The sequence below is a fragment of the Bombus pascuorum genome, chromosome 10, assembly GCF_905332965.1.
Source record: "Bombus pascuorum chromosome 10, iyBomPasc1.1, whole genome shotgun sequence".
NCBI classification, from domain to species: Eukaryota; Metazoa; Arthropoda; class Insecta; order Hymenoptera; family Apidae; genus Bombus; species Bombus pascuorum.
This window is the reverse complement of record NC_083497.1, coordinates 6143668-6610785: the sequence shown is the minus strand read 5'-3', so window position 1 is coordinate 6610785 and position 467118 is coordinate 6143668. Positions and strand designations below refer to the sequence as shown.

Here is a 467118-nt window from a genome sequence, read left to right as displayed (position 1 = left end):
TAGAAAATTATATCATAAGACAAATTTTAATGTTTAATTATTTTCAATTTGTCTCGTATGGCGTAAACAATTTTTTCATTTTAATTTAGAATAAGTTTTGTATTTGACCTCCATAGTATCACAATTATTCTAAAGAAAAATTCATATTTTTTGAATTTTTCATTTAAACGTTGATCGAAAAAATTAAAAAATTTAGAAATTTGAAGAATTGCTAGCTTAAACTTCATTGAATTAAATGAAAGTTATATATCGGTATTATTCCAACGTGTTTTCCAACGTATATTTCCGTCAATCACTCCCTGCAAAGCATTAGTCAAACACTGATTGCAAGCCAGAAAAATGATGACGTCGGTAGAGCATTTGTGTGCTCGTAAAGGAAAGATCAAACGTACCGAGTTACCGGATCGAATTTAGAGAAATGAAACAGTCGTAACAATTCTATTAAAATCGTTATTCGTGACTATTTCAGATCAAGTAACCTCGATCCTTTTTCAAAGTTCAATGTCATTGACCTAGGAAGATCTCTCTACCACAAACAATATACATGTAGCGAGTTGATGGAATATATTTACCCTCACATACAGATATTTTCATTCTAAAAAATTTTACACGATAATTTTCTTTCTTTCGTGTTATTGCGAAGAGATACAAAAATTCTTGTCAAAGTTTCGTGACTAATCGAATTCTACTTTTACGCCAAGGTCTGCAAGCGTATAAAAATAAAAATTCTCATATTACTTCTACTTGAATTAAAATTAATTCCAAAATATAAGTATCGTGTGCGACAATGCTGTACAAAAGAAATCGAAACTATTCAAACTCGTACACGCTAGTAATTTACTGAGATTTATTTTTTATTTATATACCATAATATTCTCTTTTTCTTAATTAAACTTCTCCGATACAAACACAATTATCTTTAATAGTTAATTTAGCGGTTAAAAATCATCGCAGTAAAACCGCTTTGAACCTGTTCCGTTTAATTTTACGGTGACTCGATCGATTCAGGTCGATCTCCGCGTTCGATCTACGGAACATATTGATCGAACCACGTCGATCGATGATAGCGTTCGTTGTTTATTCGGCGTCGACTGTGTTGAGGCTTCGCCCACGGGCATTTTAGTTCGACGACAGATAAACGCACGTGAGTCAGAAGTACAGAGGCTTGACGGGGGCTTGTCAGCATCTCGACCAATGGCACACGGCTTACAACGTGACGTCTAGTCGCATCATACGCGGAGGACACGATCTATCGAGTCTCATTGACTTGCTCCGATCGCACCGTCGATTTCGCATCGGCCATCGAACGTCAACCGGAGCAAACGAATCTCGTGTTTCCTCCACGGGATTCCGGTATCAATGAAACGCGCGCAAGCAATAGTGACATTATTGAATGAACCGATTCTCTCGCTCATCCAACATTACCATTCGTTTTACGTACTTTTCAGGATTTTCTTATGATATACTTTAGTAGCGAACCACGAGCTTACTGTCCTCCCTGTTTCGTATCTTTTCTATCTTGTACTTTGAGAAACTTTCTATTAAATATTTCCTATGGCTTGGGATGGCTTTTATCGGATACATTCCTTAGTTACCACGATGTACTTCAAGACTTCAAGTATCATTATGAGTCAACATGATACAACACACGTATTTACATAATTATTTGCAAGTGGTGTCTACATACGCTATAAACATATCATTGTAAAAGAGTTCGGAAGAGTTGGTCAATTTTACTAGTACTAGAAGCGATCAAAATAAATTAATACGTAATTTCCCACAAGAATTTTCTACGATTGTTTGTAAAATATAAAAATAAAAACATTGATAACATCGGTACAAGTTTTATATTTTTCTCACGATCTGAATTCTGTTGATCATGAAATCATGTTCATTCGCTGAACTTGATTTTATTAAGATATGTTTTTTCATCATCTCATCTGATGCTCATTTATGATTGCTTCTAAATTTTAAACGTTCTGTACCGTTTCTAAAGCGTTCATCGGAGAAACAGAAACACGCGTTCCCATAAGAAACGTAGTAGAAACGACATTCACAGATAGGAAATCCCAACGTTCACACGTGCTGGAGGAAAACCGCGAGGCCGGCGTTGATATACGATGCAACCGCGCCCGTCTCTACTTCTTTCGGTAGTCTCTCTATGTCAACTTGCAGGTTGCATCACCGGCGTAACGTAAGCGCTAAGAAATTCGGTGAGCGCATATTTTTACGCGCGTGAAACTGCGCTTCGTGTACCGAGATATCGAATTTCGTGAATTTCGCAATGATTACATGTTTCCAGAAAATGTGGAATACGACTTGTGCGCGTAGATGTTGCCACCACACTGGTAGGAAACGTCTTGATTCAATTTCATGCTCTTATTCTTCGAATCTAAAGAAACAGCCAATCGTTTAAATACCAGAGCGATACTGAATTGCTGTTGTCTGTGTGCCTTGTCAGCAAGTAAAAAGTATATTTTAGAGATCTATCCTATTCTATCCTCTTAAGGAGGGAAAAAAGATTAAGATTCTTCAGATATAAATTGTTTTAACTTGACAAGCACGAAAGATAGAGGCTATAGAGACTAGATATAGCGACTATTTTATCTTCTTAAGAATCGGTGCAGACGAGCAGTTTGCGGCAGCGTTACCGTCGCGGTAATTTACCGCTGTGCTTTAGAATAGCATAGATTTAACGAAGCAGTTCACACGTTACGAAGCGGCGGCAAATTGCAGCGGCGGTGACGCTGCCGCAAACTGCTCGTCTGCATCGTGCTCGAGCGAGAAGGTTAAAAATCTTTAGATCTCGATTGTTTTAACTCGACGAGCAGAAAACATAAAGGTTAGCATAACGACTGCATATAGAGACTGTTTCATCTTCCTAAATAGAGAAAGAAGGTTAAGAATCTTTGAATCCCAATTGCTTTAACTTGATAACATGAGACATAACATATATTTCTTTCTTCTAATGGACGATATTACGATATACATGCGTTTACCATGTGTTCGTTTTATCGACATTTTATTAAATTATTAAATTATTATTTTATTAAACTATAAATTTGAAACATTTCGTATCGCGAAATCGACGTGAGATACGAACGATTCAATTTTAATATTTATTATCGTAGTTCGTGAAAGAGCGCTATATCTAACATTTTATATATCGCCGTATCGTAAAACGTTGCTCCTCGCAACACACTGAACACAGAGAAAATTGTATTATCCGTGCAATCTACGTGACGAAGTATGGTATTACTCGAACCCTTTCAATTTTCCATGAAAAATGTTTCTCGTTAATTCATACGAGTTTCACTAGACAGGATAATCGTTCGTAATCTCTTTCGTCATTTTCGAAAGCTCGTTATCGCTGACTTGAAAAATCTATCCGAGCTGTGGCATTGAATTATCGGCAAGGCCGCCGGTTCGCGTGCTAATGATTTATACTTGATTCGTAATCGTTTTGGCCGGCCTTGGTAATACAATCGGCTGACAGCGTTTTCAGTTGGCTATTCGGCCGAAATAGTTACGTGCGCGTCTTCGGTATGTCACATGCTACGATCGTTTCAGCAAAACTTTCCACGGGACACCGTAACAAGACACACTAGAAAGGTCCCTGACGAATGCCGAAATGCTTTTGCGGCTCAAATAACGCCGCGTCATGTCACCGCGTTGCATGCGCGTGAGCTAATTAACGTCGTTTCGTCACGTTCTCAGCCCTTGTGTACCGCATCGAACTGTCAAAATCCTTGTCTCGAATCGTGACGTTTCTTGCGACCAATTAGTTAGGATGATCTAATGGTTTAGTGGTTGCTTCTCATCCTGGTGATGTGAAATATTCTTTCACGCTTTTAAGCGTAAGCCGCTCTTTTTCTCGTACCCTCAGGTTTTGCGTTCGTTATTATGAAAAAATTCACGATATTTTTTAAATCATGAAAATACGTCTAAGTAGAAGATAAAATTGTAATTCGATTAATTATGAAACTGGTAACCAGCCTGCGGATACTAGACGCGAATTTATATTTTTACGAATATATTTAAAAGAGCGGAATCTAGATGGAAAGTTGTTTTACTTATTAAATATCGCAAGGAGTACGTTTTATATATTTTTGCGTATTGCATCGTTGCATCTTGAAATTGCCCATAAATCCGAAATCTCAAAATCTCGACTTTGTAATAGACTTGATCTTATAATAAACAAGGGCCACAACAAATAATTTTCACTACCAGAGTAAGAATGTTAATGGACGAATGTTATCAGTCAACGCGACTAGAGGGAGATTACTTATTTCTTGCACGTATGTCGAACTGTTCATACTTTTTATTACACGGAGCACTGTACGAATCGGTCGCCGTGATATTTCAGCTGGTCCTTATAAAACAATAAACAGATGTTTTAAACGAAAGTTGGTCGAGTAAGAATTTATGGATGTAAAAAGGGGACTTTTGAAAGATAAAAAGCATCCTTCTTCATATAATTTTTTTTATTTATATTTAAACTGTCGATGATATTGGAGGTTGGTAACCCGTATTTTCCATTGAAAATAAGCGGTATAATACTCTTTTGGCTGGTTGCCTACCGCTCGCGCCGTCTAAACGTATAATGTAACGTAATAAATAACACGGTGTTCGCGAATATTGAGTTTCTCTAACGTTATTTTCCTCTATTTATACTGTACGAGAAACGGAGCATCAGCATACTATTTTTCTTTCCTTTCTTCTTTTTTTTTTTTTTTTTGCAATCTCGTATGCTCGACGATTTTAATCTTCGATCGAGTTTCTTTATTAGGTACCACTGAAACTCGTTGCATAGATAGCCTATAATCAGTGTTCACAATTAATTTCCCATGTCTTTGAATTTTTTACTGGCCGATTCAAGAATTCATCTAGTTGATGATCGTTCGCTGATTTAATGCTATAATTTCGCCTGGATGGTTGTGTGACGTTTCGGTTTTGCGGTTGGCTGATGCGAGAGGTTGCGTATTCTGAGAAGCAAATCAGGCGAGTTCATAGGAGCAGTCACGTAATCGGGCCGTGAGATTCCTTTCGGAATTTTCATGACTTGAATTAAATGTAATTGTATCGAGGGAGTTACGTGTGATCGCCGTGCGTACATCCCATTAAACTCGAGTAGTCTCGAATGCTGCAATATTTTCTTGTTTCTGGCGTACTCAAGACCGCTGCAATTTCTAATCAAAATAAGTCGCGCATGGTCTCATCGACCAATTTCTACGTACCTCCATTAGAATCAATTTGCAGATGAATCACGTGTTAATTGCATCGGTGCGAAAGCACATGACTTCAATATTCCCTGAGAAGATGTCGCAAACCTTCATGAACTTGCACTTTTCTGCTATTGCGATTTCTTACCGCTAGAACTGCCGCGACGATCAAAATGGGGTTAGATCATAACGGCCAATTTATGCAGTATATCTTAGATTCTTCATAGATTTCCAACAGCGTAACTTTCAAGATTCGAATAATTGTTTTCTACAACACACAGATGCAAGCTTATTTTTCTTCCTGCATTATTGTCTTTGATACAACATTTTATATTTTAATGGATTTGAAAATGTATTTAAAAATTCATAGTTCCAATGTCCACAATCGCAAGATCATGGAAAGATCTGTCTAGCTTTTGCTTTCTCACGAATCATTCTTCGATTGCATAGGACTAAAAATTTTCTAAAGCTGCCCCGAAACAACAGATAAATATATTGGAAATATCTGTGAACGTGATTTCATAACAGGTATAGATTGTTTAATTTTATCACGCTTGTAAGATAATGCACGCACGAGTAATCTTTATCAGATAATAATTGAAATGATAAAGTACGTTATATCGTGGACGTATCAGAAACTATACTTCAACTACATCCAACGTCTTGTCCTAGTAACGTTCTTTTGCTTATTAAAAGTGCATGGTCGAAATATGAAACACATGTTGAACTATAAGGGACACGTTCACGAAAACTCGCTGCATGACAGTGATCACGTACTGGACCTCTTGCTACGGGGAACTTGCCTGCTGGTTTATCGTAGGTCCCTAATGACGTCAGCATCATCCACAAACGGCAAAGGAATTCTCCGAAAAAGATCCGGCGACTGGTCCGTCGGTGATTAGGAAGAAGTTGCCAATGCTCTTACCTAGTTATATCCACAGGGAGGAAATGCTTGAATGCCATTTCGAAATTACAGTCGATGATATAATCTCTTTGTAATCGCGTTTAAATTGCTCGAAAGTAATTAGTCGCTCTCATTTTTGAAAAATTCCCAACAGAAACTGGTTATTACCCGTTACGTTCGTGTAATTTATTTTGCATTTAGTTACGTATAAAAATATTTAATAAAGTATAAAGAATTAAGTTTTCAGTTTGTGAGGTATTATTTTTTGTGAATCACGAGATATAGGTACTTTTCCTAAATGACTTTCGAACATTATACGAATCTTTTCTCGTCAAACGTGTCAAAGAGAAATTGTAATCGTAACCTATTTCGGTACCTGTTATAAAAGTCGTTAGTACCTGTCGCCTATGAGTCGTAAAACTCGTTCGTCACACGTACGTCTGTTTCAAAGAAGGAGTGATATATTATTGGATCTCCCAGAAGCAATTACCTCTTTAATTCTTAAAAAAGAACACGCAAAAGTCCCAAAATTAAAAGAAGTATTGTTTCGTTGGAAGATTCTTCTCAAAAAGAAATGTTCGTGAGAGTTTGCACATTTTTTTATGGCGTTAAAGTTCTGTAATCTGTAAAAAAGAAGCTCGTTAAATTAAGTAAAATATTATTTTTCATTCAAAGAGACTCGGTAGAAAGAAATATTCCCAAGAGTTGACGAATTTTTATGAATGAAAATTATACACGTGTTCAATGAATAAAATACAGAAAAATCTCCGACTTAATGACTCTTTCTTTCTCACTTTTTTTATCATTTCCGGCAAGCGAACACGCCAAACGATTTATGAGCTCTTTCTTAGGGAAACATTTAGGTTATCGTCTCTCTTTTTTTTCCTCCTTTTTAAATAAATATCTATGGTTGACGCTCCCATTTTTTTCCCCTCGTGGACGCTAGAGGAAAGTGCTGGCTTTGAAAATTTCCCTTCATCCACCGTTCAGTTTTTAACGCGCGTAAAGCTGTTCCAATGACGCACACGACTTCCACGAAGAAAACACGCTCGAGGGTGGAAGGTGGAAGCCGATGTAGAACTACGCACTGGCCGGCACGTATCTGTTAGATAACAAGTGATTAATTTCAACACGCGGACATTAATTAAACGTCGAAACTGTGCGTGTGCCATGTTCTTGAAAAAAGTGCACCACTTAGCTTGATAAAGAGGCACGCGGGTAACACGAGTTCAAACATCGCTACGACGTCATTTCTTCCATGTTTAAACAAAAATCCGTGTCAATGAATTTGTTTTTATGAGCAGAGACACCCCCCTCGTACGACCAGTATAAAACAGTGGCTGACGCAAGTCGGTTCTTTCATCGGTCATCGAGTTATAACATACATTTAGAAATTCTTACCAGGCAGATAATGGTTTTTGTACTCTTCTCTAGTGACTCACTGATTTTCTTCGTAGTGACGAAATTGAATTTTATCGCCGAAATAATTGTCGACAAGTACAGGAGAAATGATCGCAGCTACACTTTTTAATCCTTCGCGAAGTTTTAGAAGGATAGAAACTGCAATTCTCATCAATTATAATTTTGCAATCGGTTGCACGTTTCCCCGATTTCTTACTTTGGTTTCATAATTAGGAATTAATAGCGATACAACGCAATAGCAGGGCAATAGGTAAATAAGGTAAGAGCCGAAAGTCGTGAATGTATATACATATAGAGATGTAAGTTATCGAAATATGAAGTTTTTTCATATTTTACATCGATGAAACAATAAATTCATTTAAAGTTTCTTATTACGATACGATCAGTCTCGATTTTATAACAGCAGTACGTTTCTGAAAAGTCTCAGTTACTTCTAGCATATCTTCATTAAATGCTCTCCATTCATCGTTCTCACGAGCGATCGTGTCAGACTTTTACCCTTCCACTAGTCTGTCGGTAGATACATACATGTAAAGAAATCGACGTATCCTCACGAGGAACAGTATCACTCATTAACATATATTTCTTCTTTGCTATCAATGGATGATTCTTACAAGTATGAAGCACAAGCCACATAGTAATATATATGCCTGACTACTTTACAGTAGTAAAATTTTAATCATGAATATCTCGGAAAACGTTGAATATGACAAGGTATTTTCATAAACAAATTGACAAAATCTACCAGCGTACGACTGTAATATTTCTCTTTTGATAATATCGTCGAAGTGGAGTTACAAGCTTCGTAACTACTTGTATGACTAATTTACTAATTAGTAATTTGTATAAACACAATAATGTGAAATCTACCAGTGTTACTATAAACCAGTTATTACCACCGTGCTATAATACTTTTCTTATCACAAGCTCCTCCTCTTGACATAAAGTATTCAGACTAATGGTTGATTGCCTATTTGATGGTCAGACTAGTAATTATGGAGTAATGACTATCAAACAGGCACAAACTCCATGATTATTAGTCTCATCACTTTCCCACATCACTGTGAGTCCAATAACTAATACTTTGGAAAATATCAAACATCCGATCCTACAACGCATCGTTCTTAAACAAAAAGAAAACAATAACAAAATCTACCAGTATATAAAGTTTAAACTAAAAATCTAGATTGCAGGCCTAAATATCTTGCACGTTGCTTGTGAAGCAAGCGTAACAGCTCGAACGAACGAACCGAAGGTTTGAGAATACGTGATCGTTAGTGCAAAAACAATTCCGCGGTGACTAGGCTTTGTTGCGCAATGGTGAATCAGACATTTAGCGAATTGGACTAATTATCGTAGCAGACGGAGTAGGAATTTCCGAGATCCGATAGCCGATCGGGGAGGTAAGGGACAGTCGCAGCGTTGGAAAAGGAGGATGATCGGGGTCGTCTTTGGCCATTCGGTCGAGTAAAGTGTCGGCTGAGCCGCAGACGGCGCGACGCCGTTTATTTGCGTCCGTGATGGGACGTCGGGTCGCCGCACAGGTGCGTCCCACGATTCTTGGCGTTTCATACCATCTTATTCGCTGCGACGTTCGCTACCGATCCGTTGAACGTACCACGGACTTTGCGAGCTCCACCATATACGTACGGATCTATTCGCGGTGGAACAGAGATGCTGCCAAACCTGAGGCTTCGCTGATTTTCCTCCCAAGCCAACGTAAACGTCTCTCACAACGACACGCGTTGTGTAACGACAAGAGGATCCGCAGACTCAGTGCCCGATTTTCCAAGCTGTCAGCTCGAAAAATGAGTTGATGGAATTGCAGATGGTGGCAAAGATTCTGCTCTGTCTCGTACCGATCCTGTTGGGATCCGTTAATCCGTGTAATATTATACCATTTGTACCTACAGGCAGTTTCGTTAAAATTACAATTTTAGAGCCATCAGGCTAACAAATTTGAAATATCTCGTAGGTTGTAGATTCTTCGTAGACTTTTCATTAATGCTCTTTCTGGATTTTCTTTCTTTTTCTTTCAGAGATTACAGATTCTTCGTAGATTTCTTATAAATTATAGATTCTTTATAGATCTCTTATGAGTTATCGATGTTTCCTAAATTTTTCATAGATCATTGACAATGATGCTTTTTCAGGGATCCGAATGATTTTTGTGAGGTATATGGAATGTAAGTTTATTTTTATCTTTGCATTATTTATGCAGGTGTTTTTTATTCATATGTCTTTCATTTCAATTTCTTTGGAACAATTTTTATGCTCAAGCCGCTGGCACTTCTAACGTTAATACCACATACACCAAGGAATTGAACATTTCAACCATAAAAGCAAGTAAAAATAGAGTTTGAATGATTGAAAAATCTTTAAAAGGAGCTTGAAGAATTCTTCGTGCTCACTAGTGACCAATCTTGGTCTTCCACTGTCATAAGATTACGAGAAAAGGCAACTTACCACTTCCTAGAAATAGTTGAAACTTAAACTCAGAAATGGTATTTTAGAATTTAAAAAGTTGGATGTTCGTTTAACAAAAGTCTGCTGTCTAAAAATGTTATCGTCGTTGACACTTTTGTTACTTTCTATCTCGTCAGGTATTTCAACGGAGGAGCTTTTCTGCCGCAAGTGAGAATGCGGTTTTACTGTTGTTTTATGGCGCATTAAGTCATTGATGTCGCATGATTATTAACGAGATTACGCGATTCTTAATCTACCAATTGTTCTTCCAAGCGATACACGTACGATGTCAGTATAAATCCTCTATCCGGGTAATATAAATTCCTTCCGTGTGATATAAATTTATGGAAACAGGTGGCGTACTATTAAATGTCTTACAATCGTAAATTCCATTCTCTTGAACGATGAAATATGTTCTATATGTTCGTAAAACATGTGCGTTTATGTCTAGAAACAGTTGGAGACATTATTATTTCACTATTTAATTCCCTTTAATTCCTCCTTATTATTCGTCTTATTAAATACATAGGTACATGCGAGTGCCAAGTAAGAACCAATGAAACATGTTGTATTGCTCCATGCTCTTTCGGTAGAATTAGTATTCTCGAATAGTCGTGACAGTAATCACGTTTAGGATAACTAAGGAGACAAAAATCGCTAGAACTCTGGCAGCGTTATTGTATGAAACGAATCACGGGATGCTTGTCTCTGTTTACGCGTAACTCGACGAGGAAAAAGATAGAGAGAGAGAAAAAGGAAAAGAGAGAGAGAGAGAGAGAGAGAGAGTGTCTCGTTTTCCAGGTATGGGCCAACGCTATTTTCGCATCCTCCACTCGAAACCAGTCAGTACCGTGGATCCTCTGTCTCTGTTTGTCTTTCTCGTTTCTTGCGTCTCGTGCCAAAGCGATAATTATCGTTAAGTCTGCTACGATCGACGCTCGACGTGCTCGTAAGTACTGAAGAACAGCTATTATATAGACGGCGCCAGTCTTCGTTCGAAATAAAAAAGAAGAGAAAAGAAAGAAACTCGGTGAAAATGTAAGGTGACGCTCGAGAATGATGTTACGACGACGAGATGTTCGTACGCGTAGTCTCGCGCACACCGTCCATCGTAAATCGTCGTATAAGTGGGAAGATTCTATCTCGTTCCATAATAAAAAAAAAAAAAAAAAAATAAAAAAGAAGAGAAAAAAAGAAAATAATGAAATAGAATCGAATATTTCGTTTTCGAGAAAAATTGCATTCGAAAGTCAATGGGGTAAGTAGGCACGAATCTGACTAATGACTGGTATTTCGCGTATTTCACTGCAGATTGAAATCCAAATTCATATCTTTATGAAAACATTGTACGTTCTACATATTTTTTACACGTCTAAATTTCCCATAAATGCGTAAATATAAGTAATATACAAGATCGTCATTGTGACTTTTCGTGCAGACTGTAATTTCACGGTGCAATGTCAGGTAGCAATTTCTTACTAATATTCTGGCCTTTCTAATCTCACAATTATTTATTGATGTATACCTCATGTATGTATAGAAATGTACAATATACAGGTACTTATTTATAGCTAAGATAGTATGAGGAATACACCCACGGGAAGCTCTATAAAAATCAGTACCTGTTAAGACTGACCAAAGTATATCTAGTAATCGTAGAAGCAAGAAATTCAAAACGCGTTTAATTTTTACGGATTTGATAGTTGCAGCATTAAAGTCTAGAAACAAATACAACGAACATAAGAAGCAAAAGCTAAATTATCTAAAATTATAAGCAATTCTTAAACCTTAAGAACAAATTAATAGTTGATACTTTTCCGTATTGACGTTTTACAGCATACGAAAGCCGCAACGAATCCGTAACAACAATTATCAACTGCACGTCCTAATCAACTAATTTCCAAATAAATTTCCCTCAAAAACGTATCTTGCAACTAGATCTTGTTATTCTTGATTTTCATCTCACTTTCAGCCATAGAATCTCTCTTACCCCATTCTCGTATCGTGAATTATATGCCACTCTGTATATTTCGCGCGTACGCACGCGGCAGCGACATATTAAAAGGTCGAAAGACGTTTTTGATGGTGGTCGGATCCGGTGCGTAATCGCGGGCGAATTTACGCATATTTACCTAGCCAGACGACGAAGACGCCGGCGCCTCAGTGAGTGAAAACGAAGTTTAAAGATGAGCCGGATGGACGTCGCCGACGACGTCCACGACCAAGACGACGACACGTTTCTCTCTTCTCACGAATGATATCGGCAACAGAGAGACGATACCTTTTCGACCCACCAGCAGCGAATCTTAAAGCTGTCGACGTGAGTTGTCGCGGCGCCATAAGATTCTCGTTTTCTTTTCGAGCTTGTTGCTGCTCCTTTTTTTATAAACGATCTCCCGCCGCTGGAAATAATACGATCGTATCCGCGGACTTTTTCTCGAATCCCCGTCGCGGATGGCCGGGGCGAGCGTCCGTCGTGGCGCCAGTTTCATTCTCGCAACACCTTCTTTTTCCTCTTGCCGATTCTCATCTTATCTTATTTGCCTGTTCATTATAAGTTTCTTTCCTCGATCGGTTTTTACTTTTGCACTGTTATTTTTCCTACAGTCTGATGCTTCGCGCATGGTAATTTACGATAGTCATACGGTAATAATATATCAGTGAATCGACAAGTTGCGGGTTATAGATTATAGACTTTTTTTTCACAATCTTATTATTTTACGGTAAATAAGATAATAGGGTGAGTCGTGGTTGGTAAAAGTTATTTGTAGGATTTATTATCGCTCGATTTATCGCTAAACTCGTTGCAGTTATAGATTTATTATTATTTATGTGGTAAGTTGGACGATTTAGTTAAATTAATAACGTTACTAAATCAACAAGTTACTGGTTGTAATTCTAACGCAGGTAGGATAACAAGGTGAATCGTAGTTTGTAAAATTTAGATCCTATCGTTTGTTCTATTACCAAAGTTACCGTTTCTATGAATTTACTAGCGCTAATAAGTTGTCACTTGTAAAATTTCAGTAATAATATTGCGCAACAGGATCCTGACGTTAGAATTACGTTCTCGACGTGCATGCATCATATCGGTTGTTACCATTCTGCGATTTAGAGTGAAATTGGAACTTAGTCCATTTGATGAGGTTGCATCTAGTTGCGTGTAACTTTAAACGCGGTGTTCCGGCAAATCATTAACACGTTGTATGCCACGTGGACCACTTACCAACCATCAATTTCTGGACAAATGCGATTATAATTCGACACTAAAGCGAAATGAAAACACAACCAGCAGAATTGTTCGTGACTCTTCCATTCGCATTCTTCTTATCGCTCTTCTTCTTTCGAACTTCAATTTGCCGTGATGATAAATGTCCTTAAATCTAATATTAAACCTAACTTCTTTTTATTCTTCTTTTTCTTCATAAGTAGAATCCTGTTTATCTGAAGTTTATTTCTTGAAACAGAACTAACATTTGTATCTGACTAAATGCACCGTCATTTATTATTAACATTTATCACCTATTTCATTTTTCATTTCAATCATGTATCATTTATTCCAAATTCATTTATCTCAACGTGAATTCCTATTGTTTAAACAAGAAATCATCACGGCGGAAAAAAATCGATGAATTCCTATTACCTAATATCTTCTGATAGATTCATATAAAAATTCATTATACATGAAACAGACAAGATAGCGTGAAGGCCATATTGACAAACATAAAAAGTCACGTTTCCTATCGTAAAAGATAAATTTTAACGTTTAATACATCACCGATTAAGCACGTATCAAAAGTGTCTTTGCCACTTGTCTTAAGCATTTGGAATATGTTGATTGTCATATCTCTTGTGTCCTCGATATTCTTTGCTGATTTATTATCTATATTTAAGAAACATACTTAAACTTATTTAAGAATCACACCGATTAACTCCATAAATTAAAAAATATGGGAAAGAGATAATATAACAAGCATTATTTTCTAATGTTGCTTTTAGAATTCATTATTATACACGTGATACGTCTACAACGAATAGATTCATGGAAATGACCTGCCATCTTAAGAAGATAATAAAAAATTATAAAATTTGCAAAAAGTCAAGATGATTGGTCTAGTTTTCGAAACACTCGTACAGTGGGCAGAAAAATATTTTCTTACCAGGTTACGGGTTTCATATTCGTATAAAAGTACTGGATCTTAATTAATTAATATAGAAATGTTATAATAAATACAACGATATACGGATACTCTTTGCAGCCACTTTATGCATATCTTTGAATCTAACAGGTTGTCTCCCCTATTATAACTATGTACAATATATAAAACTATTTCCTCTTGGTAACCAAGTGACATCAAATTGTGGTCTTCGTACGTTACCTTTAAAATCGTCGAATCGCTACGATATGTCTTGCACGATGGCATCAGCTCGTTCACCGATTCTCCGATCCACGTCCTTTGCCGTGTGTAGACGCGCGGTGTGAGTTCTCATCTCGTCGTCGGGGTTGTTTCGTCTGTCCGTGAAATTTATGCGTATCGGCGGGCGAGGAGACGGTATAAGTGTGTCCATCACGTAGGTTAGGCTAAATCGGTTACTCTGAATCAACACACAGCAGAAGAGACAGCCCCGAGAACACGGGGACTCGTCTAGACGCACAAATCGCCTGCCAGCCAGCCGCCACGAGCATTGTTATAAAGACCACCCGCTTTTTTGGAAGCTATAATTAAATAAAAAACGACCACCGTTCTTCACATGTGACGAATGTCTGTCAGTCGTTCGATCAGATTGCAACGGTTTGCCTTCTCATTTTACGTAGAATATCTGACTAAAGTAACGACTTTGAAACTTCAAATCCTCGCAGCATGGGGAACGCTCGAACTACGATAGAAACTCGTACATACTTTCAGCACCACCTGTCCAAATTGTCAGATTTTGTAATTTCGTATTTGTCACCATCCAAACGTCTTTCCGAAGACATAAGGAAAATTTTCTATTCGCGAATAAATAATTATAGATATAAAGTTTTCCAACGAAATAATAGAAAAAATGAAGATGACAAGAAAAGACTCGAGAAGTATATTTTTGTTGATTTTTTCATTGCAACGTTACTTTATAATTAGACGAGCAGTTTAGAAACTATCCTGATCGACTCCTTGAGAAGAAATTAGATTCACTGTGGTATTTATCTTTATTTGTGCCATCTTATTGCGACGAATGAACTTACGAAAGTAAGTCGTTTGTTTCTTGAAAATTGGATATTAATCGTGCACTTAAATAATAAAATTAAGAAATAAATAAAAAGCGCAGTTGATCGATTTGGCATGTGACAAGATCGAGCGTGTCTAACATGAAATGGCTAAAAATGAAAGGAATTTGTTAGGTCAAAGTAGTCTGCCGTTCGAGCAAACAGTGACTGGAAATAGTCTCGGAGAACGTAACGATGAATGAAACGCAATTACTACGAATTACTTCGATGGTAGGAGAGCAGTTGTTCTGAATCGAGGAAGCTCGTACGTCTGACCAGCAACGCGGCTAAATTATCGGCATGTGAAACGAAAAGCGATAAAGCAGTCGCTTGGCGGAGGTCCTGAAATACTAATCTCCGGGTTTCGAAGTCAACATGGTTCGCGATAGTCGGCGACAGTTCGGTATCCGGTCTTTTCGAACCGCACAATTGGACAGGCTTTCGATTGAACTAGGCAACGCGCTAGGAACGGCCAGCTGTGTCGGACACCGGGAATGTCGCGTGGCTGATGCAACCTGTGTTCGCAATGTGCAGTTTAGTCCAACCTTACGATCTTTCTTGCTGTGAGAAAGACCGTCGCGCATTATCGTTCCGTGATAAAATAATTTCGTAATCGAAAACATTCTTCGAACAAAAATTCTCGCTGCACCTCGTTATCTGTGTGCAGAAATACAGAAATAATTTATTTTTTTTCCGTTCATTGATAATGGATTCTGTCCATTTTGAATAAAATTCCATTGCCTTGGTTTACAAATAGTACGTAATAGTTACACCGCCAATGTTTACGCATTTATGGGAAATTCAAAGTTTTAAAAAAACTTGCACAGAATTATACAGAATATCTAAATTATAAAATACTTCTTATGATATTTAGCGCAGAAAACAGATGCCTGAGTAGGTTTCATTCGTTTAATTACGTTCGTGAAAATATAAATTTCTATCGACATCCGCAGTCTAGCAATAATTATATTCTTCGTGGAGTAACTCAATTTCCAATTCGATTTAATGTTCCGGTGGAAAATTTTAGAATAGAAAATCTGAAATTAAGACAACGAGGAATACGAAGAGTTTGTTTTCAAATACGTATCATCCTCTCTTAAGAAATTTTCTTTTCCCTACAGACGCACAACGTGATATTGATAACCGATCTATCTTGCCACATCCTAACTACGAAAATATTACGTCAGTGACTGTTAACATGTAAATATTATTGATCTAGCGGAAACTTCGTATTTCACATGACGCTAATGGTACCGATTCGCGATCGAGAATTACATCTTCATTCGTTTTTTCTGAGTAACTTAGAATCGCCTTATTTTTTATAGTTCATCCTGTTCGACCCTGGCAGTTATAATTTTTCCTTTCACCCTTTAATCGATCGATACATTGACGTAACGATTATGCTTAGCATTACGTGATTTCAATTAAACGTTAATCGACTGAACGAGCGAGGAACTCGTTTATCACACTGATGATACGTGTACTTCGGATACGTGGCTGCGCATAAGAAACCGAAAACATCGTGACGATCGAATCAATTGTCCGCCATTAATAGGCTACGAATAATATCGAATTATCATTTTATTTTTCTCGCTGGCTGGATACACGGATACAGGGGTATGTACCGTCACGGATATCGACTTTTTCCACGAATTCGTCGCATCTTCTACGACTTTTATACACGCCACTCGTACACACAAATACACTATGCCGTGTGTAATTATGAACGGCCACAAGTGTGTCATGTACAGTTTGTTATTGACTTCGTTGGAAGCATGTAATCTAATTTCGCGTCAACGATGCAGAATATTCTTAACACATTGTCTAGGTCAGAAATCGTGCAGTTCATCGCAATATTGACCTATTTGCTTGCCCGTAAGTCGCCTTTTATCACACTATGATCCCGTGCTAATGGAATTATAATTGATAATTTCGCGGATCCCGTTATCGCCCGATTGGACAAGTTCAGCGAACTCCAGTGATGCAACTTTGATCTTAAGTTTTGGTTATCGATCAGATCGTCGATGTTAGCGAATTCTTGAATGGACGTATTTAATTTCCTTGGATTAGTATTATAACCCAAGAGCATCTCTCAATCACAGCAGTAATAATTGTAGAATAGAAAATAAATAAAAATTTTGTTTTAAATGTAAATAATATAAGATATAAGAGATAATTCTCGTATTGCCACTGTTTCGTATTTATGATTTATTTTTTCACTACTTTCATATCGAATGGCGAAATATTATTTCTAATCCTTTACTGGCGGTATAATAAAATTACAAATGATTGAATACTTTTCAAATTAATTCCATGCCATTTATCTCCGGATGAAAATTGCGAAAAAGCAAATTTTATAGCTGCCTTTCTAAAACTTATCCACAGTTTTTATTCCGAAAATACCTATCTATTATGAAAATATATGTACAATGATGTACATATGGGTAACGCGTGAAAGAAATGGATCTGAGGAAAAGCAAAAGAATGCGAAGGGTTAATAAATTGATGAAGATTGCTGGAATCGGTAGCAGCGCAATAAATCGTTCTAGAAAGCATCACCGCGATTTCCCACGCTGGTTGCTTCGTATCAACCAAATTGCGGTTGTAAACGCGCAATACACCAATGTACTACGTATCGATTGATCGTTGGAAATTGGAGCGAAACCGCAATACAGGTGCACGCGATGATCCATCAGTCTGATGCTAATCAGATCGATTTTCATATATCCTGAAGAAAATGACGTAACAACACAGCTACAGGTGTACGCACGCATGCACGTACGCACGAGTCTTGATACATGAATTAAAGACGCATTTTACCGTTAAAAGGGGGCAATTTACTACGTCGAATTCCCGCTGCGTTCTACTACCAGCGTGTGTATGTACTTTAAAGGCTAACTATGCGTCAGGTGTGTGATTTCTCTTTAAATCACCTTGGTTTAATCACCTCGCGTGAGTTTAATCACCATCGCGATAGCACGAGGAAGTTAGATAGATTTTTTTACACCTTTAAGAAATTTAATCATTATCATCGTGGAAGCATTCGATTGTAAAAGCTCTGATAAATCATGTATTAGATTGGTATATATATTGAGCGTCATTTCCAGATAATTCGATGCATTCTTTTAACTAGTTTCGTTATTACAGGTTTATGAAAATTATCTCTTCTAAAATTTAAAAGTCCTTACAGTGGAACTATTACAGTACCTCAATTTTTTTTAAGTAGTCTATGCATTAAAAAATTCATTATTCACGACGATCAATTTATTATATACAATACTTTGTTAACATTAAACACGCGTGATTTATAACAAATTTCTCCTGCATTAGCGTGCTTGATAACTGACGATAGACCAATTACAATTACAGCAACTTGATAAAATCTTTTTTTCACACAAAAACAATATAGCGTGTAATAAATCGAGCGATGTTAAAGGAGACGGCGAAAAGTTCAGATCATCGACGCGATCTTCGTGGTATTAAATCGCGTCTCTTGTTTCGTAAACTAATTTCTTTCTAATAAATTGGTGACGAACGAATTCATATTAAACGTATGACGTCCGATCGAACAGATTGGCAACAGATGTTAACACGTGGAATGTTCGCTATGCGGAGATCACAGCGAATGACTTTAACTAGGATCAATCGATCGCTATTGGGTTAACGGTTCGGCAGCGCGAAATTGCTAGATCGAATCTGCCTCTACCAACGATAATGCGAATCGCGAGCGTAAATCGCGAATTCCGACGATCTTTTCTCCACATGATCGTACCTTTCCTTTCCTTTTTATATCATAAATCTCCGTATTCAACAGATCACCATAATTTAAGATAAGCAAGAATGAAAAGCACGTCGAAAATAATGTCGAAAATATCAAAATGATCGATGTGTATATACACAGTGTGCACCCTTATTCAGAAATAGGAGGACACTTGCACATTTTCAATCGTGTTCGAAATATATAAATTGCCAGTATTGAATCACCTATCGCTTCCAAATTTTATACAGAATAAATGATCGAATTATGTACATTTTGAATTTTTAAAATTTCCGAATTATAGTATGTTATTAATCCTCATAAATTTATTACTCGCTTTCGGTGGAATTTTTCATATTTTTTTACAAACATTTGTTGTAATCAAGCAAGTGTTCTCATATTTTTAAACGCGGGTGTAACAAAACGGTATGCGTTCGGATGTAAGAAAATTCGAAGGAGATGATTTTTCATTAAATCACAGGTGGATCGAACGCGGTCATCGGCGTAGGTGTGTATCGTTATCATTGTCGCACGTTCGTTCCCCCGATTTCTGAGAAACCTGGCCTAAATTCGAGAGGCCCTAAAAACACCTAAAAATAGTTTCATAAGACGGTTGCGTCTGGGGATTCTGGATGTTATAAATCTGTTCGCTTCTTCCCTTTCTCCTCTCGGTTTTCTCTTTCGCGGTCTCTTCTAACGAGAATCGAATTTATAAGTGGCGAAACATCGAACGCGTTTCCCTTTGCCGTTGTTCCACCTTTCCTCTTTTCCATCGTAAGTCATCTTTCCTACTTCACACGTATCGTGCCTCGTTGACCGTCGATAGTTCAACCTAAACCTCTTTCATGATCCAAATTAGGGGCTAAGCAGTGAAATGATATAGAAAAGTATGAAGTAGTTTGCACATTTTCCCTAAATAGAAAAATATATTAAAAATAGTAGATACTTTTGAGAAGATCGCCGTACAAATTGGGAACTTAAAGAAAATGTTCGTGATTCAAAGAGAATTTCTTCGGTATCTTCAGATTTCATAAAATTGTAGGATTTGTATAGGAAAAAAATTGCGATAAAAAGGAATATAATCGAATCCTTGAAATTTTCCTTCGTAAGCGATAGTAAAAAATATAATTTAATAACGTAAATTGAGTGAAAAGAAAGTTTCAAACAAAATGTTGCGTTAATGCGACATTGATCCTGAATGGATTAAGTAAAAAAGAAAAATTCTTTTTACTAAACTACTTGACTAAATTATTACAGACATAAAGATTTATTACAACAAACCAATTGACTTTCAATTTGTAATTATTTTATTATCAACATTGTTACTATCGTACAAGAGAATCTTTGAAAGTTATACTTCACAATGTACAAATTCGTACAAACAAATGTGGAAGAGATCTTTGTGTAAAAAGTATTTGTCAAAAGAAAACTATTGTTTTTTACTAATTAAATCTATTTTTTCACTTGGACGTAAGGATCGATCGAAAAACTTGCTTTTCCCTGGATACTGAAGGTATGGGTCTATGGGAGAGCCGACGAAAGGAGCATAGGGAAACAGAGTTGTTTTGTCGCGACCGGTGTCGAGTACGAGGAACCCAGAATTTCGTAAGCCAGCCAGACAGTGTGTGATTAGTAGGGTGAGTAAGCGATACTAATTTCGTCGATCGACCAGACGTCGGACTTTACGGTTCATTCTAATCTTCTACGCAGCCAGTTCCATTCGGCGGAGAATCTACGCACTTCGCGTTATATCGAGAACGCAAGAAATGTCCACATACATAAATATATTTCGACGCCCACATCGAAGTCTTTTTCCTTCGGTGAAAAATCGCTAGGTGAAAAAAATGTTGCCGCTATAACTCGAGATTGATCGTTGATCCTTTTGATCAGACTGGGCAAAGTCTTCTACGCACGATCATATGGAATAATTAGAGGATTTATCGTTCCAAAGATCCGAAGAATTTTTCTCTACCGTTAGATAGTCTCGTAAGTAAGATAAGATTTTTATAAGAGTTTGAAATTAACACGATGGAACTCTTTAGAACAGACGTTTTATAAAAGGAAATTACAGTTCTGGTAAATTTGGAGATAAAAGCGTTAAGTAATTAATAGAGACAAACTTCAAAAATTTTCGAGTGAAATAAGGGTTGAATAGAACATTAATTACTTTTCACCAAATACAGATATTGAGAAATTTTCTAAGAAAACCTACTATTATTTATTTCCTTTTAATATTAACCCTTTGCATTGCATAAATATTAAGGATGTTGATAATAAACAAACTATTATTTAGTTCCACTAATTCTACTAATAAACAATTTTTCCTATTGGGTATAAATAAAAATCTATTTTTGAAACATAACTTTAGTTTCTAAAAAGTGTCAAAATCGCTAATTCTGTCGTATATCAAAAATATTTCAAAAAGCATTAAGAAGTATTTGGAAATAAACTAGCGGAAGAAACTACAGGCAAATTAAGTGAAATGATATGCAAAAGCAAAAGATGCGCGTACCGATCGTTTGACGTGTATTACGTATAACTAAATAGCTACGTCTCTTCTGTGCACGATTAAGTTGGTCGGTTCGGTTTTTATTGTCGATTTCGACGCGAAGCTAGTAAGCATAAAACGGTCAGGGAAATAAAAAGAAGAAAAAAGTTCGTTCGTGGCCCATGGCCAATCTCAATTGTAGTCGTGCTGAGACTTTTTGCAGGCTTGATTTATGACGCGGCTTCAAACCGAAAAGAGGCCCACGGCCTTATCAATGCTATAATTCATACTTTCTTTCGCGCTGTCGTAAAAAATAAATTGCACCGATGGACGCATCGTATCGGTTAGTTTCGTCGGTTCGCTGTTTAACAATTCGAAAGGAACCCCTTGGTTATCAATGCAAATTCCCTTTCCATTCTTTCTCCCATTTTCTCTCTCTCTCTGTAATTTGCCCCTAGACTGTGAGGAAAGAAACGTATAAATATATATTCTCTCGGCCAACCTTAGAACTATTGTTCCAAGAGCGAACATGCAAGTTAGTAAGTGGGTTCATTTTTACCGTGCAATCAATTTCTTCTTTGGGTTGTCTTCTTGGAAGTCCACGATCGGAGTAAGTCATTTCGCGGCTCGTCTCGCGGAGCCTTGAAGGTTGCTGGGTCGTTCAGGGCTAATTTGTAATTCCGGTGACGTTGGTTTTCTTCAAAGAACGGATCGTGAAAGTGGCCGTGCTAAATTAATGATCGGGCCGGACGCTTGTTCGTATCTGTCAGTAGAATTAGTGGTGCTGGCTAAGCGTGGAATGACATATGCAAACTCTCGAGGCCGCAATCGTTCGAAATAGGAGCTGTTCTAGGCATCGTAGACTGCCTGCCGCCATAGTTACAGATGGATAGAATCGTGCATCATTATCATGCTGTTCGAGCGAGAATCGGATCGCTAATTCCCTTACAAACGCTCTATCCTCTATCTTTCTTTATTAGAAATCAACACTTTGATATTTTCATCTTTTAATTGGACTTATCATTGTGCATCGTATGCAATTTTCACTTTATGCGTTTTCTTCCATTAGAACTGGAATTTCCTATCCGTCAATTCTTCCACATATGTAGCATTTTTTTTTTATCGTATATTTAAAAAGTTGAATTTTATTAAGCGTAAATTATCACGTTCTCGTCGTGAGGCTCGGTAGTGAGCAAAAAGGAAAGAATGAAAGAAATGCGTGAACACAGTGGATCAATGGCGTCATGAGATTGCATACTTGTCCCAATGCGTGCGATTGATACATTGACAAACAACGTGCTTTATCAGTCAACGAGAAGGGCACGTTCTACCAATGAGACTACGTTTCTTCTTATCATTGCTATCATCCTCGAGCCAATCCACGGTTGGTGATCGACAACGGCCGTGATGTTTTCATATTTTCAAGCCAATGAATAGGCAGAAGATCACTGTGCAACTGCGATGGCTGACCGTAGTTTACACTTTCTATGCTGAATACATTTTTTCCAATTAATTCGCAACAAATTGCCTAATCAGTTTTGATTATTCGAAAAAACTGAAGATTACAGTAGAAATTTTCCTTCTTAGTAATTATCCACGTATAATTTCAGTGGCAATCTTGACAAATTAGAAATCAGCATTTTTAATAGCTACATAATTAATTTTTAACGCATAGAGATAATTAATGGATAATTACATTTTGGATGAACGATCTGTTTATTGAGATTTTGGTATTTAAAGAAACGCTTCACGCGATGACGTATGTCGTACGTTTTATCTTTACAGAATACGTAAATACACAAATGCTAGCAACGAAAAGTGGAGCATTCACATGTAAGATAGAAAAATTGGTGATAAATTAGTTTGGGCATTCGTGGACGAATGTGTGTGAACACACAGTGATAACTATACAGCGATAGGGTATTGACCCGTTTGGATTAATTTACGCAACTTGGCAAGAGAGCGACGCGTAAATTATGCGTACACGATGCATAAGCGTTTCTTTCGTTTAATGGGGGATTTATCAATCTACGGTTCATAAATTGCGCCGTAATTTCGATCGTTTTCACAACAAATAAAGCGTTGCGTAAGTTCCTTCTATCCACACAAAATTTGATAAAATAACGGAAAGAGTTGAAAGATTGTGCTTAATTGCAACGCGCGTTCGTGGAAGATATAGATTTTTTCTAAACATCTTTTCTCCTTTCTCCTGCTTTTTTCTCGATTTGCGTAATATTTGTAACGACAAGTTACGAGGATAAGGATTATTAAAAAGAATATGTATACTTGCATAATCACTGCTTTATGACGTAAAGTTTGTGTATAAGTATGATACATGAATTAGACTGTTTACAATTTTATTACAATGTCGCGCAGCAGAGAAACGATATTGTTTGTTCAACTTGTCTATAGACGTATGTGCCGTAGAATTATTGTAACAACGTTTCGCAATTAGGCAGTAATCGGTGACGATTTTACAATAATCGACAACGTTCCAACAAATAGAAGATTCTACAATTAACGATATTACCATTTTTAGAAAAAAAATTGTCATCTTGGAAGACGTTTCTTATTCGTAATGGAAACAATTTGTAATATCGTTATTTTCCTTTAGTTTAAATGTCCTTTCTTTCTGTCAATTGTACGTATAAAACGGATAAAAAAAGAACTAAGTACAAAGAAGAAGTACTAAAATGAAAAAAGAATTTTTATAATATATGAAAATTCGAGTAATAAAAAATCATTCGTAACAAAGCGTAGAAAAACGCACAGTCACGAAATCGAAAGATTTCTTTGTTTTTTCTTAAAATTACTTTGCGTTGTAAAAACAGCAAGTAATAAAATACTAGTATATCGTAGGTTAAAAAATAGATTATAGAAGAGTTTTGTTGCTGCTATTCGCTTGTGCAACGATGAGTATCTCATTTCGTTAGAATTATGCTTACGCCACTGTAGTCTTGTTTCTTAATTAAACAAGATTCTTATATCGAATAATCGAATACCAGATTCGAAAAAGAAACTATGGTAATACTATATCAAATAAAAAAATATATCAAACCTGAAAATCATTCGCCCATCGTTTTCATAAAAGCTCTCGTCGAAAGAAATTTTACAAAGCTGTGTCAATGATCACAGCTTTGTACCATTGAATCGTAACTATCAATAAAGCCTCTCCACTTAAACAATGAAAAAATATTCAACAATGATTGGTATTGTTTCTTTTTTTCAATTCTTATATAGATTTCTTTTTTCTATTACGTACAAGTAGATTGAAAATCATGCATTATTCTATAAATTTCTCATAAATACTGTTCAACGTAGTTAGTTATATAGTATTAAAATATGCACAAAAAGAAGCATAACTTATTCGTTGTACAAGTCATAAACAAAGAAAACTAATTTAACCATCCTAAATGGATAAAACGCAGCAAGCAGAATGAAATTGAATCTGTTATAAAAATGTTGTAAATACAAATACTTTTTATATGTTTCGTTAAATAATGTTTCTCGAGTGTTAACTTTAGAGGATTTGCACAAGTAAAGCATTTCTTCAAGAATTAACATCAGATAGCGATCAGATCTACAAGTTTGTATGTACAAATGATTAATTTTTGGCAACAAATTCGATATATATATATGTATATATATTATATATATTTATGTATATACACACATATATATATATAATACGGAACTATATAGAATCATTGTTATTCTATTTTGGTAATCTAATAGGTGCAGTTTACAATTTTTTATAAATGTAACTATTAGATAAACTACATAATTCTAGGTATTTATAATGTCACAATTAAATCGATGCTAATTATATAGCATCGAAATCACTACTTTTAATTAAAAAAAAAAAAAAAAAAAAAAAAAAAAAGAAAAAAGGATAAGTTTCTTAGTACCAGTCGCACATACATCGCTGGTAGTGTTAAGTATATAAAAACAGATATATGTATAAAATTGTTGTTCCATTGCTAGACCATATCATATCGAAAACGTGTCGGCCATTAACTTCTTCATAATGTAGAATTTAAAACTACTTTGTCACGTATCTTTCGTATCACATAAACAATATACAAATATAGTAGTAATATAATTTACACTTTGTCATAGGTATTCGTAAAAGTTTTTCAAATTCCAGGTTGCATTTATGCTATATGGTATATCTGTTGTGAAATTTGTTTAAATCTGTAAGATCATCTTTAAAATATATACAGAGCGCGCGCACAAATTATTACCGCGATATTTCTTTCTGTATATTTGATAGGAAATCAGGAGGGAAGGTATACAAAAAGATCGGCATCTTAATATTTTATCACTGGACAGCGTAAATTTCCTGTGTAAGCAAAATATAATATTTTCTTCTTTCTTCTCTCTCTCTCTCTCTCTCTCGCGCGCGCGCAGTACATGTGATACTTCTCTAGCTATGTGTTTTCTCTTTTTCTTTAATAGGAATACAAAATGCTAATAAATTTCAATGAACTTTTGTCGCACAGAGATCAAAGTGTAAAAAGATACGACTTCCACGATGTTGTCTTTGTTTCTCGTCTTTGATCGTTTATATCATAAAGCTTCGGATCACGTTCTTCGTACTTACTTCATTACTCATTAATCAACTTTATTACCCTGCAAGGAACTGAAAGACGACATTTTCGATGTACCGCACTCTTTTTTCTCCTTCCGTTGTAGCCTGCTTTTTAGACTTTGCAAATAAACTTTGCACATTCTTAAACCTCATTCAGGCGGTTGCGACGGATTGTTACTTTCATTACGTCGTTGCAGTCGTTCTGGATGAGAGCAAGCTAGCTGGCTGAAGTCGCGAACGACGTCGTTGAAAGTTTCATCACCGCTGATTCCGATCTCCGAGTCTTTCATCTCTTCGTTTAGAAGACCAAGTCTCAACCTGAAACATACATAAAATGAAATTATAATGAAATTTCCTTAGTAAAATAAATTTACTTCGCACTTACAACGTAACAATGTCCGCATTAGCTTCTTTTACAGCTATTGACAGAGGCTTTACACCACTTTCATCTTTGATGTGTTGATCAGCGCGATGTTTTAGTAACAAACATACTTGGGCAGTATGACCTAGATATTTTAAATAAATAACCAAATTTACAGTAAATTTTTTAAAATATAGAATCTATTAACAGAAAAAGATATATACCTAATTCTGTAGCCAAGTACAGTGGTGTTTTTCCATCAGCATCTTGACAATTAATACGTGCTCCATTTAGAATCAGATATTCACAAGACATCACAGAACCCTGTATTGGACAAAATTAAATTATCAAAGAATTTAGACAACAATTTGCATACTTACACTTATAATTGCTTGATGCAGAGCGTTTCTTCCTCTGTCGTTAACATTCGTCCATGATTTATCAGCACCAGCTGCCAAAGCTGCGCACATCACAGGAAGATTGTGTGCTGCAGCAGCTTTGTAAAGAAGCATCTCAGGGTGCAAATTCTCAATATCCTCTTCATCTGTGAACTCTTCATCCTCGCCGGCAGTCGAGTCTTGGTCAGAACTTAATTCTAAGCTATTATCGATCGTTGGCTTTGGTAAATCGCATCCAAACATTAACACGTCGGATTCTATTTTACACTGTTTCTCCGTCCCCGCATCTTTATTCTCAAACGTATCTTTCACATCTGATACCTCTGTGCTTAAGGACACTTCGCTTTTTATCGACAGGCTATTCTCTGAATTGCTCGTGGCAATCGTATTGTCCTTGATTTCAGGAATAAGAAGTTCGTTCTCGATGTTCGATTCCGTATTGCTATCGATAGCCTTAGGATTACTTTCGTTTATGTCGCTACGTGGCCGTGCTAAAATTTTCCCATACAGTGTAGAGTCATTCTTTAGATCCATATTCGTGCTGTCGTCAGAGCTTAATGAATTTCTCTCGGTTTTCTTCGCTTTATCGACCGAACTCAAACTTTCGATCGACGTATATTTGCTGTCGTCAGAGCTCGTTGAATGATGACCCTCTTTTACAGATGATAACGTTGTTGTTTTGTTGCGGTTAGCACTATCGATTTTGTCGCAACTCCGCGGTCGACGACGCAATTTACGAACACTCCATTTGCGAAAATGCATTTTATCGCGACTCGTGTGTTGTCCAGACGAGATCATGTTGCTTAAAGGCTTCACGAATTTACGCTCTACATATTTTGCTCTTATCCAAGCTTCACGTATATTACTATTAATTTACAACAAAAATTCAGCTATATACTTTGATCAGATTTATTACTTTTGGCAGAAGAGTGAGTATTACTTTTTATATTAATGTTACGTACCCATTGCATTTTGGAGTAGCTCTAATAATATTAGAAGGTATTGGTAGAGCTTCATAAACATTATTTACTACAGTGTTTCCAAGTTCTGCCATTACTTTTAGTATCTCTGGTTCCCAGTCATCTAATGTCAGAGAACGAACTTTACTATAATGAACCCCTAAACTTCTATGCACTCCAGAGCATTCTGAAAAGAAAAAATTGTTGAAAGAAAGTTTTGAAGAAAATTTAATTATCATTATCGTGAAAAAGTGATTTATACCTATGCAAAGTGTAATTCCAAGATTGATACTAGCCCATCTTGGATTAGCACCACCGCAATCACAGCAGGTATCATTTCCAGCAATTTTTAGGATTTGCTCCCAGACTCTATACAAAACAAAATTATGATCTTTTAAAAATATGGTCTAAATTGAATTAATTACTCAGTACAGTTTTTGATATATACCTTGATTTCGGTTTTGTCTGTTGCCTGTTCGATCCTCTAACATTTTGTGACTGTGATTCTCGTATGCTAACTATAGTACCAGCACCCATACCTCTTTGAATGGCAGCACCAATCGCTTGCTGCATGGCAGTTACCCATGCTAAATAAGCTTCTTCGCTATCAGCTTGTAATATGTGACTTCTATAAGTTAAATTTATTCTTTAAAGTTATTTAATTCAATAAAATATTTAAATAGAAAATTCATGACTGTATAACCAATATAATAAAATAATCTATCATTATATCAAGTTGTATTATGATTATTAATGACTGCTCACTTTGTAGGACTTAATACTTCGAAACAATTTCTTCTATCACAGTCAACTACTGGTTTCACAGTGCAGAGACGAAGATCTTCTTCCATAATAGTGAAATCATTATCACCAGTCCTCTTTCTATATACTAGCTGGTGGTCTCTTAAACAAAACCACCTTCTGTTCCACGTTTTAAATGCATTACTAGTGCGTTTAAAGAGGTAGCCTTCCATCTTAGGATTACTAGGTACTGGAGAAGGTATTAAGTCTCTATTCGTAACATAAATATGCCGATTTTCCATTTCTTTCTCAAGTTTCACGGAATCGGCCCTCATTTTAATTAAGTTCTCCCCAAGATCTTTTAGAAATGGATCCAAATCTTGTGCTAGATCGCTACCTTGGTGGTAATAAGTAATACACGCATTCATATAATTAAGTAGGGTACCCAATATTTCGTGTCGCTTACGCGCTTGTATCATCGTTAAAGAATGAATATAATCCAAAGCTGTATGCCGGAAACAGGATCTCGTAGCTGATAAAATATTTGAAGTTTCTTCATACTCTGCTGGTCTGGACTTTGGAACCTGGGAATTTCGATTTAATGCTATATCTAAGTCTGCAGAGATTTTTTCAAAGTAATGACGAGATTCTTTCACCCTCTTAATGTCACTAAAAAATAATAAGAATGTTATATAAGAACAATAAGAATATCAAGAATGTTACATGTGTATGTATGTATGCAGATAAACATGTAGATTACGTATGATTATGTAATTAATTAGTTAAATTACCTTTTGATGAATGAGTTAAGATCTTTAATTACTGTCCTAGATGCTTGATCTAATAAAATAGTATGAAACTTGTTCATTTCTTGTAAAGCATGAATTAGTTTATTGAGTAAGGCCATTATCTCTGAATCATCAGTAAAGTAAAGAGATAATTCCCACAGGCTATTGGCAAATTGGCTGGAAACAAAAAAATGCATACAGTAATTTTTTAATATTTTTTTAGATAAATAGATTAGAAAAATTCTAAATAGAAATAGAGTCATCACATAAATTAAATATCAACATTAAGGGTAATTTGTTATATTAAAAAGTATTTAAAATAATACAAAAATGTTTGTTTCATAAAAAATATTTTTATTTGAACATAATATAAAAGATCAATAGGAAGTGCATAATTCCTGAGCAGCAAGTGTTTCATCTGTATCACTGTATATGTTAAACTGGCTACCATATGTATGAGTCATTCTCAACAGAGCTGTAATTCATATGTTTCCTGACTCTTCTCTATTGCTTGGTATCACCCTCTTCCATTTTATCACTGAATATATTTCACTTGAAAGGATCAGTAGTTCCTTAATGACATATTTTATACAACCAATCAAATATTTATGGCTCTGTTATAAGTTTCTATTAACCATGATGTAACTCATTCATTAATTACATATAATTACAAATCATAACATACCTTTGCTGTCCTACAAAAAGTTTTCCAGTGTCAATCATCTGGCTACAGTTTTTTAACACCTGTAAAGATTTTTATTTTTAGCTATTCTCAGAAAATAGATGATTATCACAATAATTCTTTTGATAGGTATGAGATTGCTTATGTAACATAGTCTACTATAATGTAATTGACAATGCAGGAAAGTACTGTCAAAATAGATTGACAGTTAAAATTATTACATTTAAATTCCCTTAGTAATTTATAGTATCAATAATTTATTTTGGAGTAACACGAAATAACATAACCCTTTAACATTACTATATATAATATAATATGCCTAGAAAAAACTTTCATATCTTTTTCACCTCATTTCTCTTTTTTTATAAATTATTTATGAATACCTTGTCTAATTTTTGTTCGAGTAGATCAACGTTTGCCTCTACTTCCTCGATGCAGGATCTACGAAATAAGAAAGGAATATTCGCAAGATACTTATTTTTGTTAATCAAATGCATTATCAATGTGGTGCATTAAGTGATATTATTCGAAGTAGCGCGTGCATGGAGTGCAACAGAGTAGAGCACGCTAAGCAAACACAGAGATAGAAGCGTAGATTTTTCAAGTGATTCTCACCGAAACTTTGGCGTGTCTCGCAAACATTCCTCGAACTCGATTAAAGGCTTCATTTTGTACTATCCGTTGCCAGGAATTTTCAAGCGCAGTATCGTCCGACGAACTGCAATCTTGAAATTTTTCCGTTCACTATTTCCCATCAAACAGCACGATCATTTGGAAAGACTATTAACATAAACCGTTCGCATTCGCGGAGAACAACACATTCCCCTCTCTTCTGTCAAACAGAGTACAACACATTGAAGTTATCCCAAGCACGAGCCAGTGTTTGTCAGTACTGGCAACATCCACGTAAAACGACGACCTAACGAAATAACTTCGCAAAGAATGTATTGATTCTCTCTTGAAATATGTTGGGTCAAGTTTTTCCTTTCAATGATTCTTCTGTATGATATTTTGTCGTCGTCCGTTCTTCATTCGCCTTCTTCGTAAGACAATAGTTCGTAGAGTTCGTCATTTGGTGAAAGTACCATTTCCTTTTCTGTGGTACGATTGTACGATTGTATTTACATACATGTTTGCTCACTTCCGAACGTATATCCGATAGAAAAAGTCATTCGATATTTGTAAACATCGAACAAAGTAAGTTCACCTTTTGTAATGAACGTGTGCTCTGTTTCAAATTTCTTGATTAATAAAATGGATTTTGATTTTCGGTAATAATATTAGAGCGAAGAGTATATGAGGATCGAGCAGTTTCTAACCTATCATATATAATTACTTTTAAGTCTGAATGAATTACAAATCTATAAATAGACACTTTATAAGTCTGTGGTTATAGTAACGGATTTTTCTTGGTTATTCTTAGGAGATACGTTAGGTACCAACACGTTTATGGTTTATTCCATTGATTAATGTTTATTCAACAGGTTCAATATGACTGCTGGAACTACCACAGAAAAGTCAACTAGCAATCCTTTGGAGCAGTTTGTATTATTAGCAAAAACTGCCAAAGGAGCAGCTGCCATAGAGCTTATTAAGCAAGCGGTAGAGACACCAGGAGTACATGTATTTGGAGAGTTATTAGATATGCCTAATATCAAAGAATTAGAGAATGGACCTTATGTTCAGTATTGGAATACTCTGAATTTATTTGCTTATGGGACATATAAAGAATATTTAGAGAATAAAGATAAGGTTTTAGAATTGACTGCCACTCAAAAGAAAAAGCTGCAACATCTGACCATTGTAACGTTAGCCACAAAGTCCAGATGCATACCATATTCTCTATTATTGGAAGAGTTAGATATAAAAAATGTTAGAGATTTAGAGGACTTAATAATAGAAGCGATCTATGCAGACATAATACATGGTAAATTAGACCAAAAAAATTCACAGTTAGAGGTGGATTACGCTGGTTTAGGACGCGATGTTAGACCTGATGATACAGGTGTTGTGGCTGAGACATTAGCTGCTTGGGGTCAGGCTTGTGATACAGTGTTAGCATGTATCGAGGACCAAGTCACAAGAGCTAACGTAGAAAAACAAAAGGCTACTTATCACAAAGAAAGGATACAGAGAGATGTAAGTAACATGTACTCTGATAAAACACAAATGCTCGTGCTGATAAATTTTTATTTTTCCTGTTGTTAGATTGCTAACATAAAGAAGTCACTTGCTGCACAAGCTGGAGGTGGTGGTGTGCAGGAAGCTGACATGGCTGGAGGCAGTTCTGGATCTGCAGGAAGCGAATCAAGCAGGGAAGCACTGTCAGCTCCACCGGATGCAAAGAAGAAGCAACAAAAGGTCAAAGGTATTAAAGGCAGTGGTAAGTTCTGGAAGACAATTCAGTAATCTTTTATCACATAAAATGTATCTCATCAATGACAGGATTGTAGTATGTTACATGTAATCTGCATTAAAACCCTTGCAAGCCTATGTAAAACTGCGATAAACAATGATGGTAATGCAATTAAGAAGCACCAATGTGAACAAAGGGAAAAGATCATTGTCATATTTTGGCATACCATACAGATTCTAGATGGATTGAATTTTCATTAATTTTAAAAGAGAATCTTGTAAATATATGTAATGATATATGGCATTATGAGTCACTGTTATGTTTGTTTAATGATAGTTATTTATATGAAGATTTTGTTACATTAAAGTTGCAAATTTTTTCCGAATTGTCGTTTATATTATGTGTTAGAGGAAACCGAAAGAAAGTGGGAGAGGGTAATATATAAACAAATTTATTAATATTCGTTCTATTTAAGGTAATAACTTGAGTTAACAGATGCGAGGATAAGGTAGCTTAAATATCTGAGACGGAACGAAGGAAATCTATTAATTCATTTGTACGTTGTACCTGGGCCTTAGGTTTCGGATCGGTATTATTAATAAATTTTATATTTTATTGTTGACATTCTTGCAAAACTAAGTATATTTTAATTTAGCGACTTTGTGCTAGAAAAGTAATTCAGTCATTATTATTAAACAGTATAAGAATACTTCATGATAAAATCGCAAATTTCCTATTTTACTGCACATTAGATTAGCTGTAGTTAAGAAATTAACATTATTGTCAAAGAAAATTACCAAGCATTATTGAGTAAGTCGTTGTAAACACGTACTTGCAATTAAACTTAATATCGAATTAGTAATCTATTGTCAGCGATTCGAAGCAGACAAATGTAAATCGCGAACGAAACCATGTTACATGTCACATAATACATGGAAAAACACAATTGTGATCGTCCTCACATCGATACCTTAAAAAATGAGAAAAAATGACGAACATTTTCTTATATGAGAGAAAAAGAAAGGTACTTTTATAATGAATAAGCTTTCAAATTTTTGTAAAACGTATAGCGTGTACAAGAGTTTTTTTTTAGTCAGGCCAAAGATTTTATATTTTGCGTTTTAAGGTGTGAATGATGACGAAACAGGGATTTGACAAATTTTATAGGCAAGTCTGATAGTTGTAGCAATGAATCTGCATATTTGTTATTGTATCCGTGCCTACACAGAATATTGTCATCATTGGATGACCTTAGAATTCAGCGTGATGAATTGCTTAAATGTGTCTCATACAGTATTAATCGTTTTCATCGTTTCTGTTAACATTCGTATTGTCTTTTTCTTTCCTCCCTACAAAGACGATATATAACGTAGCCGTCACAAGAGGTGATGAGTTGTAACTAGTCGGATCGATCATTGTTATTAAAAAAAGTAAGAGAAAAGGGAAGGTTGTGTGTTTAGGAGGATGTAAACGGTATACGAACGATACGTTGCTTAGTGAACAAGAAATGTCAGTCGAATTACAAAACGTTGTAATTGCTAATGGAATAAAAAGATAATTTATTTTAGCGAGGTTTTTCTATTTCTCTGCACCCTTTAACGCCTTTCCTTCACGTCTGTGTGCTACGAGTGATCGTAAGGCTTAAAATAAATTTGGTTCGTAATATATTCCCTTTGTAGATGTATTTACTTAGCGTAGGATACGATAAGTAGGAGTTTAAAATAGATAATAGTATCGATATCAGTTTCCCGTTTCGATTTATGGGAATCTTCCTTATTTTTACACTTTTCATTATTCGTAGATAAGCTTTTTGTATCTAGCTTATTGGAAATAAATGCTACCGGAAGTTATGGTAAAGTTTTATTCTGTCCTGGAATGGGCGTTTGTTTAACAGTAGAAAATCTTAATTTATCCTGTTTTTCTCACAATCTAACAATGTGTATAATAGGTGCAAGTCACAAATGATACGCCTAATGGGGATTTTCAGGATCTACTAATCCGGTAAGGCACCATGAACTGAACGATGAGCCAAATTGAGAAGTTCATCTTAGGTGAAACCTCGTGGCGTATCACCAACTCGATCTCGGATTCTATCTGTCTGTCTGTGTCTACATCGTTATACGAACAGCGCATCTTTTTCTCTGTAACATTTTTGTACTTTTTGAGAAATAAAACAGATCCTAAAAAGTAACACGTCATTATTGTAAAGCCTCGTTCAGATTGGTCAAGTTAGTTGAAATCAAGTCGTTTGAATTCAAGTAACCTGACTTCAAATGGATATCTAAAGGAATATTACGTTGAAGAGAGTGATTGTTGTTGTTAATGTCAAACGTTAACGAGATATAACAAAAATATTATACGTGAAATATGATTTAATACAAAGTTCAGACAAATTTGATTTTGGGAACCAACATCAGTAAGTACGAAACTGAAAATATAATTACTGTCATTCCTTTCAAGTTAAGGAATAATTTAAAAAGTCTCAGCATTTCTTGAAACTTTAACGCATATTTAAAATCTAAGAAAAAATGTTTGCATCGTTAAAATATTTCAAATTATTCGAAACTAAGTGACATGATTGACAAAGTCCAGTGAAAAGATATAAAAGAATATTTCAAGTCAAGAAAATAACAGGTTCATACTAGTAACGAAGTTTCTAGTTACTTGAATTAAATTTCTCGAATTCAGATAACTTGGCTAATCCGAACAAGGCTGAAAATGGGTCCAGTGCTCATGGAAATCAAAAGTTGAATAAAACCGTGCCTAACAAGCTTTCTTTATTAAATTCAGGGACAAAAGGAACAAGATAATATGAATGGATAAAATAATTTCCACGATCGTGATTTTATTTCGACGACTGTTTTTCTTTCTCGTTATCTTTCGATCATTTCAACGAATACATACATACAATTTAATGTAACATCATGTAAATTTGTGTCTTTCTACTGCAGTGTTCGTACGTATTTAAAATATCCTTAAATCGTAAATAGTTCGCGCGAACTAGTTTAGAGTCCTCTTTCTTCCTTTCTCGACATTGTCATGGTATCGCATCGTAAAATTCGTCAACGCGTGACATTTTAATCTTGCATTCGAAGTCTTAATTCTTATGGAATTAATTACGACTAAATTGGTTCCGTACGAACTAATGTTTTCGTTTTTATATCTTAATACTTAACGGTATCGTTTTTATGTACCTACAATCACATATTTTCAATGTATTTACATACTCTCAAATCAAATGCAATCGTTCGAACAACAAAATACATTTACGTTCCACGTATTTGTATCATATATATAGTGGTTACGCTTTCATTTGTCCAGAATTTTCTTATTGAATGAAATTGTTGATTAACTTCAATACTCGGCTATCTGTTGAACTTTTTATCTTATCAAGCATCGTTGTTGAATATGATTTTGCTTTTTTAAAGAAACACAGGGTCAGTGCCGAATGATGGATACTGGGCTCATTTGTATCCAAAGTATGACACGTAAAACACCCTTTTCGATTCTATAAAAATTCAAAACGTTTACAAATCTTTTATACACACGCGCGAGAATAGGTCGACGCTATATAAAACGGTTCAGAACGAATTGTTTGAAGTAGTCGACAACTCTTATTTCTTGAATAATTAACGCTATCGAAAAACAACTACGTACACGAGTTAAATTGGATATGTTTATCGTATGACCGCGACTCTACGAAAAGGAGTTCTTAACGTATGTATGTACATCAGAGTGTCTACGAAACATATGTTTCATCGTTGGTTTGCTTAGATTTTCTCTTTCGTTATGTAGAGATCAAGCGTTAACGTTAGATTAAAATTAGGGCGATTAGATGTTACGAGAAAACGTTTCGCGATGTTTCCGATCGATACGCAATCTTTGCATCGTTTCTTTTTTCTAATTCTACGTGTAGCAATTCCTATAGTCTGCAGAGAAAATATCGAAAAAAGGGAGAAACGATTATCTAAGGGTCTACGTTCGTACAGTCACACTTGGAAATTTTTTTTTTAAGGATATTGTTAGCTGTTAGTTTTGAATCGTATAATTATCCTTTCGAATGACCCATGTGTGTGTTATTTCATTGAATATTTACAGAGAGAAATTTATGTACAGAACAATCGACGAATAATATTCTCGAACGATTATCGTTTCTTTCGTCTTTACTTATTTTTTTTAAATATTTTCCTTACAAAAATTCTTAATAGAAGATCGTTTAGATGTAATCGTATTTGGCAACGATATTTTCTACATACGTAACCTGCTTCCTCTTCTTTTATACACAATAACGAACTCGACTAACGATATTTACAATATTTCAATTAATTCAATTAACCGATAAATGGTTCGTGTTAATGTGCACAAACATTATGAAATGATAGTGTATGTACAAAATAGATTTATGCATCTCACGTGATTATTACGTGTATTACGCTATGATCACAGAAGAAACCAGAGCAGTTTTTAAAACGCCACTTAACAATTGATCATGATCGATAATTATGCGTCTGGCACGGTGCAATTTGTTGCATCTAGCGCTTTCGTGATCTCGTGTATTTATGGTAATTAACAAAATCGATGTTCCCAATTTCTTAAATACCCTCCGAATATCTTCTCATTCCATATGTTTTATCCTGTTTCTCGATAATTCAATTCCATTTGAGTTATTTTCCTTTTTTTTTTTTTTTTTTTTTTTTGCAAACAGTATCGTCAATACACGAGACGAATTTTCAATATCGTTTATAATTCGTTTCCAACGTGCGATAGCAGAATTTATATGATATTTTTTGCACATTCATCTTCATCCAGCCATAACATCGTTCAAAGCGTAGCCTTAAAGAGAATTTTAACGTACGATGCGTATCGATATCGATATGATGAAGCACGTTCAGTCGTATTTACAAAATATCGAGACGTCATATTTATTAATATCATTTTGCGTCCCTTCAAACTACCACGGGTTTTTTTGAAATTGGTTTCAAAGTCGCCGGCAAAATTGCCGATTCTATGGAAACTTGATGCTATAATGAAACCTCACTTTGATTTACTGGCCCGTTTCCTATTCTCGCGTTGTTATTCAATTGTTTCGTTGTTGTGGTACTTTCCTTCGATTCTTTGCTTGATATCACTGCATTCGAATCTTTGTCGTTATCGGTAGTAGTTTGAGTCGATCGGGAAACGACAGAGGGTGATGGTTTGCCATTTTTCTGATCCTTCAGCTCGTAATCTATAAACAAGTATATCTTTTAATTGAGGGACTTGTAACAAAAACGATCGTTATCAGATTTGTCAAATTTAAGCTCATAATTAAATTGCGGACATTTATACAAATTCATAATTTTATGAACCCATATGGAAAAATAGAACTTAAGCGGAGAGTTGTCTCGACTATTAAATATATTATTTAACGAGTATCGCACTTTGGATATCTTATATCGTTTTGCATATTACGTGCGCATTTTTCCTTCTTTAAATTTTCCATAGAAAATCCCTATAAGACTAAAACAATAATACATTCAAATATGTAGTCTGAAGCGAGACTCGCATGATGGAATTAATATTATACAAAATAATCTCTATTTTAATTTATAGCCGAATGAAAATTGATCAGTTCTACGAAAATAGTCCTTGTCGTGATTCTACAATTTCATGATTTAATTAGATATATTTCTTCTACGATATAATTGCAAACACATGATATGATGTAATACGATGAGTATTTTGGAAAAAAATTTGAAATTTATTATGCTGGAGCTTCTCTTTTCCGGAAGAAAAGTAAACGTAGACAAAGATTGTTTTTATTACTAGGAACTTAATTAATTCTCACAAAGAATAAAAATGTTTAAGTTTAATGTAAAGAACAGTTTGGTGTGTTTATGAGAATATATAAAGAACGTTACGCGTTATAAAAAATAATTTTTTAGACTAGTAGTTTTTAAAAAACTGTTCTAGGCAGCCGGTTATTTAATTAAAAATCTCTGTTGATAATTAAATGCTTTCCTCGGGAAATGTAGTCTATTAGGGTGTATACTCTAAAAAAATTAGAGAAACGTATTTTCTTGAAAAATATTAAACCATTTGGAGGAATTATTTCGTAAACGATTTTAACGTTGAAGCGAAATTTTGTTAAAATTATTAATTTTGTGATATATTGTTATGTGAATATAGGATTTGTTTGAATTTAAGTAATTTCTCTTAAACTAATAGACTTTTAAATGTGTTTGATGCTTACTGAAATGTCTGTAATTATGAGAAAGATTGTGCATGAATTATTGAAACTTTTAAAAACAGTATTAGAGAGAAACAGATGACCTAGATAAAAAGAAAATAGATTGAGTCTATCAAAAAGTTTATTAGAAAGTAAAGAAGGATATAAAATTATATCTGAATGTCGGTTCAAAATTAAATTATAATAAGAAAAAAAATATATAAGAAATTATTTTTTTGAAAGAATTTTGTAATTCGCTCGTGATAAAGTTAAAGAAAATTAACTTATTGTTAGTTTAAGGAGCCTAACAATCGTCAGTTAGTAACTGTTGTTTCTTTCACATCAAAAGAACTTCAACTGCGCTTGAAGCTCGAAAAAAAAAAAAAAAAAAATAACAAATTTACAGAGTTTTGACAAAGTGTAATTTATCAATTTATTTCAAATTATTTTTACACAACAGAGTTGATTACTGAATAATTTGTACGAGGCTTTAGCCTTAGTAAAGAAGAACCGATTAATCACGTAATTAGTTTTCCACAACATCTCGCCACGTAATTCACACCATGGAAAGAATTCTAAGTTCTTGAAAAAACTATTCTCTTCGAATATTGAATTTTTACAAGAAAGCGTTAATCTTCTCAGAAATGAAAGAATCTAACAATATGGTTTTCTCCGATTTCTCAAATCACCTCTCAATAATATTTGAAATCGAGGATACTCACATTCGCTTTGAGTCGAGCAGTCTATAGTAGTGGCAATGTGTTTCTTGACAGCTTTATTCTGGTCGCAGGTAGCCGCAGTCAATGTAACTGGCGCTATCATGCTAGAAGCGTTGGTAGCCGTGACTGCAGAACTTTTCGTTGTGCTATATCTAGCTGGCATCATACTTTGGCGCACGTTCCTGTCCGGTCGTATTAAAATGATGTACAACTGTTGGAAAGTAACGTAATGTTAAAGTTCGCAGCTCATTACACATCTTAAGTTTTGTTGCAGTAAATCGTCAACTGAATTACCTTAGGACTGAAGAGACACGCTATAGTTACGGATGCGGATAAGCTTATAGTGACTGACATCGAGGTGATTCTCAACGCGACATTGTTTCCAGTTCCAAAATACAGCGGCACGAAAGCCAGCCATATCACACACGTAGTATACATCGTAAAACCTGCAGAGGAAACACACATAAATTTGTACATACGTATGCAAATTTATTTATGCAACGGAATATTTATTTGGCAGCAGTCAGCAGTTTTTGAGCACAAAAGAGAATTCTAAACTAGTAACGTTACCCACATTGTTTTGTCTCACGATTCTCATAGATCCAAGTGAACTATTCTCATTAATGTCTCAAGATTCTGTGTGCTTTCAAGAGCATTCTACAAAGGGAGGCTGAAGTTTATGATTCAAGAGAAGTTCAGTGTTTTAGACGCGGACTTATCGCTCGAACCCTCGCCCTTGAGTTATATTCCAACTTGCAGTCTTAAAGCCTTTCAAACCTAAATTTTGCGAGAGTACCCGGTTGCGCCGCTAATAAAATTTTCTGTCGGGAAATATTGCGCGTCTAGCTTTAACGAGTTCTGTAAAAGGTTGACATAGTTCTACCGTGGAACTTAAAGATGTTAGACTTCGATATCACTATGGAGATTCGATACAAAATCGAAAAAGCTTGATACATTCGCTGCTACAAAAATGTGGCCATGTCAAAAATTGTAAAATTCTTTGATTAAATTATACGTTTTAATTGAAGCGATTCAATGTGCTTCGGTAGCAGTGAAAGGATTAAACACAATGGATGGTGGACAAATTTGAAATTTTGAAGACTTTCAAAAATGTCTTTATTCTAAGAAATCCGTAATATTTGCGTCACCATACTGTTCATTGTTTTTTTTCGATTTTCTAAGCTTCTCATTGAAGCGCACAGAAGTAAAAAGTTATGAAAGAGTTAGACGCAATGGTTGGTCTACAGGTTTGAACAGGTATACACAGTATACACAGCAATATTCAAACGTATATATACTCACCGATGTGTTTGCTCTCGTTAAAAGCTTCTGGAATTTTTCTGGTAAGAACAGCATACACGGTGCAAACGACGATCAACATGATAGGATAGGCGAAGGCGATCATGTAACTGGCATCAATGTAACTGTTACAAACGAGCAAATTGTCTTCTCTGGTTGGATAATGATGCATCGCTTTAGCTGGATCGATTATCATCCAGACACCGTTAACTAAAATTTGTACGAAGACTAAACCGGAACAAATGATCAGTTGTGATCGTGGAGATATGAAAGATGGTCTTTTGGCGCTGTGTTTGCTCGCATTGAAGATCCTCGATATTCGATTTGTCTTCGTTAAGAGCGCAGCGTAGACGACGGTGAAACAGAAACCAGCGGCAAATCTGTGAAACGATAGTTTCGTCTCTAGTAGTTCCTGTGACGTGGATTTACGTACAAGTTTTCCTTTTTGATACATACACGATCAATTCACCGTAATCGTATTTCATGATTTACTGGGATACGTAAGTGGTAATAAATTTCGATGGGTAAAATTTTATTTTCTTCTCGAATAGGCAAAAGAACATTGAAATTCTTTGTTTTTTTCTTAATGGACAAGAAAATTTTGAAGCTCTTTTTCTTCGCTAAAATATCGAGTGCTTTGTCGAAGTTTTTCTAAATGGAACCACATAGTATTTTATTACAATACAGTATGTATCGGTTTCATCTATATGCACTGTTAAATTTATTGTATTAAACAGGTCAGAATTTGTAAACTGGATTCTATGCTTAGAATGTTTGAATTCTCTGTTCAGGCTATTCTGATCGGATGATTTTTATTCGAATGTATATTTCCTGGAAATGGTTCTGTCCTTGCTGGTGTATTAGAATATTTATCGAGATCGAGATGTAAGCCGAACATTTGTTGAAATTATGTGCTAATCAAATTTCGAATAAACGATACTTTCCAAACGATCATAATAGCCTGATCATCATTGTAACAAATGTCATTTAATATAAATAAAACAGAAGTTTTCCGAGCGCGAAGACGTTTAAGAAATTGAAGCAGGTGCAACTTTGACCTCTAAATAGATTTGCCGATGTGCTTTATATCCTTCTTTTGATTCTCCGTAATTGAACCAAATTTAATTCACTTTCACCCATGAAATTTCGTCCCTCGATTTTATCAGCTTTGCAGGTATCGATTATGCATTCCCGTTTCCTGGTTAATGTCAATTTACCGGCTCTGTGACCGACTCGTTTCTACGGGGAATTGAATTTTTTCATCGCCCGCAGGTCGCTTCTTGCTGAAGGAAATATGGGCTACGCTTTATTCTAGGATCTTTAATCCCTTACCTTTGAATGCCACAAACGATGTCCGTCGGTCTGAGAACAAGCGTGAACGTAACGAGATAACAAAGCAGAATGCCGGACAGTAGGACGTATGATAGCTCGCGACCAGATGCACGAACTACTGGTGTGTCGTTGTGCTTCAGAAACACACCGCACACGCACAAAGTTATCTGTCAACAGAGAGACGTTCGTGTTTTTTTTATATTGGCTTTTATTCGAATCTTTATTGGTTTGAGCTATGAGGAATTTGATGGATATGAATATTTGATGGTTAAAGCGTTGGCGATAGTTCATTTTAAGAGAAAAAGACAAGAAAGGAAGAGAAAGGTGAGGAGAGAAAAAAGAATGGGTGAAAAGGGAAAAGAAGTTAAAGAGGAAGAGAGTGTAAGGAAAAGAAGAGAAGAGAAGAGAAGAAAGAACAGAAAATACAGAAGGTGATAAAAAGAGAAGGGAAAAAGGAAAAGAAACGTAAGATAGAACAGAGAAGATATTAGGAGCCTGTCTGGACTTAGATTTATTTGACTTGAAGATATCAGAATATTTTTCACTATTAAATCTTCTTTATTTATAATGTAAAATATATAGATCTCAAGCATTTTGATAAAAAATAAAAAGAGCAGGGAGATACCTTACAGTAAAATGGATTTGGATCAATATTTTTGGATCTCGAGAATGAATATATAAAATGTGAATGCGTTGATGTTGCTTCAATATCGTTCGTATAATGTGTTTTCAAGATAACCTTAATTCTCAACGTGCAATTTCAAGCTACCATTTTGATATTTACAAAATAATTCGAATAATGAAAAAACGAGATCGATAATGCAGCTGGTTTTTGTGGCAGCAGTTTTATCGTAGACTGTCGATTAGCCTAATGCACTGTTGTTGAAATTGCATTTTACGCAGTTGAACAGTCGGCTGATGATTATTTTATCATGTGTATACTGTAGATTGCAGCATGTAATGTTTTTAGAACAAACGATCTTTATCAGGAAACTTTTTCTTTGCTACCCTAGTTCTTATCTTTCCTTTAATTTTCTCTGTAAGCTATTCGTTTATATTTTCCTTCGTAAATATATTATTTCTCATTTAATAAAATTACTTACTAGAATCCCTGTGGCAGAGAAAGACATTGCCCCTATCGCCCATCCGCTTTCTGGTCGCAGGAATTCCTCGGGGATATCACGACAAGCAGAATGCATGTCGTCAGGTACTGTACCTTGACGACAGGGAATACATTGGTTCTCGTCTTTTGGATGTCGTATCTGTTTAACAGACATTCAAATTTCACGAAAAACTCGCCCAAGGCAGTGCCGTGCTATATTTATTCTAGTGGCTGCTTGAGAGGTAGAACGCTTAAAGAGAAAGTTCCTTTTAGAGATTCAAAGAGATCTTCTACGCTGCATTGAAGTCGTACGTTGTCTGTTGCGTTATCCACGAAGAACAAATGCGCGATTGACGTTTCAAGTAATATAGGGGCGGGCCAAAAAATATGACTTAGATACTTATTTGATATTATAGAAAAATTCCTGCAAGAATCACTATGCAGCTATTGTAGAGAAAAAGTAATATTCAGAAAGAATTCTTTTATTAAAAATGTTGTTTACTGTATGAGAAAACATTGTCGGAAATACGTCTATGAAAGGGGATGTCAACTCGAACTCGGTTGAAATATTTTTTCATCTTTGAAAATGAAATTCTATTCCACAGGTTGTTGGGTGACATAAAACTGGAAAATTCGACGCAAACAAATTATCAGGCGTCGAATGGAAAATATTTCGCGTTAAGATAACCGAAACGATCCGTGGAGCGAATATCAGGTCACAAACCTGATATTGAGTGCAGTTGAAGCAGTGCCAACAGCATCTCTCACCCTCGACGTATTTCTTTGCTTGGCCGACTTCGCAGGGTAGAGAACACACGCTTTCCGGTGGCAGAGGATGTCCAAGTTTAAATTGGATTTCTGCAAGGAATATGCGAGTAGGTAGCGAGAGCACAGGTGCTGTTCAATTTCGCGAGAAAAAGAGAGGATTGAGAAACGACCAATTTACTACTTACCGGGCATATCCAAATCCAATGTACCCTCGAGGTAATTGCCGACTCGAACCCACTTATACTTGCCAGGTTCTACCTGTTTGAAGTGTATGATGTTGTATCGAGCTGGCCCATCTCCGTTCTTGTCAAATTTGAACATGTCACCACTCAGACCTTCAACGAAATCGAAATCGATATTCGACATCTTTATAAATATTTTTTAGTAATCGATAGAACACGAAGTTTTATCATTTCGACGATTTATTACACTTCCAGTTTCATTTGCATTCTTACCTTCAAAGGATACTTTCTGAAGATACCTTAAGAGCTCCGTGCCATTAGTAGGTTTCATCGCGTCGCAAAGTCCAGGTTTTCCGCCGCAAAGATCTTTGTGCATATCCCTGAACGTGGAATAAAAATCTACGTGTTCATCGAGAAATTTGTAACTAGATTGCAGATGTTTAAGGAATAATAACGAAGCGAAGCTTGAGCAGAAGTATCTTATATTTGTTATAGTATAGTATTATATTTTGCTTTTTTATTATTCATGCATACACATCCACAGTTTAGACGTAATGCTTGTTCCGCTTGAAGAGAAGCAATAAAAATTGAATTACCGAAAAGCATAGGCGAATGCCATTACAGCATCGGAAACGAATTGAAGTTGATCCTCGAACGCTGTATTCTGTTTCGTTAAACGTTCTTTGGTCGTGCAGGGTTTCGTGTACTTCGTATTGTACGGAGTTACGGACGAGTTCGGGTATTTACATTGAAAATGGTCTTCCCAGAATTCTAAAATCATTCGCAACACGTTACACTATAATACGTTATATTCTTTATTGAAAGATTTCAATAAATTCTATTTTCTGTAATCTTTTTCTCTAATTCTCTAATAGAAACCCTATGTTTCATAATATATTCTCGTTTATTTCGCACTTATTTGCAGTGCTACTATATGTTTGTAGTTTCACGTGGTTTTAAGGAAATCGCTATGGAACACACTGAATTCATCTAAATCAGTCATTGCTTGAACCATTAGCTTTCGTGCAGAATAAGCGTCTTAAGAGACTAATTGTCTATAATCTGATTGCTATTGCCTACAATCTTTCATTCGAATAAAAAGATTCCGAATTAACGATTTCTATAAGCAGATCATTTTGTGATAATGATATTAACAATAAAAGAAAATAATAGGCAACAAGAGTATAAAGCAATTAGTGAAACACATAAACAGACGAATGTGTAAGTGTCTATCTTTATGGTGTTATGGAGAAAAGGGATAAAAAAAATAGTGACTTAAGTAATGGTAAAGACAGTTACATATAATAAATTGACTACATTTTCTTGAAACGTAACCAAATATATATAAAAGCTTTTAGGTCCCTTGATCTTTATTTCTCTAATCATTTTATATCACAACGAAATCGCTTATGAATGACACCCCCAAATGAGGATCGAAAGAAAAAGTCAGCCTTCGATAAAAGTTTGAAGGAAGTTATACTTCAAATTAGATGCAAAATTGGAAGGAAGCATTTTCTGGAACTAGGTGCCTCCTGTTGTTGTTTCATTCAGATAGTTTCGTTAATCATTTGAGCGTTTAGTTTGGTACGATAGATAGATCACGCAGCCCTGGAGTTGTTATTCACGGAAGTTAGAATTAGCGAAGTTTAACGAAGCTCGCGTGTTTCAGTCGTTCGCTTACCAACAAACCACGGATTCCTTCGGTTGTTCTCGACAGTCAAATTCAGGAAGTATTCTTCGAAACCCTTGACAGGATTGGCTTGAGGTTGAACCGATAGAGTACCTTCGACTTCCGGCTCGTTACCATTGCTAACTAAACCTCTGGCGCTCCATCCATCGCTGCCGATCCACGAAAACGCACCGGTTACATTGAGGCGTCTAACGGCTCTCATAACTCCGGCAACTTCTTGATCTGAGCCGAATATTATGCATCCTAAACACACAGACGTTAGTAAAAGAAAAGTTGATCGATATTGTTAACGTTTGCACTTTATTTATACTATATTATATTTTATTCATATTTTATAATATTCTCTGATATTAGAATGACGAAGTTTGGAGCGTTAAACTTTGTCTCTAGTAAAAGGAATTAACTAGTTGACAAATGAACATATGTGAATTTTTATCAATTATCAACTTCCAGACATTTATTTTGAGAATTTTTAAATTCTGGAGCTCAATTTTCTCCTAATTCCAGCAGCTTCTTGATCCAAGCCGAATATTATGCATCCTAAACATACAGACGTTAGTAAAAGAAAAGTTGATCGATATTGTTAACGTTTGCACTTTATTTATACTATACTATATTTTATTCATATTTTATAATATTCTCTGATATTAGAATGACGAAGTTTGGAGCGTTAAACTTTGTCTCCAGTAAAAGGAATTAACTAGTTGACAAATGAACATATGTGAATTTTTATTAATTATCAACTTGGAGACATTTATTTTGAGAATTTTTAAATTCTGGAGCTCAGACAATTTTCTCCTAATTCCGGCAGCTTCTTGATCCGTGCTGAATATTATGCATTTTAAACGATCAGAGGACGATGAAAGAAAAGCTAATTGATACTGTCGGAATTTTCACGGACCACAAGATTTGCTAAGATCTACTATCAGGATTATAAACTCTGACAAATGTTCTACTTTAAAAGAAATTGTAAATGAGATATTTAGGTTTTTATCAAATTCATTGAGTTTTAATAGTTCCGTTTTGAGATATTTTAAAAGTGAGAACTGATAATTCTCATAAATGTGGTATGTTGGAACTAGTCCACGTGGAAATTATTTCCGATATTTCAGGAAGTTACGTATAATTACAGAAGTTTTATTAAAGAAGACGAAATTCCATATGCATCAATGTAATAGCTGTCGTAATTCTACCTCTTCGTTCTCATTCATTCAAAATTAAATTTCCATTTAATCGTACCTAAGAATAAATCGATAATATATGATTGAATATCGATTGAAATTTATATTACGCAAGAACTAAAGTCTTTTTCAAGTCGCCACAAGGAGGATTTAATTACGTCTACTATATCCATCTCTTTAGATCGTCACTCTCCCGGTTATTTGAGTTCGCGAATGGGTTAATTATGAATTTTCGTAGAATCAAATATTTGCAATAGATGGAACCAGGTCATTCGTAATTCGAACAAAAAGATTCTTATTTGCAATTAGTCAAAAATTATCCTGAGTACAGAGAGATTTTCCAGCTCACCTGCTTTATAAATAACGCGACATAACTTGTTCCGAACATTCTACAAAAGTCCACAGACAACTAGAAAGATATTTTTTGTTGGTTGGAATCAAAGAAAGTACGACGGTAGAGATACTTTACGACAGGACTGGAATTTAATTTAATGCAATTGCTGCGTATTTCTTTTTTGCTGCCGTCTCCGCTGCTTTTCCTCCCTTCGAGTCTCTGTTTCAGGGGTGACTTAATTAATTTTCTTGAGAATAGAACCTATCGAAACATCGTGAGCTGAAGACTAATATAATTTCATTGCAACCTGTACCCATCGAAATACCGGAAACGTTCATTTCTTTTATAGACTATTTTTGTATTCCACTTTTCCCACTATTTTTTCAATACAACAAGCAGAAATTAAACTTTTCACTGTCTTTCATCAAACTTTATATTTCAGACCAAGAACAATCTTTGATCGTCTATTTTGATACGATACAAAACTCTGCAGATATGTATTGAATCGATTCTCCATTATCGATTTTCAATTAAGTATTATTCCCTGTATGTCAGAAGTATATTGTCTTTTACCTTCCCATTGTCTCCATTAGTATTTGATCTTCGACAGGTCCAAGTTTCAAAAAGATTGATACAGTAGTGAAAAAAAAAGACAAACGAAAGTTTAAATCTAAAGCATTTGTACTTCATATCGTATATTTAAAAAAGAGAGCAATAGCGATAACCTAAATAAAAAAAAATATTAGTTCAGTTTATCCGCAAGCTGTGATTTTCGAGGTTCCCGTAGGGAAATTTTGACTAGACAGTTTTACCAAATTCTAAGCGTTACACAGATTTTGTAAGTCAGGAACAGAAAAATTAGTTTCTAGAAAGTTTCTAGAAAAGGGAGAAAAAATAATTTCTGCTCTCGTAATACTTTTTTCTAACTTCGCGTGAAATTTTCTAAACTCGTATTTAACATTTAGTCCCATTAAATGGAATCAACTAGTTGACAAATTATCATACTCGAATTTTTATCAGCTACAATTCTACGAAAAGTAAAAATTGCTTAATAAAAAAGCAACATGTATTTTCCTCCATGCAAATTAATTCGCGAAGCAAACATTTTCGCAATTTTATTTCGCATACGCCTCGCGTCCGTTCTATCATTTTTCTTCTCGTCTCACACTCTCGACCTTACGTTTTACTGGTGCATTTACGGTGCACTGCTTCTTGACGAAGTTCCGTGTAATCTAGTTCCACACAAAAAATAACCTTGCAACGAACGAGCTGTTCTACGCGGTTACGTTTCTCTTCTCATGTCGACGAGAAGCTCGAGACCTTAACTCGAGTTTTAAACAAAGGGTGGCGGATAAATGTGAGAATGGATCTGAGATTGCTCGTCGATCAGCCCTGATAAAGTACACATCGATACCGTAGCTGCAACGGTAAGTAAGACGAAGCTGTATAAGCCGAAGTATCCTTCGTAAAAGGGAGCTGGTCAAAGGTTATCCCACCTTTCAACGTTTCGTTCTATTCGTAGAACAGAGTAATTTCAACTCTGATGAATTCTAGGTATCGCTAAGAGAACAAACAGCTAATGAGAAACTGAGAGCTTCAATAGCTAGAAACTTCGGCTCGCGAATGCCATTTAAACGTTACGAGACGCAAATTAACCCGTTTACTCGTCAGTTTGCAGAATAACCGTAGAATATCGTGATTCGTGGAACGAGGAAGGTTCACGTAATGGATGAGGCATTGATGATACGCGATTTCAAGCAAAAACGTCTGCAATTCAACCACTGAAAAGTCTTGTTCAAAAGGAATTCTAAATAACGAGCTTGGCTTTTCGCTCGGATTTTTAGATATTTTGGATTTTAGTTAGTACCCGGAAACACTGGAAAAATTGTAACTATAAAGTTACAGAAGATTCGATCTGTCTGCATGCGTGAAAGTTTCTGGTGAAACGACATGAAAATCTCTTTCTGTTTAATCTTTTTTGCTTTTTCATTCTAACGAACTACATGTGCGACGAGTCACGCGATCAACCAAAAGTTTTAGCTCTTATACTATTATTACAAGTATTTTAATGTAGATACATTATACATTTTTGCACCTTGATATTTTGAATAAATGCATCACAGACTTTAGTCTACGCATATTATACGTACAAAATTTTTTTATAGTAAGTGCCAAAACACATTTGCGTGCCGCTGTTTATAGGGAACTGTTCGTTATGAAAGGATTAAAGAGAACCTAGTGAAAAGTTCAATGATGTCGAATGTTCCCTGGGCGAAACCCGTTCATACGAAATAGGTTACACATAGTTGGATCTTAACTAGCCTACTCTCGCGTCGCGGTAATTCCAGCTTTGTATTCATGAACATTGAAGAACTTTATAGATTTTTCGATACGTCGAACTTTTCTCTTCTGGAGATGCGCAATGTGCACGGAAATATTCCATAACGTGCGGTAAATGTTCGAAGTTGCGTTGCAATATTTTACGACAGGTTTGATTACAAATAAGATTTCTCTGATATCGAGATACATGAGAATTTGTATCATATAAATTATGTTATTCCAAATTAATGGTTTCCTCTATTTGAGAGATAAATTGAATAATCAAATATAGGTATGTATTGATTAAATGTTTACATTGCTGTTGGTTATTCTAACTACTAAAATAAATTCAAGAGTAATATTAAATTATGATAACAATGTCGGAGATCACGAAATCAAATTACCTCGCAATCATATTTTTGAAAAGATCATCTATTAGAAAACTGAAAAATATTGAAAATTTGTACCGATCTTAATTTCGTATAAGATAAATACGTAGATAAAATCGAAAAATTTTTCGTTAAACTTTCTGGTTGATTATTGTATTTGTGTCTTCGATCGTGTCTGACTCAGAATGGCCGTTTTTACTAGATAAAGGAGGCGCTCTTTTAATAGAAACAAAAGCGAAGAGATTCGGTTTTCTCAGTCCTGTTTCGAAGGAACTGAGAAGTTACGGGACAAGTCGATGAAATTCCAGGGATTCACGTTTTATCTGGGAAAGTATCGAGTCGTCTTAGCTTCCTCCCATTTTGATAACGAAATGGGAGCACGGTTAAGATAAGAATCTCTATCATTCAAAGCTAAAAGACTCTCTCCTTTTTCTTTTATTATGTTCCACCGGAAGCATCTTTGTTTCACCGTTCTTTCGTTTCAATTTCATGTCGATGGGCCAGTCTTCTCCCCTTCGTCTCGTTTCGATCGATGCCTCTCCCTTTAGTAGGGAGCCTTGTCGTATCAAATACACTTTGATAACTCGATAGAAGTTCGTTTGTGAAATACACGCGAATATTTCGCGAATCGAAAATTTCTCTGCAAATGTTAATTATCGTGGAGAGTGCTTTTATTGTTGAGAATTCTCTAGATAGTTTTTCATCTACGTGTAATAAATGCATTTTAGCAGCCGTTTATCGAAGCTGCTTTTACGTGTCGTTTACAAATTCCTGAGAAGTTATTTTCTTGTGAAATCCTTACAAGAAATTCTTCATTTTGTCGTGCATATGTTTGAATAGCTGACTTCAAATTTTTCTACAAAATATTTTCCTATATAGCGATCATTCTAAATTGTTGAATAAAGATAGAATAAAATTTCTTCATATATTTTTTGTTGCAGTGATTATTAGATTAGAAGAAATATTTAATTCAAGAAATTTTAAGGAATACATAAGGATACTTTAAATCGTAGGATAAAAATAAAGTTCAATTTCTTTATACGTTTTTACTTTAAACAGACAAATATATAAACACGGGAAATGTTTAATTGGAGAATCTTTTCAAAATGTCTATGAGTTTGCAGATACTGTGGACAATTTTAATTATAGAATAGAATTAAAATAGAATATTCTTGTACATTTTTAATTTTAGAAAATATATGTTTCTTGGCAGTATTCAATTTTCTCCAATGATATCAGCTATTTACGTGCTAGGCAACGCGGTTATATGTAACGCGGTTATAGCCGAAAAATCGATAGCTATGTGTTTAGAGTTGTGAGCTTTCCAATTTACGATTGGTTGCTATCGAGTTGGCCAAACCGGGAATCGTTGCAAGTGGATCTTACGATTTCGAAATCGTTTGCCATTAGATCTTTAATTTATTGCTACGGTTTACTTCTGCTCCGTACTCAAAGATAAACTAGCTGTGCAGCTTTTCTTCTATTTTATTTATATATCATTTTGATCACGCCTCCGGTTTCAATATTTTTTTTCTCTCTAAATATTTCAACGTCACGTGAAAGTTATAAATAAAAAAAAAACCGATTTTTACAATCCACGTACTTTTTCAAATTTTGTTTCTTTTTTACGAGGACAAATCGAATATTTCTCACCGAGGGATTTGAATTTCATGCGAAATTCTATTTTTTCTATATTCTGTTATTTAATATTTCGAACAAAAATGGCTTACCTCGTGCTCTCGGTTTGGTTAACAATTTCAAAACTATCTCGTCGTAAGCCTTCTCTTCGGCAACGCCAGAATCTTTCACTAATTTTTCCTTAATGGCGATGCATATGTTGTATTTTCCCAGCAGCTCTTCCAGCTCTTCGAACGCCTGTAACAAACCGAACAGTGTCTCCGTAATCACATTGAATTTCTATTTTCTTCGTTTCTGTTTATCAGTATGTATCACGACTGCGACCCTAAGCAGACTTTGAAACAACGAGACGAAAGAAGAAGAGACAGCAAAATCTCGTTTCAAAGACGACGATGCTGAGCGAATCAGTAACTTTGCCTTTGATGGAAAGATGCGCTCTTAAATACGACATAAAAAGGTTAATACATCTCCGAGATGGATTATACTTGTAAATAGCGAGGAAAATAAAAAAAACGAACTGGTAGCTAAGAACGTTGAACGAATCTCTATACTGGAATTCGTTTCTCCAACGGTCCTGTCGATTCGTAAGAAAAAGACGAGGGAGTGAGAAAAAGATGGATAGCCTCGTCTAATAAAGATCTACGTTCTTTTGATCGATTCTGATTTCATTCCGGGGAAAATAGTTTAATTTGTGTCGTCGCGTAATAAGGTCGCTCGTTATCGATTTCCGTTTTACGATAGGTAAACTTTGCCATCTCTGTGTCCTTCCGTGTTGATCGATCCGCCGTTACACGTGTCTGATGTTGATCTGTCGACAGATTGCCGCGATCCGATGATTCGACCAGTGGAAATAAATTACGCGTTAGCACCCGCCCGGTTAATATCGGCTCTTAGATGTCAAATACATCCGACGCGAACCGAGATTAATTTCTCTGTCATCGTTTCGTTCAAACAACTAGCATAAATGGACGTAACGCTGTCGATGATAGCGTGTATCTCTTAAGTAATTACACAGAAATGGCTGCTTGATCGATTCGATACGAGGCTTTTATTGATTTCAAGTGTAGACTTATTCGTTATTCATTGCGTTGTACTACTTAGTCTTCCTATAAATCGTGTTCTTGACAGAAGAAAAGACATCGATTTCGCGAATCGGAATTGTTTGAAAACGTTTATAGTGTTGTTTAAGTTTCAAGGATGTATTAGTTGTCTTCTGGAGTTTACATTATTATTTTGTTGCAGCATTTAACTAGTATCAACGATAAAACTTATCAGATATGCATCATTAATAGTTACGTCGGATTAATTCTAACGGTACAATGATTCGATAAATAAAAATAGTAGTAGACGTGCATAAAAATATTTTCATTTAACGTATGATCGTAACTAAAAATATGCCTATATATTCGTGAACAACAGTCCATTCGTAGAAATGGTATATAGTCATTTCGATAAGATACGAATACCAATGTAGAATGGTGAGATAATTCATCTGCCCTTGATACGTTTGTCATAAAAAATCGTGCGATTTTATCTGAAGATGGAAATTCGCATCACGTATTTTTTCTTTAAACAAATATTCGGTGAACATTATTTGTCACGTATATTACAAATAACGAACGTTATACGTATATTTTATTTTATTTAAAATTTATATGCGGTATAGATTTTCAAATTAATCCCGCGGAAATATACTGTTCTATGGATTTATTTAGGAGAAAATCTGCGATGTTAGCGAATTTTGGTTGTCCACGAATTATAAAACTTCCTATATCCCCGGAATCATCGAATACATTTTCGCGAGAACTTACGACAGGATTAGGGAGATAAAAAAGAGAACAAACACGCGGAACGGTAATTTACAACGTTCATTTTTCTTCGCTCGGTCGAATCAGTTTCTAACGATAATGAAAATGCACACGCGCGTACCGCAACCACGCAAGGATAAGCATTATATTGAAATAAAGTATGCAGCGTGAATGTGTCGCAGCGGAGACCAGGAAAAAAAAAGGGGGGAAAATGTCGTATTTCCATGCATCGTGCAGCGAGAATAATTCAAGCTTGGCAGCAGCGAGTAACGAGAATGCAGAAATCACCGGAGGGTATCGTTAAAGATTCAAGAGAATTATTAGACTAACGTAGCTCGTCGCTGTGCTGTCTGCATGATCCATCTTCCCATTTTCTTCTCCTCGAAACGTAACAGCATTTTACGCTTCTTTCCTATTTTTACGAGCAAGCAATTTTCTCAAATCACAGCGAAAAGGAAGAAAGAAAGAAGAAGTTCCGATAATTCGTCGACAATTTTACAGTCTGACCTGTTTCCTTCCGCATCGATTTAGGACCATATTATACTTATGAGAGAACCGTCACATCGGTTACGAGGAGATTAATGAGATATGTTATTGCAGGACCGTGACTTGCCAAAGCTGTTACCGTAATTGCTCGTTCGAACGTCTTAATGTAATACGTGAAGCTGTACAAGTTTTACGAATCGTGTTATTTTGATGTAGCTGTTACACAGATGGTAAATTATCAGAAATATTAGTAAGTGTTGAAGTTTGGAACGAATGGCCAATTTACCATTGGCGAGTAAATTTCCCATTTACGAATGGGAAGTCGTTAATTCCATTTTTGCGAGATATGCACAATAGAAATTGCATAATATCACGCAGAACATTACGGCCGATAAAATGGAACATAAAAACGTGCAAGTATTTCATAGGAAATGCAAGTGCACGAAACTTCGAGAGACCAGCCACATGTACGAAAAGACAATGATGATGAATGGCTGTTTTTAGACGATGGTATTAGATGGAAATTTTGATAAATAGTTCTGTCGTTCTTCTTTTATGGAAAGAGGAGTGAATTTGAGTGGGATGAGGAGATAGTTATCACTAATTGTAGAAGAGAATGTAGGTAGAACCCGGGAAAGATAAAGTAACAATTTTAACGTAAAATGAACCGAGAAAACAGACACAGCTGTAGAATGGAGGTAGGAAGAAGAGAGAAGAAGGGAAAGAAGAACATAACAGCATTGTATACTTCTTCTCGGTATCTTCCAGGGGATGGTATTTGATTTCTTGAACTTTGGTCAAACGAGAATGTTTTGCAAGAAATAGTTTTAGTCCGAGAAAGGAAGACCAAGAAAAAGAAGTGGTAGGAGAAGAAGACGATAAATGCCGTTGCGTTATTATATAGTATCATCTTTGTTATACTTTGCAGAGAAGATGGCATTTAAATTTTTCGATTTCAATAGAGCTGAGGACATTGCTGGAAAGACGCTTAGAAAAGAAGAAGAGAAGAAGGAAGAGGAAGAGTAAAAGGAAAAAACGAGATGATAAAGGAGAAAAAGAAGAAGAAGAAGAAGAAGAAAAGGAAGGAGAAAAAGAAGATAAATAATATTGCGTTCTCGTATTCAATACTTTGCAGATAATAGTATTTAATTTTTCTAATCTCGTTTGAACTATTGTAAGAGTGTCACGGAAAGAGATAGAATTTAGGTCAAGAAAGAAAAAAGAGAAAAGAATGTTTAATATCATTGGTTCCGTTCTTCTTGTATGTACATGTACATCAATTGAAAATACTGCTTTGTATGTAACGTATGGAAGTGAAGCGTGCATCTTAAACCCTCAAGAACAAAATGCATTCAGTAACATATATGTGCTTGTGTAGGAAGGAAAAAGAACGTACGTATGTCATTGTTGAATCAATATCTAGGTCAATGGCGTTCCGCTGGCCATACACCTGTCCATTGTTCTGTAGTGGTGAAGTGGGTACGTGATGAGTCGCGATAAATTACAAGCGAAGTTGACAGAATGTACTACAATTTGGCTGTCACGGGTACGTACGACGTGACAACGTACAACGTACAACGCACAACATGAGACGATCCACCAAAAAAAAAAAAAAAAAAGAAAAAAAATGAAGAAACTATGTAATATTTCTAAAATTGACTCTAAAATTCTATATTTTACTCGTGGAAGCAAATTATGTATAAATTAGCAGTCTGATTACTTTAATGTTTTATTTGCTGCATGTACCATGTACATGTATGAAAGAGTTTGAAGTGGACAGAAGTACGTTTCGAGATATACCTGATTTTATTTTAAAAACAAATTAAATCTATGTTGTAAGTACATAGAGTAATCTGTCGCAATCTATCGAGATCTAATTCGAAACATGCAAGCATTATCGTGCCACGATCACGCCCTGTATTCACGTCCTTTTCATCGTTTTCAATCAGTACATCTCATGGAATTCCTAGCTTCCCTTCGCTTTGGATCGCGTGAAAATTCGATTTTACCGTGTACGTGAAAGTCAATTTTATACCATTACAGACATCTGGTTATTATACCGCGCTTTAAACGAAGAAGAGGGATAAACGTGAGATGGTTATCGAAACAAGAAAAGGTTATCCTTTCAACCGTGTCTGAGTGAATATTTATCAATCTCGAAATTCCACCGTATCGTGATATTGTTTATTGACTGTGACGTTTTTTGTAAGATATCCGTATCCACTAGACCATCGTTTAATGAACGATTGTCGTCGCTTTATTATACTTTTTCTCCGCGATACAACGAGTTTATATTCATCTTGACATAAGATCGTGCTTTCACGCGACACATAAATGGTAATTAGAACACCTTCGAGATACCACGGCCATCAATCTTTTTTTGTGACATGGTAGCACTTACCGGTGGTATCAAGATTTCAGAGCTTAGATAGATCAGCGCATTATCGATTTCGAGTCGTTTTAAGCTTGAGAATTCGCGAGATAAGAGATGTCAAAGCTTTTTGATCTGAACATGCCTAGATCAATATTTCTGAAAATTTAAAGCGACGCTTTCGAACCTCCAGCCTCCAAGATCTACGCTTTCCAATTTATCTATTTATCTAAGCTCTCCAACTTTTGGGAACTGTGCTTTCGAGATTGAAGCTTCTCGACTTTGAAAATTTCGAGATTCGAGCTTTTAACTTCGACTAGAGACAACCTTTTTAAATCTGCAGCTTCTGTGGTTCTTTAAAAGAGTAGAGTCCTTAAATTTTTAATTTTGATGTTAAATCTTCTCAAGCTTGAGTTCTTGTGTTAAAAATTCTCCCATCTTAAATTTTCAATGACAACGTTTCCTGACTTTGGAAATTCCAAGTTCGTGGCTACTAACTCTTAAAGATTCGAGACTAGATCTCATTAACTACAAGCATTTGACCGTTAGCCTTAAATTTTTAAAGTCAAGGTTGTTCGGCTATCTATTGAATTATTTCGAATAGAGTTTCATATGATTTAGGATAAGATCAGTATCGGTATGGAGTTTAATTTAGTAATTGTCCTATTATTTTAAACAGCGTATACCTGTACAGCAATTTCGTGACGTTAGAGCTACTTTTATACCAGAGACTTTCAATGGAAATTGAAGCAAGAAAATTTGGGCCGAATATTGTGTTATAGAAAGTATATGCTGCTCAGAAAAATGAAATTCCAAAAGATGGAATACGGAATTAAATAAATGTTCAAATATTTTCTGGAACCACTATATGCCTATTGCTCATGAGAATCCATACGGTTCAATATTCAGAACTGTTGCGAAAATGTATAAATTAATTAGGAAATTATTAACTGGATACAGTACGTTCTACGTTCTTATGGAATTAGCAAGTTGTAAATTTATGTAATCAAAATCAAAGGACTTAACCATAGTATCCTTGCGTATAATAGTAACGTTAATGTATAATTAAATACACGATTCGGCGATATATTTATCGATCTCAGGTATCTTTCTCGAAATAACATCGATAGTCTTCCTGTCAATTTAAAAGAATCTCCTTTGTCCATATAAAATTAAGAAAATTTTTCTACATTTCAATTTATGAAGTCGATGGATGTAATTTTTCAGTGGCACGATTAATTTTTAATAACATTAACAGACAAATATCGGTCGATATTCACGCGAATCCGAGTTTTTTCGATACGAATAAATAAGACAAGGCTTATCTATTCGAAGGAATTTTTTACGCGCAGAAAACTGCATCTGTCCCATGGGCTGGCGTGAGGGTAATGTGGGCCATGTAAGGTCGTTTATTATGTAGCTACGTATTTCGAGAAGAACGTAATTAGGTGTGTGCCTGTTTTCTCTATCGTACGTCTGCTCCCTTCCTCGTTTTTCCGTCTATTCGCGCTGTGCAAAATGTCGCGGGATTGACTATATGCACGCGATTTAACGTGCCTAGAATGAAGTATTTAACGGACTGTAATGTAACCTCGGTCGGTTGGACGGTACCATTCTAATTGCGTTCGTTCATTCACTCGCGCTTAACACGAAGAATTTATTCGACCACGATTTCCCAACTGTGCAGCTAGTGGAATGTCATGCCGATTTAAAGTACGTCGAGCTCATTAGTTCTATAATTAATTGCACTTGAATTATAATTTCGAAATATACATGTTGGATATGAAAGAAAGAGGAGATCGAATCTAGAGCTTTTAAATATTTTCTTTCATTTTTTTAGAGATTGTTTCAGGATTATATATGTTCTTTCCTTTTCCAAGGTAAGTCAGTCCTGTTTTTTTAGCATTATCGTTTGATGTTGTTTCAAAGATAATTGTAGCAGATATTTAGTTTGATAGGGAACGTACACGAACAGAGAGATTTCAAAGTTCGATAATTGTTGGCGTACCTGTGTCAACAGAACGATAAATGAACAATTAAATTAGAGGTAGCCGAATGTTTCAAATCAGGAAAATCGATATTGTAGGTATACATAATGCTAAATGGACAAATGGAAGTTTAATATTAATACTTGCGTATATGAATATTATCGTTATAACTTGTATTCGATACTTTTTACTACGTTACGGTAACTGGAATATACAGGATGTTCGGTAACAGATGGTAGAATATTTAAGGAACGCTTCTCTGAATCAAAATAAAACGAAGATGGAGAATAAAAAAGGTACGACACTTCGTTTGTTATTTAATATTATAATATCTAAGAAGCTGGTAAAATATCTCTGAAGCTTGGGAAACTTCTCTAAGCGCCAGAAGATGGATGTACAGTGATTCTCAAACCCTGTATATAACATTGATTAATTACTCTTGTCAAATATAATTCCATAATTTTGTAAAATTATAGTTCGCTTTTCACTTAGCAGGTGAACTTTCTTTTATCCATCACTGCACATTAAACGGTTAAATATCTTCCTATGATTTTCCATATCTATCCAAACGTAAGTTTTCTTCGAAATTTAACATTCCAGAAATAAATCTTCTTTATAAAAGTTTGAACATTTCAATCTGCAAAACTTGTCACAAAATTTCTTAAAACTTTGGATTGAGGTCTGGTAGGTAGCGTACGTTGCATGTTATATATCATGTGTCTGATGTAATATCACATGGTTGACATATCCAACTACTCGCTTCCACTGTATCAAACGTAACTTTCAATTCTAGCTTTACCCTCAGGAAATTTCATTCTTCCATTTCTTTCAGTTACAGACGCTAAACGTATTTTATCCTCTTTAGAAATCTTTTCTCTCCATCGAGAATATTGTACAATTAATATATTAATCCAGCGAGGGCTTACTTTCAAAATCAATGTTTATTACTGTTATTATTCTCACTTTTTGCTGAATTATCCCGATTACTTAGTGGCTTATTATTTCTCGTTTTTCCTAATCTCTCGCTCGTATATCTCTCGTTAAAACCCTTCTGCCATTCTTTTATTTCCTTTTACAATCCCATTAAACTATTATTATCAGAGTGGTACCCCTCTTTTTTGGTTAGATCTTTTTCCTCTTTTAAGCTAAGAGAATTGGAGATACCAATTATCGTGGAGTTCGATGTCGAACGAGTCCATTAACATCGATATTACAACATGTACAGTTCGTTTCGGTTGCCGATGTATATCGATATGAAATACCGAATCGTTTATTTACATGCATATATTTACACTACGCTCGCCTATTAATTTCATTGTCGTGGTACTCTAATGAGATGTAAAGCCGATTTGTTTTATGCACGCACGCTACTCGTTTCGTGATCGTATTATTAACAGGCGAGTGTTCAAGATTTTGCACGCGATATGTTCATTTTTCATCTGTTCTCCTCTCTCTCTCTACCCTTTCTTCAATTGTTTTCTTTCGTTCAACGAATTAATTCCGAATATTATGCATGCATGTTACAAACGTATTCTTCTTCTACATTGTTTCGTGAAAACGTAGCGAATTTTATCTTCGTGTCTCTTTCCTATTCCTCGTTGTTCCGATATCTTCGTTGCACAATTGCAATTAAAATGTCGTTATCGTCTTTTTCTCCTTTATACGTTACCGTCCTTTCCAGTGAAATTAAAATTGGAATAGACGATTTATAAATGGAAGTACAAAATTAAGATAAATGGAGGAATATAATTATCTGACATGAAATTTATTCGATACGGAATATCTACGTGGAACGAGACTGTGCCGAATCGGTGAAATTAGTTTTAAATTTGAAAATCAACAATGTTAAATGTAAATTTATGCCAGTAATATAAAAGACAAAGGAAATAAAATTCACAATTAAGGAATCTTTAAAGAATTTTTTCTCTAAAAATTAAAACTATTAGGGCGAATGATAAGTTCATTTGCATTTTCTTAAGACATTTTCTTAAGCAGTAATTACACGAGATAAGGAATTGGAATACATAAAAAACGAACGAAAAAGTATTGATATCGATAAGAAGATATTAAACATGAAATAAAATATCTATTGACTTAAAAATTATTATCTGTCGTATATACAAAGACGAACACATATAGTATCTGTCATATCGTCACGTGGTTTTAGTTCACGCACGGCTAGCGTGAAGGAAAATTTCAGTAAATTTCTCTTCATGACGTTCACTGCTAAGAATAATTCCCAAAAATAACTCAGTCCTCTGTGGTTTTAATTACGCTCGATTAGCATAGTGGCGGTGACGACAGCAATAGGAAGTCGCGGAGCAGACGGGACTGAGTGACGCGCCATGAGACCGGAAGAAAGTGGAGACCGTCCAAAAATGAATACATACGTTGGCAAGTTGCAGCCTAGAACTGTACCTTTGTGATCGTCACGTTAAACAAGGCAGCCCGCGGCCGAAACAGAGAAAATGAAAGAACCCTGACGACTAACGCGCTCTTGCACGGAGTTATTTGATTACGTATATGTCAGGCAAATGAGATACACTGTAGTTTCTGGTCTGGCGTGAAATATTCGGTGAATTGTGGTCGAGTAGCTTTCACGTTCTCTGGCTGAACGGATGCTAGAATGCAGTTTCGTGGATTTTAATGTAAATTAATGTGACTGCAATTTAACGGTATCAAAAGCACTCTCTATTTTTTATATAATCTCATCCTTCTTTGCCTTTTTATTTAAAAAAATGGGGAACGCGACAGACAGCGGAAAATATAAACTGAGGATGTGTAAGAATTATTTGACAATTTAAAAAAAAAATACATGTACTGATTTACCATTCGTAATGGAGTTTATGGCTTGGGAAATGAAGAACGATGGCAATTCTATTTAAACAAAATAAAATTCGTAGAGTAGAGAACAGATTTATACTTTTGTTATATTCAACTACTAATTGACAGTGACAAGTTTCTGAAAATTCGACGAAATAATGTCGTATTCATTCGACTCGTGTGAACAGTACGTTGCGATAATTTGGTCATAGAGATTCATTTATTTAAAAATTACAATGAATACGCCATGCGTGATGGTTAAATGGGTATTTTCTGGAGTTGATAGCTGCAGCTGTGATCGCATTGTCGGTTGAATGCATTGTTTCAGAACACTTATCCGGCCGAATCAATCAACTGTTCGTACCAAATTTCACAGGAACGAGATCGTATTTTTCGCGTGTATCCGCTGATTTTCTCTGTGCACATCGACGCGATATATCCCTGTTAATTCATCACTCATCCTCATTGTAGTTACGTATAAGTCCAATAATTATCTTCACGCCGTAATTCCTGTATCGGTCATTAAAACGATAGATATTTCGCTTCACGTGACTTACTTTTTGGAAAATGAAAATGGAACGAACGATACACTAGAAGGCGGTTTTTACGAAAATTATCTTCCCATTCATAGAAATGATATAAAAGAGAACAGTGAATTTTTACGAACCTTGTTTATGAATATATACCGGTCAGTATAAAATGTACAATACTTCATTTTATAGAAAATGAACATAGCCATTTAACGAAAAATAAATACAGCTGTTTAACCAGTATACTTATGATATTTATTTATTATTATTATTTATTAATATCTAATGGAAATCACTATTTGGAATTCGTAGAAGCGACTTAAAAAGACCAATGACCTTTTCCCAAATTTTTTACGAAAATCTTTCGACTAGTATAAAATCACACATTATTTGTACACTACACTTTCAGCAATAACATAGAAATTAAATTAATATATACAATTTGTAAAATATCTGGCTTAATATGGAGAAAAACATACGTTACCTTAATTCCGTAATTGCTTTCCTCGTATATAATAGATACGTAACGCCACCCTATATTCCTCACGATGTCCACCATTGCTTTTACTTGATAGTGATCGCTTGGTATTGTACGCGAGAAGTATTCGAAGCGTTGTTTGTTGGACAGTTCCGGGCTGGTTGAGAAGAAGGAGACCTGAAAGAAGTCGGAAGTTTTCATCTTTAATGTCCCTTTGTATTTCGAAGAAAACTATCGAGTATACCTTTCAATCGATCTCACTAGTAACGTTCACATTCAATTCTAACTTGGATTTTCGAGTTTCTCTGAGTTTCTTCGAAACGTTATTTCATTAATTTTGTAAAACTAGAGTATTCAAGAACTTTTTATATTTGCCTGGAATATTTTTAATATTTTATACATTTTTAAAATAATATCAGAAGAATATTTTTGTAATTTCATTTTTAGAATAACTTTCTCATTCCCCTGTGTTACTTGGCTTTTGCAAAACATATAACAAGCATTATGTGCGTGAACATGAGTTATGCATATACATTGCTCTACAAATTCGTCTAGCGTAACTCGGATAGAATTAGTTTCCGTCTCATATGTTTGGGGACAAATGTCTAGTCATAATTACGTGTTGCTAACTTATGCCGCGATTCATCGTATAACATAAAACAACTTCCCAACATTAATCTTTTCCACATATTTCTTGCATTTGTAATTTGAAACTATTATATAAATTTTATTTTCTACAACAATAGCAGGTACAAATATAGTACGTGTCTCTATTATCCTAAAAATAAAAGCAATAAAGGATGATGTATTTTTCTTGTATTTCTAGGTAATTTGCAAATATTTGTAGGACGCGCGCAAATTTTCTCTGTGCACGTGCATATTTACCCATAATGTCGGTCATTTCGACGTTATATCTCTCGTAGCGGAACGCTAATAGAGGTATCGTAATAACGCACGATGAATTTAATTAGGACGTGAAATTGGACTCGTTGAAATTATTAAAGTCTCGTGTTTACTCGTTGTTCACTATCAGGATAATTTTAAGAGGAATCATAGCGATAAAAGTAAGTTAAACTTTCCTTCAGATGAGAGTAGTTTTCGAGATAACTATAAGGATTTCCTTCTAAAATTTCGTAAGTGCGTTCGAAGTTGCCTCCAAGTATTCCGACGAAAATTATCGCGAAGGAAAACTACGAGTAAGCTCTTAGTATCTACCAGTCCTTATCTCAGATTTTCAATATTCAAATTGTTATTACTTTTTGTTTTCTTGTCAGAACAGAAAAACTACATTAAATAATTAATAATTTTTCTGTGAAATCGAGAATCGTAGTTTATTGATCTACAAATGTTTATCGTTTTAAAATTGTGTTCACTGTTGTAGGAATTTCACCAACACGATTTTTAAATTTCCAATTATACGGACGCCTATTTCTCTCTGCCTCTCTTTGGATTTGCATAAAATGCAAATACGAGATTGAATATGCTCGAATTGCAAACTCAATTTTTCGTATGGCCACTCCATTGGCTGGTTAAATAGTTATTAAGAATTTTTATTCAGAGGTTACGAAATAATCTTGAGACATTTATTCTAAGTGCAATATTTTTTTAGTTTCATGTCGTAAACGATTACAGGTCCAGATTACTTCAGTCAATGATTATAAAATTTTCTATAAGCTTTGCAACTTTTATGCATAATAATTCTCAAACTCCTCATTTACTACCTTCTTCGTTTTTATACGAATTTTAGTGACTGAGAGGGTTGCATTTTATTCTCTTTATTTATATTTTTTCCAATTTATTCCCATTCATTTTTTCATTCATATAAATTTGAATGAATAACAGGATTCCATTTGGTATTTCTAATTTTCTCTATTTATATCTCTTCCCAATTTATTTCCTATATTAATTTCCTTATTTACACAAATTTAAATAGCCAACAGAATTCTCTTCTTCTTCTGTTTCCAGGTTTCTCTATAATTTTTATGTAATTATCGATTTTTCTTACCAGTGTGTTATTTTTCTTTTACGTTTTTTGACATGGATCCGAATGATCCACCGAGTTCCATTTTTTAACTGGTCTCCGCGATTTATTTCGGTTGAACGGCTCTTGATGGGCGCACGACATTTTTCGCGAGCAGTAACGAAAGAACGCGCTCGAGTGAGATTCAAGCCCGATCTCCGGCAGGATTTTCGTTCGGTGTTGTATAGTCGTAGTCAGTCCACGGGTTGCGCCCGTGGAAGATGAGTTTATGTAGCGAGAAACGAGTCTGCGTTATCTCCTGTTACGCTGGGAGCAGCTCAGCTTCTCTCCACAACGTTGCACGCCATTTTATCCCAGGCACTTTCTGCGTTTTAGCATCTGGTAAATCCATATAGAATGGACCGAATATATTTATCAATTTCTTTCAGGCACAGATTTTTCTCCATACCTGTTAACTTTTCGCTTAAATATTGCGATTATTTGATTTTCATTTAAAAGATGGAAACCTTCTTATGCGATAATTTATTCGTCATTGATATCGTCATAGTTAGGTATCAAGTGGCAGATTATAAATTTCTTTCCTTTATTGAAACGATTTAAATCTCCACGAACAGATTATTTTGCAATAGATTGTATATTATAAATTACTTTTCTATGCCTTCAAGTTCCAACCCTTCAGAAACAAAAGATAGTTTGCACAAACAGTTTTTACAATTTGATAATTTTCCAATCCGAGAGTCACTTGCGATTAATTTCTAATTTAGAGAATTTTACTCGTAGAATTTTATTCTTTTCGTTATCGAACATGCTACTCTTATGTTAAATATTTGCTACTATTAGTAACTTGTAAAATCTCTCTAAAATTATGGAAACACGATAAAGCGACTTCTTTGATGATGTTAAATATTTGTTTAATTTGTAGTAATTTCTGTAGATAAGATTTGTATAAATTTGAACAGCTTTTACTTTTTCAATGAACAATTTAATCATCAGCTCGCAATTCTTTCGAAGATATCTTCTTCTGTCTTTCGAGTTCTATCTTTGACCATCGTATTTCCATTTATCTGTCTTTTCTGTTTTTGCTCGCCAAGATTGGTTTTTGTAGACTTTTCTTCGATCTTTCCAGATTCATTTTTCCTCTTCGGCCTTTAAGTTTTCCCTGTCCGTTCTTGAGGAACAGGAGAAGTTCAAGTAAGGGTGAAAGGAGAAAGGTGAGATAAATGATGAACGAGAACGGTTGTAATGGGCTGATCTACTCGTTCATGGAGTCGATAGACCCGTGTCTTAACCGTAAAATCATTTAATAGCTAGAACAACGAATCTCTGCAAAAGAGTATTTCTAAAAACAGAAATCGATGCAAAATCCTCTTTCTTCTTATTTTAAGAAAGAGAACAAGAAGGGAACAAAATTAAAATTTTAGATAACAGCTTTTATATGTATAAATTCTCGTGAATGAAATTTATAGAAAGTGTTGGATGCTTCCGCTTCTTTATTTTATTTTCATTGTTTCAATGAATCAGTTTAGTTCTTATGTCGAAACGTTTTTGCGTTTTCACAGGTAGTCTCATCCCGAGGTTGTTTCGAAATTGCAAATCCCTTTGTGAAGCGACTAAATGACGTTATCGTTAATTGAAACGGACCGGCTGCGCCCAAACCGCGCGAAATTGCAGGCCCCGTTGCAGAGACCTCAATAAAAGCGAAATAAACGAACGCACTCGATCGCTTTCGAGTCTTTCTCATATCTCGAAACAAAAGCTTTCAGCAGTTTCCCGATAGTTCTACAAATCCGTTACCATTCTCAGGTATTGTACTCGGGAGCATATAAATGGCAACTAACAAAGGAACAAATTGCAATTGTTGTACACCTTAGAATACGATCGCTAGATTGCGGATTTTTATGCATTTTTGAGAAGCTTCAAGATACAAGAATCCATGGAATGTATATAATTTTTTTTTTTTATTTTGGTTATTTTACAATTTGTCCTTATGGACATTTGGTAAAGTATTATATCTTGTTAGTGAAGAAAAAAAAAAATAAAAATAAAAAATAAATATAGCATGTGGGCGGCTGCCCCCAGCGGGGTGCCAGCTTCGTTTTTTTCTAAGTTATATCTTTTATGATGAATGTATATAATATACAAAATCATAAAAAATGCGCGAAGTATAGTTATCCCTTACGATATTTAATAGTCGAAACAATTTTCTACTTGAGCTAAATTTTTCTTTAATTATATAAAAACACAAATTTGTATAAATATCAGCAGTTTAACAATCTCTGACAAAAATCTTCATACAATTTTTATAACCAGGATATTTTTATTTACATAAAGCATGTTGTGCTTATTATTTAAATCTAGATAAGTATACAAAATAGTATATAAAATAAGTATACAAAATAGTATATAAAAGTACAAAAGTATTTTCCAATGAAGTGTCTTTTTTCAGATGCTATACATTTCATTCTTATAATACTAAAGTTTTGTAGTCATAAAATATTCTAAAAATACTCGTAAAAATACTCTTAAATGATATGAAATTTAATATAATTACAATTAGATCTAATTAATTAATATTTAAAAGTAATATTAAAAATATAACGATGCGCAAATACTTATAACCACTATGAGTAAAACAGCCTTTAATCATTTTGGAATAGTATTACACTATAATTTTGTATCGTAATATCGTAGGGTTTTTTGTTTTAATAAAAATGACCTTCTTATAGATTGTACGAATCTAAATAATTATGTAAATCCAAACGAAAATTATTAGTCTCTGTTTGTCATTCTTTTTCGTTTCATTATAGTAATTATCATAGAGAATAATAGAGTTTTGTTTCATTTCCTTTGAGACATCTTTTTGGTGAGATTACATCGAATACTAAATGAATTTTGGCCAATGATAATGCATTTGCAAACGATGTGTGTTTGCAGCAGTCGTTTCAAGCTACTGGACACGGTAAAATTACACGATTTTCGATGTGTCAAAACTCGTTGTTCCGAATGAAATCACGAGACCTCCAAAATGCTGTTCATATAATCCACAAGTATCCAATAAGGCCACTGATAGGCCAATAGCGGCGCGACTCTTTACCATTTGCTGATTGTTGCTGAATTACTCGTGTAATTGCAATTCGTATTGCTGGCTTGCAGCGTAATTATTGGTTTGTTCTCTTGTCAACTGCTACTTTTATTGCTGGCTATAATTGCCATACGTTCTTTTCATTACGACTCTTTTACAGTTGCGATCTTTTTTAAAACCCAGGAGATATTACACGCAATATTGCAAAATTATTATCCCGAAGAGTATTTCGTTTTTCTTAACGCTAGAACTAAAAATGACGAGTTTTATATTTTTTGATTTTGCAAACTACTGAAAGCATGCAAATGCTTTTGGCAAAATTTATTCTCAATGTTTTTCACTTTTTTTCGCCAGAACTGATTTCAATGTTCGTAAAGCGCAAAGCTAGTCGTTAGCAAAGTTTTTTACTCATTATTATTAGGTTGTCCCAAAAGTTTCTTTCGTTTTATAAAGAAATAATCGATGCACAATATTTTTTGTTTTATATTATTTTTTTGAATTATGTATAATTTATTTTGTTCTATCGGAACATATCATACATAACTCAATAAAATAATATAAAACAAAAAATGTTGTTCATCGATTATTTCCTTATAAAACGAAAGAAACTTTGGTCTTTTTTTTTTGTTTTCGACAACCTAATACTTTATTTCTTACTTACCCTCCCGTGCACAACTGTCATAAAACTTAGGGAAACACGATAACCCTAATTTGCAACTTTGATGTAAATAACTTTTACAAATTTCTTTTTACATATTCTAAATCGTTTCCTTGTGTGAGACCGGCAAGTGTCTTAATACTTACGAAGGGAAGTGTATTTATTAGCGATCTGACACGCTAGACACGATTACGTGTATCTATTTGTTTTTATTACGTCACTTTAATTTCAAACCATTCGCATACTACAAACCGGTAGTTCTAATATGAAATTTTTATATACCATTTGCAAAGGGTAGAATACGATGAATTGGCAAATATCATCACTTCATTACAGTCATTCTTATTCGCGTCAGAAGTGTATTCGAATCCAGTTATGTAGAAGATTTCCTAATAATATCTGGATCTGATGAAAGTCCTATCAATGAAAGTCGAGGCGTGAATAGAATAAAAGAGAAATCGTAATGATCCTCCGTGAGAGGCAGGTGAATGAGAACTTTGATATAAATGTCGAGACAGGCTATTAGCTGAAATAAAAGGACGTAAAAATATTCACCACCAACGCCGAAACAGTTTTTCTCCTTTGTTTCTTTCAAACTATGCGCAAGCTTTTCATTCCTGTTTTGTCTTCAATTTTATTATTTCGCTCTGAGACCCTACCATTTTTCTCCCATTTTTCACTCGTTCGCGAATATGATACTTTCGTCGAGCTTATTCGAACAACAGTCTTCTTAACTAACTTACAGCAAGTATTCTCGTCCGGGCTTCGAGTTGTGCTAAGATGTTATCATAGAACGATGGTCGATAGAAAGTTCGTTTTAACTACAGAATTTAAAAAGCGTTTAGAAGCGAAGGCAACCGTGTGAAATCGCTTTAACCTGGTCCCGTCCATCCCGGGAACAAAAGACTGAATAACCGTAGATTGTAATCGCTTTTTTGATCGACGAACGAAATGTGAATAATTCTTTAATCTTTCATTCTTCTACGATTTTATTTCTGAGGAAAGAGAGGGGATTACAGCTGATGTCGTTTCCGATTGTTTCAACGTTGTAGCATCGAATATTTATAATTAACGGTTGAAGAAAAATTTTAATTAAAGCTACATTCGATGACAACTGGCGCGCGTGTTTCTGTTTATAATTTAATCCGTAATTTTGTTTAAATTTTAATAATTTATTCATTTAATATTATACAATTCGACTCGTCGTTAATAATATAGCAATTAAAATTTTACGATCTTTCTCGTCTAAGCTTCGTTGCTCTTTATATTCTTTAGCCAGTCACTCGAGATAATTGCCGGTTAACTTTTTCTACTAGGTTGGAAAGTTTCTTGCGAACCTGTAAACTATCGCGAAGACTAATCGACTACCGAGCTCGAGTAATCTAATCGTTTTCTTGACCCGTGTTTCTTCAGCGTTTCACGTTTTTCTTTATCACTTCATAATGGCCGTTTTGGCTTCCTTGCCATTTCGATGCTTTTATCGTTATAAAGCGCCAGCTAGAAAATAACGTGGCGGCTATTACAATAGCTCGAAAACAACTTTCTCGTCATTTGTCTTTCTCGTTCTACAACTTGTTCTTTCCCTCTTTGTTTCTCGACGTTGCTTCCTGCAATTCGATACCATTTTTCAACGCAACACTTTTTCTGATCTTTTTAACCGTGTTTCCAGCAATAAAGTTTAGTAATTTCGAGAGTGACGATGCATTTATCGATTGGCTTCGACAAGTTTTCCCGAGAATATCTGTTAAACACTTATTAGCAAACAAGCAGCGATTGGATAAAACATTGTACATAATAATTATTAATTACGTAATTAATTATTGTTGATATTTACGCATTTATTTATGAGAAAGCTAAAGGTAGAAAAATACAGGGAATGCATATAATTCGCACAAATATGTGAAATATCTAATGTATAATACTTGTTACAGTATTTAGTTAACGAAACGTATTGATATTTAGATTCCATTTTTCTGATTACGTTCATAAAAATATGAAATTTCCCTAAAGTTCAAAATAGCCAATTGTACGTGTATATATCAAATATAGAAAGTAATTATAACGTTTAATAAACGAGAAACAAATCATTTAGATCCAATTCCTTTAATTATATCCACAAATATATGAATATTTCCATAATTTCCATTATTTTCCGGTTCATTTTACAATCTTTCTAACATTACTTCAAGTAACAAAAATCAAATAATAATAAAAATTTCTAGAATGGCAAAAGATATTGGCACATATCCTTGTTTTCCAATGAAAAGTTTCTTCATCAGGTTCTACATTTCATCTTCATTCATATTCAATTTTTGTAGTTATCTGCAGGTACTATTAAATCGTACGAAATTTATTACACTAACAATTAATTGTAGCCATTGTATTTATTTATTGTGAACTTCTTCGTTAAACTCTTGTCTGGGATTTTTTAACGAACAAAGATCGATTATTAATTACTAATTTTAGCGGTGTCCAATTTCGTTTGTGTGCAGAACGATAGCGGACAGTTTACGGACTATTATTTATTCAGCTATACTGCAATGAGGAAATTCAATAGCACATTATTGATTGGTATCAATAGCGTCGAATTTGATTCGATGACAGAATGCTTGAATTACGGTATAAACTGATTGCAGAAACAAAATTTTCTTATTCTTCTCCCGTTTTCGATAAATTTCTGGCCTCGTAACTAATTGTGGAACATGGTCTATATCTGACTGTGTGGACCTTTATTAAATTTTATCATCAAATAAGACTGGCGTTTATTTACTCGTAAATTTCCCCACTAGCGCAATATCGTCTGGTTGTATCTTTTTGTTTCCATCGCCTCGATTTTTGTTTTATATAGATGTATTAAAAGGGATGCAGAGGCGAAACGAGAAGGGGCTAATGTTTATGAGTAAAGTTGGGATTAAAGTCCGTCTTGGTTTAAGCGTGCTATAGCTCGTTGGAGAAGAATAAAATTTCTTTTCGTTACAGCATAATTTTTTGAGCAACGAAGCACGGATATTTCTTGCGAACCAAATAACTATTGATTATTTAGTTATACTTCTTAAATCAATTCGAAATTATAATAACGTAACATATGAGGGGTGAAACATTTTTTTTAATTTTTAATGTGAACAAGTTATAGGTAAAGTTAAATTCCTATCATTATTACATTATTATATCGTAGTATCGTGAAATAATCATGTAAAACTCGATAAACTTGCAAGCATTACGAACTATAGTGCAGATAGAAAGTGAAAATGCTGACGCGGCAGACGGGATGGGAAATGAGTTATCGGGCCTAGTGACAGGTCTGTGGCTCTTTTGGAAAAGCGGTTGCCTGGAAAGCAGAACGTGATCATATTTGGTCATGGACGACTATAAAAACGTGTATGTGGTAGGAGTATGGAAACTATTCAGAAGGGACGCTTTCGCGGTAAAGGTGGTTGTTGTCGTTGGTTAACGTGATTTGTGAGTTGTCGTTAGTTGACACGAGTTGTGCGTTAGTCGTTACGAGTTGATTAGTTGTATTGATTTAGTTGCTCTAGTTGTACTATATTAATTTATTAAGAAATATTTTTAGTTAAATAATTACAGTTTTCTGTTCTATCATGGTAAGTACGTATATAAAATAAAGTCACTATAATACGTACTCATAATAGTCTGCAAATTCATAACAGAATTTTCTAAATCAATCTGGATGTCATATAATTATCTCATTTTTCGAAAAGAATTCAGCTGTATCATCTTTTCAGTAAGTTGCTCAATTCTCTCTCTGTCTCTGTCTCTGTCTAGTCAGTATCTAATCTCTCTTTCAATTACTACAATATTTATACTAAGATTTATTACATATTAATTTTGCCACTACAATTGTCTATTAGAATTAACATTATGTTTTCTTAAATTTTTCTTTATATTCTCCAATCTAAATTCTTTCAGTATACAAATGTAAGTATACAGTATATAATATAATGTACAGAAGTGTAATCTTATTTTTAGAGATAAATACTTGTCAAGTATCATGGCTCTTGTACTATTCTTCGCGCGCAGAAATGAAAGAACTACGAAACATATTATGCTTAACACTAGCTTCTATTAACAGATGAAGGATAATTTTAATTATCCTAAGCCTCAAAGACGGATCAAGGTGGAGGATTAATCTGAATTCGATATAACTCACTAGATCGATACCATCATACAATGGCTGTGAAATGCTATTATTGCTGATGAATTACCTGCCTGATGAGACTGGCTAGAACTGCATGTTATCGCGTTTCGAGAGCTTCGTGCAAATACGGTCGATAGAGCGGACGTTCATACTCTCGATATAGAGTACGAGACTTTTGACTGACATATTATGTCTTTTGCAGGTGTGCTCTTTCTGTAATTTCCGTTCCTGAGCTAAGATAAACGTTCCAACGATAAGCCAATCGCCCATTCATTCTCATTGTTACGCTGTCACACGATAAACGAGTTACGTAACATTGGTGAGTGATAAGAATTAAATCTGCGATAAAAAGCGTGAATTAAATTACAAAGTTTTTAGTGTCGAGGCATTCACGATATAAAATTGCTTAGTTACATTCCTAGCCAAAATGACTTGATCATATTATTTCAGTGATACGTTTAAAGTCTGTAGTAGACGTTACAAGTAAAATGACGCTCTGCTGGTCAGACAGTAGTAAGGGATACGAATTAAATCCGTGATATAAAATGAAAATTAAATTTCAAAGTTAACTATGTTTAGGACGACAATAAGTAAATAAATTAAATTTGAGACGAAAAATTAAACTTCCAGATTTCACGTGTTCTTAGCTATTTTATACAAAATCAGAAATTATTGCATATGAATGTGTAAGTATAATAGTTTCATATAAAGTACATAATACAAAATTTTATACTTATATACAGATGGGTAGATTTTAATATTCATAAATAGAACGGGATTGCCACAGCCAGAGACACGTCGATATATCGACATTGAGTTACGATTTCGCGTCGTGAAAATTTATCGTTTAATCATAAAACATCGATTATATTTTAAAATGCCTCAATGAGCAGAACGAATATTGGAATATATATAGTTAGTGGATCAATTGATATGTCTGTGTATCTATCTATTAGCTTTTGAATTATATATGTTATAGAAACGATATCTGTATCTATATTTATGGGGTGTATCACGATGTAAAGCGAAATTAACTACATAATTGCTTCGTTAATAGTGATAGATCGACTAATAATGGAATAATTGATATTTATTTCATGTACTCAGATCCGAGATTAGAGATTGTAAACGATATTAATTATAGTAAAAAATTGCTGATAAAGTTATTAATTTTATTATTTTAGTGCGACGCGAGTTTATAGACAACGAAATAGCTATTTGAATTGCAGATGGTAATAATTAATTGCGTTCAATAGTATCAAGGTCTGGTCTGTGATGCGTGATATTCGATTGTATGATGGTATTAGCCAATTCTGAAATGCAATGACAGGAATAGTTGATAGTCCGAAGGACTTGTTATTCTCACGGGACTTCTGTAAGTTAACACCTCGTGTTTGTTCCGAAGCACAGAATGATTCGATTACGCCAATACATCTTATTATCCGAATCAAATGGCATTTCTGCTAATATCTGTCTCTCGCAAAAGCTGGATATCTGCATAGTACGAATCCAATAATAGAATCATTGATACGTGCTTTCATGGGTTTGTAAAAAAATTTAATTAACGAGAACTCGATCTAGATATTTTATACATTTTTGTATATCGCGGATATTTCAATAAATTACTTTAATAAGTAATAATCAATAATAAAAGTTCACAAAAAATGGAAAAAACTCCTAAAGATAGTATTAATATCACAATTCCCTATTTTAAATAAAGATGAATCTCAGTTGTTTACAGAGCTGTTCTACCATTCTGCGTTACTTATTAACAACACTTTAGGAGGAATTGTAACGGAGAAATTGGCCAACTTCTATACATAGTTAATTAACCGTAATTTCCCCCAGTGTCTGACCGAAACAAGGATATTACCTACTAAACCGTGCTACCTACTTTTGAAGTTTCGTTTTGCGTTTCTCAGGATATCTCGTGTCAAATAAAAGAGCGTTGCTGTCGTGCTAATTAAAACGATTCAATTCGAAGTTTTCAGGAAAATAAGTTATATGGAGAAATAGGTAACTTTTTAAACATTCTCTTCCGACGTAATGAACATGATAGGCCTCTTTTCCCTTACGTGTACCTAATAATAGACCAAGTTTGTTAGTAAGCTGGCAGGCATGTGAGGTCAGACGTGCGAGTTTAATAACAAACTTAAATCCAAAGGAGGAAGTTCGCGTCATCCCTTTGCTGACCTCTCGTATAACTCCGAGGGGTGAGAAAGTAGCTACGCCGATAAATTCTTGGCAGTTACAAATTTTCCTAAGTTCATCGCGTCGCTCTCGAACACTGTACTTATTAACCTTCTCCGCTTTCCTTATCTTACCTTTTCTTAACTTATCAAAAATGAAATTATTCCTTTATTACAGACGTTCCATTTTCAGTCTAGGCATTCGCTCTTCGAACAAAATTTCTAATTATTGGAAAGTTATCACTTTATTCGTTCCAAATCATAAATCTGCAAATTGAGATCCGACTTGCGATATAATATATAATATGTATTGTATATCCCAAATAAAAAAGAAAAATAATGGTTCTGTCGCGAATAAAGCTACCTAATGTTGTGGTTTATTGTCTATAGATTTTTTCCACCACAAATTAAAGACGACATTCCTCGAGTTATTATTAAAATGATCTAAATAGTAATTTATAAAAAAGGTGAATATTTGTGAGGAAAAGGCATTAATAGGGAAACGAATGAAGTAAAAGTTTTCTAAAAATCATAAACTTTATTTAACTAATGAATGTCCCAGTTTAAAGTAGAATACAAATGCTACCTTCTGTTTCATACACTCCGAAAATTTTCCAAAAGAGAATTTTTATTCGCAAAAAGATATTTTGTCGCGTTTTATGAGTTGGTAACTCTCAGGTAGACTGTTCGAGGGTAAGTTGATTTCTATTTACTTCGGAACGTTACCGGAGTTCATTCTTCATTCTCAAAGCTCTATTTAGAGAGTACCTTTACACCGTCTTTCTGTTTCACGAGTTTATACTTTCTTTCGAAAATAGACAGAGACGTCCATCAGAAATTACGCGACGAAATTAAATTCACGCGGTCTTTTGCCTAGGATTTATAGCGTTCCTGGTCCAGCTTCCTCTTTTGCAAATCCTCGCAAAATCTCTTTAAAACTTTACGCTTTCGGGGGTTTCACAAGCCGAATCTGTCGAGCGTCGAGCAACAGGACAGAAGTTTCCCAGTTTCGTGTATATTCTCTTACCCGCACAGAGTTTTGATTTATCGTCCTGAGTACTTTCAACCTTATAGTCCTCTCACGGTAGCTTCGCGTGTACATCAGGATCTTTCATAACTTTGTCCTGTTTTTTTCTCCAGCCAGGAGAAATGTTTTAAAATTTCTTTTCCCTCCCTATTCATATCATGGAAATGCTTGGAATTTAGCGAAGAGAACTTTACTACAACTTCGCCGATTGATCTTCGTCAAAATTTTGACAATTATCAAATTACGTTTCCTGTCAAATTTTTAGAATGTGAATACGAACCCTTGTGTAATTCAATTTATTCAAAAGCTCTTACACGTATGTTGCATAGATTGAAAACAAATTGAATATAAAATATGCAGGAATACAAATTGATACTAAAAAATACATTTGATATATGTACAACACTCGAGTCTCATTTTTATAACACATATACTCATTTTTCACTCTCGATATACGAGTGTATTCTTTGTTCCACTAAAACCGGTTCTTGGTAAATACCGATGAACATAATACAACAGTGGATTTGAAAGAACGATTATACGGAGGACCATTACGCTTAAACGAGCGTGAATAGGTGACAGCAACTTAGATGAGCAGTGTTTAAAGGAGCATTGATGACCACGATTCGCGTCGCAGAGGCCAATCGCTTTCATCATGCGAAGAACAAACCGGTATCGGATGAAACGAGCAAAAAATGAGACGCAATTGTGCGTACGTAAACGTTCCATTGCTCATCGATGCATACGTCTTTTCCTAACTATCTACCGAGCCATTGGCATTGTCGTGAATATTTTAGCATTACGAATAACGAACTGGAAAATCAAGCTGCTGGATACGCATCGAAAAGGGAACAAGGGAAAAGTCGCCTTGTCCAAGAATATGTACAGGATAGGAATAAGGTTTGTCGATATATGCTAAGAGGGATGGGAAGAAAGGGTGATACTTGGCGGAAAAGAACGAAGTGGATCGTAGGAATTGGGTGACAGCGGTGGGATTAACGAAGAATGAAAAGGGATTCGGAAATTTTGTCTTTGTCCGGTCCATTTTTTATTCCCAGCCAGGCGTAATGGACAGATTTATGATACTTGTTCTTTATGGGTTTACTCCGCGGTAACTAAGATTTATCAATTTGGGTAGATAAAGGTTGGGTCATAATTTATGTGTTTTCAGACTTTCCTTCTACACGTTAAAGACTGACGTTTCATTTGCAGCTTTTACTTTAGCGAATAAGAAAGAAATATTTTCTTAGTTCGTAGAAGTATTATTTAATTTTTACTGTTTATTTTAATTACATCTTTTACCATTTACATCTCTTTTTCACGAAATTAAAAATCAGTAAAGGCGAATTATTTTTTTCTATTTCCTATAAATGCGACTAATAAATCCTAAATAATACGTATGTATATGAGCCCCTTAGAAACGAAACTGATCAATTCATTTTTTGTTTATTCCTTAATTTCATTGTATCAATGAGTAATTAATGTTTAACAGAAACAGGAAACAAGTCACACAATTGCAAACCTAGGTGACATTAAGGCCGATCTAGATATTCGAAAATTGCCACTTTGTGGTCGATTCATTTAAGACAAGAAACTTAATTTCCTTTCTTTTCTCCACGCAGAATTGTATTTCTACGCCTGTGACACACGAAAGAAATACAACAAAGGGGTCACGTAAAATAGAAATTACGTTGAATTGATTAATACGATTTGTGTGCAAAACTCGAAGACGCATATAGATGAGGAAGGGCAATATTGCACATGGAAACTTGATGTGCCACGGTTTAAAGTCCACTGATACTACTACCTTCGCCACATGATTAATGATGTGAAGTTGTTTATTGCCTCCGCTGAATTTTCATGCTGTTTCATGTATATCTACGGATATTGTAGATTTTTTTCTGCGAAAGGAGATATAGGAAGCATAAAGTAATATCTTTAAATTTCTGTGTGACACTTGTGTCATCGCAGAATTTTCAAATCCATTAGAAGAGTATGACAAGCTGAAAATTATAGCGATATAAAAGTTTGAATCATGCATATTCATAATTTCAAAAAATATAATAAATCTCTTGTAATGATAAATTTCAAACAGAATTTTATGAGCAATAACAATAAACAGATTTACACCACTGTCGATTCTTGGCCAACTATATATCTTCGTCTATAACAGATCCAAAATTTTGACAATCTCGAGGTGTAATAGAAATTTTTATCTGCTTTTTGTCAGTCTTATCAACGAGGAGAATTAAAAATTAAACGTTTCCTGAGTTTCCTCATTTTCGTTTGCTATCTTGTCGATGAGATTTATAATACAAAATTAATATCGGATACGTTGTTTTGTCATCTCTGAACATTAAAAAAATAATAATCATATTGTATACAAGACACATAAATGAGTTCACAACGCATGATAAACCCTTTTTTCGAATCTTATTTACGAATTTATAATTTATAACGTTGGATGAACTAAATCTAATCTATCAACGAACAAGTTCTTCTCATAGGAAACTTAAAATTTTTCACTTCTTCGTCTGATATGCACCATTGTATTCTAAAATTACGTACGAGTAACCGATGTTAAAATGAATCGATTTCGTCGAGGTATTTAATATCTACTGACATAAAGATCCTTTAATACACCATTAATTGTGAAATATACTCTACGAAGGTTTATCGGGGTAGCAGGATATTGCGGTCTCAATGAATCGATACGTTTCCGCAAATCAACCGGCAGCTTTTGAATTTACGAGGTACAGCAGAGGCTTTTATAAACGCCAAGTGAAATGTACAGCCAGGAAAAACGATATAGCATGGTTAACGTGCCTCATGCACTGAACTTGTTTTTTCATTGTACCTAATACAGAGATATCAATTATACGCGTAATTCAACGATGATTGATTATTATCTGATATTTTTATCGATAACATTCAGATTCCTTATTTTCCGTTTAAACATATGTTTTTATTTGCCATAGTTTATGTAAATGTAAGCTGCTTAACGTAGAAATTATATAATCTAGATATTATGTAACCGAATTTACAATGTAAATATTCGCAGTATATTATAGGATGGAAATTTCGTCTATTAAAAGCTACACATATGTGTATTATTATTGTATGCATTATATATGTATTGTATTTGCATGTATAACAAGGGAAATCTCTACATGTATGGAGAATGCAGAAAATTTTTAATTTCACGGTCCGTAGAAGTCTATTAAAAAAATCGAAATGTTTCGTGGAAATGTTATAAACTTAGAATGACTCGTTTCTGTTGATCTTGGTGCATTTTATAACCAAAATTTAGTACGTAAAATTAGAGTAATTTTCTATATATCTTCCACTTTTCATTTCTTTGGTTTCAAGCCTTATATTTTAGTCGGCGATAAATCTAGCGTTAGAGAAGAACTGTCAAACTGCAGTTTCAACAAACAGGCATCTGAATTTCAAATTTCCTTTTACGTTCTCTTCGGACATGTTCGGTAAATTTATCGCGTCTTTCGTTTTTACGTAATCACATAACAACATAGCGCGTCGATAACAGACCACAATATCGATTTTAACTGACGGTGACGCGAAAGGTAGTTATGCATCCTGTCGGAGGCATTAACCAACAAGAAAATCCACCTGATAGAATGGTTCGCTGAATCTTCAAATTGATTCTGTGAGTAATTCCGTGGAGCAATTCCTGTGATACAATGACCCGACGAAGCGTTTGTCGCCTCCACGAAATGTTAGCTCCACCTCCCATGGAAAATTAGTTCCGTTCCAATACGTAACATTCTCCTTGAAGTGGCGTGTCACGATGTTTTGCTCTTCTCCGCTTAAGTTGCACAAACTAATTGAAAATTCCTTATTGTCCTGGCGACTCAAGGCTTGGAAAGATGGGTCGAACATCTTAAAATATCTAAAGATGAAAGTGGAATAAGAATATTCGAAATAAAATAAAATAAAATATATTTTGTTCTACTGTATTTTATTAATCGCATTGCTTAGTATTTTTTTCATATATGCAGCTTCTCTGATTATTTCGTAAAATGCATCTATTTTATCGTTTGAAAAGATATATATTTATTTATCACGATTTGTTACAATTAGAAACAAAGTTAAAACAAAAATTTAGGGTCCCCTCAGAGACAAATAATTTGTAAATTACAGATTAATTATCCAATTGTTTCTGAGATGGTAAAACAATAAAAAGCCAGTATTCTCTGGTTCATTCAAAAAAAATTTCTTCGCCTTCTCATTTCCCGTCAGGATTCTTTAAATAAAAGTCAAAGTTTACTTCGAAGGAGATTCTAGAAAGATGCAAAGATATATCGATGAACCGATGAAGTTCCTGCCACTTAATTCAAGACACAGAACAGCACTCTCTCTGTGCCGTCGAAATGCAAAATTTGTAGCTTGCTTTCCACAGAAGCAGCTCGTAGAAACGTTCAGAAATTTCCCTCTTCCATTGGAATTTTCCACTCAACATTCAAACTTGAATCATTAAATTTTAATGCAGCTTCCAGAAACGTTTTCCATTTTTCTCTTCTGTTCCTTCTTCTTTCTTCAGGTAACGTTTCACAATTTCTCTGAGAGTTAGAATCTAAGATACGTGGTAATCCGACTTCAAAAGGACATTCGTAGACGGCGTTGATGGTAACGACCGGACTACGAAACGGAAGAAGAACGGACCACAAAACAAAGAAGACGCGCTAAGAACATTCTGAGATAGCTTTTTATGTGGTCGAATTTTCATTTCATAGCGTGCAATGAGCGTTACTTTCAATCCAACTTATTTTACGAAATATTCGCTCCAGTTTGCTTCTTCCTTATAAATTTTCAAGAAAAAAGGAAAATGACGGAGAATCTACCCTCTGTTCTCCCTCCTGATGTTATCGACGAAGAACACGTTCGTTGCTTTCGCTCTGGTTAACTTCTATCTCGTACTTTCTAAAGCCAGAAGTTGGTAACTGTGGAAGCTCGTATTACACACATCCAGTTTGATGTGTGTAATCCTTTTTGCTTGCCCAGGAATAAGAGAAAAGTAGCTAAACAAGTATCGTTGCCACGCGAATGGATACTGTTAACTTATTCGCTGGTAGTGATTGCTATCTGGTAGAAATGGAAGAACTATGAGAAAGTGGTGCGTTGGGAAAGAGTTGCCGGATGCGTGATAAGGACTTTTTCTGACCCTAATTTTATTTCGTTCTTTGTATTTAGTTAACTTACACGTGTGCGTTTTATTTCAGTATTTCTTGAGGTAGAAACGAGATTGATTTAATTTTTACGTTGGACGTGAGCTTTTTCGAGCTAAATTTTAGAATTTAAAATATAAAAATTTACACGAATATGAAGATATTTTGGAATATTGAAATTTAGAAGAATATGAAGATTTAGTGGAGATTACGTTACAGTGGCTACAAACAGAAATTAAAATTTCTACTTATTCGAAGAATTGTATCGCGCAACTTGTGTAACAGCCGATTTCACGGCACAGCAATTTTAGGCCGTGGTTTCCTTGAAGTTCCGTAAAGTTTCGCTGAGAACAAAGCTTTGTAGTTCGCTGAAGTTAGCTAGTATTTTCATTTTTTAAAAATTGCAACCGCAAGTCTTTTAACTTTCATATCCTTCTTTCCTGAAGAATATCTATAAGATCGAAACTCTTTTATAGTGAATTTTTTATTCAATCATGTCTCGACTTGGAATAAATATGATCGTGTAAACGTTTTCTCCTAATTTTGCTATTCATCTTTCTACATTGCATAATATGTTATGTAAGTTTCAATCGGTCATACGATTCTTTTAAGGTTATTACATTTATAAATTAGATCGAATAGAGAATGCCTTTGTCCTTCATTTTACGAAAGCGTTTCTTTCATTTGATCGAATGTGTGATCGTTTCGCCAGTGGCGTAATTTTTATATAGAACTCGGTATTTCTAGATTAGATCGAGTGAAATGCTCCTGCCCTTGATTTTACAAAAATATTCGTTTTATTTGATCCACTGTGTGATCTTTCACTTAGTCATGTGATTCTTACGTAGGTTACAGTCTTTCTAAATTAAATTCTGTAAAATGTTTCTGTTCTTGATTCTACAAAAATATTTGCCTTGCTTCATCGTACATACAAATGAATGTAGAACTCAAGTTGATACAAAGGAATGCTTTAAACGTAGTCTTGGAAGTTATAATTCATGGCACGTACCTGCGGTATTCGGAAAAGTCGAAGAAGGTTTGCTACTTGGATGGATGTGACCGAGCTTGCTGCTCCAACGACTCCACTGATAACTTTTCGCACTGCAGTTTTATTGCAGTTGTATTCAGCGCCGTCTATATTGCTTATCGATCCTGGAACATAAATCAAGACACGCTGAAATTAATTTTATAATTAAGTACGCTAGTTTATAACATTGTCCATGTATCAAAACGTTATTATACTTTTTTTATATCGTTCATTTTTCATGCATTTTTATTTACGATTAATTTTTGTCACGATCGTTAGAAAAAGTCGCCGCGTTATTTATTACGACATAAATATGAAATAATAGAAATGAAGATTTTAACTCTTGGGATACATGTATGCATTCGCGTTTAAAGAATGAACAGTTCGAATGTTAGCTTTTAATATTCCCCGTAAAATTCAGTTTTCCATACTTTAGTCTTCCAGTGCATTTTTTAAATTCGGAACGAGTACGTTATCAGGTTTCAGTTTCTTGCTGAATTTCAATCATTATATATTTAAAAGTAGCTTGATTAAATCTGTCGTATTACAGAAATGTTCGTCTTTCATCGTTTGATCGTTTTGTTCGACTGTCAGATACACTACGAAAAATTATACAATAGTATTAGAATAGTACGGTTGAAGGATAAAAAAGAAAAGTGTTTGAAAATGCATTTTGTTTTAAAGTGATACTTTAACCGCCGCGATTTACATACTTTTCTGTATAAAATCGCGAAGGAAATTTATATCGTTCGTAAGTTTACCATAATGAGATTTTTAATGCAATACGAAAAAGAAAAATATATATTTGTTTGTTGACTTATAACCTACAGATTAAATTAACAAAAATTGATAGAATATGTAGTAGATGATTTCGATTCGCCCAGGGCTGGAGGGTTATTTAATTTCCAAGGCAGGATTTTCAATGTCAATTTGTTTACGTACGAAAATTATAAATAAATATCGGCACACCGTGACCCACATTTCTCCCCCGTAGTGCGTACAATGTGAATAGTATGTAAATAGCTTAATAGTGCTGACTCAGTTTTTGCCGTAGACTAGGTCACGCGGTGCAAGCTTGGGGCAGGTTAAAAAGCGAGAGCGAGTGAGAGATAGGAGCGCGTGACAAAGACAGAAATGGCGACTCGTTACAAGTTGCGCTTCTCTTTAAACGTCGATATCTCAAGAATCATTTTAAAGATCATTCTAAACAGCGATATTTCCCATTTCTACTATATAAATCTCATTAAAGAATTAGAAACAATTTTTGAATTATGATCGCATAAATTTCTACTAATTTTAATAGCTACTAGTATTGGTTTCGAAGGTAATTGCGATAGATGAACACAATTTCCAGCTAACGTCGTTTACATGGAGTCTGTTTGATGCTATTATCTAACGTTGTACATAATAACGTTGTTATAGCATGCTGCGTATTTTAAAAATTATCTAATTTCCAAGGAATACACGATGCTTTTAATTTTATCAGGTTTGTGAATCTCGTTCGCAATTTCTGTTGCATTTGAAATGGGGAGAGTGAATCAAATTTCACGTAATCCGAAACGTTTTAATTCTATCTGAGAGCATGGCCGAAACTTCAACGCGACGAGCTTGTCCATTTTTTCGGAATTTCCCTTCTCTCTGGTCCACCGCGGACGAATCTAATTTTCAGTTGTGTGTATCTTCGAAAGTTGTTGGAAACAAGGACGTGGTTGCGGTTTAGGATCTCGTGACAGAATTTTTGATGACTTTCTTTTTACTTCTGATTTTGGAAGAGACCAAATTACAATTTTACGCTTCGTTTGTTCCTCACACGGCTTGTCGAACGTGTTCTTATATCCTACGTGCTTGTCTAACTTTTCCTGACATACGAACGAATTTGATTTGACATTTCATTTTCTTTAACCGCTTGCCTTACGATACAAGTTCCAATAGCACATGCCATAAACAACAATAAGGTTGGTTACACGTCGAACCATTTCACAGTTTGGCTGAGCGTTCGAAATTGTGCATATTGCACATGTTTTTTGATTTGTAAATACACATGTAAAGTAGAACTAATCTTATTTTGTAAGATGTTCGACCGTAGAAATACTTTGCATCGCTGTACGATTCGAATTAGCATCAAATCGAATTGGGGTCAAACATTGAACAACTTCAAATGGAATAAAATAATGATTGAAGACGAGTACACGGGTGATTTAATTAATTTGTAATAGCAATGAATTAAATAAATTAAATTGCAATATATACATGATCGTCTACGTATTTAGTATTTAGTAATTTGTCATTTATCTTACATAGTATGCTATGTGCATATAAAACATTGTATAATAGATAGAAAAATGAATTTTCTGCATTATAAAATTCCTATGCTATCAGCACGGTATTTCTTATTATAACGTAAAACGTATTATTATTTGTAATTTATAATCGTTGAATATTTTATGTCAGCCACGTTTTTTTTTTTTGTTCAACGAATATGGATCATTTTGCGCTCGAAGCAATTGTGAATTATTTCCAGTTTTGTACATTTCAGCATATTAAAAAGGAAATTTTGTCGATTTGTTTTACGGTGCGTAATGTTAGTCATTCTTCCGTTTCTTGCTTTCACTGTCTCTACGCGGACGAATTATTCCAACGCTTTGCGAAAACCGCTAGGAAAGTATGTTTTTCGATATTACTTCACCGTTAATTTTTTTCCTTAAGTATTATATTACATAGAGTTGTTAAAGAAGTAAATTTATTAATCAATCAAATTACGCATGTGGAACTTCATTACGGTAGAGTTATTATTTTTGCAGGTAAACTTCGCAAAATTTCAAATATTTCTCATCCAATATCCTCAAAATTAATGTTTTGGAAGGTTATAAATTTCAGAAGATTCTGTTGAATTGCCTTAATTAATTCCTATACTTGTGATTATTTCCAAGTAACAAAGCATGCTGCAAGAAGCTTCACTGCAAGTTAACTTACAAGTACTCGTAACGAGACCATGAATCTTGGAAACGTAATATACTGTCTTCAATAATTACCGTTGTCTGCAGGTTCATGGCGATAATTTCTGTATCGTGTAAATTTGTCTTGCACCATCTGTTAATAGAATAACACTATCAATTACAATGACTGAATGTTCTTAAATGGTTTCTAACAACTTATTTGTTCTTCGCCGACATTTACGTGACAATAAAATAACGCGAGTTTTAAAACGTATATTTCTTCATTTCCTTTTCCATCTCTATTTAGTAACACGAGCCTTCAGTATGCTTCACTAAAAACTTCAAAGTCGATGAATATTTAATCTTCTCCTTCTATTAACCAAGAGATTCTCAACAAGAGTGCTGCTTAGTGTCGTTCGAATTAAAGGCTACTTAAAGTACTTAAGTATTATTTCATTTCGAAAAGGATGGTTTTGAAATGTGAACGAATATTGTTATCGATAAATGATCAATCAAACTGATATCTGTTAGAAACTTGTTGATGAGTCATTTGAGACTCGTACGTCAAAGGCTAATGCAATTTTGTTGCGTAATTTTCTAACTAACTTTGAAGCGTTGTATATGTTCTACACACTGATTTTTTGAATGAATATTTTGGAAACTGAAGATGAAATTTTGTATGAAGCTAAGTATGACATTATATAAACTTTTATCGAATTATTAATTTCACGAACTATTTGGGAAACAATAATTTTTAACGAATTATTCCCCCACTTTTATATTACTCGTTGAAAATCTCTCGATCTTTTCATGTTAGAAGTTTGTGACTTTCATCAGATATTACATTCTTTTGCTTTTTTCTTTTTCTTTTTTTTCTTTTTTTTTTTTTTTTTTTTTTTGAGTCAATAGAACACATCAAAGTGTTTTTGACTATTTTAATAAAGAATTGAATAAATCAAAATATTCTTCCGTATCATACATTAATATTTTTTTGTGCTCATAGTCCAAAGTAATTAAGCTTCAACATTCTAAATCTCTCTTTATATTTGTTTCTCGGTTACAGTGAAACTTTGTTTATTCAAACGCGCCGAGGAACAAAGTCTTTCGGATAATCGATGAATTTCGTAAATAATACAGGCACTAGTCATATCCATCATTTCCTCTTATTTGTTACGATAATAGAAACTGACATTGCATAACTGAGGCTGAAGGACAATTTCCATTCAAACATACAGTTGCGTATCAAACGTCGACCACGTCGGAATACGCGCTCATATAACTGTAAGAATAATAAACGCTCAGCTATGAGTTCACGTAATTGATGTTAAACGATAGCTTGTTCGTATAAGTGAGCTACGTATGTACATTGACCCTCATTCCGCGTCATGATGCACATCTTAACACAATTAATTAAACATTTCGATCGTGTTATATAATATACATTAAATATTAAATATAATATATTAAATAGTTACTTCAGTTTCATCTTTTCCGTTGATGAAATATTCAAATAGCGAAACATACGAGCCATGAATCCCTGAAGAGTTTCTCATGCGAAATTAATTAATTAAACCTATCCAAAATTCATAGTGTCAGCTGGCAAGATATATATATATAATATGACCGCTTTTATTTGTTATTCTATATCAATTCATAGTGATATTCATCGGTCGACTGTTGTCGATCGCGTTTCAAATTAATATGGTAACAAGGACGATTTATGAACCGCGTTGCAAATTGTTTCGTTATTGTGTCGGTTATCTCGGATCGATTAATCAGCTTATGGTAATAACGGGGACGTTTCGCAAAACGTCGACAAAGAAACAAATTCGCGGCTAAATTGACAAAGTCTCATTCGTTTATTATGCGCCGAATAAATTATTACGTTATCGCGCGTTGAATAAAGTGAACGAAGTTTCAATGTTATTTCGTTTCAAACAATATAAAATATTATATTTTTCACGAGCTATCAAACTTTTGAAGCTGTTTAAAGATATTTAATAGGGAACTTTTAAATAATTTATTAATTCGAGAAGAGGATTTTTAGTAAAACAATAAGTGTCTAACTTGATATCTTAAACGAGAATAGTGTGAAGTTTACCCTGAATACTAATATTTCTTTTTAAATTCATAATACTTTCGTTTATCCACCATGGATCGTAAAATTCATAAAACTACTTTGGAATTCTCAGTGACAAGAAACTTTCCCAATGAAAACTTGTGTAACTTATTAAGTTCTGAATACTTGGATTTTTTTTAGTAATCTAATAGATATTACGCGACAGTCATATAAAATTTATATTTTTCTTTTAACTGATTACAATATGTACCGAGATTTTCAATGGAATAGAAATTTTTATAATAATAAGTAGAAAATGTGAAATGCTTTAGAAGACATTGTTTTTTAGAAAAAATTAAAATTGCACGTCTGGCAAATATATGTTATTTTGATCATTCGCTCTATTTCTGAGCATTTTAACAGTTCTTTCTTTTTAAAATCATTCATATGTCTATTAAATAAAAGCTCGATTTTCCACGACTGGTTCTTCTGCCTAGTACACTGTTTCGTGTAGTTTCACATGCTACAGTAGCACCTGTTGAATCGTATCGGTTTATATGTATACTCGACCTAACTATCTGTACACCAATACCGGGAACAAATCGCGAGGATGAAAGGACATTACAGCCACCCCAGTTCGTAATTTACGACATTATGCTAAAGTTTCAATGATGGTGCCCCTGTCACATTTGCTTATGGTGCTGAATCGAACCGTGAGATTATATATATGTCCCAGCTGGTCGGTTTATCCTAATAGAAAATTCACCACATTGTATTATACCAACGTTAACGTCTCGTGAAGTGTGAAATTTGACAAATTTTATCGTCGAAATTCACGCGAACCGGTTGTTTCGTTAATTAATGATTCGCATTAGCTAATGGTAGTTACGTTGATAGATCGTTTGAAAGATTTCGATCTATGGTTTGGCGTAGATGCTCACAAAAATTACAAAGTAATTACGTTTTAGATGTAATTCCTTTTAGATTACTTTTAGATTATTTTCGCTAATGTGAAGCCAGATTTATTCTGGGATTAGATTTAATTAAACTTTGAATTAAAGTGTAATTAAGTAGGAGAATCAAGCATAAATTTGATATGATATAATGTAGCAGTTATACAGTATACAGTAATGCATAATATAAAATACAGTATAATTTAAACCTGTTTTGTACGAAATATTTTGATAATTATTAATAAGATAATCGTTACTATTAAAATAAGAAAATTTATAGGTAAAACAGAGAATATTTGACGAAATGTATCTTTGTTTATTACCAACTTTTTTATTTTAGTATTCAATTAAATATATCATCGTTTAATACAATTATAATTTAATAATATCACAAATACGAATATACATTTAATGTATTTTATTTCGAATCTCTTTATAGTCGGTTAATTAAGTTGGACCCATCGATCGTAAAAAAGCGACTTAAACGATAAACGATTAAACTTATGTTTAACATTTGTAACAACAAATTATACTGTATTTCGTTCGGTATACAAATGCGATTTCGCAAGCTGTTCTCATTCTTTACGCTTTATACTTCGTAAACCTTGGCAACCTTGAGAATTTCACGATTTATAGCTTTGTATAATTGAAATTGTTCTCATTACCCTGGTTTAAATTGTGCATAATAATTTCAACGTTTTTCAGGCTAACATACTACCAAGATATTTTCAGACTTCCGATGAAACTAATTACTCAACGCGGATCTTTACACTCCCAGGTGTCTAATTACTTGGTGTGCAGATCTTCAGATCCTAGAGGATGTCGGTTACAACGTTAATAAAAAAGTCAGGACCGTTTCCCTTTAATTGTCTCCCTGATTATTTCAAACATTTCTCAGGGGATTGGTAGCAATTACGGTAATAGTAATTTCGTTTAACATTCAACAGTAGAAACTTCTTTCCTTCTTTCTTTAATGTTCGCTTCGAAAATTGAGGATTGTGAAAGTGTACATTTCCTTTATTTCAGTAGATCGTAGATTTTATGGTCGTATTGTAGATTGACTCACATAAAAGCTAAACCGATTAAATAATTCTATTGAAATTGAGAAATATGTAGAAAATGCAGTTGGCTAATTGGACTTTTAAATGTCTCAATTAATGTGAATGAACATTATCTGTAGCAATTGTTATAATATTGTACTTAGAATTCATTACAATTTCTGCAGCAATGGTCTTAAGTATGTCTGACTGTATATGTTTCTATTTCACTTCCTCGTATATTTTAATTTTCCTGACAGTTTCATCTTCTATGCTTTAAAAACCCTTTGACATGACAATTGTTCGTATTATTAAAGGCTCGAGAGATAGTCTACGAGCTATTGAATATTAATTTATTCACATTCTGGTTAATAAATATATTAAGACCTGCGATAGTTCTCTACATACATCCGGATAATTAGAAATTATCTGTATATACTTCTGTTGTATCTTGAGTTAAGATTTTTGTTTTAATTCTTAACTTTCATAGAACGCGCATTATATCCAAACTTTTGGCCAACATCGTAGTACGCAGAATAATTTTTAAGAAATTAATGAAACGTAACACGTACATCACGTCCTCTCGTTTCTTGTTCTTTACATTTTAGTTGGAACACCATGTGGTTATATCGTACATTACAAGTGTGTTCTTAATTTGACGTACCTTGGAAAAGAGTTAAGCCAGAGCAGAAGGTCTGCAAGTATAATAGCTTTCAATCATCCAGTCGGAAGTCGAAATTAATTAATTAATATCTACGAATTTCGATAGTATATCATTGTAGATTTCCTTCCCTTGATGCAGATGTAAATCGCCCTGGATCTTCTGTATATAAAGATAATCTTTTTAAAAGTATAAAAGTATAAAAAGTGTTTCATTTCTAATCCACGCTTATAATTCAAATAAGATATAAATGTTTTAAAGAAATTGTGAAAAGAAGCAAATCCAAGTGTATCCCTTTCTACCTCTTCAGAAGATAACTCTATAAATATTTAACTCGACACGATAGTCCTAAATGCATATATATTTTAGCAGCAGACAAAATTCCATGAATAAGCGTCGTTCCCTTGATTTTACACGGAAAAAGAACGCGATCTTAAAGTTCGATAAAAGAATCCTGCTTTTATCTCCGGCTTGCTTTCATCAGGACTTGGAATCGATCTCCGACCAGTCCATCCAGTTAGCTGTTTCTTATCAAATTTCAGACCTATAATTTAGCCCCAGGGCGGTTCGTGGCCAAGAAATTAGCTGATTTCGCACGATCCTCCTAATTCTCTATCTTTGGGTTCTCTATCGTTTCGATTCCCCTCTGATACACACATACACATAGAGAAGGATCATGGCAATATTTGTGGAGGAAACTAGCTGTCGCTTCTCTACATAGACAGTGCAAATGTTTACGAAAGTCTTAACATGCGGGCGGTAAGAGGGTTTCCCGTCGGGCTATGAATCTTCGTTCGGTTTCACATTCATTTCCACGTCTGCTCGGTCTCTGCACCTCCTTTTTCTACCATTGGAATCTAACTGGTGAAGCTGAGCTGACAGAAGAAACAAGAATATTTCCCGGTAGACCGGTTCTTCTCGATGAGAATTCGTCCCAACTGCATCTTGTCTGATATATACAGGATGTTGGTAAAAAATTGAGAACTGAATACAGATTCGATTGTAGATATCAATATAACAAAGACAAAGTTCACGTACGATGATGTCATTCGAACTTTAGTTTTGAAACTATGAACAAGTCTGTTTTATGCCAAAAATTTTACAATTTACATGTGTCCTTCAGAAGCTATATATTCATCAGCTCCGTAAGTCGTAAAATGGAGAAAATGCGATGATTAGGCCGGATATTTATGCAAATTCCCATTTTTACGAACATGATTAAAAAAATGAATCTTTGAAAATTTGAAAATAGAAAATTGTCTTATCCATCGAATAGCGCAAAAAGCATTACGTTTTGGATTTTATATTATGCGCCTTCTGTGTATTTTTTCATCTTCAAATTTCCCATGAACGTATCAGAATACACACGCTAGTGACAAAGTTACAAACACTGTTTTTTAAATTTACATTGAAATCGCCATTATTTGTGTCACATTCTTGTGAACTGATAAAAGTAAGTAGCTATTTTGTTCCTTCAGCATCGAGCAGTAATGTATCTATGTAATTTATTTATGTAATTTAACTAAAAAATAGATAAAAAGTAAAGTTGATCAGTTTGGCTTATGAGAGGCATAAATAGCCCCATATATTTTATGACACCCAGTATATATCTCTTTTTTCTTTCTTTTCCTATTCTGGTAGAGTTGTATATAATATACACCTGCAGGCAGTAGCTGCCTGGTAGCTGGCCCCATTCATTTTTTTCATTGTGTAACGTTAGCACGTCTGTTCTCGGACTAAAGAACATCGGTGAAAAAGACTGTCGAGGCGAGATGCAGCGTCGAGGAAAACGTACTTCGAAGAAAACCTTTGTAAACCGATGCTTTCTGCTTCCCGTTTTAATTTCACGGAGCTGCCATTTTTCGAACGTGTCTGTGAAGGCTGACGTTTAGGATTTCGATGCTCCGAGAATCTCAAAGAGAAATCTGCGCCGAGATTCGAAAGATTTTGAAGTTCGTGACTGCAAACTTGGAGATTTCAAAGTTGCGGATGCTTCAGGTTACGTACTAGTTCAAAATTTTATAGTTCCAGCGCGCCAAGCTTGCGAGAATTTAAGACGTAAACTTTGCAAGATTCTAGTTTCAAATATAGAAATATAAGAAGTTCCAAGTACTAGTTAAGGTTAAGGGTAAATGATTGAAGATATGCTTCGAATTGACTTGGAAGTAGTTTTCAGAGGAATTTTTTCTGACATTCGAGTATACGTTCAATGCAGTTACTAAGATTGGATATACGAAATCTTTGAGTCGAGATAAAATAGCGGCAGAGTTATCGGAGCACAGTTGCCGGCGGCATTTCAGCAAGAAATTCTTAACTGCCTCATTAGTTTGTATACTGGAACGAGCCACGTTGCATGATGATTTGTTAGAATGTTTTCCTTACGTAATTACTACTGTTCACGACGGTTAAACATAGCATCTACTTTGACGTGGAGATTATTTCAACGAGTCTTTAAACAAGTTTAATAATGTAAAGTACATAAAATGTATATAAGGCTGATATATGATATAATTGGTGATACAAGTGAGAGAAGATTACCTCTGTATGAAAAAATAAATCAGAAATGCGCAACTACATTTTTGCGAAGAATTAAAATTCAAAAGTTCAATCATTTGAATCATTTATGAAAAAATAAATCAAGAATATGGAACAATATTATTTTGTATATATGCATACCATAATTACATAATGTTGTAATAACAATGTCTTGTTTTCGAGGAAATTCATTTTAAATATTTTCTTATTAAATCCAGATACATGGCTGCTGTATTAACCAGGCAAATATTTGAAGTTCATTTTCTAAAGAAAAAGGCTGAACTTATCTTTTCATGCCGAGCTATTGTCTATCTTGCTATCAGTTACAGGACATTCCGCCAATAAATATTTGATTTACAAAGTACAAAATAAGATAAACATAGTAGAATACTATATTTTATATACTTATAGTTTTCAATTACTTATGTCTGACCAGTAGTGACTCTTTCTACTTGGAAGCTTTTATAACATATACATACTTTACACGATATTGTAGAATCAAGTCAACCAACACGGTAAGTAAAATATTATGTTCTACTTTCAATCAGTCCGTTTGACCAGTGACAGGTCTTTCTACTTGAAAGCTTATACGTGTAATTTAGATTCTAAAGTTTGAGTAAGATTTAGGTTAGATTTATAGGATTTCACATCACGAACAAGGTCGACTGAAATTCAAGTCAAAAAACTAAATCCACTCTTGAGACCCTTATCTTGCTTGACCCAATCAGACTTATTGAGGGATATCTGTCAGCTTTGATTCAATAGGATTTACGTACTAGAGAATATCATTTCATAGGAACAGGATATGTTCCATTGTGAAGACAAATTCTTGACAAAAAAAGAAAAGAAGGAAAACAATTGATATTGCTGGAAAAATATGTGCGAAGTTGCAATGTGTGCAATAAAAATGCCTCACGAGAGACACGTATTTTCAGTAAGGTGCAATCTGTTTAAAAAATTATAAAATAATAGAGAAGCATAATAGAATATTTTACGATACCGTGGAATTGATTTTCAGAAGATAACATGTAATAACAAAATCGTTTTTCGCAGTTAATTCGAATAGTTTTCCTACATTATACAATTTTACACATATGCATTACGTGAGTTATCATAAATAGATTATGGATGTTAATGCAAATTTATATTCTTATGAATTTTAGCTGTGTAGATAAAGAAGTGAAAAGAACAAACATTCACAATTTAATCTTATGACAATTATTTTAAATTCTAATATCTCATAAATGGCGCATCTTTCTACTTGAAATCTTATACCCATAATTTATACTATAAAATTGGGTCGTATAAAGTACGTTAAATCTACGAAAGTGTTAATTTCTACACTTTGGTAAAGTGCTTGTGTATTTCATAACCAATCGATCAAAGTCTCTAGATACATACTAGCTTACGGTGCATATGTATACGCGCATGAGTCATGCAGGTGCATCAATGGAAATATTGTGGCTTTCTTATCCGAAGGACGCAAGATGGATCGACATGTATTCGATTAGGATGGCTATCCTCGAGCCAGCTCAATCTGGCGTGTCTTCCTTCAAGCGATAGGAGACGATACTTTATTTTCATGGATCTTCGAACACGATAATACGAGTTTCTCTGTGCTTTTGGAGGTGTCACGATACGATAGTCACGATCAAAGCTGCTGCTTTGGGAAAACGGAAGACCCAGAGACGTCCCAGAGGAATTGATAAAACCAAAAGTTAAAATGAAAGAGCAGCTGTTGAATACCATGGTATATTCTTCAATTTTTGTCGAACTCACGGTAATATCAATGCAATGTTGTTACGCGTTGATATTCGAGATTTTAATACGTTTAGTTGTTCTGAGATTTTTCACGGCTAAGTTTTAAGTATAGCAATTCCCTTTCAAGTATACCAATTCAGACTAAATGTAGTTATTTTTTTCTCACACGCGGCATGAATTTTTGGTATTTGTTGTGAGTGGTGTAGCGAATTTGAGATATTTAGGGATTTCTGTAGCCTAAACTACGAAAGACACTAAAACAAATAATACTATTTAGGACTGGCATAGTGGTGTGTGGAGAGAAAGTCATATCAGGAAAGATTTTCAGAAACCTGATGATGGACTAATCATGGTAACAAGACTGATCTCTTTTATATCGTTTTATAAAGCTAATAGCTGATCCTGAAATCGGAGTTTAAATAAAGCTTGAAATAAGAAGGCAAGTTACTAGCTAACAAGTGGAAATAACACAGATACATGCAGGTAGCAACGTTTCGCGTGGCCGGTAAAAAGTAGAAAAGAATTATAATGCGAGAACACAATTAGATATGGAATTAGTTCTTAATTAATTTGATTAAGCTTAGTCGGTTACTTGTTTTAGATCAAATATGTGTTAGAACGTAACGGCAACAGGTGAGTAAGAGAAAATTAAAAAAGTAGAAAGAGCGAGGACAAAGAAGGGAAATAAAGCTGGAAGTAAATTATCGATCGAAGGTTGTGAAAGCGCGAGAGATGAATTTTCAACGAGGCCTTTCTGCTGTGGCTTCTCGATTCTATTTGTACCTGTGTGGCTTTAATTTCCGACTCTGGCAGCCGAGTGGCTGATCGAAATTCCCTCTTCTCGTATGGGGGAATAAATGAGAGCGATTCTTAGATTTCGAGCGAATTCGTCCCGTTCGTTCCAGTTCTAAATTTCGCATTCTAAAAAGTAGGGTTGAGGTAGAGCACGGATCTGAGAAACGTCAGCCACAGTCATTGCTCACGCGATTGTTCTCCCATAATTATTTTATCACCCTCAGATAATTATTTTGTCGTCGTCCCATTCGATTTTCGTTGTTTCGCTCGAAAACTCGGGGAAATTAGAAAATCAATTTATAGAATCGAATTGAGGCGTTCGGAGAAAAAAATGGTAGGAAAAATAGTTCATTTAAGGAAATTAGATAGATTTAATAGAAGAACAAAATTAATGAAAACATTGAAAGAGTCAGAAAACTTTGGAATTTCATAACAAAGATTGAAGGGTTTGCAGCAATAGGATTTGATGGATGGAATTATTTGTCAAATGTGATCAATCTTCATCAATAATCTATTTCATCTCTCTAAAAAAATCTTCTCCTGCAATAGAAAAGCTTATCGATTTCCTTGTCTGAATGTATCAAACGAAAGACACAAAGGATATTGCATCCGATCAAATCTTCTTAGAGAAACGGTCAAGACTTAATTATGGAGACTATGTAATTAACGTTTGAGACAGTTCCATCCTATTATACCTCGTAACGGGATATCTTAAAGAAGTTTCAGCTATATCAAGCAAGTAATATCGATATAGAGAACTTATTTTTCATGAAATAGTTGGTTTATTTTCAGTGGAAAATAAAGCACAGTGAAATAACATATTTCGATGAATCCTCGCAATAAAAGAATGAGGAATAAATTATATAACGATCAAGCTTCGAAGCTTTCAGCAGAAAGCTTTTTCATTCGAAGCTTGAAATATCAGATGCAATGTTGAGAATTTATTCTAATATTCGGAATAATTCTATATGCCACTCCATATTCTCAATAATCGATAGTTTCGTATGAAAATTATTTCATATTTGTAAGAAGAAAAGCGAGTTTTAACATTTGCCTGCAACATTCTGCACTGAATTCTTCGTAATTGAATTAAAATGCAATTACTGTTTAACGTGGTTAATTGGTAAAAGAGGAATGGACGACAAATAAAAAGGTGGAACGATGGGTAGAGAATTCCGTAGAGAAACTAGTAAATAATTCAATAGCATCGCTCTTGCGGTATAGCGACTGTGAGACGATGACATATGCTACAAATCTCGAGAAACTTTAAATGTTTTTGCAGTGGTATTCTTCTGGCTAAAAGCTTCGACAGATAAACAATGTAAAGTGAAAATGTCGTGAGCGTGCGTTGTTTGCTAGAAACTTTGTGTTATAGTGGATAACGGGTTGTTTTTTGGATAATCTTTACAAAAAATAGTGACAAAAATAATATTGTAAAATAATACTAACTAGATTGTTATTCTTATATAAATTGTAATTAGCTACTTACATTGCAAATACGTACTTTAACTGTTTGTTTAACATATACCAAGGTTTCACGATCTATACTTTACTTTATTGCATCCTAAATAGTACATCTCAAAGGTATGTCCTTACACGCGTAAATGTTAAAAAATTAAAGTCGTATATGAAAGAAAATTCTCAGCTTTAAAAGGACGTACGTTTATGAAGGTAGAAATATTCATTGGAAGGTAAAAGTTGATACAGCGAGATCAAACGTTTCATATCTTATAACCTAGTAACTATCTAGAATATTAAATAATATATAAATTATGTATATTATGAATCTTTTATTCTATTTACTATGATGTTTTATGTATAATATACGCTAGATAATAATTACAGAGTTTTCGTTTGGGACTCAAAAGGTACATTCAGTTCTAATAATTAGCTCCTGAATGAACAAGCAACCGCAGATAATTTATATATCTTTGGTTGACAGTGTCGAGGTAGATTCAAATTTAGCAGCCAATTACTAAGTATGTAATTAATTACTCCGTGGTCGTAAATATTGACGCAGCTTGTGTTAACACGTTATTAATTCTCGTATATCACTTGATCAAACTCGTTGAAAGCTGTTGTTGTCACTTCGACAAATAATTTTACGAATAATTCAAAACCAATCGGTATACATGCTAATTACTTGTAAAAAAATAATATTGCTCCAGATTTACAATTTGACCCCATAACATATGGTCAGATACAGTAATATCTCACTCTCAGCAGTAAAACGATCGTGTTATATATTTGTATTAGTAAAATTGCCCTCAGAGCGTAGATGTATCAAGATCTTCTTTTTCGTCCCTTTAAAATCCTTTATGCTCTATAAATATTTGCATCGTGTTTGGAACATTCATTGTATTAACAGACTAAACAGACTTAAATTTATTTTTTTTGAAATTATGCTATTTAATTAGCTTAGAATTTTCTTCAGAAATTTGGAATTCAGATTGCTTATGACTGACTGATTTCACACTGATTTCATGCAATTTTCTATATATTGTAACTGTATAAAGTTCAAATTAAAACGCGAATAAATATCATAATAATATTTTGTTACATAATACGATGTTAGGAATTACGATCTATTCGGCCGTTCTTACAGCTAATCAACTTATATTAGGTTGTCCCAAAAGTTCCTGTCGTTTTATAAAGAAGTAGTAAATGCACAACATTTTTTGTTTTATGTTATTTTATTGAATTATGTTTGACCCATTTTATGCTATTACTACAAAATGGATCATACATAAATCCATAAAATAATATAAAATAAAAAATGTTGTGCATCTATTATTTCACTTATGAAACGAAAGAAACTTTTGGGACAACCTAATAATTCCATATAAGGAGACATTAATAGCTTTTAGATTCTCTTGGAAATTGTACCATTATCGATAATTGAATCCAAATTCTTCCCGTAAAATCAAATTTTTTTTGCACAAATATGGATTTGAACAAAATGTTATAGAATAACAAGGAGCTCGAATTTTGTCTAGTTTCGGCTCTCATAAATTTTCAGATTGCTTTTTCAGACAGTCTTGTTTTCTGTCCGTACGCATGTTCGTCGATGGGACTGTCAGATTCCACAAAGGATCGTACTACTTTTATGGAAATCGAAAGCGTTTCCATCTCGCCTCGTCTCATCGCGGTACGTGCACAATGTAATTTGAAGTTAGGAGGCTCCCGTAGCTATCCCTCTTATATTATGTAGCCGTGTTATATATTTCAATGTCTTCTTCACTTTCGCGGCTCTTCCCGAGGGAAGAGATTTCCAAGTAGTTATCACATAAGGCGGGTGAAAAGTAGATTATGTTAATTTCGCGCTGCTGGCTAACTCGATTACTTCTAGCTACGCCTACTAACCGCTTTGAACTTGGGATATTGCTATTATCCGTGATACGATCGTTCGCTTTGATAGGGGTGAATCTTCAGTCAAGATATAAGTCCAAGCAAGAATAAGTCTGCAAATGGAAAGTTTATGGAAATTTTTAATACAAATTGCCAATCGTAAAAATACTGCGAACTCTGTCAAATGCTTTGTTTCAGCCCAGTTAAGCTTCTATATTGATTAGCATATGAAAAACGTGTCTCTTTTTAGAAAAATGTAAGTAAATGAAAGTCTAATCGTAGATTGTTATCTTTGAAACTTTTATTTCTATTTAATAATTCGAAGTTTGAACTTGAAATTTAGGAAAGTTAATGTAGTCTGCCGTATAATTTTACTCAATAATAAATAATAAAATAATTTTCCTCAAACACTGGAAATTTCATATTTTGAGAAATTACAGAAGAGATCATGTTATAACTTAACTTTTTGTTAATTTGTCAGTTTCATTATCTGTATGTACATGATTTACGTTCAGCTCTCAAGAAACAAATTACTTCATTCTACGAGTTCATTTATTCCAACAAGATGATACAAATGATAGTAAATTGCAAGGTAAATTTAGAAAATTGTGTTTGCAAAATCGCCGCTTTTTTCAGTTTTTCAATTTACAGAATTGATCAATGACTTATGAACTACTTGTATGCTGAAACATTTGTCAGATGATTTAAAATTTAAAATATATTATACGGAAATATGCCGTAGTTCAGCCTTATTCTTAAATCTCTGCCCAGTGGAAATTGAATTTTCTATGGCTAAATGAGCTTATTCTCTGTAATTAAACTTTCCTGTCACAGTATCTTTAGGCGATCGTAAGGAAAATCTGAACGTCTGTTAAAATCTGCGAAATAGATTCCACTTTCATCAAACTTTCCATAAAAATCGAGGATTGTCAGTTTTTAATAGTTCACCGAAAATTCGACAATGGAGTTCTCCACAATTTTCCTCATCGCGTTACATATTCCGTTCGCTTATTCACGCGACGATCTTTCTTCATTTTTTTCACCGCACAATTTTTCTCACGGTTAGAAAAATTCACCAGTGAGGAGCGAGCTTTCACGTTCTAAAGAGGGACAAGTCGCGTTAGCGTAAACCCCCGAGTACTTCTCCGACTTTTCTGCCATTGAAAACACTCCATACACGGTGCTTTTTCTCCCCCCTCTAAATGAGTTTCACGCGAAGAACCAGGAGAGTTCAGACTTTTCACACGTCGTATTACGATGAATACATTCCCGATTTTAAGTCGAACGCCAAGATAAATGCGGTCACATTCTTGCGGAACCAACTTTTCACTCTGGCTACAACGATTTACGCGAGGCCTCGTTAAAGGTTCCCTCGAATTGATGCAACGTGGCGCCAGTAATTAATTATACGCTCAGAGACTTGTTCTACATAGATACCCGTGTAGGAATGTCTCACTCGGTTTCCCGTTTCTCGTTGGTCATTAAGTGTTATTGCTTCCTTCAACGAGCAAGGGAATCAGACCTTAGGGGATGAGAAATGTGCGGTTAATAGTGGCAGCGGTGAACGTTCCGTTTTCTTAATACATTGCTGGACTGATTGTGAGAGAACGCATGCTTTCGGTAAGAGAAAATGGTGAGAATTCACAAGTGGTGGAATATTTACTTACGAAAGAAAGTGTGTGGACATTTCTAGATGAGTTTTATGAATACGTTATCAGTGTTATACGGAACATTTTGAAATTGCATTGGGACGATAACACGAACCAGGAGAATATCATGATTACGTTGATAAAGCTTAAAACAACTTTAAAAATGCCTATAGAAGCTACAAAATAGTTAGTATAAGTACATATTTCGTAAAAATCATAAAATCATTTAAACAATTAACTGTTTATCGTATTAAGGATTTTGATATTCATCTTTAATACTTATTATATGCTTCGGATGACTATTCATGTTGTATAATTCATTTTTTACCAAATATATCTTCAATAGATGTCCTGTAATTTCGATATCCATTGACAGGTTGATTTCAAATTTTACCAATAGAATCAAAACGAAGTTATGACAGTGCTGATAGAGTTTAAAAATGTTGTGTATAATACATAGCGTATAAATATACAATTTTTCTATGATAAGTGTTTAAGTATTTTCGTGAGCTAGTGTAAGTAAAATTTCGTTTTAGAATAGCAAACATTTTTGGCTGAATTTTATATTTTCATGATTAGTACATTTGTTGGATATTTTTATAAGACTTTATTTCAAGAAAATACACGAGACTCGATGAATTTATGTAATAATATTTTATATTTATACCATTATATTACTGTTATATTACGCTACTGTTTCCCTTTTCGTTCATTCTCGTTATTATTTCTTAGTTTTTTTGCCAAAAATTCTGAGAAATGTTCGTTTGCGGTTATTTCAACGTAGTTCGTTGCCTAAGGCAAAGTTCGTTCGAAACGTTTGTCATTCGAAGCGCGATCGTAATTATGCCCGCCGTTGCTGGAAGCCACAGCTTAATTCAGGTTCGTGTGCGATGTGCTGAAGTGTGGCTGTTTTTGCGAGTGATAATATCGCGGTCGAAAGTGCGCTGTGGAACAGAGAAGTTGCGAAAATTGCGCGGAGGACGAGTATTTCTACATGTTGTGTCTCTCGTTTAATCGGTCTAGAACGTGTTCGAGTGACCCAATGAAACAAGAAGCGCCTTTAAAAACAGCATAGGAAATGTAAAATGCAGGAATGCAAAGTGCGTTCGTTTAAGCGATTTAAATGGTTTCGAGGTTTACCGTTCGTGACTAAGAGAGAATAAAATGTTAAGAGAAGAATATTTCGCTGATGCAGTTAAAGAATAGCCCTTGGCAAAGACCTTTTGTTCTTCGAAGGGTAATCGATCGATATTGATCGAATTTCTTTCGAAACAATCTACGGTTTCATCTTAGCAATTCTTTAGAATTGACGAAAAAGGTAGTCACTTTGAATCTTTAATTAATATCGTGATATCGATAGAATTTCCCTTAAAACGATTCAAACTTTCACTGTAATAGTTTTATGAGATTTAAGCGAAGAATATTTCTCTTTAATTTTCAACTAACGAGGTGTGAAAATTTGATAATGTGAATTGATGGAAAAAAGATTGCAAATCAAATTTTACGTGTACGCAATACTTTAATCTATCAAAGGTTAAAACGTATCGCTGTAAAAAAATTGTAATTAATAAAGACAAAAGGCGGCATTTGGCAATACGAAAGTCACATAAGTGCAAAATCCAAATTCCGTGTTCTAATAGCAGATATACAGGTAATTTTTAATCCGGATGTTCGCGAGATGCTCACGTCCCTGCTTGAAATTCAATTCACGTAGGAGTTCTTAACGCTCCCAGCGAAATTAAGAACGCTGTATTTGCCCAAACTATTTATCCCTGACAACTAGAACATCGTTCCTCGTATATTCACATGGCCGAAAAAACGTTAATCCTTTCAGTTAGGAAGTTACCATGATAAGCAAAAAATAGATACAACGTTCTTTGTGTATCCGGCGACGTGTTCTATTCTCATGATACATTTCGTTAACTACTCAGTCCGTTTACAGTCGACGATCGAGAACAATAAATTTTATGCATCACTGTCATTCACCTTAATTCGCAACTCAGCAATCGCGAATTACTCGGCGAACAAGTACGGTATAAGCTGACGATACGGCCTCATATACAAGACCAGTGCTATAACAGGCTCTTGTTCTGGTTGTTACATGCGCCATTGTTGTGTGGCTCAATGCATGAACGCATACAGGAAATTCCTATGAAACAATCGTCGGTATATCCCAGATGTAAATGAAATTAACACGTAACGCGGTAGTTAATTATGATCGGCTCAATTTGCAATTTAGGTAACCCCTTTGATAGATTTGAGTAGATTTGCTATTTGAAAATTTTGGGTGAATGCATTGCGGTTATCGAAATACAGAGATTACGGAAAGATATCAATTTGGAGAACAATCAGAAATTGAATTCCTTAATTATAGCGAAAGATCATTTTTTAATACGTGTAAGGGTAAGGGACAGAATATTTTAAAATAAAAGGTGAAAGAAGTTTATGATTACGTTTTATGATGAGGTTAAGTTCCAAAGTAAACGGAACTATCGATTCAAGGAAATAGTTTTGTCAGAGATTGATCAATTAGGTGGAACGAACGATAGGGAACGGTAAACGTTGCTTTTTGTAACTTACTCAATTTCTTCTTACCAGTAGATTAGACTTTTTCGTATTCGAACTTTCAATCAGCTTCGATCATTTCTCCCTAAAGATAGTTTTTTATCTTTTCCAAGTAAGTAATCGATTTAGTTCTTTGTTCATTTTCATATTTATAGCATCGAAAATAACTTTTCCAATCTTCTTGACGCACATTCCTAACGCCATATATGAGCACGACACAATTTGTAATATAGAATCCTATGTTACTGTTTGTTCGTTGTTGTAAGACAGATGAAGTCCGAAGTAGCGCAAGTACAGATTTTGCTCCGGCCCTTTTCCACTACACATCTACGATTTAATTACGACACTTTATTCGATACACGGTTAATAGAGGAACAGCTTCTGTTCTACTATAATTCTCATGTGAATCTATTAATAACATTGCTAGCTGTAGTATAAATTGAAACATGTAAAAGTTGAATTGATTAACTCTATTAAATTGAATCATTCAATTTCTGAAAAGTTAAGTTCTAATCGTATAGCCATATCTATAGTATTAAAGTAGAGAAATTACAAGAAAATGAAGGTGGTTAACTACTTAGCAGTTTAATTAATGTAAATGATTATCAGTTGATAATAAGTAGCAATGATAATAATATGTCTAGAAAAAATTATAAAGTAGTACAATTCCCGTATATGGTCAACGTCTGACCATATACATTCCTATACTCCTTATATAGACATATTTTACTTCCCCCGAAAGTTGTATCTTGTATAATTTAAAAATTCTTTGACACGACGATTGTTCATCCTGTTACACATTAAGTACATTTATTATTACCGACTAAACGTTAATTCGCTAACATTTTATTTGATAATTGTATTAATACCCGAAATACGTTCTATGTCGTGTACGTCTAAATCTTCTTTTAATTTTATTATTGAAATTAATGCTATACACTAATTTCCTTTATATGGATAGAATTTTCACGAAAAATTTCTAAGTTAACGCTACTCTAAGCTGATCTTTTTACAAATTTTGTCTTATTAGGAATTTGCAATATTTGCAATGATTGCAAATTTTTATGTATAAATTAAAAATTCTTTTAAATACTGAAATTAAATCTTAAATCAATATTAAAATTCTTGACTTCGTTACTGAGATTTTCTATCATCGTTCATCAATCTGATGCCATAAGCCTTCATTCAGGTCTAACGTATACAAGCTATAGCCTTATATCCATCATCTAGAATATAAAAATCGAGTTCCCATGATTTACCAATATCTGCCTCGGTTCTCAAGTGGTTTTACGGAGATTTAGTGGTTCTAATGTCGACAATCATTAATCTCTGATAAGCCACGCAGACGAATTGGTAGACGTCGAGGATACGAATTTAATTAATCCTACATTACGTGTATGTGCCCAACGATCACCGAAACGCATCAGATTTAACAACTAGTTAGAATACATGTGAATTACAGATGTACGTTTCCCCGTACGTATGTTGGCACAAACGCTATGTGTGCTTTTCTGTGAGAACACAGTAATTCATAGATTCATATCAGTGGTTTGCCCTTCATTAAGACATTGTGCAAATAAAACTTACGTACTTTAACTTTGGTTTGAGCGATATGTAACCAGATATATGTATAAATTCACTTTTGTCCACAAATCACTTGGACACTTATTAGTATAACGATAAAAGATATAATGACATAGAATGGAACATAATTTCAGATACAAATATATGAATATAAAATATACAGGCAAATACAATTGTAATTTGAATAAAAAATGTAATTATGAAAATAAACCTGCAGGGGGTAATTACTTTAACTACACGGGTCTAGCGAACTCGCAGATCCTAGCTACATACAACTATATAGAAAAACCGCCCTATTGGCGAAGCAATTCGTTTCAAAACGAATGAAACCTACTACGGATGGGGAAGTTCAGTTTGACTGAAATAACAACGAATTAGCTAGTAAAAATGGATGGAAGCTGGAAGTGCTTCGTCAGAAAATTAGCCAATCACTAAAGCTGAAAATCGAATTCAATGCATATAGTGGGCTAATGAAATACACGAGCACGTTGTCATAATAATAATAATATTTGTGTTATTTAATTTGAGAAATATTTAGGTGAAGTCTGATAGAAAAAATGGTTGTATATTTTCAAAGATTAAAATACATTAATATCTGTAACGTTATAATCCTTGGGGAAATTAACGAAAGATTCATCCGGAAAAATAAATAATATGTGTCAGTGTCCCAATTCTATTTTATGATCATAACACAAAGGCAATTCTGTTACGTGTTCTCTGACTTGTGCATGAGTACGTACACGTGCACTTTCTAAAGTACATCACATAGCGGAAAATTGACAATATCAAATGTATGTATATCTATACACAGTAAATAACGTTTTATCCTCAATGAAATTACATGAACCATAGTTTGCGCAGTTCCTGATTGCGTTCCTCTTTGGTTTACATTCCTAGTGAATTTCGCGAGGCTTGATTTTGCTGTTTACTTTTTAGGATAAGGTTGGTTTTCGTTTCGTTAGATATTCCAGCAGCGTGCCCCAGTTGTAAATTGTTTTCTGAAAACCTTTCTGGGCCTTCTACCTTTCCTCGTGCTCAAACTTTTAATTGCCAGGAGGAAATTGAAATTTTACGCGAAATGTTGCTTTTTAATTGGACTAAATATTCGTTTACTATTCTTTCCGTTCGCTAGTTTCTGGTTTTTCGTCCCCGTCTCTTCGAGTATACGCCTACACGCGATAACTAGTCGTGTCAACTGCATGTTGGTCGATTTTTTCACACCAACTCCCGAAGAAAAATTAGCAGCGTATTTGTTTCGCACCTTTTCCCGCTTAGCAGTAGGTCGACTTCTTGTTGCAGATATTTTTTACCGAAATAATTAAATCTCAAGTTTTCTACGAGTTTTGATCATAAACGCTATTCGGAACTTCTCTCTTCTATTTCTGTCCCTACTTTTATCAATTTATTGCAAAAACAAAGATCAAAAAAGTGGAGGGTTTTTAACTTCTCTAAGTGTAATTTCGGATAATGCAATTAACGTTTACCAACTCGGTCGCGACTAGAAACGTGTGCAAAGCAAAATATTTCAATGTAAATGCACGGTACAACTTGGCAAATGTAGCTAATGATATGGCATTTGCAGCTATTTTGGTAATTAAGTGCGCACCAGCGGGTCGATATAATCCTGTTTAGATCCCCGAATTTTTGACACTTAATTTTCAAACTTCAATTTTGAATTTTTATATTTCAATGTACATCTCATTTTAGGATACAAGAGATATCTTTAATGTCTTAGAAAAATATTTAATATAGCATTAAGATGAGAAATTATGCATACTGATAATAATATATTCATATTTCGTTCAAACTTCAGATAATTTTTAACGTTAGAAAAATATAATTGGAAAGTTTTCAGAATAACGCAGCAGGGTTAAAATAATTAAAAGGTTCATCGTTCAGACATTTTCTGTAATGTAACATCGTACAGAAAATTAATGTCATCACGAAAAATAAGCAAAGTTCCACGTATTTATCAGTGATACTAATTATACAGGTATCATAAGCCTCTGAAATCTACGTTTAATATCCTGTGAATAGACGATATCAAACCTTTTTCGCCATTCTTCGCCTATACTTTTCATTATCACCTATGTTCAGACAATAAATAGAGAGAATTCGAAAGATAAATTCTACTTTACGCCGAGCACCGAGTACTGTTTGCTCGTTGGTAGACCGTATAATAAATATCGTATAAAACAACTCTTGGCGAAAGGAGATCGATCGTGCAATTGAGATATAACAAAACAAGAGACGAAGCAACCGGTGCAGCTCTTTGCAACAAATATCAGATCGATTCCCGGGGTAGTCGTATCATAAATTAAGTTCGCGTCTTCTGTCGGATTCGTCCGTTTTGTCGAACGAACTGTCGAGCAGCCAAATATTTTGCTTGGAATCCATTTCTATATAACTGGCATGATTGATAGCATCTTTGTTCCAACGCGATCAACCGGTGTCACAGATATGATCCTTCGTAGTCCGCGCGACGAAACATCGGCTTAAAAATATAACGATATATTATCCGGTTCTGACGTGCCTTTTTCACGTTGCCAATGGAATGATGTATGCGAGAAACCATCGCGTCTTTTCCTTCTTTTTTTTTTTTTTTTTACATCCTCCAGTCGACAATAAGCTCTTTCGACGGAGTTGTTTTTCGAAGTTAAAATAAATCAATGTCCCACCTGGCCTCGTTGGGTTATTTCCTCCTTTTCGCTGTCGGACGAGTTATTGCTTTCTTCTCGGGGAATCTTCTTCGTTAGTCTCATGTTCGATAAAGCTTCTTTTTTATGGAAATCGTCGGTTTGTTCACGAAAAGTCAGTGAGAGATCAAAGAATATCGGGGATGTGAATCTCGGAGGTGGAACGGGTTCATAGTGTAGGCGAATGGCTCTTTTAAAATAATCTTTTTTTTAATATTCCTTTTTGAAATATTCTTTGTAAACATTTTTCCTTTGGAAAAGTAGGAATAAAAGTATTTTTGGATAAAATATTTTATATAATTCGTTATTATTTGTACAGTTTATTATTCTTTTCAGTAATAATTATAATCGTTCGTAAGTTTTTGACTGGAAAGAAAGGTGAAATTTTTTTACATGTTGTTTAAGACAATGGCAACTGACTCTAATGATTAAAAAGAAGAGACTAGTATTTTTAGTGTGGTCTTAATGACGATAGAATGGTAATAAGAAATTTTACATTGAAAGAACGAAAGTATAACAAATTCGGTAACGCAATAATAAGAAAATAGCAATAACAAATCTTATAGAAAAATCCAGTGCAAGTCGATCATGTTAAATAATGTTACAATTTTTTCCCTGCAAAATTATTTCGCCCTATTTGTTAATAATATAAATTAAATTTTTACTTTGAAAATTGAAATGTTCTATTTAGAGAAATACTGGTGTCTTTGAAATGTTTAAAAAGAAACACACATACACGCACAAATTTGTCTAGTGTCATTGATCCTTAAAAAAGGGTGGATTTTAAAGATAGTTTCGGGCATCAAAAATATTTCGAACGGCTAAGAAGAACCTACGTTGTTTTTTATTTTTCTTGCTCGCGAGTTTAGACTTTTAAGATATTGTGGTACAGGAATTAAAACAATTTTTCTGTAGTTTCTTTAGCATTTTTCCTTACAATATTACGTTGCATTCATAGCAAAGCTTCTAATTTCTAATTTACATTTCAATTTTTCGTACTGGGAATTTTTAAGTACAATTTTGATTCATAAAATTTTTGTTTCGTTACAAATAATGACTACGTCTGCTGAGATTAAGTTTATTCGGTTTATTTTCGAACAAACAGTCCATTAAGTATATTTTCCTTTACAAAATATTTTCACTTCTCTAGATGTGACGAATGTCAAACAATATAATCTCTAATTAAAGAACTTACCTAGCGTTTAGCTTAGGGGTATGTCACTTTAGACACGTTAATAGGAAATTACACAAGTCGCTGTATATAATAAGATCAATCGATCAGCAACAAAATTCAGGACACTCAGATTCTGTGAAATGGTTAACACACACTCTATTGGATAATTATTACCTACATTCGATCAAAGCAAATTTGTACAATGTGCATCATTAGTACATCTTTTATTTATCGTTAATATATTAATACAATATCGTTTATTGCTCGGCTTATTAATTGCAAGTTCTACCTGCTATATACTTACAAAAGTTCAATTTTTAGTTATTGAAACAATTTCGATATTATGTTATCTGGTACGGTATTATAATATTAACTAGCTAACCTTTAATCACTAAAGAAATTATGAGATAAATTGTAAAAAATTGTATGAAAAGAGAACATTGCTATTAAAAAGTGTTTACTGAAACACTGTAAAGAGAGAGAGAAGAAGGAAGGATGAAGGAAAAAAAAGGAGAGTACGTTTGTGTAGATACTGTTAGTGCACTTATCGGTAAGGCTACCAAGCAGACTCGTACTTTAAACAATAGTAAAGATTAGGTTAAAGTAAATTCTATATTAACACTTCCATAGAATCCAACATTGGAGAATCCTGCGTTGGTGTGAAGATAGATGCACTGGCGACAGCAGAACAGCTACAAGAGGAATGACCGTTCTTGTTACAAGTTCCTAATGTGAAGAACTTACTACTTTGAGATAGAAGCTGTTCGTCATATTTTTGAACTTAGCGGTGACTTGAAAATTGTTCGTTTTAAAAGATTGTAATATTTATGAAAGATACTTCTTAAAGAATTCTTATGAACTTTTGGACAATAATCGTAGAAATGTCGTCACGATTAATCTCTGGGATTTTAATTGTTGTTACTTTTTTGTTTTGTCAACTGTTACAATTATGAATTGTCCAGGTAATTCGAATTCTAAAATTAAAGTAAGAAATACGATTAAATTTAATTTTCTTACTACGCATGTTTATTCCAAAGGTAATTTATGGAAACTCGAGATTAAAGCGAGGTAAATCAAACGCTTCGATCAACATCAGTCAAACGTCATGTCATCGAGTTAGGAATTCCATATTTCGAGTTCAAGTTTCGTCGATATCGAAACGCGTTTGTGATTCGATAACATTACTTGACTGTGAAACAAAAGGATAAAAAATCTTCCTGTGTGATTTCACGATTTTTTCTTTAGCTTTTAGCTTCTGTTGACATTTTTTCAACTCGATCGCGATTTATATGTTGAATTATCCTCGATATTTCTCGATTCGTGTTAGCTCTCGTCTTACACATATTGAGTGATCGAATTACTGTGTTAATCTGTATGAAGATTGTACGTATAATGGAAAAGCCACAAAAATTAAGATATTTTTTAAATTAAAATTTTAAGTAATTAAGATCATAATAATTCCTGGCATTATTAACGGTACTTTCTGCATCTTTCCTCCTATGATTTATACCGTACATACACTTCTTTCACAAGATAAAAATATCACTTCTGTTGAAATTTGATAAATCACGCAGATTTCCTCGCAAATCCGACAATTATCGAAGAATCCTGTGACAAACGGAGTCTCTGAGAAATTAAAGCCGTTAAGACGAATAGATTGCGATCGATTCAACGGTTCAGAAGATCGCAGTACGTCTTGCGTAGCAGCTGGGGCCTTCAACGTTCGTCGCAGGATGGAACCAGGTCAGAAACGAAGCTGAGCTTTCAGTCGAGAACAGATATATATATAAAGTGTGAGAGAGAGAGAAAGAGGAAGTTGCTGTGTCCGCTATGAAATATCTTCTCAGCTATTTCTGACCTCGGAGAATGAGCGATTGTAGGAACACAGCGTCAACTGAAGCTCGAGCTCAATGAAAGTATTGTGAATTGGAGAGTACACCATAGAACACTTTGCGATTGTATTTCTGCTTGCGATGGCACATCTGGTACATCTTTGTCTGTATTGTCTGGGCTTGACAAAATTTCTTCCTGGAGAACTCACTTTCATACTGTGGTACATGGTACATAGTAACTATACCATATATAGTTACTATGTGATCGTGTAGATGAAAGTTGACCCAAACTGGCTCGTATCTCGTATGCATACTGCATACAGTACGCTGAACTGCACGCTGTAACCTGGAATTCCTCCTTTTATCTAATGATCCTGCAGGCGGTGAATACGTTGCCAATTCTCACAGTGAATGCCTCTCTTATCGTATCTTCAGTGTTTGAGAAGTTCACGAAATAGACATGATTACTTCTCCACTGCTCGAGTAATTCTTCCATTGTTTATAGTTTGGAACTTTACTTTAGCGATTGGAATATTTTTCATTATTTAGAGATTTCAAGAAGGACGCGCTTATTTTATCATTGTTGGTAATAATAATTTTTTACAATACGTAATTAGGATCTTTCAGTTTGTATGGTTTGCTGCTCGTTTCTTTCATAGCTTGGAATTTTTCTTTTTTATTCAATATATGAAATCTCAACGTAGATGTGAGAATTTGTTGCATATTAATGCAACAATTGTATACTTTTACGATTGGGATTTTATCGAGCGATTGAAATATTTATTAATTTTGCTGCTCTTCCTTTTCTTTCAACTTAGAAATTATATTTAAATATAAGAAGAACACGATGGAATTCGATTTGTGCAAATTTTGCAAAATAATTCTTCATGGAGAAAGAGATGATCTTCTTCGGAAAATGTTCGTACTGACACAGTGTTTGAGAACACAAACAGCAGAATTTCTGGTCTGTACGTACTTCTAGCAAACTTAGATTCTGTGCAATAAGTTTGGAGATTACTGGTTATGAGCTAGGTTAGCTTCGACCTAGAGTTTCAGCCACGGGACAACGAGATCCACTTATCTCTTTGGGGATTTTGACGGTTGTAACACAATCTTGTCACCTGCGTATCGGTATTGTGCAAAACAAGTATCTTATTGTATTTCTCTATCCTATCGAATAATTATTTGACAATAACTATCATTCAAGCAAAATTCGTTCTAATTCAAAATATTCCATATGATGCAGTAGGAAACGACTTTTTATTAGAAATATTATTTCTAATATTTTATTATTTCACCTATTATTTTATTAATGTAATAGGACGAATATACAATGATTTATGAAGAAGAAAGTATTGAATAGATCTATTACATTTGGGATTACTTTGATGAATCACATTTATACGGTACGCGAAAGGTCGATAATTAACGGTAAGCAGAAGTTTCTAATTATGCGTTTCAAGATAGATAGTGATTTCCAATTAGCAGATAATTAACGTATTGCAACAGGATGATCAGTATCCTGTAATCTTACCGTTAAATTCGATATCTTTCGATACTGCAGCGGCTCATAAAACGAGTGAGCGATGGATTTCCCACGTGCATTTCATTTTGTTTGTTATGTTTTAAATATATCGGGCTGACCTCTTTGAGTACGTACGTACAGAACGTATAAAAGCTTCGAAAAGTAAAGAGCATACGAAGTTCACACGTCAGCCAATTATTTTCACCAGAGAGGAACCAATTTGCACGGTTCATGAAGTTAACTTGCGTGAGCAGCTTTATAACACATTTTCGGTATTTTTGAAAAAAAAAAAAAAAAAAGAAATGAAAAAGGAGCAAAAGATATCGAGACCTGTTAAAACAAACGTAACTCGTTGGCTCGATCGTAACTGCTTTTACGTGTTTTACTGTGATTCGTTCAGCTTTTCATCGATTATTTTCTGAATTATCGTGATGATTTATTTAATGAACGTTGATCGTAGAGACGCTACGCTACGATCTTTTGTTCGCAAAACAAAATAATTCAGTAATTCAGGTTTCAAACGAAATTATTTAATTAGCCGTGCGCTACATAAACGATCGATGTACTTAACGCGATCAATAATTTGATTTTATCTGAACCTTTTCATCGTATTCGACAATTATTTGTCCTCTTGCTTTTGTCTCCTGCTTTGGTTGGATCAATCGTCTCTACACCTTGATTGTATCACATTTTGAAAGCCAGCGTACACGCTAAATTTACTCCCGCTATTCAATCGTGCGCTTAGTTATGGAAATTGAATTTTAACGACTTCAATGGTTCTTCTTTCTTTGAACGCGTGGAATTATCTATTAGCATAGAAATTTGTTATTTGATTTTCGAGTTGAACATGTATCGTCTCGTCTTTTTCATAGTTTAAAAAAGATGAAAGATAGTTGTATCGTTGGTTTTCATAAAACTTCATTAACTTAAAAGCGACTTTTTTAAAGAAGCTTATATTTTTCAATCTTACATCTACGATTTTTTTTCGATTCAATTTTTCATCTACAGTTATGTTATATCAGAATACTATTCTTTAATCATAAAATGACATTGACTGTAAAATCAGGAAGTTTACGAAAATGTACTTATCATGTCCCTTCTCTGTGGCTTTCACATTTAATAATAGAATACGTTTTTATTATAACCAACAATTGTTCGAGACCGCATCCACATAACAACTGTACGTAACTAAATAATTCGGATGAAATCCGTCACAAGGTTTCTCTCACAGGAATGTTGCGTATTCTCGACGCAAATGTCACGTTGTTCGCGAGCGATGAAAGTTATAATTCGCCAAACTATATATTCTGTGTGCCAACGTATCGTTGCACGAATGCGCAGAATTTAGTTTTTGAAAAATACAACTTGCAACGAAATACTGTATCGTTTTTTTACTCAGTCGGAGACACTCGGGGAAATTGCGATTTATCTCCGTTTTTGTTGGTGCGGCACGATTGAATTTCATAGCATGCGTCACGATTTATCAGCCCTTAAGCTCTAATGACTCGTGAAAGAAATCGGAATTAATCTAGCCGAGTTGAGTCAGGTTCCGTTTTATTCGTCGGGACGACACGAAGGTAAAGATAAATCTTTAACAGCGCATTTACCACCGACACTACGCTACATTTTCTTCACGCAGGTATACAGGATTTCCATAATTTACCAATCATTAAACTACGACCATAATGATAGAGGTCGTCATATGTTATTCATGGTGTGCATGTACAAAAGAAAACGCGATACAGCTGTTATCATTAATCTTCTTTAATGTGTTCCGAGTGCCCTACGAAAAAAACGTTGTATCCAATAAATAAGAAATTTACGATTTGTATGCATTATTCGTTTGTATTTCTACTAATCTCTTAAAGAAATAATGGTTTAGCAGATATGTAAAGTTTCTTCCACTTGCATTTTAACCAATCCTCGTTCCCAAGTTCATTAATTCTTCTCGTATCTTTAATGATACTATTGAGAGGCTATTTTACTCCAGATCTTCGAAGACGTCGATTTTTCTTATACTTTGCACAAAGAGTAACATTTGAAAAATACATGTGCAAAATTACTTAGCCTTCGAGTTTTGTCAAATCATCGAGCATTCTTTGAATAAGAAGAAAAAGTCCGTCTTTATCGAGTGATGAAAGATGTTTAAATTTCCAGAAATATGATGTAATAAATTCTTCTCAACTTCCTCAGGTAATTTCACTACGAAAATGTAGAAAACTAATTCATTTGGTAACGCAGTAACTCAATTTTAGCTGCAGCAATGCGAACGAGCTAGAAGACAGACGCAAACAACGGAGAGGTTAATCAGTCAAATTTAATAATCCGCTCTCCAAGAGCTGGCTCGATGATTTCTCTTTAATTATACATGCGTTTGAGGGAAGAATTTTATGAATATTCAGGCAGGTAATACGCGGAAAATTCGTCGAGTGACTCTCAGTGCTACTTGAATTTTTGGTAACGCTTGCTGAAGCTGTTTTTACCGCATGCCCGTAATTGAATAATGTCGTAATAAGTTGAACTTGTTTGATAATTCTATACCGTATTTCGATATAATTATGAAACATGCGATAAAGCTACATTTAATTTTTATTAATTCTGGATACACGTCAGTCGTGCCTTTTTAAAGAAGTATTGATATCATAAATAATTTTCAAACGTAATCAAGCAATAAATAAATATACAACAAGAGAATGAACCGATTTGAAAATTTGTATACAACGATAAACTGAAGTTAATCTTCCTATTGTTTGCAAGCTATTAGTCATCAATCATCAGAGGTTTTTCAAATTTTGCATTGTTTCATTATTGGATTTCAAAATCGGAGTATAATATTTTCCAGCCATTTCGTTCAAGAATAAAATTACTTTTATCCTTAGTAAAATTAATTAAAATATTCCGCAAAACTTTATGAAAAAATTTCGTTCTACAGATTTTGGGTCTTTTATAAAATGTTTTTAATAGAAGTATTTTCATTTCTTCAATATCTTTATGTAAGTAGTCATAGTCGTTAATAGAAGTTTAATCAGTCATTTTAACGAAATTATCAAATAGGATTATTATATCAATAAAAACAAAAATAGCTATGTATCTCTAAAATAATGCATTGAACATCTCCTTGAAATATATTAAAAAAAAAAAAAAAAAAAAAATGCACATGAGGTATATTATAAAAGCAAGAATAAAAAGAACAAATGAAATCATAAGACTACTGAAATTATTTGCAATTCCTGTTTTAATGTCACGAATTTAGGATAGAGAAAGAATCGCCTTTCATTGGATTGGCGCAAAGGAAAGTGCCTATTGTCACCACGGAAACCACTTTATTCCGTATTGTGGTTATTTCTTGATATGTACTAGGTGACGTAGTTAATCGATTTTCTTTGTTCATGTTCCCGACAATGCCGTGAATAGAGGCGAATTTCCGTTTTCTTGGGCTTAGAAAATCAATCCGCATCTTGTGCACATGACATCCTCGCACTTCCTCATGCAACCGCATATCCAAGGTCCTTATGGTTTATGCAAATCTGCTCGCTAATGCGCTTGTTCTTTTAAATCTACATTTATTCGTAATTTAAAACCGATTGAAGAGAGGCAAATACTGCTGTAATTTCTAAACACTTTAAAGCTAAAAATTGTCAATGCAGAAATTAAGCAGCAATTGATATAGAATTTAATTAATCTTATTTCACGTATTGTTCTCAGATTTCTAGGATATTTTTCTTCAAATTCTAAAATATTCTTTATCGTTGCAACTTCTCTTCCATCATAATCCTATTCCATTCTTTTTTTAGTTTACGCGATTTCTTCATTTTTGAACGTTTATATATCGCTATCTTTATTATTGAAAATTATATTTCTAAAATTTGACTACCTTGTTATTTAATTATATTAGGTTCAATGGATTATCGATCTACACATGCAATGCACATTGATCATGCATCACCTAGTCCTTCGAATATTCAGATGTAAACTTTAGTAACTTTAATTCGGTTTGTTCAATCCAGCGTATCAAGATCGAAGCTAGCAAAGTACCAAACTTCCATTCCGTGTAATAACTCATTTCTACTATTTTCTTCCGTGCTTTGATCTGTCAAACAACTTATTCTTATCACGAATATCAATGATCTATTAATGTCTCAGTGGTCATCGGTAACCTATTTGTTTTCTACTAAATAAAAGATAAATCTCATGGACTAACAAATTTTCAAGAATGTGAATGATTTAGATAACATCGAGAAAAAAAATGTGCGCAAATACAATATAATATTTTGCAAAAATAAAATGCTATGACGTAGCATATTTGAATATGCTACGGTTTTTAGGACAAAAGACACATACATAAAATTCAACGCGTTAACTTAAAATGCAGTTTCGACTAGAGAATATTTCATTGTTTGAATATAATTCCACAGGAAGTTTGGTTAGTGATAATTCTGTGTAAAATTAGGTCTTCGTCGACTTATGACGACGAGAACTATTATTCAGTCGAAACTTTCTTCTTCGTTAAGAACTCACAAAGCCATATTCATAGTTGGCTCTCATCTGATCGAGAAATTATTTAGATCCGCGAACGTGGAGGCTATTAATGTGGCCGTTTGGTGTATGCGCTTTCACAAAGTTTGCAGCTCGTGTACATCTTTTGCGATGCTTAGCCGCTGCTAGCATTGGTTTTCGATTAATTAGCAAGTCGTGACGTTTAACCGGATCACGGGGATCAAGCTGCGCGCTTGCAACTTTCAATGGCGCCAATTTTGAAAGGAAGTTGAAAACTACGCTATAACCATATACGAAGAAACTGTTTATCTGCTACAGAGTATCAAAGATCAGAATATTTCAAAGAAGGATTTGCCATTTCCGTGTGCTAATGATTAGAGACCTTGTTAAGACTGCAAATGTTATATTGATAATCCTGTACAAATTTCCTCTTCTTTCTAAAAATATCATTCCTGTATGATAATTATTTTTTTTTTCTTTAATTGAGATAATTATAAATTAACTTATTACAATTACAATTAATATGAAGTTAGTAGATTTACTTGTCGTAACTATAATTAATATACAATTTCTATTTTGCATTACTATGATAAATGATCTCTTTTGTTTCTCCTTTATTCTTTATTTTCTAGTAATATCAAAGTGTCAGAAATTTCATGTAGAAATTTATTTCTTTTTCATTTCCCTTCGTCGTAGAATTTTCCTCTCACTCAATCAGCCTCCTTTGCCATAAATTTTTCGTGCACTGCCTTTCCGCTCTTTGGGATACATTTCTCGTATTTGAAGTAGAGGATGAAGAAGTTGGCTATGACTTATCATTATTTATTCCTGGTGGAATTTCAACCATGGATTTCCACACATGCAGACGCTTGTATTTGTGATCACAAAAATATGAAAGGTTCTGAGCGTAAGATAGGCAAAATACTTTGACCAGTGTCAAGATGGCATTGCCGTTTTTCAACGAAGACATTTTCATAGGATCACGGATATCAATTGACAAACTACGGGTCAATATTAATAATAAAGATAAAAGAAAGGGTCGAAGTATCCTAAAAATCACAATGTGAAGAAAATACTGCTTTCCTCTATTGATTATAAGGCAACGAAATTATTTCTGCCTTAACATTAATGGCCAAGTTTAAATCATTTTTTCATAAAAATATTTTGCAGCTTATTTTTTTAAATTACTGATATTAATTATTTCAATTTCCAAATATTATATATACCATCTGAAATAGCGAAATCATTCCTGTTTCAAAATTAATTTTTGGGGTTGGATAATTTATTTGGAAAATATTTTACAATTCAGTTTTCTTCGTGAAATTATTAATATTCGTTACGTTAATTTCTAAAATTTGAACAGAATCATTATATCTATGTGAAATATCTTCTAAACAACAGCATTCTATCCAATTTCTCAGTTTCCTGTTAAAAAAACGTAACGTAACGAAAACAAGACAGAAACGATTAAATAACTGGCACACAGGAAAAATTTAAATGTTACAAAAGGCTAGAAACAGTTTAAAAAACGTTACGTAGATTGAATTTTAACGTAGAGCAGGAATTTTAACTAATCTTTTTTCTTCAGTTGGTAAAATATCCATGAAACAAGTAACATTCCCGTCTCTTTTGTTTCGAAGGGACCGGCGATCAGCCAGAGGCAATTATATTCAAAACATGAACAGACAATTTCAACCTTTTGATTAATTTTAAATTATTTTCTGACAACGGGAAATCATTTTCTAAGTAATTTTCTGACAGTTCGATCTTTCGAATGAAATACGCGTAAGTAAGGAAAGTTTCGGTAATTTTTGTCTTTGACGTAATTCTTCGACGAACTCATTGGCAAATTGAGAATTTTTGTTTTTATAAAAAATTCTTTATTAAATCAATTCTAAGGGAATATAAGAATTATTAGGAAGAAACAAACTGTGCCCTCTACCGAACATAGGATTTTTATCCTATGTATCGTATATTGAAGCTGTTACGCCTCGGGGCTTACTATAGGCCGTGTTCCTAACCGTCGCTCGTGGTACTACAGTGTCGCAGACAGATCGTCTTAGATGACCGGCGCAATATATACAATGTAGCGACAAGCGCATGGTTGTCATCAAGCAGCGAGTTATAGAAACGTTGATTCGCCTTCGGTCCTTTTTTAAGTCACAGATTTTAAGTCACAACTCAGATTATAAAAATATAAGAAGGTTGAACCGAAACACAACTATTAACTTTTTTTTTAATCGCACTTTATTATGCACTTAATAATTACAATTTAGTATATACTGAGTTGGCACGTATAAATTACACTTTATATAGATCTAAGGGTAGAAACGCGGCAAAAAGATGTTGACTGTTCGAAAGTTAGAGAATCAGTAAAGTTTAGCGACGATGTTGTGGCGGGGGAAAGCTAGTGATGGGTGGGTCTAAGGACACGAAAAGACCTGATTTGTTAAGGATAAGTTTTCATTAGGAAAGTGAGGGAAATAGACTTCGATGTCAATTGGCTGATTTTTTAGGTTGATAGGTGAGGAAGGGTGCTAAGCGCCCTTGAGAGAAAATTGCTAACGGAAGATACCGAACGTGAGAAAAACTGACTTTCCCGTATCTTCACGTAGTTTTTTTTTTATTTTTTATTTTATTTTGGTTATTTTACAATTTGTCCTTGTGGACATTTGGTAAAGTGTTATATCTTGTTGGTGAAGAAAAAAAAATATAAATAAAAATAAATATAGCATGTGGGCGGCTACCCCCAGCGGGGTGCCAGCTTCGTTTTTTCTAAGTTATATCTTTTATGATTATCTTCACGTAGTAGACAAAAATATAAAGAACGCTTGTTTTTGGCCTGAAGGACCTTAACTATGAAAATGGTTTTATGCTGGGTCCTTAAGAATATTGAGGGTACGCGGCAAGGATGTGTAGATATTTGGTTGTCATCTTGCTCTCGGCGTGTGGCCTGATCCCTGATGTGACCCGAGCGTGGTGGGGATCGTCTCCCAGAAAAGACAAAGAACAATTCGAAGGGCAATCAATATCATTTGAGGATTCAAACAGAATGCATCGAGAAATTCAGACGAATAAAATCAAAGTCGCGTAGTCTAGTGAATACATCGAGAAATATCATAAAGTCAGGTCGAATTACTGTAACAAACTAATTGTATCATCGTTAAATCATTTTTGACGTTTTTATTATAATTTTAAATATTGTTAAATATACAAGTTTATATTAACCCTGTTAATTCAGCGTTAACATCATTTGAACTATCTCTGTTATCCTAATCGAAACAGGGGAACGACGTCGATTATCAGAATCGTAGCGAGAATTTACGCCTCTCGCTGACGCGTTTTCCTCGCGATCGCGTCTCTTCGCGAACGGTCGTAACAGAAGCGCCTTTGCGCGTATACTATTTTCTAAAAAGATGTAATCTTCAAAATTTCAGCTTTTTATTAACATTTAGAATTTCGTGTAACTCGAGAAATAATAAATTTACAACAAAGAAGAATTTTACGTGGAAAGTAATTCCACACAACTCTTGGGCTTAATAAATAAAAAAAGAAAAAGAACAAAATATACGAAGTATCAAAAGTATAGTGCTTTTTATTATATGAACGTACTTGATAGCTAAAATTACTTTTGTATTGAGGTTCCATTTTCTTATCTATATTGTGAAAAATATCAATTTGCATAAAAATCTCCAGTTTACCCATCAATATCGATTATTACGCGGTGAAGGTGCATTTAGAAGCGCCAGGTGTATAGCGATAAGAAGAGGCGAGTTTTGTTGCGCGGCTGCACGCTAATGCGAATGGAAGCCCGAGGACTATCATGTGTCCTTTGAGAGTACTCGAGGAAAAAGGTTACGTTATATAGGGTGCTTCTGAAACCAAAGTTTACGAGTTTATGTTGGTCGGGTGCGGGGTAAAGAAAATGTTTGGACAGAGGCCTGAGGAATGCTTTCTTCCTGAATTATAAATACTTTTTGTTCCTAACGAACTTTCGAAGACGCGCTTCGCCAGTTTAGAACTATGGTCAACAATGACTTTTATAAGTTATATTTATATCCTCATTATTAAGCTGCAAATTTCTATGAACGTAACTAAAAAGAAGTTTCATCCTTTGATATAAGACGGCCACGCGGAAAAGATATGCGAAGTCCATTTTTATTCATTTTTCGAATTTTATGTCGCTCGGAGTTGCTGGAAATTGCTATGCTAATTTAACTTAATTAATATTGCTTTGTCTATGAAACTTTCTCTCTCTAATGTTACTTATATGTTTTACATATACAACAAAACGAATATTTAATCCCAAATTTAAATAGAAATATAGTTTTCTTTTGATAATATATATCAATATATATCAATATATATCAATATATCATCAGATATATTGAATTTTGTTGAAATAATTATCTCAAAAAAAACTCTACACCTTTTCTTTCGTATATTCGTGACTTGAAGACCGCCGTTACGAAGAGAATAGAATTTAGTGAAACAAAAAAATTCGAAATACGGAGAGGTTCATATTATTTTGACCTTGAATATAAATTTTGTTTTGGATTACAAAGTTTAGAAACAATAGAGCTATAAGAAGATTTCTATTTGTGTTTCTTGTAGCCTTCAGTTAGAGCTACACACCAAGGTTAACTTTTTGGCGATGTTCTTTGCTATAGATATATGAACGTGCTCCCTATCATAGCCCTTCTTATATTGTAGTGTAACACTGTAAGAGTGAGGATCTGGATCAGCATACACTATATTTATATTTATACTTGTACTTATAGTTATACTTATTTCAATATATTTTTCTATTACAAATTCATCCACTCGTTCTTCTACCAGTCAATCTCAACAAATTTAAAAATTACTGTTCTGTGAAAGATAGAGCTCCTTATCATGTTTTTCATACTTTGAAAATAATCTCTGGAAAATAATCTATTAATATTTTAATTAAATACATATTTATCTCTTTAAAAGTTTGCAAGTAATTCTTGTCAGCTGTATTAATGCCAATGTAGCATAAACTTATACTAATTAGCCTTGTTAGCGAAAATAATATTTTTTGCTGATTCGTAAATAAATTTTGATGACCCAACTAGTCTTTTTATTATAGTACTAAATTTCTCGTAAATGGATAAGCATCCACAGTTTAATTATTACTTGTACTTTTTTTGCTACTTCCTATGTTGTTTTAAAAGCTTCAGAGATTTATATAATTTTTAAAAGATTTTTAAACGGAGAAGAGTGAAAGAGAATTATCTTAACACAGCTATGTAAGTATTTAGGAAGCAGTGATTTTTCTTTCTGTCGCGTTTGCATAATTACAGTAATTATACGCGTTAAGTGTTTCTCTATTGTTCTGCAGCTTAATTATACCGCTCAAGAGTTTCTTAAAAGTAATTACCCTGATCAATGGGACCTTAAGAGATCAGCTGCATAATTTTCTCATTTGTTCCCGTGCTTCGAAGTGCACCAGAATGGAAACTAATCGATACAGTTTGTTTCATGTTGTACAAAATCTGTCTTTGATAATCATTTTATCATCACTTACACGTTTATAGTGAAGAAATAATTATGGTAAGATCGATCTTGATAAAACAACCAGAGCAAGTATTTGTATATTTTGTTTTTTCCTGTCATCAAGCTTTTAATGGACCATTTTATCGAGGTATCTCAAACGTTCCTGTTTCCTCTGTGCATTCATTGCAACTAATTTCTCCTCCATCGAGTCGATTAGGAGACTTATAAATCCCTTTCTGAACGATTGAAACGCATGTTGGTGTAGCTGGTGCCTTTCAATCGTAACGTCATGTCAATATCATGATCGATAAAATCATAAATTTTCGCGATAATATTGTATCTTATTATTTATACATTTATATCATGTATAGCAAAAATTTAATAATGTTAAGAATATTTTATTTAATAATTTGTAATATTTTTGTGTAAATATTGAGAAATCAAATTGAATTATTTGAACATTCTTACATCCAAAAACAGAAAAGTTCGCAGGAGAGTCAAAATTGAAATTATTTTTCTCCAATTCCTAGCAGAAGAGATTAGTTTCAAACGTTTATAACTAGACTAGGAATATTTATACAAATTCATGTTTTTATAAATGCTGGTAAAGAACTGATACTCGAATAAGATAATAAACCATAATAAATATATACTTGAACAAAATAATCTAATGATAAATAAAATAAAATAATATCCGTTTAACTTATCATGTTTCTTATATTTTTCTACTTAAACTCAGCTCTGCCTATCTTTCAATATTTACACTCGGATCTTCGTACATTCCTTTGCTAACGCAATCCTAACGTTCACAATGGCGGCATTCTTTCTGAAAGCATTTCAATAAAACGCAACCCCGTTTGTAATGATAAATCCGACGTAAGAATTGGCTTACCGGTTACGTAAAATAGCTGCTCACATTGCAAAATGCCTACGGGAAGAAACCATCTGTGATGGCGCAACAGATGTAAATCGAAGCAAGAGGGTACGGAATCGAATCGGTTTTTCTCGCGTAAATGGGAGGCGTATTGGAAACGGCTGATTCGATATCCAGTTACGAGTACGTGAATCGACACGTAGCGGCTCGAAGACATTCGTTGCTTGGCCAGATTAACATGACTCGTGTTGCGCTTCTTCACGAATACCTAAAGCCGATTATGCAGAGCTTCGCATGAATCCTATTACCGAATACCGACATTCCGTGAAAGAAGCTGTCCATTTGGATTTCATTGCGTTGATTTCGATGTTTAATTAAACGAATCATTGATTTTACGATGGAGATTGCCACTTTTTGAAAATCTTTCTTTTACTACGGCAATATTTATTATTAGACTGCGGACGTTTATGCATTTATAGGAAATTCAACCGTGCAAAAGTATAAATTAGGTTGTCCGAAAAGTTTCTTTCGTTTCATGAGAAAATAATAAACGCACAACGTTTTTTCTTTTATATTATTTTGTCGAATTACGTACGATCCATTTTGTTCTGTTGAGATAAACACCGCGATATTTCACAGACTTGGTTTCCCGTTTGTATGAAGGTGCAGTGTTGTAAAAAACACGTTTGTGAAAGAAAGACACTTTTCGGACAACCTAGTAGAATTTATAATATGTAAAAATACGTAAAATAATCCAAATTATTAGTTGTAATATATAGAGAGCGAAACAAATCTATATTTAATTTAGGTTACCACCTCCTTAATTTTTTTTTTTAAACGAAATATAAATTTACATAAATACCCACTGTCTAATTTAAATAGAAATTAGCCAAGGAGCTGTTACAGTAGCCTGACGCTAGTTAGCCAAAATATCACAGTACAATTTGCTCCTGTCGAGGTTTTTCATATTAATTTTGATTTGTCCTATAGTGGTTTAGATTAATGCTTATACATACTACATCTATTGAAAACTATTTTGTCAGTGTTGTACAGCTTTCACACAACCTCAGAATGAATATTACACTGAAGACGATAAGGGAATCGAGTCTCGCATAAGGCAGATACCACATTATGTTGTTTAACATGTAAGATCGAACTACAACGAGGGTTGTCTGTTTGTCGAGCAAAACTATTATACGGAACTTGCGTAGTTGGGTTCGAACGACATGCTTATATTAAACTGGCGTTTCATGAAACTTTCATATCAGCGGATTAATTGAACGCAAATAAACACTTTCTATATGATTTAGTAGAAATCTCTATTTTAGAAAAATGGATTATACCATAACACGGACAACTTAATTGATTGAAACGATATTAAAGAAAATCATTAGAAAGATCTTTAGATTCTTCTTTGATCCAGCTTCTTGTCTTAAAATAGAACTTTTTCATCGATTCTTGGAATTCTTATAATTTTTTTAAGACCACGCATGCTTAATGTTTTTAATTCACGTGGAATTAAAACGGACACGAACGTAATAATTTTTGTTGTTATGTTAGAAATCAAAATTCTAATGTATTTTTTTAAATAATTTGTGCAGTTCATGGCTGAATTTCTTGTTTAAAAATGAGAAATTGCTATAGTCCAACTGTTTTTCTAATAATTTCTAATAATTAATTTGTAATAATTTTCTAATAACAAGAAAGCACGTAAAGAAAAATACGTGTCGCATATTCTTTCAAGGACTATATCATAAATCATTTTCATAATGAATGAACCATAGAGATAATCTATAATCTAAACGATAAGTTAAAAGTTTATCAACTGGTTTTTGAAAAATACTCGATGAAAATTTTGTTACGTTATATCGTACAATGCCTGGGAATACGCTTAAATAGTTTCTACAGTTTCGAAAGATACACTCTACAACTTATTACTATACTTAAGAGCTCGAAATTCATGTAATTCTTAAGAGTGTACAGTCAAGAAACAAACTTACATTTTGTTACTTAGCTCTCAAAACTTTCCTCGAACAATGTTATAACCAGCAGAAAATAAATTTTCTAGACAAAATTTTCCATCGGAAATTAAAGGTATTGTAATTTTGAGAAGACACAAAGGAATATCTAGGATATTTCATTTTTATTTCATATTCCCCCGAGAAATATCCAGTTTAACGAGATAACAATGAAACGAAAGCTATAGTCGAAACGTGACTAAACTGAGTTTCTCTTCCAACCAAAATCGTAGTCTATGATAAATGAAATTTGATACAATTTATTTCGTGAATCAGTCTGTTCAATCGCGAAAACCGGGATTTATTTCCCCTGATGTGAATAAAATCTCTTTTATTTTCTTGTTCCTGCATCACTCCCTTTTTTTTCTACGATGATGTAGAGTATCGAAAATTGGTTTAATCTAGGATAGCGGTATCCTTTTATCTCCACATCTCTCCAACGTTGCAATAGCACTTTCTAACCTCCAATTTGTTTGCGCTTAGTACACTCGCCAACGTTCCAACTTTTGTGTTGAATGTTATTCGTGTATAATCCACGATGCTCAGATAAAACATTCCAGTTTTCGATTTCCCGTTTAAGGGCAGATATCACGTTCGATGTATATCGACGGATATGTTGTAATTTGCGATTGTTATTGTTTCATCTATTTTCTCCATTTCAAAATATAGATTTCCTTCCGTTTTTATTTTCCAATAAATTAAACGGAAAGATAGGAAACCAGAAAGAATAGAAAATTGTGATATCAATGTTTTTGAAATTATTCATATAGAATAATACCTTATTGATATTTTATTCAGATATTTTTATTCTTCAATTGTATTATGTTTATTATCCACACCTTTAATTCTCTAAATATATCATTCCAAACTACGACAATTCATCAAATTGAAAAGGCAGAAAATTATAATGTCAATCTTTTGAAAATCATTAATATACTGTAATTATTAATATATTGTTAGTGTACGTAATAATATTTTATTAATATTTTGAGCACTCTTTATTCTATCTTTACATTTATTGTACCGCTGCATTTCCAAATATAATATATTATCCAAAACTGAAGTAATTCCTTAAACCGCAACCAGACAACTATGAGTGATACCCAAGATAGCTCTCAGCGCCTTCATACTCACTGCTAATTTCACGCTTAATTATTACACGATACGCGTGGCTCAATGTGTAACCTGTGGAGAGGTCGTGCGGTAAACGCTGCTACTGAATAACAGAGAACCTGCAGCAAGTTTATGCGTCGTTAATAATTACGGCATATAAATGCTAACTGGACTGTAAGTCGAATGCTATCTCGCAGAACATTCTCGTGGTAATTCAGAAGTCAACGTGACCTGTTTCCTTTTGAGTTGTCTGAAACTACCAAATTTCTATCGAAGAGAAATTTTGATAAATATCTAATAGCCGAAAATTGAAATTATTATTAATTTGCAATATATACCATAAAATATTTCGAGCATTTTTTTCATTTGTTTGATGTGGATTTCGGCACGTGAAAAAAATTTTCAAATATCAATTAAATCGGCAACATTGGATCTTTGGCAGTATAATACAACGAGGAATGCACGGAATGTATCAATTTCCTATTTGAAAATCGGCTATCGTTTGAGTTTTATTGCAACCCTGTTAATCCCTTCTGTTCTCTTTCTATCGTTTGTATCTCTGGCAGTTGCATGAAACAGCTGTTCTTTGTTGCGTGATTTAGTATTTGCATTCCATTTATTGGGATTTGCGGTGCGCGTGTTATGACGATGATTAAAAATCGAACGTAAAATCGATACGTGCGCTTCTATCGTTTCAATGAAACGCTGTTTTGTGTTAAGCTGGCGAATCATTTCGTTTGCTTTCATATATAAAGGAGAAAATGAGAAATTATATGAAAGGCTTCGATTGTTTGAATATTTTTATTTTAGTAATTGTAATATTTTTAAAATATCTAAAATCTGTCATGTTTTGTAAGATTGATAATTTTAGTACTGAAAGTAAGGAGTTTTATCTTTTAAATTAATCTCTTCTCATCGTTGGAAAATTATTGCTGGAAATTTATTACAGAATTCGGCTAATTTTGCCAAATCGAATTGATTTACCTTGCAGCGCGTGTTCCTGCGTTAAAGGTTCGCGTGTTGAGTTAATATTTGACATAGCACGAAAGATCGTGGCATGCAACGAGCAATCTGGAAATTCAATACCAACACGCAGACATCATTAGCGATCATTGTTCCCAAGTGTTGGCAGAGAGAAGACTAGCTTCTGGAACTTCTGTTCTAATCACCATCTTATTAATTTCTTGCCTCATGATTTCTTTAATAGTTGCGTAAGTAAATAAACGTTGACTCTTCATTGTTGTAACATGCTGTTGAGTAACTCAATTTGTGTTTGGAGAATTGAATCTGAAATTGGAGTTCAGACTAAATTTTAGTGCGAATACGTTTTGTCTCTGTTGAATCACAACTATAATTTCTATTACAAAAGCAAGATTAATAAGTGACTTAAAGACACAGAAGAAAAGTGAAGAAAATGGCAAAATTTTTAACTCGAGGAAATTGTAGGATAAACTTAAACTTTCAAACTTTGAAAAGATTTCTATAGTTCCAAACATAAAATCGCAATACTGTACACATATACATGTATAGTAGTATAGGATAGTGATATATGTAGATAAAGTAAATACACTTATACCATTTACCTCTAGATTTTCCTTTTATGCATGTTAGGTACCATTTCTTGTACTTTGAGGATCTACATCTACTTTGAGGATAAGCAGCGCAACTGTATCGCTTTCTCAGTCTCTTTGCAGACCAGAATCATGCTTTCAAAAAATTTTGCTTTACTGTGATTTAACGTACAATATTTCAATGGAACTCAATAGCTTTATACATGAAATTACGTTCAGCTCGCATTAAAATACGGCTTCTTTATTTATAGTGAAGAAATTTCTTTGTGAATGGCAAAACAGAAAGGAGTCAATGAAAAAAAATTTCTTGAGAGAGAGAGAGAGAGAGAGAGAGATTGGAAGATGGAGGTAAAAACGGTTGCGTTTTTATTTATTTATTTATTGCGAGGCAATTTGAAAGTGACATTTTTTCGACTTTATTTATCTTCTACTACAACAGACTTTTGCTGAGTTTCTTTCTTTTCTTTTGACAATACATTAGGAAGAAAACGATATTCCACCGAATTACGTCACGAATACATTCATCGTAATTACACTTTCACGACAACTTGATACGGCACACTAAAACGAGCATTGTTTAATAACGAGCTAATTAGGGTAAGAAGAAAGGTTATTAGTGGAATAATTGCCATCCCAAAGAATGGTAACACCAGACTAATTAGTCTGTTCTTTGACATATTCCTCGGTGTGTTTCCACGATCTCTCAAAGGCAGTCCGGTAAAAAATGAATCTAGATTTGACGTAGACTGGTTTTTATCTTCCTTTGAAGACCTCCCTTTTCGATCCACCGTTTCGATTTATTCGATAGAATGGTATAGCAATGGCAATGATATGGCAAAAGCATAGCAGGAATAAGATCTTCGATAAGGAACGCTATTCAACTTACTCAGGGTCCAAGAACAAAGGCGATTACTTCGAAGGGGATGCTATTATCGAACTAAGAAGCGGAACTTCCATTTTATCATCTCGAGCACGATGATTTCCTTTCCTAATCGCCTTCCCTCTTGTTTCTATTTTCTTTTCATTTTTATTCTATCGTTCAATCGATGAAGTATCGATGTTTCCAGAATGGATAGCTCCACTGTGAAATATACTACTAAAATTCGTTTCGCTTCTACTAATATAAGGAACAAAGCTTCTATTTTGTCATCACCAGCACTGTAATTTATCTCCTGTTGCTCAATTTTGTTGTTTCTTCCAACTTCTTTTTCATTTTTACCACATTCTTTGCATCCGATAAAATAGTATCTTTGATTGTAAAATTTTTCTCCGGTAATTTATCACATTCTTTTCGAAGTAAGAAATGGAGGTTTATTTATTTTTCATTTCTCTGTCTTTCTTTATATCCTTAAATCGTGTTTGAGCAAGGATATTATTAGAGGGAGAGTCACTGTCGTGAAATGTGGTCAGGAAATTTGTTTCGTTTCCCCCAAAAGCGCTAGTGGACGTAATCACCGAATGTCGGAACGAGTTACATCAAATTTGGCCGAATATACGTCCTTTGATGTCGTTTCTCAGGCTACGAATGTTTCAGGTCTTTTTTCTAGGCGTGGCCAAAAATTGCTCGAATGAAGAATTTATCTGTATTTTGCTATTCTTAATAGATTATACCCGTGAAATATTATAAACAATTTATTTTATAATAATATAAATAATTAAAATATTATAGATAAAAATATTATAAATATGTAACGAACTACGTTATTCTGAATATATTGACTTATAACATTTTTAAGTCATTGTCAGTTGTGCTATCTATTCACAGAAGGATTCTTAATTTTGTTTATTTATTTGTTTATGTAAGAAAGATATAAAACAGTGTAGAAAAGTTTGTTATTTCTAAGAACCTTTATATATTGACAAGAAATTGAAAATCCGAAATATATCGAGGATTTTCAAGAATAGCGAAAAGATTAAAATTGTACGGAAACCTCGAATAAGATTCTATAGTAGATTTTTGTTAAAGTTGAATTAACAGTAAAGTATTATTAAGTACTTCTACAATTCTCGTTGACCATTCTAATATCCACAGGTTGCAAATATTTCGTGAGGAGGCGATTTAATGTTAAACACAAGAAACACGATAAGTATCTTAAACTCCTGCAACAATGTATCTTAAAAATCGCTTTTTCCCAATATATGGCAAACGTGCTTTGAAGCCTTATTCGAGTTTTCCATTCAATTAATATGCACGTTTCTTTGTTTTAATATTACGTAATCAAATCAAATGACTCGCTTTGTGTCAGTCTTAAATGTCTACATATTTATTATTATTACACGGTAGTCTTAGTTTATCGAAGCAGGACACGACAAAATGGGCACGACGTACGGGGAATTCTTTTGGGAAGGATTAATTTAGATGTTTGCAGGGAAAGGGAAGAACACGGAAAGGTAGAAATTTCTTTAAGAAACGAGACGCTTCGTGCGTAGCTCGCATTAAAACCAAAGACTTGGGATGAAAGGAGAAGGAGAATGGGGTTTACTTACGAAAATAAGTTTCGCTCATTTGGTTAACTCTACTTCCAAGCCAACTGACTTGACTTCCTAACAGGTCAAAATTGCTCAACTTTCAGTCTTACCTGCCCCTCTGGTTTACGTAAGAAACTTTTATGAAAAAACTTTCTCTTCTTTATCTGACCATATTTTTATTTTCACGTTATTGCATGTAACGCTTTGAACGTGTTCGACGCAACGTAACAGTAAATTTTAAAAACATTGCCCTCAATTTTATTGCAGGCTATCGCAGTTTCAACACCTGTGTGTTGATCCTCATAAATCACGCACATAAAATATATCTTTATCTAAACAGTGTTCCAGACATACTCGTGTTCGACGTGTGCCAATGTTGTACATTGAATGGGAAAGTCTCTGGACAACGTTAATGGACCAAGTGATTGATACGATCACGTACAGGCTATCCTGTAATTTACATCGCAGGGTTTCAATATATTTGCTCTATTGTTAAATCTGTCCCTTTTGGGCAATAGAGTTACTGGCAGCTATTGTATCGTACGACGACCTTGTTAGAAATTAAATCTCGATGTCGTGTGTATCTAACTCGTCGCTATGTTTCTTTAACAATATAATTGTTAATCCGTTATCATCTTCGAAAACTCTTAGTTACACTTGTCCTTGAATGAAAGATTGAAAAATTAAGATTAAAAGATATGTTAAAAAATGTAATTCACTAAAATCCAAGCAGTGAGATAATAGATAAAATTTGGATAAATATAACATTACTGGAAGAAAATTTCCATGATTTGTAAATTATAAATAAATAAACAGTGCATTCGACTATTATCTTTCTATTTATATTCGATTTATTTTAACTATAATGTTAATAGACGGAATTTAGTAAAATAAATTGACCGTAAAAGAAGTTCTAAATAAAATATTGCATTAGCTCTTAATATATTAAGTATTTAACGTTCTTGTACAATAATTTTTTTTCGGTAGCCTAACGTAACATTCTTAGAGTAAGGGCGCTCGAAACACGGAAGCCTCTGAGGAGAAGGTATCCATCATTCAGAAATCCTGGTATTTGTGTAATTTGTAGAATACTCGTCTAATTTATGGATACCATAATACCTCATAAAATGCAACGCCGTACTAAAAATTCAATAATTTATGCACAAAATCAAGATACGATTGCATAATTGCTATGAAAATTGCATTAAAATCATTATTTTTATATTAAAATACAGAATCAATATTAAAACACAGGACCAATTATTTTCTGCTTTACGATCAATTACGAAACTATTTTTTTTTACTTTACATACCAAAGAGACCAAAACATATCATAAATATCTTTTTAACCAGTTTGTTTCACGTTGTGATCATTAATCGAGGTCCTGTGGCATTGTTTGTGGACCAACACCGACATGCCAACATTCTGCAGAGTTTGCAAACGGTCGAGAAACATTTCGGCGTTAACTGAGTCCATAACAGTCGAAACTTGGAAGATGAAGCGTAAACAGGAGTTTTCTGTACGATTTAGTCATTGACAAATAGTTGCCCAAGCATTTCGACAAATTGTGGGAAACGTTGTTTACAAAGAGGATTGTAGAAAGTCTAAGAAACAACGGAGGAAGTTGAAACTTTGATCGAAGTTGTGGCACAAGTAGCTAGAAACGCTGTTACGCTTCTATTATTTGGACCCTTGATTAATCGTAATTGTAGAATTTGTTATGCTTCGAAAGATAAATTGCTCTTCGATAGGATTTCGTAGAATTGTGAAAACTGGTGTCATTGTGAAGCTGAAATACAATGAACGTGTTATAATTTAAATTTAAATAGGAAATGTTAATTGAAATTTGTTATTATACAGTCGGGGACCAAAATAAATGGACAATGTTACTATGCATATATACATATACATGTATACTTAAGATTTATTTATCATATGTCCTCATAGAACATACATTATTTAGTAAATAAATGAAACAAATATTTACATTTTGATGTGAAAATAGCCATATCTACCGAAACTTTATTCATAGCAATTTCCACTACTAGTCTTATTTTTGTACCCGATTGCATATATTTTATTACATAGAAAAGATGATTTTTTCTCTATAGTTTATTATTATACGTTATCGTATTAAATATTATATTATATTAAGCTTTTATATCGTATTTATATAGGGGGAAAATGTGATTGGTTGTGGTAATAAAAAATATCGAGTTTTCTTTTGGGGTTTATACTAATTGGAGAAGACATCGAGTGCTATCAAATTAAGACTCTGAGATTGTTCAGCGAAACTGAGAATACCCAATCTTCTGCAAAATGTTAGCTATCGAATACATTGGAGAGATCGAGGTCACTAATACCCAATTTTACTTTTGTCGTAGGAAAATTGCTCTAATGCACGCTAGAATTCTTCTTCCAAAAATAGACAGTCGATCTGCTAAATTGGTGTTAGCTCTAATCAATGTAGGCAATCCGATGAACCATCTCGATAATCAAAGTATCAATATTTTTTCGTTTATGTTATCATAGTTCCAAATCACATTTGTTCGAAGACAAATTGTGTAAAATATAGATATCTTTTTGTTTATCGAATATCCAAGCTATTTATAACTATCTTCAATGAAAATAAAATCATAGTTCACAAGAAGACGAATTAATCTTCCAATTTTTGCAACACTAAAAGCTAGATTTGTCTGAAGAAGAAGAAATCGTATAAAACGTGTGAAATTAGGGGAACATTCTTTATTTTTGTTTATCAAATATTCAAATTCTTAATAGTTATCTTCAGCGAGAATATCCTTCATAAAGACATCATAGTTCGTAAAAAGAAAAATTAATCTTCAAATATATCTTCAAAAACTACAAGGAAATTACATAAAATACGTCATTGTAAGAACGTTTTCTTCCCCTCAGATATCGAAGCTATTCACAGCTATCTCCGAGAAATACAATCGACAAAAAGAATCGCACGGCAAGAGATTAGTTAATGATCGTAAGTCACTGTCGAGGAAGCAACATAGTTTTATAAGTTGCGTACTCCATTAAAATAGAATAGTGAATATGAAGCCTCCACGGAGTTAACGAAAGTTCCAATCGTTGATTGATATAATATTAATCCCATTGCCTAGAAACCATCGAGGAACCGTGGAGAAATACGGCTTGAAGATGCTTGAAGTATACAGTGTGTATACTTCAATATATATGTCGAACTATCCTTGGGGTTCGGGGCGTTTAACGAACCTTCATTTGGATTAGCCATTTTTGTATTATACGATATAGATGATAGTTAATGGTACAAATATTATTATTACAGAATAAAGATCACTAGCAATGAACAATTTCATTACACAATAATAAGTTCTTCCTAAAGACTTATATTATAATAACAATGATTACTTAGTCACTAAATGAATATAATAATAAATTCACAAGGTTATTATATGACTATTAGAGAATTTGACAATTAACCGTGACGATTAGATATACTCGAGATGCTAATGACAAAAATCTTAGGTTCAATAACGAATACACGGTCAACAGGATAGTAAATGCACTTACTTCCTTGTCAAAAGTCCAAGTCGAACTGAGTTCGTATACGTTACTGTGTACCCCTCTGTACCCCTTGGGTCAACTATCTTCTTAAGGAGAGCTATACAACTACGTCATACCTCTTTTAGGCAAAACACCCATCCCATGACTATGATTACGTTTAGCGATCACATATGTCACTTCAAACCCAAGCCTACTGTCATAAATCTCGGGCAAACATAATCGGATTAAATCATAACAACTACTTCTAAATTTTATTATTTAAGTACCACTAGAATAAGAAGTCTAGACTAAAATATTGGGGATTTTCCCAAAAATTCCAAAGGAAAGGCCCCCATGTTCTTTCATCTCCGACACGGCTATCCTGACAATCACACGTCCTAGGGTGTATCTAAAATATTGGGTTTTCTCAACATTAGACTCAATACAACTGACATTATTTACACTTTAACTAAATGTCCAAATAAGCCAAGGGTCCAGTTCAACAACAAAAATTTTGATCGAATGTTCAATAAAAAAAAAAAAAAAAAAAAAAAGACAAAAATCAGTAACATTATGATTGGTATTCAAAGTGCTAGTTGCATCCTGTGGATTACCAATCAGACTGTAATGACATGACAGACCATTCTCGATCTCGTACCTGACTAAATCTCACTTTTTCTAGATCACATTACCACACTGAGTGTATGTGAAAACACTGTTAGATGTTATGACAACAGTGCTAATAACACCAGAACTAAATTCTGTAACTGTGTGTTGATCTTGCATGTAAACACATCTAAATTTCTGTAGACCACATTATCAACATTAGGCGTATGTGAAACATTATGCTCCATTTTACACCTGACTACATCACATTACCACACTGGGCGTGTGTGAAAACACTATGCTAGATGTTATGGCAATAGTGCTAATGATCCTCAGGAATTGGTATACTCATATCGTCATTGTCAATACAACGTACGAATAAGCGAGGTCGCTTAAGGCCTTAAGAATGGTCCTCTGAAAAATAGATGGTGCATTTTTCAACCCAAACGGCATCGTTATATACTCGTATTGTCCATGGGAGTAACAAATGCTGTATACTCAGTAGAATTAGGATGAATAGGGATTTGGTGAAACCCGCTTGCCATGTCTAGATTAATAGTATCTCGCTTTTTGCAATCTCGCGATTGATCCAATAAGAGGTAGAGGATACCGATCCGCGACCATATTTTTATTTAACTCTCGAAAATCTATACATAATCGATCTGAGCCGTCTTTTTTCTCCACGAGTAACATAGGGCTCGCGAATGATGAATTACTATGCCTTATGATTTTTGCTTTAATTAATTCGCGTATTCTCTCACGTATTATTCTTCGTTCTTCCTCGCTAAGTCTATAAGGATTTGTTTGTACAGTGACGTTAGGATCAATTAGCTGGATTTCTAACTGGCTTGTATTTATGCGAGTACGTGGGAAACCCGTCTTTGAATTTTTCGAGAATAGAAATTAATTGACTTTTATCATTACCAATTACATTAGTGTCAACTTCATTAATATCGATTTCGTTTTCAGTAGCTTGATTACAGATATTAATTATTTTTGTTTTACGAATAGCGAGGCTATTTTGTGTAATATTTACGTCAAAACCTTTGTTTAAAATTTCACGACCAATCATTCTATCGTATTTTAAATAATTATCAACAAGAACATTAAAACCATGTAAAACCATTAATACATACAACTGACAAAATTTGTGATGTACATTTAATACAAATATTTCCTATTCCTCGCATTACTACCATATCAGTCATTCTTTTGCCAGAAAATTTCAAGGCTACGGATTCTTTAATTAGTGAACACTCGGCTCCAGAATCGAAGTAAAATGGAAACGACTCACCCATATGACTTAATCTACCAGTTGGAACTTCTACTACGCAGAAATCGATTCGACGCTCGTTATTAAAATTAGATTCCTTTCGGTGTGCTGCTATTATTGTTTTCTTTCCGCAATAACGGACAATTAAGCGCGATATGACACTTGAAACAAGACACCTGTGACGATGCGGTTGATCAATTTCCTTCTGAGCTTTGTATATTCTTCTCTCAATTATTATTCTCTCATGGGATTTCGCTATTCTATGTCCGAGAGTACCACAGTAGAGGCACTTAATCCGGGAGTCAGATGGCTTGTGTCGTTTAGCTTCAGGGTCAGCTGGTGAATTATCTAACAAAGGCACCGACCTCTTCTTCGCGTAAGAGAAAACCTCTCATTTCACTTAGAAATTGATCCTCGGTTTTGATATCACCCGTAAGTGCTATTCGTTCAATACGCTGATCTTGTGAAGTTAGTCGAAAAAGAACGGAGGCGTTAATTACTTCAGCCATAGTTAAATTTTCCCATCTCGTCTTCAGGAGAACGGAGACGAATACCGAAAGCTCCAGTGGTTTCGTCCTTCAGTTGTTGTTCATTGAAAATTTTCATTAGCGCTGAGGTTGCTGTCTCTTTTCCACCAAAACGCGCAGTGAAAAGTTCCTTAAATATTGGCCAGGTAATATCTTCACTTGCGTAAGCCAATGCTCTGCAGAATCCTCCAGAGCACGACTTAAAGCAGAAAATAACACTCTGCATTGTGAAGGATTTTTCTCCATAATCAGATTGACAGTTGCGCACCATGCAGCTGGGTCGGAGCCCGCGGTTTCAGGGTTAAAACGCGGTAGCGGTAAATTTTATGTTCCGCATTCGATTTTTGCACGAGCGACTGAATTAACTCGCGCATGATAGTCATATGCTCTTGCATTGTTATAACCGGCACTGACCCACTTTTGATGTCGAGTTATCATTGGGTTTAAGAGCGTTTAACGAACCTTCATTTGAATTAGCCATCGTTGTTGTACAATAGAGATTATATTTACTGGTATAAATATGGTTTTTACAGAATTTGACAAATAACCGTGGTGAATGCTAATAACAATGATCTTAGGTTCAATAACGAATCCACGGTCAACAGGATAAATCCTTGTTAAACGTAGAATATATTTTGAGGCAGAGAAAACGTTCTCTGGGACGCTCGGTATATACTGCTCGTAAAGACGACGTGAAAACTCTCCAAGGAGATCGCACAAATAAAAGACTGACGAAAACTTTCCTCTCCTTACGATCGCGTTCGTTTGTTGTATATTGGTCGGGGGATACCAACAAAATTCCAATCGCCGTTGCTAGGCAGTCCCGCCTAGCGGCGACATTGTTTCTGCCCGGAGTTTAATTATTAATACAACGTGTGTCTCATAATATTGACATTTCTGAAGAAAAACCACACGTGGCTTGATTTGTCCTCGAGCCCGTGTGCCGCTACAGCTTTATTTTTTTAAGGAGAACTATACAACTACTTCATACCTCTGTTAGGTAAAAACTTCCATCCCGTGACCGTGGCTACGTTTAGTTTTTTTTTTTTTTTTATTTTATTTTATTTTATTTTATTTTATTTTGGTTATTTTACAATTTGTCCTTGCGGACATTTGGTAAAGTGTTATATCTTGTTGGTGAAGAAAAAAAAAATATAAATAAAAAATAATATAGCATGTGGGCGGCTACCCCCAGCGGGGTGCCAGCTTCGTTTTTTCTAAGTTATATCTTTTATGTGGCTACGTTTAGTGACCAGTTGTGTCACCTCGAGCCCAAGCCCACTGTTACAAATTTCGGACAAACATAATCGGATTGAATCATAAACAATTACTTCTAAGTTTTATTATTTAAGTATAGCTTTAATAAATAGTCTAGACTAAAGTATAGGGGATCTTCCCAAAAATTCTAAAAAGGAGGCCCCGATGTTCTTTCATCTCCAACATATATGTCGTTGGAAATTATTCAAAAGTTTCTGTGCAAGTTTGATCATGGTTTTATCCTAACGCAACAATTTCAGTTTTGCTATTGCGCATATTCCTCTACTACATATATTATTTAATGGATTTAGCATTACTGCAAGTATTACGCGTGCATTTCTTTATAATTTAAGTTTGCCATGGAAATGTGACAGTTTCTAACAACGATGCAAATTTTCCTGATACGCTGGCCCAGCATCGGTGTTTGTGCGAGAGTGCCGTGTTGCCTCTAAGGTTTATCTGCTCGTTATCGCGTTACCGCGTTTTCTTTTCTGCGGTTCTTTCGAGAGAGATTTAACGTATTTGGGCGCGAGGAGATGGATGTTCTTCGATCAATATTAGGGTTTTAGGTTTCTGATAATTTTAGCGAACACTCAAAGGTTTAAGATGTCGGGCATGGACGACTTTCTACGGTAATGTCATGACTTTGCTGTTACTTAAGGCGGGCGACACGTATACTGCGCAGTATACTGCGGATTTTTATGCAAATTCATATTTTTGAGAATGTAATTAAAAAAAGTATAAAATTATTTTGCCCGCTTAAGTACTATAGAAAGCACTATATTTTGGACATTTTATACAATTTTTCATATTATATGCATTTTATGCAATTTTATACTTTCAAATTTCCTGAAAACGCCAAATGCATAAAAATCCGCAGTCTAACGCTCAACGTATTAACGGGTCGATCACGCGGTTTCGTATTAAATACAATATCAGTTCTTCTGTATCTGCTGATTCATCATTTGCTATTCAGCGTACACAGATTAAAGTAAAAGAATCGAAATATTCATTAAATAAACTTCATAAATTTTCAACGAACAGTGCTTTGGTGAAAAAGTATTATTTTTATCCTTCTATTATCCCTTGAAATTCTATATGATACTGCATTTTGTCATTGCTGTATCCTTTCTTGGCCATTAAATCAAAGCATAAAAATTTCTTTCTTTCATAAAACATGTAAAAATTTCATACGTAAGAGAAAAATGAAGTATGTGCCAATTATACAATGTAATATACTGCACCTTATTATTGCTTTAATTAATAGTAATGAAGTTTTACTGTGCTCATAATTGTAAACTAATGAGTTATAGAACGTGTTGGGTGTTATTAAATTACTGTGGTGTTTAACTTTAATAATGTTTAATTTGACGTCGAGTGCGCGTCGATTTAGATCGTAACGTGACGCACGTTGAGCTGAAGCGATGACGATACAGAAGCGATACAAACTTGATTCAGAATCGATACAAACTCTGTACGAACTACTTTCACTATCTATCTGACTGACTAACCGTGCGTCTACCAGCGACTACCGTGAACTCTCTGAACGACTGTGAAACCACTATGATGGACTATCCCGAGCTTTCCCTCATTTCCCTTTTTATAGGGTGCTGAGGTCTTCGGAAAAGAGAGTTTTCTTCCGAGGTTGGGATGGAAAACCCGTAGGAAACAAAACAATAAATTTTCTGTTCGAAGGCTCATGGATTTTTTAGTAAGTTTCAGGATTTATTCTTCTACGATTCCTGTCCTCGGACGTCGTTTCGCGGGACATGTGGCCAACACATATGTTTCAACCCTACGACTTTCTCTACGACCATGGGCTGCTACAATAATGTACCAATTTCATACTTTAATGTTAGTTAATTTTCCTTAATTTTCATGATTCTTTATTCATAAATTTCTAGCTATCTCTTTTTTAAACAAAAAGAAGAAACTCGGTTCACGTTGAGTCAGTAATTTAAATCTCATAACCATTTTTCACATCTTAGTAAGGATTTATTAAACACGATGATTAGCACTCGTCACGTCACCTTCAATGGTCGCGAAGAATGTCTTTCGCAAAAATATAGGAGAAACCAGCGCGAGAAATCCATTCTGTGATTAATTAAGTCTGAAGGTCTGAAGTTAACTGATGAACAGATCAGGTGTGTCTCTGTTGATTAATCGGCCGACTCGCCTGTTGAACTAATCGATCCTTAGTGGTCGGAGCGTATACTATCGCTTCGGAAACGAAGGTTCGGTTTTGGACATTTCTGGCGATGATATATTCGGTGGCCTCTAATCGTTTGCGCTGATACAGCGGTTGATGCACTGATGTTGCTAAAGTGAAACAGCGTTTTTTACTGATTTAAATCATTCTAGATAATATTCTTTGATTTAACTGGTCACAATTTTTCTGTTAGCGGAATTATTTCTTGCTTATATAACAATATATTTTTTTATTATTTCTAATGTTATATAATACGATACGATGTTATTTAATACGATAAGATATGAAACACAGGGTAGAAAGTGAAAAAAGCAAGTGTCTTTATAAATACGGAAACGCCAGTGTGTTTATTAGTACAAAAAATGGTTTTATAATTGAGTTGATTGATAACTTTCAAGTGACATAAAGTAATAGCAGGTTAGTTTTCTCACATACAAATCTTTTCCGATTTATTTTAAATAATCAGATTATACATTACGGGATATTGTGGCTTGAATTCGTAATGATGAATGAGTAAAACGACCTAACTATCAAACAGTGGGCGTACTGACTGCATTCGTATATGTCACATGGGCGTGTGGGTTGGACAGTTTAGTTGAGGCAGCAATCTGGGTTATCGTTGAACATCAGCCGTTCAAACGGACAAGAACATAGAATTACGATTCATTTGCTTATCACAAAGAAAACTAATCGTAGTTGTTGATATTAACTCTCTAATAGGATTTGTATACTCGTTAAGATATACCAGAGCACTAGGTATTAAAATTTATCTGAAATTTATTCGAAATTATTACATGTGCAGCGTAAATTAAACATTTTTTAAGAATTTATTTTTCATAAAAAATTTTTGATTGTTTCGATTTTGATAATAATTTCGGTATAACTGATAGAAATTTTATAAAAAAGTAACCAGATTTTGCATGTTTGAAAGAGTCTGCAAAAGTTACAGCGAAATTAATTAAAATTCAACCGCGAAGTTATCAAGGGCTACTTACATATTTTTTTTACAGCTTTCGAACTAGAGCAAGTAATAAGCCACGCGCACGCAGATAATAATTCGAAAATGGTCGGGATATTGTCGAAAGTTTTCACCTGCTGTTCTAAACGATCGCCTGTTTAGAACCATATTGTGGTATTTATGTTCTCAATTAAGTATCGAGTCCAAAACAAAACTTTAGCAAGGTTATATTCCTCTATTGATCTCATGTTCCAGACATAATTTTCGCGTGGAGCGAATTTATGAAGCCATGTTATTAAGACGTGTCTGTGGAATCGCCGTGTTATCATACTTTTGGGAAAATATCAATTGAAGAACTTTCTGGAAAAGTAACTCGTAAAACAAAATGATGAGTCGAGAAAATTGTTGGAGATTTCAGTTCTAGTTTTTAAATATTAGCCACGTTTGAATTGGTAATTATAGTGACTTTCAAAGAACCCTGTTCTGTTCATATTTACAGAATAAATAGAAATCTCATAATAAAATTTTTCAGGAAGCTTTTCAATCAATATCACGGATATTAATAATCCTGAATTAGCGATGAGTAAATAAATCGGTTCTTGTACCAAATTCAGTTTAGTGTATAACTTTTTTTTTATTATTTAATTTATACTTTATAGTTTGTCTAGCTAGACATTCGGTAAATTTTTCCAGCTAGGTTTATAACTCGAAACTAACTTGAAATAAAAATTCAAAAGTCGTTAGAGAATCGTCTCCTAAACTTATACGTAATCGATTTAGTAATGTCATCTTTAATGTAACAGGCATTACCATTATTAATTAATACACAGAAGTAGATAGAAAATTCCTCAGTTACAATTTCATTATGATGAAAATTCTTTTCTCTCAGAGGGTCCTTCGTACAATCTTGGTATGATACAAAGTTGATTTTCTTCCTCGTTAACCATACTTTCATATCTGTAAACTTCATAATCATCAAGTGTAGCGAACACTTACTACTATCAGTAAGTTCGATACCATCTATCGATGAGGATAGGTATCTTTTTATCGAGATGAAAGTTGAACAAGTCTCGTAGATACGTTGGTTGTTACCAAGTTTCTACTGATCTGTTCCTTTTCGTTCTCTTTATTTTTGAAGTAAATACATTTCCTCTACTACTAAAACTTGGAGGTGTTAGCGATGACGTAGTGGCGGGTTTGCGATTGTTTTTTCGTCGTGTTATCGTTAATCTTTTAGACGGTTTTCTGGTTTAGACACGGCTTCGTACGAGAGGTTAAAAAATTACAAAACATGAAAACATAATGGAAATTTCCGATGGATACTTAGATACACATGAACGATACCTATCGTTATCCAGGTCACCAGTTTCAAACTTATGGTCGCCGAGGTAGGATGCATTTCACGTAGCGCACTTTGTATGAGGGACATTTACAAAGTTCTACGAATTTAGTTTGACTGATAAGATAAGCAGGTTGGCCCTAACGCGTCTATTTTCATCTTCTTGTGTCCCGTTAGTTCGCTTCTGACAATTTCCCATTGCAGATGTATTACGCTTACAAACTTTGTGCGCTACTGCTTTATTAAAAAGTGCACGTATCGTTAAACATTTGTACCTTGAAGATTTTTGGGATATCATCGATCAGTAAATTCAGCAAACATTAAGAACGAATGTTCCTGCAAGAAGATTTTTTGTTTTAAGAAAATAGTTTTTACGTTCTGATTAGTCGAGTACAAAGCATCAATAACTATCGAATTTAATAGTAGGTTCCTCATTTACTTCCATTTCCATACTTTCGATTGCAATAGATTTTATACAATATTATACATATTATATTATAGACAATTATTATATACTATACAGTAGATTACAATAGATCAATTACAATAATTATATTATCCATTATCTATTCCTTTCTTATGTTTTATAATCCAAATGTTCTACTCGTCTATATTTTCTTTGCCATCCTGTGTCATCGCTACTTTAATATGAAAAAATCACTCTGAAACAAAAATAAGATGCTGCAGTGTTAGTGCAAAGCAAAGAAAGCAAGATGGATATTCTATTATTGAAAAATTTGTCTACTTAAACAGTCACGTCTTTCAATAAATTCGATAACTGAATTCTACTATATACATGTTCTTATATACATTATACATTAATCATTATTATTCTTATATACATTATCTCCAATTCTTTGAATTTTCCTGACCTTCGGAACATCATAAAAGAATCAGTAAAAAGAAGAGTTATCGTTGAAAATATCAGCGGATTATTCCGAGAAATATTGTCGAAAATCGCGTTGGTAAGCTGGTGTAGATTCACCTCGAATGTATTCAGAAGATTTCTGTCTCAAAGCGCGTACGTGCGTACGTGTTGTTGACCTTGATGGAAATTTCATGGTTACCAAAACGGAGCTCCATCGTGCGAGCTTTACGGGGTCCACATTTCCCTTCTGTCGTCCGAGGGGAGGAATTCGTTCCAGGCCTCGATATTCTTCGTGCTCGTAAAAAGAAAGGCAACCTTAGAGAAGGAAAAGGAATACGAAGGCTTTCGCAGAGCGATATACGAGACACCTCGTTCCTAAGGCGACTCGGTAAAGGAACCACTTTCGATGGTCACTGACAATTGAGCAGAACTAATGGTCGGCGTATTTCTCCCTTTAAATCACCCGGTTTTCGCTTTTCCCTTTTTTTTCTTCAATTTTCGTCTTTGTCGATGCGAATGGTAATCGTCTCGCTTTTGTAATGTAGTCGATCGTCGTTGCTTTAGAACCTGATCTTGTCTTATTTATCTGATAGATTAGTACTGTTTAAATTTTCAAGAGCTACCGGTACGTATAGTGTGTAAGTATTTGGATTTTTCTTTTTATTCAAAGATTAACAGATTCTTTATATCATCTTTTAACCTATTAAAAACTATACAAACGTTTTTCATTATAATGTCATAACTATTTCATTCAACTTCATAGAATAGTAAAAACTGGGTGAAAGACCTAGAGATGAAGGAAATGTTAAACGAATCCTTGAACTTCTCTTGTAATAATATTCGCGATATTATAAGAAACAGAACTTGGTAATATAATTTGATTGAAAAAAATTGCAAGTACAACACCACGTTACTTAAACATTTTGGTTTGTTCATGAATCAATGATCAATAAACTCTATTAGCGTATATTATTTTTCTTAAAAATATAAGAAATAATCATGTTTCTCTGATCTTAATAAATTGATCCCTGAAAGGTTTAGTTACTTGCGATTCAGCGGATTAACAATGGACGAATTAAAAATGAAGAAAAAGGAAAGAAAATCAAATTGCACGTATTAGAAAGACTATTTGTTCTCAGATTATTCAGATGTATTGAATCTTTGAATTAGGTTAATTAAAAGAAACACTTAAAAAAGTTCAAACTGTTAATAATATAAGAACTACATAATCTATCCCCATTAAATTTTCATATCTGTATGTTCAGGTTTACATATGTAGAATGATATAAAGTGAAAGAAATGGGTGTATTAAATGAAACGGATTATATATTAAAAAGTAGACCAAATTTTAAAAGGTTCTCAGAGCATATATGCGAAAAAGTACCAGAACGAACATATAACGGTAAAGAAAGAAATATTATAGCTTTCGTTTCGATGAAATTGTTCTTCGAAAGTATTTTTCGGGAAATTATTCTTATGGGTGATTTGGTAGTGAACCAGATATCGATATGAATATCGGATTGCTTTTCGAGAAATATAGTAGGAATCTTTCAAACTTTTTAGACGAACGACTTTAAAGGATACAATATTCCTTTTTCCCTAGAAATCCCTTTTTCTTTTTTATCGACGTGAACGGTAATTGTCTTGATTTTATAGCACGCTCGTTTATATTCCTGACATCCTGGGATAGCAATAAATATTATGTCCGAAATAATTGAGGGATCAAACTTGTGGCAAATTCAAAAGTAGCTACAGAAAACAGGTACGTATATTAATTTTTGTAAATTTAGTTTATCATAAATTAAACCACCGAAATTCTCCGATCATCCTTCTAAATCATAAGCACAAAAATATGTGTTAAAAAATTCAATCAAATTCTTGAAAAGCTTCCAGAATTTGAACCACGAGTTTTCACAAAATTTATTGATCTTCATAAATTCGTTTCGACTGAAAGGATACATGGCCCTTTCAAAGTGAAATACGATCTGTCGAATTGATTTTATTTTCAAGCTACTTCAAAAATTCTGCGCAGCTTCGTATCGATCGAATCCTCGAATTTAGTATATTTTGATCAAAGGATGTTCCGTCTTTAGAAATCGAAGAATACTTTCTTCGTGTTCAAATATCATATAACATTAATAACTCGCAGACTTTTTCCAAATTTCGTGTTTTTTCACAGTCATAATAATTTCGTTCGATTACATTTTTACTTTCTATTGCGTATTTACGTAACTATTGCGTCCAGTGGTTCAATTTTATTTTCTCCGATCTTCGTTGAATACAAGTCGTGTAAACAAGGAATATTAGTGGAAAAGGAAATTTCATGAGTCGCAGAGCCGGAGCAATGTAGTTTCGTGATCCACAAATGCTCGCGTGCGGCTTTTAATATCATCACTGTTCTTTATTACCTCTCTGGATTTTGCCCTCTTCTGTGTCCGTTATTTTATTAAGCTACTAGTGCTTCTCGTTATCAACGCGTAACAAGTCTCACAGCGGACTCTCGAAGAAGATCGCGAGTCAAAGATACTTGAAAAGATGTCAGACTGGTCGCCATCAGGGTCTCTCTAATTGGACTATATATTTTTTTACTTCTATCGTTTCTTATTCAGTTATTTCTTTCTAAACGTATCAGAAAAAAAAGGAAAATTGCGTGCCTGTTAATATAATTAAAAATATTCACACGTCTGGAATTCGAATATGCATACATATAATAATCAGAGACATATTTCTAATACGTTCATTTATTCGTTGATGTTTATTAATTCAATTGTGAATCCTTTTCACGTTGAATTGTATAATGAGTCACGCTCTACTGATCTCGTTTAACAATTATAGTTAAAATATGATCTATTTTTTGATAATGATGTCACGAAAATTGTAGTTTAAGTTCCCAAGAAAATATTTTCCATAAATGTTTCGAGAAATAAAGCAAAATCATAAGCCGAGGAAGATTTCAAATATGTGAATGGAGTTTCAATTTATTAAACAGTCTTCATATTGCATAAAAATAGGTTATATTTACGCGTCTCTTTGAATGACTAAAAATAAGAAGACAGTTACACGGTACTTTAGTACTTGCATCTTAGAATAGTATGTAGGTACATTTCAAGATAGCAAGACTAATGAGAAGATCCTCTCGGCTCGTCATTTACGTAGCATGGTTATATATTTCTCTAGTATAGGGCCTTGCTATAAAGTGTAACCCTGTAGACTAGATTTGAGTGTACTTAAATAAACAAGCTGGTCGCGAAACTTGCAACCGGTTCGTAGCGAGAAATAAAATTGCGTTCATTTTATCGCGTTGCAGGCCGTGAATTTCATCAAAAAACTGATACTACAGATATGAAAAAAATAATCTTATAAAGGATTTGTATCTGTATCGTGCACGTTCGAATATTTTGTTATTCAAGAGCTGTGGACAAACCGCGTACTTACTTGATGATACAAAAGAATACGAATACCAGGATCCATTTACGAATATCTTTTAATCCTTTCTCGTCTATGGTCGAGATATTTCGTGAAATAATAATATATGCTATGTAAAATATACAGATTAGAGATAACGAAGAAAATTTTTATGATTTAATATAAAAAATAATATCATAGAATTATAAGCGCCTGAAAGTTTTTAAATTTAATAAAACATCCAAATGGAAAGAGAAAACTTAAATATTCACTGAAATATTAAAAAGAATATTGCATCATAAAGTGTCAGTAAAAGATATTAAATCCTTAGGATTCCCTTTCATGACTGCAATGTTAAAAACCGGAATAAATAATATAAATGGTCTGAAAAAATTGTACATGGTATTAATGCTCTTAATAGGTTGAGATGTGAGGTATTCTCCCTTTCGATTGAAATAAAAATCAATTCATCAAACATCTCATAAATATAGATTTCAGCATCAAATCATTTCGACACTTTTTACATGAAAAGATATCTCGTCAGAAATATTAAAAATTAAACACCATATGAGAGATTATATATATTTCTTTGAAACAAATAAAATTCTATTGTGAGATATTTCTATCGCAACCGTGGAAGGATTAAAAAATTATTACATTGCAGTCTCCCCTTTGTTTTCTAAAAAACTATCTAAAATAAATTTGTTCTCCGTTGTTGTCTGTATTTAAAGAACGTGTACAATATTTTTTGTTCGCTTCTGCCAGCAGCTGTAGATCCTTTCGAACCAATTGCCATGCCCGATATGGTATAATCTTTATCAGCAAAAAACAACGAATAGAGGTTTTCTAGGGAAATGATCAATATGTATGGAGGGATTCGACAAACGACGCTTTATTGCAAGCTCATTCTAGCGTCATCCGGGAAGAGAAATGGTAGCACAGGAAAAATGGCACTCTCTTGAAAGCATTGTTTCCAAAACAATGAGCACCAGTACACCCTATTGAAGTTTGCAATAATATAGTGCAACATATTTTCCGCGAGCCCTCTGCATTTCGGACACGTTCAGTTTCCCTCGGGGAAATACGCTTTGTGACGACAGGCGTGTTGGAAAACCTAGAAAACCGTCATTTTTACCTTGTCTCCGCAATGCGTGACCGAATATTTTAAAACAATTGGAAATGCCAAGAAATGTTTATTTCTCGAATTTTTTGGGTAGTTTCGTTTCAAACAATATTTCATTTCAAACAATTGATTTGTTACATTTCATGCTAAAAATGCTGAAAAAGTTGATACATATTCGTTAGATTGACATAAGCAATCTTTTATAAAGTTTCGTTTTAAATAATTTCCAAATGATAATAATAAAACAAGACGAACGAATCAGAATTTTATAGAGTTCAAAACTCTTCGAATATATAGATTACATAAATAAAATAAGAATCAAATGTCAAATAATTATTTGTCAGTGCACAATCTGTGTTAAGTAAATTCAAATCATACTGAAAGTTAGGTATTTCGAAATATTTTACCGCACTCTAAATGCGATAAAAATAGATCTACAAAGGAAACCGTAGTCAAAGAGTATCCCATACTTTTCTGTGCAACAGAAATTGTCGAGTAAAACCCAGGGATTCTGTGATGCACGTTTTTCGTAAAGCATTTTCTCTTTTTGGGATGATCGCGCCACTTTTTACTACGGTTGAGTTCGTGCCGGAATGTATCGAAGAATTTCGATTTACTAGCGAAATAAAAAGCATTTTACCACGCTCGAATTGTCAAGATAACGGGGAAAAACATCCGTAAAAAATTTGGACAATCCTCTAGTGACGAATTTATCAATGATTTCCTAAACGGCCTCTATTAAACGTTTCCTCGTTATCAAACGAAACAATATTATGTCGAAATTCAAATATTTTACAATTCAAATATTAAATATCAAAATTTGTTGATCTGTCCCTTGTTTTTCTCGGGCGATGTTGCTTTGCAACTGGCCGTATTTAATAATAAGACTGCAGAGGATTATTAATACTTTTGTGAAAGGGTTGTTTTGGGAAAATTTAGTTAGAAAATTAGAGAAATTGAATTAGAAAGAGAATTAGAGAAATTAGAAAATTAGAAAATTAGAGAAATCTGTATTTAAATTGGTTAGTATCGTCTTCTCGGGGTATACAAGATAGTGTGTTTGCTCATAAAATAAAAATATATCGATGTATTGTATCAGAGACTTAAAAGCAAGAATTGCCTGACCAATTTAACGGTATTTTATTTAAATACTACACTACGTTATCTGTATCGCTATTACTTTAAAATAAAAATCTGTCCTTACTGTATGGTCGAAGAACATTCTTCTTATCTATTTCGATATCATATGTAGTGAAATACTATTTCAATTTCTCATATACGAAACAAGAATTCCAGTTTCTTAGTGGTAATAAGACGTTAGAAGTACGTATCATCAGCGTCATATGACATATACAGGAATGTGTTATACTTAATCGCTTGATCAAACTTTTCTCTGTGACGAAGAAGCAAAATGGAACAAGTTTCCAACATTGAACTTCCACGTCACTTCTCTGTAACTTAAGTACAACATCATCAGTCAGACATGATGAAAATATAGGCACCATTTAACATCGACAAGATGGGAAAGACAGCAAGTGATTCGTTTATCGTGACTGACGTATTGCCATCTGTCGTCATGACGAATGACCAGTTTTCTGATATTTCCTCCATCATTCTTTTCCATTATTCCATCAGTAAGCAAGCCCGAGTTATCGCGTTTAATAAATATAACAACGGATCGTGATTAATCACGGTCGAAGTTTAACCCGTCGAAATTAACATTTCCAAGATAACTTTTAGAAAAACTGCTGAGTTGTTATAATTCTTCTGAAATTACTGAAATTTATTGGAACACAGGTTTTTAATCGTTATACTTAATGAATAATATATACCATAAACATTCAATCGATTTTGATTAATAATTTAAATAAAATTGATTGTCATTGATAATTTAAATAAAAATCATATAATTTCATAATTTTGCTATCACCATATAATTTAGATATCAAATAATACATAATACCATTTTCAATCGTAAGTCGAGCTCTAAAACTATAATTTTTTGAACCAGGATATAAATTTTTGATCGAGGGATCTCGGATCCATGAAAAAATGTCTTATTTAAAGAAAAGGGGAATCTTTAATTAGAAAACTGATATAAAAAACCCTACATATTAATTTATCTCAAAATTGGGGAACTTTATAATGAACGAAGAGAACAATATTATCAGAAATGTCTCAAGGGTTGTAACGGGGTTAGAGGAACATTTTCTTTACTCTTGAAACGCAAAGGTAAGAATATAAAACAATAGCAATAACTTTACGAACCACTCAAAGAATTATTTATTATCTAAAAACTATCATTATAAAATTAATTGTCATAAGATTAAATTACTATTAATTTTATTAAGTGAGAAACTATTCCTTTTCTATGAATGATCGATTCTAAAAACCCTTTCTGTGGTTAAATAAAAAGTCCACTCGAGCGTCTATTCAATTTAGATAGAAAACACGATCAAAAAATTATAGAGCGAATTCCGAGGGTTCAACCCAAACAACTTTTCCTTCTCTCGAAGCCAGGCATCAAGTTTCGCGTCATCCACGTAGAGGATTCGAGGTTTCCCTGTTTTAAAACATTTGGCCACGTGTACGCTATCGATTACGTGAGACAAAGCCGCCGACCGTGCAAATTCAACGAACAATATTGATACACTGCGGATAGCCATCGGCGTGTTATCGAACCGTCTTTTTTTTTCTCCAATCTGTCAGTTAGATATTCCACCCTTCGGAGGAAAATAAAACGGAACACCGTCAGCCGCATTATTCTTCCAACTGTAAAATCGTCCCCGGTCTTGTTAATCGTATTTTTCTTCGACGAAGGAGAACAAGGGAGATGTTCTAGCTTTCTTTTAGGGGAGCTCGAGGGTTGGATTGATAAAATGACCGAAAGCTTCTGTCCATGATAGCCTTAAAGCGTTCTTCGCCGTTTGAACCGTATTTCGGGTGTTTCGTTCCGCGATCACTGGCTCGTATAAAGAACTTTCAGGATTATTCTCGTTTCTTCATAAAAGAAAACGTCTTGTTAAATAGTAAAAGCCAAGTTGTTCTGTAGGTTTCCAGCATATACGATGTTTCTCTTCTGTTCAGATTTAACACTTTGCAGAATAGATGTACGATATTACGGTTTATTAATAGTTCATTTTTTAATTGGAATTAAAAAAAGTCGTATCTCGAGAATTTTTCCAGTTTTATTGATTTTATCAAAAGTACAATCATTGCCATTATTGAATTTTTATAAATATTGTAATTGTACTATTTTTTCTCAGAGTGTACCTTAAGAAATTTCTAATCGTCTTCTTAAGTTACCCACAGTTTTATCATTACTTACGGTTTCTAATAAATTTAAAAAATTTGTTGTATAAATCTTTGGCTCTTTCATTATTTCAACGGTTTGAAAAATTAATTCATTTCACAAGATTATCCTAAAATTTCTCTATACACGTGTATCGCTAGTTATTTTTTAATAAAAATTGCTCTTGATTGATAAATAGAATAGTATTTGATAGTATTTCACGATAAATAGTATGAAATATTTTCTCATCTACCCTTAAGACGTTAACAAAAGTATTTAGAGTAGGTCACGCCATATGAGAGTAACTTATGGTTTAATATTTTCGTTGCTTCGGTTCTCCTACTTTCGGGAAAGAAAACAAGTTATTTGGTTTCTCAAAGGAATCTCTTTTTGAAGTTGTTTTATTAAATATCCTATTGAAGCAGTTTGGAAAGTAGCCCAATATCCGTTCGATTAAATCGCATAATGGAGGTTACGGACACGTGGGATCCATTCGAACCGGTCACGTGATAATGGATCGCGCGTGGAATACATTTACGCACGGCTACTCGATCCTTTTCACCGTGTTATATGCCGTGAACAAAATCTCAACGGAACGACTCGATTCTCGTTTTCTCCGGTCCGTTTTAAAAGGAAAGATAACGCCCATTTCGATCGGCTGCTGCTCTTTTCTCGGAGGGGTGGTTTACTGTGATCGGAATCCTAAGAACGCCACGTTTAAACTTTACGTTTCCTTTTTTTTTTTTTCTCCTCACGAAACAGTCCTTTCATTTGTTGAACGAAATTCTCTCTTCTACTTACAAGTATCCTACCCATTGTGTTTTTACCATTTGCTATCAATTGTTTTCTCGAATCTAAAGAAACTAACGATTCCGCTATCTTCAGTAGTGGAAAACGTATAATATGTTACTAATTAATAAAAACTTTTACGCAATTTCATTCTATTTTTATATTAATTATAATTTTTCTAATTCTCACGATGATTCTAAAATAATAGTAAATTTCATCAAAAGTCATTCCAAACTTCTTTCTTGATCATCCATTCTTAGTAAATAATTAACTTTATCGAATTTTATTTCAATTTTTAATTAAGATAAACAAGAAGTATATTTTAATGCACATATAAGTAGACGTAAAATTTGTTGCTTGAATATTCAAAGAATTTAGATGAATTACGAGCGTTGTTGGGAAATTGGATTAATAAATTTGGAGTGATTTGTAACTCAATTTTATTATAGCGACATTAGTAAACTTTATATGTATGATTCATCTCTACTCGATTTATCTGTACTCGATTCATCTCTATCGATTACTTGTTGTGAACGATAATAATTAATAAATTGATGAATTGATGGACAAAAGCTGATTGTACATTTGCAAGATAACATTTCAACATAAATATCGATGGTTCGTTACATAAATAAATCGATTGCATTGATCAAACAAAGCAATTACAATCATACGGAATTATCTTATCATAAGAAGTTTTCACCTCCTTTCCAAAGACAAATATTATTATCTTCGAATAAAGCAAAAATTGTCAAATATGAGTAATATTACAATATAAATATTAACCAAGAAATATAGTAATAAGTATAGTAATTATTATTGAAATAAAGTAACGAACAAGAGAAACTTTAAGATATAAATAGACGAAACGATAATTGTAGAAATTAAAATTACAATTGGCAAGAGTCAATGAATAGACGTAGCATACATGTCAGGAGAGTTGACTATTACCAATGTGGTCAACAATTTCTAATACAAAAGTTATTAATGCTCACATACATAAGTATACAAGTATAAATGTTAAATTGTCTTTTCTCCTGCATAGGAATAGTTTAAATATATAAATTGGAAATGTTCACATATCTTTTTAAAAATTTGATTGGTTGCAAAATTTAGAATTTTGTAAGCTTGGCGCGACTCAACTGTTTCGTTTTATCTTTCCACGAAACGTTTAGGGTTATCGAACGATTCTCCTTCGTGCTCGTGTAATATCAATGTTGAATCTTGAACGCAATGCAGGCTACGCTTCGAACGACGGACGAAATTGCAGAACGCTTCGTTCGAGTGTTCTTATGCGCTTTAAACCGACGATAGCGTCAGTTAAACACGATAGAGCTCTTCAGTGGTTGGACGAACTGGTAGTAAAAACGTTCGTCACGTTTCTTGACGCTTAACGGTACTAATATACACGTGTAAACGATAAAAACGCGGTAAAATTCAGTTTCAAAATAAGAAAAATTTTGAAAAGAGTATCTTCCGTTTTAAGTACGATTTAGAAGAGTCTGTAAATAGCTACGTTTTTTTTTTTATTAATTTCTCTACTTTTTCTCAATCGTGGAATTATTTTTATTTATTGTTTTCTTTTATTTACACATTATTCCATTTATTGTCTTATTCGAATTATTTTAAACGAGGATGCTCTCGCACACCGCATATCCACAATGACTTAGCTTCTTTATCGCGTGTTACACTATGATTCCCGTGAAGAGATTTAATTTTGTAATTTCCGTATCCTTGGAGAGATTTCAAAAATTTCAATGTAGTTTCTTCGTCCTTGTAGGGATCTCATTTTAAATGATGAAAAATAATCATAATCGTTTGTTTTGAGGTTACCGTCGTTTGTGGAAAATTCTACGTCCAAATGTGTTAAATTTCAGTTCATCACGTTGTTCAATATCAATTTTCAAGTTCAAAGTTATTCATTAAAAAATTAGGTCCATGAAAAATGATTCTTTAAATAATAAAAACATGGAAGTATTCCTTATAGCCACTGTATGTAACTAAAATATCCGTAGTCTATGTTCGAGAAATAATTTGCAAGCTGAGACTGTAGAATATTTAGTAGAAATGTTTGCACATTAATCTCTTATAAATTTCGCGACATCAATTCGTCAGTGTCAGAAAAACCCGCTTTGTACTTGAGTGCTTCCTAATATTTGTCTAAACTTCTCACTGGCTTTCAAATAGGAAAGCAACGACGTGTGGTGACGTTCAGTTGGTCATTTGTCACCATCAATTCGTCATCTTTTCCATTCCTCGATATTCATTTCTTCCACCGAGTTTAAATGTAGGTCACGGAATGTATGTACGCGATCAAATATCCGTTTTCGAAAGCTGCAGCGATCCTATCAATAAAAAGGAGAAAAAAATTGGGAAAGATCAAAGGCCTTGACTCAATTTAAACAAAATCGCGAAATTTCTCGATCGTGAAATTTTTCAACTGTATGATAATTTTCTTTTTTGATTGATCGAATGAACAGTTCGTATTTTACAATTTTATTTTATAGATTACACATTTCCAGGCTAATTAACGGTTTCTGTTACGTGAGCAAGTTTCACGTGCGCGTAAAGCATTGATTATCGGATTTGATTTATCGTTCTATATATATATATATATATAGGTATATATAGGTATATAATAATACGAGGTATGTAGCACTAACGAAAGAAATTCCAATTTAATAGGGATATCGAAAGACCCGAAAGCATAGAAATATAAATTTGTATAAATGCTTGCATGCTGGTCCAATCATCGCCGTCAACAATTTTCACTACTACTCTTATCGCGAATTTCCCCGATAAAAGTGCAAACTTTTTTTTTAAATATACTCTGCCTTTTTTAGCATTTTATTGTTTTACGTTTTGTACGAGATAAACGTGTCACAAACTGAATGTTTCGAGGTGAACATTGAATAGGAAATATACAATCGCATGAAATATTCAGGACAAGAGCTTTGGAAAAAGCAAAAGAAGTTGCGCGAATCTCGTCTCTGTCCCCGTATTTCCCATATCATACACGTAAAACATGTCAGAGTATCATATTCCTCGACATATGGGCTGGAGTACAATGAGAAAGTGGGATTGAAACGATATTCATTAAAGAACTCGCGTATCCACTATGATATACAGATGGAATGCAAAATGTTCGACGATTCTCCAAAGAATTTCGAAGCGTAAAAGTTTTATCGTATCTATTATTCGTTGTTTTCTAAGACGATTTTTTAAACAATTTCTTAATTTTTCACTTGAAAAATTGCTAAGCTTTAGATATGAAATATTTGTTTTTTATTTGGAAGTTCCAGATTATATCAAATATTTTACCATTTATGATATTTTGAAATGATTGAAACGAGTGAAAATCTTTTTATGCTGAAATAATAGATGATATTCATATTTACAGTTATGTTCTCTTTTAGCAGCAACGTGTTGTCACTGTCTTTTTTCAAATTCATTACTACTAATTATACCTGCATCGATGCTACCGTATTTGTAATTATTTTGATTGCCAATCAAATTTTGATATGAGCAGTGAAGAATTTGTTTTGAAATATATTTATACTTTTAATTTCCAAGACAAAATTACACTGCGCATATGGAAATCAATTTTGCTTTGGAAATGCAGCAGAATTACACGGGAATGTTTTATTCTGAAATATCAACAGAATCATTAATTCTACTTGCCTCTGTGATTTTAAATTATAACAACTTTTTAAAAAATAGAAGATGTGAATTATCCTTTTCTTTGCTGCGTAGCTTTCAAATATAAAATATACAAAACCACATCAAAAGTTTCTTTCAATTTTCAATCATTCTATAAATAAATCACACAAACTAGTATCTATGACTGGTTTTCAGACTTGAAACTTGCACGGTGATCAGAAGAAATATTTGTTGTTCTTCGAACTTGAATCCCGTTTTCATTAATATGTTACGCTTCGTTCTGACATCTCGTGACGATTCCAATGCATAAATTATTTTTTGAAGTCTGCTCTGAAATGACTCTACTCTACTAGATTGTTCACATAACGTCGTAAAGTAGTACAACGTACGAATAAAAGCACGTTTGGAACGCAAAGAGCCATAAATATAATATATGTCTGTATCAAGTCGAATTAAAATGGAGCGTAAACCGTCGCAAAAGGCTAGATTATATCGTAGGAACGTGTTTTGCCAGGTGGATTGAAAGCTTCGCATTGTCAGTTCGACTAGTTGGACTATAAAGCCGGAAAACTCGCGCGGTTTGGCGCAATTCATTGGAGCTGACAGTGCGAGGAACTCGTGCGCGAAACTGTCGTGGAAAGTTTCGCATCCGATTACGTATCCGCGTACACGCATTTAGAAAGGACTGTTTGATGGCAAACGGAGTAACTTCAAACGAAGTTTCTTACGCTTGGCTGAAATATAACGAGCGCGAGCACAAAATTGAGAAACGATTATAGTCTTTAGGATCTAACGAGGGTATAACATTCTGAATTAGAACACGAAGTAACTGCCTCTCGATTGATCCAGCGACATCCGAATCCTCTTCTAATATCTAATAGAGGCTAATTGCAAATTATACTTTGAACATAGAAGCTTTTGTGTTTGACCTATTTTACCATTTCGATATAATTCGTTAAATTTAATAATTTATGTGATCAATTCGTAATCATCGTGTTCGTATTTTAGAAGAGAGAGAATAGTAGATATGGTGACTAGAAGAAATATTCGCACATGAATCGTCTGTTCATAAGGTCGAGGCGAATATTACTAAATAGTATGAAATTTAATATACGTGAAAATTTAATCAATTAGTATGTAAATGCTATGATAAGTATAATGGCGTGCAAATACTTTTTGTAGCTAATATATATTACGTGCGATTAAATTTTTGAATACGTGACGTTCGTATCTTTCGCGAAGGAATTTTTTAAAATTTTGTTAACTATGCAAGCGGTTGATGGTAGAGAGTGATGCAGTATGTATATTATGTATATTAGATCAAAATCTAAATGTAATAAAAGTTGTATTTCGGTATATACACACTTAATTGAAAAATAGTGGATTCGAACGTGAAGTTATTACGAGAAGTTATTACGAGAATTTTCTATCTTTTTTTTTTTTGCAATTATCAAAATGTGTTTAATGCTACTGTACGTTACCAATGTGTGCCTTGCCTCAAATACTTGAACAATGTGTATATAGACAATATGAATATCCTCTTTATGGTCAACCAATAATTACATCTAAAAGATAAATAATTTCTAAGGAATACTTCGACTATTGTGGATACCCTTTATAGGTTCTCTTCCGGTTCCAACTGCTTCCTTATATACTAGACACCCTTGTAGCAGAGGAGAGAGGTATTCTATGACTCTACGGTCTTCCGTTCGGCAATATCTGCCTGGGATACATTATACCGTGACGAAATTGAGAAAAATTTCCACATTCAAAGAAGCAACCTTACTAAGGGGTGGATTCTGCGAAAAATTCTAGAGAGAATTCCCTTCAAAGAAGAAATAAATTCCAGCAATAAGAAGTTTTGGAAAGACATCGAAAAAGTAATTTCAGCAATAAAAAAAGGATATCTCAGAAAGAGAAGTTGCGACAATAGAGAAAGTAAAGGAAGAACACTAAAAAAGGGACACAATCAAAGATAGCAACATGAAGATTTGCAGAAAAGCTATCGCTTCAACAAAAAAGACGAACATGAGTGATACTTAGACTGCGGATTTTTATATGCTTGTGAAAAATTTTAAGATGTGAAAATTTACAGAATGTGTTATCCGTTATGATATGTAGCAGGTAAGACAAATTTCTATCTGGGTTCTATTTGTGAAATTATATTTACGAGATTCGCGATATGGAATTCTGTTGAACAGACGTACGATTACAAGCAAACATCGACAAATGTGTAAATGGGCTATAAATTTTACCACAGGCTAGCAGTGTTCTTTAATATTTTATTGTCTTCGACTTTTCCTATCGGTCGTTCGGTGTGTAAAACGTACGCAAAGGTGGTTAGCCATAAAAATGAACGTAGAAGACGTTTTATTTTCCAACGTATATCTTTACCTGCGACATGATAAATAAAATAGGCGATGGGAACTGTTCATCGGTACTGCAATTCGCAGCAGGTTTGAATGATTTAAAGAAGCATAAGTTTAAAAATTTTAGGTATTTGCACGATCTCAATTGTTCCTTTCTGAAAAGACAATTAAGTTATAGTAAGAATATAGTTAAAAAAGAAAATAGTTCACTGAGAAGTCCGTAGATGAAGTTTGTTTAAAATTAATAATTATTTCAGTGAATTCTAATGCACTATCATTTTCATAAAAATACCATACTGAGCAATTTATTGGAGGAGATGTGACAAAGATTCCGTAGACGAAGAAATAAAGAATTTACACAAAGCAGCTCATTGCATTTCAATGCAACCTCGTATATCCCTGTAAATCGAACAAGTATTTTATTTTCTCACCTCAATTGTCACAAGATATCACACAGAATAACTTATTCTTCGCTGCCTAACAAACCCGTAATAGTACCATAATTCCTTGGAAAAATATTTATCACGAAACAAGCTACAGAAAAAAGAATTTTCTTATTGTCACGAATAAAATAGTTTCTGTAACACAAATGTCTTCGTTCCATTGTATGGAATTTCAATGTAATTTCATTCTCTTTCTGTGCAAATCGAACAAGCTATTTATGCGCGAGTACTTGCCACAAGGCGCTATGTGGAATGTGATAATCCGATTTTCACATTCCATTCGAAGGACCGACTCTGGGGTAGTTTTCGATCGAAATCTTGGTGAAAATAGCACGCGTATGAGAAGTTACCCTCTTATACATTTCTGGATGCGTTCCTTCTTTATCTTTATATTCGATAATGGTCTGTTTGAATGTTCTCATAGGCTGAGAAAAAGGTCGTAGTTTTGATATAGTTGTCGTGATCATGGGGCACAGGAGCGTCGTCCACGATAAATGTTGGATTGACCTAGTATTCGTGGATCTCCTCGTGGATTCTGTTAAGAAGTTTATCTACGGTTAATCTCGACCTCCCTTGAGCGAAGGAAATACAATTCTGCTTTTCTTTCGACGGCAATCTGATTTGTGTTTCCCTTAACGATCCTACACCTTCGCCATTTTCTTCTGAATGTACCCAGTGTAATATAGTCACCTCCTTATAACGGTGTTTGCCTTTTATTCAAACTCTCGTAGAAATTTACTATGAGGTTAGTCAGACAAGGGAATATTGCAAAATTTTAAATAACATTGATGCTGTTTAGATTAATAGAATACAATTTCAGGTTCAACTTGATCGACGATAAGTAGAACTACTATATGATAAATAGACCCCACTATTATACATAATACTATTGTATATGATTAATGCATTCCCATATAATTATACATATTTCTACATCATTATACGCATGCATCTAAAATTGGAAGATTTAGATAGTATATCTTAATTTCAAGTTCTAGAATTATTAAAATCAGGATGTTTAGTATTTTCTTGATAAAGTTTTTAGATCACATTAGTTGCATACGTAAATTATTATATGCATAATGAGACAAGTAGTGATTCTATTTTATAAATCGTACAATTATTTGACACACGTGAAGTATTGTTTTCTTAAACCATTAAGAATGGTAACGCACCATATGCTTCATGCAAAGGAGTTCGTGTTACTTTTACGGATCAATATTGGAAAAGCAAATAAAATAGTTGACAAGCTCGTGTATAAATACTGCAGATAATATTCTTAAACGAAGTAGCATTGGCTTTTATGACAAAGACAAAAATAAGTAAGCTACAACCAGAATCATCAAGATTTATCTTTTAATTATCAGTCACTGTAATTTAATATAAATCGATACTTCCAATTGACGAAGATCAACATTCTTCTAATCCTTTTTAAACAAAGCTTAATGCCCTCATACTTGCAACAATATCCTATATATTATAAATATATCAATATATATTATAAAAGAAAATAATAAGAATAATAAGAAAAATCAATATATTATAAAAGAAAAGAAGGAGAGATTTCAAAGATACGCGATGAAAAGGAAGAAATTAGCGAGTATCTTAGTAGTAGTATAGTATTCGGCGATATAAAAGAAATATGTGCTTTAGCGTAGCAGAGAAATTTATCTGGCGCTTGCACGATCGACTTTTACTTCTCGTCTCCATTTTTCTCTTTATCTGTTATTTGTTTAGGCGGATCCACAGTGGTGCGCCTCAGCGAATGATTTGCCTTAAGTGTTCCTATAGACGTTTCGCAAGACGCATGTGAATGTTCAGTATCGTGAAAATTTTTATCAGATTGCCACGAAGTAGAAGATTTCTTCCCGCTATTCAGAATGACGAAAATAGCTGGAAATATTTTATTCGTTTCTCGGTGAATATTTTATACGGCCTCTTCGCTTTCCGCGTGTAAGTACTTGCATGACGTAAATAGGCGATAAATTTAAACCCTCTTCGCGATTCTTCATGTAGATTGTGATACTTGTTGTATCAAAGGAACGTGTTGTTCGTTATGTTGTCAAGTAGTTTCGAAAAATATAACAAGGAAAGGACTGTAAGCGATGTAAATTGAAAAACTTTCTTGAAAAAGGACTTATAGAACGAAATGGAAACGAATAAATCGCATTGGAGGTTTTAGTATATATTTTTTTTAACTGAAATAGTTAAATGGCCTTTAAGAAAATATCTTCCTTCCCATAAAATGTAAAATATCAATTTGTTCTTTACAATAATTTTATTTTCGCGATGAATTAATTTTTCTGTCACATCCTTATGGATCCTTTTTACATAAATTAGGAAAAATGGACTTTTAACAGTTATCATAGTTCCATTCCTACAAACAAGTCCACAGTTATAAAGTGAAGTAAGGGTTTTTTTTTTAGAAAGACCTTTTAGCGTTATTATGATTGTCTTCATCTGTATAGGAATTCAGGTTTATTTTAATTGTTATTTCCCGAGAAAGTTTATAACGAACTGTCATTCGTCAAAAACAATGTCCTTATACGGAATGCAAAGAATTTCAGGAAATATTTCGTATACCTAACTTGAACAAAGCTATATGTCTGAAGCATTCGATTGGAATGCGTTCCACCTGTATTTTATCTCTTCCGTCGTGGAATATCTGAGAAATATGTGTCTATCTGTGATGAATATTTGTGCAAATATTTCTTCAGTGATGATTATATTAAATTCACCGATACGATTCATCGTGAAAATATGACAAAATACCTTTTCTATGGAGTTTCTCTTTATGGAATATTGCTGTTTCGTAGAAAATATAAAATATATCCTATGAAAAGTAATGTTGTGTTATCGAAACAGTATTGGAAATTCTGAAGGTGAAATTTTCTTAAGAAATTGAAAAAATCGTATCATATTGTTTGTCGCCATCGAATATTGAAAAGATAGTGCTTCGATAATTGAAATGTTTCCACAAAATCGTCCTGGAGAATAGCTTCGATTCTGTTTATACCGACATTAAAGTTGGGTCGAAAGCTTATAGCTTCCCTCTTATACCTTTCGCTTCGATAACCGATAGTTCCATTAAAAGCTCCACTAATGTCCTCGACGTCCAATGAAACAAGAGGAACGGAAGTCTGTTAAGATTGCGGTTACCGAGTACTTTAGCTCGAGAACAATTTTTATTCAGAGTTTTCGTCTTTTATTCAGATCCGATATCACAGCTAATCATTCCATATCTTTGAAAGGAATATACGAAATATTAAACTTCCGATTCTAATACTTTTTTATATTCCTTCAAAAATATAGTGTCGAATGGATAGAGAAGTAATATCAATTTACTGAGTGTAAAATGTCTACTATGGTGGGAAAAGAATTTTAATCATTGCGTAATCTATACAATTGCGAAAAATGATTCTAAAACACAAAATTCTGCAGAATTGGGAAAAAGCCTCGAATTTTGTTATTTTAGAACATTTTGGTTAGTTTTGATACAAAATTTTGCCGAAGTAAAGATTATTCCATTATTATTCTGCATTAGTATTATCTATATTATTATTCAATTATTATATATGTCGGGTTCTAATTATGATTAGTGTTAGGGGCGTGTAATGAATTTTCACTGGAATTAGCCAGCGTTGTTATACAATCGAGATAATGTTGCTTAGCACAAGTGTGAATATTACAGAATTGACAAGTAACCGCGGTGATTAGACACTAATGACAATGGTCTTAGGTTCGATAACGAATCCGCGGTCAACGGGATAGCATAATGTACTTTCCTCCAAAGTCTAAGTCTGACTCTTTGTTAGGAACGTGAAGTATCCACTGATCGTAAAGATGTTGTTTTACTCGCTGATGAGATCGTACGAGAGAAAGTGTTTTCCGTCGCGGTGATGCTGCAGAGGAAAACTATGATGGGGTATGTCTAAGGGCACGAGATCATCGGATTCGTCGAGGAAGACCTTCGCTCGGAAAGTGAGGGAAATGGACGTTGCTGTTAATTGGTTAATTTTTATGTTGGTGGTTAGAAAAGAATGCTAGCCGTCCTTGAAAGAAAGTTGTTAGCGGGAAGCGTCGTTCGTGAGAAAAGCAGATTTCCCGTACCTTCTCGTAGTGGGTAGTGGATTTAAGGATTGTTAGAATAAAGACTGCTTGTCCGTTTGAAGGACCTTAGTTAACTAAATCCTAAGATTTATAGCGGGTCCTCAGGCTAGCAGAGCATGTTCTGTGGAGATGCATCGACATTTGGTAATCATCGTGCCTGAAGAATAGGGTGTGTGTGTGGCGAGCCACGGGGCAGAAACCATTGGAATGTTTACTGTCGAGTGCCGCTACAACTATTTCCTTTTAAGGAGAGCTATACAATTACTCTATACTTCTATTAGGTAAAAACGTTCGTCCTGTAATCGCGGCTACGTTCGGCGACTGGTTGGGTTGTCGCCTCGAGCCCAAGCTCATTATCGCAAATCTCGGACAATTATAATCGGGTTAACTTATAGAGATTAAAGTATTGGGGATTTTCTAAAGAATTGCAAGGGAAAGGCCCGGGGTCCTTTCATCTCCGACATATATATAATGTATAACAAATATATAAATAACTAGAATATGTTACAAGTAAAAGAATAATATTAATAAATCTTTAATAGCAAACAATTATCATATGAAAGAATTTTTAAAGTATAGAAGATGAAATTTTCGAAAGAAGTGAAATATACGCGATCAAGGAAAATAGGACTGTATATTGTCAGACATGCTTAAAATCACCTCGACACAAAAATTATATTACGCTATGATTATTTTTCGACATATTATTATGAAATTTGCTGGTTTAAATCATAACATTTTCGGTAAATATAATATCTCAAAATTATTATGAATTAATTATAGAGCGCAACGTGTTACGAAAGAAAACAGAAATTTCATTAATATTGATACCGTATGAATAATAACTTTGTTAATATGTTTTTAAAATACGTGTTTATTAATGTTAATTCACGTTAACAGAGCTATAATTAGTATCTATATCTGATAAAATTTTTACAATGGATTTTAAATTGATAATTCCGTGAAATCGTGACTGAAATTGTATCATTTTTCATAAATTGTCCATTATCGTGAATTTCAATAGGAACTGCTCATCGAAATGACATTCTACGGGATAAAACTGATCTACAACAATGAAACAAAATACGAAAGTGCGCAGAGAATTTTGTTTCGCGGTTTTTGAGGTAATAGGAGGATATTGGCGAGAAATGGGAGAATATGTCATGTCACCGCGTTTAGAATTTTAATAGCCTGCGCGGACGATAAAACGGTGATTAATCGTTACCTATCGGTGTTTTTCGCGAGATTTCATGGATTCTATGTAACATGACGTTTCACGCCTTTTCAAATAATTGTTTCCTGCTTTTCTATTGATACAGATATAGACTTCATTTAATTTTTGATATATTTTTTTAAAAATGCCGAATTTTTACGAACTTGAAATATTTTATAAAAAGAGTATTACGATGTTTAACCGAATAATCTATCATCACAGTCATGCGATGTATAAAAAATATTCTACAGGTTTCTAGATTTATAATATTTTGACGAACGACAGAGTTTGAATTAAATATTATATATATTATTTATAAATGATTTATGCGATTGAAATATTAATCAAATCAATTTGTTCCATCCAGAAAGTAAGAAAAATGTAATATTGTACTATGTTCGGGAATATTTTTAATAAAAATACAATGTTTCAAGGAAAGCCTGCAAATGCCATTTGTAATTGACTTTTATTAGTTACTGACAAAAAAAGAATTAGAATCCTGAATGGAATTGCTAATTATTTAGGTATACATTTCTCTGTGAAACATACTAATCAAAATGGTATGATTGATATCCTGGCTTTCGTACGTGCTGTAATCATATTTCAATAAAAAATTCTAATGAGAGAAATTAAGCAATATTTTCTGCTATTCCCTCCCTGCTATATCTCATATTCGCATTAATATGTAGAAACTACGACAGACTAGCTGCTGCGAGAAACAATTTTGCATTACACAAAGAGTGAACTTTTTCGTAACGTAAAAAATGTAATCATTACTATAAAAGATATAAGAAGCGTAGAGAAATAAAAATTGTGTAAAAAGTGATTTAATGTTAATAAAAATGGGGCAAAAAATAGAACAATAGTTATAAAAGTAGAGTGGAGTCAGTATAATACTATTCTCTAGAAATAAAGTACTGTTCATTACAAATTAAATAAAAAATATCAAAAGACAATGTTTAAATGATTAAATATAATCAGCGAATCGAAAACAGGTTTCTTGTTAAGGACAAATATCTAGAGTTCTTATCAAAGAGAAAAGTTTCGTGGCTTTATTAACGAGAAAAGGTTAGAGCAGTGACTTTCGTAGTACATTTTGTCCAGAAATTCGTGTGTTTAAAGAATTTGAATTATTTAAGGAATTGACGCTCAAATGTCTGCTAAATATTCAACATTTGCGGTATACTAGTTTGACCGGTCGGTCAAGACGAACGTCATAGCTAAGCAGAATATTCGCAGAACGAACCACATATGGTTTTATGATGTCCTAAACAAGGAACTCAGTGATGCTATATTCAAAACTCATCGGAGAATTCTATTTCAATGAGAAGATATAGTGGTTTCTGGTCGAACGTGATTCGACTTCGAACCAACTTTCATTTAATAGTATTCGTGCATAGACCATTAAATGCAAATAAGCAGCACTGGTTTTCCCAGAATAGTTTCAATTAGTTTGATGGATATCAAATTTATATAGAGGAGTATGTGTATTAAAATATAATTTGAACGGGAAACGTAGAAAATTAATTTGTTTTGTTCTAAGATAAGATGCTCAATGCGAATGAAAAATAGTTTCCATAAAGTTTTTGTTATTTTAAAAAATAGATGTGGATCTGTAAGAAAAAGATTATCCCTTAGACATATAATGTTAGCAGGAGAAATTTACTGCGTTTTATTTTGAAATGAGAACTTACGAGCATAAAATACTGAATGAAAATGAGAAGTATTTAGTTTCTGTGAATTCTTCCTACAATGTAATTTCACAGATGGAGAATTCATAAAAATGTTTATTATGCTAAAAATATAACTTTAATAGAAGATTTCTGTTTTGATAGAATATTTATGTATTTTATTGTAAAGTATAGATTTAAAAACTCGTATAACATTAAGTGCAAATGAGAAGTACTGAGATTGTCTGAATTATTTTTATAAACTTATTTCGATAGATAGATAGGAGATTCGTAAAAGTGAGATTGTCTTCAAGGAACATAGCTTTAATAGGAGATTGGGCACACTGAAAACATATAGCAGGAATATGTAATGCGTTAGTACGATGTAATAATACGTTGGAATCGGAGGCGAGTTAGTTGCAAGTTGGAAACTTAGTTGATTGTTATCTGTCAAAGATGACAGGTGGATAGTTAATCGATCGTTAAGCTTCAGAGTTTCTGGTCAGGTGCTAATTAAACTGTTAGCGATTATTCCATCCGTTGATTATACTTTTCTTGCATGTAGAACAATCTGATTTATTTTTTCGCAAGTAATTCTTTTTCTTTATCTTTCTGTATGTAATTTCTGAGAGCTCGTTAACTCGATTCATTTACATTCGAAATATTTTATCTTTATAATGTGAAGATATTTGGTTATCTTATAAACAATATGCAATACGTGTGTTAAATGAAAATTACTTTTATATATTATTTATTAATTTACTAACCAACGATATTAACGAATTGATAAGATACAAGTTTTCAAATACACAATTTTTTAATAGAATATAATCGCATCACTAATAATGTGTAAAGTTTATTTGTAACATTTCATTTATTTTTGATAAGGTTATTTGATGTATGTGGAATCAAAGAAACGCGTGGATAAATTCTAAGGTATTGTAAGTATGTATATATATTGTGAATATTAAAGTATAAAGTGTGGAATACAATGTAAGCTGGTCCAGATCCGCACGCTAGCAATGTTACCCTGAGACTAAATGAACCCCCGAAGCCAATATACCGCTTATGGTCTGTCATTGACGCATTCTATGCGCTATCGATGGCCTCAGCGCTTGAGAAAACCGAAGACCAGATGTAAAGTTTTCTTAGAACTGGCGATCACTTCAACAATTTTATTACGAATTTCAGAAAAATTTTATTGCTTTAAAGTTAGCTTTCAGAGAAGGATCATTACAAGTATAGATTAACAAGGCTCGATATTTTCATGAATTTTCATATCAGATGCAAACCGAACAAAGACCGGAACGGGTAGTTCGTACTCAGTAGTTTACGAGATACATGTTAATGAAAATTGTATTCATGCATTGATGCATAAACTATCCATAAATTAGCTACCCTCTTAATGGGACCCTAACAAAAGTGAAGTGCCCATTCACAGAAATCCTATACTCAATAGTTTGAACGTTGTTAGAAAATTTGAATTTCATTCATTGGAAATCGATTCGTTGCGGGTCAAGCAATAGGAGGAAGGAATAGAAATCATAGAATAAAATAGAATTCTATATCTGTGATCAGGTATTAGGTCGTCCGAAAAGTTTCTTTCGTTTTATGAGGAAATAATGGATACACATATTCCGTTTTATATTATGTTATCGAATTACGTATGATCCATTTTATTCTATCAAAATAAAGATCGCAACGTTCAATAGATTAGGTTTCATGTTTGTATAAAGATGCATCGTTGTAAAAGACGGGTCTGTAAAAGAAAGGCAATTTTCGGACAACCTAATAGTATCACGTACAAATGTGTTGTGTTTGACGTATATGGTATCATACTTGATATCTATTTGTATTTTACATATTTGATACCTACAAATATTCCTGATATTCCATCGAAAACCATGTGTAGCATTATAATATAATTTCTAAATTCTATTTCTTCTTCTCCATGGTTTATTACCATAGAAACTGATCACGGTACTGTGAATATTTATGCAAATTCATTATGAATATATGAATATATAATATTCATAATATTCATATAATAATATATATAATATAATATTCTTTATGAATATATTATCGTTATAGTTAAGAAACTAGAACTTAGATAGAAAATTATTTTGTTTATTAAATATCATAAGGGGTGCTATACTTTGGATATTTTATACATTTTATACATTATAACATTTTTATACATAATGCTCTTCTGCATCTTTAAATTTTTCATAAATGCAGAAAAATCATTCTAACACTCCATAATGTTTCGTTCCTTTAAACCATCACCTTTTATTCATAACGGATGCTATCTCATAGGAATCATAAAAGCATAGGAAGCATAAAATTTTTCGAAGTTTCCAAGTTCTTTCAAATCTTCAAACTTCTTTTCCTAGATAATCCGTTGCTATAGAAAAATACCTGCTACTAATGTCTCACATTGTACGATGAAAAGCGTTCAAATATTTTTCTATGCTATCGTATGTGGTGTTGAAACTTTATGTCAAGAAATGACGCTTTTTTAATAGGTTAATAGAGTTTGTCCATAATGCACCGCTTAAGAATATTTCGCGGAACTCTCGACGCAACATATAACGTACATGAATATCATCCAAAAACAAATCGATGGTCCATTTGACAGGTCTATAAATAATTACCCATTGTACTACGGTGGTCAGTTTGACATCGTTATTGCAGCTCATCAGTTCGCGCGATAATAACGACGAGAAACGATAATGGCCAGAGGCCTGAGAAAGTCGGCAAATAATTTATGTTACGCGGCGTCGACATGCAAGCTCGATTACGTTAGTATAAGCAATTTTCTCGTCACTGCCTGCGCCTTGTCTTTTGTACGCATTAATCGAATTTCCGTTGTTCCATTCCATCAACGCTTTTAATCACTTTTAGTTGTCTCATATAATTACCAACGAATGGCTGAATTTTCGCGACTTCGCGAACTTCGAATTTCCCGCTGTCCTTTTTTTCTCCTTTAACGAGGGAACTGCACCGGCAATCTTTTACTCTGCTTCTCTACTTTCAACTTCTAACGTTTGGTACATTTGTGCGGTAGATGATGTCTTCAGTTTTAGTTTTTGGAAATTGATAAAACGTTCACCATTTCTGTATCGGAAATGAATTTGATAATATAGTTTTTCATGCAATATATTACAAAAGCTACGGGAATAGAAAATTGTCACTACTTTATGGAAATAAAATAGAAATTATATTAGAGAGATTCGTATAGCATTGAGCGTTTTGAAACTTTAACGATGTTTATTTCAACGGTGAAAGCAAAATAAGGATTTCTTGCTTTTATTAGTTTTCATTATATTGTTGGTTAAAAATTGTGGTTATTATATCAAATTTAAATTATTCAAGAAATGCCCATCAACCATTGCAGCAGTCCAAATAATTATGTAGTGAAGTACATGGAAAAAAATATAAATACATTTGTTAATTTTCATATAAATAATGATACAAGTTTCTTATTAAAGAAATCAAGTTATTAAAGTAAAGAAACATAATTTTATCAGATAAAGATATACCAAGTTTTTATGAAAAATATACGCAAATTTTCACGAGGACAGTTGTGGAACTCGTTTCACGAGCAGTTTCTGAAATTGTCATTCGTGGAGTGTAACAGGAAATTGTCTTAACTACAATAGTGTCCTATCTGTACTTTGTCGTAAAAGCCCCAAAATTAACAACATGGTCGGCATATCTAGCGTTAAACCTTGTTGTTGACAAGGTTTACAACACTATTGTGAAACGTGGTTACCTTTGAGCTACCTGGGATATATTTTTAAGCTTTCTGGAATATCTAAAACACTTGTTGTTTCCACGATAATTGAATCATGTTAAATTAATTCACTTGAAAAGTAATTACGCTTTGTATTTGCGTTTTGTTTTTCTTTGCGCTGTTTATATCCATGATCTTTTCTCTTCTCTGGAAGTTGGGTTTTAGTAAGGAAGAGAAATTCCTCGATGCTTGCGAACTTTCTCCAACATTTAATGCAACCCTCGACTAAAAGTTTTTATTTTTATTTATAAATATATGGAATATTTTTCTTCTTTGTAAATATCGGCCCGATTCTTTTCATTCTCCGTCGATATTTCTTCTTAGTTTCCGGATATTTTCCAAGCAATGACAAAGAAATAGGGAAAACCAATGATAAAAAACACGCGTGCAAGATGGCCGAAAGTTTTAATACAAATAGGCTTTTCTTTTCAAATTTGCTGTGAATATGTAAAAGAAACTGAAGAAATGTAAAGAGTTTTTATTTAATTTTTTACGTAAAATATAAGTTTCGAATTTAATATTTGGAGTGTTTGAAGTTTAAAGTAAATGTGAAATTATACGTCCAAAAGTTATATTTTAAAAAAAGAGTTGTATAAAGTATCATATATCTTACAGATTTGCACAGAATGTTGTCAAAACATCTATTTTAATAGACTTTTATTCATTGTTGTATATAAAGGATGAAAATTCCAAAATTCTCCATCTTTGGTCTTTTGTCTTTCGATCCATTATATAATAAATAATATTTTATAAATTTACACATTATTGTTTTTGTTCTTTGCTTTTATTCTTTTTATCATATATTTTATTATATTGCTTTTATAAATGCCAGAATATTTTTATCTTTGGTTTTTGTATGTTTCGATTTGTCGATAAAATTTTCGAAGAGATGTTAACAGCCACGATAATTATCGGTGCACATTTGCAGATAAAAGCGAGCGCCATGCTACGAGGATTATTTTTCCTTTCGTCCGTCGTTTATTGTCGTGAGTACAAGGGGCAACCGAGGTAACGTTTCAGGAAAATCGTTACGTCGTCTTAATGTCGTGGCTTCGCTATGCAACCTTGTCCTATTAAGATACAACAAACGACATGACGTTGATTATGCGGTCGCTTAATTGTTGGACCGGCGGCCGCAACCAGAGATTATTTCAATGACGCTTTATCTGTTCTCGAAGCTGTATTTACTTGATTAAATATCGGCCACATTTCTATGAATAGGCATTCAAAATTTTCTTTCTTTCCACAGCAAATAAATCTCTATCTTGTTTTATTTATAGCTGTGAATTATCTTCCAAATTACCTTCTACACCTTAACGTCCTTTGCAAAAAAAAAATATTTGAATGTCAAACTAATAAAAATATTTTGTATATAACGTAAACTAACATAATCTACCAAAACCGATAATCGGGCTTTTCATCTCACCTTTTATGGAAAGGTTTCCAACTTACCTTTTATGAAATCCACGGCCATTTCGAGGCCGTACGTGTCCTTATCGCAGTCGTCTAGGATGTGTGCTCCAATTTTCACACCTGGCACAATACCCTCTTCGTTGAGCTTATCCAACGTGTAAAGCATCGCCTCGAGTGCCTGCACGCCTCCTTGCGGCATCACAGGGCCACAGGTAACCGTTTCCCCCCTTTCATGCACCATCATTAAACCTCCCAACACCAAGTCACCCTCGACCACAGCTTCTTTTTTCACCAGCCAGTTGCTCGAGATTGGCGTGTTTTGATCCATCGATCGAAATTGCCGACGACCGTGTCGAATCAGATGATGTGTTTCCGGGTTCTCGAACCGAAAAGGATACGCCCACTCGCGAATCCAGTCATCGTGACTGTTATACCTTTCCTCGCCTATCGATCTACCACCGTCGAAACTTTCGATGAAATCCGTTGATTTCTCACGATCGATGTAATCATCGTCGTCGAAACGAATTTCCTCGAAATTATAATAATCGTCGCTCGGCTCGCGATGGGCCGCGCACATGCATCCGAGCAGGGCAAGCAGCAGAAGCTTCATGACTTCATAGTTCTGAATGGTTGGGCTCTTGAATGGTTGTGGTTAGCCGATGACACGTTTTCCTTCGCCAAGTTTGATGTAGTCGAGCTTTAGAGCGGTAATGCTTGCTCTTTAGCGAAGTTGTTGAATCGACCGTTTTTGGGAAGCATTGTCGTCGAGACACGATATTCAGTTTCTTCATGTATGAAATCGTGCATCGTGATGGCGAATGACGGTATCGTGGCCTGCCTGTTTCGGAGAAGAAATTTCCATTTGTTTCACTTTCCAAAGGAGTTGAGCTGAGCATTATTCGATGGTAATTGTCGAAGTTTCGTGAGATTAAGCGGAGGTACGAAGAATGGAAATTGATGCTGTATTGCGGCGAGTTACAGGCCAATGGTGATTGTACTAGAGAGATTTATCAGCATAATTTGTGTAATCGTTCGTTCCACGGTGAATCATCATATTGTTTTCTAATTTTTAATTCCTGATTTCTGTACTTTCTTCTTTGTTATTTATAATTAATTTTATATTTATTTCATATTGTCAAAGCGTTAAAATACATTTCGATTGTACGTACATAAAGTTTCGAGTTTAGGAAAAGCTTTAGGTACGAAGCATTGATTTGTTGGAAAGAGTGTCTGAAAGCAAACAGTATACGTAGGTACGTCGAAGTACATAAATAAAACGTTTTGTTTGGTGTTCATTAAATTGAATGTTCATTAAAATTTGAAAATCAATCAACTACTCGTGTCGCGTGTATTTTATTATTTATTCGTGAAGTAAAAGCTTTTCGATTTGCGAATCGTCTCCGACGAGATTGAATGCTCGTAGTTTCATATTGTCGCCAAATCAGCGTCGTGAATTTCTCACTAGTTTGCACGTAGCGGGTCCAATGACGCTTTTCAACTTCTCACAATTAATATTTAATATGAAATTCATAAACACTGTTTAAAACTGTTTTGTTTCACTTTTGAAGTTTTTTATTTAGAGAAAAACAAATTTTGAAATTAACACGGAATTAACAAATGTAAGAATATTTAAATTGTCCACCTGGATTCATATTACGGAACAATCTGTTAATTATTGTTTCATTACTCCTTCGCAAACAACATTTTCTTTATATTAAATTTCGCACAGAAAGTTAATTGACACCCACCACTAACCTTTTCTTATAACTCCGTATTTGTTACCTCTTATTTTCTTCCTATTTAACGATGCATCTCGATTTAGAAGCGAGCTTTTGATGAAACGAAAGAGTTCTGTTTGTGAAATTCTAATACTTAACGTAAATTAACTTTGAAATGAATTTAACACGAAGGATTTAGTCTTTAAATGTTGAACTGTGTAAACAGATTTTGATTCTTGAAATAAGATAATGATAACTTTATTTAAAACGGAAATAATAATTTAAATCAATTTAAAAATGTTTTGTTTCAAACACAATCTTATTTATGAAATCTTCCATTTCGTGGTTTAATTGAATACCATTCTTTCAAGATATAACGCGCACGGTAATTGTGTTTTGATGAATATTTTGTTAAAAAGTGAAATAAAACTTACAGATTTCAAAATATATTTCCTTCTGAGAAACAGGGAAAAACCAAGGAGGATAATTTGTTTATAAACCACTTCGATTTTCGTTAGATTTGAGACAAAGATAAGATTTTGGATCAGAAGTCTGAGATCTAATCGATTGATTATACGTATAGTATGGGCCAAGATATAGCGATATATCGTAAATTAGGAAGCGACGCTGTCTAATATTATTTATAATAATACTACAGTAATATTACTGACCAATTCTATTCTTCAAGATTTCGAATAATAAAAAGGGTGGCGACTAATGGCTAACGTTACTTCAATTACAAGTGAAAAGAAAAATTGAATGTTAATTATTATTTTATCAATATAAAATAAGATGGACAAATTGTAATATAAATATAAATTTTTATTTCAACATACTGTATAGATATGATATATTGACTCTACTAACAATTTTTACGTATCTGACAAAGGTTTGCTTATTTATTCATACTTCTGACAATTTACTTGTTATGACACATGCATTAATTTCATATCTGACTGATTTCACGACCTCGCTATATCGTGGTCTATATTACCTATGGCCCAAATAATTATAACTTTTACATATCAACGGGATCAAAGGCCAGATTACAAGTAGCACGAAAGAAACAGCGAAAAAACTATCGAGATTTTTTGATTGGATAATTTTGCTGGAAAGTTGTGGAACGTGCGGACCAGGCGGTACCAAGACGACGAAAGTTTAAATTGCTTGTGATTTTCATCGGGTCGGTCGCGTCGATAACGACCTGACCCCTCTACGAAACTAATTACAAACTTCGACATGCGGTCTCCTTTCGTGTCTTCCACAGCTCGTCGAACTTCCTTTTTCACCGCGTTTATTCCATCGATGTTTCGTCAGAGCTTCCCGCTGGTAATTTATTACGAAAGCTAACCTGTTGCACGCAGGATTCGCGAATGTTTCGTTGGCCTTCTCTACGAAATTCATTCTCTGACACGTTATTCCCACCCATCCTCCCCCTCCCCCGGCCTACGCGTTTTTCGACGATATCTCGCGTTTTTGAAACGCGACAACCGTGACCCAGCCATCGTAACTCGAACTAGATCGTGTTACCTGTTGCATTTTTCTACTGAAGAAACAGCTTTCGGTTGCAGCGGTTCTGGCTGGTCGTAAAACGATCGCAGATTGTCTAGAAAGTTCCTCGACGACGATCGATATCGAGTACCTCCGACGCCTTGCATCGTTTCTAGTCGACGTGTTCCAAGTGGCGCTGTCGTATCTTTCGATGGCCACTTTGTCAGATGCGTACAGGAGGACGGTGTATTGTGGCGATTCGAGGGTTTTCTCTCGAGGATTCACTCGACGTGGAATAATCGAGGTGGCTATTGGATGGAAATAGAGGGGTTGAAATGTGGATTTTCGGAGGACGTTTATTGGAATGGTTGGAGGAATAATCGAGCTGGTTATTGAAAAGAAAACAGAGTTTCGTAGAAGAGGTTTGGCGAAAGGTTGCTGGATTCGTTTTATAAATTGTAATTAGATGGAAAACAGGATTTGAAAGGCGAATTCTGGGAAAAATTTTGGTAAAAGATTAATGGAATACTCGAGCTGGTTATTGAAAAGGAAACAGAGTCGGCAAAGGGAATTTTGAAAAGCATTTTGGTGGTAAGTTGGTAGATTTGTTGTATAAATTATAGTTAGGTGGAGGAAAAAGTTTAAAAGATGGATTTTCGGAGAAACTTTGCTGGTATGACCGGTAGAATAATTATGCTAGTTATTAAAAGGAAAAAGTGTTTCAGAGGAAAATTTTTATGGTAAATTGGTAGATTTATCGAATATAAATTATAATAGAATTGGGTTTGAAAGGTGGATTATGGGAAAAAACTTTGGTACAAAATTAATACAAAAACCGGGTTGATTATTGGGCAGGAAACAGAGTTTAGGAGATGAATATTAAACAGAACATTGATAGCAAATTGATAAATGTTTTGTTCATATTAAAAAATGTACTTTCTTGTAGAGTGGAATAATCATTTTCAATCAGGATGATGGATCGTCCTCGGAAATATCTAAGTTTGCTATTTAAAAAACGGAATTGTTACCAAACTGTTTTACTAATTTGTTTCTATGTAAATAATGCTTGTGTGTGGTCAGACAAGAAGTCGAAACTACATCTGCAATTAAAACTATTCTTTTATAGTTTTATTCTCCGACAGTATATTTTGTTATTTTGTTATTAAACAAATTAAACTTTTAATCAAATTATATTTAAAATTAATTTAACAAAAAATTATTGTACTTTTGTCAGTGCATATTTTTTATGGAAAATATAATATTTCGCTACTCTTGCCATCTCGTTAATTGTATAAAAAAATTATCCCTCACAAAGGAACTGGTAATATCATATCATATGAAATGGTTCTTCCTAGTATTTATTGAGCAGTTCAATGATAATAATGCACAAGCAGATAGTCAATAAATCCGAAAATTCGACTTGGTACAATTCCTACTGCCGCATTACCGTTAATGGACACCAATAATTATCTAAATATTCTCATGCTTATTTAAAATATTTCGCAATTCTGAGGATTGTAACGATTTGCTTATATGGAAGTAAAATATAAATATTTATATCCTACCATTATTCACTGATCATAAAAAAATTATATTGATTAATCGAATTAATGTTATGTTACACGTAAATGTAATTTGTCCTGTATCACTGTTTGATTATTGCAGACGTGAAAACGATAGGAAATTAAATGAATGATTGTTACTAACACATAAATTCATATTGGAATCGGGATCATGTATATGATTTTTCTAACTTTTTATAAAAAAATTACATCATTATGAAATCTCTGATATGGAAATCTATATAACTTTTGGAACTCTCTCATAAAAAGAGTACTGAAAAGTAGCAATTCTCGAAGGAAATTATTTCCCTAAAATCAGTTGGACACAATTTCTCAATAAACCAAAAATATTTTCATTCAACTATATCATGAATTACGAATAAAATTCGTTTCATTTTTTATTTTTACATGAACGTAAATTATTTTTCCAAAATATATAAGTGAATAATTTAGAAATAAATTATACAGTAAAAACGAATTTTATATTGATAATATACAACACGATATATAAGAACAAAGGACTTTTTGAGATAACTCGGCAAATATCTGTGAATAGAATTGATTTGATTATTAACGAACTTGTTTAAGAAGACGAGCACAGAAGAATGGAACTCCTCTGGTAGAAAATAACTGGTTCGCGAGGCGCATCTGTTCGTTCCTACGAGTATGAGACTAATCTTTAAGCTTATTTTCTCGGTTAGGGGTGCATGGTCTGCGCGATTAATAGGCTCGGTTAACGGTAGTTCGGTGATTAAACTTGTTTTTTTTCCAAGGGAAACATTAATTACGGCGCGAAGGAAATATCAATACAGTACGATTTCGCTTTTCTCCTATTTCTTCGATAATAAAATTTTTAATTAACGAATTTTATACTCTTAAAAGTCGGACCACTTACAAATTCCCCGTGAAAAGAAGCATTTCTTTCTTTTTCCCTTCAGTTTTACAATCCTTTTCTCTTGACTCGGTAATTGGAAATTACCAACGCGGGGACCTTTTAGAAATTTCCAGGATTCTTTCAATGACTGCTTCGGAATTATTACACGGACGTGGAAAAGTATATTTCAAAATGGTGTTCTCTCCTTACCCTTCTCGAAATGTATTTACCAGTTCATGATGGAATTGGTTCCTGGATAATGTTCTCGCGTGCGGAACCAGCACCGGCAAATTACAATAAAACCAAGCGGTTGCCGCTTAACGAATGTGATATTTTTCACCGGTCTTCTTTCGTCAAGCTCTATCGTCGAGGAACCCCAGAAGCAATCTTGCAAAGTGGTTCTCGCGTTATTTCATCTGCTAACCGTAATTGTCAGAGAATTATTTTTTCCCTCATTTTCGTTTCCTGTGTTTTTTCAATGACTCTCGTTAACCAGCGTATTCTCTACTTTTTCTCAAGCAGATCGTTAAATCAGAGACTCTTCCTTAGATGTCTAAATCGTATTCTAAATATTTTTTCGAACATTAGTTTCCTAATATATTGAATATTTCCTAGTGGATCGAACGATTACACTCTCGAATGTGTCATACGATTTAAAAGGATAATTAAATGATGCTTACGTTTCTTCGCGTTGATAGAATTTAGTAACAGAAATTTGACAGAATTCTTCGACAAGAAAAAACGTGAAAGCGCGAAAAACGTGGATTTGATCCTTCCGTCCACCTGTTTGATTCTTCTTACACATTTCTTAGCCACAGTTACGACACCGCGATATACGATATCCTACGTTTTCCATCCGGTGAAATCTTCAATTTCAAACAGTTTCTCGATTTATGCTTATAAAATTCTCACAGTAAAACGAAATAAAAATTCCGTACGTCCCACGAAGGGATAGTCAATGTTCTGAAAGTTTCTTAAATTCTTACAACGGTTGAATCACAATGAAATGAAGCCGCAAACACGAGCTGGCATAGAAGAGAATCTCTAGTGACGGTGGTTTCAGTTTCGTTGAGATATCTGATACTTCTCTGTCATGATTTCATGACTTTCCGACATCGTGCCACAGAAAGCCGCTCGAGTAGTAAGAGCACGCGCGCGCGGCTCCGTGCCGTAGCAGCTACTGACTGGCTGTGCGACTGCATCAACACTACCGTCCTGTGAAACGTATCAACCCTCCACCACCCTCTACAATCCCCGTTTGCTTCGTTCCCTACTACCCTACCTTTCTCTTGCTTCTCCCTCCAAACCGTCATCTCGTGTTTCACGCCTGCTATTATCCGAAGGCCTCTCTGTTTCTTTCATTGTCTTACCAGTAGCCGCTTAAATCGTAGATCACGATTCCTTTCCTAGGTTAGAGAGAAAAATAAACGTGCTGGTAATAAAAATACAGAAGAGTAGAAAGGCTGAATTTTCTTTATTGTTTTTCCCAGAAAAAGTCTCGAAGACTGGTTCGTTCGTTGGCTGACTACCATCCTTAATCTTTTAAGAAGTACTTCGATAGATTATTGCCGTCGAACGTTAGAAGCTAATCCTGCGATGGCCAGAATTGCGAATGAGGAACTGCTGTGCTGAAGAGGCAAAAATGAAGGAGGATGTGGAAAAAAAGTAATGAGAACGAGAGTGTCTTTTATTCATTTCTCGAACAATCCCTCGGGGGACCGGATGTGTCGGTCATAAGGGTGAAATAGGCCATTGATAGGATCTAGTCTACTTTGCTTCTCCTCTGCCTGAGGATTTTTTTACAATGGTTTCTTTGCAAGGAAGTTGGTTTATAGAGATGAGAGTGGTGAAAGATGAATTCGAAAATATTAGGAATGAGTGGATAGGGTGAGTTTTCTTTTTGTAAAACAACGCTAGGTAAAATCTGTTAGCGTGATCTTGGTTTCTAAACCTTTGTTCTCAAGTATTCCACATATATTTTACCGCAGTTTATTTACTGGGTCATTCCACCTTGGGTGTACTCTACTTTGCTTTACTTTGTTTTGCTTTTTCTTCATTGAAATTTCTTTTTGAATAGTTTTCGAAGAAAGTTAGTTTGCAGAGGATGAGAGTGGTAAAAGATGAACTGGACTATGTTAGAATATTGGAGTATAACTTAATACAAGTTTTTTTTCTACGAGATGGTGTTAGACAAAATTTGGTACTGTAATCTTAATTTATAATCCTTTGCACGCTAGTAACCTACATTTAGTCCAATCGAAATGTTTATTTTATCATTTATTTTATTTTACTTTGCTTTCTCTGCATTTATAAACTTCTCTAGAATAATTCGCGAAGAATAATCTTTCATCTAATTGGTAATTTATCTTTTTCAGCATTGTATTAAGTTGTCCGAAAAGTTTCTTTCGTTCTATGAGGAAATAATTGACGCACAACGTTTTTTATTTTATATTATTTTTCCAAGTTACGTACGATCCATTTTGTTCTGTTGAGATAAACACCGCAACATTTCACAGATTTGGTTTCACGTTTGTATGAAGGTGCACTATTATAAAAGACGCGTTTGCGAAAGAAGGACACTCTTATAGTTTTATTGTTGTTCTAGCATGCTCAAAAATATAAACTATAAATTTTGTCAAATATATAAATGAATGTATGGTGAATAAATAAAGCTATAAACGAACGAATATACAATTCTCTATATTTATAAATATTTGGATAAAATCATAGGTGTACAAGTAATAGGTGTATAAGTAAAATTTAGCAATAGAACTTTCTAATAAGCCTAATGAATTTCTAGGATCTCATTGAAAATATAAGTCTTCGGATTTAACGCAGTTTAGTTATATATGTACATCGTACACCAGTATATAGTATGTTTTGTTCGAGGAAATGACGGAACTCTGCGCTTTACTGTTTCGAAGTTGGTAATGTATCGAGTTCTCATGAAATTCGGGCATCGAAGTTAACCGGTCTCGTGTACCGATACTCGGCATCTAGTTCTCGAAATAGGAACTATCCGTGAGCGCAAAACTGACGGCAGGCGTCCAATTATAGGGGTGGGTGAATCGTTTAGCTGTGTCAGGAAGACGCGCTATTGTTGAGATAGTTCGAAATCTAAGAGCACACGCACGCTACACCTTTCAGTCGCCGTCGATCTAGAATAATCGAAGTTCTCCGGTTGATCTAATGAAACTTTCCTCCCGGCGATATATATATACCTGCATTTACCGAGATTAGATGCGAACTTCTCTTCTAGTTTTATTACCTGAAACTCTGTCTACTCTTTTTCTCTCTCGTTTTATCCTTTTCTATACCATTTTTCTTTTTTAATAGCAAGATCAATCGGGTGACTTTAACCCACTAACGAATCGGATGAATAGGCTTCGATTTTCAACACTTTGGTAGTTTTTCATACTTAGTTTGCTAAAGAAAAGAATAAAAAGATATGTTTCTTACATTTTGAAGATTTGGAAGCTATTTTGAAATTGATACAAATTTTTATGTTCACTACCAGATACGATAAGTTGCAAGTGTTTGACTTTCAAAGGAAGATAGATGTTGTTTTGAATTTTATTTAAAAAAATAGTAGGTGACTTGTCATTGATTATTTCTATTTGTTACTGGATCATTTTAAAGTTTTAAATTCGTTCCATTACAAGATCAAAAATTAATCACTACGAAGTAATTCTAAATATGATGGTATCGTTCCTGCAGATTTAATTTGTTATCTTATATTACAAATAAAAATATAGTGATGAATTAAAAATAGACAATCAATGACAAACCAAATTATTACTCTTGAAATATTGATTTTCACAATGTCAATTCAATTCATCTTTCCCAGTTAATCAACATTTTTTATCATATTGGACACAGTCATCTATTCTAATGTTTTTGTTATTGCGTCACATATGCATTACTATATCTTTCCGTACTGCTTATGTATTAATCTTTCTTGTATTCGTCACTGTATAATAAAAGTATACTCGACGGAAATATTAGCATAATTTTCTTTGCAATTCTCTCGATTAGTCATTCTTCCCACTCATATTGAAAAAAGTGGAGAGTTTCGATTCGATTTTCACTTGGGAAGAATTTCACCGATGAAATTCATTCGATGAAGAAAAGTGACATTTTAAAAATATTGTGGTGAAAAGACGTCAGTCGAGTTTCCATATTTAAACGCCTCTTCGAATTTAGTTCTTTCCCTTCGTTCGCCAGTTATTTCTCTTTTTCGTGAAATTCTAACACATTTGAAGCTGTGAAAATATGAATGCTCTTGACAGAATTTCAAAAACAAGTCTAACATTTACGTTACTGTACTTACAATAATTGTAAAGAGGAATAAAAGAATTTTTAATACTTTAATCGCTTTCTCCATGTATTTTTTAAATATACATTTCATACATATTTTCGGGTCAGAAGATATTTTTATTTCCCGCATACACATTTTTCAGGAACCTATTTCCGTGATAAACCTTCTGTCAGAACATGAAAAAGAGATAGAAAAATTAGAAAGAAGAAACGAGTAATTCAATCCAGCAAATTTCTTCCTCTTTTGGTTATTTAATGAAAGTTTAAGATCGATTTCCTTGTTGGAAAATGAATTCTCGTAAAGAAGTCGGAAGTTTTTCGTATCGTAAAGCCAGTTACACGATTCTTCTAATCATTTCACGTCTAAAAGATTGTATAAAAAACAGATCTCTGTAAGAATGTGCCGGGTACTTGATAGATAAATCTTAATAAAATATATTACGCCTTTTTCTTGTTTCTCGTTTTGCTATATATTTAAACAAAATCCTTTCCATTTATATTTAGTGTATTATCAATTTTGAATATTATATTTTCATAGATAGAAATACGATGTCTACAAGAAGAATTTGTATCCTTGTATCCTTATCTTTAAATGAACAATTTTTTTATTAGGTTTTATATTTCATTTTGATAGTATTAGAATTTAATATGGACTTAATTACTTAGCATAGAAATGTTATAATAAATAATATAATGGATTAAAAATAATTTCTGTAACACTGTGTATAATGTCTGAAAATTACTTTTGTAATGTATGAGACCAATTTTAAAACACAAAATAATTATATGAATTATCCACAAACATTTTCGATCATCTTTAACAGGTTTGTCATAATAAAAAGATTTGAAAAGTAATACTTTTAGAGACACCCTTTAATATTTAAATAAGAAAATATAAACGATAGCCATATCACTTTCCCTTTTATTCTCTCTCTTTCTATCTCCCTTTATCTTCCTCTCTCGATTTAATTAAGTTGGGAATTGGTGCAGTCTTTTACCTTCAACCGCGAAAATATGTTTTCCCGTGACGAACGATTCGCTTTTAAAAATCCTTCTGACAGCTCGGTGACAGTCATGATGAACAATCAAGTTTTTTAGTCGAGCCGATAAATTGATTTGTCACTCCCTCTCCGATATATCTCTTTTTTCTCCCTGAACTTTTGTCTTTTTTTTATTCACTCTTTTTAATGTAATTTAATCGCGCTCGTCGTGCTGAAAAGTTTGAAGGAGAATGAGCGCAAGTGGTATGTCTCGAAACTTGTAGATTAGCATCGTAGAAAATATTATAACTGTGTTATTCGGGTACTATACAGCATCGGTGGTATTGATTTTCGACGACAGGAAACTGCATTTTCCTATATTAAATTTCCTTGTTATATGCGTATGGAAAGAAAATGGTTCCGTAGGCAGTTTGACTTTTTTCTTTTTGATCTTTTTGTGTTACCTTTCGTTTGTATGACTTGGAAATAGATAGAGTTTCCTGAAATTGAAGTTACCTCGAACTTTAGATAGTTGGAGTTTTCATGGTACGTCCGTTATTCGAGACTCTAACTAAAAGACTCTGACACTAGCACTACTGCAGTGATCTTAATAAGCAGTTCGTGATCTTTTTACGAATTTAAGGAACAAACTTAATTTAAGAATATAAAAATTTAATTCGTAGATTTTCGTAAATTTGTAATTTTTCATAGAAATTCCTCACATTTACAGTGCTGCATTTCTAAAAATTTAAATCACCCTTCGTGTAGCGGCACATGAATCAACGAAAGATTCGAATCGGGAGATACTCATATTGTTGTGCCTTGGAGTGCCAACGTTGTTTTGGTTCGCTAGGTTTAAAGGTAAACAAACTCCAGACAAAACATCATCGCTGTTATTCATGATCGTCAACCGGAGTTACGTTTGAACTGTTTGTAATACCACCGGTCGATACAAATAGACGAACATACTTTCTAAGACAATCATTATAGCGAGTCATACAGTCGAATAGCGTGCGTAGAGTTGAACAGTAGCATTGAGCGAGCGACGATTACAACCGGTATACACTATCTCTGTATTTGTATTTAAAATGATTTTAATATACACTGATTATTACAATTTTATCACTCGTCTCTTTAATAAACCAACGTATAATAATTCACTTCATTCGTAAAATATATTTTTATTTTTCTCTAATTTTATGATATCCGTTTGTTAAATCTTTTTTCCCCGAAATGTAAATATTTATGTTTCCGTGTTTTAATCGTCGATAGTTCTAGCGTTATATTTATAGCAATAGTAATTCATCTACAGTAAGAAATTATTATCCAGCTTCTAAGTAACGTATACAGTAAGCTTGCGCGATGAATACCTGCAACTCCACTGCATCTGGTTTCTGTGAAATTTAGGATACTGACCACACATTCATCACTGGTATCCCTATATTTCCTATTAGTACATATTGCTTTTCTACAATGTCTTACTTAAGAATATTTATTAATCTTTATAATGATTTAGAATTGATATCATATTTTCAAACATTGCAATTGGTAGAATTTATCAATTAAATAGTGATTGATAAAAATGTTTATAAAACTTCATGCTCATCTTTAATTTATTTTATTTGAACGATTGTCAATGTTTGAACTTCTGCAAGATAGAGAAAATCGTTAAATTGTATGATATAAATTATAACAACTTGCAAACATTGTGAAAATATTTTAAGATTAACTTTTATAATATTTACTCCTCAGCGTCGAAAATAAGAGAAACTTGGAAATGTTTAACAATTGAGTTATACGCGTCCTGCTATACCAATTTCTTTTACATTAGGAAATCAATTAGTAATACAGTTAAAAGATTTTAAATTTATTGTTGGAGAGGATTTAGTTATTGGGACTTTTCTACGAAAAGGAAAGCAGAGCGTATATAGTCAGACACGGTGGACAATTAATGTATGTATATATGACATTGTATTGTATAATATGTAAACCGATTCTGGTTTGAACATGTAAAATTTTCACAACGTTATGCATACTTAATAATAATTCGATACAACTTATGTATAATTCGAAACTTTGTTTGTCTGTAGAGTAGCAGTTATAATTAATTGCAGGTGCTTGCATTGATGTGATATCTACTTTAATACTAATCACAGTTATTATTATCACCATAACATCAAAATCATTCACACTGTTGGACATTTTTTTCCACCATAAAATTTATATTACTTTAATCATTCTAAAAGATTTAGAAACCATCGTGTCTTAGTTAACGCGTTAATGTACCTAAAGTTAATTGAACCTAACTAATTAGTATGTAAATGCTATTAAAAATACAATGGCGTTCAGATATTCTTTGTAGCCGCTGTATATTCATTAAAATGAATCGTTTGACGAACAAATTCGTAATCCCTGAATCGAATTTAACTTGGTTAAGCCTAACACGTGTACATACATAGCTGTAACGTAATAAATAAGAAAGGCAATTATACCGTATCGTGGTCTGCCACGATTTACAACCTAATAGCGGTCGTAATAAATATCGCGTAACAATGTTGGCCATCGTGGTTGGCAGTTGGGAACGAGCGTAAAAGACGACCGACATTATTATCTGGATTGCTTCGCGAAGCATCCAAGGGCTGTCGCCCCTTTCTTCCCTTTGCCCTTCTCGCACCAAGGAAACCATCCCTCCAGAGAATCATGGAAGTGATAACTAAGTATATTGGAAAAAGCTTCTTCGGGTAGTTGGCGTCAACTGTGTCCAAACGAACCTTTTATAGATACTTTGTCGGAAGTTTCAAGAAATTCAGTACTTAGTTCGAGATCATTTGAGGTTAAGGTCAGTTCGTAATAGGAATTAATCGAGAACGTATCGATATTTGATGGCTGCTTTTGTTCTAGAAGAGCTGCCGAGTGGTTAGTAATCGAACAGAGTGAAGGAAAATTAATAGTGCTTCTTGTTGATTTTATCAACAATCTGTCGAAGAGTGTTTAAGCAAATTGTCAGATGGAGTGTAAACGAATTAAAGAATTAATAGTTGACGAAGGAATCAAGCGAAGTTTCAAAGTGGAAATTGAAACTGAATCTCTAGTAACGTTTGTGTTAAAGAACTTTTTTACGGCCTGCGATATTTGCTTTGAAATTTGCCTCCGTCTTTCTTTTTTATTTTACTGTTCCGTCTTACGGTTCTTTCAAGGAAAGTAATTTCCTTGAAACCGCTTTCTCAACGTGTAGTATAGCATACTATAAACAAGGCCTCTAATTATTTCCGTGGTTAAATTGGTCAATTATCTCGTACTATCAAATTGTTAACATAATTGTATCGTATCTCATTGCGATATTTACATCGTAATAATATTCAGGTGTTCGAAGAGAGAAATTCAAATGGAACAGACTCGCATGGAATATTGTTAATTTCAGCTCGATGAAAAATTTCACGCAATAATCAATTGCACAATGAATTGCAACAATAAAATATCTCCATATTGTATAATTCATTTTGGTTGCTATAAAAATAAAATATTACTTTTTTCACATGATTAGTTTCCATCGATTTTACGGAAAATATTTATAATTTATATTTTATATTTATCTACACAACTGTATGTTATTATAATTATGACCCATATTTTCCTTTTACATTTTATATTTTCACAAATTTATTAGCATGTGAAAAACGTCACATTTGCATGGTGACTGTAAATTCTATTAAACTCCAAACAATTTTACAAAATATTTTTCGTAAAAGAGAAAGAAGAAAGGGAAGAATAATTTTTATGTTCATGTTTGATACGTAATGCCTACGAATAGAAAGGCGAATGACATACGAACAAAAGTACGACTAGCAACCCTATTCGTTAAGGTCGACCAGAAAATCTGTTCCGGACACGTTAGAAATCGGCTCGCATTCACGCCGCCGGAGGAAAATAGATTAGACATGTTTTTACGTAGTTACTTAGGAGATCCGTAGAGAATGAGGCGAACTGCCTTCGGAAATTCGTGCCGGAAGACCTGCGCTTTGCCGATAAATTTTCGCAATAGAGGGCGGAGATAAGGGCGTTGTTAACCGGCCGGAGAGTACCGTGTAATCGTGCGTGATTCGCGAAGAAAACTCAGATCTTTTTGTGGAAATCCTTCCTTCCCTTAATCGTACAACTGATCTAGGGTTCCTCGAGTTGCTAACTTGACCTTTTTCACGTAAAAAATGAAGCTTTTTCACTGCCGATACTCCTATGGTCTTGGCCTTCATCGAGCCTTAATAAAATTTGTAATCAATAAATTGATAATAAAACACATTCATATACTTTGTTCTTAATTTTTAGTTGCTGATACTTCACTCTGTCTCTGATTGATTGATAATTCCATAATTTTAATTTGTCAGTCATGTACGCATTTCTCACAAGCATTGAAGCTTGCACTTGTATATTCTTCCTTTGTTTCTTAAAATTAAATTGCTGTGAATTCTTCATTCGTACTATAATCTCAGATACTGATAACGTTCCACATCGAGTTTCATAAATATTTTTCTATCGCTCGAGTTCTGTTCCATAACTTCTTCAGCCATTCGATAAAAATCTATCGCTCCTTCGTATGAAACGTTGATAGAATAGTAATAATAGTGATTAAGGTAATCGGTATGTTGTACAGGTGCTTTATATGGCTGGGTATCTCGAGAGTTACTGATTTAAGTAGTATAGGCGGATCCCTAGTCAGACGAGTAGTCTACTGCGTCTTATCGACCATCCTTTCGAAATCCACATTGTGTCTCTTATTTCAGGCCGATTTTCATCTTAACAGACGCACGTTTATACGCTCTTACAAACTTTAAATAGAAGTTCTTAAACAGAAGAAACTTATTTCTCAAACTAGTTGTAAAATTGTCAGATTCCGTGTTAATCAGAATCCGTAGTTAATTTTTGTACCTAGTTACATTGTTATCTTGTGCTCGAATTTAAAGTATTGTATTGTGAACTTATTAGAAAAAGAAATAAAGACACACTTAGTTTTAATCTTTTTATATTTCTTTAATTTCTCCCGATTTTCTGATAAATGTTTTTGAAGCTACTGAAATTTGTATATTTCCTTTGTAAATTTCTATATTCCCCGTTTAATAATAGAGGCGATCGTTGGACACGTCGGAGAAAATTAAGAATCTCCCGATGGAGTGGTTGGAAATTTCTGCCGGCCTCGAGATTCAACGAAGAGTCATTTGCCATGGAATTGCGAGCTCGCTGGTACGATTTCTATAATACACCCGTGAGATAACTCCAGTCGTTAAGCTGTCAACCGTGAATATCTAGTAATCGACTTTCATTCAGTCCGCTTCCTGACGGTTTTCGACACCTTCTCTTAGATTTTAGCCACTTCTTTAATAATTATCTGTCCTCTTTAGACGAAATTCATCTCGAAATTAAACATTGATCGTTACATTCATAATATCTACTGTTTCAACCATTCTTTGACGGATGCATTAATTACTGACATATTTGATATAATGCCTCATTGACCTCGTTGATGCTTTGTGGAAGAATATTTACATTATTCAAATGTCAAAGGATTTGGTGTAATAATTACATTTTATTCATTATATATTTGTTTTCTTCCATCGTTTACAGTGTGCAATATTAAATGATATAAATTGTACGAAGATAGTTCAATTTCGAGTAAACATCAGGAGAAAAATGGCCATTGTCGAGGGAAGAAGTTGAACTTCTGTAATTCATATCACTGTCACTATTCAGAGTCAATTATTCATAATAATGAAAATTCACGAATCGGATGGTCCTTCGGACTTAAGCGTTATTCAATTGTGTAATGACCACGATCACGAAGGATCATTTTGAGATTAGTCCAATTGATCAATTTCCTGATCTTAACACGAATAATTATTAGACTGCAGATTTTTATATAAATTCATATTCTTACTAATGTAACTGAAGAAATGCAATCTAATTAAAAATTTGTTTCACATTATAGATGTTATAACCAGACATTTGCTTGAGAAATTTTATATACTTTTGTAATAATAATAACTATTAGTTTCTAATAATTACCAAATATAAAAATACATGAACATCTGCAATCTAATAGTAATCGAGAACTTCGTTACCAAAATTTATACCCGAACGGAAAATGGTTAAATTCGATGTAGAGGATAAAAGTAAAATATGGTAGATTCGTAATATATCGAAGGAGAAGATCGTAGATTTGACCTCGTTCGAGAGCTACAACTTACTTATTGTCCCTATCAATATCCGGTGATAGTTGCCGATACTTTTTACAGTGGGATTCGCTTCTAGTTTCTATAAAAGGATTTTTTATCCGATATCGCATTTACGTAGGATCCGGTGGAAACAGAACCGGGCCACACAGAGATCTTAGCTTTAAAATTTGAAAATCTAATTTCATCTGAGCGAGGATTTTGACCAGGAATGATCCTTTACCTCTACGTTCCTTTTCGCTCGAAGTAACCATCCAATATTCCTTGATTTTTCTGGATATTTGCACGCGCGAATCTACGAGAATAAAAACTGGGCGTGTTTCCGCGGTCGAAAGGGGAAAAAGTTTGGGAAAAAGGCTGTTCCGATATTAAGTGGAACCAGCGAAGGGAAGAACTCACTCGATGAGATTCGTTTCTAGATTTTTACTAAAACTTGTACCGCTTCTGTCGGGATTTCGTCCCGTTGATGTGTTAAATCTTACGAAAGTTGATACCGATCTCATGTATGTACTTTTCGTTCTTATTTCGGAAGAAAAAGATAAGTCTAAAGTATAAATACGTTGCCCATCAGTCTCATGGTACCAAACTTATCTTCCTATTTAACTTTATATTTAGCTTTGAGTTGTACGAAATATTGTAAATATTCATCATATTAGAATATAATATTAGAACACCGAAGATCGCCGCAATATCGAAATATCTTTTGTTTTGATAATTACAGCCAGTCACTGTTGAACTGACTCACTATCTTCGAATTTAACAAGTTATCTCCATTTTCAATCCACTTATATTAAAATTTCCCTATTTATTTGTAACGCAATATTAAAATCAAGAAACGAACAAGAGTATAGAAAAAGCTTGTGGTTATTTGGGTTTCAATGGTAGCTTTATTAGTATCCTACGCTTTGTTCCAGCATTTGGTGAACATTCCAGTTCACTTCTTCGAAGCAGGCCTGTAAAACGTATTGCCTTGTTTCAGCTCTGAAGAACTGAATAGAAATGTTCACAGAAGATTGGAACGTACACAACTGACTAATAAAAGTACGATTAAAACCCGAAAGTGAAACTCACAAATATGTCATCTAGCTTTCGTGAGTTTAAAATCTAAAAATTGAATACTTCTAAATGTAAACAGTTATCGCATCTTTCTCCTATAATCTTCAAACAAAAAATGTAACTTATTGTGTTCTTCTCCTACAGTCTTCGTACAGAAGCAAAATTTCTTATATTACGTATATTGTTACACATAATGGTATATAACACTCAGTATATTTCGTTTTTACAATAGAATTGTATTACAGTTTGTAGGACGGTTTATTGTTAGCTCGTTACAACCGCTTGACAAAGCTTTCCTTTCGGTACACTTGGCCGGGGGATAAAAATTCTGAAGAAAGTTAGCCGGTCTTTTAATGACTGGAGAGGGTTTCGCAAGAGACGGGTATAAAGAACAAGACGCGTATCCTGAGGTCGTCCCAGAACACGTTGCCTGCGAGTTTATTAAGAAGAGCGTTCGCTTCTTATCCCCTGATACTGTAAGTGAATATTATCCTTTACAACAGCCAGAGACCGGTATATTTACACGATGAGGAAAGTCTACAGGGCTATTTTTTTCACAAAAGGGCCACAAACTCGCGAGTAATTACACCCTTTCGCTCTTCTCTCCCTTAATCTGTCCCACTCTCTTTCGCTTTTAGATATTCCGTATCCGTTTGTAAAAGACTTGAAAATCAAATATCTGCACCTGTGAAGCTTCTCATAGAAAAGGAAAAAGTTCACGCAGATCGGTATGAGTTATCGAAAGTTTCGCTTAATAACGTGTTTGGCCGATGTTCAAGGTATAATCAACGATCCGGTTCAATAGAGCGTGTTCTTTCTTATCTATAATTACCATAGGTGAGGCGAATTTCCAGACTATCGAGGGTTCGATCTTCCAGTGTTGAGAATTCGTTTAAACGTGTTATTTCGTTAAATATTTGTGGATTCCTAGGCTTCTTTTTACGAAAATGTTACTTCGTTACAAATCAAGATGAACATATAACTCTGAACCTAGAACCAGAGTGTGTTGTGTACTCTTTCTTAAAAGAATGACATTTTAATAGTTTCCGTACTAAATTTTTCATTCCTTCCAATGATAATTTTTTTGGTGTTAATATAACAGTATAAAAATGATATTAAGTCCATACCTTGTTACAAGGTTTCTACAATTATAATTTGTTCTCCTCTAAAATTTGTAAAGTTTTGGAGTCTCGAATTATTATTATGTATACTGTATACATAGTTGAATCGATTTTGATGCAATGTTTATATCTTTTCGTCTAGAGTTATCCTGGTCTCGTTGCAAGAAAGATCAGTTTACTGGAAAATTTATCTATTGATATGGTGAAACATTTTCATTTCTCTTTTACAATATGATATTAATATATCATATTAAAATTGTAATATTGTAATTGAAAAATCTTTCAGATTATTTATGTAACATTTAATCATTTTATGCGATGCAATATGGAGCATTTAAATATTTTATTTAATTGATATGATAATCACATATAAACAGAAAGAGAAATAATTTTATGTTATGAAAAACGTATACATACGCTTATTTAATAAATAATAATCGATATTTAGAGGGATTTGCATGTAGCAATATGGTTAAGAGAATTACTGGTAACTGTAAAAGGTGAAGTAGCAGCTGTAAAATATTATTCATTTTTTAGATGTTAAATGTATTGGAGACACATACAGATATACTTGTATCTTGTAATGCAATTGTAAAGAGTTGTTTCTTTTTCTAGATGTTAAATATATCAAAAATATATTTTGAAAGCAGAATTAATTGTAAAATGTTAAATTTTTCTAGCTGTTTAAATATATCGAATTATTTTTATATTTCAATCTGCGAAAGGAAATTTTCAAGCATTTAATTCGCAAAATTGCTTTAAAATATTTAACTAAACTGCCCATTTTCATGTCGAATTATCTTCTGTATTGTGCATAATTTATTCTATTTTTAATTCCATCATCGTGTTTGTGTAAAAACTAATATTAATTTATATAAAGTACGATGATAATATTTTGATAAATTTTCGATAGGAAATTGTATTGGTCAGTGGATAAAAAGTTATATTCTAATAGCCTTCGTCGATTAACAAATCTGTACCTTTTTAAATATCGAAAATCAATAAGCGAAGAGGAATGATTTCAGATTTAATTAAACTCGCGAGAGACGCGTCACGAGAGTGTAAAAATTTTAGCCGCAGTGATTATTCTTTTTTTTTTCTTCGTTCTCCCTCCTCTTTCGGTTGGATCCAATAAAGCGATTTTAACGAAACACGACTGAGATTTTATTCAATAACCGATGCGTATATAGTCGATTTCATTGGCACAAAAGGAGTACGCTTGTGTTTGATGTTTCCTCTACATAAACCACCATTGCGTTTAAATATCCCTGTGTCGAGAGACCATTGATCGTGCAATTCTCCAATCGTCCGACAAATAATATGTTGAAATAGAATACATCGATATACGGAGTGTCGTAGGATTTAAAAACCAAATATTTTCAGTATTTTCTATGGGTTAAATTAAGAAAAAGTGTTATATACAATAACACTCATGAACATATTCGGACATTTCTAGAAATATTTTATGTACTCTATGTATTGTACAAAACGTTTTGAAATTTTATTAGCACTATAACGAGACACAACTATATATGTTGGAAAAGTTTGAAACGAATCTGAAAATGAACAGTAGCTATATATACGATATCACCATTAGACATTAATCCTTCGTTTCAATATGTTTGCTATTTTTATCATTGCAAAATTGACAGCAATGAGAAATTGAACTTACTACTTCGTGAAGCTATTTTGATTTTGCTTCGTCTCAACGAAACAGTCAACTATTTGTATTAATTCATCAGATGTGTTGATACTTGTTTGATGTATCTTTATTTTTTGAAGTTATCCGCACATAAAAGCCAAGGACACTGACATTGGAGACGATATTGGGAATCTTATATGATCTTTTTGATAAATTTTTAAATAACTTATCACTGTACAATTTTTTTTTACTTAATTATAACCATGCAATATATCGATATAGTTTGGCTATTGATTAGCCCAAACACATTCTGTATATGCATATATATTCTGCACGCATACTCACGTTTTTTCGCAATATACGGAAACGAAAAATTCAATTAAACCTCTATCGAATTGAAACCGTGCACACTGGCAAAATATATAACCGGTTTAAAGCTGGAAAATTTCGATTTATAGGAAACATCGTTAAATGTTTCCCCCGCGAATATAGACGACGAAAAATATTACTTTTTTAACTTATTTGTTTTATTTATTTTTAATTAGAATTTCTGGATTTTTTCGATTTTATCCATTTAACGATTTTTTTATCATCCGATGGAGCTTGGTCCTCGCGTATGTTTTATAACCGAACAGTCTACTATTTTGCAGCGATACGAGTTTTGTTTTGTTCAACGAGTGTCAATCCCCCTGTTGATGGCAAATACCGTATTTGCTAATATTTGTTTAAGCTCCTCCATTTGTCTCCCGGGATTTGCTTCGTGTTACTTTTATCCAAGCATTTCTAATATTTCATCCTTCTTCTTCTGGCTTACGGATATAAAAAGTTTCGTTGTTTATTTTTCGGTTTGCTGTAAAAATTGACTAAATTCACATTTCTGTCTCTGGTCCCAACGTGTTCGTAAATACAAAGTATACGACCGTTTTTATTTTTTTTTTTTTTCTTTTTTGCATGACTGGCTCTCTGCTACAGGTCAAGTGTCGGTGACTCAACGAAGGATCGTTTGACGAGAGACGGATTCTCTAGTAGCCCGTTTATGGAATATTTCAAGCACCATTCACGTGCTAATAAGCGTAAACGAAAATGTTCTTATGCAATATACTCCTCTGTTCCTCTTTCTTTGACATCTTATTTATTTGATCTTAATTAACGTTCGATTGACGTTAGAATGATAGCCTGCATCTTTGATGTGTTATATGAAAATTTTGTTTCCATTTCGATGGTTAAATCGTCATACAGGTAGAGGAGAAAAATCTTTCTTATTCTGAGCAATATGTCTTCCATATATAGAGTGCAAAAACGTATAAATTGGTATTTTCAGTACGTCTGACTATGAGCCGATTATTCTACTTACCGTGACGTCGCGTCAAAAATAATTCTTAAATAAAGCTTGGTATATAAATTACTGCAGTCTAACCTACCATATTTATAAAAATAGTAGTATAAAATACAGAAAAACTTAAGTTACTAGTCGATGCTCTGACTGCGCATGAATTATTCTACCTACTACGAGTACACGAAAAACAATTCATAAATAAAGGTGCACTTATTGATTTTTGAATTGTATTTTCAAAGTTGCTAAAATAATATTCTAGAATGATATATTTCTTCTAAAGAAGAAAAGTTACGTTATTACGTTATAGGGGGCAAAATTGGGATCCTTCAAAAACTCGATAACGCTGGCGTATTTCCTTCTTTAACCCTTTAAAGTGCACTTGTTATCTTGTACTATAATGCCACTTCATATCACGTGGGATTTTATAAATTTAATACTTCATTATAAATGCAAAAATTGAAGACTTCCCGAAAAACTATTTTTTATACAATTTTATACGATAAAATGATAAACTGAAAGGTGGTACTTTATCTTAATAAATTTAGCGAGTTCCTGAATGGTTTAGGAAGTATAAATTTTGTATCCTAATTGAGAGGAACATTTATTAACCATTTTTTCATTCATTCATTTTCAATAATAATTTTCGTAGATTTAGTTTCAATTTCGAGGTTTGATTTTATAATATCAGATTCAAAATTTATTTTATGTTATCAATCGCGTAATTATTTTCATTACGAAAGCTCGTTTAAACGAAGCTTGAATTTTTTCAAACGTTTGTTCCACAAACGAGATCGACCTCTGCTTTTACGCGATGTGATCCGTGCTGCAAAGTACATTCTTAAAATAGCTGCACAAGAGAAAACATTTAAAAGAACACCTACCAATAATTTATTAGTTGCGAAATGTTAGTGGCGTGCTCTTAAGCAATGCGAATGGAAAAAGAGAAAAACGTTCGTAACAGAAATGCAGAAATATTTTGCTTCTACACGGACAAACCAGAAATTTCACAATTTCTTATTGTTTCTTTTCAATTCTTGTCATTTCTATAAAACAGAATTCACACCGTTTGTTCTAAATATAGAAAATTTAAACAAAACGATTATTGTTCTTCTAACAGAGTTTCTACAAGCTTCAGTTCGATTTCACTGTCATTTTCTATTTGATCATTTCATGAACTTAAAATGGAATCAGGATCAGAATAAATATCATTTTCGCTACGTCGGTCGATATATTGAACATTCAAACTTGATAATGCAAGCATTAACGATTCCATAAATAATAAAACTGATGAACAATTCGAAAAAACATCGATCGTGGAGAAATAACAATTTCACTAATGATTTATTCTATTATAAAGGACTACAAAGTTTTTAAAAAGGTAAATTGGAAGAAAGAAAATTGTGAAATAAATTTAAAAGAGATACAATACATGCAGCTTTAGCAATAGCTGTGTTAGCTGGCACAGATTGCTCATCTAGAAACACTCGTAACAAATAACTGCATTCATTCCTCGCACGAGCGTTATCTTCGCGTATTTGTGTGTAACCTCAGTCTGGGAATTCGTGTTTCTCAGTGGAAATTAATCCGTATTTAAGATCACCCTCGTTTACACGCGAATAATAACAATATTCGTATGTAAGCGTAGTGAAAAGAAAGCTCGTAATCAGGAGTTCGTGTTTTCCGATATCGATTGGATATTGGCGGCGAAACAAGGCGAATTGTAGTTGATTTATTCGCATATATCTTCACGTGTTACTGAACAATTTATACGAACAATTAGAAAAGTAGTTATTGAACGATTAGTCATTGCGAATATCTTTTATCACCCGAAATAATACCTAAACGCATATATATATAATTATTTGTCGAAACAATAGCAGTAATGTCGATGAAATTGTTAATTGGTTACTGCATTTTATTTCCAAGGTTTATTGTGTATGTAATGTTTATTGAATAAATGAAAAAACATTTTTTTCGTGTAGAACTAGCGAAATAGCAGCAAATATACCGACGTATACCTAATAGTAGAATATATCGAAATAGTAATAAATTTATAAATTTATGAAATATTGATATTATCTATCAAATTGCTAAGTGGTTATTATATTTTATGTTCAGAGTTTACTGCGTATTATATCTTTTGTATAGGAAATGAAATAATTCGTTGAGTAGGAAACATTCCTTTTACGCAAAATTATCTTAGGAAATAGTAATTAGTGGAATGTTCGAAACATCGATATTATCTATTCCCAATTCCATCCTGTTAATGCTAATTAACTGCACCTCGAGAAGTACTCGCATAATTGCATTACCACAGTGAAACAGTGGCTACGTTGTAATTCTACACGTAATTAGAAAATGTAGCGTATTGTCTCGCTTTTGAACACGCTCATTAATATTCATCAGAACATAGGTAAGGGTAACGTGAGGAAAATTACGGATTTTCAAATATTTTTAACATATTGGTAGAATTTCGGAACTAGGTCAGAAAGTTGCATTGTAACATTCAGCAGTGAAGCTTCTATTACACAAATCTTCCGTGATTTTATCTCCATTTCGTTATTAGCTTCAATCCCTGCATCTGTATAATTCACACTGGATGAAAATTTCATTAGGTTCGTAGGAAATATGTGGTTGATTGTTATTCGGATTTTTCAATCATCATTATTCAGTATAGGTATGTTTCAATTCTCATCAGCTTTTCAATAAAATGGATACTCAAACTTTAATGATATATCTTATTTGCTAGTTTTTATCAATTCTCTGTAACGTTATATGTAGACTACAGATGTTATGCAAATACATATTTTCGAAAATATGATTAAAAAAGCAGAACCTTAATGGAAACGTGTTTAACCTACTAAGTATTTTATTACAAAAAAACACTGTACTCTGGGTATTTTATATATTTTTTCATATTATATTCATTCTGCGCAATTCTGCACTTAAAAATTCTTGAAACGAATAAAAATTCGCAGTTTAGTTATATGAGTCGGAATATAAATACTCATGTATATCTTTTAATCCTCAGTTTAATAATTTATCATTACATTGCAGTTAAATTTATTTGATCACACACATAATTTATTTACGTAGGTCTTCTAATGAATCTAAATTACGTATTCGAAAAATTATATATATTATTTCTTAGATTCTAGAACTTCTTTTCTTATAAACAAAATAAAATTTCAAGAACAGAGTGTTCACAAGACAAACGTTAATGATGGACATTTCAAAAATCGAAATAATACACACTTCCTTCATACAGCCTTTCTCAAAAATGGAAGAAAAGGATGACATGCTTCATGACCTGTGTTTAATGGTACTTTCTTACTGTCTCCATTGTATGTATTCCATTCTTGGACTAGTATTTATTACGTGCCGTGACATAAAAGTTTCTTTTTCTTCACCAAAAAACACGTATTCTATAAAAAAGTCTTCTTCATTTTTCATGTTTTGTTCTAAAGTTTATGTATATTCTTGGTAGCCAAATAAAAATAACTTTTAAATATTTATAGCGCGAAGTAGTGTACGTTTCCTGTGTACAATTTATATACATGTTTTGCGTTAACAAAGGAATGTTAGGAAAGAAAGAATAAAGAGCATAAACGAGAGTGGAATAACAACACTTTCGCGTCGGTATAGGCGAATATCCACATACACATGTTCTAAGTGCTGCTCGTAAAAGTATTAAAATGGAACCTGTTACTGTCTTGAATACCAACGAGATTGCGTCAGCAAATGTAACCAAGGATTCGAACATATAAAAATGTAAAGTGCATTACATCGACCATCACTTCGTCGTGGTGTTAAATGTTTGAGATTGAATGATCAATTGAGCACAAGTAGTAAGAAACGATATTTTTCGGACGTTGCACTTTCGCGGAGTAGACGGTGTTGTTATTCTTACACTACTATTATTATTTATTGTAGATTATAGAATGTAGGAAGCATGTACTGAAAATAAAATACAATAAAAATCAAATTTAGAAAATAAGAACACTGATATATAGTGATATACGGAACTATAAATACAGAGAAAGGAAATAGAAAACGAGAATGAACGAAATAATCAAAGAAGAGGAAGTATAGAGAAGAATTTGAGGGACAAACGATTAAATGTTAAAATATGATTATTTAAGCTCAAATACAAGTTCAATTCTCACGAATTCTACCACACTTGTGTATAGTAGCGCACGCTTAACCAACTTAGTGCAATAACTAACAACTTTTAATATTATTTTTACATATTACTCAAATATCATAATTTAAGTTGTCAATTAGATTGGACTGATCTGGATTGGAGATATCAAAAGAAAAATTTCTTTAAAAATAAGTATTATTAGATTTCGATGAGATGTACTTAGAGAGAGTATCCATTCGTAGCAACCTTTAAGCGATGAGACCACCTAGATTATAAATGTAGCAAGTAATAGAGCTAATTGACTGCGTTCGTGATTAAATTTTTATTTAATTAGAAAGTTTATTCGACTATCAGCAAGAGTGCCATTGATTCTTAAAATTGTAATGTATCAAATTTGCCGGAAAGTTTTGGAATTTTCTTTGGTTCTGCGATTTCATTTTTTCTAATAATTTCCATTATATTCGGCAACTTTTTTCTATGTAGTCGATTCTTCTCTATAGCAGATTCTACTTGGAATTGTCAAGCAGATTTTCCAATCAATTTCAATGATTGATTCGATTCAATTATTTCATTTTTCAATTATAATAAGAATGAACTAATATTTTACGTATACATATAACGTTTGTGATTATTATTATCCTCTTCTATACCTCGTTCATAATATGTGGAAATTTAATCTTACAATAATTCCAACCACTGTTAATATTGTATTCTTACTTAAACTAAGTCGATAACATCGCATGTGACATGAAAAAGCTTGTTCATATGTGATAAAAGACCACGCGAGTTGAAGCGAAAGCTTATCGACTCGAGCTTGCAAAATGTAACGACTTTACCGACAGACGATATTTGAGTTATCAGGACAATGATATTTGAGATACTGTAGAAATCTTTCCGGAAGCTCTGTATCGACACGATCTTTATCGGAACATCTCTATTTTCCACGTTAGATTTTAGAATTTGCAAACTGATTGTCATGGAGGATAAAATCACAGAATGAGAAAAGAAATCTGCTTGTCGATGCTACATAAATATAGTTGTATGAAATATAGTTCTTTTTAGGATTTTAATCTCATGAATTTCTTATTCACAAATAATTATTTTTTTAAATACTAACTTTAAAATGAAAATAATAACGAATAGAAATTTAAGTAATTAAATTGAATTTAGTTTTCGATATACAAACTTCCCAAAAGTCATATTGGAAAACACTCTAGTTTTCGTTTCTTTCTTTATTTCTTCATGTAAGTACACGCTTTTAATGTTTAATTTTCAAGAAATAAATTACTTACTGACATAAATCCATTTAGCACAAAAACACAACGTAAATGAAGAATTTTAAGGAAAATTTAAAAAATAGTGTACGTCTTATCACCAATTTTCTATAATATAATTTTCAATTTATGGAGTTAATTAACGTGACTCCTGAATGACTTATCTGGCATGTGGATGAAAAATGTTTTGATTAATAAGAAATAAAATTTTTTATTTCTAAGAAAATTGTAAACATAAACGTTACATTTTACACAGTAGATTCTATAAATCATAAAAATAGGGGCAAACTATAACTTTTTTCATCAGATTTGGACCACGAATGAATAAGATACTAAGAGTAAACGGTATTCATCCTGATATCCGTGGATTAAATATACCTTTCAAACTTTACATCAATATTTGCGTTTTCATAAATCGTCGAAAAAAATATCGGTTTGCCTGTTTCTCTCTTTGCAAAATAGCTTTTGCTATCGAGAAATATCGAGACTGCTCTCGAGATACTGTTTGCACGTCTTGTTCCCTATCTTCGTATTCATGTCGCGCTGGAACTGTCGGTATTCGTATCGAAATCATCGACTGCTCGATTATATACAATGTTTGTCGATTCATCGAGAGTTTCGCCCCTAAGTTACGTCGTGATCCCTTAGAAATACATGAATAATTGTAACGTCCAAAGTAAATTCGCTTTTGTCAAGGATTACGTTGTGTTTCTTGAGAACATTAAACTTTAAAATTCGTAACTTGCATCAAAGTCGGATTGACAGAAAATTGTTTCGTTTATTTCAATTTATTCGTTTCGTTAGGATCGTGACAGTCGCAAATTGTTGTTTGTGTACACGGCTGACAATTTGCTCTAAGAAATTGGACTGTTTCAGATGTTTAGTGTAATAAGGATTAAGTGGATCCTTGTTAGTTTCATTAAAATGTGCAATTTAGCAAATTAGGAAAAATGTCTCTGTGGCTAGTAGAATATTACGATGTTCATTTTCTTGATGTTCTGTCATCAAATTTTTAAATTGGTTCCCATTACAGTCGCAGTGAACTTTCTTTAACACTTTCTGTGTTTCAAGAAAGATTTTAGCACAAAATTGAGACAATGACTGTTTCGTACTTTCTTGGAACTTCGAAAATTTTTTAAATGTTGGAAATAACAATTAGACCGAAAATGCCTATTTATATAATATATTCTCTTTAATATTTCTAATAAGTTCTAAAGACTAATTCCTTTTTATTTGTCATTTCTTATCACTAGGTTTCTGTCCTTTTATACGCGAAAACTTAAATAGAGAGAACTTCTTTTTGAGGATATCAAGAAAATATCCCTTGAATTCTGGACGATCTTCCTTATGAAATTCAGATTACATCGGCAATATATTTTAACTCTACATGTGTTCCATTTATTCGATTCCGTGTTCTTTTGAAAGCACATAAATTTTTATAGACCGCAGAGAACAGTTCTTGCTTGATACTTACACACTTTTATTATAAATTGTGAACGAAAGAAAAGCAATTCCTTTGAATAATTCTCTTGCTATTTCCTTTGCAAATAATCAGTAAAGAAGGGTTCAATTTAGTAATTTCAATTTATTCCTCTTTCAGCGTGGAGATATGTGATATTAAACAATAGCCTACGTTTCGAATAGGGATCATGATTGCTTCGAGAAATAGAGGATCCTAATTACTCAATTCCGTACCAGCGAACGATGTCGTGATATAATGCATATCCATCACGAATGCAAACTGTCTCGTAGTAAACTGACACAGCGATACCTCCGCGATATCGCCCTCAAGAAAATTGAATTCTAAAGAGCTTATCGTTTAAAACCTCCGCAATATTAGGTGCTTGTAGCGCTGTATTTCCTTCGAGAATTAATCTAAAATGTAAAAAACGTTAGAAATTCGATGACTATTAAACATTTTTATAGAACCAGTTAATTGTTTGAGAATTTAATTTTGATTAAGTTATAATCAAAATTTTATTTATCAATTGTTAATTAATGATGAAACAAGACACGATTTACTAAAATTACAATCGGTTTTATCAGATACAAATAAATTTATCGTATATGCAATCAATAACTTCTTACTGTATTTGTGTTAATAACTTACGATTCTACAATGTTGAATATGTAGCATTGGGCACAGAAGGATTAAAGCTTCGAGATTACATAAAGTTCCATGACCAAAAACTGAAAGCGCCATTATGAATATTCTCAGGTAATCTATATAGAATGCATTAAAACATGATAATAATTCTAAATGTATGTTAATAATCTTCAGAGTAAAATTTTGTAGTAGTGGCAAATTTAAGGAGACTTAATAGTCTATCGTGTCTTTCGTGTTTTTAATTTCATCATCATTAATTTCACATGCTATTCGTTCTATTTTTTATTTATTTCATGATTTCGTCTATTAAAGAGTTACATAATGGTGCTTCATAAGCGGGTAAACAGTCCCTATATCTCTTATCCATCATTACGGTAGTTCGTAAAGGTATTTGCATTTTACATAGATAGCATTTACGTATATGTTATATGTGTTATATAAAACATTTGGAAGTTTTGAGTCTCATTAGAGTGCTAATGAAATTTCATGCTTCGTATGACACGTATTAACACGTTTCTGAAAAGTGGAAAATTTATCTAAAATTCCATGAAAATGTTCAACAGCTTTTGTGTATTTTCGTTAATGTAGTAGATTATTCGTTCGCCTGTGCCATCAGTCGCGATGTAATAATCTGATGTTATATTGTTCAAAGAAAAGAGTGTACTAGGATGTAAGATATGAAGAAAAATTAATCCTTGAACCGTAGAGGTGGGTATTTCATGTCCAAGTTATTTTGACCGAGTTGAGTTGCTCGCAAGGGAGCAGGTAGAAAACCTTCTCAGCCCCTGCCTAAAAAAAATTATTTGATAAAAGTTTTATGACAACCTTAATCCAAAACATTTGGAGATATTATACGAATTTTTTGGGATTTTTCTAACAAGTGTTACCCACTGAAAAATGCATCGGACACGAAAGTCGGAGTTCGAGTTATAGTTAGAGTATCGTAAAAATGTTTACAGTCTAAGGGTGAACTTTTGACATTTTGAATTTTTCCGGGAACGGAAGTCGTTTATTAGAATCTTTCGTATTCCGGACGTTCGATCACCGCAGAATAAATTTGGTGATCTGAAACTCTGGGCCGCAAGTTATTATCAAGTTGTCCAACGTATTACGCGTAGTTTGCTATGCCGATATGCTTATTGGGTTCGATATTTCTACAGTACGAGTGCGTGAAATCCCGATATAAGTCGCCGGGATTCGATGTATATTGACTTGCTCTTTCACAAACTGAAGTCGTCTCAAATAAAACATTAACTATTTATCATATTAGATTCTTATTACGCAGGATGCATACTACGTGTTGAGAATTGTGGATCGTAATCGCTGAAATAAATATGTAGGAACACTTTCATTACATGTAGAGGTGATAAAATAAAAAATTTTTGTACCTTTATTTCATATATAATTTACAAGATGTTCACAGATAATAATTAATTACAAGTTTTTTATCAATAGTGCACCGCCGTTCCTGGTATACCGCACAATATTTTAGTATATGTACTACCGAAGGAAGTACATCAGTTATGTTTTGTTTCTTGTATACAAGGTAACGTGTTACCTTTGTGACAACTAGCGAGAAAGCAAATATCTTATAGACCAGCTAGCGACACATCGATGTACTACAAACGCAAGAGTATTATTTACTACATTTAAGAACTACATAACGTGCACCACAAGCAGGTAAAAAATTCCTTTATGTCTCCCATCCCTTTATTAGCATACTCTGTCTTTTGAGTAGTACTTAATAGCACTATCCAATTCGTGTTTTCTACCTGTATAAGTTATATTCGCTTCATGTTATTCGCCATGTTTACCGCATTACCTTTTGTGCGGTAATAACGTGTAGATGAAGCAATATCGCATATATTATATTAACACGATAGTAAACAACTGATTGAAACAACATTGCAGAATATTTAAATCTTTTTCGTAGAATTAAGAATAATTGAAATCTTTTATTTCGCTAAAATTTTCCAAAGCGAAACTTTCCAAATCAATCCTTTTCTAGTAATAGTATATTAAGAAATCATGCATTTAAAGAATATAGTAAAACATTTTATTTGCTCTTCGTTTTCTATTTTGAAGCGACATTTTGAGGTTGAAGATTCTAAAAAATTATAGGGATGCAGATCGTCATGTTAAAAGGAGCATCTAATAATGGTATATTTATTTTAACGGAAAACAATAATTGATATTTGACACTGACGTATCAAAAACAAAGACTATATATTTTGTCTGTATAATTTTAATACTGTTATAAAACATTGCGAGGACAAGAAAAGTATGAAGCAAGACAAATGAAAAAGATTATTTCATTCAAATAGTGAGCGAATGAGTAGTAGAGTGAGCCACTATAGTGGTGCGTCGTAATATAAGATGAGATCCCCGAAAACCACTATAGTGGCACGTTGTACCTAAGTGATTAAATCCATAAGAGGGAAAATATTTTCGCTAATGGTTTCGCTTGTTATCGTATACAAAAGATTTTCGAACAATATTTTTAGAGGATGTTGAGTCGAAAGTTTAGCATAGCGGATTGTAGGATTATTGTGCACGTTAATTAAAATTTTGCGCATCCCTAATTGTTTTAATCGCCTGTGAAATTACGCACGAATGTAATCCGTATATCTATCTTATTTGGAAAATGCGACTGAATATCCAACAACCTTTTAATTTATCTGTGTTATAAATATTTCCATAGAATTTTAATCCACGTTAAACGGCTGCAAAAATTATCGAAATGGAAGATTTTAAATAAGACATAATAAATTGAAATTTTATAATAAAGTGAAATAGTTAAAGCAGAAGAAAAGGAACGAAAATTTAAAAAATTAATGCGCCATTGCTATATGTTTAATGTAAAAATTCTCCTACGTTCACATAATAGTATATAAGTACATAACAAAATAAAATAAAAATAAAAAATAAAAAAACGAAATAGTACATAATAGTACATAGTAATACATATATGTATTTCGTAAGGATGCAGCAGGAACACAGGATTTAACTTCCAAAGACTCGCTATAAAACTTCTAGGGATTATAGACTAAAGACATTTGCCTCTCGAAAGTCTCATTTTCTCCGAAATTGCTGCAACATGCCCGGTGCCTTTTATTTAATATCGATACATCGGTTGTGCAATCGTTATCTTCTGTTACAGGGTTTCCAGCAGCGCAGTTTTACAATTGCCGCATCGCCGTCGTGGTTTGCATTCACACGTAGGAAGCGTGAAACGCTCGTGGAATCTATCAAACCGCTTCGCGGCATCGATCGATGCGCACAAACGGTAAATTAAGACCTTGGCATTGACAAAATATCTGGGTCGGGAGTATATTCCAATGAACGGTGGAACGAAGCTTTGAAATCGTCGTTATATTTACTTTAAAAAAAAATCAACCTGATAATTTCACTTGCTAAATCAACTAGATCCGGACAAAGAATATAGTAAGAAAAAAATAAAAAAGAAAAATAAAAAAAAGTACAAAAAATACAACAAAGCATCTTTTGCAATGTTTGTTCGTTCGTTCGTTGTGTTCTGACTCTACAAAGCTTTCTTTCGCTTGATTTATATAGAAAACACGATCCAGACATTCTACGGGATATAATAAATTAGCATAGAACATGGGAGAGAAAAAGGGAGAAGTTAGGAGAAAGTTGCTGGAATTTCACTGTTGCCTCGGGAAATAGTTCGTTAAGAGACGAAATTATCCATACAGAGTATCGCGTCCAGGGTAGCTCGTTATTTCTTTGAGTTACTATTCGCGTTAGGCTCCAACTTTTTCCGCTAGGGAGATATGTTCAAGTTTTGTAAAGTATCTTCCTCCAAAAACAAACCCGACTTCGCACGAAGGCTTTAAACTATGAGGTAACGATGAGAGCCGAGACTTGTTCATTCGAGAAGTTTTTTAGGAGAACGTAAATGACATCTGTAATTTACGTTTCGTTTTAAACAAAAGCAAGCTTTCATGTTTTATTTTTATAATACAACAGAGAGATCTTCCATTCCTCATGACGAATGAAATTAAGTTGAAACGGAGGTAAATTGAAATTTAGAGGAATAGATTACATATTTTTAATGCGTTAAAAATTTCTAGATCTTTTTATCCTGTCTATTTATTTTATTTTATTAATATATTAGAAATTAATTAAATAAAGCAGAAAATAGTGGAGTGTTCGGAATAAAATGCTGTTTTCAATATGCTCAAAATGCTCAAAAGCATAGAAACTCCATGGTTATGAAGATCCGATAAAATTTTCTACGATTTATAAAAGACTTACGGAGTGTAATATTTTCATAGTAAATATGAGACATACCTATATATAGTTCTATATTATTATAGAACTATGAATTTATCTTAGCAATACTTTGTTTATGTTAAAAATACTTAGGGGTTAATTAAATTTGAAAATCTTACATCTTTTTTCTATTCTTGTACCAAATGCTAACATACCATGGGTATAGTCACATTTGATGAAAAATATTGGAAAATACTGCTGACATCGAAAGATCAATTGAGATTGGTTATATTATTTGGTTTTTTACTGCTTTCGCATTGATGAAAAATGCGTCAAGCAGTTTCCCCAACTGTAATAAATTAAAAAACGAGTATCGGTTACGGAAGAAAGAATAGACAGCTTGTTTTAATCGCTTTTTATCCCTCTTTCAATACCACAAGATTGTTCATATTGACTTTGATATTTATTTAAAACTTCATCCTTTCGGTTCATGGCCATTGTTATTTATCATTTCCGAAGCAATGCATTCCAAAGTAACAACGTTACGTATTTTTGAATTCAATGTATTACGTATAACCTGCATTTGCATATTTGCATTTTTCTTTCTTGTTTTCGATACCAGAAAGCAATTGAAGACCAAAGCTAAAAATCGTAATGTCACATTTTAGAACTTGTCATATTTTTCCCGCGTGGTTTCCAATGGTACTCAACACAATTTAGATTAAACGGTGATTTTATTCAATTGTTGGTAGTCCTTCGTCAGGTTTTCTACTACCAATTTCGACGGAACTTTACGTATTTGCGAAGTGAATGAAATTAAATGGGACGCAAGCTTCTTCTCTTCTTTTTCATGAAAAGTTGAGCCCGAAAGACGAATCTGCCATACGATGTTTCTCCCTTTTAACGCTCTCTTGCGAAGTATTGCTAAAGATATGGAAAAAGTTTCTCGAGAAGTAATTTGTAAGCACTTCTATTTATTACTCGACGAGATAACATTTTCACGGTCGTTTAGAAGCAGACAAGTTCTGAGTGATATTTCAGTTGTATATCTTAAAAATAATATTTTTTTTTTCTATTCATATAGAATCAATATCCAAACTCGTACTTTAATGTAATATTTCTCTTGGTGATTACGAAGATCATCAAAGTTACATATAATTCCGTATTTATAATTAAAATTATTAATAAACTTTTTCCAAAAGATTTTCCCGAGCTTAAAGTTTCTTTCGCTTCTTATAAATTCCATGACACGAAATTAGTCGAATCTACCTTGTGAAATATTTCGACATTTTCATATATAATTGGCCTGCTCATCTATCGATTGCTAAACAAATGTTTATCTACCTACAAATGAAATGTGTTAAATCATAAAAATTTCTCTTTCTAATAAGTAACGTTTCATGAAGAATTTATCGATCGAACATGTTTTAGAAATTTCTATAAACAATCTATTTCAATGCACTTTCAATGCACTTTCAATGCACTTTACATACAGATAATTTAACCAATATCTCCTAATGGAATTGTATTTATAAACGACATTCGCCTAATGGGTCGATGACGTTGATGTAATCAATCGAATCGAATAAACACTTCGAATCTCTAATAAGCTCCATCCGTCAATCACGCTATTAATTACTAATGGTACCGAGTATAAATTAATCACCATTCCTCAATCAGTAAATAAATAAACACGTGCATGTACGTACCTTTGATGAAATCTACAGCCATTTCCAAGCCATATGTATCCTTATCGCAATCGTCGAGAATATGTGCACCAATCTTGACACCGGGCACGATTTCACGATCGTTGAGCGTGTCTAAGGTATACAACATAGCCTCGAGTGCTTGGACACCACCCTGTGGCATCACTGGACCGCAAGTGTAGGAGTCCTCTCTCTCGTGCACCATCATCAAACCACCCAACACTAAATCACCTTCTACCACAGCGCTGTGTTTAACTGGCCACGGAGGTTCCTCCGATTGCAGTTTGTGTGAGGAATTATCCATGTTACGTAAAGGCACATCTTCCATCGTCACACGAGAGTCTTCGTCATTCGGTTCCAATGACGTGACGATCGTATCGAAACTCAATAACTGATTCTCGTCGTTAATTGACGAAATGGTCGACGTTTCGATGTCCATTTGCATTTGATCGACTTCAGTCGATGAAAGCATTACGTTGTTTGTAGTAAGAAAATAATCCTTTGTAGTTTGATCCATTAAGGTCAGTACGAAGGACGAATTCCTCGAAACAAATTCCAATGAATCGTTCAACGTAACTTGCGAAGCGGCAGTTGTATCGTTACCAGCTTCTGGCAGCGTGGGATCGATGTTTAGGGTTGGAACGTTGTTTTGACCAACCCCGTCTTTATTCAGTATCAATGTGGAAGTTTCGTCAACTACCGTGCCCTCGGTCTCCATAGTGAAATCACGTCTAAGCTTCGTGGAGGTTCCAATTTTCGACGATCTGGACTTTCGTTCCTTTGAAAAACGATCGTTGATCAGAATCGTGCTCAAGGTGGTAAAATCTTCTGACACTCGATCTTCAGGATTGTCCACGGTCTTTTTGCCCCTTTCGACAGGATTAACGTCTTTCGTAGTTTCATCAGCCAACTCGTCGGCTCCTTTGTCATTTTTCAAGGAAGATCTTATGGTTGGTTCATTAGCCTTACTTTCGTCGGTGTTCGTCGGAGTATTTTGATCCAGCAGATCTATAGGTCTCGAGTCAACAGATTTGTCTTTTCCGAGAACGATTAGGGAACCATTAAGCCGTCGTTGGTTACTTTTTCCTTCGTCGTGCCCGATTGATCTCGATTCTTGGCTGTCTGATACAGAGGCCGCTTTATCATTGATTTTACTACTTTTTGAGACCACTTTATCATTGCTTCTACTATTGACTTTTTCTTCTTCCTTAAAAGTAACGGTTTTAGACACATTTGATAGTTGAAATGGTATCAAAGACAGATTCGACTCAGCTTGTTTCTCATTATTTACAAGCAATTGATCAGGCAGTGTATTTACGTTGAAATTCTCGGCCATTTTTCTTCCGTGTTGCATCGTTGACGAGTTACTGAATGGATCGTTAGCGTTCCTTCCGGTAACCTGGAAGAGGCCATTGCTCTTGAAGACAAAGCTTCCTTCGGCTAGACTGTTCATATCGTGCCTTAGATGCGTGGAATTCCTTTGAGCCGTAACCGAGCCGCGTGGTGAATTCACGAATACGTTCTCAGACTCCTTTGTCACGCTACTTAGCGTAGACCTTTCCTCGCCTGTCTGAATAGCGCCTTCCTGGCTCTCGTCAATCTCCGCCCACGACGCGTCTAATTCCGTTCCATCAATTAGATCGTTGTTCGTATTCGGACTCATTAACACAGATTTATTGTTTGAATTTCGAGTGTCCGTGTTTAATCGTGAATTAATTATGGTAGGTGCTGTTGATGCAAATTTTTGGTTATTTAGCGATTTATTCAATTCTGTTTTGTCAATCGAGTTTTCACTTGTGTCTTGGATTGTGGAGGAAGATTCGTTGCTTGCCTTTAATGTATTTGTCTTTGAATAATTTCTATTTGGCATATACGATTTTACTAATGTTCTGTTTATTGAATCTGGATTTGTATCGTGGTTTATTGAATCAGACTTATTGGTTAATGCGAAGATATTTGTCATTAAGCGTGAATAATTACCTTTGGATGTATTTGCGTCTTCTAACGTTGCTTGGTTAATTAAATCTAAGTGCGAATAATTTTCCACATTTGATTCTTCTAATTTTGTTCTGTTAACTGAAACCGGATTTACATCGTTGCCCCTCAAGCTGGATTCGTTACTCGATGTTAAAATATTTTCCACTAAATTTGAATAATTCCCACTCGACGCACTGGATTCTTCCAATTTCGTTCTATTAATTGAATCTGTACTGAAATTATGTCTTTTCGAATATGATTCATTCCTCAACTCTAAAGTAACTGAGTGTACTTTCGTATCATTTCCATCCAATTCTTCTAGCTTTTGCTGCCTTTGATCGACCAAATTTTTTGTGAAATTATCTTGAACCAAATCATACTTCAATTCTTCCACGATATTTCCCTCATGGTTGTCTATCTCATTCTCCAAAAAACTGGTCGTTGTTCCATGGAAAGTAACATTCTCCAAAGTTTCGTCTTTAGGCAATGAATCGGAAGCATCACCGGCTAGAACGAAATTCCTCTTCTCTCGAATCGAAGAAGAATAGGTGCCTTTGTCTCCTAGGTCGTCGTATCCTATCGTTGATCTCTGTTTCGGCAAGATTCCATTAAATTCGCGTGTATTCTCCGCGTGACGGCGCGCAGCCATTGATTTATGAGACGCTGAATGGTGCCGGAAACCCTCGACTCTCGAAGAATGATGGTTACCGCGTCCTGTCTTGAATATGTCATTTCGTGGATCGCTATTCGAAAGCCTAGAATCACGCGGGGCATACCACGGCCCGAGATTTATGTTTCGACTCGATTTCTTTTTCAGATACCGGACCGATCGTCCAAATCTCTTCTTACTATTCTCGCGTCTGCCTTTCGATTTTCTTGCAATAATCAATTTATTCGCTTTCAAATTCCCATTTAACCTTCTGTTGAGAGAAACAGAGAACACAGAGTAGCCAGTTAAAAATCGTTTCTTAATGACTTTCTGTCTGTCATCTTTGCTCTTTGAATCCTTGAAAGAATTAGTCTTCCTTAGACTAACGTTTGGTATAGTTTGCAGGACATTCGCTTTATCACATCTTTTTCTTTGATGAGGATCCCTCACTGAACGTTCTCGTTTTTTAACGCCTGTGATCTGCCCTTCGGAAGTCGTCAACGAGTCGTCATCGTGCGAAATCGCTCTGACGTGACCATAATACGGATATCCTTTGTCCAGCAGCACGCTTCCTCTTCGAATCGCCTCCGTCGTCGTTTTATGTTCCCGCGTCTTAGACGGTTCAGGCAGTCTCACGCGGTTGATCCACCTGGATATGTTCTTTATCGCGCCGCGGGGTATCCAGGAGGATAAACGCGGTTGTTCAGGAATTTCCAAGCTGAGACTGTTCGATCCTTCGGTAACTTGTTCGCTAGACTCGCTTGCTCGAACATTACGAGATCGTTCGTTGGGATCGACGAGTTTAGATTGGCGAAGATCGTCATGAATCGACCGATCGTTATTGAAGTTTTCACCAGGCAGATTTATATCGCTGAGCTTCGTAGCTCGCCGTGTTATTGCTTTCGTTTCGCCTTTCGACAAGATAGTATTTTTCTTATTGATGTGCAAATGAGATTGTAGTGGTGTTGTTGTCGAGGTCGATGATTTTGATGAAATTGGAACTGATGAAGGATTTAAGTAGTTTCGCGAGTCTAAAGATGGTTTGTTGGAGTTGTAAGTTCCGTAAGTGGTTTTGCTGTGGTTAACCGGCAGCTCGGCGTTACCATAATCGAGCGGATAACGTTCACCCGCTAAGCTGTTACGTAGAATCGACAGCAATAGTAAAACGGCCAGGACGGCCAACCAACCGTTGTTCCGCCGCATCACCTGCCTTCCGTGACGAGCATATCCTGATCCTGAAAGCAAACATAGCATAATAAGTTTGGATATATTGTGGATTATTTGTTGACTTAACATGGACGTAATTTGAATTATATAGGTTTAGTCTGGTAGAAGAATTAGTTTACTCAAAGAAATGGAAGTGGAGATTGAAAAGAATAAAACTTTCTTCAGTTCTATCTTTAAATTGTATTATTAATAATAATTAAAGATTGACGAAAATAAACTTGTTTTGATAGCAGTCTTTGAAGTTTACTATTAACAATTGCAAATTGAAAAGAATAAAGTTTGTTTGATTTCATTATTTCAGTTCTATTATTAATGAATAAAGATTAGAAAGAATATGAGCTCCTTCGTTTCAATTTCTGAATTCCATTTTCAAGAATTAAACTGCGGATATTCGAGTATTTATGAGAAAGTCGTACAAATTTGAAGAATGTACATAACGTATAAAATATTCATAGTATGACATTCATTTTGAAATTTAATGGATGGAACAAGTTCCTGTTAAATCTAGATACGATTATTGTTTTTCGAAAAGAATAATTAAGATAATAATTTATACATTTTTGAGTTACAATATATCCGTTAGAATGGATAGCTATCTTTTGAAACCACTACTAGAAGAATTTCATTCATGCAATCGATTCAGATGTCAAACGAAAAGGACATATTATTTTGAAACGCGTCATAAAATTAAATTTTACTTCTTTAGTTACCTTGACGAAAATACAGATTTCGATGAACATCCGCATTGTAATAATAAATAATATATAATAAATAATAAAGGTCATAAACCATTGTCGAAATCATTCACACTCAGTTTTACCAATAGATCATAACAGGCTAATGGAGGTTATATAATCAAGATCACGTGAGAACCATCGTTAAACCATCGAAATCATGTAATAGATCCAAATCTATTTTCGTGGAATTTTTAATTAACCACCTACTATTACGATCGTTATCGGAGTTATTAATCACGACGTATCATCGAGCTGAATATTCGAGCAAATATTGATCATTTTCGAAATTTCGGAATGTAGCCGCATTACTAGGACTCTTGCCATTAAATCCGCATTGTTGGGACGGATACTAAACTCTAACCATTGGCCAGTTAGGTTTGGAATATTGCCATTAGATTTCTTGCATCTGCGAGTGTTACGTTATATCTAGCTATATACAACTTTGATTGATTGGCACAACTTCAAACACCATTTTGTATTTTTATGGTTTTATTTTCTTTTTTGTTTGGCGGATATGGGGCATTAACACATTTATACTGATTGATATTTAATTTGTTTAGCAAAGTTATAGCAAAAACTTCATAGACAGTTTGTGAACCAAATTCATTGTGTAACATTTTGGATAGGATTAGAACATAACAACATTGTGTAACATAACAACCTGATGTACGTACGATTAATTGATACTAGTTTTCAAAGCAACTTTCGAAACACAATCTCTCGAAACGACGCATTATCGTTTCAATGCTGCGCAATAATCCCCAAACTACTGTTTCATAAAATTGAATATTTTACTATCATATTTTACTATCATAGTATAGGATTATAGGTAGGATAGTTAGGACAGATTATTGTCATTCAAGCAACTCATACATTAATTTAACAATACTCGTTCCTTTCGCAATTTCATCGTCCATTTTTCGGTTCTCATTTCTCTCATCGCCTGATTCTCATAGCACAGTCCTCTCAATAACATCAAATAGATTCCACGAACCTAATCAACTTATTTTCCAAGATATGCTTCTACTTAATTCACGGGAATCGTATCTAACAAAGATATTTTTTTTCCTTCTCGTCGCGACGACCGTCGTCTTGAACACAAATCGTGACTGGAACTTCCAAACACGCATCCTGGCTTAATGCGTTCGTAACTAAATGCCCATTGGAACGATTGGTATTGGAAGGTTTCACCAGTATCTTTATCGACGAAAGGGATTGCACGATTGATAGGATTGAATCCTACGGAATGAAGCTCATTTCGGTTCGCCTTTGGGAATAGGCACGTCGGAAGTCTGTTACTGGATAAATTGATAGAATCAAAAGATTTCGTGGGAATGAAAAAGTATCAGAAGAACCGAATACCTCTCGTTGCTCAGTTATTGGAAGATAAACGTGACGTGATATAATTTACTCCTAGGAGCTGATTAACTCGATTCTTTCAAGAAGATACTTTCTACGTTAATTAAAGTTTCTTGTGGTTTGATGTGACTTGGTTGGAAAGTGGTTTAATCCATTAAGCGGTGAATAGTGTTTCTTAAGTCATTATGCATGAATGTGTAAGAGTTGACGTTATATTGGTGGAAAATGTTAATTACTTAACTCAGTAATATTATAGTTATACAATATTATTACATGAGTCAGAAATATCAAAAGAAAATTCGATAGTTGGAAAAAGATTATATATTCTTAAGAATTTTATAAATTATTTCAAACTGCATAAAGTTGTAGAATTTGGATGAGAAAAGAAACGACGGAGGAAGAAATATTAAGCAAATTTTTGAAATTCTTTTACAATCATAATGTTAAAAATATACTATATGGCGCAACTTTTATGATTTAGAATAAAATTTATTTTCTTCAAAAGAACTGCATTTTCTTCAAACTCTGTAAAAATCCAGGATCTGAATCTGAGAAAGATATCCTTTTTCATAGCCACAATATTAGGAAATATAATTCAATAATATAAATTGACTAAAAAAAGCTGCATATAAAATGTTACGTTAAGACAATACTGAATCTTAATGAATTAAATTCTTCTTAACAATTTGAACAATAGATTACTATTAACTATACTTATATTTTTTAACTTTACTTATATTTTAATTTTATATTTTCATACTTTAGACTGGTTCACTGAAAGAAGCAAGAAAAGTATAATACAGCTACCAAATATTATCAAAAAAGAAAGATATTGCTTGAAGGCTTGACATACTGAACAAGGTATCGAAAACAATGCGTCCATCAAGAAACATTAAAAAACCTATTTCTACATTTTTTGCAAATCTAAGCATTGCATTAAAGTAATTGAATCTCTCGAATGGGAATACGAAAGAAGTTTTCCATCACATATTCAGACAAAAAAAAACGTACGCATCTCTGGGGACAGAAGCAGACAATTCTTATTGTGAACGATAGTGTTATCATAAAAAAAAGCAATAGATATTCGACACATAATCTTTCTGAGTTCTTTTGTCAGTCTACCTTCAATAGTAATTAGATAATGAAGCATGATTATTCTGTGATATCCATATATATTTATCGTCCAAGATTATCAGACACCTGCTTATTTTTTTTAAGATCAAAATTAAAAATGTTAGGTTGAATAATAATTTCGTTCACTTCTTACTAATGTCCATATTTCAAAGAAGATTATAAAAGTTATTTAAAAAATGGAAAAATACCGTATTCTAATTGTTTCATAAAAGATATAAATTCGTAGAGAAATGGGATAAGACACTTTTTAATAGTAAGATTTAATAATTTGCTATTAATTTGCTATATATAAATAGATTTTATATGAAGATGACGATATTTGATACGCTGTATTAAGAAAACACGAATGAACCTATTACTCAATCTAAGAGTTAAAATAATTAATTAAAAATAAATCGAATCGCAAGTTTATTTCTTAAAATCGCATAATTGAGTGTATAATAAAATATACGACTAGATCGAATTGATATTTGAAAGTATGCAATAATAGAAGTGTTGTCCTTAATCGTCAAACCTTGCAGAATTATTTTGATAGATGGCAAGATCCTTATCTGCAGATTCTTTCATTTCTAAATTATAATTTGGATTAAAAAGATTCTTTTAAATTTTTAAATTACAATTGCATAAAGAAGGTTCTTCTTCCTGATGGAAAAACTTTTAACGTTAATGTGGGCAATGATAGTTAAATAACATATGTATGCAGTAATATATACAGTTAATAATAAAATATACCACTGCTGTGTCTTTTAATGATGTCATTCAAATTCACAGTCTGCTAACTAAGTAACTATAGCATATAGTTATTAATTAATCGTTAATTTACTCGGTTTGATCAAATTCAAGGTACTATCAGCTGCTACAAATCAATTTCACAGTATTTCATAGTATCTGTCAGTTCCTCGATAAGGTAGAACAGATTGATAACAGAATGCACGTGTTTCGCTCTCGGTGCTCTCTGTTTGCAAATGACTTTAGACAGTTGGCTAGCTCTACAAATGAAACGATACTTATGAGTATGTTTCTAATTAAAGTACTACGGCAAATGTTGATTAACACTCCGTCGAAGCAATTTGACGCTTTAATCCCGCCGGGAACGTGGATTGGACTGAACTAAATATCCCGTGCAGACCAGGAATCGTGTTATCTTGATTAATGAAGATGTCGATGAACAAATGTCATGAGATTAATGAAGAATTGTATAAGTGTAGAATCACAATGAATTTTTAATTCTTATGTTCATTCTGGTTATCTATCGGAGATGAATGCAACTTCCATCTAATTATTCTTAGAAACAACCTTTTTATCGAAACTAAATTTTTGAAAAAACTGATAGCATTCTAATTCTTGTAAGTTTCGAGATTATGGAACGTTTAAATTATTGGTATAAAATGCTTGAGTTTATATATTTTTGACAGTCAACAAATTTGCTACTTTTTAACAAATAGACTGGATATTTGTTAATATTTTCCTCAGATCTTTCTTCTTCCTCTCTATTTTAATAAAAGATTTTTCTGAAATTTAAAAACATATATACATACATATCTCTTATTGAAATATTTTTAATAAACATAATCTATATCTTCATTGATGTTACATACTAAAACACGAAGCTTCTTACTCCCTACAATTGATTTCTTTCTATAATTCTTCTTTCTGCAATTAATAAAATAATTTTTTAGAATAATGTAAGATTTGGTGTAAAAAAGAAACTCTGTCTCTTTTATCAAAATTAGTTCACAGTCACCATAAAACCAATTCAAGTGAATTATTTGAAAAAATTGTCTACAGTTGTCGTTACAGCTAAAATGGTTAATCTATTTAGGCAACAAAAACTCCCACGTGATGCTTTGTAGAAGCATACGATCGCTAGGATACATTTAAAACACAAATGGCGTTTTCTTTTGATGAAGCATATTGGCATGGAACGTATAGATACTATGTTTTATTCTCTGCTGATGGCACATTCGATGTTCAATCAGATCCCTATGTTCTTTTCAAAGAATTTCAGTTGTCGAACGCGTTCTGTCGTCGATAATTGGCCATCGATTGAACTCTATGCGAACTTCATCAGAGTTATTTTTAGAGCGCTATTGTTGAAAGCATCGTGAAAAAGAAGGACATACGACAGAATTCCCTGCTATTAGATGCATATATCATTAAATATTGTATCATGTATTTACAGTAGTTCCTCGTCCTAATTACTTGTAATTCAAATTGCTGACGTCTAGGCCGTCTTCGAGAACACGTGCTGTTGTAACTTGCTCAATCCCAAATCCAGATAATCACGCCCGTCTCATCATACATATGTACGTATGTATATACGTGAAACAGATGGTCTCGACAGTCGCTTCGATTTTCTTGTGTTCCAATTAAGGGATTTTGCATCGTGTCTTTGCAAATTATTGTAATTTATTTCAGCACTAGATTGTTCTTTATTTTAATACTCACAAAACGTTAATTTCATATTAATGATTTAAAAATGTTTATGTTTATTCTTATAATATATAATGTTTTATATCGCCGTATCTTTATTAAGAATTAAATCGACACTTTACTAAGAATTTTTATTCAGCTTTAGTACGATATAAAAGTCCAGAATTTTTAAGCACCGTAGCTTCTTGTTTAGTTGAGTACCTATAAAAGAATTGTCTAATGATAATAATCTATTAAAATTCATATAAAGTGTTTTATTTCTTATATGTTTATATTGAAACATTTTGTAGGGTAATACTTTACGATCACCTGAGAGCTTTAGTAGAATTTAAGTGAAGAATTTCTTCCAGACATATTTAATTTGATACATGAATTGATATTCATAAAGCGCTTTGTTTTCCCTGTGCTTCTATCAAGAAATTCTATACAGTATTTTTATCAGAATTAATTAAGTTTAACGCTATTTAAGTGTTTTATTAATTACGTGGAACAACGTTTAGAATTTTACGTTTTACATTTTCATAAATAATTACTTTTCCACTTGAAAGTCCATAAAACATCCATACTAATTTTTCTACACTTTCATTAAAACGTATATTCTATTGTTCTATTAGCAATCAACGTAAGAAGATTTATCTTGTTTGAACACAGTGATTTTTTCTTTATTGCAGTATCTACGATATTCTACAAAATATTCTTTTCATCAAGAACAGTTATTCGGCCATTTATTTTTCACATTGTTTCTAACGAAAATGCGGCAATACTTCCAATTTGTATGGAAATGAAAAACGAAGCGAAAAACGAAAAAAAATATTCTTCAATAACTATCTCATGGCACAATTTCGAATGTGGTTGTATTCATTCCTCCGATAGGAGAAAAGAAAAACTCGTAGAATAGAGTTCGATGGCGACGCAGCATCCTGTGCGTTTCAGAAGAGAATCAAGTAAGGAACAAAAGAAATCCTTAATGCCATGTGAACGCGGGAATAAATGAAGAGCGAGCAAATGAATCGCTGGAAAATAATTGGAGGCAAAAGCCTCTGTTCCCATATTGCGAAACGGAGGATTCTTAACAATTTTTTTAAAAAAAGACAATCATCGTTCATGCATTATGATGTAGAAAAAATACGATTAATTGCAAGAATTTAATCGTAATTCCTTTATTCGAATCTTTGATCAAATGGGGAGGTCGTTCTGTTCCACAAAACCATTTCACTTAATACTTTAATTTTTATTTGACCTATAAATGAATGAAATACCATTTCATCGTGAAAAAGTTTATTTTTGCTCCAATGTGTTACTATTTTATTACTTTCGACGCAAATTGCTTTTATATTTTTATCTCAAAGCTATTCCGGTGAAAAATTGAAAAATCGTGTAAGTAAATTCTTTCCACTTAGAAATAATCTCCTAAGAAATTTGGTATTTTTTAAACATTAACTTGATCTATCCCTTTAAAGAACCCAAAGAAACTGATCTATATAGAAAAGTTCGTGTATTTAAATTTAAACGAACTGGATCCAATCAGACATTGCAATTATTTTAATCGAAAATTACTTGTATAAATAACTAAAAATATCTCGAGCCATTTAATTTCCACTTATATGTTTTTCATTTTAGACCACTTTAAAGATCTCCGCTTAATCGTGTACAGTTTGTATTTTCAAGAGAAAAATTTATTGAGTTCTTATTTCGTAATTGCTGCTCGGTTGATGAACATTTGCCAATCGAACGATCTTTCCGTTCGATAGATTTATAACAGCTTGACGGGAATCTTTTTGTTTTACGAACGATTTCGCGAACTGAGCTTGAGGCTGACTTAAATCTCCCAGACAGACAGCGAGAATGGGCTTTTAATCTCTTCTCAACGAGCGATCTGTACTTACTCTTACAAAGCAAACGAGGTATCGTTAACGTTCCATCCTTTTCGATCGAATCTCTTAAATCGAGAACTCGTTTCAACTCGAAGAAAGAAGAAAAAGTAAAACGGAGGAAGAAGAACGTGGATCTTGAATCGTGCAGTGGTCGCTTGGAAGTTTTACTACCTCAATTCTCTGATCTGGTACAGGAGAATTCTATCACTGGCAAGGAATACTGACAAGGATATATTACAGCAGTTTTAATTGGAAGTTGACGGGCAAATTCTTCAGACAAAGTTTTTATAAATACAGTGTGGATAATTTACAAGTAATGGTTTGTTAAATATTTTAATAACGAATGGTGGTAAATACAGCGATTATTAGATTATGGGTGTGTATGTAATTTAATGACAAAAACACAAACAATATATAAAATACGTAAAAGAATAGATAAATAATAATAATAAAAAAAATCGTCCTTTTTCAAGATGGTCAACTTGCAACAACTCACAGATCTCCGTGCAGATCATGGTTCCACGAAGTTTTGTACGCTTCAGTGTTCAACATCTTCATAATTCACGCGACTGCGACTAAAACTGGATGTCGTAAAAAATAGGGCTTAATGACTTTCGCCATTCTCGCAGGTGCACGCACAGGTATGCCACGAGAGTATTATGTAGAAAAGTTGGAACGCGCAAATACTTCTCATGCCTCAGCAAATTTTTTGCTTGAAATTTTCTCAAACATTCCGGAGATTTTGCAATCAACTTGAAGCACAAGCAAATAATAAAACCGCTTATATTGCGTTTTCAAGCGATTATTAGAAAAAATTCCTGTAAACGTATCAACGAACTTATAATTTAAAAACTTCTTGACGATGTGTCACTCATGAAAGAAAATTGTGAAATTACATCTAAAGTTGTTAAAACTTGTCCGAGAAATGTCAAATAAAAATTCTTTAATCCATTTCTACAACCTGCAATTTCCTTCATAAGTTTTTATTAAAAACTTTATCTACAACAAGCATTAAAATCCTATACGTAGAGTTAGTTTGAAAACAAAAAGGACGCCTCTAAAAAGCGAAATCACTAATGCGATTTTATTATTCTTTGATGCTTCTTCTAGTTCGAACCACTGAATCTTTTCTTCGTCATTCGTTTTATACAGCGATTTACAACCCAAGCAACATACATAGCATCTCATACTTTAGTGTATAAACTTTGCCAGTATGCTCTGTGAATAAAAATAAAACTAAAATGGCATGTAGCAAAAAGTTGAATAAATGCTTCATTAGAAAGTTATCATAAAAATATGAAAACCAAATCTGTATATGTAAGTTTTATTTTATCTATACTTACGTGTGCATTTCGAAGTGTCGTCCGTCTTTATGAATATAAAGTTATCGGCGTTATATTGAATTTACTGTAGACCGCGATGACTTTGTCTAATTTCTTTGCGTGTAAGTATAGTAGAATCATGTTTAAAAACAGAAAATAAGTAAACCGTTTAATACAAAAGTGGTGTAAGTGAAATTTTTGTCTATTTGGCTTAACACCATATCTTGAAAACGCAACCTTTATTCTATTTACTGCAGAAGTGGTGTAAGTTCATTAGTTTTCGATGGATAGTAGAATAAGTGAGAATCGCTGACTCAACTGCCTGCAAAATTTTTACTTCATTCCTCATTATCCAATAATCAATTCCTTTTTACTTGCAACATTTTTTCATTAAGCGGCTCTTATGTACTTTATACCAACACGTACCATGAACATTATGTATCTTACCTTATCCTGTATAAAGACTAAGGGGAAGAAGTTCAACGTACCTACATATTTGTCGCCTTTCATATTTTCGTTATAACATGAATAATGAAGTACTAATCGACTTTTTGCTACCTGACATTTTAGTCCTATTTTCACCCATAGAATACACGGGTAAAGTTTGTACAGTAAAATATAGGACACCTTGTTCATTTCTCACAAGATCGTCACTGTATATTTTATAGCCAGCCAAACTTTGCATTCCTGTTCCACATTTCTTGATCCTTTTGAGAGGTCCCAGTCCCCAAAGAAGGAATTCAAATTATCAGGTCGACTGAGGGAAAAAAGATTATTGGTCAGTGCACGTATCAGTCGTCCATCAAAGTTCAACCCTCGGTGGATGGACCGAGTTTTCTTGTCCTTCTAATAATTCTTTTCTTATACGAAAGATCGTGGCGATCGTTTTCCTTCGGCTGAATCAGTCTGCGGACTTACTTTTCTTCGCTTAATTCACGTATTCGTACTTTCCTAGGGGGAGTAAAGCATAAAAAGGAAAGCAACCGTGATATGTACATATGTGACGTACATACATTAACACGGTCGTTTGTGAAACGAAAATGTCACGTCGTCGCATTAAAGTATTCAGAATGTTTTCATCGCGTCAATTTTGCTGAAAAATGGAAGGGAAAAGAGGTTTTATTCCCTTCGTGGAATTATCCAAGAAAAAACTTGATCTTCTCCAGGAATAAAGGCTCATAATGGTGGTTAACATCAAATTTTATTCCGCGAATTTTGCTTTGTAAATAAAAATTCTTTTGAGTTATCTATACATATATTAAGTTACGAGTTATCTTTTTTACGTAGCCGCAGGAAATTTTAGTTTTTGTAGGTGAGAAGTGGGAATTTTTTACACCGTTTGTGCGCTATTAGAATGCAAATCCCTTTATTTGAATTCTAAATTCAAATAAAGACATTGCCGCGATCTAATCTGTTGTGATTAATTTGTTACGATCCAAGTAGTAATGTAATGCGTAAAAGCAATAGAGTCGTGATATTATTTGATAATAACGAATCGAAAAATTCGAAAACTTACAATTTTATGCTTTGAACATTTGCCAGTTTAAATATTTGATATAAATATTAATTTTGAGGATTTGAAGCAGTATAATTATAGTTATGCAAGTCCTACATATGTCCCACATATGTCCCAAATGTAATCATAATACGTAAAAACGTATGTGATTATTCCAAATTCATTTGGGTATTCCTAGGAGGATTAACTCCTTAATATCTGCATTGATGCAAAGCTTTTGGCATATCTGGTTTTGATTAGTTAGATCGTATATTAATGGATTGATATAATGTAACTGCAATATATATATATACTAACTATAACCCTAAACCGAACCCTAACCGACCTAAACCGAAAGCATTGAATAGCAGTTTTTGAAACCTTCTATAATTCCGTAATTATATTCAAGGGCTTTTCTTTATTTCATTATTTTACATGTTTCATTATTTCTCATTGTACTCCGAGCAAAGCACAGAAAATTCTGGTTATAGAAGACTAAATAAAAATTGTCAAATTTAATCTTTGGTTTAGAAGCTTTAGTGTACATTTTGAATTTATGTGAAAATCAGTTTAAAAAATGAAGTATTAATCATTATAGCGCATTATTCCAAATTACAATTAATCAATCGAAATCATTGTTATAAAGTACATTTTAATAAATACAAATTTCAGAATTTGTCGCAATATTCCGAACGTAACTAAGAAATAAATTGTCGAAAATGCCAGTTTCGTTGCTTTCGGCCATCGTTATTCTGGTCAATTCGACACATTTTTGGGGCAAATAAATTCATGAGATGTAATTAATTACAGTACATGTATACCGTATCTCTGTATCCTGTAAATTAAGCCGCAAATGTCCGTGAATTTAGCGGCCTGATACAATGATACTTATTCAGTACAAACAACGTGGAATTTTTCCAAATCACAAAGTCGTCAATTTAATTATTTAGTGGACAAACAACAGTTTATGTGGACGTTGTATTGTAGCTATGTCACTTATAGCTCCATTATGACGATTTGTGACTTCCGTTAAATGAATTAAAAGGATGCTATAATTTACCAAAGCGTGCATGTGCATATATCATTCCGCACGAAATATTTCCTGGAATTTATTACAAAATTTGGCCTTTATTCAATTTGTTACATTTTCAGATTTCTCTAACTCTAAATTCACAGCAAAATCATTTAGTACAGATTTCTTTGTTTTACTGTATTCGATAAAATTAATAAAAATTAAATATTTTTTCATTATGTAGCGTTAGTTTTATATTTGAATTCTTCTAATTGAAAATCATCAAATGCAATTCTAATGCTATTCTTAATTGAACCTATGTTATATTTATATAAACATTTAAAAGTATTTACGGGAAATTAGAAGATGCAAAAATGTATAGAATGTGCATAGTCTACGGAAATATATAAAATATGCAAAGTAAAGTATTTGATGGATCTTATTTCTTTAACTATGTCCACAGATATAAATTAGCACAAACATATATGTATATTTCTAACTAATAAATCAATAAACTTACAAAAACTATACCTGTTGCCATCTGTCACCTGAATCGTTCAAAATTTCTCTCACATCGCGTTGCAGCAATTTAAAAAAAAAAAAAGAAAAATGGTACCTCTTAATATGCTACAACGCTTTCTGGCCGTTTTTTTTTTTCGTTTATTCATTGAGCATTTTTTATCTTTGAATTTAACAGTGATAAAGTATATTTGTATGTTAATTACAAGGACGTAGGAGTTTTATTTGATGATTCACTGGAGCATGAACTTTATTGAGAGTTCGTGGGCCTTTCATCCATTCGACAGTCGCATACGCTCTGTTTGCGTTTGCTAAAAGATATCTGATCGAGGCGTGGGTAAAATTTGAATCTGAGTGCTCGACAGGAGCCGATATGAAAGGGGTTCTGGTTTCGATTAATACGCGTAACGGGATTGCTGCTTTTATCAATGACCAAATGACGATGGTCGATTTACGACTGTGTAGTGTTCTCGGAACACGTGTTTTCAACCGTACTGGTTTTGCTTACCAAGAGGAAATCGATCGAGATTGTACTCTCGAATTCTAATGAAATTACACGCATCTGTTGGTCAAGCTGATAGTAGAATTTGATAGATGTCGATGAATAGAAATTGATAGACGTAGAATCTGATAGTTGTATGCTAGTTGTGAAAACGATTTGATGAATTTTAGTTAGAAACTGTAAATTTTCAAGGAGAAAAGAAATATATTTTCATATTCGAGGAGGAAATATAAGAACATGAATACTTGCTTTTTCCATTTCTTTGTAGTACAGTGTTTTTAATAAATTAATTCTAGACTTAGTTAGCCACCATATGAAATAAGAAGAATGTAGAGCACTAAAAATATCTTTACTTCTTACATTTGTTTAAAATTGTATGTTAGTGATCTTCGAAATTCATTAGAGATTCGATTGATATGAATTTGAAAAAACGTTTCAACAAATATATGTAGAAAAATCTTTGCCTTTTAACATCTTGATAGTCGTGTGATTTTTAGAAATTTAGTACACACAATCTTTTATCACACAAGATTTTTTAACTACATTAAGGAATAATAAAATTAAGAATGTAGAAACTTGAGAAAATTTATGACATAGTTTAAAAGATTAAAGATACAAAGAGCAGGTTACAGAAAAAACAAAGTGTACAGTTCGAGAGATTTAGGAGAGGTTTAGGAGATCGATGTAACCAGCGTCACGCAAACATGCAATAAAGAAAGCCGAGAACCGCTGTCTGTTCAAAATCTAGACAAAATAAATTTCTACTGAACGCTTTTTGGTAAGTTTCCTTCCTGAGTTTCCTTTTACAAGAATACGAAGTATCATTTTGCATTAAAAATATCTTTTTACGATCCTCCAACATAGAGGTTGCCAATAAAGTTTTCACCATAATTCTCAAACAAAAACTATCACAAGATTTTGTAAGTACGACGACATATTTCCCTTGAAATTTATTCGATAGAACTTGGTAAAAAGCTATTCCGAGCTTGAAGCTCAGTAAAAGCCAGGAATAGAAATTTGTATCGATAGTTTATCGTTTTTTGTGAATCAAATGCTTTGAAAAATTGAAATGTTTGTAATTAAGGAATAAAGTTTCACATTCAGTTAGCGAAGAAATCAAGTTTTTCCTTTCAGTTTTTTATAATTAATAATTATAATTAATTTATATATAATAAATTATATAATTATATTAACATAATATAATTATGTGTATAATTCGAAATCTAAATGAATTAACCATTCTTTCTTCTTCCAATATTAATTAAGTTACTAAAATTATAACGATTGTATCTATGACCAAAAGATTTCAAGATATTTTCAAAGGTTTTTATTTCTTGTACTAAAAAATAAATTTCTAGCTTATTAGTTAAAATGATCCCAAATTTTGAAATATAAATATCTAGTATTTTCCAAATATCTTACATCAATAATTTAGTCAAGAGAACCCGAGCATTTTCGAATATTTTTAATCACAAAATATCTCACGAAACTTCAGTGGAGCTAAAGAATTTCTGAATTGTTTTATTTTGTCAGAGAAATTCCCAAAGCGTAGTTTTCATCATGAAATATTTGGCAGAACTACCAGGATGATGAAAGAATAATTCACGATTTAATTTTCAGTTTACTCATGAAGATTATTACAATATTTCTTGAGAATGTTGGTTCTTGAAAACTTTGATCAGTCTCTTAGAGAAAACCAATAAAAATAAAAGAATAGCGCGTTGGATTTTAACACCGGTGCGCTTTGTTCCATTTGAGGAAGGAAATTGCTTTAGAAATTTCCTTACTCTATTTCCCAGACGGAATCACGATGTCGTTCGAATCTTATTTCCCCGAACACTCAATCTGTATTCCGAGTATACTCTTCGTCGATGGGAGATCATATTCTTAACTTAAGTTTTCATAAATTCGCACACCAAACGGAATGGCAAAGCCATAGATTTAAATGATGCATGCCATGTGTATCCAATAGTATCATGCGAAAGCATCTAATGCCAGATGCTTCGAATTTATTTTAAAGCTGTTCCTCCAGCTTCGAATTTATCTTCGAGCAGTTCCTTCTGCTTCGAATCACTGCATTTCCTTCTGGTAAATTACACTTTCACTTTTAAAGCTACGTCCCATTTATATTCAGAATTGGCTCTATTACGAACTCTTATTGGAGAATTGCTCTGCAGATAAATTTCATGTCGATTATCTTTAACAAGAATTCGTTACTGAAAATTATATTATAGTAGAATTCGCATTTGAATCTAGATATACCAGATTATATGACAAATTATAGTTTTATGAGCATGAGGAAGTTTCTGATTTTAAGAAAAAATACGTCAAAAATATATGTACAACTCCTCTGAAAGATATTTCTAATAATCCTAAATATATATAATTCTTAATTCGATTCAATGAATTTCTAATACGTTTAAAACATTAACAAAGATATAAAAACCTACTAATTCTCTTTGATAATCATCCAGTCATCCAATCGGAAACCAAGTATTATTTTTTCTACTTTTATTCACCAAACTTGCGTAATCACTATAAATGCATGTTAAGGAAAATGTTATAGGATCGTTTGCGAGAATACAGCTGCAATACAAAGCCGTAAATGCCTTTTCTACCTCGTTGATTACTCCACACCAAGGTTTACTACGAAAAAGCAACGTTTTTGCATCTGGGTTCTCTTGCTAAATTCTACCTAATAATTAGTCATTAATTTCATTATCCCAAATTTATAAGGATCATTATTTCTACGGTTAAAAAATGTTTAGAATCGGATTATTGTAGTTCCTTCTAAAATAATTTTAAAAAATTCTCTAGTTAGAATAAAAGATGTCTTTAACGTTTCCTAAATGCTGTTAAATTCCTAGCAACTTTCATGGTACATTTTTATAGTGAAATATTTTCATTATTATATAATAGATATTTTTATTACTATATAAATCTGAATATTGAATATGTGTAATCTATAAGATGTTCCTTCTTCTTTAATGTAATTGATAATTGACAAAGTAGTAATAGTGTCTAATCGAATTCCAATTTTAAAGGAACAACGTTTCATACAAGTGAATCTACAGATAATTAGTAATATTACCCAATAGTTGATAAATTGTTGTGCAAGGGTGATCTAACTTTGCTGTTACCTCAAAAAGAAAATACAATGGACACCGTTCTAACTAACTTGACGTTAAAAAGGACGCGTGATAAACGCGAACCATACTCTTGGAGACGAGTGGTGCATACGTAATCCCGGAGTTTAACGCGATAAATCGTAATCGTTGGAAACGGCGTTCTTCGAGGCAATGTTTACTACGTGAGCCTCGCATTAAGTCGCGACGGTGCCAGAACGTGTTCGAAATCTTCAGAGGATTTTTTTTTAATTCCACTCGCAACGGGAATGTTCTTCCGGCCAGAGGTTCGCAATTAATGGAATTGAATGCAAATGGATGCAAGGGGGTGCACAGCGGAAGTCGTAGGGAAGCGAACCGATTCAAGTTCCCAAGAAATCTTGAGCTTTAATGGGGAATCGTTCGCACTACCGGTTCAACGACAAATACTTTTCTCCCTGCCATTTATCGGATATTGCTCGAATTCTAATAATGTTCATGAAGTTTTAAGGGATTTTTAGATTTATTTCATTGGTACACCTTCTCTCTCTCCCTCTCTCTCTCTCTCTCTCTCTCTCTCTCTCTGCGAAAAGTCTTAGGGCAGTTATTAAATGTTGACCACAATTAGACGAAATATCTTGTAATAATTCATTTAACTTGATAAATTGTCTTAGGAAAGTGATAAGGTAGCTAAGATAAAATTTACTTAATTTACCTAGACGAAAGTATGCTGCCAATGTATTAAATGTATTAAAAATATAAGAAAATTAAAAATTTCCAATTTTATTAAAAAATGTATGGAATTTAAAATTTACAATCCACTCCACGTATCAAAATTTTATCAAAAATAGGAGATGTTGTATGATTTTTGAGCGGGAGTGTATATCCGCTGATGGAAACTTAAAACAAACTTTAAATTTTTTATCTTGCTTCGATATATCTTTTTTCACAGGGAACAAACATAATCTGAATAATACTTTCATACATAGATGACGAAGAACTTTTTAACAGAAATTATTTGAATATTACTAAAATAATGCTACTGAAAGATATGAATAATAGCATTTATGAGATTTTTAACAAACCATTATTCTTAACAAAAAAAAATGAAATCTCGTTCAGAAATTAGCGTAGTTAGTTACATATTCTGTATGCATGTTACACGAATGTACAAAGACGAGTACAAGAAAAGATTGTACATGAGCTTAGCTGCAACGTTAATTGGATTTCCGAGCAAATCCTACTTTTGTTCTCTTGGATATTTTTTGTAATAAATTGTATTTTGCTTCCGTTAACCTATACGTTGACACGGTCACATGGTTTTAATTTCGTCACATCACTTCTCGTTTGGCGAAGTAATATCCTCTTTTCCTCATATTATTCACATTTCTATTCAACGAAACTACTTAAGAAATTAAGATTTGTTTATGAAGTGAAGGAGAAGATTCTACTCTGACTAATTAATTTAATGTTATATAAATTGATAACAATCATATATTATATTTTAAAAATCGTATATGATATTTTAAATAATTCTCCTTGCTTGTGTATAATAATCCTTCCTTATTGCAATTCTATAAAATTCAAAGTATAAATAAATGGACAGAAATCATACGCATAGAGGAAATATTAATGACAATTTTTTAAATATTAGTATCAATTTCTATCTTCCTATTATATTTCTTTTTCGGAATGAAATTTACAATATGAAGTAACGGTAAATATATACTCGTAGATAGTACACAGGGAGATACGAAAACGGCGTTGACTTTCAAAGCTGCTACTGTAGGACATGTTTTTCAAACATACGAAACAAAAATTGCTCAGTTACCGACCTTCTACGGTACAGGCGATAACAAAATCTTGTCGTAGTTTCGGTGAGTTTCATTCTAAAATATTTCTTGCAATACAGCTTTTAATATTAAAACTTGTATCTTTTGATTCGAGAAAGTTACACCTTCTATAATTATACGATAGAGAATGTCTTGATGATGTTAGAATGTGTTTAGTAATAACTAGGAATGAATAACTATATATTAAAATATTTTATTATGGTCTTTGGTAAAGAAATTACATGTCTTTCAACAGTTACGAGTTACTATTATCTTATTGCATTGTAAGACTAAAATTTGTATAACCTTTGGAAAGATGGAGGGTTGTTCTTGCATTTAAAGATCTAACAAGTTTATGATTCGTTGTTTCTTATATACTCGTGCAGAAATTAGTCTCTTTAGAGTTTGAGTATACTGTATCTGTTAGATTATTTGATAAAATATAGTGGTACAAGGTTCTGAACAATAATTAAAGTGAAAATCGTAAACAGAGTAATAAAATGACTGAGAGAAAATAATTTACATAACAGAAATTAGGGAATCTTTGAAATTTATTTAACTAAATTTTCGATATAGAAAATTTCTAGTGCGTTTTCTTTTCCAAAATTTTTTGAAAGTCTTTACCAGTTTCCTACGTAATATTCGTTTTTCAAAATTACAATTCGGCTGTCTACCTATGAATCGTAAAATACATTATTAAGTAGTTGCGACTACAAGGATGAAGTAAATACTATTCACAAAATACCGTGGGTGTAGTAAGATAAAAAGTGCGAAGAGGAACGAAGTTGAAACATGTCATGAAAGCAACAAGTACCAAACATGTGTTTCATTTTTAAGAACCGTATATGAAATTTTAATAGTTTCCTCTTCATTTGCTATACATCATGCCTTCCAATTAGAAAGTAACATTAATTAATGTAGCAGAAAAAGAGTTTCAAGCTTTCCCACTCCCTCTTCAGCAATTTGAAAGAAATAATTAAGACAGCTTTTAAAGTTTATTAACTATGAATAGGAAGTTTATCAGAAATTTATAGTTTCTCATTCACTTATAGTTTTGAATTAGTAACATAATATCTCGACTTTCAATGTTTAATACATTTTTGTCAAATTTTTTATATTTTATATCGCAGTTAGTTTCATAATTATTAAATAAATGAAAGCTTTTCCGTGAATCGTTTCCTCCCATGTTGTATAATTAGATTCGTGTAAAAAAAACTCAGTTAAAAAGCGCACGAATGAAATGTTTTTGCGTGGGTTTATATTTTATTGCAACTGGCACGTGTCTTGTAAATATTAATTAAAAATAGCGATGCGTGAAGCCTGTTCATCGAATATCGATTTCTAATGGAACATATTGAGAATACAATAAAATTTTATATCTTCGAGTATCGTAAATTATACTTCGTCATATTGTATCATTGATCATAAAGAAACTTCACGTTATTAAGAAACATAATGTACTCTAAAAATACGTGTTAATAGAAATGTTTATGAAATCTTTAGTTTAACTTGATCTGTTCGAAACTTCATTACATAGAATAACATTGATAAAAATTTAATTGGTATTTTCTAGATTAATTATTTCATGTACACTCGATACACGTGTTTTCTACTTTTTTATTTATATATTTTCATTTTTTCACGGCATTACTTTTTGAATTAGTTCTGTTGAATAATCAAACATAATTCATAAACGATTCTTCTTCACGATATTATTTTTTAAATTATTTTTATTTAATGATCATACATAGTTCACAAACGAGTTTCATTAAAAATCGGAAACCTTATTGACCAATTGATCACGTCATATTTTCTTTAAATGCAATCATAACTTTTCAAACGGCATTTAAGCTTTTATCAAAGCATAAAATTTTCAGGATCAGATTTAACATCGGTAGGTTCTTTCTTGACGTAGTTGACCGAGAAATTCATAAAACGTTAATAAACCCGCGAATCATCGAGTAGGACTAAAACCACATAACCTCGTAACCTCCTTTCATATCGAATTAAAAGCGACCCAGTTTTGTGGAGTGATGGATGTCAATGTTTAAAATTGGTCTCTATGTTAGTCCGTAATCTTGGATCGTTAATATCAGTTATATTTAATTGGTCTTGCATCTAAACATTATCAACTTAAAAAAAAGAATATGTTTTTTTTTTAAATTTGTGCCTACCAACACCATCAACTCAATATTTTCTCGTTAAAATATTTCTGCCTCGTTAAGCTTTTATCTGGCTGCGTGCTTTCTTTCGTAATATTCATTTCCATATATACGATTTAATTTTTGAGAGAAATTTTTACTAGAAAAAAGATGTCATATGCATATAATTGCCGATGTTTGAGAAGCTATATTTTTATCGTGGAAGAAATTTTTAGTAAACTTTTCCAGCGCGATTTAATTGCATATTTTTCTCGAATCTTCGGTTTACTTTCCAACATCTGAAAGTTTTAACTGTTAATGATTTAAAAGGTAAAATTGAAAATTTAATTTTATTCCTCTTCCCTTTTTCTTTTAATGTTTGATATACTGTTATCAAGTTTTTAAAGAAAAGAGAATATCTCGATTATGTCCGGAAAAAATTAATTTGAACCGTGTACTCGTTAGAGAAATTGTGTACTCAACGAAGAAAAACTGGCTGTTGTCGCCGGATGAAACGCTTCGCCAGGATCGCTACAAGAAGTTTAGCGGGAAAGTTTAAGATTTTGTTATGAGTTGAACTTTTTACGAGACGAGTGCCACTCGTAGATCTTTGCAATTAACTTTAATGAGATAACTTTTTGAATCATCCTCCCTTCCCCTTTTTTGTTTGAATGTCCGGAGGAAGTGAATCGTATTCTATCTACCATCACATATAGCGTATATTACATTTATCATCAGTATCAAAGATATATTCCGAAACTCCGAATAAAATATACATTCGTTATTTTTTCTTTAAATCTCGAATGAAACAGTCAAATTAAAGAATACTTCAATTCGCATACTGGCTTCCCACACGAAGTAGAGATTATCAAATTACTTTCAGAGTCTATATCTCATAATGAGAGTGTAATCAAAGATATACATTGATTAGCGAGCATAAATAGATGACCATCAATGTTAAAATATTTATTGATATTTCGTATAAATTGAATACTCTTTTATTTTCTGATCATTTCTCACTCGCATTCTACGTGTCAATTAATGTATAGGAAAGTGAAATTTGTTAAATTTTTTTCGATGAATGTAACCAGTAATTATCCTAATACTTATAGTCGACACTATATATATATCTATATATCTACGGGAAATTTTAATGAAAATATTGGCGAATATGAAAATGTTTTCTATTCCTAATGAATATATTCATTTATTAGAAGTAGACAATGAATGTATTTTTACCATGATTTTACTAGTAAAATTTTTAGTTGCATTATTTGTGAACACATTCTCTTATCAAATTAGTATATACCTAGTAAATGTACAAATTTCATTCTCTTTTAAATGGACTCGTACTAATGTAGTAACATACACACGTTTACCAAAACAATTAAATTCTGTCAAATTTTCATCTGCAAACAATTAACAAATAGCACTCGCGAAACAATAGCTTAATTATGTTCCCTAAACATTGCGATTAGGAATGAAAGAAGCCGCAGGAAATCCATCCTGTGGATACGAAATCCCGTGACGTAAGAACCACGTTTGCGAAATATATGTCTAGGATATAGCATAAATGCACTTGAGTTAACTTTAATCTTTCAACATATCGTGGTTACGTTTCCTCGAAGCAACACACTCTGTAAACTACGGAAACACAGCTAGGAAACGTTGATTGGCCAACTTTAACGATATATGGCTTTGCACCACAACGAATAGCATCACAACGCACTCTAGAGATAAATCCAACTCCTTTTACAAGCGATTAGCATAAGATTACTGGCAACCGCCTAGGACTTAATTCGTTGACCCCATATTACTCTCCTTTATTACGTAAAACTTGAGAGTATATGCGATCTCATAGACTATTGCTTCCTCTTGAAACTATCTTCCCTTAGTTCCATATTACTATGAAACCAGCGGTAATATTGCCAAAGCAATAAGTCGAGGGTTGATTCATTTGAAGATGTGCGCATAAAATTGTCAGAATTTGGTTACAGTTTCTATTTGAGTCTATATTATTATTATCGTTCTTTTTAGGTACTATCATTTGTCGTTTGTTAGATTCTACATTTAAAATATTAATTAATTCAATTTCATATTATTGCATTTTTAATTCAGGCAAAGATAAATCCACAATTTAGAAAGCGCGCGATTTTACACGAAACGAAGATTCTACACTAAAAGTTTTAGTCGAGTAGATTTGAATGAAATGAGGGATGTGGTAATTATGATTCTATTGTTCTGTGGTTCTACATTTGCCTGAAATTATACTGCATTTATCGTATTAAAACTGTAATAAAAACGAGAATCGCAGTGGTTTGCTAAGTTTAGTTTAATATATAATCAGGATGGTCGTATTTAAACAAGCTTCTATCCACCAACGCGCTTTACATCTTTTCTCTTTTAAAAATTCATTTTGCACCTTAATAAACGTGAACGAAACTCAACGCGGAATCGAATTTGCAAGTTTTACGAATGAGAGTCTCGTGGTTGTGTAAAATACACCGCTGTTTTTATTCATAACGAAGAATTCTAGGTAAAGCTTCCGCATTCTACGCCACTTTCGCAAAATACATTTTCTTCTTCATTCTTTTTATTTCTCCGCGGCTCTGTAATGCCCATTATCATTTTATGCAGATTGCGTTTCCGTGTTCATATAACGTATTTTATCTCAATAAAGATGTTCCCTCTCTCCTGAGTTTGTTCGTATTTCTTTCATATGCTTGGTAATTCTACACGCGTATACCGGATAGAATATAGAATGTTTGAAACACTTTGTAAAATGCATTGAAGTGAAGTATATGTTATAAGAATGAAGGAACTAATTGCAGATATCTGTGTCGACTATGAAAAATATTTATATTTATTCAACGCGAAAGTAAAGAAATAATGATTATGAGTAACTCCAAATTTTAAGTTTACAATAGTATTTTCATATTTCTGAATCTTAAAATTTTCGGACATTTAAATTTTATATATTTTCAATTTTTTAACATTGAAATTTTTTAATCTCTGAATCTTCGAATCTTGAATTTCTTAATTTTTGCATTTTGTACCAATGTAAAGACAGAAATTAAATAAAAAAACATGAAATTCATATAATTGTATTTAAAGTTATAAGCTACATTAACTATAAAAAAAAGAACATCATCAAACCAACTGGGAATATATTATATTCCTACACGATTTCAGCGAAAGTTAACAATCGTCCCATTTCATCTTTAAAATTATCACGCTGGGACATTAGGTAGCACAAGCAGGTCCACTTTCGTTCAACTAGCAAACCGTCGCGTCGTCGGTATTCGTTTTACCGAGCCACTTTGCCTTAATGAAACCGCCAAATTCGCCGTCGTTATTTCTCTTTCATGCACAATTGCAGAACTTTGTCGTTTATGGGACGTACAGTCATGTCGTTGATGTTAAATCGAGTGCGTGCAGTCGATTAAGTCCCGGGGGAACTCTATTATTAGGTAGTGGAACTTTTTTTGATCCAGTTCATTCACCAAACTAGTCGTGCTTCTATTACGTCACTTTAGTCGTCCTTCCAGTCGATTTAAAAATCTACTTCGATTCGGATTACGTTCAAATATTTCTTTATCTAAATATTTCCTTATTTTTCCTGGCATCCTACTCTCGTCTAATTGGATTCGCAAAAATCTCTCTACGTGGGATGCAGTAATTTTTTTGAACAAACTACTTGTAACTGCACTCGTCAAAACGTTTGATGAATTTTGTATTAAATTGAAGTTTGCAAATCAAGTACTCGGTTTCCCTCCCTATTTCGTATGGTACAGTCAGTCACAAAAGTTTACATACAACCCCTAAATATAAAATATTATCGTAGAAATTTTAGCTTTATGAATTTTTCTGACACATTATTAAAATGTAACAATTTATTCATTTTCACCTTTATCATACTCACATTTAGTATTATAATAGTAGATTTAATGTTGTATTAATATAGATTCCCCACCTTGGTGTTGATAAAATTTGTAATATCTGGTGTAATTTTATCCCAAGATTTTTGTGAATTGAATGTTTCAATTTTTGATATTTCTATTAGAAATTCAATACCATATTGAGTGAATTCAAGGTGACTTGCTATTGATATGTAGGTATACATAATATTGTGACATAGTGCGTTTTAATGTCATAATGTCATAATCGATGAATGTATATAGACTTTCCTGACTGACTTTATAACGAAACTAAATGAAGAATATTTAAAGAGACATGGATATGAAGGTAACAAAATTCCAAATTGGTAATTTGCAGTAATTAATCACATTTCACGGTAATACGGAGCTTTTGCGATATTATACAGTTTTAAAGAGAAGCAAGAAAGTGGATCGAAAGAGAGTGGATAGAGGTTTTGCTTGATTCGAGACGATAAATTTCTTTGAGGATAATTTTACAAGAAACATTGGGGGTTTTCGTCATTTGCTGCTACTTAATAGTGAAATTAAAGATATCGACATATATGAAAGGTTTAATGAATGATTTAAGCGAAGAATTTCTGTGGATTTATAACGTGAAAATTTGGACCAATATTCGTGCCAAGAAAGTAAAATCTGCTCTTTCCTCAAGATTCAGGGATGTTTATTATAGGACAGATACATTTTTTCAAAGATTCATAACGATGACAAGGGTACAAGCGTAAGCACACGGATGTGTTCGTATTCAGGTCAGCAAGCCGTAGAGTCATATTCATTTCAAAAATCTTATATATCTTTCATGGGAGTTTCATTTCCAGGGTGCAATCATATCTCTCGTGGCTGTAATAAATTGTTGGAACTGCAATGCACATAGATTGGGACGAGATTTCCTGAATGAGCTTAGGTTAATCAGAATTTAATTCGAATAATTTCGTTAAAAGATAGTCCATATTTCCAGAATAAAAAGAAAAGAACTGGAAAATCTTTAGTTTAGATACAAAAAGAAATTTATTTAATCGCATATTTACACAAATCTCTTTAAAAAAATAATTCTTTTTCCTTATTTGATAGATTTATTTTTTAAAGTATCAATGTAATTGTTATTCCCAATGAACGTAATTTTGATATTATCGACAAAAATTTTATAGAGAAATTGCATTGTGCATTTGGAATTCTCTTCATTCTTTGAACAAATTGTATTGCTTTTCAATGTAAATGATCGAACGTATTGTTGCATTTCTGAATAGGTATGAAAATATTGTAAAATATCGAAATTTATAAAATTTTTCATCATTGGATAACATACCTAATAAGTTTTAATATTATAAAACGTTATATATCACCTAAATAAATCTCAGTATTCTACTAATTTTAATTAAACAAAATTATCTTTCTGGACAATCAATGATTAATCTTTGTATACCATCAATTGAACATTAGTAATGGACGACTTACAAATTGTATGCGTGATCTACGTAAATCAACGAATATTTGCAAATTTCTCGCATTTCATCCTCAGGATTAGGATTTACTCGAACACATTGAACCGTATCTATAATCCATACACATTGCCAAGAGAAATGCTCATGCAAATGCACCGTTTTGATGTACGACGTGAATACCAAACGAATTTCATATCTAGTTATTAAACCTTTGAGGAATGTATATTATGGTAAAAGATATATTTTCTTTATAAAATTCTGATCCAAAACCTTATTATTTCACTCTTTTTATTTCTAAAATAATCATAGAAGAATATTTTATAATTTTTTGTCTAAAATATGTTATATTGTTTGTGACCATATTTCGTTATTTTATATCATACCAGATGACTGAGTAATTTTATTTCCTTCATGAATAATTTTATAAGTCATAGTTTTCTTCTTCTTCTTCGAAGCTTCATGTCATTAAGAAGGAATTTTTATTTATATCTATATCAAAGTGTACTACGCTTTTGACCAATTTGAAAATAATTTTTCTTTTAGACTTTTCTAAATATTTTAAATATAATTGAAAGATCCATTGATTAATTGCTTCTTTCTCGAAACATAATGTCATTAAGAAAGAATTTTTATTTATGACTATATCAAAGTATATTCCACTTTGACCAATTTGGAAACAATTTTTCTCTCAAACTCTCCTAAATATCCTAAATATGTATAGTTAAAAAATTATATCACTAATACATCGATAGAAATGAATGATTCTCCATTTAGAATCAATTCATAAAATGTTTATTTCAAACTCCACGTACGTAATAATGCACAGAACGAGACCAGAACGAGCTGCTTACGTTTCTCTCCACTAATTAAATTTCTCACACTGTCTGATTCCAAGCGTATCTTAAGTGAATTAGGTCGGCCACTGTTCTTAACGAACCATGAGTTGCTGACGAACTAATTGTACAGGCTATCGAACATCTTCAGGATCCTAGCCTAAAATCGAGTCTGCAATTAAGTACTTCATGGTGAATGATCAACATTTATGCGCGGCAAGTCATCGTGTTTCTTACACATATACACACAGTATGTACAGTTATACAGTTGAGAGTGAATTTGGCAGAGTTGAAACTTTAATGAAAGCTATTAAAATGTTTGCGCAGCAGTTATGGAAAATAGCTGACTCCCGTAAACGCATTTGATTATGTTGTTAACTCTATGTTGATTTTCCCGTATTTTCCACTCGGATTTACCCACGATTACGGTCTATGTTTGCGTAGTAGATCGTTTGAGCAATGTTTCTATATTCTCCTGTATTTTATTTTTTATGAAGAAAAATTTCACTATAATTGGACTATAACTTTGAAAACATACAAGGAAATTAATGAAAGTTAGATTGCGAATAAAAGTTGGTGATTATAGAATTAGGAGTTCCTCAATATATAGTAGAAAAATAGACATTATCTCCGTTATATTCTGTAAGAAAAATTGTTTCAATTTGGAGTAACTTACTATAATAAATTTATTCGTAACTGATGGAATGTCTATCAAAATTCAGTCGGTTTTACTTGTGTGGTAATTTAGGAAACACTCCGATCATCAGATATTGTACCAGTTCAACATAATTTTTATATAAAGTCATTTTTTTAAATCTCGAAATTTACGAATATTTCTGTAGATTCCACAAAATGACGACAATTTTACTTCCAAACTAATATAGTTTCTGTACGTTTTCCCTTTTGCAAATGAACAAAGACAGTACTTCTTGTAGTTTCGTATCTCTTATCATTAGCTACAATACTTAAAAGACTGGAAGATCATATATCCGACGCTCTTGTTTCGCGCGAAGGAATTAAGAAACACTCAGATAGAGTACACGCTGATCCAGTGTCGTTAAGCTAACGACATTCGATTATCGTTCTTCACGTAGGAAATGTAGATACATCTCCGGCCTTTAAGGAAACGTTACAGTAGTTCATAGTGATAGTGGTCCAATAAGATACTGTACTTTGATCGTTGTACCTGATTAACGAATGCTCTTTCTCTAGATTAACTTAGGATCACTTTAGGATCAAGTATATTGTTTTATCTCGTACGCTAAAGAACACATATTTACACACATTTAATATCATTTTTTTTATCCATTAATACAAATACATTCAACAAATTCTTCTCTCTTCTCATTTACTTAAGATTTAGTTGTCGACATTAATTTTGAGGTAAAGGAATTTTTAAACGTAGCGAGTGTGAAAAATACACATTGAGTAATTTTGTAAAAACTATACATTGTGTGAAATGAAATTATAATATAGACAATACGCATCAGAATAGATGACTATTATACAAATATCGTGAAAAATACGCAATTCAAAAGTTACTAATATTCATGTACACAAGTATCAATTTGAATCTTTCTTCTTCACTGTGTATTTTTTACAATAAATCCTTTTTTTATCACATGGTTTAAGAAGCTATTGTATTAGATACTCTTCCCACTCAGTCATTCCAGCATGTTCATTTCGTAACAAATGAAAAATTGAATGGTCGTGCCGAGTAATTCATTCACTATTTCAAGTGGGAAACATTATTCGTGGAAGCGTAATTCCTATTAAACGGTGGTGTACCGATCGACCATTTCGACGTGGCTCATCGTTCAATGTTCTCACGTATCAAGAGTATTTGTTCAAGAATACTAAAATAGGATTGCATCCGACGTGCTTACTTCTAACCGCGTAATCTTCCCCTGTAACAATTACATAACAGGAAATGAAAGCACAATCGAGGACAGATCGTGATCGAAACTTCGGACGCGGTTGGAGTATGTATTTTATGAACATACCGTAGTTAACAATTCTTTCGTAAAATTCTATAAATTGTCCTTAATTCACAAATTTTACTTGAATAATTTGCGCAAATTAATCGATATCTCGATTCAACTGCAGATGCATTAACTTTAATCCTTCGCACTCTGAAAATTTTTCAAATGAATTCAGCACAATTTTATAGTAAAACCTTCCGGAACAAAAAATTTTGCTTCAGAAAAAAAGAGGTTATAAATACGTATATGTGGATTTATCTATGTGGTAATTTTTCGTCATTTTTCCATTCTTATCGATAGAGATGAAACAAAATAATAACATTTTATTGTTCGTATCACACAATTTTGCAAATTACAATTTTGAATCGTACAAAATCAAATGAACAAACGTCCAATAAAGATGATACATGTTGTATATTCATAGAAACCATGCATAGAGGGTGAGTTTACGTTGATCAAAATTTTCGATACACAGACGAAAGCAAAACTGTGTAATAAGATTGCCAATTAAATTTTACAAGGCTGCCTTGTGTAGAGTAATATTTATTCGCGCAAGAACATTGGTAGTGTCGCTGATTCTAAGGGTATTTCTAAAGGACGTTGCATAATGCATAACGTGTTAATTCGACACGTACTTCGCTACATTGATTAAAGTATACGTTTTACGTTTCTAGAACTTACAACTTGATTATATAACAAATAGTAACATCTATTATATGTTCTTATGTGCAATGGGAAACACGTGTTGAAGATTACAGTTTGGGTGACACTTGTGTAACATTGAAGTCCACTAAGGCACCATAATTAGTATTAACGTGTCGTAATTAATGTTTGTTATGTAACAATGTAACAGGACGTGTTACATTGAAGAAGGACGTCCTTTGTCTTGGTCCATACTAATGGGAACTTGATATCGTCGAACGTACAAATTTCTTAATTGGGTATATAGTGTAGTAGGATTTGTAATAAAACTACTGACAACTTTTGATTGTATGGAACTTGTTCATTTGGATTTACAAATTAATTTTCCAATGTCCTAAAAATTTTATATAGATATAGTTTAGAAGTTTGAAAATATAAAAATAGATTTTCTAATCTTAAGTCTTTTGGAATTAGAAATTTAGGAATTATTTGATCATTTTGTTTTGGTTATAATTTACTGAAATTTAAAATAAAAGTTTTCTAATGTACGTAATGTATGTAATTAAAAATATAAAAAATTTTTTTGAAAACATTGTTTAGGAACAATAAAGGCTAATTCAGAATTACGTAGGCAGGGATCTAAATAATGTAGAACGATAATTAACGTTATTCTATAAAGCATAATATGCCGGTACTAAAATTAGCAAATTTCTATCTAAATTTTTGCCAAAGGAATTTCAAAGCGTCGATTATATTTTATGCACAGTAATGATGATGATATAGTAATTATTTTAAGTTTGTACAGATGTGCGAGTAACCGCGGAACGCGGCGTTCATTAGTGTAATGTGATTAAAATTAACATGAGATAATTCGCATATTTGCAGTAGAATATACTTTCAGAGGACACGTGATAATGAGTGAGAACAGCTTTATTATCACTGTTGGAATTAGTAACTATGTGATTATTAAACATCAGAACTTAAGGCACTTTTTAAAAGCAATTTATTTCTATTTATGCGTTCCATTAGTTTCATGTATCACACCTTGAAAGGTTCCATGTACTTCACAGCGCCACAATTTGTTTTTAGGTGGTCATAGGGATTTCTTAGTAACATAGTATACTGCAGTTTCTAAGGATGTCCTTCCTAAACACGCGGTGTTGAAAGCACATTAATATTCTATTACGCGACTAAAGTTTCCACAAAGTTCCCCCTTATATCTATCAAACCCTAAACAGAACTTTGTGAAATTAATTGCTTCCTTCATACATAGTTCTTCGAGAGACGGTTAAGGTTAACACTTCATTAGCGTTATCTTTTCTAAATTTCTATTCAATATATATAATGCAGTGCTTATTAATATTACCTAAAACTTCGTGCATCTTTCAACGAATATTATAGTCAAACATTTTTCTGCTGGATTAGAATCATATTTCTTAAAAAATATAAATATAACTAAGTAATTTTTTATGCACAATATTTAATCAAAAATATCAAAAATTGTTGAATATTACACTACTAATGTCGACAATACAAATACTATTATAAAGAAGAAGAAAAAGAGTAAAAAATGAACAAAATAATTACATATGAAATTCTAATATCGAGGACATTAATTTTCATTAGCCTTTGGCAAACGTAGAAAAATAAAGATAGTAGCTATGTGCGCGTGGTAAATTATAAAAATTTTAAAAAAGAAAGAAACATAAATCGAGGAGCAGGTATCGCAACAGCTTATAATTTTTGCGGGACTACGGCTATTGTTCCATGGGCTTCCGGCAATTTCGCGTGTTTCGTTCGATAGGAGTCTCAGCGAAATTATCACGCAGCCCTATAGGGAATGAACAAAATTTGTTGCTGGAGACTAGACACGTTGGTCGTCTACACCTATTCGGCTCACGATAAGATTATTTACAGCGCGAACAAAATCGTATTACACGCATCTGTGCGCGGAAATTGGCACTTGCGTTGCTAGACGAACGTCCTATCTTGAAGAGTGGAAATCGATTCAATTGGTTTAAGGCAGTACGGGAAAGAAGCCTTTACCCTCTATCGCATCTCGTGTATTGCAAACGTTAATTACTAGACTGCGAATATTTATACGTTTAAAGGAAATTTGTAAGTCCGAAAATAATGCACGTAATGTGCAAAAATATATAAAGTATCCAAAGTATAGTACTCTTTGTGTAACATGTAATGAGTAAAACAAATTTCTATAATTTAATTCATAATTTACATAAACATCCGCAGTTTATTGTATAAGTTTTAAAGAAGAAGATAGCTATTTTCCATTTTTCTCAAAAAGAAAAAGATGGTAGTCACACATGGACGTTAAAGTTAAAGTTAAATTGCAATGAAGTGTACAATTTTTAACGGTTCAACAGTTATGAGCGATAGGATGTTATATATCATTAAAGAGGAAGTCATAAGACACATAAAAAATTGTGTACTAATTATGATCTTCTATTTGGGTAAGTTTATAAAACTTTGGTACTATCTAATTTATCACGAGTAGAGTATATGAGTATCCAGTATCAGATTGTGTAAGAAGATATAATTCAGTGGTTTTTCGAGGTAAAATGAACGAGGCAGGATTAAATCTATGACACGATGGTAATTTATCAAAAGTAACAATTTCGAGGCAGTTAGATCCATGAATATATCCAATTGTAGCGGCCTATGACCTTAGAGAAGTTCCAGAGGGTTGAAGCGCATGTGTTGGCCGCATGGCCTGCGAAACGACGTCCTAGGCGAGAACGTCGAAAAGAATAAACCCTGGAACTTACTGAAAAGCGCATGGGCCTTCGAGGAAAATTTTTTACACTGTTCAAGTTTAACACTGTTGAAGTTAAACACCGAGTACTTTAATAACACCCTACACGTCTTCCACCTCACAACTATCGATTTTCTCTTGTTTGATGGGATACGTGCGAATTATTATACAAACATTCCTCATGTGTCTGATTCTTGTTCCGTTACGTGTTCATGACATTATTTAATAGAATCTTGTTCGCGATTATAGCTCGTGTTAATATAGAATAAATTATTAGTTAATCTGAATGTACGATACGAACGTAGAAAATCTTCGATAATATCGTCTATGTTCTCCTTGAATTTCATTACACATTTATGGCATTAATTTCCTCTAGGTAAATACAGATAAACTGAATTTATATCTTCCTATGTTTCCGAAAAATAGGACTATACTGAGGCATTTGTTAACATTTCCATTATATACATATACTCTAATAATTCACTATATACATGTAGTACAAGTCAAGCGTTTGAAACATTTTATAATCAAAATAAACGTTGTTCCGGAGGAAGTTCATCGGTAAATCATTCGTCGAAACAAATATTTGAAATATCTTTTAATACAAATAGAAATTTCTTCTGAAGAAATTCATGAATGAAATTTTCCCTTGACCATCGAGAATCCACTTTATCTGCAAAGAGTGAATTATTAATAAAATTGAAATCTTTGATAATAACTCATATTAACATAGGGCAAGTCATCGATCAATTAAAGTCCAATAATCTATTTATATTCGCTTTCAAACTTCCAAAATATCATCTATTATTCATACGAAAAATATAGCAAATATTTGATAAAGTCGCTATACGTTAGATGTTTCTCCGTTTTCAGTGGAAGTATTGTCGTCGTGTAGACGACGAACGACTCATGTCACAATGCTGTCAGGCCGAACAAGGATACATGAAATCATAAAACTGGATCAGTCGGCGTTCTCGTGTTTATCTCTACCGGAAACGGGACCGTCGAACCAGACGTCCCGATGGAAATAAAAGTCTTCACTTCCGGACAAATAGACTCGTTGCAATCCGAAGATGTAGGAATTTCCCACGCGAAGTATCATTTCTCTTTTTATTGCGGTTGTACGTGAACAACGAAACAGTGGATTTTACGTCCTGTATGAGACATTAAATTAACTCTGACTCTTCTTTTGTATATTAAAATTATTTCGTGGTGTAAATCAAGATAATAATTTCTCGCGGATCGTGTGCAATACACATGCTCCGTGTGTGTATTATATGATATCAATTACATAGTTTTTTGTTTGAAGAGGAAAAAAACTCTAGAGCTAGATAAAAATAAGAAGAAAATATATGCTCTAATATGCTCGAAGCTTGTCTATGACTAGATAGAAGTAAACAATTACACCTAATAGATTTAATTATAAAGTAGGTATATAAATTATATTTTATAAAATTATGAAAGTAGTTGGTGAGGAATGTTTCTGAAATTCCACAATGGAATTTATATATTATTGAATTTTGTTTATATAAATCCGAGATACGCATATGAAATTTTTTAAATAGCAATAAATAATTATACTCTCAGCAAGACTATAAAAGTATGAAATGAGAAAAGTCATAAGAATTTTATAGAAGTAGGATATACGTACTATCAGATTCCGTATAGTTGCGGAGGAAATAAATTTCTCTTTGATTCAACAGAATTGCGAGCACGTGTAGACAAGGTAGATATTCGATAAAATGTGAAATACGACGTTATGTAATTTCTTTGAGTTGTATTGAATAATGAATAGGATATTATGAACAGCGTATTAAGCGGTAATCTGACGCAACCGAAACGAATTATTACGCAAACAGCGAACTGACTGAATGTTGTGACAGCGAACGTAATATTCTATGAATAATAAGTTAACCGCATTCTATGGCATCTTTTATGCACTTCAAATTATACTAAGCTAATATATACATCATGTCACCCCGATTTACGTGACAGCTAATTTTTGGGAATTCCGCGGGCAACAAATATTTCCAAATAATAAACATTCATTTAAAAAATGAAATAAAAGGTTTCTCACAGGAATTGAAAAATTACAAAATTATAGTTGCTTAGAATTTTTTTCAAAATGAATAAGAAATTAAGATTGTTTAAAATCGTATTTAAAAGAAATAACAGATTACGATTCTTTAAAATTGTTTTTAAGAGAGATAAAAAATTAGCACAATTTAAAAAATTTTCTTTAAATATTTTAATTAGCACAATCATTTTCCATGTGGTTACAGTGGAATATAACAAAACGTAAGAAGTTTCATTTAAAGATGAATCAATCTGCAGAAGAACATTTATCACGGACAATCCTGTCGTTCGGCGATTTCTCTTTTCGAAACGATATATCGTTCAAGATAACTAGACACCCTTGTTCAGTAGGTGTATTTTCTTCTTTTTCTTTCTTTTGTATCTTTTTTCGCCTTAAGACAATGCTACCTGTCTGTTCTGAAATAAGACGGGAATTTAATTTATGATGGTGGAAGCTAACGCTTTCATATTTTTCTCCTTGGCTAAAGTTGTTCTTATCATGTTGGTCGAACATGGCTACTATGCTCGTTTTCTTTGCCGAAGAAAAATGACGAAATTGTAACGGAAACGACCGGGATCGTAAGTAAGACGCGATAAAACAGAATAACAACAAAAGGAACGATGCCCCATCTATAGCCAAAGCGTATCACAAATACGTAAAACATCGATTCTAATTTGAAATCTCATATACCTTACATTTCAATTCATCTCTGTGTCATGAGTTACGTGCCTTTTTTGTAGACGATGTTTTGATAATAATATTGGACAAGATGGAAGGATATAATTCAATGGATTAATTTATATTTTGTGAAAGTTGGATAAGATGAAAAGAATTCTTTTAAATAATTTTAATAATTTTTGATAAATTTATATCTTCTGAACAGTTTATATTTTTGAAAAGTTCAGTTTTTTAACTTTTTGTGTTCTTTGCAATTTGATTTTTCAATTTTATTTTCATAGAACATTTTTACTATTTTTCCTTTTTTAAATGTCACTATTGAAATTTTTTAAAACGGGAGTTTCAGATTTGATGTTTTACTTTTCAAACATTCACTCCAGTACAATTGATCTTGTTTTGTTATGTAGGCCATTTTCATGCGCTAAAAAGGATTTCTATTTTACAAATACATCAATTTTAGTTAAATTCTACAAAAAATTCCAATTAACGAATTTTATTGTTGTAAAAAATCGAAATTGTGTAAGCCAATACCTATACATTCTAAGATACTTCACATATTTTGAAATTCATATATTGAAGTAATTAGTGTATTGGATGCATCTTTAACTATTGAAATCTGCTGGGAATTAATGACTGTCAATATCGTTCCAGTGAATTCCTTTGGGTAAAAGGAAGTAAGAATTGTCGTTAACCCCGCGTCAGATCGATAGAAAGAATTCATCGAGCGAAATAACTCTGCATAAGGTTTCCTTAATCTTCTCTATCAATCAAAAAATGTCTTATCTCGTATGTATTTTTCATTTTAGCTCTTAATTCTTGCGCCAAGATTTTTTTCGCCTTTAACGAATTTTCTAATTAACACAAACTTATTAGAAAGCAAAATTCTTTGTACATCTGACATATGTTTTGCCACATATTACATTTTGGTAGCGTAAACATTGAAGATTTAACCAGAGAGCATTCCAAGAGGATATAACTCGAGAAAGCAATACCTTTAATCTTTACCATAACATTTGCTGTGTATGCTTTCATCATTCGTCCTTCTCGTTCACGTTTCCCTGAGAAAATTTTCGTAACTTGAGACACTTGCTTTATACCGCACTGTGAGACACATTTATCGCTATATCTTTTTCGTAGAAAGGTCAAAAAATGCCATCGGTCGTTCCCTTATAAACTTTTCATTTTATTGAACTTTCAAACGTGCATTCGTTAACTTTCTATTATACAAATCCTTTGTCTTTCCATCTTGCGCCTTTCTTTTGTTTATGAAAATTCGTATTATTTAAAGTAAGGATTAAGAATTCTGTCAAATGTTGCCAAAAATGTCAGGTATAAAATAGTGCAAAGCGCTAAAAATTGTAAAAATTCTATAAAATAGTAAAATATATGTATGTATTTGACACTTAAAGTGTGATGAGTGACTCAACTATAATGAGTGGCAGTTTACGACGTCACGGTACATTTTATAACGCTGTAATTACGTCGTGGAAACGAATACTGCTACCTGCCATTTACTTCGATTTCGCTTTACGAATTAGCGTCGAAGTATCAAGTAGCGTGTTTGCGACGTTATGAGCATAAAGTTCAAGTAGCCTTGTTTGGTATTATGGCTCCTTAGATGACTCGTGCGTTTATAGTTTAGAGGATCGATTCCCCGGCGTTGAGCGATTTCCTTTAACGTCCTGTGAAGAGACTTTCATTTTTGATATACACTTTACTAATGACTGTTAGGAGCACCGTGAACGGGAGGAAGCTTTTGTGTTTAAAATTTCGTGAATTAATTACCTAATTAATTTATTATTAATGTTAATAATAATGATAGAATTATATTATAAATATATTATTAACAATTAATAATTATTAAGTAAATTAAAATTAATATTAGTAGTAATATTAATATTACAGATAACTTGATAGAATTTTAAAGTAGAATAATATATTCGTGCTATCGGTTTTTTAAAAAGAAAAACATTTGTCTTATCAAATATTTATTTGATTAAGTATGTATATATTTGAGCCATTAGTTTGTACAATTTATTTTCCAAGTTTCCTACATTTCAAAGTCAATGTTCAACAATTATATTTTCATCGCAGTCGATGGATAATAATATAAGAATACCATTTTTAAAATATGCAATTGATTGGCAACGTAAGAAATTTTAACTTGCACCTCTGTAAAAAAAATGGGAAATGTGATTTTTTCTCTTACAAGGCCCAATTACGTAGACGCCATAGAAAAAATTCTGCTATGAACTAAGTAAAAGACTCTAAGAAGTCTACCTGACCAAATAACAAATATAATAGACGTCTAATTTAAATTCCGAAATTTTTAATAACTTGCTAATAATCTTTCAAACATGCCTCATTTTCTGTAAATGTCCTAATACTTACGAACAAAGATATACATGATTGCTCGAGGAAACACCAAATGTCAAAATTAAATTTAAGAGTGTGATTTGAAGTATATTTTACATATTTGTAATAATGAGAAAGAAAGAGAATATCCAAATATTTTAGCGATAATGTATGTATAACTAAATAGATCTATAAATTAAAACGAATAGAAGCAAACATCCATTGATGTTTTAAATACGAACCTAAACTTCATCCTACGCTTTGTTACGATAGTGTCGAGACCGCTGCCAAACTGCAAACTCGAAACATACATTTTTTACAAATACGTTACGCCTCTATACCGCGAGAGAAAATAAAGAAAAGAATCGATACTCGAGCAACGTGACGGAAATACCAAAGACTAATGCACCGTACTGATATACTTTCGGATATGTTCGTCGAAACGTGATAGTGTTAAAGAAGTCTGTCTTCGAGGAAAATCTAGGACAGAACGCGCAGTATTTCGCGAGCATATTGTATTATGCGATCCTGTTATTCGATTTCTATAAAGATTTTATTTTATTGCGGTATAAGATTTGTAAAAATCGTTATCGATGAAAATATGTTTCAAAATAAAACGAAACTCAGTTTGGAAGAAGAAATGTCTAAAGAAGTTTTCTTTTGTTTTTTTTTTGTTATGAGAGATAAAATATATAGAATAATTCTGGATATTTTTTTCAAGATACTAAAAAATTGTATGGAAGTTTTTTATTATTTTCATTCGACGTATAAAATATTAAAAACATAGATTGCGATGAAAATATAATTGTTGAACGTTGACTTTGAAATGTAGGAAACTTAGAAAATAAATTGTATAAACTAATGACTCAAACATATACATATTTAATCAAATAAATATTTGATAAGACAAATGTTTTTTTATATTATTTTGGAGTTAAACATCTGTTTTTCATCTTCTTCTAAATTGTAAAAAGATTGAGATATTTGAATAGTATATGCTGTAATAACCCTATCTTGAGCTTCTGTAAAATTTTGTGAAATTGTTAGCTATTTTCAAAAGGTTTATGACTATAAACCTAATACATTATTTCCATTTTTAATTAAGTCATATTAAAATTCTTCAGTTTAATCATAAAGTGAAATTAAAATCAGAAAATCAACAATAATATAATTTAAATGAATTTTCTTCTGGTCTCACATTAGCAAAGTTAAAAACTGCTCTTTTGGTAGTCATTGAAAGATTTCTGCTCTTGATTGTATTCCTTTAAACTTTGAACGTATACTATCATGTTCACATGTTTGAGAGTTTTTAGAATCGCGATGCAACACGAGATTTTCTATTTATATTACACGTCTATACGACTAAGAGTCAGATAGCCGTGTAGGTTTATAGGAGTCGTAGAATTTTTGGGGTCACTGTTTTATAGCGTAATAACTGAATAGTGGCTGCACCCTATCTTTTGTCATCATTTCCCGCTTAGCGTACTACAGCCAGAAGACTTGCGTGAAGTACTAAAACTGACAAGCAAAAGCATGCGCCCTTTTCTCTGGAAAAACATGAGAAAAATATGATGTGGATCCACTCGATGAATGCACTTGATACGAATTCTCAATGGAATATTTTGTAACCTGTAATAGGAAAACATTTTTCTTATGCAGAAAAATACAACAAAATCGGTGTACTTAGATTCTATTATAGTTTCTTCTCGCCATCTTATCTTTTTTAATTTATAAAGTTTATTGGAAATTGAATTTTTGCTTTTCGAAGATCTGGAGAAATTGAGTTGAATTGGCCCAAGAAAATTAAATAACACTGCTTTTTTAGCGAAGTGCTCTCGATGGCAGTAACATCAAAGGAAAGAACATTCTATAAGTGAAGATAAAATAGAAACTATCGAATTCTATTTTTACAATTTTACAATACCTAGACGTTGAATTAGGAGTACCTAAAATTTTCAGTATTTTTAATTTTTCTAGCCAAATTGAATTGGAACACGAACAAATTTTAGTAATAATTATTTATTAATTACTAAAATATTATACATTACAATAACATAAAAATATTGGAATATTTGTAGCATGCCTTTATGAAGATATCACGTGCGTTATACCAAACATTTTGAAATTTCATTAACACTTTAGTGTGGCTGGACTATCATGACTATATTGAAAAATTTTGAACATATCTGAAAATGTACATAAAAACTATAAGATATTTAGTACAATTATATATTTCGCAGAAATTATAATAGTATTTAAGCAATCAGTTATTCGTTATACACATCAAGAATCCTCGACATTCAGTTGGATTATTTTATATTTATTATTTGTTTTTAAATAACTATTTTATGCTGTATATCTGCTGTATACTAATTTTTTACTAAATATAATTTTACAATAAATATCTTGTGATTTCTATACAGATCTTCAGATTGGTTTCAAATCTTATCGATATAATTATGACACTCGTGATTCACTATAGTATCAATGAAATTTCAAAATGCTTTATATAGGAGACAGAGTATATACACAAAACTTTTCTATCGTGAATGTTTAAATAATTTCGTGATACACTGTATCGTAACCAGAATAGTGAAATTTCGGTACGTGGTCGCAATTCGACAACCACAAACTATATTTTAACATAAAGTATTATTTGTTGAATTATTTTACAATACTCGTTAACACTTACGTTTAATAAAATACTTGTTCAACAATACTCGTTATTTTATGGATGATGATAAGAATTTAAAAACCATGTGCAGTTTACCTTTTTCTACTTCAGTTGATGCAGTCTGAATGTTTAAATAATGAAGCCTTTCATTATGTAAATTCGAGGTCGAGCTTAATAAGATTTGCGAAGTCACTTCAGGGAATGCAATTTAAGCTGTGAGTCAACTTTCTCGAATTTATTTCCCACGCCTTCGTACGTCGAGGTGAGGAAAAAGGTGCACTATCTTAAATTATATAATACTAACGAACGACAGCCCGGTTGAGAAATCAACGGGGAAATCGATTTCCTCTTTTTGCATCGGTTCCGCCATCGTTACGCGACTGTACGCGTTGCTTTTTTGTTACTTTTCCTTGTCCCTCTCTTTTTTGATTTTGTTTTTGTTGATTGTTATTTCGAAGCGGCAGCTCGTTCCATCGCCTGTTAGCCATTTTACGATTCTCGTAAATCCGAATATCGATGTAATATCGAACGAATCGGGTTGTTTTGTTTCTTCTCCCTTCCACCATGAAATATGTTTTCGAATTTATTATAAATCCTGGAAGAAATTGGTAACGCTGCAAAAATTTGTGTTCAATGATTAATAAATAAATCAACCCTTACGTATTTTTAATCTTGTGAGCTTGTTGCAGTATTAGAAAATATTGTTACATTTAATTTGGTAACTTAAAATGTAGTATATTAAAGAGTATTATAGTTAGAAATAAATAGCAGATCTCAATTTAGCTTAATAACTTTCTAGAATATATACGCACATAACGTGCATATTGGTGTTTAATAAAACATATTTCTCCTGTAACTTTTCATGAAATTCTTTCGGCATAGACGGTTTTTAATCGAACAATCGGAAATCAAAACGAATTGCTGGCAAAATACAAAAATGAAGAGGATCATGTGTAGGTAAATATTTCTTCTGAATAACACTCTAAATAACTCTTTTGCAAAATAAAATAAATCAAATGTCGAGAGTATTTAAAATGGCCGAAATATTTATTTATCGTATCATCCCCTAATTTGTCATTGCATTCCATTACAAAATTTTCCACGTTTAAGCTCGCTTCGCTATTCAAGCTCGCTAATAGCGCTCCCTCCTCGAATTACAAGATTCATATCGATTTTCACGGGAACTTCGTTCATTTCGCGTTAATGAAAAACGTCACCAGACATTAACCTATCGAAGAGCGTAAAATGGATGCGTCGGTAAATCACATTCGATGAATCTTTCATCAAGAATATTAAAGACAGTCCAATATAGTTATTTCGATATATCGTTTCGATATACCTATTTGTTTCCTAATTATATGATATCCTGATGATTTAATTAATTTTCCCCGTCAGCGTGGTAGATTCGAGAAAACGACATCACTAATTAATTGAACTCTGCTACACGCATACGCTGATACGGTGTGTTAAAACGGCATATATCTCGTGTATAATATTTTTTTTGACGATAGTGTTACGTGGATCTATTTAATCAGCGACATCGAAAGGAAAATCAATGCTTCCAATTAGTTAATGAACTTCTTCTGTCTCAGATGTTATTCGATACGATTCTCTAAGTAGACGTGTTGATTTAGCATATCCTACGATTCGCACTTTTCCACGATTCTTCGATTGTCAAGTTTTTTTCATCAGTGAAAAATAAACAATACCTAAGTTACTAATATTTCATTTTCTGATTCTTATTCTGTGGTTTTCCTTGAAATGTCTATGAAATTTATATTAAATGTAAAATAATATATATACAAGAGATAGTATACGACATTCAAAAGCCAATCTGATTAATTACATTTTCTTGAATGGTATTGTATAATAATAATAGGAAATCTCGTATTGATTAATCAACGTACTGAATTTGCAATTCTAATGCTCCTTGTAAGAAAAATACGAAATGTGATCTATCATGTCCTTTATATGTATTTTACATATTCTACATAGTAAGTCACAAAAGTTTACACATATATTCCTGTAGGAATGTAGTATAGCGTAGTATCGTGGATGGATTGCCTGGAAGATATCGGGTGTGTGTTGTCAACATTGTCATGGAGTGTTGTCAGCGTTGTCATGGATGTTGTCAGCGTATTTAAAAAAGAACCGTTGTAACGAAGTTAGTTAATGACGACTAGTGACTGCGTAAACATAGATTGACGGAGTGATATTATATCAAACGATATCAAACGATATTATAACAATCATACCGTTATCAAACCTACTAGAAGTATACCATTTTCCTACATTCCTTATATAAAAACGTTAGCTTTGGAAATTTTTTGACGCATTAAGATGCATATTGTTGAAATGTGACACAATTTATTCACTTTCATCTTTATTTAAAAAAAGTAGTAAAAATATATAAAGTATAATGTTTTTATGAAATCATTAATCTATAATGGTAAGTTTAATATCATATTGTAATTTTGTAGATCTCCTGTGTAAGCATCAATAACGTCCTGTTGTTTCTTTGGTACTGAACAAGTTAAAGATCTCGGAACTTTTGAAGTAATTTTATCATCAGATTTTTGTGAATTAAATGTTTCAATATTTTTCGTTCTTTTTAAAAATACATTGATGATAATTTTATTGATATGTAACTATAACTATTTTTGTGACAAAGTCGTTTGTCAATTTCTTTAAAATAAAATTCGATAAATGTATGTAGACTTTTGTTACTGATTGTACATTCTTTGCATCTTGTCCCCTTAAGTTTCCCATAAATGCACAAACATTCTCAGACCAACAATTAACTATATTCTTCATATCCAACAAAGATTAAACCATGTTAACAAACGACTGAAAGGGGTGATTGTATTCGTCGTGTATACTTTTAAATTTCTCGTTTTTCCCCTCGTCTATTTTCTTTTTCGTCCCTTGTTCATGTTAAATTGCATTTCAAATGCCTGTATACTTTTTATACAAAATACACGCGAACGATTCTCCGTGGAATAATATTTTCTAACATTTAGAAATTCAGCACGTGTTAGTGGCCGGGACATTATCGTTTTTCTTTCCCATTGAAAAAACCACTCGACGTTTTAACGACGTTATGCTGGTTGATCTATCATTCCTTATTTTAAAATCGTTGCTGACCGATCTGTCAACGAATGCGTGTGTTTTCTGTGTAATGTTTCATCGTATGTTGTTGCATAAATATTCCAGCCAACCGCGACTTTCGTCGTAAAATCGACTGGAATCCGGGGAAATAAGCACGGCGCGAATACAAAACTTCTCCTTTTGGAATTTATACGATCTATGAAAATATCGTCGATACTACGTTTTGTTGCGACCGGTTGGAAATATTTCCATAATAGGTTTTCGAACATTTCTTTATCGATGAATGGAAGGAAGCTTTTCGCTGGGTTTCATCTTGATCTATGAAAATATCGTCAATACTACATTTTGTTGGGACCCGTTGGAAATATTTCCATAATAGGTTTTCGAACATTTCTTTACCGATGAATGGAAGGAAGCTTTTCACTGGGTTTCGTGTTGACTTTTTAATAGCCAAAACGTTTTCTGTATCGGTCGAAACATACTGGTTAACGTTCGAGAAACCTCATAGGGAAGTCCGTGACGGCACTTAAAAATATTTTAATGTACTTGGAAAGATATCTGTGTCAAGATATTCTGAGTGGCGGATTTCATTCTAGTGAATTTCGTTTGAGTGGAGTATGTTACTTTAAACCTACCTTTTTTTATGCGAGTTAAGCGGAGAAAAGTAACATGCTGATAAGGTTAGCAACTATTGAGAAAATTATTGTTATATATTGTTAAATTTTCTAAAAAGTTGCATAAGGTGAAGTGTCAGAATTCTTTGAATAATACGGGCACAGGAAAGTGAAATAAAATTAATTAAAGTTCTTAAAAACATGCATGTATAGTAATGCGTAGTAGCATTTGGATCAAGATAGAAAATTATGTGTAATCACAATATTTAAATGAAGTAAAATTTCAGTAATTTAACTGTGTCCATTTCATTGTATAAATGAATGTTATGAATAAAATTAATAAATAGAACGAGTAAACTGTTAAATTCTCTAAACAAAAAAAAAAAAACAGCAAGAAAATAAAATTTGAAGAACTGTTAAAAAATACAGAAGAAGTCTATGTTAACGAAATAAAGTTAGTCATCCTGCAAGATGATGTTTCTTTCACTATGTAAAAGATCACTATTTCATACAAATAACATTCATTATTACATGAACCTTAAATCTGTCACGGATGATGCATGAGCCACTTCTACTGTTCTATTAATCATTTAAAATCAGCATAGCTTTATCGTAAGTAGAGATAATTCACTACAATGTATCAATAACAACCTTTTATCTTAATTTAATTCACGAAGTCAGATTACTTATGATTAAAGAGTTGCGTCTTTACAAACACGATGTAATAAATCACGAGACCCAGTGGAATTTTTTGACAAAGGGTGTTAAGAAGCCGGCTGGAAAGTATTCGAAGAATGTGAATAAGTTAACTAATTTTCTTAACGAAAACTTTATTCAAGAAAATGAATGAAAAAATATTCGTAGGACGAACATAAATAGTCGTGTCATTCGAATTTGCATTGGTTTCAGAAGATAGCACGAAAGATTGCAATTTTATTGAAATCGAATGAATTGATAGAAACTTTTGACCATTTTTTAACATAAAATTTATTCCAAAGTATATTAAAAACTTTATGTAGGAATTTTTTGGTCGTCAAAAGTGAAAGAAGAACATGAAAGATTCGGTAACTCCATAAATTCAAAAATAAAGAAAGTGATAATATTTCAAATACATATTTGCTAACTTTATCTGGCAATTTACGAATATTTATGTCATTTTTAATTACCGGGATAATGAAATTATTAATGGAAATACAATTAACAAAGTGGCTTGTATAATCCGCTACACTTGTTGGTTTGAATTTTTCGAGATTATTTTAATCTCGACTAGCTGCATCTATCATTGCAATTAAATACACTACAAATTGATAAGTTATATACAAATTCTCCGAGAAATATTCTCACTTGATAAGACAATTAATATCTGAAATCTTGCAGAAACATTTCACGATATTATTATTCAAAGGAATACAAAGTATTTAATTTTACAGCAACTTTGTTGTAATCATAATATAATATATCCTTCTATTCGATACCTTAATTCGATATAAAATATAATGAATATATTGTGATACTTTCAATATAATATAGTATCTTGTAATTTATTAAAATGTTTACATAACATGATTAAAGGATGATACAAAATTTATAGTTCAAACGAAGTAATTAATCTCTAAAAGACATTTTCTAGCCAGAAAGATACTGCGAAAGTTTGAATTTATCGCGATGAAGTATTGACAAAGATTCCCTTATTAAATAGCGATCTGACATGTCTTGCCTGGTTTATAAATCTTGATGATTTCTCTTATAGCACTATACGCCATATTTCACTCTTTAAAATCGTGTCCCTTCGCGGTGAATGGCATCTAACGAAAGAATAGACCGTTCAGTTTCACGAAGTGGCTTCTACCGAGATGCATACCTAATAAGAAGTAGATTCTCCGACTCTGTTCTTGGAATTTCAGCATTCACGTATAATAGAGTTATTGGGACGTGCTTCAATATTAGAAAGGCATTGCTAAGCGGTATGCATGGCACGGCGATAACTTTCCGCATTAACTTTTTATTTTACGATCAACCCGGAAGGTAGTTCCTCCTAATACTTGCAATTTTTCATTCATTTTCAATTACATTCACAAATACTTACGACAATCAAAATTTTTTCCGACTTTTATTACAATTTTACTTTCTAATTTTTAAAGAAAAGCTCCGAATATTTCTTAAATGAAATTTCAATCCTTTCACTGCTTTGCAATTAAACATCTGCGTAGTAAATAACATGCAATAATCGCTTTCTTTCCCAATGATTTCCTTGATTTTATCTTTCAATTTTGTAAAGAAGTAGTTCGTGTAATTTCCTTTATTGTCCCATACAATTACATGTATTTTATTTCCGATATATCGAATTTGGTTTCAAGAACGAATCTTATACAAAATCCCAAAGTTTTCACTCCCTTCCAATTAGATTTTCGAATAATAGGGTGGCACACAACGATCAATTTTTGTTTCAATTTATTGTCCAATTTTTGAAAAAGTGTTTCGCATAGTATTGAATATTCTTTCCCATAGAATTTCATCTATTTTATTTCAGAGTGTCGAATGATATTTCAAGAAAAAATCTTATTCAAAACTTTTCACTTCTTTCCGATAAAATACGCAAATACTGGACAACTTATAATAATTAATTTATTTTTCAATTGATCTACGAATCTTTAAAGAAAAGCTTTGTATAGGTTTCATAGTCTTTTCCATAAAATACCATAAGTCTTATTTCGGAAGTATCGAATGGGATTTCAAGAAGAAAATTTCTTTTCAATTAGGTTGAAGTATTGGATAATTAATAAGGATTACTAAATATTGGATATGGCAATCAATTTCTTTTCTAATTTACGTATCAACGAATCTTGAAGAAAAAGCTTTGTATACATATACAGTCTTTGCCACAGAATTCTAACCGTTTCATTTCGAAGGTATCTATCGAATGAGATTTCAAGAAGAAATTTCTCACTCGTTTTCTATGAAATGTTCAAGTACTGGTAACGTACGACGATTAATTTCCTTTTCGATTCTTCTTTCAATCTTTCAAGAAAAGCTTCGTATTTATTCGGAAACCATCAAACGAGATTTCAAGAAGAAATTTTGCACGAAATCCCAAATGAGAAATAGCGTTTCTGATGGGCGGAAATTCCAAAAGTGATTGGACTTGAGTGTCTATCTTGAGAAAGAAAGGAAGCATAGGGTGGAAACAAAGGGATGGGCGGAATAGAAGCGTTGATTTCCTATTACTGTCGAACAGTTTGTTTCCGATTGTAACACCGTAACAGAAGCGTGAGAACGTAAGTCAAGGATCGAGATAAAATCCATCGAAAATAATTGTCGACTATTACCACTTGACGATCACGCGCGAAAAATAAATCCACCCTTTTTTACTTTTCTAAGTTTATTTTATAATATCATCTAATGATATTATCAATAACTGTCATTTTAACAGGCATGTTCTAAATGATTATTAATTAATGATTTATCCTATAAAGAATAAATATTAATAATATATAAATAATATAAAATAATTATAGATAATAAATATTTTAATAGGAAATGATATAGTTGAAGAAGAGAATAATTTAATAAATTCGGAGATGTAAGTCTTTTGAAAATAGTGATAAATCCATGTTGTTCTATAGGAAACAGAATGAATATATTAGTTTAATTGTTGCGTTAATTTAACTTAATTAACATGTTAACTGCCACGGTTATGTATGCTTTTTACTAATTTTTTTTAAATGATTACAATAAAATTGAATTTCTAAACTAAACAATTTTCAACAATGTGAGTAATTTGAATAACAGTGTTAGAGAAACAGCGCGCAAATATATTGTCTAAGAATTAAATGTTATGTTGTAATACACTCTGTTTCATTTTATTGCGATTTGCAGAACAGAATACCTAAAAATCATGTGGCAGTCAACGTGTTAATATAAGTATACTTATAGCTGACGTTATTAATATTTTTTTAATATTCATGAAAGTGACAAAAATACATATTTAATCCTAAAATCAAATAGAAAAGTACCTATTTTTACGTGGAATTGGTTGGCAACGTATTGAATTTTAAAATTGCTTCTCGATAAAGCACAGAAAATGTGACCTGTCGTGCTTTTCACCTTCTTCATTTTTAGTACACAAATGCGGCCAGTAGTTCCGCGTTGAATTTACTCTTATGTACTTCTTCAGTTCCTCTGGCCCTATTCACTCGAAATTTTTTTCACAGACTGCCCGACAAAGGGTTCTCAGCGATACAGAAGAAGAAGGCAGCAAAACAACGAAGGAAACTACTCGTTAAAGATAAAAGAGGAGAACGCTTCACGTTCCAATTATCTCGCATGAAGGAAAATAGTTTGTTCTTCTTATCTTTTTTATCTTTTTTTTCCTATTCCTTCTATTTTTTTTTTTTTTGCCCTACGATTTCAATGCACGACTAATAATACCCTGTAACTATGAATTAGTAGAACAGTTTGTGTTTCGAGTGTACCACCAAGACACGAAAATCCATCTTGATAGAATTGTTTAATAGCTTTATAAACTTGCCGCACGAAAAGATCCCATTCGAGTCAACATTGTAGGAAAATGTAGACATAGTTATTTTCAGGGAGAAACTTTTAAGTAGGTCAAATCACCGGGGAAAGTTATCCCTTTGTGATTCTGTGGACTCTGGATACTGTTTCGCTCGATTCTTTTTACTTTGCTTTTGATTCGAAAAGAAGGAAGTTAAACATAATGTTTAATGTGAGATATATAGTCACATAATTCTAGTGGATCACAATATCCTAATAGATTTCAATGATTTATTTCGTTTCTTCTCAGATTCTTTTAGTAGAAATAACTTAATCGTCGTAAATTAAATACTAGGTAAATGTGACAGACAGTGTAAATTATATAAATTAAATTTTACGGTGATATATATCTGGAGCAAAGTTGGATTAAATCTAATTAAATACCTAAACATTAAAAATACGTACTATTAAATATTAAATATTACAAGTATCTACTAGCAAATAGTAAAATTAATATTATCTAAATAATATAAAGATAATATCACTGCAATGTTAAATAATATATCAAGGTAATATTAAATATTAAGATTATCTATTAATAACTATAACATTTTAAAAAATATTTTAACATAATATATTAATATAAAATTAATATGCAATTAATTACTTATATGTAAATAAATTAATAATAATAAAAAATATAATATGATTGATGTAAAAATAAAACCACAGTAATATTAAATGACAAAAGAATACTGAAACAAATGGAAAGTAACACTTTCAAAAGTGAACAGAAATCTATTATCCAAAAAAGTGCACGTATTATCTTCAAACCCATAGCCCAATAAAACTGCCATAACTATTTGCAAAGGAGAGATGGAAACCGATATCTCCAAGTACAAGTAGCGAAGAATATTTTTAATAAAAAGATATCGTAGAGTATTCCGTGAGAATAGAATCACGAAGGTGTGAACTTCTATAGAGACTGCAGACAGATGTAAAATATCATAGTAAATAATGTCGGCCGGTCGTGTTCGAAACATACATATTGAAAGACGAGCTCGCGAAGAACTAAAAATCGCGGCTGTTCTCTAGGGTATAGCATCGCGTAGCAAGCGTTACCATGACTCACAATGCTTGCTAGGAGATATATCATCGTAACAAGTACATATATACAAAATGTAGGGGATCTGGAAGAAGAAATATTATGGAACTTTGAAGGGAAAATTTTTTTCATCTTCGTAAGAGCGATCGTGACGAAATTATTCGAGTGAAAAATGAAATGAGTAGAGTCACTAGCACAAAAAACGAACCGCATTTATTATTTAAATGGTTGCTCTTGTTTCGATGGTTTAATAATTTTCTAGAAAAATCGTGGAATTTTTCTTGCGCGGTTTCTCGTTGTTTAGCTTACGAAGTTACTTTCCTGTGAAATATGTGTTGGCGAGATGATGTATACCCTTCAAGTATTTAGGTTAAAAGTATCCATTTTTGTATGTCTTACAAGTGATGTTCGTGTGCTAGTTTTCCAGTTGAAGATATTAATATAATATATTAATATATAGATAATAAATATAATAGATTACTAAAATTTTTCTCAGGAAGTTGGTCTCAAATCATTCGTGTAGAAAAATTAGAATTATTCTGAGAGAATTTTATACACTGTTTGTATGTACATGTTTAGAATTTCGTGTAATGTTCGGGCGCTATTTTTTAGATTTAGGTTAACTTATTGCAAATATTTCATAGTAGGCTCATCTTGTATAATGTAAAATGAGAAACTATAATTTTTCAGTAGATAACTTCTTATTTAAAAAATAGATGTCTCTTATTAATTAAAGGCATATTATATGTGTTATATAATACGTCTCTTATAATACTATATTAATTAAAAATGTTCGACACTGACAAATTCTTTTTAATGAAACTTTCATAAAATAGGAAGTTCTATATCAACATAATTTATCAATGAAAAGAAAATATCTTCTAGCAATACAGAAATTGAATGCACGAAGATTCTTTATCAGAAGATTAGACATAACAAGCTTCTTCATTCTGAGGAAAGAAAACAATTTTCATAAAGAATAATATAGCTAAAAGGGAGGCGACGACGAAAAATTACATTTCTTGACACTATTTTAAAATTGTAGACTAAAAAATCAATAAACTTCATTACTCTGCGAAAACAGAGGCTTCTTCTTATTACGGTATGTTCTTAATGGTAACGGTATGAGTCTCAATGGTAGAGTAACTTTAAAGGTAACATTACAGTCGGTCTGATATGGAAATCACAATTATTCCCGAACACTAGCATGATAAGAAAGATGACGACTATTCTACTTAGCAGATAAAAATGTCTTGGTGGAAAGGAAAAAGGAAATGAAAAAAAAAAAAATAAATGCGAGGGAAGAAATACTCCCCTAACTCGTTTCTTTCCTTTCTGTTCTTTCTCCTAATTTCTTGCTTTTTCTTTAAAAAAGTAGAAGAAAGAATTATCCTTGATATGGTAATCATCTTAAGAAGTGGAAATATTCATTGTTAATGTTGAAGCCGGCAGTAGTAATTTTCGTTGTCTTTTAGAGATATCTCGCTTAAAAGACGCTGCTTTCTTCGAGAAAGAAAAGTCATGTATTTACTTTGGTCTGTTTTTATTCTTCTATCTGTGTGTTTCCTTTCCTTCTACTTTACATTTCTTAAGAATCATGTGTTTTTCGTTAGATGAAGTCATTACGCGATCTAAATACGAAATAATAACCTTGAACACTTAGATATTATTAAAAATCAATCCGATACTGATAGGTCATATTTGTTTATGGTTTCTTTTAATTCATAAATTTTCATTAACTCAATTAAAATAAGTTAAGGGAACAGAATATTTCAGAAGATAGCACAATTATCAAATTTATAGGAAAAACAAACTTGTTAATGATAATTCCTTATCACTTTCAGTAGAAATATTATTAAAATTTTTATTAAAATAACTCCAAGTGTTATTCTCTTTATTCTTATAAGTGAATTATTTTTGTTTTATAAGTAGATTTTTCCATATTATTGCATCATGCAGTAGAGATATTATATTTTCTAGCTTCTGTTGGAGAACACATCTGGTTAATGGCGTACGAAGCATGCAAGTATGCTCGAAATAATACAAGAATGGTAGAAACATTTATACGATTTATTTTTACCTTTTATGAGAGAAAAATCCTCATTAATGCTATATAATATACAGTATAAGTATACTTGAAATAAAACGTGATTAACGAAAATATTAATTATATTTTGTTCAATCGTATTATAAACCTTTCTTACATTCTTTAATGATAAAATAGAAAGAACGTATATTTGTGCAAATTCCATCATAATAATCTTATCAAACGAAAATTTCCTGCATATGAAAATTTTCAATAATAAAGTTTTAGCCAGAAAAGAACTCTACTTTAAACAGATCATTGTTCCGTTTTAATCCTCTTGATATGTTTGCTAATGTCGCATCGTATTCTAGTAAAGTACGTTGCATAAAATTATGCAAATCGTAGAACGTTTACGAATTTTGAAATACTCGTACATGATTTTAACAAGCTTATTAGCGTAGGGAATTATTTTACGTTAAAACGGGACGAATTAATTGAATTTCCTTTATTTAATAATTACGGTACTGTGCGTCACACAAGCACGTAAGGTTGTTTCAATATTTTAATCTGTCCGTTTAATTAGAAAATTATATTTTAGTTAATTTCAGTTAATTTAATTTTAGTTAATTTTGCGCGGTTAAATTGGCATAATTTTATCAAGTTAAATACTTTGACCAATGAAGTGTTTATGAAGGACGAATAACGACTGTTTATGAAGTTGATTGAATACTTTATGTGCAATATGAATCGCATTTTCGTTGCTGTTGTGAATAATTGAAAATTTCTACTGATGTCGATATAAAATGCATCGCTATTATATTGCCAAAATATCAATCGCGAAACCTAAATTATTGCCATGTTTCTTATGGTTGCTATAAAATCTGTATAATCGATAGAACCAATCACATAATTTTTCATAAAAGATCAATTCGAAGAGTTTTGCTTCAAACTAAAGTTGTATGAAGTTTATTTATATTCGATTTGTGGAATCAATTTAAAATCTTTTAAAAGTATATGTTCTCAATTTTATGCAGGTTAATATGATATGATATGGCCGATAGTCTCATGAATTTTGAGTAACTATATTAAATCTATAGCATGTAGAATCAGAATATTAAATGAAAACACGATCTCGAATATAGAATTTCTATTGTATATGTTCTTCTTATTTTATATCATTCTAAAAACAAAATAACTTCGTAATGTACGCGATGTCAAAATATTGGAGTCATATTTTTCTGTTATAATTTATTAATTATTTAATTGTTCGTTGCACATTATAAAAAAATATAGAAAGACGTAGGAATAAATAGTGATAGCTTGACATAATCAAACCGTGAGTACACATACATCGTACATTTTATGTAGAAGTGCAATAATTGAAAGAATTTATTGGAGGAGAGTGAAATGATTTCTTGTCGTTTGAACAAAACTATTTGTAAAAAGCTATATACTGTGTTTAAATATTAAGCGACTAAACATAAAATTCTTTTTATTGATCGAACTCATGACGACAAAACTTGTCAATGAATTGGAAATAATAATACTGCAGATAATTTAGTTTTTGCATATAATAATATAAACAGAAAAGTGATATTTTCCTGCAAAATAAATCAAAAGTTATAAGCCTATTTAATTAATAGTAGCAGTAGTGTTTAATTTGTATATCTGATAACTACATTGTGACTTTATTGATATTACCGAAGCAAGTGAGTTCCTTACGACGTAAATTTAACGAAGAACCCAACTTTATAAATTTCCTCGCCTAATGTTGAAGTCATAATATATATCTTTATCTTTAGTCGAAATTCTTTATTATGAAAAATATTATCATCTTAAAATTCTTTAACATGCAGCGGAATCATGTGGAATCATGGTTTGTAACTTATAACTCCTAGACATGTAGTCCAGAAATAATGATTATATCAAACTGATTCAGTCTCTCAAGTTTATGACATTCTGAAAGTCGATTTTGGGGTTACAGGCAGGGAATTCGGTTCGAGAAGGTTTTAATATCGCATCGATTCGACGGATAAATCGTTTTAAAGTAGGAAGTCGAGGAAGTTGGAAGGGTGCACTCAGAGAAGCAATTTCAGTGTCTTGTCTGACAGTGTTAGGCTTCTACTACTTGTTCAACTTCATAACTGAGTCTTTGTGTGAGGGTGATGGTGGTGAAGCTGATGAAAGTAATGTTGTATTACGGATGTTGGAAGTTCTGTTAAAGTTCCTTTGAAATTTATAAATAAATTCAGAATCCTGAAGTTCAAGGTTGGTAAGCTCTTAAAAAAATTTAAGAATTTTTAAGTTGAAATTCAAAGATCTAAAAAGATGTCTGAACTACAGGAATAGTAAATTATTAAATTTTAATTGAGTAGTTTTCTTTCTTCTTCGTTTATTTTCTCAATGTAACATACAGTTTTCCTTCTATTTTCCTTCTAAAAAATTTATACTGCTTGTTTGAACATATAGATAGCACCGAGGCGAAGCAGGTAGAATTTCTTGAGTACGCTCTTAAATTTTCATGCGCGCAGGAATTCTTCGCGAACAAGAGAGTCACATAGTTCCTCAGTTTCAGTTCAGTTTACTTGAAACCTTGCCGAGTTTCAGATACATAGAAATTCTACTGTATACACAAACATTCTGAATATTATTAATAACAAATTTTTACATTTTATTCCATAAACACCTTTGCAAAAATTTATAAGAAAACATTTTCTTTTCTCCAGAGTTATTTTTAAACTAAAACATTTTAATAAGTAATGATTATTGTCTATAAATTATTTAAAATTCTCAAAAAATGATGTATGTATTGTGGTAGCTTTAGCTTAAAATTTCTAATTAATTTGACTTCCAATTAAGCTCCATGTCAGAGTGATATTTCCAGTAGAATAATATTTCTTGATCTGGTTTGTAGTGAACAAGCGCTTGACAAAGTTGATTCCATCGATTACAAACCATCAAAGAAACAGAACTGAAAATATCTCCGTGCAATTTGAACCTTCTCAAAGAGATCAAGTAACACGAAGAAGCCACGGTAGTCTCAATTACACTTGGTATGTAGTACCGACAAGGATATCGAGGAGCGATAAGTCACAACGAATCTCACTTTGAATTGGAACCGCAAATATATTCAGTGGAAACGTAAATTAACTCTTGTTTTGAAATGTCGTGCTATTTTTTATCTGTTACTTTTTAATCATACATTCGTTTTCTTACATTTGAAAGCGTTTAAAAACCATTTTTCTTTTAATTTCAGAACGATCGAAATTTCTTTTCTTTAAATTTTAGATTCTTTGAAATTCCTTTCGTATTTAGGAGCATTCAAAATTCATTCCTTTTGAATGCTAATTTTGAAACATTTGAAAGTGTTTCCATTGTTTCCATTTGAAAATACTTTTTTATTTAAACACGTTCGTATTTCTTTTTTATATTTGGAAACTAACATAAAAATAGTTAAAATTCGCAGATATTGCAAAAATATTTTATCATTTGCTTTCTAATTACAATTTATTGATTTACTTCTGTTGCTTCGTTCGAGTTCCATGGCATTACATAAATCATCTGGGAGGAGCAGTAAATACTCTTAATTTATTTTAATTACACCTAATCACTATCGTATATGTAGCGAGAAAGAAACGCCAGAACATTCGAGGTGATCAGTACCTTGTACTACCACGATCTGCAGATATCTGACACCTGATCGAGCGTTGATTAATTATAATCAGAAACACATTTCGCATGAATCTATATTAACGAAAATGTGCGAATATTACGTAACAATACTAAATGTATGTGTGTATCACGTTTCAACAATCACATACGTCATAAAATCATTAATTAAATAGTAATCATGTATCTTCACGTTAAAGTCTCAGACTTTTATATTATCTCAATTTTAATTAAAAAATTTTCGTATAGCATGTACACAGACTAAAAATAGTTAGATAGCATTTTTTGGACTAAGATTATTTGAATTTTAAGAAAAGTGCAATAGGAGATAGCGTAGAAAATAAAAAAAAACGAGGGAAATAGAGAATTAGCGAGAATTAGATTAGAAAATTAGATAATTAGAAAGTTAGAGAATTGTAGATTTGTAGAATTAGAGAATTAGATAATTAGAGAACCAGAAAACTAGGCAATTATGAAAATAGAAAATCACACAATTTCAAAATTAGGAAAGTAAGAAAGTAAAGTGGGAAGTGAGATAATTAATCAATTATAAAATTAGAAAATTTGGAAATTTGGATGTTCAAAACTCCGAAAATTCAAAAATTTCCAATAACGGAAGCAATTACTATTTCACAAATATTCCTAAATCTTGAGACGATTTCAAATATCAGTATCTAACTGTACCCAACTACAGTGTCTCAACTACGTAGGACTTTGCTCGTTAAATCAATGCAGGGAATTATTAACTAGAATTTTCGCACGACAATTCCAGGCGTAAGATGTTTCTTGTTCACACTGGACAATAGTTAAACGTAGTTACGTGTTGTTGAAGAGCTAGAGTTAAATAAACGATGTTTAATTTACTCCTGTCGTGTCTTTGTATGCTCGTACAAGATTGAGTGGTTCATTCACCTTATTTTATTGTGCTGAAGGCGTGAAATTCAGCGGAAACGTGGTCTGCTGGGGACTTGAGCAAGGTTAACTAACATAAAGCGCTGTTCAGAAAACTTTAAATCCGGTAAAATTATCGTTTGAAACCGTCGTTACTGTCGTCACTCTGCTGCAAACTAAATTTGTACTGCTATTGTTCCATCTAGACGTGATCAAATTTTAATTCAATTAAAAGTAAAATAAACTACACAAAATACGATAAATCGTTTCAACTAATTTATTATTTTTAGCTTGAATATAATGTATGAAAAATATCAACATCAAATAAGTTATTTTCAAATAATAGTCTCATATATATCTTAACTAAGAAGATCAAAAATAAAATACATGTAGACGGCCGTAAATTATTGATTGGTGTGGTCCAATCGAAAGTTAAAATTCGCGAGTCTCTATTTTAGTTAGTCGTTTCAGCTTTGAATGTAGAAGAAAGTTAAGAGAATTATTTATCACTGTGCTCTGGGGATCCTCTGTGATTTATGGTCGGTTAAATTGTATTTTAGGGATTTTATGCCACGAAGTGAGCTGCGAAGTGACCTTCAGCTATGTCAGTATTCACATTGATGTTGAATAATCTAAATTATTAAATTAATCATACTAGATTATATTTTGAATTAAAATTAAAATGGTTAGTGCGGTTCCGAATCATTCTTAATAAGAATTTACATTTATTATTATGTATTTATTATCACATTGAATAACTGTCACGATAAATTAATGTGATAGGATTATATAAGGTGATATCTGGAGTATAACTTTGACCGAGGGAAAATCGTATTAAGCGGTTCATAAATCAGCGCTTTTAGAAACATGGGGACTTTTGTCAACTCCATTATGCGGGAAAACATCGCGTGGTTCCACTTTGGCCCATGGTGTTCACAGATTTCTTTTTTAGCTTCTGTCGAAAGCTTCCGATTGATTAGCGTTATTTTTCACGATGTCAGAACTCCGTGTACAAATACGTCGAATTCCTAAACTGCTTACATTACCTTCCCTCCTGTCGGAGGTGGCTGATATAGTAGCAATGAAATATCCCCTCCGGAAGCTCGATAAAGTTCCTTCGAGTTTTTGGTCAAGAGTGTTCTGTCACAGAAACAGGATTGTTTCCTTTTACGGATAATATTTCATTTCTGATGTGGGTAAAAAGCTAATTTTTTTAAGGAGGAATCTGAGAAAAGAGAATGAAAAAAGGATGACACGAACACGCGGAAAGACAAAAAGGAAGAACGGAATGCAATGTAGAAATAGAGATAAGGAATTTAAGAAAAGGGATAGAAAACAGGAAGAAATAAAAGTGAGGAGTAGAAAAATGAGTAAAAGAATAATAAAAGGAAAGAATAGAAAGAAGAAATAGATGAAATGAATACAAGAAAGGAATCGAACAAGGAAACAGAAGAAGAGAACAGGATAAAGGAATAGGAGGAAGGAATGGAAGAGAGAGTTGGAATGAAAAAGAAAGAAGTGTGGAAAGGATGAAAGAATAATAGGAAAGGTGCCTATTATCTAATTAATTTGCTTGAAATCTTTTTATACATATATAATTTAAAGATTACAAATCAAGTTTTGTCGTGTACAAAATTTTCAAATATTTTTTCAAGCTTTTGTCCATCTTAAATCTGTATACCCACGCGAGGATTCAAAGTATTACAGGATAAAAAAAAAAAAGAGAAATAAGCAAAATAGCAAGCAAATGAGATGGAAGCATAGCCAGAGAAAGTGCAGCAGCTTTGAACCCTGAAACCTCTTTTGACTATCTCCATTTCACAAAATGCAAGCCAGTTAGCCTGTTTAACTTGCCGACTCGCAAAAATATTTACCGAGAAATAAAAGCAACCGCTTCTGTATCCAAAGTTAGTAGAAATCAGTGGAAATTTTTCGAAAACTTTCACGGTAAATAAACGATGCGACTTAGCGATCGACTGTCGAACGAAGAAACGAGATACTTCGGCGAAGAGTTGCTACTTTCAAGCTTTATAAGGCACTTTCGAACATCACGGTGCACGCCCTTTCGAGCGAAGAAAGAAACTTTTCACTGAGGCAGTTCGAAGGACGAAGAAATTTCGCAATCCAGCTTCTAGTTCTCTTTGCTGAAGCCTATAAACCTGGTTGCAGAATGATTCCTCAATGCAAGAAGTCGAAGACCGGCTACTGAACTTCCTTTCGACCCTTTTGTTTTTACTCCGATAGAAACAGTCGACCCGTCTTACTTCGTTTGTCGTAACAGTCAAGCGAATTTGTGTCGGGAAATCGAAGCAGAAAAATGCAGACCAAGGAAAAGGTAATGGCGGAGAAGAAAGGTAGAACGTAAATGAGTTAAACATGATTTCTAATTCAAGAGGTTTAGTCACTTGTGTTTGAGGTTTCGGGATTTGAATCGCTCGAGTTCCTTTTCAAGGACGTAGAATTGGATGTGTTTCTTTTGAAATTTCTTACTTAGCATGTGTTTTATTTATATTCAATCTTACGTTTGAAAAGCAAGATAATATAAAAGTATATAATATGAATTCCCATAGGATAAGAGTCATTGAAATTTTTATTAAAAAATTTAGCTTTCAATGTAATTTTTCTTGAAATTTCACGTTAGGTATTTAAATTTAAGAGAAAGTAGGTTACTTTTATTTACATATATCCAATCCTATGTTTGAAAAGTCGAGATGAGCCACATAATGTAAATTCTCTCAGGATAGCTGTTATTAAGATTTTTATACAAGATTTAAAACCGAGGGTACTTCTCCGGAGATTTAAATTTTTTCATTTAAAAGGATCAAAAAGATTTATATAATATCACGATATTCATGATACATAATATAACGATCTGAATTTTTATTCAAGTATTTTAGATTGATATATTTCTTTCGAAATTTTTAGTCGAGTATTTAAGTTTAAAAAATAGTAATGTCTTTTACCTATATTCAATCTAACATTTAAGAAAAAGGAATAAAATGTGTATAACATATTATAATTTCGAATTGTCTGAAGGAAGAATCTATTTCTTTAGGAAACTATTCATTGCTAGATCCACATGCTTTAACCTATGCGGCGCAGTAGCAGTTTTTCAGACAACCACTTATTGTTAGCATCGTCTGTAGGAGGCGTATTATCGAACTCTGTGCGTGACACTTCAAGTTCTTCTCTGTTATATGGTCTGTAATACTAGCACGCTACCATCGCAAACTATAGTACTCTAGGCAGTCTGGGGCCGAGCTTCCGCGTAGTAATTTGATAGCTACGAGTACCCATTGTTCTTAGTTTAAAAGCAAGCTAGTGCTCTTGGATATTTTCTTTCTTTACGCTTCCTACGTTCTTATTATCTTGTAGCAATACAAAAAAGCACATCTCTTGAATACTTTGGTCTGTATTAAGATCGGTAATGAAAGAAATGATCGACAGATATTTTTATATATTTCAAATAACATATTGTTATTTTATTAAATGTGTACTTAATTAGTACTTAAACGTCTCCACAGATGAAAATTTGCAATTTTTTCAAAATTGATTTTTTCGGACGCTGTGGGTCCCAGGGAGGAGACGGTTTGCAGATTCGTGTTCAGCTCATAAAATTCTAAAAGAATCACTTATTGAAGGTTGCAGATTAGATACGTGTTGAACAGTGTTATTTATCTCTTTATTATTACGTCAATTTAACGTCAATTTAAGGAAAAGATTACATTCAGACGATCACGTTAAATATTTTCATATTTTCTATTTATCCACTGTTGAAATTCCTGAAATTTCAATTAAGCTAGAACATAACAGTTGTACTTACAATTAGAATGATTTGCTTCTAAGTTGAAGAACTTGTGTAATCGTAGAGGCAATAGGCAATTGTTACTTGTCAAACATACCGCTACTAGGAAAGTTTTAGGAACTCGAGTCCCTCTCTAACTCTCTGATCTCTCGAGCTGCGCTTGGCATGCATCTGAGGTGGATAGGTCGTGATAGTGCTACTGCTGATGTATAAGATTTTTGTCTTCATCCGGGTTGCCCTTCTTCTCAGTTACGAATTGTGCAAAACAGGACTATGAGTGCCGTGATTCGAACCTAGGTCTTGAGCGTTTGTAACCAATTATGTTAATCACTGCGTTGCCGTCCGGCTTAGGATAGGGTCTTTGTGCAGCAAGCCACAGGACAGAACCCGTTAGAAAGTTTTTGCTGTTGAGTGTCGTTAGACATCTAATTCTTTGACTTGTACGAACCAATTTTTCTGAGAGCTTAAACTGTAAGTTACGTCGGTTCAATAGGAAACCGCGACTTTTCATATAGAATCCTGACAACGTCACGCGTTGTTTCGCATTTTCCAAACGTTCCGCTTCATTGTTATGTACTTCAAAACCCATAAACTCTCTAATTCTATAATATGAGCGAGAACAAATATCTTACTCTCCATTTAGAAAGTTTCTTTCTCTTTTTTCTTATCTTTATTTTACAGGAATATACATAATTTGTTGTTTCGTGCTTTGTTTCTACGTGATTAAGGGAAAGTAGGACAAATGACGAAGAAACTTTGGATTTAATTGAAAGAAACGTAAAAGCTGCCGAGCGCGTTTTATCCCAGATACAGTTAACAGCTTTCGTTGAATTAAGTCTGCTAGCTGCATTATGCCAAAGACAGTGGACGTATCAGGGAATTAAGTGCACAAGTCTCTGTTTACTAGACGTATATTGCAACGAAATTATGTAGAGTGTGCGCGGAGTCACAGGACAGTATTAACACGAGACATTTACGAAAGAATATTAACCTTGTTGCGGAAGTTGTTCATTAACACTAGGAAAAATGACAATGAACAAAATTGAATATGGAGATTACAAAGAAAAGATACGATAAGTTTATATTTCTATTCGACGAAACAGATTTTGTCTTAATAGAAAATTCACCAAATTTTCTTAAGAACATTTAATTGATCTAGTTCTATACTTTTGTCATTTAAAATATCGGTTTTTAAAAACAGAATACTTTCAGACGATAGTGTAAAGTGTCAAAACGTAAAGTCTAAATGCACTTTGTATCAAGTTAATATCTCGCTCCGTCTGGAATATATGGAATTCGGAAGTTTATATGCAACAGAACACATACCATGAATAGATTGTCAGACCCCACGACCTACATTTTTTACTGGAAACTCGCGCGTCCTAAGTAGCAATAGTAATCTGTTGACTTAACGCTTGTCACTGACCATGTCACGTGCACGAACTTGCGACAGATCAGTGAATGCGTACGCGTGAGAGATCCGACTGTGCGATAAGGAAAGAAATAAGAAGCAGCCGAAAATTACGTTTCTCTTTACACGAACCACTTGAGAAGCTTATCTCAGGAACTGAAAGTCGTACTGGAATTGGAAGTATTGTAAAGTTTTTGTAAGAAATTACAAATAATTTCGATATTAAAATCATATGAATCTTTGGTAATTTTAATATATTTGACATTTATATATTTATACAATATTTATATAATATATAATATAATATAATTATATAATATAGTATATATTTTCATAAAGTATTACAACGGATATTTTTATTAGAATATTTTATACTTTTTTTATATAGAATATATTGTATTTATTCGGTACATTTGTGCTCTTAAATTTAATTTCATAATATTGTATTTCGTGTTTGTTCATACCTGTTTCATACCTGCTAGTAATATCGGTTGGCATCCGCGACTTATGCTAACTTTCTGTGTACATTCAAGAATTCCGTCGGCTAATATTCGTTCGAAGTTTATTCCTGTCTCGTGAATAACGCACCCGCCGTTCTTGGATGTATTTGAAGAGCGAACTACGATAAAACGTAAGAGTCTTATGGTAAGACGCTCTGTACGGGGTTGCATTATGCGCGACATATCGAATCATCAGATTTCCCCGTACTGTGTACTTTATTTCGTGATTTTATCGTCAATTATTTTGGAATACCGATGTTTAAGTCTTATTTATATATTGCTATCCAATAATATTTTCTCGTAGATAATTGTGAAAATGAAAATCTTTTCGTGGTATTATCTGGTAAGAAGTTTCGTCAAGAGATAGATTTCATCGTCGCTAGCAGGTGTTCATCAATACATTCGGTTCACTTTATAAGCATATTATTAAAGAAGGTAGTTGGTTCGAAAAGGATTTAAAGTGCAGCAACAGCCACGGGAAGTTGATTTAAACCAAACAACCATAAATTTAGCGCAGCTATAAATTTGAGGATAGAGCAGAGCTGTTGGAACCAGACTGATCAAAACAGCATACCGTTGTTTACTTTTTTATTCGGATGTCATACTTCTTTTCAGCTCATTGATTTATATCTTAGAGAATTTTTAAAATTTTGGGTCATCTGGTTTTTTAGGGTTCTAAATATTTATCAGTGATGATAGGAAATAATAAAATATATAAAAAATTGACATAAAATAAAATAGAGTAAATAGAAATAGATATGCATAAATAAGAATTTTAACATTCTTTCTTGCAAATTTTCAAGCTATATACTTTAGCTATAAGGTGACACAATACGTCACTGTGAAATTAGGAAGTTTATTAATTCATAACTCCGAAAATTATAAAAATTTTCGTTCAGTCGAGATTTACTACGTTCAGGTATTTATCTTTCCTAATACAAACGCGAACAACTGTTCTTTAATGTAATATATTATTCTGTGAAAAATTTTAGAGTTATATTTTTGTCATACATCTTACTAAACACAATTGAAAGTTTCACTGCAATAAGAGAGCAGTTTCGATACTTAATTTATATGCATTATAAGAGAAAAGGAGGTACAAATTTCATATGCAAAAATGCAAATGTTTATTACTATGAATATTAGTTGACTATATATAATATTAGATGAATTTGTAGCACGTTTAGGTAACGTACTTGATTTTTATTCTTTTATATATTTAAATCACTGATAATTGTAATTGCCTATTTTGATTATGAATTCATCGAACGAATTAGATCAAACAATATAAGAAATTTCAATCTTTCCAGAAGTGAAATTAAAACTTCGAGTAGAAAGGACTTGAAACAATCTTTTGAAAATCTAAAATTTTCATTTTTGTTACCTATATTTGAAAGTATTGTGTTTGGATATTAAAGTACGAAACTGTGAAAAATTCAAACTATTCTGCTATCAATATAACAATGGATTTATTTTACAAAGTGATACAAATGTCAACAAAAGAAGAGTCGTGAATAATAGATTGATACTGAATCTGATGCAGCAGTTCTCTTTCACGGCAGGAGAAATCGAACTGCATGTTGTATCAACATTTAATCTTGATTTCTTTGTTTCTCCATGAACGTTGGTCGGTTCAACGAATCACTTCAGAAGATTTAATAAAAAAAAAAAAAAATGCTCTTGTCAGAAATACAAAAGGACATGTCTCATAGATATAGATTACGATTTACACGCCAATGTTTTTAGAGCTAATTAATACAAATTAATATAAACTTTTGGCAGTTCTGAATGTATTACTATGGAACAGTTTTGAAATTATCGTATTGGTTCAGTTATTATTGCAGTGAAAACAAATTTAATCGATGGAGAGAAATGAAATGACTGATGGTGAGAAATCTGATAAATTCTACTTTTATTTTTAATTTAAATTCACAATGAATTTAATACAATTTTTTAAAAACTAAATATCTAATAATGCGTACTATTTTTGAACCTTGTAATAATTTTACAAATTTCATTTTGAACATTATTGAATTGAAACGCCTGACAATTTTCAAAACATATTGAGAAATAAAGACACAGTTTATGCTAACTTTCCTACTCCATTCATTAACAGATATACTATTAGGTATTTATTTATTTTCTTAGGAAAATTTGGCATGTGTGTGAGTTATGTCTGTGTTCTCTATTTTTTACTTTCAAGGAAATTGCTTAGTCAGAATATAGGATTTAGAGAATTTTTGGTACAGATTGAATTTTCTTGGGATTCTATTGGTATGATGAATTAAAAGCGGAACATAAGTTTGGTATACATATATGATACATATCTAGTATTAGGTAAAGTTAGGATGGTTATAGTTTGGACAATTTATTACTCTTTTGTGTGTTGGAGCATACCGTAATTTAGAAAAGACTGTCTCAAGTCCCCAAGTCGTGTATCATTTAACATAAACTGAAAGCTGAACTTCTTCAAATTAAGCCTTTTAATATTCATAAATACATATATAACATATACATTATGTTTAATCTTCTGAAATATCTATTCGTCAGAATATATCGTTGATTTCTTAGAAAAGTGACACAAGCAAAAGGATGGAAAATTATTCATTAATCGACTATTTAACAATATAAAAATTTATTTTTTTTTAATGCAGTCCACGATTTCTATTAATGAAGAAAAACTTTCTTTGGAAAGTCTTTATAATTGAAGCTTTGAATTGTGATATATCTGTGTTGCTTTAATTAAATCATATAATTTTGTTGTGTGATTATTCCATCGCCATTTTAATCGATAGCTCTCATTTACAATTAGACCTCTGCAAATAATTCAAAAGTTATGATTTTAGAGATTCGTTACTCCTCTTTAGAACCGATTATATACTTCAGATTCATCGTAGATTTTATGAAATATTTTTTTATATCTGTCACGTGCTGTATATTCTTTAACCTCGTCTTACTTTTATATAAAGAGTTTCATACCTAAATTAAAAGAATAATCTTGCAATGTTAACGTAGATTGTGACTTTGTTCGTTAGAGAAACACATTTTCCTCATAGTTTCGCTTTCTATCGTTAGCTCGTTGAATTTCACAAAAAAGCATAAAAATTTCAGGAAACGCATCGATCACCGTTAGGTCGCGATTTAAATCGATGAAGCAGAACGACTGACGAGATCGCTCGAGTGTAAAGCTGAAGTTGATTCGATTCGCCGGTTTACAAAGCTTTTAAAACGCAGCGCGTATTTCCTCAGGAAGCTGATGGCTTTCCACCAGATGTGTCGTGTTAACACTAACCTCTCTTTCTGTAGAGAAACAGGGGAAAGATAAAACGATGGATGTAAAAGAAAGGAAAGGAGAGTAGATGTACAAATTATTCATAAAATGAATTCTCTGATACTAGAAGATATATAAATTATATTTTTTAATAATATTCTAATCATTTAAGGTATCTAAATTTTCAAAATATTTAAGAACATGGGAGAGATAAGTAGACCACGTATCTTGATGCAAATATCTTTATGAATATGATTTGTAAGAGAGCTAAGTAGAGATTTGTTTTATTTAGCTATTAAATACCATATCGTGTATTTTACTTTGGATACTTTACATAGTTTTTCATATTATGTAAGTAATTTCTCGAAATGTAGTAATTTCCTTTATATAATTTCTCTCTCAAATTTTTACAGCTTTCTATTTTTTATAAATTCATAAATATTCATAACCAAATGTTAAATTTATTTATTACCAATTAAACATTTTATCACACTGTTAATCAATTTTTTAACAGATTCAATTTTCCATAAGTACATAAATATCTACAATCTAATGATAAGGTAATTACATTATTTACTTTATTTATTAGTTACTTTCTTTTTTACACAAGAGTAATTATAAAATTTAATATTATGTTAATCAATCTTTGTATTGCTAAAATTATCTTCTTGTTTTGCTTTGACAAAAAGGGCAGATAATATAGAGTCTCTTTGTTTATAAAAATTTCCTCTCAGTTACATCTGTCCTTATCAATCTGAACGTACGAAAAGTTTCAGGGTAGTTCTTTTCCTACTGTTGCTTCCTTTGTAGCGTGCTTGTAGAAAGTAATATAGATCCTTTGTACGCTTCTAAACATTGGAGGAAGAGAAAGAAGCCGTGACTCGACTTTTATTTGATGTCGATTCGTAAGTTTGAAACGTACGGATCTCAGAGAATGAAAGACGCAAAATTATTATCAGACCTTGTTAAGATAAATTCATCTTTTCTTTCTCCCGTTTTTAATTCATTCAAGTTTCTTTGAATCCCTTTCTCACGTTGTGATGTATGTTCAGGTCAAACGAAACATCTTACCTATAACTTTGAAGCTGAAACTCGAAACTTTCTATTTAGCAATTCCTTCATTCGTTGTATTTCGTCCATCTGTATATTCCTTTCTATGCTACTATTTAAAATGTGCGTTGCTGCGTTTGTAATTGTACGTGGCAATTAAAGTTTCGTAGTTTCGTACGGTGGTAAGATAATTTCCTGTAGCTTCGGTTTATCTTCGGCACGAAGTTTAGACATATTTCCGGATAGCGTCGAAAAGTAAAGAGATTAAATAACCATCAGGTCGAAGTTATTAAGCCTGTTAACACGATAAAATTTATCCTTACCTCTGCCAACCGAGGGTCATTAGTTAGGTAAAGTTTCCCAATATGCTACGAAGTCTATGAAGTTTCATTCACTGTAAATAAAATGGCACTCATTTTTCTCTGGAAGCTGCTTATTTATTTAAGTCATTTAAATCTGAGTTTATATTGACTCGCACTACTTGCGTGATAACAAGCGTTCAGTTTCCTGATTTTCATGGTCTTTATAAGTTTTTAAGGATTTTGAAGATTTTATATCCCTTTTTATAAGAACGATAAATAATATATAAGTTATATTTGTAAATATAAATTTAATCTTTATACTGTTCGCGTTATCAATACTCTAAATTGGAATTTTGGCTGAATTCTTAAATTGGATTGGATTTATTTAGCTCTATTAATTAGAAATTCAGTTTAGTTTAACCAAACTGTTTAACTGAAAATAAAACTATAGGATTTTAAACACTAAATTTAAAAATTAAAACATATTATAGCTTTTGTAATATATAGAGATGTGAGATAGAGAATTTGGAAATGAAATTATCATTATAATAAAATAAAGTCGTTTTCTCCTGAAATAGGAAAATGTACAATTACATTGGCAATTATCAGCATGTACTTGACTATTCAATTAAAAATGAAAGAATTTAAAAAGAGATTTAATGTTTTTGGTTGAAACGGGGAAAATACGTGCAGTGCTCCTATATTTATGACACACTTTCCTGTGTTCCATCATCCAAGAAATTACGTACATGATGAATGCTTGATAAACGTATGTGGCCCACTTCGCTCGTAAACCATAGAAGCAGAGTACAAGAATGCATAATTGCTCGTGCAATCTCGTGCAGTACACACTTTCCTGATGCACTAAAATGGTTTCTCCACGCAAAAGGGCATTGCTTCGTTGAGTATACGCGATTAACTTCCCATCAAGGATGGTTTTAATCTCATAATCACTCCTTTAACATATTCGCTTTTATGATGTGTGTGTGTGTGTGATGTGGACTCTCAAGCATTATATAAATATTGAAAATCCCAGAACTGAACAAAATTCTTATAATAATTGATACATTCATATTCTATGTTTAATACAATTAACTTAATCAAAATTGAAAAATTTCAAAGGTAAAAAATAATATATGTAACTGGAAAATATCTCTTGAGTGTTAAATATATATTATGTCAAAAATTGTTCTTCACTTCTAAATATTTAATACAAAACTATTAGTTACTGAGCATAGTTAACAATAAAATATCTAAGCCGCGATACGTGTATGTCGCATATAATAGGATCATGTTCGAAAAGATCATCCTTCCATATTTTCTTAATATTCTAAAAAAATTGATTACAAATCAAGAAATTCGTTAAAATCGAAGAAGATAACACGATAAAAGCAGGGGCAGTGATTGGAGCGAGACTTTAAGCTCTCGGGATCTATCTTGGCCAAAACGCAGGGTCTTTCTCTAATTTAGAACTCGGACTATAGAAGAAGATGGAGGGTCGTGGAACGATAATAGGAATTCCAGTCTCGTAGCGGAAAATTTCACCAAGACGGGGACAAACAACGTCCCTTTACCGAGGGCCAACGTATTTTTTAAGCCCCATCACGCACCAAGCCATGGGTCATAAAGTTTTGCTACCCTTCTTGGTACTTTAACGAAATGGATTCTACATTATAGTGATCACATCGCAGCGTGTCGATAACACGGCTTCCGTTCTGCCGTTGAGATATTAAGGGCAGTTTTCTTACTTCGTACTATTTTTATTTCTACTTTTCTTTATTTTAAAACGCGTTTCATATGTATACTTCACCGACAAGATGCATTTCGACGCATTTCTCTCAGAGCGCAACGAATACATGCGTATTCCCAGCGAAACCAACGATGCATTAACGTTATTCACTTTCCCTCTTATTTTTCTTATTTCTCTGTCCTTTCATATTCCTTCGCTCAGACGTTTGTTTTATTTCCACGATGTTCGGTGGTATCAAGAAAATGTAGCCGCGTGATGTTACACGATGGGGAATTTATAGAAAACGCGAAGTGAAATGATGGCGGATTTATCGAAGATCGGAAGTAATATTCCCTGAGAATGCGATAAATCATATATCGAATGCCGACGTCGAACAAACATGGGGTGTAACGGAACGATATTTTTATAAACAGGCCGTTACTTTGCTCAATGCTCTTGCAGAATCAAGGGATTAGGAGATGATATTCGATTGTTTGGTCGCGTCGGTGTGGAAAGTATCATGAAAGTAATTCATTGGATTTCTTGGAAATTGCAGGTATTCCTTTCGAATTTGCTAAGTTATATAGGTAGTCTCAATATTAGAAAGTTCGTCGACCAGAACAACGTATTTTTCAGTGGGCTAGAGAAGGATTTATAATCTGTATCTTTTCGAAACAAAACTTTTAGTTTATGTAATGATTCCATCGTTTACTTTATACGAAGAAATTTCTTTCATATACAGTATACAATTACTTGCACATAACTTATATTACATAGACAAAAGACATAATTATTTCCTAAAAAAAAAAAAAAAAAAAAAAAAAAGGAAAACAATCGATCCTAATGGAGCGGAGTTGATCACCACATCCATTCTAGTTTACAAACAAATTGTTTCCCATACCAATGTTTTCTATCGTAATCCAATTTTCTTCCGAAGTAATTTGATTCTCTTGAAATTCCTCACAAAACAAGATTTTATCCTCCCATTTTTATCAATCAACGCGTACATTTCACCTTTTTTACTTTTGTCATCGTGTTACATCCAATAGTCTATCGGGAAAGATCGATGTTTACCTTGGATTATTCGAAAAGTTCGTTTGCTTATTTAAAAATAATATGTCGTTTCGTCGGTATGTTCGCGAGCATAATTTGCAAAACATAGCTTGGAATTATGTTGGAAATAAGCGTGAAAAGAGCAAGGTGAAATTTAGACTTCGATATTCTTTGCGTCAGGAGACACCGTTTAATTAGTGAGAATATGCTTCGTAGCATTCAGCTATACTAATGTGAAGAAGTTGAACATATTGACATAACAAAAATTGAATATGACGATATTAATTTTCTTACGATGGTTACTGAAATTGTCAAGAAATATTTCTACACAATTTTATGTAGAGAATGTTACTAAAAATGTTTAGAGAAATTTATGTTTTCGCGAAATTGAAGGAATTTGTGTCACCTACTGTAGTACCTACTGTAATATTGTAAGTAGAAATTTACTTTGAATATTTTATATGTTTTTCGGTTTCATCATGTTCCAGTTTTAGATTGCATAGAATGTAAAAGGCATTCGTAGTCTAGTTACAGTCATTTAAAAAAATCTTGAAAGATTTTATAACACAAAGACCTTCTTTGCTTCATTATTCTCTTTAGAAATGCTTTAATTGACAGAACATTAAATAATTTAGAATATCCTACGAGAGGAGAAGCCAGAAACCTAAATATATTATTTGAAATATTATAAACAGAGTAGTAATATAAACTGAATTTATTGAAAAATTATTCCACAGCATCAAAAGAGCTCTCGTTATCGACACGGAGAAAAATTGTCTCAGTAATTATATTAAATTAATTAATAACTTCTTAAGAAATTATCAATTTTTCTTCGGAGGTAAATACGAAATATTAAAATAACACCACAAAAATCTTTATATTAATCCATGAAGTAAAAGATTTTCATTCGTTATTTGATCCAAATCTTTCACACAGTACTGTACATGTGTCGCATCTTCTCTTCCGCTTTGTCCACCTTGTTACAATTTATTTTGATCGAACTCTGACTGGTGGAACTACTCTTGAAGTGCAATTTTCTTTATTTCTTTTTCTCTTGGTACATCGTAGTTTCGTGACCTATATACACATCGTGACTCGTGAAACATTACTCACTTGTCGTCAAACCGAGCTGCCCTAATTTATCGTTGGCTTGCATGTTTGCTTGCAACAAATTTGTCGCGAGATCACACGTTTCAGATGTTTTACGTAAAATATGCAAATTTTAATATATTAAATAATTCTAAAATACCGACACTTCATTTTCATATAACGAAGAAAAATAAGTGATTGCTTTTTCTTTAAAAAATATTTGGAATTTCAACAAAATGTTAAAGAAGCTGTTATTTTAAATTGGAAGATAATGTAAGGTATATATGTTTGATTTGTTTAAAAAGTTTATATAAGGATAAGGAAATTGTCCTCCTGGACACGCGCAATTGTGCCAAATGGGAACGAAGTTGCACGAAAGGTTGCATCACTATTATGCTACTATTGTAGTCTTACAGATGTACACAGAGATGTAAAGGAACAGCTCCAAAAGGTAATAAGAAGAAAGTGGAGAGTAAAATGAAAGGAAGAAAATTGTAACAATCTCGAATGTGGACTCGACAAAAATGAACTAGGTTTCACAAGAAATGTATTATACAGAGAATACGTTGATATAATTAAAGGTGGAACTAGAAACATTTTTAAGTAGTAAAATAAGAATTCTAAGATAAAAGTTGACAATTTTCAAAGAGACTTATCAAAGAAAATATTTTTATAGATAATTAATAAAGTTCTTTGTTAGTTTCTCTCACTAAAGTAAACATCCAAGACTAAAGTTACTATTTTTAAAGAAACTTGTCAGAAAAGTCTGTTAATATAATTAAAATGGACACATATGATAGAATTCTTCAACCAAGAAGTTTTCTCGCAAAAATAAAATAAGATCCTTCACCGAAGTTAAAATTTCTTTTCGAACTTGAAGAATTAAAAGTATAGAGAAATGCAAGAAGCGGTATACTTTGAAACAAACTATGAAGAGGTAACGCGAAGTATTTAATGGAAAACTTCGCCTTTCAACAGAGCTAATAAACTCGATCCCATCCCTATAGAAACCCTTTCTTGTCCAGAAACTTTCAACCTCCGTTTCCTTGTTTTATTCATCTCGAATCACGCCTCTCTTGACACATTTGCAGCAAGTAATTTTACAAAAAATCCTGAGATAGAAAATTGCAAGTTTCTGCAATTTAAACAAGAATTTGAAAAGCTTGCTTTTAAATATCATGCATTGTATCACTTACCACTTTTAATTGGGATAAATGCAAGAAGTTCTCCTTTCAATAAACCTGGAAAATTTGCAATTACCAATTATGTTTATGTCCATCATTAAGTACCAATTTTGATTCAGAAGAAAAGTATCTCTTTCTTCATATTAAAAGACACACTGTACCAAAAGATACAACGTCACCTTTACGGAAACAGAGATCAATGAATAACCATACAGCATTGTTAAAATAGTGTAGAACACATTAGAACTAAAATCAAGAAGAATTATATAATAGTTTAGTCAAAGTTAGGAATCGATTAGACTCGTAGAACTAAATCATCACACGAACAGAAGTCGCTTCGAACTCAAACTGAACTTAACTAGAACTCAGTCAGAACTTAGTCAGTTAGTATGTATAGGCTTCTACATATATATATACACTACCGGCACGGGTAAGGAGAACAGAAAGGTACGTGGTCAGATAACCGTGAAATTATTGTTACAAAGATTATACTAATTGGGTAACTGATGTATCCAAGAATTTTTAAAATGAAGAAGATGAGAATCTCATAAATATAAAACATATTTGACTATTGTAAGGGGAATAGGAACATATGTTGTCACACATTATGCATTATACATATGTAATATACATATGTTAATTGAATAACTTGAATGAGTAGAAAATGTGTTATATCTAATTTAATAAATTTTCAAATATAAAAGATGAAATACTTGGAAGAAATGAATTATACACCAGTAAGTGGAATAAGAATATATGTGGTCAAACATACATCAAATTCTTTCGTTCGACTGTTCCATCAATTGTGACAAATCGATATCCAAGTCACTGCAGTCCATTAGTGTATATCATTTTAAAATGATCAGTTTTCGCTTTGTCGATATTTTTAATCGTTCAGGAAGTCTTAGGAAAAGATGTATAGATGTATGAACATATCCGTATATTCAAATAACGACTATGGGTTTCGATACGGATATAGCTACAAAGCAGACAGCTTTTGACCGTCTAAATCATGTTTTTGATGCATAAAGTGCGATGCACGTGAAAAAGAGCTTGTAAATATTCTACTAACAGCTTTTCAAGCTCGTATAATCCTTTGAGGAATCTGATGACCAGACTATACGGTGTAACCGATTCATTAGGATGTTGCGAATGGATGGATACCAAAACAACTATGGATCCAGACAGATACATGAACGTGTGTGTCGTACGTTTGTGTGGTAGATTCGAATGCGCCCCGAATGTGATTCGGTTGCTTTCTGTCAAGATTTACATAAACCATTCTGCTCAGTAATATTATCCCAATGTATATATAGCAGAAAGCTACTTCTATTGCTGATTATTCGTACCGTTAGAATTGATGAGGAACATATCCTGCTTTTGAATTCATGTGTGTTGGAAAGTTAAGTAGAATTATAATAAATACATAAAATAATATCGGGTAAAGTGTTGGATACATGTTTCGTTCAAAGAAAGGAGGATGAGAGATGCTTGAATGGGCGAGTTTGAGATAGGATTCTGTAGTGTTTGATCTGTTGTTGTTGGTGTTTGTTGACATGTGTATAGCATCTCTTGTATTATAATATAATAGTGTTTGATATAATGGAATCTTCTAATGATCAATGAATACTCGAGCCACTCAGAAACCATGCTAATCAGCTCCATATATTGAGGAATACACAATCTTTTCATCCTGTTCACAGTAAATTGATCACCCATGCACTATGCACTATGCTCGTTCCATTAAAAAATCTTTCATCAATTTTTCAAGCACAGAATCGACTTCCCGTCAATTTCTCCATAATTATATTTAGATCGCTTGCATTAAAAAGGAAAGTCTTTAAAAAACGTGCTTTCGAAGGATTCTTCTTTCTTCTTTCGCTTGCAAATTTCTAATAGAAAAATAAAAATTATTCCGCTATCTAGTCTCAGTGATAATACGTCATTAAACAATACCGAATTATTAGTATGCGGATATTTATACAAAATTCATATTTTTGCGAATAAAAAGTGGGATATAGGCAGAAGTGTATTTTACCTACTAAATATTATAACAAGTACTACACTCTGAATACACTATATTTTTTGTTATTATGTCTGTTCTGTGAATTTTCGTACTTTCAAAATTCCTACAGACGCATAAGAATGCATCGTTTATTAATTATTTTCTGCAACCGAAGCGGTTCTTTTCATCTTTTTCATATCTTCTCCAACGAAATAGTTTTTGAAGCATAACCAATAATGTCTCCAGCCCTCGTTCACGAATCACTTTATCCACCATCTTTATCGGTTCTGTCAAACTATATATTGCATCCCATTGGGATTACGAATCGCGGCATTGGCATGGTTTTCTCGAGAACCTCGAGGTTTGAATCGATCCTTAACCTTACGCCCTTCCAGCCACACAACCGTTCGCTTATCGCATAATCATCATTCCGTAGTGCAACGATTACCTTGTCACGAGGATCTGCGAGATCTTACAATGAAAAATAGCTCATGGTTACTCCGAACGAACCTATCAACAAGTACCCTTGTTTTAACGTTTCGTAAAATTAGTAATTCCAACGCGATATTTGCAAATCGCTTATCATAATAGAAAATTGCATAAGGAGAACTTATTAGTTGTTTATTAATTATCTTATTCTGATCAATGAACAAATATTAAACAGGACCACCAGTTTACAATCTTTATGATTAAACATAACGGGTGGATATATTTAATAAGAAGGCGGAAAATGTTAGTTTCGGAAATGGAAGTACGAATTAGCCTCAGATATGGTCTTGATATTACGGGATTAAGTAAAAATCATCATTAATTATCTGACTGGACTTTCTTACGAAATTTAATTGGCACAAAAATAAAGCAAGTTAAACGTAGTCCGCTAATGATTAGGCTGCGGATGTTTATGGATTTATGGTAAATTTAAATATGCAAATATATACAAAGCGTTCATAATAGGTAAAAAATGTACGACAAAATATGCAAAATATCCAAAGTAAAGTACTTTATTCGTTTAATTAACGTTTATTGGGCGCAATAGATCTGTATTTCTTTAATAATGTTCATACAAATATAAATTTGCATAAACATCATTAATCTAATACTGAATTCAACGTCATGTAAAATTCAAATTAACAAATAAAGTAAAATATTAATGAGTTCTTTGCTTAGCTAAGACGTAACTAGTAATCGATTAATATTCATGAGAATGAGCTACTGAAAAGATGAGGTGATCCATTATGTTGCATTTAGGTATTCTGTAAGTGTACCGCTATGCAAGGATATATAAAGCGTGGCGCAGACAGGATGCATAAAATTGGACGGGAAATTACTCAGGATATGCAATTTCAATCCAGGAGGTCATTCATTACTTATTAGGATCAGTTTCTGATGAAAATTCATCGATGATGTCGACATATGCAATTCTAGCCACGAGTCGAATATTAATTTCTGTAAATTATCATTTTTTTTGTCGGTAGCTCAGAAATAATTTTATATTATAATATAAAATTTGGAAACAGTTGATGAGAGATAATTCATGACCGTGTTTCTAATTTAAAATAATATAACCTTTCTCTAAAAATCTTCATTCTTTACTTTTTCTACGTACTCTATTCAGAAAGTTTGACTTCTTTGCTTATTTGATACCATGGACATTGACAGGAATATATTATCTTTTAACGATGTAAACATTATTTTTTAATAATTGGTTAGTAACTCTTTACGGTCGCCTTCATTTTTTTACTTTTTAATGTTGAAAAAATATTTTAAGTAACATTCTGTAAAAATTTCTAAAGAGCTATCAATCTTCCTCTAAAAATTTTTAAGAAGCTATCAATTTTTTCTAAAAGTTTGTATAAAGCTTGTTTCTAAAAATTTCCGGAGACTAGCTACAAATACTTTGTTCAAAATTTCTGAAAGGTCTAGCAACATTTTCCTAGAGTTACCAAAATTTCTACGTCTCTCAAAGAGAATAGATCTTTAATCAATAGCATACGCACGATTATCTGGTTGAGTTATCGATTGTCGACGATTGTTGAGAAACTCTGCAAGAGCTCGTGATCGAAGTGAGGAACTCCGCTGGGGAATTGGTACGGCGATGGAAAGGTAATGAAATAAGGAAGGAATTGTCGCCTCGTATACTCTTGAGTCGATAATTTATTCGAGGAATGAAAGAAGTTAGGGTATTCCACAACTTTGTTCCGTTCACGCTTCATGAGAGTAAAAACGAAAAGTAAGGTACAAGATGAGAGCTTTTGAAAGATGAGATAGAACGAGAACATGGCGAAAAATATTAGCAATCTGCTATTTTATCAACCTCGAAGCTTTACAGGCGGAAAATATAAATTTCGAAACTCGACGGTTTTCCTATTTGTTTCTTTTTTCTTTTTCGTGTGTTTCTGATGTTTCTTTTTTTGTTCTTTTTGTAGTTCGTCCTTAGAGTTTTACCTTTTCTGTCGTTTATATTTCTTTTGTGTTTTAATTGATAATTAATTCAAAGGTCAGAATTTGGTTTCGTTGCAATTAATTACATTACCCATATGCATTAAATCTATGTGCTTAACGTTTCAGAGTCTGGATTAGATTTAGATGCTTAATGTTTCAGAGTCTGGAATAGATTTAGGTATTTAATGGATCTAGGCAATTAAAATGGTTTGTACTTTAATGTAGTCACGAATTCTAATATTTTTGAAACGTAGGTATTTCCAAATTTACATTTATTTAAATATAAAAATTGGTATTTTCTTAAAATATATGTTAATCATACTTATAATGGATATTTTAGCTTTCAAAGTTCTTCAAATTTTTCTCACATTTTCTTAAGATATTCACTGCCATGCAAATTTTATATAGTTTGCCGTGGGAATCGCAATACATTGAAATAAACTACACGATAACATTTAATTTGTCCAAAATATCATTATACTTGCTCGCTTTCTCTCTGACAATACTATCTAAATCGTTGTTGAAAATGTGTCACTTAATGAAATTTATCTTATTTTAATCATTTTAAAAAATTGAGTAATATAGTAGCAGACAATGTTAAATATACTATAAGGAGTTTATGGAGGTTTATGCAAACTCATATTTTTATGAATATAATGAAAAAAATGAAATCTAGGTAGAAAATTGTTAGATAGAGAGATATATTTTAGATAATTTATACGCCTTTACTTTTTACTGCATATTACGCGCATTCTATGCATTTTTGCATCTGCAAATTTCCCATAAATGCATAAAAATCTAATTGTAAATTACAAGTCCAGATATAGGATATAAATTTACAATTTCGAGATTCTCCAGAAAATTTTATAAAATACAATACAATAACTTAATTATCGAATGAACTTGATCTAATTTCACGATGGAACAGCTTGTGCAATTCTATCCATTCGTTGCCGCACCTCTCTTGCCCGTTAAGAATCATGGAAAATTTTTCTCTGGAATTACCTCGACGATTCTTATCCAGCGACCACGAGAATTTCACTCCAGAGGAGAAATATTCGGTTGGAATTTGGCTTGACCGAAAGTTTCGGCCTCATCTGATATAATTTTGCTTTGGTCGAGAGCACGACACCGCAATCAAGAAGAATCTTTCGACGAGAGCTCGAGAACCAGCTCGGAAAAACGTAGTCGAGCTGAGGGATAACAACGAACGTTAAGAGTAGAACCAAAATGGGAAAAGAATAATGGAGCGATGAAGGGATGACAGTCGTAGAGGGTAAACTAAAGGAAGGACGAGAAGGTAGGGCTATAATGGGAGTAGAGGTGAATATTTTAAAGAATGTAGGATTATAATACTAAAGTGATTGCATAGGATTTGAGAAAAATGTTGAAATATTTGAATTTCGAATTAATGATTGTGGTTTTGTGAAATTTATCGGTGAATTTCATAATCAATATAAAGTTACACAAAATGTACATAATATAAAAAATATATAAAATAGCCAGTACTACAGTATAGTACTTTCCGTAACACTTAGTGGATAAAACAATTTTCTATCGAGATTTTGTTTTTTAAGTATATTTTAAAAAATATGGATTTGCATAAAAATCCGCAGTATAGTAATTAGTGAAACTTGAGACTGGTAGAAAATAAAAAGTAATTCTGAAATTAAAAATAATTGTAAAATTCTAGGCTTATGGAAGGATTTTGGATATTCAAGATCTTCAATTTCGGATTTATTGCGCGTGTAAAGTCCTCGATGTAGAAGATACATATTTTACGTATATTAAGATTCGAATTAAATGTGATATTTGGATTTAGGTTGAATATTTCTAGATCGTTTGTCTTTCATTGATTTTGACTTGAAATTCTATGTATGTACGCTATTTCGTGTAAATTAAGATCTCCAAGGTTTGAGTAGAAAAGATCAGGATTTGTGGCGAATTCTTTTTAGTTGGAATTTTTTAAAGTAAATGGAAAATTATGGCTGCTATTGAGGAAAGGAGTGTCGAGGATTTTCCTAGAGTATATCCTCGTTACACATTCGTTTAAATTCATACTGTGAAATATAGGACTAATAGTGGTGTAAATAAATTCTCTTTATTTTGTCAGCTTTTGAATATGAAAAACTGAAATTATTCTTATCTTAATTTTCGGATCTTTAAGTAACACTCATATTTTAATTAAGGCGAAAATTTATTCGACTCAAAAGATTTTAAAAAGTTGAAAGTGGAAACGTTAGAATTTTCAGTACTGAAATTCCCGGAACGGTAAACGTAAATCTGCATCCAGTGGAATTGACGTTGTTCATAAATCATTGGTTTCCGTTTCCTGTCTTTCCGTTCTGGCTCATTATGCTCAGTGTCGTTGCGAAAGATATATGTGCATTGCTAAAATAATTCATGGAAACGAAATTTCGTTTTCGATCATAGAGGATTGTGAAATAGAAATTCGTTATACCAACGAAAAACTAATCATAGATAGAATCTCTGGTAAATACCTGAATTTATTACAAAAAATCATTACATTCATTAAAAATATCATACAACGTTATTTCTTTTCATACGTGTTAAACATAATTTATTTGTCAAATGAGAACGAACTTCTGATTATTCAATACCTAAACTATGAATCAGATAAGAGAGTTTTTAAGTGATAGAAAACCGTTGACGTTAAAATGAAACACCAACCAAAAATCAAGCAGCGATATCTAAAATTGATGGTTACATCAGCTCTACAATAAAAAGAGAAGTATATACTAGCTTTAAATTTTTAAATAGACAATATAAGTTTAGAATTTAAAATTATAGTAAATTATTCTAAATGAAGTAAATGAATAAATTCTTAAAAAAAAAAGAAAAATAAAATATGTATTCTAAAACAGGTTAAATGCAATATTTTAGACAAGGCAGATTTATTCCGCTTAGAAAATAGAAGTGAAATATTGCCACAAAATTGATGAAAATTTATTATACATGTACCTTATCATAGAAAGAAAGTTCTCTTCATTTTAATCTCTATTACGATACAATTTACCCCATCAATCAAACGTTTTTATTATGAAAGAGTATGTCACACATAAATTATCTGAATCTTGATGAAATAATCCCCACGGTGCATAAAATTGAGTTAATACGTATTCTCTATTTGAAAAGGGTTTCACATAATTATCCCCATTACGTTTGAGTTCGGTGTTCTTTATGAAAAAATTACGTCTAATTAACGAGATTGCACTTCCCTTTCGAATTTTACGAAACCTTTGAAATCGTACCTTGTACTTCGTACGAATTCAATCAAAGGTGAACAAGGGTCACTTGTTCTAAAAGAAGCTCGTTAAATGATAAAAATCGGTGGCTGTCGTGAAATTGTTGAGAAATTATTAACTATTCTTGACTTGTTGATATTTCTCGAGCGTTGATAAATCAACCGTAAACACAGCAAACGATCACAGGAAAATAATTATATCGGATCGTATGGCTCAGTTACGACTAACGATATTAATACGCGTAATTAACTTTACTTGATAAACACTAATAAATCGTGAATTTCGTGATCCTGTACAAAATTATCTATTACAAATTACCTTTGAAAAAGAGTTTTAATTTGCATTTTTGTTTCGTATGTTTTACGTGAATCGTAGATGTGAAATGTTGCAAATTATTAAAAGAAGGCTGAATCAGGGAAACCGATGCTTCTAACTTTTTTCTCGTCTTCGTTCTTTCTATTCGAGCTTCTGAACACCAGAAGAGTGGTATCGAACGTTTCTGAATAAGATAGTTAATAAGATTCTTCTTCGCGTAAATTAAATTACACAAGCAAGTCTGATGTCTAGATTTTCGATATTGAAAGAAGTTAATGCTTGATCATAGACGACAGGATTATATGAATAAATTCTTGTTGATTTTCGCCATGTGTATTTTCTCGCAACGTTATCTCTCAGAATGCTTAATGCAAAGAACGTCAGATTCAGGATACATTTAGGTGAGTATACACGTCTAGGGTTTATGTACCAAGTCTATCGCAGGATAGAAGATTATTTAGATAGGTTAATTAATATTTACTAAATATCTGAGATATGCCTTCCTATTGCAATTATAATTATAATAATATAAACGTAATTAAAACATAAGTTCTCTACGTCTACGAAAATTGAAGAAACAGTTTAATTTAGCGACGAAATTCTTTTAATAATTTTGAACGAAATTTTCACATAATTAAAATTTCAGTGTTTATGCCCCAAGATTGATTAAAATTTATATATGCTTCCTGCATTAATTGATACTAACTCGCCTTGATATAAATTAGCTTCATTTGCGCTACAATTAAAGATTTTAATGAATTCAAGAATGACAAATTCTCTTATATATATAATATTTTAATTTTCCAATTTTCCAGTAGAAGAGACGGGAAGGTTGTAAATTGTATCATTAATATGTAGAAATTCTATTACCAAACCTGCTACAGTTTTGCGAGAAAATTAGTTAATACCAGTAAATTTTAATAGATGACTTATAAAATTTCGCTAATAATATTAGTTGAATTGTGTAGCAGGACCTAGACAGCAATAAAGAGGAATCCTTATGAAATGCAGCGACGTATAGCACATAAAATTCTAACTCGAACGGGGTACGTTTTTATTTTTCTTCTTTTTGATTTCGCCTAGTCTTCCAGTTAAGCCGCTTTAATTAGTTAAATTTCTACCGTGTGACATGTGCAGATTCCACAGTCGTACCAGATTTAAACAGAGTGTGTAGTTACACGTACTTGAGTTTGCACTACATTCTGCTCGATTTCTCAAATTGATAGACTATATATCTATTTTATGGCGTGTAAAATCAGGCAGTCGATCGTTTATTTCCATTCCTTCCCCTTTCCCAAGAAAAGTAACGATTGCTTCGAAAGCAATATAGTTAGTAGCAGTTAAAAATAGCTTTGGAAGAGGATTCAAGTGGAATTATATTTTACTTTGTACTCTTACATTACATATATAAGTTAGAAACGGAAATATTTCACACGTACGCTTTCAAAAGCTCGCAGCGTTCAAAGATAAAAGATAATATAGTAGTTGTAAAAGAAATAGATTTTCTTTCTATAATCTCTATCTTTTCTTTTCCTTTGATGCTTTTACTATAAATTTAAAAGTTTTTTAGTAAGTATCATTAAGCTGTTTGCTAAAGAAGATATCCTCTGAATAGAGTGATAGCATTAATGCTTTCTTCATTTCCCAAAGTATTTTCCGCTGTTAAAATGGCTTGGCTTCGGTTTAAAAACATTTCAATTCTCACAATGTCACTGTCTGACTGCATTAAATCGGCCATATTCCTTTAAACTTTATTTTCGAAATGTTTTCTAGAAGATTACTCTATACACATATAAGAACATTATTGATTTAATAAAAAAAATCGATTATTTAGAAATGTTTAGAAACATTCTATAATCTAGTTTTTACACTTCTAAAACTTTCTTAAAAATGTATGTGATAGACACAGATTCTTTCTATTTCTTTTTATTATTGCACGATCGAATATAATTAAATATAATATTATTGATTTTTTTCTTTTAATAAGGATTGAAAGTTCAATTTTTTATAAATAAATTGCAGATGTTTATACACTTTTGTGATATATAGATGTACAAAAACATTTATAAATGTACGTGAACGCAAAAATATACAGAATATCAGAAGCGAGGTACGCGTTATGATATCCTGAGGATGAAAAATAGAACACTTAGGTTCTATTTTTTAAATTTTATAATTAATTCTGTACGAAATTAATACAATTTTCATAGTATTCAGTTGTGATTCTGATTAATATTAAATAACAAAATAATTTCGATGCTGATGTGACGTATTAGTGCAATTATTTCTGTTTCAGCTACTGGTTAATATGACATGTGCAACTGAATTATTCATGGTCGATCAATAGTCGCTACTCATTGATGTCTGGTTAAGTTTAAGCAAAGTGTGAATGACGTTTGACATACTGTCAACAGCATGAATACGTTCGAAAGTTCAACACGAAATTTCTCAGTTTCCATATTTGTACTTCGTTCCTTTCGCGAAATTTGCTCACCGTTTTACTCGTCAATGAAACGACTCTTTCAAATAGGAAACGTTTCAAGATATTTTCTCTCTTTTCAAGCCGTAATCTGGGCTACGTCTTTACCTTCTGCTTTTTCTGTTGAAAGGAATGTTTAACTTGATATTTTATCTCTGCATATTTATTTCCAAGATGAGCACCAGTTCTGCGTAGTAGATTTAACATTCGTTATTTTTCAGACACAAACAAAGAAGGGAATTACAAGCAGTTTTTTATTAAATCGTAATTACGCATTTCAATCGAGTTGTTTTTATTGCACGTTGTATTGTATTCGTATTGTAATTTTTCCATGGTATCCATAAAATAGCATGACTGGTTCTCTGATAATTCCATTGTCTCATCGTCGGTCAAATTATGTTGGAAGCTCGTGATATCAAGATCAGTATGCGGATAGCCGCGTGCAAAGCTCATGCTGCATTACCAGACCTATGTCACGCGTGTTCGGTGCATAGGGTCGATGCATCAACTCGACATCGTCGATCTAAGTGCTAAAGCTTGTATCTTGCCGGCATCATTTTTTATTTTTTCAGTGATTGATACACCGGAATAAAATAACTCAAGTTCTAGCGCACGACTCTATCTAGCGCACTATATTTCTCTGTCAGGAAGTTACCTCCTAGCTATGAATAGTCACTTCTTGTTTGCAAGCAGAAGAAAAATCAGAATTGAAAAACGGAAAATTGAACGTCGATATCGAAATTCAGAAATTTCAATGTGGTTGAGTGTTTTATGAATGAAATATTAGAAGATAATGGCATATTGAATTATAAGATGAATAATAAGATCTTTTGTATCATTTGTTAGGTCGTCCGAAAAGTTTCTTTCGTTTTATAAGGAAATGATGGATGCACGACATTTTTCGTTTTATATTATTTTATCGAATTACGTATGATCCATTTTGTTCTATCAAAATAAAGATCACAACGTTCGACAGATTAGGTTTCATGTTTGTGTAAAGAAGCATCGTTGTAAAAGACGAATGTGTAAAAGAAAGACACTTTTCGGATAACCTAATAGTTGACAAAGACGATTAAAGTATCAGAATAGGGAATTAAAAACTTAAATGATCGAGTACTTGAAAATAAAAGACAACAGGGCTAAATTATTCCGGAATTAAGTCGAAAAAAAACAAATAAGTTGGATTTTTGTTATCACCTTTATTGTAGTGTTTTATAATTCTGAAAAATGAAAACTGAAAAGCAAAAATTTAAGTGAAATGTTAAATGATAATGGAATTATCATTTTCAAAGGAATAATATTAATAAAACTGGGAAAGAAATAAAAAGTATTTTAAATTATTTTCTAAATAATATTTGCGTAATTTTTACATGGCTTTCAAATATTTGAGATACTGAAATTTCATGTGAATAAATCGTTTGCTTCTTACTCGTTCAATATCTTGTGTAACAGAACGGACTTTCCACTGGATATTCTTGTACAAAGGAACAGAAATATACTTGAAAATGCAAATATGAATACCGCAAGGGAGAAATTTATATCGTAGAAAGATGCAGCTCATGGATTATATATTTGAGAATCGTATATCGTTGTGGTTTTCTATTTTTGAAAGATGTGATGGAAAAATGAAATACACGAAAGAGAAATTGTATTCGAAGCTTGAATTAACAGTTACAAACGTGACGTTATTTTTCATCTTGATGTATTACACAGAAAAAGAGTGTAGGATTGAATTGCTCGACGTTTCGTCAAAAATATCCTATATTTTTTTCATACATATGAGATCAAACGCATGAAACGTTGAAATTTCCAATTCCCCTGCTTAAAGCTCATATACAATTCTATTTGCACCATAATTCCATTTTAATTCAGTATAATGGTCGTTTCACTGGCTATTTCATTCCTTTTTGAACATGTCTTTAAATTGTGTTTAGCTATTTTTTACATTGTTTTATTATTAGATGTTTATTTCTACGAGTAACTGTGCAAAAATGAGTAAAGAACCCTAACGTGGGAAGAATTTTACCGATTTTTACCGAAATTACAGTTAGTCCCATAATTAGCCGTAAAACACTGATTAATTTAAAATTAAAGATTCCTTTCAGAATCCATCGTTTCATTAACTATATTTTCCGCGACTATCCTGCATATTCAGCTTTTAACGCGGTCATATATGCACTCGAGATTTATTAAATCGATGTAATATCGTGCAATATTTTATTACATCGACAATAAAGATATACACGTAGAGAACTTTTAAACAATTTCAACTAATCTCGATTAAATTAATTATTTTTTACATCTTTTTCAATCGCTTACCACAAAATAAAGTTAGTTTCTTCCTCTTTTGGTTGACTGCTCTCTTTGCCGTATGATAATTAAAGTTTTGAAAATTAAAAGTATAGAACAATACAGTTTTTGTATTTTAAAAACTATATAATTATTTGAGCACAAAATGGAAATATATGAAGTACTTTTACACAACTTCAAGTGAATGGCAGAATTATATTAATTACATCAGAAAATTTTTTTACACAGTTATCACGAAGTGAAGTTAAATTTTTCTTATTTTGTTAATTGCTTTCTGTTGTATGCTTTAGAAATTAAAATTTTATTTGAATTTGTTTGAATTGAATCGTAGTTCTTAATTTGTATAATAATAATATTATAATTCTCATAATTCCACAGATACATTCATTTCTGGCTTTCAACATATCTATCGTAAAGAGCTGTTTTAATATGTCTCTTAGCAGCTCTACATATATCATTTACAAAAAGGGAAAATGTGACGCGAGAAAATGTAACGAAATAATTAAACTACCATAACCCATTTTAACGACAACTTTTTCGTTGTCTCTGTTTCCACGTGGCTACGCGCGAAATATTTTATAAGGTTACAGCATTTATGAACAGTAGATATTCTCTTAACTGGGAGAAAATATGGTCAAACGTCTTTTTTTAATAATTTTTTAATGTAAAACTAATTTTCTGAAAAGTTCGCGCGGCACATTATTAAATGAGTCCCTGTAGACTCGTACAGACCTATTATGGAACCATCAGTCCTTAACGTTTATCTATAAATATATTCCCTTGGAAAATACAGAGGAGAAATGGATAGAATTCAAGTAGAATAAGTCGACCGCCAATCGGCCAGACGGTGAGTAGAATAGATCGTATAGGCCATGGTGCAGATTAAGGGTAATATTCCTGTACGTGAGCAGACAGCCAGTGAAGTGAAATACGTGTGCAGGTGATCGAACTATAGCCAACATTCTTTGGTGATATTGAAATTCTTTTTGCGATGATATTCTGCTTGGTTGGAGATGCGTTTACGATAATTGATTATGTATTTCTCAATTTAAATAAAACACTGACTGTGAATATTTTGGTTCGATCGAAGTATGGAATATTTTTCATTAAATTTCTTTCCTTCTTATTTGAATTCGTCATTATCAATTATTTCTTGGTAACTTTTATCGTCACATACAATTGTTTCTTAAAAATTAATTTAACGTAATTAGTTTATTTAATGACGTATATCTATTTGTCAAGATTCTTTGAAACTGAATGTACTCAATTTCTGATACTTCTCTCTAGACATTTTTAAAGAAGAAGTTCTAAATTCCAAAATTCTACAAATTCTCAATTTTTTTTCCTGAATTGTGGTAAGGAAGTAAAAATTCAGACTTCTTTAAAGAATGAGTTAATTATATTAAACAATAATTAAGGGTTGAAGATTTTTCTTCATCATTTATAACTGAAGAATTTCTTACACGCCCACTTGCTTCATAAATTCTTTTATAAAAGTTTTCTTGTGAACAATTGGTCGTCTTTATAATTTTGTATCTCCAAAATAAATATTATTCTCAATAATCTTAAACTCCTTTGATACCGATTGGGCTATATCACTACAATATATTTGAAATATCTTAACGATAACGCTAGCGAATAAAAATTATTTCCTTTTCACAAATGTAAAAATTTATTCATAAACAACGAGACAAGAATTTTATTCGAAACAAATTATATCGCATTAACGCATTCCTTTATAATTTCCAAGAAAGATGAACGAATAGATGTCTACCTGCCATCAAAGTGATGCTTGATCGAGAAGTTGCACTTATCTTGAAATATTTCCGAGAGATATCCACTTCCTTTGTGACTGGGAAAGAAGGTCGGAATCTAGGCCAGGCATAAGTCGTTCATACTAATACGATTTCGTAGGAATACACGTAGAAACTGATTAATTTAATAACTAGGTCAGATCACCACAATTTGGAAACTCATTAGTGACACGTGAAACACATGGCTGAAAAGCATCGCCGACGCATAACGATAGCGTTTCCTCTTAATTAGGTTCTATTGTGGAGATATTGGAATTGTTTATGAATGCAACCGCATTCCAAAGTGTTGCAATTATGGGAGATTGCTTTGTATCACGCTTTATATTTAGAATACATCCAGACCCAAGATATCGGATTTTAGACAAGATAAGCAGGGATATATTGCTTCTTAATGCTTTTTCACTATTTCTACTCTAAGTTTAACTCTTTTATAACAAAAATTTTAATATGTTTTGTCATGACACTTTTTCGACATTATTCACTTGGTCTACTATAGTAATAAAATAAAGTGAAGAATATAAATGAACAGATATCAATGTTGTATAAAATAATATTTCACAAACTTCTACACTTCTGTAACAAGAGTCTCGATATTCCTTGATAATACAGTTGTTTAAAATTATTCATAGTTTCTACCATAATAATAGAATAAAATTGCGAATAGAGGAAAGATATGTAATATGTAGAAGATACGATAATGCAAAAAATAATCTTTTCTTAATTTTTACCTCAAATTGCACGCATTTTTATTAAATAATTAATCGTTTATTGATTTAACGTAATTAAATTTCATTGCGCGAGTAACGTGTTAAGTGTGATTATAATCTCGATATGCGTTCATCCGTCAAGTGTTACTTTCATCGTCATTGGCGTGCGGCTTTTATACGAATAAACGTGTTGACACCTAATTTATTAATAATTTAATAAACTCTCTGCAGAAATCAAGTGTCGTGTTAGTTGTACATGTCGTAAACAACATTGCAAAACTTTAATTGTACATAAATTTCTTTATTAAAAATTATGATAACTCGAATTAGATCGTTTTATTAGAAAAATGCATAATAACAAAGTAAAATGAAACTATAGTAATCGTTACAAGGAAAAAGATAATGCTGAATTAATGATTTCGAAACGAATAAAAATACATACTTTTTTTAGAATTTCAAATAGATCTAATATCTTTCGTGATACGGTGGAGATATCATTTCTTTAATTGCGTTATATTTGTATTGCTGACCACGGTGTTGTAATATCTGGGACTCCAGCTACTCATTAGCGTTCATAAATTTTATTAAATATGCATTTCGTTTTATCGTGAATAGAGAAAAGGAAAACTAAGCTACCAAAATGGGATAATTTAAAAATCCCTTATCTGACTGTAAATTTTTGGCTGATAATTTCTGCTGACATCACAAAGTGTAATTACGATTTAACAGATAATAGTTTACACGGCAAATTATTATTTAAATAAAATTAGTATTGAAACTTCTTCAAAGAATAAAACTAATACATAAAAAAACTACTTGTGGTAAAAGATAAAGAATTGTAATTTAGAATAAATTTTATTATTTTTTATTTCACCAATGCATTCGAGAAGAATGTTATTTTACTTTGCAATATTATTGGGTGAAATAAAATGTAAATCCAACAATTCATGGGATATACTATAAATCGAATTTGATCAATTAATATAGGAAACCATATTTCCTATTAAATATAATATGTGCATAGCTCAATTATGATACATCGTTCTACATTGTCGTTACAGGTAAGTTTTACACACATCGTTTTTAAATTTCATAAATATTACTAGTGCCCACTATATCAGATTCTGTAACTATTTACAAGTATTTTAACAGCAGCCAATGAAGTCAAACAAACTTGTAAAAAATTTACTATGTTGTGTATGTATAATGTTGTTCCTCGTACAAACATGAACATCAATATTTGTTTCGGCAATAATACTTGTTCAAACGAAACGAAGATTCTCTGTTTACAGAACTTTTCTCCCCTAACTCCACAACGATATATATCTACCCTACGTTATTGCAAAGCAAACAGGGAAGATGTCCTTCGAATGAATTACAGATAAACTGGAATCTTCAACTAATCTTGCGATTGATTTTGTTTGCTGAATGTAACCAAGTCCCATTGTCCTCAGCTAGGTCTATTGTTTGCTATGATACTTTTCACGTTTATTGGAGCAACAAGCGTATCGTCCAATTAAAGGCTCGTTTCTCGTATAGTGTACTAGAATTTCTATAAAGTCGCTCTCAAAGTATCGACAACAATCGATAACTTGCATCCAACTTGTGCGATTAATTCTTCCCTGTTGATATTTCTTTGGATAATAGAAGTCTTCTCGCGCGACTGAAAATAACGATTCACGCATCGTCATATGAATAACAATCTTTAATTATTGTTGAACGCGAAGAATGATTATCGAGAAATTAATGAAAATGTCGTAATATGAACTAGATTTGCTTTCAAGAGAGATGTTGTAGCACTCTGGGGAAGTTACGGTTCTCAGTCATCATCAAATTGGTTTTCGTAATCGACTATTAATTAATTTATCGAATCAGCAACTTAATATCTATGCTTATAGGCAAGTCACGAGAGCGTGAATAGTTACACAACAACGAATGCGTTCGATGGTTCACGTTTCCGAGTACATTATTGCGATGATCTATCTTCGTGTACTAATTAGCACACTTCGATATACATGAAATCAATCATGTTCAATAAACCAATGGTTCTTTAATATAAGTATAGTATAGATATAATATAATAAGTATAGTATAGTACATTTTCTAATTATTTTCTTCGAAATCAATTGATAAATATTTTCAAAGAATTTTAGAAATCTTTTAAGGCAATAATTCTATTAATTATCAATTTTAAAATCTTCCACCGTTATTAGTATTTTTGCTAATCAATTAAACCGGAAAGAGAAAATATATCTCTTAATATCTTTTTATGATTTGAATCATTCGACGAACTAAATAGTTAGTTCTCTTGATAAATTCCAACTAAAATTTATGGTCGAAAGCAATTTGATATAACTGATGTTTTGCCACAATGGATGGTACCACAATGGAATGGTAGTGACGGGCTATCAGAAAAAAGCTATCTGACTGTTAGGCTGCCAGAGAAATTTTAAACTTTTCCGGACAAAGACACTTTGTAACGGTCACGTCGATTAATTTCACTAGCAACTGCATTTGACGGCTGAATGTTACTATATTAAAAGACGCTCAATTCTTAGTTATTCATTTCTGTACATTCCAATTCAAAATAACCCGCATATGTACAAGCCTATAAATCAATATATGTAATTCTTTTACCATTTGAAAGTAAAGACATTCGAGATAAAGATTTGATACTTTGACTGCAACGTGAATTTTATATAGTTTGTTGTTACATGTTACGTATTACTTACTTAATGTTAAGTTAGATACTTACATGTTAATATGTGTACTACACTATACACAGTGTGTACCGCGTACCTTTCGAGACAATTTTTAAGGTATCTCCGATAATCTGACAAAACATTATTTTCAATAAATGTTGTTAAGGTTATTCGATGTATGTGGAATTAAAGAAACGCGTGGGTAAATTGTAAGGTATTGTATATATATATATTGTGAATATTAAAGTACAAAGTGTGGAATACAATGTAAGCTGGTCCAGATCCGCACGCTAGCAATGTTACCCTGAGATTAAAAGAACCCTGAAACCAACGTCGCACGTGTACCACTTATGGTCTGTCATCGACGCATTCTTTTGTCTATGCGCTATCGATGACCTCAGCACTTGAGAAAACCGAAAACCAGATGTAGAGTTTTCTTAGAAGTGGCGATCACTTCAACAAATATTAATCAGCTTTCAATCGGCTACAAATTGCGATATAAGAAATTTCTCAAAAATTGTTTTCTGGATAAAAAGTTAGTTATCTGGACTTTTCCAAATGACACTACATATTTTTAACTTTACTCTATTGTAACTGACGCTAAAATAAGTTGAACGACCTACTATTCTATGACCTTGATATGGTCTTGAATCTTCAAATGTAAGTTTAATAAAAAACAACGCTATCGTTAAAAATTATTTTATTTTAATCAAATAATACATTTGACATTAATACATTCGAAATGTTAACCATACCGATATAATCACCGATTATTACAATATCGGACAACGCGTTGAAGGAAGATACAAAATATAAATGAGCCAAGTTTTTTAAAGTTTTCGAAAGAAGAATAAAGACTGTCACGATAGTAAGGAAAAATTAAAATTGCGATTTCGTCCTTCAGACAGATGATTTATAGACTCCCTCTGGAATGGAAGGAATGAAAAGTTTAATAGGCATGGCTGATAAAGGGGAAGTTCGTGGAAAGATTGTTTCATGTTCCGGATAACGTTGATAGTCGAAGTAAGTCCGTTGAATAATTCTTTCACGCAAGAATATACCTTCGAATCTTCTGGTTTGTCTCGCGTGTTCTTTCGAAATTTTTTCATGCATAAAAATACTTCCTTCAACGAGTAATTTTTTCTTTTGTTCTTGCTACTACCGTGATACCCCAACAATGCTCAAAGAAAATATGCAACCAATTTATAACGACTGAGAATTTTACATTCGTCTAACTTTTCGCAGAAAAAGGGACGTTAGAGAAGAAAGAACATTTTATCAAATTCTAAGAATTTTTAATACATTATTTATGATTTTAATATATAATAGTGTATGGAACAAAGTTTCTTCAGTAACCTTTTAGTTTGCAAATTCCCATATAATAAAGTATTTGAGAAGAAATATTGGAATATTTGAAATATTTGACAAATTATGTACATTATCTAAATTATTAGATTGAAACATAATTTTTAATTGAGGCATTGAGACCAAGAATGGATTAAACTACATTTTTCTGGGTGTGCAATTTATTTCGATAAGTTGTGTTCATACAAAAGTGAAAAAACTCATTTTTTCCAAATCAAACCTAGATAACATACAGAAAGTACATATTGAACTAAATATTTCATATAGCATTTGCATTTTAAATAGCGAATTATTCACTTTTTAAATGTTTGAGTTGATCTTTCGTTGTTCTCACTACCTCATATAATACCAAAAATTCACAGAAGCATATATTTCATGGGAAATTGTAAAATATCACAGAAACAGTCAAGTTTATATTAAAAGTGTGCAAATAAAATTTATACGAGGGCTGATTCATTTACGAGAGGAAGTCTCCTAATTATTCCTGAATTTATCACGGTCCAAGAAGTTTCCGCATATTTTCACCCACTTAATCCAGCCACAAGTATTTTCGATGGCCCACCAACAAATCAGGAAAAGCATTTCCCATCAAGAGGGAGCAAAAGTTCGTGATTCGAGGAGAAACAAGAGAGAACAACAGGGAAAATAGACGTGAATCTACATCTGCGCTAAATTATTAAATACCGTGTATGTATTTTATGCGCAAGCGGACAGGTTCACGATAGTATTCGTATACTTGTAGACACTTTTATGAATATATTATTCGTGTCAGGTAAAATACGAGTACTAATTAAAACAATCAATTATCCATTGTATTGATAGCATACAATTTTCTACTAAATATATGCTTGAAATAAATATCTTATTAATAATTAATTTAGGTATTATAGGTAATTTCGCTATAGATTTTCAGATTTGTATCATATTTTTTCAATAACGTGCTCAGATTGATTTTTTAATTTTCTAGTAAATATGTGTCTGCATTAAATATCCTGTAACTTTTATATCAATTTTCAAATTGGTTTCAAATTTTACCAATGGAATAATGATAATCGCGTCTCATTGTACCAATGATGAAATTTTAATATGTTTTATATAATACACACAATATAGACATACAATTTTCTATGGTAGGTGTTCAAATACTTTCTTCAACTAGTATATATGTTTGAAAGAATAAGTCGGATTTAGAGATTATAGGATTCTTGTATTGTTAATATAGGTAATGGGCGACTAATGTTTACTGGATCCTTAAATCATTTTATTCGTGAGTTACAACGACCAGTAATGGTACTCTGCTTGGATAATATTCGAATCGTTGCCTTGTAACCTGCATGCTCCAACGATGTGTTATTACTTGCTGTACACAAAGCTCCCTTCATAAATAACAGGAAGCTTCCCTTGTATCACGTTCATCTTTGTTGAGATCTAGCTTCACGGGATAAATCCTGGCTATGCGTTGCTGTATAGTTGATTCATACATGGGTCGTGTAGAAGCCACAACGACAAATCCGCAAATTGAAAAGTATAACAAAATAATGACGTTATAAATACCGTTTTTTAAATTTACCTTAGAATTCATCATAGTTCGTATCGTCTTCTTGTGATGAATGAACTTGTGCAAGTAAACCATTTGCTTTTTGTGAATTATATATTAATCCTTTTATTTTGGATTATAAAATGGTACTGTGGTATAAAATGATGTTGCAATAACTATGTTACAAAGTTTAAAAAAAAGTTATTTTATATGTATTTTGGATATAATTACCTACTTATTGGTTAATATGTACGTCCCATATGATATGACAACTATTAATTTTAACAATGTATAGATTTCGTTAATCATATATTTATGAAATGAAATTAAGAAATTAATAACAATCTGAATTGATTAGTTCGGTTCTTGAGAGGTTCGTATCGCATCCGTGGATATCAAGTAATCAAATTTCAAAAAATTACAAGTCGCATGATAAGCACCCAATTGTGCCGAAAAATCTCTCAAGAAATCGGAGGGGAAGCCTGAGTGAAAGAATAAGTTAGGAAGTTTCTATTTCCGTGCAAACGTTTTCTTGTCGATGGACCGCAATAAAAACGTCGATGAGGCAAGATATTCCCCCGGGTTTCGCGGCGTCGACGAGTTTCTTTCGAGCCATGCTGTTTCCCCATTGGATCGGCACACAGGGAAGTAAAGCGAATTTGTTGTTTACGATGCCGTGCACACAACCGCGAGACATGTTCGCCACGGGTGGTTATTCGTGGCTTGGAAAGCAGGTACGATAGAATCCGAGAAAGTTATAGGATAGATGTCAACCGCAAAAGTGATGATATATGTACAACATGTATGTACAAGGTGCATTAATACGACCATGGAACATCTATATATTACGTCCTACTAGGTATGCTTTACATCGAATCTCGATTTAGAATGTCTATCGATCAGGTTCTTTGTCCTGGTCGATTGTTTCCTTTACTCTTTGGAAATTTCCTCTTATATCAAATGAATTTTCTGAAATTTTTGTGACTTGGGATATTGTGAAATCTGATTGCTGCATTTTTTGAATAATGAAGAGTTTTTATTCTTATGCTATCATGGCTGAGAGCTTATCCTGTCTTATAAATTAAAAAGTTAGTAAACTTAAATACTTTATTGCTATTCAATATTAAACGAAGAATAGAAAAATTATTGTTTGCTTAGTTGGTAAAAATAATGACTTAACAATTACATTATCACAGCAATGATTACCTTCTCTGAGAATTTAATAATATTATCCGTGAAATATTTGGTTACCACGCTGAATCCGTAAAAATTAGCAGTGAAAGAGTTAAACAAGATTGGTATAAGGTGAAATTTCACCTATAATAGCCTTTAAAGTTTAAACAAAAAGATAAATCGAATGTAGAAGTTGTAACAAAGGAAAGTGAAAGGCAATGATAACAATTATTTAAATGTAATTTCTAGACGAATTGCGACAGAATAAATTGCTGTTGGAAATTAACAAATCACCGGAAAGTTTCGCGGAAAGCAAGGATCATGATTTTCTACGTTTCTCTAGTTTCAACTGTTGTTGAAATAAGTGAACGATGGGATTAGAATCATGCAATACAGAAATCAATTTATTACTCTCCAGTAAATTCCGAGTTTCGTAAAACCCTTTCTATTCCTCTTAACGTTGCGAGATTTGTAGGAGAATAAGTCGAACGAGGTAAAAGGCTGGGAAAAACCTGCCCATTAAAGATTCAGAAACGCAGTGGTACTTCTGTTTAATTTAGCCATCGATTGCATTCGTCGATTTCGTTGAAAGCATGTACATCAACATCGTAAGAGCTATAGAGAAAGCTCGTTGTCAATGTCTCTGTGAAGTTTCGACAAAACCTCATGATGCTCTTTCATTCCAATTTCGAATCAGCAAGTTGTTACCACTCCAACGCAATTGAATCGAAACGATATCTTGCATTCACCTGACGCAAATATCTTCGTTATGTTCTATGAATAACTTCTAACTCTATATTTTTATTTGATGCCTGACATTGTTCTCTACTCGATTAAAAAAAATATTGGAAGGTTCCCTCGTGAAAAATGGTAAAAATTGAAAAATTGGAAGTTGTAAAAAAGTATTTTTATGATGGATTCGAAAGAATTTGAAAAAGATAAAACAATTCATAAGGATAGTGCCTAATAATTATAATGGTTGCTTTGGATAAGCATAAATTGCATTATTCTAAACAAAAACGAATCGAGATTCAACGATACAATTGACTAAGACAGTGCTTTTTATAAAAAATAATAGGATACTTTTAAAGTGTTGCTGTTTTCAAAGGTCTTCTTCTTTTGAAATGTAACGCTAATCACACTTTTTCTGATTGAGCTGATTTCATGTACACTATCACTCACGAATGTGTAGACATTTTGATCTATAGTTAATTTGTAGTTAATAATACATAAATATTACCAAGATATATAAACTAATGCTAGTAGTATTTCGAAATGAAATATGTGATTTGTTAACATATTAAAAAATACTGCTGAAATTAATCATGATAATACCTATCAGTTTGGAAAAGCCATCAAAGCTAGTGCAAATGCACATTATTTGACATGTACAAATATCGTATATTAATGTTTTAAAATAAATTTTATAATATCATAAGGACCAAAATTGTCATCAATCTTGTTAGTAAATTAGCAATTTTTAAATTAAATTAGGGTCCAGATATGCAGCTTCGTTTACGACAAACGTTTTATAAATACATTTGACTAACTAATTATTTTCTACTAATTTCAATTAAATATCGAGCTACAGGAAGTGCCTGTTAAACGACACGAATGTTTAAATAGTAGTTTGATCAACCAGATTTGGTGTCTGTAATCAACAACCTCCAATAATTGAATCACAATTCGAAGTAACGTTTGGGCAAACCACAATATCGCGATCAATCGATTTGATTCTCAACGAACTGTCACAAGAGCAACTTCATTCTGGCGTTACAACGCCAAAAACTATGTTTGTACCTGTTTCTCATTAAATTTCGTGATTTCTAACAACTTTTTTAACCACGAATTTCCACGCTATCCATAAATATGATCGAATTTGTAAATAATTTTCGCCGCACTCATCATTCCGTTTGCGAATGGTTAATAAGGAATATAAATAAAAAATCGAAAGGAGAATAAGAAAGTGGACGGTGGGATGAAAAACTAGAAGAAAACTCGTTGGTCCATAAATATCGACCAGACTACCAGGGAAATGGTGCGCGCTCTGCAAATGTTCCATGTAATTTGCATCGTTACTTGTTACCACGTGGTCGTTCCGTGTTGATTTACACGTTTACAAAGCCTGACAATGTCATTACCATCGAGTGATCATCCTACCGAAAATTATGCCTACACGAAACCTGCCCCAGAACGCTTATGGAACGCTCTAATTTTATCGTGTAATTGATTTACCATGATCCTTCGTGAATTATGTACCCATTGACATTCCACAATTTAATTAATACCAGGTACATTTGCGAATGATAAACATTGTTTAACGATTGCGATTTCGCGTTTTGATATTGTTTACCTGTCCATTTTTTAGACCTCTGTTTTAGTTCGTAACTGAAGAATTATGACAATAGAACTTGTAATTAAAAAAGAAGTATTTAGAAAGATTTGGATATCTTAAAATTCAATAATCTAATTCAAAACTAATTTCAATTTATTGTCATCATCTGTGATCTTTTGATGTTAGTCCAGAGTTGTAAAATAACAGAAAAAATAGATGTTCGGATAAACAATAGTTCTCAAGCAAGGTATAGTAATAAATTGAACAGTGTCAGTAATTAACAGCCTGTAGCAACTGAATTGTTCTCGCGCTATTGTAATTTCGACCTAGTAGCTCGTTTTCGAGATTAATTAACGAACAAAATACGAATGATCGAATTCTGTTCTGCTCCCATTACGAATAGTCCGCGATGGAGATATTAACGATCTATCGGTGATGATCGTTATAAAAGTGAACGCGTCTATGGACGCTGGCTGCGATAAAATAATTTGTAGATACTATTACGAATTTATCATGAGAAACAAGAATAGTCAATGGATGTTCTAATTTGCACGCTGCAATCTTTAAAGATCTGTAGAATTTTTTAATGGATCTGTAAGTGGAATTAAGCAGCGTTTTCTCGGAACTATACAGAGGAACAATCAATATAAGTCACTTAGTAAATAAGAAGAAACCAAATTACCAAATATTTTAATATATAAAGTAATAATTAGTCTGTGGATATTTATGCAGATTCATATTTTCGAGACTGTAATAAAAAGAGATGCAATAGATCTCGATAGAAAATTGTTTTACATACCAAATATTATAAAAAGCACTATATTTTATATATATTTTCGTATTACGTATATATTTGGGCAATTTGACACTTTCAAATTTATTATAAAAACATATCCGTAGGCTAATAATAGCTTCAATCTTTATGTAAAGTAGTTAACTTTTATTAAATACCTGAAATATATGACGGATTGAGAACATAGTAATGTATGTGGCGTATGGCTATTTTCATTGTTAATAATAAATGTGAAAACGTTGAAAAGTTGGAAATAATTATTCCATGTATGTGTGTACAAAGCATTTTGCACAAACGCCTCTCAAATGCACATAGATATGGTAATTTATTGTCTGGCGTTTAATGTTTCATCGTTTTACCAATTTGCAATCGCATTGATTGCATTTTCATCTTGTGACTCGTGGCTTCGCTCGCAATCGAATTAACTTGCACAATCGCTTTTCCATTTTTCAGTTTTTATGTTCATCATCCTATTAAACAGGATCTCTCTCCAGAAAAAAAAGATTCCAATTCCATCGTCTCATTTTTTTATTTCGTTTTATTCTCTATATGATACAAATATAAAAATATATGAACATTCAGTGATAATATAAATATAAAAGTATTGTTAGCTTTCAAAGATTCTAACATACAAATTTTATATTAAGGTTTGTTTTCAGAAAATGGAGGAATTTCCATGTTGTTTGGAAACGTTTCGTGTTACTCGATACTTCGATTATACAAGACGGGCAACGGAACACCTCAGTCGAGAAAGCCGAAGAGCGAGATTTTGAAATGAGATCTTAGAGGAAAACATCCTTAGTTTGAGACGGGCTCATTTCGAAAATTTCACCGTATTTCGACGGAAAAGAGGAATTCTATTAAATTTAGTAAACCACCACATGGTTCTAATAGGAAAGGGATAATCTTCCACCATTATCTTAAGAGTAACTTTACACCTTGGCCATGGATTATAGGGGAAACTTGTCACATTTTATTCCACATACCTTTTTTCTCTTGTGTTTTTAATCTTTTTCTCTTAGGATTTTAACTTTTTAAACTTAGAAACAGCAAACCGCATAAAAAGAAATAAAATACAAAATTGGGAAATGTACATACGTATCATAAAATTATAGATTCTTTTTTATGTAGTTTTTCAATTAATCCATTAAGCGCCAACGTTTCGCTAACACGAAATTTAATTTTCAGTATTTTTCAATTAACTTAGATACATTTTCGTTCGCTATTGCGTTCTTCATAGTGGTTACGTATGTGATAAACGTTACGCAATTGTGGCTCGTGAAGGGATCTTCAAGGATGCGTTTAATACTATTTTTATCACTATTTCTTCCTTCTAGATTCTATAGTTTTACAAAATTTTACAAAATTGATGTATTTGTAATATTATAATAAATCGTATATATTTCTTGGTACTTAATGGGTTAAAGAGTGGGCAAAAATTAACGTACGACTTAGACTGCGCGATTGAAATTATTTAAGAAAAGAAATAAAAGATATTCTAGTTTTGAAAGAATTTTATTTTTCGACAAGTAAACGAAAGTACAGATGATAGCAATGAAATCGTGGATAGTGAAGCATAATAATGTTGTTTCACGATGCAAATACCGTGAAAAGGATTGCATCCGTATGCGTCGCGATGCTATGGACGACACGGAACGTGACGAATTTTTACGTCTCCCGCAAGGGTAGATAACTACGCCGAGTGTCGCTGAAAATACATTCAGTTTCTGGTTGCGTCTCAAAATTTTTCACACTGAGAGAAGACGACGATGGTGAAAACGTGGCTGGATATAGAAACTGCGTATGGCTTGAAGGTTTTATTTTTCCGCCAAAGCTTCATCTTGTAATTCTGTTCACGCTTGAAAATTCGCGATATTCATCTTCAAAGTTTACCTTGTTGATTGCACACCGAATATATAGTATCATACGATATAAATACATAAAGATTATCGATTAACCGATGATAATAAAGTGTTGGCCATTTACGACATTTCATTTAAGAATAGTTGGAGGTGACAGGTAATTTGCGACAATCACGCTTTTAACAAGCAGTGAAGCCTTTGTGAAACAACGGCTTGAACCAAAACTACAATTCATGCGATGGTTGAGATTTTCAGGTTAATTGAGTTTTTTAATGCAGTATTTAGAGGAAAAAATAAATTTTTATTAAAATATTAAAATGTTTACTATGCTGTATATCTTTCATAATCTTTTTGTTATTTTATTTATATATAAAGTTTAATAAAATAATTTTTAATTATGTATCTTCATCATTTTATATTCTTCTATAATACTTGTTACTTTATATTTAATATTTTTGGAGAAGTATCTACATTATTTACTTTCATTATACCACATCAATTAGAATCATCTATGTATTGTAGATTTAAGAGCATTAGAAATAGCTTCGTAGAACAAAATTCCATAAATAATTCTAATAACCATATATTTACAGTATTTTTAAAGCAAAAATTATATTCCGTCATCTTGAAATCCACAATCTTTTTACAATATTAGGAAATCGAATGATTTGATCAATAGTTCAACAGCGAAAAATATGAAAGATGAAAGAATTTATTTTGTATTATGAAAGAAGCTTGTGGGATACATATATATTCTCGATATATAAAATGGATTCAATCGGTTGATGGTTGAGAGATACTGGTATTTTGAAAATAAGGTTGATCGATCCGTGTCCCAAGCCGAATTCCAAAGAATAATGGACGTGGAACCTTGAATTACCAAATACTCTTTGAATATTTGAAGATAGATCTTAGAGAAATGCGAACAGAAAGTTTCTAGATATGATAATGGAATGCTTTTTGAATTATCCGTGGATTCAGCAGCTTCTCTTAACACTTTCATCCTCGGAATATTTTCAAGACTCTCTTCGACCGAAGAAATTAACAGAATAAGAAATCGCGATTTTTCATCTTGTTGTGCTAATACACAGTAGGTGATCAAATTATTACAAATCACTTCGAACTTTTTACTTATTTAAAAATATATTTAAAACGAAGCCTTCTTTATAAGATATTAAAGATTTTAAAAATTCTACGATTTATTAAGAATTTTCAGGTTCGTATTTATTTAAAAAAGGTTTCTTCTAACTATTTAATTTAATTACAAGTTTTTATTTCATAATTAATTTAGGTACAGCTATCCATCTTCAAAAAGTATGGAATTTTTGCAACGCACTCTACACTATCCAATTATCTTTAAAATAGATGACCATGTTTTGAAAACTAACTATCAGTAAAATTAAGAGAAAAATGGCTTTAATATAATACATGTTGCGAAAGGAATTCGTTCGTTTCTGGATTAAAATAGAAATGAATTTTCTCAAATATATAAGACATCGAGTTCTCATAACGGAGTGCAATATCCGACTCATTTCTGTATCCCTCGCTTCAATTTCAGTACCTATAATATTTTTCCAATATCCTGTCTTTTTCACATATTAGAAAATTTCAGTTGCTTTCAGAAGTTTACGATAATATTCACGTATGTAATACTTATTACGGTCTTAATTTAGCCTTCCTCTCGATATTCATTTTTGATTTTACGTATTGTATGAAATCATTGATACTCGTAGATGTATAGGTATAATTCAGTATGGAACGTAGCGCAAATCTGTCTTGAGGATGCTGAATTGTTTACGTGGATCGCGATATTCCGATAATCGGTCTCTCGGAAAATTGATTTTCATATAATCGATCCTTATCGATAATCAATGTTCCGCTGTACGTTCGTATTTCGCATCTGGATATTTGATACCATGCCGCATTCAACGTACATCGACCATAGAAAGTGGAAAATTGAGAAGATATTGAACGTTTTACACCCTTGCTCTGTAAATCGCAAATGAGCAGTAGCGTAAAATTTTAATTATGAAGTAGGAAGAAGTATTAATATTCGCAGCACAAAAAGAAGGGTAGACACTTCAATATTTTTTAGGTTCTATATCAAATTGTAGGTACCGGAAAAAATAATTTACATTTTTCGTTCTTTTTTCTTAAAAAAATCTTTTTCCCCTCTCTATAGGGTATTTTCTGCAAAAATACGTATATTATGTGAAATAAATGTCACATGTGCTTTCTCGCTTAAATAGTTTAAAGCGTGTTGTCTTTTAGATTAAATATAATCTACCAGTCTATTTTTATAAGTGCAAAAGTAATATGAAATACAAATCGTTGTGTAAATTTCGTAGAATTTATCAATCAGTTTTATATTTTGTTTGTTATAATAATAAATACTAATTTAATATTCTTTCCTTGATAAAAAGGTAATTATTTATTATTTATCGACATTATTTCTTTGTAACAAAATAAATTTTTATTTACCTTATATAAAATTATAAGATAACAAAGAATAAAGTTGGTAATTATTTAAATGCATTATGCCAAAAAATATTTGTATACAAAATAATTTTAATTACAAGTGCTTTATAGAGAGCTGCATTTTATTGTGTAGTTTCACACCTAGTAACATGACACGCTCTGAATTAACTTTAATTCCGTACATATGTCTTAACTCCACATGTTTCAGGAGTATAAACGTTCATACAGGTTCTCTCATGAAACTAAACAGGTCCCTTTGGTGTTATTGAGAATATATTTTAAAAAGCCTGAACCTTCAACTTTTCGTAATGCTAAGCTTGAAAAAGCTCCTTTATCTTAGTTTTTACTTTCATTTTGCTCTGTATATGCCACGCAACATATCTTTAACGCCGGTCTAGCATCCATTAGTTGATTACTAATTTATATGTGTTAATAGATGAACTTCATACACCAGAAACGATGCATTAAAAAATAACATTGTTTCAGAACTCTTTAAGAATTCTTTAGAATTTTTGTAAGTTTATCTTCTTTAAAAAAACTTCATCAAAAACATTTGGAGAATTTACTTCACTGCACATTGAATTCTATTAACTTCTCAATAGATATACAACATAATTTTCATTTCCTACATATATATTTTGTATATATTTATAACTTTATAAATTCTTTTAATTTATTTTGCTACTGTCAATAAAGTTTATATAGCTTAACCAATAACTCAAAAATTCGTACAGTTTATACTCCACCTTTCTTCTTACGAATTTTTTAGTGAAATTTTTATTTAATTCCTTTTCTTTTTATTTGTTAGATATATCGGATTGCATGATTGATTCGATGGTTACGTATTATAGTATATCTGGTTTAATTAGATAAGTCGTAGAAATTGTAGTGGCATTGCGAATTTTTTCAGCGAGGTAAGTCACTGTGCAACAATTCACAGCGCCTATTCGTAGATCGTGATAAGTCCTTGGAGATTGGTTAAATTAGCGCGGAGTTATACTAATCTTCCCATACTTCTGATTCACCGTATCGCCTTGTTTGATTCCAGAATATGAATATCAAATTTCGAAAATGAAATTTTTCTCCGAACATTTCCATCACAAACAAGAGAAAAATTTATTTGTATGGTATCAGTTCTTCCGTTTTCTTCGTTTGAATCATTGGAAATTATCTTTTTAATTATAGTTTTGAAATGTTTGAATATCCTAGATGTTGTAAACATTGTATGAATATAATACAATTGCCCAAAATTGAAAAACTAATGACTGTAAATTATACATTTATGAGAAACTGAAATAGGCAAAAATTTTAACTCAACGCCATAGGATGTACATAATATGCAAAAATATTCTAATACCATGAAAAATGTTCTGAAAGAATTCTAACGAATGTGGAATTTTAAAATACCTTCAGAACATAAAGGATGGATTCTGATCCAAATAACTCGTTCTATATAAACACAAATTGAAAATTGAGTTATGAGAAATAAAAATAATATTTTGAATTAAAATACTCGATTAATGTGAAAAAATTTGACTAAAGAATCACCCATTGAAAAATCGCTCGAATAATTACGCTGGATCTTGCTAAAGCTATCGAAACTATTCTTCGCTATCGCGTGAGCGAATTAATTTTGTGATAACGCAGGTAGACTAGAATTACATTCTCCATCCTATCCTCGAATTCGCTCGTGTATCACCAACGAGCAGAGATATTCGATTTCGCAGAACACGGCTTTGTTCCAGTGTTGCGATATAATCAAGTTACTCCTTGCTTTTTTTAATATGTTCTCACAATGGAACATTTGCTGCAACGAGAAAATCTGTGTGCCTTGCATTGTTAGAGATCGTGATATTTGCGTTCCAATAAAAATGCTCTGCCTCCGACCTCGCTGTTTCTTTTTCTCCTTTCAATCAATATTCCTTTCGTTACTGCATTACATTCCGCGAAAGAAACCAGAAAATATACAGAGTGTCTGAGTAATCATGGTACGATCAACAAGAAGGTGATTCTACGTAGAGAAAAAAGTCGAGAATGTGGAATAATATTTTCTCACGTGACGTTTCTTGGCTTTTGAGAAAATCAAATTTGAAGATTTGTCAAGTACTACGTGAATTTAAATTTGGTTAGCATTTAATGCGAGTTTGAGTAATTTCTGAGTGAATAGGAGTGAGTAATTGGCAGAAGATTAATCTAGATATGATGATAAGTAGAAAATGTAAATTGAGATTTTTTCATTTGAAGCCTAGTTTTCTTTAGAAATTCCTAAATATTCTAGAAATCACTAAAGCTTTGTTAGCTACATTGTTTCAAATCTTAAAATTTCTTCTTAAATCTTTCATCGATTTAATAATTTAAAATTGTGTCTTCTCCATTTTTTTATGCAAAAATACCATGTTCTGCCCTAGAAAAGTTTTAAGGAAAAATATCCAAAAGTTAATAACATTGTCCCAATTATGACGTCACTTAATGTATGACTCATGTTCCTTTTCCACAGTCTTCCTATATTTCACAAATTTTCGAAGTCAATTATCCCGGAAACAAAGTGTCGTACGAAGAAAATACCATTCTATATTTTCAATTTATATTTCCACATAGCACCATCCCTTTTCCGATTCTACCATGATTGCACTGAGGTACACTGTATAGCAGAGCGGGCTGAATCTGGAAATTGGAACTGTTGCATTGATAAGAGAATTTTATTTGTTTCGAAACATTTTTTAAGGAAATATGAAAGACTTAGCGGGGAAACAAGAGGCGCTAATGGAGTTTCAATGATAGTACGAAACAGAACTTATTATTGAAAAGGATAACATCGAGTGTAAGCTGTGTTGTTCATTGAAATTGAGTTGTAATCCTTTCGCTGCTATTCCTATTTTGATTCTAATTTTCTTCTGCTTCCGGATCTTATTGAAACAGTTTTAATTTAACCGATAAACATTCCTTCCGGTGGCAATAATGTTTTTAACACTTTTTTACGCAATTTTACGCATAAATTTAAGTCTTGGGAAATTGAAAAGCTTTAAGTGCTTCATCACAAAGGCCCTTTAATGGACTCGTGCCACCTACCATTTCTTTCCAGTTGGTGTTTCGATTAAAGTTTGTTAAAACTTTTCGGCGTCATCGAGGGAGCAAAACCAAGCTGTGAAAAGGAAACCTGAACTGATTTGATCCATAAGATTTGTACAACGACGCGATATGTAAATTCCTTTTTTCTTTCCGCTTTCTTCGTTCTCTTCTGAATGATAAGTTTTGAGTGGAGGTGGTGTGTTAAATAAGACCAGATAATTAAAATGTACGGTTCAAATTGCTTCAGTTAAATACAGTCACCATGAAGCCCTCTTAAACTTTCGTTAATTAATATTCCAATAACGGAAACTGCTTTTAGAGATAGCGTGAGCTTGTTCGAGGACCCAGCTGTTGCATTTGCGAATAATTAACTCTTTGTTGCGCTAATTTCTTGCTGGTCAAAGGAAGTCAGTAGAACGAGCCTAAGACTTATCGGATGGATATATTTTCTTCTTGTCTTTATCGATTTAAATCAATATAATCATGTATGCATTTACATTTTCTCTCAGAACATAACTCAATGTTTCAGTAATCGTATTAAATAATAATGTTTATTCATATAATGATGCTTAGTTGTTTTTCGTATTTAAGTAAAAAAACATGTAAAATCTATACAAAGAGGGTTGAAACACTATAAAGTCGGGTAATTTGAAACAGAAGCAGATAAAACAGATATTATACACAATAATATCTATAATATCTATAATGCAGAATCTATAAAATATTTAGAATAACGAAAAGAAACAAAATTTTTGCAAAATTAAATAATCCCAAAGTTCCACAAATTTTTTTAATCGACTAAGTATTTTCGTCTTGATTTATGTTTTCAGTTCCGTACAAAATTTCTATATCTTTTTAATAAGCACAATTTCACATTGCGTCCATCTCGATTTCGTTTCCGTTAAAAGATATAGCATCGTAGTTTGAGCCGGAAAAATAAAACAATGACTTCTAGCATCAAATGTGAGTTTCCAGGGACAGTGTAATGTTTCATTTTATTCCAGTTTTGGTTTAAAAAGAAATAAACTAAAATAAAAGGAAAAGAGGCAGAGGGGTGCAAATATCGCTGACTAAAAAGATTTTGTTTCTTTGTTCCCGACACGCGGATGGTGCAAAACGATTCAGCCGACAGATAGGGAGCTGATGTGGTCTTGAAACGTTATTAGGGGGAAGAAACGAGTTCGAGAACGTGACACACTGGTAATATCGTGACCAGTTTGTTACTCGAAAGTCGAGATTGAAATACATGCGTGGAACGTTGCAACAAGAAGTTCTAATTTGCTAGAAGAAAAAATATAATTTCGGTATATAGAAATGTAAGCCTTTTAAACGTTTTACCTGTACTTGACAGGATGAAAAATAGAATAAAATAAAATAAATTTTTTGAAAAGCTTATTCTTGGGACAATATGTATATTAATTTATTAAAGGAGAGAAATATACGTTGAGTATACAGAAATGTACGCCTTTTAAATATTTTATGTGTACTTAATAAGATGAAGAATAGCATAGACATCTTTTGAATAAAGGTTATTTTTAGAACAATATCTGCTCTGGTTTGTTAAAAAGAAGATATAAGTTCCATTTATATGGAAATGTAAGCCTTTTAAATGTTTTATATGTAATTGACAGGATGAAAAGTAGCATAGAACATCCTCTTGAAGACAGTCTGTTCTTAAAATACAGAATTTATCGAACGACATTGTTAGTAATTTTTATGAAAAAATGGTCTTATATAGCTTTCAACATGTCAATATGTTATCAGTGTTTTTATTTTAACTTTTTATTCTTTTTATCCTCTGCTTTGTTTGTTTCTTTTCTATTTTGTTTTTTTTCTATATTTTTTCTATATTTTTTTCTATTTCTTTTCTGTATTTTATATTAATTCTACTTTATTTGTTTCAAAGATCAAATGATTTTTTATTATACGCTAAAATCATGATTGTTAGTGTTACAATATGTAAGAAATTAAAATAAAATGTTATATTACCGTGATTTATTTTTGTACTTTATTTTTATACGTATACTTCTCTTAAGCTTTACTTCAACGTTCGATTTAATATTTAATAAAAATGGTTGACTACGTTATAGGTAACAGCTATTTCAAATATTAACTTGAGTAAACATTCAGGCATAGTGTAATTGCACTAAGTAATTGCTCCTGACCAGCTACAGGATTTATTTTTCACTTTACAGGTAGAATTCTAATTTCGTAATTTGTTGAGTTAACTTCTGCTTGTATCTTTTATTTTTACTGTTATATGACTAAAGAGGAGCTACTTTGAATAAATCCATAATATCCTACGTTTAATCTATTTTCTCCATTCCTCGCATTCAATTATACATAAACATATAGAAACTGAATTCGTTTCCTAGTGGAGGATCGAAAGCTTCGATAGATTACTTTATAATTTTTTACTTAAAGGAAACTACCATTCCATGGATCTTTTTCTTGTCTTTTCCTTATATATTTGAAAAATACGTACATTCCGTGCTCTTTCTGCGAATTAAAAGATATTAATCAGCAAGATGGCCCGATACAGGAAGTTTATAAAATAAGAAGTATAAAAAGACAATATAATCTTACAAAATGGATTTATATCTAATAAGAGCAATGAATATATTACATTATATTATATATTATATAAATAAATATATACCGCAGAATGAATAAACATTTTTGGTACAAAAGTTATTAAAATTCATAGAGTAACAGTTTTAAACTTTCTATTATTCGTCACTATATATATTTCTCTCATCAACTGTTTCAATTTCATGCCACTTTCATTTACTTAGAATATCCATTTTGGTCACTTTGCCTTCTCTTTCGCCATTCAGTTCAGGAATTTTTCTCGTTTATTTTCTCCTCAGGATAAACAACCGAGTGCTTTGAAGAAGCTCTTGAGCAAAAATAAATTCAATTCAATAAACGGAGCAGTAAAGGACGTGTCGATATTGAAATGGATAAGTTGGCCTGCTCCCAATCGCTCATATTGGAACTTGGAATGTGTTTCCTTACTCCCTTATTACTTTCCCCCTTGCAATTAGAGTTCGAACTAAGAAATCAAGAAATAATGGCACACTAATGATGAAACGGTTTTGGCAGTCGTGGAAAATTGAGATAAAATTTTGAAAATAATGATACATCAATAAAGCAACACATTCGACAGATGTGAAAAATTCAATATTGATATGAAAATTAAATTTACAAAATAGTGATACACATAGCGTAACACTTTTGATAGCTATGAAAGCTGAAATTCAGGTATGAAAGATTGAAACTAAATTTAGAAAATACTGGTGCTTTCCAATAACGTAATAAATTCGGGAATTTCTCCTTTCGGTATGGAAAAATACTAAGATGGAACTCTGTAATTTTTTTTCATGTTTTCGTCGACCAATCCAAAACTCTTATTTCAAGACAAATAAATTTTCGGCAAATATGAAAAATTTAACGTAGAACGATCGCGGAATGTCAGAAAGCTGTAGGAAATAACAGATATCTTTTTGTGAAACGATAGGAATCTATTCTCGTTTCTTTTTATATTGATCTTAGAAAGGCAGTTCGGAAATAAATTCTAGCTTATCGCCCTCCAACTATCGCGCTAAACGATAATCAATTCGTATCAGAAGCTCTATTGCGACAGCTGGAAGCCAGTCGCTGAGAGTTAAAGGAAGTTGATAAAAATTTGTGCATATAAGCATGCAACTTTGATGCGTTTTTGATGGCTGGTATTTCTTTCTTAGAATCCATTTCGCTCCACTTAAACGAAATACCTTATGATTTATGGGAATCATATAATTTTTTTGTTATCTGTTCGTACTGATATTGCATTAAGAAACTTATGTTCTTTTTTCATGTATCACTCGTGCATTCCAACTGGTTTCAAATTTCACTAATATGATCGTAACAGTCATGTTTCATTTCCAAAATCTTATGCTACCAAAGCTTCAAAATATTTTATACAAGACATACGATATGAATATAAAAGTTTTATGTGATAGATGTTCAAATACTTCTATGAGCCAGTGTATGAGTCTGATATTTCGTATTTAAAGTCGTATTTAAGATTCATATCTAGCCAGTTGTCACCTTTGTTTCCTCACTTCCGAGGACGTGTATAAAAAGAATGAAAAATATTTGTTGCCTGTTGAGAACAAATTGTCACTATAAATATTCCAAGAATTTCTCTCTTCTGTATGGAAAAATATTGAGATGGAACTCTGCAATTTTTTCAGAGTTTCGCTGCCGAATCTGTAACGCTTATTTGAAGACAAATAGCAGTGAAAAATGGCGTTTCACTATATCGTTGAATCTATTTCAAATTTTACAACTATTATAGATAACTGATCGATCGTCGTTTCTTTAACATTTACTTCCGTTCCTGTCCTATTCGTTTCTTCTTTGAAGCAGAGAAACATAGTTAGAATGTCGAATACACGTGTGAGATGAAAAGCACGAGAATACTGGAAAAATGTATCGCGGTAGATTTCACACGTAACTTCCATAACCATATTCCTTTCTGTACACGCATATCTACTTTCATATTTGTGATATATATTATAGGAAACATTAACTAAAAAAGTCGTGAATCTTCACATCTTTAATCTTCGTAAAATACCAGAAAAGAAGGTAGAAGGAAATTGGAGGATAATGGCTATTCTCTCGGTGAGAAAATACGAATGTTTTAATCGAATTCGACAGGTTTTTCGGTTACCAAAATATTATATTTTTATACTTATGAAATGGCAATTTAATTTTTCCAATAAACTTGTGGATTTATGAGTAACAGAAAATTGTAAAGAGTCGGAATATTTTCTATCATCAAGTATTCTCCCTGATAATCGATTTGTTTAAATAAAATATTATAAGAGAAGATATTTCCTGGAAATATTTTACGATTGCATAATTTACCGTTTTACAAATAGGTTTTGGTGAAAATTTAAAGCTAGATTATTCTTCACATGAAAGATAAATATTCAGATCATGTTCTAATTGATATTACTACTCTCCGTTAACCCTCATCTTAAGAAATTCATTTCTGACGCATTGGATGTCGACCTTTAATTATTACAAGTCCAAATCTCACCACTTCACATGTAAAATTTAAATGAACTTCAAATTAATATTAAGTCATAATTTCACAGTGTAATAACTTTCTTCACAAGAGATCAATTTACTTTACTTACTTGGCCCTCTTGTCACAGTGTATTACAGCATAATATAATTCTCGCAATCCACACAAACCATTACCAAACGACAAACTCCTCTACAAAGTCGGCTTCAGATGAAACGAATTATCATTTTCGAATCACTCGTCTTCAGTATGAATTAACTTCTCAGGAAGGTGAGGCTCTGCTGCTGTTACTTTCCGTCGGATAAGGGTAGATGGGTCTATTTCTTTGTCACTGAGCATATAGGTCATAGCCTTATCAAGCAACCGTAGAAAAAGGAGGAACGTCCTGTGATTGCCACGATGTTCGAACGTGCTTTGATCCATGAATCGAAGATGATAGAAGAAATCGCGAGCCTTCCTGGATTGTCACAGATAAGGGATAGGCAGAAAATTCCAATCGGAACTGAGCTTCAACCGATATTCCAGGAAAATTCGATGGAACTGCAGCTGACAAAAATTTCCTCCAGAATGAGCGAAAAAAGAGAGAACGTGCCTGGTAGAGGATCCTCGCCGCGTATAGCGTTCGAAATCGGTGATTAGATTATCCAATGGCCGGGCTAAAGGAATATAGTCCAAGAGACTAAATATCGCCTACGTGCCTTGGTATTTTCCACAATTTTCAATTTTATGGCGTATCTTTGCATCCAAGAATAAATTTTTATTTTCGATGATATCGTGGATGATATTTGGCCAACTATTTATTGATGTTCAATCAAAAATTGAATTTTGACGGTACGTAGATTACATTAAAACTTGAATGTTTCATTCTGTAGAATATTTTTAAACTTGGAAGTGTCGTGTTTAAATATTTCGAAGATTACACTTGTGTAATTTGTAAAGTTTTCTAGAGTTGATAAAAAAAAATCGTATAAATTATTTAAAATTTGAAATGATCATAACAATTTGATCTCTCACTGTACGTATGTATGTATGCTTATGCATTAAATATAAAGAAATAATCTTGAAGAGTGTGAAAATTTCGAATCGTTTGACCCTAAGGAATTTTATTTAAAAGGTTTAGTTTTGCACGAAACAGAGGCTTTTTGGTATATGACGGGAAATTCACTTACAGCGCCCACTAGCTTTGTATCATATATCCAAATTGCTTTCCGGTATCAAGCGTCATTTGCATCTCTTTGTATCTAACTTCATTGGGGACGTAATCGTCGATGCATCGCTGCATTTTCAACCGTTGTAATTTTCTCATTTATTGATTCACTGACTCGATTGCAGTTCTTTCTCTTACATAAATTTCCGACGAAATTTTTATATTATTTAAGTAGTAGACATAAAGTTATATTTATTTATCATTTATGGGATAGAAAAATCGAAAATCAAAATTTATTTCGATGATTGAAAGTTAATACAGGAAAAATTCATAATCAAAGAAAGTACAAATGGAACAATTAATAAAGGAAATTATTAATCAACAAAGAAATGAAAATGTACACGAAAGAAAATTAAAAGAAATATTTTTCATAATAATTAAAATCACTATTATTTAGACGAAGAGGGAGAGAGAGAAAGAGAGAGAATATATTTTGCACAATAATGAAAATCATAACTACTTTTTCTATCTAACTTGTTAAATTTCTGAATAACATTTTGTATTCTCACTTAAGATTTCATCTAGTGCAAGATAAAATTAGTACATTATCTGTGAATTTTGTAAAAGTGTATATATATAATTCTGAAAGCAATTAAGTAATGATAATTTTCCAATATCGTACTTATTTCTGCTTCCCAATGTTTGCAGCCAATTTGACTGTAATTGATAAAAATATGAATAACACCCGAATGTCATATGCAAAAATGGGAATTTTTAATGTAAAATATACATTAATATGTAAATGTATATTATGTATATGAATGTAAAATATCATATTTTGCGTATCGTGTAATGTAGGTTCATTCGTTAAAACAGTGTAGTATGGGGTAAAATTTTTTGTTAAATAACATCAATCCAGAATGTAAGTTGATGAAAAAAGGCTTTCTGATGTTGCTATTTCTAACAGGAAAATTATAACGAATATCCGATTGCTTATCGAGGCTTGTTTTAATTCTCTTCATAGGAACAAATGAAAATAGAAAATTCGAAATACTAGTTTTAAGTATAATTTTCCTCAAAAGAAAAGTTATTTTTCCGTCTAATTAATTACAAAGCAAATCTTGTGTTATCATAATTTAGTTTAAAATATAGTATCCTTTTCCAGGTGCAAATACAAATTCGTTTTACGCTAGAGATGCTTTTACATTTGGGATATTGTTTAATTGTTTGAGTCTACGTACTTTTATGACACAAGGATAGATGTTTCGTACGAAATCGATTGTGGAACGTGGGAAAATGCCACTGAACAATTAATAAATAGAGAAGACAGAAATGCAATAAATTAATTGTAAATTCTAAAAAAAAAAAATAGAAGTTTTATATTCAGAGTCGATAATGTATAAAATTTCAAAAGCAAACGGATTCTTTGTGTCGGGTGATATTATTAGCTCCCACAAAGATTGTTCGAAATGACAGAAACCGTCAATCATTCCTTCTTCAACCTTTGGTGAAGGAATACGTTCATGTTTCTTACATGAAATTTGTAATTTTATGAATGGCCTTCTCCTCGATTCGTATTTTGTAAAGTTATTTTGAATTAATAATTAATATTAAAATAGGATCATTAGAAATAATTATCATTGGAATTAAAATAGAATAGAAACCATTATCATACTACATAAAATCAAAGCTTGTAAATATTCATTTTTCTTATCTATTTAATTTTCAACGTAATTAACTTTTTAGACATTAATTATCAAATCATTGTAATATCATAAAAATTCAATTCTTATAATATTTCTTCTTTCAATTATACAATTTTCGAAATAATTAATTCTGGAGATATTAATTCATAATACTCAATCAACAAAAAATCGAAGTGTGCGATCCTTTATTTTCCAAGCGACTTAATTTCCAAGATTCTCATTCAAGCATTAAACTTCTCTTTCTCGGCAATATAATCGGTTATTGAGAAAAAATAATTGGTAAACTGCCAATAAACCGTTAACAGCTACTCTCTTTAGTTACACTCTCGAAACACCTGCAAACTTGTTGCATATAATTCCTAAAAAACTTCTTTACCACTCCTGTAATTTGCTATTTCTTGCCCAAATAATAATTCCGAAAAGAAAATTAAAAAATGGAGGAGAAGCATTTCCATCTATCGAAGGTTTAATCGTAGGAATTCGACATTCTTAACAAACCAGGACTCGTTTCAATTATACTGGCGAAGATTATTTAGGAGGAGATTTTCGAATCGCAATTATCTTCGAAGAATCGAGACAAGCTCCGCATGCGAGTAAGGGAAAAATGGAAATTGGTGAGTCTCCAAGGGATGAAACGTACCACGTCGTTCGAGTTTCGAATGTAGACGCGGTAACGGACTTCCGAGTGTTTCTCTTGAGCCTTTGAAAAATGGAATTGTAACCTCTCCATTGTAGTATAGAATTCTTGACTCACCTGTACGTGGCAGCCATTCTTCCTTGAATGCTTTTTGAAGCAATCTTTCTTAGGTTACAAGGCCTTCATCTTGGCGAATGGATGAAATTTAGCGTTGTACAAGTGCTACGATTCCGTGGACGAAATTTAAATCCGTTTTTGAGAAAATATCTTATTTTATGTCGATTTTTATTGACGAATATAGGATAGCTGAAAGAGGGGCTGTCTTAGGAAAGTGGATTGTGAGGGTTGTAATTTCGCTGACGATGTAGTCTGATTTTATTTCGATGTTTTATTTCGCCGTCAATATTTTATATCACATTTGAAGATCACAGAGGGAAGATATGGTAAGTCACAATTTTATGAAATCCAATACCTTGTCGATCGCATATTAACAAAACTCTTTTTATTAAATTTAATTGTGGGATTCTCTTGGAAATATTTACATTAAAAGTATTGATCTGAACTATCTCGAAAAATATTGATTTCAAAAGTATTAATCATCATACTTTACACATTAGATATTAGTCTTTTTTCGTAAGACTTGATGAATTTATCATCTATTGCTGAAATACTTGTACCAAATAGTATCATACAAATGAAAATCACAGTAGAAAAATATGATAAGCAAATTTTTCTATTTTGCTGTTATTTAATGGTTAAAATAATGTATTGAAAATTATTTCTTTATATATTAGTATATTATATATTAGTTTATATACTATGTGTTTATATAATAATATATTAAAACACACCTTTCTAATTATTTAATAACATCAAAATAAAGAAAAGAATATAAAATTGGACGTATCATAGCTTCCTCCTGTAATCTTCATTCCTACGATACTATTTCAGCATTTCTTTATATTCTTTATATTCTTTGCCATGTCTTGTTTCGAGATTCTGACTAATTAGGGATTAAAATTTAACGAGGAACTGTGATGTATTGGTCGTATAAAGTTAGTGGTGTTTTTAGATAGATCTGCGTAGGTAGTAAAATAAAGCACGTTCTTTTATTATACCGTGAAATTTCTTATCGAAATGGAAAAAGGTCTTGTTAAGGTAAAGAACCTTCTGAATCAATGAACTATCGTTCATATATACGTGGATTTTTCGTGGATGAGTTATAATAACACGAAGTGCACTGTCCGCGATAATGGTCTACTTTCCATTAGATAAATCATTGTGTTCTCTTCGTGTGATGCTCTGTGTCGCTGAAAATTAGCCGTATAAATCTTGGTTAGAATTATATCACCTCGTAAATTAAATATTTGTTCTAGATTTTATTGTAAAATATATCTTACGGCGTTAATCTTGTTTTTCTTCTTGCAATGACTAATCAATAATAATATTTTTAATATAATAACCCATTGTAATTTTATTTAATAAATAATATAAACTCTAATAATAATATAAACTAAAATAAATAATATAAGCTGAACGCAAACTGACCATAAGTCACTTATTTTATGCTTTAATTAAATTTTCTATGACGTAAAATTATTATATAAATCCACGAATTCATCAAAATTTCTTCTTGATCTGAAATATCTTATATATACGTACAATATACTTTTAACATTGCACAGTGTAGTTTTACATTTCATAAATGTAATTTGTATGTACAATGTTTAATGTTTTGAAAGAATTTAATGTTTTGAAAGGATTTAAAATTTAATCATAATAGTGATTGAAAGCTGATTTGCACATATTGTATTTCGTTATATTTTTAATCATAACTGAAATTTACTCCAGTAATTTCACCTTGTGAATAATTTTATAAATTGTTGATTTCTTTTATTTAACTTTAGGATTTAATTCAGATTCGAGATTTATTTTATTCCATTCCCAAACCATCAAACAATGATTTACAAGTCCAAATATTTTTCTAGCAAGGACGAATGTTTTTAAAGGATTTGATTAATTAGTGATGTGCATAAGAAGTCATTTCTATCGTTTATTCCTTTCTTTCTGCATACAGTAAGAAGTTTAGTGAGAAAGTATATCCAGAATCTTTCTATTTCATTCCGAATCAAAACGAATTTCACTTCAAGATTGATTATACTTCACTTTTGACGAGCAAAACGGGGAAGATAATTAATTTGATTTCTGTGAAAGGTATAATTGAGATTCTTTTATGGGAAAGGGGTCAGAATATATTTTGTATAAATGTGATGCCTTTTGAACATTAAAAGTTTAATTAAAATTGCCAATGGAAAACTAGGTTGACACAATGACAGTCTCAAGTTATTCTAATTTCATAGGTGAAATATTCTACTTGTTACAAGCACTCCTACTAAACTAAATGTACCGTGAAATTTTAGATTGATAAAACACGTCAATTTGGAAAGAATGTGAAAATTCTTGTTAACTAGTAATTTCATAAAAGAAGAAAATGTTTACTATGATGTATTAATTTGTAATTGGAAAATGTGAAAATCGCGAGAGAAATCAAATTTTTCAGAAAGTTATTGACAAGGCAACAAATGTCTCATTAAATGTCACTAAAACATTCATTCCTCCTTCAATATTCAATCAGATACGATTCCAGATAAATCCTAATTCTTTTAATTTATTTTCCTATATGTTGTTTCCATGCAATAGCAATCTTAATTCAATTTCATTTATTAAAAATTTTATCTAACTATTGCTCATATCATAATAATTTCATCGTGTAAATATTATTTCTTTGTTTGAGAGCATAAAGTAGTTCGATCATTTAATTAAATAACCTTCTGATTCGTTTTCATTGTACTCTATCATTTTCAGTTGAATTTCATTGTAATATTGTATATGATCATCTTTCCTATTCTGGATAATTTGCGTAATTTTATAATAAATGTTTAATAAATGAGATAATTATACGTTAGGGAACATTTGTGGAATAATTGGAAATAATTTTATGATTCATTCTGTTCCAGATCAAAAACATCAGCGTTCTTCGGTTCTAAAAAGTGATGGAGATTCCTTTATTGCGTCACAGAACGAGACTTTTGTCGCTGGAAGTACAAGTAGAGAGTAATTCCGGTTTTAACGTCTTACATTCCGCGCAACGACCCTGCAATTACCAAGAGAGCAATTTTTCCGAGCCCCAAATGAATCTCTGCTACCTTTGCGGTTCGCGAACGTTAGACGTATTAAGAATTCTGACGATGAAGGAAACTCTTCATTATCGGTAAGTGCATTTTGATAATAAAGATTTTGTCAACTAAGCGTATTCTATATCCTTTCGTTTTCAATGATTTAAAAGATATACCAAGCTTATATAAAACTTTGAGTTGAATGACAAATTTTTCAATTTCCTACTTCTTTGCTTTTTTTTAATTCATATATTCTACTGTGATTACAGCTGCAATTATGTTTCTTTCTGTTTATAAGTAAATGGGAAAATCCACTTGGAAAAAGAATATAAATATTAAATGGAGAAATTATAAGCAACTTTCTTCATATTCACTGAATGAAACACCGTGTGATTACTATTTGTTCCAATCGTTATAAAATTTTATGAATCGAAAATAATTGAAAGACTATAAAGAAATGAATATTGATTTTCCAAATTATTTTACTGGTTGGTAATTCCGTAAAATTTATTTATGGGATAGTCATACATGCTAATATGTGTAGGTTATATTACTGATTATGATATCAATATAATCAATTCTGTATTTGATATAATAAAAACGCAAAAACTTTTCATTCAACTCAATCATACTGTTTGGTAAGATCAATTAAACTTTGCGAAAGTTGGTTCCTTATAGGACTGAAATTAGTGCGCACTTTTCATCCAACCTGAAACTCTTATTATAGGAAACCGATTTGAACGTATTCCTGTTCGCGCCATAAAGTCTTTCTATTACATTGGTCGATGCAGATACATTGGTCTGTTACAGCATGTAGCTCTTATTTCTACTAAATTTCTTTTTTTGCATTTTAGGAACTTAAGGAAGGAACTTATCGAATCCTACTTAAAGAAAACGCTTAAAATAAAAAAATGACGATCAACGATTTAAGTTTCTTTGTAAGACGAGAATTAAGAAAAGATTTCTATATCTTTTATTACAACTTATTATAACAAGTGATTATGATCGCTATGAAATTATTATTTATTTATATATATTATAAATGTATCTTTATATTTTTAATAATATATTATAAGAGTTTAAAAATTCACAAATTATTAAAAGTCTTAAATCATAAAATATGTATTTTTCATTTAATCTCAGTAATATGATCACCATATAATAAATTCTCAATACAAAATGTTTCAAAAGAAAAGTCCGATAGATTGTCAATGAAGATAGAAAATGTAGCAGCGGTTCCAATTAAAATTTACGCGGCAATCGCGATAAAAAAGATTCGAAGTTGGTACGTGAGAAAAAAGTTTGAACAAACGTTCTAATTAATTATTCGAATAAACTCACAAACGTGAACACGATGGTCGTAAGATTTATAAGACAGGCATGGAATTGTCCTCGCGCAGCTTGAAATTTAAAACAGACGAATTGAAGCTTAAGTAGATTACTCAGCAGTCCTTGGGCTCGATTTTTACAAGCAAATAGTGATGAAACTTGCTACCGCGTAATTTTACTTGTGGTTCACAATCCTTTTCGATCCTCGTTTTGCATAGAAATATATTTACCTTTTTCTAAGAAAATGGTGAAACTTGTTACCACATTATTCAATAGTTTTTCTAATTATTTCTTTGTTAGTTGAGATATTTCTCTGTACAAAAAAAAAAAAAAAGAAAAAAGGAGATGAAAGGTGTTAAAAAAATGAATAGAATAAAACTGGCGAAAAACGAGAATAATAATCATTGTCATAGATGTTGCGCGCATAGTCGATGTGACAACGCGAACAAATGTTATTCTTTAGATTTGGCTCGTAGCATTCGAGCAAAGAAAAAGCAGTAACTTTTGGATTTATGGCGTACAGTTGCGTAAGTGGCTGTGTGCCAAGGGTGGAAAAAGGGGAAGCCACAATGACCAGTGTTTCTGGCATTTTTCCGCCACAGAGGAATCGTCACTTTCCTCGATGACAAGTGTGACTCGTTATTTAGAGCACCATTTATCCTTGGAATGTACGTGTTTTCGTTTCACAAGAAATTATTGCGCTGTTATACTAATTTTCTTTTTAAATTCAATATTACAATAAAAAGTAAAATTTGTTATGGGGAATTGAATGAGAAATTTGTACTTAATATATCTTTAGTTTATAGGAAACTATTGTATGTATAAAATATAATATAAATGTAATTTGAAAATATAATAGTTTAACATGGAAGAATTTGTAGTCATATTTGCCTTGTTCTTGATAGATTGATATTTGAGGAAAGAAAATACATCCTATGACAGGAATTTGAATAAGGAATTTGTATTAGAATTCTTCTAAAATTGTAGAGTATAACCTTAGTATATGGTATCAAGTTGAGTGTCAGCACGAACGATGTTCTTGCGAACTAAAGTTGTAAGGTCTTGAATCATTACCAACAGGTGGTAGAAGGCGAACTTTCTCACTGCAGCTACTAAAAAATTTCTCGTCGACGAAAGAACTTGATTATGTGTAACTATGACGAAATTCTACGCCAGGGAGCATTCATTATATTAACAACATTATTCTATATAAAATGTATTAAGGGAAAAAATATATGATCATATTTTTTCTAATAGCTTATGTTTAATTTAAAAAGCTGATAATTAATACTCGTTCGTTTAAACGTAACTAAAATCTGAATTTGTATTAACCTAGAAATGAAAGGAAATATCGAGTTGAATGAAAAAATGCTTCCGTAGCAATTTCTTTCACTTCGCAATTTTTGTTCTGATTTTTTGTTTTAATATCTCGTGATATGTGCGGCTCATATTGGATACCTTGTAAAACGAGATTCTAATTTGTCGCATTCGTATTGTTCGTGCTGCCGAGCTGGAGAATCGAAAAAATGTTTGCAAACAAATTTTTCGAGGATCGTGTTGTGGACAAATGCCATATTCCACCCACACCCGCTCGTTGGCATAACAACGAATATGTCAGCAACCTACTTCAAAAGAAAACAAAATAAATAAATATGCATGAAATATTCACATGTCAATTTATTTTACTATCGTTACTCCCGTTACATACGAAATATTTATTGTGTATTGCATCAATATAAAATAATTCTTAATATTAGCATAATATTTTATTAATAATATAATAAAAACTTTCAATTTAGATGAAAAATTAAAAATCATAAAAGAAGGAGTTCAAATTTGAAATTTCTAGAAATCTGAAAATGCTATTGATTTTAATAAAATAGACAATTATTCCACGCGTACTTTCATCAATTCTTCTTCTATATAAATTTGTTATTCTCTTTCTTTTCCTTTACAATTTTTTTCACATTCTTCCAGCTTCGTAAATCATTTCCAAATTTGACAGAGTTCGTGCAACATATACTAAAAATAAAAATCAATTTGTGATAAAACAACGCACTTGTAAATGAAACGATGTGAAAAATATTGAGGACGAAAAATATTGAATTATTCATCGTTACACTATTGTAAATTGACAAAGTGGCTCTCACGCCACTAAGTTCTCCCAAGTACATTTGGAAATTCATGGAATCATTTAACATGAAAGACGTGACACGAATTACTCAAGTTGAATAATATTGTGAAACATTATTCTAGGATACGATTGTACAAATTATTATAAATTATTGTAATAGAATATTCCTAGGAAATACCGTCGTTTATTATTATCTTGAGACATTATTTCGGCGGATTATCTTGAAATATTATTACGACACTATTAGAGGATTTTCCTGTAAAATATCATAATATGACTTTGCTACGAACATAATGAAATTAAACTAAAAATTAGAAGACGAAGTATTCGACAAAATATTTAATTTTCGCATTAAAAAGATAAATTCGTGAAAATTATAAAAATTGTAAATTGTGACAACAATTGTTATGGAGAATTTAATACTACTGAATTAACATGAATTATTATTATTGTCATAATATATATCATCATGAAATACTATCGTCAAAAACTACTGAAAAATCACTCTATGAGAGACTTGCATGATCTCTTCGAAAAATGAGAGAATTAAAATAAAAGTTATAACCAAGGGAAAGTCGACATAATATTTAACAGTTCCTAAGCGATATGAACTAGTTCATCTAAAATACGCGAGCAAATAAACCTAAATCGACGTAACACAGAAATGTCAGCATTCGAGATAAATGCACATTCGCAATTCCCCTGCCAACATTTCCTATAAATGTTCCTATTTACAGAATTTACACCATTTAACGATATGCCAGCCGCTAGCACGTGGATAATGCGGGTTTCAAATGCGGAAAGACCAATAACAATCTGCCAATATAATACATACGTTCGTAAAAGTATTTAAGCATTTGGAGACACCTTTTATGGATATGTTGTGTGTTATGTAAACTATTTTGAAATTTCGTTAGCACTGTAATGAGATACGAGTGTCACAATTATATTAACAAAGCTTGAAACAAATGTGAGAATATAATGTAGAAATTATAAGATATTTAGTACAAGAATATGAGTCGCAGAGATCACAAAGTTATTTAAACTTTAAATATCCACTATATTGACAAACTTCAATACTCAATAGGACCATGTTTAATATTTATGATATCCAATGGCTATTGTTGGCGTATACTAATTTTTTACTAAATCCGTGTCTGTAATAAATATCTCGTACTTTTTATGTACATTTTCTATTCTTCTACAAAGTTTTTCGTGGTAAGAGTTCAAATACTTTCGTGTACGACCGTACAAGCATGTATTACTTCAAATTTAATTTGCAATCTTTATTATTGTTTCTTGGTGTTTACGTTGAAGTTCCTATTGGTGGCAGAAAATTTGTACCGAGAACCCGTCTGTTCTTCATTTGACGTTTCATTGCGACAGCCATGAAATTAACTGGCTGGATATAAATGAAGGTTTGTCTTGGCGAAACAATCAAGACGCGTTGTTATTTACGGCATTTCCATTCCTATGGCGATCATGGTGGTTTCATGCGAATTTACTCGTCGGAACATTATCAACTCGACGCTCGTTTTCGATTGTTTTCGAGAGCCCCTAGTTATTACGTGGCGTGAATCGAACAATATGAACGCGGCTTGTAGAATTAATGAACGGGTGAAATTACGTCTGCTCTGCTTCATGAATTGATGATCCTTCGGCTGAGAAATTACTAGTCATTTTACAGCAACGAGAGCGCGAGTGTTTTCACGTGCTTGCACTGTCATTTCAGTTATTTCTATAGAATACAAGGATATATACAGTATGTAGAATACAAGGATCATGCATAAACTATCTACGGTGGTTCACAAAACTATTCGTACACTTGCCATACTAAACTTTTATCTTTTATTCGTATATTGTGCGTATCTACAACTTATTGCACAAATATTGTATATACATATTTTGCTTTTTTGCTTTTTTACATGCAACACGTAGTTCTTGACTATTTCTTTATGCTGTATAAAAATTATATTTATATTTACTTCAATGAAGTGAATATGAATTTGTCAAAAATAATATTTTTATTTATTGTATTATTATTTGAGGTGAATAAGCCGTGATAGTTGTAGTTGCTGATGCTGCTAGTGTGTAAATGTCGCTGCTGGGGTACTGCTGTATTTTTCTTCTAATTTAGATGCGTGGAAGAAAAATCGGACTCCGGCCGCCGGAATTTGAGAAACCCGGGTCCCGAACGTTCGTAACCTAAGGCGCTAACCACTGCGCTGCCATTGTTTGACCTTAGTTAGTGTCGAGTGGTGGTATTTTGCTGTCGAGTTCCGCCACATATTTAATGTATATAGACGTATTTTTAAGAAACATGATCCACGTTTATCATTTTATGTTCTTAAAAAGGATCAATGTACAATTTGCAAAAAGTTTTATAATAGCTCTGATGAAGATAAATACGGTGCAAACATTATTTATTTATTTATATAATATCACTGAATTTTTGGAATTTCTTATCTCGAAAATGCTAAAAGTAGACATACAATATTTGTGCAGTGACTTATCGATATAAAACGTTTTGAAATTTTATTTACTCCATAATGACATCCGATTATACACATAATATGTTTATAAAAGGGATCGGTCAGTGTAGGAATACTTTCAGGAATCATTGTAGGTGAACGCGTATAAATATAATTTCCTTGAAATTGGGGTGAAATGTAGAAAACCGACGAGTATCTTTGACAAACGCTTTCGAGAATTCGTCGGGTTTCTTAACGCGTTTTATACGTCTATTTTATATGAAAATGTGAGCCGACTGAATGGTCGCAATTTTATGTAAGTTACATAAAGCTAACCCTAAAATTTTGAAAGAAGGGATTTCGCCGTTATCTTTAGCAGTTTCCAGGACAAAGTAGTTTGTAACCTTTTATGTGGGTCACCGTGTATTCATGACGATATTACGCCAGTTATATTGGGATTCTGATATGTATTTCTTTTGAAAGATATATAATTTTGCCTCTTCGTTGTTATATATGGAAACCTAAAAATTTTTGTGACAAAAAGGGATATGAAGATCACGTAAAATAGTGACAACGATTTAGAAATGCAGAAGAGAAGTGGTACATAGAAGTGACAATATCTTGATTATATTGTTTTTAAATTAGTAAAATTCATTCACCTTTCTTTTTTGAAATATAAATTGAGTGCATTAATTACATTTCTGTATTATTACTGATCATCGATTCTTTATTCCAACAATGCAGAGAGAAGAATAACATGAAATGTGAACGATACTGTCAAATATTGCATAATGGATACAAAAGTTATTTTATAATCATACTCCTGGTAAAATAGTAGACATATCTTGATTAGTTTAAGAGAATGGTAGAAATAATTGAACACAGACGAAGCAAATGCTTTTAAACATTAAAACATATTACTATATATGCACTCTAGAAGTTGAGAAATTCGTACAATACTTTTTAACTAAATATGAATATTGTACATTTTAGGAAAATAAACTTCGATTGAAAATGGAATTAAATTGTACATTTCAATAATAATTTATTATGTTCCAATTTCATTTTTAATAATTTTATGCAAGAAAAATTAATCGATGAAACGGGTAATTAATCTGACATCTCCAAATATTCTATGCAGAAAGATTCATTAAAATATCTTGTTTGTAGAAAGTATGATGAAAAAAGAAGAAATTGTAGCGCTCATGCACTGTCTGTGGTTTCAATCTCGGGACCAGTCAATTTCGAAACATGACTAGTTGTTTCCTGACTTTTTCACCGAAACATTTCAACCATCTCGCCGTACAACTGAACACACGATATCGAGTAATAGACACTCGTTGAAATCGACTACTTTTCACAGGGATTCACCATTTTTGATCCAATAATTCTATCGTTCGTCAGCTAAATAAAACGTCGATTCAAACAATAGTTTCAAAGTTGATCGTGTACGTACCAATTATCGTGCCATAAAGAAGAAATTAATCATTCGTATCAACTTTCTTTGAACATTCGATATCTCAATCGCTTAATATGAGAAAAACAAAGCATTTAGTTGCGGAATTATTGTAATATTAAAAACAAATAGCTGTTTATTCGATAAAGTATTAAAAAAAATCCTATTAGTTATGAAATACACAAAACATCATTAAGTCAGTCTCTCTATTTCCATTCTTTAAATATTTTGACAAATTAATGAAAGATCAATATTAGTTAAACCTAAACAAATATGTTCATTATTCAAATATAATTAATTTCGCCAAATGTGAACAACATTAGCCTAAGTATTTGTCGAATATTAAGCGATGTTATATGTATAAATGAATCTTGTGGTGCATCCACGATTGAGTAATTCCTATCTTTCTTTTAGGTTGGACGGAGAAGCAAGGCAGAAGTTCCGTAGACAAATTCCACTAGCATCAACAGGCTATTCTTTACCGCGTAAAAATCGATGCTGCGGAATTTCTTCCGGATAGTTTCACCATCTGAGGATTAAAGAACCGTCCGTTTACGTCAGCAAAGCGAATCTTTGATCACTAGACTGCGAACTTTTATACATTTATGGAAAATTTAAAGATATAGAATAATAGATGAGAATGCATACGATACGAAAAATGTATATAATATTCAAAGTACAGTATTCTTTATAATATTTGGGACTTTCAATTCTGATATTCTAAATACGATATTTATTTAACGCAATATTTAGAATATTTAGGATTTTAGAATTTTATTTTAATTAGAAATAAATCTATTTCTTTAGTATTGTTTACAAAAATATAAATTTGCACCATGAGTTTCTTACTTAATCAAGACGATTATTCTTTATATTATTTAGGAACTGATACAAATCTCTGTCTACATCCTATTCCTCTAAGAATATGAATTTACATAAATATCCATAGATCAATAAACATGTTTCTACTTTTTATATTCCATGATTGATTGGGAAAGGAAGAAAGGAAATGTGACAAGGGAAAAGTAGTGCGTCACGATTACGTTGTTGGCTACTGTCGTCAGGGACAGGTTCTAATTAAGAACTTTAGCGTGCAACTTTGCGCCCTGAAAGCGAATGACGTGTCGTTTACAGCGTCAGCTTTTTGTCTGGAAATTCGAAATTTAATTTGTCAGCAAAATCGAATAGCGACGAACTGATTGGCTTGAGCTAAAAAGGTGATGGATCTTAGGACCGATGGAACAGACACGTGAAATGTATAGAAAATCAAAATTATAATAATGTTTATGGTTTTCATTTAATTGTTATAAATTATTAAATATATATTATTAAATTATTATTAAAATATTTGTTAGTTTTCAGGAAAATGTAAAAGAAGTCTTATTGTAATATGCATGGTTTCTGAATTAGAGCGAGATCGGAAAATGAAAATTGAAAAGCACGATTACTTTCACATAACAAAAATTATTGAATAGTCAGATATAATCTATAGATTTCAGTTTCAAGTTCTTCGTTATATTTTATATTATTGTTATATTTATTAAAAACAAGTGTGAAAAATTAGGCGATGATTCCACTGTATACACTTTCTCCTGTGAACTCCTGACTGTCTTTCTTCTGTTTTACATACACATATATGTATCATCGACATTTTCAGTGTTGTTATCTTCCTCTATCTATATCGACATTGCAGTAGATAAAAATAGTGGGAACATCATATGTAATCTATATCCTGATATAGATTTAAATAAATATAAATTTATATTCTGTTATAGACCATATTTAATGATTCATTCATTTATTAGAATACAAATTTTGAGCTCTTTCGAATTTGAAATGCATATATGTACGAATTCTCTCCCCGTTTTTATTATTCGCATCATTCTATACCGCAAGCATGATACAATATCAGAAAGCAACGAATCAAAATTTTTCTCAGGGAACTAATCACAACTATCACAGAGATTTAAGTAGATCAGTAAGACTCCGTTTCTTTAAAATGTCTTTTATACTGTTCCTCGTTACGCGAAGTATACCTTCTCTTATTTCTCAGTTATTGTTTGTTATTATGTAGTTATTATTTATGTGGAAAAATCAGAAGAAGAGACGAAGGAGAAGAGCAGAAATCTTTGAAAAGATTGAAAAATCGCGCGAGTTACGAATTCAATCAAAGAAATGTGGTTATCAGGCGATTCATCGGACTGAAAGTGCGCGAACGCTGCAAGTCGAGCTTAAAGGAGCTACAGTGTAAAGGAACGATTAAACCGGCATTTTGATGGTGGTTTGAGGAAGATCGTGATTTGATGAACTTTCGGGCTAAGCAGATTGAAAGGCAGCGATCCCCCGAATGAATTTCTTGAAACTGCTCGTTTCGTCACGGTTCAATCTCAAATCCGAAGTCTTTCAAGCCTTTTTTTGTTAAAAGACTAAAACATAGTTTTCATTTTAAAACTGTTTAATTCTTTCTTCATTTTTGGAAGTTTTTATAATCATTTAATTTAATAGCACTTTTGTAATTAAATATATATTGATTTTTTTGGTATAGAAATAATTAAATTAAGGGAGCATTATTTACATACAGTTATAAAAGTCCACATATGCCCAATTGAACATAAGATATAGTAAAAATGTTGGCTCTATGAATCGTTTTGATACATTATGGTACATACTAATATGTACCATAACTTATTCATCTTCACTTTATTAAGAAAAAAGAAATTAAAAAATAAAAAACATAATGATATAAAAATTACATACATCTGATATACATATCTACATGAAGTCATAAAAATAACAGGCTTTATATTACATATATCTTGAAGAAGTTAAATGTTTTGTAATTTCTAATATAATTTTATCCCAAGATCTTTGTAAGCCTTGGATGCTTTAATTTTTTCAATTGCTTTTGGAAATACATTAATAATTATTATATTAATGCGTGAGTATAAATAATAATAATTTTGTGACAAAATACATATTTAGTTTCTGTGGTACGTCAGATATACAAAATTCGATAAGTGTATGCCGATTTTCGTGACTGACTGTATAATGTCTATATCTTCCACGAGAAACAAATAATAAAATATTCATACTACTCTGACACTAATTACTTTTCTTTCAAATTTCTGAAATGATAATTTGTGACACACGAATATGTATCCTACAAAGTAAATTTCGTAATAATATTCTTTTGACAATTTCTGAGCATAATTCAACAAAGAAGTTTGCTTAAAATAATTCCCGTAGAAAAGTGTAAAATCTCGGCGGTTTTAATAATTACCGAGTCGTTGTGCTGGGGTCAGACCATCAGTAAAGGACGGAACCACGATCTTATGTCTCCCCGTACCTCAATTTACTCGACCACAAAAGCAGCTTTTCATTCATTAGCGATATAATTAGATTCAGGAACCATGAAGACGATTATTGTAGCCCAGAGCCGTGACAAATGTAGGTTTCTCCTCGAGGGAAGAAATTACTTGGGGATGTTACTCGATTACGGCGACCGACAGAAATTCAATTAACGAAGCCTCACTGCCATATCACATTAAATTCCGTGCAATACCTGATATGGATCCAAATAAAAATAAAATGTTTATGAAATTTATTGAGACTATTGTACAGGACGAAAGACAATTTATAAACTTCAAGTGTCCAAACCATATGTGCTGTATCGACGTAAATCGATCAACTAGGGAAAACCAAACTTTATTTCCTTAAACCAGCCAAAACTTCTACTTACTACTAAACAACAAATATTGATCATTTATACTAATTTTTACCATTACTTTCATTTCGGATTAGCTAATAGAAACATTTTGAAATATTTCTACGTAGAATAATTTTGTTCTTTTTTCAAATTTTTTTTATCATTGACTTAAATTCCTCGATTTATGATGTCGAAACATATTCGATGTTATATGAGAAAAATTATGGTTTCACCTTAACGAAGACAAATTGTATTCGTAACGAAATATATTTCGAGCGCAACTGTAATATTCCATCATACCTATTCCATATTTAATTTTCACTAACAAGTCGCACAAATAGAAATCAACGCGAGAGGTATTAACAAACACTTCACAATTCTGTTCGGAAAATTACAGGTACGAGACGAAATTCACCACCGAAATACATGTATTATTATTCAAAGCATATACAGAGTCAGTTGCGTTACACGAGTACCGTTGTATAAACTATACGCTTGCCTCAATTAAACCGTACTCTGATTACCATATTTAAGAACAGAAGTTCCGTTTAGTTGCGTTCTACACTGACGATACTTGTCATAACGTAATTCACATTGTTAGCTATCGAATATTCTCTCTTTCGTCGTCGAACGTTTTCGGACTACGTAGCTGACTTCTAGAGATATTTTCAATAATTAGCTTTAGGATTCTTTTCACGTTCAACGGCGTTTGGTTTTATTACGAACGTTCTTGGCATTTTCATCCACGTTGTATACGTTTCATTATTCGTCCCGTTTTCTTTCGATAGTTCCAATTAACTCATAAATAAGAAACAAAATTCGCACAATGTTCTGTTTATGGAACATTTTATTATACAACCATAAATCGAAAATGTCGACTAAAAAGGAATTATTCTCATATGACAACTAAATTTTCTTAAGAAATAAAATACAATAGTTCGTATAATTTGATAGAACAATGATACATACATGTAACTTATAAATAAAATAAGAAACGAGTCCGAAGTGAAGAGTAGAAGGATTAAGAAATCGGTTCAATTAAAAATAGAAAATAATGGTAATTTCCTAGGAGGAGAATCAGGTTGATCGTCGTTTCTCGAGAAACAGTGTTTGTTACGTGAAAATTAGAACAATTTAATCTCTTAAGCAAGACCAGAACATATAGGTAGTTCATTCAAACATGATTCTAGAAGATATAAAGATTAAGTGATAACGCATGTGTACATTATTTTTCTTTTGTTATTTCAAAATATTGTTTGGTATTATCTACATCATTTAATATTTCTATATAGATATTCATATTCCAATGGTGCTTGTAACTGTCAAACCTTATACAATTATTTTGTTACTTGGGAAATCGTTCATTTTAGATTCATTACTTCTTAAACTAGAAATCAGATTAAAAAAGGACTTCCATATTGAGAGAAAGACTTCGGATGTTAATACAATAATAGAATTTTATATAGAAATTGAATTTTATTATATTTACTAATATTACTTATATTTTATAGTAAGGTTTAGAATTTATAAAATCTTATTTCTTATGAACTTCAGTAAAAGTTTATATCACCTTCTAAAAATTGCAAATGGTACTTACAACATTTTGTATATTTCATCACGTATATTATGCATATTCGAGTATACTTAAATTTCGCATAAATACACGAACAACTGCAATTTGTTTATAAGTATAGTCTAAGTAAATACACCTCTACAATGAAAAGAGTAATTATCCTTTTCCGGGCCCAATAAACTCGCTCTTGAAAGAGTTTAGATGATTTGTCAGTTTAAAACGTAGAAACCATGTAAAAAGACATGGTTCAATGAAGTAACCTACTGAAAGCGCATTTTGAAAATCCTCGACCCGACGAGGCCGCTCTTTTATACTGTTCTTTGTACTCATTCGAACCAATTTATCGACTACCTTTTATTCTTCGGTACAGTTCGTCCCTCAGAGAAGTTACATCCTTGATAAAAGTTCAAATTACGAGAGATATTCTGAAACGTGAATACACTTTTAACTTTTCAGTCATTTAATACTTTAAATTAACTAAACGACGAAACAGGATCAGAAAACGTTTTTTGCAAATATGACAATGTATTAGAAATTAAATCTACCGAAATGATAGGAATATTGGAAACACGATGAAATGAAAAACGTAGTTCTGCAATTAAGTTACGAACTTTTCGAATTTTTGACTAATTATTTATTCAAGATTAATGCTATAGGTATTGAGAATAATTATCTTTATTTCGTTAAATTTTTAACTAAAAATTTCTCTAAAATGGCAGAATTTTAAGGTGATAATTTTTTTCTAATTTTAGGATTCAATGGGGCACGTAGCTATTACAAATTATTAATCTTTATTCCCATCAGCCTTGATTATAGGTTTCTTTAATCATTAAATAACAAAGTTTTATTAAGTTTTATTAAGTTAATATTTCTTTAAATTCTTAGGTCGGATAAAACACGGAATAGTTCCAAATTTTTGATTAGTAATTATTACTCTATTCTAATAGATAGTTTAAAAGTATATGATAATAGTAAGCAGGGTTGCTGTAAACATTTATGGCACGCAAACTTGTAAAAAGTTTATCGATTAAAAAAGGATTAATATAGATCCCATTATTGGTGTTCCAACGCGATCGCATGTCGTTAATAAACGATAAATTTTTAATTTCGTCGTTGCTCTCTTTCATCTCCGCTGTTTGATCGATCTCCTCGTTGACGATTCGCTTTCACAAATCGTATGTCACTCGTTTCGTTCATAGCCTCTTGAAAAAGTGCACGGTCGACCCGATTTCTATCATATCTCCTTTTTTTTTTATATAAAAAGGGAGATTGAACCTATATACACACGCGCAATCTCATTGCCAATAACAGAATTTATCGTCGATAAAATTTCTTTGGCCGAATGAAATCGTCCTACCGGAACTTGAAGCAAGTACATTTTATACAAACCTACGTTTTCAAATTGTGGAAAGTAAAACTGCTAAGAAAAATTAAAAGTGGTAAGACTAATGGATTCGTGGAATAATTTTCAAATGAAATGTAATTTACCTACATGAATGATAGGAAACGTAATTTTGCAATTTATTGTACCATATACTATTTAATATCCAAATTTTATTAATCAGTATATAATATTTAAAACTTATAGAGTATTTAAATTAATAATTTAGAACTATAGTGACAGTGATAATGTTTCCACAGAACTGAATTTTAATACAAGAGAACACATCTGAAAATCAAAATAAAGTGAAAGGAATTTTGCCTGACAGAGAATCTCGCAATAATTTCAAGAAAACTAGTAGTTAGAACAAAATTGCATACTGTGCGTTACACAAATTGTCGCAATGTCCGCAACAAATATTTTCCAAATCACACGTGTCCATTCCGGAAGAAGATAATTTTTTTTTTAATTTTCTAAACAGTCCCTGTACTATAATAGGACTCTTAATAGCACTTCAACTGTATCTCTAGCACTTTATCTCCGAGAATTACTTGTTTTTCATCCTCTTTCCCCTTGTTTGCTCATCACATGTCCCACACACTTTCTTTCCCACCTTTTCTAGTCTCTTTATGCCCTTCTTTATACATCGTTACACATCGTTATCCCTCGTCACACAATCTCTTCTTTTTCTAACCACATACCGTTCTCTTTCAGCCAGTTTTACATCTTTTTCCTTTTTTCTTTTCATAGTAAGCTACCTTCGACAATGTATTTTGCTATTTACCATTGTCCAGATCCTTTTCGTTTCTCTTTCTACTTGCTCTGTCTATTAAGACCACTAATTGCGCAGCGGAATCGCTAGACCTCTTGGTTGATTTTCTCGTGATTAATTAAGTTCCCAGTTGTCAGGAAACATAGGGAGATTCCTTGACTCCCTTCGTTCGTGGCAAGTCTTTGACGAACGTAACCACCGACGAAAGTGATTTATCATTTTGTTTTATAGCGGCGAGCACTGGTTATCCGCAGACAGGTCGCGGAAAATCGCGCGGGTACGCTTCCACTGATAACCTTGTCAGTCCCCGAAATTGACTGCCGTTATAACTCTTTGGCAGGCAGCTAGGCCAGCGGGATGATCGGTATTATTCGTGTATTGGTAAAAAAATGTGTGTCGTTGTTTCGTCAAAGTGATGCATCCAAAAGATCGTTAATTTTCTGATACAATGGGATCTACATTGACATTGTCAGAACACCGATTAATGGAACGATAGATTTAAATGTCTACCGTCGTTTTGTCAGAATGACATGCTTAAAAAATTCGCTCATTTTAAAATGCAGTGTGATGTATATTATCAAAACAACGATTAATGAGACGATCGATTGTGGGAACACATTGATGCATGAATATATGAAGACAATATATTCGAAAATAGTCTCATGTGCTCAGTGGCTCATGAAAGTATTTGGATACATATCATAGAAATTTTTTTATGAATTCCTTGTGTATATTATATCCTTGTGAAATTTGAAATGTGTAATAAATATCTTGTTAATTCCTTACACATTTCCAGATTCGTTTTACATTTCGTCGATATAATCATAATAACATGCTTTATGTAATACACGTAATATATTCATAAAGAGTTTCTATGAATTTTCGAATACCATTTTAAGCTACTGTATATGAAAATTTGGAAAACAAAAATTTATAGTTATACAAAATTTGATGAATAGGCTGATTAATAAAAATTGATTCGTAAGTAGATTGCAAACTGCTTACATAAGAAACGTTCGATTCTCAGATAATAAGAACTCAGCAGAATTTCAATAAATCCCTTGTTAAGTAGAATTTTCCAGTTCCAGTTAATGGAACAGTACCGCATACTTTCTTAGTAATTTAAGAGGATATTTGTTTCGTAATGTAATATTCCGATGAAATTCGCCATGATGAATGGTAAGTACTCTATCATCGCTATTAAATGCAAATGGATTTTGCCTACGTCTTCGCATGGATATAGGGAGGAAAATTATTTGAATCTACTCCCTTGCCTATCGAGTTATCGCAGACATCTAAATCGAACTTCGTTAAATCACTCGTAATGGATTCTATAGGAATGCCTGCTACAGAAATCAATGCAAAGTGTTTTGACTAAAACTGTAATCTGAAAACAACACGAACGTAATTCAACTTTACCCACAGTAGAAAGCATTGGAACATTCGTGGAAACCTTGCATGAATATATTACATCCTGCGCAAAGCATTTTGAAATTTCATTATCTTTGTAGCCACATCAGGCAGTATAGAGGATGATAATCGTAATTTCATTAATAATGTTATACTGATATGCTAATTTTTCACCAAAAATATGTTTGCAATAAATATTTTGTAATTTCTATATAAATTTTCAGATTGGTTCCGAATTTTACTGATATAATACTAATAAATAGACTGCTGGCATTTATGCAAATTAATATTTTTACAAACACTATTAAAGAAATGGAACCGAAGCAATTAATTGCTTTAAATCACTGCTTTTAAACCAATTTATGTACAGTATTACCTTTAACTAAATTTGCATAATAAAAATCACATAAAGTGTCAAATGCGACATAATCCTTTTACCCAAAATCACAGTCACTGATTTACCATGAAATCTGAAATTTGAAATTTCATTATGTAGTCCTGCATTTCCGATTCGATCCAGGTCCCAATTAAATAATTTCATTTTCACACCCTGAATAACCTGAAAATTTTCCATGTGCCAAGTTATTAAGCAGTTACGCGGAAACTCGTCAATTCTAAATAACACTTTGAAAGTATGTTACTCGACCGAATTCACGATAGTATCACCTAAGCTCGTTGTTTCTTGGAACGCATTACCTGTATATCCACGTTGCATATAATATATAAACACCTGAGCTATTTATACGCGGCTACTCATGAAAATGGTAAGTGTCTGTTTGCATTATGCATTATAAATTTTATACATTATGAAACCAACAATTCCGTGCGATAGTTTGTCCTTATATTTGCATTTCCATTACAAAATAATGTGTCATTATTTTACTACATATGTATTCTATTACGAGTTCTCAATATTCGAAGGAAGATGTTTTCGTAATCATTTTTCTAATTTTTTTAAATTAAATTGATCATTGATACTTTTGCTTTCAACAATTATTTATCTTTCTCCCTTTCCCCCCATTATTACCATTAAGAAAGAGAAAGAAAGATAATAAATGAACAAAAAAAGGAAATGTAAAGTATAGAAAATTTTCTAATTTCTAAATTTTCAATTTGTCGATTCGATCATCTTCTATACTGCATCTCTAAGAATCGTAGAGTTAATTGATCAATAAACCATTCAATGGGTTTAAGTATTAGACAAACAATACAAAATGTCAAAACTAAAATAGATCGTCACACGAAAAAGGTAAGAATTATAATCGTCAATCCAAAAATCTTTCAAGCACTATATCTGTAAAATTAGATCTATAACTATGTATATTTATATCCACAGAATACAATAATATACATAACGCAATGATATTAATAAAATTCTTCTAATTAAAGTATCTTCACTTAATCATTGCGGTAGTAAACATAAATAAATTCCAATTTTATTCGTTCCGATTCTAACCGGATTTTATACTAATCTTGCCACAAATCTGAGAATGCAGGTGCCTAATCCTGAGACTAAGAGAATAAACCCATTGTAACCCATATCCTTGTTTTCGATGTGCATTTTGGTAACAATGTCTATTCACTTAACTGCAACTCTGCGAATCACTTGTCACAGAACAGTTCGGCCGATCGATTTGCCGAATCATCCAGCAACGTAAATTTACTTTGAGACCGTAAACACAGATTTATGGTAGAAATTCAAAGACAACATTGTTACTAACTGGTCCGGCTCGTCAGTCAGCCTTTGTCGAAACGTACACGCGTTATAGTCGACAGTTTGCCAGGATTTACCGTGACAATCTGGCGATTGTTTCGAACTGCTCACTCGAACGATTTCGTTGTTTCCTGACGAAGCTTGTAAATCCATTACGGAAACTGTAACTCTTATTGGTTATTATCAGGTTTTGACATTTTTTTTAAAGATTCAACGTATTCTCAAAGATTTGACGAATAATTTTGACCATGAGAGATTTGTTCGTAAATATCGATAATAACGATTTCTCTCAAATGATTATTCGATATATTTAGCTGCAATTCGAAGTTAAATTTTCGAGAGATTGCAAAGCTTCCTCGCGTAATTACGACAATTTTGAAATGATTTTGTTTTGAATTCATGAAAGCATATGGGCTATAACAAATGAAATGAGTTAAAAGTTTCTTCGTTTTAGTAGAATAATTAAATATCTATTACATATATAATGCTAATATAATATACAATATAATAATATAATGCATATTCTGTATAATATAAAATAAATATCATAAATAGAACTTCGTTTATTTTAACGTGCCAGGGAAAAGCAATTCACTGATTCTCCCACTACCTGTAGTTTTGCCCAAATAATAAGAATTCACATCCAGATAAGCAGATTCTATCAGCAGAAGTTCATTTAATCAGACACTGGATAATATGCCATTCCAGTAAATGAAGTCTCTCGAAATGAGAATATGTAATAATTCTAAAAATCAATTCTATTTCATAATCCGATTTCATAGTCCTTTAAAAGTAACCACAAAAATTGTTGATAACATTTTGCTGAAAAATTCTTAAGTTATCATTGCATTTTATAACATTGAATAATCACAGTTTCGCGGTTCGTAGTGGTCTCGACGAACGATCAATAAGTAAAAATTAATAGTAACCTCTAGTTCAAGCGACGATTTTATCGATTTCGGACATCCCCAATTTCCGCGAATCGATGAACTGGAACTCGCACGTTTCACGTCCATCCTCATCCAACAAACGTACTTTCCCTCGTGAACTTTTAGATTCGTTTATCGTATTAGTTTGAAAAACGCAAATCCTACACAGCTAACGGTAACATAGAAAAAAGGTTTATCAATTATTAGCAAAATTTAGAAGGTTGTAATTTCAATCAAAGGAACAGTATCATATCTGAAAATTCGGAATTCGAGAATTATGAAAAATGTTTAATATTTCAAAATTTCAATAAAACTGATTTTATATTTTCATTGTACATGTTAGATTGATAACAAGTCAAAATCATTTCTGAGTAAATCTTTGATAATAAATTGTCTATCAATTACTTTAAAACTTTTAATCGATAAAAAAATTATAACTTCAATTTAAATTAATAAAAATAAAGTAATAAAAGAATATTTATAATTGTTATTGCCGAATTGAAATCATTCAGCAAGTCCTTTAACTTCTTTATTCTAAACTTTATTGATATCATGTTTTCATATTCTAATTCATATTCATACATTTTCGAGTTTTTATTCGAACCTAAAAAAATACGTGAATTTATATCATTAATATAAGATGCCTCCCATGTTATTGAAATATAAATCAGTGAACTAGTTAGATGAAACTCTGACAATAAAATCATTCAATCCGCGACACAAATAATTAAATTAAACTTGTACGTACTTCAACCTATGTCTTCTAAAATGGAAAAGAGGCTCTCTAAACCATTATCAAAATTATTTAAAAACACAATAGCTACAAAAAGATTTTGTGCACACTCCTACTTTTCAATAAAATATTTTTTCATTACAGTTAGATCTATAAATGCAATAATGAATGCAACGATGTGCAAATATTGTTTGCAGCTACCGTAAAACATTTTATTTTCTTTCACGTATAAATGCAACTAAAGCAAAATGGATATTTTATAAAGTGTCAACCACATTAATGGAATAAGCACGATCGAGTGTGTTTGAACAGCGTTCAAGCCAATAAAGAATGCATTTTCTACATAATGAACGGTTTCGAGTGCGCTTTCCGAGAAGAAGGTGAGTAAACAATGAAACCATCGAATTTCCTTCCATTTGCATTCTAGAATCACTATTCGACAAGAAGGAACGACAAATCGATGCCTTCAATTATCACGACGCGCCTGTAAGCAGATTTTCTCTCTTCTACACGTAACTATAGTTGCATTCTTACAGGCGCGCGAGCTTAAAACTCCAATTATTTTTTCCTATTAATTAATCCTTCTAAGAACTATAAAAAGAAAAAAGAAGGAAACAAATAGCTGTAGGGAAGTGCAAAAACGGGGACAAATTTAAAGAAAGAAAATTGCTTCAAGTCTACTATTGTGACGAAGAAATTATAAAAAGAATTAATTATCTTCTTGAATCGCAGCAAACCAACTCAGTTTCCACAAAACTGGTAATATTTCATGTTTCTAATTGCTATTTCGTCTATTTGACTGCAATTCAAATTTAAGTTTTCGAAAAGTTGCACAGTGTCATCACATATTTTCTTTCTTCCGATTCTGTTTCAAATTTATGCTCCCGTTGCTTCGTTGTAATGGAACAAGATTTTATTAAATAGATTGATTTTGATTTTATTTAATAGATTGTACAAAGATGCATGCAAGAAGCGTTGTATTACACGATTGAAACGATACAAGGTGAACTGGTGAATATGTTTAAAGAATTATCGCCTCATAAGAATGAACAAATACACAAATTACAGATGTATTTACTACACTCACCTTTAGTTCAAACACTGTCTTCCTCCGTCGATTTTCTTGCAACGTATTGGAATAGTTCCATCGTGGCCTTCACTCGCAGTCAAAACGTCTCTTTCGGTCTACTTGTTAACGTTCTCTGATAGGAAAACCCACGCTGAAAGATCCTGAGTGGGGAAATTTCGCGATAGAGTGCATTGCTCGCTCGATCACTCGCGGTAATGTAGCTGTCACTTTTGTTCGTTCTAACTGAAATAATAATTCCCTCCCTATACGAACTTCCGACAATATTTTTTATTCGACATCTTTATTATTTTTCTTCCACTTTTTTTGATTACGACACTGTTTCAAAATAGTTTGATTATCGAGAGTTGATATCGTTGAATTGTCAAACTATATCGCGAGAGAAATACGCGCACGATTGATGTTTGTGGTCAATGTAGCAAAATTTCATGCCAAAAGTACCTGGAAAGTTTCCAGGAGAATTGTCCGATTTCCATTAATGATAATATCACGGAGATTAGTGATATATGATCGAAAATTACACTTTACAGATCCGCTTGTCACCAATTATCTTTTATCATATATAATATCGGCAGTGTCACAGATTTTCGTCCAAAAATCAGCAGCTAATTCTTCGTTTCTTTCTTTCTCTTCATTTCGTTCTATTTTTCAGTGCAGTGAGAAATGGAAACATCTGAACGATAAAAAATGATAAATACAATGGAAGAAGGAATTTCCTGATCGAGACGATTTTATTTAGAAGACGAACGATCACGATCTTCGAGTAAATGAAGATTGAAACACGAACCTCGGAGAGGAATCGAGCTAGAGTCCAGCCGAATGTAGCAACGCGCGTATACTGAAGAAACTCGTGAAGCGAGGGCGCCGGCTTGAACCGCATCAACCCCTCTTCCCAGCATCCCACGCGTCGCGCATTCTCTTATCAGAGAGTGCCGTTCGGGATTTCACTTAGATCTATCGCTACAGATGTGCGGAAATTTCAGCGTATACACGGACGAGCTGAAGAATCCTTTAAGGGTTGACAAGTGCTGAGTAATCTGATCTTTGTCCGAACTAAATGTGTGTTGATCGCTGACAAATAGATCGATGAGATGAGAAATTGAACTTTGAACAACCTTTTCTTCTTATCTTTCTTTAGACTATAGCTGGTTTAAATTTGGTAGTTTTGAACAGTTGCAGTGTTCTAAGGATTGAATTTACTTTTTCATTCTTCTTCTTCAGCATTCAACTTTGTATGTTTTTCAGTGTATAAATTATGAGATAATAAATGGGTTTGTATGCAAAATGAAAGAAGTTTACTTTATGTCCCATCGTTCATTTCCTATCCTACCTATACACCTACAATCTTTTTCCATACTCTCTAACTTATTCCACGTCTTATACTCTATATTTACTGTTCTACATCCCCAGCTGATGTCAACATTCCTGCATCATATATTTCTTTCTCCATATCCTATTTTTACTTTCCACATCTCATAATTCCCGTTCCACTTGACAATCATATCACAAAACATAAATCTCACAAACTATTCTCTCTTTAGTTTCACATATTATGTCTCATTTACTCCATATCACACATCGTAGGTATATATCACATCTATAGTTCCCACATCTCACATTTTATATCTCCTGTTTCATTTCACAAATCTAATATTCTCTATACTTAACATCCTTACTACTTCCATACTTAACATACACAATCCAACATTAACATTCCGTACCCAAAATTCCCTACATTCTATATCCAATACACCCCATACTATTATGCCATTAACAATGTTTGGCAGGCTTTATCCAACGTAACTAAATCCATCTTCAGTATGCTAGCACAATTTCATTCTTTTGAAATAAAACTAAGAGAAAACTCGGAAATTTCCGTAAGACGCATTTTTCCTAAAAAACGCAAAATGCAGCCTACAAAATGCATAAGAAATCACCTTTTTTGACTAACAGAATATGCTATTCAACAAAACTGAATCGGTTTGCGCCCTCATGTCGGTTTGATGCTCCAGCTTGCCGGCCAGTTCGGTTCGAAATTCGCTATTCTACAAAATGAACATTGTTTCGCGCAAACTCCTCACAAAACTCAAAATAAGTCGCTTTCCACAAAATTTCCCACAAAACCCACAAGAAACAGCCGCTTCCCAAAACGATATTCGCTATCTCATAAAATAAACTTAATAAACTTAGAAAGTGGGATTGAAATTTAATATGCAACTCTTAAAGTATGAAGTAATAAAGCATTAGTTGCACAGTACATAATACGATACATGTATGATATAGGATATAGGAGATGAGATGGGATAAGATATGGTTTAAGATGTGTGACCTGAATAGTGACATATAAAAATGATATGTTGATGCAATACACAACATAATAGTACATTGATTGTAAAATATGTTTACTATATACCATGATTTTATTGCTAATAAATGTAACGTCGCATATAATGTGAGCGGTCATATTAGTTCAAATTTCGAAGTTTTACTAAACGAACTTCCATACTGTCGCGTGGTAGAGGAAGTTTAATTTCCGCATTATGAAAAGGATACGAAATAACGGAAAACTGCTTCCACCTGGCACAAAAATTTAATTTCGCAAAGGAAGCTAATACTCAAAATGATGTATCAAGTAAGTTCATACTTATTTATGATGACGCATAAATAGGAAAGTAAGGAAATAAAACTGTATTTGTGTTATATTTGACTCTTTATACATATTATCTCCTATCGTAGAACTGTTACATGATAAATATGGGATTTGTTGTACGTCAGAAACATTTAATTTCATTCTTTCTAAATAATTTTTAATAAATGGTATAGAATAATCGCATAACAACTAAAAACTTTTGCAATATGTATGTAATTAAGTGTTAAATTAATTTTAATTTGTATTATTATTATTGAATTATTATAATAGCGGTTACTGTAAAGAAGCTGCATTTGCAATTGTTTATAAGTATATCTATTAAAAAAAAGGTGATGAATATGTGGAAACTTTTATTGAAACACAGGATACGTTTTGAATATACGTACGTAGATGTACATATATAACATATAATGTACATATATATATATATATATATATATATATATATATATATATCCAAAAAAATAATTCAAAAATATCCAATTATAATAACTTCGCTGATTGAAGACATCTTTGATTATAAAAATTAATTATAAATATAATCTTTGGTTATATATATATATATATAATACATACATATATATATATATATATATATATATGTAAAGATTATATTTATAATTAATTTTTATAATCAAAGATGTCTTCAATCAGCGAAGTTATTATAATTGGATATTTTTATATCAAAATATTATAAACACTTGTAATAACGAATTCCGTGATTGCGACGCATTTGTAATTTTAACGTGAACAATTTTTTGTTAAATATATCGAAGGCAAAATTTGAAAGTTGTAGATCAAGATACATTTTTGTTCCAATGCAAACAGGAACTTGTTGCGATTTGTATCGTGCAATAAATTTGAAATTATTGCCCTTGTTCTTTGCTTTACATTATACATCGTCTCACCAGCACCATCTTCTTATACCTCATTAAATTTTTGATTGAAATTATTTTGTTTGATCGTCCAGCACTTCGACTTTTCTTCCAACTATCGTAAATCGTTATCTGACTGATGCGTACGAATGGAGTTTTTAATGGCTCGAATAACAAACAAAGAATTCACGTAAGTTTACAAATGTTTTCATCAGGCAAACTTTGTTATTACTCTGAACACATCTCTTGATTGGGATGCACAAAAATAAATTTAGAAAATCTGCAAAAATTTTCCATGGCCACACATTTTTATTTACTTGCAATACATTTATTTATTTTTCTTCAGTTTTAATAATTGTTTTTATTTATTGAGTTAAATGGGAAAGAACTAAATTGTAGAATTTGATAGCCATTTAGTAAGATATTATACAAAAGATCTATCATGTTGGATTTACCAGATAGGCTTTGGTAAGCGTATAAACACCATGTTCCTTGTTCAAACAAGTAGAATGGGTCACTGCCTAGTCAAACAAATAGAGTGTGGCAGGGCTTTAACGTAACAAGTGAAATGAGTCGACGCGTGACTAGACAAATCATAAAGGAGAAAGATAGCTTGAATATATATTTGACTAAAGAAATTTATAAACTATTTTGTCAATATAAAATTGGATAGAGAGGAATAATAATTAATTGTCTTTTTCAAGTGCAAAAAATAGTGCGTCAGTTTAAATATTATATGTAAAACAAAAATTTCGTTTCAATATCTTTTCTCTAAATTTTGTTGTATATAAAATAAGATAATATTTTAGATATAATGAAATGTTACTTATACTCCATTTTCATTTTAGGAAAATTATTGATTTCTCAAACTAATAATAAAAAGCTGTTACTCAGCCATTTCAATAATAAATATTTATGTGCAGAGTTATTTTATGAAAGAAGTGGAATTTGTATGAATTTTATTCTACTGAATTGGATGACAAGTTACAAGGTACAACCATAACTTATAGCAGTTGTTAAGTAACCTTTAGAAATTTGTATGCTGTGTTTTCAACATGTACTGTCAACATTCCTCCGCAGGATTTGTCGTTTGACATAGGATTTGTAACGCAAGATTCGTCATAAACGATAGAAAAAGAGATAGTTCTGTGACAGAAATTTAAAAAATGTTTGCCGGAAACGCGAACGAAATTGTGAAGGCCACGCAATACAACGCGGCTTCATTTTTTCAACCTTTCTGCCCAGGAAACGAAAAACATCCAAGGTATATTGTTTCACCGCGAATCGAAGAGGAAATTTGTGAAAATGAATTTTTCGTATAACGAAATTGAAAAATATAGGAACACAAGTATTGAAAGTTTTAGTATGTTTTTTTTTTTCTATCAACGGACGACAATTTTTGGATAACTATAAAATTTCCGATTCAATGATTTCTCTATTAAGAAGTTAATTTCTTCCTTCATCCTACATCGATAAATTTTCGAATTTTTTTACTTTAAACAAGAATTTCAATTTTCGATTATTGAAAGTGTTATTTACCTTGTTCAATTCCGTCATCGATTATAGTTGTTGAGAATTAATTGCGTGCATGTAAGATACAAAAAGATATGACAGCATTTCATCTTCCTATTCACCTATACGATGTAAAAGTTTGTTATCTTTGTCATTTTATTAAAATTTTTGTGTCATGAGCTCTCTCTTCTTCTCGTATTGTGTTTAATTACATGTTACTACATACATTTATGAATAACATTTCAATGCAGATTTATTCTGCACCCACGTAATTGCAAATAATATATCTTGTAAATTTCATTAAAAGTATTATCCCAACGAATTAATGAAGATCGGATTAAGAGGATATAAATATATAGAATAATATGATTATTAAAACCTGATGCATAACTGATAACATTTTTATATAATTATACAAATGACATGTTTGTTGCATGGTTTACTAGTCTAAGAATAAAATTGTCTGCTTATTTCTAGATATTACGTAGAAAAGCGATAAATTTTGCAGAAGGTTCAAGTTCGTTACGTCACTGACCAAGTTGCTTTTTACCACCAAGTCTATCTTCTCCCATCTCTTCTTGCTCCAAATAGCATCTGTGCCGTTTCCCATATTGCAAATAAAATATATGATATAGATCTTTTATCTTATAGTAGATAATTTATATTTTCCTTTAATTGAAATTCCTTTAGTTGAAGAATATTAAAAGAATCAAGCAATTACTAAAGATTTCATTAAATATTTAATAAAATAACATTTGAGTCTCGTGATAGAGTATAAACAGAATTCTTTTAAATAAATTAGAGTGGGAGTTTGATAGAATATGTGTAAATTTATTTTAAATCTATTTTAAATACAAATTTTTCTTTCCTTTCGCGGGATAAATAAACTACAAAATGAAGTAATTTAAACGATCATTTGCGTTTCATCCTACTTCACCCTATATACTTTAACAATCTATATACGTAAACAATGTTAGAAAAGGACTCTTCAGTTTTATGCTTCCTTCTAATTCTAAGAATAGGAAGATTTATGATTACTCAAGAGTGATATTGTTCTTCTCATTGCCAAGTAACCCCTTAGTAAAATAATCTTCCTTATACACGATAGAAACAATCAGCTGATTATTTGTAGATCTGTGTTAGTAGACGATTTGAAAGAAATTCTATAGTCTTGATACCAATGATTGAGAGTTAAAAGTTCTCTTTTGGAAAGTTTTTACCTTTAATAGCTCGATTTCTCTTTTGATTCATGAACGATGATTTCTTACGAGTTTTGTTTGCTTTCTCGGAATCATGTATCGTTTATTGTGAGTTATAATGATGCTAAAAAGATACAAGATTGATGTAACCAACCATTAATTAGATATTACTAAATATTTTTTACTTTTTTATATCTTATTATGTTTTATTTTATCTTATATCATATTATTTTATTTTAGATATTTAAATAATGTAGAATTTTCAATATAGAACTTACTCTTACTTTAATATAAAAGCAAATGCTACAATTATAAATATCTGAGCAACGACGATACATCTATATTTCAAAGAAATCGAAGTTTAAATCCAATGCTAAAGAGTTCACAGTCTTCGGAGTAAAAAAGGAAACTATGTAAAAGCAAGAAAACGGAAACTTAAGAAACATTTGATCTTTTCAAATGATGTACTTGTAAGTCATGAAAATTTTATGGAAAAATATTTCTCCTGATACCCCTTATATAATAATCCTTAAAGTTAGTAAGTTACATAATATTCTTGAAGAATCGAAATTATGCGAAAAGTTACTTTAAAAGAACTTCGATCTGGCTGTAATAATCTAACAATATTTTGAACATATTTAGCATTTCAAAATGCAATTATTAGAAGGAACAAAATTGGAACAATTGACCATCGCTTGAAATTTAATTACTAGTAATTATATTTGGTCTGTTTAGACCTAGAATGAATTTGGTTCGATTAAATTAAATTAGATTGCATTCAACACAAGATGGAAGAGCTTTCTAGATTTTCCTGATTCTTTTTCAATTTTTGACACTGCATTTAGTTGTCCAGTTGTAAATATCGTTTTCATCACAACATCGTCTGAATTAATAAACTGGTGCTTGAAAACTTCTTCATCCCCCGCTCGATCCGATTCTTCTATTGTTGGCTTAATTTTAAATTTAACAGCTTATAAGATAAGTGCAATAACCTTCTTTTCAAAGAACAAGCAAAATTATACTCTGGTAATTGTTACGATAAATATAATAACTCTTATGACATTTATGTTATAGTATTATTAATAGGAGTAGTATATTTATTAATTTTCCTATCAGGCTACAGTACTTTCGTTTAATATCTATCTCGTCTTCTAAACTAACTAGATTTTTACATCCAATATTCTTTCATATTCCTACTACGCACGGTTAGCCTAAATTCCCCTTGCTGCTGTCGCTCATTTTCTTACAACACTTATTTATTTATATATATTACAAAATATGCTAAAAAATAAAAAAAATTTAGTACGATTTAAAAGTTGTAATATAAAATTCCCAATACAAAAGACACAAAGGCAAAAATCGCTTTAACATAATAATTATATGAACTGATATAATTATTCGTATGAGAGTGAATGTGTTATTACATTATTACTATTGTCATTTTATGATTATTGTGAATTTTTTGGATATTTCATACATTTACTAAATATTAACACAGTATATCCATCAACTTTTCACAAACATGATTGCAAAGTAATTTTACTATACTCTGCGAATTTTTCGAAATGTGCATTAACAATCCCAATCCTTATAATGGGTGGCAAGTTTTTAAAAATTAGCTAATAGAAATGCAAAAATGTAATTAATATATCTCATTCAAATCCTAATTAAAGGCAAACTGACATCAGTGTGAAAAATATCAAAAATAAAATTCAAGCACGTGTGGGTTAAAAGTATAAATCATTGATGCAAATGAAATTTCCCGTGAAATTGAACACCGCACCAGTACAATTCCAAAGTTTTTGAAGTGCATTAAACTACATATTTCCCCTGAAACAACTCAATCGAACCATTTTCTTTGTGCTTTTTATCAATGTTTTTAATTCACTTGCGATAAATAAGCGAAATATTAAAGGATTGAGAACATTAGAGGTTTTCTGATGAGATGCGTTCGAAACATTTTCGCGATTCGTAAACAGATTAATGGCAAACTGGGAGCTGGCAGGTCGGCAGAAGAGTAGAAAATATGTGAAGAAAAGAAGAACATGTAACTTCAGTTTCACTGGCTTGGGAATTAATAAAAACTGCCGGCTGCAATTATTGCGCGTGGCTTCATTTAATTTAATTTTAATTTCCCATTTTGATAATGACCCATCCCGGAAGTAACTTGTAATAGAGTCACGTTTTCGAGAATGTTTCGTCGACGGCGGTATGCAAAGTCGCGAAATTTTCACATCTCTAAGTTTGCAAATGTTCTGATAACCGTGAAAAGAGAAACGAAGTTGGAGTGTAAACGAAGTTGAAGCGTAAATGATACGATAGGGCAGTCCTCATCTCTCCATTTTAAGCGTAACGTGAAGATCAACCGTTCCTAACGTCTTGTCCGTTTCCATTTTCCGTTAAACCGATTATTCTTCGCAAAATTGTCCCCCTGATGATGTTTAATTTAAGCTTTCTTCAATTGTACTTCGTACTTAACGTGCTGAAAATGACTAACCGCATGAATCGTATACGATTCGGTATACTTTATTCCTGTGCTGTCTATAGTACTGTAATTCCAACAGCTTCGTTTAGTTTGGTTTTGTTTCGCCGAATTTTCTGGGCGGAGTTAATTCAAGTAGAATAACGATGTACAATAAATCCCCTAATTGCAGATTGGTTGGACCTTTTATTCCATTAGCACCATTTACTGAAGAATTTTGTAACTTTCAGGACTTAAGTACTCTCATTTTTTTTTAAATCTCCACAATAATATATACGTATATCTGTAGTAGCGAAAATGCAATTTTTTTTAATAACCTTTGTATTTTTCTACTAATTTGAAAAATTATTCAATATGTTTTACACTCAAAAGAGAGAAACAGTTTGATAGAATTTTAATTATATGTAAAAACGTTTGTATGAAATATTTAATTAGAGGAAAATGATATCCGTCATGGACTCCTGAATTTTCTGTTTCCTTTATATCAAAGAATGTTAGTCAATTGTTAGATTTTTTGATGTAACATAAAACATATTCAAATTCAGGAATACCGATTTTATCATATGAAAATGCACGACGCAAGAGATATTCCAATTAATATCATAAAATCTATGTTTCAAATGAAATTTTTCCAATTGTTTCATGAAACTTTCTTAACTATATAGGTAATTGTATGTATAATTAATTTCAGTATTTCGATTGTCTTCCTCCAATGACATTATGAGAAACGAAGGAAATATTTTCGTATAAATTTAATTTCGTCGGCACAGCCGGTAGATCTAAAATGTAGGTTAATTTCACAGAGGGTAAATATTGCGTAAAGGAAACAACGTCATGTTATTACGCGGGTAAAAATCCCTTTGGGAACGCGGCATTGCTTCTAACGATAGAGAGAACCCTTAAATATTTATATTTTCACCCTTAAAAGCATATGACGCCCTGATAACATCGTTTCCCCTTTGTAAACGGTCCGTTGGTCGAAGCAAACGAAATAAATGTTTGATGATATTTCACTGGAACAGATTTAAATAAGTCCTTAATTTTAGACTAACACAAAGTTTTTATGGAAAAACTCGATATACGCCATTGGTGAAATAAATCGAATAAAGTTCATGTAATGAAAGAAATGGAATTTCATTATTGGAACAGCGGGAAAAAATCTGAAAGTGCAGTGAAAGTAGAAATGGACAGTATCTGTTCAGACCACACTTGGAAGTATGAAAAGAGAAGTCTGTACTTAATTTTCCCTACTTTCCTTATCTACTTTCAATTTGAAAGATTATTTCTACTAATAATTACTACTAATAATTTCTTTCATATTTTTATAATACTAGAATAGGTTTTATATCTCAGTACAATTTTTTATTACTGTGAAATTATTACTGTGCACTATTATTCGGAAAGTATTATTTTCTATCCATACCAGAAGGGAAAAATGAATTAAATTTTGCTAAAAATTTATCTTGCATTGCGGATCCTACCTTTTACATTTCTAGAGAAAAAAAATTTCATTCGAAATGAAACATGTCAGAAACAGATGTCTTCGAAAGTAATCCTTATCACGATGTCTTATTTGAAATTTCGTCCAGATCGTCCTAGAGCAGTGGTAAAAAATATTTTTTTAATATTTACAGCATACAAAATTGTTTTTCAAGATCCAATTCAATTTTGCTAGCGATTACCCCTCAAAAGAATATCGTAGATAAATTTTCAAGCACGTTGCACAAGATGAAAAAAGTGAATATACACTCGACCTCGTATAATGCTACTTCTGAAGTGGAAAAACAAAAGTCGCGTATTTTAGGTGTCTATCGTTGCAAAGTTGAAGCGTCAGAGCAGACCTCCTCGCGGGCTTCTCCACTTTACAATGCAAAAGTCTCGTACGAAACTGCTTAGAAACTTCACCAAGCAACTACTGTGTGTGTTAATGTTTGTAACAAGTTTCGAACCGTGTACAATTTTGTGGTTTTAACTGTAATCATTCATAGAAAATAGTATTCAGATTGTTGCATCTTCTTATTTATATTTTATGTTATATCTTTAAAAATAATTTTCTACCATTAATCTTCTTTTTTTACATCTTTCTTTTATTATATAAAGCAAAATGTACGAAGCCTGAGGAGAGGAAATTTAGTTGTAGAAAGTAGGTCGCCCTTTTTATGATTCACTGGTTGTAAATTTTTACTGCTGAAATACAATTACAAATCTTTTATTATTCCGTTATGCGAAACTAGAAGGAAACACGCGCTATGTTGTTATTGCCTCGCTATGTTGTATTTATGGAGGAGAAAGGAGCACGAGGGGAAAACGATTTACTTGAACGAGCTTCTAAACGAAATTGCTAATTTCGAAGCTTCTATTTCCTTAATCTTACTGCTCATATATTTGCCAAAACGTTGCTAATTAAAGAGCAAGTAGTAGTCCAAGAAAAATGCTCTTCTTGAAGAAGTATTTTCATGATACATCCTGTCTTAATTTGTGCCGCAAAATAACAAGTCCGAATAAAAATTAGGATAAAAATACATCTTGTGAAGCTCTGAAGATTAAAATAACCTATTTTGATGTTAAATTTGATTTTTTATCCTGTCTCTTCAATTAAATATGTAATGAGCAACGCGGTGAACAATTTATTTGTAGTTGAAAATAGACCTTTCGAATAGTTGATTATTCGAAAAAAGGAAATTGTTTATTTACTTTTAATCCTTGTTTTGTTGTACCTATTCCTAAAGGATGATAGATTTATTTAATAACTTTATATGACGTGATAAAGCGAAGATTATGCGGTACTATTGTAGTTTTGAATTTGTGTGAAATGATTATAATTAGTAAAATTATGTTCAATTATGTAAACTCCATTCTTTTTCATTTTCTAGATATTCAGATTTCCGATATAATATTAACTAGACCTATATACATATAATATCGTGGGGCAAATTTCTTCTAAAAATTTGTATACACTGAAAAGTCTACTATACATACTTATAATACAATCATTACAAAGAAAAGTGATATACATAAAAAAATCAACAAAAATTTAAAAACCCTAAAACATTTAATGCACTCTGTATATAAGTTAATCATTGCAAAATCAATTTCTTTTAAAAAATTGTATATCTAAATAAATCGATTAAAAATAGTCGGTATATAATTATTACAAAATACCATATACTCGGTATATACTCAAAAGAAATCAAGAAGATTAAAGCACTTACCTCCAAAGAACAAGCTGTACCATTTATCGTGCTTTCGTCATCCTTGTTCCAATGTGTTCCTATCAGATAAATCACATTATCGGTCGCATTTAAATATTTTCCGATATTCCCCGAGGCTAAGTCGCCTCCCTCAAACCAGCAATATCGGTCTTCGTGGAATGTCTTCAATAAAGAAGAGAAGGTGGAAAAAAGAGCTTTTTGTCACGGTTCAAAGTCCCTGCTGGTTAAATGTAAACGTCGCCGCTTTTATTAACGCGCCGTGGTTGTTACCGCGTCTATTAACTTTTAAGCGATCCCTCACAAATTTCCACGTTTTCAGAATACGTGAACGGTGAATAAAAGTGGCCCCAGCCTCGTTCTTCCATTCGTATCACGTGGCACCCTTGGGTGCCAATCCTCGATCTCACGGGTGCTCGTAAGCCATGTGCGCCCCCGTCGATGAAATTGCTTCAGACACTCGTTAGTCATCCACTATAAACGAATTAGGCTACTAATTATCAAGTAGGTAGAATTTTACATAAAATTTTTGTGCTGTGAAAATTCTGGAAAATTGTGGTCAAAGAACTTGAGAGAAGATTATGTAGAAGGTGCAGAGGATTTATATTCGTTTTTGGGATCTTGATTTTCGATGATCTTGACAAGTATGATGCACGTCGTGCTCAGGATGATGGAAGATATCAGGAACAGTGTGGATTCTGAAAATTTCGTTTCACATTTGTTTATTTTTATTAAGTTATTAAGAACTAATCAGTGAAATGATGCGTAAAGGTTACGTAAGTTTAGGATCATTGAGACATGAATACAGCAAGTTATGTTAAGTTACGTTTAAAAAATAGAAATCTGAAATCTATATTAATTGAGAAAATTGAGTACTGACTTTCAATGGCTTACTAATTCTTTAAAATTATGATATATCCAAATTTAATCAGTCGAATTCAGTAGAAATTTTGTTGCAGAACTCGTTGATATCGTTTATTTTGATAAGCTTCTTCATTTCTTTCGAATAAATTCAAATAAAAAATTTGACAAAAGAAAATCTGGAGAAATCTATGATTATTACTTTTAAGAATAGTTTCTCGAATCTAGAATCGAGTGTTTTTATTTTATCCTTACATCTCTCGCAAATTACATACGTGCGACTAATTAAATCTTCCACCAAGTTCCTTGAAACCGCTACGAGCCAACTGAATTGATAAACTCGTTCTTGTAAATATCGTCATCATCCAGGAAATTAATAACTCGCAGTCGAGAGGGTTTAATGAAGCCGGGCATGGAAACGCGTATCGTTCCAATCAAAACTTTCTTCGAGGGAAAAACCTCTCGGAAAAATTTGGCTTTCAAACAACGACCCAACCATTTTGACTTTAGTTATAACTACTTTCGCAATTTATGAACAGAACCATGTGAAAGCAATGTAAAATCCCTTGTGAATTATGTATGTATAGACTACTGGTACACAAATAATTTTTAGAATTCTACAGTTTTACAGAAACCCGGTAGTCCGTTGATTTGTAATTTGTAAATGTATAATAATTTGAATATTATCAACGTCTTCAATGAAGCGGCAGACGAATATAAAGGATTAATGATATAATCAAAGCAATTCGTCAAATGTTTTGCTTCAAAATGAATGAAATAAAACCTTGTCTTTGAGATCCTTTAACTTTCGTCCGCCCATCAATCGATCGTTCGTCTTTACAAAATTTCTATAACTATATTGGAAGTTTTGATTAATTACAATTGTTACAAAAATTGCTACGTCGAATAATAAAAAATGTAACTTCTTCTTTCAAATAAGTGAAATAAATCCCTAAATTTCCATCTGCCATATTAAAAATTGTAATTAATTGCAATTGTTCTAGCGCAATTACTAATAAAATAGGCGAGTTAGTGATATGATCGAACAGGTTGGTCAAACTTTCTCATTAAGAACAGTTAAATTTCTTCTTTAAGATCATTCACTTTGTCCTTCTAAAATTTCCACCTTTCGTAGAGAAGAATTCTAATTAATTGCGATCGTTAGACGGCAATTATTTGTGCACCTAAGGTGTTCGGCGACACAAAAAATTGACGGATTTTTGAAGCGCGAAACTCGTTGGCCACGAGAATAAGGGGTGGAGCACGTTAAAGAGAAAGAATAAAAAAAACGGAGACGTCGTGGAATACCTTCGCTTAAACGGCTGAGAAAGAAAATCCAGACAAATTGTACCGTGTTTTTCATCGTGCAGCGAGAGAAATATTGTTTTAATATCGCCGAGAAAACAAAGAAACGCTTGCTTGAAATTAGATGCTCGCTCTCCGCCGGGGATTCCGGGAAAACATTTTTTTCATGTTCCGCGTATGATTAGAAGATTTGAATGTAAAATAACCGTGCTGCAGGAGTTGGTACGTGAAAATTATTTTAATTGTAAGGAAATATCACGTCTAAAGTGATAACGTGATACTATGTAATGAAATATACATTATACGTTATAAGGTAATACTATATAATGCTATGCGTTATAGCGTAATGCTATATAACGTTATACGTTATACTGTAATACTACATAACGCTATACGTTATACTGTAATACTATATAACGCTATACGTTATAATGTAATACTATATAACGTTATACATTATATTGCAGCACTACATAGCGCTATACGTTATACTGTAATACTACATAACGTTATACGTTATAACGTAGTATTATATAACGTTATACGTTATAACGCAAAACTATATAACGCTATACGTTATACTGTAATACTATATAACGCTATACGTTATAATGTAATACTATATAACGTTATACATTATATTGCAGCACTACATAGCGCTATACGTTATACTGTAATACTACATAACGTTATACGTTATAACGTAGTATTATATAACGTTATACGTTATAACGCAATACTATATAACGTTATACGTTATACTGTAATACTACATAACGCTATACGTTATGTAATAAGATATAATGTAATATCATAAATTACATGTAATATTACTGTAATACTATATAATGTTAAATACCACTACTGTAATATTATATAATGTTCTGCGTTATACTGCAATGCTATATAACCTTATACCTTATAACGTAATAATATACAACGTTATACGTCATAGCGTAGTACTATATAACTTTATACGTTATTCGTGCCGGCCGTATTCGACATATGCCGTATTCGTACCGGCTAAAACCTCTACGGTGATCATCCCGACGTTTGGTAGAGGTGCCCCGCGGTCTCTAGCGAATTACTACCGGGGGGCACCACTCGTCGTCTTCTCCCTGTAGGTTGAGGGAGGCATCCTATCTGAGTGGGGCCGCTAGTGGGGACCACACCCCCTAGCGCCGCGTTCCTTGGTCATGTCGCCTCTAGGGGGGGGGGGGGGGGCGGTGCCGCTCCCCTGCGGCGTATGGAGTCTCTTCGTCGCGGCGCTCTCGCTGGATCGCGCGTTTTCACCCTGTTTATTTCCGCTGGCCTCTTCGCCAGCTTCACTTGCTCGCAGTAGGTACCGACGGCGGTGCATTCCTGGCGCCCTCTGAGCATGGTCTCGACTACCGCCTCGGGGGCTACACTCTCGCCAATATCGAGCCGTAAGACACGCCGCGGATCTGTCCACGCCGGACAGAACTCCAACGTGTGCTGCCCCATGTCCTCTTCTTCCTCGCAGTGGTGACAGATGGAGGTCACCTCCCGTTGAATCCTTAGCAGGTACTCGCCGAATAATCTGTGGCCGGTGAGAGTATCTGTGTCATCCTGAAGGTCAACAGGATCCCGCCTTTGTCCCTCCAGGCCTCCCAGTTGGGAAGAACGGCGCGAACGGCCCGGTGTGACCGCGGAGCGTCCTCTTCGACCAGCTGAGAGCGCCATCGCTCTCAGATCTCCAGTTTTGCCTCTTCCTGGATGTTCGGTGCCGACGATGTTTGGAAGGCGGCGTCGACGCACGCCCGTCCAAGCGCAGGGCCCTCCGGTGTTCGTACACCTGTCGCAGTGCGTACACCTGCAGCTCGTAAGCGGGGGACGCGGTCAGCACGGTCGCCGACGCGTAGGACACGGTTCTGTATCCCCTCGCTATGCGGATGGCGGTCGACCTCTGCAACCTCCTCAGAAGGATCAGGCTGCGGCGGCTCGCCATCAGGTCTTCGGCCCATACGGGAGCCCCGTAGAGGACTCGGGACCGGACCAGTCCTCGTAGAGTCGGCGAACGCCCACTCCCGCTCCGCCGATGTTCGGTAATATGTCGCATAATGCGTTGGCTGCGGCAGTCACCCTTGGGACCAGGAGCTTAAAGTGTGGCTCGAATGTCCATTGGCCGTCGATGGTGAGGCCCAGGTGTCTCATCTGGCGTCTCACTGGCAGCTCTTCCCCGTTGATGGTGAAGGCCAGCCCAAGAGGAGGGGTTCTTCTGCGGCGGTGGTCGTAGAACCACATGGCCTCTGATTTGATGATGGCGCGTACCGTGCATGCTACGGCGTCTTCCGTGAGGTTGACGGTCTCGTTCCAACAACGTCCCCCGGCGAGTACCAAGGAGTCGTCGGCGTAGCATACCAAGCCGGCGCCTGGGGGCACAGGGCATCGGAGGACGTAGTCGTAGGCAGTGATCCAGAGGATGAGTCGCAACACGGAACCCTGCGGCACGCCGCGCTCGACCGGTCTTCTCACTTCCCTGTCCTTGCCGGTGTAAGTGACCCACCTGTCCCTGAGGTATGCCCGGATGATCCAGACGAGGTACGCCGGTACCTCGTGGTAACGCAGGGCCTCTACTATCCTAGCCCAAGGGATGGCGTTGGAGGCGTTTGTGATGTCTAAGGAGACCGCCAGTGCCACTCCTCTTCGGGAGACCATGTTCTCCGCTATGGACCTCACCCATCTCACCGCGTCCACCGTCGAGCAGCCACGGCGAAATCCGTATTGTCTGTCGTGCCATCCGGTATCTTGCAGCGACATATGGGCCTCCAGGCGGGCGACTATCACCCTTTCCAGTAGCTTGCCCAGCTTGTCGAGCAGGCATATCGGCCTGTATGCGGACGGCGAGTCCAGCGGGCGTCGGTCTTACCGCAGTAGGACTAATCTCGCCGTCCTCCATGCCCGAGGGTAGACGTCGTCCTTTAGGCACCTGGTGAACAGATGCCGCAAGCGGGTAGCCATGGTTTCTATCGACTCTGCCCAGACTCGTCCTGGGATTCCATCCGGACCCGGTACCTCGTCGCGGGATACCATCCTCTTTGTCGCCTCGAGGAGCTCCTTTTCTGAGACTTGCAGCTCCTCGCTCCACTCCGTCGTTGTCGTCGCCACCTCGTCGTCGGAGGAGGAGGAGGTGGGGGAGGATGGCCCAGTCTGCCCCGTGTCGCTATCCTGCCTTGGGAATAGAGTCCCGACAATATTGTCACGGTTAGTGGGGGGAGGGGCGAAGATCGCAACTTGTTCGTCACTATCCTGAAAGGCCGCCCCCACGGGTGGGATTCGACCGACTCCATTAGCTCCGCCCAAGACCGAGCTTCCGCGATCTTGATCTCTCGCTGAAGAGCGCGCCTCGCCTCCCTGTAGGTCTCGTAGGTGCGAGAGATCTCTTCCTCGTCGCGTGTCCGCCTACGACGGCGGGCCCGAAAGTGTCTTCTGCGGGCCCGATGGCAGCGTGTTCGCAACTCCGCGATTTCTGGAGTCCACCAGTAAACGCGAGCCCCTGTTTGCCAGGAGGAGCCCGAGTCCCGCAGCCCAGTCGATCAGGCAGCTTCCCCGTGTGTTCGTTCTGGTGTTCCTCCATTGCGTGGAGTGGGCGTTAAAGTCCTCGAGGACGAGCATCTGGCGGGAAAGGCATCTTCTGACGCATTCGCTGACCCGGTCCAGGAAGTCCCCGAACGTTGCCAAGACGATGCTGGGGGAAACGTAAATTCCGGTCCACTCGACCGCGATGTAGCCGTTGCCACGGTCGAGTAGAGCGCCAGAGACATTCAGCCTCGGCGTCCACGTTATGGCCGCCCATCCGTCCAGGTTCCCGACCCAGCTGGGGGCGTCGGGAACCGCAAGGGTGACCTCGTTCTCTCGGATGGTCTGTAGAAGCAGCTCTTGCGCCCGCCTCCTCCTTTATATATTGTATTGGAGGAGGCTCTTGAACTAATCGTTCAACTCCATGGCCTCCTCCCTGCCACCCGTCGCTGCTTCGGCGGTGCTTCCTTGTTGAGCCTCCGCGGCGGTTGTCTCGCGGGTGGGACGCATCCTCTTGATCTTCAGGGTGGGGGATGGGCATGCTGCCCCGCTCATCTTTATGCAGGGAGGGCGTAAGCCTATGGGGGCTGGCAAACCCACGTTCCCGCAGCCAGGGGGACCGTCGGAACAAGCGTTCCGCCTACGTGAGTCCCTATGTACTCCGCAAGGAAGATCGCCGGGAGTATGCGTGCGCTTAAGTGCGGCCATACTCTCTCTACGCGGTCTTGGGTAGTAGCGCACCCACGATCCTGACGTGAATGAAGGGACCGCCGGGATAATTCCCTGGGCACAAAAGTGTCACAGGTCCCCGCGCGTGAAGTCCCTTCTTGGTCTGTTGAATGCCCGGTTAGCAGGTCGCTGGACCAGCAGTGACGTGGCCGTACATCCACACGGTGGTCCCACCAGCGACATAAGCTGGTACCATGGGCAGGATGAGTAATAGCCCGGAGGGAGTAGCGACCCCTCTGCTTGTCCGAAAATTGGGTATGGACTCGTGGTGGTAGTGGTTTAAAGCCGAGTTGCTGGCTAGGCGGCCGGTCCCCCGGATGCGAGGTATCCCCACTCGTACTCTGGAAACGGTTACGCCGGCGGGTGAGCTGCGTACCAACTGCTCCGGAACCGTCCTGGGAGACGGTAGGGCATAAGGGAAGGTTACCCCGTTTTACCTTAGACTAGCGAAAGCCCCTGCCAGGCCTAGCTACTAAAGGAAGGAAGTGCACTGGGTGCTTTGTGCGTCGGTCGGGCGTAATCCCGACTCCGATTGGTCCTAGGGGACCCAGGCCCTGTATGAGTTTCCACTCGCGGTAAGCGTACCCGTAAAAGATGAAAAGAGACTACCTGCCCCGCCCATTCGGTCCACAAGATGGCGGCAACTGGAGAGGTCGCGTGCAGATCTCTCAGTAGTTGAAAACCGATTTCTTGTGGAAAAAGAAAGTTTAGTGAGACAAAAATAGTGCAAAAGTAGTGTATTAGTGCTTCTGATGCGCCGTAGTAATAAATTTTCCGAAAAAAAATATGTGTAAAATCCGCATAAGGGAAAATAATGTCTCGAGCCGAGGCAAGAGGTTAACCACGTGGCGTGTGGAGTGCAATCTGCAGTTTCTGAGGCGTAAAAATCGCCTCTGGCGAAGCGCTAGCACTTCCAAAGTGCTACAAAACGAAAGAACATCGTGGAATAACCAGTGAAAGTGAAAAAAGTGCATAATAAACAATTGTACAAACAATTTTGCTAAGCACGTGGCAAAAGTGAGGTTAGGTGTGTGGGGATGCCATATTGGGGACGAGCGACAGCAGCGCCGCCACAAAGGCAACCCGCGAAACAGCGCGCACTTACCGACTGCAGCTGCAATTACCGACCGAAGAGACATTTACAGACCGTTGCTAATGCAGGAACCATATAGTATCGACGGCAAAGTACCCGGGCTCGGCACAGATACAGCGATCGCCTGCAGAGGTTCGAAATAGGACCCACCAATGGCAGCGGTGGGTATCAGAAGCAGGCACATGACGGCGCTCGAGATCGCTGGCCTCTGCAAAACGCACTGTGTTTGTGTGCAGATTAGCGGCGGAGCGACGGAGATTTATGTAGTCAGCCAGTACTTCCCGCCGACCGAGAACATCGAGATCGGCATACAACAACTGGAGGAAGTACTAAAGCAACTGAAGGGTAGGAAAACTCTAATCGGCATCGATGCAAATGCAAAATCCCCGTTATGGAACAGCAGGAGCACCGATGACAGAGGAGAAGCCCTGGAGGCCGTCATCGCGCAGTACGGCCTCCACGTCGTCAACGAACCAGGGCAGGCCTACACCTTCGAAACAACCCACGGGCGATCCAACATTGATGTAACACTGGCGAGCCCGCAGCTAATACCGCTCGTGAAGACGTGGAAAGTTCACGAGATAACATGAGAGCCGCTAACTGGGAAGAGTTTCAAAGAGCCCTCTTGGAGGAGAGCAAGGAACTCCGAGAAATAACCCTACAGCGAGCAGACGATGTCGAAAGGATGGCAGAACGGTTGCAAGATGCTCTGATCAGAGCCTGCGACGAGGCCATCCCCAGAAAGAAGTGGCACAACAGATCGGTGCCATGGTGGACGCCGGAACTCACCAGAGTAAAACGGCGCACTTACAGGGCAAGGAGAAGATACCAGGCGACCAAAGATCCCACAGAGAGGGAAGAAGGTAAAAGGAGGTATCGTGAAATGCTCAAAACATACAAAAAGGCGATAACGGAAGCGAGAACCCAGAGCTGGCAAGAATTCGTCAGCAAAGAAGGTAGCAACGAGCCCTCGGGAATTGTATACAAAACGGTAAAGGGGAAGATCAGGAGAGAGGAAACGGTGTCGACACTGCGAACGCCACAAGGAGAGACCTCCAACTGGCGCTCAACCGCAGAAGCGATGCTGGCAGCCCTCCTACCCGACGACCAAGAGTGCACGGACACGCCGGAGCAAGCCACGATCCGACGGAACATGGAGACCCTCCTGGACGTCGAAGACACCGCAGAATTCCGCATGGAAGAACTCTGCGGAGTAGTCAAGAGACTGACGAGAGGAAAGTGCCCCGGACCAGACATGATCGAGGTAGAAGTGATTCAGCACGCCTGGGGAGTACTTCACCAGGAAATACTAAAAACAATGAACGGCTGCCTCGCCTGGGAGATCTTCCCAAGAATATGGAAAGTGGGAAACCTAATAACCTTCCCAAAAGGATCGGAACGGGACAGAAGTAGCCCAAAGTCCTACAGACCAATCTGCCTGCTCTCCATGGTGGGAAAATTGCTGGAGAGACTGATGGCTACCAAAATGTCAACCCTCTTCCACCACCACGAGCTGACCTCGGACAGGCAATACGGCTTTCGCCCTGGGAGATCAGCCACGAATGCGATAATCCAACTCAGGGACAAAGCTGCACAGATGAGCGACCGTAAGTACGTCCTCGTAATCGGGCTCGACATATCAGGTGCCTTTGACAACGTCTAGTGGCCTAATGTACTGCACGAGCTGAAAAGAAGAGGATACCCCGACAACCTGTACAAGCTGAGAAGGAGCTACTTTACAAACAGAACTGTGCAGATCGCAGGCAAAAATGAAGTAATCACCAAGCCTGTGACTAAAGGGTGCTCGCACTGCTCGGTATTGGGTCCAAGCTTTTGGAACCTGATATTCGACGACCTGCTAGACGAACTTAAAAGGCACACACCTGAATGCGAGCCGATCGCATACGCGGACGACATAATCATACTGGTTGCAGGGAATGCCAGAGCAGAGCTACAGAATACAGGACAGGAAGCAGTCACGCGTGTCTCCAATTGGTGCTCCAGGAAAAAGCTCGAGCTATCGGCAAACAAAACCGAGATGCTCCTGATAAAAGGGAAATTGGACGCCGTGAGGCCTCCAATAATTAAAATCAAAGACAAAAGTATTTGAGGGAAGCAAACCATCAAATACCTTGGCGTCCACTTTGAGAATGGCTTCAAAATAAACAAGCATGCGGAAGAAATAACCCACAAGGCAAGAAACCCACTCAGCGGTCTCGCAAAAGTGGCCAAGGCGAAGTGGGGCCTCGGACAAGCAGCCATGCGTACCCTGTACAAAGGGCTGTTTGAACCGATAATCACATACGCTGCGGCTGGCTGGAGCGACCTGCTGAAAGGCAACACGAAGGCAAAACTCTTACGAACGCAGAGAATGGCGCTCCTGCAGGTAACAACAGCCTACAGGACAACATCCACGCACGCACTGCAAATAATTGCAGGAGCCATGCCCATCGACCTCCTCATCGAGGTAAGGGCAAAAGTATACAAGCAGAAGAGGAACCCCACCGAAGGCAACAGAACTAGAGCAATCTTCCGCGAAGCCATTCAGACGTGGCAGGCCCACTGGCACACCACGTCAAAAGGTAGGACAACCTTCGAATACTTCAGGACCCCACAGGAAAGATTAGCAAACCGCTGGATAAACCCGGACCACTACATGACACAGCTCATAAGTGGTCACGGCGACTTCAAGAGCAAAGTGAAGTCTTTCCAGCTGAGCGAAGAGGACACGTGTGACTGCGGCATGGAAGAAACCCCGCAACACATAATAGAAACATGCCGTCTCTTCGAGGAAGAACGACAGAGGCTGCGGGACTCCATACAGGATCTAGAACTTTCCTGGCTGAAGGAGAAGTGGGAGTTCATCACCAAAGACGTGTATCCCCACTTCCAAGTATTCACAAAAAGCGTTCTGCTGACAAAGGAACGAAAAAAGAGAACGGCATTGCAAGGAAAGAAAGGCCCTCTCCAACAAGGGAAACCCGTAAGGAGACGAATAGAAGAGCAACCAAGTCAACCGCCGACAAGGACGACAAGGAAAACCCAGCAACAAGCGAGGGAAGAAGAAGACGAACAAACAAACCACAAAAACAACAGGCATGAACACAGAAGCCACTAAGCAACCAAAGACAAAAAAAAAAAAGGAATAAACAAACACACAGTTCATCGGACCACAAACAAAGAGGACTAATAGGAAAAGACACGAGAACACAAAAGTAGAAAACACAAGAGTAGCAAGAATAAAAGCGCAAGGGCGCAAACCGAGGAGACTACCTGCGACCGTCGGTGCAGGCGGCACCCACACAATGGGAGCTGCGATGGTGCAGGTTATAATCGGCTGGAAAGCCAACCTGCTGGGACCGAGCCTTGCGCTGGCAGCTCCGCCTCCTCGTGGTACCCGCTGGTAACGGCGTAGCGCGACGTATGCGTCGCGAAGCGCCGGCTAAGCGAGCTGTCGCTTGTAAGGGTAGGTTCAACTTGTCCAGTGACCCGCAAGGGGAGGGCAGGGTTTTTCCAACCTGCGCGAAGACCATCGGCGCGCCGTGCCCGAGGCAGGGGACGCTAGGAAGTAGTAAAAGTCGCTAAAATCCCGACGCGCCGCCAGTATGAGTTTCCACTCTAGGTATCGCACGTTCGGCCAATAGCCAGGCCTTAAGCGCTGAAACTAATTGCCCAGCCCATCCTCAACGCAGGGAGGGCGTAAGCCTATGGGGGCTGGCAAACCCACGTTCCCGCTGCCAGGGAGGACCGTCGGAACGAGCGTTCCGCTTACGTGAGTCCTCTATGTACTCCGCAGGGAAGATCGCCGGGAGTATGCGTGCGCTTAAGTGCGGCCATTCTCTCTCTACGCGGTCTTGGGTAGTAGCGCACCCACGATCCTGATGCGAAGGATGGGGCCACCGGGATAACTCCCTGGGTACAAAAGTACCGCAGCTCCCCGCTTGCGTGAAGTCCCATCTTGGTCTGTTGAATGCGCGGCTAGCAGGTCGTCCGGCCAGCAGTGACGTGGCCGTACATCCACACGGTGGTCCCACCAACGACATAAATTGGTACCACGGGCGGTCGAGTGTTAGCCCGGAGGGAGTAACGACCCCTCTGCTCGTCCAAAATCCGGGTATGGACACCGGTCCACCGGGTGGCAGTGATTGATAGCCGAGATACTGGCTAGCCCCCCCCCGGCGAAGACGTGAGTCCCCCCGGTAACTTCGGAACGATTAAGCCGGCGGGTGAGCAGCGTACCAACTACTTCGGAACCGTCCCGGGAGACGGTAGGGCTTCAGGAAAGATAGCCCCGGTTTACCTTAGACGAGTGAAAGTCCCTGCCAGGCCTAACTACTAAAGTTAGCAAGAGTACTGGGTACCTTGTGCGTCGGTTGGACGTATCCCAACCCCTATGTTCCTAGGGGACCAGGGTCCTGTATTACGTCCCCATCGAGGAAAGGATACCCGTGAAAGATATCAGACTACATGTCTTCTCTTGTTTCCTCTTCTTCATCTTCTTTCTTCTGGCCTCTTCCACCCTCCATTCCCCATCCTCTTGCTCCATCGGAAGCGCTGATGTTTGGGTGGATCGGAGCGTTGTAGAGTGATCCGCCTTGCTTCGGGATTCGGGGTTGCTTGGTCGTCGACCCCCATCGCTCCTCGATGGACCTTACAGTAGTGGGGCCGATCTCATCGAGCCGCTTCTCGAGGGCGTCGATGTACGCACTGTCGCTCTTACTCTCCAGCGAGGAGCAGCCAGACGCCGGAGCCGAGCTGCTGCACCGCGGGCACTCGTGAGCGCAGGCAGATCTTCGCGTTAGTTCTTGGCGAATGGCTGCGTTCTCTTTCTCTAGCGCGGTCATTCTGGCATCCGCGTGCCTCGTATCTGCGGTGCCGCTGTTGTGCGCTGGTCCCAACCTCCTCGATGACGTATTTTGCCATGCGGTGGTGATGAGGCTCGCCGCAACCCTTAGTATTTTTAAGTACGTCCCCTTTAGGTTCGTCGATGTCGCCGCTACCCGCATAATCTCGGCCACCTGCCGTGTAACATCTGCGTTGACGTCCGCCGCCGAGCTCGTCCTTATTTCCACCTTCAGCTCAACGGAGACATCTGGGGTCAACGACAACAATCTCCTTTTCGTACCCTAGGTCACCGTTGAAGTGAGCGATGAACGCGTCACAAGCGCATTAGCCGAATCATCGTCGTCGGACCTCGCTCGAGTCCAGATTCCTACCTGCCGTAGGCGGCATGGTATCAACGTAAACGAGCATGCTTATATCTACGTCCGACATACTTTATTGTTTTCCATGGTTGTCGGCAAAGTCTCCCTCCTGGGTCAGAAAGCAATGCCCAGTGGCGTGTTGCGTCTACTCTTCTTCAATTGCAGAAGGTAACAGCCATTACAACGTACTACTATATGACGACAAGAATTATAGCATAATACTATACAATGTTATACGTCAGAGTGTAGCAATATATAATGTTATACGATTAGCCGTTATACCTTATAACGCTATGCGCTATAACGTAATGTAAAATAATGTTACACGTTATAGTGTAATACTATATAACGTTATACGTTATAACGTAATGCTACATTGCGGTATAGGTTATAACGTAATAGTATATAACGATATACGTTATAACGAAAAAGTGAATAACGTTATATGCTATACGTTATAATGTTGTAGTAAACCTCGTTATACATAATAACGAAATACTATTTAAACATATACGTTACATCGTAATATTATAAAACGTTATACACTATACCTTCGTACTATATAACGTTATACGATATAACGCAATGAAATATGATATTATATACTATTACGTTATAAAGTATAAAGCTTTATAATACCCCGTCATAATATGTAACTATATGTACTATTACTTTGTAACGTATAGCGTTATGTAGTGTCGCGTTACAACCTATAACGTTTTATAGTATTTCCTTGTAACGTATAACATTACATGCGATTACGATATAACGTAAAACGTTATATAATATTACAATATAACGTATAACATTATATGCTATTACGTTATAACGTATAACGTTATAGCTATTACGTTACAACGTATATCGTTATGTAGCATTACGTGATAATGTATAACGTTACATTGTATCACCTTCTAAGCAGTAACGCTATATACTATTACGTAATAACGTATACCACTATATAGTATTACCTAACAACGTAATACGATATATACAATTACGTTATAACGTATAACGTTATGTAGCATTACGTAATACCGTATAACGTTATCTAGTAGTACATAATAACGTACACCGTTATATAGCATTACGTAACAACGTATAACGTTATATAACATAACGTAAAAACGTATAATGTGATATACTATAACATAATAATGAATAACGTTATATAGTATTTCCCTATAACGTATAACGTTATATAGTAATACCTTATTACGTAATAACGTATAACGTTATATACTATTACGTTATAACGTATAACGTTATATACTGTTACAAACTAACGTCTAACGTTACACACTATTACGTAATAACGTGTAACGTCATATAGTATTACCCTATGACGTATAACGTTATGTAGAATTATCTCATTACGTATAACGTTATATAGTATTACGCACAAACATATAACGTTCTATGCTATTACCTAATAACGTATAACGTTATATACAATTACGTGATAACGTATAACGTTATATAGTAATACATTATGACGTATTAGGTTATGTAGTACTACCTTATAACGTATAACGTTATATACTATTACGTTATACCGTATAACGTTATATAATATTACCCTATAACGTATAACGTTATATACTATTACGTACTTACGTATAACGTTATATACTATTACGTGCTAACGTATGACTTTATATAGCATTACCTTATGACGTATAACGTTATGTAGTATTACCTAATGATGTACAACGTTATGTAGTATCGCCTTATGACGTATAACGTTATATACTATTGCGTAATAACGTGTAACGTTATATAGTATTACCTTATAACGTATAACGTTATATACTATTACGTACTTACGTATAACGTTATATAATATTACTTGCTAACGTATAACGTTATATAGCATTACCTTATGACGTATAACGTTATATACTATTGCGTAATAACGTGTAACGTTATATAGTATTACCTTATGACGTATAACGTTATATACTATTGCGTAATAACGTGTAACGTTATATAATATTACCCTATAACGTGTAGCGTGATATAGTATTACCTTATGACGTATAACGTTATATACTATTACGTAATAACGTATAACGTTATATAGCATTACCTTATGACGTATAACGTTATATACTATTGCGTAATAACGTGTAACGTTAAATAGTATTACCCTATAACGTATAGCGTTATATATAATTACCTTATGACGTATAACGTTATGTAGTATAACCTCATAACGTATAACGTTATATACTATTACGTACTTACGTATAACGTTATATACTATTACGTGCTAACGTATAACGTTATATAGCATTACCTTATGACGTATAACGTTATATAGTATTACCTTATAACGTATATCGTTATATACTATTATGTAATAACGTACAACGTTATATACTATTTCGTAACAACGTATAACGTTATATATCATTACCTTATGATGTATAACGTTATATACTATTGCGTAATAACATGTAACGTTATATAGTATTACCCTCTAACGTATAGCGTGATATAGTATTACCTTATGACGTATAACGTTATATATTATTGCGTCATAACGTGTAACGTTATATAATATTACCCTATAACGTATAACGTTATATACTATTACGTACTTACGTATAACGTTATATACTATTACGTGCTAACGTATGACTTTATATAGCATTACCTTATGACGTATAACGTTATGTAGTATTACCTAATGATGTACAACGTTATGTAGTATCGCCTTATGACGTATAACGTTATATACTGTTGCGTAATAACGTGTAACGTTATATAGTATTACCTTATGACGTATAACGTTATATACTATTGCGTAATAACGTGTAACGTTATATAATATTACCCTATAACGTATAGCGTGATATAGTATTACCTTATGACGTATAACGTTATATACTATTACGTAATAACGTATAACGTTATATAGCATTACCTTATGACGTATAACGTTATATACTATTGAGTAATAACGTGTAACGTTAAATAGTATTATCCTATAACGTATAGCGTTATATATTATTACCTTATGACATATAACGTTATGTAGTATAACCTTATAACGTATAATGTTATATACTATTACGTACTTACGTATATGGTTATATAGCATTACCTTATGACGTATAACGTTATATACTATTACGTAATAACGTATAAAGTTATATAGCATTACCTTATGATGTATAACGTTATATACTATTGCGTAATAACGTGTAAAGTTAAATAGTATTACCCAATAACGTATAGCGTTATATATTATTACCTTATGACGTATAACGTTATGTAGTATAACCTTATGACGAATAACGTTATATACTATTACGTACTTACGTATAACGTTATATACTATTACGTGCTAACGTATGACGTTATATAGCATTACCTTATGACGTATAACGTTATGTAGTATTACCTAATGATGTGAAACGTTATGTAGTATGGCCTTATGACGTATAACGTTATATACTATTGCGTAATAACGTGTAACGTTATATAGTATTACCCTATAACGTATAGCGTTATATAGTATTACCTTATGACGTATATCGTTATGTGGTATTACCTTTTAACGTATAACGTTATATACTAATACGTAATAACGTATAAGGTTATATAGCATTACCTTATGACGTATAACATTATATACTATTGCGTAATAACGTGTAACGTTAAATAGTATTATCCTATAACGTATAGCGTTATATATTATTACCTTATGACATATAACGTTATGTAGTATAACCTTATAACGCATAACGTTATATACCATTACGTACTAACGTATAACTTTATATAGCATTACCGTATGACGTATAACGGTATATACTATGGTGTAATAACGTGTAACGTTATATAGTATTACCCTATAACGTATAACGTGATATAGCATTACCTTATGACGTATATCGTTATGTGGTATTACCTTTTAACGTATAACGTTATATACTAATACGTAATAACGTATAAGGTTATATAGCATTACCTTATGATGAATAACGTTATATACTATTTCGTACTTACGTATAACGTTATATACTATTACGTGCTAACGTATAACGTTATATAGCATTACCTTATGACGTATAACGGTATATACTATGGTGTAATAACGTGTAACGTTATATAGTATTACCCTATAACGTATAACGTGATATAGCATTACCTTATGACGTATAACGTTAAGCAGTATTACCTTATAACGTATAACGTTATATAGCATTACCTTATAACGTATAACGTTATATACTATTACGTAATAACGTATAACGCTATATAACATTACCTTATGACGTATAACGTTATATACTATTGCGTAATAACGTGTAACGTGATATAGTATTACCCTATAACGTATGGCGTTATATAGTATTACCTTATGACGTATAGCGTTATGTGGTATTACCTTACAACGCATAACGTTATATACCATTACGTACTAACGTATAACTTTATATAGCATTACCGTATGACGTATAACGTTATGCAGTATTACCTTTTGACGTATAAGGTTATATAGCATTACTTTATGACGTATAACGTTATATACTCTTGCGTAATAACGTGTAACGTTAAATAGTACTACCCTATAACGTATAGCGTTATATATTATTACCTTATTACGTATAACGTTATGTAGTATAACCTTATGATGTATAACGTTATGTAGTATCACCTTATGACGTACAACGTTATATAGTATTACCTTATAACGTATACCGTTATATACTATTACGTAATAACGTATAACGTTATGTACTATTACGTAACAACGTATAACGTTATATAGAATTACCTTATGACGTATAACGTTATATAGCATTACCTTATGACGTATAACGTTATGCAGTATTACCTTATGATGTACAACGTTATGTAGTATTACCTTATGACGTATAACGTTATATACTATTACGTAACAACGTATAACGTCATATATCATTACCTTATGACGTATAACGTTATATACTATTGCGTAATAACGTGTAACGTTATATAGTATTAACCTATAACGTATAGCGTTATATAGTATTACCTTATGACGTATAGCGTTATGTGGTATTACCTTATAACGCATAACGTTATATACCATTACGTACTAACGTATAACGTTATATAGCATTACCGTATGACGTATAACGTTATGCAGTATTACCTTATGACGTATAACGTTATATACTATTGCGTAATAACGTGTAACGTTATATAGTATTACCCTATAACGTATAGCGTGATATAGTATCACCTTATGACGTATAACGTTATATTCTATTGCGTCATAACGTGTAACGTTATATAGTATTACCCTATAACGTATAACGTTATATAGCATTACCATATGACGTATAACGTTATGCAGTATTACCTTATGATGTACAACGTTATGTAGTATTACCTTATGACGTATAACGTTATATACTATTACGTAACAACGTATAACGTCATATATCATTACCTTATGACGTATAGCGTGAAATAGTATCACCTTATGACGTGTAACGTTATATTCTATTGCGTCATAACGTGTAACGTTATATAGTATTACCCTATAACGTATAACGTTATATAGCATTACCATATGACGTATAACGTTATGCACTATTACCTTATGATGTACAACGTTATGTAGTATCACCTTATGACATACAACGTTATATAGTATTACCTTATAACGTATATCGTTATATACTATTACGTAATAACGTATAACGTTATATACTATTACGTAACAACGTATAACGTTATATAGCATTACCTTATGACGTATAACGTTATATAGCATTACCTTATGACGTATAACGTTATGCAGTATTACCTTATGATGTACAACGTTATGTAGTATCACCTTATGACGTATAACGTTATATAGTAATACCTTATAACGTATATCGTTATATACTATTACGTAATAACGTATGACGTTAGATAGAAATGCCTTATGACGTATAACGTCCTGTAGTATTTCCTTATAACGTCTATCGTTATATACCATTACTTTCTAACGTATAACGTTATATACTATTACGTAATAACGTATAACGTTATGTAGTATTACCCTATAACGTATAACGTCCTGTAGTATTACCTCATAACGTATAACGTCATATATTATTACGTGCTAACGTATAGCGTTATATAGCATTACCTTATGACGTATAACGTTATATACTATAGCGTAATAACGTGTAACGTTATATAATATTACGTTTTAACGTATAGCGTTATATAGTATTACCTTATGACGTATAACGTTATATACAATTGGGTAATAACGTATAACATTATATAGCATTACCTTAGGACGTATAACGTTATATAATATTGCGTAATAACGTGTAACGTTATATAGTATTACCCTATAACGAATAGCGTTATATAGCATTACCTTATGACGTATAACGTTATATACTATTGCGTAATAACGTGTAACGTTGTATAGTATTACCTTATGACGTATAACGTTATGCAGTCTTACCTTTTGACGTATAAAGTTATGTAGTATTACCTTCTGACGTATAACGTCATATACTATTGCTTCATAACGTGTAACGTTATAAAGTACTACCCTATAACTTATAGCGTTATACAGTATTACCTTATGACGTATAACGTTATGTGGTATTACCTTTTAACGTATAACGATATATACTATTGCGTACTTACGTATAACGTTATATAGTATTACTTGCTAACGTATAACGTTATATAGCATTACCTTATGACGTATAACGTTATATAGTATTACCTTATAACGTATATCGTTATATACTATTATGTAATAACGTATAACGTTATATACTATTACGTAACAACTTATAACGTTATATATCGTTACCTTATGACGTATAACGTTATATACTATTGCGTAATAACGTGTAACGTTATATAGATTTACCCTATAACGTATAGCATGATATAGTATTACCTTATGACGTATAAGGTTATATACTATTGCGTCATAACGTGTAACGTTATATAGTATTACCCTATAACGTATAACGTTATATACTATTACGTACTTACGAATAACGTTATATACTATTACGTGCTAACGTATAACGTTATATGGCATTACCTCATGACGTATAACGTTATGCAGTATTACCTTATGACGTATAACGTTATATACTACTGCGTAATAACGTGTAACGTTATATAGCATTACCTTATGACGTATAACGTTATGCAGTATTACCTTATGACGTATAACGTTATATTCTATTGCGTCATAACGTGTAACGTTATATAGCATTACCTTATAACGTATAACGTTATATAGCATTACCTTATGACGTATAACGTTATGCAGTATTACCTTATGATGTACAACGTTATGTAGTGTTACCTTATGACGTATAACGTTATATACTATTACGTAACAACGTATAACGTCATATATCATTACCTTATGACGTATAACGTTACATACTATTGCGTAATAACTTGTAACGTTATATAGTATTATCCTATAACGTATAGAGTTATATAGTATTACCTTATGACGTATAACGTTATATACTATTGCGTCATAACGTGTAACGTTATATAATATTACCCTCTAACGTATAACGTTATATACTATTACGTACTTACGTATAACGTTATATACTATTACGTGCTAACGTATAACGTTATATAGCATTACCTTATGACGTATAACGTTATGCAGTATTACCTTATGACGTATAACGTTATATACTATTGCGTAATAACGTGTAACGTTATATAGTATTACCCTATAACGTATAGCGTGATATAGTATCACCTTATGACGTATAACGTTATATTCTATTGCGTCATAACGTGTAACGTTATATAGTATTACCCTATAACGTATAACGTTATATAGCATTACCATATGACGTATAACGTTATGCAGTATTACCTTATGATGTACAACGTTATGTAGTATCACCTTATGACGTACAACGTTATATAGTATTACCTTATAACGTATATCGTTATATACTATTACGTAATAACGTATAACGTTATATACTATTACGTAACAACGTATAACGTTATATAGCATTACCATATGACGTATAACGTTATGCAGTATTACCTTATGATGTACAACGTTATGTAGTATCACCTTATGACGTACAACGTTATATAGTATTACCTTATAACGTATATCGTTATATACTATTAAGTAATAACGTATAACGTTATATACTATTACGTAACAACGTATAACGTTATATAGCATTACCTTATGACGTATAAAGTTATATAGCATTACCTTATGACGTATAACGTTATGCAGTATTACCTTATGATGCACAACGTTATGTAGTATCACCTTATGACGTATAACGTTATATAGCATTACCTTATGACGTATAACGCTATATACTATTGCGTAATAACGTGTAACGTTTAATAGTATTACCCTATAACGTATAGCGTTATATATTATTACCTTATGACGTATAACGATATGTAGTATAACCTTATAACGTATAACGTTGTATAATATTACGTACTTACGTATAACGTTATATACTATTACTTGCTGACGTATAACGTTATATAGCATTACCTTATGACGTATAACGTTATATACTATTGCGTAATAACGTGTAACGTTATATAGTATTACCCTATAACGTATAGCGTTATATAGTATTACCTTATGACGTATAGCGTTATGTGGTATTACCTTATAACGCATAACGTTATATACCATTACGTACTAACGTATAACGATATGTAGTATTACCTTATGACGCTTAACGTTATATACTATTGCGTCATAACGTGTAACGTTATGAAGTAATACCCTATAACGTATAGCGTTATACAGTATTACCTTATGACGTATAACGTTATATAGCATTACCTTATGACGTATAACTTTTTATACTATTGCGTCATAACGTGTAACGTTATGAAGTACTAAACTATAACGTATAGCGTTATACAGTATGACCTTATGACGTATAACGTTATATAGTATTACCTTATAACGTATATCGTTATATACTATTATGTAATACCGTATAACGTTATATACTATTGCGTAATAACGTGTAACGTTAAATAGTATTACCCTATAACGTATGGCGTTATATATTATTACCTTATGACGTATAACGTTATATACTATTGCGTAATAACGTGTAACGTTAAATAGTATTACCCTATAACGTATAGCGTTATACAGTATTACCTGATGACGTATAACGTTATATACTTTTGCGTAATAACGTGTAACGTTATATAGTATTACCCTATAACGTATAGCGTTATATAGTATTACCTTATGACGTATAGCGTTAAGTGGTATTACATTATAACGCATAACGTTATATACTATTACGTACTTACATATAACGTTATATACTATTACGTGCTAACGTATAACGTTATATAGTATTACCTTATGACGTATAACGTTATGCAGTATTAAATAATGATGTACAACGTTATGTAGTATCGCCTTATGACGTATAACGTTTTATAGTATTACCTTATAACGTATATCGTTATATACTATTATGTAATAGCGTATAACGTTATATACTATTACGTAACAACGTATAACGTTATATAGCATTACCTTATGACGTATAACGTTATGTACTATTGCGTAATAACGTGTAACGTTATATAGTATTACCTTATAACGTATATCGTTATATACTATTATGTAATACCGTATAACGTTATATACTATTGCGTAATAACGTGTAACGTTAAATAGTATTACCCTATAACGTATAGCGTTATACAGTATTACCTGATGACGTATAACCTTATGTGGTATTACCTTTTAACGTATAACGTTATATACTATTACACAATAACGTATAACGTTATACAGCATTACCTTATGACGTATAACGTTATATACTTTTGCGTAATAACGTGTAACGTTATATAGTATTACCCTATAACGTATGGCGTTATATATTATTACCTTATGACGTATAACGTTATATAGTATTACCTTACAACGTATATCGTTATATACTATTACGTACTTACGTATAACGTTATATACTATTACGTGCTAACGTATAACGTTATATAGCATTACCTTATGACGTATAACGTTATGCAGTAATAAATAATAATGTACAACGTTATGTAGTATCGCCTTATGACGTATAACGTTATATAGTATTACCTTATAACGTATATCGTTATATACTATTATGTAATAGCGTATAACGTTATATACTATTACGTAACAACGTATAACGTTATATAGCATTACCTTATGACGTATAACGTTATATACTATTGCGTAATAACGTGTAACGTTATGAAGTACTACCCTATAACGTATAGCGATATACAGTATTACCTTATGACGTATAACGTTATATAGCATTACCTTATGACGTATAACGTTATATACTATTGCGTCATAACGTGTAACGTTATGAAGTACTACCCTATAACGTATAGAGTTATACAGTATTACCTTATAAACGTATAACGTTATATAGCATTACCTTATGACGTATAACGTTATATACTATTGCGTCATAACGTGTAACGTTATGAAGTACTACCCTATAGCGTATAGCGTTATACAGTATTACCTTATGACGTATAACGTTATATAGTATTACCTTATAACGTATATCGTTATACACTAATATGTAATAGCGTATAACGTTATATACTATTACGTAACAACGTATAACGTTATATAGCATTACCTTATGACGTATAAACGTTATATACTATTGCGTAATAACGTGTAACGTTATATAGTATTACTCTATAACGTATAGCGTGATATAGTATTACCTTATGACGTATAACGTTATATACTATTGCGTAATAACGTGTAAGGTTATATAGTATTACCCTATAACGTATAAAGTTATATAGCATTACCATATGACGTATAACGTTATGCCGTATTACCTTATGATGTACAACGTTATGTAGTATCACCTTATGACGTATAACGTTATATAGTATTACCTTATAACGTATATCGTTATATACTATTACGTAATAACGTATAACGTTATATACTATTACGTAACAACGTATGACGTTATATAGCATTACCTTATGACGTATAACGTTATGCAGTATTACCTAATGATGTACAACGTTATGTAGTATCGCCTTATGACGTATAACGTTATATAGTATTACCTTATAACGTATATCGTTATATACTATTACGTAATAACGTATAACGTTATATACTATTACGTAACAACGTATGACGTTATATAGCATTACCTTATGACGTATAACGTTATGCAGTATTACCTAATGATGTACAACGTTATGTAGTATCGCCTTATGACGTATAACGTTATATAGTATTACCTTATAACGTATATCGTTATATACTATTATGTAATAACGTGTAACGTTATATAGTATTACCTTATGACGTATGACGTTATGCAGTATTACCTTTTGACGTATAAAGTTATGTAGTATTACCTTCTGACGTATAACGTCATATACTATTGCGTCATAACGTGTAACGTTATAAAGTACTACCCTATAACTTATAGCGTTATACAGTGTTACCTTATGACGTATAACGTTATGTGGTATTACCTTTTAACGTATAACGTTACATACTATTACGTAATAACGTATAAGGTTATGTAGCATTACCTTATGACGTATAACGTTATATACTATTGCGTAATAACGTGTAACGTTAAATAGTATTACCCTATAACGTATAGCTTTATATATTATTACCTTATGACGTATAACGTTATGTAGTATAACCTTATAACGTATAACGTTATATACTATTACGTACTTACGTATAACGTTATATACTATTACGTGCTAACGTATAACGTTATATAGCATTAGCTTATGACGTATAACGTTATATACTATTGTGTAATAACGTGTAACGTTATATAATATTACCTTATGACGTATAACGTTATGCAGTATTACCTTTTGACGTATAAAGTTATGTAGTATTACCTTATGACGTATAACGTTATATACTATTGCGTCATAACGTGTAACGTTATGAAGTACTACCCTATAACGTATAGCGTTATACAGTATTACCTTATGACGTATAACGTTATATAGCATTACCTTATGACGTATAACGTTATATACTATTGCGTCATAACGTGTAACGTTAGGAAGTACTACCCTATAACGTATAGCGTTATACAGTATTACCTTATGATGTATAACGTTATATAGCATTACCTTATGACGTATAACGTTATATACTATTGCGTCATAACGTGTAACGTTATGAAGTACTACCCTATAACGTATAGCGTTATACAGTATTACCTTATGACGTATAACGTTATATAGTATTACCTTACAACGTATTTCGTTATATACTATTATGTAATAGCGTATAACGTTATATACTATTACGTAACAACGTATAACGTTATATAGCATAACCTTATGACGTATAACGTTATGTACTATTGCGTAACAACGTGTAACGTTATATAGTATTACCATATAAGGTATATCGTTATATAATATTATGTAATAACGTATAACGTTATATACTATTACGTAGTAACGTGTAACGTTATATAGTATTACCCTATAACGTATAGCGTTATAAAGTATTACCTTATGACGTATAGCGTTATGTGGTATTACCTTATAAGGCATAACGTTATATACCATTACGTGCTAACGTATAACGTTATATAGCATTACCTTATGGCGTATAACGTTATATACTATTACGTACTTACGTATAACGTTATATACTATTACGTGCTAACGTATAACGTTATATAGCAACACCTTATGACGTATAACGTAATGCAGTATTACCTTATGACGTATAACGTTATATACTATTACGTACTAACGTATAACGTTATATAGTATTACCCTATAACGTATAGCGTTATATAGTATTACCTTATGACGTATAACGTTATGTGGTATTACCTTATGATGTATAACGTTATATACTATAAGCGTAATAACGCATAACGTTGTATAGCATTACCTTATGACGTATAACGTTATATACTGTTGCGTCATAACGTGTAACGTTATGAAGTACTACCCTATAACGTATAGCGTTATACAGTATTACCATATGACGTATAACGTTATATAGTATTACCTTACAACGTATTTCGTTATATACTATTATGTAATAGCGTATAACGTTATATACTATCACGTAACAACGTATAACGTTATATAGCATTACCTTATGACGTATAACGTTATGTACTATTGCGTAACAACGTGTAACGTTATATAGTATTACCATATAAGGTATATCGTTATATAATATTATGTAATAACGTATAACGTTATATACTATTACGTAGTAACGTGTAACGTTATATAGTATTACCCTATAACGTATAGCGTTATAAAGTATTACAATATGACGTATAGCGTTATGTGGTATTACCTTATAAGGCATAACGTTATATACCATTACGTGCTAACGTATAACGTTATATAGCATTACCTTATGGCGTATAACGTTATATACTATTACGTACTTACGTATAACGTTATATACTATTACGTGCTAACGTATAACGTTATATAGCAACACCTTATGACGTATAACGTAATGCAGTATTACCTTATGACGTATAACGTTATATACTATTACGTACTAACGTATAACGTTATATAGTATTACCCTATAACGTATAGCGTTATATAGTATTACCTTATGACGTATAACGTTATGTGGTATTACCTTATGATGTATAACGTTATATACTATAAGCGTAATAACGCATAACGTTATATAGCATTACCTTATGACGTATAACGTTATGCAGTATTACCTTATGACGTATAACGTTATGCAGTATTACCTTATGACGTACAACGTTATGTAGTATTAACTTACAACGTATAACGTTATATACTATAAGCGTAATAACGTATAACGTTATATAGCATTACCTGATGACGTATAACGTTATGTGGTATTACCTTATGACGTATAACATTATGTAGTATTACCTTATAACGTATAACGTTATATAGCATTACTTTATGACGAATAACGTTATATACTATTGCGTAATAACGTGTAACGTAATATAGCATTACCCTATAACGTATAGCGTTACATAGTATTACCTTATGACGTAATACGTTATGTAGTTTAACCTTATAACGTATAACGGTATTTAGTATTTCCTTATAACGTATAACGTTATGTAGTACAACCTTATAACATATAACGTTATATACTATTACGTACTTACGTATAACGTTATATACTATTACGTGCTAACGCATAAAGTTATATAGCATTACCTTATGACGTATAACGTTATGCAGTGTTACCTTATGACGTATAACGTTATGTAGTATTACCTTATAACGTATAACGTTATATACTATTACGTACTTACGTATAACGTTATATACTATTACGTGCTAACGCATAACGTTATATAGCATTACCTTATGACGTATAACGTTATGCAGTATTACTTTGTGACGTATAGCGTTATGCAGTATTACCTTATGACGTACAACGTTATGTAGTATTACCTTATAACGTGTAACGTTATATAGTATTTCCTTATAACGTATAACGTTATATACTATTTCGTAATAACGTATAACATAATATAGCATTACCTTATGACGTATAACGTTATATACTATTGCGTAATAACGTGTAACGTTATATAGTATTACCCTATAACGTATAGCGTGATATAGTATTACCTTATGACGTATAAGGTTATGTGGTATTACCTTATGACGTATAGCGTTATATAGTATTACCCTATAACGTATAACGTCCTGTAGTATTACCTCATAACGTATAACGTTATATAATATCACGTGCTAACGTATAACGTTATATAGCATTACCTTATAACGTATAACGTTATGCGGTATTACCTTATGACGTATAACGTTATATAGCATTACCTTATGACGTATAACGTTATGCAGTATTACTTTGTGACGTATAGCGTTATGCAGTATTACCTTATGACGTACAACGTTATATAGCATTACCTTATGACGTATAACGTTATATACTATTACGTACTTACGTACAACGTTATATACTATTACGTGCTAACGTATAACGTTATATAGCATTACCTTATGACGTATAACGTTATGCGGTATTACCTTATGACGTATAACGTTATATAGCATTACCTTATGACGCATAACGTTATATAGCACTACCTTATGACGTATAACGTTATGCAGTATTACTTTGTGACGTATAGCGTTATGCAGTATTACCTTATGATGTACAACGTTATGTAGTATTACCTTATAACGTATAACGTTATATAGTATTTCCTTATAACTTACAACGTTATATACTATTACGTGCTAACGTATAACGTTATATAACATTACCTTATGACGTATAACATTATGCAGTATTACTTTGTGACGTATAGCGTTATGCAGTATTACCTTATGACGTACAACGTTATGTAGTATTACCTTATAACGTATAACGTTATATAGTATAACCTTATGACGTATAACGTTATATACTATAAGCGTAATAACGTATAACGTTATATAGTATTACCTTAGGACGTATAACGTTATGCAGTATTACCTTATGACGTATAACGTTATGTGGTATTACCTTATAACGTATAACGTTATATACTATTACGTACTAACGTATAACGTTATATAGCATTACCTTATGACGTATAACGTTATGCAGTATGACCTTATGACATATAGCGTTATATAGTATTACCCTATAACGTATAACATCCTGTAGTATTACCTCATAACGTATATCGTTATATACAGGGTGCGCCGTTAGAATTCGGACAGAATTCAATTTGTAGTTCCCACCATATTAGAATTCAGATGTTTGTGCTGATTGACTCTGAAGTTAGTTAAATATGTCAATAAGTCTTCTATAACCTCAAAATGACAGAACTCGTTAAGCAAAACCCGGAATACGATAGAAGAGCGGCGATTATAGAAAGTCTTCGCGCCGGGAGAACGCCGGTCGAAATTATAAAATTCTTTAGCTACCCAAGATCGACGGTAATTTAATTTTGTTGTGGGCAAAACCAAATTTCCAGCAAGTGTTCACGTATTGAGCGTTGTCTCAAGTGAGGGCGACGTCATGCCTCCGCACTTCTTCCAAAAAGGCGAAAGAATCACAAAGGAGGTTTATTTGGAGGTCCTGAAGACAGTAATAAAGCCGTGGATGGAAATTACGGCTTCTGGAAGGCCGTATTTATTTCAACAAGATGGCGCACCTGCTCACACAAGTCATCTTGTTCAAAATTGGCTCTCTGACAATGTGGACATGTTTTGGTCGAAAGATTTCTGGCCTCCTAACAGTCCCGACCTAAACCCATTGGACTATTACGTGTGGGGCGTTATCGAGAGACAAACTAATAAATGCAGGCACCCCAACGTCAACTCCCTACGAGCTGCTATCGAGTCAGAATTCGCGACAATTAAACGCGACCAGTTGAAGTCAGCGTGCTCGCGCTTTAGAGCAAGAATAGAGCAGGTCATAGAGGCAGAGGGTGGTTACATAGAATAAAAGTTCTCAGCAAGGACCCTTTAAATGAGATATAACAACATTTTCATGTGTTTTTGTGTATTGACTTAAATAAACAACTTTCTGCACAAAACTTCTTTTGTCCGGATTCTAACGGCGCACCCTGTACTATTACGTACTAACGTATAACGTTATATAGCATTACCTTATGACGTGTAACGTTATGTGGTATTATCTTATAACGTATAACGTTATATACTATTACGTACTAACGTATAACGTTATATAGCATTACCTTATGACGTATAACGTTATGCAGTATTACCTTATGACGTATAACATTATGTAGTATTACCTTATAACGTATAACGCTATATAGCATTACCTTATGACGTATAACGTTATATACTATTGCGTACTAACGTATAACGTTATATAGCATTACCTTATGACGTATAACGTTATGTAGTATGACCTTATGACATATAGCGTTATATAGTATTACCCTATAACGTATAACATCCTGTAGTATTCCCTAATAACGTATATCGTTATATACTATTACGTACTAACGTATAACGTTATATAGCATTACCTTATGACGTGTAACGTTATGTGGTATTATCTTATAACGTATAACGTTATATACTATTACGTACTAACGTATAACGTTATATAGTATTACCTTATAACGTATAACGTTATATACTATAAGCGTAATAACGTATAACGTTATATAGCATTACCTTATGACGTATAACGTTATGTGGTATTACCTTGTAACGTATAACGTTATATACTATTACGTACAAACGAATAACGTTATATAGCATTACCTTATGACGTATAACGTTATGCAGTATTACCTTATGGCCTACAGCGTTATGTAGTATTACCTTATAACGTATAACGTTATATACTATAAGCCTATTAACGTATAACGTCATATAGCATTACCTTGTGACGTATAACGTTATGCGGTATTACCTTATGACGTATAACGTTATATAGCATTACCTTATTACGTTTAACGTTATGCAGTATTTTCTTTGTGACGTATAGCGTTATGCAGTGTTACCTTATGACGTACAACGTTATGTAGTATTACCTTATAACGTATAACGTTATATACTATTGCGTAATAACGTGTAACGTTATATAGTATTACCCTATAACGTATAGCGTGATATAGTATTACCTTATGGAGTATAACGTTATGTGGTACTACCTTATGACGTATAGCGTTATATAGTGTTACCCTATAACGTATAACGTCCTGTAGTATTACCTCATAACGTATAACGTTATATAATATTACGTGCTAACGTATAACGTTATATAGCATTACCTTATGACGTATAACGTTATGCAGTATTACCTTATGACGTATAACGTTATGTAGTATTACCTTATGACGTATAACGTTATGCAGTATTACCCTATGACGTATAACGTTATGTAGTATTACCTTATAACGTATAACGTTATATAGTATTACCTTATAACGTATAACGTTATATACTATTACGTACTTACGTACAACGTCATATACTATTACGTGCTAACGTATAACGTTATATAGCATTACCTTATGACGTATAACGTTATGCGGTATTACTTTGTGACGTATAGCGTTATGCAGTATTACCTTATGACGTACAACGTTATGTAGTATTACCTTATAACGTATAACGTTATATAGTATTTCCTTATAACTTACAACGTTATATACTATTACGTGCTAACGTATAACGTTATATAACATTACCTTATGACGTATAACATTATGCAGTATTACTTTGTGACGTATAGCGTTATGCAGTATTACCTTATGACGTACAACGTTATGTAGTATTACCTTATAACGTATAACGTTATATAGTATTACCTTATGACGTATAACGTTATATACTATAAGCGTAATAACGTATAACGTTATATAGTATTACCTTAGGACGTATAACGTTATGCAGTATTACCTTATGACGTATAACGTTATGTGGTATTACCTTATAACGTATAACGTTATATACTATTACGTACTAACGTATAACGTTATATAGCATTACCTTATGACGTATAACGTTATGCAGTATGACCTTATGACATATAGCGTTATATAGTATTACCCTATAACGTATAACATCCTGTAGTATTACCTCATAACGTATATCGTTATATACTAAAAGCGTAATAACGTATAACGTTATATAGTATTACCTTATAACGTATATCGTTACATACTATTACGTAATAACGTATAACGTTATATACTAATACGTAATAACGTATAACGTTATGTGGTATTACCTTATGACGTATAGCGTTATATAGTATTACCTTATGACGTGTAACGTTATGTGGTATTATCTTATAACGTATAACGTTATATACTATTACGTACTAACGTATAACGTTATATAGCATTACCTTATGACGTATAACGTTATGCAGTATTACCTTATGACGTATAACGTTATGTAGTATTACCTTATAACGTATAACGCTATATAGCATTACCTTATGACGTATAACGTTATATACTATTGCGTAATAACGTGTAACGTCATATAGCATTACCCTATAACGTATAGCGTTATATAGTATTACCTTATGATGTATAACGTTATAAACTATTGCGTAATAACGTGTAACGTTATATAGTATTACCCTATAACGTATAGCGTTATATAGTATTACCTTATGACATATAACGTTATATACTATTGCGTAATAACGTATAACGTTATGCAGCATTACCTTATGATGTATAACGTTATAAACTATTGCGTAATAACGTGTAACGTTATATAGTATTACCCTATAACGTATAGCGTTATATAGTATTACCTTATGACATATAACGTTATATACTATTGCGTAATAACGTATAACGTTATGCAGCATTACCTTATGACGTATAACGTTATATATTATTGCGTAATAAGGTGTAACGTTATATAGTATTAAAATATAGCGTATAGGGTTATATAGTATTACCTTATGACGTATAACGTTATGTGGTATTACCTTATAACGTATAACGTTATATACTAATACGTAATAACGTATAACGTTATGTGGAATTACCTTATGACGTATAGCGTTATATAGTATTACCTTATGACGTATAACGTTATGTGGTATTACCTTATAACGTATAACGTTATATACTATTACGTACTAACGTATAACGTTATATAGCATTACCTTATGACGTATAACGTTATGCAGTATTACCTTATGACATATAGCGTATATAGTATTACCCTATAACGTATAACATCCTGTAGTATTACCTCATAACGTATAACGTTATATACTATAAAAGTAATAACGTATAACGTTATATAGTATTACCTTATAACGTATATCGTTACATACTGTTACGTAATAACGTATAACGTTATATACTAATACGTAATAACGTATAACCTTATGTGGTATTACCTTACAACGTATAACGTTACATAGTATTACCTTATAACGTATATCATTATATACTATTACGTAATAACGTATAACGTTATATACTAATACGTAATTACGTATAACGTAATATAGTATTACCTTATGACGTATAACCGTATATACTATTACGTAATAACGTATAACGTTATATAGCATTACCTTATGACGTATAACGTTATGCAGTATTACCTTATGATGTATAACGTTATGTAGTATTACCTTATAACGTATAACGTTATATACTATTACGTACTTACGTATAACGTTATATACTATTACGTGCTAACGTATAACGTTATATAGCATTACCTTATGACGTATAACGTTATGCAGTATTACTTTGTGACGTATAGCGTTATGCAGTATTACCTTATGACGTACAACGTTATGTATTATTACCTTATAACGTATAACATCCTGTAGTATTACCTCATAACGTATAACGTCATATACTCTTACGTGCTAACGTATAACGTTATATAGCATTACCTTATGACGTATAACGTTATGCGGTATTACCTTATGACGTATAACATTATGTAGTATTACCTTATAACGTATAACGTTATATAGTATAACCTTATGACGTATAACGTTATATACTATAAGCGTAATAACGTATAACGTTATATAGTATTACCTTAGGACGTATAACGTTATGCAGCATTACCTGATGACGTATAACGTTATATGTTATTGCGTAATAAGGTGTAACGTTATATAGTATTAAAATATAGCGTATAGGGTTATATAGTATTACCTTATGACGTATAACGTTATGTGGTATTACCTTATAACGTATAACGTTATATACTATTACGTACTAACGTATAACGTTATATAGCATTACGTTACTGACGTATAACGTTATGCAGTATTACCTTATGACGTATAACGTTATGTGGTATTACCTTATAACGTATAATGTTATATACTATTACGTACTAACGTATAACGTTATATAGCATTACCTTATGACGTATAACGTTATATACTATTGCGTAATAACGTGTAACGTAATATAGCATTACCCTATAACGTATAGCGTTATATAGTATTACCTTATGACGTATAACGTTATATACTATTGCGTAATAACGTATAACGTTATATAGCATTACCTTATGACGTATAACGTTATGCAGTATCAGCTTATGTCGTATTACATTATGTAGTATTACCTTATAACGTATAACGTTGTATAGCATTACCTTATAACGTATAACGTTATATACTATTACGTAATAACGTATAACATTATATAGCATTACCTGATGACGTATAACGTTATATACTATTGCGTAATAACGTGTAACGTAATATAGCATTACCCTATAACGTATAGCGTTATATAGTATCACCGTATGATGTATAACGTTATAAACTATTGCGTAATAACGTGTAACGTTATATAGTATTACCTTATAACGTATAGCGTTATATAGTATTACCTTATGACATATAACGTTATATACTATTGCGTAATAACGTATAACGTTATGGAGCATTACCTTATGACGTATAACGTTATATATTATTGCGTAACAAGGTGTAACGTTATATAGTATTAAAATATAGCGTATAGGGTTATATAGTATTACCTTACGACGTATAACGTTATGTGGTATTACCTTATAACGTATAACATTATATACTAATACGTAATAACGTATAACGTTATATAGCATTACCTTATGACGTATAACGTTATGCTCTATTACCTTATGATGTATAACGTTATGTAGTATTACCTTATAACGTATAACGTTATATAGTATTTCCATATAACGTATAACGTTATATAGCATTACCTTATGACGTATAACGTTATGGTCTATTACCTTATGATGTATAACGTTATGTAGTATTACCTTATAACGTATAACGTTATATAGTATTTCCATATAACGTATAACGTTATATACTATAAGCGTAATAACGTATAACGTTATATAGCATTACCTTATGACGTTTAACGTTATGCAGTGTTACCTTATGACGTATAACGTTATGTAGTATTACCTTATAACCTATAACGTTATATACTATTACGTAATAACGTATAACATTATATAGCATTACCTGATGACGTATAACGTTATATACTATTGCGTAATAACGTGAAACGTAATATAGCATTACCCTATAACGTATAGCGTTATATAGTATTACCTTATGATGTATAACGTTATAAACTATTGCGTAATAACGTGTAACGTTATATAGTATTACCATATAACGTATAGCGTTATATAGTATTACCTTATGACATATAACGTTATGTGGTATTACCTTATAACGTATAACGTTATATACTATTACGTACTTACGTATAACGTTATATACTATTACGTGCTAACGTATAACGTTATATAGCATTACCTTATGACGTATAACGTTATGCAGTATTACTTTGTGACGCATAACATTATGTAGTATTACCTTATAACGTATAACGCTATATAGCATTACCTTATGACGTATAACGTTATATACTATTGCGTAATAACGTGTAACGTAATATAGCATTACCCTATAACGTATAGCGTTATATAGTATTACCTTATAACGTATAACGTTATATAGCATTACCTTATGACATATAACGTTATGTGGTATTACGTTACAACGTATAACGTTATATACTATTACGTACTTACGTATAACGTTATATACTATTACGTGCTAACGTATAACGTTATATAGCATTACCTTATGACGTATAACGTTATGCAGTATTACTTTGTGACGTATAGCGTTATGCAGTATTACCTTATGACGTACAACGTTATGTATTATTACCTTATAACGTATAACGTCCTGTAGTATTACCTCATAACGTATAACGTTATATACTCTTACGTGCTAACGTATAACGTTATATAGCATTAGCTTATGACGTATAACGTTATGCAGTATCACCTTATATCGTATTACATTATGTAGTATTACCTTATAACGTATAACGTTGTATAGCATTACCTTATAACGTATAACGTTATATACTATTACGTAATAACGTGTAACGTTATATAGTATTACCCTATAACGTATAGCGTGATATAGTATTACCTTATGGAGTATAACGTTATGTGGTACTACCTTATGACGTATAGCGTTATATAGTGTTACCCTATAACGTATAACGTCCTGTAGTATTACCTCATAACGTATAACGTTATATAATATTACGTGCTAACGTATAACGTTATATAGCATTACCTTATGACGTATAACGTTATGCAGTATTACCTTATGACGTATAACGTTATGTAGTATTACCTTATGACGTATAACGTTATGCAGTATTACCCTATGACGTATAACGTTATGTAGTATTACCTTATAACGTATAACGTTATATAGTATTACCTTATAACGTATAACGTTATATACTATTACGTACTTACGTACAACGTCATATACTATTACGTGCTAACGTATAACGTTATATAGCATTACCTTATGACGTATAACGTTATGCGGTATTACTTTGTGACGTATAGCGTTATGCAGTATTACCTTATGACGTACAACGTTATGTAGTATTACCTTATAACGTATAACGTTATATAGTATTTCCTTATAACTTACAACGTTATATACTATTACGTGCTAACGTATAACGTTATATAACATTACCTTATGACGTATAACATTATGCAGTATTACTTTGTGACGTATAGCGTTATGCAGTATTACCTTATGACGTACAACGTTATGTAGTATTACCTTATAACGTATAACGTTATATAGTATTACCTTATGACGTATAACGTTATATACTATAAGCGTAATAACGTATAACGTTATATAGTATTACCTTAGGACGTATAACGTTATGCAGTATTACCTTATGACGTATAACGTTATGTGGTATTACCTTATAACGTATAACGTTATATACTATTACGTACTAACGTATAACGTTATATAGCATTACCTTATGACGTATAACGTTATGCAGTATGACCTTATGACATATAGCGTTATATAGTATTACCCTATAACGTATAACATCCTGTAGTATTACCTCATAACGTATATCGTTATATACTAAAAGCGTAATAACGTATAACGTTATATAGTATTACCTTATAACGTATATCGTTACATACTATTACGTAATAACGTATAACGTTATATACTAATACGTAATAACGTATAACGTTATGTGGTATTACCTTATGACGTATAGCGTTATATAGTATTACCTTATGACGTGTAACGTTATGTGGTATTATCTTATAACGTATAACGTTATATACTATTACGTACTAACGTATAACGTTATATAGCATTACCTTATGACGTATAACGTTATGCAGTATTACCTTATGACGTATAACGTTATGTAGTATTACCTTATAACGTATAACGCTATATAGCATTACCTTATGACGTATAACGTTATATACTATTGCGTAATAACGTGTAACGTCATATAGCATTACCCTATAACGTATAGCGTTATATAGTATTACCTTATGATGTATAACGTTATAAACTATTGCGTAATAACGTGTAACGTTATATAGTATTACCCTATAACGTATAGCGTTATATAGTATTACCTTATGACATATAACGTTATATACTATTGCGTAATAACGTATAACGTTATGCAGCATTACCTTATGATGTATAACGTTATAAACTATTGCGTAATAACGTGTAACGTTATATAGTATTACCCTATAACGTATAGCGTTATATAGTATTACCTTATGACATATAACGTTATATACTATTGCGTAATAACGTATAACGTTATGCAGCATTACCTTATGACGTATAACGTTATATATTATTGCGTAATAAGGTGTAACGTTATATAGTATTAAAATATAGCGTATAGGGTTATATAGTATTACCTTATGACGTATAACGTTATGTGGTATTACCTTATAACGTATAACGTTATATACTAATACGTAATAACGTATAACGTTATGTGGAATTACCTTATGACGTATAGCGTTATATAGTATTACCTTATGACGTATAACGTTATGTGGTATTACCTTATAACGTATAACGTTATATACTATTACGTACTAACGTATAACGTTATATAGCATTACCTTATGACGTATAACGTTATGCAGTATTACCTTATGACATATAGCGTATATAGTATTACCCTATAACGTATAACATCCTGTAGTATTACCTCATAACGTATAACGTTATATACTATAAAAGTAATAACGTATAACGTTATATAGTATTACCTTATAACGTATATCGTTACATACTGTTACGTAATAACGTATAACGTTATATACTAATACGTAATAACGTATAACCTTATGTGGTATTACCTTACAACGTATAACGTTACATAGTATTACCTTATAACGTATATCATTATATACTATTACGTAATAACGTATAACGTTATATACTAATACGTAATTACGTATAACGTAATATAGTATTACCTTATGACGTATAACCGTATATACTATTACGTAATAACGTATAACGTTATATAGCATTACCTTATGACGTATAACGTTATGCAGTATTACCTTATGATGTATAACGTTATGTAGTATTACCTTATAACGTATAACGTTATATACTATTACGTACTTACGTATAACGTTATATACTATTACGTGCTAACGTATAACGTTATATAGCATTACCTTATGACGTATAACGTTATGCAGTATTACTTTGTGACGTATAGCGTTATGCAGTATTACCTTATGACGTACAACGTTATGTATTATTACCTTATAACGTATAACATCCTGTAGTATTACCTCATAACGTATAACGTCATATACTCTTACGTGCTAACGTATAACGTTATATAGCATTACCTTATGACGTATAACGTTATGCGGTATTACCTTATGACGTATAACATTATGTAGTATTACCTTATAACGTATAACGTTATATAGTATAACCTTATGACGTATAACGTTATATACTATAAGCGTAATAACGTATAACGTTATATAGTATTACCTTAGGACGTATAACGTTATGCAGCATTACCTGATGACGTATAACGTTATATGTTATTGCGTAATAAGGTGTAACGTTATATAGTATTAAAATATAGCGTATAGGGTTATATAGTATTACCTTATGACGTATAACGTTATGTGGTATTACCTTATAACGTATAACGTTATATACTATTACGTACTAACGTATAACGTTATATAGCATTACGTTACTGACGTATAACGTTATGCAGTATTACCTTATGACGTATAACGTTATGTGGTATTACCTTATAACGTATAATGTTATATACTATTACGTACTAACGTATAACGTTATATAGCATTACCTTATGACGTATAACGTTATATACTATTGCGTAATAACGTGTAACGTAATATAGCATTACCCTATAACGTATAGCGTTATATAGTATTACCTTATGACGTATAACGTTATATACTATTGCGTAATAACGTATAACGTTATATAGCATTACCTTATGACGTATAACGTTATGCAGTATCAGCTTATGTCGTATTACATTATGTAGTATTACCTTATAACGTATAACGTTGTATAGCATTACCTTATAACGTATAACGTTATATACTATTACGTAATAACGTATAACATTATATAGCATTACCTGATGACGTATAACGTTATATACTATTGCGTAATAACGTGTAACGTAATATAGCATTACCCTATAACGTATAGCGTTATATAGTATCACCGTATGATGTATAACGTTATAAACTATTGCGTAATAACGTGTAACGTTATATAGTATTACCTTATAACGTATAGCGTTATATAGTATTACCTTATGACATATAACGTTATATACTATTGCGTAATAACGTATAACGTTATGGAGCATTACCTTATGACGTATAACGTTATATATTATTGCGTAATAAGGTGTAACGTTATATAGTATTAAAATATAGCGTATAGGGTTATATAGTATTACCTTACGACGTATAACGTTATGTGGTATTACCTTATAACGTATAACATTATATACTAATACGTAATAACGTATAACGTTATATAGCATTACCTTATGACGTATAACGTTATGCTCTATTACCTTATGATGTATAACGTTATGTAGTATTACCTTATAACGTATAACGTTATATAGTATTTCCATATAACGTATAACGTTATATAGCATTACCTTATGACGTATAACGTTATGGTCTATTACCTTATGATGTATAACGTTATGTAGTATTACCTTATAACGTATAACGTTATATAGTATTTCCATATAACGTATAACGTTATATACTATAAGCGTAATAACGTATAACGTTATATAGCATTACCTTATGACGTTTAACGTTATGCAGTGTTACCTTATGACGTATAACGTTATGTAGTATTACCTTATAACCTATAACGTTATATACTATTACGTAATAACGTATAACATTATATAGCATTACCTGATGACGTATAACGTTATATACTATTGCGTAATAACGTGAAACGTAATATAGCATTACCCTATAACGTATAGCGTTATATAGTATTACCTTATGATGTATAACGTTATAAACTATTGCGTAATAACGTGTAACGTTATATAGTATTACCATATAACGTATAGCGTTATATAGTATTACCTTATGACATATAACGTTATGTGGTATTACCTTATAACGTATAACGTTATATACTATTACGTACTTACGTATAACGTTATATACTATTACGTGCTAACGTATAACGTTATATAGCATTACCTTATGACGTATAACGTTATGCAGTATTACTTTGTGACGCATAACATTATGTAGTATTACCTTATAACGTATAACGCTATATAGCATTACCTTATGACGTATAACGTTATATACTATTGCGTAATAACGTGTAACGTAATATAGCATTACCCTATAACGTATAGCGTTATATAGTATTACCTTATAACGTATAACGTTATATAGCATTACCTTATGACATATAACGTTATGTGGTATTACGTTACAACGTATAACGTTATATACTATTACGTACTTACGTATAACGTTATATACTATTACGTGCTAACGTATAACGTTATATAGCATTACCTTATGACGTATAACGTTATGCAGTATTACTTTGTGACGTATAGCGTTATGCAGTATTACCTTATGACGTACAACGTTATGTATTATTACCTTATAACGTATAACGTCCTGTAGTATTACCTCATAACGTATAACGTTATATACTCTTACGTGCTAACGTATAACGTTATATAGCATTAGCTTATGACGTATAACGTTATGCAGTATCACCTTATATCGTATTACATTATGTAGTATTACCTTATAACGTATAACGTTGTATAGCATTACCTTATAACGTATAACGTTATATACTATTACGTAATAACGTATAACATTATATAGCATTACCTGATGACGTATAACGTTATATACTATTGCGTAATAACGTGTAACGTAATATAGCATTACCCTATAACGTATAGCGTTATATAGTATTACCTTATGATGTATAACGTTATAAACTATTGCGTAATAACGTGTAACGTTATATAGTATTACCCTATAACGTATAGCGTTATATAGTATTACCTTATGACATATAACGTTATATACTATTGCGTAATAACGTATAACGTTATGGAGCATTACCTTATGACGTATAGCGTTATATAATATTACCTTATGACGTATAACGTTATGTGGTATTACCTTATAACGTATAACGTTATATACTATTACCTTATGACGTATAACGTTATGTGGTATTATCTTATAACGTATAACGTTATATACTAAAAGCGTAATAACGTATAACGTTATATAGTGTTACCTTATAACGTATATCGTTACATACAATTACGTAATAACGTATAACGTTATATACTAATACGTAATAACGTATAACCTTATGTGGTATTACCTTACAACGTATAACGTTACATAGTATTACCTTATAATGTATATCATTATATACTATTACGTAATAACGTATAACGTTATATACTAATACGTAATTACGTATAACGTAATATAGTATTACCTGATGACGTATAACCGTATATACTATTACGTAATAACGTGTAACGTAATATAGCATTACCCTATAACGTATAGCGTTATATAGTATTACCTTATGACGTATAACGTTATATACTATTGCGTAATAACGTATAACGTTATATAGCATTACCTTATGACGTATAACGTTATGCAGTATCAGCTTATGTCGTATTACATTATGTAGTATTACCTTATAACGTATAACGTTGTATAGCATTACCTTATAACGTATAACGTTATATACTATTACGTAATAACGTATAACGTTATATAGCATTACCTGATGACGTATAACGTTATATACTATTGCGTAATAACGTGTAACGTAATATAGCATTACCCTATAACGTATAGCGTTATATAGTATCACCGTATGATGTATAACGTTATAAACTATTGCGTAATAACGTGTAACGTTATATAGTATTACCTTATAACGTATAGCGTTATATAGTATTACCTTATGACATATAACGTTATATACTATTGCGTAATAACGTATAACGTTATGGAGCATTACCTTATGACGTATAACGTTATATATTATTGCGTAATAAGGTGTAACGTTATATAGTATTAAAATACAGCGTATAGGGTTATATAGTATTACCTTACGACGTATAACGTTATGTGGTATTACCTTATAACGTATAACATTATATACTAATACGTAATAACGTATAACGTTATATAGCATTACCTTATGACGTATAACGTTATGCTCTATTACCTTATGATGTATAACGTTATGTAGTATTACCTTATAACGTATAACGTTATATAGTATTCCCATATAACGTATAACGTTATATACTATAAGCGTAATAACGTATAACGTTATATAGCATTACCTTATGACGTTTAACGTTATGCAGTGTTACCTTATGACGTATAACGTTATGTAGTATTACCTTATAACCTATAACGTTATATACTATTACGTAATAACGTATAACATTATATAGCATTACCTGATGACGTATAACGTTATATACTATTGCGTAATAACGTGAAACGTAATATAGCATTACCCTATAACGTATAGCGTTATATAGTATTACCTTATGATGTATAACGTTATAAACTATTGCGTAATAACGTGTAACGTTATATAGTATTACCATATAACGTATAGCGTTATATAGTATTACCTTATGACATATAACGTTATGTGGTATTACCTTATAACGTATAACGTTATATACTATTACGTACTTACGTATAACGTTATATACTATTACGTGCTAACGTATAACGTTATATAGCATTACCTTATGACGTATAACGTTATGCAGTATTACTTTGTGACGCATAACATTATGTAGTATTACCTTATAACGTATAACGCTATATAGCATTACCTTATGACGTATAACGTTATATACTATTGCGTAATAACGTGTAACGTAATATAGCATTACCCTATAACGTATAGCGTTATATAGTATTACCTTATAACGTATAACGTTATATAGCATTACCTTATGACATATAACGTTATGTGGTATTACGTTACAACGTATAACGTTATATACTATTACGTACTTACGTATAACGTTATATACTATTACGTGCTAACGTATAACGTTATATAGCATTACCTTATGACGTATAACGTTATGCAGTATTACTTTGTGACGTATAGCGTTATGCAGTATTACCTTATGACGTACAACGTTATGTATTATTACCTTATAACGTATAACGTCCTGTAGTATTACCTCATAACGTATAACGTTATATACTCTTACGTGCTAACGTATAACGTAATATAGCATTAGCTTATGACGTATAACGTTATGCAGTATCACCTTATATCGTATTACATTATGTAGTATTACCTTATAACGTATAACGTTGTATAGCATTACCTTATAACGTATAACGTTATATACTATTACGTAATAACGTATAACATTATATAGCATTACCTGATGACGTATAACGTTATATACTATTGCGTAATAACGTGTAACGTAATATAGCATTACCCTATAACGTATAGCGTTATATAGTATTACCTTATGATGTATAACGTTATAAACTATTGCGTAATAACGTGTAACGTTATATAGTATTACCCTATAACGTATAGCGTTATATAGTATTACCTTATGACATATAACGTTATATACTATTGCGTAATAACGTATAACGTTATATAGCATTACCTTATGACGTTTAACGTTATGCAGTGTTACCTTATGACGTATAACGTTATGTAGTATTACCTTATAACCTATAACGTTATATACTATTACGTAATAACGTATAACATTATATAGCATTACCTGATGACGTATAACGTTATATACTATTGCGTAATAACGTGAAACGTAATATAGCATTACCCTATAACGTATAGCGTTATATAGTATTACCTTATGATGTATAACGTTATAAACTATTGCGTAATAACGTGTAACGTTATATAGTATTACCATATAACGTATAGCGTTATATAGTATTACCTTATGACATATAACGTTATGTGGTATTACCTTATAACGTATAACGTTATATACTATTACGTACTTACGTATAACGTTATATACTATTACGTGCTAACGTATAACGTTATATAGCATTACCTTATGACGTATAACGTTATGCAGTATTACTTTGTGACGCATAACATTATGTAGTATTACCTTATAACGTATAACGCTATATAGCATTACCTTATGACGTATAACGTTATATACTATTGCGTAATAACGTGTAACGTAATATAGCATTACCCTATAACGTATAGCGTTATATAGTATTACCTTATAACGTATAACGTTATATAGCATTACCTTATGACATATAACGTTATGTGGTATTACGTTACAACGTATAACGTTATATACTATTACGTACTTACGTATAACGTTATATACTATTACGTGCTAACGTATAACGTTATATAGCATTACCTTATGACGTATAACGTTATGCAGTATTACTTTGTGACGTATAGCGTTATGCAGTATTACCTTATGACGTACAACGTTATGTATTATTACCTTATAACGTATAACGTCCTGTAGTATTACCTCATAACGTATAACGTTATATACTCTTACGTGCTAACGTATAACGTTATATAGCATTAGCTTATGACGTATAACGTTATGCAGTATCACCTTATATCGTATTACATTATGTAGTATTACCTTATAACGTATAACGTTGTATAGCATTACCTTATAACGTATAACGTTATATACTATTACGTAATAACGTATAACATTATATAGCATTACCTGATGACGTATAACGTTATATACTATTGCGTAATAACGTGTAACGTAATATAGCATTACCCTATAACGTATAGCGTTATATAGTATTACCTTATGATGTATAACGTTATAAACTATTGCGTAATAACGTGTAACGTTATATAGTATTACCCTATAACGTATAGCGTTATATAGTATTACCTTATGACATATAACGTTATATACTATTGCGTAATAACGTATAACGTTATGGAGCATTACCTTATGACGTATAGCGTTATATAATATTACCTTATGACGTATAACGTTATGTGGTATTACCTTATAACGTATAACGTTATATACTATTACCTTATGACGTATAACGTTATGTGGTATTATCTTATAACGTATAACGTTATATACTAAAAGCGTAATAACGTATAACGTTATATAGTGTTACCTTATAACGTATATCGTTACATACAATTACGTAATAACGTATAACGTTATATACTAATACGTAATAACGTATAACCTTATGTGGTATTACCTTACAACGTATAACGTTACATAGTATTACCTTATAATGTATATCATTATATACTATTACGTAATAACGTATAACGTTATATACTAATACGTAATTACGTATAACGTAATATAGTATTACCTGATGACGTATAACCGTATATACTATTACGTAATAACGTATAACGTTATATAGCATTACCTTATGACGTATAACGTTATGCAGTATTACCTTATGATGTATAACGTTATATACTATTGCGTAATAACGTATAACGTTATGCAGCATTACCTTATGACGTATAACGTTATATATTATTGCGTAATAAGGTGAAACGTAATATAGTATTAAAATATAACGTATAGGGTTATATAGTATTACCTTATGACGTATAACGTTATATAGTATTACCTTATAACGTATAACGTTATATACTATAAACGTAATAACGTATAACGTTATATAGCATTACCTTATGACGTATAAAGTTATGTGGTATTACCTTATAACGTATAACGTTATATACTATTACGTACTTACGTATAACGTTATATACTAATACGTAATAACGTATAACCTTATGTGGTATAACCTTACAACGTATAACGTTACATAGTATTACCTTATAACGTATATCATTATATACTATTACGTAATAACGTATAACGTTATATACTAATACGTCATTACGTATAACGTAATATAGTATTACCTTGTGACGTATAACCGTATATACTATTACGTAATAACGTATAACGTTATATAGCATTACCTTATGACGTATAACGTTATGCAGTATTACCTTATGATGTATAACGTTATATACTATTGCGTAATAACGTGTAACGTTATATAGTATTACCCTGTAACGTATAGCGTTATATAGTATTACCTTATGACGTATAACGTTATATACTATTGCGTAATAACGTATAACGTTATACAGCATTACCTTATGACGTATAACGTTATATAATATTGCGTAATAGGGTGAAACGTTATATAGTATTACCCTATAACGTATAGCGTTATATAGTATTACCTTATGACGTATAACGTTATGTGGTATTACCTTATAACGTATAAAGTCATATACTATTACTAACGTATAACGTTATATAGCATTACCTTATGACGTATAACGTTATATACTATAAGCGTAATAACGTATAACGTTATATAGCATTACCCTATGACGTGTAACGTTATGTAGTATTACCTTATAACGTATAACGTTATATAGTATTACCTTATAACGTATAACGTTATATACTATAAGCGTAATAACGTATAACGTTATATAGCATTACCTTATTACGTATAACGTTATGCAGTGTTACCTTATGACGTGTAACGTTATGTAGTATTACCTTATAACGTATAACGTTATATACTATAAGCGTAATAACGTATAACGTTATATAGCATTACCTTATGACGTATAACGTTATGCAGTATTACCTTATGGCCTACAGCGTTATGTAGTATTACCTTATAACGTATAACGTTATATACTATAAGCCTATTAACGTATAACGTCATATAGCATTACCTTGTGACGTATAACGTTATGCGGTATTACCTTATGACGTATAACGTTATATAGCATTACCTTATTACGTTTAACGTTATGCAGTATTTTCTTTGTGACGTATAGCGTTATGCAGTGTTACCTTATGACGTACAACGTTATGTAGTATTACCTTATAACGTATAACGTTATATACTATTGCGTAATAACGTGTAACGTTATATAGTATTACCCTATAACGTATAGCGTGATATAGTATTACCTTATGGAGTATAACGTTATGTGGTACTACCTTATGACGTATAGCGTTATATAGTGTTACCCTATAACGTATAACGTCCTGTAGTATTACCTCATAACGTATAACGTTATATAATATTACGTGCTAACGTATAACGTTATATAGCATTACCTTATGACGTATAACGTTATGCAGTATTACCATATGACGTATAACGTTATGTAGTATTACCTTATGACGTATAACGTTATGCAGTATTACCCTATGACGTATAACGTTATGTAGTATTACCTTATAACGTATAACGTTATATAGTATTACCTTATAACGTATAACGTTATATACTATTACGTACTTACGTACAACGTCATATACTATTACGTGCTAACGTATAACGTTATATAGCATTACCTTATGACGTATAACGTTATGCGGTATTACCTTATGACGTATAACGTTATATAGCATTACCTTATGACGCATAACGTTATATAGCATTACCATATGACGTATAACGTTATGCAGTATTACTTTGTGACCTATAGCGTTATGCAGTATTACCTTATGACGTACAACGTTATGTAGTATTACCTTATAACGTATAACGTTATATAGTATTTCCTTATAACTTACAACGTTATATACTATTACGTGCTAACGTATAACGTTATATAACATTACCTTATGACGTATAACATTATGCAGTATTACTTTGTGACGTATAGCGTTATGCAGTATTACCTTATGACGTACAACGTTATGTAGTATTACCTTATAACGTATAACGTTATATAGTATAACCTTATGACGTATAACGTTATATACTATAAGCGTAATAACGTATAAAGTTATATAGTATTACCTTAGGACGTATAACGTTATGCAGTATTACCTTATGACGTATAACGTTATGTGGTATTACCTTATAACGTATAACGTTATATACTATTACGTACTAACGTATAACGTTATATAGCATTACCTTATGACGTATAACGTTATGCAGTATGACCTTATGACATATAGCGTTATATAGTATTACCCTATAACGTATAACATCCTGTAGTATTACCTCATAACGTATATCGTTATATACTAAAAGCGTAATAACGTATAACGTTATATAGTATTACCTTATAACGTATATCGTTACATACTATTACGTAATAACGTATAACGTTATATACTAATACGTAATAACGTATAACGTTATGTGGTATTACCTTATGACGTATAGCGTTATATAGTATTACCTTATGACGTGTAACGTTATGTGGTATTATCTTATAACGTATAACGTTATATACTATTACGTACTAACGTATAACGTTATATAGCATTACCTTATGACGTATAACGTTATGCAGTATTACCTTATGACGTATAACGTTATGTAGTATTACCTTATAACGTATAACGCTATATAGCATTACCTTATGACGTATAACGTTATATACTATTGCGTAATAACGTGTAACGTAATATAGCATTACCCTATAACGTATAGCGTTATATAGTATTACCTTATGATGTATAACGTTATAAACTATTGCGTAATAACGTGTAACGTTATATAGTATTACCCTATAACGTATAGCGTTATATAGTATTACCTTATGACATATAACGTTATATACTATTGCGTAATAACGTATAACGTTATGCAGCATTACCTTATGATGTATAACGTTATAAACTATTGCGTAATAACGTGTAACGTTATATAGTATTACCCTATAACGTATAGCGTTATATAGTATTACCTTATGACATATAACGTTATATACTATTGCGTAATAACGTATAACGTTATGCAGCATTACCTTATGACGTATAACGTTATATATTATTGCGTAATAAGGTGTAACGTTATATAGTATTAAAATATAGCGTATAGGGTTATATAGTATTACCTTATGACGTATAACGTTATGTGGTATTACCTTATAACGTATAACGTTATATACTAATACGTAATAACGTATAACGTTATGTGGAATTACCTTATGACGTATAGCGTTATATAGTATTACCTTATGACGTATAACGTTATGTGGTATTACCTTATAACGTATAACGTTATATACTATTACGTACTAACGTATAACGTTATATAGCATTACCTTATGACGTATAACGTTATGCAGTATTACCTTATGACATATAGCGTTATATAGTATTACCCTATAACGTATAACATCCTGTAGTATTACCTCATAACGTATAACGTTATATACTATAAAAGTAATAACGTATAACGTTATATAGTATTACCTTATAACGTATATCGTTACATACTGTTACGTAATAACGTATAACGTTATATACTAATACGTAATAACGTTTAACCTTATGTGGTATTACCTTACAACGTATAACGTTACATAGTATTACCTTATAACGTATATCATTATATACTATTACGTAATAACGTATAACGTTATATACTAATACGTAATTACGTATAACGTAATATAGTATTACCTTATGACGTATAACCGTATATACTATTACGTAATAACGTATAACGTTATATAGCATTACCTTATGACGTATAACGTTATGCAGTATTACCTTATGATGTATAACGTTATGTAGTATTACCTTATAACGTATAACGTTATATACTATTACGTACTTACGTATAACGTTATATACTATTACGTGCTAACGTATAACGTTATATAGCATTACCTTATGACGTATAACGTTATGCAGTATTACTTTGTGACGTATAGCGTTATGCAGTATTACCTTATGACGTACAACGTTATGTATTATTACCTTATAACGTATAACATCCTGTAGTATTACCTCATAACGTATAACGTCATATACTCTTACGTGCTAACGTATAACGTTATATAGCATTACCTTATGACGTATAACGTTATGCGGTATTACCTTATGACGTATAACATTATGTAGTATTACCTTATAACGTATAACGTTATATAGTATAACCTTATGACGTATAACGTTATATACTATAAGCGTAATAACGTATAACGTTATATAGTATTACCTTAGGACGTATAACGTTATGCAGCATTACCTGATGACGTATAACGTTATATGTTATTGCGTAATAAGGTGTAACGTTATATAGTATTAAAATATAGCGTATAGGGTTATATAGTATTACCTTATGACGTATAACGTTATGTGGTATTACCTTATAACGTATAACGTTATATACTATTACGTACTAACGTATAACGTTATATAGCATTACGTTACTGACGTATAACGTTATGCAGTATTACCTTATGACGTATAACGTTATGTGGTATTACCTTATAACGTATAATGTTATATACTATTACGTACTAACGTATAACGTTATATAGCATTACCTTATGACGTATAACGTTATGCAGTATTACCTTATGACGTATAACGTTATGTGGTATTACCTTATAACGTATAACGTTATATACTATTACGTACTAACGTATAACGTTATATAGCATTACCTTATGACGTATAACGTTATGCAGTATTACTTTATGACATATAGCGTTATATAGTATTACCCTATAACGTATAACATCCTGTAGTATTACCTCATAACGTATAACGTTATATACTATTACGTACTAACGTATAACGTTATATAGCATTACCTTATGACGTATAACGTTATATACTATTGCGTAATAACGTGTAACGTAATATAGCATTACCCTATAACGTATAGCGTTATATAGTATTACCTTATGACGTATAACGTTATATACTATTGCGTAATAACGTATAACGTTATATAGCATTACCTTATGACGTATAACGTTATGCAGTATCAGCTTATGTCGTATTACATTATGTAGTATTACCTTATAACGTATAACGTTGTATAGCATTACCTTATAACGTATAACGTTATATACTATTACGTAATAACGTATAACATTATATAGCATTACCTGATGACGTATAACGTTATATACTATTGCGTAATAACGTGTAACGTAATATAGCATTACCCTATAACGTATAGCGTTATATAGTATCACCGTATGATGTATAACGTTATAAACTATTGCGTAATAACGTGTAACGTTATATAGTATTACCTTATAACGTATAGCGTTATATAGTATTACCTTATGACATATAACGTTATATACTATTGCGTAATAACGTATAACGTTATGGAGCATTACCTTATGACGTATAACGTTATATATTATTGCGTAATAAGGTGTAACGTTATATAGTATTAAAATATAGCGTATAGGGTTATATAGTATTACCTTACGACGTATAACGTTATGTGGTATTACCTTATAACGTATAACATTATATACTAATACGTAATAACGTATAACGTTATATAGCATTACCTTATGACGTATAACGTTATGCTCTATTACCTTATGATGTATAACGTTATGTAGTATTACCTTATAACGTATAACGTTATATAGTATTTCCATATAACGTATAACGTTATATAGCATTACCTTATGACGTATAACGTTATGGTCTATTACCTTATGATGTATAACGTTATGTAGTATTACCTTATAACGTATAACGTTATATAGTATTTCCATATAACGTATAACGTTATATACTATAAGCGTAATAACGTATAACGTTATATAGCATTACCTTATGACGTTTAACGTTATGCAGTGTTACCTTATGACGTATAACGTTATGTAGTATTACCTTATAACCTATAACGTTATATACTATTACGTAATAACGTATAACATTATATAGCATTACCTGATGACGTATAACGTTATATACTATTGCGTAATAACGTGAAACGTAATATAGCATTACCCTATAACGTATAGCGTTATATAGTATTACCTTATGATGTATAACGTTATAAACTATTGCGTAATAACGTGTAACGTTATATAGTATTACCATATAACGTATAGCGTTATATAGTATTACCTTATGACATATAACGTTATGTGGTATTACCTTATAACGTATAACGTTATATACTATTACGTACTTACGTATAACGTTATATACTATTACGTGCTAACGTATAACGTTATATAGCATTACCTTATGACGTATAACGTTATGCAGTATTACTTTGTGACGCATAACATTATGTAGTATTACCTTATAACGTATAACGCTATATAGCATTACCTTATGACGTATAACGTTATATACTATTGCGTAATAACGTGTAACGTAATATAGCATTACCCTATAACGTATAGCGTTATATAGTATTACCTTATAACGTATAACGTTATATAGCATTACCTTATGACATATAACGTTATGTGGTATTACGTTACAACGTATAACGTTATATACTATTATGTACTTACGTATAACGTTATATACTATTACGTGCTAACGTATAACGTTATATAGCATTACCTTATGACGTATAACGTTATGCAGTATTACTTTGTGACGTATAGCGTTATGCAGTATTACCTTATGACGTACAACGTTATGTATTATTACCTTATAACGTATAACGTCCTGTAGTATTACCTGATAACGTATAACGTTATATACTCTTACGTGCTAACGTATAACGTTATATAGCATTAGCTTATGACGTATAACGTTATGCAGTATCACCTTATATCGTATTACATTATATAGTATTACCTTATAACGTATAACGTTGTATAGCATTACCTTATAACGTATAACGTTATATACTATTACGTAATAACGTATAACATTATATAGCATTACCTGATGACGTATAACGTTATATACTATTGCGTAATAACGTGTAACGTAATATAGCATTACCCTATAACGTATAGCGTTATATAGTATTACCTTATGATGTATAACGTTATAAACTTTTGCGTAATAACGTGTAACGTTATATAGTATTACCCTATAACGTATAGCGTTATATAGTATTACCTTATGACATATAACGTTATATACTATTGCGTAATAACGTATAACGTTATGGAGCATTACCTTATGACGTATAGCGTTATATAGTATTACCTTATGACATATAACGTTATATACTATTGCGTAATAACGTATAACGTTATGCAGCATTACCTTATGACGTATAACGTTATATATTATTGCGTAATAAGGTGAAACGTAATATAGTATTAAAATATAACGTATAGCGTTATATAGTATTACCTTATGACGTATAACGTTATATAGTATTACCTTATAACGTATAACGTTATATACTATAAACGTAATAACGTATAACGTTATATAGCATTACCTTATGACGTATAAAGTTATGTGGTATTACCTTATAACGTATAACGTTATATACTATTACGTACTTACGTATAACGTTATATACTAATACGTAATAACGTATAACCTTATGTGGTATAACCTTACAACGTATAACGTTACATAGTATTACCTTATAACGTATATCATTATATACTATTACGTAATAACGTATAACGTTATATACTAATACGTCATTACGTATAACGTAATATAGTATTACCTTGTGACGTATAACCGTATATACTATTACGTAATAACGTATAACGTTATATAGCATTACCTTATGACGTATAACGTTATGCAGTATTACCTTATGATGTATAACGTTATATACTATTGCGTAATAACGTGTAACGTTATATAGTATTACCCTGTAACGTATAGCGTTATATAGTATTACCTTAATACGTCTAACGTTATATACTATTGCGTAATAACGTATAACGTTATACAGCATAACCTTATGACGTATAACGTTGTATAATATTGCGTAATAGGGTGTAACGTTATATAGTATTACTCTATAACGTATAGCGTTATATAGTATTACCTTATGACGTATAACGTTATGTGGTATTACCTTATAACGTATAACGTTATATACTATTACGTACTAACGTATAACGTTATATAGCATTACCTTATGACGTATAACGTTATATACTATAAGCGTAATAACGTATAACGTTATATAGTATTACCTTATAACGTATATCGTTACATACTATTACGTAATAACGTATAACGTTTTATACTAATACGTAATAACGTATAACCTTATGTGGTATTACCTTACAACGTATAACGTTACATAGTATTACCTTATAACGTATATCATTATATACTATTACGTAATAACGTATAACGTTATATACTAATACGTAATTACGTATAACGTAATATAGTATTACCTTATGACGTATAACCGTATATACTATTACGTAATAACGTATAACGTTATATAGCATTACCTTATGACGTATAACGTTATGCAGTGTTACCTTATGACGTATAACATTATGTAGTATTACCTTATAACGTATAACGTTATATAGCATTACCTTATGACGTATAACGTTATGCAGTATTACCTTATGACGTATAACATTCTGTAGTATTACCTTATAACGTATAACGCTATATAGCATTACCTTATGACGTATAACGTTATATACTATTGCATAATAACGTGTAACATAATATAGCATTACCCTATAACGTATAGCGTTATATAGTATTACCTTATGACGTATAACGTTATATACTATTGCGTAATAACGTATAACGTTATACAGCATTACCTTATGACGTATAACGTTATATAATATTGCGTAATAGGGTGAAACGTTATATAGTATTACCCTATAACGTATAGCGTTATATAGTATTACCTTATGACGTATAACGTTATGTGGTATTACCTTATAACGTATAAAGTCATATACTATTACTAACGTATAACGTTATATAGCATTACCTTATGACGTATAACGTTATATACTATAAGCGTAATAACGTATAACGTTATATAGCATTACCCTATGACGTGTAACGTTATGTAGTATTACCTTATAACGTATAACGTTATATAGTATTACCTTATAACGTATAACGTTATATACTATAAGCGTAATAACGTATAACGTTATATAGCATTACCTTATGACGTATAACGTTATGCAGTGTTACCTTATGACGTGTAACGTTATGTAGTATTACCTTATAACGTATAACGTTATATACTATTACGTACTTACGTATAACGTTATATACTCTTACGTGCTAACGTATAACGTTATATAGTATTAGCTTATGACGTATAACGTTATGCAATATCACCTTATGTCGTATTACATTATGTAGTATTACCTTATAACGTATAACGTTGTATAGCATTACCTTATAACGTATAACGTTATATACTTTTACGTAATAACGTATAACATTATATAGCATTACCTGATGACGTATAACGTTATATACTATTGCGTAATAACGTGTAACGTAATATAGCATTACCCTATAACGTATAGCGTTATATAGTATTACCTTATGATGTATAACGTTATAAACTATTGCGTAATAACGTGTAACGTTATATAGTATTACCCTATAACGTATAGCGTTATATAGTATTACCTTATGACATATAACGTTATATACTATTGCGTAATAACGTATAACGTCATGCAGCATTACCTTATGACGTATAACGTTATATACTATTACGTACTTACGTATAACGTTATATACTATTACGTGCTAACGTATAACGTTATATAGCATTACCTCATGACGTATAACGTTATGCAGTATTACTTTGTGACGTATAGCGTTATGCAGTATTACCTTATAACGTACAACGTTATGTATTATTACCTTATGACGTACAACGTTATGTAGTATTACCCTATAACGTATAGCGTTATATAGTATTACCTTATGACGTATAACGTTATGTGGTATTACCTTATAACGTATAACGTTATATACTATTACGTACTAACGTATAAAGTTATGTAGTATTACCTTATGATGTATAACGTTATATACTATTGCGTAATAACGTGTAACGTTATATAGTATTACCCTGTAACGTATAGCGTTATATAGTATTACCTTATGAAGTATAAGGTTATGTAGTATAACCTTATAACGTATAACGTTATATACTATTACGTACTTACGTATAACGTTATATACTATTACGTGCTAACGTATAACGTTATATAGCATGACCTCACGACGTATAACGTTATGCAGTATTACTTTGTGACGTATAGCGTTATGCAGTAATACCTTATGACGTACAACGTTATGTAGTATTACCTTATAAACTATAACGTTATATAGTATTACCTTATGACGTATAACGCCATGCAGTATTACCTTATGACGTATAACATTATGTAGTATTACCTTATAACGTATAACGTTATATAGCATTACCTTATAACGTATAACGTTATATACTAATACGTAATAACGTATAACCTTATGTGGTATTACCTTACAACGTATAACGTTATATAGTATTTCCTTATAACGTATAACGTTATATAATATAAGCGTAATAACGTATAACGTTATATAGCATTACCTTATGACGTTTAACGTTATGCAGTGTTACCTTATGACGTGTAACGGTATGTAGTATTACCTTATAACGTATAACGTTAAGCAGTATTACTTTGTGACGTATAGCGTAATGCAGTATTACCTTATAACGTACAACGTTATGTAGTATTACCTTATAACGTATAACGTTATATAGTATAACCTTATAACGTATAACGTTATATACTATAAGCGTAATAACGTATAACGATATATAGCATTACCTTATGACGTATAACGTTATGTGGTATTACCTTATAACGTACAACGTTATATACTATTACGTACTAACGAATAACGTTATATAGCATTACCTTACGACGTATAACGTTATGCAGTATTACCTTATGGCGTGCAGCGTTATGTAGTATTACCTTATAACGTATAACGTTATATACTATAAGCGTATTAACGTATAACGTTATATAGCATTACATTATGACGTATAACGTTATGCGGTATTACCTTATGACGTATAACGTTATGCAGTATTACCTTATGACGTATAACGTTATGTGGTATTACCTTATAACGTATATCGTTACTTACTATTACGTAATAACGTATATCATTATATACTATTACGTAATAACGTATAACGTTATATAGCATTACCTTATGACGTATAACGTTATGCAATGTTACCTTATGACGTATAACGTTATGTAGTATTTCGTTATGTCGTATCACGTTATATACTATTGCGTAGTAACGTGGAACGATAAATAATATTACCCTACAACGTATAGCGTTATATAGTATTACCTTATGATGTATAACGTTATGTGGTATTACCTTATAACGTATTACGTTATATAGCATTACCTTATGACGTATAACGTTGTATACTATTGCGTAATAACGTATCACGTTATACAGCATTACCGTATGACGTTTAACGTTATATAATATTGCGTAATAAGGTGTAACGTTATATAGTATTACCCTATAACGTATAGCGCTATATAGTATTACCTTATGATGTATAACGTTATGTGGTATTACCTTATAACGTATTACGTTATATAGCATTACCTTATGACGTATAACGTTATATACTATTGCGTAATAACGTGTAACGTTATATAGTATTACCCTATAACGTATAGCGCTATATATAGTATTACCTTATGACATATAGCGTTATATAGTATTACCCTATAACGTATAACATCCTGTAGTATTACCTCATAACGTATATCGTTATATACTATAAGCGTAATAACGTATAACGTTATATAGCATTACCTTATGACGTATAACGTTATGTGGTATTACCTTATAACGTATAACGTTATATACCATTACGTACTTACGTATAACGTTATATACTTTTACGTACTAACGTATAACGTTATATAGCATTACCTTATGACGTATAACGTTATGCAGTATTACTTTGTGACGTATAACGTTATGCAGTATTACCTTATGACATATAGCGTTATATAGTATTACCCTATAACGTGTAACGTCCTGTAGTATTACCTGATAACGTATAACGTTATATACTATAAGCATAATAACGTATATCGTTATATAGTATTACCTTATAACGTATATCTTTACATCCTATTCCGTAATAACGTATAACGTTATATACTAATACGTAATAACGTATAACGTTATGTGGTATTACCTTACAACGTATAACGTTATATAGTATTACCTTATAACGTATATCATTATATACTATTACGTAATAACGTATAACGTTATATAGCATTACCTTATGACGTATAACGTTATGCAGTATTACCTTATGACGTATAACGTTATGTAGTATTACCTTATAACGTATAACGTTATATACCATTGCGTAATAACGTGTAACGTAATATAGTATTACACTATAACGTATAACGTTATATACCATTGCGTAATAACGTGTAACGTAATATAGTATTACACTATAACGTATAGCGTTATATAGTATTACGTTATGACGTATAACGTTATATACTATTACGTACTAACGTATAACGTTATATAGTATTACCTTATGATGTATAACGTTATATACTATTGCGTAATAACGTGTAACGTTATATAGTATTACCCTATAACGTATAGAGTTATGCAGTGTTACCTTACGACGTGTAACGTTATGTAGTATTACCTTATAACGTATAACGTTATATACTATTACGTACTTACGTATAACGTTATATACTATTACGTACTAACGTATAACGTTATATAGCATTACCTTATGACGTATAACGTTATGCAGTATGACCTTATGACGTACAGCGTTATGTAGTATTACCTTATAACGTTTAACGTTATATGGTATTACCTTATAACGTATAACGTTATATACTATAAGCGTATTAACGTATAACGTTATATAGCATTACCTTAAGACGTATAACGTTATGCAGTATTACCTTATGACGTATAACGTTATGTAGAATTACCTTATCACGTATAACGTTATATGCTATTACGTACTTACGTATAACGTTATATACTATTACGTGCTAACGTATAACGTTATATAGCATTACCTTATGACGTATAACGATATGCAGTGTTACCTTATGACGTATAGCGTTATATAGTACTACCTTATGACGTATAACGTTATGTGGTATTACCTTATAACGTATAACGTTATATACTATTACGTACTAACGTATAACGTTATATAGCATTACCTTATGACGTATAACGTTATGATGTATTACTTTGTGACGTATAGCGTTATGCAGTATTACGTTATGACGTACAACGTTATGTAGTATTACCTTATAACGTATAGCGTTATATAGTATTACCTTATGACGTATATCGTTATGTGGTATTACCTTATAACGTATAACGTTATATACTGTTACGTACTAACGTATAACGCTATATAGCAACACCTTATGACGTATAACGCCATGCAGTATTACCTTATGACATATAGCGTTATATAGTATTACCTTATGACGTATAACATTATGTAGTATTACCTTATAACGTATAACGTTATATAGCATTACCTTATGACGTATAACGTTATGTGGTATTACCCTATAACGTATAACGTTATATACTATTACGTACTAACGTATAACGCTATATAGCAACACCTTATGACGTATAACGCCATGCAGTATTACCTTATGACGTATACCGTTATGTAGTATTACCTTATAACGTATAACGTTATTTAGTATTTCCTTATAACGTATAACGTTATATACCATTACCTTATGTCGTATAACGTTATGCAGTGTTACCTTATGACGTATAACGTTATGTACTATTACGTTATGTCCTATAACGTTATATACTATTGCGTAGTAACGTGGAACGTTAAATAGTATTACCCTACAACGTATAGCGTTATATAGTATACCTTATGACGTATAACGTTATGCAGAATTACCTTATGACGTATAACGTTATGTAGTATTACCTTATAACGTATAACGTTATTTAGTATTTCCTTATAACGTATAACGTTATATAGCATTACCTTATGACGTATAACGCCATGCAGTATTACCTTATGACATATAGCGTTATATAGTATTACCCTATAACGTATAACATCCTGTAGTATTACCTCATAACGTATATCGTTATATACCTTAAGCGTAATAACTTATAACGTTATATAGTATTACCTTATAACGTATATCGTTACATACTATTACGTAATAACGTATAACGTTATATACTAATACGTAATATCATATAACGTTATGTGGTATTACCTTATGACGTATAGCGTTATATAGTATTACCTTATTACGTATAACATTATGTAGTATTACCTTATAACGTATAACGTTATATACTATTACGTACTTCCGTATAACGTTATATACTATTACGTACTAACGTATTACGTTATACAGCATTACCTTATGACGTATAAAGTTATATAATATTGCGTAATAAGGTGTAACGTTATATAGCATTACCCTATAACATATAGCGTTATATAGTATTACCTTATGACGTATAACGTTATGTGGTATTACCTTATAACGTATTACGTTATATAGCATTACCTTATGACGTATAACGTTATATACCATTGCGTAATAACGTGTAACGTAATATAGTATTACCCTATAACGTATAGCGTTATATAGTATTACCTTATGATGTATAACGATATATACTGTTGCGTAATAACGTGTAACGTTATATAGTATTACCCTATAACGTATAGCGTTATATAGTATTACGTTATGACGTATAACGTTATATACTATTGCGTACTAACGTATAACGTTATATAGCATTGCCTTATTACGTATAACGTTATGCAGTGTTACCTTATGACGTGTAACGTTATGTAGTATTACCTTATAACGTATAACGTTATATACTATTACGTACTTACGTATAACGTTATATACTATTACGTACTAACGTATAACGTTATATAGCATCACCTTATAACGTATAACGTTATGCAGTATTACCTTATGACGTATAACATTATGTAGTATTACCTTATAACGTATAACGTTATATAGCATTACCGTATGAAGTATAACGTTATATACTATTGCGTAATAACGTGTAACGTTATATAGTATTACCCTATAACGTATAGCGTTATATAGTATTACCTTATGATGTATAACTTTATATACTATTGCGTAATAACGTGTAACGTTATATAATATTACCCTATAACGTATAGCGTTATATAGTATTACCTTATGACGTATAACGTTATATACTATTGCGTAATAACGTATAACGTTATACAGCATTACCTTATGACGTATAACGTTATATACTATTACGTAATAACGTATAACGTTATATAGCATTACCTTATGACGTATAACGTTATGCAATGTTACCTTATGACGTATACCGTTATGTAGTATTACCTTATAACGTATAACGTTATTTAGTATTTCCTTATAACGTATAACGTTATATACCATTACCTTATGTCGTATAACGTTATGCAGTGTTACCTTATGACGTATAACGTTATGTACTATTACGTTATGTCCTATAACGTTATATACTATTGCGTAGTAACGTGGAACGTTAAATAGTATTACCCTACAACGTATAGCGTTATATAGTATACCTTATGACGTATAACGTTATGCAGAATTACCTTATGACGTATAACGTTATGTAGTATTACCTTATAACGTATAACGTTATTTAGTATTTCCTTATAACGTATAACGTTATATAGCATTACCTTATGACGTATAACGCCATGCAGTATTACCTTATGACATATAGCGTTATATAGTATTACCCTATAACGTATAACATCCTGTAGTATTACCTCATAACGTATATCGTTATATACCTTAAGCGTAATAACTTATAACGTTATATAGTATTACCTTATAACGTATATCGTTACATACTATTACGTAATAACGTATAACGTTATATACTAATACGTAATATCATATAACGTTATGTGGTATTACCTTATGACGTATAGCGTTATATAGTATTACCTTATTACGTATAACATTATGTAGTATTACCTTATAACGTATAACGTTATATACTATTACGTACTTCCGTATAACGTTATATACTATTACGTACTAACGTATTACGTTATACAGCATTACCTTATGACGTATAAAGTTATATAATATTGCGTAATAAGGTGTAACGTTATATAGCATTACCCTATAACATATAGCGTTATATAGTATTACGTTATGACGTATAACGTTATATACTATTGCGTACTAACGTATAACGTTATATAGCATTGCCTTATTACGTATAACGTTATGCAGTGTTACCTTATGACGTGTAACGTTATGTAGTATTACCTTATAACGTATAACGTTATATACTATTACGTACTTACGTATAACGTTATATACTATTACGTACTAACGTATAACGTTATATAGCATCACCTTATAACGTATAACGTTATGCAGTATTACCTTATGACGTATAACATTATGTAGTATTACCTTATAACGTATAACGTTATATAGCATTACCGTATGAAGTATAACGTTATATACTATTGCGTAATAACGTGTAACGTTATATAGTATTACCCTATAACGTATAGCGTTATATAGTATTACCTTATGATGTATAACTTTATATACTATTGCGTAATAACGTGTAACGTTATATAATATTACCCTATAACGTATAGCGTTATATAGTATTACCTTATGACGTATAACGTTATATACTATTGCGTAATAACGTATAACGTTATACAGCATTACCTTATGACGTATAACGTTATATACTATTACGTAATAACGTATAACGTTATATAGCATTACCTTATGACGTATAACGTTATGCAATGTTACCTTATGACGTATAACGTTATGTAGTATTTCGTTATGTCGTATCACGTTATATACTATTGCGTAGTAACGTGGAACGATAAATAATATTACCCTACAACGTATAGCGTTATATACAGGGTGCGCCGTTAGAATTCGGACAGAATTCAATTTGTAGTTCCCACCATATTAGAATTCAGATGTTTGTGCTGATTGACTCTGAAGTTAGTTAAATATGTCAATAAGTCTTCTATAACCTCAAAATGACAGAACTCGTTAAGCAAAACCCGGAATACGATAGAAGAGCGGCGATTATAGAAAGTCTTCGCGCCGGGAGAACGCCGGTCGAAATTATAAAATTCTTTAGCTACCCAAGATCGACGGTATACGACATTGCTAAGAGATACGCAGCCTCAGAGTGGTTCGAGAAGGGTTCTCCTTCTCCGGCGAGAAAAGTTCAGGTTAGGGAAAAATCAACAAGGACGCCAGAAATTATTCAAAAGAAACTTCTTCCAAAAAGGCGAAAGAATCACAAAGGAGGTTTATTTGGAGGTCCTGAAGACAGTAATAAAGCCGTGGATGGAAATTACGGCTTCTGGAAGGCCGTATTTATTTCAACAAGATGGCGCACCTGCTCACACAAGTCATCTTGTTCAAAATTGGCTCTCTGACAATGTGGACATGTTTTGGTCGAAAGATTTCTGGCCTCCTAACAGTCCCGACCTAAACCCATTGGACTATTACGTGTGGGGCGTTATCGAGAGACAAACTAATAAATGCAGGCACCCCAACGTCAACTCCCTACGAGCTGCTATCGAGTCAGAATTCGCGACAATTAAACGCGACCAGTTGAAGTCAGCGTGCTCGCGCTTTAGAGCAAGAATAGAGCAGGTCATAGAGGCAGAGGGTGGTTACATAGAATAAAAGTTCTCAGCAAGGACCCTTTAAATGAGATATAACAACATTTTCATGTGTTTTTGTGTATTGACTTAAATAAACAACTTTCTGCACAAAACTTCTTTTGTCCGGATTCTAACGGCGCACCCTGTAGTATTACCTTATGATGTATAACGTTATGTGGTATTACCTTATAACGTATTACGTTATATAGCATTACCTTATGACGTATAACGTTGTATACTATTGCGTAATAACGTATAACGTTATACAGCATTACCGTATGACGTTTAACGTTATATAATATTGCGTAATAAGGTGTAACGTTATATAGTATTACCCTATAACGTATAGCGCTATATAGTATTACCTTATGATGTATAACGTTATGTGGTATTACCTTATAACGTATTACGTTATATAGCATTACCTTATGACGTATAACGTTATATACTATTGCGTAATAACGTGTAACGTTATATAGTATTACCCTATAACGTATAGCGCTATATAGTATTACCTTATGACATATAGCGTTATATAGTATTACCCTATAACGTATAACATCCTGTAGTATTACCTCATAACGTATATCGTTATATACTATAAGCGTAATAACGTATAACGTTATATAGCATTACCTTATGACGTATAACGTTATGTGGTATTACCTTATAACGTATAACGTTATATACCATTACGTACTTACGTATAACGTTATATACTATATCGTGCTAACGTATAACGTTATATAGCATTACCTTATGACGTATAACGTTATGCAGTATTACCTTATGACGTATAACGTTATGTGGTATTACCTTATGACGTACAACGTTATGTAGTATAACCTTATAACGTATAACGTTATATACTATTACGTACTAACTTATAACGTTATATAGCATTACCTTATGACGAATAAGGTTATGCAGTATTACCTTATTACGTACAACGTTATGTAGTATTACGTTATGACGTATAACGTTATATACTCTTGCGTATTAACGTGTAACGTTAAATAGTAGTACCCTATAACGTATAGCGTTATACAGTATTACCTTATGACGTATAACGTTATGTGGTATTACCTTATAACGTATAACGTTATATACTATTACGTACTAACGTATAACGTTATATAGTATTACCTTATGATGTATAACGTTATATACTATTGCGTAATAACGTGTAACGTTATATAGTATTACCCTATAACGTATAGCGTTATGCAGTGTTACCTTACGACGTGTAACGATATGTAGTATTACCTTATAACGTATAACGTTATATACTATTACGTACTTGCGTATAACGTTATATACTATTACGTACTAACGTATAACGTTATATAGCATTACCTTATGACGTATAACGTTATGCAGTATGACCTTATGACGTACAGCGTTATGAAGTATTACCTTATAACGTTTAACGTTATATAGTATTACCTTATAACGTATAACGTTATATACTATAAGCGTATTAACGTATAACGTTATATAGCATTACCTTAAGACGTATAACGTTATGCAGTATTACCTTATGACGTATAACGTTATGTAGAATTACCTTATCACGTATAACGTTATATACTATTACGTACTTACGTATAACGTTATATACTATTACGTGCTAACGTATAACTTTATATAGCATTACCTTATGACGTATAACGATATGTGGTATTACCCTATAACGTATAACGTTATATACTATTACGTACTAACGTATAACGCTATATAGCAACACCTTATGACGTATAACGCCATGCAGTATTACCTTATGACGTATAGCGTTATATAGTACTACCTTATGACGTATAACGTTATGTGGTATTACCTTATAACGTATAACGTTATATACTATTACGTACTAACGTATAACGTTATATAGCATTACCTTATGACGTATAACGTTATGATGTATTACTTTGTGACGTATAGCGTTATGCAGTATTACGTTATGACGTACAACGTTATGTAGTATTACCTTATAACGTATAACGTTATATAGCATTACCTTATGACGTATAACGTTATGTGGTATTACCCTATAACGTATAACGTTATATACTATTACGTACTAACGTATAACGCTATATAGCAACACCTTATGACGTATAACGCCATGCAGTAATACCTTATGACATATAGCGTTATATAGTATTACCTTATGGCGTATAACGTTATGTGGTATTACCTTATGACGTATAGCGTTATGTGGTATTACCTTATGACGTATAACATTATGTGGTATTACCTTATAACGTATAACGTTATATACTACTACGTACTAACGTATAACGTTATATAGCATTACCTTATGACGTATAACGTTATGATGTATTACTTTGTGACGTATAGCGTTATGCAGTATTACCTTATGACGTACAACGTTATGTAGTATTACCTTATAACGTATAGAGTTATATAGTATTACCTTATGTCGTATAACGTTATGTGGTATTACCTTATAACGTATAACGTTATATACTATTACGTACTAACGTATAACGCTATATAGCAACACCTTATGACGTATAACGCCATGCAGTATTACCTTATGACATATAGCGTTATATAGTATTACCTTATGACGTATAACATTATGTAGTATTACCTTATAACGTATAACGTTATATAGCATTACCCTATGACGTATATCGTTACATACTATTACGTAATAACGCATAACGTTATATACTAATACGTAATAACATATAACGTTATGTGGTATTACCTTATGACGTATAGCGTTATATAGTATTACCTTATGACGTATAACATTATGTAGTATTACCTTATAACGTATAACGTTATATACTATTACGTACTTCCGTATAACGTTATATACTATTACGTACTAACGTATTACGTTATACAGCATTACCTTATGACGTATAAAGTTATATAATATTGCGTAATAAGGTGTAACGTTATATAGCATTACCCTATAACATATAGCGTTATATAGTATTACCTTATGACGTATAACGTTATGTGGTATTACCTTATAACGTATTACGTTATATAGCATTACCTTATGACGTATAACGTTATATACCATTGCGTAATAACGTGTAACGTAATATAGTATTACCCTATAACGTATAGCGTTATATAGTATTACCTTATGATGTATAACGTTAGATACTGTTGCGTAATAACGTGTAACGTTATATAGTATTACCCTATAACGTATAGCGTTATATAGTATTACGTTATGACGTATAACGTTATATACTATTGCGTACTAACGTATAACGTTATATAGCATTGCCTTATTACGTATAACGTTATGCAGTGTTACCTTATGACGTGTAACGTTATGTAGTATTACCTTATAACGTATAACGTTATATACTATTACGTACTTACGTATAACGTTATATAGTATTACGTACTAACGTATAACGTTATATAGCATCACCTTATAACGTATAACGTTATGCAGTATTACCTTATGACGTATAACATTATGTAGTATTACCTTATAACGTATAACGTTATATAGCATTACCGTATGAAGTATAACGTTATATACTATTGCGTAATAACGTGTAACGTTATATAGTATTACCCTATAACGTATAGCGTTATATAGTATTACCTTATGATGTATAACGTTATATACTATTGCGTAATAACGTGTAACGTTATATAATATTACCCTATAACGTATAGCGTTATATAGTATTACCTTATGACGTATAACGTTATATACTATTGCGTAATAACGTATAACGTTATACAGCATTACCTTATGACGTATAACGTTATATACTATTACGTAATAACGTATAACGTTATATAGCATTACCTTATGACGTATAACGTTATGCAATGTTACCTTATGACGTATAACGTTATGTAGTATTTCGTTATGTCGTATCACGTTATATACTATTGCGTAGTAACGTGGAACGATAAATAATATTACCCTACAACTTATAGCGTTATATAGTATTACCTTATGATGTATAACGTTATGTGGTATTACCTTATAACGTATTACGTTATATAGCATTACCTTATGACGTATAACGTTGTATACTATTGCGTAATAACGTATAACGTTATACAGCATTACCGTATGACGTTTAACGTTATATAATATTGCGTAATAAGGTGTAACGTTATATAGTATTACCCTATAACGTATAGCGCTATATAGTATTACCTTATGATGTATAACGTTATGTGGTATTACCTTATAACGTATTACGTTATATAGCATTACCTTATGACGTATAACGTTATATACTATTGCGTAATAACGTGTAACGTTATATAGTATTACCCTATAACGTATAGCGCTATATAGTATTACCTTATGACATATAGCGTTATATAGTATTACCCTATAACGTGTAACGTCCTGTAGTATTACCTGATAACGTATAACGTTATATACTATAAGCATAATAACGTATATCGTTATATAGTATTACCTTATAACGTATATCTTTACATCCTATTCCGTAATAACGTATAACGTTATATACTAATACGTAATAACGTATAACGTTATGTGGTATTACCTTACAACGTATAACGTTATATAGTATTACCTTATAACGTATATCATTATATACTATTACGTAATAACGTATAACGTTATATAGCATTACCTTATGACGTATAACGTTATGCAGTATTACCTTATGACGTATAACGTTATGTAGTATTACCTTATAACGTATAACGTTATATACCATTGCGTAATAACGTGTAACGTAATATAGTATTACACTATAACGTATAGCGTTATATAGTATTACGTTATGACGTATAACGTTATATACTATTACGTACTAACGTATAACGTTATATAGCATTACCTTATGACGTATAACGTTATGTGGTATTACCTTACAACGTATAACGTTATATATAATATTACCTTATAACGTATATCATTATATACTATTACGTAATAACGTATAACGTTATATAGCATTACCTTATGTCGTATAACTTTATGCAGTATTACCTTATGACGTATAACGTTATGTAGTATTACCTTATAACGTATAACGTTATTTAGTATTTCCTTATAACGTATAACGTTATATAGCATTACCTTATGACGTATAAGGTTATGCAGTGTTACCTTATGACGTATAACGTTAGGTAGTATTACGTTATGTCCTATAACGTTATATACTATTGCGTAGTAACGTGGAACGTTAAATAGTATTACCCTACAACGTATAGCGTTATATAGTGTACCTTATGACGTATAACGTTATGTGGTATTACCTTATAACGTATAAGGTTATATACTATTACGTACTAACGTATAACGCTATATAGCAACACCTTATGACGTATAACGCCATGCAGTATTACCTAATGACATATAGCGTTATATAGTATTACCCTATAACGTATAACATCCTGTAGTATTACCTCATAACGTATATCGTTATATACCATAAGCGTAATAACGTATAACGTTATATAGTATTACCTTATAACGTATATCGTTACATACTATTACGTAATAACGTATAACGTTATATACTAATACGAAATAACGTATGACGTTATGTGGTATTACCTTATGACGTATAGCGTTATATAGTATTACCTTATGACGTATAACGTTATGTGGTATTACCTTATAACGTATAACGTTATATACTATTACGTACTAACGTATAACGTTATATAGCATTACCTTATGACGTATAACGTTATGCAGTATTACCTTATGACGAATAACATTATGTAGTATTACCTTATGACGTATAACGTTATATACTATTGAGTAATAACGTGTAACGTAATATAGCATTACCCTATAACGTATAGCGTTATATAGTATTACCTTATGACGTATTACGTTATGTGGTATTACCTGATAACGTATAACGTTATATACCATTGCGTAATAACGTGTAACGTAATATAGTATTACACTATAACGTATAGCGTTATACAGTATTACCTTATGACGTATAACGTTATGCAGTATTACCTTATGATGTATAATGTTAAGTAGTATTACCTTATAACGTATAACGTTATATAGTATTTCCTTATAACGTATAACGTTATATACTATAAGCGTAATAACGTATAACGTTATATAGCACTACCTTATGACGTTTAACGTTATGCAGTATGACCTTATGACGTACAGCGTTATGTAGTATTTCCTTATAACGTTTAACGTTATATAGTATTACCTTATAACGTATAACGTTATATACTATAAGCGTATTAACGTATAACGTTATATAGCATTACCTTAAGACGTATAACGTTATGCAGTATTACCTTATGACGTATAACGTTATGTAGAATTACCTTATCACGTATAACGTTATATACTATTACGTACTTACGTATAACGTTATATAGTATTACGTGCTAACGTATAACGTTATATAGCATTACCTTATGACGTATAACGATATGCAGTATTACCTTATGACGTATAGCGTTATATAGTACTACCTTATGACGTATAACGTTATGTGGTATTACCTTATAACGTATAACGTTATATACTATTACGTACTAACGTATAACGTTATATAGCATTACCTTATGACGTATAACGTTATGATGTATTACTTTGTGACGTATAGCGTTATGCAGTATTACGTTATGACGTACAACGTTATGTAGTATTACCTTATAACGTATAACGTTATATACTATTACGTACTTACGTATAACGTTATATACTATTACGTACTAACGTATAACGTTATATAGCATCACCTTATAACGTATAACGTTATGCAGTATTACCTTATGACGTATAACATTATGTAGTATTACCTTATAACGTATAACGTTATATAGCATTACCGTATGAAGTATAACGTTATATACTATTGCGTAATAACGTGTAACGTTATATAGTATTACCCTATAACGTATAGCGTTATATAGTATTACCTTATGATGTATAACGTTATATACTATTGCGTAATAACGTGTAACGTTATATAATATTACCCTATAACGTATAGCGTTATATAGTATTACCTTATGACGTATAACGTTATATACTATTGCGTAATAACGTATAACGTTATACAGCATTACCTTATGACGTATAACGTTATATAATATTGCGTAATAAGGTGTAACGTTATATAGTATTACCCTATAACGTATAGCGTTATATAGTATTACCTTATGACGTATAACGTTATGTGGTATTACCTTATAACGTATTACGTTATATAGCATTACCTTATAACGTATAACGTTATATACTATAAGCGTATTAACGTATAACGTTATATAGCATTACCTTAAGACGTATAACGTTATGCAGTATTACCTTATGACGTATAACGTTATGTAGAATTTCCTTATCACGTATAACGTTATATACTATTACGTACTTACGTATAACGTTATATACTATTACGTGCTAACGTATAACGTTATATAGCTTTACCTTATGACGTATAACGATATGCAGTATTACCTTATGACGTATAGCGTTATATAGTACTACCTTATGACGTATAACATTATATAGTATTACCTTATGACGTATAACGTTATGTGGTATTACCTTATAACGTATAACGTTATATACTATTACGTACTAACGTATAACGCTATATAGCAACACCTTATGACGTATAACGTTATGCAGTATTACCTTATGACGAATAACATTATGTAGTATTACCTTACGACGTATAACGTTATATACTATTGAGTAATAACGTGTAACGTAATATAGCATTACCCTATCACGTATAGCGTTATATAGTATTACCTTATGACGTATAACGTTATGTAGTATTACCTTATAACGTATAACGTTATATACTATTACGTACTAACGTATAACGTTATGTAGTATTACCTTATAACGTATAGCGTTATATAGTATTACCTTATGACGTATTACGTTATGTGGTGTTACCTTATAACGTATAACGCTATATACTATTACGTACTAACGTATAACGCTATATAGCAACACCTTGTGACGTATAACGCCATGCAGTATTACCTTATGACATATAGCGTTATATAGTATTACCTTATGACGTATAACATTATGTAGTATTACCTTATAACGTATAACGTTATATAGCATTACCTTATGACGTATAACGTTATGTGGTATTACCCTATAACGTATAACGTTATATACTATTACGTACTAACGTATAACGCTATATAGCAACACCTTATGACGTATAACGCCATGCAGTATTACCTTATGACATACAGCGTTATATAGTATTACCTTATGACGTATAACATTATGTAGTATTACCTTATAACGTATAACGTTATATAGCATTACCTTATGACGTATAACGTTATGCAGTATTACCTTATGACGTATACCGTTATGTAGTATTACCATATAACGTATAACGTTATTTAGTATTTCCTTATAACGTATAACGTTATATAGCATTACCTTATGTCGTATAACGTTATGCAGTGTTACCTTATGACGTATAATGTTATGTACTATTACGTTATGTCCTATAACGTTATATACTATTGCGTAGTAACGTGGAACGTTAAATAGTATTACCCTACAACGTATAGCGTTATATAGTATACCTTATGACGTATAACGTTATGCAGAATTACCTTATGACGTATAACGTTATGTAGTATTACCTTATAACGTATAACGTTATTTAGTATTTCCTTATAACGTATAACGTTATATAGCATTACCTTATGACGCATAACGCCATGCAGTATTACCTTATGACATATAGCGTTATATAGTATTGCCCTATAACGTATAACATCCTGTAGTATTACCTCATAACGTATATCGTTATATACCTTAAGCGTAATAACGTATAACGTTATATAGTATTACCTTATAACGTATATCGTTACATACTATTACGTAATAACGTATAACGTTATATACTAATACGTAATAACATATAACGTTATGTGGTATTACCTTATGACGTATAGCGTTATATAGTATTACCTTATGACGTATAACATTATGTGGTATTACCTTATAAAGTATAACGTTATATACTATTACGTACTAACGTATAACATTATATAGCATTACCTTATGACGTATAACGTTATGCAGTATTACCTTATGACGAATAACATTATGTAGTATTACCTTATGACGTATAACGTTATATACCATTGCGTAATAACGTGTAACGTAATATAGCATTACCCTATAACGTATAGCGTTATATAGTATTACCTTATGACGTATAACGTTATATACTATTGCGTAATAACGTGTAACGTAATATAGCATTACCCTATAACGTATAGCGTTATATAGTATTACCGTATGATGAATAACGTTATGTAGTATTAGCTTATAACGTATAACGTTATATACTATAAGCGTATTAACGTATAACGTTATATAGCATTACCTTAAGACGTATAACGTTATGCAGTATTACCTTATGACGTATAACGTTATGTAGAATTTCCTTATCACGTATAACGTTATATACTATTACGTACTTACGTATAACGTTACATACTATTACGTGCTAACGTATAACGTTATATAGCTTTACCTTATGACGTATAACGATATGCAGTATTACCTTATGACGTATAGCGTTATATAGTACTACCTTATGACGTATAACATTATATAGTATTACCTTATGACGTATAACGTTATGTGGTATTACCTTATAACGTATAACGTTATATACTATTACGTACTAACGTATAACGCTATATAGCAACACCTTATGACGTATAACGTTATGCAGTATTACCTTATGACGAATAACATTATGTAGTATTACCTTACGACGTATAACGTTATATACTATTGAGTAATAACGTGTAACGTAATATAGCATTACCCTATCACGTATAGCGTTATATAGTATTACCTTATGACGTATAACGTTATGTAGTATTACCTTATAACGTATAACGTTATATACTATTACGTACTAACGTATAACGTTATGTAGTATTACCTTATAACGTATAGCGTTATATAGTATTACCTTATGACGTATTACGTTATGTGGTGTTACCTTATAACGTATAACGCTATATACTATTACGTACTAACGTATAACGCTATATAGCAACACCTTGTGACGTATAACGCCATGCAGTATTACCTTATGACATATAGCGTTATATAGTATTACCTTATGACGTATAACATTATGTAGTATTACCTTATAACGTATAACGTTATATAGCATTACCTTATGACGTATAACGTTATGTGGTATTACCCTATAACGTATAACGTTATATACTATTACGTACTAACGTATAACGCTATATAGCAACACCTTATGACGTATAACGCCATGCAGTATTACCTTATGACATACAGCGTTATATAGTATTACCTTATGACGTATAACATTATGTAGTATTACCTTATAACGTATAACGTTATATAGCATTACCTTATGACGTATAACGTTATGCAGTATTACCTTATGACGTATACCGTTATGTAGTATTACCATATAACGTATAACGTTATTTAGTATTTCCTTATAACGTATAACGTTATATAGCATTACCTTATGTCGTATAACGTTATGCAGTGTTACCTTATGACGTATAATGTTATGTACTATTACGTTATGTCCTATAACGTTATATACTATTGCGTAGTAACGTGGAACGTTAAATAGTATTACCCTACAACGTATAGCGTTATATAGTATACCTTATGACGTATAACGTTATGCAGAATTACCTTATGACGTATAACGTTATGTAGTATTACCTTATAACGTATAACGTTATTTAGTATTTCCTTATAACGTATAACGTTATATAGCATTACCTTATGACGCATAACGCCATGCAGTATTACCTTATGACATATAGCGTTATATAGTATTACCCTATAACGTATAACATCCTGTAGTATTACCTCATAACGTATATCGTTATATACCTTAAGCGTAATAACGTATAACGTTATATAGTATTACCTTATAACGTATATCGTTACATACTATTACGTAATAACGTATAACGTTATATACTAATACGTAATAACATATAACGTTATGTGGTATTACCTTATGACGTATAGCGTTATATAGTATTACCTTATGACGTATAACATTATGTGGTATTACCTTATAAAGTATAACGTTATATACTATTACGTACTAACGTATAACATTATATAGCATTACCTTATGACGTATAACGTTATGCAGTATTACCTTATGACGAATAACATTATGTAGTATTACCTTATGACGTATAACGTTATATACTATTGAGTAATATCGTGTAATGTAACATAGCATTACCCTATCACGTATAGCGTTATATAGTATTACCTTATGACGTATAACGTCATGTAGTATTACCTTATAACGTATAACGTTATATACTATTACGTACTAACGCATAACGTTATATAGCATTACCTTATGACGTATAACGTTATGCAGTGTTACCTTATGACGTATAACGTTATGTAGTATTACCTTATAACGTATAACGTTATATACTATTACGTACTTCCGTATAACGTTATATACTATTACGTACTAACGTATTACGTTATACAGCATTACCTTATGACGTATAATGTTATATAATATTGCGTAATAAGGTGTAACGTTATATAGCATTACCCTATAACGTATAGCGTTCTATAGTATTACCTTATGACGTATAACGTTATATACTATTGCGTAATAACGTATAACGTTATACAGCATTACCTTATGACGTATAACGTTATATAATATTGCGTAATAAGGTGTAACGTTATATAGTATTACCCTATAACGTATAGCGTTATATAGTATTACCTTATGACGTATAACGTTATGTGGTATTACCTTATAACGTATTACGTTATATAGCATTACCTTATAACGTATAACGTTATATACTATAAGCGTATTAACGTATAACGTTATATAGCATTACCTTAAGACGTATAACGTTATGCAGTATTACCTTATGACGTATAACGTTATGTAGAATTACCTTATCACGTATAACGTTATATACTATTATGTACTTACGTATAACGTTATATACTATTACGTGCTAACGTATAACGTTATATAGCATTACCTTATGACGTATAACGATATGCAGTATTACCTTATGACGTACAGCGTTATATAGTACTACCTTATGACGTATAACGTTATATAGTATTACCTTATGACGTATAACGTTATGTGGTATTACCTTATAACGTATAACGTTATATACTATTACGTACTAACGTATAACGCTATATAGCAACACCTTATGACGTATAACGTTATGCAGTATTACCTTATGACGAATAAAATTATGTAGTATTACCTTATGACGTATAACGTTATATACTATTGAGTAATAACGTGTAACGTAATATAGCATTACCCTATCACGTATAGCGTTATATAGTATTACCTTATGACGTATAACGTTATGTAGTATTACCTTATATCGTATAACGTTATATACTATTACGTACTAACGTATAACGTTATATAGCATTACCTTATGACGTATAGCGTTATGATGTAATACTTTGTGACGTATAGCGTTATGCAGTATTACCTTATGACGTACAACGTTATGTAGTATTACCTTATAACGTATAGCGTTATATAGTATTACCTTATGACGTATAACGTTATGTGGTGTTACCTTATAACGTATAACGCTATATACTATTACGTACTAACGTATAACGCTATATAGCAACACCTTGTGACGTATAACGCCATGCAGTATTACCTTATGACATATAGCGTTATATAGTATTACCTTATGACGTATAACATTATGTAGTATTACCTTATAACGTATAACGTTATATAGCATTACCTTATGTCGTATAACGTTATGTGGTATTACCCTATAACGTATAACGTTATATACTATTACGTACTAACGTATAACGCTATATAGCAACACCTTATGACGTATAACGCCATGCAGTATTACCTTATGACATACAGCGTTATATAGTATTACCTTATGACGTATAACATTATGTAGTATTACCTTATAACGTATAACGTTATATAGCATTACCTTATGACGTATAACGTTATGCAGTATTACCTTATGACGTATACCGTTATGTAGTATTACCATATAACGTATAACGTTATTTAGTATTTCCTTATAACGTATAACGTTATATAGCATTACCTTATGTCGTATAACGTTATGCAGTGTTACCTTATGACGTATAATGTTATGTACTATTACGTTATGTCCTATAACGTTATATACTATTGCGTAGTAACGTGGAACGTTAAATAGTATTACCCTACAACGTATAGCGTTATATAGTATTACCTTATGACGTATAACATTATGTGGTATTACCTTATAAAGTATAACGTTATATACTATTACGTACTAACGTATAACATTATATAGCATTACCTTATGACGTATAACGTTATGCAGTATTACCTTATGACGAATAACATTATGTAGTATTACCTTATGACGTATAACGTTATATACTATTGAGTAATATCGTGTAATGTAACATAGCATTACCCTATCACGTATAGCGTTATATAGTATTACCTTATGACGTATAACGTCATGTAGTATTACCTTATAACGTATAACGTTATATACTATTACGTACTAACGCATAACGTTATATAGCATTACCTTATGACGTATAACGTTATGCAGTGTTACCTTATGACGTGTAACGTTATGTAGTATTACCTTATAACGTATAACGTTATATACTATTACGTACTAACGTATAACGTTATATAGCATTACCTTATGATGTATAACGTTATGCAGTATTACCTTATGACGTACAGCGTTATGTAGTATTACCTTATAACGTTTAACGTTATATAGTATTACCTTATAACGTATAACGTTATATACTATAAGCGTATTAACGTATAACGTTATATAGCATTACCTTAAGATGTATAACGTTATGCAGTATTACCTTATGACGTATAACGTTATGTAGAATTACCTTATCACGTATAACGTTATATACTATTACGTACTTACGTATAACGTTATATACTATTACGTGCTAATGTATAACGTTATATAGCATTACCTTATGACGTATAACGTTATGCAGTATTACCTTATGACGTATAGCGTTATATAGTACTACCTTATGACGTATAACGTTATGTGGTATTACCTTATAACGTATAACGTTATATACTATTACGTGCTAACGTATAACGTTATATAGCATTACCTTATGACATATAGCGTTATATAGTATTACCTTATGACGTATAACGTTATGTGGTATTACCTTATAACGTATAACGTTATATACTATTACGTACTAACGTATAACGTTATATAGCATCACCTTATGACGTATAACGTTATGCAGTATTACCTTATGACGTATAACACTATGTAGTATTACCTTATAACGTATAACGTTATATAGCATTACCGTATGAAGTATAACGTTATATACTATTGCGTAATAACGTGTAAAGTTATATAGTATTACCCTATAACGTATAGCGTTATATAGTATTACCGTATGATGTATAACGTTATATACTATTGCGTAATAACGTGTAACGTTATATAATATTACCCTATAACGTATAGCGTTATATAGTATTACCTTATGACGCATAACGTTATATACTATTGCGTAATAACATATAACGTTATACAGCATTACCTTATGTCGTATAACGTTATATAATATTGCGTAATAAGGTGTAACGTTATATAGTATTACCCTATAACGTTGAACGTTATATACTATTACGTACTTCCGTATAACGTTATATACTATTACGTACTAACGTATAACGTTATACAGCATTACCTTATGACGTATAACGTTATATACTATTGCGTAATAACGTATAACGTTATATAGCATTACCTTATTGCGTATAACGTTATGCAGTGTTACCTTATGACGTGTAACGTTATGTAGTATTGCCTTATAACGTATAACGTTATATACTATTACGTGCTATCGTATAACGTTATATAGCATTACCTTATGACGTATAACGTTATGATGTATTAATTTGTGACGTATAGCGTTATGCAGTATTACCTTATGACGTACAAAGTTATGTAGTATTACCTTATAACGTTTAACGTTATATAGTATTACCTTATAACGTATAACGTTATATACTATAAGCGTATTAACGTATAACGTTATATAGCATTACCTTAAGACGTATAACCTTATGCAGTATTACCTTATGACGTATAACGTTATGTAGAATTACCTTATCACGTATAACGTTATATATTATTACGTACTTACGTATAACGTTATGTACCATTACGTGCTAACGTATAACGTTATATAGCATTACCTTATGACGTATAACGTTATGCAGTATTACCTTATGACGTATAGCGTTATATAGTGCTACCTTATGACGTATAACGTTATGTGGTATTACCTTATAACGTATAACGTTATATACTATTACGTGCTAACGTATAACGTTATATAGCATTACCTTATGACGTATAACGTTATGCAGTATTACCTTATGACGTATAACGTTATATACTATTGCGTAATAACGTGTAACGTAATATAGTATTACCCTATAACGTATAGCGTTATGCAGTGTTACCTTATGACGTGTAACGTTATGTAGTATTACCTTATAACGTATAACGTTATATACTATTACGTACTTACGTATAACGTTATATACTATTACGTACTAACGTATAACGTTATATAGCATTACCTTATGACGTATAACGTTATGCAGTATTACCTTATGACGTATAGCGTTATATAGTATTACCTTATGATGTATAACGTTATATACTATTGCGTAATAAGGTGTAACGTTATATAGTATTACCCTATAATGTATAGCGTTATATAGTATTACCCTATAACGTATAGCGTTATGTGGTATTACCTTATGACGTATTACGTTATATAGCACTACCTTATGACGTATAACGTTATATACCATTGCGTAATAACGTGTAACGTAATATTGTATTACCCTATAACGTATAGCGTTATATAGTATTACCTTATGATGTATAACGTTATATACTATTGCGTAATAACGTGTAACGTAATATAATATTACCCTATAACGTATAGCGTTATGCAGTGTTACCTTATGACGTGTAACGTTATATAGTATTACCTTATAATGTATAACGTTATATACTATTACGTACTAACGTATAACGCTATATAGCAACACCTTATGACGTATAACGCCATGCAGTATTACCTTATAACATATAGCGTTATATAGTATTACCTTATGTCGTATAACATTATGTAGTATTACCTTATAACGTATATCGTTATATAGCATTACCTTATGACGTATAACGTTATATACTATTGCGTAATAACGTGTAACGTAATATAGCATTATACTATAACGTATAGCATTATATAGTTTTACCTTATGATGTATAACGTTATATACTATTGCGTAATAACGTGTAACGTTATATAGTATTACCCTATAACGTATAGCGTTATATAGTATTATCTTATGATGTATAACGTTATATACTATTGCGTAATAACGTCTAACGTTATATAGTATTACCCTATAACGTATAGCGTTATATAGTATTACCTTATGACGTATAACGTTATATACTATTGCGTAATAACGTGTAACGTAATATAGTATTACCCTATAACGTATAGCGTTATGTAGTGTTACCTTATGACGTGTAACGTTATGCAGCATTACCTTATGACGTATAACGTTATGTGGTATTACCTTATAACGTATAACGTTATATACTATTACGTACTTACGTATAACGTTATATACTACTACGTACTTACGTATAACGTTATATACTATTACGTGCTAACGTATAATGTTATATAGCATTACCTTATGACGTATAACGTTATGCAGTATTACTTTGTGACGTATAGCGTTATGCAGTGTTACCTTATGACGTATAACGTTATGTAGTATTTCGTTATGTCGTATCACGTTATATACTATTGCGTAGTAACGTGGAACGTTAAATAATATTACCGTACAACGTATAGCGTTATATAGTATTACCTTATGATGTATAACGTTATGTGGTATTACCTTATAACGTATTACGTTACATAGCATTACCTTATGACGTATAACATTATATACTATTGCGTAATAACGTATAACGTTATACAGCATTACCTTATGACGTTTAACGTTATATAATATTGCGTAATAAGGTGAAACTTTATATAGTATTACCCTATAACGTATAGCGCTATGTAGTATTACCTTATGATGTATAACGTTATGTGGTATTACCTTATAACGTATTACGTTATATAGCATTACCTTATGACGTATAACGTTATATACTATTGCGTAATAACGTGTAACGTTAAATACTATTACGTGCTAACGTATAACGTTATATAGCATTACCTGATGACGTATAACGTTATGCAGTATTACTTTGTGACGTATAGCGTTATGCAGTATTACCTTATGACGTACAACGTTATGCAGTATTACCTTATAACGTATAACGTTATATAGTAGTACCTTATGACGTATAATGTTATGTGGTATTACCTTATAACGTATAACGTTATATGCTATTACCTTCTAACGTATAACGCTATATAGCAACACCTTATGACGTATAACGCCATGCAGTATTACCTTATGACATATAGCGTTATATAGTATTACCTCATGACGTATAACGTTATGTGGTGTTACCTTATAACGTATAACGTTATATACTATTACGTACTAACGTATAACGTTATATAGCATAACCTTATGACGTATAACGTTATGCAATGTTACCTTATGACGTATAACGTTATGTAGTATTACCTTATAACGTATAACGTTATATACTATTACGAACTTCCGTATAACGTTATATACTATTACGTACTAACGTATTACGTTATACAGCATTACCTTATGACGTATAATGTTATATAATATTGCGTAATAAGGTGTAACGTTATATAGCATTACCCTATAACGTATAGCGTTCTATAGTATTACCTTATGACGTATAACGTTATGTGGTATTACCTTATAACGTATTACGTTATATAGCATTACCTTATGACGTATAACGTTATATACCATTGCGTAATAACGTGTAACGTAATATAGTATTACCCTATAACGTATAGCGTTATATAGTATTACCTTATGATGTATAACGTTATATACTGTTGCGTAATAACGTGTAACGTTATATAGTATTACCCTATAACGTATAGCGTTATATAGTATTACGTTATGACGTATAACGTTATATACTATTGCGTAATAACGTATAACGTTATATAGCATTACCTTATTACGTATAACGTTATGCAGTGTTACCTTATGACGTGTAACGTTATGTAGTATTACCTTATAACGTATAACGTTATATACTATTACGTACTTACGAATAACGTTATATACTATTACGTACTTACGTATAACGTTATATACTATTACGTACTAACGTATAACGTTATATAGCATTACCTTATGACGTATAACGTTATGCAGTATTACCTTATGACGTGTAACGTTATGTAGTATTACCTTATAACGTATAACGTTATATACTATTACGTACTTACGTATAACGTTATATACTATTACGTACTAACGTATAACGTTATATAGCATTACCTTATGACGTATAACGTTATGCAGTATTACCTTATGACGTATAGCGTTATATAGTATTACCTTATGATGTATAACGTTATATACTATTGCGTAATAAGGTGTAACGTTATATAGTATTACCCTATAATGTATAGCGTTATATAGTATTACCCTATAACGTATAGCGTTATGTGGTATTACCTTATGACGTATTACGTTATATAGCACTACCTTATGACGTATAACGTTATATACCATTGCGTAATAACGTGTAACGTAATATTGTATTACCCTATAACGTATAGCGTTATATAGTATTACCTTATGATGTATAACGTTATATACTATTGCGTAATAACGTGTAACGTAATATAATATTACCCTATAACGTATAGCGTTATGCAGTGTTACCTTATGACGTGTAACGTTATATAGTATTACCTTATAATGTATAACGTTATATACTATTACGTACTAACGTATAACGCTATATAGCAACACCTTATGACGTATAACACCATGCAGTATTACCTTATAACATATAGCGTTATATAGTATTACCTTATGTCGTATAACATTATGTAGTATTACCTTATAACGTATAACGTTATATAGCATTACCTTATGACGTATAACGTTATATACTATTGCGTAATAACGTGTAACGTAATATAGCATTATACTATAACGTATAGCATTATATAGTTTTACCTTATGATGTATAACGTTATATACTATTGCGTAATAACGTGTAACGTTATATAGTATTACCCTATAACGTATAGCGTTATATAGTATTATCTTATGATGTATAACGTTATATACTATTGCGTAATAACGTCTAACGTTATATAGTATTACCCTATAACGTATAGCGTTATATAGTATTACCTTATGACGTATAACGTTATATACTATTGCGTAATAACGTGTAACGTAATATAGTATTACCCTATAACGTATAGCGTTATGTAGTGTTACCTTATGACGTGTAACGTTATGCAGCATTACCTTATGACGTATAACGTTATGTGGTATTACCTTATAACGTATAACGTTATATACTATTACGTACTTACGTATAACGTTATATACTACTACGTACTTACGTATAACGTTATATACTATTACGTGCTAACGTATAATGTTATATAGCATTACCTTATGACGTATAACGTTATGCAGTATTACTTTGTGACGTATAGCGTTATGCAGTGTTACCTTATGACGTATAACGTTATGTAGTATTTCGTTATGTCGTATCACGTTATATACTATTGCGTAGTAACGTGGAACGTTAAATAATATTACCGTACAACGTATAGCGTTATATAGTATTACCTTATGATGTATAACGTTATGTGGTATTACCTTATAACGTATTACGTTACATAGCATTACCTTATGACGTATAACATTATATACTATTGCGTAATAACGTATAACGTTATACAGCATTACCTTATGACGTTTAACGTTATATAATATTGCGTAATAAGGTGAAACTTTATATAGTATTACCCTATAACGTATAGCGCTATGTAGTATTACCTTATGATGTATAACGTTATGTGGTATTACCTTATAACGTATTACGTTATATAGCATTACCTTATGACGTATAACGTTATATACTATTGCGTAATAACGTGTAACGTTAAATACTATTACGTGCTAACGTATAACGTTATATAGCATTACCTGATGACGTATAACGTTATGCAGTATTACTTTGTGACGTATAGCGTTATGCAGTATTACCTTATGACGTACAACGTTATGCAGTATTACCTTATAACGTATAACGTTATATAGTAGTACCTTATGACGTATAATGTTATGTGGTATTACCTTATAACGTATAACGTTATATGCTATTACCTTCTAACGTATAACGCTATATAGCAACACCTTATGACGTATAACGCCATGCAGTATTACCTTATGACATATAGCGTTATATAGTATTACCTCATGACGTATAACGTTATGTGGTGTTACCTTATAACGTATAACGTTATATACTATTACGTACTAACGTATAACGTTATATAGCATAACCTTATGACGTATAACGTTATGCAGTGTTACCTTATGACGTATAACGTTATGTAGTATTACCTTATAACGTATAACGTTATATACTATTACGTACTTCCGTATAACGTTATATACTATTACGTACTAACGTATTACGTTATACAGCATTACCTTATGACGTATAATGTTATATAATATTGCGTAATAAGGTGTAACGTTATATAGCATTACCCTATAACGTATAGCGTTCTATAGTATTACCTTATGACGTATAACGTTATGTGGTATTACCTTATAACGTATTACGTTATATAGCATTACCTTATGACGTATAACGTTATATACCATTGCGTAATAACGTGTAACGCAATATAGTATTACCCTATAACGTATAGCGTTATATAGTATTACCTTATGATGTATAACGTTATATACTGTTGCGTAATAACGTGTAACGTTATATAGTATTACCCTATAACGTGTAGCGTTATATAGTATTACGTTATGACGTATAACGTTATATACTATTGCGTAATAACGTATAACGTTATATAGCATTACCTTATTACGTATAACGTTATGCAGTGTTACCTTATGACGTGTAACGTTATGTAGTATTACCTTATAACGTATAACGTTATATACTATTACGTACTTACGTATAACGTTATATACTATTACGTACTTACGTATAACGTTATATACTATTACGTACTAACGTATAACGTTATATAGCATTACCTTATGACGTATAACGTTATGCAGTATTACCTTATGACGTACAGCGTTATGTAGTATTACCTTATAACGTTTAACGTTATATAGTATTACCTTATAACGTATAACGTTATATACTATAAGCGTATTAACGTATAACGTTATATAGCATTACCTTAAGATGTATAACGTTATGCAGTATTACCTTATGACGTATAACGTTATGTAGAATTACCTTATCACGTATAACGTTATATACTATTACGTACTTACGTATAACGTTATATACTATTACGTGCTAACGTATAACGTTATATAGCATTACCTTATGACATATAGCGTTATATAGTATTACCTTATGACGTATAACGTTATGTGGTATTACCTTATAACGTATAACGTTATATACTATTACGTACTAACGTATAACGTAATATAGCATCACCTTATGACGTATAACGTTATGCAGTATTACCTTATGACGTATAACACTATGTAGTATTACCTTATAACGTATAACGTTATATAGCATTACCGTATGAAGTATAACGTTATATACTATTGCGTAATAACGTGTAACGTTATATAGTATTACCCTATAACGTATAGCGTTATATAGTATTACCGTATGATGTATAACGTTATATACTATTGCGTAATAACGTGTAACGTTATATAATATTATCCTATAACGTATAGCGTTATATAGTATTACCTTATGACGTATAACGTTATATACTATTGCGTAATAACGTATAACGCTATACAGCATTACCTTATGACGTATAACGTTATATAATATTGCGTAATAATGTGTAACGTTATATAGTATTACCCTATAACGTATAGCGTTATATAGTATTACCTTATGACGTATAACGTTATGTGGTATTACCTTATAACGTATTACGTTATATAGCATTACCTTATAACGTATAACGTTATGTACTATAAGCGTATTAACGTATAACGTTATATAGCATTACCTTAAGACGTATAACGTTATGCAGTATTACCTTATGACGTATAGCGTTATATAGTACTACCTTATGACGTATAACGTTATATAGTATTACCTTATGACGTATAACGTTATGTGGTATTACCTTATAACGTATAACGTTATATACTATTACGTACTAACGTATAACGCTATATAGCAACACCTTATGACGTATAACGTTATGCAGTATTACCTTATGACGAATAACATTATGTAGTATTACCTTATGACGTATAACGTTATATACTATTGAGTAATAACGTGTAACGTAATATAGCATTACCCTATCACGTATAGCGTTATATAGTATTACCTTATGACGTATAACGTTATGTAGTATTACCTTATAACGTATAACGTTATATACTATTGCGTACTAACGTATAACGTTATATAGCATTACCTTATGACGTATAACGTTATGATGTAATACTTTGTGACGTATAGCGTTATGCAGTATTACCTTATGACGTACAACGTTATGTAGTATTACCTTATAACGTATAGCGTTATATAGTATTACCTTATGACGTATAACGTTATGTGGTGTTACCTTATAACGTATAACGCTATATACTATTACGTACTAACGTATAACGCTATATAGCAACACCTTGTGACGTATAACGCCATGCAGTATTACCTTATGACATATAGCGTTATATAGTATTACCTTATGACGTATAACATTATGTAGTATTACCTTATAACGTATAACGTTATATAGCATTACCTTATGTCGTATAACGTTATGTGGTATTACCCTATAACGTATAACGTTATATACTATTACGTACTAACGTATAACGCTATATAGCAACACCTTATGACGTATAACGCCATGCAGTATTACCTTATGACATACAGCGTTATATAGTATAACCTTATGACGTATAACATTATGCAGTATTACCTTATAACGTATAACGTTATATAGCATTACCTTATGACGTATAACGTTATGCAGTATTACCTTATGACGTATACCGTTATGTAGTTTTACCATGTAACGTATAACGTTATTTAGTATTTCCTTATAACGTATAACGTTATATAGCATTACCTTATGTCGTATAACGTTATGCAGTGTTACCTTATGACGTATAATGTTATGTACTATTACGTTATGTCCTATAACGTTATATACTATTGCGTAGTAACGTGGAACGTTAAATAGTATTACCCTACAACGTATAGCGTTATATAGTATACCTTATGACGTATAACGTTATGCAGAATTACCTTATGACGTATAACGTTATGTAGTATTACCTTATAACGTATAACGTTATTTAGTATTTCCTTATAACGTATAACGTTATATAGCATTACCTTATGACGCATAAGGCCATGCAGTATTACCTTATGACATATAGCGTTATATAGTATTACCCTATAACGTATAACATCCTGTAGTATTACCTCATAACGTATATCGTTATATACCTTAAGCGTAATAACGTATAACGTTATATAGTATTACCTTATAACGTATATCGTTACATACTATTACGTAATAACGTATAACGTTATATACTAATACGTAATAACATATAACGTTATGTGGTATTACCTTATGACGTATAGCGTTATATAGTATTACCTTATGACGTATAACATTATGTGGTATTACCTTATAAAGTATTACGTTATATACTATTACGTACTAACGTATAACATTATATAGCATTACCTTATGACGTATAACGTTATGCAGTATTACCTTATGACGAATAACATTATGTAGTATTACCTTATGACGTATAACGTTATATACTATTGAGTAATATCGTGTAATGTAACATAGCATTACCCTATCACGTATAGCGTTATATAGTATTACCTTATGACGTATAACGTCATGTAGTATTACCTTATAACGTATAACGTTATATACTATTACGTACTTCCGTATAACGTTATATACTATTACGTACTAACGTATTACGTTATACAGCATTACCTTATGACGTATAATGTTATATAATATTGCGTAATAAGGTGTAACGTTATATAGCATTACCCTATAACGTATAGCGTTCTATAGTATTACCTTATGACGTATAACGTTATGCAGTGTTACCTTATGACGTATAACGTTATGTAGTATTACCTTATAACGTATAACGTTATATACTATTACGTACTTCCGTATAACGTTATATACTATTACGTACTAACGTATTACGTTATACAGCATTACCTTATGACGTATAATGTTATATAATATTGCGTAATAAGGTGTAACGTTATATAGCATTACCCTATAACGTATAGCGTTCTATAGTATTACCTTATGACGTATAACGTTATGTGGTATTACCTTATAACGTATTACGTTATATAGCATTACCTTATGACGTATAACGTTATATACCATTGCGTAATAACGTGTAACGTAATATAGTATTACCCTATAACGTATAGCGTTATATAGTATTACCTTATGATGTATAACGTTATATACTGTTGCGTAATAACGTGTAACGTTATATAGTATTACCCTATAACGTATAGCGTTATATAGTATTACCTTATGACGTATAACGTTATATAATATTGCGTAATAAGGTGAAACGTTATATAGTATTACCCTATAACGTATAGCGCTATGTAGTATTACCTTATGATGTATAACGTTATGTGGTATTACCTTATAACGTATTACGTTATATAGCATTACCTTATGACGTATAACGTTATATACTATTGCGTAATAACGTGTAACGTTAAATACTATTACGTGCTAACGTATAACGTTATATAGCATTACCTGATGACGTATAACGTTATGCAGTATTACTTTGTGACGTATAGCGTTATGCAGTATTACCTTATGACGTACAACGTTATGCAGTATTACCTTATAACGTATAACGTTATATAGTAGTACCTTATGACGTATAATGTTATGTGGTATTACCTTATAACGTATAACGTTATATGCTATTACCTTCTAACGTATAACGCTATATAGCAACACCTTATGACGTATAACGCCATGCAGTATTACCTTATGACATATAGCGTTATATAGTATTACCTCATGACGTATAACGTTATGTGGTGTTACCTTATAACGTATAACGTTATATACTATTACGTACTAACGTATAACGTTATATAGCATAACCTTATGACGTATAACGTTATGCAGTATTACTTTGTAACGTATAACGTTATGCAGTATTACCTTATGACATATAGCGTTATATAGTATTACCCTATAACGTGTAACGTCCTGTAGTATTACCTGATAACGTATAACGTTATATACTATAAGCATAATAACGTATATCGTTATATAGTATAACCTTATAACGTATATAGTTACATCCTATTACGTAATAACGTATAACGTTATATACTAATACGTAATAACGTATAACGTTATGTGGTATTACCTTATAACGTATAACGTTATTTAGTATTTCCTTATAACGTATAACGTTATATAGCATTACCTTATGACGTATAACGTTATGCAGTGTTACCTTATGACGTATAACGTTATGTAGTATTACGTTATGTCCTATAACGTTATATACTGTTGCGTCATAACGTGTAACGTTATATAGTATTACCCTATAACGTATAGCGTTATATGGTATTACCTTATGACGTGTAACGTTATATACTATTGCGTAATAACGTATAACGTTATGCAGCATTACCTTATGACGTATAACGTTATATAATATTGAGTAATAAGGTGTAACGTTATATAGTATTACCCTATAACGTATAGCGTTATATAGTATTACCTTATGACGTATAACGTTATGTGGTATTAACTTATAACGTATAACGTTATATACTATTACGTAATAACGTGTAACGTTAAATAGTATTACGTACTTACGTATAACGTTATATACTATAAGCGTATTAACGCATAACGGTAAACAGCATTACCTTACGACGTATAACGTTATGCAGTATTACTTTGTGACGTACAGCGTTATGCAGTATTACCTTATGACGTACAACGTTATGTAGTATTACCTTATAACGTATAACGTTATATAGTATTTCCTTATAACGTATAACGTTATATACTATTACGTAATAACGTATAACATTATATAGCATTACCTGATGATGTATAACGTTATATACCCTTACGTGCTAACGTATAACGTTATATAGCATTACCTTAGGACGTATAACGTTATGCAGTATTACCTTATGACGTATAACGTTATGTAGTAATACCTTATAACGTATAACGTTACATAGTATTACCTTATAATGTATAACGTTATATACTATAAGCGTAATAACGTATAACGTTATATAGTATTACCTTATGTCCCATAGCGTTATGTAGTATTACCCTATAACGTATAACGTTCTATACTATTACGTAATAACGTGTAACGTTATATAGTATTACGTACTTACGTATAACGTTATATACTATTACGTACTAACGTATAACGTTATATAGCATTACCTTATGACGTATAACGTTATGATGTATTACTTTGTGACGTATAGCGTTATGCAGTATTACCTTATGACGTACAACGTTATGTAGTATTACCTTATAACGTATAGCGTTATATAGTATTACCTTATGACGTATAACGTTATGTGGTATTACCTTATAACGTATAACGTTATATACTATTACGTACTTACGTATAACGTTATATACTATTATGTGCTAACGTATAACGTTATATAGCATTACCTTATGACGTATAACGTTATGCAGTATTACCTTATGACGGATAGCGTTATATAGTACTACCTTATGACGTATAACGTTATGTGATATTACCTTATAACGTATAACGTTATATACTATTACGTGCTAATGTATAACGTTATATAGCATTACCTTATGACGTATAACGTTATGCAGTATTACTTTGTGACGTATAGCGTTATGCAGTCTTACCTTATGACGTATAACGTTATGTAGTATTTCGTTATGTCGTATCACGTTATATACTATTACGTAGTAACGTGGAAAGTTAAATAATATTACCCTACAACGTATAGCGTTATATAGTATTACCTTATGATGTATAACGTTATATACTATTGCGTAATAACGTATAACGTTATATAGTATTACCCTATAACGTATAGCGTTATGCAGTGTTACCGTATGACGTGTAACGTTATGTAGTATTACCTTATAACGTATAACGTTATATACTATTACGTACTTACGTATAACGTTATATACTATTACGTACTAACGTATAACGTTATATAGCATTACCTTATGACGTATAACGTTATGCAGTATTACCTTATGATGTACAGCGTTATGTAGTATTACCTTATAACGTTTAACGTTATATAGTATTACCTTATAACGTATAACGTTATATACTATAAGCGTATTAACGTATAACGTTATATAGCATTACCTTAAGACGTATAACGTTATGCAGTATTACCTTATAACGTATAACGTTATGTAGAATTACCTTATCACGTATAACGTTATATACTATTACGTACTTACGTATAACGTTATATACTATTACGTGCTAACGTATAACGTTATATAGCATTACCTTATGACGTATAACGTTATGCAGTATTACCTTATGACGGATAGCGTTATATAGTACTACCTTATGACGTATAACGTTATGTGATATTACCTTATAACGTATAACGTTATATACTATTACGTGCTAACGTATAACGTTATATAGCATTACCTTATGACGTATAACGTTATGATGTATTACTTTGTGACGTATAACGTTATGCAGTATTACCTTATGACGTACAACGTTATGTAGTATTACCTTATAACGTATAGCGTTATATAGTATTACCTTATGACGTATAACGTTATGTGGTATTACCTTATAACGTATAACGTTATATACTATTACGTACTTACGTATAACGTTATATACTATTACGTGCTAACGTATAACGTTATATAGCATTACCTTATGACGTATAACGTTATGCAGTATTACTTTGTGACGTATAGCGTTATGCAGTGTTACCTTATGACGTATAACGTTATGTAGTATTTCGTTATCTCGTATCACGTTATATACTATTACGTAGTAACGTGGAACGTTAAATAATATTACCCTACAACGTATAGCGTTATATAGTATTACCTTATGATGTATAACGTTATGTGGTATTACCTTATAACGTATTACGTTATATAGCATTACCTTATGACGTATAACATTATATACTATTGCGTAATAACGTATAACGTTATACAGCATTACCTTATGACGTAAAACGTTATATACTATTGCGTAATAACGTGTAACGTTATATAGTATTACCCTATAACGTATAGCGCTATATAGTATTACCTTATGACATATAGCGTTATATAGTATTACCCTAGAACGTATAACATCCTGTAGTATTACCTCATAACGTATATCGTTATATACTATAAGAGTAATAACGTATAACGTTATATAGTATTACCCTATAACGTATAACGTTATATACTATAAGCGTAATAACGTATAACGTTATATACCATTACCTTATGACGTATAACGTTATGTAGTATTACCTTATAACGTATAACGTTATATACCATTACGTACTTACGTATAACGTTATATACTATTACGTGCTAACGTATAACGTTATATAGCATTACCTGATGACGTATAACGTTAAGCAGTATTACCTTATGACGTACACCGTTATGTAGTATTACCTTATAACGTATAACGTTATATACTATAAGCGTATTAACGTATAACGTTATATAGCATTACCTTAAGATGTATAACGTTATGCAGTATTACCTTATGACGTATAACGTTATGTAGAATTACCTTATCACGTATAACGTTATATACTATTACGTACTTACGTATAACGTTATATACTATTACGTGCTAACGTATAACGTTATATAGCATTACCTTATGACATATAGCGTTATATAGTATTACCTTATGACGTATAACGTTATGTGGTATTACCTTATAACGTATAACGTTATATACTATTACGTACTAACGTATAACGTTATATAGCATCACCTTATGACGTATAACGTTATGCAGTATTACCTTATGACGTATAACACTATGTAGTATTACCTTATAACGTATAACGTTATATAGCATTACCGTATGAAGTATAACGTTATATACTATTGCGTAATAACGTGTAACGTTATATAGTATTACCCTATAACGTATAGCGTTATATAGTATTACCGTATGATGTATAACGTTATATACTATTGCGTAATAACGTGTAACGTTATATAATATTATCCTATAACGTATAGCGTTATATAGTATTACCTTATGACGTATAACGTTATATACTATTGCGTAATAACGTATAACGTTATACAGCATTACCTTATGACGTATAACGTTATATATTATTGCGTAATAATGTGTAACGTTATATAGTATTACCCTATAACGTATAGCGTTATATAGTATTACCTTATGACGTATAACGTTATGTGGTATTACCTTATAACGTATTACGTTATATAGCATTACCTTATAACGTATAACGTTATATACTATAAGCGTATTAACGTATAACGTTATATAGCATTACCTTAAGACGTATAACGTTATGCAGTATTACCTTATGACGTATAGCGTTATATAGTACTACCTTATGACGTATAACGTTATATAGTATTACCTTATGACGTATAACGTTATGTGGTATTACCTTATAACGTATAACGTTATATACTATTACGTACTAACGTATAACGCTATATAGCAACACCTTATGACGTATAACGTTATGCAGTATTACCTTATGACGAATAACATTATGTAGTATTACCTTATGACGTATAACGTTATATACTATTGAGTAATAACGTGTAACGTAATATAGCATTACCCTATCACGTATAGCGTTATATAGTATTACCTTATGACGTATAACGTTATGTAGTATTACCTTATAACGTATAACGTTATATACTATTGCGTACTAACGTATAACGTTATATAGCATTACCTTATGACGTATAACGTTATGATGTAATACTTTGTGACGTATGGCGTTATGCAGTATTACCTTATGACGTACAACGTTATGTAGTATTACCTTATAACGTATAGCGTTATATAGTATTACCTTATGACGTATAACGTTATGTGGTGTTACCTTATAACGTATAACGCTATATACTATTACGTACTAACGTATAACGCTATATAGCAACACCTTGTGACGTATAACGCCATGCAGTATTACCTTATGACATATAGCGTTATATAGTATTACCTTATGACGTATAACATTATGTAGTATTACCTTATAACGTATAACGTTATATAGCATTACCTTATGTCGTATAACGTTATGTGGTATTACCCTATAACGTATAACGTTATATACTATTACGTACTAACGTATAACGCTATATAGCAACACCTTATGACGCATAAGGCCATGCAGTATTACCTTATGACATATAGCGTTATATAGTATTACCCTATAACGTATAACATCCTGTAGTATTACCTCATAACGTATATCGTTATATACCTTAAGCGTAATAACGTATAACGTTATATAGTATTACCTTATAACGTATATCGTTACATACTATTACGTAATAACGTATAACGTTATATACTAATACGTAATAACATATAACGTTATGTGGTATTACCTTATGACGTATAGCGTTATATAGTATTACCTTATGACGTATAACATTATGTGGTATTACCTTATAAAGTATTACGTTATATACTATTACGTACTAACGTATAACATTATATAGCATTACCTTATGACGTATAACGTTATGCAGTATTACCTTATGACGAATAACATTATGTAGTATTACCTTATGACGTATAACGTTATATACTATTGAGTAATATCGTGTAATGTAACATAGCATTACCCTATCACGTATAGCGTTATATAGTATTACCTTATGACGTATAACGTCATGTAGTATTACCTTATAACGTATAACGTTATATACTATTACGTACTAACGCATAACGTTATATAGCATTACCTTATGACGTATAACGTTATGCAGTGTTACCTTATGACGTATAACGTTATGTGGTATTACCTTATAACGTATAACGTTATTTAGTATTTCCTTATAACGTATAACGTTATATAGCATTACCTTATGACGTATAACGTTATGCAGTGTTACCTTATGACGTATAACGTTATGTAGTATTACGTTATGTCCTATAACGTTATATACTATTGCGTAGTAACGTGGAACGTTAAATAGTATTACCCTACAACGTATAGCGTTATATAGTATAGCTTATGACGTATAACGTTATATACTGTTGCGTCATAACGTGTAACGTTATATAGTATTACCCTATAACGTATAGCGTTATATGGTATTACCTTATGACGTGTAACGTTATATACTATTGCGTAATAACGTATAACGTTATGCAGCATTACCTTATGACGTATAACGTTATATAATATTGCGTAATAAGGTGTAACGTTATATAGTATTACCCTATAACGTATAGCGTTATATAGTATTACCTTATGACGTATAACGTTATGTGGTATTAACTTATAACGTATAACGTTATATACTATTACGTAATAACGTGTAACGTTAAATAGTATTACGTACTTACGTATAACGTTATATACTATAAGCGTATTAACGCATAACGGTAAACAGCATTACCTTACGACGTATAACGTTATGCAGTATTACTTTGTGACGTACAGCGTTATGCAGTATTACCTTATGACGTACAACGTTATGTAGTATTACCTTATAACGTATAACGTTATATAGTATTTCCTTATAACGTATAACGTTATATACTATTACGTAATAACGTATAACATTATATAGCATTACCTGATGATGTATAACGTTATATACCCTTACGTGCTAACGTATAACGTTATATAGCATTACCTTAGGACGTATAACGTTATGCAGTATTACCTTATGACGTATAACGTTATGTAGTAATACCTTATAACGTATAACGTTACATAGTATTACCTTATAATGTATAACGTTATATACTATAAGCGTAATAACGTATAACGTTATATAGTATTACCTTATGTCCCATAGCGTTATGTAGTATTACCCTATAACGTATAACGTTCTATACTATTACGTAATAACGTGTAACGTTATATAGTATTACGTACTTACGTATAACGTTATATACTATTACGTACTAACGTATAACGTTATATAGCATTACCTTATGACGTATAACGTTATGATGTATTACTTTGTGACGTATAGCGTTATGCAGTATTACCTTATGACGTACAACGTTATGTAGTATTACCTTATAACGTATAGCGTTATATAGTATTACCTTATGACGTATAACGTTATGTGGTATTACCTTATAACGTATAACGTTATATACTATTACGTACTTACGTATAACGTTATATACTATTACGTACTAACGTATAACGTTATATAGCATTACCTTATGACGTATAACGTTATGCAGTATTACCTTATGATGTACAGCGTTATGTAGTATTACCTTATAACGTTTAACGTTATATAGTATTACCTTATAACGTATAACGTTATATACTATAAGCGTATTAACGTATAACGTTATATAGCATTACCTTAAGACGTATAACGTTATGCAGTATTACCTTATAACGTATAACGTTATGTAGAATTACCTTATCACGTATAACGTTATATACTATTACGTACTTACGTATAACGTTATATACTATTACGTGCTAACGTATAACGTTATATAGCATTACCTTATGACGTATAACGTTATGCAGTATTACCTTATGACGGATAGCGTTATATAGTACTACCTTATGACGTATAACGTTATGTGATATTACCTTATAACGTATAACGTTATATACTATTACGTGCTAACGTATAACGTTATATAGCATTACCTTATGACGTATAACGTTATGATGTATTACTTTGTGACGTATAACGTTATGCAGTATTACCTTATGACGTACAACGTTATGTAGTATTACCTTATAACGTATAGCGTTATATAGTATTACCTTATGACGTATAACGTTATGTGGTATTACCTTATAACGTATAACGTTATATACTATTACGTACTTACGTATAACGTTATATACTATTACGTGCTAACGTATAACGTTATATAGCATTACCTTATGACGTATAACGTTATGCAGTATTACTTTGTGACGTATAGCGTTATGCAGTGTTACCTTATGACGTATAACGTTATGTAGAATTTCGTTATGTCGTATCACGTTATATACTATTACGTAGTAACGTGGAACGTTAAATAATATTACCCTACAACGTATAGCGTTATATAGTATTACCTTATGATGTATAACGTTATGTGGTATTACCTTATAACGTATTACGTTATATAGCATTACCTTATGACGTATAACATTATATACTATTGCGTAATAACGTATAACGTTATACAGCATTACCTTATGACGTAAAACGTTATATACTATTGCGTAATAACGTGTAACGTTATATAGTATTACCCTATAACGTATAGCGCTATATAGTATTACCTTATGACATATAGCGTTATATAGTATTACCCTAGAACGTATAACATCCTGTAGTATTACCTCATAACGTATATCGTTATATACTATAAGAGTAATAACGTATAACGTTATATAGTATTACCCTATAACGTATAACGTTATATACTATAAGCGTAATAACGTATAACGTTATATACCATTACCTTATGACGTATAACGTTATGTAGTATTACCTTATAACGTATAACGTTATATACCATTACGTACTTACGTATAACGTTATATACTATTACGTGCTAACGTATAACGTTATATAGCATTACCTGATGACGTATAACGTTATGCAGTATTACTTTGTGACGTATAGCGTTATGGAGTATTACCTTATGACGTACAACGTTATGCAGTATTACCTTATAACGTATAACGTTATATAGTATTACCTTATGACGTATAACGTTATGTGGTATTACCTTATAACGTATAACGTTATATGCTATTACGTACTAACGTATAACGCTATATAGCAACACCTTATGACGTATAACGCCATGCAGTATTACCTTATGACATATAGCGTTATATAGTATTACCTCATGACGTATAACGTTATGTGGTATTACCTTATAACGTATAACGTTATATACTATTACGTACTAACGTATAACGTTATATAGCATAACCTTATGACGTATAACGTTATGCAGTATTACTTTGTGACGTATAACGTTATGCAGTATTACCTTATGACATATAGCGTTATATAGTATTACCCTATAACGTGTAACGTCCTGTAGTATTAGCTGATAACGTATAACGTTATATACTATAAGCATAATAACGTATAACGTTATATAGTATTACCTTATAACGTATATCGTTACATACTATTACGCAATAACGTATAACGTTATATACTAATACGTAATAAAGTATAACGTTATGTGGTATTAGCTTATGACGTATAACGTTATGTGGTATTACCTTATAACGTATAACGTTATATACTATTACGTACTAACGTATAACGTTATATAGCATTACCCTATGACGTATAACGTTATGCAGTATTACCTTATGACGTATAACATTATGTAGTATTACCTTATAACGTATAACGTTATATAGCATTACCTTATGACGTATAACGTTATATACTACTGCGTAATAACGTGTAACGTAATATAGCATTACCTTATAACGTATAGCGTAATATAGTATTACCTTATGATATATAACGTTATATACTATTGCGTAATAACGTGTAACGTTATATAGTATTACCCTATAACGTATAGCGTTATATAGTATTACCTTATGACGTATAACGTTATATACTATTGCGTAATAACGTATAACGTTATACAGCATTACCTTATGACGTATAACGTTATATAATATTGCGTAATAAGGTGTAACGTTATATAGTATTACCCTATAACGTATAACGCTATATAGTATTACCTTATGACGCATAACGTTATGTGGTATTACCTTATAACGTATAACGATATAAACTATTACATACTAACGTATAACGCTATATAGCAACACCTTATGACGTATAACGCCATGCAGAATTACCTTATGACATATAGCGTTACATAGTATTACCCTATAACGTATAACATTCTGTAGTATTACCTCATAACGTATATCGTTAGATACCATACGCGTAATAACGTATAACGTTATATAGTATAACCATATAACGTATATCGTTATATACTATAAGCATAATAACGTATAACGTTATATAGTATTACCTTATAACGTATATCGTTACATACTATTACGCAATAACGTATAACGTTATATACTAATACGTAATAACGTATAACGTTATGTGGTATTACCTTATGACGTATAGCGTTATATAGTATTAGCTTATGACGTATAACGTTATGTGGTATTACCTTATAACGTATAACGTTATATACTATTACGTACTAACGTATAACGTTATATAGCATTACCCTATGACGTATAACGTTATGCAGTATTACCTTATGACGTACAACGTTATGTAGTATTACCTTATAACGTATAACGTTATATAGTATTTCCTTATAACGTATAACGTTATATACTATTACTTAATAACGTATAACGTTATATAGCAATACCTTATGGCGTATAACGTTATATACCATTGCGTAATAACGTGTAACGTAATATAGCATTACCCTATAACGTATAGCGTTATATAGTATTACCTTATGACGTATAACGTTATATACTATTGCGTAATAACGTGTAACGTAATATAGCATTACCCTATAACGTATAGCGTTATATAGTATTACCGTATGATGAATAACGTTATGTAGTATTAGCTTATAACGTATAACGTTATATACTATTACGTACTAACGTATAACGTTATATAGCAGCACCTTATGACGTATAACGTTAAGCAGTATTACCTTATGACGTACACCGTTATGTAGTATTACCTTATAACGTTTAACGTTATATACTATTACGTAATAACGTATAACGTTATATAGTATTACCCTATAACGTATAACGTTATATACTATATGCGTAATAACGTATAACGTTATATAGCATTACCTTATGACGTATAACGTTATGCAGTATTACCTTTTTTCGTATAACGTTATGTAGTATTACCTTATAACGTATAACGTTATATACTATTACGTACTAACGTATAACGTTATATAGCATTACCCTATGACGTATAACGTTATGCAGTATTACCTTATGACGTATAACATTATGTAGTATTACCTTATAACGTATAACGTTATATAGCATTACCTTATGACGTATAACGTTATATACTACTGCGTAATAACGTGTAACGTAATATAGCATTACCCTATAACGTATAGCGTTATATAGTATTACCTTATGATGTATAACATTATATACTATTGCGTAATAACGTGTAACGTTATATAGTATTACCCTATAACGTATAGCGTTATATAGTATTACCTTATAACGTATAACGTTATATACGATAAGCGTACTAACGTATAACGTTATATAGCAACACCTTATGACGTATAACGTCATGCAGTATTACCTTATGACATATAGTGTTATATAGTATTACCCTATAACGTATAGCATCCTGTAGTATTACCTCAAAACGTATAACGTTATATACTATAAGCGTAATAACGTATAACGTTATATAGTATTACCTTATAACGTATATCGTTACATACTATTACGTAATAACGTATAACGTTATATACTAATACGTAATAACGTATAACGTTATGTGGTATTACCTTACAACGTATAACGTTACATAGTATTACCTTATAACGTATAACGTTATATACTATTACGTACTAACGTATAACGTTATATAGCATTACCCTATGACGTATAACGTTATGCAGTATTACCATATGACGTATAACATTATGTAGTATTACCTTATAACGTATAACGTTATATAGCATTACCTTATGACGTATAACGTTATATACTACTGCGTAATAACGTGTAACGTAATATAGCATTTCCTTATAACGTATAGCGTAATATAGTATTACCTTATAATATATAACGTTATATACTATTGCGTAATAACGTGTAACGTTATATAGTATTACCCTATAACGTATAGCGTTATATAGTATTACCTTATGACGTATAACGTTATATACTATTGCGTAATAACGTATAACGTTATACAGCATTACCTTATGACGTATAACGTTATATAATATTGCGTAATAAGGTGTAACGTTATATAGTATTACCCTATAACGTATAACGCTATATAGTATTACCTTATGACGCATAACGTTATGTGGTATTACCTTATAACGTATAACGATATAAACTATTACATACTAACGTATAACGCTATATAGCAACACCTTATGACGTATAACGCCATGCAGAATTACCTTATGACATATAGCGTTACATAGTATTACCCTATAACGTATAACATTCTGTAGTATTACCTCATAACGTATATCGTTAGATACCATACGCGTAATAACGTATAACGTTATATAGTATTACCATATAACGTATATCGTTATATACTATAAGCATAATAACGTATAACGTTATATAGTATTACCTTATAACGTATATCGTTACATACTATTACGCAATAACGTATAACGTTATATACTAATACGTAATAACGTATAACGTTATGTGGTATTACCTTATGACGTATAGCGTTATATAGTATTAGCTTATGACGTATAACGTTATGTGGTATTACCTTATAACGTATAACGTTATATACTATTACGTACTAACGTATAACGTTATATAGCATTACCCTATGACGTATAACGTTATGCAGTATTACCTTATGACGTACAACGTTATGTAGTATTACCTTATAACGTATAACGTTATATAGTATTTCCTTATAACGTATAACGTTATATACTATTACTTAATAACGTATAACGTTATATAGCAATACCTTATGGCGTATAACGTTATATACCATTGCGTAATAACGTGTAACGTAATATAGCATTACCCTATAACGTATAGCGTTATATAGTATTACCTTATGACGTATAACGTTATATACTATTGCGTAATAACGTGTAACGTAATATAGCATTACCCTATAACGTATAGCGTTATATAGTATTACCGTATGATGAATAACGTTATGTAGTATTAGCTTATAACGTATAACGTTATATACTATTACGTACTAACGTATAACGTTATATAGCAGCACCTTATGACGTATAACGTTAAGCAGTATTACCTTATGACGTACACCGTTATGTAGTATTACCTTATAACGTTTAACGTTATATACTATTACGTAATAACGTATAACGTTATATAGTATTACCCTATAACGTATAACGTTATATACTATATGCGTAATAACGTATAACGTTATATAGCATTACCTTATGACGTATAACGTTATGCAGTATTACCTTTTTTCGTATAACGTTATGTAGTATTACCTTATAACGTATAACGTTATATACTATTACGTACTAACGTATAACGTTATATAGCATTACCCTATGACGTATAACGTTATGCAGTATTACCTTATGACGTATAACATTATGTAGTATTACCTTATAACGTATAACGTTATATAGCATTACCTTATGACGTATAACGTTATATACTACTGCGTAATAACGTGTAACGTAATATAGCATTACCCTATAACGTATAGCGTTATATAGTATTACCTTATGATGTATAACATTATATACTATTGCGTAATAACGTGTAACGTTATATAGTATTACCCTATAACGTATAGCGTTATATAGTATTACCTTATAACGTATAACGTTATATACGATAAGCGTACTAACGTATAACGTTATATAGCAACACCTTATGACGTATAACGTCATGCAGTATTACCTTATGACATATAGTGTTATATAGTATTACCCTATAACGTATAGCATCCTGTAGTATTACCTCAAAACGTATAACGTTATATACTATAAGCGTAATAACGTATAACGTTATATAGTATTACCTTATAACGTATATCGTTACATACTATTACGTAATAACGTATAACGTTATATACTAATACGTAATAACGTATAACGTTATGTGGTATTACCTTACAACGTATAACGTTACATAGTATTACCTTATAACGTATATCACTATATACTATTACGTAACAACGTATAACGTTATATAGCATTACCTTATGACGCATAACGTTATGCAGTATTACCTTATGACGTATAACATTATGTAGTATTACCTTATAACGTATAACGTTATATACTATTGCGTAATAACGTGTAACGTTATATAGTGTTACCCTATAACGTATAGCGTTGTATAGTATTACCTTATGACGTATAACGTTATATACTATTGCGTAATAACGTATAACGTTATACAGCATTACCTTATGACGTATAACGTTATATAATATTGCCTAATAAGGTGTAACGTTATATAGTATTACCCTATAACGTATAACGCTATATAGTATTACCTTATGACGTATAACGTTATGTGGTATTACCTTATAACGTATAACGATATATACTATTACGTACTAATGTATAACGCTATATAGCAACACCTTATGACGTATAACGCCATGCAGTATTACCTTATGACATATAGCGTTACATAGTATTACCCTATAACGTATAACATTCTGTAGTATTACCTCATAACGTATATCGTTATATACCATAAGCGTAATAACGTATAACGTTATATGGTATTACCATATAACGTATATCGTTACATACTATTACGTAATAACGTATAACGTTATATACTAATACGTAATAACGTATAACGTTATGTGGTATTACCTTATGACGTATAGCGTTATATAGTATTAGCTTATGACGTATAACGTTATGTGGTATTACCTTATAACGTATAACGTTATATACTATTACGTACTAACGTATAACGTTATATAGCATTACCCTATGACGTATAACGTTATGCAGTATTACCTTATGACGTTCAACGTTATGTAGTATTACCTTATAACGTATAACGTTATATAGTATTTCCTTATAACGTATAACGTTATATACTATTACTTAATAACGTTTAACGTTATATAGCAATACCTTATGGCGTATAACGTTATATACCATTGCGTAATAACGTGTAACGTAATATAGCATTACCCTATAACGTATAGCGTTATATAGTATTACCTTATGACGTATAACGTTATATACTATTGCGTAATAACGTGTAACGTAATATAGCATTACCCTATAACGTATAGCGTTATATAGTATTACCGTATGATGAATAACGTTATGTAGTATTAGCTTATAACGTGTAACGTTATATACTATTACGTACTAACGTATAACGTTATATAGCAGCACCTTATGACGTATAACGTTAAGCAGTATTACCTTATGACGTACAGCGTTATGTAGTATTACCTTATAACGTTTAACGTTATATACTATTACGTAATAACGTATAACGTTATATAGTATTACCCTATAACGTATAACGTTATATACTATATGCGTAATAACGTATAACGTTATATAGCATTACCTTATGACGTATAACGTTATGCAGTATTACCTTTTTTCGTATAACGTTATGTAGTTTTACCTTATAACGTATAATGTTATATACTATAAGCGTAATAACGTATAACGTTATATAGTATTTCCTTATGACGTATAACGTTATGTAGTATTACCTTATGACGTATAACGTTATGTAGTATTACCCTATAACGTATAGCGTTATATAGTATTACCTTATGACGTATAACGTTATATACTATTGCGTAATAACGTGTAACGTAATATAGCATTGCCCTATAACGTATAGCGTTATATAGTATTACCTTATGACGTATAACGTTATGTAGTATTACCTTATAACGTATAACGTCATATAGCATTACCTTATGACGTATAACGTTATGCAGTATTACCTTATGACGTATAGCGTTATATAGTATTACCTTATGACGTATAACGTTATGTAGTATTACCTTATAACGTATAACGTTATATAGCATTACCTTATGACGTATAACGTTATGCAGTATTACCTTATGATGTATATCATTATATACTATTACGTAATAACGTATAACGTTATATACTAATACGTAATAACGTATATCGTTATGTGGTATTACCTTACAACGTATAACGTTATATAGTATTACCTTATGAAGTATAACGTTATATACTATTACGTAACAACGTGTAACGTTATATAGTATTACTCTATAACGTATAGCGTTATATAGTATTTCCTTATGACGTACAACGTTATGTAGTATAACCTTATAACGTATAACGTTATATACTATTACGTACTTACGTATAACGTTATATACTATTACGTGCTAACGTATAACGTTATATAACATTACCTTATGACGTATAACGTTATATACTATTACGTACTAACGAATAACGTTATATAGCATTACCTTATGACGTATTACGTTATGCAGTATTACCTTATGACGTACAGCGTTATGTAGTATTACCTTATAACGTATAACGTTATATAGTATTACCTTATAATGTGTAACGTTATATACTATAAGCGTAATATTGTATAACGTTATTTAGCATTACCTTATGACGTATAACGCTATGCAGTGTTACCTTATGACGTATAACGTTATGTAGTATTACCTTATAACGTATAACGTTATATAGTAATACCTTATAACGTATAACGTTATATACTATAAGCGTAATAACGTATAACGATATATAGCATTACCTTATGGCGTACAACGTTATGTGGTATAACCTTATAACGTATAACGTTATATACTATTACGTACTAACGAATAACGTTATATAGCATTACCTTATGACGTATAACGTTAAGCAGTATTACCTTATGACGTACAGCGTTATGTAGTATTACCCTATAACGTATAGCGTTATATAGTATTACCTTATGACGTATAACGTTATATACTATTGCGTAATAACGTGTAACGTAATATAGCATTGCCCTATAACGTATAGCGTTATATAGTATTACCTTATGACGTATAACGTTATGTAGTATTACCTTATAACGTATAACGTCATATAGCATTACCTTATGACGTATAACGTTATGCAGTATTACCTTTTTTCGTATAACGTTATGTAGTATTACCTTATAACGTATAACGTTATATACTATAAGCGTAATAACGTATAACGTTATATTGTATTTCCTTATGACGTATAACGTTATGTAGTATTACCTTATGACGTATAACGTTATGTAGTATTACCCTATAACGTATAGCGTTATATAGTATTACCTTATGACGTATAACGTTATATACTATTGCGTAATAACGTGTAACGTAATATAGCATTGCCCTATAACGTATAGCGTTATATAGTATTACCTTATGACGTATAACGTTATGTAGTATTACCTTATGACGTATAACGTTATGTAGTATTACCTTATAACGTATAACGTCATATAGCATTACCTTATGACGTATAACGTTATGCAGTATTACCTTATGACGTATAACGTTATGTAGTATTACCCTATAACGTATAGCGTTATATAGTATTACCTTATGACGTATAACGTTATATACTATTACGTAATAACGTATAACGTTATATAGCATTACCTTATGACGTACAGCGTTATGTAGTATTACCTTATAACGTTTAACGTTATATAGTAATACCTTATAACGTATAACGTTATATACTATAAGCGTATTAACGAATAACGTTATATAGCATTACCTTATGACGTATAACGTTATGCAGTATTACCTTATGACGTATAACGTTATGTAGTATTACCTTATGACGTATAACGTTATGTAGTATTACCCTATAACGTATGGCGTTATATAGTATTACCTTATGACGTATAACGTTATATACTATTGCGTAATAACGTGTAACGTAATATAGCATTGCCCTATAACGTATAGCGTTATATAGTATTACCTTATGACGTATAACGTTATGTAGTATTACCTTATAACGTATAACGTTATATAGTTTTACGTTATGACGTATAACGTTATGCAGTATTACCTTATAACGTATAACGTTATATACTAATACGTAATAACGTATAACGCTACATAGTAATACCTTATGACGTATAACGTTATGTAGTATTACCTTATAACGTATAACTTTATACACTATTGCGTTATAACGTGTAACGTTATGTAGTATTACCCTATAACGTATAACGTCCTGTAGTATTACCTTATAACGTATAACGTTATCTAATAATACGTACTAACGTATGACGTTATGCAGCATTAGCTTAAAACGTATAACGTTATATACTATTACTTAATAACGTATAACGTTATATAGCAATACCTTATGGCGTATAACGTTATATACCATTGCGTAATAACGTGTAACGTAATATAGCATTACCCTATAACGTATAGCGTTATATAGTATTACCTTATGACGTATAACGTTATATACTATTGCGTAATAACGTGTAACGTAATATAGCATTACCCTATAACGTATAGCGTTATATAGTATTACCGTATGATGAATAACGTTATGTAGTATTAGCTTATAACGTATAACGTTATATACTATAAGCGTAATATAACGTATAACGTTATATAGTATTTCCTTATGACGTATAACGTTATGTAGTATTACGTTATGACGTATAACGTTATGTAGTATTACCCTATAACGTATAGCGTTATATAGTATTACCTTATGACTTATAACGTTATATACTATTGCGTAATAACGTGTAACGTAATATAGCATTGCCCTATAACGTATAGCGTTATATAGTATTACCTTATGACGTATAACGTTATGTAGTATTACCTTATAACGTATAACGTCATATAGCATTACCTTATGACGTATAACGTTATGCAGTATTACCTTATGACGTATAACGTTATGTAGTATTACCCTATAACGTATAGCGTTATATAGTATTACCTTATGACGTATAACGTTATATACTATTACGTAATAACGTATAACGTTATATAGCATTACCTTATGACGTACAGCGTTATGTAGTATTACCTTATAACGTTTAACGTTATATAGTAATACCTTATAACAGTTTAACGTTATATACTATTACGTAATAACGTATAACGTTATATAGTATTACCCTATAACGTATAACGTTATATAATATATGCGTAATAACGTATAACGTTATATAGCAATACCTTATGACGTATAACGTTATATACTATTACGTAATAACGTATAACGTTATATAGCATTACCTTATGACGTATAACGTTATGCAGTATTACCTTATGATGTATATCATTATATTCTATTACGTAATAACGTATAACGTTATATACTAATACGTAATAACGTATATCGTTATGTGGTATTACCTTACAACATATAAGGTTATATAGTATTACCTTATAATGTATATCGTTATATACTATTACGTAATGACGTATAACGTTATATAGCATTACCATATGACGTATAACATTACGCAGTATTACCTTATGACGTATAACGTTATGTAGTATTACCTTATAACGTATAACGTCATATAGCATTACCTTATGACGTATAACGTTATGCAGTATTACCTTATGACGTATAACGTTATGTAGTATTACCCTATAACGTATAGCGTTATATAGTATTACCTTATGACGTATAACGTTATATACTAATACGTAATAACGTATAACGTTATATAGCATTACCTTATGACGTATAACGTTATGCAGTATTACCTTATGATGTATATCATTATATTCTATTACGTAATAACGTATAACGTTATATACTAATACGTAATAACGTATATCGTTATGTGGTATTACCTTACAACATATAAGGTTATATAGTATTACCTTATAATGTATAACGTTTTATACTATAAGCGTAATAACGTATAACATTATATAGTATTACCTTATGTCCCATAGCGTTATGTAGTATTACCCTATAACGTATAACGTCCTTTAGTATTACCTTATAACGAATAACGTTATATACTAATACGTAATAACGTATAACGCTACATAGTAATACCTTATGACGTATAACGTTATGTAGTATTACCTTATAACGTATAACTTTATACACTATTGCGTTAGAACGTGTAACGTTATGTAGTATTACCCTATAACGTATAACGTCCTGTAGTATTACCTTATAACGTATAACGTTATCTAATAATACGTACTAACGTATAACGTTATACAGCATTAGCTTATAACGTATAACGTTATATACTATTACGTAATAACGTATAGCGTTATATAGCATTACCTTATGGCGTATAACGTTATATACCATTGCGTAATAACGTGTAACGTAATATAGCATTACCCTATAACGTATAGCGTTATACAGTATTACCTTATGACATATAACGTTATATACTATTGCGTAATAACGTGTAACGTAATATAGCATTACCCTATAACGTATAACGCTACATAGTAATACCTTATGACGTATAACGTTATGTAGTATTACCTTATAACGTATAACTTTATACACTATTGCGTTATAACGTGTAACGTTATGTAGTATTACCCTATAACGTATAACGTCCTGTAGTATTACCCTATAACGTATAGCGTTATATAGTATTACCTTATGACGTATAACGTTATGCAGTATTACCTTATAACGTACAGCGTTATGTAGTATTACCTTATAACGTATAACTTTATACACTATTGCGTTATAACGTGTAACGTTATGTAGTATTACCCTATAACGTATAACGTCCTGTAGTATTACCCTATAACGTATAGCGTTATATAGTATTACCTTATGACGTATAACGTTATGCAGTATTACCTTATAACGTATAACTTTATACACTATTGCGTTATAACGTGTAACGTTATGTAGTATTACCCTATAACGTATAACGTCCTGTAGTATTACCTTATAACGTATAACGTTATCTAATAATACGTACTAACGTATAACGTTATATAGTATTACCATATGACGTATAACGTTATGTAGTATTACCTTATAACGTATAACGTCATATAGCATTACCTTATGACGTATAACGTTATGCAGTATCACCTTATGACGTATAACGTTATGTAGTATTACCCTATAACGTATAGCGTTATATAGTATTACCTTATGACGTATAACGTTATGCAGTATTACCTTATAACGTACAGCGTTATGTAGTATTACCTTATAACGTTTAACGTTATATAGTATTACCATATGACGTATAACGTTATATACTATTACGTAATAACGTATAACGTTATATAGCATTACCTTATGACGTATAACGTTATGCAGTATTACCTTATGATGTATAACGTTATGCAGTATTACCTTATGATGTATATCATTATATTCTATTACGTAATAACGTATAACGTTATATACTAATACGTAGTAACGTATATCGTTATGTGGTATTACCTTACAACGTATAAGGTTATATAGTATTACCTTATAATGTATATCGTTATATACTATTACGTAATGACGTATAACGTTATATAGCATTACCATATGACGTATAACATTACGCAGTATTACCTTATGACGTATAACGTTATGTAGTATTACCTTATAACGTATAACGTCATATAGCATTACCTTATGACGTATAACGTTATGCAGTATTACCTTATGACGTATAACGTTATGTAGTATTACCTTATAACGTATAACGTTATATAGTATTACCTTATAATGTATAACGTTTTATACTATAAGCGTAATAACGTATAACTTTATATAGTATTACCTTATGTCCCATAGCGTTATGTAGTATTACCCGATAACGTATAACGTCCTTTAGTATTACCTTATAACGTATAACGTTATATACTAATACGTAATAACGTATAACGCTACATAGTAATACCTTATGACGTATAACGTTATGTAGTATTACCTTATAACGTATAACTTTATACACTATTGCGTTATAACGTGTAACGTTATGTAGTATTACCCTATAACGTATAACGTCCTGTAGTATTACCTTATAACGTATAACGTTATCTAATAATACGTACTAACGTATGACGTTATGCAGCATTAGCTTAAAACGTATAACGTTATATACTATTACTTAATAACGTATAACGTTATATAGCAATACCTTATGGCGTATAACGTTATATACCATTGCGTAATAACGTGTAACGTAATATAGCATTACCCTATAACGTATAGCGTTATATAGTATTACCTTATGACGTATAACGTTATATACTATTGCGTAATAACGTGTAACGTAATATAGCATTACCCTATAACGTATAGCGTTATATAGTATTACCGTATGATGAATAACGTTATGTAGTATTAGCTTATAACGTATAACGTTATATACTATAAGCGTAATATAACGTATAACGTTATATAGTATTTCCTTATGACGTATAACGTTATGTAGTATTACGTTATGACGTATAACGTTATGTAGTATTACCCTATAACGTATAGCGTTATATAGTATTACCTTATGACTTATAACGTTATATACTATTGCGTAATAACGTGTAACGTAATATAGCATTGCCCTATAACGTATAGCGTTATATAGTATTACCTTATGACGTATAACGTTATGTAGTATTACCTTATAACGTATAACGTCATATAGCATTACCTTATGACGTATAACGTTATGCAGTATTACCTTATGACGTATAACGTTATGTAGTATTACCCTATAACGTATAGCGTTATATAGTATTACCTTATGACGTATAACGTTATATACTATTACGTAATAACGTATAACGTTATATAGCATTACCTTATGACGTACAGCGTTATGTAGTATTACCTTATAACGTTTAACGTTATATAGTAATACCTTATAACAGTTTAACGTTATATACTATTACGTAATAACGTATAACGTTATATAGTATTACCCTATAACGTATAACGTTATATAATATATGCGTAATAACGTATAACGT

General features: G+C 32.5%; 3 protein-coding genes and 1 long non-coding RNA gene across 9 annotated transcripts; 2 read left to right on the top strand and 2 right to left on the bottom strand.

The window, feature by feature from the left end:
• Positions 1-23787: 23787 nt before the first annotated feature.
• Positions 23788-30868, bottom strand: LOC132911312 (arf-GAP with coiled-coil, ANK repeat and PH domain-containing protein 2). The gene is made up of 12 exons (XM_060967904.1): positions 30640-30868; positions 30408-30465; positions 30028-30086; positions 29346-29519; positions 28579-29223; positions 28262-28441; positions 28076-28182; positions 27817-28000; positions 26837-27719; positions 26681-26780; positions 26481-26601; positions 23788-26413 (listed from the first exon to the last, which is right to left on the bottom strand). Exons 1-12 carry the CDS (start codon positions 30690-30692, stop codon positions 26245-26247), a joined length of 2733 nt encoding a protein of 910 aa, XP_060823887.1. The 5' UTR covers positions 30693-30868; the 3' UTR covers positions 23788-26244.
• LOC132911337 (COP9 signalosome complex subunit 7b) lies at positions 27646-34571 on the top strand. Of its 5 annotated transcripts, none has more exons than XM_060967954.1 (4): positions 27646-27783; positions 31509-32163; positions 32233-32407; positions 34368-34571. In XM_060967954.1, the coding sequence occupies exons 2-4, from the start codon at positions 31516-31518 to the stop codon at positions 34415-34417; spliced, it is 873 nt and encodes a 290-aa protein (XP_060823937.1). In that variant the 5' UTR covers positions 27646-27783; positions 31509-31515; the 3' UTR covers positions 34418-34571. The 5 variants fall into 5 exon arrangements, with proteins under 5 accessions (XP_060823937.1, XP_060823935.1, XP_060823933.1 ...); XM_060967952.1 differs by lacking the exons at positions 27646-27783; positions 34368-34571 and adding exons at positions 30978-31295; positions 32470-33947 and having other exon boundaries at positions 32233-32392; XM_060967950.1 differs by lacking the exon at positions 27646-27783 and adding an exon at positions 30979-31295.
• Positions 34572-35205: 634 nt separating this feature from the next.
• Positions 35206-344068, bottom strand: LOC132911303 (uncharacterized protein MAL13P1.304-like). Of its 2 annotated transcripts, XM_060967865.1 has the most exons (17): positions 343243-344068; positions 278165-278209; positions 204147-208004; positions 81314-81456; positions 62032-62202; positions 51634-51778; positions 45672-45923; positions 44587-44761; positions 44264-44370; positions 43994-44143; positions 43765-43898; positions 43042-43200; positions 41939-42105; positions 40610-40986; positions 39602-39753; positions 39311-39518; positions 35206-37607 (listed from the first exon to the last, which is right to left on the bottom strand). In XM_060967865.1, exons 3-17 carry the CDS (start codon positions 207970-207972, stop codon positions 37402-37404), a joined length of 6372 nt encoding a protein of 2123 aa, XP_060823848.1. In that variant the 5' UTR covers positions 207973-208004; positions 278165-278209; positions 343243-344068; the 3' UTR covers positions 35206-37401. The 2 variants fall into 2 exon arrangements, with proteins under 2 accessions (XP_060823848.1, XP_060823847.1); XM_060967864.1 differs by lacking the exon at positions 278165-278209.
• LOC132911374 (uncharacterized) lies at positions 321408-330587 on the top strand. Its single transcript, XR_009658984.1, has 3 exons — positions 321408-321585; positions 322389-322642; positions 330352-330587. It is a non-coding gene; the product is annotated as an uncharacterized LOC132911374 (long non-coding RNA).
• Positions 344069-467118: the final 123050 nt, after the last annotated feature.

Excerpts from the sequence above, each read along its gene's own strand:
- LOC132911312 (XM_060967904.1), bottom strand. The coding sequence starts at position 30,692 with ATGAAGCCTTTAATCGAGTTCGAGGAATGTTTGCGAGACACGCCAAAG. Across the intron at positions 30,087-30,407 it reads TCGAACAAAAATTAGACAAG|GTGTTAAAAAACTGTAGCCA; the intron begins GTATTCATAAAT and ends AAATCTTTACAG. Across the intron at positions 28,183-28,261 it reads CAGACAAAACCGAAATCAAG|AGTCTGGGAGCAAATCCTAA; the intron begins GTATATATCAAA and ends TGTTTTGTATAG.
- LOC132911303 (XM_060967865.1), bottom strand. The coding sequence starts at position 207,972 with ATGCGGCGGAACAACGGTTGGTTGGCCGTCCTGGCCGTTTTACTATTG. Across the intron at positions 39,754-40,609 it reads TAACGAGAGCAAACACATCG|GTTTTACGATGTATACTACG; the intron begins GTGAGTATATAT and ends TTTCCTCTGCAG. Across the intron at positions 37,608-39,310 it reads CTGCTCGACTCAAAGCGAAT|ATTACGAGCTGAAGGATCAG; the intron begins GTGAGTATCCTC and ends ACTTGTTTATAG.
- LOC132911337 (XM_060967950.1), top strand. The coding sequence starts at position 31,240 with ATGAACGTGTGCTCTGTTTCAAATTTCTTGATTAATAAAATGGATTTT. Across the intron at positions 31,296-31,508 it reads AAAATGGATTTTGATTTTCG|GTTCAATATGACTGCTGGAA; the intron begins GTAATAATATTA and ends TTTATTCAACAG. Across the intron at positions 32,408-34,367 it reads CAAAGGTATTAAAGGCAGTG|GATCTACTAATCCGGTAAGG; the intron begins GTAAGTTCTGGA and ends GGGGATTTTCAG.